This window comes from Bufo bufo, chromosome 3 (genome assembly GCF_905171765.1).
Source record: "Bufo bufo chromosome 3, aBufBuf1.1, whole genome shotgun sequence".
Taxonomy (NCBI): domain Eukaryota; kingdom Metazoa; phylum Chordata; class Amphibia; order Anura; family Bufonidae; genus Bufo; species Bufo bufo.
The window spans coordinates 290,050,502-290,627,217 of NC_053391.1; the positions used below are offsets into that span (position 1 = coordinate 290,050,502).

The 576,716-nt window shown below is 45.3% G+C and overlaps 2 protein-coding genes across 4 annotated transcripts; both read left to right on the forward strand.

Annotated features, from left to right (window-relative positions):
• The first annotated feature begins 3,244 nt into the window (after nt 1-3,244).
• Nucleotides 3,245-278,782, forward strand: BAK1 (BCL2 antagonist/killer 1). 3 transcript variants are annotated; one of them, XM_040424183.1, is made up of 6 exons: nt 3,245-3,352; nt 76,552-76,658; nt 150,652-150,769; nt 159,054-159,197; nt 275,495-275,675; nt 278,235-278,782. In XM_040424183.1, exons 2-6 carry the CDS (start codon nt 76,604-76,606, stop codon nt 278,343-278,345), a joined length of 609 nt encoding a protein of 202 aa, XP_040280117.1. In that variant the 5' UTR covers nt 3,245-3,352; nt 76,552-76,603; the 3' UTR covers nt 278,346-278,782. The 3 variants fall into 3 exon arrangements, with proteins under 3 accessions (XP_040280117.1, XP_040280119.1, XP_040280118.1); XM_040424185.1 differs by lacking the exon at nt 278,235-278,782 and adding an exon at nt 276,406-276,628; XM_040424184.1 differs by lacking the exon at nt 3,245-3,352 and adding an exon at nt 44,547-44,637.
• A 220,714-nt stretch (nt 278,783-499,496) lies between these two features.
• Nucleotides 499,497-535,866, forward strand: APOBEC2 (apolipoprotein B mRNA editing enzyme catalytic subunit 2). The gene is made up of 2 exons (XM_040424186.1): nt 499,497-499,776; nt 535,017-535,866. The coding sequence occupies exons 1-2, from the start codon at nt 499,634-499,636 to the stop codon at nt 535,579-535,581; spliced, it is 708 nt and encodes a 235-aa protein (XP_040280120.1). The 5' UTR covers nt 499,497-499,633; the 3' UTR covers nt 535,582-535,866.
• The last annotated feature ends 40,850 nt before the right edge of the window (nt 535,867-576,716 follow it).

Below are 576,716 nucleotides of genomic sequence, written 5' to 3' on the forward strand. Positions count from 1 at the left end.
TCAGAAGCATTTGAGCACTTCCAGGCTATACATGGAACAGAAGCAGTAGAGCACTGCCAGGCTATACATGAAACAGACAGGATCAGAAGTAGTTGAGCACTGCCAAGCAAGACATGAAACAGACAGGATCAGAAGTAGTTGAGCACTGCCAGGCTATACATGAAACAGACAGGATCAGAAGTAGTTGAGCACTGCCAGGCTATATATATATATATATATATATATATATATATATATATATGAAACAGACAGGATCAAGACACAGAACAAGTAGAGATCAAGAACAGGTAAGGCATGGACAAGGATACAACAACACTTTACCAGGCAACACCACACAGAAGGGCAGATAGCAAAACTCTTTGGGTCAGCAGAAAGGGGCTACACCCAGAAAGGGACAAGATGGAACTAACCCCAAGACCCACAGCTCACAGAGAAATAGCTGCATAATGAGGGCACTTGATAAACCACACCCAGGAACAGACCAGGGAATGTTAACCCCACCAGAACCAGGAGTAACAAGAACCAAAGAACAAACAATATAAGTGTCATTTCACACAGTCACAGAATGCTGCAGCCAGCACGCCCAAACAACAACAACAACAACCAGCATACACAGGATAAACTGTAGCCAGTACCAGGTTACAGGCAGTCAGCTTACACAACAAGGAGTGACAGAACTGCACACTGCATCCATACTCAGACCCTGTTCACACTCAAGGCCGCAGCCAGCACGCATCACAGAACCAGCATACATGGGAACACCCACAGCCATTACCCAAAGTGCATGCAGCCAGCCTGCTCAGCAACGGTCATAGGAACAACATAGATATAGAAGTGGGGAGACACAAACACAGGCAATAGTTCACACACAACACCACAGCCAGCACACAGCCCCAAGCAACCAGCATACACAGAAGTCAGCCTGCAGCCAGTACGCGAGAGAGCATGCAGCCAGCCTGCATGGCCACAACTGTCACAGTGAACCACACTGTGACAATAGGGTTGAGCCACAACCCAACATCGTTCAACCCCCATTTAAGGGAGGGATGAATTGTTAACTTCTGACAAAAGGATTCATAACTAGCAAAAAAAGGTGTGTGTGGGGGGAGGGGGGGGGGGGGACGACGACTGTGTCACCATGCGTCCCCCAAGTTAGACGCTCTGGGGTGCCCCTTTATTATGAACCAAACTATCTGTATCATAGTAATTTATGATGCAGTCAGTCTTATTGCAGGCTATTGCAGTGTACTCATATCATCATGTAACTGACTATATAATAAATTACTATGATACAGTCAGTTCGGGTTACGGATTGTGGTGGTCAGCCTAGGAAATACGGCCAACACACAGACCATGATTCCCGGGATAATCGCAGTTGTGTGAATCAGCCCTTACTGGACAAAATAGCGTTGCATGCTGTGCTATTTTAGCAGACTTTTTTGATGGAATTTATGACAGAAAGAGCACTTGGACACAGATATCACCCAAGCCTTAGAAAAGGAAAATAGGCAATGCCTTGAATTTCAAAGTGCTACCTAAACACAAAACATACTTTGACAAGCAAAGTGTTATTGCAAAGCCAAATAAAACCATAAGAAATCAATAGAAAAAATAAGCTCCAATAAAATACCGGACACAGAAGTAAAAATATTTCATGCTGGGCCTACAAAGCATTCTTGAATGTCCAACCAATGATCACTGTGTACCAAGAAGGTTGCTTTTACCCCAGAATCTCAGGAGTCCAGGAGTGTTTTGTGATTGTGGGGTCACAGTCGCAGCAACTTGTGAGTCTGATTGAGACTCCATTTAGTTCAATGCCTGATCTACTACATAGCGACTGTTGGTCATGTGAAGATTGCTGTGTTGCCCCAGTTTTTAAGTTATCCAACCCCTATAATGACCCCCAAAATGCCCGGGCACCTCATACAGGTTATACTTACCCCGCTCCACGGCCACCTGATGCCCGCACAGCTACTGCTGCATCTCCCATCATGTAAATTTTGGCCGCAGCCAATAGCATGCCACAACGGAAACGGTGCCCAGGCATTTTAGGGGGCATTATAGGGGTTGGATAACCACTTTAATGTTAAGAATCTAATTGTCTTTTCATCTGCACAAATATGGCAATAATAAATACTATGGTGCAGATTCATCATTGTTTTTATGCCACCTTTATGGCATAAAAAGTTGCTAATTATGGTGCATATCATATTTGCACTATAATGTGACACTAACTACATTTGAAAGAGTGAATAAAGAAGACAGCACCTAGTGGCATACCAGATTCACTATAACTTATGCCAGTTACGGGTGCTGTGCCAGCTCATAGCTGGTGCAAATGTGATTTTCTTGTGCATAGATTACCAGAAAATGCACCAAATACATTAAAGGGCTTCTGTCAGCCCACTAAACCGTTTTTTTTTTTTTGTTTACTAATAATCCCTACACTGCGATCTCTGTATACATAAGTTAAATAATCATTTCTGTTCAGTAGAATTTGCTAAAAAACGATTTTTAAAATATGCAAATTACCTCTCAGTGCGCCTGCGCAGATTGAAGATACGTACGGCCGCGGCGCAGGCGCCAGATTTTGAATGCTAACAGGCAGGGCCAGCAGAGAACGATTCCGTTCCCTGGCCCTGTCAATCACAATGCGGAGGGGGCGTCATTAGGGTCGGAGGATGCGGCTGCTACCAGCAAGTAGCCGCCCTACTTGCTGGTAGCAAGGTAATTTGCATATTTTAAAAATCGCTTTTTAGCAAATTCTACTGAACAGAAATGATTATTTAACTTATGTATGCAGAGCTCGTAGTATAGGGATTATTAATAAACAAAACAAAAAAAAACGGTTTAGTGGGCTGACAGAAGCCCTTTAATGTATTTGCCTTTTAATGAATGTGTTGCTTCTCACTCAGAATTTTCAGTAAGGCTAACAGATGAAACGCCAGACTTAGTGAATGTATAAGACATCTACAGAATATGTGTTACTTCAGTGCATCTGATGTGCAGAGTGCAGACAGATGTCATTGTACACCATTGTTCTCAGGCCTGACTGACATAACCAGGAACTAAAATATCTACTTTACACTTCGCGTCAACTTATTGTTTCACTTTTCATGCTGGTCATGTAGTGTTAACACCACAGCAGAAGTCAGTATTTTCTAAGAACAGGCTCCATTTCCAGTAAAGAGACACTCCTAACCCTACAGCTGTCATAGTGATCTGAAATAGTTAACTCTGGGCCCAGCCCATTTCCATCCTCCAGGAAGGAGTCACAGCTAGGTCTAGAAGACTCAGCCTTCTGTCTAAGCACAAGCAGCCAGCACGCTGAAAGGAGGGAAGGATCTCCAGGGTAAGTTAGTTGGGCTTTATAGACAAGTGGCAGGAGTGAAATGATCAGCTGCATTCTGTATGGGTTTTGCATGAAATGGCTTCCAGGCTCATACAGCTGTGGTGCAGCTCTGGTCAATGTAATACATCAGGAGTCATCTGTATACTGCACAACGTCTGCTAGTAGAAGCAAGCACTACTTTTTTGCGGTGCGGAGGCACAGCCAGAAGCACCACAGAAGCACACTGTAGCACTCATATCCCGGATCCTGGACCCATTGAAGTGAATGGGTCCATGATGCGGGCTGCACACGGCCATGTGCAGCCCGCATCATGGACCCATTCACTTCAGCATGCGCTACTTTTTTGCGGTGCGGGCAGTCGGATGCGGATCGCGAACCCCATTCAAGTGAATGGGTCCGCGATCCTCATGCAGCTCACCCTCCATCATGCGCCTCCTGCCCCACCTGCCTGCTTCATTCATAAAGTGGAAGGAGCAGACAGACGGGGCAGGAGGCGCATGACGGACATTTTGCAAGCAGCTTGAGCGGCGCGTTATGGCTGCGCGGCCGCCCACCCCGCCAGCCCGAACCAAAGAGCCGCATTGAAGGTTCTAAAGAGCCGCTTGTGGCTCGCGAGCCGCACTTTGCTGACCACTGCTCTAGGTGTTCAATACTTTTCTTCACTTCAGCAAGAGGTCCTATAAAGGATATCTATGCATAGTGCTCACCGTGTTTATGATATTACAACAGGTTTTTATTGTACCTACAAGATTAAGACTTGCTTCATTCACATAAAATTTCATAAAAACTCATAGCCCTAGGGCTGTGAATGAAGCAAGTCTTAAATCTTGTAAAATTTGCTGTGGGGCCCAGTCAGTTCTAGTTCTACCACTGGCCAGGGTTTTTAAAAAAGTCGCACATCATAAATGAGATATAACACTGTTGATCCCTTTGATGTTTAGTTCATATTTAATAAAGTGTGAGCTTTAAAAGAGTGAGAGTATGAAGGGTAATTGAAAGTGAAAACAGTAACAAGAAGTCAAACTTATCTAGGGTGTTTTAGACTTCATTGATAGTAATGAGGCTTGTTGATTTGGATGTGGCATGCATGTACTGTCATTTCTTCTCCAGCTTGCGTGCTTTTGCCTTCTGTGGTTGTATCGTATTTCATTTCAGTGGCTACATCGTTTTAGAAGTTTCAAGGCTTTTGTAGTTACTGTCAGGTAAAAATTCAGAAGTTCAAACAAGATGGTAAAATATGGATTTCTGCATATCGGTTACTGAATCTGACTGGACTGTATCAAAGCAGTGCCACAATTTATTGCTGCTGATAGCTAATATTTTAGTGTGTTTCTATATATTTGTGTTCATTAAAAAATAATCAATGTTTTGAAGAAAATGTTTTGTTTACCCAACATTCTTTGAGTCCATATGGTATACTATTTATTATATAATGTATGCTGTATAAATATGTGAGGGTGAAAAAGGCATACACCATTAAATGCTCTTTACATGGGTTGTTTTCCCTTCTAAAAGTAAATAAAGTGCCACACATAATCAGCATTTGGCGGCACACTGAATATGGTCTCTTAGGGAATGCTATACAGGGTTCATACACACAGCAGTGTGTTAATATAAGTTCTCAATATAAGTTAATATGTCCGCTGTAAAATTCTTAAATGCTCTTTGCTGCCATTTCTTCCATTGAAAAGTATTTATCAACAATCCACAGAATACATAATAATTATTAGATTGCAGGGGGTCTGACCTCTGGGACCACCGGTGTTCCTAGGAAAAGGGAGTCCCAGAGTCCCCTCTGGTAAGTGCACTTGTTGGTCCACCACTACGTTCAATTCTATAGAACTGATTTAGACAGTGCTCTGTCAGTCCCATAGAAGTGGATGGAGTAGTGGACCAACATGCACACTTACCACTCAGGATTGCTGGGGATTCCAGTATTTAGCCCCCCCTTCCAATCCGATATTATACTTATATATACTTTTTATGGGAAAACCCATGTTCCAGGATTACTGTGGTTTTTAACAGAAATGTTCATGTAGTTACTTACCTCATGTACATCATCCCCATGCTTTTTTTTTTCCAATTTGGACTTTCGTGACCCATTTTCACCATGTAAACAAATTAGTCTGGTTTGTTTCCATCCTGTATGTAGCACTTCCTGTTGCTGATTCCAACCAAACCCATGATGCAGCTCTTTTCTCTGCCACAGCTCCAGCACTGCCCTAACAACACCCAGCTACTTTATAGCTCCTCCCACGCAGCTAGTTACAGTGACGCTCCTCTATCATTGCCCCTAACACCACCCAGCTACTTTATAGCTCCTCCCACCTAGCTGGTTACATTGAGACTCTTCTATCACTGCCCCTAGCAACACCCAGCTATTTTATAGCTCCTCCCACGCAGCTAGTTACAGTGACACTCCTCTATCACTGCCCCTAACAACACCCAGCTATTTTATAGCTCCTCCCACGCAGCTAGTTACAGTGACACTCCTCTATCACTGCCCCTAACAACACCCAGCTATTTTATAGCTCCTCCCACGCAGCTAGTTACAGTGACACTCCTCTATCACTGCCCCTAACACCCAGCTACTTTATAGCTCCTCCCACCCAGCTAGTTACAGTGACACTCCTCTATCACCGCCCCTAACACCCAGCTATTTTATAGCTCCTCCCACCCAGCTAGTTACAGTGACACTCCTCTATCACCGCAACTGTTGCTGCTTTAACACGTTTGTGGACATAACATCAAAAAAAGTAAAAAAGAGCTGTATGGGCATAGTCATGTGACCACATCCCAGAACAGAAAATATGAGCAATAAAGGTAAAAGAATTACATTACAAAATTACAGTTTCCTTCATAAATTATTATTTTTAAAGGATGTTGATACAAACCAAAAAGCCCTATGAAAAGGGATTGAGCAAGACAGCCCTATCAATCAGCAGAATCACTGTGTCCCCATTGATTATAATGGGATCCCCGGGGATCCGACTGCTTTCTGGGATAAATGCAGGACTGTCTGTCTGAAAGCTGACATATAGTGGTTGGATACCATTATAGTCAATGGAAATCCAGCAGTTTATGGCATTATCCACCTATTCCGGATATGGTGAACTGTTTCTCAAACATTTAAAGTGGTATTCGGTTGTTTAAAGTTATCTCTTATCCACAGGATAGGAGATAACTATTAGATCAATGATGGTCCTACTGCTGGGACCCCTACCAATCACCAGAATGGGGGCCCGTACCCCCTGCATCAGCCTGAAATGAACCGATCGCCTGCGCGTGGCTGATCCATTCATTTCTATGGGAGTTCGGGAGATGGAGTACACCGCTCAGCTATCTCCATAATTCCATTTAAATGAATTGAGTAGCCACACGCATGTGCATCCAGCTGATCCATTCGTTTTAGAGCCACTGCAGGGGTGTACGGGGCACCCGTTCTCGTGATCGGTGGGGGTCCTGTAACTTCAAACAACTGGAATACTGTCATTTTGTTTGTCAATAATGAGTGTCTGCAGGCATCAGTAAAGCATGTTGGAGGTTCCTTGAAAATTTGGGCTTCAGCGAATCGAGTTGGGGAAGTGATGAGTGCTGGCCCTTCACAAGGTGCTACAGGGAACAGGCTAGAAGGCATGCTGTGTCCAGGGCTAGAAGGAAACTGTGGAGCAGATTCTAGGAAGGATGGTGTCTGTAAGCACAGAGCCCAGAACCGTGGCAGTGAATGGGAAAACACCAGCAGCTGTTCACTGCTGCTACCTGCCCCGCAATACAGTCAGACGCAGATAATGGTGGAGGTGGCCAGGGAGGACAGTGCTTGCACAAGCATGGAGCTGGGGACCGTGGTGGTGAGTAGGGGAACACCTGCGATCAGCAACCGCTGTTACAATACCTCACGTACCTCACACAGTGATAATAATATGACTGTCCACATATATCTGTACCCACTACATTTTGCTTTTATACCTCGTACAGGTATAATAGATGCAGTGTGTACAGATATACTGGATAATATATAAAGCAGTGTATTTGCAGCATGTCAGGGCTCCCTAAGGATTATTTCGGGCATGAGCATACTAGTGAATGAGGTGCCGAGGATAGTAGTACTCACGGTTTTGTTGTCCCTTGGGGCCGGCAGTGCAGTGGATGGGAAGACAGCACGAGATCTTCCAGGGCACTCTCTGTTGCAGGGAACACCAGCCAGATGTTGGTTGAGGTGCCCTTGATGGTGGTGATGTTTAGGGTGCTTGTGGTTGGGCCCCTGGTTCGTGACGTCAGCACTGTTAGGTGCAAATGTTGAGAGTAGTAGTTAAGATGATATGTAATAAAGAGACTAGAGTTTTAAATAAACTCCTGGTATTTTACTGAAGATGATTCACAGGTTATCAATGTATGAACAGTAATTTACATCAGAGCAGCTTTTACAAGGATTCCCATTAGTTCTCAGAAGTTGCATGGGGAAAATAGTCCTTTATGACAATCAGTCTTTCTCTCTCTTAAAGATCCAACTTGGGGGTTAATGCTGTTTTTATTGTACTGTATAATCCTATACTTCAGTTTCCTTTTATAGGAATACTATATTCAGACAAATGATCCTTTTGTCTTATGGTGGGTAGCTGATAACTTGAGATCTCTTCACCTAATGCAAAGGAGGCTGGAGTCATATACACGAGAGTTACCTTCCTTTGTCAATATCTTCATTACTAGTTGAGCGGACACCTGGATGTTCGGGTTCGACGGGTTCTGTCAAACTTCACATAAAAATTTTGAGTTCGAGACCCGAACTTGACCCCGAACCCGAACCCATTTAGTTTTCAGCACTAAAATGGCTGTAAAAATGTCATGGAAAGGGCTAGAGGGCTGCAAATGGCATCAAAATGTGTTTAAGAGCATGGAAAGTGCTCTGCAAACAAATGTGGATAGGGAAATGACTTCAAATAAACATAAAATACGTTAAAATAAAAAATTATAATCTTGATCTAGGAGGATGAGGTCCATATGGAGTAGGAGGTTGAGGAGGCAGTGGATGTGGCGGTGTAGGTGGAAGCGGCGGTGGAAATATAACCTGTGATAACCCCCTCCAGCCGTGCAAAACAAACATTCAGACAATTCACTGGCTGCAGGGCAGGCAAGCACCTCCAAGGCATAAAGGGTAAGCTCAGGCCATGTGCCCAATTTGGAGACCCAGAAGTTGAAGGGGGCAGACCCATCAGTCAGTACGTATAGGCGTGTGCACACTTACTGCTCCACCATGTCACACGTCCCCGTGATGTCCACGATCCAATTGGATATCTGCTCTATCAACTTTCGATGTATTTTTCTGCGCCCCCCACCATGTTGATCACGGTTAGCGGTGAATCAGGGTTCCACGCTGGAGAGGGAGCGTGAGAAATGGATACCACATCCAAGGGAGGTTAATTGTTTGAAATGAAATAGGATCGAGCGGAAAAAGTGGGACAAATTATTGAAGTGCAAATGTGGGACAAGTTGTTAAAGTTTAATCATTGAATGAAAGGAGGGGGCACGCGTCAATTAAAGAAGAATTTTTGAAATTTAATTCCCTGTCACCTATGCAGAGCAGGGGTTATATATGGCCAAAATTGGTAAAATGTCACCTGACAATGTAACAGACGATTTTTTGAAATTTATGTCCCTGTCACCTATGCAGAGCAGGGGATTAATCACGGCAAAAATGGTCAAATGTCACCCAAGAATGTAACAGATAAATTAGTGAAATGTTTTTTACCTGTCTACTAGGTATAGCAGGGGTATATCATAGCCAAAAATTGGGAATTTCACCCGAGAATGTAAGAGACAAATTATATGTAACAGACAAATTAGTGAAATGTTTTTACCTGTCTACCAGTACAGCAGGGGTATATCACACCCTAAAATTGGTGAATTTCACCCGAAAATTTAACAGACAAATTAGTGAAATGTTTTTACCTGTCTACTAGGTTTAGGGGTGGTATATCACAACCAACAATATCTGAATTTCACCCGAAAATGTAACAGACGAATTAGTGAAATGACAAAATAAAATACGTACAAATTAAGGCTCATGCACACGACCGTTGTGTGCATCCGTGGCCGTTGTGCCATTTTCAGTTTTTTTTCGCGGACCCATTGACTTTCAATGGGTCCGTGGAAAAATCGGAAAATGCACCGTTTTGCAGCCGAGAGACCGTGATCCGTGTATCCTGTCCGTCAAAAAATATGACCTGTCCTATTTTTTTGGACGGACAACGGTTCACGGACCCATTTCAAGTCAATGGGGTCCGCGAAAGAACACGGATGCACACAAGATTGGCATCCGTGTCCGTGATCCGTGGCCGTAGGTTACTTTTATACAGACGGATCCGAAGATCCGTCTGCATAAAAGCTTTTTCAGAGTGAGTTTTCACTTTCAGTGAAAACTCAGAACCGACAGTATATTCTAACACGGCCCCCCCCCTCCCTCCCCTGTAGTTAACTCGTTGGTGGCCAGTGGGCCCCCCATCCCTCCCCTGTAGTTCACTCGTTGGTGGCCAGTGGGCCCTCCTCCCCTCCCTCCCCCTCCTAATTAAAATCTCCCCCCCTATCATTGGTGGCACCGAGAGTACCGATCGGAGTCCCAGTTTAATCGCTGGGGCTCCGATCGGTAACCATGGGCAACCAGGACGCTACTGCAGTCCCGGTTGCCATGGTTACTTAGCAATTTGGTTAGAAGCATTTTGCTTACCTGCGAGCTCCGATGTTCTGCGTCCGGCCGGGAGCTCCTCCTACTGGTAAGTGACAGGTCATTAAGCAATGCGTCACTTACCAGTAGGAGGAGCTCCCGGCCGGACGCAGACATCGGAGCTCGCAGGTAAGTATAATGCTTCTACAAATTGCTAAGTAACCATGGCAACCGGGACTGCAGTAGCGTCCTGGTTGCCATGGTTACCGATCGGAGCCCAGCGATTAAACTGGGACTCCGATCGGTAGTCTCCGCTGCCACCAAGGATAGGGGGGGAGATTTTAATTAGGAGGGGGAGGGAGGGGAGAGGGCCCACTGGCCACCAACGAGTTAACTACAGGGGAGGGAGGGGGGCCCACTGGCCACCAACGAGTTAACTACAGGGGAGGGAGGGGGGCCCACTGGCCACCAATGAGTTAACTACAGGGGGGGGGGGGGCGGCCGCACTGGCCACCAATGTGTTAACTACAGGGGGGGGCTGCCCCCTGCTGCCTGGCAGCACCTACAGGCAGCAGGGGACAGTCATGGTACACAGTTCTTTAGTGTATTCTAACCTGAAGCGTCCCCATCACCATGGGAACGCCTCTGTGTTAGAATATCTGTCGGATTTGAGTTTCAGATCTAACTCATGTCCGACAGTATATTCTAACGTAGAGGCGTTCCCATGGTGATGGGGACGCTTCAAGTTAAAATATACCATCGGATTGGAGAAAACTCTGATGGTATATTAACTCCTGACTTTACATTGAAAGTCAATGGGGATGGATCCGTTTGAAATTGCACCATATTGTGTCAACGTCAAACGGATCCGTCCCATTGACTTGCATTGTAATTGAGGACGGATCCGTTTGCTCCGCACGGCCAGGCGGACACCAAAACGACTTTTTTTTCATGTCCGTGGATCCTCCAAAAATCAAGGAAGACCCACGGACGAAAAAACGGTCACGGATCACGGAAAAACAGAACCCGTTTTTGCGGACCGCCAAAAAATACGGTCGTATGCATGAGGCCTTAAAAAAATAATCTTGATTATGAGGTGGAGGTCCATATGGAGTAGGAGTTTGAGGAGGGCGGAGGACGTAGCGGTGTAGGTGGAAGCGGACGAGGTAGCCAACACTGGTTTTAAGTTTTAATATTTTAATTTTTTTTTATTTATTAGGGTACACTCCAAAAGAGTGGGAAATATCCAAAATACATGAGCAATTGCGCTGTAGTACAACAATGGCTGGGTAAGGCCGGTATACATTTCTATTCTGCACAAGGTATGGACAAGTCCTGTGGGATCCATGCCTGGTTAATTTTAATGAACGTGAGCTTGTCCACATTGCACCCCCTGCTGTGCTAAACACACATTCAGACAATACACTGGCTGCAGGGCAGCCAGCCACCTCAAAGGCGTAAAGGGCAAGCTCAGGCCATGTGCCCAATTTGGAGACCCAATAGTTGAAGGAGGCAGACCTGTCCATTCAGTACGTGTAGGCGTGTGCACACATACTGCTCCACCATGTTGCTGAAATGCTGCCTCCTGCTAAGACGTTCCATATCAGCTGGTGGTGCTGGTTTTTGTGGTGTGCTGACAAAGCTTTTCCACATTTTGGCCATGCTACCCTGCCTGTCTGAGGTGCTGGTTGTGCCCCAGCTGCGTTGGCGACCTCTTCCTCCTCCTCTGCCTTGTGCTTCCACTGTGCCCCCGCTGTCAGGTGGGAATGCTACCAGCAGCGCGTCTACCAGCATGCGCATGTACTTGCGCATCTTACGATCACAGAATTAAGGATGGTACATTGTCCTTGTAACGGGGATCCAGAAGCCTGGCCACCCAGTAATCAGCACAAGTTAGAATGTGGGCAACTCGTTGGTCATTTCGGAGACACTGCAGCATGTAATCGCTCACCTGTGACAGGCTGCCCAGAGTCAACAAAAAGCTGTCCTCTGTGGGAGGTGTATCGCTGTGTCCTCTGTATCCCCCCCAGCCACGCACCAGTGATGGCCATGAGCTGGTTTAGAGCCACCCTGCTGTCAACATGGTTCCCTCCTCCTCCGAGTAAGGACTAACAAGTCCGAAAAATGTCAACCTAACGGTGGAGGGAGAAGCTGTCCATGTATGTCAATTGTGACCATTAGTGAACAAAGAAAACATCTAGGTTTTATCCTGAATGCTGGAACTTCTTTCTTCGTGTTCCTCCTCCTCCTCCTCCTCCTCCTCCACCTCCTCCACCTCCTCATCCACCTCCTCATCTCCAAAACTGTGCCCTGGCTGGACAATTGTGTACCTGGTGTTTGTGGGTGCCGGAACCCACCCACGGAGCCACTTGTGAATGACTGGCGGAAAACCCTATGAAATGATTCCCTCTTCCCCCTCCCCTTCCTCCTCCTGAGCCACATCCTCTTCCATCATCGCCAGAAGAGTTTTTTTCAAGGAGGCATAGAAGTGGGATAGTAACACTGAGAACGGCGTTATCGGCACTGGGCCATGTTGGTGGAGTACTCGAAACAGCGCACAAGGAACACATGTCTCGCATGGAGGCCCAGTCATTGTTTGTGAAGTGGTGCTGTTCTGCAGAGCAACTCGCCCTTGCGTGCTGCAGCTGAATCTCCACTATCGCCTGCTGCTGCTCGCACAGTCTGGCCAGCATGTGCAAAGTTCCACCTTGTGGGCACGTCGCATATGAGGCGGTGAGCTGGAAGGCTGAAGTTATGCTGCAGCGCTGACAGGCGAGCAGCAGCAGAGTGAGAACGCCGAAAGCGTGCACAGACGGCCCGCACTTTATGCATCAGCTCTGACATATCGGGGTAATTTTTAAGGAACCTCTGCACCACCATATCAGCACATGCGCCAGGTAAGGGATGTGCATCAAACCGGCTAGTCCGAGAGCTGCTACGAGATTTCGCCAATTATTGCACACCACCAGGCCGGGCTTGAGGCTGACTGCACAACCACTCATCGGTCTGTTGTTCAAGGACCGTCCACAGCTCCTGCGCAGTGTGGGGTTTGTCCCCCAAACAGATAAGTTTTAAAACTGCCCTGCTGTCGTTTACCCCTGGCTGTGCTGAAGTTGGTGGTGAAGGTGTTACGCTGACCGGATGAGGAGCTGGTAGAGGATGAGGAAGCAGAGTAGGAGGAGGAAGCAACAGGAGGAAAACTGAAGCGCCCTGCAATCCTTGGTGGTGGAAGGACATGCGCCAAACTGCTATCCGCCTCAGGCCCAGCCGCCACTGCATTTACCCAGCAGTTAGGGAGATATAACGTCCCTGACCGTGCTTACTGGTCCACGTATCCGTAGTTTAGGTGGACCTTGCCACAGATGGCGCTGCGCAGTGCACACCTGATTTTGTGCCCCACTTTGTTGTGCAGGGAAGGGATGGCACACCTGGAAAAGTAGTGGGCGGCTAGGCACGACGTACTGTGGGGCAGCCACCGCCATAAGGCTTTTAAAAACTCTCCGCTCCACCAGATGGAATGACAGCATTTCAAAGGACAGTCATTTTGAAATGCTGGCATTCAGGGCCAGGGATCGCGGGTGGGGTAGGGGGGGTACTTCCTTCCCCGCTCCAGTGTTTGGGAGATGGAGAGCTGAACGCTTCCGTGGGACATTGTGGAGATGCTTAGTGACCCAGGTGGTGGTGTTGCTGGCAGATCCTCTGTTTGCGGGGTGGCAGGTAGCACTGTCACTCCAGAGGTGGATGAAGAGGCCAAGACTGCAGCAGAAGACGAAGCAGGAGGAGCCAGAGACCTTTCTTGGTTTTTGAGGTGTCTACTTCACTGCAGCTCGTGCTTTGCACTTAGATGCCTGGTCATGCAGGTTGTGCTCAGGTTGAGAACGTTTATGCCTCGTTTCAGGCTCTGATTGCACAGCGTGCAAACCACTCGTGTCTTGTCGTCAGCACATTGTCTGAAGAACTGCCACGCCAGGGAAGTCCTTGGAGCTGGCTTTGGTGTGCTCAGTCCCTTGCTGAGGGTGGGCAGTAGCAGACGTACTGTCTAGGGGGCGGCAGCTCCGCTTTTGCACCCGGCTCCCTCTTCTGCTGTGCTAGTGGCTCTGTGCAACCACCGCCTCTTCCTCCGAACTACACAGGTCACTCGCATGACCTTGATTCCATGTGGGGTCGAGGACATCATAGTCCTCCACATCATCTTCCATCCAGTCTTCACCCCTGCCCTCCTTGTCGGTCTGCACACTTTCGAAAGCCACAGCAGTTGGCACCTGTGTTTCGTCATTATCCGAGACTTGCTGCGATGGTGCTTTCATGTACTCATCTTCAAACATAAGGGGTTGGGCATCGGTGCACTCAATCTCTTCCACTTCTGGGGCAGGAGTAGGTGGATGGCCCTGGGGAAACCCTGCTAGCAGAGTCATCAAAAAGCAGAAGAGACTGCTGCATGACTCGTGCTCAGACTGCTTGGCTGATTTTCAAGGGGGTGAGGTGAAAGACTAATGGACATCGGCTGCAGGTGCCAACTCTGATCTTTTGATCTTTCAGCAGGAGACTGGGTGGGAGACAATGTGAAGGAACTGGAGGCACTGTCAGCAACCCAATCTACTATTGCCTGTACTTGTTCTGGCCTCACCATTCGTAGAGCCGCATTAGGCCTGACCAAAGAAAGTGTTTCACTTGTGAGTGTAGCTGGCACAGATCAACCACATCCTCTCCCTGCAACAGGAGCTCCACCAGCAACACCACGAGCCGGGGGCCATGCACCTAATTTGACGCTCTCCTATTTCTCAATTAGGATCTTGCCCAAAATGGGTGTTTTTTTAATAACAGAATAGAACACCACTATAATGCGTGTATTTCACACTGACAGATGCAGCAAAGGCTGCAGATTTATTATTTTGCCCAAAATGGGTGTTTTTTTAATAACAGAATAGAACACCAGTATTTAATGCGTGTATCTCAACACTGACAGATGAAGCATAGTCCCTGATGTAGGTATTGCCAAAGATGGGTGTTTTATTAAACCCGAAATACTATTTGTAGTATTTCAAGCTTGTATGTCACACTAACAAATGCAGCATAGGCCCCAGATATAGGGGATTGCCAAAAATTGGGTGGTTTTTTAAACCCAGAATATTATTGCAGTATTTCAAGCTTGTCTTTCACACTGAAAAATGCTGCAAAGGCACCAGATGAAGGATATTGCCAAAAATTGGTGTTTTTTAAGCCCAGATTATTATTGCAGTATTTCAAGCTTGTATTTCACACAAAAAAATGCAGCATAGGCCTCAGATGTAGGGGTATTTCCAAAAATGGGTGTTTTTTTAAACCCAGAAAATTATTGCAGTATTTAAGATCGGATTGCACACTGACAAATGCTGCAAAGGCTCCAGATGTAGGGTCTTGCAAAAAATGGGTGATATTTTTTTTAAACCCAGAAAATTATTGAAGTATTGCAAGCTTCTTTTTCACACTGACAAATGCTGCAAAGGCACCAGATGTAGGATATTGCTAAAAATTGGTGTTTTTTTTTTAAACCCAGATTATTATTGCAGTATTTCAAGCTTGGATTTGCTGTGCTGGTGCACTGAGCTTGGCATAAAATGGCCGCCGCCGCCCACCTAACTAACAGATGGATAAAAGTTATTTTTCTGTGTCACTGGGCTCAGGGCAGGTTAAAAGACACTGCACCTACAAAACTAAATCTATGTAGTTAACAAGCACTTCTGATTGAAGATTCTTTCCTATTCTCTCCCTCACAGCAGCAGCATCCTCTCCCAACACTAGTAATAGCAGAGTGACGTGCAGCGCTACATGACTCCAGCTTATATAGAGGCTGGGTCACATGCTGCACTGGCCAATCACAGCCATGCCAGTAGTAGGCATGGCTGTGATAGCTTCTAAGGGCACAGAGTTTAAACGCTTGTTGATTGGCTGCTCTGCAGCCTTTCAAAAAGCGCCATAAAGTAGCCAAACATCGAACCCGTACTGAAAAGTTCAGGTTCGGGGTCGCTCGACACTGTTCATTACCTCTCTGAGTTGTCTGGAGATACTGTGATCTTTTCCCTTCTTTAGGCTGGTACATAGAATTAACTATGGAGGTTTTGTAACCCTCCAAGATGGAAGCTGAGGTGCAGATTGTCCTCAGGCATCACACACAGACTTTCTTCTTCCTGCTTTCTGAACACACACAGTGTAGGGACAGAGTTAGACCTGGGAGGCTTGTTGGAACCTCCCACTCCCTAGGCAACTTTTTGAGAACATCTTTACAAGGACAGTTTACATGAAACACAATCACACATTAAAGGGGTTCCACAGTTTGTTTAAACTGATGATCTATCCTCTGGATAGATCATCAGCATCTGACTGGCGGGGGTCCGACACCCGGGTCCCCACTGATCAGCTGTTTGAGAAGGCAGCGGCGCTCCAGCAGTGCCGCGGCCTTCTCACTGTTTACCGCTGGCCCAGTGACGTCACGACAAGTATCAACTGGGCGGGGCGGGCTAAGCTCCATTCAAGTGAACGGAGCTTAGCCGCGCCAGGCCAGTTTAATACTAGTATGTGATGTCAATTGGGCCAGCGGTAAACAGTGAGAAGGCTGCGGCGCTGCTGGAGCGCTGCTGCCTTCTCAAAAGCTGATCGGTGGGGGGTCCCGGGTGTCGGACCTCCAACGGTCAGATGCTGGTGATCTATCCAGAGATAGATCATCAGTTTAAACAAACTGCAGAACCCCTTTAAGCAGTGTGTTTCAGGACACTGCATATTGATATTGATCAAGTATGTAGTATAAAAGATGTAGTGGGTACAAGTATGTTAGTACACTTCCGTGTATACTATATATCTGTACCCACTACATCTTTTATACCTCGTACCTGACACATAGTATACACACAGAGTATTGATATGTCAGGAATAAGGTATAAATAGATGCAGTGTACAGATAATATATATATATATATATATATATATATATATATAGCAGATTATAAAAGATGCAGTGGGTACAGGTATATCAGTACACTGCTGTGTATGGCTTATACATCTATACACACTGCCTGTATTATATAGTATAATAGATGCAGTGGTGTACAGATATATAGTATATAAAGCAGTATATTGATATGTGAGGTACAATGTATAATAAATGCAGTGTGTACTGGTATTTTTTTAGTTACCGTATTTTTCGCACAGCGCGGTCGGAGGTGTATCAGCGAGGAGGGAGGAGGGGCTGGGGGCTGGCATCTTGTTTTGTAATGGCAGCGGGGCCCGGTGCAGTCACTGTATTCTATTGCACCGAGCCCTGTTCACTGTACTAATCGTGTCTAACTGCAGGCAATGTTTAACTATAAAATATCGTCAATCCAGCAGCCTGTACTTACATCCGCAGGAGGCTGGGCGGGCGGCACTGGCAGCGTAAATCACTCCGTCATGCGCCTGCTCTGCCCACTTTATGAATAAAGCAGGCGGCGCGGGCATCCCAGCCTCCTGCCTGCTATGGTCGTAAGTACAGGCTGCTGGATGAAGATTTTCTATAGTTAAACATTGCCTGCAGTTAGATACGATTAGTACAGTGAGCGGGGCCCGGTGCAATAGAATACAATGACTGCACTGGCCCCCGCTGCCATTACAAAACTACTGTAGATGCCAGCCCCACCCCCTGTATTGGGGGTCATTCACAATAAACAGGGACACTGTTATGGGGGCGGATCTGTGGATGACACATAACATAAGATGCTATTTATCTGTCATCCACAGATCCACCCCATAGCAGTGTCATGCCATCCACAGACGCCCCCATAACAGTGCCATCCACAGACCACCGTAACAGTGTCATCCACAGATCCCCCATAATAGTGTCATTCACAGGCTACCATTAGTTCAAAGCCCACCAAAAGCACACCTTTTGGTTAAAAAAAAAAATTTCCTTATTTTCCGCATCAAAAACCTAGGTGCGTCTTATAGGGCGAAAAATATGGTAGTTATTTAATGCACTTATATAGTGCTGCTATATTCTGAAGTGCTTACAGACAATGGCATCAAGCTGTCCCCAATGGGGCTCACAATCTAAGTAAGTATTATAAGCAGTGTACTGATGTGAGGTACAAGGTATTAATAGAAGTACAGATATACACTGCGTGCAGAATTAATAGGCAAATGAGTATTTTGACCACATCATCCTCTTTATGCATGTTGTCTTACTCCAAGCTGTATAGGCTCGAAAGCCTACTACCAATTAAGCATATTAGATGATGTGCATCTCTGTAATGAGAAGGGGTGTGGTCTAATGGACATCAACACCCTATATTAGGTGTGCATAATTATTAGGCAACTTCCTTTCCTTTGGCAAAATGGGTCAAAAGAAGGACTTGACAGGCTCAGAAAAGTCAAAAATAGTGAGATATCTTGCAGAGGGATGCAGCACTCTTAAAATTGCAAAGCTTCTGAAGCGTGATCATCGAACAATCAAGCGTTTCATTCAAATAGTCAACAGGGTCGCAAGAAGCGTGTGGAAAAACCAAGGCGCAAAATAACTGCCCATGAACTGAGAAAAGTCAAGCGTGCAGCTGCCAAGATGCCACTTGCCACCAGTTTGGCCATATTTCAGAGCTGCAACATCACTGGAGTGCCCAAAAGCACAAGGGTGCAATACTCAGAGACATGGCCAAGGTAAGAAAGGCTGAATGACGACTACCACTGAACAAGACACACAAGCTGAAACGTCAAGACTGATTTTTCTAAGGTTTATGGACTGATGAAATGAGAGTGAGTCTTGATGGGCCAGATGGATGGGGCCCGTGGCTGGATTGGTAAAGGGCAGAGAGCTCCAGTCCGACTCAGACGCCATCAAGGTGGAGGTGGGAGTACTGGTTTGGGCTGGTATCATCAAGATGAGCTTGTGGGGCCTTTTCGGGTTGAGGATAGAGTCAAGCTCAACTCCCAGTCCTACTGCCAGTTTCTGGAAGACACCTTCTTGAAGCAGTGGTACAGGAAGAAGTCTGCATCCTTCAAAGAAAAACATGATTTTCATGCAGGACAATGCTCCATCACACGCGTCCAAGTACTCCACAGCGTGGCTGGCAAGAAAGGGTATAAAAGAAGAAAATCTAATGACATGGCCTCCTTGTTTACCTGATCTGAACCCCATTGAGAACCTGTGGTCCATCATCAAATGTGAGATTTACAAGGAGGGAAAACAGTACACCTCTTGAACAGTGTCTGGGAGGCTGTGGTTGCTGCTGCACGCAATGTTGATGGTGAACAGATCAAAACACTGACAGAATCCATGGATGGCAGGCTTTTGAGGTGGGGGGGGTCCTTGCAAAGAAAGGTGGCTATATTGGTCACTGATTTGTTTTTGTTTTGTTTTTGAATGTCAGAAATGTATATTTGTGAATGTTGAGATGTTATATTGTTTTCACTGGTAAAAATAAATAATTGAAATGGCATATATTAGTTTTTGTTAGTTGCCTAATAATTATGCACAGTAATAGTCACCTGCACACACAGATATCCCCCTAAAATAGCTAAAACTAAAAACAAACTAAAAACTACTTCCAAAAATATTCAGCTTTGATATTAATGAGTTTTTTGGGTTCATTGAGAACATGGTTGTTGTTTAATAATAAAATTAATCCTCAAAAATACAACTTGCCTAATAATTCTGCACTCCCTGTATAGTATACAAAGCAGTGTACTCATGAGAAATGAGGTGTAATTTATACCTCGTACCTCACATATTAATAAGCAGTATAAGTATATACTATATATCTGTATACACTGCATGTATGATAAAATTAGTATACACAGCAGGTGTGAGGTATAATAGATGTTTCCCCACACTGTCCCATATAGTAATTTTCCCCACACACTAGTTTCCCCCACACTGCCCTCCATAGTCATTTCCCCCACACTGCCCCCACAAGGTAGTTTTTCCCACAGTGCCCCCACACAGTATTTTTTCCCCACACTGTCCCATATAGTAATTTTCCCCACACAGTAATTCCCCCATACAGTAATTTCCTCCACACTACCCCCACACAGTAATTTCCCCCACACTGCCCCATATAGTAATTTTCCCCACACAGTAATTTCCCCCACACTGCCCCATACACTAGTTTCCCCCCACACTGCCCCAAATAGTCATTTCCCCCACACTGCCCCCACTCAGTAGTTTCCCCCACACAGTAGTTTCCCCCACACAGTAGTTGCCCCCATACAGTAGTTTCCCCCACACTGCCCGCATACAGTAGTTTCCCCCACACTGCCCCATACAGTAGTTTCCCCCACACTGCCCCCAAACAGTAATTTCCCCCACACTGCCCCCATACAATAGTTTCCCCCCACACTGCCCCCATACAGTAGTTTCCCCCACACTGCCCCCATACAGTAGTTTTCCCCACACTGCCCCCATACAGTAGTTTCCCCCACACAGTAATTTCCCCCACACTGCCCCACACAGTAATTTCCCCCACACTGCCCCCCACCACAGTAATTTCCCCCACACTGCCCCATATAGTAATTTTCCCCACACAGTAATTTACCCCACACTGCCCCATACAATAATTTCTCCCACACAGTAATTTGCCCTACACAGTAATTTCCCCCATACAGTAGTTTCCCCCACATTGCCCCATACAGTAACTTCCCCCACACTGCTCCCCCACATAGTAATTTACCCCACACTGCCCCATACAGTAATTTCCCCCACACAGTAATTTCCCCCACACTTCCCCATATAGTAGTTTGCCCTACACAGTAATTTTCCCCATACAGTAGCTTCCCCCACATTGTCCCATACAGTAATTTCCCCCACACTGCTCCCCCACACAGTAATTTCCCCCACATAGTAATTTGCCCCACACTGCCCATCCCACAGTAATTGCCCCCACACATTAGTTTTCCCCACATAACCCCATATAGTAATTTGCCCCACATAGTATTCCCTCCCATAATAATTTGCCCCCACATAGTAATCTCTCGCATAATAATTTGGCCCCACACAGTATCCCACCATAATATTTCCCCCCCCACTGCAATTTCCCCCTGATGTACTGTCTCTTCACATGTCCTCCTGTGTGTCCCCCCCATGTCCCCCAAAGTTGGCATATATAAAAAAATATAATAAAAAAAAGTGAAATACTCACCTATGTCCAGGCGAGTGATGGCACGTGTTAACGCTTCACTGTGCTGCGTCCCCGGCTTAGGAGCGTGCGATTATGTGATCACGCACGCCTGCTCCGGGATTTCACTACCGCATAGGCCTCAGGCCTACTAGGCCTGAAGCCTATGGCGGTGATCGGCGGCAGGGAAGGGAACTATGCGCTCCCGTTCCTGGCCGCAGTATGTGGGCGTCAGCGCTCCATCAATGAGCACTTCTATCTGTATTGATGGAAGTGCTCATTGCTTCTGGCACCCCCCTGAGAGCCGGCACCCGGGGTGGACCGCAGCCCCCGGCCTCCCCTCAGCACGCCACTGCACAGCAGTGTACTTGATATACTTGTACCCACTTCATCTTTTATACCCTTGCATCTGAAGTATCAATAAACTGCTTTATATGCCATTATCTGTACCCACTGCATCTATTATACCTCTTATCACATGACCATCAGCAACATGTAACCTGTGACTTTACACGATCTGTTATCCACTGCATTCTAGCTTTCTACTAGTATTATAATACAGAATGTCACACTGTATTCAGGGTAGTGATGAGCGGCAGGGGTCATATTCGAATTCTCGATATTCCTGCGAATATTTCGTAGAATATTCGTTGAATATTCGCAAATTCGAATATTCGTTATATTCATTAAACGATTTATTTTTTTTTACTAAAAAAGTCGGCAAGGTAATGATCGTGTAATATGCGAATTTTCACATTTGTATTGTGAATTTTTCAACTTTTAGACAAAGGAATATTATAGCACTATATTAGTTAAATTGCTCTATATTTGTTTTTTTTTTCCGAATATTCGCTATATTGCTATAACTTTGTTTTTTCGAATATTCGTAATATTCTAAAACAAGAATATATAGCAATATAGCGAATATTCAAAAAAAACGAATATAGAGCAATTTAGCTATATAGTGCTATAATCTTCTTTGTCTAATAGTTGTAATTTTTTCTCATCTGAAGTTCAGATTGGAAAAAAATTGAAAACTATAAAAAGAGATTATAGCACTATATTAGCTAAATTGCTCTATATTCGTTTTTTTTCTCAAATATTTGCTATATTGCTAAAACAAGAAATTATAGCATATAGCGAATATTCGAAAAAAAAAGAATATAGAGCAAAATTCGCAAACAACACTACTCCTAAAGTCAAGTATATTGCAGCCTTCTTATTGGCCCACAAGCTAGAAGCAGGGAGGGATCAGGTGTACTGATTAAAAAAAAAAAAATCGAATATAAAAAAAAAATTAAAAATCCAATATTCGAAATTACGAATATATATCGCTATATTCGCGAATTTTCGAAGTACCTATATTCGCGATTAAAAATTCAAAATTCGAATATTCGTGATCAACACTATTCAGGGGCCCATATAAGAGGCACTATACATAAAGCGGGCACATATAAGAGACACTATACATAAAAGTAGAACATATAAGAGCCACTATACAGTTGTGTTCAAAATAATAGTAGTCAGACATCACTAACCTGATCAATCACGATTTTTGGTAGAAATGATATTTCTACATGGCAAATAATTTACTAGCAGGTGTAGTAGAGTAATAGAAATCCAACAGACTCAACAGTCATGCCACGCATGCTGCTGATTCTCTGTAATTCAATCACTTATTGAAAAGGGTATGTTCAAAATAATAGCAGTGTGGAGTTCAGTTAGTGAGGTCATTCATTCTTTGAAAAACAGGTGGCAATTATTGCCCTTATTTAAGGAAGGATGTTGTACATGCTGGTTACAGTGCATTTCTCTCTGACATTCTGAGGAAAATGGGTTTGTTCCAGACATTGTTTCAGAAGAACAGTGTACATTGCATGTTCTTTTTTCGTATTTTGTTACATTACAGCCTTAAGTTCAATGTTTTGTAATCTGAATTTTATGAAATGGATCAGGACACAATAGCTAAGTTGGAGTAAAATGAGAAAAATATATAAATAAAAGCTATTGTTTAGAAATATAAAAACAGAAAATTGGCATGTGCGTATGTATCACCCCCTTTGTTAGGAAGCCCATAAAAATGCTCTGGTGCAACTAATTACCTTCAGATGTCCACCTGTGTGCAATCTAAGTGTTACATGATCTGTTATTACATATACACACTTTTTTTGAAAGGCCCCAGAGGCTGCAACACCTAAGCAAGAGGCATCACTAACAAACACTGCCATGAAGACCAAGGAACTCTCCAAAACAAGTAAGGGACAATGTTGTTGGAGAATAAAAGTCAGGGTAAGGTTTATAATAAAATATCCAAATCTTGATGATCCCCAGGAGCACCATCAAATCTATCATAATCAAATGGAAAACAATGGCACAACAGCAAACGCAGACTGCCGCCCACCAAAACTCACGGACCAGCAAGGAGGGCATTAATCAGAGAGGCAGCACAGAGACCTAAGGTAACCCTGGAGGACTGCAGAGATCCACAGCAGAGACTGGAGTATATATACATAGGACAACAATAAGGCGTACTCGCCATAGAGCTGGGCTTTATGGCAGAGTGGCCAGGAGAAGGCCATTACTTATAGCTAAAAAACAAAAAAGGCACGTTGTGAGTTTGCTAAAAATCATGTGGGAGACTCCCAAAATGTATGGAGGAAGGTGCTCTGGTCTGATGAGACTAAAATTTAACTTTTCGGCCATCAAAGAAAACGCTAGTCTGGAGCAACCCAACACATCACATGCCCATAGAAACACCATCCCCACAGTGAGACATGGTGGTGGCTTCATCATGCATGGGGGATGTTTTCAGCATCCAGGACTGGGGAAACTGGCCAGAAGTTGAAGGAAAGATGGATGGTGATAAGTACAGGGATATTCTTGAGAAAAACCTGTACCACTCTGTGTGTGATTTGAGGCTAGGACGGAGGTTCACCTTCCAGCCGGACAATGACCCCAAACACACTGCTAAAGCAACACTTGACTGATTTAAGGGGAAACCTGTAAATGTGTTGGAATGGCCTAGTCAAAAACACATATCTCAATCCAATAGAAAATCTGTGGTCAGACTTAAAGATTGCTGTTCACAAGCGCAAACCATCCAACTTGAAGGAGCTGGAGCAGTTTTGCAAGGAGGAATGGGCAAAATCCAGTGGGAAAGATGTGGCAAGCTCATAGAGACTTATCCAAAGCGACTTGGAAGCTGTGATTGCCGCAAAAGGTGACTCTACAAAGTATTGACTTTAGGGGGTGAATAGTTATGCACATTGACTTTTTCTGTTATTTTGTCCTATTGTTGTTTTGCTTCACAATAAAATAAAAAAAAAAACATCTTCAAAAGTTGTGAGCATGTTTTGTAAATTAAATGATGCAATTTCTACAACAATCCATGTTAATTCCAGAATTGTGAGGCACCAAAATACGAAAAAAGTCTAGGGGGGTGAATACTTTTGCAAGGCACTGTACATCTAGAACTGGAACATCCAGAACATGTAGAACCAGCGGAAGATCTGCCAAAGTTATGAAGAGGCCAGCGCCTCTCCATAACTTCGGTGGAAGTACCGCTAAATATAGGGGTTATTAAGATCGGGGTCTAAAACGCTGGTCTTAATAAATGACCCCCTGAGTGTCTGGGCAACACTTTTAACCCATTAACACGACACGAACCATATGCATTTTGTGATCTGCAAATTACGAATGACGTCCATGTGCCATCTACGGTACCTTTTTTTTGCAGACCCATTAACTTGCCTGCATGTTGGGGACCAGTATAGGACATGTCACATTTTCTATCCTTTGGGGAACAGACATACGGATATGGAAAACAAATTATAAGCTTTCCATATCCGTATGTCCGTTCTGCACAAAACAGAAAATGTGACACGTCCTATACTTCTCTACAAAATGCGGACTGCAGACCCATTTAAGTTAATGGGTCTGCAAAAATATGCTGATAGCACATGGACCACATCCATATCTTGCCAATCCACGGACCGCAAAATACATGTGTGGGCCAGGGCCAGTCACAGGAGGGTCAGAGGGGGACAGGGGTGATGGGTGGAGTAGAAAAAATAACATACCATACCAAGTGTCAAGTTCAGTGTCTGGCAGGGACAGTGGGCACAGGGGCCACCTCCAGTCCTCACTCACTTTCTCCTGACTTGCTGGTTTGCTGCAGACCTCACACATTAAGCACCAACTCTGAGGTGCTGAAAAGCTAGGAGAGGACCAGATGTGGGCGAAGCTACCGTCATCACTAGATGGGGTGAGCTATAGTCATTACTAGATGGGCGGAGCTACCATCATCACTAGATGGGGTCGGAGCTACCGTAATCACTAGACGGGGGCAGATCTGCCGACACCGTGAATGGCTCAGCACAGGCCTGGCTGAGCTGATTTCAAACTCTTTATGGCTTCCCCAGTGCCCCCCACACAGCAGGAGGCAAGGCAATTACAGATACAGCTTAGGACGGGCTGCCCAGGCCCTGCTGCTCAGAGCTGTGGACGGCACAGCATGTCCTCAGACTCAAGACAGTGAGACACAGATTGCCAGGGGGGCCCCTTCTACATGCTGGATGGAGTTATGAATGGTGAAGCTGGGAGCGGGCGGCTCTCTGCTTCACCATTAGAATCAGCTGTTAATATACTGTTGCACTGTATATCCATTGCCATTAGCTGCAGAGACAACATTGTTGCATACTGTCATATATTTGCAGCATATACATTTAGTGCTGCCACACCTATAACTACCCTTGGTAGAAAGCCAAGTGGGTTGGTTGGTTTTGCAATCATAAAATAGACTGGGGCTAAGTTTCTGTCCTACAGTAGGCACTTTTTTCGCCACAAATCTAACTCCTGCTGTGACTATATCTGACCATTCCTTATCATAATTCAAAATGGGTAAGTGTTTGCGAATGATGTTACATATTTGTGTATACTCCTTACTGTAATTTGTAATAAAAGTCACAGGTGATTTAGAGTGATTGTCCTTGCGCTTGTGTGCGGCTTTCCTGCGATTTTTCTCTCCTACTGGTGTGTATGGGAATAGTAAGGTTTCCCTGTCATGTGCCGCCGCCCATTCTTTGGCTCTGTTCACACTATGTGAAGTGTATTGCCTAGTCTGTAATCTTGCTGCAATGGTGGTCGCTTCAGATTTAAATAAATAGGGCGTAGAACAATGGCGCTTAGCTCTCAACATTTCTCCCTTTGGAATATTTTTGATGACATGTTGGGGATGTCAGGACAAGGCCAACAGAGTGGAATTACCTGCAATCGTCTTCCTGAAGGTGCGCGTGCAGGCATCGCGTGGGGATCACTCTGAAATGTAAGGCTACTTTAACACTTGCGTTCAGAGCGGATCCGTCTGGTGTCTGCACAGACGGATCCGCTCCTATAATGCAAACGTTGGGATCCGTTCAGAACGGATCCGTCTGCATTATAGTTCAGAAAAAAATCTAAGTCTGAAAGTTAGTCAGACGGATCCGTCCAGACTTTACATTGAAAGTCAATGAGGGACGGATCTGTTTGAAAATTGCACCATATTGTGTCAACTTCAAACGGATCCGTCCCCATTGACTTACATTGTAAGTCTGGACGGATCCGTTTGCCTCCGCACGGCCAGGCGGACACCCGATCGCTGCAAGCAGCGTTCAGGTGTCCGCCTGCTGAGCGGAGGCTGAACGCCGCCAGACTGATGCATTCTGAGCGGATCCGCGTCCACTCAGAATGCCTTGGTAGCTGGACGGATGCGTTCGGGGGCCGTTTGTGAGCCCCTTCAAACGGAGCTCACAAGCGGAACCCCGACGCTAGTGTGAAAGTAGCCTAAGCTGAATGAAGGGAATACAGTGAGTGAGGTACTGCACAAAAACCGCAATATCACTTGCCTCGCCCTGCCAAACCCACAACATGTCATCAATGTAACGTCCATAACATTTTAAAGAGTGAGCATAAGGGTTACTATCAATAAACAAAAATGTATTCTCCCACCAAGCCATGAAAATGTTTGCGATCGATGGTGAAAATTTGGCACCCATAGAAACTCCTGATGTCTGAAGGAAATATTCACCATTAAACATAAAAAAATTATGTCTAAACAGAAAATCAATACAAATGCAAATGAAATCCTGTAACTAAACAGTGTAGTCGCTATGGGTAACCAAATTCCATTGTAAAGCCTCAATGGCTAGATGGTGGGGGATATTGGTATACAGAGAGGTGATATCTGCGGTAACCCAGGTATATTTTTTGCACCATTTAAAACTAACAAAATTTAGCAAAACCGTGCAAGTATCCCTAAGATAACCAGGCATATGGGGTACCAGTGGCTGGAGAAGGGAATCGGCCCACTCCGACAATCTCTCGGAGAAAGAGCCGATGCCCGCGACATTAGGTCGCAAAGGGGGAGGAAAAACACACTGCTATTATTTTGAACAAAACTGTACATAAAGGGGGCTCATACAAGAGGCACTATACATAAAGGGAGCACGTAGAAGAGGCACTATACACAAAGAGGGCAAATATAAGAGGCATTATACATAAAGGGGGCACATATAAGAGGCACTATACATAAAGGGGAACATATAAGAGGCATTACACATAAAGGGGGCAAATATAAGAAGTGCTATACATAAAAGGAGAACATATAAGAGGAGCTATGCATAAAGGGGGCACATATAAGTGCCACAATTTATAAGGGGCACCAAGCATGTGGCACTATATACAGAGGGCACAGAGTGTGTGGCACTATATACATTAGCTGTATACATTATTATACAGTCAGGTCTATATATATATATATATATATTGGGACATCAACACAATTCTAACATTTTTGGCTCTATACACCACCACAATAGATTTGAAATGAAACAAACCAGATGTGCTTTAACTGCAGACTGTCAGCTTTAATTTGAGGGTATTTACATCCAAATCAGGTGAACGGTGTAGGAATTACAACAGTTTGCATATGTGCCTCCCACTTTTTACGGGACCAAAAGTAATGGGACAATAATAATTATAACTCAAACTTTCACTTTTTAATACTTGGTTGCAAATCCTTTGCAGTCAATTACAGCCTGGAACACATAGACATAACCAGACGCTGGGTTTCATCCCTGGTGATGCTCTGCTAGGCCTCTACTGCAACTGTCTTCAGTTCCTGCTTGTTCTTGGGACATTTTAGCTTCAGTTTTGTCTTCAGCAAGTGAAATGCATGCTCAATCGGATTCAGGTCAGGTGATTGACTTGGCTATTGCATAACATTCCACTTCTTTCCCTTAAAAAACTCTTTGGTTGCTTTTGCAGTATGCTTTGGGTCATTGTCCATCTGCACTGTGAAGCGCCGTCCAATGAGTTCTGAAGCATTTGGCTGAATATGAGCAGATAATATTGCCCGAAACACTTCAGAATTCATCCTGCTGCTTTTGTCAGCAGTCACATCATCAATAAATACAAGAGAACCAGTTCCATTGGCAGCCATACATGCCCACGCCATGACACTACCACCACCATGCTTCACTAATGAGGTGGTATGCTTAGGATCATGAGCAGTTCCTTTCCTTCTCCATACTCTTCTCTTCCCATCATTCTGGTACAAGTTGATCTTGGTCTCATCTGTCCATAGGATGTTGTTCCAGAACTGTGAAGGCTTTTTTAGATGTCGTTTGGCAAACTCTAATCTGGCCTTCCTGTTTTTAAGGCTCACCAATGGTTTACATCTTGTGGTGAACCCTCTGTATTCACTCTGGTGAAGTCTTCTCTTGATTGTTGACTTTGACACACATACACCTACCTCCTGGAGAGATTTCTTGATCTGTCCAACTGTTGTGAAGGGTGTTTTTCTTGACCAGGGAAAGAATTCTTCTGTCATCCACCACAGTTGTTTTCCGTGGTCTTCTGGGTCTTTTGGTGTTGCTGAGCTCACCGGTGTATTCCTTCTTTTTAAGAATCTTCCAAACAGTTGTTTTGGCCATGCCTAATGTTTTTGCTATATCTCTGATGGGTTTGTTTTGTTTTTATCCTAATGATGGCTTGCTTTACTGATAGTGACAGCTCTTTGGATCGCATCTTGAGTTGACCGCAACTGATTCCAAATGCAAATAGCACACTTGAAATTAACTCTGGACCATTTATCTGCTCATTGTAATTGGGATAATGAGGAAATAACACACACCTGGCCATGGAACAGCTAAAAAGCCAATTGTCCCATTACTTTTGGTCCCTTAACAAGTGGAAGGCACATATACAAACTGTTGTAATTCCTACACCGTTCACCTGATTTGGATGTAAATACCCTCAAATTAAAGCTGACAGTCTGCAGTTAAAGCACATTTTGTTCGTTTCATTTCAAATCCATTGTGGTGGTGTATAGAGCCAAAAATGTTAGAATTGTGTCGATGTCCCAATATTTACCTGGCTGTATATATTATATTCAGGGCACAGCATTTCGCAGTAAGAGGAGATTGTCCTAGCATACAGGGTGCCAATGTCTTGGTAAAGAGAAAAGCTGAAGACATCTTCTCTGCAAAATCCGCAGATCTGAATTGTGGCTGGGAGATGCCATCATGGTGGCCTGAACCAGATGGAGTAGAACTCAGGGGGAGACGTCACCTGTAAGTCACTAAATGAAAATGATTATTCTGCCACTGACTGTGTATAATGAGTGCTGTAGTCAACTGGATGATCTACAGCTGATGATGGATGGTAGCATGCTGTTTTGTGAAACAACAACTCCTAGCATCCCTTTACTACTGTTCAGGCCATAGTGGGAGCTGTAGATTCACACTGTACAAGCTTTTATGGCATCTGTACTGAACTTTTAAAATCTAGTGATGTACAGTCGTGGCCAAAAGTTTTGAGAATGACAAATTTTAGTTTTCACAAAGTTTGCTGCTAAACTGCTTTTACATCTTTGTATCAGTTGTTTCTGTGATGTAGTGAAATATAATTACACTCACTTCATACGTTTCAAAGGCTTTTATCGACAATTACATGACATTTATGCAAAGAGTCAGTATTTGCAGTGTTGGCCCTTCTTTTTCAGGACCTCTGCAATTCGACTGGGCATGCTCTCAATCAACTTCTGGGCCAATTCCTGACTGATAGCAACCCATTCTTTCATAATCACTTCTTGGAGTTTGTCAGAATTAGTGGGTTTTTGTTTGTCCACCCGCCTCTTGAGGATTGACCACAAGTTCTCAATGGGATTAAGATCTGGGGAGTTTCCAGGCCATGGACCCAAAATGTCAACGTTTTGGTCCCCGAGCCACTTAGTTATCACTTTTGCCTTATGGCACGGTGCTCCATCGTGCTGGAAAATGCATTGTTCTTCACCAAACTGTTGTTGGATTGTTGGAAGAAGTTGCTGTTGGAGGGTGTTTTGGTACCATTCTTTATTCATGGCTGTGTTTTTGGGCAAAATTGTGAGTGAGCCCACTCCCTTGGATGAGAAGCAACCCCACACATGAATGGTCTCAGGATGCTTTACTGTTGGCATGACACAGGACTGATGGTAGCGCTCACCTTTTCTTCTCCGGATGCCCCAAACAATCGGAAAGAGGCTTCATCGGAGAATATGACTTTGCCCCAGTCCTCAGCAGTCCATTCACCATACTTTCTGCAGAAGATCAATCTGTCCCTGATGTTTTTATTGGAGAGAAGTGGCTTCTTTGCTGGCCTTCTTGATACCAGGCCATCTTCCAAAAGTCTTCACCTCACTGTGCGTGCAGATGCGCTCACACCTGCCTGCTGCCATTCCTGAGCAAGCTCTGCACTGGTGGCATTCCGATCCCGCAGCTGATTCCTCTTTAGGAGATGATCCTGGCGCTTGCTGGACTTTCTTGGACGCCCTGAAGCCTTCTTAACAAGAATTGAACCTCTTTCCTTGAAGTTCTTGATGATCCTATAAATTTGTTGATTGAGGTGCAATCTTAGTAGCCACAATATCCTTGCCTGTGAAGCCATTTTTATGCAACGCAATGATGGCTGCACGCGTTTCTTTGCAGGTCACCATGGTTAACAATGGAAGAACAATGATTTCAAGCATCACCCTCCTTTTAACATGTCAAGTCTGCCATTTTAACCCAATCAGCCTGACATAATGATCTCCAGCCTTGTGCTTGTCAACATTCTCACCTGAGTTAACAAGACGATTACTGAAATGATCTCAGCAGGTCCTTTAATGACAGCAATGAAATGCAGTGGAAAGGTTTTTTGGGGATTAAGTTAATTTTTATGGCAAAGAAGGACTATGCAATTCATCTGATCACTCTTCATAACATTCTGGAGTATATGCAAATTGCTATTCTAAAAACTTAAGCAGCAACTTTTCCAATTTCCAATATTTATGTAATTCTCAAAACTTTTGGCCACGACTGTATATATGTACTGCTCATGGTTCTGGTGTTGTATTTTTGTTAGGGACCTGGTTCTGGGGCTGTATATACAGTTGCAAGAAATAGTATGTGAACCCTTTGGAATGATATGGATTTCTGCACAAATTGGTCATAAAATGTGATCTGATCTTCATCTAGGTCACAACAATAGACAATCACAGTCTGCTTAAACTAATAACACACAAATAATTAAATGTTACCATGTTTTTATTGAACACACCATGTAAACATTCACAGTGCAGGTGGAAAAAGTATGTGAACCCTTGGATTTAATAACTGGTTGAACCTCCTTTGGCAGCAATAACTTCAACCAAACGTTTCCTGTAGTTGCAGATCAGACGTGCACAACGATCAGGAGTAATTCTTGACCATTCCTCTTTACAGAACTGTTTCAGTTCAGCAATATTCTTGGGATGTCTGGTGTGAATCGCTTTCTTGAGGTCATGCCACAGCATCTCAATCGGGTTGAGGTCAGGACTCGGACTGGGCCACTCCAGAAGGCGTATTTTCTTCTGTTTAAGCCATTCTGTTGTTGATTTACTTCTATGCTTTGGGTTGTTGTCCTGTTGCAACAACCATCTTCTGTTGAGCTTCAGCTGTTGGACAGATAGCCTTAAGTTCTCCTGCAAAATGTCTTGATAAACTTGGGAATTCATTTTTCCTTCGATGATAGCAATCCGTCCAGGCCCTGACGCAGCAAAGCAGCCCCAAACCATGATGCCCCCACCACCATACTTCACAGTTGGCATGAGGTTTTGATGTTGGTGTGCTGTGCCTCTTTTTCTCCACACATAGTGTTGTGTGTTTCTTCCAAACAACTCAACTTTTGGTTTCATTTGTCCACAGAATATTTTGCCAGTACTGCTGTGGAACATCCAGGTGCTCTTGTGCAAACTGTAAACGTGCAGCAATGTGGTTTTTTTGCACAGCAGTGGCTTCCTCTGTGGTATCCTCCCATGAAATCCATTCTTTTTTAGTGTTTTACGTATCTTAGATTCGCTAACAGGGATGTTAGCATATGCTAGAGACTTTTGTAAGTCTTTAGCTGACACTCTAGAATTCTTCTTCACCTCATTGAGCAGTCTGCGCTGTGCTCTTGCAGTCATCTTTACAGGACAGCCACTCCTAGGGAGAGTAGCAGCAGTGCTGAACTTTCTTCATTTATAGACAATTTGTCTTACCATGGACTGATGAACAGCAAGGCTTTTGGAGATACTTTTATAACCCTTTCCAGCTTTATGCAAGTCAACAATTCTTAATTGTAGGTCTTCTGAGAGCTCTTTTGTGCGAGGCATCATTCATATCAGGCAATGCTTCTTGTGAAAAGCAAACCCAGAACTGGTGTGTGTTTTTTATAGGGCAGGGGAGCTGTAACCAACACCTCCAATCTCATCTCATTGATTGGACTCCAGTTGGCTGACACCTCACTCCAATTAGCTCTTGGAGATGTCATTAGTCTAGGGGTTCACATACTTTTTCCACCTGCACTGTGAATGTTTACATAGTGTGTTCAATAAAAACATGGTAACATTTAATTCTTTGTGTGTTATTAGTTTAAACAGACTGTGATTGTCTATTGTTGTGACTTAGATGAAGATCAGATCACATTTTTTGACCAATTTGTGCAGAAATCCATATCATTCCAAAGGGTTTACATAAGATGCTATATAGTGTCATCCGCAGATCCCCCTCCCCATAACAGTGCACAGATCTCCCTCCCCATAACAGTGCACAGATCTCCCTCCCCATAACAGTGCACAGATCTCCCTCCCCATAACAGTGCACAGATCTCCCTCCCCATAACAGTGCACAGATCTCCCTCCCTATAACAGTGCACAGATCTCCCTCCCCATAACAGTGCACAGATCTCCCTCCCCATAACAGTGCACAGATCTCCCTCCCCATAACAGTGCACAGATCTCCCTCCCCATAACAGTGCACAGATCTCCCTCCCCATAACAGTGCACAGATCTCCCTCCCCATAACAGTGCACAGATCTCCCTCCCCATAACAGTGCACAGATCTCCCTCCCCATAACAGTGCACAGATCTCCCTCCCCATAACAGTGCACAGATCTCCCTCCCCATAACAGTGCACAGATCTCCCTCCCCATAACAGTGCACAGATCTCCCTCCCCATAACAGTGCACAGATCTCCCTCCCCATAACAGTGCACAGATCTCCCTCCCCATAACAGTGCACAGATCTCCCTCCCCATAACAGTGCACAGATCTCCCTCCCCATAACAGTGCACAGATCTCCCTCCCCATAACAGTGCACAGATCTCCCTCCCCATAACAGTGCACAGATCTCCCTCCCCATAACAGTGCACAGATCTCCCTCCCCATAACAGTCCACAGATCTCCCTCCCCATAACAGTCCACAGATCTCCCTCCCCATAACAGTGCACAGATCTCCCTCCCCATAACAGTGCACAGATCTCCCTCCCCATAACAGTGCACAGATCTCCCTCCCCATAACAGTGCACAGATCTCCCTCCCCATAACAGTGCACAGATCTCCCTCCCCATAACAGTGCACAGATCTCCCTCCCCATAACAGTGCACAGATCTCCCTCCCCATAACAGTGCCATCCGCAGATCTCCCTCCATAACAGTGCCATCCGCAGATCTCCCTCCATAACAGTGCCATCCGCAGATCCCCCTCCATAACAGTGCCATCCGCAGATCCCCCTCCATAACAGTGCCATCCGCAGATCCCCCTCCATAACAGTGCCATCCCCAGATCCCCCTCCATAACAGTGCCATCCGCAGATCCCCCTCCATAACAGTGCCATCCGCAGATCCCCCTCCATAACAGTGCCATCCGCAGATCCCCCTCCATAACAGTGTGTCATCCGCAATTTTTGAAGTAAAATCATATAAACCAATTTTTTGTCATCTTGGTGATTAATCGATTAAATTATCGACAACTAATCAATTATTCAAATAATCGTTAGCTGCAGCCCTATAGTGAACTTGGTTCTGGTGCTGTATATAGTTAGTAAACATGGTTCTGATGCTGTTTTGAGCAAGGTTCTGGTGCTGTATTCATGCAGTGAACTTGGTTCTGGTGATTTGTTTAACTTATAGGCTTGGTTTTGGTGCTGTGTGTATGTAGTGATCTTGGTTCTGGCACTGCATTTGTGTGTTAAACGTTCATCTGATGCTATACGTTGATCTAATACTATCCATTTACATCTGAGTTCAGGCCACTAAGCATATCTCATTAAAGTCTATGCAGTCTCTTCAGCTCAGGGGTTGGTAAATCCAGTCCCACTAATGATCAAGCTACTGCTACGAACTTAATCATGTACTGTATCTGTACGATCTGAAAACACAACCAGCTGCCGTCTTTTAACAATTTAAAGCCCATTTACTTATACCACCTTTTATATGGTAGGTAGAGCTAAACAAGTTGTGCTGCTACACAAGGGCCAGTGCTGTGTGCTTGCCCCCTAAGCTAAAATTTGCCAGCCAGCCCCTGCCCTCAGAGTCTTAATCCGAAGATCAATAAATCTGCCTGGGATTATCCCCTTAACGACAACCAGTTTTAATCATATGGACAGAGCAAAATTTAGTAAATCTGACGTGTCACTTTATGTGCAAATAACTTTGGAATACTTTTACTTATCCAACCAATTCTGAAACAGTTTTTTCACGACACATTGTATTTTATGTTGGCGGTAAATTTGGGTCAATATGTTTTACATTTATTAAACAAATTCAAAATTTAGAGAAAATGTGGGAAAAATGTGCAATTTTCTAATTCTGAATTTCTCTGCTTTTAAGGCCTCATGCACACGGCCGATGTTTTGGTCCGCATCCGAGCTGCCGTTTTGGCGGCTCGGATGCGAACCCATTCACTTGAATGGGGCCGCAAAAGATGCGGACAGCACTCCGTGTGCTGTCCGCATCCATTGCTCCGTTCCGTGGCCCCGCTAAAAAAATATAACATGTCCTATTCTTGTCCGCACTTTGCGGACAAGAATAGGCATTAATATTGAAGGCTGTCCATGCCGTTCCACAAATTGCGGAACGCGCACGGACGCCATCCGTGTTTTGCGGATCTGCGATTTGCAGACCGCAAAACGCACCACAGTCGTGTGCATGAGGCCTAAGACAGATAGTGATACCTCATAAAATAGTTATTACTTAACATTCACCATATGTCAGTTACATGTTGGAATTATTTTGTAAATGTCATTTTATTTCTTAGGGTGGTATAGGGCTTAGAAGTTTAGAAGCAAGAATTTTTAAAATCCACTTTTTTAAGTATCAATTCAGTTCTGAAGTCACTTTGAGGGGCTTACATAATAGAAACCATTCATTAATGAGACACCACTCAAATTATTGAAAACTGAATTTAAAAACTTTGTTAACTCTTTAGGTATACCACAAGAATTAAAGAAAATTTCCCATTTTAGTTTCTTTTTCCATCCCAACCACAAACTGCTACTACACTGCTCAAAAAAATAAAGGGAACACAAAAATAACACATCCTAGATCTGAATTAATTAAATATTCTTCTGAAATACTTTGTTCTTTACATAGTTGAATGTGCTGACAACAAAATCACACAAAAATAAAAAAATGGAAATCAAATGTTTTAACCCATGGAGGTCTGGATTTGGAGTCACTCTCAAAATTAAAGTGGAAAAACACACTACAGGCTGATCCAACTTTGATGTAATGTCCTTAAAACAAGTCAAAATGAGGCTCAGTAGTGTGTGTGGCCTCCACGTGCCTGTTTGACCTCCCTACAACGCCTGTGCATGCTCCTGATGAGGTGGCGGACGGTCTCCTGAGGGATCTCCTCCCAGACCTGGACTAAAGCATCTGCCAACTCCTGGACAGTCTGTGGTGCAACGTGACATTGGTGGATAGAGCGAGACATGGTGTCCCAGATGTGCTCAATTGGATTCAGGTCTGGGGAATGGGCGGGCCAGTCCATAGCATCAATGCCTTCATCTTGCAGGAACTGCTGACACACTCCAGCCACATGAGGTCTAGCATTGTCTTGCATTAGGAGGAACCCAGGGCCAACCGCACCAGCATATGGTCTCACAAGGGGTCTGAGGATCTCATCTGGGTACCTAATGGCAGTCAGGCTACCTCTGGCGAGCACATGGAGGGCTGTGCGGCCCTCCAAAGAAATGCCACACCATTACTGACCCAATGCCAAACCGGTCATGCTGGAGGATGTTGCAGGCAGCAGAACGTTCTCCACGGCGTCTCAAGACTCTGTCACGTCTGTCACATGTGCTCAGTGTGAACCTGCTTTCATCTGTGAAGAGCACAGGGCGCCAGTGGCGAATTTGCCAATCTTGTTGTTCTCTGGCAAATGCCAAACGTCCTGCACGGTGTTGGGCTGTAAGCGCAACCCCCACCTCTGGACGTCGGGCCCTCATATCACCCTCATGGAGTCTGTTTCTGACCGTTTGAGCAGACACATGCACATTTGCGGCCTGCTGGAGGTCATTTTGCAGGGCTCTGGCAGTGCTCCTCCTGTTCCTCCCTGCACAAAGGCGGAGGTAGCGGTCCTGCTGCTGGGTTGTTGCCCTCCTACGGCCTCCTCCACGTCTCCTGATGTACTGGCCTGTCTCCTGGTAGCGCCTCCATGCTCTGGACACTACGCTGACAGACGCAGCAAACCTTCTTGCCACAGCTGGCATTGATGTGCCATCCTGGATAAGCTGCAATACCCGAGCCACTTGTGTGGGTTGTAGACTCCGTCTCATGCTACCACTAGAGTGAATGCACCTCCAGCATTCAAAAGTGACCAAAACATCAGCCAGGAAGCATAGGAACTGAGAAGAGGTCTGTGGTCACCACCTGCAGAACCACTCCTTTATTGGGGATGTCTTGGTAATTGCCTATAATTTCCACTTGTTGTCTATCCCATTTGCACAACAGCATGGGAAATTGATTGTCACTCAGTGTTGCTTCCTAAGTGGACAGTTTGATTTCACAGAAGTGTGACTGACTTGGAGTTACATTGTGTTGTTTAAGTGTTCCCTTTATTTTTTTTGAGCAGTGTATTTATTGTCTTCCAAAGATTCATAAAGGCCACAATCCCTTGAAGGGGAGACCTATAGTCTCGGATGTAGGGAGCTTAAAAGGGTACCCATAATTTCATGCTCCGATGCTCTCCCTTGCCCTGCGCAGGATCGTGCAGGGCAAGGGCTCTTACCTTTACTATAATACACTGCCGGGTGGAGTGTGTTCGGTGATGTCACCGGCTCTGATTGGCAGGCTTAAGCACTGCCCTAGCAGTTTTACAGGCTAGGGCAGCGCTAAAGCCAGCTCATCAGTGCCGGTGACATCACCGGGCTCACTGCCGGGTGGAAACCTCCGCCTGGCAGCCTGAAGGAAAGCCCGGTTAATCACCGGAAATCCACAAAATGCTGAATCGCGCAGGGCAAAGCAGAGCATCTGAGCATGAACTGCTTCGATGCTATTGTCAGGGGGGTGCCTGGATGAAATTCTGGATATGTCCAGGTTCAGCTCTGAACCCGAACAACCCCTTTAAGTTAGAACATAGAATTATACATTGATAAAATATTAGCACCATTTGTGGTAGGCCTACCATCCTACATTTGAGACACAGGGGACCTTCTTAAACAATTGGACGGTATCCATTTGGATACCAATTCCATTTTAGCTAGCATAGATGTTGAGGCCCTGCACTCAGTGGAGCACTTTCTGTCCACACGAGGACACAAATTCCAACAGCATAGCCAATTTGTTCTCCACCTACTAGAGTTCTCGCTTACCAAAAATGTTTTCTTTTTTAACAACAGATGTTACCACGAGCTCAGGGGCACGGTCGTATGAAAACTTGTTCCTGGGCTGGTGGGAGAACTTGTGCATTTTTAAATAAGGCTCATTAATGGACGTACACTGCATAAATATTTTGCATAAATTTGCGATTCATTGACGATATTTTTGTGGTGTAGAATGGCACATTTGAGTCCTTTACAATCTGGGCGGCCAGTCTCAATAACAATGGGATTGGACTCAGATTTACAATACAGACCAAAAGTTTGGACACACCTTCTCATTCAAAGAGTTTTCTTTATTTTCATGACTATGAAGGCATCAAAACTATGAATTAACACATGTGGAATTATATACATAACAAACAAGTGTGAAACAACTGAAAATATGTCATATTCTAGGTTCTTCAAAGTAGCCACCTTTTGCTTTGATTACTGCTTTGCACACTCTTGGCATTCTCTTGATGAGTTTCAAGAGGTAGTCACCTGAAATGGTCTTCCAACAGTCTTGAAGGAGTTCCCAGAGATGCTTAGCACTTGTTGGCCCTTTTGCCTTCACTCTGCGGTCCAGCTCACCCCAAACCATCTCGATTGGGTTCAGGTCCGGTGACTGTGGAGGCCTGGTCATCTGGCGCAGCACCCCATCACTCTCCTTCATGGTCAAATAGCCCTTACTTTCAACGTTTTCCCAATTTTTCGGCTGACTGACTGACCTTCATTTCTTAAAGTAATGATGGCCACACGTTTTTCTTTACTTAGCTGCTTTTTTCTTTCCATAAAACAAATTCTATCAGTCTATTCAGTAGGACTATCAGCTGTGTATCCACCTGACTTCTCCTCAACGCAACTTATGGTCCCAACCCCATTTATAAGGCAAGAAATCTCACTTATTAAACCTGACAGGGCACACCTATGAAGTCAAAACCATTTCAGGGGACTACCTCTTGAAGCTCATCAAGAGAATGCCAAGAGTGTGCAAAGCAGTAATCAAAGCAAAAGGTGGCTACTTTGAAGAACCTAGAATATGACATATTTTCAGTTGTTTCACACTTGTTTGTTATGCATATAATTCCACATGTGTTAATTCATAGTTTTGATGCCTTCAGTGTGAATCTACAATTTTCATAGTCATGAAAATAAATAAAACTCTTTGAATGAGAAGGTGTGTCCAAACTTTTGGTCTGTACTGTATATCTGAATGTCATTATACCAATTTACCTTTTCTGGACGTTATCGTCAAAAAAAATGCACAAGGGGAATTAGATACTTCTATTTTTTGAAATCCTACATCTACTAATTCCCTCCTACGTTGGGAAAGTAGTCATCCCTATGCCCTCAAAAAAGTTATCCCCGAGGACAGTATTTGCGTTTAAGAAGGAACTGCTTGCTAAGGAGTGAGTTCCTGAAACAAGTCCGGGATTTTCAAGATAGTTTTGTGGATTGGAGGTATCCACTAAGCACTGAAACCAGCATTTCAATCAGCGTTTCAGAAGGAACGTACATCCCTTCTGATAACAAAATCTGAAACTAGAGAGGCACGAGATGAAAAAGGACTGATTCGTCTCATCAGTACCTTAAGGCAGCAGCGAGTGTCAGAGAAATAATTTCTAAACACTGGAACATTCTGCGGATGGATTCAGACATACGCAAAGTGATCAGTGAACATCCCAGGCTCATATATAGGAGGGATAGAAGTATCAAAGACAGACTTGTGCATAATCACTTTGCAGCACCTTCAACACCTAACACTTGGCTTTATAAGCCTATTAATGGATGCTTTAGATGCAGCAGATGCGTCGCCTGCAGATTTATCAAGAACGGTGAATCATTTAAGAACAATGTGAAAAACAAGTTATATACCATCAGACATATGATCAATTGCAAGTCTTGGGGAGTCATTTTCAAAATGACATGCACCTGTGGAAAGGAATATATTGGTAAGACTAGCAGGGAGCTGAGAGGGTTGGAGAACACATTGGCAATGTAACTAATAACAGGGATGCCCCCATTGCCCGACAAGTGAACATGGAGGGAGGGTGGAGCGCCTCAGCTTCAAGGGCATTGAACTGGTCAAACGAGGAGAAAGGGAAATTGGGACAAAAAAATCCTACAATGTGAGGCAAGATGGATTTTTTTATTTTATTTAAAAACTGTCTATCCTAATGGCTTGAATGAGCAGCAAAATTATAGCTGTTTCATTTGAATCACAGTAGTGGATAGAAGTGATATTATCTGTAGCCTCAATTTTCCCAATATTCAAAAAGTTGGTGATGGATATTACCTAAGTATGTCTCATAACCTAAATACCGTAAATAATTAACAAATATTTTTATATATTTTCAATATTTAGTTTTGTTTAATATTTGCATATAGATTTACCTTTGCCTCAATATTCTGAATAAAAATACATTTCAGTAGTAAGGCTCTTTTAGCCTATATTAATCTGTTTAACCATACTATTTTAGGATAAATGGGTGATCTTGTGTACTGAAATCCTCATTTTCCTATGTGATGAGAGTTTTTGAGCAGCTAGGGGGTTGCTAAGCAACCGCTAATGCTGTCTGCTCTGCATCGCATCCTGCACGGCCTCCTTTTCCGATCACATCGCTCTGGCCTCCCCCACATGCTGTCCAAAAGCGCGCTCTGCGTGCGTTCCATTTGCGATCCATGGTGGTAAGCATGGGAGGCGGGAATGCCGTGAGGGAAAGCCCGGCAGGTGTTAAATAGGAGGGACGGCGCATGGCTCAGCGCCGCTTCAGATACACTGGTGAGATGCAAGGGACACTTCCCTACTTTATGCATATGCCTGCTCCAAGGTTTAAAGACCAAATATAGCAGCAACCATTGTTATCTTTTGAGAGGGAGACAATATAATTCAACAGCTACACAGTGCTTATATCGCCCCTCTTTAACTTTGCAGGAGCACACATAAACTTGTTTAATGCTTGTTTTTCTTATCTTTATATTCACTCTACCCTCTGTACCTGATAGGGGAGGAATAGAAATTAGGGTGTTTTTGATTGCTATTCTGTCCTTATTACCTTATACCTTTTCTTTTCACTCCTTAATCCGCTGATGAGCTCCATTTTTGGGATGAAACATGGCATGCCGGGACAAGAAAGAGGGTCAAATTTAGGGTCACGGCCACGTTGGGGACAGGTTCCTGACGGGGTCGCGCCTATCTGGGAGGGTGCTCTGGGTTTGCCAGGCAGGGACTCATAGCCTCTTTCCCAATGATACATAGGGTCTGTGTGAGGCCTAGACAGTTTTATGTCCTTGTGAAACTTGTAATATCACAGGGGCTGCCCCAAGATAATATAATTGATAAAAAGGAGCCAGAATTTAGAAGGTTACCACCTCTATGCATGAACAGAAAATAAATTACTCACACACGTCTGAGGTGGTAAGAACTACATTTTTTTTTCTATATATTTTGTTGAATTTCCTTTTTTTACCATGTTACGTTTAAACATTTTTGGGCCTCATTCATTTTATTTTATTGAACATTAGCAAAATGTATGTTTAAATTTATTCCATATCCTCTTTTGAAAGTATATTGCATGGTTTGGAGGAAATATTGCTGTTGTACTATTCACCAGCTTGTGTAAATATATTGCGTCTTTGTGTGGCAAAGACTGGGCTCCCAATTGTTAACATAACTCGGGAAGGAGGGGTGTCTCACCTGTCTGATGCTGCCACACTGAGGTCTGGCATAAATGCTGCCACCGGTCAGTGCACAGTCTAATGTAAATGTTGCGGTCACTTATTTCACCATCTAATGTAAATGCTCCATCAGTTCCCAATCTAGTGCAAAGGCTCCAGTCAGTCCACAGTCTAGTGTAAATACTTCTTTTATTCCACTTTTAATAGTTTTTTTTAAATTAAATATTCTATTATTAAATAAATATTATATATTAGAGGGGAATCCCCAAAAAATGTATGTGTTGCGAGTTTCACAAAAATGAATCAGCCAAACAAATATGAAGTGTTAGATGAATTGCGAAAAGCAGTGCCATTTGACATTAAATATTGGAGGGGTAAACAACGTGAAGTCAGAAGAGGGAGTATCACGTGACCCTGTGAGGAGGGCTTGCCCTGATTAGCTCCAGAATCTGACAGCCATTCAGCTGTGGATGTGATAGGATGTGTTCTGGCTGTGTCTGACAAAAAAATTGCAGACACAAGCCAGTTACTAGGGACACTATAGGGAGAGAATAGGGCAATATGACTGGATAGATTTTAGAGTTTTATCATGGAAAGATTATCTTAGAGGATGACTAAGGTAACTGGTCACTGTCTCACTTGTTTCATACAGCTTGCTGGAAAGTTCTCCATTACAAAATTGTGCAAGAAACTCATTTTTATGTGTGAACAGTCATCCAGCGTTTTTTTGCAAAAAGGTTTCTACAGTTCCTAGGCTTATTGCCAGCCCCCCTTATAGCATACATTCTGCTGCAAACAACCTATTAACCCCCTTTCTTAAACCTGCATTAACCTGCACATCTGTCTTTAAATTAGCAGCAATTTTTGCCAGATCCTACTCAGCAGTTTATGACTACATGTGATGTGTTTATGTAAACTGCAAAATAAGGCTGATAAATATTGAGGTTTGTTTGACTTTTAATCCTTGCTGTGTTACGGAAAAATTAATCAAAATGGAAAATCTGAAAAAAAAAAAAGAATTTCAAATTTCACCTCAATTTTCCATTAATTCTTGTGGAACACCTAAATAGTTAACAAAGTTTGTAAAATCTGTTTTGTAAAATCAATGTGTAATTTATGAAATGGGGTCATTTATGGGTGATTTCTGTTATGTAAGTCCCACAAAGTGACTTCTTAACTGAATTGTTCCTTTAAAAAGTGGGTTTTGGAAACATTCTTGAAAATGTTAGATTGCTTCTAAAATTCTAAGCCTTTTAAAGTCTTAACAAAATAAAATATTTACAAAACGATGTCAACATAAAGACATATAAGGAATGTTAAGTAATAAATATTTTCTGAGGTATCACTCTCCATCTTAAAAGCAGAGAAATAAAAATTTAGAAAATTGTAATTTTTTTCAAAATTTGTGGTAAATTTTAGATTTTTTTCATATTCTTTTTTATAATAAAGGTGAAACATATTGATTCAAATTTACCAATATTAAAAAGTACAATAAGTCATAAGAAGACAGTCTCAGAATAGCTTGGATAAGTAAAAGTGTTCCAATGTAATTGCCCCATAAAGTGACACGTCGGATTTACAAAAATCAGCCTGGTCCTTAAGGTGAAAACAGGTGTTAAAGGCTTCTTTAGCAATGATCTTTTGTGGCTTACCCTCCTTGTGAAGGTAGTTAATGACTGTCTCCTCCACATGATTGTGTAGCCTACTGAAACAGACTGAGGGACCAGGAAAACTTGGCAGGTGTTTTGTGTTGATTAGCTGATTCAAATTTGACACCATGAGTCTACAATATTGAACATTTTCACAATATAAAAATTTTCGGAGATACTGACTGTTGAATTTTCATTAACAGCAAGCAATAATCATCAACATTCAAATAGGTAAACGATTGAATCTATATAATATGAGTTTAACTTTTTGAACTGAATTACTGGAATAAATTAACATTTCTATGATATACTAATTTATTATTATTATTATTTAAATTCTAATTTTTATTGAGATGCACTTGTAGTTATGCCCACATTGTGCCTCCTCACAGTAGTTAAGCTCATATTGTGCGTCTTCACAGTAGTTATGCTCACATTGTGCCCCCTCACAGTAGTTATGTTCACGTTGTGCTCCCTTTACACTAGGAATGCCCACATTGCACCCCTTCACAGCAGTAATGCCCATATTGTGCTCCCTCAGTCATAATACCCACATTGTGCCCCTTCACAGTAGTTATGCCTACATGGTGGAAGGAATTAGGTGGACATAATTTAAACTTAAACAATGCACTCTTTGCTTGACTCATGTGGTGTAACAAGCCTCTCCCTCTGGCTTGAATTTCATCTAGCTCTTTGGGTATTCAGGTTTTGCGGTCCCCAGAGTTGCAGCAATGAAGGCGGCTGTATCTGCAGTTATCAGCATAGTTTTATCTTCATGTGATGTTGTATCACACAATGTGGATCATTTACAAAAAGTTTAATACCTATTTTTGGAGTAAAATTGTCACACAACCCCATTTTTGAAACTTTTTACACACTTGTGCCAAAATATTTGTTGCATGGGCCTTTTTACGTTGCCGGTGTAAAAGTTCGGATACATTTTGCAGGCACAAAAGATGTGCCTAATTTATGAAGATGCCCATGCCCCATCATAAATTAGAATTATCTTCCGGCAGCAACTCCAGCGTAAAAAGTTAAAAAATTATGGTCTTAATAAATAACCCCCAATGTGCACAGTGTCTAACAGGTGTTTTCCCCAGTCGTCTCCATGACACCACATCCTAAGACTGACTTCCTCTGATAGGATAGGAAAAACACAGAGGTTTAAATTCGACCTCTCCCCTCCATCACCAGTGTTTTTCCTGTCCTACCAGGAAGGAAGACTGGAGAGGTGCATGGAGGCTCACATGGGGCCTACCTTACTAATGAAGAGTCAGGCCAAGGTTGGATCCGTAGGTCGGCTCTCCCTCCTCTCATGGTGGCCTGGGCTCAGGCACCATTAGCTGGTGACCCCTGCGAAATGTCCTTCTGCGGCAGTCCCAGAGGACTTTATGCAGTGGAGGCAATTTGGCAACCAAAGGGCCGTTGTGATGAGCTCCCTCCGGCTGCCGAAGTGTGACGTCAGATGCTGGGGGTGGGCTGGACGTCGGGACGTCACTTCCAGGTCCTTGAAGGTCACAGGAGCATAAAAGACCCCAGGACCTGCATAATGGCACCCGGACAACGAGAATTTATCCCCAGTGGTGGATGCTGTATACTTGGTGGAAGGGTGCGCTTTGAATATGAGTGCCCCTACCACGCAGGGCTCTGGAGCTTAGTCTGCACCAATCCAGGGAGTTGTGAGTAGCCTGGTATCAGGCCACTGTCTATATTGATATGTATAATCATGGGTTGACTGATCCTTCTCTCCCTTGCATGTTTTAGGGAGAAAAGGATACATCCTCAGCTCCTACAAAAATTTGTAAATGTGGAATATGTTATAAGTAGGGATGACCCGAACTCGAACATTTTCGTAAAAGTTCGGGTTCGGTGTTCGGCGCTTTCTTGGCGCTTTTTGAAAGGCTGCAAAGCAGCCAATCAACAAGCATCATACTACTTGCCCCAAGAGGCCATCACAGCCATGCCTACTATTGGCATGGCTGTGATTGTCCAGTGCAGCATGTGACCCAGCCTCTATATAAGCTTGGGTCACATAGCGCTGCACGTCACTCTGCTGATACAAGCGTAGGGAGAGGTTGCAGCTGCGACGTTAGGGCGAGATTAGGCAGATTAACTCCTCCAAAAGACTTCATTCAGTGATCGATCTACAGCTGTGGATCATTGAAGTGCTGATATTCAATTGCTCACTGTTTTTAGGCTGCCCAGAGCGTTTTTATATCACTTTTTTTCTGGGGTGATCGGCGGCCATCTTGTGGCTTGTGGTGCGCCAGCACAAGCTACCACCAAGTACATTTAACCATCAATAGTGTGGTTATTTTTTGCTATATCCTACATCAGGGTCAAGCTTTCATCAAGTGCATTTAACCATCAATAGTGTGGTTATTTTTTGGCCATATACTACATCAGGGGCAAGCTGAGCCTGTGTCACCCAAGTGCATTTAACCATCAATAGTGTGGTTATTTTTTGGCCATATCCTACATCAGGGTCAAGCTTTCATCAAGTGCATTTAACCATCAATAGTGTGGTTATTTTTTGGCCATATACTACATCAGGGGCAAGCTGAGCCTGTGTCACCCAAGTGCATTTAACCATCAATAGTGTGGTTATTTTTTGGCCATATACTACATCAGGGGCAAGCTGAGCCTGTATCACCCAAGTGCATTTAACCATCAATAGTGTGGTTATTTTTTGGACATATACTACATCAGGGGCAAGTTGAGCCTGTCACCCAGCGCCTAAAAAATAGGCCTCACATTTATATTCATCCAAATCTGTACTGTTTTAGCTGGTCAAGTTGTTGTTTGTGACCGTCAAAGCACAGTTTTTGTTCTGGGTTGAAAAACAATTCCCAAATTTGCAATTCTCAAAATTAGTGGTTTCTGCTGTATCAGGCCTACTTTAAATCTATCCCTAAAAAGGGTATATTAGATTCAAGGTGCTGATAGGGTCATTCTCAAAAACTTAACACACACGCTACAGTGCAGATCCAAGTCTAATTCTGTGATTAAACGTATACCTGTCACCCAGCGCCTAAAAAATAGGCCTCACATTTATATTCAGCTAAATCTGTCATTACTGGTGTGCCTGTATTAGTGTAATACGGTACCTAAATAGATAGCCAGATAGTGTTAGGTTTCTGTAAAAAAAAAAAAAAAGGCCTGAATTTTAATTCAATACATTGGCCCGAATAATATTTTTCTTATTGTGGTGAACGGTAACAATGAGGAAAACACCTAGTAAGGGACGCGGACATGGTCGTGGTGGTGTTAGTGGACCCTCTGGTGCTGGGAGAGGACGTGGCCGTTCTGCCACAGCCACACGTCCTTGTGTACCAACTACCTCAGGTCACAGTAGCCGCCAGAATTTACAGGGATATTTGGTGGGGCCCAATGCCGTTCTAAGGATGGTAAGGCTGAGCAGGTACAGGCATTAGTCAATTGGGTGGCCGACAGTGCATCCAGCACGTTCACATTATCTCCCACCCAGTCTTCTGCAGAAAGCGCACAGATGGCGCATGAAAACCAAGCCCATCAGTCTGTCACATCACCCCCATGCATATCAGGGAAACTGTCTGAGCCTCAAGTTATGCAGCAGTCTCTTATGCTGTTTGAAGACTCTGCTGGCAGGGTTTCCCAAGGGCATCCACCTAGCCCTTCCCCAGGGGTGGAAGAGAGAGAATGCACTAACGCACAACCACTTATGTTTCCTGATGATGAGGACATGGGAATACCACCTCAGCACATCTCTGATGACGAAACACAGGTGCCAACTGCTGCGTCTTTCTGCAGTGTGCAGACTGAACAGGAGGTCAGGGATCAAGACTGGGTGGAAGACTATGCAAGGGACGATGAGGTCCTAGACCCCACATGGAATGAAGGTCGTGCCACTGACTTTCACAGTTCAGAGGAAGAGGCAGTGGTGAGACTGAGCCAACAGCGTAGCAAAAGAGGGAGCAGTGGGCAAAAGCAGAACACCCGCCGCCAAGAGACTCCGCCTGCTACTGACCGCCGCCATCTGGGACCGAGCACCCCAAAGGCAGCTTCAAGGAGTTCCCTGGCATGACACTTCTTCAAACAATGTGCTGACGACAAGACCCGAGTGGTTTGCACGCTGTGCCATCAGAGCCTGAAGCGAGGCATTAACGTTCTGAACCTTAGCACAACCTGCATGACCAGGCACCTGCATGCAAAGCATGAACTGCAGTGGAGTAAACACCTTAAAAACAAGGAAGTCACTCAGGCTCCCCCTGCTACCTCTTCTGCTGCTGCCGCCTCGGCCTCTTCTGCTGCTGCCGCCGCCTCGGCCTCTTCCTCTGCCTCTGGAGGGACGTTGGCACTTGCCGCCCAGCAAACATGGGATGTACCACCAACACCACCACCTGCGTCACCAAGCATCTCAACCATGTCACACGGCAGCGTTCAGCCCTCCATCTCACAAACATTTGAGAGAAAGCGTAAATTCCCACCTAGCCACCCTCGATCCCTGGCCCTGAATGCCAGCATTTCTAAACTACTGGCCTATGAAATGCTGTCATTTAGGCTGGTGGACACAGACGGCTTCAAACAGCTCATGTCGCTTGCTGTCCCACAGTATGTTGTTCCCAGCTGGCACTACTTCTCCAAGAGAGCCGTGCCTTCCCTGCACAACCAAGTATCCGATAAAATCAAGTGTGCACTGTGCAACGCCATCTGTGGCAAGGTCCACCTAACCACAGATACGTGGACCAGTAAGCACGGCCAGGGACGCTATATCTCCCTAACTGCACACTGGGTAAATGTAGTGGCGGCTGGGCCCCAGGCGGAGAGCTGTTTGGCGCACGTCCTTCCGCCGCCAAGGATCGCAGGGCAACATTCTTTGCCTCCTGTCTCATCCTCCTCCTACTCAGCTTCCTCCTCCTCTTCTTCCACCTGCTCATCCAGTCAGCCACACACCTTCACCACCAACTTCAGCACAGCCCGGGGTAAACGTCAGCAGGCCGTTCTGAAACTCATATGTTTGGGGGACAGGCCCCATACCGCACAGGAGTTGTGGCGGGGTTTAGAACAACAGACCGACGAGTGGTTGCTGCCGGTGAGCCTCAAGCCTGGCCTGGTGGTGTGCGATAATGGGCGAAATCTCGTTGCAGCTCTGGAACTAGCCGGTTTGACGCACATCCCTTGCCTGGCGCATGTGCTGAATTTGGTGGTGCAGAAGTTCATTCACAACTACCCCGACATGTCAGAGCTGCTGCATAAAGTGCGGGCCGTCTGTTCGCGCTTCCGGCGTTCACACCCTGCCGCTGCTCGCCTGTCTGCGCTACAGCGTAACTTCGGCCTTCCCGCTCACCGCCTCATATGCGATGTGCCCACCAGGTGGAACTCCACCTTGCACATGCTGGACAGACTGTGCGAGCAGCAGCAGGCCATAGTGGAGTTTCAGCTGCAGCACGCACGGGTCAGTCGCACTGCGGATCAGCCCCACTTCACCACCAATGACTGGGCCTCCATGCGAGACCTGTGTGCCCTGTTGCGCTGTTTCGAGTACTCCACCAACATGGCCAGTGGCAATGACGCCGTTATCAGCGTTACAATACCACTTCTATGTCTCCTTGAGAAAACACTTAGGGCGATGATGGAAGAGGAGGTGGCCCAGGAGGAGGAGGAGGAAGAGGGGTCATTTTTAGCACTTTCAGGCCAGTCTCTTCGAAGTGACTCAGAGGGAGGTTTTTTGCAACAGCAGAGGCCAGGTACAAATGTGGCCAGACAGGACCCACTACTGGAGGACGAGGATGAGGAGGAGGTGGAGGTGGAGGAGGATGAGGATGAAGCAGGTTCACAGCGGGCTGGCACCCAACACAGCTCGGGCCCATCACTGGTGCGTGGCTGGGGGGAAACACAGGACGATGACGATATGCCTCCCACAGAGGACAGCTTGTCCTTACCTCTGGGCAGCCTGGCACACATGAGCGACTACATGCTGCAGTGCCTGCGCAACGACAGCAGAGTTGCCCACATTTTAACGCGTGCGGACTACTGGGTTGCCACCCTGCTGGATCCCCGGTACAAAGACAATGTGCCCACCTTACTTCCTACACTGGAGCGTGATAGGAAGATGCGCGAGTACAAGCGCACGTTGGTAGACGCGCTACTGAGAGCATTCCCAAATGTCACAGGGGAACCAGTGGAAGGCGAAGGCAGAGGAGGAGCAAGAGGTCGCCAACGCAGCTGTGTCACGGCCAGCTCCTCTGAGGGCAGGATTAGCATGGCAGAGATGTGGAAAAGTTTTGTCACCACGCCACAGCTAACTGCACCACCACCTGATACGGAACGTGTTAGCAGGAGGCAACATTTCACTAACATGGTGGAACAGTACCTGTGCACACCCCTCCACGTACTGACTGATGGTTCGGCCCCATTCAACTTCTGGGTCTCCAAATTGTCCACGTGGCCAGAGCTAGCCTTTTATGCCTTGGAGGTGCTGGCCTGCCCGGCGGCCAGCGTTTTGTCTGAACGTGTATTCAGCACGGCAGGGGGCGTCATTACAGACAAACGCAGCCGCCTGTCTACAGCCAATGTGACAAGCTGACGTTCATAAAAATGAACCAGGCATGGATCCCACAGGACCTGTCCATCCCTTGTGCAGATTAGACATTAACTACCTCCCCTTAACAATATATTATTGTACTCCAGGGCACTTCCTCATTCAATCCTATTTTTATTTTTATTTTACCATTATATTGCGGGGCAACCCAAAGTTGAATGAACCTCTCCTCTGTTTGGGTGCCGGGGCCTAAATATGTGACAGTGGCCTGTTCCAGTGTTGGGTGACGTGAAGCCTGATTCTCTGCTATAACATGAAGACTGATTCTCTGCTGACATGAAGCCAGATTCTCTGTTACGGGACCTCTCTCCTCTGTCTGGGTGCCGGGGCCTAAATATGTGACAGTGGCCTGTTCCAGTGGTGGGTGACGTGAAGCCTGATTCTCTGCTATGACATGAAGACTGATTCTCTGCTGACATGAAGCCAGATTCTCTGTTACGGGACCTTTCTCCTCTGTCTGGGTGCCGGGGCCTAAATATATGACAATGGACTGTTACAGTGGTGGGTGACGTGAAGCCAGATTCTCTGCTATGGCATGAAGAGACTGATTCTCTGCTGACGTGAAGCCAGATTCTCTGCTATGGGACCTCTGTCCAATTGATATTGGTTAATTTTTATTTTTTTAATTTTAATTTTAATTAATTTCCCTATCCACATTTGTTTGCAGGGGATTTACCTACATGTTGCTGCCTTTTGCAGCCCTCTAGCTCCTTCCTGGACTGTTTTACAGCCTTTTTAGTGCCGAAAAGTTCGGGTCCCCATTGACTTCAATCGGGTTCGGGACGAAGTTCGGGTCGGGTTCGGATCCCGAACCCGAACATTTCCGGGAAGTTCGGCCGAACTTCTCGAACCCGAACATCCAGGTGTTCGCTCAACTCTAGTTATAAGCACTTACCCAGTACTGGAATTAAGCCCTTATATAAAGAATGTGCTTCTAACATTGTAAAGGGTGAATTTGCTCATTTTCTTGACGACATCAGGATTCTAGTTAAGGAAGAAGTTTAGTCAGCACTTACTTCCTGTGATCCCGCCTCCACCCCCCCCCCCTCTATGAAAATCCTTCTCCTGTTATCGACAAATCATAATCCGGTTTCTGATTCTGATTATTATGGAGGTTTCTGACTATAAAACATATGAAAAAACGTTTGCTTCTTCAGATGAAGATAAATACATTGATCGGGATAACATTGATGAGCTTATAAAAGCTATTAGAGCTACTATTCAGATGGAGGTTTCTAAAAAACTCAAGTTGGTAGAAGGAGATATTTTGGAGGGCCGGGGGAGAAAAAGAAATCTGTATTTCCCATTCCAGACAATATTCAAAAATTAATTAGAGCAGAATGGGACAAACCAGAAAAAGGATCTTTTATTCCCAGGGGTATTAAAAGATGCTATCGCTTTAATGAAGGGGACTGCACTGATTGGGAATCCATCCCCAGAGTAGATGCCCCAGTAGCTATAGTGGCGAAAACACACTGCCCTGCCTTTAAAAGATGTGGCTCGGCTTAAAGATCCCATGGATAGCAGAAAGCTTATTAAGGAAGACCTGGGAAGCCACGGTGGCTCTTCTTAAATCTGGTGTAGCAGCAATTTGCATAGCCAGAACAGTTAGAGGTTCACCTAATTAACAAAATCCCAAAAGATCAGATTTTAGAAAGTGTCTTTACTCAAAATGGCAACTAGTTTTTTTTAGCAGATGCCTCGGCCAAAACAGTCAAACTTTCTGCTTGTACATCGGTGTTCTCTAATACGATTAGACATGTTTTGTGGCTTAAGGCATGGCTGTCAGACATAACTTCAAAAAATAAGCTGATCTCCCTACCCTTTCATGGCCAGTACGTATTTGGACCTAACCGGGATAAAATCCTTGAGAATGTCACTGACTGTAAAAAAAAAAAAAGGGTTTCCTGAAGATGCAGTCAGATCCAGGAGACAAAAGTTTAGTGGCTGTCAGTTCAAAAAAGGACAAAGTTAAACAGGAAGGTGACAAAATTTCCGTGGCCATTTTTTCTTTTCAACCCCAACAGTGGGACGTCTCTTTTCTCCACTTCAAAACAATCCAGGTAGGGGGAACACTCCGCTCCTTTCTAAACACCTGGGAGCAAATGACCTCAAACTCTTGGATCCTAAATATCATAAAGGAGGGATATCGTATACAGTTAGTGTCTCCCCCTCCCCAAAATTTCATAATAGCTTATCTCCCTCACTCTCAAAATACCTTAACCTCTTGGGTACACAGGGCGTACAGGTACACCCTGATGTCCCGGTACTTAAGGTACTTATTTCCGATTTCCGATCATTCAGTAGGCACTCTGTGACAATGCCGAGGGGGGTCCTGTGACCCCCCCCCCCCATATTGGCGATTGCTGCAAAACGCAGGTCAATTCAGACCTGCGGTTTGCACCGCTTTCGGAAGTTTCTGATCCCCACGGTCCGTGACCGCAGGGATCAGAAATTTCTAAATGTCAGATCTTTTGATTTTCAACCCCCTTCCCTGCAGCCCTCATTGTTATGTGCCGAAGGGCTGTGTGGGGAGGCGGTGCAGGAGGTGCGGGTGGGCACGGCGCGGCGATCATCCGCCCGCCCCTTCTCTCAGGATGGCCGAGCGGTTAGCAGAGTTTATCCCTATTGTCCCTAACTAGTACACCTCAATTATTTAGATTAGGCCTCTTGCAAATGAACGTTGAACATCAGTTTCGTGCATTGGTCCCCAATGCACGGGCAACGTCTGTGCCGGGACGGATCGAGACCCATTCAACTTGAATGGGTCCGTGAGTCGTACGCACCGCTAAAAAATAGAACCACGGAAGCACTCCGAAGTGCTTCCGTGGGGTTCCGATCCGTGCTTCCGTTTCGCATCTCCGTGATTGCGGACCCATTCAAGTGAATGGGTCCGCATCCGTAATGCGGAGTGCACATGGCCGTTGCCCGCATATGGATCCGCCATATGCGGCCACAATACGGCCACGGGCACACAACGTTCGTGTGCAAGAGGCCTTAGAGTGAATATGCACTGCCAAAAGCTCTTTGCATAAAACAAACAGGAGTGGGACAGTGAATATCCCTGTTGTGTACTATTTTGATGGAAATTTGGTGGAGGAACCATGTGTTACCTTAAAGGGGTAATTTGGCAGACGGAGTGTCATCCTTGACACTATTGTCTTCTGCAGCCAGCTTCCTTTCTGACGTATGCCTAGTAAGATAATATAACTGGGTATGCGCCAGGATCTCCTCAATGCCCATATAAAGGGTTCTCTGCAAGCTCTGTAACTATACTGGGCACCGCTTACCCTATCTACCAGAGTGAAACCCAACAATTGGTGGAAGATGCGGAAAAGAGCAGTGAGGCTGGCGTGAACGTCGATATTTTTGGTTTCTGCACTTTTCAGGCACGGTTGTATGTCGTACATTAAACCATCTGTATTACAACCAGTTCCCCAAGACAAAATGGAGGCTGTTGTGAAGGCCCTCAAGGAGGCTGATATGCAGCATCGAGAGACAAACCTGCAGCAACGCGAGGCTAATAAGCAGCAGCAGGAGACTAACCAGTTGCTGCTACAACACGTGATGGCTTTGCAGACAGAAGGAGCAACCCCGAGCGTCCACAATTCCCAGAAAGCAGTCTGTGCTGCGATTCCTAAGATGACCCCCGCAGACGACATCGAAACCTACCTGGCGATGTACGAGAAAGTGGCCATCAGGAAAAAAGCTACCCCGAGACCAGTGGGCTGAGGTCGTCGCTCCATTCCTGGCATCCGATTTCCAGCGGGTGTATTTCTACTTGCCGGATGATCAAGCAAGACTGGGGGTGAATGTTTTGTTCTGGGCCTAGTGGGTACATCAGTGGGTGTTTAAGCCAGCTGAGCCTGCGAGGACCCAGTATTATGACTTACTCCACCTCTTGCAAAAGTGGCTACAGCCTGATGTGCTGAGTCCCACGGCTATGCTGGATAGACTATTGGCTGATATGTTATGGAGGGCTCTGCCACCCTCTCTCCAGCACTGGATCGGCCAGGTGTCTCCTGGCAATGCCCTAGAAATGGTGGACCTGGTTGAGCGATACGAGGCTACTAAGACTGTTACAGGGGGTTCTGTTGGGAGGGGGGCAGTCAAACCCCGTAAATCTCCATTCCAGACCCGGTGACTTGTACCAACCAAACCCACCCGGGGTGTACCCTCTATGGACCTGGCTCCAATAGTCTTCTGGCGGTGTCAGGAGCTGGGCCATGTAAGAGCTGACTGTCCCCATCAGGTGGAACCCATGGATACTAACTATGGCTACCTTCAATCGTTATATGCCAGGAAGCCGTGTGCAGCAGGTACCCCAAAAACTATAAACCACCTGTGCCAGGTGGAGGTAGGAGACACTCCAACGGAAGCTCTTCTGGACTCAGGGAGTCTGGTGTCCATAGTAAGGGCTCCCCTGGTACGGTCATTGGAGAATACTGGCCGGAAAGTCGTGGTCATGTGCATTCATGGAGACTTAAAAAACTATCCCACTGCCCTGGTGTCTCTAACCACAGGGGCTGGCAGATGGACTCACGAAGTGGCAGTTGCCCCAAATCTACACTATGAGCTGATAATAGGGAGATACTTCTGCGCTTCTCGGCACTTTGGCCTGTTATAAGAGAGTGACTGATACCCATGAGACAGGGGTAACCCGAGCAGAGTGGCCCGACTCAGGGGGGAAACCATAACCCTGGGAACCTGAGACCGAAGGGCCAGCGGTAGGGGTGACCGCCACTGGTGGAAGAGAAGGAAACAACCCCGCTAAGTGTAATGGTGGTAGACGTGCAGGACTTGCCGCCGGGTCCTGAATTGGCAGACCTCAATGTCTCCGGGGATAATTTTGGTACCACCCAATGTTGGGACCCAACCCTATCCAGCGCCTGGGAAAATGTGTTAATAGTAGATGGTGAATCAAAACAACCTGGGGCAGAGTCAGTGTTTCCCAGTTTTGTGGTTCATCAGGATATGTTGTATCGAGTAAACCAACTAAGGGTTGACCCTATTGAACAGTTGGTTGTCCCCAAGGCTTTTTCCCCGGCGCCTCCACAACGGCATTCACAGGAGGGTGTCCCCGCCTCCAGGACAGGAAACAACGAGGAAGCACAGGATTTAAGGAGCCTCCTCCCCTTACCTTACCAGTCGTTGTTTCCTGTCCTCAGACGTGCGTGGAAGCCACTCCTGGGGTGATCCAGGAATTTGGATACCGCACCAGCCTGGTCCTTTCCCTGTTGTTCAGGAGGGCTGGTGCAGGGATTGGGGGTTCCGGGGACGCATTGCCTCCCTTCCTCGATCCTGCGGAGTAAGTCCTAATCTCAGGCATCCCCGGGCTTGCGAGTCCGCCGGAACTCGCGCGGGATCGGGCGTTGTGACGTCACCGGAACGAGATCTCCTTGGGCAAGAGATTCTCGCGACTCCTCCTGGAACGCGCGGCGGGAGATTTAAAAGGAAAATCACATACATCACCGCCGCCGATCTGCAAAGATGCCTTCCAGCGACAGAGAGTCGTCAAAGCGCTCCGGTGATCCCGCTGTTTCGGCCCTAAGCCCGGTAAGCCTCCTCCCAGGGGGAGTTATCCCTATGCTTTTATATGTTTCCACATAGATATATAGGGTTAAGGAACTCCTGTACCTTTCCTCCCCCATGCACGCTGGGTGTCTGTAATGTTACTATACTGTCCCCTCACCACCCTTACTCTGAAGGCCGGCCCTTGTCCTATACAAAGTTTGTTTTATCCCTTAGGACAGTGAGTCCAGAAAGCTTAAACCCAAAGGGGATTCGGGGCGCAGAAAGTGTGGTGGTTGCCGTAAAGGCTTGGTGTCGGATCCAAAAAAGACCCTTTGCCCCAGATGTATTGAAAGAGTCATCTCAGAAGAATCCCCTTCCTTTGTGGAGTCCATGCGAACCCTCATTAGAGAAGAAATTAAGGCTGCGGCTGATTCCAGACAATTGGCACTTTCCCCTGGGCCTTCCCGTTCCCTAAATCTGGAAATGTCAGACCAAGTGGATCTGGATGAAGGGGAGTTACTTGATGATCAAGTCTCCTTATCCTCTGAGGAGGCTGCAGGGAGGCCTATGTGCTTTCCCGAAGAAACACAGTCCCTACTGAAAGATATCAAATCTACCCTAAATTTGGAAGACGTAAAAGAGACTCAGTCCCTTCACGATCAGATTTTTCAGGGGTTGGGGGAAAAAAAGAAGAGATCCTTCCCCATCCACAATAATATTAAATCCCTTATTTCCAGGGAATGGAGAGATCCTGATAAAAGGTGGACTGTATCGGCCGCCTTCAAGCGCAAATACCCCTTTTCAGAGTCTGACTCTGATTTGTGGGATAAAACTCCCAAAATAGATGCTCCAGTGGCCCGTATTTCAAAGAAATCTTCACTACCCTTTGAGGATATGGGTCTCCTGAAAGACCCCATGGACAAAAAATGCGAAAATCTATTAAGAAAATCCTGGGAGACAAATACTGCAATGTTGCGCCCCAGCATAGCGTCCACTTGTACGGCCAGAACCCTCTCAGTATGGCTAGATCAGCTAGAGAGCAATCTGTCAGGGGGTACGTCCAGAGAGGAAATCTTGAACTCCCTTCCTACCCTAAAAAGAGCATCTAATTTTCTAGCGGATGCCTCGGCCGACTTGGTTAAACTCTCTGCAAGAAGCAGTGCTTTAGCCAATGCGACCCGTAGGGCGGTATGGCTCCGTTCCTGGACGGGGGACGCAGGATCTAAAAACCGCCTATGCTCCATCCCATGTGAGGGAGATAGGTTATTCGGCTCCGCTCTTGACGATATTCTGGAGAAGGCCTCCGACAGAAAAAAAGGGTTCCCATCTGATAATCGTTATTATCAACAGAGGCGTTCCTTTCAGAACCAAAAAAGGTCTAGAGCGGATCAAGGTAAAAGGGACGGATCAAAAAGATGGCAACCTTCTAGAGGTAGAGGAAGGGGATACCTTTTTAAGCCAGAGGCCTCTACCCGCCCTACCCAGTGACATGCTGGTCCAGGTAGGAGGCAGACTAAAACAATTCTCCTCCGCCTGGCAAAAAATTTATGCCTCCCCTTGGGTCACTCGTACCATAAGAGAAGGCCTAAAACTAGAATTTGTTTCCCCACCCCCAAAACATTTTTTTGTCAACCAAGTACAACAGCCCGACAAACAGGCGTCCTTAGAGTTAGAGATAACTACGTTACTCCTCAAAGGAGTCCTCATCCCTGTACCAAAAGAACAACACGGCGAAGGTTTCTATTCCCCTATATTTTTGATAAAAAAACCAAACGGCTCCTTTCGCCTAATAATAAATTTAAAGTCTTTAAACAAATCCATCATTTACAAGAGATTCAAAATGGAGACCATAAAATCTACCACACAGATCCTTCCGCAGGACTGCTTTATGGCTACCGTCGACCTTCAGGACGCGTATTACCACGTTCCAATATACCACAGGCATCAGTGTTTTCTAAGGATTGCAATTTATTATCAAAGAAAGCTATCCCATTTTCAGTTCACAGCCCTTCCTTTCGGCCTATCCTCTGCTCCCAGAGTTTTTTCAAAAATAATGGCAGAGGTCACAAAATTTCTTCACCTTCAGGGGATACAGATCGTTCCATATCTGGACGACTTTCTGGTGTTTGCGGAGTCGCGCCAACTTCTATTATCACGCCTCAAGCAAATCCAGGACTGTCTTACATATCTAGGGTGGATAATAAATCCAAAAAAATCAGACCTTGTCCCCAATCAGGAAAAGGTATTTTTAGGGGTTCTGTTGGACTCAAGGCATCTAATGTCTTTCCTTCCTCAGGACAAACAATCTCACTTAATCCAAACAGTGTCTCTTTTTTCCAGCAGGGATCGGTCCTCGATAAGAGACGTCATGTCTGTACTGGGGCTGCTAACAGCCGCAATCCCGTCAGTAAGGTGGGCCCAAAGTCACACAAGACCCCTTCAGGCCTTTCTCCTATCCTCATGGGACCGAAAAAACTCGTCTCTAGACAGAAAGATTCACGTTCCCAGACAGGTAAAACAGTCACTATCTTGGTGGAGGATAAAGGGAAACCTGAGCGTAGGGGTTCACTGGCGCCCAAAAGATGTCAGGGTCATTACAACAGACGCCAGCAACTCAGGGTGGGGAGGTCATTCCTCAGGATCAGTAGTTCAGGGATGCTGGGAAAAAACCATGCAGGACGCCTCCTCAAATTTAAAAGAACTGTCAGCTGTCCACAGAGTTCTCCTTTCCCTTTTCAAAACAGCCTCCCCAGAGCACGTAAAAATATTAACGGACAACACTACAGTTGTGGCGTACGTAAACAAACAAGGGGGAACCAGAAGTCGCTCACTGGCGGAAGTATCAAAAAGCATTTTCTGTTGGGCAGAAAGAAACCTTCTGTCCCTTTCGGCAGTACATATCAAGGGGGAAAAAAACGTGGTGGCCGATTATCTCAGTCGACATCTAATAAGAGAAACCGAATGGTCCCTAAATCACCACGTTTTCAGCCAGATCTGCCAGATGTGGGGGACCCCAGTGTTAGATCTGTTTGCCACCAAACGCAACAGGCAGGTCACAAAATTCTGTTCCCTCTCGCAAAAAGATCATCCGGTATGGCTAGACGCCCTCTCCCGGCCGTGGCCAAAACAGCTCCTTTATGCCTTCCCTCCATTCAATCTCATTTCAAGAGTCCTGGTAAAAACTCAGGAAGAGAGGGTCCATGTAATTATGGTGGCCCCCTTCTGGCCAAGAAGGGCTTGGTTTCCACTCCTGCTCAAACTATCTGCCAGAGTTTATTGGACACTGCCGTCAAACCCAGACCTACTCCACCAGGGACCAATAGATCATCCCAGTGTAAAACAACTCAGTTTGACGGCCTGGAATCTGAACGCCTCCTGCTAAAACAGAAAGGTCTGTCAGATGCGGTCATTTCCACGATGCTAAAAAGCAGGAAACCCATAACTTCCCGGATCTACTTGAGAACATGGAATGCCTTCTTGTCCTTTTTAGGAAGTGTGGATTTTCCTGATGTTCCTCAGGTCCTCCAGTTCCTGCAAGCTGGGTTGGAAAAAGGCCTCCGCCCGTCAACTCTGAAAGTACAGATCTCCGCGCTCAGTGCCTTCTTGGACATAAAACTGTCAGATTCCCCTCTGGTCAAACGTTTTTTAAAGGGGGCGGTAAGAGCTTCCTTCTCCCCCCGTCCGGTGGTTCCTCCCTGGGACTTGGGCCTAGTTCTGTCTGTTCTCACTACTCCTCCGTTTGAGCCAATTGATAATATACCTCTAAAGCTCCTCACCATGAAGACTGTTTTTCTAGTTGCCATAACCTCTGCCAGAAGGGTTGGGGAAATTCAAGCATTCTCATGCAAGCCTCCCTATCTTACAATTCTGGATGATCGTATAATCCTCAGGCACTGTCCTGCCTTTCTCCCAAAGGTGGTATCCAGATTTCATCGGGAACAGGAAGTCTCCCTACCTTCGTTTTTTCAGTCTCCATCTACTGACTCGGAGGGGACTCTTCACAATCTGGACGTCAGGAGGTCAGTCCTTTCTTACCTACAAGCCACTAAGCCGCTAAGAAAATCGGACCGCCTCTTTCTGCAATTTCAGGGCCCTAATAAGGGGCAAGCGGCTAGCAAGTCAACCATAGCTAGATGGATTAGGAACATAATATCCTCTGCCTACGTTATCAAGAACTGTCAGCCACCAGAGGTATTGAAGGCTCATTCTACAAGGGCAGTGGCCTCATCCTGGGCAGAGACGAAAGCAGTCCCTCTGGAACAAATCTGCAGGGCCGCCACATGGGCCAACCCTATGACTTTTTTCAGGCACTATAAGCTAGATGTAGTAAAGGATCAGGACTTGTCCTTTGGTCGTAAAGTTCTATCTGCTATAGCCCCCCCCTGATATTTGATTACTCTGTTAGTCCTCCTGTGAATGCCGTTGTGGAGGCGCCGGGGAAAAGGGTAAATTACTCTTACCGGTAATTGGATTTTCCAATAGCCTCCACAACGGCACTGGTTTCCCTCCCAAAATTTGAATGTAGACGAATGATGTAATTTGTTTACTATAATATATAATTTTTTCTGCATCACTTCTGTGTCCTCTTTTATTGACTGGTAAGGTAAGGGGAGGAGGCTCCTTAAATCCTGTGCTTCCTCGTTGTTTCCTGTCCTGGAGGCGGGGACACCCTCCTGTGAATGCCGTTGTGGAGGCTATTGGAAAATCCAATTACCGGTAAGAGTAATTTACCCTATCGCAAGCTTGTGTTAGATCTAGCCCACCAACACGTTCTCGGGGGTCACCTGGGGCCGCAGAAAACTGAGGATCGCATTCTACAGCAGTTTTACTAGCCCAGCATATTCAAAGAAGTGGAAGAGTTTTGTAAGTCTTGCCCGACCTGACAGATAACTAGTCCCCAGCCACATTTCTGTAGTCCCCTAGTACGTACCTCTCCCGATTTTATCAAAGTACCGTTTGACCGAGTAGCTATGGACCTCATAGGCCCAGTACCGAAGTCCGCCAGAGAGCATCAACACAACTTAGTCATTCTAGACTACGCCACTCGGTACCCGGAGGCGGTGCCACTGCGACATACCTCGGCCAAACTCATAGCTAAGGAGTTAATGGAGATGTTTTCCCTAGTAGGACTACTTAAGGAGGTTATGACCGACCAAGGGAACCCTTTTATGTTCAAGGTGATGAGGGAACTCTAAGTTGCTGCACATAAAACAACTACCGACATCCGTTTACCATCCGCAAACGGACGGTCTGGTAGAAAGGTTTAACCATACATTAAAAAATATGTTGAAATAGGTAGTGTCTAAAGATGGGAAGGACTGGGACCTTCTTCTGTCCTATCTCATGTTCGCAATGTGAGAGGTACCCCAGGCCTCTACTGGGTTCTCACCCTTCGAACTGCTATATGGCAGACACCCTCGCGGTCTCTTGGACGTGGCCAAAGAGGCGTGGGAACAACAACCCACTCCACATAAAAGTGTCCATTGAGTACGTTACCTAGATGCAAGATCGGATAGAGACAGTGTTGCCTCTTGTTAGGGAGCATATGGTGGCAGCTCAGCGAGCCCAGAGTCGGGTCTATAATCGGCAGGCTCGGGTCCGGATCTTTAACCCGAGTGATTGGGTTTTGGTTCTCGGGAACGACCGTGGACAGTAAGTTCCTGGCTAGGTGGCAGAAGCCCTACGAGGTACTCGAGAAAATTGGAGATGTAAACTACAAGGTACACCAGCCAGGGCGGCGAAAACCGGAGCAGGTTTACCATGTGAATTTACTCAACCCGTGGAAAGATGGGGAAACCTGTACAGAAGACAGCCCGCGGCCGTGTTTTCTAGGAGAAGAGGTACCAGCCCCTCTGTCTGATGCAAGAGAGGCGACTGCCACAGTAAAAATTGCTGACCTCCTCTCCTCTAAACAGACTTAGGAGGCCAGGGAATTCGTTAGTCGGAACACGGATGTGTTCTCGGACCTCCCTGGACGCACTTCCATAATCCAGCATGACATTGTCACTGAGCGACAAGCCATATCGAAGGAGGTGCAGATAATGTTGCAGCTAGACATCATTGAGGAGTCAAAAAGTGAGTGGGCCAGTCCTATAGTATTGATACCCAAGCTGGACGGGATGTTGCGGTTTTGTAACGACTTTCGTAAACTTAACGAGGTTTCCAAATTCGATTCGTATCCCATGCCCCGTGTGGATGAGCTCATCGAGAGGTTAGGAAATGCCTGGTATTTTTCTGTTTTGGACCTCATGAAAGGGTACTGGCAGGTGCCCTTAATGGTGGCTGCCAAAGAGAAAACTGCCTTCATCACGCCTGAGGGGCTGTATCAATATAAGGTCTTACCCTTTGGTCTGCATGGTGCCCCCACCACTTTTCAGCGACTAATGGACATTGTGCTTCGTCCACATCGTTGGTACACTTCGGCTTACCTGGACGATATTGTCATCCACACTACTGACTGGGAAAGTCGCCTACCCAAAGTGTAGGCTGTAGTGGACTCCCTTCGGAAAGCTGGCCTAACCGCTAACCCAAAAAAATGTGCGATAGAGTTAGAAGGGACTAAGTACCTGGGCTATGTCATTGGGCGCAGTCATCAAACCCCAAGTGAACAAAATAAAGGCTATACGGAATTGGCCCCGACCTGTCGCCACTAGGCAAATAGTCATTCCTGGGAATGGTGGGCTATTACATGAGGTTTGTTCCCCACTTTGCTACTCTAGACATGCCCTTGACAGGGCTCTTGAAGGGACGAAAATCAGTGATCGTTCGCTGGGATGATCGGGCGGAAGAGAGCATCCCATTGTCTTCCTAAGCCGCAAGCTCACCACAGCCGAAACCAGTATAGTGAAGAAAGAGTGCCTGGCTATCAATTGGGCACTCAAGTCTCTCCGCTACTATTTGTTGGGGATAAAGTTCCGCCTGTTGACAGACAACTCTCCTCTCAAGTGGATGAGCCAGGCCAAAGAAAGGAATGCCCGGGTCACCAGATGGTTTTGTCTCTGCAGAACTTTAGGTTCTCGGTAGAACACAGAGCAGGCCGGTTGCAGGAAAATGCGGACGCCCTGTCCCGGGTGAATTGTCTGGCGTGTATCCACACCCTCAGGGTCGAACAAAGCGGGGTATGTGACACAGTGAGGGGTTGTGTCTGGCAAAGCAGGCATTTTCCTCCCAGCATGTGCCGCTGGGCTGATTTCCAGCCAGGTGAGGTCAAAGACAGGACCAGAGTTAAAGTGCCGGTCCGGGTTTTGGCAGCATCAGTCTGTCCTTAAATAGGCAGCTGGGCTCAGCAGAGATGTCTCTGTTTTTGGGATCTGAGGCTTTTTGCTGTGCTGGAGGGCTGAGAGCCGCACGCTGGGAAAACAGGCCCTCTAAAGCCTGCTGTGGACTACTGGAGACAGAACTTCCAGCAAGGTGACTTGTGTTATATGAACTTTTTCATTGTGTGTGAATTAACACCAAGACTGCAAAGTTACGTGCTGTTTTGTGCAATTGCCTCAGGTGTGAATAAACACTAACGTTTTGAGTTAAGATCTTGTATTTTGCATCTGTACTGCACCTGCTTACCCTATCTACCAGAGCGAAACCCCACAGTATGAAAAGGATGACGTAGAGTTCCAGCAGGACAACGACCCGAAGCATACCTCGAGCAAAGAAATGGTTCAATGACAATGAAGTAGAGGTGCTGGATTGGCCCCCACTGTCCCCAGACCTCAACCCAATCGAACACTTGTGAGTACAGTTGAAGAAAAAGCGGTATTCGTACCCAAGTGAGTTGACCAGTATGCACCAACATGTAGAAGAGACCTGGGATTGGACTGGCTGAGACCAGTTGGCAATAGACTAGACATAGTAGTTGACAACAGCATATCTCCTCTGCCAATCCGATCCCTGCTTTTTCTAGACCGTCATCATATGAATAAAGCATTACGTTCCCAAAGCCCTATCACAGGCTACACATTACGTGTCTGGAGGGATTCTAATTGGATGACACAACTAACTCCGAACTACCAAACGTTGTTGCAAATAAAAGATGTGTTATTTAATTCCACAATACACTTTCAGGAAACTCTCCCAGATAGGGTCAAAACTATCTCTTCTCCAGCCCTTGACCTATGCCCGGACAATGATGTCCCGACACTTGAGACACTAAAAGTTCACCCTCTACTAGCTAGCCTGTCAACCTTTTATCTGATGCATTTTACTCAGTTTATGAAACAACTACTCGTAAGCATTCCCGACTCCTCAGAACACACTCACTTTGAAAAACTAGCTTTACAAGTCAAGGAACCAAAAGGTAAAATATCACAGCTATACAACCATCTATTATCTCTGACAAGGTTTGACAACCTACCTTGTATTAAGCGTTGGGAAAAAGACCTAAAAATCACCTTTTCCCCCAATGAAGTCAAAAGAGCTTTATTGAATCCATCCAGGGTGTCCAGCTGTGCTAAACTACAGAAAAACAGCTACAAGGTACTATCGCAGTGGTACTACACACCATACCGTCTCAGCCGCATGTTCCCAGATTGTACTCCAAAGTGTTGGAGGTGTCAAGTAGAAGAGGGCACTCATGATCATATATGGTGGTCCTGCTCCAAAATAAAACCCTATTGGGAACTTGTATGTAAAACTATTTCAGACCTTAGTGGGTCTTCAATTACAGCATCCCCGAAACTGTGCCTTTTCGGGATATTCAGCGATATCCAGTACTCAAGACACACTCGTTCCCTCTGTAATACTCTGATTGCAGCTGCTAGATTATTGATTGCGGTTAATTGGAAATCTATTGATCCTCCTACAAAACCACAATGCATACAGGAGTGTGATCAAATACACCGATTTGAACAGATAGCCCATTGGGATTCTAGAACCATTAGTAGATTTGAAGAGATTTGGGGACCTTGGAGTAAATACAGGAAATTCTCTGTCGCCTAAAGTGGCTGGGAGCTTTCTAGTGATGAAGGTCTCAGGTCTGTGGTATGAACTACCTACGAAATAGATTCCCCCTTACATTATTTTTACTCAAGGCCCCTAACCCATGAGAATGGTTGGTTTCATACAATGTGATACTTGCCACAATACACTGTCACAATATTCTGCCTATAACTGAAATTTACCCTAAGACCATCCCGATTTCCAGAAGACCTGTTTTCTCAATCCCTCCCGCCCTTTCCCACCTCCTTTCCCCCTACTCCCTTAAAATTCCATTATTTTGTTAATGTTTTGTGTAATTGTATTGCACTTTTGGTCTGTTGCATAATTTTATACAGTCCTGTGAAAATATATGTTGCTGATACAACTGGATACTTCACAGAATTATTTCCAAAAACGATGTTAATGTCAAAAAAGAATAATGTGTATGCATGTTATGACTTAACCGTTTTGTATATGACCTAAAACAATAAAAATAATTTTACAACAGAAGAGACCTGGGAACAGATTTCAGTAGAGACATGTTTGAATCTGATCAAGAGCATGCCCAAAAGGATTCAGGCAATGTTGAAAGCGAAAGGTGGATTTACAAAATAATAAAAATTTAAATATAGAATTTTAGGAGCAAAATAGTAACATTGAGCATGACAAGAATCTGCATAACTAATTGTATGCTAAATAGTTGCAAGTCCAATTTATGTATGAGATAGCCAAGATGATTGTCTATAAAATGATGGTAGTCTCTTGTTGGAAGCTGTAGTGGATGGTCAAAGATGGAGCCTGAAAGTCAAAAGTTAAACACATTGTTACCCATTTGCTCGTCAGTGTACACATGGAGTAACCATAGTCTTACTGACCCAAAAATCAATATGCCATTTATAATTTATAGCTTATGGTGAATGCCATAACCTCAAAAACCAAAATAGAAAACTGAGAAAAAAAAACTGTTGAAGTGCCCCACTCCCCCCCCCCCCCCAATAAAAATTCATAAAGCAAAAAAGTGTTTCTTTGCCTAAAATAGCTATGCAGTCAAAGGGCTTATATTTTGCTGCTTATAAAGCAAACCTACTGTATTCTTCAGTAATGTTTGTGAACGCCAAAAACAGCCCCTCTCCCCATTGGGGCTCAAAATTGAATCTCTGCAGAACTTTAGGTTCTCGGTAGAACACAGAGCAGGCCGGTTGCAGGAAAACGCGGACGCCCTGTCCCGGGTGCATTGTCTGGCGTGTATCCACACCCTCAGGGTCGAACAAAGCGGGGTATGTGACACAGTGAGGGGTTGTGTCTGGCAAAGCAGGCATTTTCCTCCCAGCATGTGCCGCTGGGTTGATTTCCAGCCAGGTGAGGTCAAAGACAGGACCAGAGTTAAAGTGCCGGTCCGGGTTTTGGCAGCATCAGTCTGTCCTTAAATGGGCAGCTGGGCTCAGCAGAGATGTCTCTGTTTTTGGGATCTGAGGCTTTTTGCTGTGCTGGATGGCTGAGAGCCGCACGCTGGGAAAACAGGCCCTCTAAAGCCTGCTGTGGACTACTGGAGACAGAACTTCCAGCAAGGTGACTTGTGTTATATGAACTTTTTCATTGTGTGTGAATTAACACCAAGACTGCAAAGTTACGTGCTGTTTTGTGCAATTGCCTCAGGTGTGAATAAACACTAACGTTTTGAGTTAAGATCTTGTATTTTGCGTCTGTACTGCACCTGCTTACCCTATCTACCAGTCAAAGGGCTTATATTTTGCTGCTTATAAAGCAAACCTACTGTATTCTTCAGTAATGTTTGTGAACGCCAAAAACAGCCCCTCTCCCCATTGGGGCTCAAAATTGAATTACCTTTATTTCAAACACAAATGTTTTGGGTCCTATTCATAGGAAGACAAATAACTGTGGGGCAGATTTATTGTTGCAACTGTTCCAGAATTCTGGCACAGATGCTTACACCACAGTTATTAAGGGTTTTAGATACCGGTACTTACCACCGTGTAAGACAATGTGGTATTTGTTGATGGAAGGTGAGTGTGGTTGGCAGTTCGGCAGAAACTTCTGCCATAAAGTAAGCCAAATAATAGGTGGTATAAATTTAGACTAGACAGTGGAAAGGTGCACCAGATTTATCACTGTTCAATCTGGTTCATCATTAGACTGACTAAAGCTTAGCCAGTACTAAAAATTTGTCCCACTATTTTTTAGCTGTGTGGGAGGAAACCCATAAAGTCAGAAAATGAACATAGAAACTTAATTCAGATATTATATATAAAATTAATTAGACAATAACACTAATAATTGATTAGTATATTATTTTCACTTTTCAGGTTCTATGTACAGTCAGTTCACATAATCCAGGCTACAATAAAAGGAACATATATTCTGCCAATAAAACAGTAGGGGATTTCATTTCCACAAAGCCCTTTGGGCTACATTCATACAATGCATATTACATGCTGATTTTCTGATTAGATTTTCATAAGCAAATCCACAGCATAATACCATACCAGCTAAATAGATGTGGGTTGTGGATTTTCAGTGCAGATTTCAACCTTTACAATGCAAAGGTAAGATCTGGTGCAAAGTTGTGCCAAAATCTGGTGTGAAAAAACGGCGAAATTCCACTGGGGAAAAGCAGTATAAATTGCACTGCTCTGTGCATATAGCCTTATTGTCCAAATTACTCCTGCATGCTGTGACACAGTGAGAGGTTTGGTCTGGGAAAACAGGTATTTTCCTCCCAGCATGTGCTGCTGGGCTGATTTTCAGCCAGGTGAGGTCAAATACCGGACCGGATTTTAAGTGCCGGTCTGGGTTTTGGAAGCCCCTGGCTGTTCTTAAATAGGCAGCTGGGCTCAGAAGCCATGTCTGTGTGCTGGGATCTGAGGCCTGTGCTGGGCTAGAGGGCTGAGACCCATGTGTTAGGGGAACAAGCCTCCTAAAGCCTGTATTTGGACTTTCTGAGGCAGAACTGCCACCAAGGTGACTTTTTGTTATATTAACTTGCCATTTGGTGTGAAGTAACACCAACACTGCAAAAGTGATGTTTTGTTTTTGGCACCATGTGTGAATAAACACTGAAGTTTGAATTACAAACTTGTACAGTCCTGATCAAAAGTTTAAGACCACTTGAAAAATGGCAAAAAATCATATTTAGTGTGGCTGGATCTTAACAAGGTTCCAAGTAGAGCTTCAACATGCAACAAGAAGAAATGGGAGTGAGACAAAACATTTTTTGAGCCTTTAATTTAATGAAAACAACGAATAAACTGAAACAGGCTGTTTTTCAGCTGATCAAAATTTTAGGACCACACCTCCAAAAAAAATAAATAAACCCCCCCCGAAAGAGAAATCCAACTTCCAAACATGAACTCAGTAATGAGTAGCTCCGCCGTTATTGTTTATCACTTCCAAAATTCGTTTCGGCATGCTTGATGCAAGCGTTTCCATGAGGTGAGTGGGAACATTTCTCCAAGTGGTGAAGACGGCCACACGAAGGCCATCTACTGTCTGGAACTGTTGTCCATTTTTGTAAACTTCTCTTTCCATCCATCCCCAAAGGTTCTCAATTTGATTTAGATCAGGGGAACACGCAGGATGGGCCAAAAGAGTGATGTTATTCTCCTGGAAGAAGTCCCTTGTCCTGCGGGCATTGTGTACTGTAGCGTAGAGATGTCGCGAACATAAAATTTTGTGTTCGCGAACGCGAATTTCTGCAAATGGGCGAACCGCCATAGACTTCAATAGGCAGGCGAATTTTAAAACTCACAGGGACTCTTTCTAGCCACAGTAGTGATGGAAAAATAGTTTCAAGGGGACTAACACCTTGACTGTGACATGCCGGAGGGGGTTCCATGGCAAAACTCTCATGGAAAATTACATAGTTGACGCAGAGTTGGATTTTAATCCATAAAGGGTATAAATCACCTAACAATCCAATTTTTTTTTTTAACAACGTGGTTTAAAACATCCAGTGTGTGTATACGATCAGGTATCATGTTGTATCGATCAGGTAGTGTAAAGGTTACGCCCGCTTCACAGACATTGACAGACCAAATCCCCTTTTAATGCACCGCAAACAGTCCATTTACCCAACTGCAAACTCCCCATTTGTACAAGGTTGGATACCAAGCTAGCCATGTCCTTGAAGGTTTCTTCCTCCACCCAGCCACGTACAACACCAAGGGTCCCAGAAAGGTGAATTGAATTGATTTTTCGAACGGGGAGATGGTTAAAAAAACGCTGGCTCCCTCCCCTTTGTTTGAATCCACGGTCACTGCGTCTGCGCCGTGCAATTTACTGTCACACCCGATATGAGTAGTATTTTCTGTAGTTCTCTCTTCTCATCAGTTTAATCCCTGTTACGTCCCCAATCTGGGGTACATTTATTAAATAGATTTTTCGAACGGGGAGATGGTTAAAAAAACGCTGGCTCCCTCCCCTTTGTTTGAATCCATGCCACGGTCACTTCGTCTGCGCCGTGCAATTTACTGTCACACCCGATATGAGTGCTATTTTCTGTAGTACTATTCTCATCAGTTTAATCCCTGTTAAGTCCCATATCAGGGTGGGATTGCCTTTTGTGAAAAAAAATTTAGGCCGGGTACCTTCGACTGCCTTCACAGTGACAGACCAAACTCTGATACACCAAACTGAATTGATTTTAGGAACCGGGAGATGGAAAAAGCAGCTTGGTCGGTCCTCTTACTCCCAAGTTGGGGCACTGCGCGTGCACGGAGCAATGCGCTGTGACACCCTATATGAGTGGTGTCTTAACTAGTACTATTCCTATCAGTTTAATCCCTGTTACGTCCTCTATCCGGGGACGTGTATCGAATTGATTAACCATTGTCGAATTAACAAACCATTACGACATCCTGGAATAATTTAGTTTTGAGCTTTTGTACTTGCTTTGTATTGGAATTGATGGGGATTTTTTAAATTGTCTGCATTATTTCTAATAAACTATTAAGAGACTTTATTATGATTTTTTTATTTTATGTATTAAAAACCCACCCATACAACTTAAAAAAATGTAAAAAATGTATTTGTTTTTTCTATGAAGAATTATCCAGCCGATCGCTTTTGGTCTGATCATAATGAAGCAACGGCCTTATCATCTGGGGTGTGGCAACATTGCCAACACACTCATAGAGGTGATGATCGCTTCATTGTGATACGCAAGCCCCTTCACCACAACAAGGTAACGATCATGAAGGGGAATTGACACTTGTATGTGCCTTTTTTTGTTTTGTTTTTGCAGCCACAGTGCAGCACCAGAGGCCAGAAAAATTAGGCATGTACACATGCCTGAAAAATAATGTTATTGTTGCAGCCGCTGTTGTAGCAGCGGCCGGAAAAATTTATGTTTTCAAGGCAGAAAGGTGACTAAAACATTGCTGCTTGAACCCTAGTTGGTGGCGGAGAATTCACGAAAGTCATCCGGTATGCAGATATTAAATACAGCAGCGTGGGGACCATTTTGAGGCCAAGGCATGTCATCAGGCCTTTTGTTAGTCAAACGTATCCCCCACTGTCATTCCCTTCGGGATCCATGCCTCATTCATCTTAATGAAGGTGAGGTAATCAACACTTTTTTGACCAAGGCGACTTCTTTTGTCAGTGACAATGCCTCCTACTGCACTGAAGGTCCTTTCTGACAGGACACTTGAAGCGGGGCAGGCCAGAAGTTCTATCGCAAACTGGGATAGCTCAGGCCACAGGTCAAGCCGGCACACCCAGTAGTCAAGGGGTTCATCGCTCCTCAGAGTGTCGATATCTGCAGTTAAGGCGAGGGGTAGTCTGCTACCTGTCGATCGAGTCGTTTCCTAAGGCTGGATCCCGAAGGGCTGTGGAGATGTGTAGGACTGAAAAAGCTCTGCATGTCCTCCATCAACAACACATCTGTAAAGCGTCCTGTCCTTGCCGCCGTGGTCGTGGTAGGAGGAGGATTACTTTCATCTCTTCCCCTGTTAGATTTCCGTTGTGCTGTGACATCCCCCTTATAAGCTGTGTAAAGCATATTTTTTAGTTTTGTTTTGAACTGCTGCATCCTTTCTGACTTTCGGTAAGTTGGTAACATTTCCTCCACTTTCTGCTTATATCGGGGGTCTAGTAGCGTGGCCACCCAGTACAGGTCATTCTCCTTCATCCTTTTTATACGAGGGTCCCTCAACAGACATGACAGCATGAAAGACCCCATTTGCACAAGGTTGGATGCCGAGCTACTCATTTCCCGTTCCTCGTCCTCACTGATGTCATTGACGGTCTGTTCTTCACCCCAGCCACGTACAACACCATGGGTCCTAGATAGGTGACAACAACGAGCACCCTGGGATGCCTGCTGTGGTTGGTCTTCCTCCTCCTCAAAGCCACATTCCTCCTCTGACTCCTCTTCCTCATACTCTTCTTGCAGCGTTGCTGCAGGTCCGGCAAGCGATGATGACAAGGCTGTTTCTGGTGGTGATGGTGACCACAACTCTTCCTCTTCCTCTTCACGCTCATTTACAGCCTGATCCAGCATTCTTCGCAGGGCACGCTCCAGGAAGAAAACAAATGGGATGAGGTCGCTGATGGTGCCTTCGGTGCGACTGACTAGGTTTGTCACCTCCTCAAAAGGACGCATGAGCCTACAGGCATTGCGCATGAGCGTCCAGTAATGTGGCAAAAAAATTCCCAGCTCCGCAGAGGCTGTCCTAGCACCCCGGTCATACAAATACTCATTGACGGCTTTTTCTTGTTGGAGCAGGCGGTCGAACATTAGGAGTGTTGAATTCCAACATGTCGGGCTGTCGCAAATCAAGCGCCTCACTGGCATGTTGTTTTGGCGCTGAATGTCTGAAAAGTGCGCCATGGCCGTGTAGGATTGCCTGAAATGGCCACACACCTTCCTGGCCTGCTTGAGGACGTCCTGTAAGCCTGGGTACTTAGCCACAAAGCGTTGTACGATGAGATTCAACACATGTGCCATGCACGGCACATGTGACAACTTGCCCAAATTCAATGCCGCCAACAAATTGCTTCCATTGTCACACACCACTTTGCCGATCTCCAGTTGGTGCGGGGTCAGCCACTGATCCACCTGTGCGTTCTGGGCGGACAGGTGTGCTGGTCCGGTGTGGCTCTCTGCTTTCAGGCAAGTCAATCCCAAGACAGCGTGACACTGTCGTATCCGGGATGTGGAATAGCCCCTGGGGAGCTGGGGGGATTCAGTTAATGTGCAGCCAGACACCGCAGCAGAAGAGGACTCAGCCAAGGAGGTTATGGATGGAGTAGGAGGAGTAGAGGAGGTGGCAGTAGGCCTGCCTGCAAGTCGTGGTGGTGTCACCAACTCCGCTGCAGAGCCACGCATTCCATGCTTGTCAGCCGTCAGCAGGTTGACCCAATGCGCAGTGTAGGTGATATACCTGCCCTGACCGTGCTTTGCAGACCAGGTATCAGTGGTCAGATGGACCCTTGCCCCAACACTGTATGCCAGAGATGCCATGACTTCCTTTTCAATCACTGAGTAGAGGTTTGGGATTGCCTTTTTTGAAAAAAAAAATCGTCCGGGTACCTTCCACTGCGGTGTCCCAATAGCGACAAATTTTTTGAAGGCCTCAGACTCCACCAGCTGGTATGGTAAAAGCTGGTGGGCTAAGAGTTCCGTAAAGCCAGCTGTCAGACGCCGGGAAAGGGGGTGACTCTGTGACATTGCCTTCCTACGCTCAAACATTTCCTTTACAGACACCTGACTGTGGGCAGATGAGATGGAACTGCTGAAGGTGAGAGGTGGAGTGGCGGGTGGTTGAGAGGGGGCAAGGAGGACAGCAGTGGTTGACGTGGCTGAAGATGCTGGACCAGGAGGAGGATGGTGGCTTTGAGCTTGTGTGCTGCTTCTACTCGTCATCATGTGTTGATCCCATAGGCGTTTGTGATGTGCGATCATATGCCTTCGCAAAGCAGTTGTACCTAGGTGGGTGTTGGATTTCCCACGACTCAGTTTCTTTTGGCACAGGTTGCAAATGGCATCGCTGTTGTCAGAGGCAGACACACAAAAAAAATGCCACACTGCTGAGCTTTGCAATGACTGCATTCTGGTGGTGGCAACAGCATGTGTTGATTGGCGTGCTGTCTGGCTGACCGCGGGCGCCGATACATGCTGTCTGACTGTGCCACTAGCTCCTTGCGACGACCTCCTCCTGCTTCTAACTCGTCTCCTCCTTCTCTCTGTCTCCCCTTCTGAACTTTCCCCCTGTTCTTCTTCTCTTCGAGCAGGCACCCACGTGGCATCCACGGACACATAGTCATCATCAACCACTTCACTTGTATCTGACACCTCAGCAAAGGAAGCAGCAGTGGGTACATCATCATCATCATCATCACACTGTACGTCCATGTGTGTAATGCTGCCTGACTGAGACATATCCCTGTTATCTCCATCCTCTGGCAATAATGGTTGCGCATCACTAATTTCATCCAACAGATGTGTAAATAACTCCTCTGAGGGATCAAGTGAAGCGGCTGTGGTGGTGGTGGCGGCGGGCAGGAGAGTGGTAACTTGAGAGCAGGTGACCAAAGCTGAGCTGGAGGAGGATGGTGCGTCAAGGTTCTTATCGGAAGCTGTTGAAGATTGGGTGTCCTGTGTAAGCCAGTCAACTATTTTCTCCGAATTTTTTGGGTTCAGGGTACGTGGCCTCTGAACACTGGGCATTATTCCAGGGCCAGTGGAAATCACAGCACCACGAACACGACGGCCCCTGCGGTGTTGCCTGCCTCTGCCTGTCATTTTTTATTCGATAAGTGTTACTATGCATGCAAGGTACTGTGCCACCCTATATAAGTGGTAGGCAGTGGGCACAGTACAGTCTGTGTGGGCCTGACACACACTGACTTGCAACTGTGATTATATCACAGAAAAATATTAAATAGAATTTTTTTTTTATTTGCAAGGTATTTGTGAGTGAGTGACACCCTGTAACGGTATAAGTAGAGGCCTAGCCAGTGGCCACAATAAAGTCTGTGTGGGCCTGACACACACGGGCTTGCAAATGTGATTAGATCACAGAAAAATATTAAATAGAATTTTTTTTTTATTTGCAAGGTATTTGTGAGTGAGTGACACCCTGTAACGGTATAAGTGGAGGCCTAGCCAGTGGCCACAAAGTCTGTGTGGGCCTGACACACATGGGCTTGCAAATGTGATTAGATCACAGAAAAATATTAAATAGAATTTTTTTTTATCTGCGAGGTATTTTCTGTCACACCCTGTATGAATGGTGTGCACACAGTACTGTCTGTGACTGAGCCTGCAGCCTCTCACACACGGGCAGGCAACTGCAATATATATATATATATATATATATATATATATATATATATATATATATAATATAAGCAGACTGATGTATGAGCCCTGAAAAGGGCTTTTTGGGGTGCTGTCAGGACGCTGTCCTTACAGCAGATGAGTCTGTGGACACAGAACACTGCCCTAGCTAACGCTTTCCCTATTGAATCAGCAGCAGCAGCACTGTCCCTCCTCTCACTGAGAATGCAGATTCCGAATGAATCTAAAATGGATGCTGTCCAGGAGGTGGGAGGGTCTGGGAGGGAGGATCTGCTGTTGATTGGCTGGAATGTGTCTGCTGACTGTGAGGTAGAGGGTCAAAGTTTACTCAATGATGATGTATAGGGGGCGGACCGAACATCGCATATGTTCGCCCGCTGCGGCGAACGCGAACAAGCTATGTTCGCCGGGAACTATTCGCCGGCGAACTATTCGGGCCATCTCTACTGTAGCGTTGTCATGTTGAAAAACCCAGTCGTTACCACACAGACGAGGGCCCTCAGTCATGAGGAATGCTCTCTGCAACATCTGGACATAGCCAGCGGCTGTTTGACGCCCCTGCACTTCTTGAAGCTCCATTGTTCCACTAAAGGAAAAAGCACCCCAGACCATTATGGCTCCCCCTCCACTGTGGCGCATAGAAAACATCTCAGGTGGGATCTGCTTGTCATGCCAGTAACATTGGAAATCATCGGGACCATCAAGGTTAAATTTTTTCTCATCAGAGAATAAAACTTTCTTCCACCTTTGAATGTACCATGTTTGGTGCTCTCTTGCAAAGTCCAAACGAGCAGTTCTGTGGCGTTCAAGGAGACTAGGTCTTTGAAGAGGTTTTTTGTTTTTGAAGCCCTTCAGTCTCAGATGCCGTCTGATGGTTATGGGGCTGCAGTCAGCTCAGCACCAGTGAGGGCCTTAATTTGGGTCGAGGATCGTCCAGTGTCTTGACGGACAGCCAATTGGATCCTCTGGCTCAGTGCTGAGGACATTTTTTGGGGTCTTCCACTTGACTTTTTTGTTCCATAACCTTCAGGATCATTTAAGAAATTCCAAATGACTGTCTTAAGCTGAGTTCACACGGGCGAGTATTCCGCGCGGGTGCAATGGGGGAGGTGAACGCATTGCACCCGCACTGAATACAGACCCATTCATTTCTATGGGGCTGTTCACATGAGCGGTGATTTTCACGCATCACTTGTGCGATGCGTGAAAATCGCAGCATGCTCTATATTCAAGCAAGTGCGGATGCGGTGCGATTTTCACGCACGGTTGCTAGGAGACGATCGGGATGGAGACCCGATCATTATTATTTTCCCTTATAACATGGTTATAAGGGAAAATAGCATTCTGAATACAGAATGCATACTAAAATAGCGCTGAAGGGGTTAAAAAAATAAATAAAAATAATTTAACTCTCCTTAATCCACTTGATCGCGGAGCCGGCATTTCCTTCTGTCTTCATCTTAGCTGTGTGGAGCAACAGGACCTGTGGTGACGTCACTCCGGTCATCACATGATCCATCACCATGGTAAAAGATCATGTGATGGATCATGTGATGACCGGAGTGATGTCATCATAGGTACTGTTGCTCCACACAGCTAAGATGAAGACAGAAGGAGATGCTGGCTCCGCGATCAAGTGGATTAAGGTGAGTTAAATTATATATATATTTTTTTTTTTAACCCCTCCAGCGCTATTTTAGTATGCACTCTGTATTCAGAATGCTATTATTTTTCCTTATAACCATGTTATAAGGGAAAATAATACAATCTACAGAACACCGATCCCAAGTCAGAACTTCTGTGAAGAAGTTCGGGTTTGGGTACCAAACATGCGCGATTTTTCTCACGCGAGTGCAAAACGCATTACAATGTTTTGCACTCGCGCGGAAAAATCGCGCGTGTTCCCGCAACGCACTCGCACATTTTCCCGCAACGCCCGTGTGAACTCAGCCTTACTGCGTCCCACCTCAGCAGCGATGGCGAGCTGTAAGAGACCCTGCTTATGCAGTTCAACAACCCGACCACGTTCAAAAAGGGAGAGTTTCTTTGCCTTTGCCATCACAACGTGTGACTACCTGACAGAAAATGACAATGAATCCACATCTTTGCACAGATTTGGCCTTTTAAAGGCACGTGGTCCTAAAATTTTGATCAGCTGAAAAACAGCCTGTTTCAGTTTATTCGTTGTTTTCATTAAATTGAATGCTCAAAAAATCTTTTGTCTCACTCCCATTTCTTCTTGTTGCATGTTGAAGCTCTACTTGGAACCTTGTTAAGATCCAGCCACGCTAAATATGATTTTTTGCCATTTTTCAAGTGGTCTTAAACTTTTGATCAGGACTGTATTTTGCTTCTGTACTGCGCCGGCTTATCCTAACTACCAGAGCGAATCCCCATAATGCATAGAGAGTTATTTAAATTATTTATATCAGGAAATTAAAATTTTAATAAAGTAATTAGTGTAGCTTATCTTTAAAGTAATATAAGCCTGGTTTATATTAACACTTCATTTGCTGTAAATACCGTACAGTATTTCATTTATAGCTATTTCTTTATAATTGGGTTATAGTCACACCCACAGTTTTCATTTTTGTGCCTTACATGAGTTATATATTGCAGGATCCTTGGAGTACATTGAACCCTTCCCTCGGTCTTGTTCCATCTATCAGTCATGGCAAATGGAGGTGGAGAAGATAATACTACTGTAGCTGTAGTTGAGGAAGAAGGTGAGTCAGCAATCAAAACATGCATAACATAATGTAGGTTATAATATAAACACTTACCGTACATAGACAGGCAACATGTTAGGCCAGGTTCACATCTATGTGATCTGAAAGCTGGCATAGCCGGAAATCGGCCAGTTTACCTCTGGATCACATTATAGTGAATGGGGACCCGACGGTGCACGGTGTTTTCCGGCTATGCCAGATACGATGAACTCTGGCAGTCTGTTCCTCTGCCAGAATTTATAGCACAGATGTGAATCCAGCCTTGTTTTCAAGCTAAACTGTTATTTAAAGTGAAACATATACTTTGTAAAGTTGTGCTGATGAGTGATAGATTTAAAGCATTTCAATATTTGCCTGTATTGTCATATCTACATTTACAGTAGAAGTATACCAGAAGTGGATCCAGAAACAACGAGATTTAAACACTTTTCCTTTCATATTTAATTTTTTATTTGGTTGTTTATTTAAAGAGGACCCGTTGCCTTTCCAGACATTCCCTGTTGTAAAAAAAAAAAAAAAAAGTTGTATGTTTCAGGTGTTTTAACATACAAGATTATTGTAATATTGTTTTTTCCTGCCATATTATAAGTTACAGTATATATAAAAGCTCAAGAAAAAATGCCCATATCTAGTGCATGCTCCATCTTAATAAAAATTCCAGTGACCTCAAATATACTGCAAAAAAAAAAAAAATGCATATAGAAAGAATGTATTATTTTTGTACACCAGTTTTCTGGCATACAAAAGGCATAATTTTTTGCACAAGTTACAGTGGCTTAGTGGTTTGAACTGCTGCCTTGCAGCACTGGGGTCCTAGGTTTGAATCCGACCATGGAGTTTGTATATTCTCCCCGTGTTTGCGTGAATTTCCTCTGGGTACTCCCACACCCCAAAGACATACTGATAGGAAACTTAGATTGTGAGCCCCATTGGGGACAGAGTGATGCTAATGTCTGTAAAGCGCTGCGGAATATGTCAGTGCTATATAAGTAAGTATAATAAATAAGTCCTGTTTTATACTCCCTCGCCACTTTTACAAAAAATTAGCATGGAGCCCAGTGGGATTTCCTCAGCCCAACTAATTTATCAATATGCGAAAAGATGACCGCATTCCATGTTCACACGAAGATTCTTCTTTATTTATGTTATATCCAATCACAACAGCAATGCAACTTCTCAACCCCTAGGGGTTTATCAACATGTGGACCAGAAAAATTGTGCAAATTAGACCAGAAATCTACGGGGTCATTTATTATACTGAAATACACCTATATTAGGCGTATTTCAGGCGCAGATGGCAGGGCAACGGTTAGCTGCGTTGCTATCTGCAACTTTGCCCTGCTCATGCCAGGTCTAAAATTGTGGGCGTGGCGGCAGCAGGCTCGTCTCATTCATCATTTTCTACGCCTGTTTTAAGCGTAGAAAATTGTCTAAATCTGAGACAGTTAGGAATCTGTCTTACATTTAGAAGTGGCGCTGGAATGCACCGAAGTTATGGAGAGGCCTGTGCCTCTTCATAACTTCGGCAGATCCTCTGCCAGCACATGGTCTAAGATGCCAGTCTTAATAAATGTGCCCCTATGTCTTTAGCCTTTCAGGACATTGAAGAGGAAAAATAGCAGCTGTGCCCACATAGTGCTCCCCAGAAAGTATTTCTACCCCCATAGTGCTCCCACACAGTATTTATACCCCCACAGTGTCCCTTACACAGTATTTATGCACTAATAGTGCTCCCACACAGTAGTTATGCCATCATATTGCCCCCACACCGCAGTCCTGCCCCCATAGTGCCCCTATACATTTGTCATGGCCCAATAGTGACCCCGTTCAGCACTTATGCCCTCCATAATGCCCCTACACAGTATCTTTTCCCCCATAGTGTTCCTCCACACAGTAGTTATGCCTACATAGTGCCTCCACAAAGTAGTCGTGCCCCCACACAGTAGTCATGCCCCCAAAGTGCCTCCTATACTGTTACTTGGCAATATGGAAAAGAGTTTTCTGCTCACTGAGCAGACACTCTATGGGGTAGATGAGGAGGACGTTAGCAGTATGGAAGACGGGGAAAGTGAGGTAGGGCTGGATTACATTTAGAAAGCGGAGTAGAGGGAAGAGTGCCAGAAAGGCTAGCCCTGATCTGACACACCTCAACAAGTTTTCAATGTCACTGTTGCAGCAAGAAACTTCCTCTGCCAGCCCTGGAAATGTCTGCTTCAGTAACCTGTTGGGCAGGCCAGACAGGTTCTGGTAGTGGGAGACTCGATTAATATGGGTACACATAAGACAATTTGTCACAAAGACAGGGATCATCAAATGGTGTGTTGTTTTTGTGGCCCTCAACGGGGTAGATGGTTGGAGGAATGTTTAAACTAGGGACTGGAGGGGGTGGGGGTAATTACATTATAGGTGGGGAAGATAGTGCAGATAATGACCTAGGGTGAGGTAATGGCCTTGGGGGTGGAATGGAGGGAGGGACTAGAACAGATGATAACAAAAGGTGTAGGGTAAAAAAAAACGTTTCCTTGCATGTATACTAATACCAGAAGCCTGACTAATAAAACTTGTGAACTGGAATTAGTAATGTCTGAGGAGGATTATGACATGGATGATGAACATAGAATGTGTCGGCAGATAAGAACCATTTGGCCCTCTAGTCTGCCCAATATACTGAATCCTATGAATGGCCCCTGGCCCTATCTTATATGAAGGATGGCCTTATGCCTATCCCATGCATGCTTAAACTCCTTCACTGTATTTGCAGCTGAAGGCTATTCCATGCATCCACTACTCTCTCAGTAAAGTAATACTTCCTGATATTACTTTGCCCCTCTAATTTAAAACTACCATATTTTTTGCTTTATAAGACGCACCTGATGATATGACGCACCTAGATTTTTGAGGAGGAAAATAAGCAAAAAAAAAATTTGAACCAAAAGGTGTGCTTTTGCTGGGTTTTGAACTAATGGTGGTCTGTGGATGACGCACTGTTATGGGGGGGACCTGTGGATGACACTGTTATGGGGGGGACCTGTGGATGACACTGTTATGGGGGGGACCTGTGGATGACACTGTTATGGGGGGGACCTGTGGATGACACTGTTATGGGGGGGACCTGTGGATGACACTGTTATGGGGGGACCTGTGGATGACACTGTTATGGGGGGACCTGTGGATGACACTGTTATGGGGGGACCTGTGGATGACACTGTTATGGGGGGACCTGTGGATGACACTGTTATGGGGGGACCTGTGGATGACACTGTTATGGGGGGACCTGTGGATGACACTGTTATGGGGGGACCTGTGGATGACGCACTGTTATGAGGGGGATGTGTGGATGATACACTACTACGGGGGATGTAGCATCATATATAGCATCTTATGTAATGGGGGTCACTATTCACACAGGTACAATATACTGTGACACATATGATACTGTGACCAGCATAAGATCATCTTATGCTGGTCACAGTATCATATGTGTCACAGTATATTGTCCCTGTGCGAATAGTGACCACCATTACACCACAGGGCACACAGTAGACTTTATATGTAAAATCTTTTAATTGCTCTGCTTTCTTCTATACCAGTACTCACTATAAAAGCAGCAGTCCGGCCAACACGTGACGTCACTTAGTCAGTCACACTCCTGTCAGCTTCATTAATGAAGTGGGAGGAGCATGACCGAGTGAGTGACGTCACGCGCCGGCTGGACCGCTGCTTTCATAGTGAGTACTGGTATAGAAGAAAGCAGAGTGTAATGAAGCAGTTTTCATATGTAAAGTCTATAATCTTCAAGCAGTATCTCTCCTTTTAACTAGGGCAATCCTCTGTAGTAGTACAACTCACTATGAAAGCAGCAGGCAGGGCGGCAGCGTAACCTCGCGATGCTCACTCATTCACGCTCCTCCCACTTCCTTCATGAATGAAGTGGGAGAAGCGTGAATGAGTGAGCATCGCGAGGTTATGCTGCCGCCCTGCCTGCAGCTTTCATAGTGAGTTGTACTACTACAGAGGATTGCCCTAGTTTAAAGCAGAGATACTGCTTGAAGATTATAGACTTTACATGTGAAAATTACCGTGAGCAGGGTCCGATGTATTACAGTACAGTGACTGCATCGGGCCCCGCCGCGAGTGTTGCCAGCCTCCGTCCCCTCCTCCCACCCCTCTGATACATCGCGGCTTGCGATGCATCAGCGTCACCGAAGTAAACATGGCAGTGTTTGCTTCATAAGACGCACTGCCATTTTCCCCCCAAAAAAGTGCGTCTTATAAAGCGAAAAATACGGTATGTCCTCTTGTAGCAGTTTTTCTTCTTTTAAATATTCTCTCCTCTTTTACCTTGTTGATTCCCTTTATGTATTTAAAAGTTTCTATCATATCCCCTCTGTCTCGTCTTTCTTCCAAGCTATACATGTTAAGGTCCTTTAATCTTTCCTGGTAAGTTTTATCCTGCAATCCATGTACCAGTTTAGTAGCTCTTCTCTGAACTCTCTCCAAAGTATCAATATCCTTCTGGAGATATGGTCTCCAGTACTGAGCACAATACTCCAAATGAGGTCTCACTACTGCTCTGTAGAGCGACATGAGCACCTCCCTCTTTCTACTGGTAATGCCTCTCCCTATACACCCAAGCATTCTGCTAGCATTTCCTGCTGCTCTATGACTGTCTGCCTACCTTTAAGTCTTCTGAAATAATGACCCCTAAATCCCTTTCCTCAGATACTGAGGTTAGGACTGTATCACTGATTTTATATTCAGCTCTTGGGTTTTTACGCCCCAGGTGCATTATCTTGCACTTATCAACATTAAATTTTAGTTGCCAGATTTTTGACCATTCCTCTAGTTTTCCTAAATTCTTTTCCATTTGGTGTATCCCTCCAGGAACATCAACCCTGTTACAAATCTTTGTGTCATCCGCAAATAGACACACCTTACCATCGAGGCCTTCTGCAATTTCGCTGATAAAGATATTAAACAATACGGGTCCCAGAACAGATCCCTGAGGTACCCCACTGGTAACAAGACCATGGTCTGAATATACTCCATTGACTACAACCCTCTGTTGTCTGTCCCTCAGCCACTGCCTATTCAATTCAACAATATGGGAGTCCAAGCCCAATGACTGCAATTTATTGATAAGCCTTCTATGTGGGACAGTATCAAAAGCCTTACTAAAATCTAGATAAGCGATGTCTACTGCACCTCCTCCATCTATTATTTTAGTCACCCAATCAAAAAAATCAATAAGATTAGTTTGACATGATCTCCCTGAAGTAAACCCATGCTGTTTTTCATCTTTCAATCCATGGGATTTTAGATGTTCCACAATCCTCTCCTTAAGTATGGTTTCCATTAATTTCCCCACTATTGATGTCAGGCTTACTGGCCTATAGTTGCCCGATTCCTCCCTACTACCTTTTTTGTGAATGGGCACAATATTTACTAATTTCCAATCTTCTGGGACGACTCCTGTTGCCAGTGATTGGTTAAATAAATCTGTTAATGGTTTTGCTAGTTCACCGCTGAGCTCTTTTAATAGCTTTGAGTGTATCCCATCAGGCCCCTGTGACTTATTTGTATTAATTTTAGACAGCTGACTTAGAACCTCTTCCTCTGTAAAGACACATGCATCAAAAGATTCATTAGTCTTCTTTCCTAACTGAGGTCCTTTTCCTTCATTTTCCTTTGTAAAAACTGAGCAGAAGTATTCATTGAGGCAGTCAGCTAGTTCTTTATCTTCTTCCATATACCTTCCTTCTTTTGTTTTTAATTTGGTAATTCCTTGTTTTAGTTTCCTTTTTTCATTTATGTATCTGAAGAATGCCTTATCGCCTTTTTTCCCTGACTGAGCTAATTTCTCTTCTGCCTGTGCTTTAGAAGCTCTTATAACTTGTTTGGCCTCTCTCTGCCTAATCTTATAAATTTGCCTGTCATCCTCGTTTTTTTTATTTTTATAATTCCTAAATGCAATCTTTTTGTTTTTAATGATTTTGGCCACTTCTGCTGAGTACCACAGTGGTCTCTTCCTTTTTTTGCTTTTACTGACAAGCCTAATGCAATTTTCTGTTGCCTTCAATAGTGCCACTTTTAAGTAGTCCCATTTCTCCTGGACTCCAATGAAACTGTTCCAATCTGATAGGGACTCGTATACCACTAATCTAATTTTAGAAAAGTCAGTTTTTCTAAAATCTAAAACTTTTGTTTTTGTGTGGTGTGACTCAGTCACTGTACTGATAGTAAACCACACTGACTGGTGATCACTAGATCCCAAGCTTTCCCCTACAGTAATATCATATACCAAATTCCCATTTGTGAATACTAAATCTAAAATGGCCTCCTTCCGGGTTGGCTCCTCAACTACTTGCTGTAGAGATAATCCCAGTAGGGAATTTAGAATATCTGTACTCCTGGCTGAACTAGCTATTTTTGGTTTTCCAGTTTACATCTGGAAGATTGAAGTCTCCCATAATGATAACTTCCCCCTTCAATGTCATTTTAGCTATTTCCTCAACTAGTAGATCATCTAATTCTTTGACTTGGCTAGGTGGTCTATATATCACACCTACACGAGTTACCTTATGATTATCAAGCTGCAAGGTATCCCAAACTAACTCTAAATTGTTCTCGCTAACTTGTATCAAATTAGATTTTATGTTATCTTTCACATACAGGACCACCCCTCCCCCTTCTTGCCTTCTCTATCTTTCCTGTATAGAGAGAACCCTGGTATTGATATATCCCAGTCATTACTCCCCTTGAACCATGTCTCAGTAACAGCCACTACATCTATATTCTCAGATGCCATTATAGCCTTAAGTTCATTGATCTTATTCCCTAAACTGCGAGCATTTGTAGACAAGAATCTGAGCTTGTCATTTCTTAACCTTTGTGCTACTGGCATCTTCTGGCATTTTTCCAGGGGGCAGTTGGACTGCTGGATTATCACTCTTTTGCCCCCCTTTCCTAGTTTAAATGCTCCTTAGCAAATACTTGGAACTGTTCACCGAGGACATTCGTTCCCTTGAGAGAAAGATACAAACCATCTTTCTTGTACAGTTCTTTTCCATTCCAACAAGAGCTAACATGAGACACAAGTCAATGTGGGTAAAAATACATGGAGACAAAAACAATAATAAAATAAGGATAGGAATTTGCTATATGCAAACTAATAAACCAGACACCACAGAAATTCTACTACTAGAAATAGATGATGTGGCAAATCATAATGAGGTCATTGTCATGGAGGATTTTAACTACCCAGATATAGACTGGGACACTGAAACCTGTACATTTCATAAAGGAAACAGGTTCTTGGCAATAACCAAAGACAATTACCTTTCTCAACTGGTTCAGGATCTGACTAGAGGGTGAGCCATACTGGACTTCACACTAACCAATAGACCTGACAGAGCAACAGATGTGCAGGTTGGGGCACACCTGGGAAATAGTCACCATCAAATAATGACCTTCTATTTGTCATTCAAAAAAGTGTTTCCTCAGGGAGGCACCAAAAACAGAACTTCAAAAAAGCAAAACCTGACCAGCTAAGAGAAGCTATTAGTCTAATGAACTTCTACAATGTCCTCAAAAAATGCAGCCACAAAATGGGATATTTTTTAAAACCATCCTAAATTATAATTGTGAGAAGTACATACTGTATGGGAAGAAAAGGGTGATGAACTAGAAAAAAAACAATGTGGATAAATAGAAACGTAAAGGAAGAAAAGGACGACAAGAAGAAAGCACTCAAATCACTAAAACAGGAGTGGAGCGAAGAAGCATTGAAAAACTATAAGGAAAAAAAATTAATATGTAAAAGACAAAATCAGCCAAGCTAAGACAGAGAGGCTCATTGTCAAAGAGAGTAGAACTAACCCTAAAATATTTTACAATTATATCAATCATAAAACGTTTAAACTTGAAAGTGTTGGCCCTTTACAGAATGATAAGGGAGGAGTTGTAAAGAGCGATGAGGAGAAAGCAAATCTATTTTTTTTTCTCCACTGTACAGTATTCACTGAGGAAAATAAACTGTCAAATGAAATGCAGAGTGTCAAAGTAAACTCCCTATTAAAAATGGCCTGACAAATCACCAGGTCCAGATGGAATATACCTCTGTATCATAAGAGCATTAAGTAGTCTCATAGACAGACCCTTATTTCTGCTATTTAAGGACTCTATAATGACAGGGAGTGTTTGACAGGATTGGCACTTAGCAAATGTGCTGCCAGTATTCAAAAAGGGGTCAAAAGCAGAGCCCGGGAACTATAGGCCAGTAATTCTAACATCTCTCATGGGTAAACTGTTTGAGGGTTTTCTAAGAGACGCTATTGTGGAATATTTCAATGAAAAGAAGCATATAACATTGTGTCATCATGGCTTCATGAGTGATCGGTCTTGTCAAATTAATTTAATCAGTTTCTGCGAGGAGGTAAGTTCTAGACTTGACCAGGGTGAGTCAATGGATGTCACATTTAATACTGTGATACATAAAAGTACATTAAAATAGAATGCTTGACATAGGGGGAAAATGTGGGTAAGTAACTGGCTCAGTGATAGAAAACAGAGGGTGATTATTAACAGTACATACTCAGATCAGGGGTCATCATCACTAGTGGGGTAGCTCAGGGTTCAGTATTTGGCCCTATTTGCTTGAATATATTTATTGGGTTGCACAGTAAAATATCGATTTTTGCAGATGACACTATACTGTGTAAAGTAATTAACATGAAAAAGGATAGTACACTGCTACAGATGGATCTGAATAGATTGGAGGTTTGGACAGAGAAGTGGCAGATGAGAGTTAACACTGATAAATGTAAGGTTATGCACATGGAAAGGAAAAATACAAGGCACCAGTACATACTAAATGATAACATACTGGTTAACACTGACATGAAAAAGGAGTTAGGAGTTTTAGTAGACAGCAAACTTAACTGTAGAAACCAGTGACAGGCAGTTGCTTAGAAATTTCGATTTGGTCGCTTCTCTGAATTCTTTGGGGAAAAAAATCTCTTCGATCCAAATTAATTTGTCCCCGGCCTGCAGTTAAACTTTAGGGAGAATCTATCCTGGTGTACATCACTGTGCAGTGCAGCAACATGCATAGCTAGTCCTTAATGGTAGCGAAACATTTATTGTGCTTCTAAATGACAGGCAGGTCACATATATGGCCATGCTCATCTTCGTGCAAGCCACCAACATTTCTAGTTAACCCCATAACAAAAAAATAAAGCATACAGCATCCTTTAGTAAAGCAAAAAAATAAAAATAAAAAATGCTGTGCATCCCTGCAAATGTCCCAATGACTCTTTAGTGGAACAAAAGGACATGGAGGCAGCGCCAATAAAGTAGTGGAGGAAAAGAAAGGTTCCTTTAATCCATGTTATGGCAGTGCAAACACGTGTTTGAATCCCTTCTGTTAGATGTAGAATGACTGTGCGTCAATATTAGGCTTAGTTCACACTTCACTTATTTGGTCTGTAATTGTCAGCCCAAAGCAGGTGCAGGTCAAACCCACAGAACTGCTGCAAATTTTTTCTTGATACTTAATCAGAGGGTAGGCTTGGCTCCTGAATTTGCCTCCTAATAAGTGATGGAAATAAGTGACCAAATAACAGAAGTGGAAACTCCAACTTACAGTTCAATGTTAGCCTGTTAGCGTCAATGTTAGCGTCAGTCCCAAAATTCAAGGAGTGGCCCCTTGACAGTGGCAGCAGTAAGGCTGTGTTCACATCACTGTTTATTTTTCTGTTCTTCTGATCTGTCAAAAAAAAAAAAACAGCCCAAAAAAGAAGATCCCGTAGTTTGAGCATGCGCCTTCACACTTTCAGTATTTGGTCAGCATTTAATCAGTATTGGTAAGGCAAAAACAGGAGTGGGTCCAAAACAGAGATAACATGATGGTAATATTTGCATGTCTTCTGTGTTTTGGACCAACTCCTGCATTTGGCTTCCAAATCCTAATCAAATCCTGATGCAAAATACTGACCATGTGATAGAAGCCTCATACTGAATTTGAGTGCATAGATGCATGTGATGAGAACATAGTTCCCCTACTTAAAAATCACTAGTCAGGCCACACATAGTGTTGTGTACAATTCTGGTCTCCTATGAACAAGACAGACATAGCAGAGGGTTCAGAGAAGCGCAAATAAAGTAAGAACTGGAATGAGTGGACTACAGTACCCAGTAAGATTATCAAAATTTAGTTTTATTTAGTTTAGAAAAAAGAAGACTGAAGGCAGATCTAATAACTATGTATAAATATATCCGGGAGCATTACATAGGTCTCTCCCATTTTTATACCCAGGACTGGGACCTGACAAAGGGACATCCTCTGCGTCTAGAAGAAAGAAGGTTTCTACACAAACCTAGAAGAGGATTGTCTACTGTCAGAGCAATGTGACTATGGAACTCTCTGCCAGAGGAGGTTGTGTTGGTGAACTCACTAAAACAGTTCAAGAGGGGGGCTTGGATGTATTTCTGGAGTGTAATAATATTACAGGTTATATTCACTACATTTCTGGAAAAGGGTAGTTGATCCTGGGAGGTATTCTGATTGCCTGATTGGATTTGGGAATTTTTTTTCCCTAAAAGGAGGAAAATTGGCTTCCATCTCATGAGGTTTTTTTGCCTTCCTCTGGATCATCTTGCAGGATAACAGGCTGAACTGGAAGGACTTAGAAACTGTGTTAGAACGCTAGGCTTGGTAGGAGGAGAACAGAGGTCAATTCTGCACCCTGCACAATCCTCCTACACAACCCAGCAGGTACGATGTGTTACTGCATTGGACCTGAGGCTTTGGAGAGCACAGGCTGAGGATTGGTGAAACAGGGAGCTGTGTGTGAAACCAAACTCACAGATTTTTATAACAAAAAAATAGGTTGGTTTCCCATACAGCATTGTGTTGAAAAATCCCAATGCAGTTTTTGATCCAAGGCCAGAAATGGTTCCAGCTGAAAGGAGAACTATCTTTCTTTTTCCTTTCGAAATAAAGTCTGACTTTGGCTTACAAAAACTGCCTGAAAGAATGTCAGAAAAATTAATTAAATTTTCTGTGCAAAACTGCCCATAAGCCATGTTCACATGTTGAATTTGTTACATGGATTTTTACATGTTTTCTACACCAAAAGTAAGACCGATTCTGCTCTCGATCTGTTTTACATCATTTTCAATGGGAAATTTGTGTTGTAGTTTGGAGCATTTTTTTTCCTGTATATGGATTGAAATCTGCATTTATGGAGAAAAAAGAGGAACCACTCAACTGAGTAAAAAGAAACAGTAGTCTATCACTACTTTAACCCCTTCAGAACCCTGCTATTTTTAACCTGAAGGACCAGGCTGTTTTTTGGCAAATCTGACATGTGTCAAATCTGACATGTGTGATACCTCATAAGTGTAAGGCCGATTCATTGGCCTGTATTTGTGGGAGGGGCTTGGCTGCCTACATCAGCGGCCGGCGCCCTCCCACACGTGTACGGCGTACAGAGTTCGAGACTTCCGGAGCGTGCGTTGTACCTGACAGTCCTGCCGAACAGGTCAGGTAAGTCGATGTCCGGTGGTGCGGTCGGCCCCGTTGGTAAGCGGGTCACACGCTCCGGACCACTTCACATGCCCTCGTTCGTCCGACGGAGGTAGTGGAGCCGACGCGGCGCTCCCCCCTCCGCCGCTTAGGTCGGGCATGGTGGTCGCTCGCCGGCGGGGGGCGGGGCCATGGCCAGGAGAGACCGCCCCCGTCCACCTCTTCAGGCCACCTCCCACGCTCCATGTTCAGCCGGTTCTGCCCGCTCCCCCACGTGGTGGGCGTGCCCTCAGCGGCGGGCCGGCCCCCCAGTTGGGGGGAGGCGCCCCTGCCATGAGCGCTCTGTCGGGGAGCGGGGCGGCTCCATGTGGCCCTTCCTTGCCACAATCGGGGTGGGGCAAGGCCACACAGGCCCCCCCCTCCCGTCTCTGTCCAAGCCAGGAGGCACCACCGTGTCCCCATGCGGCGGAGATGCCCAGCCGGCGGTGGGTCGGCCCCTCTAAAAAAGGGGGGCACCACCGCACTGAGCACTCCACCAGGGAGCGGTGGGCCTCCCACGCGGCACGTTGCTAATTGGTAAAGGGGGGAGGCTGCGTCAGGTTAAGCTTCCCCCGTTCCAAATCATGCCAGGGGGCAACGCCGTTTCCCCACGCGGTGGAGGCGCTCAGCCGGCGGAGGGTCGGCCCTCAGACGGCAGGAGGGCGCCCTCGCACTGAGCACTCCACCAGGGACCGGTGAGGCCCCCCACGCGGCATTCCGTTATCGGCAGGGATAGGCCCTCACCACCGGGGGCCCTCCCTGTGTCGGTTCATGCCTGAGGGCTGCGCGGCTCCCCACGCGGCAGGAGTGCTCAGCCGGCGGGCGGGCCAGCCATCGAACGCAAGGGGCCCCCCCGCACTGCGCACCCTGCCAGGGACTCGCGTTAGCTCTCCACGTGGCACAAAAAATTGTGTTGCGTGAGGCGCGAGCCGTTGCTCAAAGGTACCCCCCCTACTTGGTCCTCGGTGCCAGGGAGCTCCGCGCTCCCCACGCGGTTCACGGTGGAGCACGGTGGGGGACGCAATGGCCCGCGCCTCGCGCACACCTAAAGTCTGGCACGGGCCGCCGTGCTGCTTAGGTAGGTAGGGGTTCGACACAAACGACAGACAGAGACGGGGGGTGGACAACGTCAATCAATGCCACCCCCATCCATTGATCAAATCCACAGCCCATAGCTCGTGCTCCATCAGTTGTACCCCGTGCATTGACTGGTTTCTTCGTATTGTTTGTTTCCCAGGTCTGAAAGAAAAAAAAAAAAAAAACACAAGAGAAGTCAGCCTAGGATTTCACTCGAGTTTTCTTTGGAACGAGGTAGTGGGGGTTCACACCAGTGGCGGGAGGTATTGATTGTTAGCAAGGGAGTGGTCTCATGCACTGTTTTACGTTCAGGTTGTTCCATTTCAAAAAAAAAAAAAACATCCGCGGGGTTTCAGAGCGCAGAGTTCCTCAGTTGGTAAGTAAGTTAGGTCTTCTAGCGTGTTCTTCCGGGTGGCGGTCCTGGCCACTCTTTCACGGCCGTTCTGGGGTTAGTGTGCGTGCTTCACAGGAACAGTGCACCTTTTCTACCACGTTGTCAAACAGCTTCACGGACACGGGTGGTCGCCCAGGGTAGTCGGTCACCTTGCATTATTGTTTCCACAGCTGCGATGTCGCACGCGTCTGACATTATGGAAGCATCAGTGCATGAAAACGCTGCAGGGTCGTCCGAAGGGGGCAGTACGCTATCCCTGCGTGCATGGACTATTCCCAAGCTGATGGCGGAGCTGACGAGGCGGGGCGTTCCGTTCCCGGCGTCTGCCAGAAAAGCGGAGCTATACCGGCTATGGAAAGACTCCCTGGTGCCCAGCAGCGGTGATCCCCCCGCAACCACGATACAAACATCGCTGGCCCAATTACACCTCATGCTGAACAATTTGACGTCGGCCGTCACGTCCATACAGGCTAGACTAGAGTCAGTCGAGGCTCACAACTCAGCAGTATCGGTCTCTTCACCCGAGCCTCCGGTCGCCTCCACCTCTGCCGCGGCAGACATTCGCACTGCCCAGCCAGTCCCCAACGTGACTCCGTCTCATTTTGTCCCCATCAGCATCAGAAAGGACATCCTAGAGGGTAGGGACGTCAATCTCGCTTCTCTACTAATAGCCTCCAGGGACCTTTCTGACAACAAGGTCATAGCTTGCGGGGAAGTGTCGGTGGTCCTGAGAAGCCGCGACCACCGGCTCAATCGCAAATTGAACATTCCAGAGTTCGTCATGGCTTTCAGCCTTTTCAGGGACGTCATTTGTACTGCCAGGCCGGACAGGAGGGAGGAACTAGACCTGTACCTCTTTCGGGTCACAGAATTGGGTCATAGGTATGGTGGGAACGCGTTCTATGATTACCACTGTTCGTTCTCAGCCAAAGCAGCTGCGGCCCTGTCCCAGTTTCAACATGTCACAGACTGGTCCGTCCTGGACACAGAGTTGTTCTGCAGACACTTTGCAGGCCTGAAAGCTCCCTCCTGTTCTGCCTGTCAGTCTATCTTTCACTCAGTAGAGTGGTGCCATAAGTCGGCTGTCAGCACGACATCATACCCCTCCGGCTCTACAGCAGGACCACTCGACATCTTCAGACCCCCCAATTCGGTTGATAAACTAGGACGACCCATTGTCCAGTTAGGTAGGGCCCAGATATGCAACAATTTTAATTACGCGTCTTGTAATTTCGGGCAATGCCGTTTGTTGCATATCTGTACCAACTGCTTCAGGGCCCACCCCCGAGTAGCTTGCTCATTAAAATCGGTGAAGAATTACATGAGCGTGGTCAATACTAGTCGTCTACAGCTACAATTGCAAGGTCATCATAATCCAGGGTTTGTGCAGTTTCTGGTATCAGGGTTTCATGAGGGTTTCCACACGGGGTTAATCACGACCCCAGAGGTCACACACGAGTGTAGGAACCTTCAGTCAGCCGAAAGGAATCCTGGCTCAGTAGACACACTCATAGAGTCCGAGTTAGACAAAGGGTTCTTAATTGGTCCTTTCGAAGTGCCCCCATTTCAACGGTGGAGAGTCAGTCCCGTGGGGGTCGTCACAGGCAAGTTCAGTAAGAAGGAGAGACTCATCATTGACTTGTCTGCCCCACATGGTTCCCAGGTCCCCAGCCTCAACTCCCTCATTCCTTCGGAAGAAGTTGGTATGAGGTATTCTTCTATAGACCAGGCCATCGCCATCATCATGAAGACAGGTCCCGGGTCCGTGTTGTCCAAAGCAGATATATCGGACGCCTTTAAATTGCTCCCCATCATGCCAGCACTCTGGCAATGGCACGGTATCAGGTGGAGGGGCCTGTATTACTTCGCCACAAAACTCACCTTCGGTTCCAAGAGCGGCCCCTGGCTCTTCGATCAGCTGGCTCAAGCCCTTCACTGGGTTCTGGTACACAAGGTTCGCTGCGAATTCGTCATCCATTACTTAGATGACTTCCTACTGATTGAGAGGCCAGGGGCTGCTCCTCTGGGGCTAGGGAAGCTGCTAAGGTGTTTCTCCCAGTTGGGGGTACCAGTTTCTTCCAAGAAAGTGGAGGGCCCGTCCACCGTCATCACCTTTCTGGGCATCGAGTTAGACTCCCAACGCATGTTAGCCAGGTTGCCTGCGGACAAGCTAACGAGAGTCAGAGAAGTGATCCACAGGTTTTCAGTCACGTCAGTGGTCACTAAGACTGATCTTCAGTCGCTACTGGGCATGTTAAATTTTGCCATGCGCATCATTCCGCAGGGCAGAACGTTCATATCCCGCCTACTGGCGCTCTTAAGCTCCGCCCCAGAACAGGACAGCCCAGTGCGTCTGGACAGTCAGGCCTTAGCGGATCTCTGTATGTGGGACCATTTTCTGGACCGGTGGAATGGGGTGTCCCTATTCGTTCCCGAGCTGTCGTGTCAGTCCCCCTTAGTCTTTTCAGACGCGGCGGCCGGCACAGGGTTTGCCGCTATATTTGGCACTCACTGGGTTGCAGACGGATGGCCTGCCGAGGTGGAACTAATCCCAGGGTTCCTTCAAACCTCGGCACTGTTCGAGCTGTACCCCATTGTGGTAGCTGCTCACATATGGGGCAGTCTTTGGGCGAATCAGTCCGTCCTGTTCGTGACCGACAACGCAGCCGTGGTAGACATCATAGACAGTGGGTCATCAAAGTCAAGTCATGTCATGTGCTTCCTTAGACGGTTAGTACAGCTCTCCCTACACCACCATTTCCACGTTCATAGCGCGCATATGCCAGGTGATCGAAACTTGGCTGCCAACGCCTTATCGAGAGCTAACTTTTCCCGTTTCTTTCAGGTCATGCCAGAGGCAGACGCGACAGGCGCCACCGTTCCTCCTCACGAGTCCTTAATGTTAGCGTAATCGACCACCTTGAGACGGCCCACGCTCTGATTCACAATTCCCTCTCGCCCAACACGACCAGAGCGTACCACACCGGGTGGAAGATGTTCCGCAGGTTCCAGGGGGAATGTCCTCAGGGGGAATCCAGTTTTCCAGATCACATCCTGGCGTTCATTGGCTATTGCCATTCAGTGCACAAGCTCTCCCACAGTACGATGAGGTCGTACCTAGCGGGTGTACAACATTTCCTCTCCGTTAGTCATCCCGAACGACCATCAGTGTTCACCATGCACGCTGTCAAAGCCGCACTCAAGGGCTTAAGCAAATGCGGACATCAAGGCCAAGGGCGTAGGCAGGCGGTCACCGGGCCCCTTTTCCGCAGTCTATCCGACGTCCTGGACAGTAATCCTTTCGGGGTTTTGCCCAGCCTGGTACTCAAATCTGCCATCTATTTAGCCTTTTACGGCTTTCTGAGGCCTGGGGAGTTCACTTGTTCTTCCGGCAGTAGCAAGTTCCTCACGGTCAGCCAGCTGGTCCAGAACACCGAAGGGTTCACGTTACTGCTCAGGATGTCCAAGACCTCCCAGGTGGGCCCCCCTGTCCCGGTGTCCTTCTTTCCCACGTCACACCAATGGTGCCCCGTCACGGTGCTCCGTCAGCTACGGTCCGCCTTGTCGGGGTCTGGGCCTAACAGTCCACTATTGCCCTTCGGGGTGGTTCCACTCACCACCCATCAGTTCGTATCCCACGTCAGGTCACTGGTGGCCAGCCTGGGCTGTGACCCCTCCACTATTTCAGGGCATTCGTTCCGCATAGGCGCTGCATCAGCAGCATCCAAGCATCAAGTACCAGCACATGTCATTCAGAAATTAGGGCGTTGGCACTCGGCATGTTTCACCCGTTACATACCTCACCCCGATACTGAAATGTCAACAGCTTTTCAGAACCTGGCTTTGTAATAACCTCGCAATAAATTACTTTTGCCTATCAGTATGTCTTTTGCCCTCTTTCAGGTGTCCCTCCACGACGCGGTTGCGGCACAACTCTGACCGCTTAGGGTTAGGTATCCCTGGTAGGGTCAGGTACGTACCTGGTGGCCACGACCACAAGTGTAAGGCCGATTCATTGGCCTGTATTTGTGGGAGGGGCTTGGCTGCCTACATCAGCGGCCGGCGCCCTCCCACACGTGTACGGCGTACAGAGTTCTCCCTCCCACCCAGCCCCCTTTTCCTGCTACTCTCAAAGGGGATGCCCTCTTTCAGGTGTCCCTCCACGACGCGGTTGCGGCACAACTCTGACCGCTTAGGGTTAGGTATCCCTGGTAGGGTCAGGTACGTACCTGGTGGCCACGACCACAAATATTATTTGAGATGAAATCTACAATTTGGCTGCTTCGCCGACTTTCACAAAGAAATTCGCTTTGTGATGAATTACTTTGTCACAAAGAGCATTTCTTGTAAGTAGTGGGCACAATGATGGGGAATGGCGATTGAGCGTTTGAGCACGGCCGCGGGCATCTTGTTTCAAGAGATTTCGCATGGGATCTTCAATCAGGAAGGCCTTGGTCTCTTCACGCTCAAACGTTACCATGAAGCACGAGGAAATTCGACTCATAACAAAGCGAATTTTCCTGGAAATTCAGGTCGAAGTCCACTCCGTCTACTTCCATTCGCTTAAGACTAGTTATTACTTAACATTATCCGTATGTCTACTTTATGTTGACATTATTGTGTCATATTATTTATTAGGACATTGCATGGCTTAGAATTATAGAAGCAGTTTTTAAACTTTTGAATAAAATTTACTAAATCCCTTTTAATGGACCAATTCAGTTATGAAGTAAGGGGCTTACATATTAGAACCACCCATAAATTATCCTATTTTGGAACTAAACCCCTTTAAAACTAACTAACTTTGTTAACCTTTTAGGTGTTCCTCAAGAATTTAATGGAAATGGAGGAGAAATTTCAAATTTTTATTTTTAATTTTATTTGTTGTAAACTATCCATTGTAATCCATTTTTCCTGTAACACAGCAAGGGTGAACAGCAAAACAAACCTCAATAATTATAAAATTGATTCTGCAGTTTATAGAAACATTTCATATGTGGTCATAAACCGTTGTATGGGCACACAGCAAGGCTCAGAAGGAAAGGAGTGCCATATGATTTCTGGAGGGCAGATTTTGCTGGAATGGTTTTCGAGCACCATGTTGTTTTTGAAGAGACACTGAAGTACCCCTACAGTGGGCACTCCAAAATTGTGATCAGATTTAGAAAACCACTCCCCTCAGGTCATCTTTTGAGGGGTTTAGTGAGTGATTTGACCCCACAGGCTTTTCATAGAATTTGAAACACATGGTTGTAAAAATGAAAAAAAAATTACATTTTTCCAATAAAATGTTTCTTTAACTACAGTTATTTTTTATTTTCACAAGGAGTAACAGGAATTAAAGCTCCCCACAATTTGTTACCCATTTTCTCCGAAATACGGCAACACCCCATATGTCATCATAAACTTCTGTATGGGCATACCACAGGGCTCAGAAGAGAAGGCGCACCATATTAAATTATGCACTGGAATAGTTTTCAGGCAACATGTCGCATTTGAAGACCTCCTCTGGTACCCATACAGTAGAAACCTCCAAAAACGGACCCTATTTTGGAAACTATGTCCCCCATGAAATTTTTTAAGGGGTGTAGTGGGCACTTTGGTCCAACAGGGGTTTCATAGAATGTAGAAACACTTGGCCATGAAAATAAAAAATTACATATTTTACAAGAAAATGTTGATTGAGGCCCAACATTTCCCTTTTCCCCAGGTGTAACAGAGAAAAAGGACACCACCATTTGCTACCCATTTTCCCCAAATGCTGCAACACCTCATATATGGTCATAAACTACTTTATGGGTACATGGCAGGGCTCAAAAAGGAATGAGTACCATATGGTTTTTGGAGGGCAAATTTAAAGAGGACCTTTCACCGATTCTTACCCTATGAACTAAGTATACAGACATGTGGAGCGGCGCCCGGGGATCTCTCTGCACTTACTATTATCCCCGGGTGCCGCTCCGTTCTCCTGCTATGCCCTCCGGTATCTCTGTTCCCTAAGTTATGGTAGGCGGAGTCTGCCCTAGCGCTGGCCAATCGCATTGCAGAGCTCACAGCCTGGGAGAAAATAACCTCCCAGGCTGTGAGCTCTGCGCTGCGATTGGCCAGCGCTAGGGCAGACTCTGCCTACCATAACTTAGGGACTGGTATCTCCGCCTACTATAACTTAGTGAGCGGAGATACCGGAGGGCATAGCGGAAGAACGGAGTGGCGCCCGGGGATAATAGTAAGTGCAGTGAGATCCCCGGGCGCCGCTCCACATGTCTGTATAGTTAGTTCATAGGGTAAGAATCGGTGAAAGGTCCTCTTTAACTGGAATAATTTTCAGGTTTTTGTACCTCTAAAGTTACTACATTTCAGAAACTACACCCAAAGGAATTGTTAAAGGGGTATAATGAGAACTTTGGCCCAACAGATATTTAATAGAATTTACAAACCCTGTGCCATGAAAATGAAAATTTTTTATTTTTTTTACAAGGGGTAACAGAATAAAATCATCCTACACTTTGTTACTAATTTTTTCCTAAATGCAACAACACCCCATACGTGGATGTAAATTGTTGTATGGGCACACCACAGGGCTCAAAAAGGAAGGACCAATATGTCAATTTGAGAACTAGTTTGATGATTTATACAGAATTGACCGACAACTACTGAGACTCTGAGGTTAAATTAAAGAGGTTCCGTCACCAGGATCAACCCTATTAAACTCCCACCTCTCCTTGTAAACCACCTCAGCTATAGTACAGAGTGTGTATAATACACATATATATATACAGTACAGACCAAAAGTTTGGACACACCTTCTCATTCAAAGAGTTTTCTTTATTTTCATGACTATGAAAATTGTAGATTCACACTGAAGGCATCAAAACTATGAATTAACACATGTGGAATTATATACATAACAAACAAGTGTAAAACAACTGAAAATATGTCATATTCTAGGTTCTTCAAAGTAGCCACCTTTTGCTTTGATTACTGCTTTGCACACTCTTGGCATTCTCTTGATGAGCTTCAAGAGGTAGTCCCCTGAAATGGTTTTCACTTCACAGGTGTGCCCTGTCAGGTTTAATAAGTGGGATTTCTTGCCTTATAAATGGGGTTGGGACCATCAGTTGCGTTGAGGAGAAGTCAGGTGGATACACAGCTGATAGTCCTACTGAATAGACTGATAGAATTTGTATTATGGCAAGAAAAAGCAGCTAAGTAAAGAAAAACGAGTGGCCATCATTACTTTAAGAAATGAAGGTCAGTCAGTCAGCCGAAAAATTGGGAAAACTTTGAAAGTAAGGGCTATTTGACCATGAAGGAAAGTGATGGGGTGCTGCGCCAGATGACCTGGCCTCCACAGTCACCGGACCTGAACCCAATCGAGATGGTTTGGGGTGAGCTGGACCGCAGAGTGAAGGCAAAAGGGCCAACAAGTGCTAAGCATCTCTGGGAACTCCTTCAAGACTGTTGGAAGACCATTTCAGGTGACTACCTCTTGAAGCTCATCAAGAGAATGCCAAGAGTGTGCAAAGCAGTAATCAAAGCAAAAGGTGGCTACTTTGAAGAACCTAGAATATGACATATTTTCAGTTGTTTCACACTTGTTTGTTATGTATATAATTCCACATGTGTTAATTCATAGTTTTGATGCCTTCATAGTCATAAAAATAAAGAAAACTCTTTGAATGAGAAGGTGTGTCCAAACTTTTGGTCTGTACTGTGTGTGTGTATGTGTGTGTATATGTATATACATATATTATATATACATAGTAGATATGTATAAGCCAGGACATAGCTCTGCCCTCAGCCTGATATCTAGCCCTGTCAATCAAGGGGAGGGGGGCTCAGAATATTCACCCCCACCTCTTAGTGCTTAAATTGCTCATTTTCATATGAATAAAAACGCAGATCTCTCTGCAGCTGTTTAGCATACAGACAAAATAAAGGTATAGTTTTAATCAGCATGATGAGCTCTACCAGGCAGTATGTCTGGTTTAATAGGGTTGATCCTGGTGACAGAAATCCCCAAGAAGTGACTGCATTTTAAAAATCACACGTCTAACAGCATTTATATATATGTGTGTAGTGAACATTTTGACCAAAGAGGTCTTTTGCAAAATTAACTTACAGCAGATGGTGCAAAGTAAAAATTGCAATTTTTCCACAGATATTCCATTTCAGTGCCCAACTTGTGCCAGTGTGTAAGCCCTCTTAGTATTATGCTATGCTTCCTAGTTTTATAAACACCACCATACATGTGACCCTATGTGCACAGAAAGTAGTGGTGCATGGGTTCACGGAGGCAGTGGCTGTAGCATTCATTCAGTGCGGAGTGTTGGGGGTAAAATCCCCTACTCGGCGGTGTGGCAGTTTTTTGTTAAGCCACCGGAGGAGGTGAACATGGCTATTTGCCGAATCTGTGGCAGAAGTGGAAGTGTGGCCAGGGTGCCAATTTTGGCACCATGGACCTGCGTCAACATATGCAGCGTCACCATAAAGTGGCATTGGGAGAACCGTGGCTCCGATGTGGTGGTCCAGCCTGCTGCATCAACCACTGCATCACCCAGTAGCATGCACCCGATTTCAGGCAGTCAAGGCTCCACCACCTCACCTGAATGGAGCTGTCTGTCATTCCCATCATCTACTGGTCCTCATCCTCCTACTCCTCGTCACTCATTTCGTCAGTAGTCGATCACCTTAGCGATTGCCAAGATACAGCAATATGCATGTGCTAATCCTATGGTGCAGAAGCTGAACATGCTCCTGGCCAAGTTGCTGCTACTACAGTCCCTCCCTTTCCAAGTGGTAGACTCTTTACCTTTCAGAGAAATGATGGCTTGTGCTGAGCCAAGGTGGAGAGTCCCAAGCCGTCATTTCGTTGTGAAAAAGGCAGTACCAGCCCTGCACAAATATGTAGAACAGAAGGTGGGGCAGTCCTTGAGCCTGTGGCTGCCAAAGTGCACAACAGCGCTGATATGTGGAGCTGTAACTACAGTCAGGGACAATACATGTCCTTTACGGCCCACTTAGTGGTTCCTGCCCAGCCACACCAGCAACTGGACCAGATGACTTTGCTTCCACCTTCACATTCTCATGCTGTTGGTCCTACGACAATGTCCGCCTCTGCCTCCTCATCCACCACCGTGTCCTCAGCCTCCACTGCAGGGAAAATTCACAGTGCTCCTCCAGCATACCACATGTGCAGGGCACAGCGATGTCACGCTGTTCTACACCTCATTTGCCTGGGCAAACTGAGTCACACAGGGGAGGAACTGCTCCGTGTTCTTCATCAAGAAATTGAGCCCTGGCTTTCTCCGCGACAACTCAAAATTGGAACCATAGTGACTGACAAACATGGTGACTGATGTCGGACCTGCGTCACGGAGGGCTGAACCATGCGCCCTGCATGGCGCACATGTTTAATTTGGTTGTCAAGCAGTTCCTGAAATCTTCCACCCATCTGCAAGAAATCCTAAATATGGCCAGGAAACTTTGCATGCACTTCAGCCACTCGTACACCACCAAGCACACCCTTCTTGAGCTGCAACGGCAGAACGGCGTCCCCCAACATAGACTGATATGCGACGTTTCCACCCTCCATATGTTGGACCGACTATATGAACAGAGAACGGCCATAAACGATTTCTTGATGATCCAAGTGGACAGGAGTACTCCCCTGTGTAACTTCGATGTCAGCCAGTGGCAGCTCATGCCCGACACCTGCCTTTTGCTCAGGCCCTTTGAGGATGCCACGTTATTTGTCAGTTGCTAGGACTACGGGATGAACAACATCATTGCACTGCTTTATATACTGGAACAGATGCTGGTAAATATGGCTGGTCAGGGGACTAGAAACGTGGCGCCTACATCTCACGGCCACATAAGCCCTGTGGGGGCTGAACTGGAGGAGGAGGACATTGGAGCACAAGCAATGTGTAGTGAAATGGGTGGTTTTTCTACACAGGTGACAGGAGAGGAGGAGCAGGAGCAGCCGGAGGAGCAAGAAAGAGATGAGGAAGACGAGGCAGATGACCCAGGCACACCGTGGCAGTATGCAGTGTAGATGAAGGCAGGGAGTCCCTCCGAGTCACTTGTGCAAATGGCCCGCTGCATGCTCACTTGCTTGCGTAGTGACAGCCAAATTGTCACCATTCGGCAGAGGGATGACTTCTGGCTCTCCACCTTGTTGGACCCTCGCTACCGGTCCAAAATAGGGGGCCTTTTTTACACCTGCTGAGAAGGAGGACAAACTGAACTACTATAGAGATATCCTATGTAGTCAGTTGGCCGCTGCCTATCTGCGCCATCGTCCATCCTCTCTCAGGTTTGACTAGGGGGCCTCTCTGCGCTCTCGTTCCACTGAAATGGCTGCTGTGGCGGGGTGGGGGGATAGGAGATAACTAGCTCCATATGCAGCAGCTTGAGTCTAGAGTCGCTGATGAGCAGCTTTTTTCACCTGCCTAGTGAAGAAACTACTCACCAGCAGCAGCAGACCAGCTAGACCTGGTGCAGAACCTGAACCAGCAGGTGGTGGCATACTTGGACAGCACCCTGCCACCCCACATTGAAGATCCGCTGGACTACTGGGCAGCCAAACTGGATTTGTGGCCGCAACTGGCCGAGTTTGCCCTGGAAAAGCTGTCCTGCCCAACCAGTTGTGTGGCATCAGAGCGGGTGTTTAGTGCAGTGAGAGCAGTAGTTACCCCAAGGATAACTTGCCTGTCCACCCAAAATATGGAGAGACTGACCTTTGTCAAGATGAATAAGGCATGGATAAGCCAAGATTTCCACCCACCAACGCCTGATGCATCAGATTAGATTATCCATGCTGCCTCACCCAAACCTTGGCAAAATTGATCGGTTTCCTCTGGGTACCTGCCTTAGCTACTATTCTGATGCTGCCACCCGCCTGATGCCACACATCTGATACCAAGTGCTCCTTCTTACACCCACCATCGTCAGCGGGTACTGTTATTGACACCCACCTCCCCACTCTGTCACCAGGTCACTCTGTGGTCTCCTCATGTTGCTGCCACATCACCACTCTGTGGTCTCCTCATGCTGCTGCAACATCACTACTCTGTGGTCTCCTCATGCTGCTGCTACCTCATTGCTATGTCACTGGGCCCCTCTGTGGTATCCTCATGCTGCTGCCACTTCACCACTCTGTGGTCTCCTCATGCTGCTGCCACATCACTACTCTGTGGTCTCCTCATACTGTAGCTACCTCATTACTATGTCACTGGGCCACTCTGTGGTCTCATGCTGCTGCCACTTCACCACCCTCCCCACTCTGTGACTGGGCCCCTAGTGTCCCTGTTTGGCCTTGTTGACGTCATCATTTATTTGACCCTTCTTTTGATCTGTCAGAAGGAAAAATGAGACGCAAAATGGATCCTGTCTATGTAGCAGCTGTAAGGCCTGTATGGTCCCATCAGAATTGGCTAATCATTTGGTAGTAATATCGCCGTTTGCTCCTTTGTCTCGTTCTCACAACCGAAAACGACCGCCAGAAGTACAATCAGGAAATCTTTGGTGTAGTGTGCGTCGATGTGTGCGCAATTCCTCCAAAATAACGTCACAGAGACGTTCTCAAGTAGGATCCAATAATGTGCCTGGTTCCAACAGCTAGGCTAGGTTTATTTATACCAGAAGATGGAAGGCGGTCTTACAATCATGACCAATGGGGAGACAGGTGATTGGCTGGAAGGCGGTCTTACAATCATGACCAATGGGGAGACAGGTTATGGTATGAAGTGATTGATTGGCGAAGATGTGAATGATCGGTTCGCACACTTATTTGCGCCCTTTTCGTTGCCGCGCTTATCCTCGCGGATGAAGAAACCTTTTTTCGACGCTCCCCATCCCTCCCGCCTGAAGGCGGCGCCATGACACTGGTATCCTGCAGTAATACCAGGCCGAGCACAAAGTAGCTACAGGTCAGGACGACCAGAGCATCATGCGAAAGTTTCTGCGCGATGCGAACAAATCTGCGCATCTCCATAGTATAGATGGCTACCATACGACGAACAATAATTTTTCCACAACAGTTCCCCCCTTTTTCGCCATATGTCGTCATTTCAACGTCTCCCTAACACTACAATCACTCAAACCAGACCTCTAAAGGGAATAAACATATAAAGGGTAACATGCTACACTACAGATGAACTAACGAGAAGAACCTGGCCTAGCATTCTTGGGCCTCTTCAGTTGCTTGACCGCGACGTCCGGCAAGGGTGGTGGCAGTGAAAAGTCTCTAAAGTGTTTTTAATAAAGAAATGCCTTCAAAAGGAAGGGTGATTCTCCATGACTGTTCCTTAAAATGCGGTGGTTCTTTTTGGGTCGGTCCTCCTGGAGTAAGAATCTGGTTGCTCCGGGCGATGGTACTCTGCGATCATAACGTGGTCCTCTGAACGGCTCCTTGCGACTCGATTCATCAAGCAGCAGGTCATTCTCACTGCCACATAGAAAAGAAATAGAAAGCACAGCAGTAACAGGACATACACTCCTATTTCCTTAAGCCACTATCCTATAGAAAACAACATATCACCGAACCCCCCAGACCTTTAAAGGGGTTCCTACCTTCATCTGCAATCACACGTGCTTGCCCCTGTAACGCCTTAACTCTATCTAGATGGGCATGAACCTTGTCACCAGTATCTTCCACCCAGGTGCAGCAATCCTCCCCCATTGAATTCAAAGAAACCCCCCTTTTCAGCTAAAAGATAGTCGAGAGCCATCTTATCCTGGAGGAGAAGAGTTTTTAACTGTCGCTGTTCAGAGGAGACTTCTCTCATGGCTTTGACTGTCTCGTTGAACATCTCATCCACTGTGGTAGAAAATTTGTTCAGCCGCTTCATAAGTTCTATACCCCATCCGGTCCAAGCACTGTCCCCTGCAGAGAACAGCTCCCTCCTAGTCCTTCTTCCCATACTCACCCTCCTCTGCACCATCAGATCCTCGTGACCATCAGCAATGTAGGAGGCGGGGACTAAGCTGACAAAGGAGCATGACCCTCTAGCATTCGTGGGAATGACTCTGTAAGCAGGCTGCCCACATAATAAGTAATAGGACCCAGTTAGAGAGACACAAAGGTCATTAGGGTTCCGGTTATGGGAGTTGAGCAACAGCTGGATGGATAAAGGGATTGCTGCACCATCCTGAATGTCACCCCCTCCCCCCCCAGCAGATATAGTCGTGTCTGGTGGTTAGGTTGTTACGATCAGGGATTCTATGGTCGATCTGGACAGTGATCCCAGATGGGCATTCGGTCCGACCCATGGACTTGGCTCCAAATCCAGAGCTGATATTAAAACAAATCTGGGGTCGCCCTAATTGACCGGATACCCACACGGGTCTACTAAGCCTACTACAAGTCTCAGGGCTGACATCAAGACCATAAGTGACGTTACCATCTAAGAATGTATGGTTGAACTCTATGGATAGGTGACGCTCCACAAAGGGTTGATTTTTCTCATGCCCACCCTGATGTCATAAAGGGCATGAACTGCCGCCATGGCCGGGAGGCTCTGACCCGGAGGTAGTTTGGAGCACACCCAGCAGTTGGATCTATTTGCTGTCTTTGCTAACTGCAAATGCATTCTGAATAACAAATTCGGATGTGACTCATAACATTTTCCAAAGTGCATTAGACAGAAAGAATAAAGGAATACGAGGTACCTGATCATTGTGCTTTGTGGTCCAGTAGTTTCTTGCAATGGCTGGCGTGGATCCACCCATCACGTTCCTCGACCTTGAGGGAAGTTGGTGTTGTAAGTAGAACCTGGTATGGCCCGGTATATCTCACCTTCAGTCCCTGGTGCTGATGTTTTTTAACGACCACCCAATCGCCCTGTCAGCTGAGAATGTGTAAACTAAACAAATAAACAAAAGTGATACTCTTCATTCTTTGACTTAATTGAGCAGCTTTTTGCAATGACTGGTGTGGATCCAGTTGTCTCGTCCCTCGAACTTCAGAGAGGTTGGCGTCATCAGCAGCACCTGGAATGGCCCAAGATATCTCGGCTCTAGTCCCATCCTCGGATGTTTCTTTAGCACGACTCAATCACCTGGTTGACTAGAATAAACACTAGTTATTGAGTCTGGGAGAGACTCCCGAACCCGGTGGTGGACATCGGGTAATAACCCGTGGGGCTGCCTGGGGGCATCCCTGATGGAAGAAATGGTTACAGCGGAACATTCAGGCCATGGATCGGCCGTGATTTTTACATTGCAAAAATCTGACCCAAGTACGTCAAAGAAAAGGCAGTCGTGATGGTTCTCAACGTAATTCCCTACTAGGTTAGAAAATTGATTGACAGTTGAGAGGTTAGAATGGTTAGTAAGATTGTTGTTTTCTGCACCACTTTCCCCCCTTCTCATTGTCCTTAAAACCAGGACGAAGAGAAGCTGGATTCAACATGGTGCATCGTCTCAAGGTTAGATGGAGAGATGAGGGAGGGATGAGCGAGTAAGAGAGAGAGAGAGAGAGAGAGAAGCGACTCTGTAAATACCCAAACAAAAATAGACAAAAATATGCAAAAGGAAAAAACTAAAAAAAAACTTGATTACAACAATAAAAACCGAAAAAAAAAAATAATGGATTAGTAAAAGAAAACCTGTAGAAAGGAGAGCAAAAAAAACAACGTAGAAAACTTAAGTTACAGGAAGTCTTGCTATATACATTGAGATTCAGTAAAAAGTAGATTTTACAGTTGCAAGAAAAAGTATGTGAACCCTTTGGAATGATATGGATTTCTGGCCAAATTGGTCATAAAATGTGATCTGATCTTCATCTAAGTCACAACAATAGACAATCACAGTCTGCTTAAACTAATAACACACACAGAATTAAATGTTACCATGTTTTTATTGAACACACCATGTAAACATTCACAGCGCAGGTGGAAAAAGTATGTGAACCCCTAGACTAATGGCATCTCCAAAAGGATAATTGGAGTGAGGTGTCAGCCAACTGGAGTCCAATCAATGAGATGAGATTGGAGGTGTTGGTTACAGCTGCCCTGCCCTATAAAAAACACACACCAGTTCTGGGTTTGCTTTTCACAAGAAGCATTGCCTGATGTGAATGATGCCTTGCACAAAAGAGCTCTCAGAAGACCTACGATTAAGAATTGTTGACTTATTAGGGTTATAAAAGTATCTCCAAAAGCCTTGCTGTTCATCAGTCCACGGTAAGACAAATTGTCTATAAATGGAGAAAGTTCAGCACTGCTGCTTCTCTCCCTAGGAGCGGCCGTCCTGTAAAGATGACTGCAAGAGCACAGCGCAGACTGCTCAATGAGGTGAAGAAGCATCCTAGAGTGTCAGCTAAAGACTTACAAAAATCTCTGGCATATGCTAACATCCCTGTTAGCGAATCTAAGATACGTAAAACACTAAACAAGAATGGATTTCATGGGAGGATACCACAGAGGAAGCCACTGCTGTCCAAAAAAAACTGCTGCACGTTTACAGCTTGCACAAGAGCACCTGGATGTTCCACAGCAGTACTGGCAAAATATTCTGTGGACAGATGAAACCAAAGTTGAGTTGTTTGGAAGAAACACACAACACTATGTGTGGATAAAAAGAGGCACAGCACACCAACATCAAAACTTCATCCCAACTGTGAAGTATGGTGGTGGGGGCATCATGGTTTGGGGCTGCTTTGCTGCGTCAGGGCCTGGACGGATTGCTATGATCGAAGGAAAAATGAATTCCCAAGTTTATCAAGACATTTTGCAGGAGAACTTAAGGCCATCTGTCCACCAGCTGAAGCTCAACAGAAGATGGGTGTTGCAACAGGACAACGACCCAAAGCATAGAAGTAAATCAACAGAATGGCTTAAACAGAAGAAAATGCGCCTTCTGGAGTGGCCCAGTCAGAGTCCTGACCTCAACCCGATTGAGATGCTGTGGCATGACCTCAAAAAAGCGATTCACACCAGACATCCCAAGAATATTGCTGAACTGAAACAGTTCTGCAAAGAGGAATGGTCAAGAATTACTCCTGACCGTTGTGCACGTCTGATCTGCAACTACAGGAAACGTTTGGTTGAAGTTATTGCTGCCAAAGGAGGTTCAACCAGTTATAAAATCCAAGGGTTCACATACTTTTTCCACCTGCGCTGTGAATGTTTACATGGTGTGCTCAATAAAAACATGGTAACATTTAATTCTTTGTGTGTTATTAGTTTAAGCAGACGGTGATTGTCTATTGTTGTGACTTAGATGAAGATCAGATCACATTTTATGACCAATTTGTGCAGAAATCCATATCATTCCAAAGGGTTCACATACTTTTTCTTGCAACTGTAACTTAAAAACCGAAACTCAAATACAAAAAAACAAAAACCTTTGGAACACATACAATTGTATAGGACTGAATTAACACATCAATGTCTTGGAGGGTTCAGCTGAAACCGTAAACACTGGAAGGAGAATTTCTACCCACCCAGTCATTGAAATGCTAATTTCCCCACTCCCAAACCAACTTCAGATTCATTTTACCAAAGAAGCAGGATTTAACATTACAAGGTCCCAAAACCGGTTTCCAGGGAGTATGATTCCTGAGTTGGTGGTGGAGATGGAGACAGAGCGGCTGAGGCTGCTGGTATAACCTGAGTAGCCAGTAGGTTTAAACCTGCCTGCAGCTCGGTCTCATCCCTGGTTTTATTGGACTCCGTAGTTTTAGTTGGACGGGAGTACATAACAGTATTAGTTAGCACTGTCTGGGACTTTTGAATGCCCTGTTGCTGGAGCTCGATGCATTTGTGCAGCCACAGTTCTGCCTTCTGGAGGGAACCATGGCTTTGGAGTCTAGTGGAGAATTCACGGACAAACTTTTCCCAAATACAGACCTCAAAGGTCTCTTCTTTGGGGATGGTCCACTCTGAACCTACAGTCCATTGGTGCCAATCTTTGAGGGGCTTAACAACTCCTCCTCCATAGATGGATTTCATGTGCTGCTTGGCTGTCCTATACTCAGAAGTGGTACCCTTCTGTTTCCTAGATTTCCCTACACCCATGCTCAAGCCTTCTAAAAGTAGGTGCGTCCACCTACAGTGTCCTGCGACACACGCCTGGACGGATGCTATTCCCCTTCATTCGCCTCTGAGTTGCCCTAGGATTTCTGGCACCGACACACGGACTCCGTTCACCCCAGTTAGACCTCAGGAAAAGGAGTAGCAGTGTGAGGAAAAGGGCTCTCGGCGACACACAAGGGCCCTCAGTCTCCTAATGTGATATACCAGCCTTCGGTTTTGGCTCTGAATAGTGACCTGACCACAGGATAGGGCTTCCAATTGACCTGGAGTAGAATGTGTGCACAGGAAACACACAGTACTCCTGTGGAAAAAGGGGCGCACAGAGAACCCACAGTACTCCCATGAGGGGTGCACAGGAAACACACAGTACTCCCGTGGGGAAAGGGGTTACTCACACAGCTATTGGTATGCTCGGGTGATATATGCCACCTTGTCTCCTTAAAAAAAAACTCATCAACTCACTTTCCTTTGCTGATATGATTCTATATAGTCAAGCTGAACAGCACACAAAGCACTTTTTGCAGTGACTGATCAAAAACCTCTCGCTCAGCAGCAACCCTTGAATTCAGACAGTAGTTCCCACACAATATCAGGAGACCCCCAGTAACTAAAGAAAGGTCTCCCAACCAAATCTGCAGAGAAGAGAAAGAGAGAGCGAGAAAAAGAGAGGGAAAAAGAGCGGGAAAAAGAGAAGGAAAGAGAGAGAGAAAAAGAGAGAGAAAAAGAGCGGGAAAAAGAGAGAGAGAGAAATATGTTCCGGAACAGTTTTTAACAATACAACAGTTAGGGCACAACCAAACTTATCACAGACATAACAAACCCCCTGTTTAGATACTGATGGCAATATGTGCCTGCTGTGGTGTTAAACTATAACCACCCGACCTTACACACAAAGCCCTCTGTTGGATCTCTCACCATAGATCCTTTGTCCCAGCAGGGCACTGAACAGCCCTTTACAGTTAAGAAATCGCCCACAGCAGTTACGCAAATATGCAACAACAAGTATCTGGGCAGCTATTATTGGAAAAACATTAACCACATACACCAAAAGGTTCTTTTAAGTAGATTTCTTTCCCGTTATCAGCAGATTGGAGTACACCGATTTCAATTCACAAAGAGCAAAACTTTCTCAAAAATGAGAGTAAGGAAAATAATTTTCTTACCTTATGCCGGCCTTTTTTGCTTTTTGAAAATGAAGCTGTGTCTCTAAGTTCTGCTGGGAAAAAAAGGTGATTGGCTGTAAGGCGGCCTTACAATCATGACCAATGGGGAGACAGGTGATTGGCTGGAAGGTGGTCTTACAATCATGATCAATGGGGAGACAGGTGATTGGCTGGAAGGCGGTCTTACAATCATGATCAATGGGGAGACAGGTGATTGGCTGGAAGACGGTCTTACAATCATGACCAATGGGGAGACAGGTTATGGTATGAAGTGATTGGCTGGCGAAGATGTGAATGATCGTGCAAACTTATGTTTGCGCGTTCGCACACTTATTCGCGCCCTTTTTGTTGCCGCGCTCATAGTCGTGGATGAAGAAACCTTTGTTCGACGGTCCCCATCCCTCCTGCCTCAGCCGGCGCCATGACACTGGTATCCTGCAGTAATACCACGCCGGGCACAAATCAGCTACAGGTCGGGACGACCAGACCATCGTGAGAGTTTCTGCGCGATGCGAACGAATCTGCACATCTCCTTAGGATAGATGGCGACCATACGGCGAACAGTAGCCAAGGGCAGTAGTGGGTACAAAACACAGAAGACATGCAAAGATTCCATTCACGTGTAATCTCTGTTTTGCATCCACTTCTGTTTTGTTTTTGCATTAGCAATACTGATGGATTACTGACCAAATGCTAACTGACTGAAGGCGGATGCTCAACAGACAGGATCCTTTTTTGGGGGGTTATTGTTCTGACGGATCAGAGGAAGGACAAAATAATCAGTGACGTGAACACAAACTTACTGCTGACACCCTCTTCACTCTCCGCAGACATTCTCTCTTGTATCAATATGCTTGTTTTTATTCCATCAGTTCAAAGGATAATAGTATAAGGACGCCTTGATGAAGCTGATGAAGGCTATATGGGCCGCAACGTGTCCTTATATTATTATCCTTTGAACTGATGGAATAAAAACGAGTATATTGATACAAGAGAGAATGTCCATTGAGATTTATTATATAACGTTCTGGAAGCTTTTCCTTCTCGTGCGGACTGAGTCCTATGTTGAGTGACGACTGCTTTCTACTTTGACCCTCTCCCCTCTGTCGGGGGGCTCTACTTGTATAAGCGTTTAATGGAACAGGTTCTGTAGACCTCTATGTGGAATCAGCTGATGACTGTGTAAACGGAGTGCACTCTTTCACACTATAGTAGGATCTTGGGTCTCTGCACGGTTCTTAATACCTGGCGCTAACATTGACCTGTGAGGCTGAGTTCACACTTGAGTTATTTGGTCAGTTTTAGCCCCATAACTGCCCAAATAAGTGAAGTGTGCAGTGATTCTAAGAGCGACATCTGTCGTGTGTTATGCAAGCAGGTGTGGACCTACTGCGCCAGTGACTGGCTGTACACTGGAGGGGCATAACTAAGCAACTACCTGGTCTTCACTAGAGCCTCTGATGGTGAGGATAGGCTTGAACCATTTGGGTAGTGGCCAGGTGCCACTCCAGAGCAGTCCCCTAGTCAGTGGCAGCTGACCAGGGGGTCAGAGTACCCGGTGCAAGCACGAGGGGATGTGCGTTTCCAGGAGGATCCGGATCTGGGCAGGCAGCGATCAAGAAAGGTCAGTAAGCGTCAGTAAGAGTCCGAGGTCAGAGGCAGGCGGCAAACAGGCAAAGTCCAGGAGTTCAATAAGCAGAGTCCGGTACACAGTGAAGCAGACAAGAGAAACACCTTTGCACATGAAGATAGAAAAGCTAGAGTCCATGAGTTGCTCAGGCATCTTCCTGTGGTAGGAAGCATCTTTAAATACCTGCTGCCATCCAGCCATAGGCTGGTGAGACAGAGGGCATGTATGTGCTGCTTCATAGGTGAAGAGACACATCTATGCAAGCTCAAACACCAGTACAGGTCTCCAGCAAGAAGGAAATTCTGGCATGGATTACAGATACCATATTTAAGTTAGGCTACTTTCACACTGGCGTTTCACGGATCTGTTTTTAAAACGCATTTGAAACAAATCCGTCAATAAAATGACTAAATGGAGACGAACGGAAGCCATTCAGATGGATCTGTACAAACGGATCCGTCTATAATGCGGATCCGTTTGTCACGTTCGTTTCTGTTTTTGCATCCGTTTAGCGGATCCGTTTTGTATTGAGTAGCATCTCTAATTTGCCATGACCCGTTCTCTAGCATGATCTTAAACTCATGCAACTGCTCGGGCGTCATCGAGTCCATCAAATTGATTATGCTTAGCCCATAATGGTAGTTAGGGCTGCGTTGAATGGCCGACTCCGCCCCCTCCCAGCGGCGAATCAAGTCAGCACTAAACTCCTTCTGATGTTTGCCAAAACCTTCCAGAGCGTTGGAAACGACCTCTACAAGGTCCACATAATCATTTGGATATGGCCTACAGGATCTCTGCCTGCTCACCAGGGCTCTCAAATTTGGCCAGAAACCTAAGAGCCTCTGTTGAGCGGAGGGATCCGGTGCCGATTCCGGTTCTGCCTCAGGAGGTTGTTCAGGCTCCCGAGTGCTGCTTGTAGTTCTGTAGAAAAAAAAAGGAAAGTAAAGAATTGTCCTTTAAATACAGCATCCATGTTCAATGCTATGGCTACCTTATACCATAGGGGGCTGGCCAAAACAGCAGAGCAAAACGCTCCACTGTCTCAGACAGCCCCTTAGACTCAGACGTAGAGAACAGTTGTCCCTCTGACTGTAGGGGGCTGGCCAAAACAGGGGAGCCAAACGCTCCGCTGTGTCAGACAGCCCCTTTAAATAAATTTATTTTTACAGTCCTTAAAAAAATTGTCCTTCTTGGTGCCATTGTGCGTCGCAGGAACCCCAGGGCCGCCATATAGATGTATGTAGGCCCTGAGGTTGCTCCGGAGCCACTTGGGGCCTGAGCCTCCTTGTTATAGTCGCTCCTGAAGCAGTCCCGGAAAGATCGCCAATGCGTGGTAACCTGTTTGACTGCTGAAAAAAACATGAAATAAAAAATTTGCATGATGTAAGGTTAAGAACAATATGAATGTAGTAAAATACATATTGCTGTACTTACCACATTTCTTCTGAGCTGCTGCATTTAGATCCCCCCCAGGTCTCAAAAAGGTCAGAACATATGTCCCTCCAGAGCTGCTGGGTCTGATGATGATCAGCGTGGTGGCGGTCGGAGTGGTCTCATAAAGATGGACGCGCCTCCACCAGTTGGATGAGGAGCTCGTTATCAATGGTAGGGACCCCGAACTCCTCATCTTCTCTGGTGGAGCCTGTGGAACCCTGAAAGAAAAAGAAATACAAAATTAACTGAAAATCCGAATACAAAATGCAAATTACAACTACTTAATCAAGACTTACACATCTACGACCGCCAAACACACTCCCGCGAACTCTGGAGGCGACTGGGGGGATCCTGGCTTGGCGGCTCTAGGTGCAGGTTGCTAAAACAAACAAAAATTGTTTAACCATAATGCATAATTTTTATTTATATATATATATATATATATATATATATATATATATATATATATAAAGGAAGAAAAATGGCGGCACTGGCACAAGTAGGAGAAAACGGGTGCACGTCTCAGGGGGATTAGACTTACAGCCCCAATCAATGGATCCAGAAAAAAGAGCGGCACTCCGGTAGATAAAAGCAAAGTGAACCCTTTATTCACACAGGTGGTGCAACGTTTCGGCTCCAAGCATGAGCCTTCTTCAAGCAAAGACACAACTCAAATGGTGACAAATATATAGGGGAATCAATCATCATACAAAGCATGTGATCACAGACCACCCAGTGGGTGTGTTACAAATCATGTCAGAATAAATAGTAAGTAAATACAGTGTATAATAATGAAAAAGATGAATCATCAATTAAGAAGCATGTCCATGCATGCTATATACATCAAAATACAAATATGTGCATTGAGTACAGTGAATAAAATCATGAAATATATCCATACAATTCATAAACGTAGATAGTGCAGGGGGAGGAGCAAAGCGGTGGGGCCGCACACATACCAAGCCAGCAGGGAGACCCATTCAGTATCGCCATGTCGGCGTTGTTGACATCCTATTGCGCAGGCGTGGTCAGGCACCAATAGCGGGTATAGGGCATACAGGGAGCGCGACGCATCATCATCATGACTGGAAACTCACCAATAATCATACCCCTGTATTTCGCATCAAACCTAAACCAAATTAGGGCATCAGAGGCCTCAAAAGGTCACAAGGCTCCCAAATAAACGGGTGCCAACATGTCCAACCCTGTGAGAGATCCACCACAACTGCGGGATCCGCAGTATCTGCAGGGCTCTCTCCACAGGTATCAAGCCATCATTACAGCCCAGGAGGGATCTCCTCATATAGGTACTCATATGCTACAGGGTGATAGAAGAACAATAAATATTTTAACCAACAAGGGCTGTCATGTCACAAATACCCGTCCCGCGGTGCCTGCCAAGACCGGCAAAAACCTAAATCAAAGATGTCATTAAAAGAACAACAACAAAAATACAAAATGCAGTCGAGTGGTCCCCTCCTGAGGTATACTGCACGCACACCATCCGTATGATCCATCCCCCACAGTGTAAGGTGTGAGTGATCTGGAACGAAAAAAAGAAAATGTTAGGGCGAGAATAAATAGAGTTATGTAACTCTTCAAGTATGTACACTGATGACAGAACAACATCCCATAAAACAAAAAGGGGGCAAACCTACCCTTACAGAGCATCCCCAAAGTTATAGTCGACATTCAGGCCCTTAGGTTTCAGGCTGTCCAACTTGTGGATCCAGCTGAGCTCTCTAAGCTTTAGTGTCCTGGACCTGTCACCACCCCGCCTAGGTTGGGGTACGTGATCAAGGATCCAGCACCTCAAGTCACCTTCTCTATGCTTGGCCTCAGTAAAGTGCTTGGATACCGGTAGATCCAACCGTTTTTTCCGGATACTGAGGCGGTGATTGTTGAGGCGAGTCTTCAATTCAGTTGTCGTCTCGCCCACGTAAAGCAAATTACATGGGCAAGATAAAACATAGACGACATGGTTTGAATCACAGGTCAGATGAAATAAAATACTGTGAATCGCACCAGTGGTGGGGTGTACGAAATTCCTCCCTTTGCGAATGTACTTGCAATTGACGCAGTTCAGACAGGGAAAACACCCCTGGCCGGACTGCGTCAACTTGGTTTGTCTCAAGGATCCCTTGGGGCCAAGATCGGCTTTGACCAATTGATCCCGTAGATTTCTAGACCTACGGTAGGATAATAATGGCGGACTTGAAAATTCAGGGATGTCCCTAAAGCATGAGCCAAGCAGACCCCAATGTTTATTGAGGATCCTGTTAATAGAGGGGCTAAGTTCAGTGTACACTGAAACAAACGGAATCCTTTCCTTGTTGCGGACGTTGCTCCGCTGTGTCAATACTTCAGTCCTACCTAGGGTGCGAACCCTGTCCATGTGTTCCCTTAGTAGTCGTTTGGGGTAACCCCTAGCCTGGAACCTATTGGCCATGGAATCCAGGGTCGCATCAAGTTTAGCCTCATCTGATACCACACGTTTGACCCGGAGAAATTGGGAGAAAGGCAATGACTGGATCATTCTCCTAGGATGGGAACTGTTATAGCACAGAAAGGTGTTAGTGTCGGTGGGTTTCGTGTATAATTCAGTATACAATCTACCCTCGCTGAAAACCACCCGGGTGTCCAAAAACTGGATCTCAGTTCTGGAATGAACGAGGGTAAATTGTAAATCAGGATCATGACTGTTCAGAAAACCATGAAAATTCAATAAGTCAGTCTCAGAACCTGTCCATATGAGGAAGATGTCGTCAATGTATCTCCACCACCTCAGCACATGGCCGAAGTGGTGGGACACATAGACGACATCCTCCTCATAGCACCGCATGAAAATATTTGCATACGTGGGGGCCACGTGAGACCCCATGGCCACGCCTCTTTCTTGTAAGTAGAATGTATCCCTGAAAAGAAAATAGTTGTACTGTAAAACAATCCAGAGCAAATCGATTATAAACTCAGAAGCTTGAGGAGTATAGGTTGATGTCCTCAACATTCGTTCAACCGCTTTGATGCCCCTTTCATGCACAATGGATGTGTATAATGAGGTCACATCAAAGGATGCAAGTACAGCCTGAGACACCTGTGTCAGATCAACATCCTGAAGTTTTAACAAAAAGTCAGATGTGTCACGTATATAGGATGATCCCCCTGTGGAGAAATCCCGCAAGACCTTATCCAAAAAGATCGCTATGCCGCTGAAGATAGAGTCAGAACCCGAGACAATGGGTCGTCCCGGGGGATCGATGAGGGTCTTGTGGATCTTCGGCAGCACATAAATCACAGGAGTGACCGGATGTGCTACCTCAAGAAACTCACAAAGACCCCCATCGATGACACCAGCGGTCATAGCTTCCCTGAGACATCTGCGGATAATATCCGCTATCATGAATTTGGGATCAGAATCCAGAATCCTATATACCTGTGGGTCACTCAGTTGTCGTGTAATTTCCTGTACATATTTGGAAGTGTCCATAACCACGACCGCACCCCCCTTGTCAGCTGGTTTTAGGGTAAGGGTGGGGTCGGATCTAAGGGACTCCAAAGCCTCAATCTCAGTGGTAGTCAGATTAGGGCGTCTGAAGTCACGGTCTCCCTGAGAGGAGAACCGCAGCTCAGAAATACCCTGTCTGACAGCACTGATGTAGGCATCCACTGAGGGTTCATTAATCATAGGTACAAAATTACTTTTAGGAAATAGATTGAGGGATCCAAGAGTGAAATCACTCATCTGAGATCTCACAATTGTGTTCTTTTTGTGAAACCATATTTTCAACTTAATACGGCGAAAGAAAGAGAATAAACTGGATTCTAGTTCAAACCAGTTCACAGGTGCACTGGGACAAAATGAAAATCCCTTGGACAGGACACTCACTTGAGCTGGAGTCAGTTCCTTGGAAGATAAATTGACGACGGTCACTTCCTCCTCCCTGTGGTCATCTTGGTTGCCATTGATCGAGTTTTGCTGTTGCGTACTCGCCCTTGACTTTCCGTGTCTACGGCCACCTCTTCTGATGCGTCGCCGCGTCTCTCCGGCATCTGTGGACCCTGGTCTAAAAAAGACTGTCCAACGTTGGAGGATGCCTGGGCTGTTTTCCTACGTCTTCTGTTGTCTTTTTGTTGCGTGTTGTATTGTCTGTCGGCCTGCCAGTTGTAGACATTGCCCTTTTTGTAGTCATCCGTATCCCTACACCATTTGACCCTTTTGTTCTCCTCAGAGTCCAATTGAAACTGCTTCATGTGAGAAGAAAAGTCATCCATATATTTGGTGAGGTCTTCAGGGGACAAAAGAGACTGTAAACAAGCTTCAATATCACCCAATTCACAATTCAGAGTGGATAGTTCATGTTGCAAATACTCAATGTTGAGCAAAATAAAGTCCAAAGAATACCTATTTGATAAAGCTTCAAACTTTTTGCAAAACATGGAATTGCCAAAAAACAAATTGGGTCGAATATTGGATCGCATCCCTCTGGGGATCTTCTCCGTTCTGTGATACTCGCCAAGTGTCGTCATATGAAGGCGAAGAGACAATATGCGTTTAGAGAGATTCTCATACTTGCGTTTTAATTCCTTGGTCGAGGGGGTGTTCAGAAAGGCGGCATCTCCCCCTATGCCTTGCAGGATGCGTTCAGTGTCCTCCACAGTGTACATACAACCACTGGATGAAGCGGGTTCAGATGTAGACATAGTGAACAGCAGTAAGTCAGGAAAAACGAAGCAAAAAAATGCAAAAAGATAAGCCGTGCTCAGCCAATAAGCCAAGTTATAAAGGAAGAAAAATGGCGGCACTGGCACAAGTAGGAGAAAACGGGTGCACGTCTCAGGGGGATTAGACTTACAGCCCCAATCAATGGATCCAGAAAAAAGAGCGGCACTCCGGTAGATAAAAGCAAAGTGAACCCTTTATTCACACAGGTGGTGCAACGTTTCGGCTCCAAGCATGAGCCTTCTTCAAGCAAAGACACAACTCAAATGGTGACAAATATATAGGGGAATCAATCATCATACAAAGCATGTGATCACAGACCACCCAGTGGGTGTGTTACAAATCATGTCAGAATAAATAGTAAGTAAATACAGTGTATAATAATGAAAAAGATGAATCATCAATTAAGAAGCATGTCCATGCATGCTATATACATCAAAATACAAATATGTGCATTGAGTACAGTGAATAAAATCATGAAATATATCCATACAATTCATAAACGTAGATAGTGCAGGGGGAGGAGCAAAGCGGTGGGGCCGCACACATACCAAGCCAGCAGGGAGACCCATTCAGTATCGCCATGTCGGCGTTGTTGACATCCTATTGCGCAGGCGTGGTCAGGCACCAATAGCGGGTATAGGGCATACAGGGAGCGCGACGCATCATCACAGAAGGACGGCACCCCTACGTCATGTAGACGTCATTCCTGGTCTGCCGGGATGTTGCGCATGCTCAGTAGAGATCATAGTCACAAAGCGCCATCTTGGTGACTGGAAACTCACCAATAATCATACCCCTGTATTTCGCATCAAACCTAAACCAAATTAGGGCATCAGAGGCCTCAAAAGGTCACAAGGCTCCCAAATAAACGGGTGCCAACATGTCCAACCCTGTGAGAGATCCACCACAACTGCGGGATCCGCAGTATCTGCAGGGCTCTCTCCACAGGTATCAAGCCATCATTACAGCCCAGGAGGGATCTCCTCATATAGGTACTCATATGCTACAGGGTGATAGAAGAACAATAAATATTTTAACCAACAAGGGCTGTCATGTCACAAATACCCGTCCCGCGGTGCCTGCCAAGACCGGCAAAAACCTAAATCAAAGATGTCATTAAAAGAACAACAACAAAAATACAAAATGCAGTCGAGTGGTCCCCTCCTGAGGTATACTGCACGCACACCATCCGTATGATCCATCCCCCACAGTGTAAGGTGTGAGTGATCTGGAACGAAAAAAAGAAAATGTTAGGGCGAGAATAAATAGAGTTATGTAACTCTTCAAGTATGTACACTGATGACAGAACAACATCCCATAAAACAAAAAGGGGGCAAACCTACCCTTACAGAGCATCCCCAAAGTTATAGTCGACATTCAGGCCCTTAGGTTTCAGGCTGTCCAACTTGTGGATCCAGCTGAGCTCTCTAAGCTTTAGTGTCCTGGACCTGTCACCACCCCGCCTAGGTTGGGGTACGTGATCAAGGATCCAGCACCTCAAGTCACCTTCTCTATGCTTGGCCTCAGTAAAGTGCTTGGATACCGGTAGATCCAACCGTTTTTTCCGGATACTGAGGCGGTGATTGTTGAGGCGAGTCTTCAATTCAGTTGTCGTCTCGCCCACGTAAAGCAAATTACATGGGCAAGATAAAACATAGACGACATGGTTTGAATCACAGGTCAGATGAAATAAAATACTGTGAATCGCACCAGTGGTGGGGTGTACGAAATTCCTCCCTTTGCGAATGTACTTGCAATTGACGCAGTTCAGACAGGGAAAACACCCCTGGCCGGACTGCGTCAACTTGGTTTGTCTCAAGGATCCCTTGGGGCCAAGATCGGCTTTGACCAATTGATCCCGTAGATTTCTAGACCTACGGTAGGATAATAATGGCGGACTTGAAAATTCAGGGATGTCCCTAAAGCATGAGCCAAGCAGACCCCAATGTTTATTGAGGATCCTGTTAATAGAGGGGCTAAGTTCAGTGTACACTGAAACAAACGGAATCCTTTCCTTGTTGCGGACGGTGCTCCGCTGTGTCAATACTTCAGTCCTACCTAGGGTGCGAACCCTGTCCATGTGTTCCCTTAGTAGTCGTTTGGGGTAACCCCTAGCCTGGAACCTATTGGCCATGGAATCCAGGGTCGCATCAAGTTTAGCCTCATCTGATACCACACGTTTGACCCGGAGAAATTGGGAGAAAGGCAATGACTGGATCATTCTCCTAGGATGGGAACTGTTATAGCACAGAAAGGTGTTAGTGTCGGTGGGTTTCGTGTATAATTCAGTATACAATCTACCCTCGCTGAAAACCACCCGGGTGTCCAAAAACTGGATCTCAGTTCTGGAATGAACGAGGGTAAATTGTAAATCAGGATCATGACTGTTCAGAAAACCATATAAATTCAATAAGTCAGTCTCAGAACCTGTCCATATGAGGAAGATGTCGTCAATGTATCTCCATCAGAAGGCTCATGCTTGGAGCCGAAACGTTGCACCACCTGTGTGAATAAAGGGTTCACTTTGCTTTTATCTACCGGAGTGCCGCTCTTTTTTCTGGATCCATTGATTGGGGCTGTAAGTCTAATCCCCCTGAGACGTGCACCCGTTTTCTCCTACTTGTGCCAGTGCCGCCATTTTTCTTCCTTTATAACTTGGCTTATTGGCTGAGCACGGCTTATCTTTTTGCATTTTTTTGCTTCGTTTTTCCTGACTTACTGCTGTTCACTATGTCTACATCTGAACCCGCTTCATCCAGTGGTTGTATGTACACTGTGGAGGACACTGAACGCATCCTGCAAGGCATAGGGGGAGATGCCGCCTTTCTGAACACCCCCTCGACCAAGGAATTAAAACGCAAGTATGAGAATCTCTCTAAACGCATATTGTCTCTTCGCCTTCATATGACGACACTTGGCGAGTATCACAGAACGGAGAAGATCCCCAGAGGGATGCGGTCCAATATTCGACCCAATTTGTTTTTTGGCAATTCCATGTTTTGCAAAAAGTTTGAAGCTTTATCAAATAGGTATTCTTTGGACTTTATTTTGCTCAACATTGAGTATTTGCAACATGAACTATCCACTCTGAATTGTGAATTGGGTGATATTGAAGCTTGTTTACAGTCTCTTTTGTCCCCTGAAGACCTCACCAAATATATGGATGACTTTTCTTCTCACATGAAGCAGTTTCAATTGGACTCTGAGGAGAACAAAAGGGTCAAATGGTGTAGGGATACGGATGACTACAAAAAGGGCAATGTCTACAACTGGCAGGCCGACAGACAATACAACACGCAACAAAAAGACAACAGAAGACGTAGGAAAACAGCCCAGGCATCCTCCAACGTTGGACAGTCTTTTTTAGACCAGGGTCCACAGATGCCGGAGAGACGCGGCGACGCATCAGAAGAGGTGGCCGTAGACACGGAAAGTCAAGGGCGAGTACGCAACAGCAAAACTCGATCAATGGCAACCAAGATGACCACAGGGAGGAGGAAGTGACCGTCGTCAATTTATCTTCCAAGGAACTGACTCCAGCTCAAGTGAGTGTCCTGTCCAAGGGATTTTCATTTTGTCCCAGTGCACCTGTGAACTGGTTTGAACTAGAATCCAGTTTATTCTCTTTCTTTCGCCGTATTAAGTTGAAAATATGGTTTCACAAAAAGAACACAATTGTGAGATCTCAGATGAGTGATTTCACTCTTGGATCCCTCAATCTATTTCCTAAAAGTAATTTTGTACCTATGATTAATGAACCCTCAGTGGATGCCTACATCAGTGCTGTCAGACAGGGTATTTCTGAGCTGCGGTTCTCCTCTCAGGGAGACCGTGACTTCAGACGCCCTAATCTGACTACCACTGAGATTGAGGCTTTGGAGTCCCTTAGATCCGACCCCACCCTTACCCTAAAACCAGCTGACAAGGGGGGTGCGGTCGTGGTTATGGACACTTCCAAATATGTACAGGAAATTACACGACAACTGAGTGACCCACAGGTATATAGGATTCTGGATTCTGATCCCAAATTCATGATAGCGGATATTATCCGCAGATGTCTCAGGGAAGCTATGACCGCTGGTGTCATCGATGGGGGTCTTTGTGAGTTTCTTGAGGTAGCACATCCGGTCACTCCTGTGATTTATGTGCTGCCGAAGATCCACAAGACCCTCATCGATCCCCCGGGACGACCCATTGTCTCGGGTTCTGACTCTATCTTCAGCGGCATAGCGATCTTTTTGGATAAGGTCTTGCGGGATTTCTCCACAGGGGGATCATCCTATATACGTGACACATCTGACTTTTTGTTAAAACTTCAGGATGTTGATCTGACACAGGTGTCTCAGGCTGTACTTGCATCCTTTGATGTGACCTCATTATACACATCCATTGTGCATGAAAGGGGCATCAAAGCGGTTGAACGAATGTTGAGGACATCAACCTATACTCCTCAAGCTTCTGAGTTTATAATCGATTTGCTCAGGATTGTTTTACAGTACAACTATTTTCTTTTCAGGGATACATTCTACTTACAAGAAAGAGGCGTGGCCATGGGGTCTCACGTGGCCCCCACGTATGCAAATATTTTCATGCGGTGCTATGAGGAGGATGTCGTCTATGTGTCCCACCACTTCGGCCATGTGCTGAGGTGGTGGAGATACATTGACGACATCTTCCTCATATGGACAGGTTCTGAGACTGACTTATTGAATTTTCATGGTTTTCTGAACAGTCATGATCCTGATTTACAATTTACCCTCGTTCATTCCAGAACTGAGATCCAGTTTTTGGACACCCGGGTGGTTTTCAGCGAGGGTAGATTGTATACTGAATTATACACGAAACCCACCGACACTAACACCTTTCTGTGCTATAACAGTTCCCATCCTAGGAGAATGATCCAGTCATTGCCTTTCTCCCAATTTCTCCGGGTCAAACGTGTGGTATCAGATGAGGCTAAACTTGATGCGACCCTGGATTCCATGGCCAATAGGTTCCAGGCTAGGGGTTACCCCAAACGACTACTAAGGGAACACATGGACAGGGTTCGCACCCTAGGTAGGACTGAAGTATTGACACAGCGGAGCACCGTCCGCAACAAGGAAAGGATTCCGTTTGTTTCAGTGTACACTGAACTTAGCCCCTCTATTAACAGGATCCTCAATAAACATTGGGGTCTGCTTGGCTCATGCTTTAGGGACATCCCTGAATTTTCAAGTCCGCCATTATTATCCTACCGTAGGTCTAGAAATCTACGGGATCAATTGGTCAAAGCCGATCTTGGCCCCAAGGGATCCTTGAGACAAACCAAGTTGACGCAGTCCGGCCAGGGGTGTTTTCCCTGTCTGAACTGCGTCAATTGCAAGTACATTCGCAAAGGGAGGAATTTCGTACACCCCACCACTGGTGCGATTCACAGTATTTTATTTCATCTGACCTGTGATTCAAACCATGTCGTCTATGTTTTATCTTGCCCATGTAATTTGCTTTACGTGGGCGAGACGACAACTGAATTGAAGACTCGCCTCAACAATCACCGCCTCAGTATCCGGAAAAAAACGGTTGGATCTACCGGTATCCAAGCACTTTACTGAGGCCAAGCATAGAGAAGGTGACTTGAGGTGCTGGATCCTTGATCACGTACCCCAACCTAGGCGGGGTGGTGACAGGTCCAGGACACTAAAGCTTAGAGAGCTCAGCTGGATCCACAAGTTGGACAGCCTGAAACCTAAGGGCCTGAATGTCGACTATAACTTTGGGGATGCTCTGTAAGGGTAGGTTTGCCCCCTTTTTGTTTTATGGGATGTTGTTCTGTCATCAGTGTACATACTTGAAGAGTTACATAACTCTATTTATTCTCGCCCTAACATTTTCTTTTTTTCGTTCCAGATCACTCACACCTTACACTGTGGGGGATGGATCATACGGATGGTGTGCGTGCAGTATACCTCAGGAGGGGACCACTCGACTGCATTTTGTATTTTTGTTGTTGTTCTTTTAATGACATCTTTGATTTAGGTTTTTGCCGGTCTTGGCAGGCACCGCGGGACGGGTATTTGTGACATGACAGCCCTTGTTGGTTAAAATATTTATTGTTCTTCTATCACCCTGTAGCATATGAGTACCTATATGAGGAGATCCCTCCTGGGCTGTAATGATGGCTTGATACCTGTGGAGAGAGCCCTGCAGATACTGCGGATCCCGCAGTTGTGGTGGATCTCTCACAGGGTTGGACATGTTGGCACCCGTTTATTTGGGAGCCTTGTGACCTTTTGAGGCCTCTGATGCCCTAATTTGGTTTAGGTTTGATGCGAAATACAGGGGTATGATTATTGGTGAGTTTCCAGTCACCAAGATGGCGCTTTGTGACTATGATCTCTACTGAGCATGCGCAACATCCCGGCAGACCAGGAATGACGTCTACATGACGTAGGGGTGCCGTCCTTCTGTGATGATGCGTCGCGCTCCCTGTATGCCCTATACCCGCTATTGGTGCCTGACCACGCCTGCGCAATAGGATGTCAACAACGCCGACATGGCGATACTGAATGGGTCTCCCTGCTGGCTTGGTATGTGTGCGGCCCCACCGCTTTGCTCCTCCCCCTGCACTATCTACGTTTATGAATTGTATGGATATATTTCATGATTTTATTCACTGTACTCAATGCACATATTTGTATTTTGATGTATATAGCATGCATGGACATGCTTCTTAATTGATGATTCATCTTTTTCATTATTATACACTGTATTTACTTACTATTTATTCTGACATGATTTGTAACACACCCACTGGGTGGTCTGTGATCACATGCTTTGTATGATGATTGATTCCCCTATATATTTGTCACCATTTGAGTTGTGTCTTTGCTTGAAGAAGGCTCATGCTTGGAGCCGAAACGTTGCACCACCTGTGTGAATAAAGGGTTCACTTTGCTTTTATCTACCGGAGTGCCGCTCTTTTTTCTGGATCTATATATATATATATATATATATATATATACTCACCTAAAGAATTATTAGGAACACCTGTTCTATTTCTCATTAATGCAATTATCTAGTCAACCAATCACATGGCAGTTGCTTCAATACATTTAGGGATGTTGTCCTGGTCAAGACAATCTCCTGAACTCCAAACTGAATGTCAGAATGGGAAAGAAAGGTGATTTAAGCAATTTTAAGCGTGGCATTTTTGTTGGTGCCAGACGGGCCGGTCTGAGTATTTCACAATCTGCTCAGTTACTGGGATTTTCACGCACAACCATTTCTAGGGGGGTTTACAAAGAATGGTGTGAAAAGGGAAAAACATCCAGTATGCGGCAGTCCTGTGGGCGAAAATGCCTTGTGGATGCTAGAGGTCAGAGGAGAATGGGCCGACTGATTCAAGTTGATAGAAGAGCAACGTTGACTGAAATAACCACTCGTTACAACCGAGGTATACAGCAAAGCATTTGTGAAGCCACAACACGCACAACCTTGAGGCGGATGGGCTACAACAGCAGAAGACCCCACCGGGTACCACTCATCTCCACTACAAATAGGAAAAAGAGGCTACAATTTGCACAGGCTCACCAAAATTGGACTGTTGAAGACTGGAAAAATGTTGCCTGGTCTGATGAGTCTCGATTTCTGTTGAGACATTCAAATGGTAGAGTCCGAATTTGGCGTAAACAGAAGGAGAACATGTATCCATCCTCTGATGGCTACTTCCAGCAGGATAATGCACCATGTCACAAAGCTCAAATCATTTCAAATTGGTTTCTTGAACATGACAATGAGTTCACTGTACTAAAATGGCCCCCACAGTCACCAGATCTCAACCCAATAGAGCATCTTTGGGATGTGGTGGAACGGCAGCTTCGTGCCCTGGATGTGCATCGCTCAAATCTCCATCAACTGCAAGATGCTATCCTATCAATATGGGCCAACATTTCTAAAGAATGCTATCAGCACCTTTTTGAATCAATGCCATGTAGAATTAAGGCAGTTCTGAAGGCAAAAGGGGGTCCAACACCGTATTAGTATGGTGTTCCTAATAATTCTTTAGGTGAGTGTATATCATATATACTTCTTGACAGCCCCGGTCTGGGCTTGGTCCACCTCCCCTGGATGATGGCGAGGCCACCACTGGTGATCTTTCCCCGGCAGGTGAGCCGGCCACAGCTGGAGAGCCGGGAGAAGATCATGAAGAAGCCTATAATAAAAGTACATACTGATTAATGCAACAAATCAAACAGTACAAACTCCAAGCGTTGATTTTATACTTACCGGCCTATGACGGCACCTTCTGGGTGGGTGTCTTTAATCAATTGTTTGCGGGGAAGATATCTGTATGCAATATAATACCAGACAAGATGCAGATAATGTTAAAAGAACATGTTTGGAGCACGGTTTTAAAATTTTAAATACTTACTTTATACAAGATAAATTGGTGCTTGCCCACCACAGAACTTGCTCTTAACTTTAATTTTTGGATGAACCTCATAATAAAAATGATAATTAATCCCCCCAAGTGCCATAATCCCCCCAAGTGCCAGCAGCCACCCCCAGAGCCAGCAGCCACCCCCAGAGCCAGCAGCCACCCCCAGAGCCAGCAGCCCCCCACAGTGCCAGCAGCCACCGCCAGAGCCAACAGCTCCCCCAGTGCCAGCAACTCCCCCAGGGCCAGCAGCCCCCCTAGTGCCATCAGCTCCCCCTAGTGCCAGCAGCCCCCCTAGTGCCAGCAGCCCCCCACAGTGCCAGAAGACCCCCATAGTGCCAGCAGCCACCGCCAGTGCCATCAGCCCCCCTAGTGCCAGCAATCCCCTCATAGTGCCAGAAGCCCCCACAGTGCCAGCAGCCACCGCCAGAGCCAGCAACCCCCCCTAGTGCCAGCAGCCCCCACAGAGCCAACAGCCCCCCACAGTGCCAGCAGCCACCGCCAGAGCCAACAGACCCCCACAGTGCCAGCAGCCCCCACAGTGCCAGCAGCCCCCCCTAGTGCCAGCAGCCCTCCACAGTGCCAGCAGCCCCCACAAAGCCTGCCCCCCCGTGCCAGCAGCACCCCCGCACCAGTGCCAGCAACCATCCGGAGAGCCAGCAGCCCCCCAGTGCCAGCAGCCACCCCCAGAGCCAGCAGCCCCCCCAGTGATAGAAAAGATAGATAGAAAAAAAAAAAGACAGACAACAGACAAAACTTCTAATACTTACGCACACAGGTGGTGTCTCGGTATATTTTTTGCCATGCCTCTTAGGGTTAATTACACGCCCCTTTAAAAAGGCTAGCACACCTGTCTGCGTCATACAGGTAGCCAGAAGAAGCACTTTTGTGCAAAACGGCCGTTGCTGCCCCTCGCCGCTATTGCGGCTTTTGTTTCTGTGAAGGTTTGTCCGGCTCAGCCCTGTGATGTCTGGATGTTTTTGCAAAGCAATAAAGAAATAAATACATACTGCAACTGGTGAGTGCCACTGATTTTGCTACTTTCATCTTGTGGTGGATTCTAATACCTACCAGTGTTCAGCAAGTCGATGCTCCAAGATGGCCGACGATGCTGGGAGGGAAAGAAAATTACTGGGCATGAGCAGAGACGTGAATGTTTTAAAACAGATCCGTCTCAAAGCGGAGCCAGTACAAACGGATCCGTCCCCATTGACTTCAATTGTGATTCTGGACAGATCCGTTTGGCTCCGCAACGTCAGGTGGGCACCAAAACGCAGCAGGCAGCGTTTTGATGTCCGCATCCAAAGCGGAACGGTGACCGAACGCAGCCCAACTGATTCATTCTGAGCATATCCTTATCCATTCAGAATGCATTGGGGCTGAACTGATCTGTTTGGGGCCGCTTATGAGAGCCCTTAAACGGATCTCACAAGAGGACACAGAAACGCCAGTGTAAAAGTAGCCTTACCTGCTGCTCGCGCTTGTCAGCACGGCACGCAGGAGGGAAAGTGAGAATCCAGCGCCCCCTGCACGGACCACTGTGCGTGTCATACTGACTCACAGTATTGTTTCACTACCACAGCAGACTTCCTATGCGTGTTACTGCAAGGCACAGTGTTCTACACCACTATACAGGCTCTCTGAAGCCAGGCTGTTTTTAACGCGATTCACCATGAATAAATTCAGATCGAATCAAATCTTTTCGGAAAATTCGGTGAATCGGCCGATTCGAATTTTTGAGAAATTCGCTCATCTTTAGTTTTCATAACTGCAGAGGATAAATTGATTATTGTTACCAGCCTCAGCAACTGCAAATTAACAGCACCTCAAATTAGAGTCTACATAAATCCTTTACAGAGATCAAGAACTAGACACATCTCAACATCAACATTTCAGAGGAGACTGCAAGAATCTTGTCTTTATGGTAGAATTGCTGCAAAGAACTGACTATTGAGGAGCAACAAAAAGAAAATAATTGCTTTGGCCAAGAAACAATTGAAATGGACATTAGACCTGTGGAAATCTGTAATCTGGTCTGATGAGTAAGGAGTTGAGATCTTTAGTTCCAACCGCCATTTTTTTGTGACATGCAGAAAAGGTGAGAGCTGATAGTTTCTACGTGTGGTTCCAACTGTGAAGTATGGAGGAGGTGTGATGGCGTGGGTTGCTTTGCAAGTGACACTGTTGATAATTTATAAAAAATTCAAGGCATCCAACCAGCATGGCTACCACATTATTCTGCAGCGATATGCCATCCCATCTGGTTTCTGCTTAGTGGGGATATCATTTGTTTTTCAAAAGAACAATTACCTAAAAACACACCTATGTAAGGGGTCTTTAACCAAGAAGTAACGTTTTTAAGTATATCAGATAACATGGCCTCCACAATCACTCAATATTAACCCAGTTAAGTTGGTTTGGGCTTAATTGGACCACAGAGTGAAGGAAAATCAGCTAACAAATGCTCCAGACCTCTGGGACCTCCTTCAAGACTGTTGGAAAACCATTTGATTTGACTACCTCATGAAGCTGATGGAGAGAATACCAAAGGTGTCATTAAAGCAAAAGGGGGCTACTTTGAAGAATCTAAAATATAAAATGTATTTTGGTTTACTTAACACATATATATTTTTTTACTACCTAAAGAGGTTGTCCGGGCTGTTCATATTGATGACCTAACCAGAGGATAGGTCATCAATATCAGATCAGCGAGGGTCCGACACCCGTTACCCCCACCGATCAGCTGTCTGAAGAGAAGGCGCACTGTGCCAGCGTTGCCTCCTCTTCATTGTTTACCTGCTCGCCGTCGCATCTGCAGTGGTAAGAAGGTGTAATTACACCCAAGCCATCCTATTCATTTCAATGGGATGGCTTGTTCCTATACACATCATTTTTATTTTTTATTATTTTAACATTAGATTTTTATTTAGGTATTTTCAAGTACAACATGAGGTAGTACACTTAAGTATACATTATGTAGAATTGCATACAGTATACAAAACAAAAACAAAAGTAAAAAAATCGGATGGAATGGTACATTGAGGTATAGTGATCAGTATAAAGTGAGGTAGACATCCCAAACACACTATTCTGGTGTAAATTACTTATCCTGGTGTAGATTACAAAACAAGGGAATCGCCCTGCGTAGATGAGGAATGATAAGAGCTAGTTAACCAAATGTCCCATAGTTTGTAAAATGACTCTTTTCGGTGAAAAGCAGAAGCTGCTGAACCTTCATACCAGCAATTATCCTTTACACCTCTGATAACTTCAGATATCGGAGGTAATGTCTTGTCTTTCCAATGACATGCAATCAAGTGTCTAGTACTAATACAGAGGTGATTAATCACTGTATGTGTCAAGTACGGGAATGTGTCTAGGTCAATGGATAGAAGTGCAACTGTGGGGGATAAGGAAATCAGGGTTCTACATAGCTCTGATATAATGTGGGAAACCTGTTTCCATAGCATGTGAACTATTCTGTGCATTTTTATGGGGTATATATACCATCTGTAGAGAATTTTCCTAGATGTTTAAAAATGGTTAATACAGCGAGAGGTGTAGTACGAGGCTACAAAGGATTGGGACCATTGATAATTTGAGATTGGAATTGATTGTCAGCTATCCATTGGGATTTTAGTGATTTTAAAGGACCCTCTGTTGGAGATATGAGAATATTATAAACGTTGGTCACAATAAGAGAGAAGGAATATACAGCGGCACTCACCAGTGTGTTGAAACAATAACTGTGCTTTTATTCCATATATAAGATGTAGCAGGGGGCAGACAATTCTTAGTCACAAAGATCAAACAGCGATGGCAGTTTCGCTCTACAAGCGCTTCCTCAGGCTGTGCGTCAGCGCGTACATTCGCGCCACCCTTTTAAATACCGGCGCTGCCTGTTGTTATGGTAATAGACAACAAAGTTGCGCCCACATCAAAGGTTAATAGAAAAATATACATGTACCGTAACAACTATACATACCAAGCACTACACTTCCACATGACAATTACGTGTGCAACATCTAACTATAAGAGTGGACTCAAATCATTCCTGTCATTTAATCCAAGCTCACCCAGAGCTTGAGTGCGCAATATCAATCTTGCTTCCCTCTGCAGGAGGAGGCGATGTCTGTCGTCCCCCCTGCAGAGGGGCGGATACAATCTCTAGCCCTGTGAAAGAGATACATTCCACGTTACCTCCATGAACACTTTTTATGTGGTCTATAAATCTCGGGCAGCCTTTTCCTGTTTTTACAGAATTTAAGTGCTCCCTCACTCTTTCAAACATGTATTTATTATTTATTCTACAGCCCAACCCAATATCAGTCTTGAAGAGCAGAAAGCCCTGCAGTGGCTGCGCTCCAGAAATGATGTAGTGGTAAAGCCGGCGGACAAGGGGGGTAATGTAGTTCTCATGTATAGAGAGCACTATATAGGGGAAGCCCTCAGACAACTGGGGAATACTTGCGTGTATGAGAAGGAATGGGGGGACCCCATACCTAGGACCCAGCATCTACTTAGATCCCTTGTCACTAAATATGTGGAGGCAGGTTTCCTCCCTAAAAATATGCTGGACAAACTTGTTCCTTCGTTTCCAGCTAGACCACCATGGTATTTTCTCCCCAAAGTCCACAAGTCGCTGAGCCACCCCCCGGGACGCCCCATTGTCACGGGGATTGGCTCAGTGACGGAGCCTTTGTCTAAATATGTAGACTGGCTCTTGAGGCCTGCTTTGGTAAGTGCCCCTGCTTATCTCAGGGACACCAATAATTTCTTATTGGCTTTAAAGGAACTGCATTGGCAGGAAGGGTACCAGTTGGTATCCCTCAATGTGGAAAGCCTCTACACCCGCATCCCTCATGGTGCGGGTGTAGAGGCGGTCCTTGACATCATAATTAATTTGGGAAAAAGTCCGATTTTTTTTTTTTTTTGTGATTTTCATTGGTAAGGCACTTGAATTTATTTTAACCAACAATGTGTTCCAGTTTGGAAACGAGTGGTATAGGCAAAAGCTGGGAACAGCTATGTGGACCCCCGTCTCCTGCACATTCGCAAATATGTACCTTGCCAGGTTAGAAGATAAGTTTATCTACTCTACTATGAATCCATTTTTTCCCAAGTTGAAAACGTATGTACGTTTCGTGGACGACGTGTTCATAGTATGGGAAGGTACAGAGATTGTGTGGCGAGTTTGTTAAATACCTTAATGCGAATGACATGGGAATGACATTTACCCTCAATTTTGGAGGTGCAAGATTGGATCTTCTGGATGTGGCTGTCTTGGTTGAGGGCGACGAGTTGGTCACGGAGGGCTTTTTCAAGCCCACGGCGACCAACTCCTTGCTCCACCACGACAGCTTCCACCCACGAAGTGTGAAAAAAGCCCTACCCTACGGCCAGTTCATCAGATTGAGGCGAATAAATAGTAGGGATAGTGGCTACCACAGACAGGCATCAGAGCTAAAGCAGCGATTGTTAGAGAGAGGATACCCAGAAGAATTACTCAACAAGGATATGAAGAGAGTAGAGGAGGGCTTCTCCCAGAATGACCTACTTATGAGCAGTAGTTGTAGAAATAAACAGATCAAGGCCACTAGTGGGGGTGTAAGGTTTGCATTCTCTTTCAAATATAGCCCCATGGCAGAACGTATTCGTTCAGTAATATTCAAGAATTGGGACATTTTGAGGAGGGATACAACCCTGAGTGAGAAGCCACTCATATCTTTTAGAAGAAGCCACACGATTAAAGACAGACTTGTGAGAAGCAGGTTCTAGGCTACTAAGGGTAACAATTGGCTTAAGATGAACATACCAAAGGGCAATTTCCGATGTGGCAGCTGTTCACTATGCTCCCATAACTCCCAAAATAAATATATCTAGTTTGCAGGCACCCAACATAGAATGAATAGTTTCATTAACTGCAGGAGCACGTATGTGGTATATTTACTACTCTGCAGCTGCGGGCGATTCTATATTGGGAAGACAATCAGGTGCATGTTTGAAAGAGTGAGGGAGCACTTCAATTCTGTAAAAACAGGAAAAGGCTGCCCGAAATTTATAGACCACGTAAGAAGTGTTCATGGAGGTAACGTGGAATGTATCTCTTTCACAGGGCTAGAGATTGTATCCGCCCCTCTGCAGGGGGGGGGGGGGGGGGGACAGACATCGCCTCCTCCTGCAGAGGGAAGCAAGATGGATATTGCGCACTCAAGCTCTGGGTGAGCTTGGATTAAATGACAGGAATGATTTGAGTCCATTCTTATAGTTATATGTTGCACACGTAATTGTCATGTGGAAGTGTAGTGCTTGGTATGTATAGTTGTTACGTTATATGTATATTTTTCTATTAACCTTTGATGTGGGCGCAACTTTGTTGTCTATTACCATGACAACAGGCAGCGCCGGTATTTAAAAGGGTGGCGCGAATGTACACGCTGACGCACAGCCTGAGGAAGCGCTTGTAGTGCGAAACGGCTATCGCTGTTTGATGCGTGACTAAGAATTGTCTGCCCCTGCTACATCTTATATATGGAATAAAAGCACCTTTCTGATACAACACACTGGTGAGTGCCGCTGTATATTCCTTCTCTCTTATTGAGATCATATGTACCTTACTTACTGCGATCAGCTGTACACCACCGGCAGTGTGTAGATCCTCATCAGCCCAGATAATCGCCTCGCTACAGTTCTTTTAGCTGTAGAAGAGTTATTATGTAGCCAATTATACATCATCAGTTGAAGTTGAGATTGCACAGGTGTTTCGAAGGGGTGAATAGCATATGTCTAATCTGGAGGAATTTATAGAACTAGTTATAGAATTTATAGAACTCTCTAGCAGAGTTCTTTTTTAATTTTTTAGTTAGTTGTGAAAAGGAGAGAAGTGTTTTGTCCGCTGAAAAATCTCCTATTGTGTGAATACCTTTCTTTTTCCATGAAGAGAGGTCCAGATCCCAGACAGCAGCTTCTAAAACTGAGATGGGCATTGATTATATAGATGCGTTTAACAGTTTTCGTTTGTTAATAATGAGATCCCAAATCGTGTTTAAGGCTCTAAGTGTAGAGAGATTGAGTTTAGGATGAGAGTTGAAAAGGTACTGTATTTAGACATTAGCAAATCTTTTAAAGTATGTCTTCCCATGCTACATTTTTCTATCTGAATCCATGCTTTGGACTCCTCCTCATGCTATAAACACTTCATTTGTTGCAAAATTGTTGCTCTATAATATAGCAGTAGTGAGGGGAACACCACCCTGGCTTTTAGGGAGAAAGAGGATCTCTGCATTTACTCTGTCTTTTATCTGCCCACACAAAGTTCAAAATAGCTTTTTGTAGTTGTTTGAGGTATGAAGTAGGAACAGGAATGGGTACGTTTCTAAAAAAAATATTATATTTTGGGTAAAATATTCATTTTTATCACTGCAACTTTACCAAGCCAAGAGATACTTTGTGTTTTAAGAGTAGCTAGTTGTTTCTTGATGTCTTGAAATAAGGGGGAATAGTTTATATCAAATGTATTGAGGGGAGAGGCTGCAAGCTTAATACCTATATATGGAAGGGGTGCCTAAATAAAGGATCTGTGATTTTGTTATATTAATTTTGTAGTAGGATGCACATGAAGTCTGTGAGAATTCTGGATATGGCCCGTGATGAATGTATGGGATTTGTCATAATAAGTAATACATCATCTGCGAAGAGGCCTATACAGTGTTCTCTGGTAGCTACCTGAATACCCGATATGTCCTTAGCAGATCTAATGTGTTGGGCCAGTGGTTCCATAATAAGTGCAAAGATTAGAGGGAAAAATGGGCATCCCTGTCTTACCGTTTGTAATAGGAAAGGTACAGGACTTAAAACCAGAAGAATAAACATAAGCATGTGGAGTAGAATAAAGGGACAAAAGTGCAGACATAAAGGGGCCAGACATCCCAAATTTGTGTAGCACTGCCTCCAGAAATCCCCAGTGTACTCTATCGAATGTCTTCTCCACATCCAAGGACAGGAGCAGAGAAGGAGTTCAACGAGATTGGACTATCTCAATCAGGTCTAGGAAACGTCTAGTACCATCCGATGTTTGGCGGTGTTTGACAAATTCCACCTGATCATTGTTAACTAGTGATGGTATAATATCTGCCAATCTTTTAGCTAGAAGTTTTGCTAATATCTTTAAATCAGAGTTTAACAATAATATGGGCCTAAAATGGGCGGGATTATCAGGAGATGTCCCAGGTTTGGGCAAAGTAATAATAGTCGCCTGGAGCATTTCTGATGGAACTTGGCCCGAATGGGTGATGTAATGAAAGCAACTAAGTAGGTTGGGAGCAAGAATATTGGAGAAAGTCTTATAATATTCATTAATAAGACCATCTGGGCCTGGTGATTTATTTATTTTTAGGGACTTAATAGTGTCCAGTATTTCTAAGAGTAATATCTGCATTTAGGGTATCCAATTGTGTCTGAGGTATCACCGGAAGAGCTATCTTCTGAAGGAAGTTATTAATATTTGACAAAGTAGGTTGGTGGGTAGTTGGGTCTTGATTTAAGTTATACAGATTCATATAAAAGTTGGCAAATTCATCTGTTATTTTTGGGGGATTCATTATTTTGTTTCCTTGGGAGGACCAAATAAAGGGGATTATGGAGCGTGCAGCTTTGGTTTTGATATTATTTGCTAACATTTTGGAAGCCTTGTTACCTTGTCTGTAAAATTGGGCTTTTGATTGTCTAAGGTGTCTTTCAAAGTTTGTTTGCATGAGAAGATATATTTCATGTCTAAGTGTTTTTAAGGAGGAGGCATGGGAGTTAGAGGGGGATAGCTGATTAATTCTTTCTAGGTCTCTAAGTTTAGTGTGCAGGCTATTAAGTTTAGCTAATCTTTTCCTTGTCTCCAAGACAGCATATTTGAGATACAAACCTCTGACTACTGCCTTATGGGCACACCATATTGTGGAAGAATCAACTTCCCCATGTGTGTTATGGTGAAAATATTCTGTGAGCGAGGTGGAAATAAGATCTTTATAGTATTTGTTAATGAGAAGTAAGATATTTAAGCGCAAAGGAGAAAAGTGTTGAGCTGTAGGATCCTTAGATTGTAATAGAGACAGGGGCGTGATCAGACCAAGTAATCGGGCCTACCTTGGAGTCCATTACTCTTTAGAGCAACCACTTATCTACCAAAAAAAAATCAATAAAGTAAATACAAATTGTGTGGATTACAATAAAAGGAAAAGTCAACCTGTATGTAAAATCCTCCAGACATCAAATAGTTCCTCTTTGTAGAAGAGATCTCTTAGTTTGTAGTCATTATTTTTAGTCACACGAGGAGACTTATCAAGTTGAGGATCCATGACTAGGTTATAGTCACCCACTTTGCAAGAGGAAACGGAGTCCAGTATAGACTTGAAACAACTCAGAGAATGGGAGTTGGGTGCATATAAAGAGACCAACATGTAAGGGCAGTTATTGATATTGCACATCAAGATTATACTGTACAGTATATCTAACCTTGGGGTCAGCTTGGTAGCATGTTAGTTGGAAAGATGCAGGATTTTTTATAGCAATCAAAACTCCACATTTTCTATCTATGGTATGCAAGAAGAAAATATTTGAAAAATCTTTGACATATTCTGGGACTGTCTGCCTCGTTCAGGTGTGTCTCCTGGGCACAAATAATGTCACAATTGAGACTTTGAACTTCCTTCCAAAAGAAGGAGCGATTTATAGGGCTATTGAGGCCTTTTACATTTAAAGAAGCAATTTTGAAAAACATTTGGTTAGTAATACAGTACTGCTAAGAAAGATGGACACATCCAAAGGTGGCGGGCACCCCATGTATGAGAAACATACAGTCATAGAGCAACATACCGCAATAGAGCAGACATAAACCATGCCTAAATGTAGTAATATCAACCGTAACATATGAAAAATGAAATGGATAAGAACCTATTCAGTCCAGTTCTATGTGAACCTTTATGATTCCATATAGCCATCCTCAGGGGAAACGTGAAAAGATAAGAAATAAGTGAACAGCACTGCTGGATTCTTACAGTCACATTACCATGTATTAATGAGCAAACAAGTCGACCATAATGTGAGACTTGTTTAAATTAGCAGAAGCACAAAGATAATTAACTTCAGACTAATCTTGGGCTTAAAGTCACTATACAATAATTTTCTTACCCAGGAGAGTTAGCATTCTTGGGGGATCCAACTACAGTCCATTTAGGAGATAGAGTAGCAGTTTTCTTCTTTGGTGGGCTGTCTGACCCCTCCTATTAATGTAGCAGAGAATATTTGGTAAGACTCCTCCTCCTTGGGAGACATCAGGACATGGGATATTCCATTGCGATGGACGATGAGTTTGACTGGGAAACCTCATTTATAGGGAATTTTGTTCCCGAAGAATCTATGTATATTTTGCTAATTCCCTTCTTCTGGCGAGTGTAGCTGGAGAAAGATCAGTAAACATGGAAATTTGTTTAAAGTCTGGGAGGTCTTTTGTATTTGCCGCTGCCTTTAAGAGATTCTCCTTGATGTGATAATAGTGAAGATGAGCAATGATGTCTCTGGGAGAAGTAACTGGAAGGTTTTTACGTTTAGGGATCCTGTGGACACTGTCCATAAGAAAGTCCTCATTAAAAGCAGTAGGGAGAAGAAGAGAAAATAAATCCACCAAAAATTCCCGCAATTGTGAGTCTTGTATGGACTCAGGGATGTTCCTAAAATCAATGTTATTTCTATGGGAATGATCCTCTAAGTCTGCCAGTTTAAGTTTTATGGCCACTATACCTTCCTCTGCAAGATTGTGGGCATCTACCAGGCTATTATGTGCATTAGTGAATTCCTCCATTTTCTCTTCAAGGTGCGCTGTGCTGTCGCCTATGGCAACCAATTAAGATCTTATAGAGGATAAGGCTCCTTGAAAGTCATTGTGTATCATCCGATCTCCAAAAGGCTAAAGTTCTTTCATTGCCTCCACAGAAATGGAGCTGGAGGAACGGGTCTCAGCCTGTTTGTGGCCTTGATGAAAAGGGGAAGAGGAAGGAGACTTTTCCCCATACAGTATATGCCCGATGACCCACCTGGAGAAGCACTAACCCTTTGGTTTGGAGATTGTTTAGGGGGTAAAACTGCACCAGAACTGTGGAGGATGTGACCCCGGGTTTGCGCGCCATGCTCTCTTGCTTACCGTCGCCATCTTGGGGAGTGGCAGGATTGAAGAAAGATGTGCGTTTAGCGGGTGTCTCCGCTCTTTTCTTACCCCTGGTCATTGTGGCTTGAAATGTGGTGCCTCCAAAGATGTTTGTGGATTTAGAGGTCGCTTGAAAAGCTCACTGTGGGTCCCTTTGGAGACTGTAGAGTGTCGGACCCCCGCCGATCTGATATTGATGGCCTATCCTGAGGATAGATCATCAATAAAAATAACTTGGACAACCCCTTTAACTCCATATGTTTTCCTTTTTTTTTCATGTCTGCAATATGAATCTACAATGTAGAAAAAAAAGAAAAACCATGTTATGAAAAGGTCCAAACTTTTGACTGATACTATACTTTGCTGACAAAAATCTGCATCAAATAGCATTAAAATCCAGAGCCTCTCAAGGGTCTTCAATATGGACATAGAACAGAAAAAGTGGCGTTATACGCTGATGATTTGCTTCTATTCATGGATGATTGGGAAAGTTCCCTTCCTGCCGCAATGGAAATTATTAATCGATTTGGGACTATGTCAGGATTAGTCATCAATTGGTCAAAATCCGCCCTATTACCTTTAGATAGCCAAAGTATTAGGCCCCTACCTGATACAGGGGGGTTACAAGTAGTGTCACCCCTAAAGTATCTAGGAATATGGGTTACTACAAATCTAAGTGACTATGAACGTTTGAACTTAATACCCATGCTAGGTGAATTCAGAGTGAAGATACGGGCCTGGAGCAAGTTGCCTTTGTCAGTCATTGGTCGATCTAATCTCTTGAAAATGATACTAATGCCAAAACTTCTATATCTCCTCCATAATGCACCGGTTTGGATCCCACTAAGGTTCTTTTACACTGTAAATGCAATCTTCAGAGATTTGATTTGGAGGGGAGGTGTGCCGAGGATTAAACTTTCAACCCTGCAGAGACCTAAAACACAGGGAGGTTTGGCGGTGCCAGATCCGTGGTCTTACTATATTGCAGCCCAGTTGCAACATCTTAGGGGATGGGGAGACGAGTCCAGACTGAATAATTCAGGCCGTATTATTCAACATTTAATACTACGCACTTGTTTATTGTCTGCTTTGGAGGACGGATCTTTTCGTTCTCAGGGCACTCAATATCCTGTGTTATCTATGATGCACAAAATCTGGTGGAAAGCTAAAAAGAAACTGAGCATTACAGGATATACTACCCACACACCTATATGGCCAAACCATTTGTATCCTGAATTGGATAAGGTTAGTGGAGTGCAGCAGTGGAACCAATATGGGTTGGATAAGATGGTTCAATTGTTTTTAGACGGAGCACTGAAAAGTTTTGAAGTGTTGAGGCAGGAGTTCAATATCCCTCATAGGTACTTTTATGTGTATCTACAGTTACGACATGCTATTCAGACCCAGGAAAGGAGGGGGAAGATACGGCAGGCAGCTAGATGCGTTATTATTGAGTATACTGCAAGGGCAGGGACCACTGGTGGAGTGATTTCCCTTTACTACAACACGCTCAGGGAGGAAATTGATAAATCCAATCCATTACAGTTGTATGACAAATGGAAGGTGGACATTGAGGACCTGACGAAGGAGAATTGGGAGAAGATTCTCACTGATTTACCAACACTGTCATTAAGTGAATCTTCTAGGATTTCTCAATTGTATCTCTTACATAGGGTATATAGAACACCTACATTGCTATTAAGAATGGGTTATAGGATAGATGATAATTGTCCACGTTGCAATGTATCAGGTGCAAACTTGGCTTCATTTAATGTGGAACTGCCCACGTTTAAGGAGATATTGGATGGAGGTGCTGGAACTCATCAATAGAGTCTTTCAGGTGAACTTGGAGGTCAATCCGTTAATATGTTTACTGGGCCTTGTGGAAGTGCCGAGGATCATGTGCAAAAAAAAAACTGGCTATTAAGAGAGTATTATACCAGGCAAGAAAGTGCATAGCATTTCACTGGATAGATGAGGTGGCCCCCACTTGCCAAGAAGTAGTGAGTAGGGTGCATGCATTAGTTAAATTGAAGGGATATGTTTACCTAAAAAGGGATTCGAAGAAGAAATTTGAAGCAATTTGGTCTTCATGGATCTCGTATCATGAGCTGTCCTAGATGTGACTGTACACTTTGACTGAAATGAAGGATTTGAAGGATATTGATGTGAAGGAATGGTGAAATGTTGGATGATGGTTGATGTCTGAATGCTTATGCCATAAGGTTATGTGAGGAATATGGAAATCCATGAAGTTATATGCTCTGCCTTGGAAGATTGGACGGTGATGCCTTCAAGAAGAATACCATGAACTTACAACTATGGACCATACCTGAATTCTTCTTCTAAGTGACTGTGCTTTGGGAAAGGGGGGTGGGATGAAGGGGGGAGGGGGGAGGGGTTATAGTTGTGTATTTGTTAATGCATTTACTTGTAAAAACAAAATAAAAATTATTTGATCAAAAAAAAAATCCAGAGCCTCCTTTCCTTCTTGAATTACAGGGCCAAGTTCCTGCATAGACATCTTACCTGATCTTGTCAATTAGGAAGGAGAGGGATGGTCTGGGAGAAGAAGCAGGAGGATCAAGGGTTCACAGAGTTGCTTGAGCCTTCTCTTGGTGCCCTTAAGGCCCCTTTCACACGGGCGAGAATTCCGTGCGGAATCCGGACCCATTCACTTCAATGGGGCTGTTCAGATGAGCGTTGATTTTCACGCATCACTTGTGCGTTGCGTGAAAATCGCAGCATGTTCTATATTCTGCGTTTTTTCACGCAACGCAGGCCCCATAGAAATCAATGGGGATGCGTGAAAAACGCAAGCTTCCGCAAGAAAGTGTGGATGCGGTGTGATTTTCACGCATGGTTGCTAGGAGATGATAGGGATGAGCAACCCCATTAAAGTCAATTTACTATATTATTTTCCCTTATAACATGGTTATAAGGGAAAATAATATCATTCTTAATACAGAATGCTTACTAAAATGAGGCTTGAGGGGTTAAAAAATAAAAATAAAATTAACTTGCCTCATCCGCTTGTTCGCAAAGCCGGCATCGTCTTCTTTCTTCATCTTTCAGGACTTGCCAAAAGACCTTTGATGAGCACGATTACATCATCAAAGGTCCTTTGGCAGGTCCTGAAAGAAGATGATCCCAGCTGTGCGAACAAGTGGATGAGGTGAGTTAATTTTTATTTTTTTTTAACTCCTCATGCCACATTTTAGTAAGCATTCTGTATTAAGAATGATATTATTTTTCCTTATAACCATTGAAAGGATTTGGACCTTTCTGGACCTCTACGACAACCTTGGTTTGAGACACTGACGTCAGGAGAGATATTTCTCAGTTGGCAATAACAGACACACACACAGGTATCACTGAGAAACACTCTAACTTTATTATGCTATCGCTTGGCCTTATATAGGCAGTAGAAAAGTTTGCATAGCAACAGCGTTAAACCAATCATAAAGATAAACATTGGTGCTCATACAGATACTACCGGAACATCCTTATATGGTATGTATATGTGCAGTAAGCAGAAATAATACGTTTTAATCATTCACTATAAGAATGTACACAATTGTGCCAAATGACCCTGAATAAGACAAGAATGTTTGTTCTAGTTCTAGGATATTCCCAGAATCTGTCCTGAGACAGATAAGTGAACCTAACTCACAGCGGGGGAAGGTGAAACAGTGTGTGGGTGAGATGTTATAACAATTCTTTACATATTTAGAGAAGACAAGATGGAGATACATTTCTCTTCAATCCCCTCTTAGAACCAAATTTCTTAGATAATATGGTTCTTACCCTTGCCCTTTTCCCTGTATACCGCCAGATATTTTCTATATCCTTCATGTGAGTTGTCTTTAGGATTAGGCAGCAGTGTCTCATAAAATGACATATTTGATACTCCTTTCATTATCAGTTTCCGTACACATGGTATGATACATGTCGCAAATAGCTGTTACTATAATAATTATCAGGATAATGATTCCCAACTGTATAAGTGCCTGTTTCCAGTTAGTGAACCAGCCAAAATACTAATCCCAAGGGTTCTCGATACCTGAGTTTCTTTTGAACTCGATTGATAAATCCTTGAGTTTCTTTATTGCCAGTGTGACCTTACCAATAGGGCCGGTGTTGTTGGGTATGAACGTGCAGCAGGATGAGGGGTCCGTCAATACCTTACAGACACCACCTCTCTCTGCAAGTATCACATCGAGTACCATGCGGTTTTGAAATGTCATAATGGAATCTGCCTGTAACTGTTCTGCTACACCCTGTAACGCATCCCTGGTGTAGTTTACAAACCTTTGTTGATTATAGTAAATATAGTTGATCCAGTCTACATTTTTGTTGATTGTTATGTGGGGAATTATGGATTCAAATCCTGCTGCCACCTGATCTCTGGCCTTGAATTCATCAGGGACCCCTCTTGGGACGCCTATTGCATCTATATACAAATGAGGATCAAAACTACCCATGGGGAGTGATCTTTTCGTCCTTGTCACTCTTCCTACACTAGGGGTCTCTTGTTCACTAAATATTTGTATATTCATTATGGCTTTAGCAAGAGCACATTCACCTTTCCAGGAACCCTCTAGTCTAGATCTTATCTTTCCATCCCCACACATCCAATATACATCTCTAATCGAGTATACTTGATTCTGTGTGAGGGAGGTATCTGTTTCACTGTAAGTTGCACAGTATCCTTCAGTGAAATTACCCAGGGATCTTCCTTGATCTCCCCCTCTGTGGCAGGTATAGTTACCAGGATAGATATGTATACCTGCACCAGGGCGGGGAGTTTTTATGAGGAGTGGGTATTTTTGCTTCCATTCTTCACATGCAGACTTGTTACTAGATGAATTTGAGAATAATTGCAAAAAACATTCCTCAACACTAGAGAGCAATATTAAGGACACAGTACCTAGGTGAGGCTTAGCGGTCCCACATATATAACAGTTACTTTTATTTACTGAAGCTGCACTGTACTTCATCCATTCTAACCATAGGTTGGCATCAGAGAACCCAGTTTCTGTTGCCAGGGTATCCTCATAGGTAGGGTCAGGAATAGCCAGTATGTTTCCTAGGGACTGTATATGGGTTTTTAGAGGGTATGTTTGTTTCTGAGGGTATGTCCATTCTTATAGTGGTTGCCGCATCTCGTGGAAGGACTGCACTTCATTATTCTGCATAAACAGAAGGAGTAAGTTTCAACGTGAGTACTGGAGGAATTGTACCAGAAGGTAGTGATTCCACCTTTCTGAGTTATAGCAACTTCAGCTTTGTTATCCTCCGGCAGAGTCATTAGGATCGTCAGTAATCCCACAGTCCAAGTGGACCGTCTGTGCCATCTTCCTGTCACGAGGGTGTCAAGAACCACGCCTGACTCCGTTATACCCGGGGTCAGGAAGTCGCAGCGGTTGGCTGCGCGCTCTATGTAAGATAGGGCTGTTTCCTTATGGTAGCTTTCTGGGTTTGCTTTGCAACCCTTTTGGCTCACTCAGGGATCTGTAGCTCTTTCTCCTCAGCTGTTCCTTGTCCAGCACTCCCAACCTCCTTATATTCCCCTCTCACACTTCTCTGGTTGCCAGATATAAAGCTTCCTGCCTGGACATCTATTCTGACCCTCTGGAGCTGTGTTGCTGCGTTCTCTGGTTGTTGGTCCAGAACGTTACCCTCCGGATCCCTGTTGGACTTTTGTGGTCTGCTGTGGTCGCCCACCTGGGTGTATGTGTTTGTCTGTATTGTCTGTCCTCTCCCTGGTGTTTCCCTCTTAGTGTCAGTGGTGCGGACTAGCGATCCCACCGGCCCGTTCACTATCTAGGGCTCATTTTAGGGAAAGCCAGGGTTTAGGCACGTGATCGCCGCACGGGTGAGGAACCCGTCTAGGGACGTCAGGGCAGTCAGGTGCCAGCCGCAAGGTGAGTTAGGGGTCACTACCTTTCCCTCTCCCTTGGGCAGGACTTTCCCTTTTCCCTCCCTGTGTGTGACGCCGGTCATTACACTTCCAGAATTGAGGGAGTGCATCCTGGTGGAGGTCAGAGCTGTCTGCTCCCGTTAGTACCTCACTTTGTCCTTTTTCAAGCCAGGTCTGTCTCTCCCCGTTATTACCTCCTTTTGGTGTGCCTCCTTTACCAGTTTTACTCTGGTGGCGTGGATCCAAGTAGGTGCTTCTTCCGTGAGTACTGCTGTGCGGGTCGTGACTACCACTGTAGTCGGTGGTCTGTAGGTGAAGTCTCCTGCGAATTTTCCTTTCTTTAATTTCTTTATCAGCACGATATCTCCCACTTGGAATGGGTGAGTTGGTTCCTGTGGAAGACAAGCAGACTTACAAGCAACTTTTTCCTCAATTTCACTTAGGGGTTTAATCAATCTGGTTACATATTCTTCTCTAATGAGGTCGAGGTTTCCTTCCTGTACTACCAGAGGGTTCTTTGCCCATGGTGTGGGAAAAGGTCTCCCCATAAGTATCTCAAATGGTGATATCCCTAGCTTTTTATTAGGGGTCATCCTGATCTCAGCTAAGACTATTGGCAGTATATCTTTCCATTTCTCAAATGTGCCCCCTGTTGCCTTTCTCAATTTATCTTTTAGGGTTCTGTTCATGCGTTCCACAATGACTGAGCTTTGTGGGTGGTATGGCATATGAAATTTCCATTCAACCTTAAGGAGTCTTGTCAGCTCCTTGTTTACCTTTGAGGTGAAAGCTGGCCCTTGGTCAGATTCAATTACCAATGGACAGCCCCACCTTGGAATGATGCATGTGTCAGTATCCTTGCTACTGTTTTGGCATCTTATGATCTTGTAGGGTAGACCTCTGGCTATCTTGAGAATATGTCAACTATGACCAAGGCGTATTCTTGTTTACGTTTCTGTCTAGGTATGTGTGTGAAGTCTACCTGCAGATGTGTAAAAGGAGTGGTGGGGTAATCAAGGTGTTGATGTGGGATGTGTGACATTGGTGTTTGGGTTGTTCCTCAAACATGTGATACACCTTCCCACATAATCTGACACTAACTGTTTAATGCCTGTAATATAGAAATTCTGTGCTAGCAACATGTGTGTTGTTTGAATGCTGTTGTGTCCTACTCCATGAAAATGTGCAATGAACAGAGGGGAGCTGTGCTGTGGTATGCTAGGTTTCCCCTCTTTGCAGATTAATCCTGTCCTAGGATTCTTCTGCAAGATTGGATAACACCAATCGGCCATTTCATCGTCAGTAGCTGAGGACTGGAGATCCACAAGCATCTGAGTTAACTCAAGTGAAGGAGGTACTAAATTCACCATTTGCAATGGTTTTAAACTGGCTTGGAGGACAATGCTGTACAGAATCAAGTATACTCGATTAGAGATGTATATTGGATGTGTGGGGATGTTTTTTCAGAAGACGTGAAGAGATCCCAACGGCATCATTTCATCCTGAACCTACTTTAACCTTTGCAGAATTGCCTAAATAACAAAGCACCTTGGTAATTGCTGATACTGCTGCAGCTGGGATTGTCTCTTCACATTTTTCTGTCTTGTTGTTTACCTTATCACTATGGTTACCTGATGTCACTTCCGCTTTGGGGGGCTATTTACTCCTGTTTGCTACTGTGTGTTTGTATGCCATATCTGTTTGAGAAAGGCTCCTGAGGTGAGCCGAAACGCGTCACAGAATACTATATGTGACCAATAAAGATATCGACTTTCCAGAAGATATAGTGAGTGCCAGTCTCTTTCTATTAGCAACTGAGAAATGTCTCGGCTGTCTCTGTTTACTCACGTGTTGGCTCCTGAACTTTTGTAACTATGTGTGGGGGTCTGTATCTTCCTGATCTCAAAGCATCCTGCTGCCTCCTTCTCATATAAATGTTTCTCAAAGTCTTGTATTTTGTCTGAGGTCCATGAGAAAACACTCGGCTTTACAATCAACATGAGATTGGGAAGGAGAACTAGGCTGTCACTATTTGCAGCCTGCAGTCCCTGGTTGGGAGGGGGAAACTCACACTTAGATTTTCCTCCACCCACAGTAAGAAAATTCACCAGTGATAATATTACAGTGAGATATGTTCTTACACTTGCCACCAGAACAATAGCTCTCACACAAACAGATGAATCTTAACACTCTATGTATCTTATACTCTAAATATAGGTATGCGTCAAACCAAGGTAAGTCAGTCTCCCTGAGACTGTTCTCTTACATGTACCGCTGGTACTAAAAAAATCTCTGTCGACAGTTAGATAAAGTAAATAGATCTCCCTGAGATCCTATGGTGTGTCCCTGACACAAACCAACTTATGGATAGATCTCCCTGAGACTCTATGCCGTGCGTTGCACTCCAAGTGCCGGCCTTATTCATGAAAGTACTCCAAGTACTTATTATAAACTCCCGGAGTCTATTTTTAAGGCTTAACAATGTATCCCGGATACATAATAAAAACTCACGGGTAGAGATGTGGCCAGTGCCCTCGGACCGGGCAGTGGACAAAAGGGATGTCTCTCTTACCGGACACGAGGATGGCCTTCTCTAATCCAGACGGAGCCCCCAAACTGAAAGGATTTGGACCTTTCTGGACCTCTACAACAACCTTGGTTTGAGACACTGACGTCAGGAGAGATGTTTCTCAGTTGGCAATAACAGACACACACACAGGTATCACTGAGAAACACTCTAACTTTATTATGCTATCGTTTGGCCTTATATAGGCAGTAGAAAAGTTTGCATAACAACAGCGTTAAACCAATCATAAAGATAAACATTGGTGCTCATACAGATACTACCGGAACAGCCTTATACGGTATGTATACGTACACTAAGCAGAAATAATAAGTTTTAATCACTCACTATAAGAATGTACGCAGTTGTGCCGAATGACCCTGAATAAGACCAGAACATTTGTTCTAGTTCTAGGATATTCCCAGAATCTGTCCTGAGATAGATAAGTGAACCTAACTCACAGCGGGGGAAGGTGAAACAGTGTGTGGGTGAGATGTTATAACAATTCTTTACATATTTAGAGAAGACAAGATGGAGACACATTTCTCTTCAACCATGTTATAAGTGAAAATAATAAAATTCTACAGAACACCTAACCCAATCCCGAACTTCAGTGAAGAAGTCCGGGTTTGGGTCTGGGTACCACAGTCAGTCAGTTTTTTCTCACATGCATGCAAAATGCATTGCGCTTGCGTGGAAGAAACTGAGCGACACAATGCAATCACAGTCAAAACTGACTGAAATTGCGTACTCACTCGCACGATTTTTCCCTGATTTTCCCTAATCCGGACACGCTGGTCTGCAAGGGGCCTAAAGCTATGTACACCTTTTGGAGTCAAATTTTTTATTTTATGATTGCTTTTAACTATATTTTCAATTTACCTTTATTAAAAATATTGAGCTGTTCAGTCACAAAGGGTTATCTTTTTCCAACTGTGTGACTGGTACTTTCATTTTCACTTTGTGATGGTCATCTAAGTACCCTTATATCTAAACTACTAAGAGGTCATAAACACTTATTTAAGCCACATTCTTATCAGTAAGGTAAGGATTGGGTTTATACGGTCAGAGAGCAGAGATAAGATGTCCTGCTCCTCAGATGATGGAAAAGACAAAAAATCCACAGGCAGCTAGTAGAGCATCTCGGCTATGTACACAAAAAAGGATTTCATATTGCTAATAAAGACCAATTGAAAAAATGATTTTTAGCTCCAAATAAGTATAATACAATAATTAAAAAAATTGCCCCCAAAGGTGTACATAGCCTTTAACTGCTCAATTTAATATGGATTTAAAGTATTTTTTCTCCAGAATGAAGTAATGGATCGCTAAGTGAAAGGAATCATTACATTCAGCTGAGCTAGCTCTACAAGTCATTGCACCTGGTTTAACAATTGAATTTCCTGGTGACAGAGTCCCTTTAAGGCACAAACCTCCATTTAACCCATATTTTTAAAACCAACTCAACCAGATTTTCAGAAACAAAAATAGTAGTATACTATATATACTGTGTATGCTCTGCTCCTGTCACGGCCTATGGTGTGTGCTGTGACACTGTTGCTACACTTGCAGTTGCCCGCAGCAACGTGTTGCTGTGTGTGCATGCGGTGGCAGTGTCTTGGCCTTCTGGGTGATTGCTGTGACATGGTTGCCACGCATGTTGTTGCCTGCGGCAACGTGTAGCTTTTCATGCTTGTGTGTGCACTTCCCCTTTAAGTGGCTTCCTTCCTCTGTCTAGTGTTGGAGGGGTTTACTCCCTTCCTAGTGTTTGGTGAACACTGGGTTTATGTGTGTGTGGGTGTGGCTGCTTGGGCTATTTAGCCTCTGCTGGATGCCTGAAGCTGAGGGGTACTCCAGCTATGGTGTATGCTGGAGTTATCCTCCTGGTCTTCATATGCCATCTGTCCAGTGAGGGCCACCCTTGTGGTCATAGAAGATAGAAGATGTTCTATGTCATCCAAGTGTCTCCTTCCCTTCCTGTCCCTATGTGTATGGAGTGGGTCATGTTCAGGGTTTTGTATGTCTAGTTGGTGTTATATGTCTGGTGGTGTTGGGTGCATGTTTACTAGACATTCCCCTGTCATGTTTATTGCAGCTATGGTGTCCTGGGTTCCTGTGTGGTTTGTGGTGTGTGCTGTGTCCTTTTATGTTGGTGTGGAGATCAGCACTTGTGCACGGGTTCCAGTCAGTGTGTCTGTGGCAGGTAGGTGTGTTACTGGTTTCACTTACCTGCCATCTCCATATGCTGTATGTGTTCCCCTCTCCTTGCAGCTTGGCCAGTGGAGACTCCTGTTCGTCCGTGTTTTGGAAGAACAGGTCGTCTTACCCTGCTCCTAGTCCAGGGATTTCCTGAGGGTTAGTAGGGGCCCGAGGTTCCGGAGTACGAGCCCTCCTACCACCTGGGTTGGCTCATACGGTTAGGAGTCAGGGTCAGAATTAGGGACGCATTAGGAGGTGACCTGCTCCCTGATCCCGGCGTCCTGGCCTAGCAGCTACCCGTTATCTCTTTGATACCGCACGGTGGGGGATTTCCCCCACTCCCTGCCGTGACAGCTCCTCAATGCAGTACTATTCATCAGTTAGATACAGTACCTGGGCATTTAACTGAAAGATAGGTCACACGATACTTGTCACGGTCTTGTGATGCCTCACATGACTCACTCCATGGTTAGTCCTATCCAGCTCTCCTGTGTATGCATTTTACAGGACTAAAATGGGCTATGCTATTTTTTTTTATTTAGGAAGAGGCTACTGGATGGATATAATAAAAGTCTGCGAGCAAAATATTAAAAGAATGTATATTAGTAAAATTGTTCAACACCCTAAATCTCAAAATAAATAAATGTAATCATTAAAATGAGCGGAGTGGATTTGGATTAGAAAAATCATCTGCATACTACAATACCAGCTGAGTATAGTAAATGAGATTTAAAAAAATCTCATCTACATGTTCTGGAAATTTTTGATGTATAAATTGACTGCTGAATTTTTTCAGCAGATTTTTATTCTGGATTTTACCCTTTATAATGCATAAGGTGAAATTATAATGCATAAGGCAAATTAACATCATGTGCATGTAAGGGGGAGTTCACACCACCATTTTTTTTCTGTTCTTCTGATCCATCAGAAGAACAGAAAAATAAAGAAAAAAAACTGATTCTTTGCAGCAGTTAACTAGTTTAGTGCTCTCATTAAGAGAAACAAAATAAGAGTACATACCGTATGGGAATAAAAGGTTAAGGAACAAAAAGAAACCAATGTGGATAAACAGAACTGTAAAGAAAGCAATAAATGACAAAAAGAAAGCATATAAAACCCTAAAACAGGAGGGTAGCACGGAAGCACTGAAAAACTATAAGGAAAAAAACAGAACATGTAAAAAACAAATAAAAGCGGCCAAACTAGAGACCGAGAGATTAATTGCCAAACAGAGTAAAACTAACCCTAAAATGTTCTTCAATTATATAAATGTTAAAAAGTATAAATCTGAAGGTGTCGGCCCTTTAAAGAGTAATGAGGGGGGAGTCGCAGAGAGCGACGAGGAGAAAGCAAAGCTGTTAAATATTTTTTTCTCCAATGTATTCACTGAGGAAAATAAACTGTCAGATGAAATGCTGAATGCTGAAATAAATTCGCCATTAAAAGTGTCCTGTCTGACCCAGGAAGAAGTACAACAGCGACTTAAAAAAATCAAAATAGACAAATCGCCAGGACCGGATGGCATACACCCCCGTATCCTAAGGGAATTAAGTAATGTCATAGCCAGACCCTTATTTCTGATATTTGCGGACTCTGTACTGACAGGGAATGTCCCACAGGATTGGCGCATGGCAAATGTGGTGCCAATATTCAAAAAGGGTCCAAAAACAGAGCCTGGAAACTATAGGCCGGTAAGTTTAACATCTGTTGTGGGTAAACTATTTGAAGGTTTTCTGAGAGATGCTATGTTAGAGCATCTTATGGGAAATAAGCAAATAACGCCATATCAGCATGGCTTCGTGAGGGATCGGTCATGTCAAACTAATTTAATCAGTTTCTATGAGGAGGTAAGTACTAGACTTGACAGCGGCAAATCAATGGATGTCGTGTATCTGGACTTCTCCAAAGCATTTGACACTGTACCTCATAAAAGGTTAGTATATAAAATGAGAATGCTCGGACTCGGAGAAAACGTCTGTAAGTGGGTAAGTAACTGGCTCAATGATAGAAAACAGAGGGTGGTTATTAACGGTACATACTCAGATTGGGTCACTGTCACTAGTGGAGTACCTCAGGGGTCAGTATTGGGCCCTATTCTCTTCAATATATTTATTAATGATCTTGTAGAAGGCTTGCATAGTAAAATATCAATTTTCGCAGATGACACTAAACTGTGTAAAGTAATTAACACTGAAGAGGACAGTATACTACTACAGAGGGATCTGGATAGATTGGAGGCTTGGGCAGATAAGTGGCAGATGAGGTTTAACACTGAGAAATGTAAAGTTATGCACATGGGAAGGAATAATGCAAGTCACCCGTACATACTAAATGGTAAAACACTCGGTAACACTGACATGGAAAAGGATCTAGGAATTTTAATAAACAGCAAACTAAGCTGCAAAAAACAGTGTCAGGCAGCGGCTGCCAAGGCCAATAAGATAATGGGTTGCATCAAAAGGGGCATAGATGCCCGTGATGAGAACATATTCCTACTACTTTACAAATCACTGGTCAGACCACACATGGAGTACTGTGTACAGTTCTGGGCTCCTGTAAACAAGGCAGACATAGCAGAGCTGGAGAGGGTCCAGAGGAGGGCAACTAAAGTAATAACTGGAATGGGGCAACTACAGTACCCTGAAAGATTATCAAAATTAGGGTTATTCACGTTAGAAAAAAGACGACTGAGGGGAGATCTAATTACTATGTATAAATATATCAGGGGGCAGTACAGAGATCTATCCCATCATCTATTTATCCCCAGGACTGTGACTGTGACGAGGGGACATCCTCTGCGTTTGGAGGAAAGAAGGTTTGTACACAAACATAGAAAAGGGTTCTTTACGGTAAGAGCAGTGAGACTATGGAACTCTCTGCCTGAGGAGGTGGTGATGGTGAGTACAATAAAGGAATTCAAGAGGGGCCTGGATGTATTTCTGGAGTGTAATAATATTACAGGCTATAGCTACTAGAGAGGGGTCGTTGATCCAGGGAGTTATTCTGATTGCCTGATTGGAGTCGGGAAGGAATTTTTTATTCCCCTAAAGTGAGGAAAATTGGCTTCTACCTCACAGGGTTTTTTTTGCCTTCCTCTGGATCAACTTGTAGGATGACAGGCCGAACTGGATGGACAAATGTCTTTTTTCGGCCTTATGTACTATGTTACTATGTTATGAATGTACTATGAGTATTGCAGGTTTGATACCTTTTAATGGCTAACAAAAATAGAAGTAATGATGTTATCACCATTCTCTTCATCAGGCATAGTACAAGAATACATGAAGAAACAGCAATATATATAATATATATATATACAATAAGAACAGAGACATGGGGGAATGAATGGACATTTGAAAAATATCAGAACAATATATCAAAGATCTTGAGAATGAGTCCTTAATTATCTTACAGATAAGGGGTGTGAACATTTTATGGTCTCTAAATTGATGTTATGTCAGAGACCTGGTGCCCCGACTATGTCTATAGAAGACTCTTTAGATCTTGTAGTGTGTCATAAATCCCGGGGACAAATTCAGTCCAGTATTCAAAGTGTCAAGCAGTGATATAAATTTGTATTCCCAAATTCTTCTAGCTCTTTGGGATTTGAAGTTACCTTTTAATATGAGAACTTTCATGTGTTCTTCATTGTGTCCTGGGCTACAGAAATGCTTAGCCACAGGAAAGTGTAGCTTCTTCTCTTTAATTGTGTGGCGGTGGGACCTTTCTGTCCTGTTTCTCCAACGTAGAGGCCTCCAACAGGACATTTAGTGAAGAGAATCAGATAAACAACATATCAAAGATCTTGAGAATGAGTCCTTAATTATCTTACAGATAAGGGGTGTGAAAGTTTTATGGTCTCTAAATTGATGTTCTCCCAGAGACCTCGTGCCCCGACTAGGTCTATAGAAGACTCTTTACATCAGTTATGCACATTTGGCATTTCCGTCAGAGAGCCGTCATTGTTATTTTTATTTTTTTTCCCCTTTCTTTTTTTCTCGTCCTGTCTCCTGCCCCTTTCTTCTCTGTTGAAGGGGGTCGGGAGGGGAGGGTGGACGCATCACAGGGCTGGGGTGGGGGAGGGGGGTTGGGTTGGGGGAAGAGGGAAAAGGAAAAAAGGTATTAACTATATTGAGTGTTTACTCAAATTCTTTCCTTGTGTATTCTTTTTATATACTAATAAAGATATATATATATATATATATATATATATATATATATATAAAAAAAAAAGAGATCCGTTATTTTAGATGTAAAAAAAAGTCTTACGTGCAGGACTTTTTTTCCATCTGAAATAAAGGATTTCTGACTGAAATGGCTCAAATGGATGCTAAATGTGCATAACTGATGCACAGGATCAGTTTTTTCTACCAGATCCATTTTTTTTTGTTCTTCTGACAGATCAGAAAAATAACGGTCATGTGAACTCCCCCTTGTGTGGATTTTGCAAGAAATTTGTTGGAGACAATATGCATCAAATTCATTCCCATGCACATATATGAATGTCTCATTCTGTTTTGATAAAATGTAATATTTTCTGTTCTACTGTAAACCATGTACTGAATTTTGATGACTACTAGTTTATTTTTTCATTATTTGTAGCAACATCATGATGATGCTTTCTCGACCCAGGGCTTATATATTTTCTTATGGTTTTGTTCTACAGAGCAGCATGCAGAGGCTGTTTTCCTTAGCTACACATTTCACATGACTGCAATGAGAAGTGAAAATGAGGAGTCGAGGCCACTAAGTTGTGAAATAGAAGATGCAAGACAAAGTGACCGGTACCTGTCTGATGCTAACATCTAAATGCTAACAATTATACATTTAGAAATGAAAACAAAAAAATATAAGCATAATTTGCTAATATTATAGTGGTTTTACAAATGTATTTACTGCACAGCCACAGTTTCCTGACCTCCATTTGTCACTGCAAAGTAGCTGCATTGGCCTGCTTTCCATTGAAGCCAATGCATCAAACAGCTGAGACTCCACTTCTCTCAATAGGTGGAAGTTCTAGAGTTGGTACCTTATCAGGCATTCATAGCATATCCTATGGATATACCATAAAGGCTTTAGATTAAAATTCTCCTTTAAATACTAGATTTCTAATTCAGTAAGAACAGTACAGTATTTATGTTTGCACTGAATGTTCACTTTTAAAATAGTGTCATTTAGAGGTCCAAAATGTCCAGTCACGGAAATTAATGCTATACCGCTGGTAAATGACACACTTTCTGATGGGTGGGGATCTGACTGACTGGGCTGGCCATAGACCCTACAGGGAAATTTCTCTGTAGGCCAATGCACAGGGGGTGGCGGCCTGAGCCCGAGTCCAAGTACATAATGATCTGGTACTGTCAGAATTAATTAATGCTAGGAGCATCAAGTGCTTATGCACCTGGCCAGTTGTGCACTATGGTATTGCTGGCCTTGCCTACTTTTGTTGTCCCTGCCTACTTGTTTTGCCTTCTGTCAATTTGGACTTGACTACAGCATGGAGCCTTTTTTTTTTTTTTTTTTCAAGCCACTTTAAGTTCCCAGTTCGTCTCCGTTCCTAGGATTTCACTGGCTGTGCAGGAAACAGCAGCACACACTGACATACTGTATCTCTGTCATGGCTGTGCTCAGTCTAGTTAGACTCAGCAACAGATTCCATGACAAGACACTGGGTAGGATCAATCGAGGCAGCAATATATACAGTGCTTGTGTGAGATCAGAAATAATAAAATATCCACTGTCAGAGCCCTGACAGTGGCATATATTCTCAGAACAAAAGGATCGGGCAGTTGAAATCTAATGTGCCCAATCCTTATTTCCCCAGGCATTATCTTTAGGGAATGAGTTGGGAGGCCCCATGCACAATACATAGTTAGCTAAACTCTCCAAATTAAAAAGGAGTACAGGCATAACTTGAATGCCACACCAATAGCTACCCACACCATTCACTAAAATAAAGTGACAGTGACAGCGGTGCTTGAAAAGTGCATGACATTTTATATTCTTGTAATGTGACCGAGGACCAACAGAACTTTGATGCTGCAATAAGGGTCAGAGGGGTGAGGTGGAATCCCAAAAATATTCCACTTTATGTGATAGGCAAATAAGTTTGGTGATTACAAATATGTACAGGATCCAATGCTTGGCGGTTACATTCTCTGATAATGGCATACATTTAGTTCTAACAGAGGCACGATGGTGGCCTATGGCGGTGGTTACTCACACGTTCTATTATTGACTGCTGGTCTGGACTATCTCTTAGGGCTCATGCACACGAACGTATTTTCTTTCCGTGTCTGTTCCGTTTTTTTTTGCGGACCGTATGCGGAACCATTCACTTCCGTAGGTCCTCAAAAAAAACTGAGGTTACTCTGTGTGCATTCCGTTTCCGTATATGCCCGTATTTCTGTTCCGCAAAAAAATAGAACATGTCCTATTATTGTCTGCATTATGGGCAAGGATAGTATGAACGGCCAGCTGTTCCGTTCCGCAAAATACGGAATGCATACAGTGCATTTCTAGTGTTGATCAAGCACCAAAGTGCTCGGATGCTCTGGCCGTGCACATTGGAATGCTCGGGTGCTCTACCGGGATTAAACTAGGCACCCCCTGCTCTGAAGAGGGGAAGGTGCCTGGTTCATATGGTTCATAGGAAAAGGTCATAAATTGATGGAAACACCACCGAAATGGTTCGGAAACAGCATGGGAATGATGTCTCGATGCATCTTGGACTCCCAGGTCGCTGCTGGGAACGATGTTGTCCGAGTAGTACGCCACTTTGTTAGGAAACATTCTTTCCTGTATATTTACTTCTATATAAAGTGCAAGTGCTGCCAAAAATTACAAGGAAGAGGCACTCCAATACAACCTGTATATCACATAAAGGAGTGCTTCATTCACATTGTGGTACAATTGCTCATGTAGTGGGACTCCTACACCCATAAAGCCTATGCACTAAGTGAAAGGGCTGCCAAAAATTACAAGGAACTGACACTCCCATACACCCTTTGTATTTGAAAAATTATGATTGATGGCCTGCTGGTCACCCTCAAAAACATTTGGAGCAAGGGCCTGCTGATCTGACCATCTAAAACATTATAGGCGAGGGCCTGCTGCCTTTGGTGACTCTAGATAACATGGGGCCGATCGCACGTCCCCGTGATGGCGACGATCCATTCGGATGTCTGCCCTATCAACTTTTGATGTTATTTTCAGCGCAAACCATGGTGACCATGGGTAACGGTGAATCAGTGTTCGATTCCGGAGAAGGAGCCTGAGAAATGGCACATCCAAGCGAGGCAAAATGTGCGTAAATTACCTATTAGGTATAATTAGGTAAGAGCCTGCAGGTGAGCTGACCCTGTAAAAGATTTTAGATGCGGGCCTGCAGGTGAGCTGACCCTGTAAAAGATTGTAGGTGAGGGCCTGCAGGTGAGCTGACCCTGTAAAAGATTGCAGGTGAGGGCCTGCTGGTGAGCTGACCCTCTAAAAGGTTGAAGGTGAGGGCCTGCAGGTGAGATGACCCTCTAATACATTATATGCGAGGGCCTGCAAATGAGCTGACCCTGTAAAAGATTGTAGGTAAAGGCCTGCTGGTGAGCTCACCCTGTAAAAAATTATATGTGAGGGCCTGCTGGTGAGCTGACTCTATAAAACATTATATGCGAGGGCCTGCTGGTGAGCTTACCCTGTAAAAGATTTGAGGTGCGGGCCTGCTGGTGAGCTGACCCTGTAAAAGATTGTAGGTGAAGGTCTGCTGGTGAGCTGACCCTGTAAAAAATTATATGCGAGGGCCTGCTGGGGAGCTGACCCTCTAAAAGGTTGTAGGTTAGGTCCTGCAGGTGAGCTGACCCTCTAAAAAATTATATGCGAGGGCCTTCAGGTGAGCTGACCATGTAAAAGATTGTAGGTGAAGGCCTGCTGGTGAGCTGACCCTGTAAAACATTGTAGGTGAAGGCCTGCTGGTGAGCTGACCCTGTAAAACATTGTAGGTGAGGGCCTGCTGGTGAGCTGACCCTGTAAAACATTATATGCGAGGGCCTGCTGGTGAGTTGACCCTGTAAAAGATAGTAGGTGAAGGCCTGCTGGTGAGCTGACCCTGTAAAACATTGTAGGTGAGGGCCTGCTGGTGAGCTGACCCATCTAAAAAATTATGTGCGAGGGCCTGCTGGTGAGTTGGCCCTGTAAAACATTGTAGGTGAGGGCCTGCTAATGAGTTGACCCTCGAAAAAATTATATACGATCCTGTAAAACATTATATGCGAAGGGCATATACGCGAGGGCATTATATGTGACAAATAAGTATGTTGATATGATGGAAGAGGAGAAGGAGGATGAGAAAAGGAAGATTCAACCATATACCCTTGTTTGTGGTGGAAGGGGTGCATGGGAATACAGTGTATTCAGTACATTATAAAAGCCACATTTAAAGTGCCTTTATGTTCATCAGCCTTCCTCTGGTGGAGTCGAGAAGTCATGGTCAATCCAGGCCTTATTCATTTTTATAAGAGTTAACCTGTCAGCATTTTCAGCATTTTCAGTTGACAGGCGGATACACTTATCTGTTATAATGCCGCCAGCAGCACTAAATACCCCCTCAGACAGAATGCTGGCGGCAGGGCAGGCCAGCACTTCCAAGGTGTAGAGCGCCATTTTGTGCCATGTGTCCAACTTGGACACCCAGTAGTTGTAAGGCACTGAGGGATCATTGAGGACGCTGACACGGTATGCTATGTTCTTCTTCACCATCTTCCAACATTTTTCCCTCCTTGTGACACTAGGCCGCTCATCAGGGTGAGGCTGCTGGCGGGGTGTCATGAAACTGTCCCAGGCTTTGGAGAGTGTTGCCCTGCCTCTGTTGGAACTGCTGTGTGTTCCTCTTTGTCTCCCCTCCTCGGTTGCCCAAGGAACTACGGATACTGCCGCCAGCGTTGTCAGATGGAAATTTTTGGAGCAATTTTTCAACAAGGATCTTCTGGTATTGCACTGTTTTGCTCATCCTCTCCACCAGAGGAATGAGAGATGAGAAGTTCTCTTTGTCGCGGGGGTCAAGAAGGGTGAACAACCAGTAATCCATGTTGTCTAAAATGCGAGTAACGTGCGTGTCGCGGGAAAGGCAGCCTAACATGAAGTAAGCCATGTGTGCCAGAGTAACAACAGGCAAGACTTTGCTGTCGTCATCAGGAGGATCACTCTCAATCTCCTCATCCTCCTCTTCTGTCCACCCATGAAGAACAGGTGGAATTAAACTTCCATTGGGACTACCCTTTGTAGTGGTGGCAACTGTCTCTTGCTCCTCCTCCTCCTCTTCATCGTCCAATTCGCGCTAAGAAAACAAACTGAGGGTGGTCTGGCTATCACCCTGTGTAATGTCTTCCCCCATTTCCACCTCTTCCACATGCAAAGCATCGTCCTTAATTGTGAGCAGCGAGCGTTTGAGTAGACACAGAAGTGGGATGGTTACGCTGATAATAGCGTTATCGCTGCTCACCATCTGAGTTGATTCCTCAAAGTTTCTTAAAACCTCACAGAGGTCAGACATCCATGCCCACTCCTCGCTTGTGAATAGAGGAAGCGACACCCATGTTGCATTTGGTATTCCACTACTGCAGTCTGCTGCTCACAAAGCCTGGCCAACATATGGAACGTAGAGTTCCAGCGTCTGCTCACGTCACACAACAGCCGATGAGCTGGCAATTTTAAGCGCTGCTGCAGCGTTGACAGACTGGCTGAAGCTGTCGATGACTTTTGGAAATGTGCACACACCAGTAGCTCAGGTGAATTGGGGTAGGTTTTGAGAAACCGCTGAACCACAAAGTTTAAGACGTGGGCTAGGCATGGGATGTGTCTGAGCTTGCCAAGCTCCAAAGCCGCCACCAAGTTACGGCCATTATCAGACACAACCATGTCACATGTCACAACCATGTCACATTATCAGACACAACCATGGTTCTAGATTGAGTGGCAAGAGCCACAGCTTAGTCTGTCCCCTGCCACAGCTCTGCGGCGGTGTTTGTCCCCTAAGCATGTCAGCTTCAGCTCGGCCTGTTGCCGCTTCCCCACTGCAGTGCTACACTGCTTTCAGCTACCGACTGATGACTGACTGGTGCTGCACGTGGATAATTCGGAGGTGAAAGTAGAGGAGGTGGAGGAGAAGTGGGGGTTTTAGCAACTAACGTAGGTGGTGGTGGAAACCCTGATGGAATTAGGGCACGCAATACTTGGCGTCGGTAGCACCTGTGCCATTGCAGGGTACGACTCACTCCACTACATTCACCCAGTGTGCCGTCAGGGAAATGTAGCGTCCCTGGCCAAATGCACTTGTCCATGTGTCCGTGGTTAAGTGGACCTTGCCAGGAACTGCGTTGGTCAGGGCCCGTGTGATGTTACGGGACACATGTTGGTGTAAGGCGGGCATGGCACACCTTGAAAAATAGTGGTGGCTGGGGACTGCATAACGTGGGACAGCCGCCGACATCAGGCTACGGAAGGCCTCAGTGTCTACAAGCCTAAATGGCAACATTTCCAGGGCCAGTAATTTGGAAATCTGCACATTTAGTGCTATGGCCTGTGGGTGGGTGGCTAGGTATTTGCGCTTGCATTTAAAGGCCTTTGCTAAGGACACCTGTATGCTGCACTGGGACATGGAAGTGGATGTGGTTGCTGATGGTGCTTGCAAAGGTCCGGGTGCAGGGCGGGAGGCATCTGGGCCTGCATCTTGGACAGGAGATTGGCCAGCACATAACACAGGGGAAGAGGAGGCAGTGGTGTGACCTGCAGACACTGATTGTGGACCCAGGCGTTTGTCCCACTTATTACGGTGCTTGGATGCCATGTGGTGGATCATGCTGGTGGTGGTGAAGTTGCTAGTGTTCACGCCCTGGCTCATTTTGGTACAGCACAGGTTGCAAACTACTATTCTTTTGTCATCCGTACTTTCCTCCAAAAAGCGCCATACTACAGAACACCTATCCCTTGGCAAGGGAGATTTCCACAAGGGGATGCTCCATGGAACAGTTGCGGGCCTGTTTGGTGTGGCCCACCTTCTCCCTTTTGCCACCCCACTGCCTCTTCCAGCCTGTTGCAGTGCAGCAGATCCCTCCCCCACTGTACTGCTGTCCTCACTCAGCTTTCCACCTTCCCAGGTTGGGTCAGTGACTTCATTTTCCACCACCTCCTCTTCCACTTCCTCACTCTGCTCATCCTCCTGACTTGTTGACCTAACCACTACCATAGTGATTGACAACTGTGTCTCATCCTCTTCATCAACCTCTTGAGACAGTAATTGCCGTTGAGTTATTGGCAACTGTGTCTCATTATCATCCACCTCATTAAACAGTAATTGCCGTTCCCCACCGTCATCTTCTTGTGATTGTGTATGCTCAAGAGATTGGGAATTCGGGCACAAGATCTGTCCCTCTTCAAGCATTCTTGGCGAGAGGGCCAAATCAAAGAATGGTGCTGAAAAGAGCTCCTCAGAATATCCGAGTGTGGAATCAATTGTTTGCCCAGACTCTCCTGGGAGGAAGGAGGATCAGGGTGAGGATTGGGTTGAGCAGACTCTTGGCTACTGAGACTGGACTTGGTAGAAGACCAGGGTGGTGCATAACCGACTGGAAGCATTATCTGCTGCAATCCAACCGACCACCTGGTCGCACTGGTATGACTTCAAGAGTGGTGTCCTGCGCCGCCCTGCAAACTGGGACATGAAGCTAGGTATCGTGGATGATTGTTTTTCTTGTGCTCTGGCAGCAGGCACAGTTTCACCGCGCCCAGGGCCACGGCCTCTGCATGCACCATCAGCATCACGACCACTGCCACGTCCCTTACTGCTCGCCTTCTTCATATTAAATGTTATATATGATTGAAAGTCTGTCACACTTACAGTAGCATAGGATTTGGAAGTGTATGCACAAACAAGTTTAAAATGGTATTTGGGATGTGGAAACGTCACACAGGAGATATTCTGCGGGCAATGTCAATGCTGTCACCAGCAGCTAATGAAAAATTGCAGGGAATGTCACAGGTATTTGGGATGAGGAAACGTTATACAGGAGAGGTACCACTGGCAATGTCACTGTCTGCAGCGTCTCCACAAAAAAGTACACTGTATGTGACAGATACATTTTTGAAGCGCACATGTTACACTGCAGATGTGGCCCTAGTAATATCACTGTCAGAAGCGGAGACAGTCTATTGACAAAGTACACTGGATGTCATAGATATTTTTTTGGATGCGCACACTTTACACTGGAGATGTGGGGGAGATAATGTCACTGTCCACAGCGGACATAGTCTACAGAAAAAGTACACTGGATGTTACAGTTTTTTTTTTTTTATGCGCACACTTTACACTGGAGATGTGGTGCAGCTAATGTCGCTGTCTGCAGCGGCCTAAGTATTGTATGCTATTTAGCACAAGATGCGCTAAAAATAGATATTGCTGCCACACACAATAGTCCTTAGAAGGACTTTTGAGTCTGTAAAGTTATAGCAATTTAGCGCAGGATGCGCTAAAAATATAGATTGCTGCTGCCACACACAATAGTCCTTAAAAAGACTTTTGGGTCTCTAAAAATATTCTTCAAATCACTCGCTACACTGTCTGTCCCTTCCTCAGCACAGCTCTCCCTGACTAATATTGAGCCAAATATTCGTCATCGGGTGCCGGCCAGCCAATCACTGTAATGACAGCAGCCAACATGGCTACAGCATTACAGTGAGGGCAGTTCTTACCTGCAATGGTGTTCGGCCGAGCATGCTTGATCATCACTAGCAATTTCCCAACCTTATATCCTTCTGGCTCCATCTTTCTCAAATGGCCAAATTGTTATTAAAAGACAGACCATGTGGCTGCCTAGAGCTGATAGAGGATGGAGGCGGTCACAGCGGTATGATCTTTTCTGATGGAACACTGATGGGATAGTCTTGTCAAATGCCACCAATGTCGGTCAAGAGACAATCCTTTTGAGCAAGGAATCAATCAATTATAATTATTGGTTTCAGTTTATGAGTAACAAAAAATGCTTAATTCATTAAAATAATATTTCTGTTTTTCCCTTTCCATAGAGATTTAGACAATTTGGGGAAGCAATTAGCTGCAATTGGTGATGACATATATAAGCGATATGAGACAACATTCGACAATTTCCTTAAAGACTTGGACCCCAACCTGGAAAATGCTTACGATATCTTCAAAAAAATAGCTTCCAGGTAATAAAGAAAATCTATGAATCTGCATTGCGGACTGAAAGAAACACATCTCTGCAGTTTAGTAGGTCTCACTTAATTCCCGTTTATCCTGTTGCTTGAAATAATGATTTTGTAGCAGAATCTGTATGTATATAGCCAGCAATAAGTTAAAGGCTATTCACACCTCAGATATTTATTGTCCATCCACAGTATATGCCAGGCATGCTCAACCTGCGGCCCTCCAGCTGTTGCAAAACTACAACTCCCAGCATGCCCGAACAGCCTACAGCTATCAGCCTACAGCAGGGTATTGTGGGAGTTGTAGTTTTACAACAGCTGGAGGGCCGCAGGTTGAGCATGCCTGGTATATGCCATACATTTGTCGAAAGAGGAAGGTCTCACCTCTGGGACTCGCACCTTTCTCTAAAACAGGGGTCCCTCGCCTCATCTCTCCTCACCCTATCCTGCTGGCCACAGCATTCAGGCTGCGCAATGTGACTGGGTTTACAGAAAAAAACATGCTCAGTATACCATGCTGTTTTTGTAATTACCATTGCATAGCACATTGTATCACTCTGTAACTTGTGGGATAGGAATTACACAAACAGTATAGCACAGCGAGCTCAGCTGTTTCCATAAACCTGGCCAATTCAGCCTGGATGAGGCATTCTCCATGATGAGGTTATGGGACTACCATTCTAATGATAGATGTAGGTGCCCACAACAAAATCTATCAGACATTTATGGCATATCCTGGGGCTAGACCATAAATGTCTGAGATGAGAATACCTTTAAAAGTTTGTAGGCTAAGTGTAAAATAAAAAATATTCTTGTGGTGGATAGGTCTTCAGCATCATATTGGTGGGGGTAGCAACACCCGGGACCCTTGCCGATCAGCTGTTTGAGAAGGCACCATTGCTTGCAGTAGCACCACAGCCTTCTTACAGCTAAGCCTAGGTCATGTGACATCACATTCATCGGTTGGACATGGATAGGTCATCAGTATAAAAGTCATGGAAAACCCTTTTAACCAGCAAACACTAATGCTACTGTATTATGTATGCAAATTACATCAGGGTTAAGAGTGCTTGTATAACTTTTCTTTTCTCTCTTCTGCCTCCCAGCCCACTTTATGGGCTAGGATTCTGCCTTCAGCTTCAGGTAATATTATATTATATAGTATCTGTTTTCTTGTTCCTTTAATTATTTGTATTCTCTAGCCTATCATCCTTATCCTCACTATTCTTTTTAATTCTTTCATCTATTTAATTTACATATTAAAAGTGCCACAAGCCCAGAAGGAGCATAGCAGAGGATGGGAGTCGTAGTGGCTCTGGCTGTAACAGTCAATCACACTGGCAATCCCCACAACAATGCTCCCTAGGGCCAGGGCAGTGTTGGGAAGGTGCACTCTTTCTTCCCTTAGGGCACACCCTGATTTGGGTGCCTTTTATGTTATAGGTTTGGTGTAGGTGCAATGGCCAGCATATGGAGCAGGAGTTAGTACCCAGGCAAGTTGTGGGAACTAAATGTCTCTCTTTACTAAAGTGTAATCAAAACACAGTTCCAAATAATTCACAGTGCAAATCCTCCCAGATAGCAATGTATGGATTTGCGTATGGGAGGGAATTTTAGAACTCTTTCCTCTATATCTTCCAAGAGTCTCTCTCTACAGAATCTATGGCTGGCAATATTACACTTGCAATGGTTTTGTAATTTCCAACTGAGTGATACGAGGTTAAAGTTATGGTTAACCAGACTACGGTATGTCCAAGTGTGAAGGGTGTATCAGCAATGTACCTCTCACAGTGGTAAAGTCTAAAGCAGTCTTAAACAGCAAAATACCTTACTGACTCCAATGCTCAGCCATGCTGATTTTGTACCTTTTTGGTCCTTTTCCTTTTTTTTTTTTTTTTTTCTCTTTCTGGAGTACTGTAGAAATGGTGAGGTCTTTCACAATACATAATCCTCAGAGAAGGTGATTCTCTGGAACTTCGATTTGGTCCTGTCAGGAATGAAGCAAATGGAGCCTTCCTTGCTTCCCTCCCTTCCTTCCTTTCTTCCTTCCCTTCCTTCCTTCCTTTCCCTTCCTTTCTTTCCCTCCCTTCCTTTCCCTCCCTTCCTTTCCTTCCCTTCCCTTCCTGTGAGTGACCCATGCAAAAGATAATGGCACAATACAATGCATTATTACATTAAATAACATAAAATATCAAGAACAGTTTGCAAGTACCCTTTTCTGGGGTACTGCAAAAGCAGAATAATTATATATTACTTTTTGCATATTTGCCACTGATTTTCCTTAACAGATAAACAAATATAATCCTTGTACATGATTTAATAACATGCTCTTTGCTGTTTTGCCACAATATGTTTGTACGCGCTCTAGGTGTTTGGTGTGATGCAAATTGAGACCATTGAAAGGTAGGATTAAAAGAGAATATAGTCAGCCAGGGTACCCGTGAGCATCACCTCAGAATTAGAATGAAAATAGAGTGGTACAGAATGTCTTTGATTTTCATGCTGTGCACAGAGTTGGATTAATTGTGACAGTATTGAAGTTGATTTATATAGAACCCGGGGAGGGACTGTTCCTGCAAGTAATGTTTGTAGAGAAACACACACGAATAGCAAACTGCAAGCAAGCGTAATGGGTTGATTCAACTACATAATGAAAAATAATTATCCCTTTTTAATTTGTAATTACGTCCACACAGAAAAACTGAAAGGCTTTTGAAACATTTTATGAGCTACATTAAAATCATGGTGATAATTCTTAAAAAGTGATGTCTAGTTCTTTCAAACACAAGCAATTCGGTATTCTCTTTATTTAATTAGAATTAGGAAAAAAAGATTATTTTTACAAAATATGTCCATATAAACTGACAGTAAGTCTTTATGCTTGTTTCCCTCCATATAAAGGGTCAGGCATACGGAGGTACAATTGGACACCATAGACTTCTATGAATGCCATATTATGGCTCATTACCTCTAAGAATATGTTCACATGCCACAGTTCTAGTACAAAAAAATTGAGAAATGTTTGTTATAGCTGTACATATTGGAAGAACATTGTACCAAACCCTGGGGTGCACCTAGCCTTTCTGCCACCTGAGGTGAAAAGTAAATTGGTGCCCACCACATCCCATCCCACCACTGCCTGTGTTGTAGATTTCAAATGTCCAGAGCAAATGCTGTATATTTTGTGGAATTTTTATTAAAACCTGGCCTTACATTTTACACTTTGCAATGCAAAGTATCTTAGGAAGGGTGCTAAATTTCCTTATAGAGACCAATCCTGTATGGAGACTTAGCAGAAATACTCAATGGAGACTTACTGGTAATGCTCCATCTCTTCCCAAGGAAGAGAATTATCTAATCAGCGCCACCTCTTCAAAGTGGCTCCCTATAAGTCAAGTTTCCAACAAGACTTGGAATTTGACAAGGGAATATAGCCACGCCAGATATCCATCTGTAGACCGCTGTTTGTGACCGGTTGGGTGTGATGCCTTGAATGCAACTTAGACAGGGTGCTGAATCTCCTTTACTGGAATTACTCCTTGGTATGGAGACTTATTGGCTATGCTATATGGGAAATTAATATGCAAATAGGTATCTTCCAAGGAAAGGGTACCATATTGCTAGCTCCACCTCTTGGAAGTGTCTCCCTATGAGTTAAAATCCAACTTTCCAACAAGCTTTGGGATTAATGTAGCCAACCCATATATCCATCTGTAGACAGCTGTTTCAGCTGCTTAGGGATGCTTGCTCCTCATCAGAAGGGAGTACGATTGTGGCTGGCTGGGTGCGATGCCTTGAATGCAGCTTAGGTAGGGTGCTGAATGTCCTTAAAAAGACCAGTCCTATATGAAGACTTACTAGAAGTACTCCATGGTATGGAGACTTATTGGAAATGTACAATGGAAAACGAATAGGCAGTGGCAAGATGGTTCTCTTCCTTGAGAGATGCCTCTTTGTACATACAATGCAAAGTGTAAAATCTGTGGTCAGATTTGGGAAAAACTCCATGGCAAAACCCAACCTAGGACATTCAGACTTTGCTGCATATTTATGGGTCTTGTCCTCAGCAAAACTTATACTATGTGTATTATTATATTTTGTATTTGTTGAGAAGGGGTTAAGGTTCTATGGGAGCCAAATAACTAGTGTCCAGTAGTTACTCATCTCAAGCTCTAGTGCTGTCTGCTGCTCCAATCCTTGGTCCACAACTAGGAGATGAATCCAGGGATCCTCCCATACAGACAAGCAGGAATATATTTGTCATTAGTAATACTGAGAGGGACAGTCTGTGACAGGCTTATATGTGCATCAGGTATACACACACACCATATATCCCCTTAAGGACCTCTGCCATAAATGTACGGCGGAAGTCCAGTCTCTGAATATGGCACCCACTCACATGTGCAGTGGGTGCCATAGCCGCAGGGTTTTTGCTATTTTAAATAGCAGAGACCCGTGGCACATGCTATTGAACCTTCAGAATCACAGGTGCATATTCATGAAGCAAACATAATTACAAAAAACAAAATGTCTGCACACCATTATACATACAAACAATAGAACTAAGAAATGGGAGTCATTCTAATAATATTTAGAATGACCCCCATTTCTTAGCTCTATTGTTTGTATGTATAATGGTGTGCAGACATTATAATTATGTTTGCTTCATGAATATGCACCTGTGATTCTAAAGGTTCTAGTCTAAATTCTCTTGTAGTATATATTGAGGGTAGCGCCTCTTTTAGACTGAACACGCCCATCTACCTGGGACTTCTGAGCAGAGTACGTATGTAGCTGGTCTCTACACTGCCGTGAATATTGTAGGCTAAAGTAAGTCCAAAGAGAGGCAGTATATTTAGTGTAGGCAGGGGTGGGATTCAAAGTTTTAACAACAGGTTCCCTACTCAACCGCTGACATGCGTCGTCATGACACATGTTCACCTATACATACACCATATACACTCACCTAAAGAATTATTAGGAACACCATACTAATATGGTGTTGGACCCCCTTTTGCCTTCAGAACTGCCTTAATTCTACGTGGCATTGATTCAACAAGGTGCTGATAGCATTCTTTAGAAATGTTGGCCCATATTGATAGGATAGCATCTTGCAGTTGATGGAGATTTGAGGGATGCACATCCAGGGCACGAAGCTCACGTTCCACCACATCCCAAAGATGCTCTATTGGGTTGAGATCTGGTGACTGGGGGGGCCATTTTAGTACAGTGAACTCATTGTCATGTTCAAGAAACCAATTTGAAATGATTCGAGCTTTGTGACATGGTGCATTAAGCTGCTGGAAGTAGCAATCAGAGGATGGATACATGTTCTCATTCTGTTTACGCCAAATTCGGACTCTACCATTTGAATGTCTCAACAGAAATCGAGACTCATCAGACCAGGCAACATTTTTCCAGTTTTCAACAGTCCAATTTTGGTCAGCTTGTGCAAATTGTAGCCTTTTTTTCTTATTTGTAGTGGAGATGAGTGGTACCCGGTGTGGTCTTCTGCTGTTGTAGCCCATCCTCCTCAAGTTTGTGCGTGTTGTGGCTTCACAGATGCTTTGCTGCATACCTCGGTTGTAACGAGTGGTTATTTCAGTCAACGTTGCTCTTCTATCAGCTTGAATCAGTCGGCCCATTCTCCTCTGACCTCTAGCATCCACAAGGCATTTTTGCCCACAGTACTGCCGCATACTGGATGTTTTTCCCTTTTCACACCATTCTTTGTAAACCCTAGAAATGGTTGTGCGTGAAAATCCCAGTAACTGAGCAGATTGTGAAATACTCAGACCGGCCCGTCTGGCACCAACAACCATGCCACGGTCAAAATTGCTTAAATCACCTTTCTTTCCCATTCTGACAGTCAGTTTGGAGTTCAGGAGATTGTCTTGACCAGGACCACACCCCTAAATGCATTGAAGCAACTGCCATGTGATTGGTTGACTAGATAATTGCATTAATGAGAAATAGAACAGGTGTTCCTAATAATTCTTTAGTGAGTGTATAGTGTATATACACACATAAAGTATACAGCACACACAGATACACCATCATTCACTATTTTTCACCAGTTGCATCAGAGAGATTAGATCAGAATGTGGGTTAGGTAATGCACTATGCCATCCATTTACATATACCCCAAACATCGCTATCTTAATCACAAGTGTATTCAGGAACAAACCCCAGAGTAAATACAGACTGCAGACAACAAAATAACTACAATCACTAAAACAAATACAGACCAGACAGCAGTGCAGGGTTGACATCCTACAATTTTTTTTTTTTATAGACAACTGAACCAAAAATCATGGATGGCCCAAAATGTTTACAGACATGCAACCTGGCTGATTTTAATGACCACAACCCCACATCACACCCTCAGCATAATGCCTTGAATAGCAAATATCCCGAAATTAAAGAGGCTGCACAGTAAATAAAGAAACTGGCTCAGTTCCTGCTCAGTCCATTTAATTCAGATCCCTTCTTTGGAGCCCTGGTTGCAGAAAAGGTGAAGCATCTGATTTGCAGTGCGCACGTCATGTATTGGCATATGCATAGTGGAACCTGAAATAGTAAATCAAGGATAGGATTTTTTTTCTCCTGCCAGATTGTACGGGCAGGGAAAAACACCTGATTGTGGACCGTAAATTTACAAATGGTTGGCAGCCTTTCTGTGCAATGCCCATATACAATGCCTGTCCCAAAAAAAAAGTCGCCACTTGGATTTAACTAAGCAAATAGTTATGAGCCTCCTATCGGATAATTACTGCATGGGTGATTATCTTTCAGCTGGCAATAAGTTATTTAATCCCAACTGGTGCAATGAGTTGCTTCTCATTTCTTAAACAACCATGTCGAAAGACCCATCTCGTGGTCGTGAAAAAGATGTTAGTCTGTTTGAGAAGGGTCAAATCATTAGCATGCAACAAGCAGAGACAACATCTAAGGAGATTGCAGAAACTAAAAAAATTGGGTTAAGAACTATCCAACGTATTCGAGGAAGAAATGTTGTGGGAAAAAAATCCTGAATGATCGTGATCGGCGATCACTTAAACGTTTGGTGAAATCAAATCGAAGAAAAACAGTAGAACTCAGGGCTATGTTTAATAGTGAAAGTAAGAGCATTTCCACACGCACAATGCGAAGGGAACTCAAGGGATTGGGACTGAACAGCTGTGTAGCCGTAAGAAAACCACTAATCAGTGAGGCAAACCAGAAAAAAAGGCTTCAATTTGCTAGGGAGCATAAAGATTGGACTCTGGAGCAATGGAAGAAGGTCATGTGGTCTGATGAGTCCAGATTTACCCTGTTACAAAGTGATGGGCGCATCAGGGTAAGAAGAGAGGCAGATGAAGTGATGCACCCATCATGCCTAGTGCCTTCTGCACAAGCCTGTGGGGGCAGTGCTATCATCTGGGGTTGCTGCAGTTGGTCAGGTCTAGGTTCAGCAACAGTATGTGCTCCAAGAATGAGGTCAGCTGACTACCTGAACATACTGAATGACCAGGTTATTCCATCAATGGATTTTTTCTTCCCTGATGGCACGGGCATATTCCAAGATGACAATGCCAGGATTCATCAGGCTCAAATTGTGAAAGAGTGGTTCAGGGAGCATGAGACATCATTTTCACACATGGATTGGCCACCACAGAGTCCAGACCTTAACCCCATTGAGAATCTTTGGGATGTGCTGGAGAAGGCTTTGCGCAGCAGTCAGACTCTACCATCATCAATGCAAGATCTTGGTGAAAAATTTATGCAACACTGGTTGGAAATAAATCTTGTGACATTACAGAAACTTATCGAAACAATGCCACAGCGAATGCGTGCCGTAATCAAAGCCAAAGGCGTTCCAACAAAATATTTTTGGTGGCGACTTTTTTTTTGGATGGGCAGTGTATATACAGTACAGACCAAAAGTTTGGACACACCTTCTCATTCAAAGAGTTTTCTTTATTTTCATGACTATGAAAATTGTAGATTCACACTGAAGGCATCAAAACTATGAATTAACACATGTGGAATTATATACATAACAAACAAGTGTGAAACAACTGAAAATATGTCATATTCTAGGTTCTTCAAAGTAGCCACCTTTTGCTTTGATTACTGCTTTGCACACTCTTGGCATTCTCTTGATGAGCTTCAAGAGGTAGTCCCCTGAAATGGTCTTCCAACAGTCTTGAAGGAGTTCCCAGAGATGCTTAGCACTTGTTGGCCCTTTTGCCTTCACTCTGCGGTCCAGCTCACCCCAAACCATCTCGATTGGGTTCAGGTCCGGTGACTGTGGAGGCCAGGTCATCTGGTGCAGCACCCCATCACTCTCCTTCATGGTCAAATAGCCCTTACTTTCAAAGTTTTCCCAATTTTTCGGCTGACTGACTGACCTTAATTTCTTAAAGTAATGATGGCCACTCGTTTTTCTTTACTTAGCTGCTTTTTTCTTGCCATAATACAAATTCTAACAGTCTATTCAGTAGGACTATCAGCTGTGTATCCACCTGACTTCTCCTCAACACAGCTGATGGTCCCAACCCCATTTATAAGGCAAGAAATCCCACTTATTAAACCTGACAGGGCACACCTGTGAAGTGAAAACCATGCCTTCATAGTCATGAAAATAAAGAAAAGTCTTTGAATGAGAAGGTGTGTCCAAACTTTTGGTCTGTACTGTATATAGTAAAAAAGCAGATACTGAGCATGCCCAGTATACAGGTCAGGAGAAGTGGCACTGTGTAGTGTCCATTTATACAAAATAAGAGCAGCTACTGAAAATTACACCCAGTATATAGGACAAGAGAAGTGGTACTATGCAGTGTCCATATATATACAGAATAAGAGCAGATACTGAGATTTACACCCAGTGTACAGGACAAGAGAAGTAGTACTGTGCAGTGTCCATATATACAGTATAAAAGCAGATATTGAGAATTATACCTAGTACGCAGGACGGGAGAAGTGATACTGTGCAGTGTCCATACTTACGGAATATGAGCAGACACTGAAAATTACTCCCCGAATACAGGACAAAAGTAGTGATGCTGCACAATGTCCATATATACAAAATAAGAGCTGATACTGAGAATTACACCCAGTGTACGGGACAGGGGAAATAGTTACTGATGAGCGAGCATGCTCGGCCAAGTACCGGTTCGGCTCGAGCATCGCTATGCTCGGCAGATCCGAGCGCTCGGCCGAGTACCACATGTGCTCGAGCGCCATGCTCGAGTCTTCTCCCCGCACGTTTGGCGCCTTCTAAGCAGCCAATAAACATGCTGGTAAGTATTGCCATCACTGTAATGCCATTAGCAGTGTTTTTTACTGGCTGGAACACGTCATCGGGTGCTATATAGCACCCGGTCACGCGGGTTCGGCTCATTGCGAGTCAGGGAGAGCTGCTGTTAGGAAGGGACAGAGAGTGTAGAGAGTATTTGATCGCAAACTACTCATTTTAAAGACATTTCAAAGACCCAAAAGTCCTTTTAAGGATTACTGTGTGTGTTGGCAGCAACTGAAAGTGCAGATTTGCACTTTTTTTTTTTTTTTCAATTTACAAAAAAAATCGCTTCATTGGGGAAAAGTGAAAATCAATATATATACAAATTTCACAGATTCTGCACACAGTTTTCTTGTCTGCGCTAGAAACCGTTTACCACAGCGCATTGCATTTCTATACCGGTTCAATCCCATATATTGGGAAAAAGTGAAAATCAATATATATATATATATATATATATATATATATATATTAAGGCCGATTTTATTGGCCTGTATTTGTGGGAGGGGCGCCCCCCTTCCCCCACGCCTTCATATAGCTAGGCGCACCCACGCCACCTCGTCCTGCGTGGATTCTGCTTCCTAGTGCGTGTTACGTGTGTCCTGCTTGAGGAGGCTCAGCTGCTCTAATTCCCGTGTTTCTTTCTTGCCTCTCGGCATCCGGGTTGGGTAAGTGACTTACTGCGGTCTTTCCTCCTCTCAGTCCGGCCGGCGGTGTGTCGGAAGGCTGTTTGCTTCTGGTAGGCTCTTGATTCATCTGGTCTGCTGGAGCCTCCAGGCAGCAGGTGATAGTGGTTCTTGAAAAAAATATATATATAGCAGAAGGGGGTATGAACTATTTGAAAGTAATATATAGGGGGTATAGTATTTAGTAGAATTGTGTTGGATGGGGGCACAGTGTGGGAGTTTGGGTTGTGAAAAATGTAAAAAACAAAACAAAAACAAGGGGACTCTTTAAGGTTCCGTAGCGTGTGTCGCAAGGTTATTGCCAATCATCTTCTTTTAGGTTGCAGCTTCACCTTTTCCGTGGCTTCGGCATTTCCATTGGATCAGTTAGAAGTAAAAAAAATTAAAATATCTCTGCATGTGCAGGAGTCGCTACTACTTCTTAGTTGCGTTTTTGCTGTTATCATGTCTGTTATAAGTTCTTTGTTATTTCATTTATGCAGGTTCTTTCTGAAGTCTCGCTAAGTCCACGTCATGACCAACGTTGGCATGGTTGTTGTCAGTTCCTACTTCCACGCTTTCCTCTGTCTCGGCTTCACGGTAATTGCCTCGTCACGAGTTCAGTGTCACATAGGTGGTTCTTGTGTCAGGGGCATGGGTTCATGTCACGGTTCTACAAGTTGCTTCCGCGCCGGCGCATGCATGTTCCACTCATGATGGCACGCATGGTTGTTCACTCAGGTGACGGCGCACCTCAATGCTGTACTGTTCTAAAATACTGATGTTTGTCCACAGTCAGCAATGTCGCATGTGTCTGATATCGTGGAGGGTTCTGTGGATGAGAATGTCACCAGGATGTCTGAAGCGGACAGTATTCCGTCGCTCCGGAGTTGGACTGTTCCTAGGCCTACTTCTGAGTTATTGAAAAGGGGTATCCCTTCTCGGCTTCGGCTAGGAAGGCAGAACTGTACCACAGGCCCACAGCAAGAGGAGGGGTCTATGTCGACAACTTGACTTCATCGATTAATAACATCCAGGCACGGTTAGAGACCCCGCCAATAATCCCTCTCAGTATCTTCCAGTTGCCTCCACCTCAGCCGCAGGTTCCTCAGGTACCATGCCCATCATCACGCCGGCTCATTTCATCCCAGCTAACATCAAGAAAGACATTCTACAGGGCAGAGATGTGAATCTCGCATCTTTATTGATTGCCACCAGGGAAATTTCTGACGACAAGGTCATCGCCTGTGGTGACGTTTCCATGGTACTCAGGAGTCGTGACCACAGGCTCAATAGGAAACTCGCCATTCCTGAGTTTGTTCTGGCATTAAGTCTGTATCGAGATGTCATTTGCTCAGTACACCCAGATAGAAGAGAAGAGCTAGATCTGTATCTTTACAGAGTGATTGACTTGGGGCATAAGTACGGCGGTACCGCATTTTATGATTACCATTGCTCTTTTTCTACAAAAGCCGCGGCAGCCCTTTGTCAGTTCCAGTTCTCCACTAACTGGGCCAATATTGACACTGAGCTCTTCTGCAGACATTTTGCCGGCCTCAAAGCCCCATCTTGTGCTTGGTGTCAATCTATTTTTCACACCGCCAACTGGTGTCACCTGGCAGCTGGAGGTATGGAGATAACCTCCAGTACCTCTGCTGCCGGCCTGTCAGAGGCCGACAAGGTCATTGGCACGGTCGACAAATTGGGTCGTCCTGTCAGATTTCTAGGTAGATCCCAAATATGTAATAATTACAATTTCTCAGCCTGTAACTATGGTCAATGTCGCCTTCTCCACGTGTGCACCAATTGTTTCCGGGCTCACCCAAAGGTGGTGTGTACATTAAAACCGGATAAATCCTACCTGAACGTAGTGGACACTGATTATTTACAGCACTGTCTGCAGGGTCATCACGACCCTGAGTTCGTTAATTTTCTCATCTTGGGGTTCAAGAAGGGCTTCCATACAGGTTTGATCACACTTCCTGAGATGACATATGAATGCGGCAACCTACAGTCGGCCAATAAAGCACCCAACGCCATAGACACATTGATTCAAACTGAGCTCGAAAAAGGTTTTCTTATAGGGCCTTTCGCGACCTCACCGTTCGATCGCTGGAGGGTCAGTCTGGTAGGGGTAGTGACGGGCAAGTTCAGAAACAAAGAAAGATTAATTTACGATCTCTCTGCCCCTCACGGTTCCCATATCCCCAGCCTCAATTCCCTAATCCCTTCCGAAGAAGTGGGCATGAAATACTCAACCATTGACCACGCTATAGCCACCATAATGCAGTGTGGGCCCAGCACCTACTTGTCTAAAGCTGACATATCCGATGCTTTCAAACTCCTCCCTATCATGCCTTCGCTATGGCAATGTCATGGCATCAAGTAGAAGGACCTTTTACTATTTCGCCACCAAGCTTACTTTTGGTTCCAAGAGTAGCCCCTGGCTTTTTGACCAGTTCGCGCAGAGCCTTTACTGGATCTTAGAAACCAAATTCCGCTGCGATCACGTCATTCATTACCTCGACAACTTGTTATTGATAGAAACTTCCCTAACAGACCTCCGCAGGCCCTTGACACCTTGTTGGCAGTCTTTTCCGAGCTTGGGGTTCCTGTGTCACCTAAGAAAATCGAAGGCTCTTCCACTGTCATCACCTTTTTAGGGATTGTGTTGGACTCCGACAACATCGTAGCTAGGTTACCAGAAGAGAAATTAGTCAGGATTAGAGATGTCATTCACAGGTTCACGCTAGGCAGAGTCACAACCAAGGTGGATCTGCAGTCACTCTTGGGCATGCTGAACTTTGCCATGCGAATCATTCCTCAAGGCAGGTCATTCATATCTCGGTTACTAGCCCTCCTCCCCGATGCAGCCAACCAAGACAGTCCAGTTCAATTAGATGCGCAAGCCATGTCAGACTTAGTCATGTGGGATCATTTCCTGTGTCACTGGAATGGAGTCTCCTTCTTTATTCCGGCCGCCAGTAATACTTCCCCTATGGTCTTTTCGGATGCATGAGCCACTACAGGGTTTGCCGCCATTTTTGGTACCCAGTGGTTGGTCGGGACTTGGCCCGATGAAGTCAGAAAGATTCCTGGGTTCATGAAGACGTCAGCACTCTTCGAACTTTACCCTATTGTAGCAGCTGCTCATGCCTGGGGTCACCTATGGTCCCATTCCACTGTTGTATTCATTTCCGATAACACTGCCACAGTAGACATTTTATTGAAGGGTAGGTCCAAGTCCCCACACGTCATGTCTCTCGCTAGACGCTTGGTCCAGCTCTCCCTGACTTACAATTTCCGTTATTGCTGTTCGCATATCCGTGGTACCCAGAATGTGGCGGCCGACGCCTTGTCTCGGGCAAATTTTTCCCTCTTTTCCCAGGTAATGCCGGAAGCACACGCCACAGGGATCGCAGTCCCACCATTTTCAACCCTGTTTTTGGATTAACCAGCCATCTGCTCACAGCACATCGACTAGTTGCCAGATCCCTATCGGCCAATACCTCAAGAAGCTACTCCATGGGCTGGAGCTTGTTTTGCAAGTTCCAAGAGAAGTATCCCCAGCAAGATACCAATTTCATCAATTATGTCCTGGCCTTCATTGGCTACTGCCATTCGGAGTGTAAACTATCACACAATACCGTCCAGTCCTACCTCGCGGGGGTCCAGCATTTGACCTTTCTTAGTAATACGGATAGGGGCTCCCTGTTTTCTGCGCACGTTATCAAGGCCGCTTTGAGAGGATTAGAGAAATCCGGTACTGCGGAACAGTCGCGCGTACCGGCATTTCCGGCAAATAATTCAGAGACCTATCGGACATACTTGACAGAGCTCCGTTCGGACTTCTCCCCAGTTTGGTGTTAAAAGCAGCTGTCTACCTCGCCTTCTACAGCTTCCTAAGACCAGGAGAGTTCACCTGCAAGAACTCCAACAGCAGGTTCATCAGAATCAATCAGCTGATGTCACAACTAGACAGCTGAGAAGCTCTGACAGGAGCTTTCCAGATCCTCCTCCTTGAGTTTCTTTGTTTTGGTTAAGTTCCTCATCTCCTTAGTCTATCTCAGCTGTCATGCAGTTGGACTGATTGCTTCCCTTTAAGTTCCTCCCCAAGATGCATTAGGTTGCGGCTTATACAACTTCCTGGAGTGTGTGTGCATGCTGTTTCTATTCCCCAGTCCTCTGCAAGATAAGTGCTGTTCCTTTATTTGTGATTTTCTGTCTGCTGGATTTTCTGGTGACCCTGACTCCCTCCGTGTCTTGTGTAGGGAGCCGGTGGTCGTGTCCCCTCACTATTGTAGGGTCTTCAGGTATTAGATAGCCGAGGTACGTGGATATGCGCCCATCCACCTTTGGGGTGTTCGCATAGGCTGAGCAATTAGGGAGAGTGGCAGGTCTCATGTAGGGGTCTCCCTTTTGTTCCTTAGTTGTGGATCCAGTGAGTCATTTATTGTATTGCATTGTCTTGTTTCCTGTACACCATCCGTGACATTATAAGCCGCCAAAACCGTCTCAAGCATGGATCCGGTTTCACTTTTGGCTGAGCGCTTCCAGGGTCTTTCATTGGAGGTAGCTGATCTCCGTAAGACTTTTTCTCAGTTTCAAGTGACCGGTTCAGCTTGCGTTCATGGCGTTTGTTCTGAGCCTAAGATCTCGCTCCCGGATACGTTATCCGGGGGTAGTGAGTATTTTGTGCGTTTTAGAGAGGCTTGCAAACTCCATTTCCGCCTTCTTCCCCATTCCTCTGGTGATGAAGAACGGAGGGTGGGGATCATTATATCGCTGCTCAGGGGTAACGCTCAATCCTGGGCCTTTTCGCTGCCGGAGGGGGCACGGCCCCTCCGTTCAGTGGATGAATTCTTTTTAGCCCTGGGTCAGATATATGATGATCCGGATCGTATTGCTCTGGCTGAGTCTAGACTACGTCTGTTATGCCAGGGTAAACAATCCGCAGAGATATACTGCTCAGAATTTCGGAGATGGGCAGCTGATACTGGTTGGAATGATGCTGCACTCCGAAGTCAATTTTGCCATGGTCTTTCAGAGGGATTGAAAGATGCATTTGCCTTTCATGAGAGACCTACCTCCTTGGATTCTGCTATGTCTCAGGCCGTTCGTATTGACAGGCGTCTTAGAGAGAGAGGAGAGATCTCTCCTTCCTGTCATACTCAGTCCCGGGACAGTGCAGCGGTCTCTTTCTGTGCGCAGGGGTCTCAGTCGCTGTCATCCCCTTCTGAGCAGGAGCCCATGCAGCTGGGGTTGATTGCCTCTGACAATAGAAGATTCAGCCCGCATGGGAGGGTTTGTTTTTGTTGTGGAGGTATAAATCATTTGGCAAATGTTTGTCCCTCTAGGAGATTCAGGCAGTCTTCTGGGAGTAATAAAGAAACAAAAAGGAAAAAATCTTTTAAAAATGTTCCGTCTGTTACTATTGGCAGGGTTGAGGCGGAAATTGAAGGTTTTCCGTTTGCTTGTAGTTCCCGTTTTGTCCTGCCTGCTAGGGTGGCGCTAGAGAGCAAGAGCATTTTTTGTGAGATTTTTGTGGATAGTGGAGCAGCTGTCAATCTCATTGATAATCAATTTGCAATAACTCATGGTTTCCAGGTATGCACTTTGGGAAAGGATATTGCTGTTTTTGCTATTGATTCTGCTCCACTTTCTCAGAAATCATTAAAGGGCATAGTTCACAATATTCGTTTAATTGTGAGTGATGCTCATGTTGAGGATGTGTCATGTTTCGTCCTTAGCGGTTTGCCTACTCCTCTAGTGTTGGGGCTACCCTGGCTCACTAAACATAACCCCACCATTGATTGGCAAGCGAGGCAAATAAATGGTTGGAGTGACTTTTGCAGAGAGAATTGCCTCATGACATCTGTTTCTGAGGTTTCTACTAAGACTGTACCACCTTTCCTCTCTGAATTTTCGGATGTCTTCTCTGAGAGTGGAGTTCAGGATTTGCCCCCGCACAGGGAGTACGATTGCCCAATTAATCTTATCCCAGGCGCCAAACTGCCTAAATCTCGTTTATACAATCTTTCCCAACCTGAGAGGGTCGCTATGCGTGCTTAGATCTCTGAGAGTCTGAGAAAAGGACACATACGACCCTTGAAGTCACCTGTTGCCGCTGGTTTTTTCTTTGTTAAGAAAAAAGATGGTTCTTTAAGACCTTGTCTGGATTTCAGGGAGCTGAACAGTATCACTATTCGTGACCCTTATCCGCTTCCTCTGATCCCGGACCTGTTTAACCAGGTTGTTGGGGCTAAAGTCTTTTCCAAATTAGACCTAAGAGGGGCATACAACCTGGTCAGGGTCAGAGAAGGAGACGAATGGAAGACGGCTTTCAATACCCCTGAGGGCCATTTTGAGAATTTGGTTATGCCTTTTGGTTTGATGAATGCTCCAGCCGTTTTTCAGCATTTCGTGAACAGCATTTTTTATCATTTAATGGGAAAATTTGTATTAGTGTATTTGGATGACATTTTGATTTTTTCTCCTGATTTCAAGACTCATAAGGAACACTCACGTCAGGTCTTGCTCATCCTGCGGGAGAATAAATTATACGCGAAACTGGAAAAATGTGTGTTTGCGGTTCCAGAAATTCAATTTCTGGGGTTTCTTCTCTCCGCTTCTGGTTTTCGCATGGACCCCGAGAAGGTCCGCGCTGTGCTTGAGTGGGAGCTTCCTGAGAATCAGAAGGCGCTGATGCGTTTTTTGGGCTTTGCCAATTATTACAGGAAATTTATTTTGAATTATTCCTCTGTTGTTAAACCACTCACTGATATGACCAGAAAGGGGGTAGATTTTTCTTCCTGGTCGGTAGAGGCGCGTAAGGCCTTTTTCTAATATCAAGGAGAGTTTTGCTTCCGCTCCCATCCTGGTACAACCTGATATTTCGTTACCCTTCATAGTTGAGGTTGATGCTTCTGAGGTAGGGGTGGGTGCGGTCTTGTCTCAGGGTTCCTCTCCTGACAAATGGCAACCATGTGCCTTTTTCTCGAAGAACTCTCCTCCGCAGAGAGAAATTATGACCCGGGTCCCATTTTGGCTGAAGGTGTGGTGGTCTCTGCTCTTTTTCCTGAATTGGAGGCAGAGGTGCAGGCAGCCCAGTCAGAGGCTCCTGATCTTTGTCCTCCTTGGAGGTTGTTTGTGCCTCTCGCTTTGAGACACAAGATTTTTAAGGAACACCACGATACGGTCCTTGCTGGGCACCCGGGGGCAAGAGCCACACTGGATCTCATCGCTTGGAGATTCTGGTGGCCTGCGCTTCGTAAGTCGGTTGAGGGTTTTGTGGCAGCTTGCGAGACTTGCGCTCGTGCCAAAGTCCCTCATTCACGGCCATCAGGTCCTCTCCTTCCCTTACCCATTCCTTCCCGTCCTTGGACACATCTGTCCATGGACTTCATAACGGACTTGCCTCGTTCCTCGGGGAAGACTGTGATTCTGGTGGTGGTGGACCGTTTTAGCAAAATGGTGCATTTCATCCCTTTTCCTGGTTTTCCCAATGCTAAGACGCTGGCGCAGGCATTTATTGACCACATTGTCAAATTGCATGGTATTCCTTCAGACATAGTCTCTGATAGGGGCACGCAGTTTGTTTCCAGATTCTGGAAGGCTTTCTGTTCTCGCTTGGGGGTTCGGTTGTCATTCTCTTCTGCTTTCCACCCGCAGTCGAATGGCCAGACAGAGCGTGTCAATCAGAATCTGGAGACATATCTGCGCTGTTTTGTGGTGGAGAATCAGGAGGATTGGTGTTCTTTTTTGCCCCTTGCTGAGTTTGCTTTAAATAACCGTCGTCAGGAGTCCTCTGATTAGTCACCATTTTTTGGTGCATATGGGTTTCATCCGCAGTTTGGGACTTTCTCGGGAGAGGGGTCTTCTGGTTTACCTGATGAGGACAGATTCTCCTCGTCTTTGTCATCTATTTGGCAAAAGATTCAGGATAATCTAAAGAGCATGAGTGAGAGATATAAGCGTGTGGCAGATAAGAGACGTGTGCCTGGTCCGGACCTGAATGTTGGTGATCTGGTGTGGTTGTCTACCAAGAATATCAAATTGAAGGTTCCCTCCTGGAAGTTGGGTCCTAGGTTTATTGGGCCTTACAAGATCCTGTCTGTCATCAATCCTGTTGCCTACCGTCTTGATCTTCCTCAGACTTGGAAGATCCATAATGTTTTTCATAAGTCCTTATTGAAACCTTATGTTCAACCTATTGTACCCTCGCCTTTGCCTCCTCCGATTATGGTTGATGGAAATCTTGAATTTCAGGTCTCTAGGATTGTTTATTCTCGTCTTGTCCGCGGTTCCCTCCAGTACCTCGTTCATTGGGAGGGTTATGGTCCTGAGGAGAGGATGTGGGTCCCAGTGATGGACATTAAGGCCACTCGTCTCATCAGGGCTTTCCATAGGTCCCATCCTGAGAAGGTGGGCCCTGAGTGTCTGGAGTCCACTCGTAGAGGGAGGGGTACTGTCACAACTAGACAGCTGAGAAGCTCTGACAGGAGCTTTCCAGATCCTCCTCCTTGAGTTTCTTTGTTTTGGTTAAGTTCCTCATCTCCTTAGTCTATCTCAGCTGTCATGCAGTTGGACTGATTGCTTCCCTTTAAGTTCCTCCCCATGATGCATTAGGTTGCGGCTTATACAACTTCCTGGAGTGTGTGTGCATTCTGTTTCTATTCCCCAGTCCTCTGCAAGATAAGTGCTGTTCCTTTATTTGTGATTTTCTGTCTGCTGGATTTTCTGGTGACCCTGACTCCCTCCGTGTCTTGTGTAGGGAGCCGGTGGTCGTGTCCCCTCACTATTGTAGGGTCTTCAGGTATTAGATAGCCGAGGTACGTGGATATGCGCCCATCCACCTTTGGGGTGTTCGCATAGGCTGAGCAATTAGGGAGAGTGGCAGGTCTCCTGTAGGGGTCTCCCTTTTGTTCCTTAGTTGTGGATCCAGTGAGTCATTTATTGTATTGCATTGTCTTGTTTCCTGTACACCATCCGTGACAGCTGGTCCGTAGTCCCGATGGTCTGGTTTTATCCTTACCGGTCACCAAGACATCCCAGACTGGTCCCCCTACAGAGGTGACCTTTTTCCTGACGGCACATGCCTGGTGTCCCGTCAGGGTCCTGCTAACCACCCTAGCAAGTCATGATCCTGGGGGGCCGATGTTGCCATTTCCCACGCGGCCATTAACCACCTCACAATTCATTGAGCATGTCCGTGTTTTAGTTTCTAATCTAGGGTTGAATCCTGCCACCGTGTCCGGTCACTCATTCCGGATTGGCGCATCCGCTGCGTCCAGAAACAAGGTCCCGGCTCATATTCGCAAATTAGGCCGCTGGCGATCCTCCTGCTTTAATAGATACATTCCCCAACCTAAGCAGGAAATGTTGCTTGAATTTCAGCACTTGGTGATGTAAGAATTGTATGTAATAAATTCCTAATTTCACATTTCTGGTGTTTTGCCCTCTTATTCAGGTACCCCTACGACGCAGCGGTTATGGCACAACTCTAGCCGCTTAGTCCTATTAGTTAGGCAGGTCAAGTAGTCACCCGTAGGATTCACGGTTTCCTGATGAGCCATGACCACAAATACAAATTTCAATGAATCTGCACGCAGTTTTCTTTTCCGCGGTAGAAACCGTTTATCGCAGCGCATTGCATTTCTATACCATCTGAGTGTTCCATCCCATATATTGGTAAAAAGTGAAAATCAATATATATACAAATTTCACTGAATCTGCACACAGTTTTCTTGTCTGCGCTAGAAACCGTTTATTGCAGCTCATTGCATTTCTATACCTGTGTGAAGTTGGCACCCCATGTTCTTAAATTTCAAAAAGAAATACACCATTCGTTTGTGCTGTGTTTGTGCTGGTTTGTGCCGCAAAAATGAACGTTTGTGCCGGTTCGGTTTCCGAGATATTGCGCGTTAGATTTTTATGAAGCCCCGCCCATTTTCCACCCCATGTTCTTAAATTTCAAAAATAAATACACCATTCGTTTGTGCTGCGTTTGTGCTGGTTTGTGCTGCAAAAATGAACGTTTGCGCCGCTTTGGTTTCCGAGATATTGCGCGCTTGATTTTCTGAAACCCCGCCCACTTTCCACCCCATGTTTTTAAATTTCAAAAATAAATACACCATTCGTTTGTGCTGCGTTTGTGCTGGTTTGTGCCGCAAAAATGAACGTTTGCGCCGCTTTGGTTTCCGAGATATTGCGCGTTAGATTTTTATGAAACCCCGCCCATTTTCCACCCCATGTTTTTAAATTTCAAAAAGAAATACACCATTCGTTTGTGCTGCGTTTGTGCTCTGTTTGTGCCGCAAAAATGAACGTTTGTGCCGCTTTGGTTTCCGAGATATTGCGCGCTTGATATGCTGAAACCCCGCCCACTTTCCACCCCATGTTCTTAAATTTCAAAAAGAAATACACCATTCGTTTGTGCTGCGTTTGTGCTGGTTTGTGCCGCAAAAATGAACGTTTGTGCCGGTTCGGTTTCCGAGATATTGCGCGTTAGATTTTTATGAAGCCCCGCCCATTTTCCACCCCATGTTTTTAAATTTCAAAAAGAAATACACCATTCGTTTGTGCTGCGTTTGTGCTGGTTTGTGCCGCAAAAATGAACGTTTGTGCCGCTTTAGTTTCCGAGATATTGCGCGCTTGATATGCTGAAACCCCGCCCACTTTCCACCCCATGTTTTTAAATTTCAAAAAGAAATACACCATTCGTTTGTGCTGCGTTTGTGCTGGTTTGTGCTGCAAAACTGAACATTTATGCCGCTTTGGTTTCCGAGATATTGCGCGTTTGATTTGCTGAAACCCCGCCCACTTTCCACCCCATGTTTTTAAATTTCAAAAAGAAATACACCATTCGTTTGTGCTGCATTTGTGCTGGTTTGTGCTGCAAAAATGAACGTTTGTGCCGCTTTGGTTTCCGAGATATTGCGCGCTTGATATGCTGAAACCCCGCCCACTTTCCACCCCATGTTTTTAAATTTCAAAAAGAAATACACCATTCGTTTGTGCTGCGTTTGTGCTGGTTTGTGCCGCAAAAATGAACGTTTGCGCCGCTTTGGTTTCCGAGATATTGCGCGCTTGATTTGCTGAAACCCCGCCCACTTTCCACCCCATGTTCTTAAATTTCAAAAGGAAATACACCATTAGTTTGTGCTGGTTTGTGCTGCAAAAATTAACGTTTGCGCCGCTTTGGTTTCCGAGATATTGCACGCTTGATTTGCTGAAACCCCGCCCACTTTCCACCCCATGTTTTTAACCCTGACCCTAGACCCCCCCAGGTGTGCTGCAGCTTGCCCCCCTCCCGCCCCCCCCCCTCCCACAACTTTTTTTGGGGCACAAGCAAATTATTTTATTTTTTTCTGCGTACGCGGACTGTGGCCGGGACTCTTAGCGTCCGGCCACTGTTAGCGCATCGCACACCCTACCGCTGATCAACTTTGGACGGTTGATCAGTGAGTTAGAATTTTTTGAAAAAATAATTCACATTTTTTGTCTTTTTTTTTTTGTCTGTTAGGTTTAGGATAGGTTTGCGAACACCCGTCCCCCCACACACACGCACACCAAATAAAGTTTATCACGCGCACACACACACTCCCCTATGGCCCGCCGGATGTTCTCGGCTGAGGAGGCATACGCCCAGCTTGCCTCCGAGTCCGAGAGCCCCAGTGAGGACGAGGATGACCCCACTTTCCTTTTGTCATCCGCGTCCTCCTCATCATCTAGTGATGATGATGAGACCCCAAGGCGGCGGAGACACCGCCAGGCGGAGCAAGGGGACCGCCATTCTAGGGACCCTGTGGCCCACACTAGTACGAGAAGCTCTGGGGCTCGTACTAGTTTTCCGGCCCACCAGTTAAGTTCACTGGAGCCCCCTACTTGTCTGGTATACCCCAGAGCGTTTTGAGCCCGTGATTCTTGATTTTGTAGGCCAACCAGGAATCCAGATTTCCACAGTGGGCTTCACTGAATACGGCTACTTTAGTCTTTTTTTCAGTGACCACTTTGTGAATCTGATGTTGGAGCAGACGAACCTGTACGCCCAACAGTTCATTGCTCAACACCCGGGCTCCTTTTTGGCTAGGCCCGGTGGCTGGACTCCGGTCTGTGCAGCCAAGATGAGGACGTTTTGGGGCCTCGTGCTGCATATGGGCCTAGTCAAGAAACCTAGTGTCAGGCATTACTGGAGTGGGGACGTCCTTTACCAGACCCCACTTTACAGTACGGCCATGACACGTACCCGGTTTGAGGCCATCCGGAAATGCCTGCATTATGCAGATAATGCAGCATGTCCCCCCCAAGGTGATCCTGCCTATGACTGCCTGTACAAAATCAGGCCGGTCATCGATCATTTTGGGGCCAAATTTGTGCAGGCCTATGTACCTGGAAGGGAGGTCGCGGTTGATGAGTCTCTCATTGCTTTCAAGGGGAGACTCATTTTCCGCCAGTATGTTCCCTCTAAGCGGGCGAGGTATGGCGTGAAGCTGTACAAACTTTGCGAGAGTACCTCAGGGTACACTTACAAGTTTCGTGTGTACGAGGGGCGAGATTCCCGTATTCAACCCCCAGAATGTCCCCCCACTCTGGGTGTTAGCGGGAAACTTGTGTGGGACCTTATGCACCCACTGCTAGATAAGGCTTACCACTTGTACGTGGATAACTTTTATACTAGTATCCCCTTGTTCCTGTCCCTCGCCGCCAGATCCTGGCAACACAGGAACATTCCTTCAGTTCTATGAGGCAGTCCTCAAGGACCTGATCTTTTCTGACCGGGAAAGAGCAGGCCGGAGTACCTCGGGAACTGGAGACGCCCGGATCGTCCCTGGCCAACACTTTCCAGGTGTGGTCCCCCATACTGGAAAGAAGGGACGGACTCAAAAAAGGTGCAGAGTGTGTCACAGGAAGGGGATACGGAAGGACACCACTACTCAGTGTGACATGTGCCCTCTTCATCCGGGCCTCTGAATTATTGGTTGCTTCAGGGAGTACCACACTTCCATGGAGTACTAAATTTATGTTCCCCTTCCCCAATTTAGCCACTGACAATTGGATAAAAAACTATGGTTCTCAGACTTGAGACCCTAAAACGGAAAAAAAATAATTCTAAAATATTTAGTAAAACTAAAATAAATAAAAAAAAGTTGACATCTAGGGTATCGCCGCGTCTGTAAGTATCTGCTCTATAAAAATACCCCATGACCTAACCCCTCGGATGAACATGGTCAAAAAAGAAAATAAAAACGGTGCAACGCGATGTAAGGTGACAAAAAAAACTTTTTTTTGCGCCGTTTTTATTTTATTTTTTGACCGTGTTCATCTAAGGGGTTAGGTCATGGGGTATTTTTATAGAGCAGATTCTTACGGACGCGGCGATACCTAATATGTCTACTTTTTTATTTATTTTAGTTTTACTAAATATTTTTAAAAAAATATTTTTTTCATTTTAGTGTCTCAAGTCTGAGAACCATAGTTTTTTATCCGATTGTCAGTGGCTAAATTGGGGAAGGGGATTATAAATTTAGTACTCTATGGAAGTGTGGTACTTCCTGAAGCAACCGTCAATGCAGAGGCCCGGATGATCGGGGCACGTGTCACACTGAGTAGTGGTGTCCTTCCGTATTCCCTTCCTGTGACACACTCTGCACCTTTTTTGGGTCCGTCCCTTCTTTCCAGTATGGGGGACCACACCTGGAAAGTGTTGGCCAGGGACGATCCGGGCGCCTCCAGTTCCCGAGGTACTCCGGCCTGCTCTTTCCCGGTCAGAAAAGATCAGGTCCTTGAGGACTGCCTCATAGAACTGAAGGAATGTCCCTGTGCTGCCAGCGCTCCGGGACAGCACAAAAGAGTTGTACAAGGCAACCTGCACCAAGCAGACCGCAACTTTTTTGCACCATGCCCGGGTTTTGCGCATGGCGTTATATGGCTTGAGAACTTGATCAGATAGATAAACTCCTCCCATATACCGATTGCAGTCGACGATGCAATCGGGCTTGAGGACCGTTGCCGAGGTACCTCGCACAGGGACAGGGGTGATGCCGTTACCGTGAATTGTGGACAGTACAAGGACATCCCTCTTGTCCTTATATCTGACCAGCAACAGGTTTCCACTGGTAAGGGCACGGGTCTCACCCCTGGGGATAGGTACCTGGAGGGGGTGGGTAGGGAGGCTGCGTTGATTTTTCCGCACGGTCCCACAAGCGGACGTGGATCTGGGGGCGAGGGACTGGAACAAGGGGATACTAGTATAAAATTTTTCCACGTACAGGTGGTAACCCTTATCTAGCAGTGGGTGCATAAGGTCCCACACAAGTTTCCCGCTAACACCCAGAGTGGGGGGACATTCTGGGGGTTGAATACAGGAATCTCGCCCCTCGTACACACGAAACTTGTAAGTGTACCCTGAGGTACTCTCGCAAAGTTTGTACAGCTTCACGCCATACCTCGCCCACTTAGAGGGAACATACTGGCGGAAAATGAGTCTCCCATTGAAAGCAATGAGAGACTCATCAACCGCGACCTCCCTTCCAGGTACATAGGCCTGTACAAATTTGGCCCCAAAGTGATCGATGACCGGCCTGATTTTGTACAGGCAGTCATAGGCAGGATCACCTCGGGGGGGGACATGCTGCATTATCTGCATAATGCAGGCATTTCCGGATGGCCTCAAACCGGGAGCGTGTCATGGCCGTACTGTAAAGTGGGGCCTGGTAGAGGACGTCCCCACTCCAGTAATGCCTGACACTAGGTTTCTTGACTAGGCCCATATGCAGTACGAGGCCCCAAAACGTCCTCATCTTGGCTGCACAGACCGGAGTCCAGCCACCGGGCCTGGCCAAAAAGGAGCCCGGGTGTTGAGCGGCGAACTGTTGGGCGTACAGGTTCGTCTGCTCCAACATCAGATTCACAAAGTGGTCACTGAAAAAAAGACTAAAGTAGTCGTATTCAGTGAAGCCCACTGTGGAAATCTGGATTCCTGGTTGGCCTACGAAATCAGGAATCACGGGCTCAAAACGCTCTGGGGTATACCAGACAAGTTCACCGGTAGGGGGCTCCGGTGGGCCGGAAAACTAGTACGAGCCCCAGAGCTTCTCGTACTAGTGTGGGCCACAGGGTCCCTAGCATAGAGTTCCGTCGTCGGGGCTCTATGCCGGAAGAATCCTGATCAGTTTTATCCTAATGCATTCTGAATGGAGAGAAATCCGTTCAGGAAGCATCAGGATGTCTTCAGTTCCGGAACGGAACGTTTTTTGGCCGGAGAAAATACCGCAGCATGCTGCGCTTTTTGCTCCGGCCAAAAATCCTGAAGACTTGCCGCAAGGCCGGATTCGGAATGAATGCCCATTGAAAGGCATTGATCTGGATCCGGCCTTAAGCTAAACGTCGTTTCGGCGCATTGCCGGACCCGACATTGAGTGGTTACCATGGCTGCCGGAACGCTAAAGTCCTGGCAGCCATGGTAAAGTGTAGCGGGGAGCGGGGGAGCAGCATACTTACCGTCCGTGCGGCTCCCCGGGCGCTCCAGAGTGACGTCAGGGCGCCCCAAGCGCATGGATCACGTGATCACATGGACACGTCATCCATGCGCATGGGGCGCTCTGACGTCATTCTGGAGCGCCCCGGGAGCCGCACGGACGGTAAGTATACCGCTCCCCCGCTCCCCGCTCCTACTATGGCAACCAGGACTTTAATAGCGTCCTGGGTGCCATAGTAACACTGAAAGCATTTTGAAGACGGCTCCGTCTAAAAATGCTTTCAGTACACTTGCGTTTTTCCGGATCCGACGGGCACCTCCGGCAACGGAAGTGCACGCCGGATCCCAACAACACAAGTGTGAAAGAGGCCTTAAAAACATGGGGTGGAAAGTGGGCGGGGTTTCAGCAAATCAAGCAAGCAATATTTCGGAAACCAAAGCGGCGCAAACGTTAATTTTTGCGGCACAAACCAGCACAAACGCAGCACAAACGAATGGTGTATTTCTTTTTTAAATGTAAAACATGGGGTGGAAAGTGGGCGGGGTTTCAGCAAATCAAGCGTGCAATATCTCGGAAACCAAAGCGGCGCAAACGTTCATTTTTGCAGCACAAACCAGCACAAATGGAGCACAAACGAATGGTGTATTTCTTTTTGCAATTTAAAAACATGGGGTGGAAAGTGGGCGGGGTTTCAGCATATCAAGCGCGCAATATCTCGCAAACCAAAGCGGCACAAACGTTCATTTTTGCGGCACAAACCAGCACAAACGCAGCACAAACAAATGGTGTATTTATTTTTGAAATTTAAGAACATGGGGTGGAAAATGGGCGGGGTTTCAGAAAATCAAGCGCGCAATATCTCGGAAACCAAAGCGGCGCAAACGTTCATTTTTGCGGCACAAACCAGCACAAACGCAGCACAAACGAATGGTGTATTTATTTTTGAAATTTAAGAACATGGGGTGGAAAATGGGCGGGGTTTCAGAAAATCAAGCGCGCAATATCTCGGAAACCAAAGCGGCGCAAACGTTCATTTTTGCAGCACAAACCAGCACAAACGCAGCACAAACGAATGGTGTATTTATTTTTGAAATTTAAGAACATGGGGTGGAAAATGGGCGGGGCTTCATAAAAATCTAACGCGCAATATCTCGGAAACTAAAGCGGCACAAACGTTCATTTTTGCGGCACAAACCAGCACAAACGCAGCACAAACGAATGGTGTATTTCTTTTTGAAATTTAAGAACATGGGGTGGAAAATGGGCGGGGTTTCAGAAAATCAAGCGCGCAATATCTCGGAAACCAAAGCGGCGCAAACGTTCATTTTTGCAGCACAAACCAGCACAAACGCAGCACAAACGAATGGTGTATTTCTTTTTGAAATGTAAGAACATGGGGTGGAAAATGGGCGGGGTTTCATAAAAATCTAACGCGCAATATCTCAGGAACCGAACCGGCACAAACGTTCATTTTTGCGGCACAAACCAGCACAAACGCAGCACAAACGAATGGAGTATTTATTTTTGAAATTTAAAAACATGGGGTGGAAAGTGGGCGGGGTTTCAGCATATCAAGCGCGCAATATCTCGGAAACCAAAGCGGCAAAAACGTTCATTTTTGCGGCACAAACCAGCACAAACGCAGCACAAACGAATGGTGTATTTCTTTTTGAAATTTAAGAACATGGGGTGGAAAGTGGGCGGGGTTTCAGAAAATCAAGCGCGCAATATCTCGGAAACCAAAGCGGCGCAAACGTTCATTTTTGCAGCACAAACCAGCACAAACGCAGCACAAACGAATGGTGTATTTATTTTTTAAATTTAAGAACATGGGGTGGAAAATGGGCGGGGCTTCATAAAAATCTAACGCGCAATATCTCAGGAACCGAACCGGCACAAACGTTCATTTTTGCGGCACAAACCAGCACAAACGCAGCACAAACGAATGGTGTATTTATTTTTGAAATTTAAGAACATGGGGTGCCAACTTCACACAGGTCATTTCTATACCGTCTGAGTGCTTCAGGTCCATATATTGTGAAAAAGTGAAAATCAATATATATACAAATTTCACTTAATGTGCACACTGTTTATTTGTCTGTGGCAGAAACAGTTTATCGCAGAGAATTACATTTCTATACCGTCTAATTGCTTCAGGCCCATATATTTGGAGAAATTGAAAATCAGTATATATACACATTTCACTAAATCAGCACCCAGTTTTTTTGTCTGCGGTTTAAAACGTTAATCACAGTGCATTGCATTTCTGTACCGTCTGTGCGCCTCAGGCGCATATATTGGAAATAATATAGTCATAAATATAAACAACATCATAAAACAGTGTCTGTACTGCAGATTACAATAATCTGTGGCTAAAATACTGTCCAAAATCTGTGCTGTTCTGTGTCATATACTGCCCTGTATCTGAAAACTGTCTTTTGTGGACAGTAAAAAAAACAGCGTCACAACCATAAAAAAATCCATAAATATGAAGAAGACCAGCACTAAGGGACGTGGAAGTGGGCATTATGCTTCATGTCCAACTTAGCTAGGCGGCGCATGGCAACACTGTCCAAGTCAGACCAGTGCGAACAGTTGGTCGGTTGGCTTGCTGGCGATAATGCTTCCAGTCGGCTAAGCACCACCCTCTCTTCCACCAAGTCCAATCTCCAGTAGCCAAGAGTCTGGTCAGCCAACTCCTTGCTCAGATCATCCTTCCTCCCACCATGGAGAGGCCTGCCAAACAAGTGATCCCACACTCTGATATTCCCAGGAGCTCTTTTCAGCTCCACTATTAGATTTAGCTCTCATGGCCAGCATGCTTGAAGAGGGACCTGAGATATTGTGCCCTGATTTCCAACCTCTTGAGCCTTCACAGTCTCAAGAACATGACGGTGGTGAACGTCAATCATTAGTTCACGAGGTGGATGACGATGAGACACAGTTGTCGATCACTGAGGTTGTGGTTAGGTCAAGACAGGAGGATGATCAGAGTGAGGAAGTGGAAGAGGAGGTGTTGGACGATGAGGTCATTGACCCAACATGGGAAGGTGAAAAGCCGAGGGAGGACAGCAGTACAGAGGGGGAGGGATCCGCAGCACCTGGAAGAGGCAGTGGGGTTGCAAAAGGGAGAACTTGGCCCACACCAAACAGGCCCGCAACCATTACACCGATCACACCCCTGCATAAATCAACCTTAGCAAGGGGTAGGTGTTCCGTAGTATGGCGCTTTTTTGAGGAAAATGCAGAGGACAAAAGAGTGGTAGTTTGCAACCTGTGTGGTACCAAAATGAGCCGAGGCATGAACACTAGCAACCTCACCACCACCAGCATGATCCGCCACATGGCATCCAAGCACCCTACTAAGTGGGCCGAACGCCTGGGTCAACAATCTGGGTCTGCGAGTCACACCACTGCCTCCTCTTCCCCTGTGTTACGTCCTGTCCAATCCCCTGTCCAAGACGCAGGCCCGGATGCCTCTCGCCCTGCACCTGGACCTTCAAATGAACCAGCAGCAACAATATCCACTTCCCTGTCCCAGTACAGCGTCCAAATGTCCATACAGGCTTGTGGACACTGAGGCCTTCCACAGCCTGATGTCGGCTGCGGTCCCTCGGTACGCAGTCCCCAGCCGCCACTATTTTTCACGGTGTGCGGTGCCCGCCTTACACCAGCATGTGTCCCAGAACATCACCCGTGCCCTGACCAACGCAGTTACTGGGAAGGTCCACTTAACCACGGACACATGGACAAGTGCTGGTGGCCAGGGACACTACATTTCCCTGACCGCACACTGGGTGAATGTGGTGGAGGCCCTACGTCCATCAGGGTCTCCGCAAGCAGCTATGTTACTGGCTCCAACCCCCACTTCTCCTCCTCTTCTGCCTATTCATCCTCCATTTCCACATCCAGCAGCAGTCAGTCATCAGTCGCTAGCTGGAAGCAGTGTAGCACTGCTGTGGGGAAACGTCAACAGGCCGTGCTGAAGACGATCTGCCTAGGGGACAAACAGCACACCGCCGCAGAGCTTTGGAAGGGCATAAGGGACCAGACCGAGCTGTGGCTCTCTCCACTCAACCTAAAACCAGGCATGGTTGTGTCTGACAATGGCCGTAACTTGGCTGCGGCTTTGGAGCTCGGCAACCTGACACACATCACATGCCTAGGCCACGTCTTAAACTTAGTGGTTCAGCGGTTTATCAAAACATACCCCAATTTTCCAGAGCTACTAGTGAAGGCACGCCGCGTGTGTGCCCATTTCCGCAATTCGTCCACAGCTTAAGCCAGCCTGTCAACGCTGCAGCAGCGCTTGCGGCTTCCAGCTCACCGACTGTTGTGTGACGTCAGCACGCGCTGGAACTCTACATTCTATATGTTGGCCAGGCTTTGTGAGCAGCAGAGGGCAGTTGTGGAATACCAGCTGCAACATGGTCGTCGCCTTTCAAGTCAACTGCCACTATTCACAAGCGAGGAGTGGGCATTGATGTCAGACCTGTGTGAGGTTTTAAAAAACTTTGAGGAATCCACACAGATGGTTAGTGGCGATAACGCTATTATCAGCGTAACCATCCCACTGCTGTGTCTACTCAAACGATCGCTGCTCACAATTAAGGACGACGCTATGAATGTGGCAAATGAGGAACTGGGGGAGGACATCTCACAGGGTGATACCCAGACCACCCACAGTTCGTCTTCTCAGCACGAATTGGACCGCGAAGAGGAGGAGAAGGAGGAGGAGATGGAGACTGTTGCCTCTGCTACTGAGGTTAGTACCCATGGAACTTTAATTCCATTTTTTCAGTGTGGATGGGCCCAAGAGGAGGAGGAAGAGGAGATGGAGAGTCATCCTGATGTCGACATCTTGCCTGTTGGTACTCTGGCACACATGGCTGAATTCATGTGAGGCTGCCTTACCCGCAACCCTCGCGTTATACGCATTTTAGATAACACGGATTACTGGGTGTTCACCCTTCTCGACCCCCGCTACAAAGAAAACTTCTCATCTCTCATTCCTGTGGTGGAGAGGACGAGTAAAATGGTGCAATACCAGAAGGTACTTGTTTACGAGATTGCTCCAGAATTTTCCATCTCACAACGCTGGCGACAGAGTCCGTACTTCCTTAGGCAACCGGGGAAGGGAGACAATGGGAACACAAAGCAGTTCCAACAAAGGCAGGGCAACACTCTCCAAGGCATGGGACACTTTCATGACACCCCGCCAGCAACCTCACCCTGAAGCACGGCCTAGTGGTACAAGGAGGAAAAAGTTTTGGAAAATGGTGAAGGAATACATAGCAGACCGTGTCAGCATCCTAAATGATCCCTCAGTGCCTTACAACTACTGGATGTCCAAGCTGGACATGTGGCACGAACTGGCGCTCTACGCCTTGGAGGTGTTGGCCTGCCCTGCCGCCAGCGTTTTGTCTGAGCGTGTATTTAGTGCTGCTGGTGGCATCATAACAGATAAGCGTATCCGTTTGTCCACTGGCAATGCTGACAGGTTGACTCAGATAAAAATGAACAAGGCCTGGATTGCCCCTGACTACTCCACTCCACCAGAGGAACGCTGATCTAATGAGGTACAAACATCCACAAGATTCAGATGCACCCTTTTCAGCTCCAAAAAAGGTATATGTTTGAATCTTGTTTACTCCTCCTCCTCCTCCTCCTGTTCCATACAGTATATATGCCCTCAGTACAATGTTTCATACGGTCTGCTCACCTGTAGGCCCTCACTACAATGTTTCACACGGTCTGCTCACCTGTAGGCCCTCACCTCCAATGTTTCAGAACAGGTACCTCAGGGATCTGTTCTGGGACCCATATTGTTTAATATTTTTATCAGCGAAATTGAGAAGGCCTCAATGGTAAGGTGTGTCTTTTTGCTGATGACACAAAGATTTGTAACAGGGTTGACGTTCCTGGAGGAATACACCAAATGGAAAAGGACTTAGGAAAACTAGAGGAATGGTCAAAAATCGGGCAAATACAGTGGAGGAGTTTAAGCATGCATGGGATAGGCATAAGGCCATCCTTCATATAAGATAGGGCCAGGGGCTATCCATAGTATTTAGTATATTGGGCAGACTAGATGGGCCAAATGGTTCTTATCTGCCGACACATTCTATGTTTCTATGTTTCATACGGTCTGCTCAGCTGTAGGCCCTCACCTCCAATGTTTCATACGGTCTGCTCAGTTGTAGGCCCTCACTACAATGTTTTATGGGGTTTGCTTACCATCAGGCCCTCACCTCCAATGTTTCATACGGTCTGCTCAGCTGTAGGCCCTCACTACAATGTTTTAATGGGTCTGCTCACCATCAGGCCCTCACCTCCAATGTTTCATACGGTCTGCTCAGCTGTAGGCTCTCACTCCAATGTTTTATGGGGTCTGCTCAGCTGTAGGCCCTCACTACAATGTTTTATGGGGTTTGCTCACCATAAGGCCCTCATTACAATGTTTTATGGGGTTCACTCACCTGTAGGCCCTCACTCCAATGTTTCATACTGTCTGCTCAACTGTAGGCCTTCACCTCCAATGTTTCATAAGGTCTGCTCACCTGTAGGCCCTCACTACAATGTTTTATGGGGTTCGCTCACCTTCAGGCCCTCACCTCCAATGTTTTCCATGGTCAGCTCACCAGCAGGCCCTCAACCATAATGTTTAAGAGGGTCAGCTGAGCAGCAGGTCCTCACCCGTGATGTTTTAGAGGGTAACCAGCAGGCCCTTGCTCCTAATGTTTTTTTAGGGTCAGCAGCAGTCTATTATTAATAATTTTTATAGGGTTTGTATGATGCCCTCCTTTAGAGGCTGTATCTCTTTTTCCTTGTAATTCTTGGCAGCACTTACACTGTATACACAATTGAATCTACAGGAAAGAGAATGTTTCCTAACAATTTTTCCTCTAAAAAATATTTTTTTTGTGGGGGCAGGGTTTTGGGCGTTTTTTTTGTCAGTCTGTAAAAGTGGCGTACGAAACTCGGACAGCATGGTTCCCAGCAGCGACATTGGTGTCCAAGATGCTTCCATACATGGTCCCCCTGCGGTTCCTGATCGATTTCACAGGTGTTTCCATCACTTTTAGACCTTTTCCTATGAAATAGGCACCCTCCCCTCATCCGAGCAGGGGGTGCCTGGTTGCCTCCCATTGACTTCCATTATACTCGGGTGCTCGGCCGAGCGCACGAATATCGCGATGTGTTCGGCCAGAACACCCAAACACTTTGGTGCTCGCTCATCACTAGAAATAGTACTGTGCAGTGCCCATATTAGTGCCCAGTAGAGGACAGGGGAAGTAGTACTGTGCAGTGCCCATATATACAGAATAGGAGCACATACTGATAATTGCACTCAGTGTACAGGACAGGAGAAGTGGTACTGTGCAGTGTCTATATATACAGAATTAGAGCAGATACTGAGAATTACACCCAGTGTTTAGGACAGGGGAAGTGATACTGTGCAGCAGGGCTGTGACAAGGTATTTTGGCGCCCTAGGTGGAGCAGGCGAATTGTGCGCCCCCCCCACCCACTTCCCACACACTCTCACACACACACACACACACACACACTTCCCCGAATCAATTTTAAGTGATATTTAGTATTGAGTGAATTGAACTTAGATCCAAAGTTGATTCGTTCATACACTTTGTTTTAATACTGTCCGGAGACCTGTCTCCATAGAGCATTAAAATGTATTGCCTCTGCGGAGACAAAATTTGTTTCAGCTGAAGTTGTGTAAGACTTTGGTGAATTAATTTGGTAATCACTTCTGCGTCTTTAAAAACTTTTTAAAATAGCAATCTGAAGTCAGATTTGGTACAGGCTGGTACCTCTGTACCAAACCTGACTTCGGATTGCTATTTTAAAATGTTTTAACCCCTTCTATCCTGGGCCCGTTTTCACCTTTCTGCCCAGGCCATTTTTTGCAAATATGACGTGTCACTTTATGTGGTAATAACTTTGGAACACTTTTACTTATCCAAGTCATTCTGAGACTGTTTTCTTGTGACATATTGTACTTCATGACAGTGTTAAATGTGAGTCAATATACACTCACCTAAAGAATTATTAGGAACACCTGTTCTATTTCTCATTAATGCAATTATCTAGTCAACCAATCACATGGCAGTTGCTTCAATGCATTTAGGGGTGTGGTCCTGGTCAAGACAATCTCCTGAACTCCAAACTGAATGTCAGAATTGGAAAGAAAGGTGATTTAAAGAGGACCTTTCACCAGAATAAAGTATCTAAACTGACTATATAGACGTGTAGAGCGGCGCCCAGGGATCCCCTGCACTTACTGTTATCCCCGGGCGCCGCTCCGTTCTCCGGTTATAGCCTCCGGTATGTTCATAGTTAGGCTCCACCCAGGGGAACCTGCCGGTGTCTCTTTCTCCTATGCTGTAGCGCTGGCCAATCACAGCGCTCAGCTCATAGCCACCGGGTACCACTCATCTCCACTACAAATAGGAAAAAGAGGCTACAATTTGCACGAGCTCACCAAAATTGGACTGTTGAAGACTGGAAAAATGTTGCCTGGTCTGATGAGTCTCGATTTCTGTTGAGACATTCAAATGGTAGAGTCCGAATTTGGCGTAAACAGAATGAGAACATGTATCCACCATGCCTTGTTACCACTGTGCAGGCTGGTGGTGTAGTGGTGTGGGGGATGTTTTCTGGGCACACTTTAGGCCCCTTAGTGCCAATTGGGCATCGTTTAAATGCCACGGGCTACCTGAGCATTGTTTCTGACCATGTCCATCCCTTCATGACCACCATGTACCCATCCTCTGATGGCTACTTCCAGCAGGATAATGCACCATGTCACTTTTAAGACAGATAGTAATACCTCATAAAATAGTTATGAATCAATATTCCTCACATGCCTACTTTATGTTGGCATCATTTTGTAAATTTCATTTTATTTTTTTAGGACATTAGAAGGCTTAGAGTTTTAGAAGCAATTTTTAATATTTTTTTGGGAAATTTCCAAAACCATTTTTTTAAGCACCAGTTCAGTTATAAAGTGATTTTTGAGGGGCTTACGTAATGGAAACCAACCATAAATGACACCATTTTTGAAACTACACCCCTCAAATTATTTAAAACTGATGTTACATTTTTTTTTAACCCTTTAGGTGTTCCACAAGAATTAAAGGAAAATGGAGGTGAAATTTAAAAATGTAATTTTTTTGGCAGTTTTTTTATGTTAATTTTTTTCTTGCAACACAGCAACAGTTAACAGCAAAATAAACCTCAATATACATTACTCTGATTCTGCAGTTTACAGAAATACCCCATATGGGGTAGTAAACTGCTGTAGGGGCACATGGCAGTGATCAGTAGTAAGAGCACCATATGGTTTTTGGAGGCAGATTTTGCTAGAATGGTTTTTTGGGACCATTTTGTATTTGAAGAGACCCTGACTTATCCCCTACAGTGATAACGGTAATAAAGTTACCCCATTTTGTAAACTTCAACCCTCAAAGAATTTATTAAGGGGTATACTGAGCACTTTGACCCCATAAGTGTTTTAAGGAATTTAGAAACACTTGGTGTCACGGTCCCTCCCATGACAGAGGTGAGAAGATCGGAAAGAATGGTGTCACGTGAGGGTATTTGACAGTCTCTCTGTTTTCTCCTCTCAGTGTTGTGTTTGGTAAAGACCACACCTCTTGCCTGGTGCAGCTGGTGGTCATTACTGAGGCTATTGAGTTCTGATTTACATTGTTTACCTTGTGGTTGATAATACCTGGAGTTGGTTGAGCTGGTGTGTTGTTCCTTTGGATCTTCTGCTCCTCCATTCTGTCTTTTATTTTGTTGTTCGTTTGTGTGTGTTGTCTAGGCCTCAGAGAGACGCTGGTTCCTTCACCTGGGAAGGAACCAGTAGTCTCATTCCCTGCCACCATTCCTAGGGCCTTCCAGGGTCTTCAGGGCCTAGGTTCCGGTGTATGAGTATTTCCACCTTCACGGTCTACTCATACTGGCAGGAGTCAGGGAGAGGTCTAGGGATTCCTAGGAGGTCACCATCCCTTAGCTTTGAGGCCTAGACTCTGGTATATTCCTTCTGTATGTCATTTGGTGTTATCCCCTCCCCATTTCCCGTGACACTTGGCTGTGAAATTTAAAAGTTTCATTTCTTCCAATAAAATTGTCACCGCCAGATGTTCAAGAAGCTCTGACAGACGTTCTTCTGTACCTCCTGCATGATGTTCTTTTGTTTTGCTTTCACTTTGTCATCTCTTTTCCTTCTCCCAGCTGTCATCTATTCACATTGATTGTAAAAAATGAATATAACACTGCGCGCTAACGATAAATATATTGGATATATTAGAGTGGGCAGCCAACAAACTGCAGAGCCATCTACCGCTCAAGCATGCAATGCCGCAGAAATGCTATAATGTGTCCAGGTCCTACCTTGACGCACGTGTGTTTGTAGCGGTGCAACGTTCTGCAGCGGTCCTCCTCTTGTATTCTCTGTGTAGAGCAGGAGAAGCAGATCCAAAGGGAGGGGATGGCCAGCATAGGCTAGTATTCTATTAGTATTATAATAAGTATTGGGAATCTTGCCCCGGCCGGTGGCAAAGTATTCCCGTTACCTGTAGGTTTGTGCTCACGTCTGAGCGAGTGACGTCACCGCAAGTAAGCTACGGGTTCTAGTGGGAGTCAAACTACCAACGCGTTTCGCGTACAAGCGGTACTCTTCATCAGGGAACGTTACACCCACTACGTATGTTCTCATTATTTATAGTGCATGCTGTGCCTTTCTCCCTCCTCCCCATAACAATTGTTGCTATTCAAAACCAAATAGCTCGATTTCTGAGTTAAGGCCCTTTGGCAACATAGTATCTAAATTGAATATCCATTCTGTCTCTTTCTTTGATTGCTTCTTAATGAAGTCTCCACCCCGGGCATCCATTTCTATCTTTTCTATGCCCAAAAAAGACATGCCTTCTATTTTTTCCTCCATGTAACTCAGTGAAATGCCTAGATAGGGGGTGTTCTCTTGATTTTTTTCTTATATTATTCATATGTTCACTTATCCGTTTTTTTAATTTTCTCTTGGTGCGTCCGATGTACAGTTTATGACAGGGGCATTTAATCGCATAAATAACCCCTTCTGTGTTACAGGAGATATGTCCCCTTATCTCCTGTTCAAAACTACCCTCATAGTTACTTATGTATTGTGTTTTCACTGTGTTTTTTGCTGTACTTTTACATGGGGCACATTTTTTACATGGGAAGAAGCCCTGTGGGAGATTGCTCTGTATATTCCTCTTTTTGCCTAATATACCTGCTCCTTTGCTAGTTGAGGCAATTTTGTTGCCTATGTTAGTTGCCCTTTTATATATGAAGACTGGTGTTGCTGGAATAAGGTTGCCTACAATTTTGTCCTCTTTCAATATATCCCAGTATTTCCTTATAGGCGAGTGTATTTTATTTATACTAGAAAATAATTATTTTAAATATAAGGACGCATTTTATTTACAGACATGGGGGGCCGCGATGGGGACGAGGTTCGCACCGGGGTTCGCTAATTTATACGTTGGTAGGTGGGAAGCGGACCACATACACCCCAACGGCGAGCTCCGGGCGGGCCTCGTCCTCTGGCGGCGTTTCATTGATGATGTCATTTTTATTTGGGATAAAGGGGAAGACGCGCTTAAACTATTTTTAGATGATATTAATAAAAACAAATTTTATCTGGATTTTACCCTGACTCACAGTAATCAGGAAATAAACTTTTTAGACCTCACTATTTATGTCACAGAGGATCACATTAGCACCAAAACTTATTCAAAACCAACAGACTCCAACAGTTATATTAATAGAGATAGTTGTCATTTGCCTAGATGGCTGGACAATATACCCAGGAGTCAATTCCTTCGCCTAAGAAGAAACTGCACTGAAACCAATGAATATGTCAAAGAGGCAGAAATAAAAAAAAATAAAATTTACAGCTAAGGGATACAATGAGGATATAGTGGAAGCTCAGAAAAAATAAATAAAATTGATAGCAAGAGAAAAATTAATAACAAAGAAAAATGAAAATAAAGAAAAAAGAGAAACAGAAATGAAGGATAAAATACCACCCATCATAATCCCATACAATACACAAACCCACATCCTCAGAAAAATTGTAAGGAAATACTGGGATATATTGAAAGAGGACAAAATTGTAGGCAACCTTATTCCAGCAACACCAGTCTTCATATATAAAAGGGCAACTAACATAGGCAACAAAATTGCCTCAACTAGCAAAGGACCAGGTATATTAGGCAAAAAGAGGAATATTCAGAGCAATCTCCCACAGGGCTTCTTCCCATGTAAAAAATGTGCCCCATGTAAAAGTACAGCAAAAAACACAGTGAAAACACAATACATAAGTAACTATGAGGGTAGTTTTGAACAGGAGATAAGGGGACATATCTCCTGTAACACAGAAGGGGTTATTTATGCGATTAAATGCCCCTGTCATAAACTGTACATCGGACGCACCAAGAGAAAATTAAAAAAACGGATAAGTGAACATATGAATAATATAAGAAAAAAATCAAGAGAACACCCCCTATCTAGGCATTTCACTGAGTTACATGGAGGAAAAATAGAAGGCATGTCTTTTTTGGGCATAGAAAAGATAGAAATGGATGCCCGGGGTGGAGACTTCATTAAGAAGCAATCAAAGAAAGAGACAGAATGGATATTCAATTTAGATACTATGTTGCCAAAGGGCCTTAACTCAGAAATCGAGCTATTTGGTTTTGAATAGCAACAATTGTTATGGGGAGGAGGGAGAAAGGCACAGCATTCACTATAAATAATGAGAACATACGTAGTGGGTGTAACGTTCCCTGATGAAGAGTACCGCTTGTACTCGAAACGCGTTGGTAGTTTGACTCCCACTAGAACTCGTAGCTTACTTGCGGTGACGTCACTCGCTCAGACGTGAGCACAAACCTACAGGTAACGGGAATACTTTGCCACCGGCCGGGGCAAGATTCCCAATACTTATTAAAATACTAATAGAATACTAGCCTATGCTGGCCATCCCCTCCCTTTGGATCTGCTTCTCCTGCTCTACACAGAGAATACAAGAGGAGGACCGCTGCAGAACGTTGCACCGCTACAAACACACGTGCGTCAAGGTAGGACCTGGACACATTATAGCATTTCTGCGGCATTGCATGCTTGAGCGGTAGATGGCTCTGCAGTTTGTTGGCTGCCCACTCTAATATATCCAATATATTTATCGTTAGCGCGCAGTGTTATATTCATTTTTTACATATATATTTGTGATTTGTACAGCTAGCCTGCACAGTATCCTCCATAGCAGGCACGGGACTGCTATAACACCACTGCGACCCTACATATGGTGAAGCGCCAGTTGATTATTCATCATTCGCTATTCACATTGATTGCCTCCCTTTATATCCCCTCCCATACTGCCTCACTTTGTGGTTTATACTACTTCCTGGATTGTGCTTTCTGCTAGAAGCTGCAACTGCTGGTTCCTCAGATAAGTCTCTTCCTTTATTTGTGTTTTTCTGCTGGCTTGATTCTAGGTGACCCTGACTCCCTCCGTATTAAGTACAGGGAGCCGGTGGTCATGTCCCCTCACTATTGTAGAGTTTTCAGGGGTCATATAGTCAAGGCACAAGGGCATGCATTTATCTATCATAGAGATCTTTGCATGGGCTGAGCAGTAAGGGAGAGCTCTAGGGCTTTAATAGGGCTTACCCATATGTTCCTTAGTTTGGGATCAAGTCAGTCTGATGTTTATTTGTGACTTCCAGTTTTCTGCAACACCATCCGTGACATTATAAACCACCAAAACTGTTTTAAGCATGGATCCGGTTTCAGCCCTGACAGACCGCATGCGGGGTCTTTCATTGGAGGTAGCAGATCTCCGTAAAACTGTATCTCAGTTTCAGGTGACCGGTTCTGCTTGCGTTCATGGAGTTTGTTCTGAGCCTAAGATCTCGCTACCGGATACTTTCTCTGGGGGTAGTGAGAATTTTGTTTGTTTTAGAGAGGCTTGCAAACTCCATTTTCGCCTACTTCCCCATTCCTCTGGTGATGAGGAGCAGAGGGTGGGGATCATCATCTCGCTGCTCAGAAATAACGCTCAGTTTAGGGCCTTTTTCGCTGCCGGTGGCGGCACGGCCCCTCCGATCGGTGGATGAATTTTTTGTAGCCCTGGGTTAGATATATGATGATCCGGATCGTATTGCTCTGGCTGAATCTAAACTGCGTCTTTTATGCCAGGGTAAACAGTCCGCAGAGAGATACTGTTCAGAATTTTGGAGATGGGCAGCTGATACTGGTTGGAATGATGCTGCACTCTGAAGTCAGTTTTGCCATGGTCTCTTGGAGGGATTGAAAGATGCATTTGCCTTTCATGAGAGACCTGCCTCATTGGAGTCTGCCATGTCTCAGGCTGTTCGTATTGACAGGCGTCTTAGAGAGAGCGGAGAGATCACTCCTTCCTGTCATATCCAGTCCAAGGACAGTGGGGAGGTCTCATTCAGTGTGCAGGGGCCTCAGTCTCTCTCAATCCCCTCTGAGAAGGAGCCCATGCAGCTGGGTTTGCTTGCCTCGGATAGTAGAAGATTCTGCTCTCTGAGGAGGGTTTGTTTCTGTTGTGGAGGTATAAATCATTTGGCTAATGTTTGCCCCTCTAGGAGATTCAGGGAGTTTTTTGAGGGTAATAAAGAAACAAAAAGAAAAAAATCCTCTAAAAACTTTCCATCTGTTACTATTGGCAAGGTTGATGTGGAAATTGAAGGTTTTCCGTTTGCTTGTAGTTCCCGTTTTCTCCTACCTGCCAGGGTGGCGCTAGATAGCAAGAACATTGTTTGTGAGATTTTTGTAGATAGTGGAGCAGCTGTCAATCTCATTGATGATCAATTTGCTATAAAACATGCTTTCCAGGTATGCACTTTGGGAAAGGATATACCTGTTTTTGCTATCGATTCCGCTCCACTTTCTCAAAAATCGTTAAAGGGCATAGTTCACAATATCCGTTTGACTGTGGATGATGCTCATGTTGAGGATGTCATGTTTCGTCCTGGGCGGATTACCTACTCCTCTAGTGTTGGGGCCACCCTGGCTCACTAAACATAACCCCACCATTGATTGGCAAGCAAGGCAAATAAATGGTTGGAGTGACTTTTGCAGAGAGAATTGCCTCACGGCGTCTCTCTCAGAGGTTTCTACCAAGACTGTACCATCTTTTGTCTCTGAATTTTCGTATGTGTTTTCAGAGAGTGGTGTCCAAGAGCTCCCTCCTCACCTGGAGTACGATTGCCCTATTAATCTCATCCCAGGCGCCAAGCTGCCTAAATCACGTTTATACAACCCTGAAAGGGTCGCTATGCGTACTTATATCTCTGAGAGCCTGAGAAAGGGACACATCCGACCCTCAAAGTCACCTGTTGCCGCTGGTTTTTTTTTTGTTAAGAAAAAAGATGGTTCTTTAAGACCATGTCTGGATTTCAGGGAGCTGAACTGTATCACAATTCGTGATCCTTATCCGCTTCCTCTGATCCCGGTCCTGTTTAACCAGATTGTTGGGGCAAAAGTTTTTTCTAAGTTGGATTTAAGAGGGGTATACAACGTGGTCAGGGTCAGGGAAGGAGACTAATGGAAGACAGCCTTCAATACCCTTGAGGGCCATTTTGAGAATTTGGTTATGCCCTTTGGTTTGATGAATGCTCCAGCCGTCTTCCAACATTTTGTGAACAGCATTTTCTGTCATTTAATGGGGAAATTTGTACTGGTGTATCTGGATGACATTTAGATTTTTTCTCCTGATTATAAAACTCATAGGGACCACCTATGTCAGGTCTTGCTGATTCTGCGGGAGAATAAATTGTACGCTAAACTGGAAAAATGTGTGTTTGCGGTTCCAGAAATTCAATTTCTGGGTTTTCTTCTCTCCGCTTCTGGTTTTCACATGGACCCTGAGAAGGTCCGCGCTGTGCTTGATTGAGAGCTTCCTGAGAATCAGAAGGCGCTGATACGGGTTTTGGGCTTTGCCAATTATTACAGGAAGTTCATTCAGAATTATTCCTCTGTTGTTAAGCCACTCACTGATATGACTAAAAAGGGGGTAGATTATTTCTCCTGGTCGGTGGATGCGCTTAAGGCCTTTTCTACTATCAAAGAGAGTTTTGCTTCCGCTTCCATCTTGGTACAACCCGATGTCTCTCTGCCTTTCATTGTTGAGGTGGACGCTTCTGAGGTGGGTGTGGGTGCGGTCTTGTCTCAGGGTCCCTCTCCTGCCAAATGGCGACCGTGTGCCTTTTTCTCAAAGAAACTCTCCTCCGCAGAGAGAAATTACGATGTGGGAGATAGGGAGTTGTTGGCCATCAAATTAGCATTTGAGGAATGGCGCCATTGGCTAGAGGGAGCCAGTCACCCTATTACCGTGTTTACCGACAATAAGAATCTGGCCTACTTGGAGTCAGCCAAGCGTCTGAACCCGAGACAGGCCAGATGGTCTTTATTCTTTTCTAGGTTTTAATTTTGTTGTCACGTTCCGCCCTGGGGTTAAAAATGTGAAGGCTGATGCCCTGTCACGTTGTTTTCCGGGAGGGGGGAACTTTGAAGACCCGGGTCCCATTTTGGCTGAAGGGGTAGTCGTCTCTGCTCTTTATCCTGAATTGGAAGCAGAGGTTCAGGCAGCCCAGGCAGAGGCTCCTGATCTTTGTCCTCCTGGGAGGTTGTTTGTGACTCTCGCTTTACGACACAAGGTTTTTAAGGAGCACCACGATACTGTCCTTGCTGGGCACCCGGGGAGTAGAGCCACAGTGGATCTCATTGCTCGGAGATTCTGGTGGCCGGCTCTTCGTAAGACGGTTGAGGGTTTTGTGGCAGCCTGCGAGACCTGCGCTCTTGCCAAGGTCCCTCATTCACGGCCATCGGGTTCTCTCCTCCCGTTACCCATTCCTTCCCGTCCTTGGACGAATCTGTCCATGGACTTCATTAAGGACCTACCTCGTTCCTCGGGGAAGACTGTGATTCTGGTGGTAGTCGACCGTTTTAGCAAAATGGCGCATTTCATTCCCTTTCCTAGGTTACCCAATGCTAAGATGTTGGCGCAAGCGTTTGTTGATCACATTGTTAAATTGCATGGCATTCCTTCAGACATTGTTTCTGATAGGGGCACGCAATTTGTTTCCAGATTCTGGAAGGCCTTCTGTTCTCGCTTGGGGATTCAGTTGTCATTTTCTTCTGCTTTTCACCCGCAGTCGAATGGTCAGACCGAACGCGTCAATCAGAATCTGGAGACATATCTGCGCTGTTTTGTGGCGGAGAATCAGGAGGATTGGTATTCTTTTTTGTCACTTGCTGAGTTTGCTTTAAATAACCGTCGCCAGGAGTCCTCTGATAAGTCACCATTTTTTGGTGCATATGGGTTTCATCCACAGTTTGGGACATTCTCTGGAGAGGGGTCTTCTGGTTTACCTGATAAGGAGAGATTTTCCTCGTCTTTGTCATTTATTTGGCGAAAGATTCAGGGTAATCTGAAGAGGATGAGTGAGCGATATAAGCGTGTGGCGGATAAGAGACATGTGCCTGGTCCGGACCTGAATGTGGGTGATCTGGTGTGGTTGTCTACAAAGAATATCAAACTGAAGGTTCCCTCCTGGAAGTTAGGTCCTAAGTTTATTGGGCCTTACAAGATCTTGTCCGTCATCAATCCCGTTGCCTTCCGTCTTGATCTTCCTCAGACTTGGAAGATCCATAATGTTTTTCATAGGTCTCATCCTGAGAAGGTGGGTTCTGAGTTTCCGGAGTCCACCCGTAGAGGAAGGGGTACTGTCACCGCCACTTCTGTGAGAAGGTCTGACATACGTCCTTTTCTACCTCTTGCATGATGTTCTTTGTTTTGGTTTCACTTTGTCATCTTATTTCCTTCTCCCAGGTGTCACCTATTAAGACTAATCCTCTTTCCTTTATATTCCCTCCCATACTGCCTCACTTTGCGGTTTATACTACTTCCTGGATTGATGTGTTCACTGCTGGAGACTTCTGTTGCTGGTTGTTCAGATAAGTCCTTTTATGTATTGTGTTTCCTTGCTGGCTTGATTCTAGGTGACCCTGACTCCCTCCGTATTAAGTGCAGGGAGCCGGTGGTCGTGTCCCCTCACTATTATAGGGTTTTCAGGTGTCACACAGTCTAGGTATGAGGGCATGCAATCGTCTACCTCTGAGACCCTTGTATGTGCTTAGCAGTCAGGGTGAGCTCTTAGGATTTTATAGGGGTCACCTTTATGCTCCTTAGTTTGGAATCAAGCCAGTCGGATGTTTATCCATAACTTCCAGCTATCTGCAACATCATCCGTGACACAATCGTAGCCTATCCACAGTCCAATACCAAACTCCTTCAGCAGGGACATTTTATGAGATATGACAGATAGGTGTTCCCATTCATTGGCTGTTTCACAGGTAGGTATGCGATCTCGATCTAGAGGTATATCATCTTTTGTATAAGCTGGAGGTAGATCTAATATGCAGTTTGAATGAAGTCCTCTAACTCTCTGTCCTTTGACCCTTTGTTCACTAATGTGTCTCTCCCCATCATTATGGTGAGTTTGAGCATCACTGGTTCTGTAGCCACTTGTAATTTCTTGCATATTTCTTGATGAATGAAGGTGACATCACTCTGGGCATCCAGTAGCGCATAGGCGTATACCTTCTTGTTCCTCCTTTTAGGATTTAATATGCACACTGGTACAACCATTAATGTGCCATTGCTTTCTCCTTCCCTCACTCTGCAAGAGAATACCAATACTTTCTTTCCTTCCTCAATATCTTTAGGTATTGAGGATTTATCTTTCTTTGGACGTTCTTCATGTAGTGGTCTAGTATGGCGTCCTTTGCAAACGCTGTATGTGGCCTTTTTCTTATACTCCTTTTGTAACATGGCCTTTTCTTAGGCATCCGAAACACAGTTGGTTATCCAGCATAATTTTTTTCTTTTCTTCTTGGGACTTCTCCTTCAATTGTTCCAACTTATGTATGGAGTGGTTCTCTCCAAAAAAACATACACTTGAAGGTAGTCTGAAGATTTGTTGGTTCTTCTTCTCTACTGATCCCAGTAGTGACTTTGAACTTGCTCTCATAGGTATCTGGACCTTTAGCTGCTGTGTTGGTTGCAAAGCTAATCGCTCTTGCACGTCTTATTTCTCTTACAGGCCTTTTTTCTAAGGATTTTAAGATGTAAGATGTTACTGGATTACATGTTATCCGAGCTTCCTCATTGATGAACTCAGAGAACTTTTTAAAACTTGGGAAGTTCTTACCTAGATCTAACTATTTAGTCACATAGCGATTCCATCTAGAAGCCACTTCTTCAGGTAGCTTAGTTAATATCCTGTGGTTTTCTAGATAGTCGTTCAGTACTTCCAGTCCTTGAACATATGGGATGGCATTGCTGCATGCTTGCAGGAAGTCACCATACTTTTGGAGTCTGAAGTGTTTTTTAGGACCTATTTTAGCCCAGTGATTCAGTTTTTCTATAAATGCTCTTTGTACTAAGAAAGGATGACCATATCTTGCATTTAATTTTTCCCAAGCTTGTTTGTAGGCTTCTTCGTCTTTTCTATAGAAGTTACCTTCAAGAACTTCATTGGCTTCTCCACCAACATATCTCTGAAGGTAGAATAACTTGTCAACTGGACTGAAGCAATGATGCTCAATGATCATTTCAAAACTTGCCTTCCACTCTTTAAACTTCAGTACATCTCCTGAAAATACAGTGGGTTCCGGAACGGGAAGTCTAGCTGTTCTCTGTGGTCTTGCTGGGACAATGGTTGTAACACTCTCCTGAGCATTGCCGTGACATCTAGGAATAGAATCACCCGGTTCTATTTTCTCACTTAGTTCTGAATTAGGTGAGTCCTTTTCTTCATCTTTTCTGGTAGAGATAGAGGGTAAATTTGCACACCTTTTTCCTAACACTGGACTAGGCCTCGCTTTGTTTTTATGAGCATGGATGGAAGGATAATAATATTATTTCTTCACTAAATGCTGGAGATTACCTTCCATTCTCCTGGGCGTATGAAGGAAAGTAGGAGTCTGTTTCTTGACTTAGTACAGATTTGAACCTAAGACTATTCTGCCCCATATCCTCCTCATGTACTCTGAGTCTGTCTTCTATGATCTTAACTTCTTTCTGCCTTTCCAGACTTTTCAATTCAGATTCCATTTGATGGTGCTGTGCCTCCATTTCAGCTTCCATTTGATGGGGCTGTGCCTCTATTGCAGCTTCCATCTGATGGCGTTGTGCATTCTTTTCAGCTTGCTTTTCAGTCATCAGTTGACGCTGCGCCTCGATGGCAGCTTCCATCTCAATTTCTGCTTTTTTGACAGCAAGTTGTTCAGCTAATTCCTTTCTTTTGGCTGAAGTATTTGAGGACTCTGATATGTGGGTGGCACTTCTGCTAGTGAAGGAAGTCACACTTGAGATTGTGGTTCACCCTAAGGACCTAGCATAGTCTCTCATACAAAGCTTGTTCATTCTACTTCTTGCTTTAACTTCATCATAGTTTTCTGCAGATGATGGTTCTCTCATGAGCTTTACTAAATCCTTAGTGACTGCAGTACGTGTGTCCATATTCCTTACAATGTCCTGGGAAGGTGTCGTAAGTGACCGCAGGTTGACATATGCTGCCATAAGCTCTGATTCAGATTCTTCTACCGTCTCTACCATATCACTCAAGTTCCTTTTTATAATTTCCTGCTTTAGCTTTCTACGAATGTCTTTAATGTATGATTTCCACTTTGCTTTAGCTTTCTATGAATGTCTTTAATGTATGATTTCCTTTTAATGCTGCTTCATTGGGGTCGGTTTTCTGGCATGTGATGAACGTCTTAGTTCATCTGCTTAGGCTATATTTGTTTGAGGCAAGACTAATGCTGCAAAAGAATCTTCTACCTCAGACAGGTTCCCTTGCTCTTCAACTTCTACTCTATCTATCTTTTGCATCCTCTAACAGTGGCATGGTAATACTAGGCTCAGACATTTTACTTTAAATGCTATAACAATCAATACAAATATTAAGAGTCATTTCACTTTAAATGCAATATTGACAAATGCAGAAATAAATGAATTTCGCTTCAACAGCGATAAATGCAGGCAATAAATGACTTTAAATGCAATAGAGTCCGTGTAATACAAACTATCCTTTGTTTTAAAGTCTTTATCTGAACACAAAAATTTCTCTTTATGCAAAAGCCTATATGCAATGATACGTATTAAAAGGAAAGCTCTAACCTTATTCTGAAGAGCAGGATACTGTGATCTGAAGGTTGCTGGAACAAATTTTTGATGTGATGCGATGCTCTGAGCTAACTTGCGATGCTCTGTGCAGACTTGCAATGCTCTGCGCTGAGTTGCGATGCTCTGTGCAGACTCGCGATGCTTTGTGATGATTTGCGATGCTCTGTGCAGACTTGCGATGCTTTGTGCTGACTTGCGATGCACTGGCTTGGATATGCTGCTGCAGGCTTTGGGCCTGGTGGTGGGAAACTAGCTGACTGCAGTACATGGTCTCTCCATGGATAGCGGTGCAGGCACGCTAGCTCTGGACTTTGGCCTCCCACCATGTGTCTCTTTCTCTCTCTAGGGATCGCAGGAGTGTTGGCGCTCTTTCTCTGACTATTTCTCCTTTGCCGTTCTGCCACTTTAAGAGTCGGCAGCAGTTTGACTAATGCACACATTCTATGGCCTTTATGATAGCTCCGCTGAGATGTCTTTGCTCACTCAGGGAACAATTGCTGCACGGCGGTATATGCTGGCGCTCTGCTGCTCTAATGCGCTCTTTACTGTGCAAGTTGAGGAGCGCTATCACTTCGCCCTCTGAGGGCAATAGTTCCACTGTGGCAGGCGCAGCACTATGAAGTGCCTTTTGCGCTGTGGCATTAGAAGAATTTTGATATCTCTGACTTTTAGTCTAAGCAGATTGTCTATTACTCTGTAATTCCTCTAGCGCCGTTCAATGGAAACAATAGGTTTAAAGAGCACACCAAATGCTTGTAATAACTTATTTTTTAACTTCAACTTTTCTTCATATAACACTGCCGCCTCCGCAGCAGATAGTCCATGTACATAACACGTGTTGAAAAGATATCACAAAATGGCGGTATGCATAAGATGGTGCTTCAACTGTTCAATCTTGTCATTCAACATAAAATGGTGGATATATTTCTCTCTTGAGTATCTGTACTCTCACTTTAAGTTATTTAAGCACTTTATGATCTCTCTGAGAGGTATATCTGAGGTCTAACTAATAGTTCACTTGCTCAACTTGGTTTGCAGTATGCAATTGCTTATGATCTGGTATGAGCAGTTCACAGTTTGTATGCAATTTGTAAATTTGTATGGAATCTGGTTTGTATGCTTGCAATTTGGTGTAACTGTAAGTAAACACACATATAACTGGTTCAGTATACAGTTCCAATCACTATACTAACAGTAGGAACATTATATAACGGTTTTAAATACCTATTTTGGCCTTTTGGTCCTATAAAACTGGACTCTCAGTGGAGTGAATGTCTCTTCAGCTCCTGTCTCTTGTGAATAATGATTCCAGCAGCTCCTGCTAGGGGAATTCCCAGACATGCTGTGTGTGAGGCTGGCTGTGATTCGTGAAAACTCTTGCTGTGTGAGAAGCTGGCTGTGATTGGTCTAAACTTCTGGCCAGCAACAACAGATGAACACTAGGCATTCTGTTGTTTCTGCTGTGTTACTGAGCCTACCTTACATTACAAAATTAATCTTAAAGGCATATTATCTTTTTCTGCTTCTGTGAACACAAAATACAACAGTTGTATGACATCCAAAACATGATGTCGCAGTAAATAACTCTGCTTTTGTCTTTGACACACAAACATAGGAACTGTATTAAGGCTATTGGCAGGTCTAGCTGTATATACATATAAGCTATACTATCAACCTAGGACAGGTCTTAGCTGGCCAGCTACACCATGGCCTAACAGCACTTAGTACCTTATTTCTAGATGTGCCTTTGTTTCATCCATAGATGTTTTCTATCTTCTGAAAATACAGCTTATTTGGTATGCAAATGAGCCAGTAATGTGTCCAGAGGGGCATCACTCTTGCAGGAAGGAGCCCAGGCATGCCTCCTGCTAGTGCCCAAGCCCGCCCTCATGCTGGGAGCAGGGAAAAAGGGGGCAGAGTTGTGACTTGAATGTGATGTAGGAGGGGTAGGTTGACACATTGTGGCAGGAGGCGTGCCTGGGCTCCTTCCTGCAAGAATGATGCCTCTCCTGGCACTTTACTGGCACATTTGCATACCAAATAAACTGGATTTTTAGAGGATAAAAAACATCTATTGCTGGAACAAAGGCACATCTGGAAATAAGGTACTTAGTGCTATTAGGCAGTGGCATACCGCCCATATAGGCAGACCACGCAGCAGTTATGGGGTCCATGGTGGGGGGGCCCCAGAGTACATGGAAGGCCCCGCTCCTTACATTTGTATTATAGTTATATCTGGCATTGAGGCAGCCCACTTCTCTTCCGTCCCAGGCCCTGCTTTCCCTCTGTTCAGGTACGTATGCGGGCCCCGTTCATCCTCCCTCCCCTGAGAGGTTAAAAATCATTAAAAAAAACTCACCTCATCCACTTGATCGCACAGCCGGCATCCTCTTCTTTCTACTTTCTGCAGGACCTGCAAAAGGACCTGAGATGACGTCATCGCGCTCACCACGTGGTGAGTGCAGTGACGTCATGGCAGGTCCTGCTGAATGAAAATAGAAGGTCCTTCTATCTTCATTCAACAGGACCTGTGGTGACGTCTCTGCGCTCACCACGTGGTGAGCGTGATGACGTCATTGCAGGTCCTGCAGAAAGAAGAAAGAGGATGCCGGCTGCGCGATCAAGTGGATGAGGTGAGTTTATTATTTTTAACGATTACTGATTAAAATGTGGCTAGCTGCCAAAAGTGAATATATCTAAATGATGACTTTCACCCAGCTATGGATACTGTGCAGCATACAGTTATAGCTGCTATAGCTCAGTGATATACACTCACCTAAAGAATTATTAGGAACACCATACTAATACGGTGTTGGACCCCCTTTTGCTTTCAGAACTGCCTTAATTCTACGTGGCATTGATTTAACAAGGTGCTGATAGCATTCTTTAGAAATGTTGGCCCATATTGATAGGATAGCATCTTGCAGTTGATGGAGATTTGAGGGATGCACATCCAGGGCACGTAGCTCCCGTTCCACCACATCCCAAAGATGCTCTATTGGGTTGAGATCTGGTGACTGTGGGGGTCATTTTAGTACAGTGAACTCATTGTCATGTTCAAGAAACCAATTTGAAATGATTCGAGCTTTGTGACATGGTGCATTATCCTGCTGGCAGTAGCCATCAGAGGATGGATACATGTTCTCATTCTGTTTACGCCAAATTCGGACTCTACCATTTGAATGTCTCAACAGAAATCGAGACTCATCAGACCAGGCAACATTTTTCCAGTTTTCAACAGTCCAATTTTGGTGAGCTCGTGCAAATTGTAGCCTCTTTTTCCTATTTGTAGTGGAGATGAGTGGTACCCGGTGGGGTCTTCTGCTGTTGTAGCCCATCCGCCTCAAGGTTGTGCATGTTGTGGCTTCACAAATGCTTTGCTGCATACCTCGGTTGTAACGAGTGGTTATTTCAGTCAACGTTGCTCTTCTATCAGCTTGAATCAGTCGGCCCATTCTCCTCTGACCTCTAGCATCCGCAAGGCATTTTTGCCCACAGGACTGCCGCATACTGGATGTTTTTCCCTTTTCACACCATTCTTTGTAAACCCTAGAAATGGTTATGTGTGAAAATCCCAGTAACTGAGCAGATTGTGAAATACTCAGACCGGCCCGTCTGGCACCAACAACAATGCCACGCTCAAAATTGCTTAAATCAACTTTCCTTCCCATTCTGACATTCAGTTTGGAGTTCAGGAGATTGTCTTGACCAGGACCACACCCCTAAATGCATTGAAGCAACTGCCATGTGATTGGTTGACTAGATAATTGCATTAAAGAGAAATAGAACAGGTGTTCCTAATAATTCTTTAGGTGAGTGTATATCGAGACACTGTCCCTCATTTGTTGGAGGGGTTGGTGGGGATGTCAGGTGCACCTTTTTGAGATGTAGCACCACTACTATTAGCATTCAGTAATCGGCTCACTGGGGTCCTGGCTTAAGAGGTGCCACTATGATGCCCGTCTCGCTGTACGCTCAGTATCAGCAGCGTGCAGCATCCATTATTGTTTTTTTGGCGCTCTTTTTACCACACTTGACTCCTGAGGAACAGCTGCTGATATTAAGCGTACAGCGAGATGGCCATCATAGTGCCGGAGGCTACGCATCGCTGTACGCTCTTTTCCCCGCGCTTGACTCCTGAGGAACTGCTGGATTATGTCCAGCAGAGAAATGCGTCGAGCAGGACGCGAGTTAGGGAATCAGTTTATCTGTAGCCAGCCTCAAAGGAGGGTATAGGGATTGTTAAGCAGGTGGCACCTCTTTGTATAGCACACCTCAAAGCTGGGACCCCAGTGAGCCGCATGTTAGGCTCAGGGGATTACTGAATGCTAATAGCAGTGGTGCTATATCTCAATAAGGCGCACCTGACATCCCCACCAACCCCTTCAACAAATGAGGGACAGTGTCTCGATATATATCACTGAGCTAAAGCAGCTATAACTGTATGCTGCACAGTATCCATAGCTGGGTGAAAGTCTTCATTTAGATATATTCACTTTTGGCAGCTAGCCACATTTTAATCAGTAATAGTTAAAAATAATTTAAAAAAAAACTCACCTCATCCACTTGATCGCGCAGCCGGCATCCTCTTTCTTCTTTCTGCAGGACCTGCAATGACGTCATCACGCTCACCACGTGGTGAGCGCAGAGACGTCACCACAGGTCCTGTTGAATGAAGATAGAAGGACCTTCTATCTTCATTCAGCAGGACCTGCCATGACGTCACTGCACTCACCACGTGGTGAGCATGATGATGTCATCGCAGGTCCTGCAGAAAGTAGAAAGAAGAGGATGCCGGCTGCGCGATCAAGTGGATGAGGTGAGTTTTTTTTAAAATTATTTTTAATCCCTCAGGGGAGGGAGGATGAAGGGGCCCGCACACCTACCTGAACAGAGGGAAAGCTGGGACGGAAGAGAAGTGGGAGAAGACAATGAGCAGATAAAAGGTCCAGAGTTCATTTTAAGTGTGCTATTTGCATTTGGAATCTGTTGCTGTCAACTCTCAAGATGAGATCCAAAGAGCTGTCACTATCAGTGAAGCAAGCCATCATTAGGCTGAAAAAACAAAACAAACCCATCAGAGAGATAGCAAAAACATTAGGCGTGGCCAAAACAACTGTTTGGAACATTCTTAAAAAGAAGGAACGCATCGGTGAGCTCAGCAACACCAAAAGACCCGGAAGATCACAGAAAACAACTGTGGTGGATGACCGAAGAATTCTTTCCCTGGTGAAGAAAACACCCTTCACAACAGTTAGCCAGATCAAGAACACTCTCGAGGAGGTAGGTGTATGCAGGGGGGGGGGGACACAGACAGCAGAGGGCCCCTGTGCAAAGAATGTGCCTTGCCCCCCCCCCCCCCTCCCTAAGCCAAATTTGCAACCTAACCTATTCCATCCTAACATTACTTAGAGCAATGCAAAACATACAGGGTAAGGCTACTTTCACACCTGCGACACTACACTCCGGCCACCTGATCCGGCTGAAAATGCAAGGAATCGGCCGGACACAAACCGCAGCATGCTTTCCCGCTAATTCTCTGCATTTTTGCCAGATTGTGGCCGGATCTCTGCTGTACCCCATTATAGTCAATGGGGCCAGCCGGCATTCTGTCTGCATCCAGCAGTGCCGGATCCAGTGAATTCCAGCAGGCTGTTCTCTGCTGGAACAGACTGCCAGAATCACTAATGCAGATGTGATAGTAGCCTAATACAGCACCACATACCTCGTACATCCAGTGATGTCTCCTTTGATGTAGATGCATATCACAGGCGTCGCTCTTAGAATCACTGCACACTTCACTTATTAGGGCAGTCACGGGCCCAAAACTGACCAAATAACTCAAGTGTGAACTCAGCCTTATAGGTCAATGTTAGCACCAAGAAGAAGCACACTCCTTTTACACCGTCGCCAGCTGATTCCACACAGATGTCTACAGAACCTGTTCTATTAAACGCGTATACAAGTAGAGCACCCCAGACAGAGTGGAGAGGTTTTCAGCAGTAAGTTTCTGTTGACTAGAGATGGCCTTGCAGTTCGCCCAGCGGTCGTTTCGCGGCAAACTTTGACCGTTCGCGATTTGCCGAACATGCAAACATATGGCAATGTCCGCCGGCGCCATATTCTTTTGCATTGCGCCGAACTTTCACCCATAACACATCAGGTGGGACAGGACAGCCAATTGAGACGTTTCAGCACATGGACACACCCCCAGCCTATAACAGAACCCGATCTGGCAGCCATTTTACATTGTGTTTTGCCAGTGTAGGGAGAGGTTGCTTTGTGGAGCAGGACTGTTAGGGACACCAAATGCTAGCTAATAGGGCCACAAAAGTCCTTTTAAGGACTTGTATAGGTGTGCTATCTATAGGTGTGATATACTGAGGGGTGTGATATTCTTATGATATACTTTCTAACATAGAAAATATATTGTGCATTTGTATTGTGCAGCAGTTATGTGCGGTTCTGATACCGCAACTATATAGAGGGACAAGTGCTATAGGAACAACTATTTGCAACGGGTGTGATATACCTGTTGCCCCCAAAAAACTGATTGAGGGGTGTTATATACCTGCTTCCACAAAATACTGATTGACGGCTGCAATATACCTGTTGCCTTAAATAAACAGGGTGGTGTGATATAACTGTTGTGGCTAAAAAAATAATTGAGGGGTGTGATATACCAGCTTCCACAAAATACTGATTAAGGGGTTTAATATACCTTTTTCCACCAAATATTGATTGAGGGCTGCAATATACCTGCTTCCACAAAATACTGATCAAGGGGATTGATATACCTGCTTCCACAAAATACTTATTGAGGGCTGAGATATACCTTCTTCCACAAAATACTGATTAAGGGGATTGATATAGCTGCTTCCACCAAAGATTGATTGAGGCCTGCAAGATACCTGCTTCCACAAAATACTGATTGAGGGCTGCGATATACCTGCTTCTACAAAATACTGATTAAGGGGCTTGATATACCTGCTTCCACCAAATATTGATTGAGGCCTGCAATATACCTGCTTCCACCAAATACTGATTAGGGGGTTCGATATACCTTTTTCCACCAAATATTGATTGAGGCCTGTGAGATGCCTGCTTCCTCAAAATACTGATTAAAGGGTTTGATATATCTTTTTCGACCAAATTTTTATTGAGGGCTGCGATATACCATCTTCCACAAAATACTGATTAAGGGGATTGATATAGCTGCTTCCACCAAATATTGATTGAGGCCTGCGAGATACCTGCTTCTACAAAATACTGATTAAGGGGATTAATATACCTGCTTCCACAAAATACTGATTGAGGGCTGCGATATACCTGCTTCCACAAAATACTGATTAAGGGGTTTGATATACCTGCTTCCACCAAATATTGATTGAGGCCTGCGAGATACCTGCTTCCACAAAATACTGATTAAGGGGTTTGATATACCTGCTTCCACCAAATATTGATTGAGGCCTGCGAGATACCTGCTTCTACAAAATACTGATTAAGGGGATTAATATACCTGCTTCCACAAAATATTAATTGAGGCCTGCAATATACCTGCTTCTACAAAATACTGATTAAGGGGTTTGATATACCTGCTTCCACCAAATATTAATTGAGGCCTGCAATATACCTGCTTCCACAAAATACTGATTAAGGGGATTGATGTACCTGCTTCCACCAAATATTCATTGAGGCCTGCGAGATACCGGCTTCCACAAATAATTCTCTTTCTCCTCCCATTTGGAAGGAAATATTTCTGCCAGAAGGGCATCCCAGAGCTATAAGGCCACGTTTAGCGGCAAGTGAATATATCTCTGGCACACAGTGTCGGTGCCAAGATACATCTGACCACAGACACGTGGTCTAGCAAACACAGGCAGGGAAGGTACATAACTTTTACTGCCCACTGGGTGAACCTTCTGACTGCCGTCAAGCATGTAACCCGTGGCTCCAGTGTGGATTTGGTGTTATCGCCATGAATTGCATGCAGGCCTGCCTCTTCTCCTACTCCATCCTCCGTCTCCTCCTCGGCTGACTCCTCCTTTTCCACTGCTACCGCCTCTTCTGCTGCGCCCCCCAAGCTCCCCAGAACCTATTCGATGTGCCAGATGAGATGTTGCCATGCTGTGCTGTGGCTGTTGTGCCGGGAGGCCAAGAGCCACACCAGTACTGCACGGCTTTCAGCTCTGCAGTCACAGGCCTATCAGTGGCTAACCCCGCTGAATTTGACAGTTGGTAAAGTATTGTGCAACAATGGTGCCAATCTGCTGAGTATTCAGTGGAAGGATGTACTAGATAAGTACAGACGCGGTACCTTTTCGGCGCAAATCACGACTTCACTGGATGTGGGTATTACTAATATTTGAATTTGATGATGATCGACAACGCGTTTCGGAGTGCTTCAGACTCCTTTGTCAAGTCTAAAAAACATACCAGAAGGACATGTACAAAAAGTACGACAATATGAGTGTGGGGGGTTTTTAGAGAGAAGAGTAAAAAATGATAATAATGACGGGGAAATGCCGTCTGTATGGCATAAAATAGAATAGACATTCAGTAATATCTGGGTATAAACATCAATAGGGATCGTAAAATCAATACATTTTTATATATGAAGAGAAAACCTGCATAGGTATACTAAAATAAAAAAAACATTTGTCTAAAATAGTCAGGAAAAAGTCCTGTTGTAGATAAATCGCAACCACTAGCGTTTGTCAAAAATATAATAGGTAAAAATATATATATATATATATATATATATATTATATATATATATAAAAAATAATGATGATAAAAAAAAATATACGATATATAAAGTAACATAATATATATATAATATTTAACATAATGTAAGATATATGGAGTCACTTGTACATACCAGAAGTTTTGTGATCGTTAGTACACCATAGGTTTTTGTGATCGTTTAAAACACCTATTTGATGAGAGGGATAATTGATCAATGGTTAGTTGCTCCAGAGGCAAGGTGGTTTAAGTCATAGTGTTGTATGGTGATATATATATATATATGTACCGTATGTGTATATAAGATGATAGGTGAAAGGTATGAGGTTGGGGACGTACAGAGAGGCCGTATAGGTGTGGATGGTTCTTTATGTAGTATGGATTAAATGGACACATGTGTTTGTATGCATTTGCATAGGAAATCCTAAGTTGCCTGTTTAGGTGGTGGTTACACTGGAGTACATCGCTATATAGGCAAATAGCTTGGGGCATGTAAAATGGTAATATCCCAGGAGTAGCGTGGGTTCATTATTATATTGGTGGACAAATTGGATTGGCTAAATGATTGGAGGGTCTGAGTTGAATAGGGTGGTTAAGGTGCATGGATGTGGACGACAAGTAGAGAAGAGGGTGGTTACCTGATATTTCCTTGAGGAGGGAAATAAGACTTGCTGATCCTTTAGATGTGATGGTAGTTTAATCACATACTTCTGTAATAGAATATCTAGTTAATGCGACAATTACAAGTTAAGGAGGATATGCTGGAGATAATTGGTCTCCCTGGTGGATTAGTTATGGATTTAATGTACCTTAGGTAAGTGATAGAATAAACCTAATAAGCATAATAATGAACCCATGCTACCTCCTGGGATATTACCATTTTAACAATTTTCCATGCCCCAAGCATAGCGATGTTCCTCCAGTGTAACCACCACCTAAACAGGAAACTTAGGATTTCTATGCAAAGGCATACAGACACACACGTGTTCATTTAATCCATACTACATAAAGAACATCCACAATTATACGGCCTCTCTGTACATCCCCAACCTCATACCTTTCACCTATCATATACATACACATACACATACATATATATAAATAAATCACCATTTGTATGACTTAAACCACCTGCCTCTGGAGCCAACCAACCATTGATCAATTATCCCTCTCATCAAATAGGTGTTTTTAACGATCACAAAAACCTATGGTGTACTAACGATCACAAAAACTTCTGGATGTACAAGTGACTCCATATATCTTACATTATGTTATATATTATTATAATATTTATATTATATTATGTTACATTATATATCGTATATATTTTTTTTATCATCATTATTTTTATATATATATTTTTACCTATATATATTTTTGACAAACGCTACTGGTTGCGATTTATCTACAACAGGACTTTTTCTTGACTATTTTAGACAATGGTTTTGTATTTTAGTATACCTATGCATTTTCTCTTCATACAGTATATAAAAATGTATTCATTTTTACGAGTCCTATTGATGTTATACCCAGATATTACTGATTGTCTATTCTATTTTATGCCATACAGACGGCATTTCCCCCGTCATTATTATCATTTTTTACTCTTCTCTCTAAAAACCCCCCACACTCATATTGTCGTACTTTTTGTACATGTCCTTCTGGTATGTTTTTTAGACTTGACAAAAGGGGTCTGAAGCACCCCGAAATGCGTTGTCGATCATCATCAAATAAAATATTAGTAATACCCACATCCAGTGAAGTCGTGATTTGCGCCGAAAAGGTACCGCGTCTGTACTTATCTAGTACATATCCTTCCACTTGAATTCACAGCACTCCTCTGGAGAACCAGCCACTCCACTTACGAAGATTGAAAGGTACCGGCAGCACCGACCTACTATCTGCACGAAATTGTGCCCTTTGAAGCCAGACATCAAAAGGTGAGCACAAAAAACTGACAACCTGCCATCCTTTTGTTTTAAATTACCCTTTTAATCTCTTAATATCCTCTCCCTCTCTCGCCACACGTACCTACAATCGGCCGGGACGATACGTGATCTCGCGAACGCAATTAAATGTTCGCGAACCGCAAGTTTGCGGCAGGCCCCATTCACTTTAATGGCAGGCGGACCTGAAAAACCTTCAGGTCATTATTGCATTGCATTAGTACAGACACTAAATACTTACAAGAAGTGCACAAATCGTCCACAACATGACAGTGACATACCAGAGGGGGATCAATGGCAAAATTCCACCAAAAATATGTATTTTAATCAGGGGCCATTTTTATGTGTCCTTAAAGGGAAACTGTCAAAAATGTGGCCTGCTGGAGCCTAGAAAATTTATATTTTAAGCCACAGAGTACAGGCCCCAAAAATTAGGCATTCACCTGACAGAAACTTCACGTGATTATGTGGCAGGAGGTATATTAGACGGTCCTTGGATATCAATTTTACTGCAGGCAGTACAAATAGATGTCAAATACATATGTATAAAATGAACAAAAAATATAAATTGGATTAAAAGCATGGCTAACAAATCCTCCCTCTTGCAAAAAAAACCAAAATGAAATTCCTCTCCCCAGGCCCCTCCTCCTCTGACTCCTCTTCAGACTTCTGCTGACTTGTCTCAGATGGAGTAGCCCCCCCTGAAATTCATTCAGCATTGCGACTTCCTCATCTTCCTGCTCCTGCTCCTCGACAGCTTGATCAATGACATGAACGCAATGCATGCTCCAGAAAGAAGGCGTAAGGTACGATTCACTGATGGCGACCTGGCTGCGACTGACCAGTTTGGTGATCTCATAAATGGCCGCAGAAGTCTGCATGCGTCGCGCATGAGCAGTCATTGGCGAGGTGAAAAGAAACCTAGCTCCCAGAACCTGTTCTGCGCAGATTTCGTACAGGTAGTTGTTAACAGCACATTTCTGCTGCAGAGAGGCTGTCAAGCATTACAAGGTGGAGTTCCAGTGAGTCGGGCAGTCACAAATCAGACGTCTGACGGGCAAGTGGTGGCACCGATGACGTCAGCAAGGCGAGCCTGGCCGGGTAAGATCTTCTAAAATCGGCGGAGAATTTCCTGGCCTGCCGCAAGACTTCCTGACCCCGGGTTATTTGGCAACGAATCGCTGCACGACTGGATGGCAATGGCACGTGTGTCATTTTTCCCTGTTTCAGCGCGCTCAGCAGATTGGCACCGTTGTCGCACACCACTTTAACAGCTGTCAAATTGTGCGGGGTTAGCCACTGATTGGCCTGTGACCACAGAGCTGAAACCAACTCTGGTGCGTCCATTGACATAATCGCACACACCTTCTTCAAATTCCCACTTAGGCTCCGGCCTGGTGCACCTGCCTGACCTCTACCACCCCTGCGGAATTGCCGGCCTCTTCCTCTGCCTGTCATTTTCAAATGACCCTGTGACAAAGTCCCTATAGAAGAGCAGTATTTGTGGAAGGCCGGTATATCAAACCCCTTTTGTTTCCATCTGTTTTATACACGTCTATAATGTCACTGTATATAATTTAATTGTGTAATACTGTTGAGGGGGGCCCTGACCAAATCCGTTAGTCCTCCTCCTCCTGGATGGGCCCCTTCTGGGTCAGGGTCCCAAAGCTGTAGCTTCCCTGCTTTTCCTATAGCTACTCCCCTGGTCTGCATTAATCTGCAGGTGACGGTCATACAGCTCCATAGATTTGTTTCCATCTGCATCGTTCTAAACAATCTGTGGCCTTAGTCTTTTATCCAGACTCAGTCATTGTGCCACTACATGGCCTCCTCATGCTGCCATCTCTACACCATGTCACCTTTCCACTCATTTTTATCACAATGCTGCTGATGCTGCTTAATGCAGAAGACAAAAATGAAAAATAGGAATGAGCAAGACAAGGAGGGGCGCCAAACAATGTCCTAGAGAAAGGGGAAGGGGGGAGATTCCAGGGGAGTCACAGAGTGGTGAATTGGATAAGTGCGGCTGCTTCACACCGAACAACGGTCCATCTGGTGGACCGTAGTATGCAAGATTCGTGAGGAGAAAAAGGCAGAGTGGTGGAGCGCCAAAAGTAAGTTGGAGAGGTAAAAGCTGTATAGATTGACCAGTCAAAAGAAGAAGGGGGAAAAAAAAAAAAAAAAGGGAGGGGGGATCCCAAGTGATAGAGAGAAAACCTTAGAATTCCCAGGTTATACAATTAGTCTGGTAGGCGGTGCCTCTTATTTTATGGTTATCAGATAACACTATATAGTGATCATTTGTAAAATATTGTCAATGATAAATAAAGTGCATCAATTAAAGTCAAAAGCAAATCAATTTCCAGAATTAATTTCCAGAATTAATAGCGGATAAAAACAAATCAAAGTTGTTCGTGTATATAGACCATACGGATCCTATACACTAACACAGGTACTCACTTCACCAGGGAGGGGGGCGCAAGATAAGCTCAAGACACTTGACGCCATACCCTCCCTCGCTGAGATCGCTGTAGATTTATACTCCTTGGTGTCCTCCAAACAGATGACCCAGTGGACTCTCAAGTTGTAACAAGGTAGTTCTTTTATTGTGTAGCTCAACGCATTTCGGGGTATTTAAACCCCCTTCATCAGGAGCAATGTAATAAAAACAACAGTGCAGTATGGCATCTATATATACTATAATCAATTATAGAAAAAAAGGAATAGGTTCACATGGTAAAACTTGCACCTCCGGTGTCGTCACTCCGAAACCGGAAGTGCACTTGTTCTTTGATAATTATAAATGCAGATCCTCTCTTTAGTTAAACAAAAGGACGTCTTACTTGAATTCCTAAAAGTTGCCCTCCTAGCGTACAGCAGGTCCCCAGTCACATACACACATAGATTGTTTGCAGATTCCCGCTGGCAAACCGGAAGTTCAGGCGTGCGTTCCACCCGTGGAACGCACAAACCGGAAGTCCGGCCCCACAGGCCCAGGCGGCCTACAGACTAGAATCCGGGCATGCGTTCCACCCGTGGAACGCAGCCCGATCACGGGGACAGAGGACTGCCCAGCTGATCGGGCGCATCTCCGATTTTATGTTTGTAAACACCTGGCCCCCCGGTCACATGATCGGAGGACGAGGCACCCACAAGGTTTACATAGTGCTGGATCTAACTGACAACATAGCGCTAAGTCCAATGTGGGCTAAAAGTGTGTAGAAAAAAGAGATATAAATCGATTGTGCACTTCACAAACTAAGTGCAAGGTGGCCAGCTCAAAAAATTATAGGTTAATAGTATTCTACAGTACAGACCAAAAGTTTGGACACACCTTCTCATTCAAAGAGTTTTCTTTATTTTCATGACTATGAAGGCATCAAAACTATGAATTAACACATGTGGAATTATATACATAACAAACAAGTGTGAAACTACTGAAAATATGTCATATTCTAGGTTCTTCAAAGTAGCCACCTTTTGCTTTGATTACTGCTTTGCACACTCTTTGAATCTCTTGATGAGCTTCAGAGGTAGTCCCCTGAAATGGTCTTCCAACAGTCTTGAAGGAGTTCCCAGAGATGCTTAGCACTTGTTGGCCCTTTTGCCTTCCCGCTGCAATCCAGGCTCACCCCAAACCATCTCGATTGGGTTCAGGTCCGTGACTGTGGAGCCAGTCATCTGCCGCAGCACCCATCACTCTCCTTCATGGTCCAAATAGCCCTTACTTTCAAAGTTTTCCCCTATTTTTCGGCTGACTGACTGACCTTCATTTCTTAAGTAATGATGGCCACTCTGTCACGCGGGCGTGCACTCAGAATAACAGAAAACCCACCAACCAGGCTACGGGCGAGAGACAGGGAAGGGTCACCTCCTAGCTAATCCCTGACCTTTTTCCCTGCACTGATCAGCCCTCCTACAGACCTTTAAGGTAGGTATGAGGTGTCCCCATGCCTGGGCTTACAGAACCCTAACTTCCCTGAGATGGTGAAGAGGGGAAATAAGAGCAGCCTGCTCGCACAGAACCTGGATGGAAGAGATGACACAAAACAACTAAACCAGAAATCACACTTATCTCTCTGAGCTGCAACAGACAGAAAACCTTCCGTCCTAGCTTCCAAGACCACAATGATTTGTATAATCTGCTCAGAGCACTGGGCTGATGAGCTATTTAAACTAATGACTCCACCCAGTGCACCTGATGAGAGGCGGATTCCAGCACGACTCCAAAACAAACACTAAACTCGTGCTGCAATCCTGGCCGACCTCCGCACATCGTCAGAGTGGGGCATGGACAGTACCCCCCCTTCTACGGATGACCTCCGGACACCCCGGACCAACCTTATCCGGATGGGACCTATGAAAAGCCTCACCAGTCGGCTGGCGTTGACATCCACCGCCGAGCCCACATCCTCTCCTCAGGACCGTATCCCCTCCAGTGCACCAGGTACTGAAGGGAACCCCGAAGAACTCTCGAGTCAGAATCCTGGAGATCTCAAACTCCAAGTTTCCCTCGTCCAGAACAGGAGGAGGAGGCAATGGCGATGGTTTCCACTGGTCTCTCATATTTTTTTAGTAAAGACCTGTGGAACACATCATGGATCCTCCAAGTCTGCGGAAGATCTAGCCGAAACCCACAGGATTGATCACCTCAGAAATTTTATACGGACCAATAAATCTAGGACCCAGTTTCCAAGATGGCACTCTCAATTTGATATTCTTAGTGGACAACCACACCAGATCACCCACACACAGGTCGGACCAGTCACACGTCTCTTGTCAGCCATTCGTTTATACCTCTCACCCATCTCTCCAAATTCCCTTGAATCCTCCGCCAGATGAGGATAAGGCAGAAGAGAATCTCTCCTCCTCTGGCAGTCCAGAGGAACCAGACCCAGAAAAGGTACCAAACTGAGGATGGAAACCGTATGCGCCAAAAAATGGCGACTTACCCGTGGACTCCTGCCTACGGTTATTCAACGCAAATTCTGCTAAGGACAAGAATGAGGACCAGTCCTCCTGATTCTCAGCCACAAAGCACCTCAAGTAGGTCTCCAGGTTTTGATTAGTATGCTCCGTCTGACCATTCGACTGCGGATGAAAAGCGAAGAGAATGAAATTTTGAATGCCAAGCCGAGAGCAGAACGCCCTCCAAAACCTGGAGACAAACTTCGTGCCCCTATCAGAGACCACGTCTGAAGAATACCATGCAATTTCACAATATATCCACAAAAATCTGCGCAAGAGTCTGTAGCGTTAGGCTGACTCGTTAGTGGTATAAGTGAGCCATTTTACTGAAACGGTCAACTACCACCAAAATCACTGTTCTCCCGGAGGAACTCGGCAGATCCGTAATAAAGTCCATAGACATATGCGTCCAAGGACGAGACGGAATAGACAATGGAAGAAGCGAACCAGCGGTCGTGTATGAGCAACCTTTGACCGAGCGCAAGTTTCACAAGTTGTCACGTAATTCTCATGCTCTTACGTAACCCTGGCCACCAGAACCTCCGGATACTAGATCACAGGTGGACTTACCACCAGTGATGTCCAGCGAGAACAGTATCGTGATGTTCCTTGAACACCTTGTATCGTAGGCCCTCAGGAACAAACACCTCCCTGGGGGACAAGAACCAGGAGCCCCCTCCTGGGCTCCCAACACCTCCATCTCCAATTCAGGTACAGAGCGGAGACCACCACCCCATCCGCCAATATCGGAGCAGGATCTTATGAATCACCTCGACCAGGAAAGCTGCGAGACAAGGCTTCTGCCTTGACGTTCTTGACCCCTGGGCGAAAGGTAACCACAAATTGAACCTGGTAAAAAAAACAGTGACCATCTGGCCTGCCTAGGTTCAGACGCTTGGCAGATTGCAGGTAAGCCAAATTCTTATGGTCAGTATACACCGTAATGGGTGAGACGCCCCCTCTAACCAGTGATGCCATTCCTCAAAGGCCAACTTGATATGCCAACAAATCTCTATCTCCACATCATAATTCCTCTCGGCAACCGAGAGCTTCTTGGAGAAGAAGGCACACGGGACCCACTTGCCAGGAGATGAACCCTGAGACAGCACCGCCCGACCCCCACCTCTGATGCATCAACCTCCAATACGAATGGTTGAGACACATCCGGCTGCACCAAGAATGGGAGCAGACGCAAAAACACTCCCTTAATAGCCGAAAAGGCCTGCAATGCCTCATCCGACCAGACAGACTTCGGCACACTTCTTGGTCATATCCGTAAGAGGTTTTACTATGGGTAGAATAATTCGAAATAAATTTTCTATAATAATTCGTAAACCCCAAGAACCGCATCAAAGCTTTCTGATTCTCTGTCGGTCCCACTCCAGAACCGCCCGGACCTTTCCGGGGTCCATATGAAAACCGGAATCAGAAAGCATGTATCCCAAGAACGGAAGCTCTTGCACCGTAAACAAAAATTTCTCCAATTTGGCATACAACTTATTCTCCCGAAGGATCGTAAAAACCTGTCTCACATGGATCCTGATGGGTCTTCAAATCAGGAGAATAAATCAAAATGTCATCCAGGTAAACTACTACGAACCTCCCTACCAAGTGATGAAAAATGTCATTGACGAATCGCTGAAATCTGCTGGCGCGTTCGTCAACCCAAAAAGGCATCACCAGGTTCTCAAAATGACCCTCGTGCGTATTGAAGGCCGTTTTCATCTCATCCCCTTCCTTGATTCTGATCAGATTGTAGGCCCCTCTCAAATCCAACTTGGAGAACACCTTGGCTCCAACAACTGTAATACGGTTCAATTCCCGGAAATCCAAACACGGTCTCAGTGATCCATCCTTTTTCTTTACAAAGAACAAACCTACTGCCACTGGAGACTAGATGGTCTATTGACCCCTTTGCCAAACTCTCCGCGACATACTTTCGCATGACCTCTCTTTCGGGTTGAGAGAGGTTGTAAAGCCGAGACTTTGGCAACTTAGACCCCAGAAGGAGATTGACTGGACAATCATAGTCCTCGATGATGGGGCAATTCCTGAGCCCCACCCTCCGAAAGACATCTGCAAAATCCGAGAGATACTGAGGTAAAGCAGTAATGGACACACCAGATAGATGTGCCAAGACAATTATCCGAACAAAACTCACTCCAACCAATGATTTGTCTCGCTTGGCCAGTCTATAATTGGGTTATGTCTAGTCAACCATGGCAACCCCAAAACTAAAGGCGCTGGCAAATACTTCATGACAAACAAGAAATAATTTCAGCATGTGAATCACCCAACCTTAAGTGAATACCATGAACAATGTGAGTAAGGCTCCTTTGAGAAAGAGGGGAAGATCCATTGCAAAAACACGAATCTCATTCTCCAAAGTGCAAGTACTTAGTCCTAGGTTTGAAGGAAAAGAAAGTCAATTAGGTTTACCCCAGCACCACAATCAAGGAATAAATCAACAAACCACATTTTGACTCTAGCGCCACCATAGCTGGAAGGAGAAAATGGGAACTGCTTACCTGTCTGCTCCACCACACCATTCATACTACCAAGTGTGAGGGAATTTTTTTTTTCTTTTTTCTTTTTCTTTTTCTCTTCCACCTGTGGTTTAACATAAGACAAGAAAAAATAAAATGACCCCTCGTTTCCACATAGTAACATAGATTGTGCACTTTCTAAAGTCTCTACTATCAGAATGGCAAGCTATCTGACCTAACTGCATGGGTTCCTCCCCTACCCCAGAGTTATAAGTAATATCACCCTGGGCAGCAGGTGAGACAAAACCACACGCACGGAGGGACCCTTACACCTCTCTCTGATACGTCTATCCAACTGTATAGCCAAAGACATAGCATTCTCCAGAGTATCCGGGTACTCATGAAAAGCCAGGGCATCTTTCAACCTTTCAGACAACCCCTGACAAAACTGACTATGTAACGCGGGGTCGTTCCACCCCGACTGAGTAGCCCATCTCCTAAATTCTATACAGTAAACCTCTGCAGTATGTTTACCCTGTAGTAAGTTACGCAGTATCGATTCTGCCATCGAGACCCGATCTGGGTCATCGTAAATCAATCCCAGGGCTTTGAAAAATTCCTCCACCAACCGGAGGGCCAGAGAACCGGGCGGCAGAGAAAAAGCCCAGGATTGCGCGTCCCTTTAAGCAGAGACATGATGATACAACCCTCTGATTTTCATTACCTGACGAAAATGGACGCAGTCGAAAATACAGTTTACATGACTCTTTAAAGCGGAAAAAATTATCCGTACCCCTGTAAATTTCTCGGAAGAGCGACTTTAGGCTACCCACCAATTTGACCTGTACCTGATGTCAGAACCCTCTGACACTGTGTGACCGAACTACGCAGATCCGCAACCTCTAGGGATAAACCCTGCATGCTGTCAACCAGTGCATCAATGGACGCCATCACAAAACCGCTGAGTGAAGGCAGTCACAGTTATGGCGGATTATAATGTCACGGTGGGCCGTGCACTCAGAATAACAGAAAACCCACCAACCAGGCTCTGGGCGAGAGACAGGGAAGGGTCACCTCCTAGCTAATCCTGACCTCTTTCCCTGTACTGCTCAGCCCACCTACAGACCTTTTAAGGTAGGTATGAGGTGTCCCCATGCCTGGGCTGAAAGAACCCTAACTTCCCTGAGATGGTGAAGAGGGGAAATAGGAGCAGCCTGCTCGCACAGAACCTGGATGGAAGAGATGACACAAAACAACCAAACCAGAAATCACACTTATCTCTCTGAGCTGCAAAAGACAGAAAACCTTCCTTCCTAGCTTCCAAGACCACAATGATTTGTATAATCTGCTCAGAGCACTGGGCTGATGAGCTATTTAAACTAATGACTCCACCCAGTGCACCTGAGGAGAGGCGGATCCAGCACGACTCCAAAACAAACACTAAACTCGTGCTGCAATCCTGGCCGACCTCCGCTCATCGTCAGAGTGGGGCATGACACACTCGTTTTTCTTTACTTAGCTGCTTTTTTCTTGCCATAATACAAAATTCTAACAGTCTATTCAGTAGGACTATCAGCTGTGTATCCACCTGACTTCTCCTCAACGCAACTGATGATCCCAACTCCATTATAAGGCAAGAAATCCCACTTATTAAACCTGACAGGGCACACCCGTGAAGTGAAAACCATTTCAGGGGACTACCTCAAAACACTTTGCAGACAAGCTGATGGTTGCTTTGATGGTTTGAAACTGACCCCAATCGACATAATATCGCAGTCATTTTCCTTACTTTGTCGTAGGGAAATGTACTGGATATACAGATTCAATACACTTGCCCCATTCGGTCTGAATGAAACTCTGGAGTATAGCCACTACTGAATTAGGACTACGAAAAAGTAGGATAAAATAAAGAAAGGGTACGATTATGAAACCATATTTATTTATTCCCATAATCAAAGGCAAATACCTATACCATTGTAAAAGCAACAGGTTATACTCAATTGGGCCAACATGTCCATCCCTTTGGATCGGCCGTACTCCGTAACGTGCCAGAAACAATGAACTGTATTTTATTTGTTTTCTGTCACTTAGGTTATTCAAGCCAATATATTCCATTATGAAAAATATTTGGTTTTTTTAATCACAATGGGACTACCCTCAGTAATATATATGATATTCTGTACAGTTGTTTTTATACATTAATTTATATATTATATACATTCCCCCCCCCCTTTTTTTTTATATTTCACTTTCATGGACTACCTATTGGATGTGATCATGTATTTATTATTGTTGTGTATATATATATATATATATATATATATATATATATATATAGATAGAGAGAGAGAGTTTTATTTTATATATATTTTTTTTCTTTTTTAGATAGGTTATGTGCAGATTATTTGTTATTGTTATTGGGATGAAATTGATTACAATCTATGCTGTATATCTATTTTGTGTTTTATATATACACTGCTCAAAAAAAATAAAGGGAACACTTAAACAACACAATGTAACTCCAAGTCAATCACACTTCTGTGAAATCAAACTGTCCACTTAGGAAGCAACACTGAGTGACAATCAATTTCACATGCTGTTGTGCAAATGGGATAGACAACAGGTGGAAATTATAGGTAATTAGCAAGACACCCCCAAATAAGAGTGGTTCTGCAGGTGGTGACCACAGTCCACTTCTCAGTTCCTATGCTTCCTGGGCTGATGTTTTGGTCACTTTTGTATGCTGCCGGTGCTATCACTCTAGTGTAGCATGAGACGGAGTCTACAACCCACACAAGTGGCTCAGGTAGTGCAGCTTATCCAGGATGGCACATCAATGCGAGCTGTGGCAAGAAGGTTTGCTGTGTCTGTCAGCGTAGTGTCCAGAGCATGGAGGAGCTACCAGGAACAGGCCAGTACATCAGGAGACGTGGAGGAGGCCGTAGGAGGGCAACAACTCAGCAGCAGGACCGCTACCTCCACCTTGTGCAAGGAGGAACAGGAGGAGCACTGCCAGAGCCCTGCAAAATGACCTCCAGCAGGCCACAAATGTGCATTGTGTCTGCTCAACCGGTCAGAAACAGACTCCATGAGGGTGATATGAGGGCCTGACGTCCACAGGTGGGGTTGTGCTTGCAGCCCAACACCGTGCAGATCGTTTGGCATTTGCCAAAGATCACCAAGATTGGCAAATTTGCCACTGGCGCCCTGTGCTCTTCACAGATGAAAGCTGGTTCACACTGAGCACATGTGACAGACGTGACAGAGGTCTTGAAACGCCGTGGAGAACGTTCTGCTGCCTGCAACATCCTCCAGCATGACCAATTTGGCATTGGGTCAGTAATGGTTTGGGGTGGCATTTCTTTGGAGGGCCGCACAGCCCTCCATGTGCTCGCCAGAGGTAGCCTGACTGCCATTAGGTACCGAGATAAGATCTTCAGACCCCTTGTGAGACCATATGTTGGTGCGGTTGGCCCTGGGTTCCTCCTAATGCAAGACAATGCTAGACCTCATGTCGCTGGAGTGTGTCAGCAGTTCCTGCAAGACGAAGGCATTGATGCTATGGACTGGCCCGCCCGTTCCCCAGACCTGAATCCAATTGAGCACATCTGGGACATCATGTCTCGCTCTATCCACCAACGTCATGTTGCACCACAGACTGTCCAGGAGTTGGCAGATGCTTTAGTCCAGTTCTTTGAGGAGATCCCTCAGGAGACAGTCTGCCACCTCATCAGGAGCATGCACAGGCGTTGTAGGGAGGTCATACAGGTACGTGGAGGCCACACACACTACTTAGCCTCATTTTGACTTGTTTTAAGGACATTACATCAAAGTTGGATCAGCCTGTAGTGTGTTTTTCCACTTTAATTTTGAGTGTGACTCCAAATCCAGACCTCCATGGGTTGAAAAATTTGATTTCCAATTTTTAATTTTTGTGTGATTTTGTTGTCAGCACATTCAACTATGTAAAGAACAAAGTATTTCAGAAGAATATTTAATTAATTCAGATCTAGGATATGTTATTTTTGTGTTCCCTTTATTTTTTTGAGCAATGTATATATATACTCATATCCTTCTAGAATAGCCCAAATATTCATGGATGTACTTATGAATATATGTATATAGGCCATATATATTTTTATCAATTGATTAATTTTCCAATCTATATATTAATTTATATTTATTTTAGATACATCTTTTATAATGGATATTATCTCATTTAGAAGGGAAATTTTATATAGAATACTATTAACCCTATAATTTTTGAGCTGGCCACCTTGCACTTAGTTTGTGAAGTGCACAATCGATTTATATCTCTTTTTTTCTACACACCTTTTAGTCCACATTGGACTTAGCGCTATGTTGTCATTTAGATCCAGCACTATGTAAACCTTGTGGGCGCCTCGTCCTCCGATCATGTGACCGGGGGGCCAGGTGTTTACAAACATAAAATCGGAGATGCGCCCGATCAGCTGGGCAGTCCTCTGTCCCCGTGATCGGGCTGCATTCCACGGGTGGAACGCATGCCCGATCTCTAGTCTGTAGGCCGGCCTGGGGCCTGTGAGGCCAGACTTCCGGTTTGTGCGTTCCACGGGTGGAACGCAACGCCCGAATTTCCGGTTTGCCAGCCGGGAATCTGCAAACAATCTATCTATGTGTGTATGTGACTGGGGACAGGCTGTACGCTAGGAGGGCACTTTGAGGAATTCAAGTAAGACGTCCTTTTGTTTAAACTAAAGAGAGGATCTGCATTTGTAATGTATTATCAAAGAACAAGTGCACTTCCGGCTTCGGAGTGACGACACCGGAGGTGCAAGTTTTACAATGTGACCCTATTCCTTTTTTTCTATTAATTGATTATAGTACAGTGATGGTGAAACTCTTAGAGACCGAGTGCCCAAACTGCAACCCAAAACCCACTTATTTATCACAAAGTGCCAGGTAAACCAAAAGGAGAAAAAACTGGAACTGCATATAGCTTTTGCTTTTGGGCGCTGCTCGGCTGGATATATAACACAGAAGGTGAATAAAAAAGTATTTATTTGTCTACGCGTTTCGAGGGAATTGGACCCTCTTCCTCAGGACAATCAATGATAAAATACAAGACAGTTTGAATTTATTTATACACTTGTTTTTGGCGCCTTACCTCGATTGTAGGGGGCGGGGCTATGGGCGGAGTTAATATAAATAAACATGAGTTAAAATAATCAATACTATATCAATCTAGGTAAAAACATAAGTAGGCACACTTCACACAGACGTCCTGTAGTCGCTGGGGAGGAAAATATGCACCGGTAATGAATATAAACAGAGAGCGGCGGAGAGAGGTCATGCTTCGGGACGGGTTGCTATGCCCTGCCCACCTTTGTGACGTAACACTAAAGGGGTGGCTAGGTTTTACTCGGTTGATGGAGCGCTGGGAAGCGCTAGACTATACAGAGTGGTGGGAAACGCCCCCCCTCCCTTGCTACGTGAGCTGACGGGGCGGGCCCCAGGAGCTGCCGTTCGGTCCTGTATAACAGTGAGTAGAGCGCTAAGGAGCGCTGAGCTGTCCAGAGTGGTGGGGAAAAAAAGAAAACACATCTCGCCTCCTGATATGTAAGCTAGTGGGGCGGGCACAAAGGATGCTTGATGAGTGCTATATGGCAATGAGGGAATAATCAGGGAAGAGAAAAGAAGGGGGGGGGGGGGAGTGAGGGGAATAATGCTGTGCTCACAAACGCTTTTGGGGTATAAATGCGTTTGGAGTGAGCGTGACATTAACCAAAAAACTGTATGGCAGAAACAATAGTGTGCATAAGACACACGATTTTTGGTAACGAAGGGAAGCCCGAAGGGAATCTTAAAAAACGGACATTATGTAGAAAAATTAAATAATAATATATTAAATCCACACAATAAAAGGAAAATAACATAACAGGAAAATAAAATATAGATGAAAGTACTAGCATAAAAAGTATATATAATGTATAAAATATATAAAGCATAGGAAGTGGCATATGCTATTTAATTAGAGTACTGTTTCACTCAGTTCATTGAGACCATGGGGTGTTAGCGTATCAAGTTGGTATATCCAGAAGACCTCCCGTTTCTGTAAGATATCAAACCGATTAAATGGGTTTTCAGGTATGTGTTCTATGGGAGTGATTTTTATTGGGTGTTTTTGTTATTCTGTGGTTGTCGCACAGTGTCTTGACAAACCGTGTTTCTGATATAAGCGTTGTATATTATGTCTATGTTGATTCAATCGACAGTGTAGCTCCTGTGTCGTGCGCCCCACATACTGCAGGCCGCAACTGCACTCAATTAGATATATAACGCAGGAGGACTGGCACGTCATGTATTGTTTTATGGAGAAGGATGTTTTATTGCGGTTTGACATGAATGTGGTTTGATTATGGGTGATTGTTTTACAGCATAGACATCGCTTGGACCGGCATTTGTAGCTGCCCGCATTCTGTGCCGTAATTTTACTAGATTTGTTTTGTTGTTCATTATGTTGTCTAGGTTTGCTAGGGGCCAAGATGCTTTTTATCGTAGGGGCTCGTCTATATGTAATGATTGGTTTGTGCGCTAGGTGTTTTGAGAGGTATGGATCTTGGAGTAATATATGCCAGTGTTTGGCTAGAATATTCTTAATATGCCCATTTGACGTGCTGTACTGGGTGATAAAATTAAGACGGTCTTGTTTTTCTTGTTTTTTGGAGGTTTTGGTTAGACATTCCTCCTGGGATACAATGGAGCTTTTTTTCAAAGCGTTTTTTATCAGTTTAGCTGGATATTTTTTTGCTGAAAATCGTTTACGGATGGTGTCTGTTGTATGAAATCTTCTTTGTATGTGCAATTGCGTCTTATTCGTTTAAATTGGCTGTATGGTATATGTTTTAGCCATTTTTTATGGTGAAAACTGGAATAGTGGATATAACTGTTGCTATCTACCGGTTTGAAGTATGTTTTAGTGGATATGGTGCTATTGTGACTCTGGATGATAATATCTAAGAATTCGATTTCCGTTTTATTAAAGTTGAAAGTGAAAGTAATGCCCCAATCTGTTTCGTTAAGGGATTGGCAAAAGGTTTTGGCAGAGAGTTCGTCCCCATCCCATATAATGAATATACCATCGATATATCTCCTGAAAAAAATGATTTAGTTTTTATAGGTTGGGTGCTTGGTTATGTGTAGTTCTTCGAACTCCCCCATAAATAAATTAGCAAAAGACGGCGCTACTCGTGTCCCCATAGCGGTCCCCTTACACTGGTGGTAGATGTTTCCATTATATATGAAGTAGTTGTTCTCTAATATAAACTGTAAGCTTTGTAGTAAAAAAGAAACTTGGGATGATTTTAGGCTGATGTCCCTTTCTAGCACTGATTGAATGCACCGGAGGCCTAGTTCGTGTTTAATGTTTGTATATAGTAACGTGACATCCAAAGTAAGAAAAGCATATGATTCTTCCCAGTTTATAATTTTTAAATCCCGGATGAGCTGACTGGAGTCATGTAGATAAGTGGGCAGATTTTTGACATATGGCTGTAAATGAAGATCCATATATTGGGATAGATTGCTTGTCGCACATTTGGTATCGGAGACGATGGGCCTGCCTGGGGAGTTATCTTTATCCTTATGGATTTTTGGAAGGTGATAGAAATAGGGGTTGCACAGAATTTTGGGTAAAAGGAAGTTTTTTTATTTTTTATTTATGTAACCCTTACTATGAGCCTCTTTCACTAGGTTGGTTAGACTGGTATTTACATTTATGAAGGGATTATGGTGTATTTTTGAATAATATTCGGTGTCGCTTAGAATCCTTTGGGCCTCGTTTTCGTACGCAGTGTAATTCTGGATAACTATTGCCCCCCCCTTGTCGGCAGGGCGGATAACTATATCTCGGTTATTTTTAAGCGTGTTCAATGCTATTTGTTCAGATTTTGTCAAGTTGCCATTATAATTATCAATCACTGATTCATTGGTTAAAATCTTAAGGTCAGCTGAAATCAGGTCGAAAAAAGTGGGTATGCAGTGCCCTTGGCTATATGACGGGAAAAAATTGGATTTCGGGTGTACATCAATATGTCTGTACTCCTGATCTGTTGGATTAGTGTCATGCTTCTGTGGTATGGGGTTTTCTCTTGAGAAGTGTCTTTTGATTGTTAAAATCCTTCTGAACTTCTGGATATCAATAAAAAGGTCAAAGGGGTTAACTTTATTGTGTGGACAAAAGGAAAGTCCTTTTTGCAGTAGGCCGGTCTCTTGCTTATTCAGGTGGTATGTGGATAAATTGAATATTTTGATGGTTGTATTTAGAAGTGGTATTGACTTCTTCTTTTTGGTTATTTTAATTTTCCTTTTTTGGACTCCTCCTCTCTTACCTCTCCGTCTAATTTTCTTTTTGTTGGTGTTGGTCTGAAGTATTTGGCGACTACCGGACGTCTGTGTGAAGTGTGCCTACTTATGTTTTTACCTAGATTGATATAGTATTGATTATTTTAACTCATGTTTATTTATATTAACTCCGCCCATAGCCCCGCCCCCTACAATCAAGGTAAGGTGCCAAAAACAAGTGTATAAATAAATTCAAACTGTCTTGTATTGTATCATTGATTGTCCTGAGGAAGAGGGTCCAATTCCCTCGAAACGCGTAGATAAATAAATTACTTTTTTATTCACCTTCTGCGTTATATATCCAGCCGAGCAGCGCCCAAAAGCAAAAGCTATATGCAGTTCCAGTTTTTTCTCCTTTTGGTTTACCTTACTTCACTTCCGCATTTAATCCCTAAATGCGTCCTGGAACCTAGGCTGCAGCAAGGCACCCCCGGTCGCTGGTCCATCTACCAGCCAGGCTCGTCAAAGGTGTTGTGACTCTTCACAACACACTCTGGTAAGCGCATTATTTTTGCATCATTTTAACTATTTTATACTGTACTACACATTTGGCGCTGCCTTCTCTCTTCTCCCCTCCCCTCTAAAGTGCCAATACGGCAATTTAACCTGAACAGCAATATCATATATCTTCCATGTACTTTATCATTTAGCTATAATAACCTGCCTACATTCAATGTGCTGCCTGTGCTGTTCATAGCATGTCTTGCACTGATGAATGGCAGGAAAATTCTAAGGCATATTGGTGCACCATAGACTTTCTCCAGGGTGCGGGTGCCCACAGAGAGGACTCTGAGTGCCGCCTCTGGCACCCGTGCCATAGGTTCGCCATCACTGTTATAGTATGTATAGATGCCATAATGCACTGTTGTTTTTATACATTGCTCCTGATGAAGGGTGTCACTACCAGAGCTTTGGGACGTTCTCACAGCTCTGTTTCTCCACCCCTGTGATGATGTCACTACTAGAGCTGGGAGGAGTTCTCACTACTCTGTTTACTTTTGGTTTCTTTCACCACAGCTGTCCTTCATGTGTTTGATTTTCCTCTCTTTATATCACCCCTCCTCCTATGATAGGATGTGGATTATAGTTCTCACTTCAGTTGTAGCTCTGGCTTTAGTTTCTTCACTTGTAGCTATCAGTTCACTGGACCTGTGTTCTGCTGCAGCTAGCACTCCGGATATTGCCAGCCTGTCCTTGGATCCGTCTTCTCTGCGGCTGCAACACCGTCAGCTAAGTGTGCAGACATTGTTGTGTTCCTGTGTATTTTCTGACTGGATCTGAGGTGGCCACGGTTCCCTCCATATACTGAGTAGGGCACTGGTGGCCGTGCCCCTTCCACTATTGTAGGGGTTACAGTGGTCATTAGTCTTAGGCACGTGGGCATGCCTCTTTCCGCCATTTGGATCCGGGCATGTGCTTTAGCAGAATAGGGAGAGCGTTGAGGGTCGGACAGGGGTCACCCGTTATCCTCCCTAGTTCTGGGTCCAGTCAGTAGCTCTGTACTGTGTATTACTATTGTTGCCCACATACAGCCGTGACATTATAATCCACCAAAACCGTCCTTTTTTGACATGGATCCGCTTTCTGGCCTGGTTGACCGCATGCAGGGTCTTTCTTTGGAAGTAGCGGATCTCCGTCAATCTATGACTCAGCTTCAAGCATTGGGCCCTGCTCCGGCTCATGGAGTCTGTTGCGAGCCAAAGGTCTCACTTCCGGAGACGTTCTCCGGGGGCAGTGAGAATTTTGTTCGTTTCAGAGAGGCATGCAAACTCCATTTTTGCTTGTGTCCTCACTCTTCTGGTAATCAAGAGCAGAGGGTGAGGATTGTCATCTCCCTGCTCAGGGGTAATGCTCAGACTTGGGCTTTTTCGCTACCATCAGGGGATCCCTCCCTTCGATCCGTGGAGGGATTTTTTGTGGCCCTGGGGCAGATTTATGATGACCCGGATCGTGTTGCTCTGGCCGAATCTAACCTACGTGTTTTATGCCAGAACAAACGGTCTGCGGAGCTTTATTGTTCTGAATTTCGGAGATGGGCAGCTGATTCGGGTTGGAATGATGCTGCACTCCGGAGTCAGTTCTGTCATGGTCTCTCGGAGAGATTAAAAGATGCGTTTGCTTTCCATGAGAGACCAACGTCCTTAGAGTCTGCCATGTCATTGGCGGTACGCCTTGACAGGCGTCTAAGAGAAAGAAACGAGACCTCTCTGTCCAGCCATTGTCAGTCTAGGGGAAGTGGTGCGGACTCATTCAGTGTGCAGGGGCCTCATCCTGTCTCGCTCCCCTCTGAGGAGGAGCCCATGCAGCTAGCTCGACTTGCCCCTGATAAAAGAGGATTTAGTCCTCAGAGTATGGTCTGTTTTTGTTGTGGGGGCATAGGTCATTTGGCAAATGTTTGTCCATCTAGGAGATTCTTGAACCGTACTAAGAGCGATAATAAGAGAAAAATCTCAAAAGGTAAATCATCAAGTTCTGCTTCATCTGCTACTTTGGGCAAAGTTGATGTAGGATATGATGCTTTTCCTCTGACCTGCAGTTCCCGTTTTCTCCTGTCTGCCAGGGTGGCGCTAGAGAGCAAAGTCATTTCTTGTGAGATTTTTGTCGATAGTGGAGCGGCCGTCAATCTTATTGACACTCAATTTGTAGCCATGCATGGTTTTCAGGTTTGCACATTACAGGGAGTGCAGAATTATTAGGCAAGTTGTATTTTTGAGGATTAATTTTATTATTGAACAACAACCATGTTCTCAATGAACCCAAAAAACTCATTAATATCAAAGCTGAATATTTTTGGAAGTAGTTTTTAGTTTGTTTTTAGTTTTAGCTATTTTAGGGGGATATCTGTGTGTGCAGGTGACTATTACTGTGCATAATTATTAGGCAACTTAACAAAAAACAAATATATACCCATTTCAATTATTTATTTTTACCAGTGAAACCAATATAACATCTCAACATTCACAAATATACATTTCTGACATTCAAAAACAAAACAAAAACAAATCAGTGACCAATATAGCCACCTTTCTTTGCAAGGACACTCAAAAGCCTGCCATCCATGGATTCTGTCAGTATTTTGATCTGTTCACCATCAACATTGCGTGCAGCAGCAACCACAGCCTCCCAGACACTGTTCAGAGAGGTGTACTGTTTTCCCTCCTTGTAAATCTCACATTTGATGATGGACCACAGGTTCTCAATGGGGTTCAGATCAGGTGAACAAGGAGGCCATGTCATTAGATTTTCTTCTTTTATACCCTTTCTTGCCAGCCACGCTGTGGAGTACTTGGACGCATGTGATGGAGCATTGTCCTGCATGAAAATCATGTTTTTCTTGAAGGATGCAGACTTCTTCCTGTACCACTGCTTGAAGAAGGTGTCTTCCAGAAACTGGCAGTAGGACTGGGAGTTGAGCTTGACTTCATCCTCATCCCGAAAAGGCCCCACAAGCTCATCTTTGATGATACCAGCCCAAACCAGTACTCCACCTCCACCTTGCTGGCGTCTGAGTCGGACTGGAGCTCTCTGCCCTTTACCAATCCAGCCACGGGCCCATCCATCTGGCCCATCAAGACTCACTCTCATTTCATCAGTCCATAAAACCTTAGAAAAATCAGTCTTGAGATATTTCTTGGCCCAGTCTTGACGTTTCAGCTTGTGTGTCTTGTTCAGTGGTGGTCGTCTTTCAGCCTTTCTTACCTTGGCCATGTCTCTGAGTATTGCACACCTTGTGCTTTTGGGCACTCCAGTGATGTTGCAGCTCTGAAATATGGCCAAACTGGTGGCAAGTGGCATCTTGGCAGCTGCACGCTTGACTTTTCTCAGTTCATGGGCAGTTATTTGCGCCTTTGTTTTTCCACACGCTTCTTGCGACCCTGTTGACTATTTTGAATGAAACGCTTGATTGTTCGATGATCACGCTTCAGAAGCTTTGCAATTTTAAGAGTGCTGCATCCCTCTGCAAGATATCTCACTATTTTTGACTTTTCTGAGCCTGTCAAGTCCTTCTTTTGACCCATTTTGCCAAAGGAAAGGAAGTTGCCTAATAATTATGCACACCTAATATAGGGTTTTGATGTCATTAGACCACACCCCTTCTCATTACAGAGATGCACATCACCTAATATGCTTACTTGGTAGTAGGTTTTCGAGCCTATACAGCTTGGAGTAAGACAACATGCATAAAGAGGATGATGTGGATAAAAAAAAATTTGCCTAATAATTCTGCACGCAGTGTAGATAAAGATATACCTGTTTTTGCTATTGACTCTGCTCCACTCTCACAGAGATCTCTGAAAGGCATTGTTCACAATATCCGGCTAGCTGTAGGTGACACTCATGTGGAGGATATATCTTGTTTTGTCCTTAACGGATTGCCGTCTCCTCTAGTTTTGGGGTTACCCTGGCTCACTAGACATAACCCCACTATTGATTGGCAAGGAAGGCAAATAAATGAGTGGAGTGACTTTTGTAGAGAGAATTGTCTCACAGCGACTTTTGCAGAGGTGTCTACTAAAACGGTGCCATCATTTCTCTCTGATTTCTCGGACTTGTTTTCCGAGAGCGGTGTTCAGGAGCTACCTCCTCACCGGGAGTTTGACTGTCCCATTAACCTCATTCCCGGCGCCAAGCTGCCAAAAGCACGCCTCTACAATCTCTCACAACCGGAAAGAATCGCTATGCGAACTTACATCTCCGAGAGTCTCGAAAAGGGGCATATTCGTCCCTCAAAGTCACCTGTGGCCGCGGGTTTTTTTTTGTTAAAAAGAAAGATGGCTCTCTGAGACCTTGCCTAGATTTTAGGGAGCTGAACCGTATCACGATTCGCGATCCCTATCCCCTTCCTCTGATCCCGGACCTCTTCAATCAAATTGTTGGGGCCAAGGTGTTTTCCAAATTGGATTTGAGAGGCGCGTACAACCTGGTCAGGGTCAGAGAGGGGGATGAATGGAAAACGGCCTTTAATACCCCTGACGGGCATTTCGAGAATCTCGTTATGCCTTTCGGCCTGATGAATGCTCCGGCCGTCTTTCAGCATTTTGTTAATAGTATTTTCTATCATTTAATGGGGAAATTTGTATTGGTGTATCTTGATGATATTTTGATTTTTTCCCCTGATGTTCAGACCCATCAGGATCATCTTTTTCAGGTTCTGCAGATTCTGCGGGAAAATAAATTGTACGCCAAGCTGGAGAAATGTCTTTTTATGGTATCGGAGATTCAATTTCTGGGTTTTCTCCTCTCTGCTTCTGGTTTTCGCATGGATCCCGAGAAGGTCCGTGCTGTACTTGAGTGGGAGCTTCCTGAGAATCAGAAGGCATTGATGCGCTTTCTGGGTTTTGCGAACTATTACAGAAAGTTCATTTTGAATTATTCCTCTGTTGTCAAACCCCTCACTGACATGACAAAAAAGGGGGCGGATTTTTCCTCTTGGTCGGAGGAGGCGCTTGCAGCCTTTTCTAAGATTAAAGAGAATTTTGCGTCTGCTCCCGTCTTGGTGCATCCCGATGTTTCCTTACCTTTTATTGTTGAGGTGGATGCTTCCGAGGTGGGTGTGGGTGCGGTTTTGTCCCAGGGCCCTTCCCCTGCCAAGTGGCGACCCTGTGCCTTTTTCTCTAAAAAACTCTCCCCGGCAGAGAGAAACTATGATGTGGGCGATAGGGAGTTGTTGGCCATCAAGTTGGCTTTCGAGGAATGGCGCCATTGGTTGGAGGGGGCCAGGCACCCTATCACCGTTTTTACCGACCATAAGAATCTGGCATACTTGGAGTCGGCCAGGCGTATGAATCCGAGACAGGCCAGATGGTCTCTGTTCTTCTCCAGATTCAATTTTGTTGTTACATTCCGACCTGGGATAAAAAATGTGAAGGCTGATGCTCTCTCTCGCTGTTTTCCGGGAGGAGGAAACTCTGAGGACCCGGGTCCCATTTTGGCGGAGGGGGTAGTTGTTTCTGCTCTATATTCCGATTTGGAGGCCGAGGTCCAGGCTGCCCAGACTGAGACACCTGCCCGTTGTCCTTCTGGGAAGTTGTTCGTGCCTCCTGAGCTACGTCACAAACTCTTTAAGGAGCATCATGATACGGTTCTTGCTGGTCACCCCGGGAGTAGAGCCACGGTGGATCTCATTGCTCGGAGATTTTGGTGGCCGGCTCTTCGTAAGTCGGTGGAGGGTTTTGTGGCTGCTTGTGAGACGTGCGCTCGCGCTAAGGTCCCTCGTTCACGGCCTTCAGGTTCCCTTCTCCCGTTACCCATTCCTTCCCGTCCTTGGACACACCTGTCCATGGACTTTATCACGGATCTTCCTCGTTCCTCGGGGAAGTCGGTGATCCTGGTGGTGGTGGACCGTTTTAGCAAGATGGCTCATTTCGTACCTTTCCCTGGTTTACCTAATGCTAAAACGTTGGCGCAAGCTTTTGTCGACCATATTGTTAAATTGCACGGCATTCCCTCTGATATTGTTTCCGATAGAGGCACGCAGTTTGTGTCCAGGTTCTGGAAGGCTTTCTGTTCTCGCCTGGGGGTTCGGCTGTCCTTCTCTTCTGCTTTTCATCCGCAGTCGAATGGTCAGACTGAGCGCCTCAATCAGAATCTGGAGACATATTTGCGCTGTTTTGTTTCAGAGAACCAGGAGGATTGGTGTTCATTTCTCCCTCTTGCTGAGTTTGCTCTGAACAACCGTCGTCAGGAATCTTCTGATAAGTCACCATTCTTTGGTGCATATGGGTTCCATCCACAGTTTGGGACATTCTCGGGAGGGGCTCTTTCTGGTTTACCTGAGGAGGAGAGATTTTCCTCGTCTTTGTCTACCATTTGGCAAAAGATTCAGGGTAATCTTAAAAAGATGAGTGAGAGGTATAAGCGTGTGGCTGATAAGAGACGTGTGCCTGGTCCGGACCTGAATGTGGGTGATCTGGTGTGGTTGTCTACTAGAAACATTAAGTTGAAGGTTCCCTCCTGGAAATTGGGTCCCAAGTTTATTGGGCCTTATAAAATCTTGTCAGTCATCAATCCTGTTGCCTTCCGTCTTGATCTTCCACGGGTTTGGAAGATACATAATGTATTTCACAGATCTCTCTTAAAACCATATGTCCAGCCCACGGTACCCTCCTCTTTGCCTCCTCCTCCGATTTTGGTTGATGGCAATCTGGAGTTTGAGGTTTCCAGAATTGTGGACTCTCGCATGGTCCGCGGTTCTCTTCAGTACCTCGTTCATTGGAAGGGTTATGGTCCTGAGGAGAGGATGTGGGTTCCGGTGTCGGACATTAAAGCCACTCGCCTCATCAGGGCATTTCATAGGGCTCATCCTGAGAAGGTGGGTCCTGGGTGTCCGGAGTCCACCCGTAGAGGGGGGGGTACTGTCACTACCAGAGCTTTGGGACGTTCTCACAGCTCTGTTTCTCCACCCCTGTGATGATGTCACTACTAGAGCTGGGAGGAGTTCTCACTACTCTGTTTACTTTTGGTTTCTTTCACCACAGCTGTCCTTCATGTGTTTGATTTTCCTCTCTTTATATCACCCCTCCTCCTATGATAGGATGTGGATTATAGTTCTCACTTCAGTTGTAGCTCTGGCTTTAGTTTCTTCACTTGTAGCTATCAGTTCACTGGACCTGTGTTCTGCTGCAGCTAGCACTCCGGATATTGCCAGCCTGTCCTTGGATCCGTCTTCTCTGCGGCTGCAACACCGTCAGCTAAGTGTGCAGACATTGTTGTGTTCCTGTGTATTTTCTGACTGGATCTGAGGTGGCCACGGTTCCCTCCATATACTGAGTAGGGCACTGGTGGCCGTGCCCCTTCCACTATTGTAGGGGTTACAGTGGTCATTAGTCTTAGGCACGTGGGCATGCCTCTTTCCGCCATTTGGATCCGGGCATGTGCTTTAGCAGAATAGGGAGAGCGTTGAGGGTCGGACAGGGGTCACCCGTTATCCTCCCTAGTTCTGGGTCCAGTCAGTAGCTCTGTACTGTGTATTACTATTGTTGCCCACATACAGCCGTGACAAAGGGGGTTTAATACCCCGAAACGCGTTGAGCTACACAATAAAAGAACTACCTTGTTACAACTTGAGAGTCCACCGGGTCATCTGTTTGGAGGACACCAAGGAGTTTAAATCTACATGCGATCCCGGCGAGGGAGGGTACGGTGTCAAGTGTCTTGAGATTATCTTGCGCCCCCCTCCCTGGTGAAGTCAGTACCTGTGTTAGTGTATGGGATCCATATGGGTCTATATACACTAACAACTTTGATTTGTTTTTATCCGCTATTAATTCTGGAAATTGATTTGCTTTTGACATTAATTGATGCACTTTATTTAATCATTGACAATATTTTACAAATGATCACTATATAGTGGTTATCTGATAAGCATATAATAAGAGGCACCGCCTACCAGTCTAATTGTAAAACCTGGGAATTCTAAGGTTTTCTCTCTATCACTTGGGATACCCCCTCTTTTTTTTTTATTTTTTTATCTTCCCTTCTTCTTTTGCCTGGTCCAATCTATACAGCTTTTACCTCTCCAACTTACTTTTGGCGCTCCACCACTCTTCCTTTTTTCTCCTCACAAATCCTGATGCTGCTTAAAAGGCCTTAATATGATCACCAGGCCCACAATCTAATTAAGGTTTTACGCACAAAACCAAAGTACAAAATCGATTTTAGAAGAAAAATTGTTAGGACACATTCTTTCCTGTATATTTACTTGTGTATAAAGTGCAAGTGCTGCCAAAAATTACGAGGAAGAGGCACTCCAATACAACCTGTATATCACATAAAGGAGTGGTCTCATTCACATTGAGTTGCGGGCCTGCAGGTGAGCTGACCCTGTAAAAGATTTGAGTTCCGGGCCTGCAGGTGAGCTGACCCTGTAAAAGATTTGATTTGCGGGCCTGCAGGTGAGCTGACCCTGTAAAAGATTTGAGTTGTGGGCCTGCAGGTGAGCTGACCCTGTAAAAGATTTCAGGTTTGGGCCTGCAGGTGAGCTGACCCTGTAAAAAATTATATGTGAGGGCCTGCTGGTGAACGGACGCTGTAAAAGATTTGATTTGCGGGCCTGCAGGTGAGCTGACCCTGTAAAATATTTGAGTTGCAAGCCTGCAGGTGAGCTGACCCTGTAAAATATTTGAGTTGCGGGCCTGCAGGTGAGCGGACCCTGTAAAAGATTTTAGGTTTGGGCCTGCAGGTGAGCTGACCCTGTAAAAAATTATATGTGAGAGCCTGCTGGTGAGCGGACGCTGTAAAAGATTAGATGTGAGGGCCTGCTGGTGAGCAGATCCTGTAAAAAAAATTGATATAGGGGCCTGCTGGTGAGTGGACCCTCTAAATAATTATATTCGAAGGCCATATATGCGAGGGCATTATATGTGACGAATAAGCAATGCATGTTGATATGACGGAAGAGGAGGAGGAGGATGAGAAAGGGAAGATTCAACCATATACCCTTGTTTGTGGTGGAAGGGGTGCATGGGACTACAGTCTATTAACTACATTAAAAGCAACACATGTAAAGTGCCTTTATGTTCATCAGCATTCCTCTGGTGGAGTCGGGAAGTCATGGTCAATCCAGGCCTTGTTCATTTTTATATGAGTCAACCTGCAGATACGCTTATCTGTTATAATGCCACCAGCAGCATTAAATACCCGCTCAGACAAAACGCTGACGGCAGGGCAAGCCAGCACCTCCAAAGCATAGAGCGTCAGTTCGTGCCACGTGTCCACCCAGTAGTTGTAAGGCACTGAGGAATCATTGAGTACTGCTATGTACTCCTTCACCATCTTCCCAAAATTTTCCCTCCTTGTGGCAGTAGGCCACATATCAGGGTGAGGGTGCTGGCAGGGTGTCATTAAACTGTCCCAGGCTTTGGAGAGTGTTGCCCTGCCTGTTGGAACTGCTTTGTGTTCTCCTTGTTTCCCCTCCTCGGTTGGCCAAGGAAGTACGGACTCTGCCGCCAGCGTTGTCAGATGGAAAATTTTGGAGCAATTTTTGAACAAGGAACTTCTGGCATTGCACCATTTTGCTTGTCCTCTCCACCAGAGGAATGAGAGATGAGAAGTTCTCTTTGTAGCGGGGTGTCGAGAAGGGCAAACAAACAGTAATCCATGTTGTTTAAAGGCAGCTTAACATGAAGTCAGCCATGTGTGCCAGAGTACCAACAGGCGAGACTTCGCTGTCGTAATAAAGGAGGATCACTCCCAATATCCTCATCCTCCTTTTCTGCCCACCCACACTGAACAGATGGAATTAAACTTCCATGGGTACAACCCTCTGTAGCTGAGGCAACAGTCTCCTGCTCCTCCTCCTCTTCAGCCTCCAATTCGCGCTGAGAAGACGAACTGAAGGTGGTCTGGCTATCATCAACCTGTGTAATGTCTTCCCCCATTTTCACCTCTTCCACATGCAAAGTGTCATCCTTAATTGTGAGCAGCGAACGTTTGAGAAGACACAGAAGTGGGATGGTGACGCTGATAATAGCGTTAATGCCGCTCACCATCTGAGTTGATTCCTCAAAGTTGCGTAAAACCTCACAGAGGTCAGACATTCATGCCCACTCCTTGCTTGTGAATAGCGGAAGCTGACTGGAAAGGCGATGACTATGTTGCTGTTGGTATTCCACAACTGCCCTCTGCTGCTCACAAAGCCTGATAAACATGTTGAACGTGAAGTTCCAGTGCATGCTCACGTTGCTCAACAGCCGGTGAGCTAACAATTTCAAGCGTTACTGCAGCGTTGACAGACTGGCTGAAGCTGTCAGTGACATGCGGAAATGTGCACACACACGGCGCACCTTCACCAGTAGCTCAGCCAAATTGGGGTATGTTTTTAGAAACCGCTGAACCACAAGGTTGAATACTTGGGCAAGGCATGGAATGTGTCTAAGTTTGCCCAGCTCCAAAGCCGCCACCAAGTTACGGCCATTACCAGACACAACCATGCCTTGTTCTAGGTTGAGTGGCAAGAGCCACAGCTCAGTCTGGTCTCTTATCCCCTGCCACAGCTCTGCAGCGGTGTGCTGTTTGTCCCCTAAATATATCAGCTTCAGCACAGCCGGTTGCCGCTTCCGCACTGCAGTGCTACACTGCTTCCAGCGACTGATGACTGACTGGTGCTGCACGTGGATAATTCGGAGGTGGAAGTGGAGGAGGTGGAGAAGTGGGGGTTGGATCCACTAAAGTAGGTGGTGGCGGAAACCCTGATGGAATTGGGGCCCGCAAACCGTGGCATTGGTAGCACCTGTGCCATCCCAGGGTACGAGTCGTTCCCGGCCTCCACAACATTCACTTATTGTGCCGAAAGCACTTGTCCATGTGTCTGTGGTTAAGTGGACCTTCCCAGTAACTGCGTTGGTCAGGGCACGTGTGACATTTCGGGACACATGTCGGTGTAATGCGGGCACGGCACAACTTGAAAAATAGTGGCGGCTGGGGACTGCGTACCGCGGGACGGCCGCCAACATCAGGCTACAGAAGGCCTCAGTGTCCACAAGCCTAAATGGCAACATTTCCAGCGCCAGTAATTTGGAAAGCTGTTGATTTAGTGCTATGGCCTGTGGGTGGGTGGCTGGGTATTTGCGCTTGCGTTCAAATGCCTGTGGTAATGACATTTGGACACTGCTCTGGGACAGGGAAGTGGATGTGCTCGCTGATGGTGCTTGTGAAGGTCCAGGTGCAGGGCAGGAGGCATCCGGGCCTGCGCCTTCTATAGGGGATTGTCCAGCACGTAACACAGGGGAAGAGGAGGCAGTGATGTGACCCGCAGACATAGATTGTGGACCCAGGCGTTTGTACCACTTATTACGGTGCTTGGATGCCATGTGGCAGATCATGCTGGTGGTGGTGAGGTTGCTAGTGTTCACGTCCCGGCTCATTTTGGTACGGCAAAGATTGCAAACTACTAGTCTTTTGTCGTCCGCACTTTCCTCAAAAAAGCGCAAGACTGCAGAACACCTACCCCTTGGCAAGGGAGATTTACGCAAGGGGGTGCTCCATGAAACAGTTGTGGGCCTGTTCGGTGGTGCCCGCCTTCTACCTTTTGCCACCCCACTGCCTCTTCTAGCCTGTTGCAGTGCAGCAGATCCCTCCCCTCCTGTACTGCTCTCCTCGCTCGTCTTGTTGCCACCTTCCCAGGTTGGGTCAGTGACCTCGTCGTCCAGCATCTCCTCTACCACTTCCTCACTCATTCTCCTGATTTAGTGACCTAACCGCAACCTCAGTGATTGACAACTGTGTGTCATCCTCTTTCTCAACCTCTTGAGACACTAATTGCGGTTGATTCATTGGCAACTGTGTCTCATCGTCATCCACCTCATTAAACACGAATTGCCGTTCCCCAGCGTCATGTTCTTGTGACTCTGGATGCCCAAGAGCTTAAGAATCGGGGCACAAGATCTCAGGTCCTCGGAATATCCGAGTGTGGGATCACTCGTTTGGCCAGACTTAAAATGGTGGGAGGAAGGAGGATCAGGGTGAGGATTGTGTGGACCAGACTCCTGGCTACTGAGACTGGACTTGGTGAAAGACAGGGTGGTGCTTAACCGACTGGAAGCATTATCTGCTCCAATCCAACCAACCACCTGCTCGCAATGGACTGACTTCAAGAGTGGTGTCCTGCACCGCCCTGCAAACTGGGACATGAAGCTAAGTATCTTGGATGATGTCTGCTGCCAGAGCACAAGAAAAACTTTTTCATCGCGCCCAGGGCCATGGCCTCTGCGTGCATCATCAGCATCACTACCACTTCCCAGTCCCGTAATGCTCGCCTTCTTCATATTAAATGTTATATGCACGCTTGACACACAAGATGTGGCACGGATGTCACAGTTCACAGCAAGCACAGTATATGGAAAAAGTACGTAAAAGTATGGAAAAAGGAAATAGATGTGGATAAATTCTGGAAAAAATATTGTCAGTAATATTTTTCCCAATATCTGGCCCTGACACACAGACGCTATTGCAGCACAGATGTGACAATTCACTGCAGGGACCATCTATAGGAAAAATGTGGATAAATTATGGAAAAAATATAATTGTTTTTAATAATATTCTTCCTATCTCTGCCCCTGACACACAGAAGGTATTGCTGAACAGATGTCACAAGTCACTGCAGACACCCTCTATAGAAAAAGAATCGCAAAGTATGAAAAAAAAAATCAAAGACTACTTTGCAAGATTAATTTGCTGCCACCACACACAATGGTCCTTAAAAGTTTTAAGATTGAATAAATTGCAAACTCTCTACACTGTCTGTCCCTTCCTATGCTCAGCTCTCCATGACTCGCAATGAGCCGAACCCACGTCATCTGGTGCTATATAGCACCCGATGACGCTTTCTGGCCAGCCAATCACTGTAATGCCATTACTGGCATTACAGTGATGGCAGTACTTACCTGCACGTTTATTGGCCGCGAAACGTGCGGGGAGGAGACTCAGGTATGCTCGCTCAACACTACACACCAGTTGAAATTTTGTTCCAATAGCGTTTGTCCTCTGTATAGCTGGGGTATCTCAACAGAACCGCACACAATTGCTGCACAATACAAATGCACTATGTGGAAAGTATATTATAGGTATATCACACCCCTGCCTCAATCATTTTTTGGGGGAAGCAACTGGTATATCACAACAATTTAAATTATTTGTTCTAATAGCATTTGTCCCTCTTTATAGCTGTCGTATCTCAGCAGAACAGCACACAACTGCTGCACAATACAAATGCTCTATATGGAAAGTATATTATAGGTATATCACACCCCTGCCTGCAAGAAGAGGGCGGTTTGAAGATGTGTTGGTCACTTTGGATATGAGATCATTCTTGCAAGCAACCCATCGACAGCCGACCTCCGGATCCAGCCTCAGGGAACGCCTAGACCGACAGGTGTCCGACTACATTGGGTTAACGGCTGATGTGGATGCTCTGAGAAGTGAGGAACCCCTGGACTACTGGGTGTGCAGGCTTGACCTGTGGCTAGAGCTGGCACAATTTGCCATGGAACTCTTGGCTTGCCCCTCGAGTGTCCTGTCCGAAAGGACGTTCAGCGCAGTAGGGGGGATCTTGACTGATAAGCCCATTTGCCTAGCTCACGACCGTGTGGACTACCTCCTCTTTCTAAAAATGAATGGGGCATGGATCTTTGAGGAATTCAACACCTCTGACGACCACGTGTAATTGAATTTCCTCATGCCAGCCCACACATATCCGCCACCACCCAGAACAAAGAATGGTCCTTGTCTTATGTATATACAGTGGCATAAAAGGCCTTTTCTGTCAGGTGAATGCCTATTTTATGGGGCCTGTACTCCCATGGCCTAAAATAAAAATCTTCTAGGCTCCAGCAGGGCACATTTTTGAGAGTTTCCCTTTAAGATGCATAAAAATGGCCCCTGATTAAAATGCATATTTTTTGAGGGAATTTTGGCCAATGATCCCCCACTGGTATGTCACTGTCCATGTTGTGGGACTATTTGTGCACTTCTAGTAAGTATTTGTTGGCTACAAATATGACCTGAAGGTTTTTCAGGTTCGCCTGCAAATAAAGTCAATGGGGCCCACCACAAACGCACGGTTCGTGAACATTTGATCGCGAACACGCGTTCGCAAACCATTCCGGCCGATATTTGTCCATCACTAGTGTTGACGTCGCTGATTAATTTGCCCTTCATCTGATCCGTCAGAACAATAACCCACAAGAAACGGATTCTGTCTGTAGAGCATACGCCTTCACTCGGTCAACATTTGCTCAATAAGGAGCAGCATGAGGAGACCATAGAGTGGACCAATGATAGAGTCTGGAGGTGGCGGCAGCATCAGGAGGCCACAGAGTAGCACAACGACGAAAGATTGTGGAGGTGGCAGCAGCATGAGGAGGCTACAAAATAGCATGATGACGCGAGATTGTTGAGGTGGCAGAAGCATGAGAAAGCCACAGAGTGGCATGAAGACAAAGTGTGGAGGTGTCAGAAGCATGAGGAGGCCAGAGTAGCACGATGATGAGAGATTGTGGAGGTGTCCACTGAGTGGCACAATGACCGAGTCTGGAGTTGGCAGCAGTATGAGGAGACCACCGAGTGGTACAATGACCAAGTCTGGAGTTGGCAGCAGCATGAGGAGACCACAGAGTGGCCCAATGACAGAGTGTGAAGGTGGCAGCAGCATCAGGAGGAGGCCACAGAGTGGCACAATGACAAAGTCTGGAGGTGACAGCAGTATGAGGAGGCCACTGACTGGCAAAATGACCGAGTCTGGAGGTGGCGCCAGCATGAGGAGACCATAGAGTGGCGGCAGCAGCATCAGGAGGATACCACTGAGTGGCAAGGTGACATAGTGTGGAGATGGCAGTAGCAGCAGCATCAGGATACTACAGAGTGGCAAGGTGACATAGTGTGGAGATGGCAGTAGCAGCAGCATCATCAGGATACCACATATGGTGATGCTGCATATGTTGACGCAGGGCTGTGGTGCCAACATTGGCACCCTGGCCACGCTTTACCTTCTGCCCACATATTCTACATATGGCAATGTTAACCTCCTCCGGCGGCTTAAAGAGGACCTTTCACCTGTATAAACTATGTGAACCGAGTATGCTGCCATATAGAGCGGCACACGGGGATCTCACTGCACTTACTATTATCCCCGGGCGCCGCTCCGTTCTCTTGTTATAGGCTCCGGTACCTTTGCTTTTTAAGTTATAGTAGGCGGGTCTTCCCTTGTCCTGTGGGCGTCTTCTTCTCCTAGGCTGCAGCGCTGGCCAATCGCAGCGCACAGCTCACAGCATGGGAGGTTTTTTCTCCCAGGCTGTGAGCTGTGCGCTGCGATTGGCCAGCGCTGCAGCCTAGGAGAAGAAGACGCCCACAGGACAAGGGAAGACCCGCCTACTATAACTTAAAAAGCAAAGGTACCGGAGCCTATAACAAGAGAACGGAGCGGCGCCCGGGGATAATAGTAAGTGCAGTGAGATCCCCGGGCGCCGCTCTATATGGCAGAATGCTCGGTTCACATAGTTTATACAGGTGAAAGGTCCTCTTTAACAAAAAACTGCCACACCGCCAAGTAGGTAATTTTTTTCCCAACAGTCTGCACTGACTGCTACTGCCGCTGCTTCCGTGAACCCCTGCACCACTACTTCCCGGGCAGGTAGGCTGCTGCAAAGCAGGTGGTCTACCCCTGGCACGTTTGGCTCCTGACCTCCCATTGCTGTCACCCTGCTGACTCCCATAACCGCCAAAGTGAACTGAGAATAAATGTTTATTTTTGTACTGAAATAGGCCACTAAACGCTTTCAACACATATAACTGCAGAAGTGAACTAAGAATATATTTTTTTCTTTTTGTACTGAAATAGACCACTAAACGCTTTCTCCACAAATAACTGCAACAATGAAGTGCGTATATATTTTTCTTTCTGTACTGAAATAGGCCACTAAATGCTTTTAACACATACACTCACCTAAAGAATTATTAGGAACACCATACTAATACGGTGTTGGACCCCCTTTTGCCTTCAGAACTGCCTTAATTCTACGTGGCATTGATTCCACAAGGTGCTGATAGTATTCTTTAGAAATGTTGGCCCATATTGATAGGATAGCATCTTGCAGTTGATGGAGATTTGAGGGATGCACATCCAAGGCACGAAGCTCCCGTTCCACCACATCCCAAAGATGCTCTATTGGGTTGAGATCTGGTGACTGTGGGGGCCATTTTAGTACAGTGAACTCATTGTCATTTTCAAGAAACCAATTTGAAATGATTCGAGCTTTGTGACATGGTGCATTATCCTGCTGGAAGTAGCCATCAGAGGATGGATACATGTTCTCATTCTGTTTTCGCCAAATTCGGACTCTACCATTTTAATGTCTTAACAGAAATCGAGACTCATCAGACCAGGCAACATTTTTCCAGTCTTCAACAGTCCAATTTTGGTGAGCTCGTGCAAATTGTAGCCTCTTTTTCCTATTTGTACTGGAGATGAGTGGTGCCCGGTGGGGTCTTCTGCTGTTGTAGCCCATCCGCCTCAAGGTTGTGCGTGTTGTGGCTTCACAAATGCTTTGCTGCATACCTCGGTTGTAACGAGTGGTTATTTCAGTCAACGTTGCTCTTCTATCAGCTTGAATCAGTCGGCCCATTCTCCTCTGACCTCTAGCATCCACAAGGCATTTTTGCCCACAGGACTGCCGCATACTGGATGTTTTTCCCTTTTTACACCATTCTTTGTAAACCCTAGAAATCGTTGTGCGTAGGGATGAGCGAACCCGAACTGTATAGTTCGGGTTCGTACCGAATTTTGGGGTGTCCGTGACACAGACCCGAACCCGATCATTTTCGTAAAAGTTCGGGTTCGGTGTTCGGCGCTTTCTTGGCGCTTTTTGAAAGGCTGCAAAGCAGCCAATCAACAAGCGTCATACTACTTGCCCCAAGAGGCCATCACAGCCATGCCTACTATTGGCATGGCTGTGATTGGCCAGTGCAGCATGTGACCCAGCCTCTATTTAAGCTGGAGTCACGTAGCGCCGCACGTCACTCTGCTCTGATCAGTGTAGGGAGAGGTTGCAGCTGCTGTTAGGGCCAGATTAGACAGTGATTAACTCTGCAAAAACACTTAATTCAGTGATCAATCTATAGCTGTGGATCATTGAACTGCTGCTATTTAATTGTTCACTGTTTTTAGGCTGCCCAGAGCGTTTTTTATGTCACTTTTTTCTTGGGTAATCGGCGGCCATTTTGTGTCTTGTGGTGCGCCAGCACAAGCTGCCACCAAGTCCATTTAACCATCAATAGTGTGGTTATTTTTTTGCTATATCCTACATCACGGGCTTGGCTGTGCTTGCTATTTTATTGAGGGGTAAAATACAATTGCCAAAATAGCAGTACCCTAAATCTGGTGTTTCAGCTGTGGCTAGCCAATTGTAATACTGTCTGCTGTCTGCCGAAGCACAGTTTTTGTTCTGGGTTGAATACAATTCCCAACTTAGCAATTCCCTAAATAATTTTTTTCTGCTGTATCAGGCCAAGTTTAAATCGATCCATAAAAGGGTATATTAGATTTAAGGTGCGGATAGTGTCATCCTCAATAACTTCACACGCTACCGTGCATTTCCAAGTTTAATTCTGTCCGTAAACGTATACCTGTCACCCAGCGCCTAAATAATAGGCCTACAATTTATATTCAGCTAAATCTGTCGTTACTGTTGTGCCTGTATTAGTGTAATACGGTACCTAAATAGATAGCCAGATAGTGTTAGGTGCCTGTAAAAAAAAAAAAGGCCTGAATTTGAATTCAATACATTGGGCCAAATAATTTTTTTCTTATTGTGGTGAATGGTAACAATGAGGAAAACATCTAGTAAGGGACGCGGACATGGTCGTGGTGGTGTTAGTGGACCCTCTGGTGCTGGGAGAGGACGTGGCCGTTCTGCCACAGCCACACGTCCTAGTGAACCAACTACCTCAGGTCCCAGTAGCCAGCAGAATTTACAGCGATATTTGGTGGGGCCCAATGCCGTTCTAAGGATGGTAAGGCCTGAGCAGGTACAGGCATTAGTCAATTGGGTGGCCGACAGTGGATCCAGCACGTTCACGTTATCTCCCACCCAGTCTTCTGCAAAAAGCGCACAGATGGCGCATGAAAACCAATCAGTCTGTCACATCACCCCCATGCATATCAGGGAAACTGTCTGAGCCTCAAGTTATGCAGCAGTCTCTTATGCTGTTTGAAGACTCTGCTGGCAGGGTTTCCCAAGGGCATCCACCTAGCCCTTCCCCAGCGGTGGAAGAGATAGAATGCACTAACGCACAACCACTTATGTTTCCTAATGATGAGGACATGGGAATACCACCTCAGCACATCTCTGATGATGACGAAACACAGGTGCCAACTGCTGCGTCTTTCTGCAGTGTGCAGACTGAACAGGAGGTCAGGGAGGAAGACTGGGTGGAAGACGATACAGGGGACGATGAGGTCCTAGACCCCACATGGAATGAGGGTCGTGCCACTGACTTTCAGAATTCGGAGGAAGAGGCAGTGGTGAGACCGAGCCAACAGCGTAGCAAAAGAGGGAGCAGTGGGCAAAAGCAGAACACCCGCCGCCAAGAGAGTCCGTCTGCTATTGGCCACCGCCATCTGGGACCCAGCACCCCAAAGGCAGCTTCAAGGAGTTCCCTGGCGTGGCAGTTCTTCAAACAATGTGCTGACGACAAGACCCGAGTGGTTTGCACGCTGTGCCATCAGAGCCTGAAGCGAGGCATTAACGTTCTGAACCTTAGCACAACCTGCATGACCAGGCACCTGCATGCAAAGCATGAACTGCAGTGGAGTAAACACCTTAAAAACAAGGAACTCACTCAGGCTCCCCCTGCTACCTCTTCTGCTGCTGCCGCCTCGGCCTCTTCCTCCGCCTCTGGAGGAACGTTGGCACCTGCCACCCAGCAAACAGAGGATGTACCACCAACACCACCACCACCACCTCCGTCACCAAGCATCTCAACCATGTCACACGGCAGCGTTCAGCTCTCCATCTCACAAACATTTGAGAGAAAGCGTAAATTCCCACCTAGCCACCCTCGATCCCTGGCCCTGAATGCCAGCATTTCTAAACTACTGGCCTATGAAATGCTGTCATTCAGGCTGGTGGACACAGACAGCTTCAAACAGCTTATGTCGCTTGCTGTCCCACAGTATGTTGTTCCCAGCCGCCACTACTTCTCCAAGAGAGCCGTGCCTTCCCTGCACAACCAAGTATCCGATAAAATCAAGTGTGCACTGCGCAACGCCATCTGTGGCAAGGTCCACCTAACCACAGATACGTGGACCAGTAAGCACGGCCAGGGACGCTATATCTCCCTAACTGCACACTGGGTAAATGTAGTGGCGGCTGGGCCCCAGGCGAAGAGCTGTTTGGTGCACGTCCTTCCGCCGCCAAGGATCGCAGGGCAACATTCTTTGCCTCCTGTTGCCTCCTCCTCCTACTCTGCTTCCTCCTCCTCTTCTTCCACCTGCTCATCCAGTCAGCCACACACCTTCACCACCAACTTCAGCACAGCCCGGGGTAAACGTCAGCAGGCCATTCTGAAACTCATATGTTTGGGAGACAGGCCCCACACCGCACAGGAGTTGTGGCGGGGTATAGAACAACAGACCGACGAGTGGTTGCTGCCGGTGAGCCTCAAGCCTGGCCTGGTGGTGTGCGATAATGGGCGAAATCTCGTTGCAGCTCTGGGACTAGCCGGTTTGACGCACATCCCTTGCCTGGCGCATGTGCTGAATTTGGTGGTGCAGAAGTTCATTCACAACTACCCCGACATGTCAGAGCTGCTGCATAAAGTGCGGGCCGTCTGTGCGCGCTTCCGGCGTTCACATCCTGCTGCTGCTCGCCTGTCTGCGCTACAGCGTAACTTCGGCCTTTCCGCTCACCGCCTCATATGCGACGTGCCCACCAGGTGGAACTCCACCTTGCACATGCTGGACAGACTGTGCGAGCAGCAGCAGGCCATAGTGGAGTTTCAGCTGCAGCACGCAAGGGTCAGTCGCACTGCGGAACAGCACCACTTCACCACCAATGACTGGGCCTCCATGCGAGACCTGTCACAGGTGAACAAGTGGAAGCCCAAGGCGAAGGCAGAGGAGGAGCAAGAGGTCGCCAACGCAGCTGTGTCACGGCCAGCTCCTCTGAGGGCAGGGTTAGCATGGCAGAGATGTGGAAATGTTTTGTCAACACGCCACAGCTAACTGCACCACCACCTGATACGGAACGTGTTAGCAGGAGGCAACATTTCACTAACATGGTGGAACAGTACGTGTGCACACCCCTCCACGTACTGGGTCTCCAAATTGTCCACGTGGCCAGAGCTAGCCTTTTATGTCTTGGAGATGCTGGCCTGCTCGGCGGCCAGCGTTTTGTCTGAACGTGTATTCAGCACGGCAGGGGGCGTCATTACAGACAAACGCAGCCGCCTGTCTACAGCCAATGTGGACAAGCTGACGTTCATAAAAATGAACCAGGCATGGATCCCACAGGACCTGTCCATCCCTTGTGCAGATTAGACATTAACTACCTCCCCTTAACCATATATTATTGTACTCCAGGGCACTTCCTCATTCAATCCTATTTTTATTTTCATTTTACCATTATATTGCGGGGCAACCCAAAGTTGAATGAACCTCTCCTCTGTCTGGGTGCCGGGGCCTAAAAATATCTGACAGTGGCCTGTTCCAGTGTTTGGTGACGTGAAGCCTGATTCTCTGCTATGACATGAAGCCTGATTCTCTGCTATGGGACCTCTCTCCTCTGTCTGGGTGCCAGGGCCTAAATATCTGACAATGGACTGTTCCAGTTTTGGGTGACGTGAAGCATGATTCTCTGCTATGACATGAAGCCTGAATCTCTGCTATGGGACCTCTCTCCTCTGTCTGGGTGCCGGGGCCAAAATATCTGACAATGGACTGTTCCAGTTTTGGGTGACGTGAAGCATGATTCTCTGCTATGACATGAAGCCTGAATCTCTGCTATGGGACCTCTCTCCTCTTTCTGGGTGCCGGGGCCTAAATATCTGACAATGGACTGTTCCAGTTTTGGGTGACGTGAAGCCTGATTCTCTGCTATGACATGAAGACTGATTCTCTGCTGACATGAAGCCTGAATCTCTGTTATGGGACCTCTCTCCTCTGTCTGGGTGCCGGGGCCTAAATATATGACAATGGACTGTTCAAGTTTTGGCTGACGTGAAGCCTGATTCTCTGCTATGACATGAAGACTGATTGCTGACATGAAGCCTGAATCTCTGTTTGGGGCCTCTCTCTTCTGTCTGGGTGCCGGGGCCTAAATATATGACAATGGACTGTTCCAGTTTTGGCTGACGTGAAGCCTGATTCTCTGCTATGACATGAAGACTGATTCTCTGCTATGGGACCTCTCTCCAATTGATATTGGTTAATTTTTATTTATTTTATTTTTATTTTTATTAATTTCCCTATCCACATTTGTTTGCAGGGGATTTAACTACATTTTGCCGCCTTTTGCAGCCCTCTAGCCCTTTCCTGGGCTGTTTTAAAGCCTTTTTAATGCCGAAAAGTTCGGGTCCCCATTGACTTCAATGGGGTTCGGGTTGGGTTCGGCCGAACTTCTCGAACCCGAACATCCAGGTGTTCGCTCAACTCTAGTTGTGCGTGAAAATCCCAGTAACTGAGCAGATTGTGAAATACTCAGACCGGCCCGTCTGGCACCAACAACCATTCCACGCTCAAAATTGCTTAAATCAGCTTTCTTTCCCATTCTGACATTCAGTTTGGAGTTCAAGAGATTGTCTTGACCAGGACCACCCCCCTAAATGCATAGAAGCAACTGCCATGTGATTGGTTGACTACTAATTGCATTAATGAGAAATAGAACAGGTGTTCCTAATAATTCTTTAGGTGAGTGTATATCTGCAGAAGTGAACTGAGAATATATTTATCTTTCTGTACTGATATAGGTGACTAAACACTTTCAACACATACAGATGTAGCAGGGTTAACACACAAACTCTTAACTCAAATTTCTTAAGTCATTGCGTTATCTTGAAACAAAAGCCATTGAAAAGCAATTGAAGGTGTTTGTTTAACGCATTTAGTTTAGATAACAAGTCTCAGAAAGCATGTGTGTTAACTCTACTCTACTATAACCGCAGAAGTGAACTGAGAATATATTTTTCTTTCTGTACTGAAATAGGGCACTAAACGCTTTCGCCACAAATAACCAACAGTGAAGTGCGTATATATTTTTCTTTCTGTACTGAAATAGGCCACTAAAGGCTATTCAACATAGCACTTACACCACAATAACAAGAACAAATTGTTGGAATGACAGAGCTGTATAATGGCTATTTGGATCCCCAAATAATCTTGCCCTGCACTTGTAAATTGGTTTTCTAGCAGTGTCCCTAGTGCCTTCTGACGTCTCTCCCTGCACTAAGATGCTGTGAAAGGATTACTCCCTATCCTTTCACTGCACTTGTAAATCGCTTTTCTAGCAGTGTCCCTAGTGCCTTCTGACGTCTCTCCCTGCACTAAGACGCTGTGAAATGATTCCTCCTTATCCTTTCCCTGCACTTATAAATCGTTTTTTCTTTTTTTTCACAATTATGTTTTTCCTATTCCCTAGCGCCTTCTAACTTCTGTCCCTGCAGTCAGAACACTGGAAAATGTCTGAATCTAAGATGGCCGCCGTAGTTATAGGGCTGTGACATCACAGGGCTGGCTGGCTGCTGATTGGCTGCATCATGCATGTCAGTCTGGGTGATCCCGCCTTCCCATACTTCCTTTCTCCATGTCCTCACACGTGCAGCAGGCATTTTATGAAAAATGTGATTCGTCACCACGAAGCGCAAGGAAATTCGGATCGAATTCCACTTCGTCAGCTTCGATTCGCTCATCTCTATTTTTAATGATAAATAGGGGATCACCCTTCTAACAGCTCTGAACAGTCTTCATTGCCGAGTGAGCTGAATTTGCTCAATGTGCCCAATAGAGACAGGGACAATTATATTAAAAAAATAGTCTACCCCTCTAGGCACGCGCTTCAGTAATTAATAGTAGATAAAACAATATTGCAATAATGAATTATTATGTTTTAGAAACAATACATACTAAAACATATAAAATGTATATATAGAAATATAGAAAACCATATAAAAAATGTGAAATAAAATCAATGGCTTGTAGTATCCCTTGTACATACTAGACGCAGAGATATTATAGTCCTGGACATTGCAGTTGGCAGTGAAACTTTACCAGAATTATGATTCTTTGTTTCAGATAATATATTGGTGCAAATATCCACAGATTATTAGTCAATATTATTCTCCTTAAGGCCTCTTGCACACGACCGTATCACTGGCAGATCCAGGGGGGGGGGGGTGAAGGGGCAATTGCCCCCCCCCCCCCCCCGAGCTGGTGGCGCGGCCCTGGTGAAAAGTTGGGGGCGGCGGTGGCAGGGCATAGGGAGATGAGCGCTTCCATAGTCATCTGTATCGCCGTCCTCAGATTGGTGTGTTGCGGCGGGGACATCCTTGCGCCGCCTGAGCCGTACAGCGCGGGACACAGGCCGGAAGAGGCCTGCATCGCATTGCTGACATGGAGGTAAGTATAACATTTTTTTTTTTATATGTACAATACACTGCGTGCAGAATTATTAGGCAAATGAGTATTTTGACCACATCATTCTCTTTATGCATGTTGTCTTACTCCAAGCTGTATAGGCTCGAAAGCCTACTACCAATTAAGCATATTAGGTGATGTGCATCTCTGTAATGAGAAGGGGTGTGGTCTAATGACATCAACACCCTATATAAGGTGTGCATAATTATTAGGCAACTTCCTTTCCTTTGGCAAAATGGGTCAAAAGAAGGACTTGACAGGCTCAGAAAAGTCAAAAATAGTGAGATATCTTGCAGAGGGATGCAGCACTCTTAAAATTGCAAAGCTTCTGAAGCATGATCATCGAACAATCAAGCGTTTCATTCTAAATAGTCAACAGGGTCGCAAGAAGCGTGTGGAAAAACCAAGGCGCAAAATAACTGCCCATGAACTGAGAAAAGTCAAGCGTGCAGCTGCCAAGATGCCACTTGCCACCAGTTTGGCCATATTTCAGAGCTGCAACATCACTGGAGTGCCCAAAAGCACAAGGTGTGCAATACTCAGAGACATGGCCAAGGTAAGAAAGGCTGAAAGACGACCACCACTGAACAAGACACACAAGCTGAAACGTCAAGACTGGGCCAAGAAATATCTCAAGACTGATTTTTCTAAGGTTTTATGGACTGATGAAATGAGAGTGAGTCTTGATGGGCCAGATGGATGGGCCCGTGGCTGGATTGGTAAAGGGCAGAGAGCTCCAGTCCGACTCAGACGCCAGCAAGGTGGAGGTGGAGTACTGGTTTGGGCTGGTATCATCAAAGATGAGCTTGTGGGGCCTTTTCGGGTTGAGGATGGAGTCAAGCTCAACTCCCAGTCCTACTGCCAGTTTCTGGAAGACACCTTCTTCAAGCAGTGGTACAGGAAGAAGTCTGCATCCTTCAAGAAAAACATGATTTTCATGCAGGACAATGCTCCATCACATGCGTCCAAGTACTCCACAGCGTGGCTGGCAAGAAAGGGTATAAAAGAAGAAAATCTAATGACATGGCCTCCTTGTTTACCTGATCTGAACCCCATTGAGAACCTGTGGTCCATCATCAAATGTGAGATTTACAAGGAGGGAAAACAGTACACCTCTCTGAACAGTGTCTGGGAGGCTGTGGTTGCTGCTGCACGCAATGTTGATGGTGAACAGATCAAAACACTGACAGAATCCATGGATGGCAGGCTTTTGAGTGTCCTTGCAAAGAAAGATGGCTATATTGGTCACTGATTTGTTTTTGTTTTGTTTTTGAATGTCAGAAATGTATATTTGTGAATGTTGAGATGTTATATTGGTTTCACCGGTAAAAATAAATAATTGAAATGGGTATATATTTGTTTTTTGTTAAGTTGCCTAATAATTATGCACAGTAATAGTCACCTGCACACACAGATATCCCCCTAAAATAGCTAAAACTAAAAACAAACTAAAAACTACTTCCAAAAATATTCAGCTTTGATATTAATGAGTTTTTTGGGTTCATTGAGAACATGGTTGTTGTTCAATAATAAAATTAATCCTCAAAAATACAACTTGCCTAATAATTCTGCACTCCCTGTACTTTTACTGGCACATGATTGGGGGTGGGCTTTTGTTACTGACACATGATGGGGGGGCTCTTTTTACTGGCACATGATGGGGGGGTGCTCTTGTTAATGGCACATAACGGGGGGCTCTTGATACTGGCACATGATGGGGGGTGCTCTTGTTACTGGCACATGATTGGGGGGGTCTTGTTATTGGCACATGATTGGGGGGCTCTTGTTACTGGCACATGTTTGGGGGGCATCTATGGGGGCACATCTTACTGGCACATGATTGGGGGCATCTATGGGGGCACATTATTGGTGGGCATCTATGGGGGCACTTAGTACTGGCACATTATTGGTGGGCACTATAGGGGCATCTACTGAGGCCACAAAGGGGTATTTTATATGGGGGCTCTGTACAGTAACATTTTATACTGGGATACATTATAGTGGGTACTATGGGGAAGGGGGGAGAGGAGTACTATGGGGTCCTCTACGGGGGGCACTAAGAAGCTGTATTTTATACTTGCAATTAATGGGGACACTGAGGGCATCTACTGGGTCACTATGTATGGAGCATTTTCCTAACACCCCCACAGCGGCACGACAGGAGGATACCCCGCCTCCCCAGGGACAGGAAACAACGTGGAGATCTTTAAATACTCCCCTCCCCTTACCTGCTCCAGTTGTTTCCTGTCCCTCTGGGAAGCAAGACGTGGAGTTTTTTTCGCTGGTGGGATTCTTTCGCCCATCAGCAGGATCGCCGGCAGGTCGTTAGGGGAGCAGGATCGCGGGACTGCGGTGCGGTTCTCCCTGTCTCCCAGGCACAAGTCCTCCGGTGAGGGCAGCCCCGGGCAGCGCTTCCTCGCTGATATCGCGAGAAGGAATCCACAGGATCGCGGTTCACGTGAGCGCGAGCTCACAGGCGCCGGAGTTGGACGTCACTTCCCTGCACAAATTTTAAAAAAGCGGCGGGAATCGGCGGCGTCCTGAGAACAGCCTGCAGCATGTCGGCATCAGGAGAGGACGCAATGCGCAGACCCTCGGATCCTTCCAAGACCGGCAGCCCGTGTGATTCACTGTGGGGTTTAGGTTTTCTGACCTTCTGCACTGGATAAGGGACTGTACCTCTCCCTTTCTACAGACTAGGCAGCCCCTCTTTTTTTATTAAACAAATTTTCTGACTTATATCTAATATAGGTCAGGGAAGTTCAGAAGTCAGAGGCCCAGCGTGTCAAAAAGTGTTCCATTTCTAAAAAGGCCTTACCATCAGGATATAAAAAAGCCCTTTGTGCCAAGTGTTTGGAAAAGATTGTGGCAGAAGAGTCCCCTTCCTTATTGGATAATATTAGAAATATTATTAAGGATGAAGTAAGCAGCGCTGTGGATCAAAGACTAGCTGCTACGTCCCAGAAGCCTTCTACTTCTATGACGGAGATGCCCGCGACTTTAGAGTCGGAATATCAGGAAGAAGACTTTGATGAAGGGGAGCTCTCAGAGTCTGAACCTCTTTCCTCTGAAGATGAGTCCGGGAAGCCTCTTTGTTCCATTGAGGAGACCGAAGTATTATTAAAGACCATTAGAGCAACGCTAAACCTAGAGGAGTCTAAACAGTCCAAAACTATACAGGATTTAATGTTTAAGGGCTTAGGAGAAAAAAAGAAGAGGGTGTTCCCCCTCCACTCTAATATTATAAAGGTTATTAATAAGGAGTGGACCGATGTGGAAAAGAGACCAAGCGTATCTAGGGTCCTAAAAAGAAAATATCCCTTTGCTGAGGAAGATACATCCTCTTGGGACAAATGTCCTAAGGTGGATGGCCCCGTAGCAAAAATTACGAAAAAGTCAGCCTTACCCTTTGAGGATTTAGGTCTCTTAAAGGACCCAATGGATAAGAGAAGCGAGGCCCTACTAAAAAAATCTTGGGAAGCTTCCATGTCCATCCTTAGACCTAGCGTAGCCGCAACGTATACAGCCAGGTCCATGTCTATCTGGTTAAACCAGCTGGAGGAGCACCTAGTATCAGGAACCCCTAGAGAGGATATTTTAGCTTCTCTTCCAGTTCTTAAACAGGGGGCAAAATTTTTGGCCGATGCTTCGGTCGACTCTATTAAGTTAGCAGCCAGGTCTGCGGCCCTCTCAAACTCTACCAGAAGGGCGGTGTGGCTTAGGTCCTGGTCAGGTGATGCTGCATCCAAAAACAAACTCTGCGGCATCCCCTGCGAAGGTGATAGGGTGTTCGGATCAGTACTGGACGACATCCTTGAAAAAGCCACAGACGGAAAGAAGGGGTTTCCCTCGGAACAAAAAATTTTTCGTCAGAGACGGTTTTTTCCCACATCTAGGGGCAGACAAGACCAAAAGAGAGAGGATTTTTCCCCCCGGTGGCGTTCGGGAAGAGGAAGAGGTCGAGGGTTTTTATTCAATCCCTCTGACTCCTCCCAAAGGTCATCAAAGCAATGACGCCAGATGCAGGGTAGGAGGAAGGCTGAAGTACTTCCTTCCAGCCTGGGAGAATATCTCCAATTCCCCATGGGTTTTGGACGTAGTCTCATCAGGCCTAAAGTTGGAGTTTTCCACTCTTCCCCAGGAGGTGTTCCACATCACCAAAAAAGCCGGTCCAGTCCAAGCCCTAATACTAGATCAGGTAAAAATCCTTTTATAAAAAGAAGCTATAGCGTCAGTTCCCCTAGCAGAACAGGGAACAGGTTATTATTCCCCCTTATTTTTAGTCAAAAAACCGAACGGCTCATACAGAGCCATTATAAACTTAAAGGGACTGAACCAACATCTACTCTACAAACGGTTCAAGATGGAGAGCATAAAATCCACTATAAGTCTGTTACAGAGAAACACCTTTATGGCAACCCTAGACCTTACCGACGCGTACTACCACATTCCAATCTGCAGAGAGCATCAGAAATTCCTAAGATTTTCAGTACAACAGGGTTCGGTGGTACTCCATTATCAATTCCAGGTCCTTCCTTTCGGCATTACGTCAGCACCAAGAGTCTTCTCCAAAGTGATGGCAGAGGTGATAGCAGATCTTCATCTAAGGTGCATATTAGTTGTGCCGTACTTAGACGACTTCCTTATAGCGGCTGCATCAGAAAGTCTCCTATTAGAACAGATAGAAATAGTGAAGCAGAGCCTAACAGACCTGGGGTGGCTAATAAACATAGAAAAGTCAGACCTCCAGCCCGAAAAAAGGAAGATCTTTTTAGGAATGCTACTGGATTCAGGCCTCATGAGGACCTTCCTCCCAGGAAAAAGTCCAGACTATCAAACAGGAATTTACACTGTTCTGCAGCAAATCAAGAGTGACAATCAGGTCAATAATGAAAATCTTGTCTAATGTCCTCAGCTATCCCAGCAGTAAAGTGGGCTCAGGCTCACTCAAGAACCCTCCAGGCTTTCATGCTCAGAGAATGGGACAAGAGCATAGCTTCTCTAGAACGGAGAGTAAGAGTCCCTCAATATGTAAGAGACTCCGTAAATTGGTGGTTGATCAACCAAAACCTAAACACAGGCGTCCCGTGGCAGCAAACAGATGTAGTCACTATCACTACAGACGCCAGCAAGAACGGTTGGGGGGCCTTTTCAGACAGGTCCGTAATACAAGGGGGCTGGCAAGAAAATCAAATCCTAGCCTCTTCCAACCTGAAGGAGTTAAGGGCAGTATGGGAGGCCTTGAAGGCCCTTCACTCAGAAGTCCACGGGAAAGAAGTGAGAATACTCTCAGACAACACCACAGCGGTGGCCTATCTGAACAGACAGGGGGGCACAAGAAGCCCATCCTTGGCGAGGGTCTCAAAAGAGATTTTCCAGTGGGCAGAAAGGAACATACTATCAATATCGGCAGTTCACATAAGGGGAGAAGACAATACAGTGGCGGACTTTCTCAGCAGAGATGTCTTGAAAGAAGGGGAATGGTCCTTAAACCCAAGGATATTCCATCAGATAGCACAAACATGGTTCCTTCCAGAAATAGATCTGTTTGCCACGCGTCAAAACAGACAAGTAGAAAAGTTCGGCTCTCTGGCTTATTCAGATCACCCTCTTAAAGTGGACTCTCTCTCCCACCCATGGCCAAGAGTAAACTTGTATGCCTTCCCTCCCTTTGCGTTAATCCCCAAGGTGCTGCAAAAGGTACTACAGGAGAACCACAATCTGATCCTGATTGCTCCTTACTGGCCCAAGAGGTCATGGTTCCCTCTCCTAGTGAGAATGTCAGCAGGAGACGTGTGGCATCTACCAAACATCCCGGATCTCCTTCACCAGGGCCCAGTATGGCATCCCAAGACAACACAACTTCAGTTGACAGCATGGAGACTGAGCGGGAAATATTAAAAGGAAAGGGCCTCTCGGACGCGGTAATTTCCACAATTCTTTTTAGTCGCAAAAAGGTGACTTCTAAGATCTATGACAGGATCTGGCAGTCTTTCAGAAGATTTACAGGGGGGGATACCAGAGGTCCCCTTATAATCACTAAGGTCCTAGAGTTCCTCCAGTCAGGTCTTCAGAAGGGGCTAAGAGTAAGCACTATAAAGGTCCATATATCAGCCTTGAGTGCCTTACTTGATATAAAATTAGCAGACATAGACCTTGTTAAGAGATTTGTGAAAGGAGCTCGGAGAAAACAGCCGATAGTGAGGTCCACTGTCCCTCCTTGGGACTTAAATCTAGTCTTAGCAGCCTTATCAGACAGCCCCTTTGAACCCTTATCTGAAATATCTCTAAAAATGCTTACCTTTAAAACAGTTTTCTTAATAGCCATCACCTCGGCTAGGAGGGTGGGGGAGATACAGGCTTTCTCGTGCAGGCTCCCGTACCTGTCCATCAAGGATGATAGGATAGTACTGAGACATTCTCCCTCTTTTTTATCCAAGGTGGTCTCTAAGTTCCACTGTCTTCAGGAAGTGTCCCCCCCTTCCTTTGGATCCCCATCAGGCAGTCAGGAGCAAAGACGCTTCCATAACCTGGATGTAAGAAGAGCCGTTCTTACCTACCTAAAGGCTACAGAAGATCTCAGGAAGACGGACAGACTATTTGTTCAGTTTACAGGCCCAAATAAGGGAAACGCGGCAAGCAAAGCATCCGTTAGTCGATGGATTAGATCGACAATCTTGACTTGTTATGACTTAAGGGAGGTTCCTCCCCCGGCAGGCTTAAAAGCCCATTCAACTCGATCTGTAGCAGCCTCTTGGGCTGAATCAGCTGAGGTTCCGTTAGAACAAATTTGCCAGGCAGCCACCTGGTCGTCACCTTCTACTTTCTTTAGACATTATCAGTTAGATGTGTTGAATAACAGGGAATTATCATTTGCTCGCAGAGTGTTATCTGCTGTTGTCCCCCCCTGATATGGGATTCCTATGTTATTCCTCCTGTCGTGCCGCTGTGGGGGTGTTAGGAAAGATTTCAATTACTTACCGGTAATTGGTTTTTCCTCTAGCCCCCACAGCGGCACGGGGAATTTCCCTCCCAATGATTATTCTAACTTTTATTAAAAAAAAAAAAAAAGGATGAAAGAAGGAAAAAGTTGTTTTGTCTTTCTTGGAGAGTATCCTTGTCTAATTCTCAATAACACATAAAGATTAATTTTGTTGCATCCATTCCAGAGTTTCTCGGTTATTTACTGGAGCAGGTAAGGGGAGGGGAGTATTTAAAGATCTCCACGTTGTTTCCTGTCCCTGGGGAGGCGGGGTATCCTCCTGTCGTGCCGCTGTGGGGGCTAGGGAAAAACCAATTACCAGTAAGTAATTGAAATCTTTATACTGGTACATTATGGGGGGCACTAGGAGGAAGGGGGGAGAGGAGCACTATGGGGGCATTTACTGGGGGCAAAATATAGGGGTATTTTATACTGGCACATGTATGGGGGTACTATGGGGGTACTATGGGGACATTAGCTCAACTGGAGGCATTACAAGGGGGTATTTTTTGCACTGTCACATTATAGGGAGAATTATTTCTACTGGGGGGGGGGCATTATGGTGGGCTTTATTACTCCCCCATGGTATGAGGCCCCTAGTAGCAGCACCAGCCTCTCTCTGCTCTGCTATCCTTCTGCCCCTTCTCCAAATCCTTTTTATGAAATCTTTATCATTAGGATAAAACACATGACCGGCGTATTGTCGAGTCGCTTACCTCTTAAACTCCACTCCCCCTCCCAATAATGACAGACTCAGCAAGTGGATTATATGGCCACGGCAGCCTTTTATTAATATAAATACAAATAAATATCATAAATACATAACTTAACCCTTGGCCTTCCCACCTGAAGGCCCCGCCATAAAACCTTACCAAGAACCCATGAATGCCAACACGGGGAGGGTCCTTGGAGCCCCATAAATGATGGATAACTGCTGGCCTCGCCCTCAGTTAAATTACCTCTAGCCGATAAACGCCAGCTCAGAGGCAGGAACCGTTAACCAAGGGCAACCAACTTGGGCCGCTACCCGCCATATCACACCTTAAACCAGTACCTGGGGAGTCCAGAGCCTCCTTTTGGCTCCCTCCCCACCACACCAGAGCCATCATAACCACCAACTCCAAGGACCCCCCACCGCCCCAGGCCGCTATGACAAAGCTTACCCTCCAATCACTGCCAGACCATCCATAATCCACTCGCAACCACCCCCCCCCCCCCCCCGGCCTAACCCCAACACTAAGCAACACTCGAGGACCCCAACTTACCCAGGCAAACAGCAGCCAAAATAACAAAAAAAAAAGGGTTGGGTGGGCGGGGACTGCAGCCACACTGCTGTCCTCACAAAATGGCCCCTTTTCCCGCCCCTGTTAACCCTTTTATGCCCTTAGCCACACCGCCATCCCTTCCGTCACTATCCTTCCTCCGTAACCCTTTGTAACCCCGAATCCTCTCCCTCCAAGCCCCAGTCATGCCAGGCCTCCATCCAGCCTTGCAGCCCTGATTCCGGCCTGCACTACATCAGCTCCACCGAGTTCCCGGCCAAAGTGTTGAAGTGGCGTCCGAGATCCCCAAGGGCCAAGTCAAGTAATTGTAAGTTTTCATGTGAAATATGTTTATGTTATACACATATAGCATACACTGTGCCACACAGTATACAGTATACAGCTACAGTGTGTAGTCTGTTCTATAAGCACCATTGTTTTGTGGTGGCGGACAGAAAATAATCTGGAAGTGCCCCTCCCGAGACCAGGTTCTGGATCAGTCACTGGACCTTATGCCCTCCGAGACATACGGTCCATGAGCTGGCTATATGTTCCGGAACGGCATTGATCGTGTGCACGGGAGTACACAGCATCATAGATTACAATGATGCTGTGCACATCGGCCAGCCCGCAGGACTATTTTCTTGCACTCATATGATTTTATGAGTGCGGGACAATAGCCTCGCGGGTGTTGCACATATGCTGAAAGTATGGTTAATAATTCCAATGTGCGAAGGGAGCCTGCTGGGTGAAACCAGAAGTGTTTTTATTGAACATTTTCTGCAAGACAAAATTACATGACCTTGAGTGTAAGAGACAGGATGGTAACAGTCTATCCTGTCCACACATATTAATATACATCTATCTATTCAATACTGACATTAACGGATGTAGCCATCTTATAAGATATAAGGATTATCGTGTGCAGCTCTGTTATTACTGAACCTGCGTCACAATAAGCAAATAGTGCCGTATAATCATATATATGGGCATCAGCTCCTATAACAATCGCATTCACTATGCATTAGTACCATGTGACATGTCTGTGTACTTCACTGCAGTGTGTTATCTACTCACACTGTATTACCAGCAGCTTTAGCTGATTACAGGGACCTGAATATAATCATTTTACCCTGTTTATTACTTTTAATGTGTGTTCTCTTACCTGCAAGACAAAATTACATGACCTTGAGTGTAAGAGGCAGGATGGTAACAGTCTATCCTGTCCCCTAGGAACTAGAGATCTGTATTTTAAAGTTCCTATGTTATTAGGAACTGTGCTTGTATTCAGGCTTTAAACACTCTGCTGCCATCTACTGGTTATTTAAAGAAATGTCGTGAATTTTCTAATTATTCCAGCCAGTCTCCTGTGATTGTTGAAGCTGGAAAGGTTATCTATATTAGTTTATTTTTATGGGGTGCCTAGTTTTTGACATACCTTACACGGGCGGCCCGACGTGCACAGCATCATTGTAATCTATGATGCTGTGTACTCCCGTGCGCACGATCAATGCCGCTCCGGGACATATCGCCCGTTCACGAACCGTATGTCTCGGAGGGCATACGGTGGTGTGCAAGAGGCCTCAAGGGAATTTCTCATCAGAAAATAACATATTGTTTAAATCACGTTTTCATGTTTTTAAAGAGTTTCTGATGATGCTATTTTGAATTTTCCATGTCAATATCTATATTTAAACAAAAGCCACAAAATCCTGCAGTTTTCACAATGGTCACTAAGCCTAATAATAGGCACCACTTCTGTCATTATCTGTCATTGTAATTCTGCCTTTAATGTTATAACCTCTGTGTATAGATAAGGCAGGATTATCCATTCACAATAGGTGATTGACAGAGCTCATCTATTCTTTCCTTGTGCAATGACTTCTGCACAGGTCACAGAGCATCCCATAGAAATCAATGAGGTCCGCTCCAGACCATTGTCCCTATGGCCCATGTAGCTGCCATAAAGCAATTTTCTTTATGCTTTCTATCTAAATGCTGTTAATAACATCTCAGGCAAGATGTAGACCCCATCACATAATCTCAAATATGGGTACTCTTTTGATCTGTGAATAATTTTTTGGCTTAATATAGCATAAACTTCAGGGCGGTGGCTCACTCTAGGCGAAATTGGGGAATAGGTGCTACTAACCCAAAGTAGAGGGACACCCACCCTCTAATGATAATTGTTAATATGAAAAATAAAATTATGGGCGAGCACACTTCATTTGGACTCAGAAAGTTTATAAAATTTAATTAAATCACAATATTTATAGATGAACACGTGTACAATGAAATAAAACTATAAAATACAGTAAAATACAATAAAATAAAATACACTTATTAAGAAATCCACGGAGATTATTTGTGTTAGTGGAAATAGTTCCTTATTTCCTCAGTAAACGTTATAGTATCTGTCTAAGGGTGCATTCACACATCAGTATTTTTACCTTTCCAGATAAACGTTCCTGTTTTTTGCGGATCCGAAAATCTGGATGACATGAGGATGCTTTTAGCATGTCATCCGATTTTTTGACGGATCCATTGACTAGAATGGGATGACGGAACGCAAAATCGGACAAATAGTAGGACAGGGTATATTTTTTTTCCAGGATCCGAATAACGGAACCCACGGAACGGAACGGAATCACGGAATCGGAGAGCACCATGAGTGCTCTCCGATTATTTGCGGATTCCATTGAAAATGAATGGATCCGCATAACGTTCCGTTTTTAATCGGAACGGATGCGGAACACCAAAACGGACGTGTGAATGGACCCTAACTGCACTATGATAAAGTGCTCTGCAGTTGTTACGTTCCAATTGAGGTATAAATAAACGTACAGGTAAGGATGTGTGTTATGAATCTTGCTGTATAGAGATCTCCAATAACACTGATGCTTCGCAGATGTTGTGCGTTGGTACAGTCAGATGGCTATTGTACTTATTTCAGTCCCATGCCAGTTTTGGCTTATATATGCATGAGTTGAATCTTCTTACCTTCCTTAGTGTTGGCCTCTTTCTTCAGCGAGGATCGAGCGGCGCAGAACACTGCCGGCGTCTCGCTACATCCTCCACCAGACAACTTACCCGAGATCTCGCGGGAGTTCGGACGGGATTTCGGCTTTGCTCGATTCTCCTTGTTACTGTCTGGCACAACAGGAAGACAGATATGTTTTTCAATTATATGATCTCTGTTAAGATCGTTTCAGCAGTCCTTTATTCCAATTTTATAGCATGGCCATGCTCATTAGTGCAAAGGTGCTTCTCTACAGGTGTGCGATCCAGCACAGACGCGTTTCGGGAACTCTCCTTCCCTTCATCAGTGGTACCACACCACCTGTTCACCTCCCCCTTTTATATCGTAACTAGCACCAAAATATGGATCACTGGATTCCCTTCTTAGAAAAGACATCTCATGCGTTTTTTTGCATGTGGGTTTTCTGTGCGTCTTTTTTTGTACATATGCGTTTTTTATAATATGTGTTCCTTTCCTCCCTCTGAACATCTTCCTTAAACAAAATTCGTGTATCGGATTGTATATAAGACTTATTCAGTTTTTAAATTGAACTTAGACCTATACACATAATATATGGTACCTACAGTGTCATATAACAATATTCATTATTAGTTTGTTCTTGGAGTATCTTCTATATAGATATTTAGATATTTAAACACTTGTTAAAATTATATAATGTTAAAATATTAAAATATTTAAACTTATAAATATATATGGTAAAATTTGAGAATAGAGCAATATATCATTTTGAGGATTTGGGTGAGAACAATTTACCATAGGGATTGCCACTAAGAACAGGATTAATTGTAATAATATATATGTGAAGATTTCAGTGGATCTTGATCAAGTAGTATGGGGCTGGGGGCCCCCGCTCGAGTCCACGACGCATTGCCGATAAACGGCCAGACTGCGGCGTGTGAGTCGATTCAGGGGCACCCAGCCTACAAGAACCCGAAAAGCTCCAGTTGTGCATTTAGTCCCACTGGTAGCATCGATCCGAACTCGTAAATGCGCCTTGACTCTATTTTAGACATCTGTTTGATGTAGATGCCTCCTCGCCAGTGTCTATCTACCTTTTCCAGTGCCATGAAGATCAAATTAGATGGATCTTTATTATGTACATCTCTGTAGTGTTTGGATAGACAGTGTTTGTCATACCACTTTCTTATATTGGCTATATGTTCTGCCAGCCTAGTTTTCATAGGTCGTTTGGTTCTACCTATGTATTGTCTCTTACATGGGCACTGGATCAGGTAGATGACTCCGGCGGTGTTACAGGTTAGGCATTCCTTAATCTCCCATGTGTGAGTATTTTGGGTGGAAGAAATTTTTGTTGTTTTCCTAGGTGTGGGATTAATCTTACACGCCATACATTTACCACACTTGAAGAAGCCTTTAAGCTTCTTCCAAGTGCCCAAAATTGTGTTCTCACTCATTATTGGTTTTGGTGTTTTAATGGAAGGGGCTATTTTTAAACCTAAATTGGGCGCTTTTGTGAATGTTAGAGATGGTGTAGTTGGTAGAAGATGGCCTATCATCTTATCACTCAGGATGTGGTGCCAATGGGTTCTTATAATTTTTTGCACCCTCTTATGACTATCATTGAATGGGAGGATAATTCTAGTATTTATTACCTCACTATCTTGCTTTTTCTCAGTTCCTGGTTCCTTGTTAGCAAACTATGTTTGTCTGTCTAGTTTCCTGGTTCTTTCCAGTGCTGCATCCACAATTTTTTCAGGGTACTCCTTATCTAAAAATTGGTTCTTCATTTTAGCAGCTTCTGTCTCAAAATCTTGATCTTGTGTGCAGTTTCTTCTAATTCTACGAAACTGGCCGAATGGGACATTGATCAGCCAATTTGGCAGATGACAGCTAGAGAATTGTATAAAGCTGTTCTTCGATATGGACTTAGAGAATGTGTTGCATATATATCTATTACCTAGCTCTTTTATCTTTAAGTCTAGAAATTCTGTTTCTTCAGTAATATTCGAGGTAAACCTGAGATTTAACTGATTCTGGTTAATATCTCTCAAGAATAGTTCTAATTCTTCTTTACTCCGTTTCCAGATAAAAATGATGTCATCTATAAATCTTCGCCATAGGGCCAGATCCACCCCCAGTCTGGGTCTGATGAAATTCTCTTCCCATTCTGCCCCAAAGTAAATTTGCATAACTGGGGGCGAATCTGGTCCCCATGGCGGTCCCACATTTCTGTAGGTAATAGTTCCCCTCGAAATAAAAATAATTATGGGTCAGAATGTAATTAATACCCTCTATGATGAAATTAATATATACATCATCCGTTATTCCATCTCTCTTCAATTGTTCCCTTACTGCTGACATACCCTGTTGATGATCGATTACTGTGTATAACGACTGTACATCAAGTGTACCCATAATCCACCCTGGTTTAACTTCTAACTCCTCCAATATTTGTATAATATGGGTTGTATCTTTGATATAGGAGCTAGTTTTTTTCACAACAGGTTGTATTTGTACGTCTATATATTTGGACAGATTCGAAGATATTGATCCTATCCCCGAGACTATTGGTCTGCCGGGCGGTTTCACCAAACACTTGTGAATTTTGTCCCCAAAATGAGCTCATGTTCCAGCTTGGAAATAATCGATAGGTCCAAACCTTTTTTACATAACAATTGCAGTTCTTGATCAAAGCATTCCAGTGGGTCATTTTTCAACTTCATATATGTTTCTACTAGGGATCGACCGATATTGATTTTTTAGGGCCGATACCGATAATTTGTGAACTTTCAGGCCGATAGCCAATAATTTATACCGATATTCTGGGAATTTTCATTTTTGAGAAAAAAATAAATTCCTACACAAATCTGCTGAAAATTAATATGTTTATTGTTAATGTGTATTTTTTTTGTTTATTGTTAATGTGTATTTTTTTTTTTATAAATCTTTTTCATTTATACTTAATATTTTTGTGTTTTTTTTTTTACTAACTTTTAACCCCCTTAGGGACTAGAACCTTTGTCCTATTCACCCTGATAGATCTCTATCAGGGTGAATAGGATCTCACACTGTCCCTGCTGCTCTGTGCATAGTGCACACAGCAGCATGGAGCTGAACATGGCAGCCAGGGCTTCAATAGCGTCCTGGCTGCCATGGTAACCGATTGGAGCCCCAGGCTTACACAGCTAGGGCTCCGATCGGAGGAGCAGGGGAGAGGGGATCCTGTGGCCACTGCCGCCAATGATTAATACTGGGTGGGGGGGCGCACTGCGCCACCAATGTTTTTACTATTGGCCGGGATTGGGATGGGGGGCGCACTGCGCCACCAATGATTAATACTGGGGGGCTTGGGGGGGCGCACTGCGCCACCAATGAAGATAAGTCTCTCGATCATTCATATACAGGAGGCGGGAGCTGGCTGCAGAATCACATAGCCGGCTCCCGACCTCTATCAGCGGTAGCTGCGATCCGCGGCACCTGAGGAGTTAACTACCGCGGACCGCAGCTATTGCTCATAGAGGTCGGGAGCCGGCTATGTGATTCTGCAGCCAGCTCCCGCCTCCTGTATATGAATGAATGAAAGGCTTATCTTCATTGGTGGCGCAGCGGCCACAGCCCCTCCCCTCCTCTTATGTTCTATCCCCTCATTGGCGGCAGCGGCAGCAGCAGCACAGGGGGAGGAGACACTGCTTCCTTCTCCCCTGTGCTGCGGAGGGAACACAGAGAGCGCTGAGAGCAGCGCGATCTGTGTTCCCCATACGTTATCGGTATATCGGCAAAATAGATGCCGATACCGATAACGTTCAAAATCCTCAATATCGGCCGATAATATCGGCCAAACCGATAATCGGTCGATCCCTAGTTTCTACATCTGTGAGTTGTCGAAGACACTCTTCATTGTAGTCTACTGTATTTAAAACAACCACCACGCCCCCTTTATCCGCGGGGCGTATGGTGATGGCTTCGGTGTTGGACCCCCTTTTGCCTTCAGAACTGCCTTAATTCTACGTGGCATTGATTCAACAAGGTGCTGATAGCATTCTTTAGAAATGTTGGCCCATATTGATAGGATAGCATCTTGCAGTTGATGGAGATTTGAGGGATGCACATCCAGGGCACGAAGCTCCCGTTCCACCACATCCCAAAGATGCTCTATTGGGTTGAGATCTGGTGACTGTGGGGGCCATTTTAGTACAGTGAACTCATTGTCATGTTCAAGAAACCAATTTGAAATGATTCGAGCTTTGTGACATGGTGCATTATCCTGCTGGAAGTAGCCATCAGAGGATGGATACATGTTCTCATTCTGTTTACGCCAAATTCGGACTCTACCATTTGAATGTCTCAACAGAAATCGAGACTCATCTGACCAGGCAACATTTTTCCAGTCTTCAACAGTCCAATTTTGGTGAGCTCGTGCAAATTGTAGCCTCTTTTTCCTATTTGTAGTGGAGATGAGTGGTACCCGGTGGGATCTTCTGCTGTTGCAGCCCATCCGTCTCAAGGTTGTGCGTTTTGTGGCTTCACAAATGCTTTGGTGCATACCTCGGTTGTAACGAGTGGTTATTTCAGTCAATGTTGCTCTTCTATCAGCTTGAATCAGTCGGCCCATTCTCCTCTGACCTCTAGCATCCACAAGGCATTTTTTCCCACAGGACTGCTGCATACTGGATGTTTTTCCCTTTTCACACCATTCTTTGTAAACCCTAGAAATGGTTGTGCGTGAAAATCCCAGTAACTGAGCAGATTGTGAAATACTCAGACCGGCCCGTCTGGCACCAACAACCATGCCACGCTCAAAATTGCTTAAATCACCTGTCTTTCCCATTCTGACATTCAGTTTGGAGTTCAGGAGATTGTCTTGACCCGGACCACAACCCTACATGCATTGAAGCAACTGCCATGTGATTGGTTGACTAGATAATTGCATTAATGAGAAATAGAACAGGTATTCCTAATAATTCTTTAGGTGAGTGTATAATTGTGTATATATAGGGTTGTGGTAGAGGACTGAGGCTTTTCAGCTGTCTAGAGACATTTCGGGGAGTCTGTTCCCCTTCTCAGGAGCTCATGAAGTCTTTCCAAGTAGCGTTTAGAACAGACCTGGGCAAACTACGGCCCGCGGGCCGTATACGGCCCGGCGGACCTTTTAATCCGGCCCCCGGGCGGAGCCAGAGGCGTGCCAAGCAACGATACCCCTCCTCCGCGAATGAAGAGGACTTCCGACTCGGCGTGCTGCGTGTGGCAGGGAGGCAGCGTCAGCGGCAGTACTGTCTAGGTAAGACACAGCAGGGGGGGGGGTGCCTCGTGCGAGCCGTACCCGGGACCCGGCCGGCCGCAATTATTCCCTTCTCTGTAACAGCGCAGCGCCCGCGGCTCTCATAGTATCGGCTGTGACTGTCTGACACTGACAGTCACAGAGCCGACAAGCATGAAGCTGCGGCCGCCTCCCCCTGTGCTGTGTGTAGTCAGTGTGACTAACACATGGCTGATCATCTCTGAGCATTACGTTTCTAAAGGCAAGGGGGGGGGAGGGGTGTGTACTATTGTAAGGGGGGGGGGTGTTCTGTATATGATGGGGGGGCCGGGGGGGTGTTCTGTACACAAGGGGACAATGGCTGGATTCACAGGGGACAATGGCTGGATTCACAGGGGACAATGGCTGGATTCACATTGGACAATGGCTGGATTCACAGGGGGACAATGGCTGGATTCACAGGGGACAATGGCTGGATTCACATGGGGACAATGGCTGGATTCACAGTGGGACAATTGCTGGATTCACAGGGGGACAATGGCTGGATTCACAGGGGGACAATGGCTGGATTCACAGGGGGACAATGGCTGGATTCACAGGGGGACAATGGCTGGATTCACAGGGGGACAATGGCTGGATTCACAGGGGGACAATGGCTGGATTCACAGGGGGACAATGGCTGGATTCACAGGGGGACAATGGCTGGATTCACAGGGGACAATGGCTGGATTCACATGGGGACAATGGCTGGATTCACAGTGGGACAATTGCTGGATTCACAGGGGGACAATGGCTGGATTCACAGGGGGACAATGGCTGGATTCACAGGGGGACAATGGCTGGATTCACAGGGGACAATGGCTGGATTCACATGGGGACAATGGCTGGATTCACAGTGGGACAATTGCTGGATTCACAGGGGGACAATGGCTGGATTCACAGGGGGACAATGGCTGGATTCACAGGGGGACAATGGCTGGATTCACAGGGGGACAATGGCTGGATTCACAGGGGGACAATGGCTGGATTCACAGGGGGACAATGGCTGGATTCACAGGGGGACAATGGCTGGATTCACAGGGGACAATGGCTGGATTCACAGGGGGACAATGGCTTTCACTAATATGAGTCACAAATAGTGAAAAATGTTCATTGTTTTGGGAAATTTTGTTTAATAAATTTAAATTTTTTTCTTGTAAGGCAACCTCACTTTTTCATTGTTTAACTATAACAAGTACTCGTACCAGTTGTCCAACAATGATATTTACTGCTTTTTATAAAGAAATACAATTGATTTTATGCAGTATTGAGTTTAGCCTTTTGGCCCGGCCCTCCAAAATATTTTCAGTTTCTCATGTGGCCCCATCGAAAAAATAATTGCCCACCCCTGGTTTAGAAGGAAGGAGAAGGGAACTAGTTGACACAGATGGAGGTAAAGATACTCTCGGAGAAGCTGTTGCTGGTTTCACATACATTTTCCATCTCAAGCCAGTGCTGGTTTTGATTTTGAGCTGGCAGGCAAACTCAACTCTGCTATGTCTTTGTTGCTGGCTGTATAACTCAGCTTCTTCTGTATGCTGCACTTCTTCTCTGTAGTCTGACTAGTTTATGCCAGGGAACTTTCCTCCTAGCTTCTGAGGCTTTAAGCTTTGGCCCCCATGGCCAGCAGAGCTTTGGGTGCTCTGGCTGGCATGGGCACGTTCAGCAGAGATGTGCCCCTGCATCCTTCCCCTGTCTGGGGAAGACCTAAACTGACTCTAACTGGTCCCCACCCTACTGCAGGAAGTAGGACTAGCCTACTTCTCTCCAGAGGGGGAGGTAGAATGGAATGGAAAGTTCAATTCTATCTAAGATAGCTCTGCCATATTTTCTGCCACCTGCTGGTGAACCAGGCATATTACATGAACATAACAGTTGCAAACAGATTAGAAATGCACAGTGTGGAGGACCTGGAATATATAGGTGACATTAGGTTAGACCAATAAAGACAATAGAAAGGTGCAGAAGTGGCAACACCACTCTGGGGTGTTACAGTAGTTAGTCTCTACCCACTTTGGAGCTTTGTTCAGTGAAATGGACAATCGGAAATAGATCTTGCAGAAGGGAAAACTGGTGATAAATGCAAGATACAAGTCATATAATGGTCAGATGTAATTTGATCCTCATGTACGCATGACAAAGTATTTTGAAAATTCACCTGAAATGACATTTACTTAACTAAGGTATTTGAAAATGAGTTTTCTAAACCATAGCACATTTTGATTATTTTACAAGCACATTTTTGTATGAATTTAATATGTTTTATTTGTTCTGTCCCCACAATATTTCCCTCTTGCTTCAAGTATCCCTTTTTGCTACTGTATTTTCTAAATTACATGATTTTTCATCACGGAACCCATAAACTAATTTGATTATTACAAACTTATTTTACAGTGTTTTTGAAACAGAGGTGAACTGGGGACGTATTTTAACCCTGCTTGGTTTTGGGTATCGGATGGCTGTCTACATTTGGAAAAAAGGACAGCATGGATTTTTAAAGAAAATTGCTCGGTGTGTTGCTAGATATCTGGTGGAAAGTAGCATTGCACGTTGGATAGCCAGACAAGGTGGTTGGGTAAGTGAACACAAATTTGAATATTTCAGTGAACACGGGATATATAATAATCAAAAATACACAAGCTACTGTATTTTTCCAACAACGTAGCAGCCCCAGTTACAGGTGGAACACACTCCCCAGAGAGGCTGTACAGCACTATACTATGCTGTAGAGCCTCACCAGGCTCACTGCAGGGCTGATCGCGGTCTCAAGAAGACCCGACAGCTCCTGCACTTCCCAAGTGAACTCCAGGGCCGGGACAGGAAGCAGCACATTGCTTCCTTAGCTGAATACACAGCGCTCCTTCAGCTCTGTGTATTCAGCAATTTAGAAGGCTGGGACATAGAGGAATGGTCCCTGCATTCTCTATGGGGTGCTCTGTTGTTACTGACAGCGGACCCTCCGCTCACCCGCCTGGATGTTTATTGTCTATGGGCGGTCGAAAGAGTGGTTAACAAAATCTTGGGTAACTTTAATTGACCCAGCTCCAGCACATGCCGATGAGTCCTGAAAATTCATGAGCTCCTAGCTTTCTCCATCCCCCTGATGCTTATTCAGTTGGAAAAAACTGTCAATCAGATGTAGGAGGGGCAGAGAAAGCCCGAAGCTCATGAATATCAGGACTCATTGGCATGCACTGGAGCTGTTAGAATCTAGCAGCATAAAATTGGTGACATATTCTCTTTAAGCCCTTAATGGATTTTTATAAACTTTGGTCATACTTATATTTTAATTCCATTATTTGCAGACAGCATTCCTAAAGAAAATTACAAAGCACAAGGAAATATAGGGAAGGGAAATGGCAGAATGGAGAAGAAATTAAAAGGATTCTAAATTTTAAAATAATTGTTTGAAAATGAAAAGTAGTTGAATATAGATATTTTCTAGAATGAATTCTGTTAAAGCAATACTAAACCTAGACGTAAATGAAGTAAGCAAGAAATATACTTACTGTTACTGTTCATCAGTCTGCAACATTTGTAGAACTTGTTCAGAAAACCCAAGAGTTAATCTCCTAACCTGTTTCATTTTTGGCTTGTGGTCTGCTAAGGGACAGAGCTTGGCAATGAGGGTGGGACTGAACAATATTTTTGTCCTGCTGCAGACAGGGCAGTGGGTGAGGCTTCTTTAGGGATCTTTCACATTTCCTTGTCAGTGTCAAATCCGTTAAAAAAAGTGTACGTGTTTAATCCGTGAAGCTGTCCGTGAAGGATACGTGGTTGGTCCTTCTGTCGGTTTTTACCATCCATGTGTCATCCATAATTCACTGACGTTCCTCAGCTGAAAATAAATTTCCAAAGAATCTCCAATAAGTCTTAAGTGAAAAATGGACGCAACACGGACACAACACGGATGTGTGTCAGTGATTTTCACAGACCCATAGACTTCAATGGGCATGCTTGGTCCACATCACCGATCAAAGTAGTGCTTGTCCCTGTAATTTTTTTTACTGAACCACGGTCAATAAAAAATTACTGAAATGTGAACATTTAAATCAATGGGTATGTGTGCTGTCCGCAGAAAATGCAGACAGCACACATCAGTGAAAAACGGAAATGTGAACGAGGCCTCAGACAGTTGTCTTACAGCCAGTCACAAGATTGTTAGAAGGATAGGCATGTATGAAATATTTTCTTTTTTTGTTGCTTTTCCTGTGTTTAATGTTCCTTTTAAAATACACATTTATTTGAAGTGCTTTTAAAAATCATAGTTGGCAGATCTCCTTGTGGGTTAACAAGTTGCATTGAAGCCAGAAGGATTGAGGGTATAAAGGGCATGTTCCCATGTGGCAGATGTGTTTCAGATATTTCTGCTACCAAAATATAAATTCAGAACACCTAAATTAGGTAGTTCATAGACTTCTGCAAGTTTCATTGTAGTGGCCCACTGCTAAAAGCATCTTTCTATTAAAGGGGTTGTCCATGTTCAGAGCTGAACCCGGACATACCCTTATTTTCACCCAGGCAGCCCCACTGAGGCTAGCATCGGAGAATCTCATGCTCCAATGCACTCCCTTGCCCTGTGCTAGATCGCGCAGGGCAAGGGCTCTTTTGTTTATCATAACACACTGCCAGGCGGAAACTTCAGCCCAGCAGTGTGTTCGGTGACGTCACGGGCTCTGATGGACGGGCTTTAGCGCTAGGGCAGCGCTAAATCCCACCCATCAGTGCTGGGGACGTCACCGGGCTTCCTGGCAGCCCCATGGAGAGCCCCAGTATGTCACCGGATCTCCAAAAAATGCCTTTGCCCTGTGCGAATTAGCACAGGGCAAAGGATAGCATCGGAGCATGAACTGCTCCGATGCTCAATTTAGGGGGTCTGCTGGGGGGAAAATGGAGGTATGTCCGGGTTCAACTCTGAACCCGCACAACCCCTTTAACTGTTTATGCACTAATAGAGTATTTGAAAATGAGTTTTCAACGTGTTCTCAAGGAAAGGTGGAGGATACATTATGCATGGAAATATATAACCCTAGCACAATAATGAGGTTTTTGCATTTGTTGTATTCACACAAATTACTATGCATCTTTCTCATATACGTAATCATTTCCTACCTTCTGATCTTATTTTAAACAGGATGCTGTCCTCACACTAACTAATAACAGTATTAAATATGTACTCATGGCTTTGGGTGTCGTTCTGATCCTGCAATTTGTAATGTGTCGCTTATCGTCATCTGACCGCTAAGGACTGGACAAATTTGTTGGAATATGTTATGCCATCAATCAGGTGAACGTCATGAATTATGTCTATTCATACAGCCATGAAGACTCCAATTTGTGAATAAACAATGTTCCTTTTTAACCCAATATGATCTATGGGTTAATTCTTAAAGACTAGATTATATATGTTTTGGAATTTTCATTTTAAAGACCAAGGGGGGATTTATCAGATTCCACCTTTCATTTTCCAAAGAAGCTGTGAAAAATGAATGGTGGAATATGGTTGCTATGGGCAACTAAGCCAGTTCTACTTTACACCAGTTTGATAAATCTCCCTCCCAAGCAAAGTCATGTAAGAGCTAATTTGTAACTTTTTGATGTTACTGTCTCAGGGAATAAAGGGAAAATTGTTATTCGATATCTTGAATTTATTCACGTTTTAATAAATGTCCCTTTTAACAATCTTTTGTTATTTTCTGTTATTACTACCCAGTATACCTATAAAAGATTATTGGATGTACAAGACTGCAAATCTTATGTGCATATATAGATATTTGAAAGTTCAAGTAAACTACGATTGAGCTACCCAAGCTGATGATCTGGGAAGATATTTCATAATTGGTACATCAAGTTACTCTGTTTTTGTAATAAATAATAGTACAGAGAGTTGTAGACTCTGTATAGTCCCAGTGTCTGTCTGTCTTTGCACCATTTATGGTCTCTGCATTCAGTGTGTTCTTTCAAAGTTCCCAGCAAACAAGGATATATTCTATCCTGTTTGAGGCCTCATGCACACGGCCGCGGGTCTGCAATATGCGGGCACCGGCCTTGTGCTCCCGCATCACGGATGCGGACCCATTCATTTGAATGGGTCCGCAATCTGGAGCTGCGGTGTGGAACGGAGGGACGGAACCCCATGGAAGTAGTACGGAGTGCTTCCGTGGTGTTTCATGTTTTATTTTTTTTACGGTGTGGACAGATCATGGACCCATTCAAGTCGTAACTTTTTTATTTTTCCTTCAACTGAGCTGTGTGAGAGTTTGTTTCATTACGGGTTGACATTTTCATTGATATCATTTTGGAATACATACAACTTTTTATTCCTTTGTATGGGTGGCAGGTTGAACAAAAAAGCAATATAAGCAATTTTTATATGTATATTTTAAATATTCCCCCTGCAGGCTAAATCACATAATTTTAATGAATTTAAGGGTCCGCGGATCAGCAAAACACGGACACGGCAATGTGCGTTCCGCATTTTGCGGACCGTACATTGCCGGCACTAATAGAATATGCCTATTCTTGTCCGCAATTGCGGACAAGAATAGGACATGTTCTATTTTTTTGGGGAATGGAATTGCGGACCCGGAAGTGTGGGTCCGCAATTCCGTATCCAGGCAGCACATCGTGCTGCCCCATAGAAATGAATGGGTCCGAAATTCCGTTCTGCAAAATGCGGAACGAAATTGCGGACGTGTGAATGGGGCCTAATGGTTTGGGTCATTACAGATGCTGCAATACCAATATTGTGTACTTAACATTTACTTAACATTAACTAAGGGGCCTTGGGTTAGGATGCTGCTTTTTTAAGGACAGCGGTTTAGCCCTAGTTTGCCAAAAAAGAAAGCATTAAGGCCCCTTGCAGGTAAGCGTTTGTCACGCTGTGAGTCTGCAGCGCAGCTCCCGGCCTGACCTCCCAGCACTGACGGGGTCACATAGCGTTATATTGATTTATGATGCTATGTAACCCTTAGGCCCCTTTCACACGAGCGAGTTTTCCATGCTGGTGCAATGTGTGACGTGAACGCATGGCACCCGCACTGAATCCTGACCCATTCATTTCAATGGGTCTGTGTACATGAGCGTTGTTTTTCACGCATTAGTTCTGCGTTGCGTGAAAAATGCAACATGTTCTATATTCTGTGTTTTCCACGCAGCCCTGGCCCCATAGAAGTGAATGGGGATTTAGTGAAAAACACATTGCATCCACAAGCAAGTGCGGGTGCGATGCGTTTTTCACTGATGGTTGCTAAGAGATGTTATTTGTAAACCTTCAGTTTTTTATCACGCGCGTGAAAAAACGCATCAAAACGCATTGCACCCGTGCAGAAAAAACTGAACGCAATCGCATACAAAACTGACTGAACTTGCTTGCAAAATGGTGCGACTTGATGATGCGACAAAATGGTGCGACTTGATGCACCCTGAGTGCATCCGGAGCAAATCTGTCATGCTAGTGTGAAAGAGGCCTTAGGCTGCATTCACGCGTCCGTGGTGTGTTTGCGGACCCGCAAATTGCGAGTCCGCAACACACCAGCCCGGCACCCCCATAGAAATACCTATTCTTGTCCGCAAGCTGCGGACAAGAATAGGACATGCTCTATCTTTTTGCGGAGCTGCGGACCCAAAGATCGGGGCTGCGCACCGCAAATGCGGACAGCACACTGTGTGCTGTCCGCATCCATTCCATCCCCATAGAGAATGAATGGGTCCACACCCGTTCCTCAAAATTGCGGAACGAATGCGGACCCATTTTGCGGACGTGTGAATGGAGCCTTACAGTTCTGGAATGTATTGGATAACACTGGAAGCATTATGTCAGTGTCATCTAATACATTCCAGAACTGAAAGGATTACATAGCATTATACAGTCCTGGGAGGTCAGGCCGGGAGTGTGCTGAAGACTCTCAGCGTGACAAACTTGAAGAACGTTACTGTACACAGTAACAATCAAGGATCATTACTATCTCCATGATAATTCTATAATAGCATCGCAGCCAGGACAGTGGCTGTGTTTCTCTTTCCCTTTAGCGCAGTTGTTCTGGGAGGAGAGAGATCAGACTACTGTCCTGAATGTATGCTTTACACTGAAAAAAACAAAACACAAAATCACAGTTGTAAATATATTCAGATAGTGGTGACTCAAGCTTTTCTTCCATCAAAGGACCCTATAGCCCTAGTGTGATAGAAGAAGTCGCCACCGAGTCATCACATTCACGGCGCAGTGCTGTTCTCCCTTTCATAGCTTGGGATCCTGCAACTTCATCCCCCTTTCCTCCCCCAAGTACCAATTTTTTTTAGCAATTACACAAATAAATGTGGAAGTCACAAATTTTTGCCCTATAATTTTTTTTTCATTTGTTTTTGGAGGATAAAGTCCTGGAATTAATTGTCCATCAGATTAACCGTTATGTTATACAGTGTACTGTGTACCCCCACAAGTGTCCCTGAAATTGAAAAAAAGCTCAAAACTGTACAAGTGTTTTACCATGTAGAGGATAGATTATAACATTTGAAATCTCAGTGAAAACACTGGAAATACTAATCCAAAATCAGTTTCAGGGCATCTCCAGACAGCTATTTTTTTTGTTTATGTTCAGAAAACTAGCATATTAGTGTGTCTTACAATACACAAGGTAGCTGACAATTATATCTCTGATTGATACTAGGCAGAAATACGTGTCTGTGCATCTCCACACAGTTGAATTTTTTATTTTTTTTGTTGAAGTTTGGGTAAATAGCATACTTGTTTCTTATTATACACAGGGTAGTGGACAGTATCTCTGAGTGATAACATGAAATACTAGGTGCATCTCCACACAGTTCATCTTTTTTTGGTTGAAGTTCAGGACAATAGCATATTAGTGTGTTTTACAATTCACAAGGTAGCAGACCATTATATCACTGAGTGATGACATGAGCGAATTATTGGTGACCCTTCCGGGCCCTATAAACTATTTTTCGCCTGTAATACCTCCATCCTTTACACTTTAACCTCCCCCTTACCAATAAGACACAGAGACTTGAGTCGGATTTAAATCGGCCACAGCAGCCATTATTTATTAAACAAAAATACAAATAAGTTAACAATGAATTACCCCAGACGAGGGAGGTCCTAGAAGCCCCAACATGTATACATCCAGAACAACCACCAACTGGACAATCCACCTTGCCTCCAGCCGTAAACACCCAGCTCGGAGCCACCAACTGATGGATGCCTCACCGATTAACCGAGTGCCCAATCCTGAGAGTCCAACCCCACCATTGAGGCCCTCTCATTCTCAAGCACCAACCCATTCCACCAGCTCCAAGGACCTCCCCCCGCCTCGACTGCCGCGACATACATAACGAACAACCCTCACCATTACCCCATACCTACGGAACCCCTACAACTGCTACCTCCCCAACACCTACTCAAAGGGAGGGTGGGCGGGCGCTTTTACAACTAACTCTAAAATGGCCACCGGGCTACACCCCCCCTTAAATAACCTCCCCCCTAACTCCACCTTTACTATCCCGCCCTCTGCTTCCCGCCTCACATTAACTCTACCTCTACCAGGCCCCTGGCACCAAATTCGTCATGAAGGCCTACCCTTATGGTAAACCTATAGTCTGGCCTTACTTGAGTGAATTATTGGTGACCCTTCCGGGCCCTAGCAACTATTCTTCCCCTGTAATACCTCCATCCTTTACCATTTAACCTCTCCCTTACCAATAAGACACAGAGACTTGAGTCGGATTTAAATCGGCCACAGCAGCCGTTATTTATTAAACAAAAATACAAATAAGTTAACAATGAATTACCCCAGACGAGGGAGGTCCTAGAAGCCCCAACATGTATACATCCAGAACAACCACCAACTGGACAATCCACCTTGCCTCCAGCCGTAAGCACCCAGCTCGGAGCCACCAACTGATGGATGCCTCACCGATTAACAGAGTGCCCAATCCTGAGAGTCCAGCCCCACCATTGAGGCCCGTTCATTCTCAAGCACCAACCCATTCCACCAGCTCCGAGGACCTCCCCCCGCCAACAACTCGCAACTTGATTCCACCCTGTATTCCCAGGGACCTCAGATCAATCCCAACCGCTTAAGGTGAACGCCATCCGCTCTCCAAAACCCCCCCAAGGCCCGACTCAAGATCTACATGCCCAACCGCCACCGCCCCACTCTTAGCCACAAACCGTCCAATCGCCCTGTTAACCTTAATGCGAGCCCTGTTCACCCCTTCAACAGACCGCACCTCCTGCCATGTTTTCCTAGGCACAATATCCGACCACACAGTTATCATTTTAGGGTACAATGACCAAAGCCGTAAGAGATCTAATTTGATATCCCTGATCAATTCTCTTGCCTGTCTAACCCCCAAATCATTGCCCCCAACATGGAGCACAAAAATTTCTGGAGCTCTGTCTAACCTCACAAAACTATGAACCTCCCTCAGCACACTGCCCCACAACATGCCTCTAGATCCTAGCCACTTCACAACCGCGACATCCCTGCCAAACCCCAATTGACGTCCGTTTTCCCGAACATCCGCCCTCAACGCCCCCCAGAAAACGAATGAGTGTCCAATGATCCAAACTAGCGCCGGACTGGAGCCTGCAATAAAACGTAAACAAAAGAAACACATTACTATCACGGTCACCAACACTCCTCACAAACTACCCAAACGCACATATGACCGGAACCTGATACATTCCCAACGCCCTATCCTTTTAATAAATTTGTCACTTAACCCCAACCTAGCCGCCTCAGTTGCTGCCCTAATCCTGAAGGAGTGACCCGTGAAATCTGCTGGGTCCACCCCCGCCCCTACCAGACATTTTTAAACACCGCCACAAATTGAAATCTGGAAAGAAATGATCCATCACCGTGCCTCAGCAGCGGGCCATCATCAAAAAAACACCCCTTCCCTATACACCCGCAAACATCTGACTGGACACAACAAGCACTCTGGGACTGAAAAATAGTAATATACCGCCCCTTACCCTCCATATCCATTTTTGACGTCCGCAGCTGGACCACCACCCTGTCCTGAAGCAAATCCACATCCTCCCCACACAAACTCTCCGCAACCCTGACGCTCCTGGACACCAATTCCCCGAAACGGAAAGCCCCCAAAAAAGCTAAAGAAAAAGCCAACTGAAACAAGCTAACCTCCCCCACGGAATTACAAACCAACTCGACCTGTCCACGAATCCTCAACAGCAAAGAGAATGACACTGGCCTTCTACGATGCTCCGTCCGCTGCCCCCTCCGTCCGCTGCCCCCTCCTCCAACCTTTCAATACCTGCCTCACCAAAAAGGTCTTCGTAACATCAGCCATGCCCCGTAGCTTGAAACCAAATGCCAGACCAGCTACACACTTGTTCAACTGCGCCACCGACCAACCTTGCTCCTTACCCTGCCCCAAGAACAACAATAAAGGTATCTCCCCCTCATCTACCCCCATCCCCAAAACCGAACACCACTGCTCCCATTCTCTCCAAGCCTTCTCGTATGCAGCCCAAGAACCCTCGCTCAATGACGCCCGCAACAATCCCGCTACAGTACCTCCAATAGTCCCCACAGCGACCCTGGGCACTTCAGGCCTTCCGCTTCTGCCTCCGGAGCCAACTGCCGAAATCGTTCCCACTGCAAACGAGAAAGAGCATCCGCAATGTTGTTAGAAGCCCCGGGCACATGAACTGCTACCACCCATGCATTAAACGATAAACAAAGCAACACAAGATGCTGCAACAAGCGAACCACGGGTGGAGATGAAGCCGTCAAACCATTGATCGCCTGCACCACCCCCATGTTATCGCAATGAAACCTCACCTTCTTGTCCCTAAATCTATCCCCCCACAACACCATTGCAAGAACTATGGGAAAAAGCTCAAGGAGACACAAATTCCTGACCCACCCCCGCTCAACCCAAGACTCCGGCCAACGAGCCGCACACCACTGGCCATGACAATAAGCCCCAAACCCCACCCCGCCAGCCGCATCCGTAAATAACTCAAAGTCAAAACTATCCACCACCTCGCCCATCATTAACGTTCTACCATTAAAATCCCTCAAAAAACCAGACCAAACCTCCAAATCCCTTTTTAACTCCCGCCCCAACCTAATAAAATGATGTGGTGCAACCGCCCCCGCCGTAGCCGCCGCCAACCGACGACAAAACACTCGGCCCATAGGCATGATCCTACACGCGAAGTTCAATTTCCCTAAAAGAGACTGCAGATCCCGCAACCGAACCTTCGCCGACTGTCTCACCCTCTCGACTTCCGCCCGCAAATCAACCACTTTATCCTCCGGAAGCCGACATTCCATCCTTTCCGTATCAATTACAATGCCCAAAAAACTTAATTCCGTCGCCGGGCCGACAGTCTTATCCATAGCTAATGGCACCCCAAACTTCGCAAAAACCGACTGCAACGTAGCCAACGTAGCGTTTGGGACCGCGAGCCCGCCGGTCCCAAACACAAAAAATCACACCACCACCCATTCCACATCCACCACCACCCATTCCAAGAATGAACTAAATGCCTCAAAGTACGCACATGACACGGAACAACCCATAGGCAAACACTTGTCCACAAAATGCCCCCATCCCAAAAGCAACCCAACAAATGTAAACTATCCGAGTGGACCGGGAGTAACCGAAAAGCCGCCTCAATGTCTGCCTTAGCCAACAAGGTCCCAGGCCCCAGCTTCTTAACCCATGCCACAGCCGCATCAAATGACGTATAGACCACCGAACAAATGTCCGGATCTATACCATCATTAACCGACGCCCCCTTCGGAAAAGACAAATGAAGTATAAGCCGAAACTTGTTCGGCTCTTTTTTAGGCACTAGCCCCAGCGGCGACCCCCTTAAGCCAGCTAACGGCACTCCCTCAAATGGCCCATCCATCCTGCCCAAGGCAACCTCCTTTGCCAACTTTTCGGAGACTACCTCCGGAAACTCCAAAGCCGATCGCAAATTTCTTTGCGGTACGACCACAGGCAATGGGTTCGATGGAATACGAAACCCCTCCGAAAACCCACGTTTTAACAATTCCGCCGCCTCACGCCTGGGATACCTATTTAAGTACCACTCCATCCTTTCCACCCGAACCGGAGTCCGACCCTTTTGGAGCTGAGTCTGACCCCCTGTGCTTACCGCCTCTGAAGCACCGGTTAGCCCCGTGGGTACCCCCGCAAGTTGTGCACTCATGCTTGAACTTGCATTTTGCGCCAAACCTGTAGCTCCCCTCATTAAAGAGGAAACACAAACCTCTTGCTGACGCTGCAGACACCGTAGACTGACCTGGTGCCCCTCCCGCATCCCCCCGAAAGGACTGTCCCTGCCGCCCTGGTGCAGTCACCCATAAACTGATATCTTTATGGTCCCACCGAATATTAGGCCTAACCGCCTTCCTCTGTCTGAATTGCTCGTCGTACCTAAGCCACCCAGTACCACCATATACCCTGTATGCCTCCCCAATCGCATCCAGATAGCAAAACAAGGCTGAGCAACACTCAGGCGTCTTTTCCCTAATGACACTTGCCAAGATCGCAAACGCTTGCAACCAATTGGCAAACAGACGCGGTATGAGTCTATGCCGGCGCTTCTCATCGTCTTCCTTTTTCCCCTCACCCCCTCGTTCCCTATCCAGATTAAACCGCTCCAGGGGGAGAAGCGAAAAAATTGTGACATACTCCACCCGCCATATCCGCTCACGAACATCCTGCTTTAAGTGCGCCCCCAACGGCCCCTCAAAACACACATACACCTCACCCTTCGCCACGTCGCTAACCTTAGGCCTCTCTTCCTCGCCCCCCACCTGCGTCTGAACCGACACTGATCCTACCCCCCGAGACTGCCTGTCCCCAGGCGCCCCCCCTAAACCTCCACCGACCCCCCATGCCGGTAACGGAGACGAACCTGCCACCCCCAAACCTTGAACCTAACCCCCCACTATTTCCCCGTGACCTCCCCCAGCCCCCACAACCCCCGGGCTACTAATCAAATTCTGCAAAGCACCCCACATGTTCTCACCTGGCTGCCTGGGCGCTGTGAACCCATCAGCCGCTGATCCTGACTCCAGATGAACGGACCTCACCGACGACTCCACGGATGTTCCCGCTGTGCTGAATCCGCACAACGTCTGCACCCCAGCAGCGTCCATGCTGGGTGCGCCCTCAAACTCTTCGGCCCTCACAGACTCCTCCTGCAGACCCAGGCCAGAAGACACCTGGCCGTGATCCCTTGGAGCCCTGCGCCCTCTAGTGGCACTACCGGCACAGGCTCCGTCCTCCTGCTGCACACTCTCCCACGACGATCGGACGTCCCTGTCACTAGGGGGAGCAAGGAACCCGCCGACCCAGCTCTGGATCCCACGCTGGCTGCAGGTGAAGGCAGTGAAGATGTGGCCCTGCCTCCTTCTGGGCTCCGCTGCGCACTCGGATTCCTCCCACTTCTAGAGGCCGGGGGCAAGATGCTCCCACCATCCCCTGCATGTGGAGGGTCCCCAGAGGGGCCATTGAGCCCTGGGGGCCTCACTGGGGCTAAGGCGCGCCGGCGGCCGGACCCGTCGCGGCCGTTGTGCACATGGCGACGGGCCAGCTATACCCGCCGCCTCCCCCTGAAGCACACCAGCCAGCTGCTCCTGTAACCACTCCGGTCCACGGGCCTCCCCTGCCGCCCACAACCGCTCCAGCATCTCCTCAACTGCCTGCATGGTAGGTGCTTCTCCGCTTTTACAACTAACTCTAAAATGGCCACCGGGCTACACCCCCCCTTAAATAACCTCCCCCCTAACTCCACCTTTACTATCCCGCCCCTCCGCTTCCTGCCTCACATTAACTAGCATATTAGTGGGTCTTACAATACACAGGGTAGCAGACAATTATAATGTAAAAAACTAGACTTCAAACTGTGTTGGTGCATTTCCAGACACTTCAAGTGTTGGGGAAGGAGAAAAATTGCATAGTAGGCTGACAACTTGTGTTTTACACTAGAGAAAGTTTTTTTCTAAATCTACATATTTTAATGCCCAAAAGACAATAGGCCTGAAGCCAAAATCTGTTAGTGGCACCAATACTAATAGCAACGGAGCGAGGCGCAGACATAGCGTAGGGCGGACTGACTTAGGGGGAAGACTGTAGGCTAGGAGAGGGTTAATGTTGCTGTGATTTTGCATGGTAGGGGGTTGGTTTTTGAACTAAGGTGGGGAGGAGCTGGTAGTTTGGCGGGCGGTATATAAGCCAGCGAGATTTTGTGGTGTCATGGCCTCTTTGGATGAGCTTTTGGTGTCTGTGCGGGCCGCGGTTGAGGTACATGGGATGGAATTCCTACAGCAGACCATTCGGGCTGCTCTTAATCCCCCTCTCCTCCGGTTGTGGCTGCTCGCGCTGTCAGGGCCAGGAGATCTGTCCCTCCTGAGCGATTGAGCCCTGAATCTACCCCTCAGGTCCACCGACGCATTAGGAGCCCTGCCAGGGACCCTCCGCTGCGGTCTGAGGTGTCCGTTGCCAGTCGGACTCCCAGACCGCAGCGGGAGGAATTTGGTATCGCGTGGCAGGCCGACGGGAGAGGGTCGGGCTCGTCCCAGACCCGTCTCCCTTTCAGCAAGGGGGAGGGAGCGTTTGCAGACGGCTGCATCCCCGTGAGATGTCCCGCACGGGGAGCGAGCCAGGAGGGCCTTACCTGAGGCACGAGGAGGCAGTGCGGCCGGGCCGTCTCATGGCTTGGACCTTCCGGCTGGGGATGGTGTTCTGTCTCCTGCGCTGCGGCGAATGGATTCGGACCGGCAGTTTCAGAGTGATGAGGCTAGTGATAGCGCAGAGGCTGGTATGGAGGAGAGAACGTCGCGGCCCCTAGTGGTGGGTCGGCGACATTGCACCTATTCGGTGACCGGAGGGGATACTTTGGCTCCGCCCCCTGAGGTGTGGCATGGAGCGGCGGCTTGCAGTGCAGCTGCTGTAGAGTCGGTTCAGGTGGGGGCAGGAAGGATGGATAGAATGCGGCCAGGTGATGAGGCCCTCCCAGCTAGTAGAAGGATGGTTACCCTCCCCTCACGTCAGCGGCAGGAGGGGGAGGCATCGCAGTTGAAGAGGGCAAACTGGATTCAGGAGTGGATGACACGGCAGGTGGAAGGGACTTTTCGATGCTGGAGGACGCCGTGCCATGCAGATCGAGCACGCCGGTGAGATGACGTTGTGTCAGATGCCAGTTGGGGGTGCAGTACAGCATAGTGGGGGGGGAGTTCTGGGAGTTCTGTCATTGCTGTCGCGGTTGGGGACCGGAGCGGTTGGGGACCGGAGCGCCTGCATCCCCGGCGTCAGTTTGGGCGTCTGCGCAGACGTTAGGGGCGGTGGATCAGGGGATGGTACACGGTTCTGTTGGGGCTGAGGAAGGTGTCGCCAATGTTGGTTTGCAGGCCTCAGGATCAGGGGCGGTGGCGGGAGTTAGAGGTGACGTGGGGGATGGAGTTCGGTTGGCGGACGCGGCGAAAGGGGAAATATATGTGTGTTTTGAGGGACCGCTGGGGGCTCACTTTAAACAGGGAATTAGGGATAAGATATGGAAGGATGAATATGTAGAAATATTCTCATTGCTTCCTTTGGAGACATTTAACTTAGACAGGGGTAAACCGGACGAGAGTAAGAAAGAGGAGGAAGAAAGGAGGCGGTATAGATTGATCCCACGTACGTTTCCAAATTGGCTTCAAGCCTTTGCGATTTTGGCCAGCGTGGTTGGGGAAAAATCGCCCGAACATTGCTCTGCACTGTTCTGCTATATGGATGCGATAGGGGAGGCTCATCGGACTTATGGGGGTGTGGCGTGGCTTAGGTATGATGAGCAGTTCCGGCAGCGGAAGGCGGTCAGGCCTAGCATATGGTGGGATCATAAGGACATTGGTCTCTGGATGCGGTTGATGGCGGCGCCTAGGGGTGGTTCTCAGCCCTTTCGGGGATCGGCCGGGGGTCCCTCGGACTTGCAAGGGGGAAATAGAAGGGGTTGTTGCTGGCAGTATAACGAAGGACATTGCAGGTTCTTGTCAGACTGCCGGTACAAGCATGAGTGCTCCGATTGCGGTGGCTCCACTAGTTTGTCGCAGTGTTTCAGGCGAGGGAGGGGTCAGGGACCCGAGGCTACGCAGAAGAGGGGTGACACCGGTGAGGGTGGAAGAGATGGAGCCTTATTTAAGGAGGTATCCAAATAGGGAGGTAGCTCAGTTGTTGGCGGGGTTTACTGGGAGTTTCGTGATTCCGTGTAGTTTAGTTGGGCCAAGTATGTCGGCGCGGAATTTGACCTCAGCGTTGCGCTATCCGGGTGTTGTGAGGGATAAGATTGAGAAGGAGGTGGCGGCTGGCAGGGTTGTAGGCCCCTTTAAGGAGTGTCCCTTGCCTGATCTGTGGGTGTCCCCGTTGGGTTTGGTGCCTAAGAAGGAGCCTAATAAGTTCAGGCTTATTCATCATTTGTCCTATCCGCAAGGGGGGTCGGTGATTGATTGGATAGCGGATGTGTTGTGCTCCGTTTCGTACACGTCTTTTGATGCGGCGGTGCGGTGGGTTAGGAGTTTCGGACAGGGCGTCCTGCTCGCTAAAACAGATATTGAGGCTGCTTTTCGGTTGTTGCCCATCCACCCGGATAGTTTGCATTTACTTGATTTTCAATGGGAAGGTTGTTTTTACGTCGATTGTTGTTTGCCGATGGCCTGTGCAATTTCTTGTTCGTTGTTTGAATCGTTTAGTTAGTTTTTGGAATGGGTAGTGAAACAGGAGTCGGGATGGAATTCGGTTCTGCATTATCTGGACGATTTTTTGTTTTTAGGTCCAGCCGAATCCAGGGTGTGTGCTGTTTTGTTGCATACGATGGAGCAAGTGGTGGCGAGGTTTGGGATCCCTTTAGCTGAGGGGAAAACGGAGGGGCCTTCCACGGTCATAACGTTTTTGGGGATTGAGATTGACAGTATGGCCATGGAATGTCGGCTACCAGACAACAAGGTGTCTGATTTGTTGGATGAGGTTGTCTTCCTACGGAGAGCCAAGAAGGTTCAGCTCAAGCAGGTTCAGTCGGTATTGGGCAAATTGAATTTCGCTTGTCGTATTTTGCCGATGGGACAGGTATTTTGTCTGCGTTTGGCGCTGGCTACGGCGGGGGTTACTGCCCCGGTAAAGGAGGACTTGGCGGTGTGGGAGAATTTTATCGGGGAGTACAATGGGCGGTCTATGTGGATGGAGGGGCGATTAGTAGCGTGGATTTGGAATTGTTTTCGGATGCGGCAGGTTCGTGTGGATATGGTGTTTTTTGTCAGGGGCAATGGAGTGTGGAGGCATGGCCGAAGGAGTGTAAACAGGCTGGTTTCCTTAGCAACTTTGTATTGTTGGAACTTTTCCCTATTGTTTTGGCTACTGAGTTATGGGGGGACTGGCTCAGGAATCGGCGGGTGCGTTTCTACTGTGATAATATGGGTGTGGTACAGGCGATTAATAGTCAGACAGCCAACTCTTCGCCAGTGTTGAATTTACTCAGGCATCTGGTGTTGAGGGGATTGCGGTTGAATGCATGTTTTGTTGCTGTTCATGTCCCGGGGGTAGATAACTCACTTGCTGATTCCCTTTCTCGTTTCCAGTGGGATCTCTTCCGCAGCTTGGCGCCGGGTGCTGAAGTCCAGGGGTTGCCCTGTCCCCAGTGGCTCTGGAGCGTGGCCTTGGGGTGTCAGCAGACCTGATTAGGCATTCCCTTAGTAGAGGTACGTGGTCGGCCTATTCATCGGTGTGGTCTTTGTGGGAGGAATTGATAGAGCGGGTTGGGGGTTGCAGTTCGGTTGATGATTTTAGGACGTTATTGGTTTTTTGGGTGGGTTCGTGTTATGCTGCGGGTTTGTCTTTCTCGGTCGCGTCAAAGAGGGTAGCGGCGGTGGCTTTTTGGTTGCGCTTGCGGGGACTGGCTGATGTGTCTAAGTGTTTTGTGGTTCGGCAGGTGTTAAACGGTTATCGTCGCGGGGTGATTCGGAGGGACACTAGAAGGCCAGTTTCTTTTGCTGTGTTGCAGATGTTGTGGGAGAGGGCTGGGTCTGTTTGTGTGTCAGAATTTAAAGTGCTTTTGTTTAGGGCTGCGTTTTCGCTAGCCTTTTTTTGGAGCCTTTTGAATTTCAGAATTGGTAGCGGCAAGTCATACGGGTGGTGGAGGTTTGTTGCGGGAAGATGTAAGGTTGTGGGAAGGTGGTTTGCGATGTGTAATACGCAAGTCTATAACTGATCAGGAAGGTAAAGGTGGGGTTTTGTGGCTTAGGCTGTTGGGGGGGGGGTCGGTACTTTGTCCAGTGCGTTGCATTGAGGAATTTTTGCGAGTGCGGCCCGACGGAGCGGGTGCATTGTTGGTTCACCGGGACGGTTCGCGGTTGTCTCGCTTTCAATTCATATCTGTTATTAGGAAATGTTTGTTGGCTGCGGGTCTGCCCGTTACTGACTATGCATCCCATTCGTTTCAGATAGGGGCAGCAACTGATGCGGCCAGGTGCGGGCTTGGTGAAGAGGTGAAGAGGTTATTAAGCGGATTGGGCATTGGGAGTCGGATTGTTTTCACTCGTATATTCGGCCTCATCTTTTATGAATGGTTGGTGGATGGGGTCGCTACGAGTGAGATACGACTTGGTGTGGTGGTTCTGGTACAACTATTTTTATTTTTTGTTTCAGGGGCAGCACCTTGTCTGGCATGGATTTTCGGGCACTCGTACATCCATTGGGGGGCCTTACGAGCGGATGTTAGGAGGAATGGACGCCAAGTGGGTTTCCCGAAGGAAGAGTTGCTAATCCGGTGGATTGGTCTGAGGGGGCTCCTGTGGGAGCGGGTGTTGCCTGAAATTCATATTAATACCACTTTAGATTGGCCGCCTGATATATTAGTGCTTCATGTTGGAGGCAACGATTTGGGCGTGCGGCGATCCAGGGATGTGATCCGGGATATTAAGTTGGATGTGCTGCGCTTATTGTCGGAGTTTCCTGATTTGTTGATTGTATGGTTGGAGGTGGTTGCGAGACGTTGCTGGCGGTTGGCCAGGTCGGTGGATCGCATCAATAAAGCCCAGGAAAAGTTGAATAAGGAGGTGGGGCGTTTTGTTCGCAGGCAAGGTGGTTTAGTGGTGCGCCATCGGGAATTGGAGGCGGCGTCGCCTCAATTCTTTAGAGCAGATGGTGTACACCTGAATGACGTGGGCATTGACATGTGGGCATTGGGTATTCAGGAAGGTTGGAGACGGCCCTTAAGGTGTGGCGGGACGCCCACAGGTGAGGTGTTACCGGTGGTCGTTTGGTGGTTGCTTGATATGGGATCCTGGAGAGCAATACAATGGTTAAGAGATGCAGGACATGTTGGAGCCTGCATCTCATATGGTTTGTTAATGCCGAGGATTTGGGCTACAAGGCCTACAGGGGGGGATACTGGTATACTTCAAGGAGTTGGTGCCCTTAGGTCGGTGAGTGCGGCCAAGGGTAAGTTTGAAGTACGAGGTGAGGCGGTGAAGGAGGATACTGCTTGTTTGGGTTGCCCTCCAGGATCCTTGTTACGGTGCAGTAGATGATAATGTTGAGGGATGTGTCAAAAGTGCCTGCTGTTGTTGTTGTTATTATTATTATTATTATTATTATTATTATTATTCATGTTATATGGTGTAAGATGTTGCTTGTAATGTGTGGAATAATAAAGTTTGGCCGTCATGGTCATTTTCACCAAAGCAAGTCAGTGTTCGTGTGATTATTTAAGGGGAAAAAGGGTAGGTATTAGTAGCCGGAGGAAATTCTTCCATCCTATTAAGTCATGCATTATTTGCAAAGTCAACTCTCAGTAGCAGTGTCTTCAGTGTGTTTGTTATAGAGAAGGGTGCTGGAAGTTAGATAAGGATAGTCTGACCCAGAATTGACATCTCTCAGTGCAGTGACACAATCATTGGGTATGTGGAAAATAGTAATGAGCGGCAGGGGTCATATTCGAATTCACGAATATTTTGTAGAATATTTGTTGAATATTCGCGAATTCGAATATTCGTTATATTCATTATATTCTACTTTTTTATTACTCGAAAAATCAATACCGGTGTGGGTCAAAAAACGAATATATAGCACTATAGAATATAGTGCTATATATTTGTTTTTTTGAATATTCGTCATTTTTTTCCATCTGAAGTCATGATTCCTCCCTGCTTAAGTTACTTTGAATATTCGCGCTCAACACTAGTGGAGAAGTTTCTTTAATGAAAAACCTAAAAACTAATAGACAACACAATTCAGAGCTGGTCGTGGCACAGATGAGATCGCGTCATTACTCAGTCCGTGACCACTTGCGGCTAATGATCTTCAGCTAGCTTTTTGCTTCTCACTGCCATCAGTGTGTTTGTGTAAAGGGAATCTTATTATGTATCCTGTCTTTAAGTTCCCTAAAACAAATTTGAAAACCAGTCAATACTTTGTGTGACTGTGTGCATTTACAGTCAGGTCCATAAATATTGGGACATCAACACAATTCTAACATTTTTGGCTCTATACACCACCACAATGGATGTGAAATGAAACGAATTAGATGTGCTTAAACTGTCAGCTTTAATTTAAGGGTATTTACATCCAAATCAGGTCAACAGTGAAGGAATTACAACAGTTTGCATACGTGCCTCCCACTTGTTAAGGGACCAAAAATAATGGGACAATTTGCTTCTCAGCTGTTCCATGGCCAGGTGTGTGTTATTCCCTCATTATCCCAATTACAATGAGCAGATAAAAGGTCCAGAGTTCATTCCAAGTGTACTATTTGCATTTGGAATCTGTTTCTGTCAACTCTCAAGATGAGTTCCAAATAGCTGTCACTATCAGTGAATCAAGCCATCATTAGGCTGAAAAAACAAAACAAACCCATCGGAGAGATAGCAAAAGCATTAGGCGTGGCCAAAATTCTTAAAAAGAAGGAACGCATCGGTGAGATCAGCAACACCAAAGGACCCGGAAGACCATGGAAAACCACTGTGGTGGATGACCGAAGAATTCTTTCCCTGGTGAAGAAAACACAACAGTTGGCCAGAACACTCTCCAGGAGGTAGGTGTATGTGTGTCAAAGTCAACAATCAAGAGAATACAGAGGGTTCACCACAAGATGTATACAATCAAGAGAATACAGAGTGAATACAGAGGGTTCTCCACAAGATGTAAACCATTGGTGAGCCTCAAAAACAGGAAGGCCAGATTAGAGTTTGCCAAACGACATCTAAAAAAGCCTTCACAGTTCTGGAACAACATCCTATGGACAGATGAGACCAAGATCAACTTGTACCAGAGTGATGGGAAGAGAAGAGTATGGAGAAGGAAAGGAACTGCTCATGATCCTAAGCATACCACCTTATCAGTGAAGCATGGTGGTGGTAGTGTCATGGCGTGGGCATGTATGGCTGCCAATGGAACTGGCATTCTTGTATTTATTGATGATGTCAGAAATTGATGGAAAACCACCAAAATGGTTCAGGAACATCATGGGGAGGATGTCTGGATCAGTGGTAGATTATAATTGGGACATTTGGGTCTGTAGCCCCGGGCCCGGGCCCAACGCCGACCCACAAACTATGGCGTGGCACGGGAGCGCATAGTTCCCTGCCCCGCCGCCATCCGCCGATCACCGCCATAGGCTTCAGGTCTAATAGGCACCTGATCTGAAGAGGGGAAGGTGCCTGGTTCGTAGGAAAAGGTCAGAAATGGATGTAAACACCACCGAAATGGTTCAGGATCAGCATGGGGAGGATATCTGGATGCATCTTGGACTCCCAGGTCGTTGCTGAGAACGATGTTGTCCGAGTAGTACGCCACTATTACAGACAATAATACGCACAAAACCAAAGAAAAATATAGATTTTAGAGGAAAAATTGTTAGGTAAGTATATTTACTTCTATATAAAGTGCAAGTGCTGCCAAAAATTACAAGGAAGAGGCACTCTGATACAACCTGTATATCACATAAAGGAGGCCCTCATTCACATTGTGGTACAATTGTTCATGAAGTGGGACTCCTACGGTACACTCATAAAGCCTATGCACTAAGTGAAAAATTACAAGAAACCAGCACTCCAATACACCCTTTGTTATACATAAAGGAGGGCATCATATACAGCCTTGAACAATTATGATTAATGGCCTGCTGGTGACCCTCAAAAACATTTGGAGCAAGGGCCTGCTGACCTGACCATCTAAAACATTGTGGGTGAGAGCCTGCTGCCGCTTTCGTGAATCTAGATAACCTGGGGCCAATCGAACATCCCCGTGATGGCAAAAATCCATTCGGATGTCTGGCCTATCAGCTTTCAATGTTATTGTCAGTGCAAATAATGGTGACTACGGGTAACGGGGAATAAGGGTTCGATTGCAGAGAGGGAGCCTGAGAAACTGCTACGGCTACCACATCCAAGCAAGGCATCATGTGCGCAAATTATCTATTAGGTATAATTAGGTGACGGCCTGTAGGTGAGCTGACCCTGTAAAACATTTTAGGTGTGGCCCTGCTGGTGAGCTTATCCTCTAAAAAATGATATGCGAGGGCCTACAGGTGAGCTGACCCTGTAAAACATTATATGCAAGGGCCTCCTGGTGAGCTGACCCTGTAAAATATTTTAGGTTCAGGCCTGCTGGTGAGCTGACCCTGTAAAACATTATATGTGAGGGCCTGCTGGTGAGTTGACCCTCTAAAAAATTATATGCGAAGGCCTGCTGGTGAGTTGACCCTGTAAAACATTTTAGGTGCGGGCCTGCTGGTGAGCTGACCCTCTAAAAAATTATATGCGAGGGCCTGCTGGTGAGCTGACCCTCTAAAAAATTATATGTGAGGGCCTGCAGCTGAGCTGACCCTGTAAAACATTGTAGGTGAGGGCTTGCAGCTGAGCTGACCCTGTAAAACATTATATGCGAAGGGCATATATGCGAGGGCATTATATGCAACGAATAAGCACGTTGATATGATGGAAGAGGAGGAGGAGGATGAGAAAAGGAAGATTCAACCAAATATCCTTGTTTGTGGTGGAAGGGGTGCATAGGAATACAGTGTATTCAATACACCATAAAAGCCACATTTAAAGTGCCTTTATGTTCATCCGCTTTCCTCTGGTGGAGTAGAGAAGTCATGGTCAATCCAGGCCTTGTTCATTTATAAGAGTCAACCTGTCAGCATTTTCAGTTGACAGGCGGATACGCTTATCTGTTATAATGCCACCAGCAGCACTAAATACCCACTCAGACAAAACGCTGGCGGCAGGGCAGGCCAGCACCTCCAAGGCGTAGAGCACCAGTTCGTGCCACGTGTCCAGCTTGGACATGTGTCCAGTAGTTGTAAGGCACTGAGGGATCATTGAGGACGCTGACACGGTCTGCTATGTACAGTCCCTGACAAAAGTCTTGTCGCTTGTGTACAAATTGACCTGAAGTGCCGCTAAAATATATTTCTAATCAAGATTTTGTTACAAGAAATGGGTCATTTTAATCCCAACAGCTTTTGTAATAATGTTTCAGTGCAAAACGAAACTGACAAAAAGTATTCTAATATTCACAGCTTTGTAAAGCCCATTGAGTCAATTTTTGCCAAGACATAAGTGTTGTCGCCTTGTCATATGAGCTTCACCTGTGACTAATAATGGATCAATTAGGTCTCAGGTGTGTATAAAAAGAACCCCAGTACACTAGACTTTAACATCAACTGCAAACATGCCTAAGATTCACCCGGAGACTAAAGTGTTGATTATCAAGAGGCTGAAGACCAGATCCACTGCTGATGTGGCAGACACCTTCAATGTGTCTCAGCGTCAAGTTCAGAGGATAAAAAAAAGATTTGAAGAGACTGGAGACGTTTTGGACAAGGCCAGGTCAGGCAAGACAACTGCTCAAGGCCAGCCCATTTTCCACTGCAGCAGAGCTCCACGAGACTTGGTCACCTAAAGTCGCTGTGTCAACCAGAACAGTTTTTGTCGGATTCTGTCTCGAAATGGCCCCCATGGTCGAATCAGTGCCCATAAGCCAGCACTAAACAAAAGACAATTGAAAAAACGTGTGGCATTTGCCAAAGGCCACAGACTGCTAAAAGGATGGATGCTGGAAAAGTGGCAGAAGGTGGATTTTTCAGATGAATCTTCTGTTGAATTATACCACAGTCGCCAAAAATATTGCAGGAGGCCTACTGGAACCCGCATGGAACCGAGATTTACCCAGAAAACAGTGAAGTTTGGTGGAGGCTAAATCATGGTCTGGGGTTACATCCAGTATGGGGGTGTGCGAGGGATCTGCAGGGTGGAAGGCAACATCAATAGTCTAAAATACCAAGAAATCTTAGCTACCTCTTATATTCCCAACCATAAAAAAGATACACAACCAAAGATGTTAGGCTAGCATATAAAAGAATATGTGTGTAGATAAATAGAAAACCTAGAAAGTCTCACACATATATAATTGATAAATCTTTATTAATAGAAAGACACAAATAATAGATAATACACATACAGCGGTACAATTAGTGGTAAAAAATGCAGGAGCATAAAGTGACAAGGGTTGAATGAGACACAGTGTTGTCTATACTGCTGTGATAAATGGTAATAATTACCTATAAATAACCACACAGAAGACACGTAGTCTCAATTATGCCACCACATGTCACAAAAAATATACATGGTGTTACGGTTACTCCCAGGCTAGCTGGAAGCTGGACCGCTTGGATAGTCTGGATCTCTGTTTAGGGAGAGAGAGAGGAGCCGCTTCGTCTCGATATCCAGAAGAATCCTGTAAATGTAGAACAATCCCACTAGCTATTTTACAGCTAGGATAATCTTTCCCCCACAAAACGAGGCGAGGCTGCGATTTGAAGCTCAAGCTAGGACTGACTGTCCTGGGGCATACAGCCTCTTTTATTTACAATCCACAAACATAGTACTGCCCACAGGGGTTTGAAATACAACCAATCAATCCGTACAATAAACACAGACACTCCCACACAAAATCCTCCTCTCTGCCTGTGATGAGATTACTGATTACAATGGCTAATATAATTATCACAGGCAGAGAAATACAGTTTTATAAAACATATCACAGGAACCCCAAAACATGCAATAACCCCATAACAATATCCTCGGAACCGGGGGATCTGGGTGAACCACATATCCGAAATTCACCCAGATCCGTTTAGTAGTTTGGAAGATACAGTTTTATGTCAGTTACACCGAAAATATACAAGTTATACAGAAAATAGTCACTAATAAATGTGTCCCCTGTTTGGTAGTTTCAAACTACTGAATGATGTCTCTGTGCACCAATTACAGGCAAGATAGCACCGTGTTGAAAGTCAGAACAGTGTCTGTGAGTTAAAATGGCCGCCATCCATTGTTCTCACCATGTGCTTCATCCATTCAGACTAACAGGGTAAATAACAGTTTTGTAACACATGGGTCGCAATAATATTGCAGGGGGGTCAGCAAGACAATGTGAACAAGGCCAAGTGGCTGACCTGCATGCAACAAGCAATACAAAATACAATGGACAGTGGAGCAGCCTATACTAACCAGACAAGGATGAGGTGATGGCTCTTAGCCCGATGTGCATTTCGCCTCACTTTTTCGCAATAAAAATTCGCATTACGAAAATTCGCAAACACTACTCCTAAAGTCAAATATACTGCAGCCTTCTCATTGGCCCACAAGCTAGAAGCAGGGAGGGATCATGTGCACTGATGAAAAAAAATATTGAATATTCGAAATTGCGAATATATATCACTATATTCAAAATATTCACGAATTTTTGAAGTACCTATATTCGCGATAAAAATTTGAATATTCGTGATCAACACTACTGTCTATTGCTCTGTAATTCCTCTAGCGCCGTTCTATGGAAACAGTAGGTTTAAAGAGCACACCAAATGCTTCAAATAACTTTTTTATTAATTTCAACTTTTCTTCATATATAACACTGCCGCCTCCGCAGCAGATAGTCCATGTACAAAACACGTGTTGAAAAGATATCACAAAATGGCAGTATGCATAAGATGGTGGTTCAACTGTTCAATCTTGTCATTCAACATAAAATGGTAGATATATTTCTCTCTTGAGTATCTGTACTCTCACTTTAAGTTATTTAAGCACTTTATGATCTCTCTGAGAGGTATATCTGAGGTCTAACTAATAGTTCACTTGCTGAATTTGGTCGCAATTTGCAATATGCAGTTAGAAGTAACTATTTGCAGATTGGTTGAGTATGATTTGGTATGGTTGTATGCAATTTGGATGGCAATATGGAATTCGAATGGTTGCAATTGTGAACTTTGTAGTTTGCAATTGAATTTGGTGGAACTGTAAGTAAACACACATATACAGTGGGATGCGAAAGTTTGGGCAACCTTGTTAATCGTCATGATTTTCCTGTATAATTCGTTGGTTGTTACGATAAAAAATGTCAGTTAAATATATCATATAGGAGACACACACAGTGATATTTGAGAAGTGAAATGAAGTTTATTGGATTTACAGAAAGTGTGCTATAATTGTTTAAACAAAATTAGGCAGGTGCATAAATTTGGGCACCACAAAAAAGAAATGAAATCAATATTTAGTAGATCCTCCTTTTGCAGAAATGACAGCCTCTAAACGCTTCCTGTAGGTTCCAATGAGAGTCTGGATTCTGGTTGAAGGTATTTTGGACCATTCCTCTTTACAAAACATCTTTAGTTCATTCAGGTTTGATGGCTTCCGAGCATGGACAGCTCTCTGTCACGGCCATGGTTATGGCCGTGACTCCTTTACCGCATGCGGTTGCCTGCGGTCTGGTTTAGTTGTTCAACCACAGGTGAGGGCCGCTAGTGTGTAGCCTCATTTGTGGTTCCCGCGCGCAGTAGTTGGGTATTGTCGCAGTAGAGCAGCCTGAGCTGGTGCTAGGCAGCTTGCGGCAATGTGCATGCGGTTGCACCTAGCAACCTCTTTGTTAGGTGTGTGTGTGTGTATGTTATGCACTTTGTATGTCTGGTGTGCACTAGGTTTATGTTAGGTGTGCACTGTGACACTTCCCTTCACTGTGGCTGCCCGTGGCAACGTTTGGTATGTGTACATGTGGTGGCAGTGTCTCGGCCTTCTGGCTGACTTCCAGGACATGGTTGCCACCCATGTCATTGCCTGCGGTAACAGCTACAGTGTGATGTGCATTTGGACACTTCCCCTTTAAGTGGTTTCACTCCCTGTTAGTGTTGGAAGGGTTGATTCCCTCTCCTGTGTGTGTCTGTGTGGGTGTGGCCACTTTGGGCTATAAAGCCTCTTTGGAGATCTGAAGCTGAGGGGTTCTTCAGCCATGCTTTGCTGGAGAAACCCTCCTGGTATTTCCATCTGCCAGTGGGGGCCACCCTTGTGGTCATAAACAAATCTTGTTTGATGTGATGAAGATGTGTCTGTTGTATGTTTCTTATTGCAGCTTATGGTCCTGGGTTCCAGTGTGATGTGTGTTGTGTGCTGTGTCCGTTTCTGTGTTAGGACAGCAGCACTTGTGCATGGGTTCCAGGCTTTGTGTCTGTGGCAGGTGGGTGTTGTGCTTATGGCATTTACCTGCCACTGCCATGAGTTGTATATGTTCCCCTTTATTTTAGCCTGGCCTGTGAGACTCCTGTTCCTCCGTGTCTAGGAGGAACAGGTCGTCTTACCCTGCTCCTAGCTTTAGGGATCTGCGGAGGGTTACTAGGGATCCGAGGTTCCGGAGCATTAACCCTCCTACCTTCAAGGTCGGCTCATGCAGCCAGGAGTCAGGGTCAGATTAGGGATACGTTAGGAGGTGACCTGCTCCCTAATTCTGTGCTCCTGGCCAAGCAGCGACCACCATCTTCCGTAATCGCACTGCTGAGGGTTTTCTCCATCCTCAGCCGTGACACTCTCTTTAAGTCACACCACAGATTTTGAATTATATTCAGGTCTGGGGACTGAGATGGCCATTCCAGAACGTTGTACTTCTTCCTCTGCATAAATGCCGTAGTGGATTTTGAGCAGTGTTTAGGGTCATTGTCTTGTTGAAAGATCCAGCCTCGGCGCAGCTTGAGCTTTGTCACTGATTCCTGGACATTGGTCTCCAGAATCTGCTGATACTGAGTGGAATCCATGCGTCCCTCAACTTTGACAAGATTCCCAGTCCCTGCACTGGCCACACAGCCCCACAGCATGATGGAACCACCACCATATTTTACTGTAGGTACCAGGTGTTTTTCTTGGAATGCTGTGTTCTTTTTCCTCCATGCATAACGCCCCTTGTTATGGCCAAATAACTAAATTTTAGTTTCATCAGTCCACAGCACCTTATTCCAAAATGAAGCTGGCTTGTCCAAATGTGCTTTAGCCCACCTCAAGCGGCACTTTTTGTGCTGTGGGCGGAGAAATGGCTTCCTCTGCATCACTCTCGCATACAGCATCCCCTTGTGTAAAGTGCGCCGAATAGTTGAACGATGCACAGTGACTCCATCTGCAGCAAGATGATGTTGTAGGTCTTTGGTGCTGGTCTGTGGGTTGACTCTGACTGTTCTCACCATTCGTCCCTTCTGTCTATCCGAGATTTTTCTTGGTCTGCCACTTCGAGCCTTAACTTGAACTGAGCCTGTGGTCTTCCATTTCCTCAATATGTTCCTAACTGTGGAAACAGACAGCTGAAATCTCTGAGACAGCTTGCTGTATCCTTCCCCTAAACCATGATGGTGAACAATCTTTGTCTTCAGGTCATTTGAGACTTGTTTTGAGACCTATATGTTGCTACTCTTCAGAGAAAATTAAAAGAGGAGGGAAACTTACAATTGACCCCCTTAAATACTCTTTCTCATAATTGGATTCACCTGTGTATGTAGGTCAGGGGTCACTGAGCTTACCAAGCCAATTTGAGTTCCAATAATTAGTTCTAAAGGTTTTGGAATCAATAAAATGACAACAGTTCCCAAATTTATGCACCTGCCTAATTTTGTTTAAACAATTATAGCACACTTTATGTAAATCCAATAAACTTCATTTCACTTCTCAAATATCACTGTGTGTGTCTCCTATATGATATATTTAACTGACATTTTTTATCGTAACAACCAACGATTTATACAGGAAAATCATGACGATTAACAAAGTTGCCCAAACTTTTGCATCCCACTGTAACTGGTTCAGTATACAGTTCTAATCACTATATTAACAATAGGAACATTATATAATTGTTTTAAATATCTATTTTGGCTTCTCTGCTTCCATAAAACACAACTCTTAGTGGAGTAAATGTCTGTTCAGCTTCTCTCCTCTGGTGTAATGATTCTAGCAGCTCCTGCTAGGGAATTTCCCACACAGACTGTGTGTGAGGCTGGCTGTGATTGGCCAAGACTCCTGGGCAGTGACAACAGCTTAATTCTATGCTTACTGGTTTTAATTCTGCTGTGTCATAGAGCTTTCCTTACATTCATTTTACTGAATCTTAAAGGCATATTATATTTTCTGCTTCTGTGAACACAATATATAACAGTTATATGACATCCAAACATGAAGTCACTGTAAATAACTCTGTTTTTGTCTTTAAAGTGGTTGTCAGAGTTATTTATTTTTTGTTCTTTTTATGTTCCTAACTGGGCAAATGTAACAGCTTTCCAATTAACTCACTTTATCTGCAGTGCCTGGTTTATCAGATTTCACTGAGGGTCACATGACCTGTGATGTCTGCTTCTCTCCCTGCTCTGATAAAGTTCCTTTACAAGCCTGTAAACGAGATGTCACTGTGCTGGCCACACCCCCCTTCACTGCCGGCTGTCTGCTCTATCCTAGGATTCTTAACCCCTTCAGATGCACAGACTGGCTAGCTGCAGCAAGCAATGAGGAGACAATTTTGGGCACTGGAGCTGACAGACTAGAGAGAACATTGCACAAGAAGGTAGGGGGAAGATCCTATGTGTATTAGCAGTGTCATTATATAGCTGGGACTTGTAGTTATATACTTACAAGTTGCTGTTGATTCTCCCAGCAGGCAGACATATCATTCAGTGCAGCTCTTGTATCCACTCCCTTAGCAGTTTTATTATACAGCTGGGACTTGTAGTTCTACACATACAACATGCTGCTGAGTCTCCCAGCAGGCAGACATGTCACTCAGGGCAGCACTTGTATTCACTCCCTTAGCAGAGCAGGGGGAGGGGCAGAGGTTGTTTTTATTGCGTGTAAACAAAAGGCCAGAAAAGACCCAGGGAAATTAAATATATATATATTTTTTTGTGCATAAAACTTGCTTAGCTTAGTTATATATTGCTGCCCATCAGATTTTCAGTGCTATATTTTTTTATACCCCTTTAACACACAAACATAGGAACTGTATTAAGGTTATTGGCAGGTCTAGCTTTATAAACACACAAGCTATATTAGCAATCTAGGACAGGTCTTAGCTGGCCAGCTACAATTGCACTTTGATCCTATTGACATTCCATCATAGTTGCCGCTGGCCCTGCCACACCCACAGCTTCCCCCATTGCTGAAGACCGTTCTGTGGTCAGTGGTCCAAAGAACCAAGTCTCTGAGATCGAAGAAAGCTGCAGGCTGAACATTCTCCTCCTAGACATGGCGTTTGTCCATCATCTCCACCAATGGAGGTTCTACAAACCTGAGAACCTATTCTTCTTTTTAGGTTGTCTTTTTTACTTTTACCTTTTTACATAGGTTCCAGGTGTGGTCATCTCCCCCGCTGCAGGTCCGCTTGTGATTTTTCCTGACCATATAATGTTTCTCGTCATCAGAATGGACACTATGCCAGAAGCCTGACTAATAAAACTAAGGGAGATGGAATTAGTGATGTGTGAGGAGAACTATGACATAGTGGGAATAACTGAGACATGGCTGGATGATAGCTATGACTGGGCAGTTAATGTACAAGGTTACAGTCTGTTTAGAAAGGATCAGCACCCGACTAGAGGGACGGCAATACTGGACTTAGTATTAACCAATAGGCCTGACAGAACAACAGACGTGTAGGTTGGGGGACACCTGGGAAATAGTGACCATAAAGTAATAGCCTTCCAATTATCATTCAAAAGAGCGTTTCTACAGGGAGGAACAAAAATACCAAACTTCAAAAAAGCTAAATTTAGCCAACTAAGAGAGGCCATAGGACTAACTAATTGGGACAAATTCCTCAAAAATAAAAATACAGCCACAAAATGGGATATCTTTAAAAGCATCCTAAAATCTCATTGTGAGAGGTACATACCGTATGGGAATAAAAGGTTAAGGAACAAAAAGAAACCAATGTGGATAAATAGAACTGTAAAGAAAGCAATCAATGACAAAAAGAAAGCATATAAATCACTAAAACAGGAGGGTAGCACGGAAGCACTGAAAAACTATAAGGAAAAAAATATAAATCTGAAGGTAGAGATCTCCCGAACTATTCGCCGGCGAATAGTTCCCGGCGAACATAGCTTGTTCGAGTTTGCCGCGGTGGGCGAACATATGCGATGTTTGGTCCGTCCCCTATTCGTCATCATTGTGTAAACTTTGACCCTGTACCTCACAGTCAGCAGACACATTCCAGCCAATCAGCAGCAGACCCTCCCTCCCAGACCCTCCCACCTCCTGGACAGCATCCATTTTAGATTCATTCAGAAGCTGCATTCTTAGTGAGAGGAGGGACAGTGTAGCTGCTACTGATTTAACAAGGAAATCGATAGCTAGGCTAGTGTATTCAGTGTCCAATACAGTCCTGAAGGACTCATCTGATCCCTGCTGTAAGGACAGCACCCCAAAAAGCCCTTTTTAGGGCTAGAACATCAATCTGCATTTTTTTTCCTGTGTAATCTAATTGCAGTTGCCTGCCTGCCAGCGTGTGTGTCAGGCTCACAGCGTATACTGTGCCCACTTGCCCAGTGCCACCACTCATATCTGGTGTCACAGTAGCTTGCATTTAAAAAAAAACTAAAAATTTTTTGACTGTAATATAATAGCAGTCCGTTGCCGGCACGCGCGTGTGTTTCATGCCCTGCAAGTGCATAGTGTCACCAGCGCAACTCATATCTGGTGTCACATTCGATTACATTTAAAGAACAACAACAATTTTGACTGTGAATAAATAGCAGTCAGTTGCACACACGTGTTTGTGTGTTTAAGGCCCAGCTGAAAGTGCATAGTGTCACTTCAGAGCAAATCATTTCTGGTGTCACAGTAGCTTGCATGCATAGTACAACTTAACTAATCAAAAAAAAATGACAGGCAGAGGCAGCCCACCCCGCAGGGGCCGCCGTGGTCGTGGTGCTGTGATTCCCTTTGGCCCTAGAATAATGCCCAGTGTTCAGAGGCCACGTACCCTGAACTCGAAAAGTTCTGAGGACATAGTTGACTGGCTAACACAGGACACCCAATCTTCTACAGCTTCCGCTCGGAACCTTGACGCACCATCCTCCTCCAGCTCAGCTTCGGGCACATCTCAAGTTACCACTTGCCCGCCTGCCGCCACCACCAACACTAGCAGCACAGCTGCTTTACTTAATCGGTCAGAGGAGTTATTTACACATCAGTTGGAAGAAATGAGTGATGCGCAACCATTATTGCCAGAGGATGTAGATAACAGGGATATGTCTAAGTCAGGCAGCATTACACACATGGATGTACGGTGTGATGATGATGATGTTGTACCCGCTGCTGCTTCCTTTGCTGAGTTGTCAGATACAAGTGAAGCAGTTGATAATGACGATGTGTCCGTGGATGTCACGTGGGTGCCCGCTCGAAGAGAAGAAGAACAGGGGGAAAGTTCAGATGGGGAGACAGAGAGGAGGAGGAGACGAGGAGGAGGAGACGAGTTGGAAGCTGGGGGAGTTCGTCGCAAGGAGCTAGTGGCACAGTCAGACAGCATGTATCGGCACCCGGGGTCAGCCAGACAGCACGCCAATCAACGCATGCTGTTGCCACCACCAGAATGCCGTCATTGCAGAGCTCAGCAGTGTGACTTTTTTTGTGTGTCTGCCTCTGACAACAGCGATGCCATTTGCAACCTGTGCCAAAAGAAACTGAGTCGTGGGAAGTCCAACACCCACCTAGGTACAACTGCTTTGCGAAGGCACATGATCGCACATCACAAACGCCTATGGGATCAACACATGATGAGTACAAGCAGCACACAAACTGAAAGCCGCCATCCTCCTCCTGGTCCAGCATCTTCAGCCACGTCAACCACTGCTGTCCTCCTTGCCCCCTCTCAACCATCCGCCACTCCGTCTCTCGCCTTGAGCAGTTCCTGCTCATCTGCCCACAGTCAGGTGTCTGTCAAGAAGCCAATGTCACAAAGTCACCCCCTTGCCCGGCGTCTGACAGCTGGTTTGTCTGAACTCTTAGCCCGCCAGCTTTTACCATACAAGCTGGTGGAGTCTGAGGCGTTCAAAAAATTTGTAGCTATTGGGACACCGCAGTGGAATGTACCCGGCAAAAATTTCTTTGCACAAAAGGCAATCCCCAACCTGTACTCGATTGTGCAAAAGGAAGTAATGGCATGTCTGGCACACAGTGTTGGGGCAAGGGTCCATCTGACCACTGATACCTGGTCTACAAAGCACGGTCAGGGCAGGTATATCACCTACACTTTTCTGGCCTCTGGTGCTGCACTGTGGCTGCAAAAACAAAACAAAAAGGCACATACATGTGTCAATTCCCCTTCGTGATCGTTACCTTGTTGTGGTGAAGGGGCTTGCGTATCACAATGAAGCGACCACCTCTATGAGTGTGTTGGCAATGGCAATGTTGGCACACCCCAGATGATAAGGTCGTTGCTTCATTGTGAACAGACCAAAAGCGATCGGCTGGATAATTTTGCATAGAAAAAACATTAATTTTCTTTGTGATCATCTAAAGTGATCATTAAAGCCTACTAGGCCAACAATGGGTCCACACTGCAGAATCATTGTTTTCTGGGTCATTTAACTGTCACTGAAGTACCTCAGCACGACCATAGGCTTTGAAAAACCCCCATCGCCTGCAATCTCCTAAACGTGCGCACGAGCACAGTCATCACTACACCAAGATTGAACCATAGAGGAATAAGATTTATGTCATGAGTGTGTCAACTATTGACAACTCTTTGCGGTTGTCTAAAATCTATTCCATACATGTCCCCTGATAGGGGACGTAACAGGGATTAACCCCTTAAGGACATAGGACGTACCGGTACGCCCTATTTCCCGAGTCCTTAAGGACCAAGGATGTACCGGTACGTCCTGACTTCAAATCTGTATTCCGGCGCCCCAGGGGTTAATCGGAACGGGATTTCGGCTGAAATCATTCAGCCGGCATCCCGTAACAATGCAGGGGGGGGGGGTCATTTGACCCCCCCGTATCGTCGATCGCAGCAAACCGCAGGTCAATTCAGACCTGCGGTTTGCTGCGCTTTTTGCAGTTTCTGATCCCCGTGGTCCCTGACCGCGGGGATCAGAAACTTTAGAGTGGCTAAAATAGATATTTTTCACCCCCTGCACCCCTGCACGATTTTATGCCGGCGGGTGGTGCGGGGGGGGGGGGTGTCGCAGGCGGTGGGGGCGTTGCGGGAGGCGGGCGGTGCAGCAGGCGGGATCGCGATCCCCCGCCCGCCTCCCCATGAACGATCGTTGGCTTCTAGTGGGTATACCAGGGTGCCAGCACATTGCTGGCACCCTGGTATAAACGGCTGACATCTGTGCAGATGTCAGCCGTTTAACCCTTTCCATACCGCGGTCCGTACGGACCGCTGTATGGAAAAAGTTAACGGTCATCGGTCAGGGAGCTCCCTCCCTCTCCATCGGGGGGCTGCTGTGCCTTTGCAGCCCCCCGATGGAGAGGGAGAGAGACCCCCGACAGCCCCCAGAGAGCCCCCCTCAGCTCGTGCTTACCCTTCCCCGTCTGCGAAGTTCTGAGCAGACGGGGAAGGTTCCCATGGCAACAGGACGCCTGCTCAGGCGTCCTGCTGTCCATGGTGCTGAACAGATCTGTGCTAAAAGCATAGATCTGTTCAGTGTAAGTAAAATACAGTACAGAACAATATATATTGTACTGTACTGTATTATACAGACATCAGACCCACTGGATCTTCAAGAACCAAGTGGGAAGAACCAAGTGGGTCTGGGTCACAAAAATGTAAAAAAAAGTGAAAAAAGTTAAGATAAAAAAAAAAACATTTATCACTGAATAAAAATAAAAAAAATAAAATCTCATCCCGCAAAAAATGAGACCCTATTCAAGATAATCGCCCAAAAACTGAAAAAACTATGGCTCTTAGACTATGGAAACACTAAAACATGATTTTTTTTGTTTCAAAAATGAAATCATTGTGTAAAACTTACATAAATAAAAAAAAAGTATACATATTAGGTATCGCCGCGTCCGTATCGACCGGCTCTATAAAAATATCACATGACCTAACCCCTCAGATGACCACCGTAAAAAAATAAAAACAAAAACGGTGTAAAAAAAAGCCATTTTTTGCCATCTTACGTCACAAAAAGTGTAATAGCGAGCGATCAAAAAGTCATATGCACCCCAAAATAGTGCCAATCAAACCGTCATCTCATCCCGCAAAAAATGAGACCCTACTCAAGATAATCGCCCAAAAACTGAAAAAACTATGGCTCTTAGACTATGGAGACACTAAAACATTTTTTTGGTTTTAATAATGAAGTTATTGTATAAAACTTACATAAATAAAAAAAATTGTATACATATTAGGTATCGCCGCGTCCGTGACAACCTGCTCTATAAAATTACCACAGGATAAAACCTGTCAGATGAATGTTGTAAATAACAAAAAAAAAAAGTGCCAAAAAAGCTATTTCTTGTTACCTTGCTGCACAAAAAGTGTAATATAGAGCAACCAAAAATCATATGTACCCTAAACTAGTACCAACAAAACTGCCACCCTATCCCGTAGTTTCTAAAATGGGGTCACTTTTTTGGAGTTTCTACTCTAGGGGTGCATCAGGGGGGCTTTAAATGGGACATGGTGTCAAAAAACCAGTCCAGCAAAATCTGCCTTCCAAAAACCGTATGGCATTCCTTTCCTTCTGCGCCCTGCCGTGTGCCCGTACAGCGGTTTACGACCACATATGGGGTGTTTCTGTAAACTACAGAATAAGGGCCATAAATAATGAGTTTTGTTTGGCTGTTAACCCTTGCTTTGTAACTGGAAAAAAAATATTAAAATGGAAAATCTGCCAAAAATGTGAAATTTTGAAATTGTGTCTCTATTTTCCATTAAATCTTGTGCAATACCTAAAGGGTGAACAAAGTTTGTAAAATCAGTTTTGAATAGCTTGAGGGGTGTAGTTTCTTAGATGGGGTCACTTTTATGGAATTTCTAATCTAGGGGTGCATCAGGGGGGCTTCAAATGGGACATGGTGTCAAAAAACCAGTCCAGCAAAACCTGTCTTCCAAAAACCAAACCGCGCAGCTTTCACTCTACGCCCTACTGTGTGGCCGTACAGTAGTTTACGGCCACATATGGGGTGTTTCTGTGAACAGCAGAGTCAGGGCAATAAAGATACAGTCTTGTTTGGCTGTTAACCCTTGCTTTGTTAGTGGAAAAAATGGGTTAAAATTGAAAATTAGGCAAAAAAATGAAATTCTCAAATTTCATCCCCATTTGCCAATAACTCTTGTGCAACACTTAAAGGGTTAACGACGTATGTAAAATCAGTTTTGAATACCTTGAGGGGTGTAGTTTCTTAGATGGGGTCACTTTTAGGGAGTTTCTCCTCTAGGGGTGCATCAGGGGGCTTCAAATGGGACATGGTGTAAATAAACCAGTCCATAAAAATCTGCCTTCCAAAAACCAAACGGCGCACCTTTCACTCTACGCCCCGCTGTGTGGCCGTACAGTAGTTTACGGCCACATATTGGGTGTTTCTGTAAACGGCAGAGTCAGGGCAATAAAGATACAGTCTTGTTTGGCTGTTAACCCTTGGTTTGTTAGTGGAAAAAATGGGTTAAAATAAAAAATTAGACAAAAAAATGAAATTCTCAAATTTCCTCCCCATTTGCCAATAACTCTTGTGCAACACCTAAAGGGTTAACAATGTATGCAAAATCAGTTTTGAATACCTTGAGGGGTGTAGTTTCTTAGATGGGGTCATTTTTGGGTGGTTTCTATTATGTAAGCCTCGCAAAGTGACTTCAGACCTGAACTGGTCCCTAAAAATTTAGTTTTTGTAAATTTCTGAAAAATTTCAAGATTTGCTTCTAAACTTCTAACCCTTGTAACATCCCCAAAAAATAAAATATCATTCCCAAAACAATTCAAACATGAAGTAGACATATGGGGAATGTAAAGTCATCACAATTTTTTGGGGTATTACTATGTATTACAGAAGTAGAGAAACTGAAACTTTGAAATTTGCTAATTTTTCCAAATTTTTGGTAAATTAGGTATTTTTTTGTGCAAAAAAAAATAATTTTTTTGACTTCATTTTACCAGTGTCATGAAGTACAATATGTGACGAAAAAACAATCTCAGAACGGCCTGGATAAGTCAAAGCGTTTTAAAGTTATGAGCACTTAAAGTGACACTGGTCAGATTTCCAAAAAATGGCCTGGTCCTTAAGGTGAAAATGAGCCCAGTCCTTAAGGGGTTAATCTGATAGGAGTGGTGTGTTAAGTAGTACTATTCCTATCAGTTTAATCCCTGTTACGTCCCCTATCAGGGGACATGTATGGAATAGATTTTAGGAACCGGGAGATGGAAAAAGATGCTTGGTCGGTCCTCTTACTTCCAATTTGGGGCACTGCGCGTACGCCTTGCAATGTACTGTGCCACCAGATATGAGTTGTGTGTTAAGTAGTACTATTCCTATCAGTTTAATCCCTGTTACGTCCCCTATCAGGGGCCGGTCTATGTAATAGATTTTAGGAACCGGTAGATGGAAAAAGATGCTTGGTTGGTCCTGCTACTTCCAATTTGGGACACTGCGTGTGCGCCGTGCAATGTACTGTGCCACCAGATAGGAGTGGTGTGTTAAGTAGTACTATTCCTATCTGGTGGCACAGTACATTGCACGGCGCACACGCAGTGTCCCAAATTGGAAGTAGCAGGACCAACCAAGCATCTTTTTCCATCTACCGGTTCCTAAAATCTATTACATAGACCGGCCCCTGATAGGGGACGTAACAGGGATTAAACTGATAGGAATAGTACTACTTAACACACAACTCATATCTGGTGGCACAGTACATTGCAAGGCGTACGCGCAGTGCCCCAAATTGGAAGTAAGAGGACCGACCAAGCATCTTTTTCCATCTCCCGGTTCCTAAAATCTATTCCATACATGTCCCCTGATAGGGGACGTAACAGGGATTAAACTGATAGGAATAGTACTACTTAACATACCACTCATATTGGGATTGCACAGTACATTACACGGAGCACGCGCAGTGCCCCAAATTGGGAAATAAGAGGACCGACCAAGCATTTTTTTCCATCTCCCGGTTCCTAAAATCTATTCCATACACCGGCCCCTGATAGGGGACAAAACAGAGATTAAACTGTTAAGAACAGATTTTTTTTTTATTAAAAAGAAAGAGGACAGCCTCTGCGGAGCTGGGTATTTTTTGGCCGCGTTACTGAACGCTCATGCACAATGGCTGTAGGCTCATGCGTCCTTTTGCGGAGGTGACAAACCTGGTCAGTCAAACCCAAGGCAACATCATCGACCTTATCCCATATGCGTTTTTTCTGGAGCGTGCCCTGCGAAGAGTGCTGGATCAGGCCGTAGATGAGCATTTAGAGGAAGAGTTGTGGTCACCATCACCACCATAAGCAGCCTTGTCGTCGTCGATTGCTGGACCTGCGGCAACGCAGAGAGAGGAGTCTGAAGAAGAGGAGTCAGAGGAGGAAGGTGGCTTTGAGGAGGTGGAAGACCAACCACAGCAGGTGTCCCAGGGGGCTTGTTGTCACCTTTCGGGGACCCTTGGTGTTGTACGTGGCTGGGTGGAGGAAGAGACCTTCAATGACGTCAGTGAGGACAAGGAACGGGACATGGCTAGCTTGGTATCCAACCTTGTGCAAATGGGGAGTTTGCAGTTGTGCAAATGGACTGTTTGCGGTTGTTTGCGGTGCGTTAAACGGGGAGTTTGGTCTGTCATAGTTTGGTCTGTCACTGTGAAGCGGGAGTAACCCTTACACTACCTGATCGATACAACATCATACCTGATGTTTTAAAGCACATTATTCCAAACAATTTAGGAATGTTAGGTGATTTATGCCTTTTATGGATTAAAACCCGACTCTGCGTCAACTACGTAATTTTCCATGGGAGTTTTGCCATGGATCCCCCTCCGGCATGCCACAGTCCAGGTGTTAGTTTCCTTGAAACAACTTTTACATCACTATTGTGGCCAGAAAGAGTCCCTGTGGGTTTTAAAATTTGCCTGCCTATTGAAGTCTATGGCGGTTCGCCCATTCGCGAACATTTGCGAAAATATGCGTTCGGCGTTCGCGAACGGAAAATTTTATGTTCGCGACATCTCTACTCACTATGCGCCGCATCAAAAGTACCAATGATTCTCATTTTAGAATCCTCCTCGGTACTGGCCTTTGGATGTAAAAGACTTTCTCTGTCGCATGCAGCTGCATACGCCCTTCTGGGCGGCTCTGCTGGATAGCCCCTCTGGCTTAATCTGACCTTTTAGGTCGTTCTCCGCGACCCTGAAATCAGCCTGTAACGGATCTCCTGGCACCCCGACCGGGTACCTCCGTTGATAAATGCTCCCAGTGCCTCCCGAGGACTCCAAGCACTCCACTCGACACCGATACCACCACAGGAACCAGGAACAGGAACAGCTCTTACAAGAGCTAGGAGTAATAGCCAGGGGAGTATACACATATAGCAATCCCCACAAACATGAGACGAGGCTCTATGTTGAGTGTAAAACAGGAACTCCTTTACTGAGGGATACCCGCCCGTGTTTATGCAGGTCCCCATCTGGTGGACACTCCCCTAGGGGACCAGATGGAAGACTGTGACACAGGACAGATATGCAGCAATTCAGAATACACAGACACAATACATCCCCACATTGCATCATGGTTTCCTCCTCTCTGCCCTGGAGACAACCGAGGAGCAATTCAATTATCTCTCAGGACAAAGGGAAATTGCCAATACACATGTGGGGACAACAGGACAGAAATCACCATTTAAATATACAATGTCACAACCCTTTCAGTAAACACAGACATTTAACATATCCCCAGATAGCTCAAGTCTGAGTGCATATTATTAGGTGAATGACACTCAGACTACACGAATACAATAAAATCGACATGGAGCCAAAGTCTTTAATTTCACGAACAGGCTCCATGGCATAGCTATCTGGGTACCCTCACATAACATACAATACAATTCCAAAGACAGATGGTTCTGTCACACACCTCAAAACCCCACATTTACCCATAATGTATACATCCATGGATATCTCTGATCTGAGTGAACAACATATACAAAAATCACCCAGATCCGAGCAGGGGTTCCCGAATTCCATGGAAGTCACATTTGGCCGACCGCAAGCATGGCTTTCCTGCCCAAAACAGTTCCACAGATTTAAGCTGTGCGGCCGGTCTGTCTTCTCCTTCAAAGTTAGTATGGGCCATAATCCTGAGGCAAGAGGCTGGCAAACAGGCCCCTCCAAAACCCAGTGGCGAGGTTATTTTCGGCACACAGCCCACTCAGAACAATTCCGTCTTGCCCTCAGGTATTGTGCTTTGGGAATGCCACGCTTCAATGGGAATGAATGACTACTCTCCCATTTGAGTAACGTATTTGTGGCTGTGGGTTTTCTAAACATGTTCGTTTTTATTCTTCTATCCGGACCGATATTAATAGAAAGGTCAAGGAACGTTAGTTTAGTGTCATGAATTTCACTTGTAAAAAACAAACCCAGATCATTGTGGTTGAGGGCAGACACAAACTCTTTAAAGGCAGAAACCATGTCATCCCAGAGGATAAACACGTCGGCGATGAACCTCAGCCATAATGCAGTGGACGAGGTTCATCGACTCATGCAATCTCCAAAAACAACCTCCCTCTCCCACCAGCCCAGGTAGAGATTTGCGAACGTGGGGACTGCCCATCGCAACTCCCCAGAGCTGGCGGAAGATCTGTCTGTCAAACAGGAATATGTTGTTTTGTAGGATAAAGATCAGCAGAGTGACGACGAAATCATTATGTGATCTTAGATGCGCACAGAAAGGCCCCTACAGCCTCACATCCTTTCTGATGTGGGATGGAGCTATAGAGAGCCTCCACATCCAGACTTGCAAGAAGGGTCCCACTGTCACATACCACGTCATTCAGACGTCGGAGCACGTCCATCGAGTCCCTTACATACGAGGTTAGGCTCAATACCAAGGGACTTAAGATCACGTCAGCATAATTTTCTGTAAGGCTGCCAACCCCAGACACTATAGGCCTGCCTTTAAGGGGATTAACCCCTTTGTGTATCTTAGGCAGCCCATAGAATACTGTAGTAATGGGGTTACCAGGCAACAGGTAGGCATACTCTTACTCTTACTGATAAGGCCATCATTTTTGGCCTCATAGAGAATATTCATCAATTTCTTTTTTAGGGTGTCAGTCGGGTTAGAGTTTGGCATAACATGACCTATCATTAAGGATACGTAGGCACATGTCCCTATACACTTCCCTATCAAGGACCACAACATTCCCTCCTTTGTCCGAGGGTTTAATAATAATCTGCTTGTCAATTTGTAGTAGTTCCAGGGTCTCCAATTCATCTCGGGTTAGATTGTTTAATCCTTGCCCCTGAACATATAATGTCCTCAATTTCTCTGTTGTGGTCGTAAGGAACGCATTGAGGGGACAGTACTCACTGACGGGTGGGTTATTTTTAGAGGGGGGCCTCAATTGGCTGAAGGGTCCAGTGCCAGCCGGCCTCTGACCTTCATCCAACAAATCTGTCAAAAGGCGCACATCATATAATTCTTCCTCCCCAATGCCTAACCTTCGGCATTGATCCCGATCCTGAGTGAGGAAGAATTTTCTCCATTTAAGTTTCCTAATGAAGAGATTAATATCCTTCACCCAATTAAATGGTTTGAATTTGCACACTGGGACAAAAGACAGACCCCTGCAAAGGAGTTTCATCTCAGCCGCAGTAAGGGAACGATTAGCTAAATTATTTATCTGGAGGTCATCAGTGTGCCCTACCGGAGCTATTGATTTTTCCTGCTCCTCAAAGGATATTCTATGCCCATTCCTAAAAAAAAACCTCTATCACCTCTGTCAGTCCTGCCTCTATCTTGATTTATATTTGGTCGCCACCCACGTCCTCTCCCTCTGTTTCTGACACTCACAGTTGTTGCCGAGAAGTTTGTTTCAGCGTCAGTATCACCGTCTGATGATGAAATATCCGTCTCACTCTCTGTATTGATTTTGCTTTTTCTACCTGTATAGTTAAACACGGTGCCACAGTGAATTTCTCAAATGACTGCTGCAATGTAATTTCCCTTCTCTCAAAATCTGGGGATTGTGCAAATTTTTTTGATGCTTCTATACTTTCCTGCAACTCAGCAGTTTTTGCTAGTATATTTTTTCCTCTTCTAAAAGGAGTCTGATGAGGCGGAGGGAGGATTCGATGGATTCTTTCTCCCACTTTTTCATGAGCTCTTCTGATTTTACCCTAGCATTAGGTAATACTGGGTTTCTCAGCCCTTTTGGGACTATTTTGTTCTTAAGATAAGTCTCAAGGATCTGGATCTCCCACCATGAACGTACATGTACACTCCAGTCAGATTTTTTAAAACTAAGGAAATACTAGCCAACTGTGATGCGGTGGGTAACTCCTGTTCTGAAAATACCTCCCGTGGGTTACCTAGCCATTTATCTGAGCTGATGTCACTGAAAAGAAAACCTGCCATCACTTATCAAGGTTCACTGAAATAAATAAATGGCTCACTATATAATTTTTAGAAAAGGTAGGCGACAAGAAACCAGGACAACAATCTCAGGATATCAAACTTAATATCCCAGATGAACTGCCTGAAATACCAAATGCCAAGGTCATTCCCCCCAGCATGTAAAACCAAGACATGAGGTGCCCTGTCTAACCGGGAGTAAAAATGCAACTCTGGAAGCACTCCACCCCATAACAAGCCTCACACTCCAATCCATGCAGGCTCAGCTCACTCCTAGGGAAACCAAGCTGCTTGTCATCTGGGTGTACATCGGCACACAAGGCCCCCGAATAAACATAGGAGTGGGCCCTGATCCGAACCAGAAAAATTCCAGAGACTAAAAGAAGAAAAAAGGAAAACTTAAACCCAGGAACATAATATACAACAAAATTTTACAAACTAGACAGATACATATAGGACCGGAATCTCCCAGATTCCCACGTACCAATCATGTGAACAAGCCCATCGGATAAACCCCATTTAGCTGCTTCCTTGGCAGCCCCAATCCTGAATGAATGAGAAGCATACTCCCTTGCCTTGCCTAGTAATAGAAAATGAACAAAAGCTCTAAATCTGTTTAGGCTTTAGAAGCACTCCAATATCAATTAGGCAAAAAATGGCCCCGGAGGGGGGAGTGTTATTGTATTAAAACATAACTTTTAATGTTATCTAGCAAATATAAAATTATGTGACCCACTTTGATACACAAACATATAGTAGAGGACCAGGAATGGTACCCTAGTTGCTGGTAGAATAAACAAACCTGCTCCACCTAGTGAAAGATGTGAGCAGTCTCACCAGACCCTTGTAGACAGTGGGATCAGCCAGGAAGGATATCCAAGACACACTGAATGTGAAACCGCACGGGAAGTCGCAATCTTACTTGGTATCTGTATAGTTGATGCAGATCTGGGCCCTGTATAACCCTACAAATTGGGGAGGGGGCTATTTTACAACTGCCTATCTATACAGAGCACCCGCCCCGAAAGGGGCGACCCCGTCCGGATACCTGTCCCTACCTTGGACCTGATCCCTAAGTCTCATGAAATGGCCAGTGAAAGAAATTCCGTACAAAAAAGGAAAAAGACGGAGAAAAACCGCAGGTGTGCAGCCTGCGGCTAAAACACTGGATCAAGCACTTAAGCTTGCATCTGCTGCCCCTAGATGATGGGGTGCAAAGTTGCACCCGAAGTTATGTTTTAATACAATGACATTCACCCCTCCGGGGCCATTTTTTGCCTTGCCTAGTAATAACCTTTTTAAAGACCGCCAGAAATTGAAAACGGGAAAGGGCACTACCATGGTCATGCAATATCAAGGAACCACCATGGCGATCTGACCGGACTGCCAAAAACTCCTGGACATGTCGCACAGGGCAGACATCTGAACCAGCCATAGCAAACAGCTCAATCATGCACCCCCTCCCCTGCTGATCTCCACAACCAACACAACACTCGATCTGTGTGACAAGAAACAGCCACCCAATATATCCCATCATGAGACGCACAAGTGCGACTAATCAGCTGGCTGATGCGAAAAGCACCAAAAAATGCAAGGACAAACGATGCAGAGAAAACAATAGGCTCTCGTAAACAGACATGAAAACATACTGTAAATCCAAGACTAGGGCCACTAACAAATCAAAACAAACCAGATGCTGACCATCCAGGGAAGCCACAGACTTGTGGTAACTGTTTAAAGCTTGAATCCCCAGAAATTCCTTTGTAATATCAGGAATATTCAAAAGTTTAAACCAGTAAGCTGAACCAGCTACCTGTTTCGATATACTGGAACCCGAGAAACCCGTCTTGTAGACCGAACCAATGAAAAACAGCATCAACTGGATTAAATCCCCCCCATCATGACCTAACTGACCACAGAAAAGCAACCATTCTCCGTGTGATAAGAGCGTCTTGTCGAATCACATGACCCATCAAGTCAAAGGCTCTAACAGAATACCAGCGTTCCATATTATCTCTCAAACATAAAATGTAATACAACCGTCTTGACGACAATTATGAAAAATGTATCCGATGATAATATGCTGTAAACTCAACAATAATTAGGGTAGATACGAACCTTTGCTCTACTCAAACTGTACCCAATTTCAGATATCGGGTAGTATTGCTACACAAATTATAAATTATCAAGCTTTCTATGACTATGGAATGAATATTCCAATCAGAGATTCCCTCTGATAATCAATATTAGATCTTTTATTCAGTAATATGCATCTTTACTGAATAGTGATAATATTGATGTAGTACATCTAACATTACACATCCGCCAATAAAGCGGGATTTTCTCATCATTGGGATTTTCTCCTGGGGTGTGCTTCCTCTCTTTGTTTCTCTGTGTTATTGTGTCTTCTGTTGCTCCCTCTTCTTGTGCCCTTTTTTCTTTCATGTGTGTGTGGTTTATGATCACAAACTTATCAGTTAGACACACCTTCCTAACTTGGAGTTTTCTAATTATTGTCGGTTAGGCGTGTACATATGATAATAACTGTGATGTCACTGTATCACCCAGAATGCATTTCAGCTTTTTTTAATCAGATATCTCTTTATTATCAGTTTTCAGTCTTTTTAACATCATTATGTCATGCTTGTAGACAGAAAGCATATCCATTGTCAGATATTTACAATAAATATAATACAAAACATATGGCTACATAGTCAAGTCATATATCCAAGCACATAGTCTTACAATAAAGACACCATTAAGAAGATCAATAAAAACCTCCATTGCATTTCAGCTTTTGGTGCAATGTTACCTATTCGTACCTAGGTGGCACTATTGCATAAGCTACTAGCATCATCACTATTAAGGCCCCTTTCACACGGGCAAGTTTTCCGCCCGGGTGCAATGCGTGAGCTGAACGCATTGCACCCGCACTGAATCCGGACCCATTTACTTCAATGGGGCTGTGCAGATGAGCGGTGATTTTCACGCATCACTTGTGCGTTGCGTGAAAATCACAGCATGTTCTTTACTCTGTGTTTTTCACGGCCCCATAGAGATGAATGGGGCTGTGTGAAAATCGCAAGCATCCGCAAGCAAGTGCAGATGTGGTGCGATATTCATGCAAGGATCTTCTATCTTCATTCAGCAAGACCACGTGGTGAGCGCGATTACGTCATCACAGGTCCTTTTGCAGGTCCTGCTGCACGAACAAGTGGATGAGGTGACGATGCCAGCTGCGCGAACAAGTGGATGAGGTGAGTTTTTTTTTTTTTAAACCCCTCAATTGACATTTTAGTAAGCATTCTGTATTAAAGGGATTCTGTCATGACATTTTAGGCCTATAACTTAAACATATGGCCAGGTCCGTACTAATAACCTGAATCCGAAACTGTCCTTATTAAATCTGCCTGTGGCTCTATTAGCACATAAAACAGGTTTTTATAACCGGTCATTCACCTACCTAAGGTGCACAAAGGGACGTCGCTTCATACAGGGGTGGCTGCTCCAGACTTGGTCAGAAACATATGTGACTTAATGCATTTTTTCCCCTCAGCAGTCTCACATTGTAGGGGTGCACAAGGACAATACCCCCCTGCATGGACCAGTGCGGTGCGGTGCATGGCAAGTTGTGTGCACTACTCTATATGAGCCCCAACCGTTTTGATGCTGCTACTTTTGTGGGTATACTAGTCCCTCATGGTCTGGAGCGCTCTTTGTTTTTAATTTTCGGAAACACTTCTGTGTTCCCATGGTTGCTGCTTTATGTATTTTTTAACATATTATTAATGTATTGTATATGGATGTTTAATAAAGGATCAATTGATAATATTTACTTGTGTGGTAGCTTTTTGAGCGTTATAGGTGATATATATTCATACAGTGTGCCCGGCTGCACCCATCTCTGTCTGGTGCCCAGCTCCGCCTTCCTCACCTCAGCGCCGCCTCCGCAATCGTCCGGTCCCTCAGGTTATGCCTAGTGCGCACGCACGGCATCTGGCAGAGGTACTGGACAATTGCGGAGGCGGCGCTGAGGTGAGGAAGGTGGCGATTTCAACTGGGAAGGCGGCGCTGGGCACCAGACGGATATGGGTGCAGCCGGGCACACTGTATGAAACGACATCCCCTTGGGCACCTTAGGTAGGTGAATGACAGGTTATAAAAACCTGTTTTATGTGCTAATAGAGCCACAGGCAGATTTAATAAGGACAGTTTTGGATTCAGGTTATTAGTACGGACCTGGCCATATGTTTAGGTTATAGGCCTAAAATGTCATGACAGAATCCCTTTAAGAATGCTATTATTTTCCCTTATAGCCATGTTATAAGGGAAAATAATAAAATCAATAGAACACCTAACCAAAATCCGAACTTCAGTGAAGAAGTCCGGGTTCGGGTCTGGGTACCTCATTCAGTTTTTTATCACGTGCGTGCAAAAGGATTGCACCCGTGCGATAAAAACTGAACAACGCAACGCAATCGCAGTCAAAACTGACTAAAATTGTGTGCGCACTCACGCGGGTTTCCCGCAATGCACACGTGACGCATCCGGAGCAAATCCGGGACGCCCGTGTGAAAAAGGCCTAAGGGTTAACTGTACAGGTCTGATTTCTTACATTCTATACACATAATATATGGAATCCTAAATCAGAGCCAGGGGATACATTTTGACACAAAAACTAATTAGGCATAGACTTTGTGGTACCATTTAGACTTTTCCCATACTCTCAAATTTATGTACCGATAAGAATATAATGGACCTTGTACTCTTACAGACATGTGTCTCCTCTGTCCCTTCAATGAGTGATTGATTGTTAGTTAAAATGACACCATATTCCCTGAACGAGGACTCATTAACACAGTCTACACTTTCAATTTATGCTTTAGTAGTGTATGCCTTCCTAGTGAGAAATATATAAGATAATAGATGCATTGACATCCTTCATAATATCCAATAATATAATACCATACATATGTAATACAATACATATGTCCTATTGATTATCTTATACTAAAACTAATGTTCATTATATGTATACATATATCACAGATTTTCTGCTTCATCAATAGACATTAAACCATAGAGGTAATTAGTACCAGATGCGTATATCCTTATCACAGTCATAAATCTGTAAGGAGACAAGAATGACTCTTCTCAGACTGGAACATTTACAGAAAACATTATATGAACTCCTTTCCATGAAACTCTTTCAGCCTACTCTAAAATACATACACAATGGTGAATATAACACATATGGCCTATTATATATCAAATCCACTATAATTAGGATATTTTTATATAAATGTTGTACACCTACGGAAAAGCACAACAAATCCCCCTTCATTACAATCTAATCCATTGAAATAAAATTGGATTATATTAGAATCTCAAAAGGGCTTGTCATATGGGTTCCTTTATGAATATAAGTTTTTGTTTAAATTGTTCGTTACTCTTATGAAGATTTATTGAGTGGGTCAATAACTTTGAATGTAAGTTGATGGTAATGATAGTGTTCTCCACAATGGAATATAAGTCCAATAGATGTTGCTTCTGATTTCCCATCTCTGCATGAATGTCATCAGATTCCTTTTTAGCGAACCGATCTCAAGTTCCAATGTCTTAATAGAGATGGAATTAGCAGCTGATACACCGGTGGCAACTACAGCGCCTACTACGCCAAAGATATGGCAGATGCAATCGCAGAAATGAACCGCTTAGGTCGTTGACTCGTGTGAAAGTGCTCCCTGGTCAGGGTTTTTCTTGCCTGTTCCAGGATCTGTGTAATCCGTTCTTGGGAATAACCGACATGTATTTGATACCACATCTTTATCTCTGGAGGCTGAATCTCGGAAACGTTAAACTGTCTTTCAACGGAGATGCGTGGATTCAAACTGACGTAGATCTTCTTGGATAGAATCATCTTATTTGTCAAGATGAATCCTGTGGTATTCTGCAGCATGATTCCAGATGAAGAACCTGGTACAGCGATCGGTTCACGATGCAACTCCTTCCCCAAGATTAGGACGATGTAGACAACAGCAACAATCCTTGATGCCATCTTGCACCTATAATATATTGTATGACAAATATAAACATATATATCTTTCCACTTTTCTTTTTATCAAACCTATGATAAAAGAAGTCATTCTACCATACATCTTCAATTTGGCATAGTTTTCTTAATTTAAAACCACCTCCGGACCGCCTAACGCAGATTCGCGTTCCGGAGGTGGCAGCCCTGCGCAGAGTCACGCATATACGCGTCATCTCGCGCGAGCCGAGACTTCCTGTGAACGCGCGCACACAGGAACGGAAGGTAAGAGAGTTGATCTCCAGCCTGCCAGTGGCGATCGTTCGCTGGCAGGCTGGAGATGTGTTTTTTTTAACCCCTAACAGGTATATTAGACGCTGTTTTGATAACAGCGTCTAATATACCTGCTACCTGGTCCTCTGGTGGTCCCCTTTGTTTGGATCGACCACCAGAGGACACAGGTAGCTCAGTAAAGTAGCACCAAGCACCACTACACTACACTACACCCCCCCGGTCACTTATTAACCCCTTATTAGCCCCTGATCACCCCATATAGACTTCCTGATCACCCCCCTGTCATTGATTACACCCCTGTCATTGATCAACCCCCTGTAAAGCTCCATTCAGATGTCCGCATGATTTTTACGGATCCACTGATAGATGGATCGGATCCGCAAAACGCATACGGACGTCTGAATGAAGCCTTACAGGGGCGTGATCAATGACTGTGGTTATCACCCCATATAGACTCCCTGATCACCCCCCTGTCATTGATTACACCCCTGTCATTGATCAACCCCCTGTAAAGCTCCATTCAGATGTCCGCATGATTTTTACGGATCCACTGATAGATGGATCGGATCCGCAAAACGCATACGGACGTCTGAATGAAGCCTTACAGGGGCGTGATCAATGACTGTGGTTATCACCCCATATAGACTCCCTGATCACCCCCCTGTCATTGATTACACCCCTGTCATTGATCAACCCCCTGTAAAGCTCCATTCAGATGTCCGCATGATTTTTACGGATCCACTGATAGATGGATCGGATCCGCAAAACGCATACGGACGTCTGAATGAAGCCTTACAGGGGCGTGATCAATGACTGTGGTTATCACCCCATATAGACTCTCTGATCACTCCCCCTGTCATTGATCACCACCCCTGTCATTGATCACCCTCTGTAAGGCTCCATTCAGACATTTTTTTGGCCCAAGTTAGCGGAATTATTATTTTTTTTTCTTACAAAGTCTCATATTCCACTAACTTGTGTCAAAAAATAAAATCTCACATGAACTCACCATACCCCTCACGGAATCCAAATGCGTAAAATTTTTTAGACATTTATATTCCAGACTTCTTCTCACGCTTTAGGGCCCCTAGAATGCCAGGGCAGTATAAATACCCCATATGTGACCCCATTTCGGAAAGAAGACACCCCCAGGTATTCCGTGAGGGGCATATTGAGTCCATGAAAGATTGAAATTTTTGTCCCAAGTTAGCGGAACGGGAGACTTTGTGAGAAAAAAAAAAAAATATCAATTTCCGCTAACTTGTGCCAAAAAAAAAAAATTTCTATGATCTCGCCATGCCCCTCATTGAATACCTTGGGGTGTCTTCTTTCCAAAATGGGGTCACATGTGGGGTATTTATACTGCCCTGGCATTCTAGGGGCCCCAAAGCGTGAGAAGAAGTCTGGTATCCAAATGTCTAAAAATGCCCTCCTAAAAGGAATTTGGGCACCTTTGCGCATCTAGGCTGCAAAAAAGTGTCACACATCTGGTATCGCCGTACTCAGGAGAAGTTGGGGAATGTGTTTTGGGGTGTCATTTTACATATACCCATGCTGGGTGAGAGAAATATCTTGGTCAAATGCCAACTTTGTATAAAAAAAATGGGAAAAGTTGTCTTTTGCCAAGATATTTCTCTCACCCAGCATGGGTATATGTAAAATGACACCCCAAAACACATTCCCCAACTTCTCCTGAATACGGCGATACCAGATGTGTGACACTTTTTTGCAGCCTAGGTGGGCAAAGGGGCCCACATTCCAAAGAGCACCTTTCAGATTTCACAGGTCATTTTTTACAGAATTTGATTTCAAACTCCTTACCACACATTTGGGCCCCTAGAATGCCAGGGCAGTATAACTACCCCACAAGTGACCCCATTTTGGAAAGAAGACACCCCAAGGTATTTCGTGATGGGCATAGTGAGTTCATAGAACTTTTTATTTTTTGCCACAAGTTAGTGGAATATGAGACTTTGTAAAAAAAAAAAAAAAAATCATCATTTTCCGCTAACTTGTGACAAAAAATAAAAAGTTCTATGAACTCACTATGCCCATCAGCGAATACCTTAGGGTGTGTACTTTCCGAAATGGGGTCATTTGTGGGGTGTTTGTACTGTCTGGGCATTGTAGAACCTCAGGAAACATGACAGGTGCTCAGAAAGTCAGAGCTGCTTCAAAAAGCGGAAATTCACATTTTTGTACCATAGTTTGTAAACGCTATAACTTTTATCCAAACCATTTTTTTTTTACCCAAACATTTTTTTTTATCAAAGACATGTAGAACAATAAATTTAGAGCAAAATTTATATATGGATCTCGTTTTTTTTGCAAAATTTTACAACTGAAAGTGAAAAATGTCATTTTTTTGCAAAAAAATCGTTAAATTTTGATTAATATCAAAAAAAGTAAAAATGTCAGCAGCAATGAAATACCACCAAATGAAAGCTCTATTAGTGAGAAGAAAAGGAGTTAAAATTCATTTGGGTGGTAAGTTGCATGACCGAGCAATAAACGGTGAAAGTAGTGTAGGTCAGAAGTGTAAAAAGTGGCCTGGTCTTTCAGGGTGTTTAAGCACTGGGGGCTGAGGTGGTTAACAGAGCAAGTTCTTGGTTCAGAAGTGAGTCAAGAGATAATTAGTTACAGAGAACAATACATGAGGAGAGGTTTCTATTCTTGTTTGTTTATATGATACCGATCCTGGATTTCTGTCTTTAGCTGGAACCTTGATATCTCTTCACTCCTCATCATCCTGTAATCCTTCGCGAAGTTGTGACCTAGGATGATAAACACGTAATTGATTAATAAGCACCCATTTCTTTATAAATCCATCTGTAACGGTCACGTACACACACACAGGGGGGAGGATAGTGACCACTGCGCTCCACCCTCACCCCTGGCCCTGCCTACTTGCCTCACGAGTCCTGATGACAGAGGATAACTGGACGGCAGTCCCTAACTTAGTATATGTGCGGGAAGGACAGACAAGACAAATAACGGATAGTGAACGGACCGGGTCAAAACCAAGAGGACAACACAGTACAGAGGGATAAACAAAGAAAGGTCAGGAGAAGCCGGGTCATAAATACCAGGAGAGTCGAGAAGTACCAAAGGAGTCCGCAAAGAATAGTCAGGTGGAAGCCGAGGTCAATATACCAGGAAGGATGCGCAGTACAGGAGGAGCAGGCAAAGGATCGTCAGGGAACAGGATCAGGTAAGTACACAGGTATCCAACAACTGCCAGGAACCTAAATTAACAGGCAACCTGTGGCCAGCAGGCTGCCTGTATTTATAGTGGGGAGTGAGGGTCATGTGACGCGGCCAGCGTCGCATGACCGACAGACCAACCAGTAGAGCACCGAGTGATCGGCGCTCAAGGCAGACCTAGGAGCAGGGAGCCTCCCAGCTAGCAAAGCCGCCCTGGGAACAAGGTCAAACACAGATCCTCGCTCCCGAAGCTAAGCAGCAGGTCTGCTGCTGATGGGAGACCGAGTGCACCTTCGGAACCCCGTTACAGTACCCCCCCTTTTACGAGGGGCCACCGGACCCAAGACTTCAGGCGATGGCCTTTCAGGGTGTTCTAAATGAAATTTTTGAACAAGTCTAGGAGCATGAACCTCCCTGGCAGGTACCCAAGATCTCTCTTCAGGTCCATACCCCTTCCAGTGAATCAGGTACTGCAAGGAATTACGCACCTTCCTGACATCCACTATTTTAGTCACCACATACTCGACAGCATCATTAACAAGAACCGGCAGAGGCGAGGCTTTCGATGGTACTACCGGTTCAAAATATTTTTTAAGTAGAGATTTATGGAACACATTATGAATGTGGAATGACTCGGGCAGCTCCAACCTAAATGATACCGGATTAATCACCTCCGTGATCTTATATGGTCCAATAAAACGAGGAGCAAACTTTTTAGAATCTACCTTAAGAGAGAGATTCTTGGAGGACAACCATACCTTATCCCCAACCTGAAAATTCACCCCCCTTGAACGTCTCCTATCGGCCTTGAGTTTCTGAGAACTTTGAGCCTTTTCTAAGTTCGATTGAACCCGGGCCCAAACTGTGCACAGTTCAGAGGAGAGCCTATCCGCCTCAGGGTTAGAGGAGGAGACGGATGACCCAGAATGAAAACGGGGATGGAAACCATGGTTACAAAAGAAGGTTAAAACCCCAGCAGAAGAATTGACACGGTTATTCAAAGCAAATTCAGCCAATGGAAGAAGAAATTTCACCCATAATTGCTGGTCATCAGCAACATACAACCTCAAGAATTGTTCCACAGACTGATTAAGGCGTTCAGTCTGCCCATTACTCTCAGGGTGGTAGGCAGAGGAAAAAGACAATGAAATTTGACATTTTTGACAGAAGGCCCTCCAGAATTTGGACACAAACTGCACACCCCTGTCAGAAACAATATTTTCCGGGATACCATGCAATCGAACAATTTCTTTCACAAAAATAGACGCCAGGGTTTTGGCATTTGGGAGTTTAGACAGGGGAATGAAATGGACCATCTTGCTAAACCTATCGACCACTACCCAAACTACAGTCTTACCCTCCGCCGGCGGTAGGTCAGTTATAAAGTCCATCGAGATATGGGACCAGGGTCTACTGGGAATGGGTAGGGGTCGTAGGTTACCAGCAGGTCGAGTCCTAGGTGTCTTGGACCTGGCACAAACCTCACAGGCTGACACGTAGGACTTGACATCCCTAGTTAGAGTGGGCCACCAATAAGATCTAGAAACCAGATCCTTAGTGCCCTCAACACCCGGATGTCCACAAAAGGTAGAATCGTGACACTCACCCAACAGCTGGAGACGAAATTGTACGGGAACAAACAACTTATCTGTTGGGGTGGATACTGGTGCCAGATGTTGTTCAGACCTAATGCGAGCCAAGATATCCTGGGTTAGAGCTGCTATGAAGATTTTTGCTGGTAGGATGGATTCAGGTGGTACCTCAGTAGGTTGAAAAGCATGGAAGCTCCGAGATAATGCGTCCGCCTTCACATATTTACTTCCCGGCCTGAACGTAATGGAAAAATCAAAAAGAGTAAAAAACAGAGCCCATCTGGCTTGATAGGGATTCAACCTCTTAGCAGACTCGAGAAACATAAGGTTTTTATGGTCAGTGACAACAGTTACACAATGCCTTGCCCCCTCCAGAAAATGACTCCATTCCTCAAATGCCCATTTAATGGCCAGCAGCTCCCTATTCCCTATGTCGTAGTTTCTCTCCATGGGAGAGAATTTCCTGGAGAAGAAGGCACATGGTCTCAGGTTTAATTTTTCAAATGAAGAAATGGCCTCAGTAGACCAATTCTCCAAATCCGCCCCTTTCTTAGTAAGGTCGGTCAACGGTTTAGCAATTACGGAAAAATTCATAATAAATTTACGATAGTAATTGGCAAAACCTAAGAACCGTTGTAAGGCCTTTAAGGATGAAGGTCTTACCCATTCCTTAATTGCTAGTACCTTACCAGGGACCATCTTGAAGGCGTGAGAAGTCAGAATATGCCCTAGAAACAGAATCTCCTGTACACCAAAGACACATTTCTCTTGCTTAGCGGATAGCTGATTCTCCCTCAACACCTCTAATACTTGTTTAACATGAGACACATGGGATTCAAAGTCAGGAGAGAATATCAAAATGTCGTCAAGATAGACAATAACAAATTTACCTAAGAACTCCCTAAGAATGTCATTCATGAAGTTTTGGAACACAGCTGGGGCATTGCTGAGTCCAAAAGGCATCACCTGATATTCAAAGTGTCCTGCCGGAGTATTGAACGCCGTCTTCCATTCGTCTCCCTCCTTGATTCGGATTAGATTGTATGCCCCTTTCAGGTCAATCTTGGAAAACCAGGTTGCCTCCAGAACCTGGTTAAATAAATCCGGAATCAATGGGAGGGAGTATCTATTCTGGACAGTGATTTTATTTAATCTCCGGTAATCGATACAGGGCCTAAGACCACCATCTTTTTTCTTAACGAAGAAAAACCCCGCCCCCATAGGAGAGACAGAAGGTCTAATATGCCCTTTACCAAGGCTCTCCTTAATTTAATCTTCTATGGCCTTGCGTTCGGGCTTAGAAAGATTATAAATTCGCCCATTAGGAAACTTGGCCCCCTCTACTAGCTCTATAGTACAATCATAAGGTCTATGGGGGGGTAGAACCTCCGGGGTTGGTGATGAGAATACATCAGAATATTCCCTAACAACAGTGGGTAAAGTATCAGACTTTACTGAGACCCCAGCCCTGTACCACGGACAAGCACGAGTCACACTTAGGCCCCCATCTCACCAACTCCCCCTTGGACCAATCTCTAGTGGGGTTATGTAGTCGGAGCCAAAGCAACCCTAGTACTACCTCAGCCGGTAGGTTCTCCAGGACTAAAAGGGAACATCTCTCTGAGTGGCACACACCCACAGTTAGAGAAATCTCTGAGGTACATGAGCTCACCGTACCACCAATAAGAGGAGTAGCATCAATAGCCATGACATGGATAGGAGTTGGTAAAGCAAACATTGGAGTACCCAATCTTACAGTGTACTCAGAGTCAATAAAGCTGGCCGCTGAGCCAGAATCAATAAAGGCCTTACCCGGCCATTTATCTACCCCCAGAGAAATCGTAATGGGTACCAAAAATTTACATTTAGAAAAATCAGGGTGTACCTGGTCTTCAGGTTGCCTTGCCTTAGGAGACTTGACAGAGAGGACCTTCTTAGGACACTGGTTGATCCAATGGTCAGGATCTCCACAGTAAAAGCATTCTCCACGTCTGCAGCGAAGATTCCCTCGGGTCATGCCAACCTGCATGGGTTCCTCGGTGGAGACCTCAGCATTGTCTCTGGGATAGGCCTCTGGCTGGATCACCATCTGGGAAGAGAACTGTTGTTCCTGTCGTCTCTCTTTAACCCGTCGGTCAAGTCTGACAAAAAGGGTCATCATCTCCTCTAAGGTCTCTGGAAGTTGATAACTGACCAGAAGATCCTTTACATTATCAGACAGACCTGACCTGAACTGACTCTTCAGGGCTGGTTCGTTCCATCCTGAGGGGACACACCACCTTCTGAATTGGGTGCAATAATCCTCCGCAGGTAGATTGCCCTGAATTAGTGCCTTTAGAGCCGTCTCGGCTACTAGAGCCCTGTCTGGTTCATCATAGAGGGTACCCAGGGCCTGAAAGAACCCCTCCACAGAAGTTAAACAACTGGCGCCAGCAGGTAAAAAGAACGCCCAGTCCTGGGGATCACCCTGTAGTCGGGAAATGATAATGCCCACGTGTTGACTCTCGGGGCCAGAGGACACGGGGCGCAAACAGAAGTAAAGTCTGCAACTCTCCTTAAAAGAGAGAAACTTCTTCCGGTCTCCAGAAAAGGGTTCTGGGAGATTAATATGGGGCTCAAAATGCGGACTGGAGGCCTGAGGAGGCCCTAACTCAAAAGAACTGAGGTTTTTCCCCTAGATCCTGCACCATCTGCGTCAGATTAGAGACATGGTCAGTCAGGGTCACCAGAGGATTCATTATACAATGGTTATTGGGCCTGTTAATCTGTAACGGTCACGTACACACACACACACACACACACACACACACACACAGGGGGAGGATAGTGACCACTGCGCTCCACCCTCACCCCTGGCCCTGCCTACTTGCCTCACGAGTCCTGATGACAGGGGATAACTGGACGGCAGTCCCTAACTTAGTATATGTGCGGGAAGGACAGACAAGACAAATAACGGATAGTGAACGGACCGGGTCAAAACCAAGAGGACAACGCAGTACAGAGGGATAAACAAAGAAAGGTCAGGAGAAGCCGGGTCATAAATACCAGGAGAGTCGAGAAGTACCAAAGGAGTCCGCAAAGAATAGTCAGGTTTAAGCTGAGGTCAATATACCAGGAAGGATGCGCAGTACAGGAGGAGCAGGCAAAGGATCGTCAGAGAACAGGATCAGGTAAGTACACAGGTATCCAACAACTGCCAGGAACCTAAATTAACAGGCAACCTGTGGCCAGCAGGCTGCCTGTATTTATAGTGGGGAGTGAGGGTCATGTGACGTGGCCAGCGTCACATGACCGACAGACCAACCAGTCGAGCACTGAGTGATCAGCTCGGCGCTCAAGGCAGACTTAGGAGCAGGGAGCCTCCGAGCTAGCAAAGCCGCCCTGGGAACGAGGTCAAACACAGATCCTCGCTCCCGAAGCTAAGCAGCAGGTCTGTGGCTGATGGGAGACCGAGTGCACCTTCGGAACCCCGTTACACCATCCCCCTTAGGAATTTTGATCTTGTAGACCACAGGTGACAGTTTGTCAACGAGGACATAGGGTCCCCTTCCAGGAAGGCAGGAACTTCCTTTCCTTCATCTGATCCCGGGCAAAGTTATAGAGATAAACCTGATCGGAAATCTAGTACTCCTTTTGAGTAGTCTTCAGATCATAGTAGGTTTTGGTGCTTACTACTGCTTTCTCTATACTCTTCTGGGCAAACGCAAAAGCATGCTGAAGGTGCTTGGGTAGATTCTCCATATATTGATGAGCTGTTGAGGCATTTATCAAATTGTGGTCTGTTGTCCGGTAGAGTAAATGCTGGGGTAACACCATCTTCCTGCCTGTGATCATTTCGAAGGGAGAAAGTTGGTTGTGGCTCTGATGGCCATGAGAACCAGAGGCAACTTCACATCCCAGTCTTTACCGGATTCAATGACAAATTTCTTTAGAATGTTGACAATTGTTTGGTTGTAGCGTTCTACTCCACCACTAGAGGCTGGCCGATAAGCTATATGTAGCTTTCTTTTTACCCCCAGTATCTCCCACATTTTCGCCATCACCTCACTAGTGAAATGACTTCCACGATCGGACTCGATGCATTGGGGAAGACCAAACCTGGAAAATACGTTGTTAATGAGTAGAGGCGCACACACATTTGAACTGCATGTTCTGCAAGGTAAACATTCCACCCATTTTGTGAATAAACAAGTCACGGTTAACATATATCTGTTGCCTTTTGGTGAAGTTGTTACTGGTCCAATAAAGTCAATCTCGATGTCTGACCATGGCATGGACATCCCCCTTTTATTCAGCAGTGCCCGATGAGTGGAGATGGCCGCGGGTCCGCCCGGCGGTCGGTTCACGGCGAACTTTGCGTGTTCGCGATTCGCCAAACATGCGAACATATGGAGATATTCGCGCCTGCCATATTCTTTTACATTGTGAAGAACTTTGACCAATGACACATCCATGAAGTGGTACAGGACAGCCAATTGAGACGTTTCAGCAAATGGACATACCCCCTACCTTGTAAATAAACCTGATCTGGCGGCCATTTTACATTCAGTGTTTTGCCAGTGTAGGGAGAGGTTGCTGTGTGGAGCAGGGACAGGCTGTTAGGGACACCAAACGCTAGCTAATAGGGCAACAAAAGTCCTTTTAAGGACTGGTATAAGTTTGCTATCGATAGGTGTGATACACAGAGGGGTGCGATATACTTATAATATACTTTTATAATGAGTCAAAAACACATAGATCTATATAGTGATCACCTGGAAGTCAGGGGCCTAGGGGTTAGGGGCTTACCAGGGCCATTTTTATATAGGGTAAGGTTCCGGACGGGGTCGTGGGACTATTTGTGCACTTCTAGTAATTATTTCTTGGCTGCAAATAACAGCTAAAGCTTTTTCAGGTTCGACTGCCATTAAAATCAATGGGACCCGCCGCGAACTTGCGGTTCGTGAACATTTGATCGAGTTTGCGTGATCGCGTTCGCAAACCGTCCCGGCAGATGTTTGTCCATCACTACCGATGAGTGGGTACTTTTGACTAGAATAAGGGACATACCGTATTAAACATGAAGCTATAAAGAATGGCGGCTCACCTTGGAGATCCGTATGGGAAGGTGCACTCCTCAAGGGTTACCCAAAAACCAAGAGATATATGAAAATAGAAATGGAGGGGCACTCAAATATCAAGGAGCCTTTGGTAGCAGATATATGAACAATATTGTTTATTAAACACTAATAAAATTGAATCAACCGGAGCATCATAAAAATGACATATAATAGAATAAAAATGGACGTCTAAAATGTGGCTGATATTGGTCAGATGTATATTGGCACATCCATATAGGCTAACTAAAGCACCATAGGTATCCAAATGTCACCTAAATAGGAAGCGGTAATCTGGTCGACATATACTGTGATAAAGTGTCCCATATAGGTGAATAGAGGCGTACCGCTGCAGCGGTTATCTCCTATTGGTCTGGCCTAATGAAATCGATGAGAATGAAAATAGGTCTGTACCAAATGTCAGGAGACTTTACAGGTATTTTCATACTCATCGATTTCATTAGGCCACACCAATAGGAGATATCCGCTGCAGCGGTACGCCTCTGTTCATCTATATGGGACACTTGATCACAGTATATGTCGACCAGATTACCGCTGCCTATTTAGGTGACATTTGGATACTTATGGTGCTTTAGGGTACTTTCACACTAGTGTTTTTCTTTTCCGGCATAGAGTTCGGTCACAGGGGCTCTATACCGGAAAAGAACTGATCAGGCATATCCCCATGCATTCTGAATGAAGAGTAATCCGTTCAGGATGTCTTCAGTTCAGTCGTTTTGACAGATCAGGCAAAAGATAAAACCGTAGCATTTTTTCCCATAGGAATGCATTAGTGCCGGATCCGGCATTCCGGTATTCTGAATCTGTGCATGGTCTGTGCATGCACAGACTGAAAAGAAGGTGAAAAAAATAAATGCCGGATCCGTTTTGCCGGATCCGGTATTTCAATGCATTTTTTCGACTGATCAGGCATTTTTAAGACTGATAAGGATCCTAATCAGTCTTACTAATGCCATCAGTTGGCATATGTTTTGCCTGATCCGGCAGGCAGTTCCGGCGATGGAACTGCTTGCCGGATCTCTCTGCCGCAAGTGTGAAAGTACCCTTAGTCAGCTTATATGGATGTGCCAATATACATCTGACCAATATCAGCCACATTTTAGACGTCCATTTTTATTCTATTATTTTATTATATGTCATTTTTATTATATGTCATTTTTATGATGCTCCGGTTGATTAAATTTTATTAGTGTTTAATAAACAATATTGTTCATATATCTGCTACCCAAGGCTCCTTGATATTTGAGTGCCCCTCCATTTCTATTTTGACATATTAAACATCCTTGAAAATATGTGCGAACATCTTGCAACATATGAGGCCAATAAGCGTAATCCCGTAATAATTTATACGTTAACTTCTCACCTTGATGACCAGCCATTGGGTCGCCATGGGCGTGCTGTAACATTAAACCTTGGAATGCCGCGGGTACCACCCAATGTGAGATACCATTCTTACCAACAATCCATCATGTAACGAGAATTGGGATTTACCTTTAATCAAAATCCGTAACTCTTCTTTGCCTACACAGTCTTCCACAGTTATGGGACAATTGCATGATTTTCCTAACCTGTGACGTAAAGTCATGATTTTATTAAAGACACGGAGGCGAGTATTGCTTTCTCTTTCTTTACTGTGACCAATAGCAGCAAAGAAAAAATACAAATCAAACAAGTCACCAAGGCAACAGGAGCCTCCCCCATATGCCCCAGTATAATACCTCTGGATCCTAAACACTCTTCCTCTTTCTTTGATGGTGATACTTCACTTGAAAACTGAACATTTCAAACTGAAAGAAAAAAGTTCCAGCCGAACGAACAAAAACTAAGACGAAACCATCATCGAACCGGAGTTGCTGAGCTGGAGAACGAAAACGAAGGCACGGCAGTCATCAGTTGCAGTGCAAATAGTAGATTCATCCTATGAAAAGAAAAAAATCATAGAAACAAAGGGTAATTGACCTTGTAAGGATGTGGATAAAGCAAAGTCTAGTAAGATCTCTACCAACATAACGAAATTCAAATACAGTATAAGATACTTAAATACAGTATAAATATATCACTAAATCTAAAGAACAATAATGACAAACATAGTAAAAAAGGGAGGGTAGAAAGATAGGGGAGGGGCATTACTCGCCTCCATGTCTTTAATAAAATCATGACTTTACGTCACAGGTTAGGAAAATCATGCAATTTTATTACATGACACGGAGGCTCCTATTGCGAGTTTAAAGCTGACTAACAACTGAGGAGAAAATATGAGAAGGAGGACGAAAATAGAACTCACGAAATGTCGAAACTCGGGACCAGTCTGCAAGTCGCATAATGTCCTCCAATCGTGCCCCTGCGACTGCCATGGAAGTCGCTGCAGCACCTCTGGTGGAATGTGCGGTGAATAGCGCGGTGTCCACTCCCGCTTGGGACATAATCCATTTAACCCATCGAGCCAAGGTGACGCTGGTAACAGGGTGAAAAGGACGGCGGTAAGATAGAAAAAGCTGAGGGCAAGTGGAAACACGATGAGAAGCAGTACGAGACTCATTCTCTCTTAGACAAGCTACCGGACAGAGAGACGGAGAATCCGGAAAACACGGGTAAGACACCGACCGAATATTGGTCTTGGTGCGACGAGTGATATTAAACTCCTCACCCTCCGGTGTAAAAGAACGAGTGTCGTTGTCCAAGGCCCTAACGTCCGAGACTCTTTTACAAGAGACCACAAACAAAATAGTGAAACCAACTTAGCAGAAAGCTGTCGTAAAGAGAGGTCTGAGTTGAGCGGACAGGATGAGAAAAGAGATAAGACTGAAGATACGTCCCAGGTGGACGAAAAACAGGGGGCCTAGGAGGGAGCAAAAGACGGGAGCCCTTAAGAAGGCGACATACCAAAGGATGCTGACCCGCAGGAACTCCATTAAAACCTTGATGAGAGGCAGAAATGGCCGAACGATACAGATTGATCGTACGATACGCTCTTCCCTTATCATAAAGAGATGTGAGGAACTCCAGGATCTCCGTTACAGGGGCTGAAACGGGATCCACGTGCCTAACCACGCACCAGTCAGCCCAAGATTTCCTGGCCGCACGATAGGATCGTCTGGTTCCGGGAGCCCATGCGTCTTCCAAAAGACGTCTAGCTGAGTCCGAAATTGCTGAGATGTGCCAGGGTTCCCCGAGACTCTGCAGGCTAGAAGCTGCAGGGATTCCTCTAATATGAGGGGATGTTGTAGACCCGAATGCGTCTATTGCTTCCGTGTCTGGATCCGGACGCCATCTGTAGAAACGCTGAGTGTTCAAGTGGGATGCGAAAAGGTCCAAATAGAAAGGTCCCCAAAGGGAGGATATGAAAGAGAATACCGTCGGATCTAGCCTCCAATCGCTGGAATCTGAGAGAAAACGTGAACTCCAGTCTGCGTGGGTGTTTTGGAGGCCGGATAGGTATTCCGCAACTACGGTGATGTCCCTGGAGAGGCAGAAGGTCCAAAATTCCCGAGCCAGATGGGACAGGGTCGTCGAATGCGTGCCTCCCATGGCGTTGACGTAGCGAACTGCTGAAACGTTGTCCATCCGTAGTTTGATGCAGGTCCTGGTCAACCCATTCGCAAAAGTGTGAATCGCGAAAGTGCCCACGAGAAGCTCCAGAGCGTTGATGTGTAAGGTAGATTCCTCCGCAGACCAGTGTCCTCCGGTGGTCACTCCGTTGCAGTAGGCTCCCCATCCCAGCAGGCTTGCATCCGAATCGATCGTAAAATCCGGACGAGGGCCAAAAATCGCCTTGCTGTTCCAGGTTTCCAAATTGTGAATCCACCAAGTTAACTCGTCCCTGGCTTGCCCGTCCAGGGTGATCAAGTCCGCATAAGGGAGACCCACTTGCAGGTGGGCGATCTTGAGGCATTGCATGGCACGGTACTGTAGGGGAGCAGGAAAAACTGCCTAGATAGAAGCCGAGAGGAGGCCTATGATACGGGCCACTTGACGTAGTGAGACCTGAGGGAGGGAAAGTGCTTGGCAAAGCTTTTTGCGGATTGCTCGGACCTTGGAAGCCGGAAGGCTGATCATCTCTGTATTCGAGCTTATCGTGAAGCCCAAAAATTCCATCTCCTGTGCCGGAGTTAGGCAGGATTTCTCCAGGTTGAGTAGGAACCCTAGACGGGACAAGAGGTCCATAGTCCAGTCTAAATGCGTCAGAAGGGTAGCTCGGTCTTGAGCCATGAGTAGGATATCATCTAGATAGATAATTAGATGGATCCCTCGACTGCGGAGACAGGAGACAACAGGGCGCAGCACCTTTGTAAAGGCCCAAGGAGCTGAGGAAAGCCCGAACGGAAGACATGTAAAACGCAATATTTCCTTGTCCCAACGGAAACGAAGGAGGTCCCTGGATGCTTCGGATACTGGGACCGTTGGATAGGCATCCTTCAAATCTAACTTGACCATCCAATCACCGTGAAGGAGCATGTCCCTCAGAAGGTGAATACCCTCCATTTTGAAATGGCGATAACAGATGAAGGCGTTTAGCGGCCAAAGGTTGATCACAGGACGCATCTGGCCTCCTTTTTTGGCCACTAGAAACATATTGCTGAGCACTCCCTCGGAGGAGGATGAGGCCGGTTCTATAGCGCCTTTCAGGGAAAGGGCCAGTAATTCTTTGTGCAAAAGAAGATGTTTTGGTGTAGGGAGGTGGTAAGGTACAGGAGGGGGAATGTAAATACGAGAGCTGATTAGCTCTATTTGGAATCCCTGAACGGTCGAAAGAACCCAAGGGTCCGAGGTAATTGTTGACCAAACGTGGGGAAAACGACGGAGCCTGCCCCCTACCCAAGTAATTAAAGAAAGGGACGGGGTTGGTAGACTTACCGAATGGGCGTCTGGAAGTTGAAAAACCTCTGGATCTCCAAGCAGGACCGCGGGTGGGGAAAAAGGCAGACGGCTGTCTGGTCTCCTGGTTCGAGTTTCGGTACACAAAGGAGCCTCGACCCGATCCGCGGGTCTGGAATGATGATCGGCCAGACAGGCGGCCCTTAGAGCTGCCGACCCTGGTGGAGACCCGTCCCTGAAAAACGCGTCTCATAGACGTTTGGGCCTTATCTAAGGCTGTAAAGGCTCCAACAAAACGGGAGGGATCCTTTATAAACGAATCTCCAAATAGGAGGCCCTGGGCTTCCTTTCCCGCCTCCATTAATGCCAAATTTGAGAGTTTAGGCTCAATTTTAAAAAGTATGGCCTTCCGTCTCTCAATAGAGAGAGAGGTATTAACTGCAAAGAAAAAGGGGGTCAGTCAGCACATCCCAAAGTGCAGGGGCACGTTGCTATGGCTGAGAACAAGACTGTTAAACAAAACAAGCAATGCAACAGCTCACTGCAAATCAAATAAGGTACAAAATTGCATCATAATAGCAAATGCTGAACTAATAAGTTAGAGATACTTGGCAAATCGTTTTGTACAAAATTATTTGAGCCCGTCTGCCGAACGTCAAGGCAATCTCTAGTTAGACGGGTTCCTAACACTAAATATACCTGTTATGTGCCATAGCGGCCATCATAAAATTCAGAAAGTGTAGGTTCCACTTACATGCTGGATCCGCCTGAATTTCCGTCATTTTCGGTGCCAAAATGGCCTCCATTATATCCAGGGAAAGCAGTTACCAGCATGCACGCCAGGCCCAATCCACACCACCTCTGGCGCCACATTGTCACCAAGGACTGCAATGAGAGTCCACACACTATCTCTCTCCTGGTGCCAGATAGCTTCAGTGAGTGGGGGGGAGCAGGCCAAGCTAAATACTAACACTAATTAAAATCAACCTGTGGGACAGACGAGCTGGAAGGAGTGCACGACTGGGGAGGCAGCCACACCTCCAGCACAAACTGCAAAGAAAAAGGGGGTCAGTCAGCACATCCCAAAGCGCAGGGGCCCGTTGCTATGGCTGAGAACAAGACTGTTAAACAAAACAAGCAATGCAACAGCTCACTGCAAATCAAATAAGGTACAAAATTGCATCATAATAGCAAATGCTGAACTAATAAGTTAGAGATACTTGGCAAATCGTTTTGTACAAAATTATTTGAGCCCGTCTGCCGAACGTCAAGGCACTCTCTAGTTAGACGGGTTCCTAACACTAAATATACCTGTTATGTGCCATAGCGGCCATCATAAAATTCAGAAAGTGTAGGTTCCACTTACATGCTGGATCCGCCTGAATTTCCGTCATTTTCGGTGCCAAAAGAGAGAGAGGTATTAATATTACCTGTGATACACACAGCACGCTGCACCCATCCACGGAGCTCCTCCGGGTCTACCAGTGTGTTTTGAGCTTTAGCGGACTCAGCCAACTCAAATATTTTTGTGAGGGGGCCTAAAATATCTAAGACCTTGTCTTGACAGGCTTTTAAGGCTGATTCAAGCCCTCTGCGGGGATTCCATCCCGACTTAGCCAAATATTGGGACATCTTCGGGTCCACAACAGGGGTCTCACAGACCTTATTTGGAACTATTGGTCTTGGGCATTCAGCCCTTAACTTGTTTCTAGCCTCTTTACTAAGAGGTTGGCGAACTCGGGCCTCCAAGTATCTGGCAACATGGTCAGATGGAAGCCACTCCGCGGACCTCGGATGGTGGAGAGCATCCGGGTCAAAGAGCGGTTCACCAGACGGATCTAGGACGGCCGAAGAGGGTTCCAAGGAACCGTCAGTATTAGTGGTAAGGGATATGGCCGGGGTAGTAGATGGCCCCTGGGGGTCCATATCTAAAAGGTCCAAACCCTCCTCCTCTGCACTATGGTAAGATTTTTCCTGAGCCTCTTCATCCGAACCATGATCGGAGTCTGAATCGGTGTCATGATGCGCTCTGGCGCATTTCCAGTGCCTCGCCTTTTCTGCTTGACGGGCGTAGGCTCTTTTGCGCGAATGCAGCGCCCTATCTTGGGTGGCAGGTATCTCACCTTTACTAATAGTTCTGGAGGCTGGTACATAAGGGGCGGCCGCCCGTGAACTAGAGGGTACAGGGTGACTACTGGCCTTTGAGGACGGATTATGTGACAAAAATGCTTCAGAAATGGAGTGAGATATGGCAGTAGCCATGGACCCCATAGCAGATTGAATGGCCATAGCTACTGAGCGCTGAATTGCAAGCGCCTGTTCATCAGACTGAGCAGAGGTAGACTCCTGGACAAGAGATAATTGCTCCATGTCCATAGGAGTGGGGGTGTGCGGATTATGATCAGACATGCTGAGTACCAAGCCTAAATATAAATATCTATGTCCTGGGATTTGAACCAGGGAGGTATATATAATGTCAGGTCACTAAATAGACAGGTTAACCCACTGGCCGGCAGCAAAACTCACTGGTGAGGGGAGCAGAAAAAATGGAGACGAGCGCTGCAGCAGAAAAGACCGCCAGACTAGCAGTAAACACAGCGAGGTTAAGAGCGAGATCTCGCGATACTGAGGCAGACGCGCGCGAGATCTCGCGAGAACAAGAAGGAAAATGCGCAAACCTAGCCAGGAAGGAGAGGAAGGAGAAGGACAGGACCGGAATATGGCGGCCGAAGTCCCGCGAGACTACGGCCGCCCAGCGGAAGTGCGCAGGAGAGCGCCCGGAGCTGGGGTAAGAATAGGAAGGAAAAAGGTGAAGAGGGAGCGGAAAAACAATGGGGGAAAAACGGGCAGGAGCGGGACAACCTGTGAAATAAGACACGGGAAAAAACCCACAGACCAAAATAATTATATACTAAATATATAAACTCAGAACAGAACCTATAGAGATAGGAGGGGAAGCGATACGAGGGGAGATACTAAGCCCCCGATAATACCAAGTTCCCCAAAAAATCTGCCCACATAACGGTACTTATCTGTGGACAGCAGCAGCAAAGAAAGAGGAAGAGTGTTTGGGATCCAGAGCTATTATACTGGGTCATATGGGGGAGGCTCCTGTTGCCTTGGGGACTTGTTTGATTTGTATTTTTTCTTTGCTGCTATTGGTCACAGTAAAGAAAGAGAAAGCAATAGGAGCTTCCGTGTCATGTAATAAAATTCTGTGGATCTTCAATGTGTTTGTAAGAGATACCAAAGACTGGATCTCCCTTTTGTTTTGCGATGAGATCGTCACTAGGGGAATCTTGGCTCCATTGCACCACTTTGGCTTCGGTCTCTGTCCTGCAGGGGCGTTGCTAGGGTCTAAAGACATCCGGGGCACGAGCCCACGTGAAGCCACGTCCCCACCCCACGAAGCCACGCCCTCATCGGCATCGGGGGCCTTCACAGTAGTTATTAACCCCTTTCAGCAGTCACCCCTTCAGTGAATGGGGGACTGCTGAAAGGGGTTAATAACTACAGTGAAGGGCCTAGCCATCTGGGCAACTCCACAGATCATCTAATTTAAAATTAAGCAAACCCCCCAACTATAAACTAATCACAGAAGTTGTAACCCATCAACCCCCCTTGTACTTGTTCCGCTACTTGCAGGCTGCGCGGGCATGAGTTCAGATTTTCAGACCGAAGTGACAGAAGTTTTGAACTCATTTTCAAACTTACCCAGATTTTTCGCCCTATAAGAAGCTCCGGCCCATAAGATGCACCTAGGTTTTAGAGGGGGACAATAAGAAAATTTTTTTTTTCATTACACCCGAGGTCAGACCACCAATCAGACCCTCACTGTTAATTAGACCTCAGCTGACAGCCCCAATAAGACCCCCAATGTTAATAAGACCCCAATAAGACCTCAGATCAGACCCCAATGTGAATGACCCCCAATCAGACCTCAGATAAGAGCCCCAGTGCCTCATATCTGCCCCCTGTGCCCCTCTTTAGCCCCCCAGTGCCCCTCTTCAGCCCCCCAGTGCCTCATATCAGCCCCCCAGCAGCCTCATAACAGCCCCCCAGTGCCTCATATCAGCCCCCCAGTGTCCCCTCTTATGCACCCCAGTGCCTCATATCAGCCCCCCAGTGTCTCATATCAGCCCCCCAGTGCCTCATATCAGCCCCCTAGTGCCTCATATCAGCCCCCTAGTGCCTCATATCAGCCCCCCAGTGTCCCTCTTCAGGCCCCCAATGCCTCATATCAGCCCCCCAGTGCCTCATATCAACCCCCAGTGTCTCATATCAGTCCCCAGTGCCTCATATCAGCCCCCAGCAGCCTCTCTTAAACCCCCAGTGCCTCACATCAGCCCTCAATGCCCCTCTTCAGCCCCCCCAGTGCCTCACATCAGCCCCAATGCCCCTCTTCAGCCCCCAAGTGCCTCACATCAGCTCCCCAGCAGCCTCTTTTCAGCCCCCAGTGCCCCTCTTCATCCCCCAGTGCCTCCATCAGCCCCTAAATAAAAAAAAAAAACACTTACAGTTCCTGCTCCGGATGCTGCTGCTCTTCACCACTCGGTAATCCTCTTGTATAGTCTGCTGTGCAGCCTTCACAGTGGAGCGCCGAGGACCAGGAAGTAAAAGGTGAGTATAGCTCTTCCCGGCCAGCATAATCATTCGGGGCACTGGAAAAAACATTCGGGGCTCCAGCCCCGAATGTTTTGACCTAACGACGCCCCTGCTGTCTTGTTCTCATAACATGTATCCCCGGGGTCTATATGCAGTTCAACAGGCAGATATCACCATTCTACTAGTTAATAAGATGAGACTTGTTTCTGTAGTCTGTGGTTTTATTAACCGGCAGTAGATAAGGTAAACTATAAAAAAATGAACATACAAGAACTGAATATACAGCACAATGTACACAAAACCTATACAAAAACATTAGTTAATCCCTTACCGACGATGCTTTAGTAAGAGATACACAATTTGCAGCTGCTCCTTCCATGAGGTGAAGGGAAAAAGGAAGAAGGTGCCTGTCTCTTTCCCAGAAAGCACTGTGAGCAGGAAGTCAGGTGACCTAATGAATATGCATAGTTTATAACAAGGCAGACGATGCACTTACAGCTAAAGGTCACTAGATGGTGATGTAGGCACACATATGAACACACACATTAACAAACTATGCAATAGTTAGTGAAGGGAAGACAGTACACTCCCCGCTTGACATCAGCCGATGTCACTATTAGAGTCCTCAACAGATAACAGTAGGAGTAGTTCGGAAGTAGGTCTGATAAACAGTTTGGTCTCATTTTGTTTGAAAATCTTGACCTCAACTTTACGGACATGTCCGTCTTCACTTGGGAACACTTTAGTAATGAGGCCCAAAGGCCAATGATTTCTTTGAGCCTGAGAGTCTTTAACAAGAACAATGTCATCTGGTTTCTGGTTGGGCTTAACTGTGTGCCATTTGGTTCTTGTCTGTAAGGTGGGAAGATATTGCTTCTTCCCAAGGCCGGACTGGCCTGCCGGGATACCGGCAAATTTCCCACTAGGCCGGCAGGCCTGAGTGCCGCAAGGCCGCGGCTCTGGTGACAAGTGGGGGCGGCAGGGCACAGCAGCAGGAGATGAGCGCTTCCATTGTGGAAGCGTTCATCTCCATAGTCATCTGTATCGCCGTCCTCAGGACGGCAATACAGATGTCTATGCTGCGGCAGGGGAGGGAGAGGTGTGTCCCCTCCTGTTCCTCTGATAGGCTGCCGGCCTAGTGCTGGCAGCCTATCAGAGGCCGGTGCAGGCGGCGTGATGACGTCATCGCGCCGCCTGAGCCATATAGCGAGGGACACAGGCCGGAAGAGGCCTGCATCGCATCGCTGGAGGAAAGTATAAGTGGTTTTTTTTTTTTATATATAGGTACAATACTGGCACATGATAAGGAGGGACTACTGGGCTGGCACATGATAAGGGGGGACTACTGGGCTGGCACATGATAAGGGGAGACTACTGGGCTAGGACATGATAAGGGGGGACTACTGGGCTAGGACATGATAAGGGGGGACTACTGGGCTGGCACATAGGGGGGCTACTGGCACATAAGGGGGACTACTGGCACATGATAAGGGGGGACTACTGGGCTGGCACATGATAAGGGGGGACTACTGGGCTGGCACATGATAAGGGGGCTACTGGCACATAAGGGGGGTTACTGGCACATAAGGGGGACAACTGGCACATGATAAGGGGGACTACTGGCACATGATAAGGGGGGGCTACTGGCACATGATAAGGGGGCTACTGGCACATGATAAGGGGGGCACTCTGGCTACTGGCACATGATATGGGGGGCTCTTATTACTGGCACATGATATGGGGGGGCTCTTATTACTGGCACATGATTGGGGGCACATCTTACTGGCACATGATTGGGGGCATCTATTGGGGCACTTATTACTGGCAGATTATTGGGTGGCACTATATGGGCATCTACTGAGGCTAAAAAGAAGGGGTATTTTATATGGGGGGCTCTGTATAGGGGCATTTTATACTGGGACACATTATGGTGGGTACTATGGGGAAGGGTGGAGGAGCACTATGGGGGTCATCTACGGGGGCACTGAGAAGGGGTATTTTATATTGGCACATTATGGGAACATTAGCTCAACTGGGGGCATTACAAAGGGGTATGTTTTGCACATTATAAGGAGAAATATTACTACTGGGGGGGCATTATGGTGGGCTTTATTACTCCCCCATGGTATGACCCCCTAGTAGCAGCACCAGCCTTTCCCTGCTCTGCTATCCCTCTGCCCCTTCTCCGAATCCTTATTATGAAATCTTTCTCATTAGGATAAAACACAACATCAGCTCGGCTGAGCCCCCCAGCCAAGTGTTGAAGTGGTGTCCGAGATCCCCAAGGGCCACGCCAAGTAACTGTAAGTTTTTATGTGAAATATGTTTATGTTTGTAGTTTATCTTTATTATCGATTTTACATTGCAGATTTATTTTTTTTTTTGCAGCATATGGGTGAGATTTTATAAATATTTTTATTATTTGGTCGAAAGGCTCATTGGGGGGAGGGGGGATTGTAACAGGACTGCCGTAGAATATCTAAAATAGCTGGTCAAGTAAAATGTTGCATGCAACAATCATTAAATAGGTGGCCAACAAAAAAGGGGCGGGTCAAAGGGCATGGTAAAACACTGTCTGAGCATGCTGAGAGTTGTAGTTTTGCAACAGTTGGAGGCATCCTGGTTGGGAAAACACTGTGATAATATGAACAATGGGGGTTCTACAAAAGAGCTATCGTGGGGCAAAGTTCATATTCGTATTCATGCTTTCTCCTATTATAAACAAGTAAATAATGACGCAATGCTGTGGGGCTGGTATGCAACTTTTTCCAGGGCTGGTTTTTATCCCCAGTCCGGCCCTGCTTCTTCCACCTATTCCAGAAAGTATCGGCAAGGCCTTGCACTTGTCTCCATTGGTGTTTGTAGAGATCTTTGGTGCCAAACCCTCCGGAAGGAGCATTCGCTATACCAGTCTTTTGGGTAAGTAGAGAGGCAGGCGTAAGCAGTATCGGATCTCCTGGGTCATTTGATATTGGAGCCAAGGGTCTGGCATTGATAATGGCTGAGACTTTGGCCATAAAGGTTGTAAGGCATTCATGAGAGAGTCTAGCATTGCCCACTTGTAAGAAGATAGAGTTCAAGATTCTGCGGGCTGTGTGCGCTAAGCAGGAGATAGCTCGCACAAGTGACTTCCAAGCTGAAAACCTGATGAAACGGTGGCTACCGAGCTGATTGTATGAATTTACAGTAAGTAGTACAGATACCTGGGGGGGGATTTCTTTATCAGAATCTGCATCTAACAGATCATATGAGTTACAGGCAGAAGAATGTTCTGAGTTGTATAGAAAAGCAGGACCCGTGAACCAAACTGTGTCCTTAAGGTGACTGGCAGCAACTGACCCGGTTGCTAAGTCTGCTGGGTTATGGTCAGTAGGTACAAAGTGCCATTGCCCCTATACAGAGCACTAGTGGATCTCCTGATCCTTAACACTCGATTGTTAACGTAAGCGTAAAAACACCTATTGTGGTTGTAAATGTAGCCCAGGACCACTTTACTGTCTGTATAAAACTCGGTGTCTCGAATCTCTAGGTTTATCTCTGATGTAATTAATTCAGCTAGTTCAACGGCTAGTACAGTGGCACAGACTTCTAGCCTGGGTATTGTATGTTCGAGAAGTGGTGTGAGTTTTGCTTTGCCCATGACAAACCCTGTGTGGCACTGACCTTTGTTGTCTACAGTTTTAAGATAAGCTACAGCAGCAATTGCTTTGACGGACGTGTCAGAGAATACGTAAAGTCTTTGTGTTTTTACTTCTGTGGATGGCACAGGAACGTAAGAACGTGGAACATGGAGGCTAGATAAAGTCTTTAGGGAGTTTCTCCACTCTATCCATATGTTTCTTTTTTCAGGGGAAAGTGGGTGATCCCAATCCAATGTCTGCTGAGTTAAGTCTCTAAGTAGTGATTTGCCCTGGATTGTAACGGGGGGCCGTGAATCCTAAGGGATCATAAAGACTGTTTATGGCAGACAGGACACCTCTACGGGTAAAGGGCTTCTCTTCCTGGCTGACTTGGAAGGTAAACGTATCTGATTTTAGATCCCAGAGGAGACCAAAGCTACTTTGTATAAGAAGGGAGTCAGTCCCTAAGTCTAAGCTCTGTAGGTCATTTGAGTGGTCTTGAGAGGGAAATGCTTCTATCAGCTGCTTACTATTGGAGGCTATTTTGTGGAGTCTCAGGTTCAAGCATGCAAGCATTTCTTGAGCTCTCTTAAGGAGACTTATTGCACCCTCAACAGTGGGTAGTGATTTTAGACAGTCATCTACATAAAAGTCTCTTTCTACGAATTGTCTGACGTCTGACCCATATTCTATTTCGCCTTCCTGTTCAGTGTGTCCGAGACCATAAGTTGCAACTGCAGGGGAGGGACTGTTACCAAAGATATGAACCCGCATGAGGTACTCCGCAATATTTTTTGTGGGGTCATTGTCAATAAACCACAGAAATCTTAAGAAGTTTCTGTGTTCCTCTTTAACGAGAAAGCAATGAAACATCTGCTGAATGTCCGCGATGAAGGCAACAGAGTCTTTGCGAAAACGAAGCAGTACTCCTAGGAGCCTGTTGTTAAGATCTGGACCTGAGAGCAAGACGTCGTTTAAGGAGACGCCTTTATATTTTGCACTAGAGTCAAACACTACTCTAATTTGACCTGGTTTCTTTGGGTGGTAAACCCCGAATATGGGTAAATACCAACATTCTTCCGAGTTTTTATGGGTGGGAGCTACCTCAGCATGAACATTCTCAAATATTTTCCTCATGAAAGTAAAGAAGTGATCTTTCATTTCTGGCTTCTTGTGGAGGCTACGTCTTAGAGAGACAAAACGTCTGTAGACTTGCTCTCTGTTGTTAGGCAAACGTTGCCTTTGAGGCCTGAAGGGAAGGGGTGCGACCCAGCTATTTGTTTCATTCTTAGTGATTTCCCTTTGCATGGTTTTTAAAAACAATCTGTCTTTGTGGGACATTGCTACCTGATTGTCCTCCTTGGTCTTTTGGAACACTGAGCAACCTATGTGATCTTTGTCACAAGCTATGTCGTGGTCTACAGAGTCTATGAAAGAACGAGGTAGTTGAGTACTATGTGGCAATTCCTTTATGAGGAAGTTGTTTTTACATGGATGGCAGATAGAGGGACGTCCATTATCTAATGTGCTTGTAAGCATGCTATTAATGGAAGTTGGTTTGTGTATGCTTCCTAAGCAGACATCTCCTACTATGACCCATCCTAGGTCATGCCTTTGGGCATAAGGAGCATGATGTGGGCCATTAATCTGCTCTCTAGTTTTATGAACTTTTAAGATATCTCTCCCTAGGAGTAGGATTATCTCAGCGTTAGGCCTCATGCACATGACTGTTTGTCATCCGCGTCCGTGATCCGTGTTTCCAGTCCGTCAAAAAAATATGACCTGTCCTATTTTTTTGACGGACAACGGTTTGCGGACACATTCAAGTCAATGGGTCCGTGAAAAAACACGGAGGCACACAAGATTGTCATCCGCGTCCGTGATCCGTGTCTGTTTTTTTCCTATCATTTTCAAGGCAAACTTGACTTAGATTTTTTTTTCACTTTTCTTCTCTGGTGATCCTCCAAAAATCAAGGAAGACACCCGGAAAAAAAAATGGACACGGATGACGGAACAACGGAACCCCGTTTTGCGGACCGTGAAAAAATACTGTTGTGTGCATGAGGCCTTAGGATCGAGTTTTGGTAAGAGATGGGCTATATGCTGTAAATGGGGGTGATGTAGGGCTACCTGTGGTGTAAGGATCTCATGTCTATTATTAGGGATTTGGTTACATTCAGTAATAGTTGGTAAGGAAAGACACGTCTTACCATCTATGGACTCAATTAGGTAACCATTAGCTCTTCTCCCCGCTGTTTCTACAGTACCTGCACAAGTCTTTAGAGAATACGGAGTGTTTGGCCCTTTGATGTTGAAAATGTCAAAGAAAGTAGATATGGCTAGGGACGCATTACTTTGGTCATCTAGGATGGCGTAAACATTGATGGCTTTGTCTCTGCAGCCCTTTGGGTATACTTTTGTTAGGCAGATTTTTGAGCAGGACCTGCCGCCTATGAGTCCTTTGCAGACTTCAGTGCATTGAGAAGTAACTTCTGGTGGGTTAGCTTCAGAGTTACTTTCCTACCCACCATGCTCTCCGGCACTATTACTCTGTGATAAGGTCCATGGAAAAGGCCCAGGATGTAGGGCCATGTTGTGATCTGAGTTGTTGCATTCTGTGCATTTTACACTAACCTGACAGTCTTTGGCAATATGTGATGTTGATGAGCAGCACTTGTAGCAAATGCGGTTCTCCTTGAGGAAGGCTTTGCGATCTCCTATGGACATTTCTCTAAAGGCTCTGCACTTCAGAAGAGGGTGTGGCTTCTTGTGTAGAGGGCACTGCTTACCAGGATCTTTGACTGTTTCGCGGCTGGCGGAGCTGTAATGCCTGTAAGAATCTTCAGGTGAAATGTTAGTTTTGTGCACTGCCACTGATCCTTTGTGTGGTCTGTGGTCATAGGGAGTGGCACAAGACTGTGATAGATCCAAGCTAGGTTCATTACGAATATTAGCTTCTAGCCTTACAAAGTCAACAAACACACTGCAGGGAGGGAATGGCACATTGTAGGTGTGTTTGTACCTTGACCCGTGGGAGACCCATTTCTCCTGCAGGTTGTGGGGAAGCTTTAATACAATAGGCTTGACACCTCTGGCAGTGTCGAGGAAAGCAAGCCCCGGTAAATCCCCTTTGGCTTTGGCAACCCGTAATTCCATCAGTAGATCACTTAAATCCCTAAGTTTCTGGAACCCTTGGAGTGCAGGGAAGTTAGCTCGAGTTTTATCACGTGGCTCTGGGCTCTCTTGTTTGTAGGACTGGGTTCCGTACGTGACTCTTTCTTTTGGATGGTATGATTCCTCTGTGGCATAGGTGACATCTTCGGTTCCTGGGAATGGATCAGCATTGCTGTTTGGTCTAGAGTGTTGACGGACGTACTCTGAAGTGCGTCGTACACGATCTTGCTGGCCGAGTTCTGGGCTAAGCACACTGCGGTGACTTTCGGTTTTCGGGTATTCCATTGCTTCCAAGAACTCTGCTTCAGCTATGGCGGCTGCTGTTTCTTTCTCTACGGCGAGTTTCTCTAGCTTTGCATCTAAGAGGACCTTTTGCATGTCTATTGAAGCCTGTTACTTTGCTTTCTCAGCCTCTAACTGTGCCTTTTCTTCTTTCATCTTCATTTCTTGTTCGGCAAAGGCTGCTTTGACCTTCGCGGCTTCTGCCTTTGAGCGAGCAATGGCAGCTGCATTGCTAACGGAAGACGACCTGGCGGAACCATCCTTCTCTGATCTTGTCTTGTACCGTAGCTTGATACTGTGCTACGCGACATGGTGTTGGTGAAGACACTTAACTGCATGGAGACTACTGTGCTGTGAAATGCCGGTCGCTGTGTTTAGAGAGCGGTCACAGTATGCAATCAAATGTGTCTACATTGCTTGAAGCAGCTATCCCCTTGCAGCACTGGACTGTATAGAAGTCGCTATGGTGTCCGTTTGCAGATATTGCGTGGACCGTAACAGACTTCTGTGTAGTCAGGTGCGTCTCTCTCGCTAGAAGTCGTCGTTTACTGTCCTGTTCTCACAACATGTACCCCCGGGGTCTATATGCAGTTCAACAGGCAGATATCACCATTCTACTAGTTAATAAGATGAGACTTGTTTCTGTAGTCTGTGGTTTTATTAACCGGCAGTAGATAAGGTAAACTATAAGAAAATGAACATACAAGAACTGAATATACAGCACAATGTACACAAAAACTATACAAAAACATTAGTTAATCCCTTACCGACGATGCTTTAGTAAGACACACACAATGTGCAGCTGCTCCTTCCATGAGGTGAAGGGAAAAAGGAAGAAGGTGCCTGTCTCTTTCCCAGAAAGCACTGTGAGCAGGATGTCAGGTGGCCTAATGAATATGCATAGTTTATAACAAGGCAGAAGATGCACTTACAGCTAAAGGTCACTAGATGGTGCTGTAGGCACACATATGAACACACACATTAACAAACTATGCAATGGTTAGTGAAGGGAAGACAGTACAGTCTCCTTTTCGGCCTGTCTTCTTGTCGTTGCCTCTACTTGAAGAGTTCCCATAAGGTCATCAACGTTCAGGACTTCTCCATTAACCACCTCAGCCCCCAGTGCTTAAACACCCTGAAAGACCAGGCCACTTTTTACACTTCTGACCTACACTACTTTCACCGTTTATTGCTCGGTCATGCAACTTACCACCCTAATGAATTTTACCTCCTTTTCTTCTCACTAATAGAGCTTTCATTTGGTGGTATTTCATTGCTGCTGACATTTTTACTTTTTTTGTTATTAATTGAAATTTAACGATTTTTTTGCAAAAAAATGACATTTTTCACTTTCAGTTGTAAAATTTTGCAAAAAAAACGAGATCCATATAGAAATTTTACTCTAAATTTATAGTTCTACATGTCTTTGATAAAAAAAAATGTTTGGGTAAAAAAAAAATGGTTTGGGTAAAAGTTATAGCGTTTACAAACTATGGTACAAAAATGTGAATTTCCGCTTTTTGAAGCAGCTCTGACTTTCTGAGCACCTGTCATGTTTCCTGAGGTTCTACAATGCCCAGACAGTACAAACACCCCACAAATGACCCCATTTCTGAAAGTAGACACCCTAAGGTATTCACTGATGGGCATAGTGAGTTCATAGAACTTTTTATTTTTTGTCACAAGTTAGCGGAAAATGATGATTTTTTTTTTTTTTCTTACAAAGTCTCATATTCCACTAACTTGTGACAAAAAATAAAAAGTTCTATGAACTCACTATGCCCATCAGCGAATACCTTGGGGTCTCTTCTTTCCAAAATGGGGTCACTTGTGGGGTAGTTATACTGCCCTGGCATTCTAGGGGCCCAAATGTGTGGTAAGGAGTTTGAAATCAAATTCTGTAAAAAATGACCTGTGAAATCCGAAAGGTGCTCTTTGGAATATGGGCCCCTTTGCCCACCTAGGCTGCAAAAAAGTGTCACACATCTGGTATCTCCGTACTCAGGAGAAGGTGGGGAATGTGTTTTGGGGTGTCATTTTATATATACCCATGCTGGGTGAGAGAAATATCTTGGCAAAAGACAACTTTTCCCATTTTTTTATACAAAGTTGTCATTTGACCAATATATTTATCTCACCCAGCATGGGTATATGTAAAAAGACACCCCAAAACACATTCCTCAACTTCTCCTGAGTATGGAGATACCAGATGTGTGACACTTTTATGCAGCCTAGGTGGGCAAAGGGGCCCATATTCCAAAGAGCACCTTTCGGATTTCACAGGTCATTTTTTACAGAATTTGATTTCAAACTCCTTACCACACATTTGGGCCCCTAGAATGCCAGGGCAGTATAACTACCCCACAAGTGACCCCATTTTGGAAAGAAGAGACCCCAAGGTATTCGCTGATGGGCATAGTGAGTTCATGGAAGTTTTTATTTTTTGTCACAAGTTTGTGGAATATGAGACTTTGTATGAAAAAAAAATCAAAAAAAAAATCATCATTTTCCACTAACTTGTGACAAAAAATAAAAAATTCTAGGAACTCGCCATGCCCCTCACGGAATACCTTGGGGTGTCTTCTTTCCAAAATGGGGTCACTTGTGGGGTAGTTATACTGCACTGGCATTCTAGGGGCCCAAATGTGTGGTAAGGAGTTTGAAATCAAATTCAGTAAAAAATGACCAGTGAAATCCGAAAGGTGCTCTTTGGAATATGGGCCCCTTTGCCCACCTAGGCTGCAAAAAAGTGTCACACATCTGGTATCCCCGTACTCAGGAGAAGTTGAGGAATGTGTTTTGGGGTGTCTTTTTACATATACCCATGCTGGGTGAGATAAATATCTTGGTCAAATGACAACTTTGTATAAAAAAATGGGAAAAGTTGTCTTTTGCCAAGATATTTCTCTCACCCAGCATGGTTATATATAAAATGACACCCCAAAATACATTCCCCACCTTCTCCTGAGTACGGAGATACCAGATGTGTGACACTTTTTTGCAGCCTAGGTGGGCAAAGGGGCCCATATTCCAAAGAGCACCTTTCGGATTTCACAGGTCATTTTTTACAGAATTTGATTTCACACTCCTTACCACACATTTGGGCCCCTAGAATGCCAGGGCAGTATAACTACCCCTCAAGTGACCCCATTTTGGAAAGAAGAGACCCCAAGGTATTCGCTGATGGGCATAGTGAGTTCATAGAACTTTTTATTTTTTGTCACAAGTTAGTGGAATATGAGACTTTGTAAGAAAAAAAAAAAAAAAATCATCATTTTCCACTAACTTGTGACAAAAAATAAAAAATTCTAGGAACTTGCCATGCCCCTCACGGAATACCTTGGGGTGTCTTCTTTCCAAAATGGGGTCACTTGTGGGGTAGTTATACTGCCCTGGCATTTTCCAGGGGCCCTAATGTGTGGTAAGTAGGTAAATGACCTGTGAAATCCGAAAGGTGCTCTTTGGAATGTGGGCCCCTTTGCCCACCTAGGCTGCAGAAAAGTGTCACACATCTGGTATCTCCGTACTCAGGAGAAGGTGGGGAATGTGTTTTGGGGTGTCATTTTACATATACCCATGCTGGGTGAGAGAAATATCTTGGCAAAAGACAACTTTTCCCATTTTTTTTATACAAAGTTGGCATTTGACCAAGATATTTATCTCACCCAGCATGGGTATATGTAAAATGACACCCCAAAACATATTCCCCAACTTCTGCTGAATACGGAGATACCACATGTGTGACACTTTTTTGCAGCCTAGGTGGGCAAAGGTGCCCAAATTCCTTTTAGGAGGGCATTTTTAGACATTTGGATACCAGACTTCTTCTCACGCTTTGGGGCCCCTAAAATGCCAGGGCAGTATAAATACCCCACATGTGACCCCATTTTGGAAAGAAGACACCCCAAGGTATTCAATGAGGGGCATGGCGAGTTCATTGAAAAAAAAAAATTTTGGCACAAGTTAGCGGAAATAGATTTTTTTGATTTTGTTCTCACAAAGTCTCCCTTTCCGCTAACTTGGGACAAAAATTTCAATCTTTCATGGACTCAATATGCCCCTCAGCGAATACCTTGGGGTGTCTTCTTTCCAAAATGGTGTTATTTGTGGGGTGTTTGTACTGCCCTGGCATTTGAGGGTCTCCGCAATCATTACATGTATGCCCAGCATTAGGAGTTTCTGCTATTCTCCTTATATTGAGCATACGGGTAATGAGATTTTTTTTTTCCGTTCAGCCTCTGGGCTGAAAGAAAAAAATGAACGGCACAGATTTCTTCATTCGCATCGATCAATGTGGATGAAAAAATCTCTGCCAAAAAAAGAAAAAGGAGGGGAAAGGCGTCTGCCAGGACATAGGAGCTCCGCCCAACATCCATACCCACTTCAGCTCGTATGCCCTGGCAAACCCGATTTCTCCATTCACATCAATCGATGTGGATGAATAAATCATTGCCGGGATTTTTTTTTTTTTATATATATACAAAGTGTTTGCCAAAGTATATGAACACCGCCACCTCCTCAGCTCATATGCCTCGGCAAACATATCTTTTACTGCAGAGGAGAAATCTCGTCTTGCAGCGCCGCATACACCGACTTGCGTGTAATCTGACAGCAGCGCAATGCTTCTGTCCGAATGCACATCAGTGCTGCAGCTGGTCGATCGGTTGGTCCACCTGGAAGGTAAAAAAAACAAAACAAAAAAGAAAAAACCAGGCCGCAAAGCAATAACTTTATTAACTTTAGAACAGAACATATTAACTTTTTTAAACTTTTTAAACTTTTTTACTTACCGGTAATTTTTTTTTGTTTAGTTTTTTTTACCTTTATAGAACAAACCTCTCCTTCCCCATGGGACAATGTGCAAAGCGCAAATCGCCCAAAGATGTGGCGAAGTACGTTATGCACTTTATCCCAGGTGAAAGGAGAGGTTTGCAGCAGCTGAGAGTAAAAGGGCCCTAATAGCCCTGTGTGCCTGTCCTGTGAGATGCAATCCCTATGCTAAGTGTACCTGTGTGTGGTACTTCCGGAAACACTCTCCATAGCATAGGGCAGGGTGGTCCGGACAGTCAGGACAGAAATAGCGGGTGTCACGCCTTATTCCACTCCTGCTACAGACACGACATCTTTTTCGGGGTGACGGTTGGGTTGAGGTACCAGGAACGACACTGGGGAAATGTCGCTCGTGTAGACGGCTAACTACACTGGGGGATGGGGCCACGGAACCTCCTGGGTAAAGGAGGTTCTCGATGATCTCTTCCTGGAATTTGAGGAAAGATCGTGTTCTCCCAGCCTTACTGTAGAGAACAAAACTATTGTAGAGCGCCAATTGAATTAAATATACAGACACCTTCTTATACCAGCGTCTGGTTCTGCGGGAAACTAAATACGGAGACAACATCTGGTCATTGAAGTCCACCCCTCCCATGAGCGCATTATAGTCGTGGACACAGAGGGGCTTTTCAATGACACGGGTTGCTCGCTCAATTTGGATTGTCGTGTCTGCGTGAATGGAGGAGAGCATGTAAACGTCACGCTTGTCTCTCCATTTCACCGCGAGCAGTTCTTCGTTACACAAGGCAGCCCTCTCCCCCTTGCATGACGGGTGGTTACAAGCCGTTGGGGGAAGCCCACGCGACTAGTTCGCGCGGTGCCACAGGCGCAAATCCGTTCTAGAAACAAATGCCTAAAGAGGGCCACACTTGTGTAAAAATTGTCCACATAAAGATGGTACCCCTTGCCGAATAAGGGTGACACCAAGTCCCAGACTGTCTTCCCACTGCTCCCCAGGTAGTCAGGGCAACCGACCGGCTCCAGGGTCTGATCTTTTCCCTCATAGATCCGAAATTTGTGGGTATAGCCTGTGGCCCTTTCACAGAGCTTATACAATTTGACCCCATACCGGGCACGCTTGCTTGGGATGTACTGTTTGAAGCCAAGGCGCCCGGTAAAATGTATTAGGGACTCGTCTACGCAGATGTTTTGCTCGGGGGTATACAAATCTGCAAATTTCTGGTTGAAATGGTCTATGAGGGGCCGAATTTTGTGGAGCCGGTCAAAAGCTGGGTGGCCTCTGGGACGGGAGGTGGTGTTGTCGCTAAAATGCAGGAAACGGAGGATGGCCTCAAATCGTGCCCTGGACATAGCAGCAGAGAACATGGGCATGTGATGAATCGGGTGCGTTGACCAATATGACCGCAATTCATGCTTTTTTGTCAGGCCCATGTTGAGGAGAAGGCCCAAAAAAATTTTAATTTCGGAAACTTGGACTGGTTTCCACCGGAAAGGCTGGGCATAAAAGCTTCCCGGGTTGGCGGATATAAATTGTGTGGCATACTGGTTGGTCTCTGCCACGACTAAGTCCAAGAGCCTCGCAGTCAAGAACAGCTCAAAAAATCCCAGGGCCGAACCGATTTGAGCCGTCTCAACCCGAACTCCAGACTGGGTGGTGAAAGGGGGAACTACAGGTGCGGCTGAAGTTGGTGACTGCCAATCAGGGTTTGCCAGCACCTCAGGGATTCTAGGGGCTCTACGGGCCTGTCTGTGCGGTGGCTGCGACGGGGTAACTACTGCACGTGCCACCGTATCAGCTTCAACTGCCCTTCTGGTGCTCGCCACGTCACCATGTTGTACGGCAGTGCTGGTACTAGGTCCAGGGAGGGCTGCGCTGCTGGTGTATGCCTCACCACGTGATCCGGCAGCGACAGCCCCACTCTGCTGCTCTTGAAGCGGATCCTGCATAACCTGTGGTCTAGCGACACGGGGCCGGGTACGCCTGGTGCTGCCAGGGACCTCCACCTCCTCGTCCGAACTTTGGGTCAGAGAGCTACAGTGAAGTGTTTGGTGTACTCACAGTGATGTCTGCTTCTCTGCTGGATCCAACCGACGAAAAGGACCAGCAGAGGAGCAGAGAAGCCATATAACAGATCATATTTACTAATATGATCTGTTATATGGCTTGTGATTGGATTTTTTAAAAATCGCCAGCCTGCCAGCCAATGATCATTGCTGGCAGGCTGGTGACGAACTTGTTCTTTAACTTTTGCCGGCCCGCGATGCGCATGCGCGGGCCGGCTTGGAGCGAAATCTCGCGTCTCGCGAGATGACGCGTATATGCGTGACTGTGCGCAGCGCTGCCACCTCCGGAACGCGAATCTGCGTACAGCGGTCCGGAGGTGGTTAATGGCTCCTTGTTTGGCAAGGGAATCTGCCAAATCATTCCCATCCTTATCCACACCTAGATATTTTGAGTGGCCTTTTACCTTTTTCCAGTAAATAGTGAGACCGTGGGCGGTAACCATCTCGTCGATCCTACAAAACATTTTTACCATGTTTGACAGGCTTGTTGTTGCTTCTTACCATGTTAGACCTTTCCATCCAGGAAAGTACTACACAAAGCTGTTGCGAACATAATTAGAATCTGTGATTATAACAAACTCTTTAATACCAGATTCGATAGCCATTTGTACGGCTTTATACACAGTGGTAAGCCCTGCCACCTGGCTACTTTTGGGACCAATTTTGTACCCCACGGACACATCTGGGAATATATTATTCCACCCAACTCCGATACCTGCAACCAGTGTACATTCAGTTCCTATGTCGGTATGGAAAGAACAGCCATCTACATATACACATGACACATGGTAAGGTTTTGCAATACTCTTTTTCATAAGACTTGAATGGAGATAAAGATTGTTCTTCCAGGAAATCATTTCCGGTTGATTCATCTTTATGTCCTGCATTGGTACATTCGTGAAATTCAGCTAATCCTTGAGCAACTGGATTCTTATTATTTTGTTTGTATCTGATTTCCAATTGCCATCCCATTAAGGACATCGTCCAATCGGTTATCCTGCTGTTTGACAGATTTCCATCCTTGATTCCATCACTTTGCAAATATTGCAGTTTTTGTGCAGTTTTCACAATGATCTTTTCGGCTTGGATAAAACTCCTGATATATTGCAAAGCCCACACCGTTGACAGTAATGCTTTTTCACAGTCATTGAATTTTACCTCAACCAGTGATAAGGACTTGCTGGCATAGGCGATGATCTTATTCAGGTTTCCCTGTTTTTGGAAGAGAACTGCACTCGCGCTTTTGTCAGTGAAGCCTGTTTCAATGAAGAAAGGTTTTCCACCTTATGGGTAAGCAAAAAAATGCATGCAGTCGGCACTCCTCCACCGGAACCGTGGTGCTCGCGTCCAGGGTAAGTACAACCCACTTCAAATGTCGCAAGAAAAGACCGGCACTTCACTCCTTGTTCAGATGTTGCTTTAGGCTGGGTTCAGACCTGAGCGTCTTTGATATGCGCGTTTAACGCGCGTTTTTGACGCGCGTTTTTGACGAGCGTTTTTTGCAATAGTAAACGCGCGTTTGACGCGCCTTTGTGTGATTGACTGCAATGTCCTATGGCCACAAACGCGCGTCAAAACGCCCCAAAGAAGCTCAAGTACTTGTTTGAGCGTAGGGCGTTTTACAGCGCATTTTTCAGCGCTGTAAAACGCTCAAGTGAGAACCAGGGCCATAGGGAAGCATTGGTTTTCATGTGTTGAGCGTTTTACAGCGCAGAAAAACGCGCTGTAAAACGCTCAAGTGTGAACCCAGCCTTATTGCAAGCATAGAGGATACATAGCGCAGAGATTGCGACACGTGTTTCGGCTCAAATGCGAGCCTTTTTCAAGCATAATGTGCATTAACAAGAAACACATTTAAATAGTGCGCCATCACCGGCGTCAAACGTGCTGACGTCCCATCACCATGGAAACATATATATACAAAACAGCAAGTGTAACTATTACAAGCATATATTGACACAATCATGAATGCTGGTAGACATCTAAATAGATCTTGTAGCTTCATATAAATAAATAGCTATGAAAAAGAGAAATAAAAGAGGTAAGTCAACGACATGAGATGCAAACAGGCAAAATGTACTTTTGTCGATAAATAATTACCCTGAGATATTAAATCTCATACAGGCTATACATGGATCAGAGATTTTCAATCTGGTCATTTTTTCTGTGACTGGATATAAATAAAAATAAAATAACATGTAAGAAAAACATGTAAAAAACATACATAATATTCAATCTACAAAAATGCACCCAATTCATACTCTTGATTGAGACCTCTGGGTTCAAGAGTTTGCAGGGTATGGATCCAAAAACTTTCCCGTTTTTTGAGCATTAGCAACCTGTTGCCACCTCTGCGGGGTGGCAGCACCTGCTCAATGATCTGAAATCGTAATTGTGACACATTGTGAGAACATCTATCAAAATGGAAAGGAATAGGCAGCAGCAAGTTTTTCTTACGTATGGTAGATTTGTGATTACTGAACCTATTTTTCATTCTAGTAGATGTCTCACCAATGTATATAAGGCCACAAGGGCACTTTAACAGATATACCACATAATTGCTATCACAGGTAAAAAACCCTTTGATCGGGAATTTATTATCTGTGTGTGGATGGGAAAAGGATTCACCCTTAATCACCGCCGAGCAATGAACACATCGTAAACAGGGAAAAGTACCCTTTTTAGGTGTGGAAAGAAAAAGTTGGCGTGGCATATTGACCGTACCTCCTATGTCTGCTTTGACAATTGTGTCCCTAATGTTTTTTGTTCTTTTATAACAGATCATAGGTATATCCCGGAATTCAACAACATCTGGGTAAGCTGCACGCATAATCCCCCAATGTTTATTAATAACATGACGAAACTTATTGATCCATGGATGGTATTTAACAATAAACAGAAATCGTCTATTGTTATTACGGGATTTTGTTATCTCCACTTTGTTGCTACATTTCTGTATGCCAGAATCCAATAAGGATCTGGGATATCCTCTGGAAGAAAATTTATCAGCCATTTCATGTAATCTGACTTCCCTTACTGATTCATCTGACACTATTTTTTGAACTCGTCTGAACTGCGAAAGAGGCAGGGACTTCCTAACAGATGGTGAATGGTTGCTGGAAAAATGCAACAAGCTATTTTTATCAGTTTTTTTAATATGCAGATCGGTCTGTATACAATTATCCAAACCTTTTATTACCCAGGTGTCTAGAAAGTTAATTTTGTATAAATCACTTTGAACTGTGAAGGATAACTCAGACCATATACTGTTCAAATACTGAGTAAATTGTTCGAGGGACTCGCTGCCGCCCCGCCATACGCAAAAAATGTAGTCGATAAAACGACGCCAAAATATACAAGATTGCATGTATAGTGGATTCTTATATATGAAGTTTTCTTCAAACCAGGCCATATAACTATTTGCGTATGGCGGTGCGGCATGCGAGCCCATTGCGGTCCCCCGTTTCTGCTGAAAGAATGTATCCTGGAATAAAAAATAATTCTCTTGCAGAACCAATTCAAGTAGCTGCAGAAAAAACTGTTTCTCTTGTGCGGTATAATTAGATGATTCCAGGATCCATTCGACAGCAATAAGACCCTTCACATGTTCAATTGATGTATACAGACTGCATACATCATACGTCACAAGAAAATCTCCTGCCTCAAGATGTAGATCTTTGATATCAGACAGAAACTGGTTAGTGTCTAATAAAAAAGAAGTTTTTTTTTTGTCAAAGGTGTTAAAATTTTCTCTATTAACATAGCAGGTGCAGACAAAATGGAGTCATTGGAGGCAACAATAGGCCGACCAGGTGGAGCTGTCATACATTTGTGAATTTTTGGCAATGTATATAGGACAGGAGTGACAGGGTGTTGATTGATCAGAAATTGGCACAACTTCTCGTCAAGTAAACCCGTCTCTTTATGTCTATAGACAATTTCTGACAATTTGTGTCTGATATCAAAGACCGGATCCCTATTCAGAGGGAGATATGTGTTCCGATCTGAAAGTTGTGTCAAAATTTCTGAAACATAATATTCCCTGTCCAACATTACCAATGAGCCCCCTTTATCCGCAGGTTTAAAAATAACGGATTTGTCATCTAATATGGTACGTAGCGCTTGTCTTTCCTCCTTAGTTAAATTATGCGCAACAACTAGACCCTGATGTTGTATATCAGACAGGATAACATCAAAATCTCTCTGAACTAAAGATATGAAAGTCTCCGCAGGGTGGTGTGTTTTTGGAGGCTGAAAATTGCTTTTGAGCCTCAAACCAAATTGGTTTAATGTCAAACCACTAGTTTTAGGTAAAATAGATGCAGAGGCCGGCATATCCCCAGTTGCAAAATGAGCCTTTAAACGCACACTTCTAAAAAAACGTTGACAATCCATATCAAACTGAAAACTATCAAAAGGTTCAGTCGGACTAAAGGACAAACCTTTAGGAAAAAAAATAGAAAAAAATTGCAGTGATCTGAAAAGGGACATTGAGGCCACCAAACGAAAAAAATACACAAGGGATTTGGAGGACTATCAAAATAATAAGATATACAAATGGCAAGACTCATTGGGCACAGCTGTTCCCTTTTATACGTCGAACAGGTTCCCAATCGTCAGGATCTGGGAGCGACTATATTACCAGCACACGCCCTCCAGCGCCTTTTTTAGGACAAAGACGGCGCAAAGCAAAAATACAAGGAGAGCAGGACGCCACTATAGGGGAGCTACAAGTACCAATGGCAACAAGATCGCAGGTATAAGACTTTGTTATACAATATATCATCAAAGAATCTAACTCCGATTCAGATACAACTGTTGCAGAAAGGTTTGTCCTTTAGTCCGACTGAACCCTTTGATAGTTTTCAGTTTGATATGGATTGTCAAAGTTTTTTTAGAAGTGTGCGTTTAAAGGCTCATTTTACAACTGGGGATATGCCGGCCTCTGCATCTATTTTACCTAAAACTAGTGGTTTGACATTAAACCAATTTGGTTTGAGGCTCAAAAGCAATTTTCAGCCTCCAAAAACACACCACCCTGCGGAGACTTTCATATCTTTAGTTCAGAGAGATTTTGATGTTATCCTGTCTGATATACAACATCAGGATCTAGTTGTTGCGCATAATTTAACTAAGGAGGAAAGACAAGCGCTACGTACCATATTAGATGACAAATCCGTTATTTTTAAACCTGCGGATAAAGGGGGCTCATTGGTAATGTTGGACAGGGAATATTATGTTTCAGAAATTTTGACACAACTTTCAGATCGGAACACATATCTCCCTCTGAATAGGGATCCGGTCTTTGATATCAGACACAAATTGTCAGAAATTGCCTATAGACATAAAGAGACAGGTTTACTTGACGAGAAGTTGTGCCAATTTCTGATCAATCAACATCCTGTCACTCCTGTCCTATATACATTGCCAAAAATTCACAAATGTATGACAGCTCCACCTGGTTGGCCCATTGTTGCCTCCAATGACTCCATTTTGTCTGCACCTGCTATGTTAATAGAGAAAATTTTAACACCTTTGACAAAAAAAAACCCTTCTTTTCTATTAGACACTAACCAGTTTCTGTCTGATATCAAAGATCTACATCTTGAGGCAGGAGATTTTCTTGTGACGTATGATGTATGCAGTCTGTATACATCAATCTCATGTCGTTGACTTACCTCTTTTATTTCTCATTTTCATAGCTATTTATTTATATGAAGCTACAAGATCTATTTAGATGTCTACCAGCATTCATGATTGTGTCAATATATGCTTGTAATAGTTACACTTGCTGTTTTGTATATATATGTTTCCATGGTGATGGGACGTCAGCACGTTTGATGCCGGTGATGGCGCACTATTTAAATGTGTTTCTTGTTAATGCACATTATGCTTGAAAAAGGCTCGCATTTGAGCCGAAACATGTGTCGCAATCTCTGCGCTATGTATCCTCTATGCTTGCAATAAAGCAACATCTGAACAAGGAGTGAAGTGCCGGTCTTTTCTTGCGACATTATGGGTAAGCAAGTCATGGGGCTTGGGTGAGTCTGGCCTTGAGCTCATTCACAGCTTGCTTGTGGCATTCACTCCATTCCCATTTCACTCCTTTCTTCAACAACTGCATAAGAGGTTTTGTAATCTTGGCATAGTTGTCTATGAACTTACGTGAATAGTTCATCATACCCAGGAAGAATCTCAACTCCTTGAGATTTGTAGGTGACTTCGTATTGGTGACTGCTTCTACCTTCTTTTTCTGTGGGTTGATTCCATCAGCAGTGATTTCATGACCTAGGAAATTGACTTTGGTACGACACCATTTAGCCTTCTGCAAAGAAAGTTTCACACCAGCTTACCTCAGTTGCCTCAGTTCCGCAATGTGTTCCTCAAAAGTCGTGCTTTTGATCAGGATGTCATCCACATAGGATAAGGTACCTCGTTCAGTGGCATCAGGCATCGCCTTATGCATGAACACAGCAAACTCATGGCCTGCATTAATGTACCCGAAACTCAATCGGGCCCAGGCATATTGTTGCTTCCCAAATGTGATGGCCAATTTGTATTGATCCTTCTCGTCCACCTTAATCGTCCAATATCCTTGCGCACAGTCAGGAGCAGTGAACATTTTGGACCCCTGTATTTGCACCAAACACTTGTCAATATATGGCATGGGCCATCTGGACATATATACCCGTTTAACTGCCTTAGGTCAGAACAGAGGTGAAATTGACCATTTGGTTTGAGAATTCCAAGTATAGGATGGTTGAACGAGCTGTGCACCGGACGGATGATTCCCCACTTCTCCAAGTTCTTGACGCTTTCCGATAGCGACTCGTAAGCTGCCAGTGGAAGTTTGTACTGTTTGACATATACAGGGTGTGCATTGGGATCTGTCTGGATTCTTGCAACGTGCAGGTCAGTTTACCCACAGTCATAAGAGTCCTTAGCAAACATGTCCTGTAATTCTGTGAAAAGCCCCTTTAGCTGTTGACGCTCCGACTCATCTGAACATGCGAAAGCTACAGAGATTTTCTCTTCCACCCATTCCTGAAATTCTGGAAAGATTTCAGATTGACTTAACTCTTAAGCTTCTTCAAGCTCACTAGTAAAATTGTTTTGAGTATCGCGTACCTTCTCTTTTCCCTGTTGGCATGACTCGTACTCCTTCTCATCAATTTCATGGTTGAAAACCAAATATGATTCTTCAATGTGGCATGTACCTTCTTCAGGACTGAAAGGATAAACAGAGTGGATATTGAATAAATTCTCAAGCGTTGAGAAAATTTTTTGTTCCACTACTTGCTCTTCTGTCAAGTATTCATCCGGAATAAGTCCAATTACGTAATTCTGGAATCCAAAAGTGTAATACTCCGAATCCACACCTAGCGTAGACCAATTATGGTAACTTTTTGTGAGGATATTCTATGGGGAGCCATATTTTGAATTACCATATGCAATGGATTCTGATGGATGTTTACCATAGGAGTGGGATATACCTTCAGGCCGAGTTGCTGTATCCGGTTAGACAAACAGATCAGAGCATCTGCATTCTTCAATTTTTTCCCCTTCTTTACTTGAATGGGAAGAATAAATGGCTTGCACCCTTCAGGGATTTTAACCTCAGCAATCATGATTCTTACGGCATAGGGCATCTGTTGTCGCCATCTCAAGGCTTGCTCTTCATCCTGGGACCCCTCCAGGTTTACAGGTAATCTGGACAATAGAGTATTGTTGACTAGAGATGGCCTGCGGTTCGCCCGGCAGTTGTTTCGCGGTGAACTTTGCTTGTTCGCGATTCACCGAACGGTCGAACATATGGCGACTTTCTAACATAGAAAGTATATTATAGTGCATTTGTATTGTGCAGCAGTTTTGTGCGGTTCTGCTGCGATACTGCAGCTACACAGAGTGCCAAATGCTATTGGAACAAATAATTTGTACTGGTGTGATATACTAGTTGCCCCCCAAAAAAACTGATTGAAGCAGGGGTGTGATAAACCAATAATATACTTTCTATATAGTGCATTTAGGTAGTGCAGCATTTGTTCGCGGATTTGTTTCATTACTTCAGCCACAGATAGTGACAAACGCCATTGGAACAAATAATTTCTACTGGTGTGATATACCAGTTGCCCCCCAAAAAAAACGGATTGAGGCAGGGGTGTTATATACTAATCATATACTTTCAATATAGTGCATTTTGGTAGTGCAGCATTTGTTCAGGGACAGGCGTGTATGCAGGCGCTAGGGAGAGTGAAACAAAAACTGTTTAAAAAAAAAAGGAAAGATGCGATTTTACTAGTGCAGGAAAAGGATAAGTGAGATGAATCATTTCACAGTCAGGGAGAGACATGTGCAGATGCTAGTAGGGAGATTCATCGAAATTTCTTCATTGTGAAAACCAGCGATTTACAAGTGCAGGGAAACATTACATGGGAATCCAGATAGTCTCATCATACCTCTCTGTCATTCCAGCAATTAGTTATTGGGGTGCAAGTGCTATGTTGAAAAGTCTTTAGTGGCTTTTATCTGTGGAAAAAGATAAATATATACGCAGGTCACTTTTGCTGTTAACTGCGCTGATATCATTTAGTGGCCTATTTCAGTACAATACAAAAAATATACGGTTGCATTCATTTCTGGTGAAAGAGTATAGGGGCTTATTTAATAAATAAAAAAATATATACATATGCACTGCTAGTGAAAGCGTATAGTGGCCTATTTCAGTCCAAGAAGAAATGTATATTTTCAGTTCACTTTTGCAGTTATTTATGTTGAAAGTGAATAGAGACATATTTTAGTAAACAAAGAAAATGTCACTGCCAGATCTCTAAGAAGCTCTGACAGACGTTCTTCTGTACCTCCTGCATGATGTTCTTTTGTTTTGCTTTCACTTTGTCATCTCTTTTCCTTCTCCCAGCTGTCATCCATTCACACTGATTGCCTCCCTTTATATCCCCTCCCATACTGCCTCACTTTGTGGTTTATACTACTTCCTGGATTGTGCTCTCTGCTAGAAGCTACAACTGCTGGTTCCTCAGATAAGTCGCTTTCTTTATTTGTGTTTTTCTGCTGGCTTGATTCTAGGTGACCCTGACTCCCTCCGTATTAAATGCAGGGAGCCGGTGGTCGTGTCCCCTCACTATTGTAGGGTTTTCAGGTGTCATATAGTCGAGGCACGTGGGCATGCCATTATCTATCATAGAGATCTTTGCATGGGCTGAGCAGTAAGGGTGAGCTCTAGGGCTGTTATAGGCCTTACCCATATGTTCCTTAGTTTGGGAGCAAGTCGGTCTGATGTTTATTTGTGACTTCCAGTTTTCTGCAACACCATCCGTGACAGAAAAATAAATTCTCAGTTCACTTCTGCAGTTATTTCTGTTGAAAGTGAATAGAGACGTATTTCAGTAAACAAAGAAAAATAGATATGCACTGCACTGTTGCAGTTATTCCTGTTGAAAGCGTTTAGTGGCCTATTTCAGTCCAACAAAAAAAATACATTTTCAGTTCACTTCTGAAGTTATTTCTGTTGAAAGCGTATAGTGGCCTATTTCAGTCCAACAAGAAATATACATTCTCAGGTCACTTCTGCAGTTATTTTTGGTGAAAGTGTATAGGGGCGTATTTCAGTACTACAAGAAAAATGTATTCTCAGTTCACTGTTGCAGTTATATCTGTTAAAGCCTTTACTGGCGTATTGCAGTATAAAAAGAAATATACAGGGTGGGCCATTTATATGGATACACCTCAATAAAATGGGAATGGTTGGCGATATTAACTTCCTGTTTGTGGCACATTAGTATATGTGAGGGGGGAACTTTTCAAGATGGGTGGTGACCGTGGTGGCCATTTTGAAGTCGGCCATTTTGAATCCAACTTTTGTTTTTTCAATAGGAAGAGGGTCATGTGACACATCAAACTTATTGGGAATTTCACACGAAAAACAATGGTGTGCTTGGTTTTAACGTAACTTTATTCTTTCATGAGTTATTTACAAGTTTCTCTTTGTTTACAGCCATTGACATGTCGCCAAGGTTAACACGTGAGGAGCGGATAGAAATTGTGTTGATGTCTGGTGAACGCAGTAACCGGGTCATTGCAGGAGATTTCAATGCAAGACACCCTACGAGACCACCCATCTCCCATGCTACAGTTAGCAAACTGCTTGCGAAGTTTCGTGAAACTGGTTCAGTGTTGGATTTGCCAAAATGTGGACGCATGAAATCTGTCTCTAATGAAGAAACATCAGTGGCTGTCCTAGCTTCATTCAGCAAGAGCCCACAGCGTAGCACTCGCCGCATGTCACTGGAGAGTGGCATTAGTCGAACATCCCTTCGGCGGATATTAGCTACTCACAAATGGCACCCTTACAAACTCCAGCTACTGCAGCATCTCAACGAGGATGACCCAGATCGGCGCACTGAATTTGCAGAATGGGCAAAACAAAAATTGGAACAGGACCCTCAGTTTATGCAGAAGATTTTGTTCAGTGATGAGGCAAACTTTTATGTGAATGGTGAAGTTAACAAACAAAACCACCGCTATTGGTCTGACACTAACCCACATTGGATAGATCCCTCCAAGACTGTTGGAACAAAAAAATTGATGGTATGGTGTGGTATATGGGGTACAAAGATAATGGGGCCATTCTTCATCAATGGAAACCTCAAGGTCACTGGATATGCAAAATTGCTACATGATGATGTGTTTCCCTCTTTATGCACTGAAGCTGGCACGTTCCCTGAGTTTTTCCAGCAAGATGGTGCACCACCACATTATGGGTGTAAGGTCCGAGCATTCCTAGATGAACAGTTTCCTGGAAAGTGGATTGGTCGTCGTGGGCCAGTTGAATGGTACCCAAGGTCTCCCGATCTGACCCCATTAGACTTTTATCTTTGGGGTCATCTGAAGGCAATTGTCTATGCTGTGAAGATACGAGATGTGCAGCACCTGAAACTACGGATACTGGAAGCCTGTGCTAGCATTTCTCCTGCGGTGTTGCTATCAGTGTGTGAAGAGTGGGATAAGAGGGTTGCATTGACAATCCAACACAATGGGCAGCACATTGAACACATTTTATAAGTGGTCAGAAACTTGTAAATAACTCATGAAAGAATAAAGTTACGTTAAAACCATGTCACATGACTCTCTTCCTATTGAAAAAAACAAAAAGTGGATTCAAAATGGCCGACTTCAAAATGGCCACCATGGTCACCACCCATCTTGAAAAGTTTCCCCCCTCACATATACTAATGTGTCACAAACAGGAAGTTAATATCACCAACCATTCCCATTTTATTAAGGTGTATCCATATAAATGGCCCACCCTGTACATTCACCATTCACTGATGCACTAATATCTTGAAAAAACTTTATTCACATTTAGCAGTAGAAAAATAAATATACATTCGCCATTCGCTGCTGCACTTATATGTTGAAAAACATTTATTGACATATATCAGTAGAAAAATAAAAATATATTCAGAGTTCACTGTGAGGTAAAGCCTTTAGTGGCGTATTTCTGTACAAAAAATCAAGATATATTCAGCATTCAGCGCTTCAGTTGTATGTGGGAAAGTCCTTTTTGCAGTATGGACTGAATTACATTGTGTTGAAATTTTGTATTTACGTTTCACACACTGCGCACTTATGTGACGACGTCGTTAAGAGCGGCGCACCAATACAGGTGAATACACTATGCACTAAAACTGCACAAAATTCGAAATAATTCACACCAGCGCGCATCTATCTACGGTATTGCTTACTGGACACTACGGGGACTTTTCTGCAGCACAGAAACTGCACAAGGTCCGCGTCTCACTCTTCCAGCGCGGACCTACTTCCTCCGGCACATCCCGTTCACTTCAGAAAAAATCTTGTATTCTGCGTTAAGCGCTGCACTGATATGCGCTAAAATCTCTTTTGAAATATTTGGTTGGAAAAAAAAATTGTATTCGGCGTTAAGCGCTGCACTGATATGCGCTAAAATCTATTTTTAAATATTTGGGTGGAAAAAAGTCTTGTATTCAGCGATAAGCACTAAAATATTGTCACAGTGTGTAAGATACAAGATACAATAAACACACAGAAAACCTCAAAACAAGAAGCTGGGGATTAAAGGTCACCTCCTGACAATTCCCTACCAGCTCTCCCTGGACTTCTGGGCCCACGTTCAGACCCTAAAGGTGGGAATCAATGTGCCCCGTGCCTAAGGCTGAAGATTCCCTAAAATGCCTGAGATGGCCTGGAGGAGGCAGGTGTCTCTCTAACAGCCTAGACAGAGCAAAAAAAGGAAACCAAAACCAACTTATCTTGTAGCAGAGCAGAAACAGCAAATCCACCTTTCCTCAGAGCAAGATAGAAGCTATAACCCGCACAGGACACTGGGAAGGGGTGTAATTTAAACTCACACAAACAACCCCACCCAGTGCACCTGAAGGGAGGTGGATACAGCTCCACTCCAAACCCAAAAAAACAAAAAACTACACACATGCTGCTAACCTGGCAGACCTGGAAAAAAGGCTTCTAGATAATCTGGAGTTATAGGTCACCAATGTTAGTCAAATACAAAGGAAGGTTGAAATGGTGATCTTGTTCAAACTTAACTTTTAATTAATGCAAAGATAGAAACAAATCCCTAAACTTAAACAAACAATAAATGGTGCACATTTACACAATGGGTAAAAGGGGCGCGGCGGCACCTGAGAGATTAACCGGTTGTCCTACCGTGACCCAGGTGTCTTCCGGTCTTTACAGATATTCAGAAGATGATGGTCTTGCTGAAAGTGAAATGTATTTTTCTTTGGGAGGAACCAGACATAGATGACAATGGGCTCTAAGTCCCTATTACATCCTAGGATAGGGATACTGACCTGTCCCGGGGTTCTAAACACGGAGCACCCGTCCAAAAAAGAATGACCCCGTCCGGAACCTTACCCTAACACTACTTGGCCCTGTTGTGCCCTAGTGCAGCTGATCCCTACATGCATGTTTCATGTAACAATCACCAGGGGAACTATTGTGCAATCGAGCAGGGCATAAATCACAGGAAAAGTTAGTTCAAAAACGTAGATGATGCTCTGGGGGTCCCCATATTGGAACTCTTGCATATGGCGGGACACTGCTGTGTCTCTCTGATTAGAAATGTCCCCCAGGTGTTCCCCTATCAGTCTGCATAGTTCTCTCTTTGTTTTTCCTATGTATTCCATAGGACAATTACAAGTTAATTTATAGATCACGCCTCACGTTCTACAATTGACGAAGTCCTTGATTGTAAAGGACCTCTGTCGATTGACACTCGTGAATGACTTGCCTGTCTGCATAATGCCACAGGCAACGCACCCACTACATCTAAATCAGCCCAAGGCCTACTGTCCAGCCATGTATTCCACCTGGGGGATGGATTGTAGTGGCTATGCACCAGTAAGTCCTTGAGGCTGTTCCCCCTCCTAAATGTTATTTGTGGATAATTGTGGAATTTATCCTTAATATCTGGGTCCATTAGTAGTATTGACCAGTGTTTCTGGAGGATGTTCCTGACTTGGTTTGCTGCCTCATCAAAAGTACAAATCAGTCAGATTTTTTGTTCCATTTGAGGTTTAATTTTGGGTACCAGTAATTCATCATGTGTTACTGAGAGTGCGGCCTGATAGGCTGGTCTTAGGACTGAATCAGGATATCCCCTGGAGAGAAATCTACTCCTAAGGATAGCAGCCTGTTTCACAAATTCAGATTTGTCAGAACAGTTGCGTCTCATGCGCAAATATTGGCCACGTGGAATTCCTCTCTTAAGGGATAGAGGGTGGCCACTGTTCCAGTGTAGTACCGAATTTGTGGAAGTAGGTTTCCGATAAATACTAGTAGTTAGTTCATCAGAACCCTTTTTTTAAATTAAAATGCCCAGGAAGGGGAGAGTGTTCTTATGTATCTCATACGTAAAACGTAGTCCTAAGTCGTTACTGTTGAGCCTTTCAACAAATGTCGAAAAGTCCAATTCTGTCGCGTTCCATATGATGAAGATGTCATCAATGTACCGGGCCCACATTGAAATGGGTCCGGCACATGACTACATCCCATCACTGAATACAGTGGTTGCTTCCCACCAGCCCAGGGGCAAATTTGCATAGGATGGTGCACAGGAACATCCCATTGCCGTGCCCCTGAGCTGGTGGTACCACTTGCCATCAAAAAGAAGAAAATTGAGAGTGAGGATGTATCTCAAAAGTTTCAGGACAAAGTGGTTATGTTCTCTGAATTGTCTTCCCCTCATGCTTAGATAGTAGCTCACTGCCTGGAGGCCTTCTTCATGCGGAATGGATGAATAGAGTGCCTCCACATCAATACTTGCAAGGATAGATTGGTGATCCAATGTGATGCCATCTATCCTTTTAAGGAAATCCATGCTGTCACGAATGTGTGAGGGCAGGGATATCACAAATGGTTCAAATAATATACTATCAATGTATTTGCCCAAATTTTGTGAGATGCTCCCCACTCCTGAGACGATAGGTTGACCTTTTAAGGGATTCGTGCCTTTAAGGATTTTGGGTAACCAGTAGAAGGTGGCGGCCACTGGAAATTTTGGATATAAAAAAATTAAATTCCATCTCTGAAATAATCCGACTGGTTTTCGCCTCCAGCAGGATGTCGTGCAATTTCAACAAGTAGGGGACAGTAGGGTTTGTGGTGAGTATACCATAGCTTTGTTTATCCGTCAACAGTTGTCGACACATTCTGCAGTAGTCCTCAGAATTTATAATAACAGTATTCCCACCCTTGTCGGATGGTTTGATTGTAACTGTATGATAGTTTTTTAGAGCGGAGATTGCCTCCCGTTAACCACTGGATAGATTGCCCGACTTCCTGCGAGACGCTACTTCCCCCAGCTCCAAGGTGACTAATTGGAGGAAGACATCCAAACATGAGACACCCTCAGGTGGTGGCATTTTTTTTACTCTTTTCTTTAAGTGAGGTGAAAGGTCCCATACCCTCACTCTGTTTGTCCATTTCGGACAGGCTTTTTATAGGGGACAGCGGCCTACTGGACAGATTAATTATTTTGGGGCCTGTTGATCTCTCTACCGCGAACGATTTCTCAGGGGGTAGGAGATTCCCTGATCTAAAAAATGATTTGAGGGGGGCCCGTGGTTTGTCTACGCCCTCTGCCGCCTGGTCCCCTAGAAGATGAAGGTTATTGCCAAAAATTTGTCTTTTTTCAAAGCCAGAAAATTATTGAAGCATTTAAAACTTGTTTTTAACAATCACAGATGCAGCAAGGGCTGCAATATTAAGTATTTTGCCCAAAAAGGGTGTGATCCTGCCTGTGATCATTTCGAAGGGAGAAAGTTGGTTATTGCGCTTGTGGTGGCTCTGATGGCCATGAGAACGAGAGGCAACTTCACATCCCAGTCTTTACCGGATTCAATGACAAATTTGTTTAGAATGTTGACAATTGTTTGGTTTTAGTGTTCTACTCCACCACTAGAGGCTGGCCGATAAGCTATATGTAGCTTTCTTTTTACCCCCAGTATCTCCCACATTTTCGTCATCACCTCACTAGTGAAATGACTTCCACGATCGGACTCGATGCATTGGGGAAGACCAAACCTGGAAAATACGTTGTTAAAGGGATTCTGTCACCAAGTTTTACCCCTGTCAGCTAAACATCTGCTGATGTTCAGGGCCTCATCACGATTCCTAATGTGGGCTTATAAATGTGATCTGTAGCCTTATTTTGCTAAAAAACAGCTTTTACGAACCTGTCACTCAAAGAAATTAGGTGCCCAAGGGGATGTCAGGGGATGCAAGGTGCCGGCCGCACCCACCGCTGTTCGTGCCCAGCGCCGCCTTTCCAGACTTCTGCGCCGCCTCCTAATCCTCTGTGCCGCCTCTCGCTCCGCCCTCCCTCCCTCCCCCCTCCTCCTGCTGTAAGATCTCGCGCGTGCGCACAGGGCTCTGACTTCTCCATTTGGCTTCTTACAGCGAAGTGCGCATGCGCAGGCACTTCGCTCAACCCCCTGTATGACCTGCACTCTGGCGCCAGCCTCTCAGAGCCCTGTGCGCACGTGCGAGATCTTACAGCAGGAGGAGGGGGAGGGAGGGAGAGCAAGAGGCGGCACAGAGGATTAGGAGGCGGCGCAGAAGTCTGGAAAGGCGGCGCTGGGCACGAACAGCGGTGGGTGCGGCCGGCACCTTGCATCCCCTGACATCCCCTTGGGCACCTTATTTCTTTGAGTGACAGGTTAGTAAAAGCTGTTTTTTAGCAAAATAAGGCTACAGATCACATTTATAAGCCCACATTAGGAATCGTGATGAGGCCCTGAACATCAGCATATGTTTAGCTGACAGGGGTGACACATGGTGACAGAATCCCTTTAATGAGTAGAGACGCACACACATTTGAACTGCATGTTCTGCAAGGCAAACATTCCACCCATTTTGTGAATAAACAAGTCACGGTTAACATATATCTGTTGCCTTTTGGTGAAGTTGTTACTGGTTCAATAAAGTCAATCTGGATGTCTGACCATGGCATGGACATCCCCCTTTTATTCAGCGGTGCCTGATGAGTAGAGATGGCCTTGCAGTTCGCCCGGCGATGGTTTCGCGGTGAACTTTGCGTGTTTGCGATTCGCCAAAAGTGAAAACTTATGGAGATATTCACGCACGCCATATTCTTTTACATTGTGAAGAACTTTGACCAATAACACATCCATGAAGTGGTACAGGACAGCCAATTGAGACGTTTTAGCACATGGACATACCCCCTACCTTATAAATAAACCTGATCCAAAAAAAACATGTCCACAAAAAGGTCACTGCAGTATGTCAACTTAAACTGTTCATCCCGAAATGTCCCCAGTCCCTCTTCAATTCCTCTGTCCTTCCACAGACACTTCTCCTGTCACACAGCTCAGCCTGTCATGCTCAGCTGCGCTGTCTCAGCGCACCAGCCTGAGACTTCCAGCGCACTATAGTGCTGCAGACACACAGCCCGATCACATCTCCTCGGCCTGTCATGCCTAGCTGTGCTGTCTGCAGACACACAGCCCGATTACATCTTCTCAGCCTGTCATGCCCAGCGGTGCTGTCCCAGCGTATTAGCCAGAGACTCCGAGCGCACCAGCTTGACAGCGCTGCAGAGAGAGGATCTCCCCTGACGTCACTGACCCTGCCTCCGCCCCCTCAGCTTTAGAAGGCGCGCGCTCACACACGTGGTGAGCCGTGCCACACACAGCAATCCTCACCAGAGGGAATCTCCAGGTAAGCCGTGCTCCAGCCTTACAATGTACACAGTATTACTATATATTTTACAGTATATATCACTGCCATGACTGGTAATGTGTTTTTTTCTGCTGCCAGCCATCAGTTTCTGATTTATTTATCTATACATTTCCTTCTCCAGCCATCTGGCCACCATTGCTGTTGACGTCCCCAAGGTAAACTCCACACCTTTTTTTTCCAGTACAAACTTAAAGGCACAGACCTGTCTAATGATCCTTAGAAGCACCACCAGTTTACCCTATCAATACCAATATTCATCCCCTACAATCTACTATAGCTCTATAGCTCTATCAAGGCCAACTAACCCTCACTACACCTTGCTATATTATTTCACATACAGTAATAAGTTCCATGTAAAACCACACCAGGGACATCATTTTTTCCCCCCCTGTAATGATTTTAATATATATCATGGTCTAGTAACTGGACTTCTCTTATGCTACATATATTTGCCCATTCACATCTTATGCCCATTCACGGGAACCTAGAAAACTCTGGTGACCCTCAGATGCCCTAAAGATAATGACAGGGCAGAGACCACCTGTTCCTTCCTGGTGAAGGAACTAGCGTCTCACTGAGGCCTAGAAAACAACCAGAGGGGCGGGGGATACAAAACATGACAAGCGGAACACTTAAAGGGGTTATCCGAGTTAACTTAACCTTATCTTTATGGCTTTATTTCTCCTATACCTTAGTTTTCCTAAATCACTTGCTGTACCTATCTTGTGCCGTTTCTCTGCTACACTAAACAGTCATGTGACCGCCCACGTCATCAGCTGTGACGTTCCGTTGACATGGAGCTCTCTGCTTGTCGGAGTGACTAAGCCATGTCAACGGAACGTCATCAGCCTTGGCCACGCCCCCACCTCTCTGCATTACAGTCCGTGCGGCTGTGAGTTGATCGCGCATGCGCGATCCTCACTTGTGCCGCGGCTACCTCCAACTTTCTAACTGCGGCTAATAGCTGATCGCGCATGCGCGATCCTCACTTGTGCCGCGGCTCCCTCCAAGTTCCTCCCTGCGGCTAATAGCTGATCGCATATGCGCGATCCTCACCACTGCCGCAGCTCTTCATTCGGCACTTGTATGGCTGGCTGCTCCGTTCCAGTGAAGACCGCCCACTTGAAGAAAAAAGTAAATAATGTATAATAAGGTTATATCAGCTACAACAGAAATAGGTGTTTATTCAAAAGTTTATTAGCTAATATATAAATCCTATATCTCTATCAAGATATAGGTATATGAATCTAATATAGCTTATGGCATTGTTTCCCAACCGTTGTGCCTACAGCTTTTGCAAAACTACAACTCCTAGCATGCCTGTCCAGGCATGCTGGGAGTTGTAGTTTTGCAACAGCTGGAGGAACACTGGTTGTGAAACACTGGCTTATGATACTTTTATATTATCGGCAGGCTGTTACAGCAGTTGAATAGCCTGTCACCTTGCCGGACTGGCCCTGCCGCTAGTACATATGTCCCACCGTGCTGCCACTCCATCCCCATTTATTATATTGGGGGGGGGGGGGGGGGGGGGGGGGGCGGGGTGGAGGGTTTTCTTTTGAAATCAACCCCTCCCACAAATATTCATGAGGGAGAGATGAGTCATTGTTGTAACTGCTGCATGTAAACACAGCAATAACAGAACCTGGAAAAGGTGTAAGGATCGTTCTTTTTTCAAAAAATCAAGCTTGACTAATGAATATGTATATCCTGATTAATTTTGTTAGGTTTTATTTTTTTTCCCATAACTCGGATAACCCCTTTAACTTCAGAGGATGAAGGATGAACAGGACTTCAACATGAACCACACTCCAGCTCTTCCAAGATCAAATGAAGCTATCCCAAGCAAGGAGTGATGGGAAAAGTCAGACTAAATAGGGCGAGGTAAAGGTCACATGATCCACACCTGAGCAGGAGGTGTGGACATACCAGCAACACACAGACAAAGTGAAACCAAAAGAGGCTGTCAGATCACAAATCACCTTCTGAGACAGTACCCCCCTTCTACGGATGACCTCCGGGCACCCAGGACCGACCTTATCAGGATGAGTTCTGTGGAATGCTCTCACCAGACGACTATCATTAACATCGGTCGCTGGAACCCACATCCTCTCCTCTGGTCCGTACCCTCTCCAATGAACGAGATACTGGAAGGATCTCCGGAGAACTCGGGAGTCCACAATCCTGCTGATCTGAAATTCTAAATTGCCGCCCACCATGATAGGAGTGGGAGGCAAGGAGGACAGCTCAACAGGTTCGACACATTTCTTTAGCAACGATTTATGAAATACGTTATGGATTTTCAATGCCTGTGGAAGTTCAAGACGGAAGGCTACAGGGTTAACAATGGCAGTGATCTTATATGGACCAATAAATCTTGGGCCCAACTTCCAAGAAGGTACCTACCTAAAGTTTAATGTTTCTTGTAGACAACCACACAGAATCACCCACTCTCAGGTCCGGACCACTCATACGTCTCTTGTCAGCCACACGCTTATACCTGTTGCCCATCTTTTTCAGGTTATTTGGGATTTTCCGCCAAATAGAAGACAAAGAAGAGGAAAATCGTTCCTCCTTAGGAATGCCGGAATTTTGAGCACGAGAAAATGTACCAAACTGTGGATGGAACCCATATGCCCCAAAAAACGGCGACTTATCAGTGGATTCCTGTCTACGGTTATTTATAGCAAACTCAGCTAACGACAAAAATGAAGACCACTCTTCCTGATTCTCTGAAACAAAACATCTCAAGTAAGTCTCCAGATTCTGATTAGTGCGCTCTATCTGTCCGTTCGACTGAGGTTAAAAAGCCAAAGAGAAGGACAATTGTACACCCATACGAGTACAGAACGCTTTCCAGAATCTCAAAACAAACTGAGTCCCTCTATCGGACACCACATCAGAGGGAATGCCATGTAGTTTCACGATGTTGTCGACAAAAGTTTTTGCATTGGGTAGACTAGGTAATGCAATAAAGTGTGCCATTTTACTAAAACGATCTACAACCACCAGAATCACAGTTTTTCCCGAAGAATTCGGTAAATCCATGGACAAATGGGTCCAAGGTCTGGACGGGATGGGCAATGGAAGCAGAGATCCGGAAGGCCGAGTATGTGTCACCTTAGCACGTGCACAGGTACCACAGGCTGACACATAGTCCTCAACACACGCAACCCTGGCCACCAAAATCTGCGAGAGATGAGATCGACAGTCGATCTGCTCCCAGGGTGCCCAGCAAGCACTGTTCAGTTATGTTCCTCAAACACCTTGTGAAGTAATTCGGAGGGAACAAACAACTTCCCCGGAGGACAAGAGTCCGGAGTATCCTCCTGTGCCTCCAACACCCTGCCCTCAAGATCAGGATAAAGAGCGGATATGACTACCCCTTCAGATAAAATGGGACTAGGGTCATTAGACTCACCCCCACCCCAGGAAAGCTATGCGACAAAGCATCCGCCGTGAGGTTCTTAACCCCAGGGGCGGTAAGTGACGATGAAGTTAAATCTGGTGAAAAACGATGACCATCTGGCCTGCCTTAGGTTTAGTCGCCTAGCCGACTCCAGGTAGGCCAGATTCTTGTGATCCTGAATTGCTCCTTCCAACCAATGCCGCCATTCCTCGAATGCCAACTTAATGGCCAGCAATTCCCTATTCCCCACATCATAATTCCTTTCAGCAGTAGAGAGTTTTTAGAGAAAAATGCACATGGGCGCCATTTACTAGGTGAAAGACCTTGCGACAAGATTTCTCCTACCCCTACCTCGGACGCGTCGACCTCAACAATAAATGGCTGAGTCACGTCCGGTTGCATCAGAATAGGGGCCGAAGCAAAACATTCTTTCACAGCAGAAAAGGCCTGTAATGCAGCATCAGACCAGACAGAAAAATCTGCACCCTTCCTAGTCATGTCTGTTAAAGGTTTAACCACCGATGAATAGTTCAAGATAAATTTACGGTAGTAGTTGGTAAACCCCAAAAACCGCATAAGGGCTTTCAGATTTTCGGGTCGATCCCAGTCGAACACGGCACGGACCTTCTCGGGATCCATACGAAAACCTGAGGATGAGAGCAGGTAACCCAGAAATTGCACTTCCTGTACAGCAAATACACACTTTTCCATCTTAGTATACAACTTATTCTCTCTTAGGATCTGTAACACCTGTCTCACATGATCCTGATGAGTCTCCATATTAGGCGAATAAATTAGTATGTCATCAAGGTATACAACGACAAACCTCCCCACCAGATGATAAAATATGTCATTGACAAAGTGTTGAAAAACCGCAGGAGCATTGGTTAACCCAAAGGGCATGACCAGGTTTTCAAAATGACCCTCAGGGGTATTAAATGCGGTCTTCCACTCATACCACTCCTTGATCCTTACCAGATTATATGTCCCCTCAGATCCAACTTAGAGAACACCTTGGCACCGACAATCTGACTAAACAAATCCGGAATCAAAGGAAGGGGGTAAGGATCACGGACGGTAATACGATTAAGCTCAAGGAAGTCCAGGCATGGTCTCAGGGTACCATCTTTTTTCTTTACAAAGAAAAACCCAGCAGCCACTGGGGACTTGGATGGTCTAATATGTCCCTTTGCCAAACTCTCAGTAATATACTCTCGCATGGCCTTTCTTTCGGGTTCCGAAAGATTATACAACCGAGATTTGGGCAATTTAGCTCCGGGAATAAGATTGACGGGACAGTCATACTCCCGGTGCGGAGGCAACTCCTGATTACCACTCTCAGAGAAAACATCAGAAAATTCTGAAATGAACGAGGGTACAGTTTTAGTGGTAACCATAGAGAATGATGCATTAAGACAGTTGTCCATGCAAAAATCACTCCAATCGAGAATCTGTCTCGCTTGCCAGTCGATGTTAGGGTTATGTTTGCTTAACCATGGTAAGCCCAACACCAACGGAGCAGGCAGACCCTCCAATACATAACAGGAGATAAATTCCTGATGCAAATCACCCACTCTTAAATGAATGTCATTCACTACCAGCGACAGGCATTTTTGGGTGAGAGGTGCTGAGTCAATTGCAAAGACAGAAATACTTTTCTCTAATGCATTAATAGTCAACCCATGAATGCGTACAAACTCTCCATAAATCAAGTTAACCCCTGCCCCACTGTCGATAAATGCTTTGATTTTCACAGTTTTGGACTCTAGCGCCACCTCAGCAGACAGGAGAAAATGAGTACTACCAGTAAAAGACAAAAGTAGGTTTTCTTGCTCCCCATCCACACCACCAATAGTAATTTGGGGATTAAATGTTTTTTCCTTTTTGTTTACACCTTGATGCTGCATGTACGGACAAATATTCACAAAATGTCCCTTCTTGCCACAATAAAAGCAGACTCCTTTCATATGACCCAAACTTTTGCCAGTAGTACCAGGAGTAGCTCCTACTAACTGCATAGGCTCCTCGCAAGGCGCAACCACTAGTGTCTCTCCACCATAAGTGTCAAAGGAAGCAGTACCCTTATTGGACAGTACGTCCTGAAGGTGAGGACCCCTAGATCTCTCCCTCAGGCGTCTATCTAAAAGTACAGCAAGGAACATAGCTGCTTCCAATGACACTGGATTTTTATGAAAATCCAACGCGTCCTGCAGTCTCTCAGAGAGACCCTGACAGAATTGGCTACGGAGAGCAGGATCGTTCCACTCAGTATTGGTAGCCCATCTCCTAAATTCAGAGTAATAGGTTTCCGGAACGTTCTCCCTGCCGCAAACTCTGTAACTTGGTCTCGGCCTGAGAGATCCGATCCGGGTCATAGTAGATGAGACCCAAGGCTCCAAAGAATTCATCTACCGACCAGAGGGACGGTCATCCGTTCGGCAGAGAAAAAGCCCAAGATTAGGCGTCCTCTTTAAGCAATGAAATAATCATACCCACACATTGACACTCATCCCCAGAAGAGTATGGACGCAGCTCAAAGTATAATTTACATGATTCCCTGAACCGGATGAAATTGTTACTACCCCCGGAAAACCTGTCCGGGAGAGACACCTTCGGTTCAGGACAGGCCTGGGACCCACCACTGGAACCAGCAGCCTATGGACTCTGAATCTGCAAGACAGTTGCGCGGAGGTCTGCTACCTCCAAAGTCAGATTCAGCAGACATAGTATCCATAGCTGCACAGATCAGAACAAAAATGATGGAATTGGCTTGGGATAATGTCACGGATGTAGTAGGGGAGAACACCAAAAGACAACAAGAAGGGAAAAGACACTAGGCCTCACCGCTAGGGAAGGAAAAGGGTCACCACTAGAGTTGAGCGAACACCTGGATGTTCGGGTTCGAGAAGTTCGGCCGAACTTCCCGTAAATGTTCGGGTTCGGAATCCGAACCCGAACCGAACTTTGTCCCGAACCCGAACCCCATTGAAGTCAATGGGAACCCGAACTTTTGGGCACTAAAAAGGCTGTAAAACAGCCCAGGAAAGAGCTAGAGGGCTGAAAAAGGCAGCAACATGTAGGTAAATCCCCTGCAAACAAATGTGGATAGGGAAATGAATTAAAATTAAAATAAAAAAAAATAAAATAAACCAATATCAATTGGACAGAGGTCCCATAGCAGAGAATCTGGCTTCACGTCAGCAGAGAATCAGTCTCTTCATGCCATAGCAAAGAATCTGGCTTCATGTCAGCAGAGAATCAGTCTCTTCATGCCATAGCAGAGAATCTGGCTTCATGTCAGCGCAGAATCAGTCTTCATGTCATAGCAGAGAATCAGGCTTCACGTCACCCACCACTGGAACAGGCCACTGTCACACATTTAGGCTCCGGCACCCAGACAGAGGAGAGCGGTCCCGTAACAGAGAATCTGGCCTTATGTCAGCGCAGAATCTGTATTCATGTCATAGCAGAGAATCAGGCTTCACGTCACCCACCACTGGAACAGGCCACTGTCACACATTTAGGCCCAGGCACCCAGGCAGAGGAGAGAGGTCCCGTAACAGAGAATCTGGCCTTATGTCAGCGCAGAATCTGTATTCATGTCATAGCAGAGAATCGGGCTTCACGTCACCCACCACTGGAACAGGTCACTGTCACACATTTAGGCCCCGGCACCCAGACAGAGGAGAGCGGTCCCGTAACAGAGAATCTGGCCTTATGTCAGCGCAGAATCTGTATTCATGTCATACCAGAGAATCAGGCTTCACGTCACCCACCACTGGAACAGGCCACTGTCACACATTTAGGCCCAGGCACCCAGGCAGAGGAGAGAGGTCCCGTAACAGAGAATCTGGCCTTATGTCAGCGCAGAATCTGTATTCATGTCATACCAGAGAATCAGGCTTCACGTCACCCACCACTGGAACAGGCCACTGTCACACATTTAGGCCCAGGCACCCAGGCAGAGGAGAGAGGTCCCGTAACAGAGAATCTGGCCTTATGTCAGCGAAGAATCTGTATTCATGTCATAGCAGAGAATCAGGCTTCACGTCACCCAACACTGGAACAGGCCACTGTCACACATTTAGGCCCAGGCACCCAGGCAGAGGAGAGAGGTCCCGTAACAGAGAATCTGGCCTTATGTCAGCGCAGAATCTGTATTCATGTCATAGCAGAGAATCAGGCTTCACGTCACCCACCACTGGAACAGGCCACTGTCACACATTTAGGCCCCGGCACCCAGGCAGAGGAGAGCGGTCCCGTAACAGAGAATCTGGCCTTATGTCAGCGCAGAATCTGTCTTCATGTCATAGCAGAGAATCAGGCTTCACGTCAGCCACCACTGGAACAGGCCACTGTCACACATTTAGGCCCCGGCACCCAGACAGAGGAGAGCGGTCCCGTAACAGAGAATCTGGCCTTATGTCAGCGCAGAATCTGTCTTCATGTCATAGCAGAGAATCAGGCTTCACGTCAGCCACCACTGGAACAGGCCACTGTCACACATTTAGGCCCAGGCACCCAGGCAGAGGAGAGAGGTCCCGTAACAGAGAATCTGGCCTTATGTCAGTGCAGAATCTGTCTTCATGTCATAGCAGAGAATCAGGCTTCACGTCACCCACCACTGGAACAGGCCACTGTCACACATTTAGGCCCCGGCACCCAGACAGAGGAGAGCGGTCCCGTAACAGAGAATCTGGCCTTATGTCAGCGCAGAATCTGTATTCATGTCATAGCAGAGAATCAGGCTTCACGTCACCCACCACTGGAACAGGCCACTGTCACACATTTAGGCCCAGGCACCCAGGCAGAGGAGAGAGGTCCCGTAACAGAGAATCTGGCCTTATGTCAGCGCAGAATCTGTATTCATGTCATAGCAGAGAATCAGGCTTCACATCACCCACCACTGGAACAGGCCACTGTCACAAATTTAGGCCCCGGCACCCAGACAGAGGAAAGCGGTCCCGTAACAGAGAATCTGGCTATATGTCAGCGCAGAATCTGTATTCATGTCATAGCAGAGAATCAGGCTTCACGTCACCCACCACTGGAACAGGCCACTGTCACACATTTAGGCCCAGGCACCCAGGCAGAGGAGAGAGGTCCCGTAACAGAGAATCTGGCCTTATGTCAGCGAAGAATCTGTATTCATGTCATAGCAGAGAATCAGGCTTCACGTCACCCAACACTGGAACAGGCCACTGTCACACATTTAGGCCCAGGCACCCAGGCAGAGGAGAGAGGTCCCGTAACAGAGAATCTGGCCTTATGTCAGCGCAGAATCTGTATTCATGTCATAGCAGAGAATCAGGCTTCACGTCACCCACCACTGGAACAGGCCACTGTCACACATTTAGGCCCCGGCACCCAGGCAGAGGAGAGCGGTCCCGTAACAGAGAATCTGGCCTTATGTCAGCGCAGAATCTGTCTTCATGTCATAGCAGAGAATCAGGCTTCACGTCAGCCACCACTGGAACAGGCCACTGTCACACATTTAGGCCCCGGCACCCAGACAGAGGAGAGCGGTCCCGTAACAGAGAATCTGGCCTTATGTCAGCGCAGAATCTGTCTTCATGTCATAGCAGAGAATCAGGCTTCACGTCAGCCACCACTGGAACAGGCCACTGTCACACATTTAGGCCCAGGCACCCAGGCAGAGGAGAGCGGTCCCGTAACAGAGAATCTGGCCTTATGTCAGCGCAGAATCTGTATTCATGTCATAGCAGAGAATCAGGCTTCACGTCACCCACCACTGGAACAGGCCACTGTCACACATTTAGGCCCCGGCACCCAGACAGAGGAGAGGTTCATTCAACTTTGGGTTGCCCCGCAATATAATGGTAAAATGAAATTAAAAATAGTATTGAATGAGGAAGTGCCCTGGAGTCGAATAATATATTGTTAAGGGGAGGTAGTTAATATCTAATCTGCACAAGGGATGGACAGGTCCTGTGGGATCCATGCCTGGTTTATTTTTATGAACGTCAGCTTGTCCACATTGGCTGGCTGTAGACAGGCGGCTGCGTTTGTCTGTAATGACGCCCCCTGCCGTGCTGAATACACGTTCAGACAAAACGCTGGCCGCCGGGCAGGCCAGCACCTCCAAGGCATAAAAGGCTAGTTTTGGCCACGTGGACAATTTGGAGACCCAGAAGTTGAATGGGGCCGAACCATCAGTCAGTACGTGGAGGGGTGTGCACAGGTACTGTTCCACCATGTTAGTGAAATGTTGCCTCCTGCTAACACGTTCCGTATCAGGTGGTGGTGCACTTAGCTGTGGCGTGTTGACAAAACTTTTCCACATCTCTGCCATGCTAACCCTGCCCTCAGAGGAGCTGGGCGTGACACAGCTGCGTTGGCGACCTCTTGCTCCTCCTCTGCCTTCGCCTTGGGCTTCCACTGGTTCCCCTGTGACATTTGGGAATGCTCTCAGTAGCGCGTCTACCAACGTGCGCTTGTACTCGCGCATCTTCCTATAACGCTCCAGTGTAGGAAGTAAGGTGGGCACATTGTCTTTGTACCGGGGATCCAGCAAGGTGGCAACCCAGTAGTCCGCACACGTTAAAATGTGGGCAACTCTGCTGTCGTTGCGCAGGCACTGCAGCATGTAGTCGCTCATGTGTGCCAGGCTGCCCAGAGGTAAGGACAAGCTGTCCTCTGTGGGAGGCGTATCGTCATCGTCCTGTGTTTCCCCCCAGCCACGCACCAGTGATGGGCCCGAGCTGCTTTGGGTGCCACCCCGCTGTGAACATGCTTCATCCTCATCCTCCTCCACCTCATCCTCGTCCTCCTCGTCCTCCAGTAGTAGGCCCTGTCTGGCCACATTTGTACCTGGCCTCTGGTGTTGCAAAAAACCTCCCTCTGAGTCACTTCGAAGAGACTGGCCTGAAAGTGCTAAAAATGACCCCTCTTCCTCCTCTTCCTCCTGGGCCACCTCCTCTTCCATCATCGCCCTAAGTGTTTTCTCAAGGAGACATAGAAGTGGTATTGTAACGCTGATAACGGCGTCATCGCCACTGGCCATGTTGGTGGAGTACTCGAAACAGCGCAACAGGGCACACAGGTCTCGCATGGAGGCCCAGTCATTGGTGGTGAAGTGGGTCTGATCCGCAGTGCGACTGACCCGTGCGTGCTGCAGCTGAAACTCCACTATGGCCTGCTGCTTCTCGCACAGTCTGTCCAGCATATGCAAGGTGGAGTTCCACCTGGTGGGCACGTCGCATATGAGGCGGTGAGCGGGAAGGCCGAAGTTACGCTGTAGCGCAGACAGGCGAGCAGCGGCAGGGTGTGAACGCCGGAAGCGCGAACAGACGGCCCGCACTTTATGCAGCAGCTCTGACATGTCGGGGTAGTTGCGAATGAACTTCTGCACCACCAAATTCAGCACATGCGCCAGGCAAGGGATGTGCGTCAAACCGGCTAGTCCCAGAGCTGCAACGAGATTTCGCCCATTATCGCACACCACCAGGCCGGGCTTGAGGCTCACCGGCAGCAACCACTCGTCGGTCTGTTGTTCTATACCCCGCCACAACTCCTGTGCGGTGTGGGGCCTGTCCCCCAAACATATGAGTTTCAGAATGGCCTGCTGACGTTTACCCCGTGCTGTGCTGAAGTTGGTGGTGAAGGTGTGTGGCTGACTGGATGAGCAGGTGGAAGAAGAGGAGGAGGAAGCTGAGTAGGAGGAGGAGGAGACAGGAGGCAAAGAATGTTGCCCTGCGATCCTTGGCGGCGGAAGGACGTGCGCCAAATAGCTCTCCGCCTGGGGCCCAGCCGCCACTACATTTACCTAGTGTGCAGTTAGGGAGATATAGCGTCCCTGGCCGTGCTTACTGGTCCACGTATCTGTGGTTAGGTGGACCTTGCCACAGATGGCGTTGCGCAGTGCACACTTGATTTTATCGGACACTTGTTTGTGTAGGGAAGGCACGGCTCTCTTGGAGAAGTAGTGGCGGCTGGGAACAACATACTGTGGGACAGCAAGTGACATGAGCTGTTTGAAGCTGTGTGTGTCCACCAGCCAAAATGACAGCATTTCATAGGCCAGTAGTTTAGAAATGCTGGCATTCAGGGCCAGGGATTGAGGGTGGCTAGGTGAGAATTTACGCTTTCTCTCAAATGTTTGTGAGATGGAGAGCTGAACGCTGCCGTGTGACATGGTTGAGATGCTTGGTGACGCAGGTGGTGGTGTTGGTGGTACATCCCATGTTTGCTGGGCGGCAGGTGCCAACGTTCCTCCAGAGGCGGTGGAAGAGGCCGAGGCGGCGGCAGCAGCAGCAGAAGAGGCCGAGGCGGCAGCAGCAGAAGAGGTAGCAGGGGGAGCCTGAGTGACTTCCTTGTTTTTAAGGTGTTTACTCCACTGCAGTTCATGCTTTGCATGCAGGTGCCTGGTCATGCAGGTTGTGCTAAGGTTCAGAACGTTAATGCCTCGCTTCAGGCTCTGATGGCACAGCGTGCAAACCACTCGGGTCTTGTCGTCAGCACATTGTTTGAAGAAGTGCCATGCCAGGGAACTCCTTGAAGCTGCCTTTGGGGTGCTCGGTCCCAGATGGCGGAGGTCAGTAGCAGGCGGAGTCTCTTGGCGGCGGGTGTTCTGATTTTGCCCACTGCTCCCTCTTTTGCTACGCTGTTGGCTCGGTCTCACCACTGCCTCTTCCTCCGAACTGTGAAAGTCAGTGGCACGACCTTCATTCCATGTGGGGTCTAGGACCTCATCGTCCCCTGCATCGTCTTCCACCCAGTCTTGATCCCTGACCTCCTGTTCAGTCTGCACACTGCAGAAAGACGCAGCAGTTGGCACCTGTGTTTCGTCATCATCAGAGACGTGCTGAGGTGGTATTCCCATGTCCTCATCATCAGGAAACATAAGTGGTTGTGCGTTAGTGCATTCTATCTCTTCCACCCCTGGGGAAGGGCTAGGTGGATGCCCTTGGGAAACCCTGGCAGCAGAGTCTTCAAACAGCATAAGAGACTGCTGCATAACTTGAGGCTCAGACAGTTTCCCTGATATGCATGGGGGTGATGTGACAGACCGATGGGCTTGGTTTTCATGCGCCATCTGTGCGCTTTCTGCAGAAGACTGGGTGGGAGATAATGTGAACGTGCTGGATCCACTGTCTGCCACCCAATTGACTAATGCCTGTACCTGCTCAGGCCTTACCATCCTTAGAACGGCATTGGGCCCCACCAAATATCGCTGTAAATTCTGCTGGCTACTGGGACCTGAAGTAGTTGGTTCACTAGGACGTGTGGCTGTGGCAGAATGGCCACGTCCTCTCCCAGCACCAGAGGGTCCACTAACACCACCACGACCATGTCCAAGTCCCTTATTAGATGTTTTCCTCATTGTTCCCGTTCACCACAATTTTGAGAATGTCAAATTTGGGAATGCTTTTTCAACCCAGAACAAAAAGTCTGCTTTTACGGTCACTACAAATAACTTGACCAGCTAAAACTGTGCAGATTTGGTTGAATAGAGATGTGAGACCTGTTTTTTTTTTGCGCTGTGTGACAGTTATAGGTTTAACACCAACCAATATGAGAAAGAAGCCCAAAGAATCCTATCAGACGTAAACTACTACAGACCCCTCACAGAAGATACCACTAAAAACTTTAGAACCCAACATCATGATCTGATAGATCATGGATCATCTCTAGGAATCCTGGATAAAAAAGAACAAAAATACCTAAAAGTAACCCATCCAGCCACTGCACGATTCTACTATCTCCCTAAAATACATAAATCCCTTAAGGACCCCCTCTGGCAGACCCATAATTTTGGGTATAGATTCCCTAACTTCTAATCTATCTGAATACATTGACGGCATCTTCCAAAGATATGTGATTACCCTACCATCTCATCTAAAAGATTCTGCACATCTTATCCGGAGCCTTGATGAGATCACGTGGCAGGATCATTTCATCTGGGCCACGTTAGATGTAACATCACTATATAGCAATATCATACACTCATTAGGCCTGAAAGCCATCAAAATATTTTTAGACACCGACACCATCATGTCACCCGCACCAAAAGATTTTATTCTCAGATCCATAGAGTTTATCCTATGCCACAATTACTTCACCTAGAAAGAAAAATTTTACATTCAAACAAAAGGAACAGCAATGGGCACCAAATTTGCACACTCATATGCAAATCTGTTCATGGGTGCTTTTGAAGACCAACATGGCTTACTAAAACACCCCAACATTAAATTCTACAAAAGATACACTGCTCAAAAAATTAAAGGGAACACTTAAACAACACAATGTAACTCCAAGTCAATCACACTTCTGTGAAATCAAACTGTCCACTTAGGAAGCAACACTGAGTGACAATCAATTTCATATGCTGTTGTGCAAATGGGATAGACAACAGGTGGAAATTATAGGCAATTAGCAAGACACCCCCAATAAAGGAGTGGTTCTGCAGGTGGTGACCACAGACCACTTCTCAGTTCCTATGCTTCCTGGCTGATGTTTTGGTCACTTTTGAATGCTGGCGGTGCTTTCACTCTAGTGGTAGCATGAGACGGAGTCTACAACCCACACAAGTGGCTCAGGTAGTGCAGCTTATCCAGGATGGCACATCAATGCGAGCTGTGGCAAGAAGGTTTGCTTTGTCTGTCAGCGTAGTGTCCAGAGCATGGAGGCGCTACCAGGAGACAGGCCAGTACATCAGGAGACGTGGAGGAGGCCGTAGGAGGGCAACAACCCAGCAGCAGGACCGCTACCTCCGCCTTTGTGCAAGGAGGAACAGAAGGAGCACTGCCAGAGCCCTGCAAAATGACCTCCAGCAGGCCACAAATGTGCATGTGTCTGCTCAAACGGTCAGAAACAGACTCCATGAGGGTGATATGAGGGCCCGACGTCCACAGGTGGGGGTTGTGCTTACAGCCCAACACCGTGCAGGACGTTTGGCATTTGCCAGAGAACACCAAGATTGGCAAATTCGCCACTGGTGCCCTGTGCTCTTCACAGATGAAAGCAGGTTCACACTGAGCACATGTGACAGACGTGATAGAGTCTGGAGACGCCGTGGAAAACGTTCTGCTGCCTGCAACATTTTCCAGCATGACCGGTTTGGCATTGGGTCAGTAATGGTGTGGGGTGGCATTTCTTTGGAGGGCCGCACAGCCCTCCATGTGCTCGCCAGAGGTAGCCTGACTGTCATTAGGTACCGAGATAAGAGCCTTAGACCCCTTGTGAGACCATATGCTGGTGCTGTTGGCCCTGGGTTCCTCCTAATGCAAGACAATGTTAGACCTCATGTGGCTGGAGTGTGTCAGCAGTTCCTGCAAGACGAAGGCATTGATGCTATGGACTGGCCCGCCCGTTCCCCAGACCTGAATCCAATTGAGCACATCTGGGACATCATGTCTCGCTCTATCCACCAACGTCATGTTGCACCACAGACTGTCCAGGAGTTGGCAGATGCTTTAGTCCAGGTCTGGGAGGAGATCCCTCAGGAGACCATCTGCCACCTCATCAGGAGCATGCACAGGCGTTGTAGGGAGGTCATACAGGCACGTGGAGGCCACACACACTACTGAGCCTCATTTTGACTTGTTTTAAGGACATTACATCAAAGTTGGATCAGCCTGTAGTGTGTTTTTCCACTTTAATTTTGAGTGTGACTCCAAATCCAGACCTCCATGGGTTGAAAAATTTGATTTCCATTTTTTTATTTTTGTGTGATTTTGTTGTCAGCACATTCAACTATGTAAAGAACAAAGTATTTCAGAAGAATATTTAATTAACTCAGATCTAGGATGTGTTATTTTTGTGTTCCCTTTATTTTTTTGAGCAGTGTATATTGATGACATCATCTTTATCTGGCAGGGAAACAATGATGACCTCAGAACATTTATAGACACTCTCAATAAAAATGATGGGAACATAAATCTAACACTAGAATCCGACCCAAAAAATGCAGTTTTCCTAGACCTCCATCTCAACAGCAAGGATAACACTATCTCAACTAGCACACACTTCAAAAATGTAGATGCAAATAGCTTTTTAGATTTCAACAGTTGCCACTACCACAAATGGAAAACTAACATACCCTTCAGTCAGATGAAACGAATAAGACGTAACTGTCCAAATACCGACACTATGAAAACCCAAATAGAGACTCTGAGCCAAAGGTTTATAGAAAAAGGATATCCCCCACAGCTCATTAAGGATTCCAAAAAGAGAATTTCACAAATAGACCAGAAACAGAGTCTCCAACTCAAAGCAAAAGACACAAAACAGAAAGAAACCCCCTTTAGACCGGGCCTAATAACAAGATACAATCAGAACCACAAACAATCAGACAAATTTGACAAAACACTGGTCTGTATTACTAAAAGACCCTATACTAGGCAAATAAATGCCAAAAATGCCCAGACTTACTTTTCGGAGAGCAAAAACCCTAAAAAATATCTTGGCCTCATCATGCCCAAAGAAACAAGCCCCCAAAAAACAGAACATACAGACAAAAAAAAAATTAGAATTCAAGAGATCCTCCAAATGTAGCACAAAAAAATGCAAATGCTGCAAAAAGAGAAATTGAGATTCCACACCCCATAGGGAAACTAACATTCCAACAATCAATGACATGCGCAAGCAAAAATATAATTTATTTGCTCCAATGCCCTTGTAATCTGTATTATGTAGGCCGCACCACCCAAACCCTTAGAGAGCGGATGAATGAACACAGATCAAATATAAAAAGAAAAATTCTAACACATAGTGTATCACGCCACTTTTCCTTGCTACATGAGGGCAATCCTCTGGATCTGAAAGTAATCCCATTGGAACAATCCCCAGCTATGTGTTTGTCACATGTAATTATGTATACATTTAAATATTTTAGACACATTTCTTTAAATATTTTATATATTCTACGTATTTTAGATACAATATCTTAAGGAAGCCTTCCTATATGCATGTACATACGAGCTAAAACTATATGTATTTACTTATTTATCTATCTATTTATGTGTATATATATACCCAGCACATGAAACAACAGGGTCATGTTGTCCAACAATACAGTTAGAGTTCAAGTTCCCCAACACAGCTACCCGACACCACATGAGACCCCAATCCCATCAAATATTTCTACAATTAGCTCTGACCCCAAGACTAATTGCTACACTTCTAAAACAAACCGCCAATCCATTATTTATCCCACTACATATCTCTCTATTAGAACATATCCCCACTTCACTATGTCCAGACCCAAAGACTAAAAGCCGCATTTCCATATAGAAAACCCCATACATCCAAAGATACTGAAAAAACACAAAAGATATGAGCAACAAAAAAGTGAACAGCGAGACGATTTATTATTATTATTATTATTATTATTATTATTAATTATTAATTTTTAATCTATCGATTCCATACATTCCAATCCCCATTTTCTAAATTTTTTTATTCCATTTTTTAATTCCTCTTTTTCATTCCTCACTTTATACCGAACAACAGCGGTCTTTTTGCCACTACCACCAGGGTATAAATACCTTGCTACCACATACAACAAAACATTGCTCCTGATGAAGGGACGTGCCTGTCCCTAAACACGTTGAGCCGGATATCTACCCTAATAAAGACAAGTGAACAGAAGCACCCGTGTGTTTGGCTGCCTTCATCTTGTAAAATCCTAGAAGCGATCCAGGCTGGGGGGGTGTTTGGTTTACAGGTGTATTATGCTTATCCTGGTAAACCACCCCCCTCGTGAAGTGAGTAAGAAGTATACGATACTTTAGTATTTTTATGATACATGTTCCTTTTTATACGTATTTTACTTGTATGTTTCCGCTTGTTCGCTCTATCCATTGACCACACATTGGCTTGTATGATACTACAGCTAACGGTCTCTTAGGCACCCGAAACCCAGTGTAGTACATTGTTGTGTATTGATACTTTAAAACAAACATATACCTTCCTACCGACCTATTACGATTGGCGCCCGCAACGGGTTTCCAGAAATAGGCGGATTCGAGGGGTTACCCATACCCACCGGTCCTCCTAATTTCTTCTACCCCAATTATACTACATCAGCCAGACATTGGTGCTTTGGGAAGTCTTTACTGTAACAAACCTACTTGACCACAATGTCTGTCTCTGCCCCTCACCACTTTGGATGTCGCTGTGACACTGGCAGTATGGCTGGGTGATAAATCTACAAAGGACCCTGCTACCTTGTTTTCAGATCATCTGACCTGACTTTACCTCTGGATTAAACCATGCTGGTTTTACCTGGATTTTACCCTGAACTGTGACTTCCTACTTGCCCACTGTTGTGGCCCTGACTGTCTTTGGATGCCATCTGGCTCTTAAAGGGCATCTGTCAGAAACTGTCTGACCTGCTGCCGATGGGCTGCTCCATTCCCCCGCTGTACCTCCCATTCTGTGTTCCCACCCTATATGCTAATCCATACCATCAGTACAGGGAGGAGGAGATGGCCATGTTTCTCAGGGGACGTTTCCCTCTCCCTGGCTGTGACGCGGTCTGCTGTGATTAGACAGCTCACTGCCAGGAAGAGGACATCTCCTCAACATGTCCTACAGTGCCAGGTACTTATATAGTAATGTCAGAACCGTTTAAAGGTCCTCTTTAAGCAAGTAATTGCCAACATTACCATTACATTTGCCTGTCAATTGGCCCTTACTTGTGAACCTCAAGGAAGGGAACAGAAACAGCCACTGCTTACATTTAGGTGGGGAAAATTTCCAGCCCTGCTGCTGTTCACATGGTTAAATGGCTTGCTATTGGTTCTCCCTAGGTACATGCCATGCCATTATGAGCCACACGGTGGCAAAACGGTGAATGATCATATCCTTGATAGTATTTTTTCTTTTGTGTCCGTGCCGTGTTTTTTCGCCCCGTATACTGAAATAACTCAGTGTACATTCCGTGTCCATATGTCTGCATGTCCATCCCTAAAAAAATAAATAGAGCATGTCCTATTATTAGATAAAAGAGTCAGCGGATCACCTACTTCAGGCTATGGGGTATAGGTGCTCTATCCTAGGCGTACCCGTCGCCTACGTGGTATTGTAAAAGTAAGTAAAAATATTAAATGGATGGCACACTAATATCTGATGTCCCATTGATTTCTGGTTGGGATACCAATATAGTTAATTAGCACATATGTTTGCATTCAAATATTCACAGGTATGTGTTAGTGCCGGTGTCAATAGTAATATAACTGTCCTACATAGGGGTGTCAGTTATGGTGATATTACTGGTAGTGACAATATTAGGCTACTTTCACACTAGCGTTCGGGGCTCCGCTTGTGAGTTCCGTTTGAAGGCTCTCACAAGCGGCCCCGAACGGATCCGTCCAGCCCTAATGCATTCTGAGTGGATGCGGATCCGCTCAGAATGCATCAGTTTGGCACCGTTTGTCCTCCGCTCCGCTCAGCAAGTGGACACCTGAACGCAGCTTGCAGCGTTCGGGTGTCCGCCTGGCCGTGCGGAGGCAAACGGATCCGTCCAGACTTACAATGTAAGTCAATGGGGACGGATCCGTTTGAAGTTGACACAATATGGCTCAATTTTCAAACGGATCCGTCCCCCATTGACTTTCAATGTAAAGTCAAAACGGATCCGTTTGCATTATCATGAACAAAAAAAATAAAAAAAATAAAAAAAATAATCTTTTTTTTTTTTTTCATGGTAATGCAAACGGATCCGTTCTGAACGGATCTAAGCGTTTGCATTATAGGTGCGGATCCGTCTGTGCAGATACCAGACGGATCCGCACCTAACGCAGGTGTGAAAGTAGCCTTAGTCTTGTAGTAGTCTCAGTGCCCCCTGTGTAGGTTCAACAAGGAATAGTGGTGTTGGTTCAACAACGAATAGTGGTGTTCATAAGTGGTAATTAACACAACCGTCTCTAGGTGGCAGCAATAGACCAGTGACAATAAGTACTTACATTCACATAAAGAATTATTAGGAACACCATACTAATACGGTGTTGGACCCCCTTTTGCCTTCAGAACTGCCTTAATTCTACGTGGCATTGATTCAACAAGGTGCTGATAGCATTCTTTAGAAATGTTGGCCCATATTGATAGGATAGCATCTTGCAGTTGATGGAGATTTGAGGGATGCACATCCAGGGCACGAAGCTCCCGTTCCACCACATCCCAAAGATGCTGTATTGGGTTGAGATCTGGTGACTGTGGGGGCCATTTTAGTACAGTGAACTCATTGTCATGTTCAAGAAACCAATTTGAAATGATTGGAGCTTTGTGACATGGTGCATTATCCTGCTGGAAGTAGCCATCAGAGGATGGGTACATGGTGGTCATGAAGGAATGGACATGGTCAGAAACAATGCTCAGGTAGCCCGTGGCATTTAAATGATGCCAATTGGCACTAAGGGGCCTAAAGTGTGCCCAGAAAACATCCCCCACACCATTACACCACTACTACCAGCCTGCACAGTGGTAACAAGGCATGATGGATACATGTTCTCATTCTGTTTACGCCAAATTCAGACTCTTCCATTTGAATGTCTCAACAGAAATCGAGACTCATCAGACCAGGCAACATTTTTCCAGTCTTCAACAGTCCAATTTTGGTGAGCTCGTGCAAATTGTAGCCTCTTTTTCCTATTTGTAGTGGAGATGAGTGGTACCCGGTGGGGTCTTCTGCTGTTGTAGCCCATCCGCCTCAAGGTTGTGCGTGTTGTGGCTTCACAAATGCTTTGCTGCATACCTCAGTTGTAACGAGTGGTTATTTCAGTCAACGTTGCTCTTCTATCAGCTTGAATCAGTCGGCCCATTCTCCTCTGACCTCTAGCATCCACAAGGCGTTTTTGCCCACAGGACTGCCGCATACTGGATGTTTTTTCCTTTTCACACCATTCTTTGTAAACCCTAGAAATGGTTGTGCGTGAAAATCCCAGTAACTGAGCAGATTGTGAAATACTCAGACCGGCCCGTCTGGCACCAACAACCATGCCACGCTCAAAATAGCTTAAATCACCTTTCTTTCCCATTCTGACATTCAGTTTGGAGTTCAGGAGATTGTCTTGACCAGGACCACACCCCTAAATGCATTGAAGCAACTGCCATGTGATTGGTTGACTAGATAATTGCATTAATGAGAAATAGAACAGGTGTTCCTAATAATTCTTTAGGTGAGTGTAGATATACTCAGAATTTATTATGATATATATAATAAAAATCCACAGATTTATGGATTAGAAAAAAAAAAAAAAATAGAATAAAAGTACAAAATAAAATGGCAAATGGTGAAATAAGATGGTAAAACGTTGCTGAAAAGTTTGAAGAATAATAATAAAATACAATAAAAAGTAGGTCCGAAGTCTTTGTGTATTAAATCCTCAGAGCTTAAAGGGGTTGTCCAAGTTATGTTTATTGATGACCTATCCTGTATGGGAGTGATCCGTACCATTGAAATGAATGAGACGGCTTGGGTGTAATTACACCTACTCACCGCTGCAGATGCAATGGCGAGCAGGTAAACAATGAAGAGGAGGCATCGATGGCACGGCGCGCGCCTTCTCTTCAAACAGCTGATCGGCGGGGGCGCCAGGTGTCGGACCCCATCCGATCTGATATTGATGACCTATCCTGAGGATAGGTCATCAATAAATATAACTTGGAAAACTCCTTTAATCCACATATAAAAAAAGGGTCTAATGTGCACAAAGATCTGGGTTTGTTCAATACTCCGAAGAATGGTGCCTTGTAATCAGGCCTTAATCAAAACCTCACCCTTCCAGCGGTAGTAGCTAGTTTTGATACTTTTTGTATCACTTATTTGGGTATATAGTTAGTTACTGTCATAAATATTTATCTACATTACCGTTCGTCGATCCGTCGGTGTCTGTTTGAAGATGCCTCCTTCTTTCTGCATAACTTGCCTCAGTCGGCGGCGCGGCTGTATATCAAGTGTCGCTGCCCTCGGGGTCCCACGTGGTAACTGGTTTGGAGGTGTGTTGGGCTTGTGTGGAGATGCGTCTTCTTGATTGGTTGGCGAAGTAGACATGTGCGGAAAAAAGAGGATATTTTCAGGTCACGTATGATGAATTTGGCTATCTTACTCCCCCAAATAGCCGTCTCATTAAGTGGGTAAATATAGGGATATAGAACCAGAAATGAATGGTCATTTGTAGATATAACAAAAAGCTGGACAGGAATTAGTTGAGTTGGTGGATCGGAACATCCTGTCCCAATCATATCAAAAATACTTTAAATAAAATATACAGAGATGTAGAGAGAATAAAAATGGATATGGGAATAGATTATATCTCATAAAAAGGTGGTATATCCATATGATACATATATATATATATATATATATATATAAATATATGGATATGCAGTACCCTAAAGGATATAAAATTGATAAGTATATGATTCTGTTATGGTTGCGTTATGCATGCGGTTTGTGTGCGTTTCTTTTCAAAAACATTAGAGGCAAAGTGGAGGATATTATAATGTCTTATTAAGGTCTATAGTTGCAGTGTTCCTCGACTATATCCAAGTTGTCAATATAGTGTGTACATGATGAAGGGAAGGAACGAGGGTGGGGATCCTCCAAGGAGGGGAAATCAAAGTGCTGATAAACAGCAGGACACTCGAAGTCCTGTCCTCAAAGGGCACCCACCCCGGGTCTAAATTTGATTATATTATACATGCGGTTTATGTGCGCATCTTTTCACAGACATAGTGGAAGTTAATGTAATGTCTTCACAGGGTCCACAATTGCAGCGTTCCTCGACTATTTGCAAATTCATTTTTGTAGAATGTATATAAAACATACATGATGAAGGGGAGGAGCGGGGATGGGGGCTATCCAAGGAGGGGAGATCGAGGTGATGGTAGTCAGCCGGACCCTCGATGTTCCGTCCTCAAAGGGCACCCTCCCCGAATCTATAAGAAACCGAAAAGTTCCATCTCTGCATACAAACCTTTAGGGATCATGGTATCAAATTCGAAGATTCTCCTAGATTCAATTTTAGACATATTTGTGATGTGGTTTCCACCTCTCCAATCTCATCAAATTTTTTCAAAAGCCACCAATCTAAGTCCTGTTGGGTCTTAGTTATGGTAATCTTTGAAATGATTTGATACTGAATGTTGTTCATAGCCTTTTCTGATGTTTGTGATATGTGCTGCTAACCTTTGTTTGAAGGGTCTCTTGGTTCTTCCTATATACTGCTTATGACATGGACATTGCAGCAGATAAATGGTCAGATGTGTTACAAGATAGATGGTCTTTTATGTGGTGTGTGAGTTACATGTCTATTTAATTATGGTTGTTTTCTTTGGAAAATTTGTAGTCTTGCAATTTTTACAGCTAGTACATCTGAAGAACCCCTGAATCCAGATGGATTTAGTTCCCAATGATACATTTTTAATTGAAGGTGCTATTTTAGACCTAGATTGGGAGCTTTCATGTATGCGATTGAGGGGTTTGTTGGTAATAGAGGGCCTATCAGTTTGTGCCCCAAAAGGTGATGCCAATGTTTTTTAATGATCTTTTCTATGGTCTTATATTGAGCATTAAATGGCAATATTAGGCGGATTGTATCTTTTTTTTGGTCTCTTTTATGATCTCATTGCTAGGGAGGAAGAAATCTCTCCTATTCATCATTCTGACTTTATTTAATGAGGCATCCACTATTTCTGTGGGGTAGTTTTTGGCTAGGAATTGTTGTTTTAAATTATTGGCTTCTTTTTGAAATTGATCAATTTCTGTACAATTTTGTTTCAGTCGTCTGAATTAACTGGTTTTCATGATCAGTTTCTGATATGTATTGCATTTAAATTTGTTCCCACATATTTTTATTGTCAGATCAAGAAATTCCACATGAGTGTGGCTGATATTTGTGGAGAATCTTAGATTTCTATCATTCTCATTAGTTTCTGTTAGGAAATTCTGTAAGTCCTCCTCCGTGTCTTGACATATAAAGATGATGTCATCTATGTATCGACGCCATAGCACCAGGCTGCCCACTAGCTTTGGCCAGATCACCTCTGATTCCCATTGTGCCATAAAGATGTTTGCCTAGCTGGGGGCAAACCTGGTGCCCATGGCGGTGCCGCATTTTTGTAGAAGTTTACTCCCTCGATAACAAATTCGATTTGATCTCTATGTAAACTGTCGTGCCGAGCTGTATTCTCAGGGCATCCATTCCCTGGTTATGGTCAATAATGGTATAGAACGAGTTTATATCTATTGTGCCTATTATCCAATGGTCCTGATATTCAATTAGCTCTAGTGTCGTTATGATGTCTGTTGTGTCTTTGTGATCTATGTACTGAGATAAATTGGAAGTCACTGATCCAATACCTGAGATTATGGGTCTCCCTGGTGGATTTATCAGATTTTTATGTTTTTTTTGGTAGATCATAGAATATGGGTAGTCTTTTTTGGGATCCTGTAATAAATTTAAATTCCTGTTCTAATAGAATTTCTTTGTCACATCCTTTTTGGCAGCATGTTAAAAGTTCCCTATAATAATCATCTGTTGGGTCTGTTTTCAAGTTGGTATATGTTGTTTGGTCGTATAATTGTCTTTTGCATTCCTTCATATAGTCCTCTGTGTTTAACACTACAAAAGCTCCCCCTTTATAAGCTGGCCTGATAATTAGATTATTTGTGGATTATAATTGTTTGATAGCTTCTTCTTCTTCATTTTTGGTCAAGTTTTTAGTGTTTTATTATTTTAGATTTTCCTGATATCAGATTCTACAGATTTCTGGAATGTCACTATGTCTTTTCCTATTTCTTGTCTTGGGTATTTCGTGGATTTGGCTTTTAGGTCTGTATGACAAAATTTCATGGGTGTTTTGATGTCTCTGGTTATGTTTTTTTTTATGAAGTATTTTTTCAAGCATAGTTTCTTAATACATTTTTCTACTCCAATATAAGTACAAAATGTATCCAGTTTAGTAGTTGGGGCAAATTTTAGGCCTTTATTCAGTAGTTTTGATTGTGTCTCGGTTAAATTAACTTTACTTAGATTTACTATTATGTCATCAGTGGCTAGTGTATCCTGTGTTGACTGTATTGTTTTTTTTCTTGTGTCTTCCCCTGTGTATCTTCTTGTGTGATAATGGTTTGGGGGTCTTGTTCTGGTTTCCATTCTCTGGGTGTCCTCTTGTTTGTGTTCTCTTTGGTGATAGTGATTTCTCGGAGTGTCCTGTAATCGTGTTTCTACATAGTCCCTTGTTGTGTTCTCTCTCTAGGTGTTGTGTCTGTGTTTTAGATTGTATCTGTGTGTGGGAGATAGTGTCCTTGTCTTGGGGATTGGGATTGTCTTTGTATTCTTGTTCTGTGATGAGGTGGGGTCTGGTCTAAAAAATGAGGTGTTGATAGTGTTTCAAATAGATTGTGGGGATATTATAGTGTGATTGAGTATTGTTTGGCAAGCTCTCTTTCTTTTTATTTTCTTTAGTTCTCTCTTCTGACGATTTGTGTGTGTCTTTAGTGTGGCTGAGTGCTCGTTCTGTTTGTATTATGTTCTATGTTTCAGTTTTTTTTTTTTTATTCATTATCTCTCTCTCTAATGTGTCTAAACTAGTGCAGATGCATTCTTGCCATCTCATGAAATCTTCGTCTTGTGGTAGTGTATCAATTATTTCTTTCAATTTGGCAATCTCTTCTACTGTGTCTTCTAGGATCTCTGTGCATCTTTTTATTATTATTTGTATGAGTATACAGGATTGTGACTTTAGGAATGTGTCCCAATATTTCTTGAATTCTTCGTTATGTAGATCTTGGGCTAGGTCCTTCATTAGAGCAAGGCCCTTTGGTATTACTCCACGATAGATATTGGTTGAGGGATTTGATTTCCCATCTTTGTCTTAATTGTTTGTGGAGTAATTTCTCGAATTCCCTAAAAATGTCCGTATTTGTCCTCGTTGGGGTAGTGTGTATTGTTTGGTTGTCATGTTGATCAAAAACATATATATATCTATTAATTTGCACTTTCTTTCCATGCAACTCCAGATATCCATAATGACTGGGTAGGGAGCTTGACTGTCTTGTATATAAAAAATGGTAAATCAGATAAAAGAGTCAGTGGCTCACCTACTTCCGGCTATGGGGTATAGGTGCTCTATCCTTGGCGTACCCATCGCCTATGTGGTATTGTAAAAGTTGAACCTACACAGGGGAAACTGAGACTACTACAAGACTAATACTGTCACTACCAGTAATATCACCATAACTGACACCCCTATGTAGGACAGTTATATCACTATTGACACTGGCACTAACACATACCTGTGAATATTTGAATGCAATCATATGTGCTAATTAAATTGTTGGCATCCCAACCAGGAATCCATGCGACATCAGATATTAGTGTGCCATCCATTTCATATTTTTACTTACTTTTACATGTCCTATTATTGTTCGCATTACGGACAAGGATAGGCCTGTTGTATTATGAGCTGGCCATCCTGTTCCGCAAAATGTGGAACGCACACAGCCAGTATCCGTGTTTTGCGGACCACAAAACAACAATGTTCGTGTGCCTGAACCCTTAATGGAGTGAGAAATATACAGGAGAAGTATCCTCTCTTCTTAAGGCCTCTTGCACACGACCGTGTTTCCCCCGTGGACATACTGCGGCCCACATACGGCGGGTCGGTAATACACGGGGCAACGGCCATGTGCATTCCGCATCACGGATGCAGACCCATTCACTTGAATGGGTCGGCAAATTAAGAGATGCGGTGCAGAACAGAACGACGGAATGGAAGCACTATGGAGTGCTTCTGTGGGGTTACGTTCCATGATTCCGTTCTGCAAAAAGATAGAACTTGTTCTATCTTTTTGCGGAACTGAGGGATTGCGGAACCCATTCAAGTGAATGGGGTCGTGATCTGCATGCGGCTGGCCCACTGTTGGTGCTCGTGCATTGCGGACCGCCATTTATGGTTCACAGCCACGGGGGACACATGTTCTTGTGAAAGAGGCCTAAGGGTGCCTTCACACGCGGCAGATTTTGTGGCAGAAAATTCAGCAACTGAAAATCAGTTTCAGAGGAAAAAAAGGAGACAATGCAGCAGCACTCTGCAAATCAGACAAAGTACAACAATGCTTACAAAAATTATGATGCTAATACTACGCTTATTTATAAAAGCGAGATGCTTGGTCAATGCATTTTGTACAAAACCATCTAAGCCCGTATTCCAAACGTCAAGGCGATCTCTGTTACACGGGTCCTAACACTAAATACTACCTGTTATGCGCCATAATGACCGCCATAAAATTCAGGGAGTGTTGGACCCACATGCATGTTGGATCCACTCTGCCTTCCATTTTTTGTGCCAAAATGGCCTCCATTACAAGGGATGCAGGTACCAACATGCATGCTGAGCCCACTCTATACCCTTCCTGGTGCTAGACAGCTTCCAATGAATGTAGTGAGAGCAGGCCACAGCTTTATACTGAAAATAATTAAAATCAGCCTATGGGGCAGACAGGCTAATCAGGAGTGCAGGACCCGTGTAACAGACAGAGATCGCCTTGATGTTTGGCATACGGGCTTAGATGGTTTTGTACAAAATGCATTGACCAAGCATCTCGCTTTTATAAATAAGCGTAGTATTAGCACCATAATTTTTGTAAGCATTGTTGTACTTTGTCTGATTTGCAGAGTGCTGCTGCATTGTCTCCTTTTTTTCCTCTAGGTCTTTGCCATGGCGGCGTGCACCTGCGCACTGGGAGGTGCTGACTAACCCTCTTTTTTTTTGCAGATTGAAAATCAGTTTCATTCACCTTACATGGGCTTGCAGAAATCCATATGCTCACTGCCCCATTCAAATGAATGGAACTGATTTTAAGTTGAAGAATTTTCTGCCACAAAATCTGCCGGCTGTGAAGGCACCCTAATGCTTTGGCTCCTTTTAAAATCCTCTCCTGATATTAGCTTAAAAAACCTGCACATGCGGCAGCACCTTAAGACTATGACCAGACAGTGCAGTAGCACAGCGGTTATGGAACTGCGCACCCATACAGGCCACAGTGGGCTCTAAACTAAAAAAGACAGCACTATTAAGTCAGTCTGCACTAACAGATGTGCAGTGCTGAAGGTGTCACGCAGCCATTAACAATACAGACCCTTTGAAGAGTGTGGTCTTCATTAGTTTAATTAGCAACTTGTGCAGAACGTATGACAGCATGGCACTCAACCACAGCACAGCCGCATTGGAAGGGTGACACGACCTTGCGATGTGGTATTACCCTAACGGCAAGAGAGATCTTAATAATTCATGTTAGCTACAGTATATGCCATAATTACCTCATTCTATTACCTTTTATCTCTGATGGAGAACTGGTATTTGCTCAAGTAAATGTTGTTTAATGTTGCATAAAATGTATAAAACATATTCAAATGTTTAAAACTTCAGAATCTCAGATGTGTGATGGAAGTCCAGGACAAACAGTGCCTTGATCTGTTCTGGGCTGGAGTCAGCGTTTGGAGAAGCCTAATAATCTAAAGGACATCTCCTGTCTCTTGGGAGGCTTATCTCAGGAATGAGGCTTATCCTAAGAGCAGTCACTCACTTTTCGTGGCCAAATAGGGAAATGGCAGGACATGATGAAGTCCATTTAAATGTCACATTGCTGAATATGAGTTAACATAAAAGCAATAGCAATAAAAGCATAATTAATGGTGACTTTCAATGTATTCCCTATCCAGTCTTATAGTGTGTGTATATGCTATGTAAATTTACATTAGATTTTCCAACTTTTGAATGTCTGTTGCCACTGGGCATGGTTACATGAAAACAACTTCATTTTTACAGCATGTTCCAGTATTGTAGATTGTGCAGCATTGCAGTGTTTTAGTACATAGCTAGATGAATGTAAATAATAAGAAATAATGGAACCATCTCATAGTAACTAATAATCCCTCAGAACTCTATACTGTACGGTATGTCTATATCTTCTGAACATGTAGGATCCTATAACATTGATTATGTATAGGAGACTACTGCTTAAAAAAAAAGTAGATCTGTAAAGAGTGTCTAAAGACGGGTTTATACGCTGCAATGTGCAGCCGATTGTCATGAAGGAAGCATTTCATCCCAACAGTCTGCTGCATGTTTAGTGAAGGAGACTGCTGCATTTACATGCAGCGATCTCCTTCCCAGAATGAGGACGAGGGATCGTTATTGCCATCGCTCCTCCTCATACAACTGCACTGTTTCTGGGCAGCAGATCGCTGTTTTGCTCATTCATCGGGTGATTGGTGGCACATTTACATGAGCATATTGTCGGGAACGAGCATTCGCTGGAACTTTGTTCTCGAAAATCTACCCGATATTCGGCCCATGTTAATCCACCTTAATTCATCGTTATGTAGATTCAGACTGGATGCACATTCAATGACAGTTCTAAGGTTACTTTACATGGTCTCAGGATCTGGTCAACTATCGGGATGGAATGTTCCTATGAAAGTTCGTTCCCAGTAACTGGCCCGTGTAAATATGCGGCTGATCAGCAAATAGACCATTTGTCTGGTTACCTGATTCTATGGCAGATAAAGTCATTGTTTGTTGGCAGCTCATTGCCCTGTGACTGTAAATGTGCTGCTGACAATGAATCTATATGGGAATGAAAGATCACAGTATGAGGATAAGGGACCAGTTACACAGTGCGACAAAAAGGCTACAGCTACATGGCAACATGTGTTGCGCAACTTGTCAAAGCAATGTCGCACAATTTTTTTTTATATAATTAGTCAACGGTGACGCAATATGACATGCGAAATGCTGCGAATGCAATGCGACTATCTAAAAAAACAAAAAAAACAACTTGGATGGATTCTTTTGAGACTCTGATTGCGACACCATTTATTATCATTACATTACACAAAATGTCACATGACATTGCTGCAACACAAGTGTCGCCATGATTCTGCACCCTAAGTTCTGTATGTAAAGGCAGCTAAAAGAGGACCTGTCACCACAAAATGCAGTGCAATCTGCAGGCAGCAAGTTATAGTGCAGGAGAAGCTGAGCAGACTGACATATAGTTTTGTGAGAAAAGATTCAGTAAGGCCCCTTGCACACGGGCATCACGGAATTGGGCCCGGATGCGTTGCGGTTGCATTGAGGGAAACTCTCGCGAGTGCGCACGCTATTTCAGTCAGTTTTGTCTGTGATTGCGTTGCATTGTTCAGTTTTTTCTGCGCAAGTGCAAAGCGCTTTAATGCGTTTTGCACGCGTGTGATAAAAAAACTGAATATTGGCACCCTGACCCGAACCCGGACTTCTTCATTGAAGTTCAGGTTTGGGTTCAGTGTCCAGAATATAGAACATGCTGCGATTTTCACAAAACGCACAAGTGATGCATGAAAAACATCGCCCGTGTACACAGCCCCATTGAAATGAATGGGTCAGGATTCAGTGAGAGTGCAATGCATTCACCTCACGCATTGCACCCACGTGGAAAACTCGCCCGTGTGAATGCTTCTTTCAGGGGCATAGCTAAAGGCTCACGGGCCGTGGTGCCAGAGTTCAGCTTGGGCCTCCCTTCCCTCAGTGCTTTGTGGCCAGGGGCAGGGAAGAACATAGCCTTTGTGCTGCCTGAGGCAAAAATAGAAATAAAACCCACCCCCATGCTAAATTCTTGACCTAACCCCTTTCCTCCAGCCAGAGGTATAACATGACGAGCATGCACGTTCTATAATACCAGTATCTTCTTATACGGCACAAGGGTCTTTTGGCTCCCTCAGGCTCCTGGGCCCCCTATAGCTGCACCCTGGTTACTTTCACACTTGTGTTGTTAATTCCAGTATTGAGATCCAGTAGAGAATCTCAATACCTGAATTGTACATATCAGGATGCATCCAATCCGTTAGGATGTGGACCTGTGTGAAGTTGACACCCCATGTTCTTAAATTTCAAAAAGAAGTACACCATTCGTTTGTGCTGCGTTTGTGCTGGTTTGTGCTGCAAAAATTAACGTTTGTGCCGGTTCGGTTCCTGAGATATTGCGCGTTCGATTTTTATGAAGCCCCGCCCACTTTCCACCCCATGTTTTTAAATGTCAAAAAGAAATACACCATTCGTTTGTGCTGGTTTGTGCTGCAAAAATGAACGTTTGCGCCGCTTTGGTTTCTGAGATATTGCGCACTTGATTTGCTGAAACCCCGCCCACTTTCCACCCCATGTTTTTAAATTTAAAAAATAAATACACCATTCGTTTGTGCTGCGTTTGTGCTGGTTTGTGCTGCAAAAATTAACGTTTGCGCCGCTTTGGTTTCCGAGATATTGCACGCTTGATTTGCTGAAACCCAGCCCAAAATTCAAGTCAATGGGGACAGATCCTTTTTGCATCCCAAGATGGAAAGAAACTGCAGCATGCTGCGGTTTGCTCTCCGGTATGGGAACGCAACCAAATGGAACAGAATGCATTTTGGAGCATTCCGTTTTGTTTAGTTACGTTTTGTCCCCATTGACAATGAATGGGGACAAAACTGAAGAGTTTTTTTTTTCCGGTATTGAGACCATATGACTGATCTCAATACCGGAAAATAGAAATGCTAGTGTGAAAGTAGCCTTAACTATCACTGTCCATCACCCTACCTACTGTATATGACTCGTTACATACAATCTTTAGTGCTCGGAAGGACGCTGAAGACAAATTCTCCTTAGTAACGTTCGGTTACAGCTTTGATAGAAGACTCTTTAAACTGAAACAACAGTTACACTTTAGAAATTTGATCAATTGCAGATCTTAGCAACACCTGCTACTTCCAATTTGCTACTTCAGTTTGAATTTACGACTTGAATTTTACGACTTGTCCTTCTGACAATAAAGTCAGAACAAGCAGAGATTTATTAATTATAAGTTCTACTGAATATTTTCCCATAAAACTATATAACAATATGCTCAGCCCCTCCTGCTCTATAACCTGCTTCCTGCTGATAATTTTTCTATGTTGCTCACAGTTACACTGAAGTCTGAAAGGTTTCAAATTACTATCTTTGTGGCAATACGAGAAGTGCTACACTTGATATCTCTCTATTGACCTTAGGGATGCCAATTCCTGTATCATAAACAACATAACATTCACAGCAGCCAACCTAATATTTACAGTAGTTCAGCAAAGGACAGTCAAGTTTCTAGGGTCACAAAAGATCAAGACCATAAACAACTTTTATTTGCACTAATATACAGTATCTGATTTTAACATATAAGCAAGTTAAAGAGTCATTTCCACAGAAATTCTTGAATCTGGTTGAATCTGATTGTTTGCTATGGAAAACTAAGCCAGTTCTACTTTACATAAGTTTGATAAATGATGCCCATAGTTTGTAAGGCTAAATAAAGAAATACGTCCATCCAGTTCAGCATGTTCTCTGGCAAGTTGATCCAGAGGAAGGCAAAAAAACTCCTGTGAAGTGGAAGCCAATTTTCCTAATTTTTTAAGGAAAAAGATTCCTTCCCGACTCCAATCAGACAATCAGAATAAGGCCTCATGCACACGACCGTTGTGTGCATCCGTGTCCGTTGTTCAGTTTTCCGTGATTTTCTGAAGACCCATTGACTTTCAATGCGTCTGTTGAAAACTCGAAAAATGCACCCTTGTTCATCCACGTCCGTGATCCGTGTTTCCTGTCCGTCCAAAAAATATGACCTGTCCTATTTTTTTGACGGACAACGGTTCACGGACTCATTCAAGTCAATGGGTCCATTAAAAAACACGGATGCCCACAAGATTGTCATCCGCGTCCGTGAGCCGTGTCCGTAGGCTACTTTCACACAGACGGATCCACAGATCCGTCTGCATAAAAGCTTTTTGATCTGAGTTTTCACTTCGTGAAAACTCAGATCCGACAGTATATTCTAACTCAGAGGTTCAAGTTAGAATATACTAAGAACTGTGTACATGACTGCCCCCTGCTGCCTGGCAGCACCCGATCTCTTACAGGGGGCTGTGATCAGCACAATTAACCCCTCAGGTGCCGCACCTGAGGGGTTAATTGTGCATATATTAGCCCCCTGTAAGAGATCAGGTGCTGCCAGGCAGGAGGGGGCAGACCCCCCTCCCTCCCCAGTTTTAAATTTATTGGTGGCCAGTGCGACCCCCCTCCCTCCCCTGTATTACATTCATTGGTGGCCAGTGCGGCCCCCCTCCTTCCCCTGTATTACATTCATTGGTGGCCAGTGTGGCCCCCCTCCCTCCCCTGTATTACATTCATCGGTGGCCAGTGCGGCCCCCCTCCCTCCCCTGTATTACATTTAATGGTGGCCAGTGTGGCCCCCCTCCCTCCCCAGTATTTAATTCATTGGTGGCCAGTGCGGCCTCCCCCCTCCCCCCCTCCTAATTAAAATACCCCCCCATCATTGGTGGCAGCGGAGAGTTCCGATCGGAGTCCCAGTTTAATCGCTGGGACTCCGATTGGTAACCATGGCAACCAGGACGCTACTGCAGTCCTGGCTGCCATGGTTACTTAGCAATTTTAGAAGCATTATACTTACCTGCGATGTCTGTGACTGGCCTGGCACTCCTCCTACTGGAAAGTGACAGGTCTGTGCTATAAGCAATGTGCCGCACAGACCTTTCACTTACCAGTAGGAGGAGCGCCCAAACGGTCACAGAAAGCGCAGGTAAGTATAATACTTCTAAAATTGCTAAGTAACTATGGCAGCCAGGACTGCAGTAGCGTCCTGGTTGCCATGGTTACCGATCGGAGCCCCAGCGATTAAACTAGGACTCAGATCGGAACTCTCCGCTGCCACCAATGATGGGGGGAGGATTTTAATTTGGAGAGGGGAGGCCTCACTGGCCACCAATGAATTAAATACTGGGGAGGGAGGGGGGCCGCACTGGCCACCAATGAATTAAATACTGGGGAGGGAGGGAGGGGGGCCGCACTGGCCACCAATGAATTAAATACAGGGGAGGGAGGGGGGCCGCACTGGCCACCAATGAATGTAATACAGGGAAGGGAGGGGGGCCGCACTGGCCACCAATGAATTTAAAACTGGGGAGGGAGGAGGGTCTGCCCCCTCCTGCCTGGCAGCACCTGATCTCTTACAGGGGGCTATGATACGCACAATTAACCCCTCAGGTGCGGCACCTGAGGGGTTAATTGTGCTGATCACAGCCCCCTGTAAGAGATCGGGTGCTGCCTTCAGCAGGGGGCAGTCATGTACACAGTTCTTAGTATATTCTAACTTGAAGCGTCCCCATCACTATGGGAACGCGTCTCTGTTAGAATATACTGTTGGATCTGAGTTTTCACGATATAACTCAAATCCGATGGTATATTCTAACATAGAGGCGTTCCCATGGTGATGGGGACGCTTCAAGTTAAAATATACCATCGGATTGGAGAAAACTCTGATCTGATGGTATAATAGGGACTCCTGACTTTACATTGAAAGTCAATGGGGGATGGATCCGTTTGCAATTGCACCATATTGTGTCAACATCAAACGGATCCGTCCCCATTGACTTGCATTGTAAGTCAGGACGGATCTGTAACATCCTGAAGTATGTAACCAAACTTCTGTTCCCCTGCTTCATCATGTTAATGCAAATGTGTTTTACCATCTTGTGTAATATAACTGTTTATTTGCCAGAATGAACATTTTTATGCCTGTTATATATATATTTGCTGTAGTTCTTAAGGTACACCAGCAGGTGGCAGCAGTATGTAACCGGTCAGAGTTAGCTTCTAGCCTGGAACAGACCATTCCAGGCTAGCTCCCCCCTTTCTGAGGAGGAGTGGAATGTTCCCACATCCTACTTCATGGGGAGGAAAGAAAGTTATAGGCAGTGTAACCAGCCCCCCTGCTGAGGTAGGCTGTGTTAGTAGGAGCTCTCAGAAACAGGGACCCCAACCAAGGATCCAAGCCTCGGCTGAGGCCCAAGATCAACCTTCCCAGCCTGAGTCCCTTACCTCAGCTGGTGGACCAAGGAAGCAGCCATCTACAGAACCATCAGATCTCCAGGAAGCCACCACCATACCCTGCGAGCAGTCCTGTAAGTAAAGATCCCAAGATAAAGAGAAGATAAGTACCTCTTAAGCTAGTCAGGCCCAAACCAAGCAGACCACAGACAGAGCAGAAGATAGATACCTGCCAGATCAATAGGCGTATGTACCAGATGCAGAATAGATATAAATTCCTGCCACATATTGCCAAAACCTGCTGGGACCCTAGACTAAAGCTGTATACTTGTATGGATCAAAGCTGCATATCATATCACCAAGTAAAGACAAGTTGGACCCTATTATCTGTGTGGATTTCCATCATTCCTCAATTACTCCTATTAACAGCACTCATTTTGTTGCATGTGAGCCAGGATACAGGAGTCCAGCCGTACCAAGGTAGGAGACACCGTTGACACTACCAAATCTGCTATACAGAGACATTATCCCCCTCTGGCATTCCTTACCTAGTACGTGAGCTCATAACATCTTAAAGGGCCCTGCTACAGTACCTGCGCAAGCTGCAACTGGTGTCACAAACTTATACACATATAAACTGACCCACTGTATAGCTGACCCACTGACCCAGTGTCCTGCTCATTGCAGATCCGTTTGGCTCCGCACGGCCAGGCGGACACCAAAACGACTTTTTTTTTACTTTCCTTCATGTCCGTGGATCCTCCAAAAATCAAGGAAGACCCACGGAAGAATAAACGGACACGGATCACGGAACTACGGAGCCCGTTTTTGCGGACCGCAAAAAAAAACGGTCGTGTGCATGAGGCCTAACTCCCTAGATCAACAACCCATCTCTAGTAACTATAACCTGTAATATTATTACACTCCCGAAATACACCCAGGCCCCTCTTGAACTCTTTTAGTGAGTTCACCATCACCACCTCCTCAGGCAGAGAGTTCCATAGTCTCACTGCTCTTACCGTAAATAATCCTCTTCTATGATAGTGCACAAATCTTTTTTCCTCTAGACGCAGACAATGTCCCCTCATCACAGTCCTGGGAATAAATAGATTATGGGATAGATTTCTGTACTGACCCCTGATATATTTATGCATAGTTATTGGATCTCCCCTGAGTAGTCTTTTTTCAAAAGTGAATAACCCTAATTTTGATAATATTTCTGGGTACTGTAGTCCACCCATTCCAGTTATATAAGATAATATAACTGGGCATGTGCCAGGATCTCCTTGTCAGAAGTCAATGCCCATATAAATGGTTCTCTGCAAGCCCTTTCACTATACTGGGCAGCTCTGATTAAGGAACTCTTCAGCAAGCACTGCCTATCGGGGTTGTCTTACACTTCTCAAATTACTAATGTGATTAGTAGTTTGAGAAAGAGTAGTAAATAAAGATGTTATAAAAAGACGTTTTGGTGTCTGTCTTTTTTTCTTGAATGCATTTGGGCTACAAACTTCTGTGGATGTCAATGTTATGGTGGTCACTCCTGATGTCACTGTTATGGGGGGGCACTTTGGATGTCACTGTTAGGGGGGTACTGCAGATGTCACTGTAAGGGGGGTACTGCAGATGTCACGGTTATGGGGAGCACTGTGGATAACACTGTTATGGGGCATTGTGAATTATTACTGTTATTGGGCGATATGGATGTCTGCAGGCACTGTGGAAATTTCTGTTATGGGGGCACTGCGGATGTCACTGTTATGGGAAGACACTGTATGAAACATGACAATTATAAGGCTCACGTACACTATACAGAAGCTTATCAGACAGTATCACACATGATAGGCCAAGGAAAACACTCTAGCAGGCAGTAGCAAAAAAGATAGGATTAGGCCTCTTGCACATGACTGTATCTCTTTTAAAGTCTACAAGTCGCAGATCTGCAAAATAAGGTTACCACATTTTTTGGCGGACCCATTGACATTGCGGTACATATTTTTGATGACCAGAATAGGACATATTCTATCTTTTGCAGAACTGATATACAAATGTGGAAAGCACACAGATGACATCCATGTGCTTTCAACATCCATTACTTTGAGGGGGCAAATTGTCAGAATAACTGTGAAGGGGCACATGTGGGCATAACTAATGTGAAGGGGAGATATCTGGGCATAACTACTGTGAAGGGGAGACATCTAGGCATTGAAGGGGGCACATCTGGGCTTAGCTACGGTAAAGGAGGCATATCTGGGCATAGCAACTGTGAAGGAGGCATATCTGGGCATAGCTACTGTGGGGGCACAATGTGAGCACTACTACTGTGAAGGGTGTGTGTCTGTGTGCCTGTATCAGGGTTGGCAACTATAATTTTTCTTTTTTTCTGGACAACTTACCATAAGGCCTCATGCACACGACCGTTCTGTGCATCCGTGGCCGTTGTTCCGTTTTCCGTGATTTTCTGCGGACCCATTGATTTTCAATGGGTCCGTTGAAAACTCGGAAAATGCACCGTTGTTCATCTGCGGCCGTGATCCGTGTTTCCTGTCCGTAAAAAAAATATGACCTGTCCTATTTTTTTGACGGACAACGGTTCACGGACCCATTCAAGTCAATGGGTCCCTCCCCTGTATTACTGTACATTCATTGGTGGCCAGTTGGCCCCCCTCCCTCCCCTGTATTACTGTACATTCATTGGTGGCCAGTGGGTCCCCCCTCCCTCCCCTGTATTACTGTACATTCATTGGTGGCCAGTGCGGCCCCCCCTCCGTCCCCCTCCTAATTAAAATCCCCCCCCCCATCATTGGTGGCAGCGGAGAGTTCCGATCGGAGTCCCAGTTTAATCGCTGGGGCCACGGACGCTACTGCAGTCCTGGTTGCCATGGTTACTTAGCAAGTTTTAGAAGCATTATACTTACCTGCGAGCTGCGATGTCTGTGACCGGCCGGGCGCTCCTCCTACTGGTAAGTGACAGGTCTGTGCTATGAGCAATGCGCCGCACAGACCTTTCACTTACCAGTAGGAGGAGCGCCCGGCCGGTCACAGACATCGCAGCTCGCAGGTAAGTATAATGCTTCTACAAATTGCTAAGTAACCATGGCAACCAGGACTGCAATAGCGTCCTGGTTGCCATGGTTAATGATCGGAGTCCCAGCGATTAAACTGGGACTCCGATCAGAACTCTCCGCTGCCACCAATGATGGGGGGGATTTTAATTAGGAGGGGGAGGGAGGGGGCCCACTGGCCACCAATGAATGTACAGTAATACAGGGGAGGGAGAGGGGGCCACTGGCCACCAATGAATGTACAGTAATACAGGGGAGGGAGGGGGGCCGCACTGGCCACCAATGAATGTACAGTAATACAGGGGAGGGAGGGGGGCCCACTGGCCACCAATGAATGTACAGTAGTACAGGGGAGGGAGGGGGGGCCCACTGGCCACCAATGAATTTAAAACTGGGAGGGAGGAGGGTGTGCCCCCTCCTGCCTGGCAGCACCTGATCTCTTACAGGGGGCTATGATACACACAATTAACCCCTCAGGTGCGGGTTAATTGTGCGGATCATAGCCCCCTGTAAGAGATCGGGTGCTGCCAGGCAGCAGGGGGCAGTTATTACACAGTTCTCAGTATATTCTAACTTGAAGCGTCCCCATCACTATGGGAATGCCTCTGTGTTAGAATATACTGTCGGATCTGAGTTTCACAATCTAACTCAAATCCGATGGTATATTCTAACATAGAGGCGTTCCCATGGTGATGGGGACGCTTCAAGTTAAAATATACCATCGGATTGGAGAAAACTCCGATCCGATGCTATAATAGGGACTCCTGATTTTACATTGAAAGTCAATGGGGGACGGATCCGTTTGCAATTGCACCATATTGTGTCAACGTCAAATGGATCCATCCCCATTGACTTGCATTGTAAGTCAGGAGGGATCCGTTTGGCTCCGCGCGGCCAGGCGGACACCAAAACAACTTTTTTTCATGTCCGTGTATCCTCCAAAAATCCACCCACGGACGAAAAAACGGTCACGGATCACGGAACAACGGAAATCCATTTTGCAGACCGCAAAAAAAAAGTCTGTGTGCATGAGGCCTAACGGACAGCCAGAATTTTTTACAGACAAATTAGAAAACCATAATGAATTATAAAGATTATAAGTAATCCATGTTTATGGCTCAATGTACTGATAAAACCTCATTACCAACATTTACTGGGAGCTGTGAAATAATGATAAAAATAATCTAGTGAACCACCAGCCTCAAAAACAATCATGGACACATCTTTTTTTTTTTTCATGGACGCAGGAAAAAAGTCATCCATTTTCATTTACTGTCCAGACATTTCTGGACGGTTGGCAACCCTGGTCAGTGTGTGTCTGTGTATGTGTGTGTGTGTGTGTCCAGAAAGAAGCACAAGTTCACTGAATGGAATTGGGATAACAAGCTTCATCTCAAAGACAAGTAGTGATCTGTGTGTATCAGCATCAGCCTGTAGTGAGTACTAATATACCAGAGACCAGGCATGGGATTCAGCCAGTTCCCTCAGGTTCTCCAGATCTGGTTGTTAAAATTACAGCCGGATCGAAGAACCGCGTTACCGGCTGAATCCCAATCCGGTGCTCTGGCGGTAGCAGCTGGAGATAAGCGCTTTCATTCCATAGTTTAGCTTCTTAGGCTTTTTAAAAGTTGGGTGGTATGTGTGTGCCATGTATTTATGTGTATGTGTGTTGCATTTATATGGTGTATGTACAGTTAGGTCCATAAATATTGGGACATCGACACAATTCTAACATTTTTGAATCTATACACCACCACAATGGATTTGAAATGAAACGAACAAGATGTGCTTTAACTGCAGACTGTCAGCTTTAATTTGAGGGTATTTACATCCAAATCAGGTGAACGGTGTAGGAATTACAACAGTTTGCATATGTGCCTCCCACTTGTTAAGGGACCAAAAGTAATGGGACATAATAATAATCATAAATCAAACTTTCACTTTTTAATACTTGGTTGCAAATCCTTTACAGTCAATTACAGCCTGAAGTATAGAACGCATAGAAAATCACCAGAGGCTGGGTTTCATCCCTGGTGATGCTCTACCAGGCCTCTAGTGCAACTGTCTTCAGTTCCTGCTTGTTCTTGGGGCAATTTCCCTTCAATTTTGTCTTCAGCAAGTGAAATGCATGCTCAATCGGATTTAGGTCAGGTGATTGACTTGGCCATTGCATAACATTCCACTTCTTTCCCTTAACCACCTCCGGACCGCCTAACGCAGGATCGCGTTCCGGAGGTGGCAGCCCTGCGCACAGTCACGCATATATGCGTCATCTCGCGATGGCCGAGATTTCCTGTGAACGCGCGCACACAGGCGCGCGCGCTCACAGGAACGGAAGGTAAGAGAGTTGATCTCCAGCCTGCCAGCGGCGATCGTTCGCTGGCAGGCTGGAGATGTGTTTTTTTTAACCCCTAACAGGTATATTAGACGCTGTTTTGATAACAGCGTCTAATATACCTGCTACCTGGTCCTCTGGTGGTCCCATTTGTTTGGATCGACCACCAGAGGACACAGGTAGCTCAGTAAAGTCCCACCAAGCACCACTACACTACACTACACCCCCCCCCCCGTCACTTATTAACCCCTTATTAGCCCCTGATCACCCCTGATCACCCCATATAGACTCCCTGATCACCCCCCTGTCATTGATCACCCCCCTGTCATTGATTACCCCCCTGTAAAGCTCCATTCAGATGTCCGCATGATTTTTACGGATCCACTGATAGATGGATCGGATCCGCAAAACGCATCCGGACGTCTGAATGAAGCCTTACAGGGGCGTGATCAATGACTGTGGTTATCACCCCATATAGACTCCCTGATCACCCCCCCTGTCATTGATTACACCCCTGTCATTGATCAACCCCCTGTAAAGCTCCATTCAGACGTCCGCATGATTTTTACGGATCCACTGATAGATGGATCGGATCCGCAAAACGCATCCGGACGTCTGAATGAAGTCTTACAGGGGCGTGATCAATGACTGTGGTGATCACCCCATATAGACTCCCTGATCACCCCCCTGTAAAGCTCCATTCAGATGTCCGCATGATTTTTACGGATGCACTGATAGATGGATCCGATCCGCAAAACGCATCCGGACGTCTGAATGAAGCCTTACAGGGGCATGATCAATGACTGTGGTGATCACCCCATATAGACTCCCTGATCACCCCCCTGTAAAGCTCCATTCAGATGTCCGCATGATTTTTACGGATGCACTGATAGATGGATCCGATCCGCAAAACGCATCCGGACGTCTGAATGAAGCCTTACAGGGGCATGATCAATGACTGTGGTGATCACCCCATATAGACTCCCTGATCACCCCCCTGTAAAGCTCCATTCAGATGTCCGCATGATTTTTACGGATGCACTGATAGATGGATCTGATCCGCAAAACGCATCCGGACGTCTGAATGAAGCCTTACAGGGGCATGATCAATGACTGTGGTGATCACCCCATATAGACTCCCTGATCACCCCCCTGTCATTGATTACCCCCCTGTAAAGCTCCATTCAGATGTCCGCATGATTTTTACGGATGCACTGATGGATGGATCGGATCCGCAAAACGCATCCGGACGTCTAAATGAAGCCTTACAGGGGCGTGATCAATGACTGTGGTGATCACCCCATATAGACTCCCTGATCACCCCCCTGTCATTGATTACCCCCCTGTCATTGATTACCCCCCTGTAAAGCTCCATTCAGACATCCGCATGATTTTTACGGATCCACTGATAGATGGATCGGATCCGCAAAACGCATCCGGACGTCTGAATGAAGCCTTACAGGGGCATGATCAATGACTGTGGTGATCACCCCATATAGACTCCCTGATCACCCCCCTGTCATTGATCAACCCCCCTGTCATTGATCAACCCCCCTGTCATTGATCACCCCCCTGTCATTGATCACCCCTCTGTAAGGCTCCATTCAGATATTTTTTTGGCCCAAGTTAGCGGAATTTATTTTTTTTTTTCTTAAAAAAATACAAAAAATAAAAAGTTCCATGAACTCACTATGCCCATCAGCGAATACCTTGGGGTCTCTTCTTTCCAAAATGGGGTCACTTGTGGGGTAGTTATACTGCCCTGGCATTCTAGGGGCCCAAATGTGTGGTAAGGAGTTTGAAATCAAATTCTGTAAAAAATGACCTGTGAAATCCGAAAGGTGCTCTTTTGAATATGGGCCCCTTTGCCCACCTAGGCTGCAAAAAAGTGTCACACATCTGGTATCTCCGTAATCGGGAGAAGTTGGGGAATGTGTTTTGGGGTGTCATTTTACATATACCCATGCTGGGTGAGAGAAATATCTTGGCAAAAGACAACTTTTCCCATTTTTTTATACAAAGTTGGCATTTGACCAAGATATTTATCTCACCCAGCATGGGTATATGTAAAAAGACACCCCAAAACACATTCCTCAACTTCTCCTGAATACAGAGATACCAGATGTGTGACACTTTTTTGCAGCCTAGGTGGGCAAAGGGGCCCACATTCCAAAGAGCACCTTTCGGATTTCACAGGTCATTTACCTACTTACCACACATTTGGGCCCCTAGAATGCCAGGGCAGTATAACTACCCCACAAGTGACCCCATTTTGGAAAGAAGAGACCCCAAGGTATTCGCTGATGGGCATAGTGAGTTCATGGAAGTTTTTATTTTTTGTCACAAGTTTGTGGAATATGAGACTTTGTATGAAAAAAAAAAAAAAAAAAAATCATCATTTTCCACTAACTTGTGACAAAAAAAAAAAAATTCTAGGAACTCGCCATGCCCCTCACGGAATACCTTGGGGTGTCTTCTTTCCAAAATGGGGTCACTTGTGGGGTAGTTATACTGCCCTGGTATTCTAGGGGCCCAAATGTGTGGTAAGGAGTTTGAAATCAAATTCAGGAAAAAATGAGGAGTGAAATCCGAAAGGTGCTCTTTGGAATATGGGCCCCTTTGCCCACCTAGGCTGCAAAAAAGTGTCACACATCTGGTATCCCCGTACTCAGGAGAAGTTGAGGAATGTGTTTTGGGGTGTCTTTTTACATATACCCATGCTGGGTGAGATAAATATCTTGGTCAAATGACAACTTTGTATAAAAAAAATGGGAAAAGTTGTCTTTTGCCAAGATATTTCTCTCACCCAGCATGGGTATATATAAAATGACACCCCAAAACACATTCCCCACCTTCTCCTGAGTACGGAGATACCAGATGTGTGACACTTTTTTGCAGCCTAGGTGGGCAAAGGGGCCCATATTCCAAAGAGCACCTTTCGGATTTCACAGGTAATTTTTTACAGAATTTGATTTCAAACTCCTTACCACACATTTGGGCCCCTAGAATGCCAGGGCAGTATAACTACCCCACAAGTGACCCCATTTTGGAAAGAAGAGACCCCAAGGTATTCGCTGATGGGCATAGTGAGTTCATAGAACTTTTTATTTTTTGTCACAAGTTAGTGGAATATGAGACTTTGTAAGAAAAAAAAATAAAAATAAATAAATCATAATTTTCCGCTAACTTGTGACAAAAAATAAAAAGTTCTATGAACTCACTATGCCCATCAGCGAATACCTTAGGGTGTGTACTTTCAGAAATGGGGTCATTTGTGGGGTGTTTGTACTGTCTGGGCATTGTAGAACCTCAGGAAACATGACAGGTGCTCAGAAAGTCAGAGCTGCTTCAAAAAGCGGAAATTCACATTTTTGTACCATAGTTTGTAAACGCTATAACTTTTACCCAAACCATTTTTTTTTTACCCAAACATTTTTTTTTTATCAAAGACATGTAGAACTATAAATTTAGAGCAAAATTTCTATATGGATGTCGTTTTTTTTTGCAAAATTTTACAACTGAAAGTGAAAAATGTCATTTTTTTGCAAAAAAATCGTTAAATTTCGATTAATAACAAAAAAAGTAAAAATGTCAGCAGCAATGAAATACCACCAAATGAAAGCTCTATTAGTGAGAAGAAAAGGAGGTAAAATTCATTTGGGTGGTAAGTTGCATGACCGAGCAATAAACGGTGAAAGTAGTGTAGGTCAGAAGTGTAAAAAGTGGCCTGGTCTTTCAGGGTGTTTAAGCACTGGGGGCTGAGGTGGTTAAAAAACTCTTTGGTTGCTTTTGCAGTATGCTTTGGGTTATTGTCTATCTGCACTGTAAAGCGCCGTCCAATGAGTTCTGAAGCATTTGGCTGAATATGAGCAGATAATATTGCCCGAAACACTTCAGAATTCATCCTGCTGCTTTTGTCAGCAGTCACATCATCAATAAATACAAGAGAACCAGTTCCATTGGCAGCCATACATGCCCACACCATGACACTACCACCACCATGCTTCACTGATAAGGTGGTATGCTTAGGATCATGAGCAGTTCCTTTCCTTCTCCATACTCTTCTCTTCCCATCACTCTGGTACAAGTTGATCTTGGTCTCATCTGTCTATAAGATGTTGTTCCAGAACTGTGAAGGCTTTTTTAGATGTTGTTTGGCAAACTCTAATCTGGCCTTCCTGTTTTTGAGGCTCACCAATGGTTTACATCTTGTGGTGAACCCTCTGTATTCACTCTGGTGAAGTCTTCTCTTGATTGTTGACATTGACACACATACACCTACTGTCACTACCAGAGCTTTGAGACGTTCTCACAGCTCTGTTTCTCCACCCCTGTGATGATGTCACTACCAGAGCTTGGAGAAGTTCTCACTGCTCTGTTTCTCCGCCCCTGGGATGAGGTCATTACTTTCTGTTTCCTTCCTTCCAGCTGTTTCCTCCTATGTTTGATTTCTCTGTCTTTAAATCACCCCTCCTCCTTTTGTAGAGTGTGGATTATATTTCTCATTTGAGTTGTAGCTCTTGCTTGAGTATCTTCACTTGTATGCTATCTTTTCACTGGACCTTTGTTCTGCTGCAGCAAGTACTCCGGATATTGCCACCTGTCTTTGGATCCGTCTTCTCTGCTGCCGCAGCACCTTCAGCTAAGTGTGCAGACATTGTAGTGTATCTGTTTGTTTTCTGACCGGATCCGAGGCGACCACGGTTCCCTCCATATACTGAGCAGGGCACCGGTGGCCGTGCCCCTTCTACTATTGTAGGGGTTACAGTGGTCATCAGTCTTAGGTATGTGGGCATGCCTCGTTCCACCATTAGGATCCGGGTATGTGCTTAGCAGCATAGGGAAAGCTTTGAGGGTCTGACAGGGGTCACCCTTTATCCTCCCTAGTTTGGGTCCGGTCAGTGGCTCTATTTTCTGTGTATGCTCTAGTTGCTCACTTACAGCCGGGACACCTACCTCCTGGAGAGTGTTCTTGATCTGGCCAACTGTTGTGAAGGGTGTTTTCTTCACCAGGGAAAGAATTCTTCGGTCATCCACCACAGTTGTTTTCCGTAGTTTTCCGGGTCTTTTCTGGTTGCTGAGCTCACCGGAGCATTCCTAATTTTTAAGAATGTGCCAAACAGTTGTTTTGGCCACGTCTAATGTTTTTGCTATTTCTCTGATGAGTTTGTTTTGTTTTTTTCAGCTTAATGATGGCTTGCTTCACTGATAGTGACAGCTCTTTGGATCTCATCTTGAGAGTTGACAGCAATAGATTCCAAATGCAAATAGCACACTTGAAATGAACTCTGGACCTTTTATCTGCTCATTGTAATTGGGATAATGAGGGAATAACACACACCTGGCCATGGAACAGCCGAGAAGCCAATTGTTCCATTACTTTTGGTCCCTTAACACATGGGGGGCACATATGCAAACTGTTGTAATTCCTACACCGTTCACCTGATGTGGATGTAAATACCCTCAAATTAAAGCTGACAGTCTGCAGTTAAAGAACATCTTGTTAGTTTAATTTCAAATCCATTGTGGTGGTGTATAGAGCCAAAAATGTTAGATTTGTGTCAATGTCCCAATATTTATGGACCTGACTGTATATGTAAACATGTGTCGTGGCGCCGCGTACCCGCAGGTGAGTAGGTAACCTGTTGTTAAAAATTTGAATCCCACCCCTGCCAGAAATGGTCACCAGGACACCTCCATTAAGCTGTGGCAACGCTTTTTTACTACGACAGTCACACAGCAGATGTTACAGGATTATTCTGAGGGAGATCAGTCACTGAACACAGGATTTTGTGGTGAACAAGTATTATCAGCCACAGGTTAGCAGCCTCCGCCAATGCATCAATTTGTGCAACTTCTGTTCAATAGCAATTCAGATTTATCAGCAGGATCCATCCTGGGTATCCCAACATTTAAAGAGAGTACATTAGTAATACTGTACTTGTTGAAGTCTGTGCACCAAAATAAAGACTACAAATACTTAATACATTGCTGGGCCCTTTATTTATGTTGTACAGCCATACCTGTAAGTTCACATATATCACATATAGAGATGTATACAATTGTCATACTGACCAGTGCTATTTTCTGAGGTACTGTACATTTAAAGTCAGGGCCGTTTTTACAGCTAATGCTGTCCTAGGCACTTGGCCTTAATGCACTAAGCCCCAGCCCCAAGTGAAAACACACTCACCAATAATCATCATGATTCCTTTGTTTCTAAACAATAGTAACCTAGGGGGTCATTTACTAATCTGCAATATTCCTAAAATATCTGCAACTTTTCCCCTCTCACGCCAGGCCAAGTGTGGGCAGGGAAGGGGACGGGCTGGCAGGCCCATTTCATTCATTATTTTCTACGCCTATTTTAGGCGTAGAAAAAGGTCTAAATGTACATTTACATTTAGAACTGGCACTGGATGCGCAAAGGTTATGGAGAGGCCGGCGCCTCTTCATAACTCTGGCGGATCCACCACCAGCTATGGGCCTTTATTAAAATGCCAGTCTTAATAAAGGTGCCCCATAGTTTGTAAGGCTGAAAAACAGACATCTGTCCATCCAGTTCAGCCTGCTATCCTGCAAGTTGATCCAGAGGAAGGCAAAAAATATATATGGGAGCCATTTTTTCTCATTTTAGGGGCAATCAGAATAACTCCATTATGCAGGGAAGTTCTCTCCTGCATAACGGAAATGGGACGGATCTGTTTTGCAGCCCATTGACTTCTATTATGACGGAATGAATAACGGAACGCCTCTAAAGGCATTCCGTTATGCATTCGGTCATAGAATTGCATTATGGTCCGTTGTAATGGAATCCATAACGCAATTCACCTTTAACCAACCAACGAAGTGTGAACGAATTTCAAAATATCAAATTCGCTCATCTCTAATTATTACACTCCAGAAATTCATCCAGGCCCCTTCTGAACTCTTTTAGTGAATTCACCATCACCAGCTCCTCCAGTAGAGTTCCATAGTCTCACTGCTGTTACCGTAAATAATCCTCTTCTATGTTTGTGTAGAAACCTTCTTTCCTCTCGACACAAATGATGTCCTCACATCACATTCCTGGGAATAAATAGATGATAGGAGAGATCTCTGTACTGACCCCTGATATATTTATACATAGTAATTAGATCTCCCCTAACTATAATTTTGATCATCTTTCAGGGTACTGTAGTCTATCCATTCCAGTTATTACTTTAGTTTCCCTTCTCTGAACCTTCTCCAGCTCTGCTATGTCTGCCTTGTTCACAGGAGCCGAGAACTGTACACAATAATCCATGTGTGGTCTGACTAGCGATTTGTAAAGTGGCAGGACTATGTTCTCATCATGAACATCTATGCCTCTTTTGATGCAACCCATTATCTTAATTGCCTTGGCAGCAGCTACCTGACACTGGTTTCTACAGTTTAGTTTGCTGTCCACAAAAATTCCCATGTGCATAACCTTACATTTGTCAGTGTTAAGCCTCATCTGCCACTTCTCTGCCCAAGCCTCCAATCTATCCAGATTCATCTGTGGCAGTATACTTTCCTCTTCCGTTTTAATTACTTTACACAGTTTAGTGTCATTTGCAAATATTTTACTGTGCAAGCCTTCTACAAGATCAATTATAAATACAGTTGCAAGAAAAAGTATGTGAACCCTTTGGAATGATATGGATTTCTGCACAAATTGGTCATAAAATGTGATTTGATCTTCATCTAAGTCACAACAATAGACAATCACAGTCTGTTTAAACTAATAACACACAAAGAATTAAATGTTACCATGTTTTTATTGAACACATCATGTAAACATTCACAATGCAGGTGGAAAAAGTATGTGAACCTCTAGACTAATGACATCTCCAAGAGCTAATTGGAGTGAGATATCAGCCAACTGGAGTCCAATCAATGAGATGAGATTGGAGGTGTTGGTTACAGCTGCCCTGCCCTATAAAAAACACACACCAGTTCTGGGTTTGCTTTTCACAAGAAGCATTGCCTGATATGAAGGATGCCCCACACAAAAGAGCTTTCAGAAGACCTACGATTAAGAATTGTTGACTTGGATAAAGCTGGAAAGGGTTATAAAAGTATCTCTAAAAGCCTCTCTGGTTATCAGTCCACAGCAAGACAAATTGTCTATAAATGGAGAAAGTTCAGCACTGCTGCTACTCTCCCTAGGAGTGGCCGTCCTGTAAAGATGACTGCAAGAGCACAGTGCAGACTGGCAATGAGGTGAAGAAGAATCCTAGAGTGTCAGCTAAAGACTGAAAAAAACAAAAGTCTCTGGCATATGCTAACATCCCTGTTAGCGAATCTACAATATGTAAAACACTAAACAAGAATGGATTTCATGGTAGGATACTACAGAGGAAGCTACTACTGTCTAAAAAAACATTGCTGCACGTTTATAGTTTGCACAAGAGCACCTGGATGTTCCACAGCAGTACTGGCAAAATTTTCTGTGGACAGATGAAACCAAAGTTGAGTTGTTTGGAAGAAACACACAACACAATGTGTGGAGAAAAAGAGGCACAGCACACCAACATCAAAACCTCATCCCAACTGTGAAGTATGGTGGTGGTGGATTTAGGATTTTTGGACCCGGACCCGAACCCGAACATTTCTGTAAAAGTTCGGGTTCGGTGTTCGGCGATTTCTTAGCGCTTTTTGAAAGGCTGCAGCCAATCAATAAGCGTTTAACTGTGTGCCCTTAGAAGCCATCACAGCCATGCCTACTAATGGCATGGCTGTGATTGGCCAGTACAGCATTTGACCCAGCCTCTATATAAGCTGGAGTCACGTAGCGCTGCACGTCACTCTACTGTGCTTAGTGTAGGGAGAGGATGCTGCTGCTGTGAGTGAGAGAATAGGACAGAATATTTAATCAGAACTCCAATTGAACTCAGTGATCTACATAGATTTAGTTGTGTGGGTGCAGTGCACAATCTTTTTACCCTGCCCTGGGCCCAGTGACAGAAAAAAACAACTTTTATCTGTTTGTTAGTTAGGTGGGCGTTTAACAATAAGGGATCCAGCAAGGGCTGCAATATTACGTTTTTTGTCCAAAAGGGTGTTTTTTTACTAACAGAATATGACAGCTGTATATAACGCTTGAATTTCACACGTGCAGATGCAGCAAGGGCTGTAAAATTGTGTATTTTGCCCAAAAACTGTTTTTTTAAAAACCCAGAAAATTATAGCTGTATTTCTAGCTTAAATTGCACACTGACTAATGCGGCAGAGGCCCAAGATTCATTTTACCCCATCTAATTTTTATTTCATTTTGCCTATCACACTGTGCATACTGCATTTTTATGTATATGTGGTTGCACCACTTATTTTGCTCTCACCACTCACTCTATATTGATATTGTTAATTCAATTTGTTTTGGTTATGACTCGTCGCTATGGACTCTCTCCCTGTTGGGTTTCCGTTTCAGGTTGCCACATTATTGGGAGATTATGTAGCCGCGATTCATTTTACCTCATCAAATTTATCATTTCACCTATTTTCCAACAGACTTAGTGTATACTGCAACCTTATGACTATGCAGGTGCATTATTTATGTTGTTGCACTCACTTGTTCACATCTTGTGACATTTTCATTTTGTATCCCTTTCTGCGTGGTGTCTGAATCATTAGAGAATCGTGATTGTGATTCACGATCACGTGACTTGCCCGCATGACCTGGCTGTTTGTAATACCGGCCACCATGTGACCGCTGAACATCTTGCGAGACTATGACGTCTTTGACGTCACGGAAGGTCCTTGAGTAACAGGCGCAACTGCACCTGCGCGATTGGCCACCTGCGGTTCACCTGCGCCTTAGAACTCCCGGTTCTACAGATACCACGTGTCCGATTAACGGACTTTCATTGGCGGAACACATATTTAAGAGGGACCACTCCAGTGGGAAGACTGTACCCCCAGAGGAAGGTTTCAAATCGAAACGCGCGTCGGGGTGTGCAGTCTTCCTGTGGACTTACTATTACTTCATACACGGTATGTGACCTCACTCCATTTACCTGCTTACCTGTTATACCTCTTGCGGTTTTCTTGCTTTTTGATCAAACACTTACTATGTGTTTCTTCTTGTAACTATTGTGTAATTTGCACATGCACTTTATTATCCGCCTAGACTAATTGAATAGGTATAGATATATATATATTCAAAGACCCACATTGGAGGGTTACCTCTCCTTTCCTTTGCTTATATACATAAGCTTGCACTTGCACTTTATATCTGATGATATTATTTGTATTCCTACCAATAGTGGGTACTCTTTCAATATATATTTTATATGGTAGCTTTGCTTCATTTGGATGTATTTACATTTGGGTCATTTCTGTTTTTATACATTTTTTGTACCTTATCAACTCTCCCAGGATTGTGCTGCACTTTGTGCATTTGTCTGTCATCTCTCTGTATGCTTTTAATTACGTATTCAATAAAACAATATTTTTATAGTTTATTAGCTCTCAGTGTTCTTTTGTAGGTTCTCTATTAGTTTCTGAGTTAAGCTCTTGTGAGGGGCCTTCACTGCGGCTTCACGCCATTTCTTGTGTAATCTATTTTTGTACTGTCATATTCTGTTAGTAAAAATAAAAACCTTTTTGGGCAAAAAACTTAATTTTGCAGCCTTTGCTGCATATGTCTTTGTGAGATACACCATTTAGATACTGTGGTTCTATCCTGCTATTAGAAAAACATTCATTTTGGGCAAAAATCTTAAATTGCGGCCTAGTCTGCATATGTCATTGTGAGATACACCCTATAGATACTGTTGTTCTATTCTGCTATTAGAAAAACATCAATTTTGGGCAAAAATCTAAAATTGCGGCCTTGTCTGCATCTGTACGTGTGAGTTACACTCTATAGATACTGTGGTTCTATTCTGCTATTAGAAAAACACCCATTTAGGGCAAGATCCTAAATTTGAGAAATATGAGTAGAGTGTCAAATAAGGGACGTGGCCCCGGTCGTGGTGCTGCTGGTGGAGCTCCTTTTGCAGGGAGAGGACGTGGTCGATCTGTGCCAGCTACACGCACAAGTGAAACACCTTCCTTTAGGTGCGAGTAGGCGACAGAACCTGCAGCGGTATTTGGTCGGGCCTAATGCGGCTCTACGAATGGTGAGGCCAGAACAAGTACAGGCAATAGTAGATTGGGTTGCTGACAGTGCCTCCAGTTCCTTCACATTGTCTCCCACCCAGTCTCCTGCTGAAAGATCAGAGTTGGCACCTGCAGCCGATGTCCATCAGTCTTTCACCTCACCCCCTTGCAAATCAGTCAAGCAGTCTGAGCCCCAAGTCATGCAGCAGTCTCTTCTGCTTTTTGATGACTCTGTTAGCAGGGTTTCCCAGGGCCATCTACCTAGCACTGCCGCAGAAGTGGAAGAGATTGAGTGCAACGATGCCCAACCACTTATGTTACAAGATGAGTACATGGAAGGACAATCGCAGCACGTCTCGGATGATGACTAAACACAGGTGCCAACTGCTGGGGCTTTTGAACATGTACAGACTGACAAGGAGGGCAGGCGTCAAAACGGTGGAAGATGATGTGGAGGACGATGAGGTCCTCGACCCCACATGGAATCAAGGTCATGCGAGTGACCTGTGTAGTTCAGAGGAAGAGGCGGTGGTCGCACAGAGCCACCAGCACAGCAGAAGAGGGAGCAGGGTGCAAAAGCAGAGCGGCCGTCGCTTAGACAGTACTCCTGCTACTGCCCACCGCAGCAAGGGACCGAGCACACCAAAGCCAGATCCAAGGAGTTCCCTCGTGTGGCAGTTCTTCAGACAATGTGCTGACGACAAGACACGAGTGGTTTGCACGCTGTGCAATCAGAGCCTTAAGCGAAGGCATAAACGTTCTCAACCTGAGCACAACCTGCATGACCAGGCATCTAAGTGAAAAGCATGAGCTGCAGTTGAGTAGACACCTCAAAAACCAAGAAAGGTCTCTGGCTCCTCCTGCACGCTGCAATTGGTGTCACGACAAATACAGAACATTAACCACCCGTACCTGGCCACTGCAAAAGTGGCGTCAGTGAACAGGATTTACCTTTGTGCCTATAATACAGGCTATATATAATCACCAAACCCCCAGAAAAAAGACTTTTATTGCATGTACTTACTGCTGAAGAGTGTGGGTTTGCATCATTTGCAGGACAGTGGAAGAGCAGGAGTTAATCGGCTATCTTAGATACATCCACCCAACAGAGGGTAGGGAACTAAACAGCCTGCCTCCACAGAGAAACCAGTCTTATAATACAAGTTCCCAGGAGGACAGATAAATTGCTGCATTTGCCCATACAGGAAGTGAAGCGGCGGCCATCTTGAAAAAGGGAAAATACAGTCTTTTTTGCATTGGATGTTGGAGAAACATCAACCGTGGATCTGAGTGAGTACTACTGTGAAAATAACCTTGCTAAAGACTGTTAGGAGTTGCTGTATAACCTGTCTGCCAGAGCACCATACTCCCAAAATTAAGCAGCTGCAGCGACTCTTAAAGGAGCCATCCACAATTCTGCTGCAGTCGCCCATAGCAACCTGCATCTAAATTGCATTGTAGCCAATACTGATTCCTCTAATCTGGTACTGGGAATCAAGGGCCATGTCTGACAACGAAGATTGGACCGCAGTGATCCACCAGCAGCAGCGGCAGCCACCTGCATCATGCCTCTTACTATGCCATACTATTTTGGGGCACCCTGGCTCCTAAGTTACTCAGGAGAACCCCATTCACTCAGGGAATTCTGTGATAAAATGATAGCCACGTTTAAGCTATATCCAGTATAACAGGATCAGAAAGTGGACATCCTGATTGGCCAGTTACAGGGAGCTGCTCTCCGTGAGGTCAAGTCCTGGCCTCGGCCAGAGCGGAAAACCACAGAAAAAATCCTAGACCGACTCAGTACCACCTTTGAGACTAGGACCGCCTCTGAGCTTAAAATGCGCTTCTTTGGAAAGTGACAGCAGTCAAAATTGACCTTGAGAGACTTTGCCCTGTCTCTGCAGTAAACCTTGCGGGCTGTTATCCACATTGATCCCCGTGAAGCTGAGGGACAAGATCAAACCCTCAGGTAACAGTTTATTGAAGGTGTCCTTGACAAATCCCTCAAACGTCAGCTGAAGATGCTGTCAGCTCAGCACCCAGATGCCCCTTTTTTGGATTTTAAGGAACTTGCTATTGGCATCCTAGGGGAAAGTCACCAAGCTGATCCTCCTGAAAACAAGAGGGCAGGGCCCGCACTATGGCCTGCTACTCACAGCAAAATAGCTGAGCATGGGGCACAGGCACCTGTTCCAGATGCCGTAGCAACTCTGACTGCTCAAGTCTCGATCTTAGCTGAGAATATGGAGAGGATGAAGAATCAGCTAGAGTGACTGGAACAGCAGCCCAAAGTGGAGAAAGGGACTTCTGCAAACAGAGACCGCCCTACACCCGGTCCACAAAAATATCGGCGCCAGCCAATCGGTAGGTTGTCAGACCCTGGTTATCAAATCATTAGGGAACAGCGATGCCTGCATTGTCAGAGGTATGGACACACTGAAAAGGACTGCAGTCAGTTAAATAGGTATCCCCTAAGGTCACGGACCACCCCTCGGGAGGAAGAATACTAGGTCCCAAAGATCCAGCCTTTATGCCTAGATATGTGGGCGCCCGCTCCGTGGTTGAAGTTGACATCAACGGAGTGAAGTTTCCTGCTTTAACCACTTCAGCCCCCCTAGCTTAAACACCCTTAATGACCAGGCCACTTTTTACACTTCTGCACTACACTACTTTAACCGTTTATTGCTCGGTCATGCAACTTACCACCAAAAAGAATTTTACCTCCTTTTCTTCTCACTAATAGAGCTTTCATTTGGTGTTATTTCATTGCTGCTGACATTTTTACTTTTTTTGTTATTAATCGAAATGTAATGATTTTTTTGCTAAATAAATGACATTTTTCACTTTCAGTTGTAAAATTTTGCAAAAAAAATGACATCCATATATAAATTTTGCTCTAAATGTATTGTTCTACATGTTTGTGATAAAAAAAAATGTTTGGGTAAAAAAAATATGGTTTGGGTAAAAGTTATAGCGTTTACAAACTATGGTACAAAAATGTGAATTTCCGCTTTTTGAAGCAGCTCTGACTTTCTGAGCACCTGTCATGTTTCCTGAGGTTCTACAATGCCCAGACAGTAGAAAAACCCCACAAATGACCCCATTTCGGAAAGTAGACACCCTAAGGTATTCGCTGATGGGCATAGTGAGTTCATAGAACTTTTTCTTTTTTGTCACAAGTTAGCGGAAAATGATGATTTTTTTTTTTTTCTTACAAAGTCTCATATTCCACTAACTTGTGACAAAAAAAAAACTTCCATGAACTCACTATGCCCATCACGAAATACCTTGGGGTGTCTTCTTTCCAAAATGGGGTCACTTGTGGGGTAGTTATACTGCCCTGGCATTTTAGGGGCCCAAATGCGTGCGAAGTAGTTTGAAATCAAAATCTGTAAAAAATGGCCGGTGAAATCCGAAAGGTGCTCTTTGGAATGTGGGCCCCTTTGCCCACCTAGGCTGCAAAAAAGTGTCACACATGAGGTATTGCCGTACTCAGGAGAAGATGGGCAATGTTTTTTGGGGTGTCATTTTACATATACCCATGCTGGGTGAGAGAAATATCTTGGCAAAAGACAACTTTTCCCATTTTTTTTATACAAAGTTGGCATTTGACCAAGATATTTATCTCACCCAGCATGGATATATGTAAAATGACACCCCAAAACACATTGCCCAACTTCTCCTGAGTACGGCAATACCACATGTGTGACACATTTTTTGCAGCCTAGGTGGGCAAAGGGGCCCACATTCCAAAGAGCACCTTTAGGATTTCACAGGTCATTTTTTCACATTTTGATTTCAAACTACTTACCACACATTAGGGCCCCTAGAATGCCAGGGCAGTATAACTACCCCACAAGTGACCCCATTTTGGAAAGAAGACACCCCAAGGTATTTCGTAAAGGGCATGGCGAGTTCCTACAATTTTTTATTTTTTGTCACAAGTTAGCGGAAAATGATGATTTATTTTTTCTTTTTTTTTTTTCTTACGAAGTCTCATATTTCTCTAACTTGTGACAGAAAAAAAAAACCTCCATGAACTCACTATGCCCATCACGAAATACCTGGGGGTGTCTTCTTTCCAAAATGGGGTCACTTGTGGGGTAGTTATACTGCCCTGGCATTTTAGGGGCCCGAATGCGTGAGAAGTAGTTTGAAATCAAAATCTGTAAAAAATGGCCGGTGAAATCCGAAAGGTGCTCTTTGGAATGTGGGCCCCTTTGCCCACCTAGGCTGCAAAAAAGTGTCACATATGTGGTATCGCCGTATTCAGGAGAAGTTGGGCAAAGTGTTTTGGGGTGTCTTTTTACATATACTCATGCTGGGTGAGAGAAATATCTCGGCAAAAGACAACTTTTCCCAATTTTTATACAAAGTTGGCATTTGACCAAGATATTTATCTCACCCAGCATGGGTATATGTAAAATGACACCCCAAAACACATTGCCCAACTTCTCCCGAGTACGGCAATACCAGATGTGTGACACTTTTTTGCAGCCTAGATGCGCAAAGGGGCTCACATTCCTTTTATGAGGGCATTTTTAGACATTTGGATCCCAGACTTCTTCTCACGCTTTAGGGCCCCTAAAATGCCAGGGCAGTATAAATACCCCACATGTGACCCCATTTTTGAAAGAAGACACCCCAAGGTATTCAATGAGGGGCATGGCGAGTTCATAGAAAAAAAAAATTTTGGCACAAGTTAGCGGAAATTGATTATTTTTTTTTTCTCACAAAGTCTCCCTTTCCGCTAACTTGGGACAAAAATCTCAATCTTTCATGGACTCAATATGCCCCTCACGGAATACCTTGGGGTGTCTTCTTTCTGAAATGGGGTCACATGTGGGGTATTTATACTGCCCTGGCATTCTAGGGGCCCTAAAGCGTGAGAAGAAGTCTGGAATATAAATGTCTAAAAATTTTTACGCATTTGGATTCCGTGAGGGGTATGGTGAGTTCATGTGAGATTTTATTTTTTGACACAAGTTAGTGGAATATGAGACATTGATCACCCCCCTATAAGGCTCCATTCAGATGTCCGTATGTGTTTTGCGGATCTGATCCATGTATCCGTAAAAAACATACGGACATCTGAATGGAGCCTTACAGGGGGGTGATCAATGACAGGGGGTGATCAGGGAGTCTATATGGGGTGATCACCCCCCTATAAGGCTCCATTCAGATGTCTGTATGTGTTTTGCGGATCCGATCCATGTATCCGTGGATCCGTAAAAAACATACGGACATCTGAATGGAGCCTTACAGGGGGGTGATCAATGACAGGGGGGTGATCAGGGAGTCTATATGGGGTGATCACCCCCCTGTCATTGATCACCCCCCTATAAGGCTCCATTCAGATGTCCATATGTGTTTTGCGGATCCGATCCATGTATCCGTGGATCCGTGAAAAACATACGGACATCTGAATGGAGCCTTACAGGGGGGTGATCAATGACAGGGGGGTGATCAGGGAGTCTATATGGGTTGATCACCCCCCTGTCATTGATCTTCCCCACTATAAGGCTCAATTCAGATGTCCGTATGTGTTTTGCGGATCCGATCCATGTATCCGTGGATCCGTAAAAAACATACGGACATCTGAATGGAGCCTTACAGGGGGGTGATCAATGACAGGGGGGTGATCAATGACAGGGGGGTGATCAGGGAGTCTATATGGGGTGATCACCCCCTGTCATTGATCACCCCCCTATAAGGCTCCATTCAGATGTCCGTATGTGTTTTGCGGATCCGATCCATGTATTTGTGGATCCGTAAAAAACATACGGACATCTGAATGCAGCCTTACAGGGGGGTGATCAATGACAGGGGGGTGATCAATGACAGGGGGGTGATCAGGGAGTCTATATGGGGTAATCACCCCCCTGTCATTGATCACCCCCCTATAAGGCTCCATTCAGATGTCCGTATGTGTTTTGCGGATCCGATCCATGTATCCGTGGATCCGTAAAAAAACATGCGGACATCTGAATGCAGCCTTACAGGGGGGTGATCAATGACAGGGGGGTGATCAGGGAGTCTATATGGGGTGATCTCCTTTACATATCTCTCCCTAACACGTGTTGGGACTGTACAATATTTTATTTACATTTGGTCACTGGGACCATAGATGTCCCTGATTTACACGTGTTATTAAGTCTAAAATTTAGCATTTATTTCTTGTTCTTAAAATGTTGCGAACACTACTATTAAAATAATCAGCTATGCATGCTAGATACATATGTGAATGGTGCCAGTGATTCTGTTTACTGAGTGTTGCCAATAGAGGGCGCTTATGACCATTAGCTGTTTAAGGCTCTCTTGCCTGTTATTATGATGCTCCGATAGTAAGTTGCTGCGCTCTGTTATTAGCACAGTGCGCTACTTTCAACAGTGAACGCCCTCATAAGGTGCACTCTCTCACTCTATATCCTCTACAGATCACTTCCTAGTCATGCACAAGCTGGCTAAAACACGCTATCTGCCCCCCGACATGTTTCGCCAAGGCACTTGGCGTCTTCAGGGGTTTGGGCAGTGAAGTGTGTGTTGGGGGCGGATCCCGGTTTTTAAGACCTATCTATAGGCGTGGCCATTCTGTTATCCAATGCGTGTCTCTCTTTCTCTGAGTTAGTGCAGCTCAGCCACTCTTAGTGTGTCTACCATCTATAGTTCTTAGATGGCTCCTCCTAGTGTTTCAGTAGCCAATGATGGTTCATCTGCGCCGTATGAGTTGCGCTAATACTTAATCTAAGTTGCCGGTCTCTGTGGTCACTTGCGCATGTCTGGGCACTTAGCCGCTGGCCAGTGTCAGTTCAACCTATATGCGCTTCTCCGTTCTGGATGACGTCTGAGCTGTGCGCCGTCATCCATATGCGCATGTCATCTGACTTAGTATCAGTGCCGTCCGATCGTGGAGCATATTGCGGCTGCTCAGGGTGATTGTACAGAAATGTCAGATCAGTGAAGTACTTGTATTCATTCTCCCCTGTATGTTACAGGTCCTGATGCACCTTTACAAATATCTCATTAGGTTCTTGTCTCCTAGTCTTTTTTTAGACTTATTATAACAACATATCTGAATATGCGTTCCCTTATTTTTATCCATATTAATATCCTTACTTATGATGTGATATTTCTAACACCCTCTACATTTAACCTCTACTGTACTTCTTTTCTCCCTTTTTATCATCTCAGACTTAATGCCCTCCTGTTCTTGATTTATTCTGTGGGGTTGGTCTAATGTATACCCTAACTTTATTCCGGTGGTGATATCTATACTTGATTACACCCACTCTATCTACATTTTGTTGTTATTGGACATTACCTGCCCTGTATCAGTATCTGTTTTTTCATTTATATATTGCAGGTTCTTGTAGGATCCCACCCATCCCAGGATTCCCTCAACTCCCACCACGTAAGTATTTTTTGTAACATACCTGTGCAATTGGGCTCGTGCTCATTATTGTATATTTTTTCTTGATTTTTTAATGTATTTTTTATTATTATTTTTGTTTTATTTTTATAGATTTTATTTATTAATTTGATATTATTTTATTTAAATTATATATTTCGTGATGATTTACTAACATCATTTATGTGTGCTGGCCATACCTTAATAGATTTGTGCTCTCTTTGATTTCAGTGTCTATTTTTTCATATATATATTTTTATTTATTTATTTATTTATTTTTTTATATATAGTTAGTACATACCTGTGCAATTGGACTCGTGCTCATTATAGGATATATTATTATTATTATTATTTTGTTTTTTGGATTTGATCTGTTAAATTATTACTCTTTTATTTAAATTATGTATTTGGTGATGAATTACTACCATCATTTATGTGTGCTGCCCATACCTTAATAAATTTGTGCTCTCTTTGATTATATTTATTTATTAATTTTCACCCCTCTTATTCATGGTGGTTGACAGATCTTGAATTATTTTGATGATCTTGATGATCCTGGTGGGTCGGGGTTACTAGTTATTATCTCCTTCACTCATTATATTTTATTTTTGTTTTATTATTATTATTATTTCTTATCTTCTTATTTTTATATGGATCTTAATTTCTAGGAACACAGATGTATTTGGGGGATTCGTATATAAAATATGTTGTTCTGTGCATCTATTTACTACTTATTGTACTCACATATATCTACTTGGTGCTACACCATGTCTAGCAGAATAATATCTGTATTCTAATTAGTTCCTTAGTTTCCTGGGAGTGCCTTGGTCCGTCCCCTAATTACACATCTCATATTGGTTCTTACACATTTCTTCTATTTACATTCTAATTAATTAGTTTTTCAGGAATCTTTCTCACAAAAATGAGGCATAAGTAAATCCCTCATTTAGGCCATGTGGGGCCAAACTGCCTAGCCAATATATCCATCTGGTTTCTACTTGTTGTAATCTCTGGTCTAAGTTACCCATTCTTGGGCCTGGTTTGAGTTTTTGTATTCCCCAGACTCTCAAATTTTGAACATTGTCATTATGTATATAGTGCATATGTCTTGAGAGGGGTGTGTCGCCAGTAGTATTGATCATGCTAAGGTGTTTTGAGATGCGTCTTCTAAGTTCTTGCGTGGTTTTACCCACGTATATCTTTGGACAGTCACATTGGATGGCATAGACTACTCCCATTGATTTACAATTAATGTATTCTTTGATCTTATATTTTTTGTTATCATTAGGATTTGTAAATTCCTTCTTTGGCGACATTAGCCTGCAGAAGCTACAGTCCCCACATGGATAAGATCCAACCGTTCTAAGCCAGGTGGGTTTAGCTTGTTTTTTTATCCTGAATAAAATGACTGTGCACTAGTTTTTCTCTTATGTTCTGCCCTCTTCTATACGTAATGGCTGGTCTGGGGGTGATAATTTCCCTCAGTTCATCATCTGAGAGTAGTATAGGCCAGTAACGTGTCAAGATCTTACGTATCTTTTCATGTTGTCCATCATACGTACCGATGCACCGTATTACTTTATCATTTGATGTTCTTATTTGTCTATTGCCGATAAGTAGATTTGTTCTACAGCTTTTCTTCGCTCGGTTATATGCAAAGTGTAAGGTCTTTTTTGGATATCCTCTTGCCAAGAACTTATCATATAGGAGCCCACATTCTGTTTCAAAGTCTTCAGTAGGGATGAGCGAACACTAACTGTATAGTTCGGGTTCGTACCGAATTTTGGGGTGTCCGTGACACGGACCCGAACCCGAACATTTTCGTAAAAGTCCGGGTTCGGGTTCAGGGTTCGGCGCTTTCTTGGCGCTTTTTGAAAGGCTGCAAAGCAGCCAATCAACAAGCGTCATACTACTTGGCCCAAGAGGCCATCACAGCCATGCCTACTATTGGCATGGCTGTGATTGGCCAGTGCACCATGTGACCCAGCCTCTATTTAAGCTGGAGTCACGTAGCGCCGCACGTCACTCTGCTATGATTAGTATAGGGAGAGGTTGCAGCTGCGACGTTAGGGCGAGATTAGGCAGATTAACTCCTCCAAAAGACTTCATTCTGTGATCGATCTGCAGCTGTGGATCATTGAAGTGCTATTATTGACTTGCTCACTTTTTTGAGGCTGCCCAGAGCATTTTTAGATCACTTTTTTTCTGGGGTGATCGGCGGCCATTTTGTGACTTGTGGTGCGCCAGCACGAGCTATCACCAAGTGTATTTAACCATCGATAATGTGGTTATTTTGTGCTATATCCTACATCAGCTGCAGGCTGAGCCTGTGTCACCGAAGTGCATTTAACCATCAACAGTCTGGTTATTTTTTGGCCATATACTACATCAGCTGCAGGCTGAGCCTGTGTCACCCAAGTGCATTTAACCATCAACAGTCTGATTATTTTTTGGCCATATACTACATCAGCTGCAGGCTGAGCCTGTGTCACCCAAGTGTATTTAACCATCGATAGTGTGGTTATTTTGTGCTATAACCTACATCAGCTGCAGGCTGAGCCTGTGTCACCCAAGTGCATTTAACCATCAACAGTGTGGTTATTTTTTGGCCATATATTACATCAGGGGCAAGTTGAGCCTGTCACCCAGCGCCTAAAAAATAGACCTGACATTTCTATTCAACCAAATCTGCACAGTTTTAGCTGGTCAAGTTATTTGTAGTGACCGTAAAAGCAGACTTTTTGTTCTGGGTTGAAAAAGCATTCCCAAATTTGCCATTCTGAAAATAACTAGTTTGTGGTATTTGAGGCCTACTTGAAATCTATCCCAAAAAGAAAATCTTACATTGAAGGTATTGATAGTGTCATTCAGAAAAACCTAAGACACACGCTAGCGTGCTGATAGAAGTGTCATTCTGTGATTAAACCTATAACTGTCACACAGCGCAAAAAAAAAAAACAGGTCTCACATCTCTATTCAACCAAATCTGCACAGTTTTAGCTGGTCAAGTTATTTGTAGTGACCGTAAAAGCAGACTTTTTGTTCTGGGTTGAAAAAGCATTCCCAAATTTGCCATTCTCAAAATTGTGGTGAACGGGAACAATGAGGAAAACATCTAATAAGGGACACGGACGCGGACGTGGACATGGTCGTGGTGGAGTTAGTGGACCCTCTGGTGCTGGGAGAGGACGTGGCCGTTCTGCCACAGCCACACGTCCTAGTGAACCAACTACCTCAGGTCCCAGTAGCCAGCAGAATTTACAGCGATATTTGGTGGGGCCCAATGCCGTTCTAAGGATGGTAAGGCCTGAGCAGGTACAGGCATTAGTCAATTGGGTGGCCGACAGTGGATCCAGCACGTTCACATTATCTCCCACCCAGTCTTCTGCAGAAAGCGCACAGATGGCGCATGAAAACCAAGCCCATCGGTCTGTCACATCACCCCCATGCATATCAGGGAAACTGTCTGAGCCTCAAGTTATGCAGCAGTCTCTTATGCTGTTTGAAGACTCTGCTGCCAGGGTTTCCCAAGGGCATCCACCTAGCCCTTCCCCAGGGGTGGAAGAGATAGAATGCACTAACGCACAACCACTTATTTTTCCTGATGATGAGGACATGGGAATACCACCTCAGCACGTCTCTGATGATGACAAAACACAGGTGCCAACTGCTGCGTCTTTCTGCAGTGTGCAGACTGAACAGGAGGTCAGGGATCAAGACTGGGTGGAAGACGATGCAGGGGACGATGAGGTCCTAGACCCCACATGGAATGAAGGTCGTGCCACTGACTTTCACAGTTCGGAGGAAGAGGCAGTGGTGAGACCGAGCCAACAGCGTAGCAAAAGAGGGAGCAGTGGGCAAAATCAGAACACCCGCCGCCAAGAGACTCCGCCTGCTACTGACCGCCGCCATCTGGGACCGAGCACCCCAAAGGCAGCTTCAAGGAGTTCCCTGGCATGGCACTTCTTCAAACAATGTGCTGACGACAAGACCCGAGTGGTTTGCACGCTGTGCCATCAGAGCCTGAAGCGAGGCATTAACGTTCTGAACCTTAGCACAACCTGCATGACCAGGCACCTGCATGCAAAGTATGAACTGCAGTGGAGTAAACACCTTAAAAACAAGGAAGTCACTCAGGCTCCCCCTGCTACCTCTTCTGCTGCTGCCGCCTCGGCCTCTTCTGCTGCTGCTGCCGCCGCCTCGGCCTCTTCCTCCGCCTCTGGAGGAACGTTGGCACCTGCCGCCCAGCAAACATGGGATGTACCACCATCACACCACCTGCGTCACCAAGCATCTCAACCATGTCACACGGCAGCGTTCAGCTCTCCATCTCACAAACATTTGAGAGAAAGCGTAAATTCTCACCTAGCCACCCTCGATCCCTGGCCCTGAATGCCAGAATTTCTAAACTACTGGCCTATGAAATGCTGTCATTTAGGCTGGTGGACACACACAGCTTCAAACAGCTCATGTCACTTGCTGTCCCACAGTATGTTGTTCCCAGCCGCCACTACTTCTCCAAGAGAGCCGTGCCTTCCCTGCACAAACAAGTGTCCGATAAAATCAAGTGTGCACTGCGCAACGCCATCTGTGGCAAGGTCCACCTAACCACAGATACGTGGACCAGTAAGCACGGCCAGGGACGCTATATCTCCCTAACTGCACACTGGGTAAATGTAGTGGCAGCTGGGCCCCAGGCGGAGAGCTATTTGGCGCACGTCCTTCCGCCGCCAAGGATCGCAGGGCAACATTCTTTGCCTCCTGTCTCCTCCTACTCAGCTTCCTCCTCCTCTTCTTCCACCTGCTCATCCAGTCAGCCACACACCTTCACCACCAACTTCAGCACAGCACGGGGTAAACGTCAGAAGGCCATTCTGAAACTCATATGTTTGGGGGACAGGCCCCACACCGCACAGGAGTTGTGGCGGGGTATAGAACAACAGACCGACGAGTGGTTGCTGCCGGTGAGCCTCAAGCCCGGCCTGGTGGTGTGCGATAATGGGCGAAATCTCGTTGCAGCTCTGGGACTAGCCGGTTTGACGCACATCCCTTGCCTGGCGCATGTGCTGAATTTGGTGGTGCAGAAGTTCATTTGCAACTACCCCGACATGTCAGAGCTGCTGCATAAAGTGCGGGCCGTCTGTTCGCGCTTTGGCGTTCACACCCACCGCTGCTCGCCTGTCTGTGCTACAGCGTAACTTCGGCCTTCCCGCTCACCGCCTCATATGCGACGTGCCCACCAGGTGGAACTCCACCTTGCATATGCTGGACAGACTGTGCGAGCAGCAGCAGGCCATAGTGGAGTTTCAGCTGCAGCACGCACGGGTCAGTCGCACTGCGGATCAGACCCACTTCACCACCAATGACTGGGCCTCCATGCGAGACCTGTGTGCCCTGTTGCGCTGTTTCGAGTACTCCACCAACATGGCCAGTGGCGATGACGCCGTTATCAGCGTTACAATACCACTTCTATGTCTCCTTGAGAAAACACTTAGGGCAATGATGGAAGAGGAGGTGGCCCAGGAGGAAGAGGAGGAAGAGGGGTCATTTTTAGCACTTTCAGGCCAGTCTCTTCGAAGTGACTCAGAGGGAGGTTTTTTGCAACACCAGAGGCCAGGTACAAATGTGGCCAGACAGGGCCCACTACTGGAGGATGAGGAGGACGAGGATGAGGAGAAGGTGGAGGAGGATGAGGATGAAGCATGTTCACAGCGGGGTGGCACCCAAAGCAGCTCGGGCCCATCACTGGTGCGTGGCTGGGGGGAAACACAGGACGATGACGATACGCCTCCCACAGAGGACAGCTTGTCCTTACCTCTGGGCAGCCTGGCACACATGAGCGACTACATGCTGCAGTGCCTGTGCAACAACAGCAGAGTTGCCCACATTTTAACGTGTGCGGACTACTGGGTTGCCACCCTGCTGGATCCCCGGTACAAAGACAATGTGCCCACCTTACTTCCTACACTGGAGCGTGATAGGAAGATGCGCGAGTACAAGCGCACGTTGGTAGACACGCTACTGAGAGCATTCCCAAATGTCACAGGGGAACCAGTGGAAGCCCAAGGCGAAGGCAGAGGAGGAGCAAGAGGTTGCCAACGCAGCTGTGTCACGCCCAGCTCCTCTGAGGGCAGGGTTAGCATGGCAGAGATGTGGAAAAGTTTTGTCAACACGCCACAGCTAAGTGCACCACCACCTGATATGGAACGTGTTAGCAGGAGGCAACATTTCACTAACATGGTGGAACAGTACCTGTGCACACCCCTCCACGTACTGACTGATGGTTCGGCCCCATTCAACTTCTGGGTCTCCAAATTGTCCACGTAGCCAGAGCTAGCCTTTTATGCCTTGGAGGTGCTGGCCTGCCCGGCGGCCAGCGTTTTGTCTGAACGTGTATTTAGCACGGCAGTGGGCGTCATTACAGACAAACGCAGCCGCCTGTCTACAGCCAATGTGGACAAGCTGACGTTCATAAAAATGAACCAGGCATGGATCCCACAGGACCTGTCCATCCCTTGTGCAGATTAGATATTAACTACCTCCCCTTAACAATATATTATTCTACTCCAGGGCACTTCCTCATTCAATACTATTTTTAATTTAATTTTACCATTATATTGCGGGGCAACCCAAAGTTGAATGAACCTCTCCTCTGCCTGGGTGCCTGGGCCTAAATGTGTGACAGTGGCCTGTTCCAGTGGTGGGTGACATGAAGCCTGATTCTCTGCTATGACATAAAGACAGATTCTGCGCTGACATAAGGCCAGATTCTCTGTTACGGGACCGCTCTCCTCTGTCTGGGTGCCGGGGCCTAAATGTGTGACAGTGGCCTGTTCCAGTGGTGGGTGACGTGAAGCCTGATTCTCTGCTATGACATGAATACAGATTCTGCGCTGACATAAGGCCAGATTCTCTGTTACGGGACCGCTCTCCTCTGTCTGGGTGCCGGGGCCTAAATGTGTGACAGTGGCCTGTTCCAGTGGTGGGTGACGTGAAGCCTGATTCTCTGCTATGACATGAATACAGATTCTGTGCTGACATAAGGCCAGATTCTCTGTTACGGGACCTCTCTCCTCTGCCTGGGTGCCTGGGCCTAAATGTGTGACAGTGGCCTGTTCCAGTGGTGGGTGACGTGAAGCCTGATTCTCTGCTATGACATGAATACAGATTCTGCGCTGACATAAGGCCAGATTCTCTGTTACGGGACCGCTCTCCTCTGTCTGGGTGCCGGGGCCTAAATGTGTGATAGTGGCCTGTTCCAGTGGTGGGTGACGTGAAGCCTGATTCTCTGCTATGACATGAATACAGATTCTGCGCTGACATAAGGCCAGATTCTCTGTTACGGGACCTCTCTCCTCTGCCTGGGTGCCTGGGCCTAAATGTGTGACAGTGGCCTGTTCCAGTGGTGGGTGACGTGAAGCCTGATTCTCTGCTATGACATGAATACAGATTCTGCGCTGACATAAGGCCAGATTCTCTGTTACGGGACCTCTCTCCTCTGCCTGGGTGCCTGGGCCTAAATGTGTGACAGTGGCCTGTTTCAGTGGTGGGTGACGTGAAGCCTGATTCTCTGCTATGACATGAATACAGATTCTGCGCTGACATAAGGCCAGATTCTCTGTTACGGGACCGCTCTCCTCTGTCTGGGTGCCGGGGCCTAAATGTGTGACAGTGGCCTGTTCCAGTGGTGGGTGACGTGAAGCCTGATTCTCTGCTATGACATGAATACAGATTCTGCGCTGACATAAGGCCAGATTCTCTGTTACGGGACCTCTCTCCTCTGCCTGGGTGCCTGGGCCTAAATGTGTGACAGTGGCCTGTTCCAGTGGTGGGTGACGTGAAGCCTGATTATCTGCTATGACATGAAGACTGATTCTGCACTGACATAAGGTCAGATTCTCTGTTACGGGACCGCTCTCCTCTGTCTAGGTGCCGGGGCCTAAATGTGTGACAGTGGCCTGTTCCAGTGGTGGGTGACGTGAAGCCTGATTCTCTGCTATGACATGAAGACTGATTCTGCGCTGACATAAGGCCAGATTCTCTGTTACGGGACCGCTCTCCTCTGTCTGGGTGCCGGGGCCTAAATGTGTGACAGTGGCCTGTTCCAGTGGTGGGTGATGTGAAGCCTGATTCTCTGCTATGACATGAATACAGATTCTGCGCTGACATAAGGCCAGATTCTCTGTTACGGGACCTCTCTCCTCTGCCTGGGTGCCTGGGCCTAAATGTGTGACAGTGGCCTGTTCCAGTGGTGGGTGACGTGAAGCCTGATTATCTGCTATGACATGAAGACTGATTCTGCACTGACATAAGGTCAGATTCTCTGTTACGGGACCGCTCTCCTCTGTCTAGGTGCCGGGGCCTAAATGTGTGACAGTGGCCTGTTCCAGTGGTGGGTGACGTGAAGCCTGATTCTCTGCTATGACATGAAGACTGATTCTGCGCTGACATAAGGCCAGATTCTCTGTTACGGGACCTCTCTCCTCTGTCTGGGTGCCGGGGCCTAAATATGTGACAGTGGCCTGTTCCAGTGGTGGGTGACGTGAAGCCTGATTCTCTGCTATGACATGAAGACAGATTCTGTGCTGACATAAGGCCAGATTCTCTGTTACGGGACCTCTCTCCTCTGCCTGGGTGCCTGGGCCTAAATATGTGACAGTGGCCTGTTCCAGTGGTGGGTGACGTGAAGCCTGATTCTCTGCTATGACATGAAGACTGATTCTGCGCTGACATAAGGCCAGATTCTGTGTTACGGGACCGCTCTCCTCTGCCTGGGTGCCTGGGCCTAAATATGTGACAGTGGCCTGTTCCAGTGGTGGGTGACGTGAAGCCTGATTCTCTGCTATGACATGAAGACAGATTCTGTGCTGACATAAGGCCAGATTCTCTGTTACGGGACCTCTCTCCTCTGCCTGGGTGCCTGGGCCTAAATATGTGACAGTGGCCTGTTCCAGTGGTGGGTGACGTGAAGCCTGATTCTCTGCTATGACATGAAGACAGATTCTGCGCTGACATAAGGCCATATTCTCTGTTACGGGACCGCTCTCCTCTGTCTGGGTGCCGGGGCCTAAATATGTGACAGTGGCCTGTTCCAGTGGTGGGTGACGTGAAGCCTGATTCTCTGCTATGACATGAAGACTGATTCTGTGCTGACATAAGGCCAGATTCTCTGTTACGGGACCTCTCTCCTCTGTCTGGGTGCCGGGGCCTAAATATGTGACAGTGGCCTGTTCCAGTGGTGGGTGACGTGAAGCCTGATTCTCTGCTATGACATGAAGACAGATTCTGTGCTGACATAAGGCCAGATTCTCTGTTACGGGACCTCTTTCCTCTGCCTGGGTGCCTGGGCCTAAATATGTGACAGTGGCCTGTTCCAGTGGTGGGTGACGTGAAGCCTGATTCTCTGCTATGACATGAAGACTGATTCTGGGCTGACATAAGGCCAGATTCTCTGTTACGGGACCTCTCTCCTCTGCCTGGGTGCCGGGGCCTAAATGTGTGACAGTGGCCTGTTCCAGTGGTGGGTGACGTGAAGCCTGATTCTCTGCTATGACATGAAGACTGATTCTGTGCTGACATAAGGCCAGATTCTCTGTTACGGGACCTCTCTCCTCTGTCTGGGTGCCTGGGCCTAAATATGTGACAGTGGCCTGTTCCAGTGGTGGGTGACGTAAAGCCTGATTCTCTGCTATGACATGAAGACAGATTCTGCGCTGACATGAAGCCAGATTCTCTGCTATGGCATGAAGAGACTGATTCTCTGCTGACATGAAGCCAGATTCTTTGCTATGGCATGAAGAGACTGATTCTCTGCTGATGTGAAGCCAGATTCTCTGCTATGGGACCTCTGTCCAATTGATATTGGTTAATTTTTATTTTTTTAATTTTTATTTTAATTCATTTCCCTATCCACATTTGTTTGCAGGGGATTTACCTACATGTTGCTGCCTTTTGCAGCCCTCTAGCTCTTTCCTGGGCTGTTTTACAGCCTTTTTAGTGCCCAAAAGTTTGGGTCCCCATTGACTTCAATGGGGTTCGGGTTCGGGACGAAGTTCGGGTCGGGTTCGGATCCCGAACCCGAACATTTCCGGGAAGTTCGGCCGAACTTCTCGAACCCGAACATCCAGGTGTTCGCTCAACTCTATTTGTGACCAGGTCTACAAACGACTCTATCTTCCCATATTTCGTGAATGGCGGAGTGAATCTAGATTGTGGAGTTAGTGTACTATGGGGTGCCCTAAGTGGCACTATTTCTCCCTGATGTTCCCTCTGAAGATCTTCTAAGATTTGTACCGCTTCTGCTTCTCTAGCGCTTTGTTTTGTTGGTTCTCTTTCCAAGTTTTTATGCTCTTTGTATAATGCCAGTTTCCTCGCAAACAAATTCACGTCTTTGACCCAACTGAAGCAGTCAAAATATGGTAATGGTGTAAATGATAATCCTTTGCTTAGCATGGTCTGATGTTCTGGGGTCAGCATCATATCACTGAGGTTAATGATTTGCATATCAGTAGACGGTATGGCAGCTAGGTCCCCTGACGATACCCCCACTTGTCTCTGTCCCTGAGCTGTATCCCCGGTACTAAAAAATGGGGCATCAATGTCTGGGTAATGTTCCCTACTTGATTGGGATTTCCCGCTGGCCCACTGGTAGTGGGTTGAGGCAATGATAAACAGGATGATGACTGTGCTGTAATAGCTTGTTCTCCTCCTCCTGTTGTGCCACTCATATTTGTTGGTACTGGATTGGGACATCTTGAGGTATCTTGCGAATACCCTCTACTATGAGCCTGCCTGTAAGATCTATTGTTTGCTCTCCGTTTTCCCAAACCCCTGAAGACGCCAAGTGCCTTGGCGAAACATGTCGGGGGGCAGATAGCGTGTTTTAGCCAGCTTGTGCATGACTAGGAAGTGATCTGTAGAGGATATAGAGTGAGAGAGTGCACCTTATGAGGGCATTCACTGTTGAAAGTAGCGCACTGCGCTAATTACAGAGCGCAGCAACTTAGTATCGGAGCATCATAATAACAGGCAGGAGAGCCTTAAACAGCTAATGGTCATAAGCGCCCTCTATTGGCAACACTCAGTAAACAGAATCACTGGCACCATTCACATATGTATCTAGCATGCATAGCTGATTATTTTAATAGTAGTGTTCGCAACATTTTAAGGACAAGAAATAAATGCTAAATTTTATACTTAATAACATGTGTAAATCAGGGACATCTATGGTCCCAGTGACCAAATGTAAATAAAATATATGGGGTGATCACCCCCCTGTCATTGATCACCCCCCTATAAGGCTCCATTCAGATGTCCGCATGTGTTTTGCGGATCCGATACATGCATCCGTGGATCCTTAAAAAACATACGGACATCTGAATGGAGCCTTACAGGGGGGTGATCAATGACAGGGGGGTGATCAATGACAGGGGGTTGACAGGGAGTCTATATGGGGTGATCACCCCCCTGTCATTGATCACCCCCCTATAAGGCTCCATTCAGATGTCCGTATGTGTTTTGCGGATCCGATCCATGTATTCGTGGATCCGTAAAAAACATACGGACATCTGATTGCAGCCTTACAGGGGGGTGATTAATGACAGGGGGGTGATCAGGGAGTCTATATGGGGTAATCACCCCCCTGTCATTGATCACTCCCCTATAAGGCTCCATTCAGATGTCCATATGTGTTTTGCGGATCCGATCCATGTATCCGTGGATCCGTAAAAAACATACGGACATCTGAATGGAGCCTTACAGGGGGGTGATCAATGACAGGGGGGTGATCAATGACAGGGGGGTGATCAGGGAGTCAATATGGGGTAATCACCCCCCTGTCATTGATCACCCCCTATAAGGCTCCATTCAGATGTCCGTATGTGTTTTGCGGATCCGATCCATGTATCCGTGGATCCGTAAAAAAACATACGGACATCTGAATGCAGCCTTACAGGGGGGTGATCAATGACAGGGGGGTGATCAGGGAGTCTATATGGGGTGATCACCCCCCCTGTCATTGATCACCCCCCTATAAGGCTCCATTCAGATGTCCGTATGTGTTTTGCAGATCCGATCCATGTATCCGTGGATCCGTAAAAAACATACAGACATCTGAATGGAGCCTTACAGGGGGGTGATCAATGACAGGGGGGTGATCAATGATAGGGGGGTGATCAGGGAGTCTATATGGGGTGATCACCCCCCTGTAAGGCTCCATTCAGACGTCTGTATGTGTTTTGCGGATCCGATCCATGTATCTGTGGATCCGTAAAAAACATACGGACGTCTGAATGGAGCCTTACAGGGGAGTGATCAATGACAGGGGGGTGATCAGGGAGTCTATATGGGGTGATCACCCCCTGTCATTGATCACCCCCCTGTAAGGCTCCATTCAGATGTCCGTATGTGTTTTGCGGATCCGATCCATGTATCAGTGGATCCGTAAAAATCATACGGACGTCTGAATGGAGCCTTACAAGGGGGTGATCAATGACAGGGGGGTGATTAATGACAGGGGGGTGATCAGGGAGTCTATATGGGGTGATCAGGGGTTAATAAGGGGTTAATAAGTGACAGGGGGGGTGTAGTGTAGTGGTGTTTGGTGCTACATATTACTGAGCTGCCTGTGTCCTCTGGTGGTCGATCCAAACAAAAGGGACCACCAGAGGACTAGGTAGCAGGTATATTAGATGCTGTTATCAAAACAGCGTCTAATATACCTGTTAGGGGTTAAAAAAATCGCATCTCCAGCCTGCCAGCGAACGATCGCCGCTGGCAGGCTGGAGATCCACTCGCTTACCTTCCGATCCTGTGAACGCGCGCGCCTGTGTGCGCGCGTTCACAGGAAATCTTGCGTCTCGCGAGATGACGCATATATGCGTAACTCTGCGCAGGGCTGTCGCCTCTGGAACGCGATCCTGCGTTAGGCGGTCCGGAGGCGGTTAATTGATACCGGATCTCAAGTGACTACCATCCGTCAAGTAACATTTGACACATGCCGAAACGGAGCCCGGCTGACACAACCTCCTGAGTCTTGGCTCCACATCATAGCTACCAATGGCAAACCGGTGCCTATACTAGCTTATTGGAAACCTACCTTATGGATTGAAGATACCGAACTCCCATGCCAAGGGGTAGTCGTGATTCAGGTCCCGGAAGATGACAATTGCCCTGTGGTCCTGGGGATGAATGTACTTGGCAACTGTTACCCTGAAGTGCTGAAAGCCTTAAAGAAAACCCTACTGACTGCACCCCGTGCAACTCAATGTGTTATAAACCAGACCATTCAAATACTAGCCGCCCAACAAAAATTCAGCAATCAACGAGGCAAAATCTGCCGTGTCCGCATCAAGGATGCTCAATCTATCAAACTCCAGCCTGGAGCAGAGACTCTGATATGGTGCAAGGCTTGCATAGGTATCCAAGGTCAGGATTATCAGGCCCTTGTGGAACCACTACATCTTCAGGATCACTCCCTTGTCCTAGCCACCGTGTCTCAAGGAAAGGTACCCATACGCTTAGTCAATCTAGGTGATGAAGCTGTGAAATTAAAAAAGCACTACCCAGTGGCCTGCCTATATCACATCCGTCAGCAGGATATCCTGGATTCCCCTACTGCTGCGGCCCAACAATCACTCCAAACAGTGGAGGAAGCCAAAGATCCGCCGGAACAGCCCTGGTGGGCCAAACTACATATTAGGGATACCACAACCTGTGCCGAACAGATCAACAGTGTGCAGAATTTAGTCAAACAATACCATCAAGTCTTCAGCAAACATTCTCTGGACTATGGTCAGACTCGCTTAATACAGCACACCATTCAAACTGGCACTCATCCTCCAATCAAAGAGAGATACAGACCAGTGCCTCCTGCCATGTACCAGCAGGTGAAGAAGATGGTGCAGGATATGAAGACAGCTAACGTCATCCAGGATAGTCATAGCCCCTGGGCTGCTCCCTTAGTCCTGGTAAAGAAGGATGGAACCATCCATTTGTAGACTACTGTCAGATCAACAACATTATGCACAAGGATGCGTACCCCCTGCCACGAATTGAGGAGTCCCTGGCAGCTCCGGGATCCGCTGCTTACTTTTCAAACCTGGATCTAACCAGTGGCTATTGCCAAGTCCCCATGGCACCAGAAGATCAAGAAAAAACAGCTTTTGCCACCCCAATGGGTCTGTTCGAGTTCAACTACATGCCATTTGGGTTGTGCAAAGCCTCTGGGACATTTCAGAGACTCATGGAAAGATGTCTTGGACACAAAATTTTTTAGACCGTATTGCTTTACTTAGATGATGTGATCGTCTACTCTAAGACCTACGAAGAGCATTTACAGCACTTGGCGAAAGTGTTCCAGAATTTGACCCAACATGGACTGAAATTGAAACCTTCGAAATGTCACTTACTGAAGCCCCAAGTGAAATATCTGGGACATGTGAGTGCAGACGGTGTCAGACCGGACCCCGACAAGATAGCTGCTGTACAAAGCTGGCCAGCTCCCAAGACAGTCAAAGAGGTCAAGAGCTTCCTCGGATTTGCAAGTTACTATGGGAGATTCATCCTGCACTTCACTCAGATTGCGGAGCCTATCCAGGAGCTTGTGAAAGGTCACCCCAAGGGCTGTCAGAATGATAAAATACCGGTAAAGTGGAATGCTTTCCGACTCTTGAAAGAAAAACGTACAGAACCATCAGTCCTGGGCTACCCTGACTACAGCCTACCATTTCTACCATTTTGCCTCTATACTGATGCAAGTATGAAAGGTTTGGGAGCTATACTATCTCAGACACAAGCTGGAACTGAAAGAGTCATCGCCTATGTCAGTAGATCTTTAGGAGAGCCAGAGCAGAATGACCATAAGTACAGCTGATTCAAACTGGAGTTTCTAGCCTTGGTCTGGGCTGTAACTGAGAAATTCAAGGACTACCTAGCTGCCACAACTTTCACGGTCTACACTGACAATAATCCATTGGCTCACTTGAACACTGCACGTCTGGGAGCTCTAGAACAAAGATTGGCCTCTTGGCTGGCGAACTTCAACTTCACCATTAACCGCCTCCGGACCGCCTAACGCAGGATCGCGTTCCGGAGGCGGTAGCGCTGCGCAGAGTCACGCATATACGCGTCATATCGCGAGACGCGAGATTTCACTCAAAGCCGGCCCGCGCATGCGCATCGCGGGCCGGCAAAAGTTAAAGAACAATTTTGTCACCAGCCTGCCAGCAACGATCATTGGCTGGCAGGCTGGCGATTTTCAAAAAAACGAATCACAAGCCATATAACAGATCATATTAGTAAATATGATCTGTTATATGGCTTGTTTGCTCCTCTGCTGGTCCTTTTCGTCGGTTGGATCCAGCAGAGGAGCAGACTTCACAGTGAGTAGCACCAACACTACACCTTAGCCCCAGATCACCCCCCTGCACCCCAATTAACCCTTTGATCACCCCTTTGATCGCCCCTGTCAATCACTAGTGAAAGACAAAAAGTGATCAGTGTAAACTGTCACTTTTTTTTTTCACTAGTATTGGCTGTTAGGTTTTAGGATTAGTTTAGGCCCCTTGGTTAGGTAGTTTAGCGTCAGTTAGCGCCCACCCCACCGCACCGCAGTCACTTATTCGCTGATTAGCGTATCGCTAATCAGCATTTGTACTTTTATAGTATCTGTAAGTGATCAAAACTGATCACGGTCAGATCTATAATAGTATTAGTGTCACTTTAGTTCGCCCTCCACCCAAAACGCAGTGTTTGCCCGATCAGGCCTGATCGGTCGCCCACACGTGCGTTCACCCACGCCCGCCCCACCGCAGTGACAAAAAATATATTTTTTTGATCACTGCACATTCACTTTACAAGCACTGCGGCGATAAAAAAATCAGTTTTGATATTTTTTATCAACCGCAGCGGCCTCCGGTACTTCGCTAGCCTCTCCTTTGTAAGACAGGTTTGCTTTTTTTCCTGGGTAGTCTCAGGGAATACCCCTAAATTTAGTAGTCCAAAATGTCAAACAGGGGGTATTCTTCTGAAGAGGCCTACAGGATTCTGACCCAGTCGGATGAGGAATGGGAACCCTCATCTGACAAATCTAGCGGGTCAGAATAGGAACCTGTAGAAAGCAGTGGCTCTCTGACCCAAAGTTCGGACGAGGAGGTGGAGGTCCCTGATAGAACCAGGCGTACCCGGCCCCGTGTCGCTAGACCACAGGTTATGCAGATCCGCTTCAAGAGCAGCAGAGTGGGGCTGTCGCTGCCGGATCATGTGGTGAGGCATACACCAGCAGCGCAGCCCTCCCTGGACCTAGTACCAGCACTGCCGTACAACATGGTGACGTGGCGAGCACCAGAAGGGCAGTTGAAGCTGGTACGGTGGCACGTGCAATAGTTACCCCGTCGCAGCCACCTCACAGACAGGCCCGTAGAGCCCCTAGAATCCCTGAGGTGCTGGCAAACCCTGATTGGCAGTCACCAACTTCAGCCGCACCTGTAGTTCCCCCTTTCACCGCCCAGTCTGGAGTTCGGGTTGAGACGGCTCATATCGGTTCGGCCCTGGGATTTTTTGAGCTGTTCTTGACTGCGGAGCTCTTGGACTTAGTCGTGGCAGAGACAAACCGGTATGCCACACAATTTATATCCGCCAACCCGGGAAGCTATTATGCCCAGCCTTTCCGGTGGAAACCAGTCCAAGTTTCCGAAATTAAAATTTTTCTGGGCCTTCTCCTCAACATGGGTCTAACTAAAAAGCATGAATTGCGGTCATATTGGTCCACGCACCCGATTCATCACATGCCCATGTTCTCTGCTGCTATGTCCAGGGCACGATTTGAGGCCATCCTCCGTTTCCTGCATTTTAGCGACAACACCACCTCCCGTCCCAGAGGCCACCCTGCTTTTGACCGGCTCCACAAAATTCGGCCCCTCATAGACCACTTCAACCAGAAATTTGCAGATTTGTATACCCCCGAGCAAAACATCTGCGTAGACGAGTCCCTAATACATTTTACCGGGCGCCTTGGCTTCAAACAATACATCCCAAGCAAGCGTGCCCGGTATGGGGTCAAATTGTATAAGCTCTGTGAAAGGGCCACAGGCTATACCCACAAATTTCGGATCTATGAGGGAAAAGATCAGACCCTGGAGCCGGTCGGTTGCCCTGACTACCTGGGGAGCAGTGGGAAGACAGTCTGGGACTTGGTGTCACCCTTATTTGGCAAGGGGTAGCATCTTTATGTGGACAATTTCTACACAAGTGTGGCCCTCTTTAGGCATTTGTTTCTAGAACGGATTTGCGCCTGTGGCACCGCGCGAACTAGTCGCGTGGGCTTCCCCCAACGGCTCGTTACCACCCGTCTTGCAAGGGGGGAGAGGGCTGCCTTGTGTAACGAAGAACTGCTTGCGGTGAAATGGAGAGACAAGCGTGACGTTTACATGCTCTCCTCCATTCACGCAGACACGACAATACAAATTGAGCGAGCAACTCGTGTCATTGAAAAGCCCCTCTCAGTCCATGACTATAATTTGCTCATGGGAGGGGTGGACTTCAATGACCAGATGTTGTCTCCGTATTTAGTTTTCCGACGCACCAGACGCTGGTATAAGAAGGTGTCTGTATATTTGATTCAATTGGCTCTGTACAATAGTTTTGTTCTCTACAGTAAGGCTGGGAGAACAGGATCCTTCCTCAAATTCCAGGAAGAGATCATCGAGAACCTCCTGTATCCAGAAGGTTCCGTGGCCCCATTCACCAGTGTAGTTAGCCGTCTACACGAGCGACATTTCCCCAGTGTCGTTTCTGGTACCTCAACCCAACCGTCACCCCGAAAAAGATGTCGTGTCTGTAGCAGGAGTGGAATAAGGCGTGACACCCGCTATTTCTGTCCTGACTGTCCTGACCACCTTGCCCTATGCTTTGGTGAGTGTTTCCGGAAGTACCACACACAGGTACACTTAGCATAGGGATTGCATCTCACAGGACAGGCACACAGGGCTATTAGGGCCCTTTTACTCACAGCTGCTGCAAACCTTTCCTTTCACCTGGGATAAAGTGCATAACGTACTTCGCCACATCTTTGGGCGATTTGCGCTTTGCACATTGTCCCAAGGGGAAGGAGAGGTTTGTTCTATAAAAGGTAAAAAAAACTAAACAAAAAAAAATATACCGGTAAGTAAAAAAGTTAACGTTCAGTTAAAAAAGTTAAAAAAAGTTTATATGTTTGGCTCAAAAGTTAATAAATTTATTGCGTTGCGGCCTGGTTTTTTCTTTTCTTTTTTGTTTTGTTTTTTTTACCTTCCAGGTGGACCAACCGATTGACTAGCTGCAGCACTGATGTGCATTCTGACAGAAGCATTGCGCTGCTGTCAGATTACACGCAAGTCGGTGTATGCGGCGCTGCAAGACGAGATTTCTCCTCTGCAGTAAAAGATACGTTTGCCGAGGCATATGAGCTGAGGAGGTGGCGGTGTTCATATACTTTGGCAAACACTTTGTATATATAAAAAAAAAAATCCCGGCAAGGATTTATTCATCCACATCGATTGATGTGAATGGAGAAATCTGGTTTGCCAGGGCATACGAGCTAAGTGGGTATGGATGTTGGGCAGAGCTCCTATGTCCTGGCAGACGCCTTTCCCCTCCTTTTTCTTTTTTTGGCAGAGATTTTTTCATCCACATTGATCGATGCGAATGAAGAAATCTGTGCCGTTCATTTTTTTCTTTCAGCCCAGAGGCTGAACGGAAAAAAAAAATCTCATTACCCGTGTGCTCAATATAAGGAGAATAGCAGAAACTCCTAATGCTGGCCATACATGTAATGATTGCGGAGACCCTCAAATGCCAGGGCAGTACAAACACCCCACAAATGACCCCAATTTGGAAAGAAGACACCCCAAGGTATTTGCTGAGGGGCTTATTGAGTCCATGAAAGATTGAAATTTTTGTCCCAAGTTAGCGGAAAGGGAGACTTTGTGAGAAAAAAATCAAAAAAATCAATTTCCGCTAACTTGTGCCAAAATTTTTTTTTTTCTATGAACTCGCCATGCCCCTCATTGAATACCTTGGGGTGTCTTTTTTCCAAAATGGGGTCACATGTGGGGTATTTATACTGCCCTGGCATTTTAGGGGCCCCAAAGCGTGAGAAGAAGTCTGGTATCCAAATGTCTAAAAATGCCCTCCTAAAAGGAATTTGGGCCCCTTTGCCCACCTAGGCTGCAAAAAAGTGTCACACATGTGGTATCTCCGTATTCAGGAGAAGTTGGGGAATGTGTTTTGGGATGTCAATTTACATATACCCATGCTGGGTGAGAGAAATATCTTGGTCAAATGCCAACTTTGTATAAAAAAATGGGAAAAGTTGTCTTTTGCCAAGATATTTCTCTCACCCAGCATGGGTATATGTAAAATGACACCCCAAAACACATTCCCCAACTTCTCCTGAATACGGAGATACCACATGTGTGACACTTTTTTGCAGCCTAGGTGGGCAAAGGGGCCCACATTCCAAAGAGCACCTTTCGGATTTCACAGGTCAATTACCTACTTACCACACATTTGGGCCCCTAGAATGCCAGGGCAGTATAACTACCCCACAAGTGACCCCATTTTGGAAAGAAGACACCCCAAGGTATTCCGTGAGGGGCATGGCAAGTTCCTAGAATTTTTTATTTTTTGTCACAAGTTAGTGGAAAATGATGATTTTTTATTTTTTTCTTACAAAGTCTCATATTCCACTAACTTGTGACAAAAAATAAAAACTTCCATGAACTCACTATGCCCATCAGCGAATACCTTGGGGTGTCTTCTTTCCAAAATGGGGTCACTTGTGGGGTAGTTATACTGCCCTGGCATTCTAGGGGCCCAAATGTGTGGTAAGGAGTTTGAAATCAAATTCTGTAAAAAATGACCAGTGAAATCCGAAAGGTGCTCTTTGGAATATGGGCCCCTTTGCCCACCTAGGCTGCAAAAAAGTGTCACACATGTGGTATCTCCGTATTCAGGAGAAGTTGGGGAATGTGTTTTGGGGTGTCATTTTACATATACCCATGCTGGGTGAGAGAAATATCTTTCCCATTTTTTTATACAAAGTTGGCATTAAAGATATTTATCTGAAATGGGGTCATTTGTGGGGTGTTTGTACTGTCTGGCCATTGTAGAACCTCAGGAAACATGACAGGTGCTCAGAAAGTCAGAGCTGCTTCAAAAAGCGGAAATTCACATTTTTGTACCATAGTTTGTAAACACTATAACTTTTACCCAAACCATTTTTTTTTACCCAAACATTTTTTTTTTTATCAAAGACATGTAGAACAATAAATTTAGAGCAAAATTTATATATGGATCTCGTTTTTTTTGCAAAATTTCGATTAATAACAAAAAAAGTTAAAATGTCAGCAGCAATGAAATACCACCAAATGAAAGCTCTATTAGTGAGAAGAAAAGGAGGTAAAATTCATTTGGGTGGTAAGTTGCATGACCGAGCAATAAACGGTGAAAGTAGTGTAGGTCAGAAGTGTAAAAAGTGGCCTGGTCTTTCAGGGTGTTTAAGCTATAGGGGCTGAGGTGGTTAAGTACCGGACTGGGAAATCTAATGACGATGCCGACGCTTTGTCTAGGCTACCTGTCCAGAAAGAACCAATTTCTACCGATGATCAGTTGGAAGATGTGGAAATGCCAATATTCTACTCCCGATTTACCCAGCAGGAGGACCTACACACTAGGCGTCCGACCTCTAAAGCCACAGACCTGTGACCCCTCACCTCCAGTTGAGAAAGAGCTCTGGCTAAAACTACAGGCAAAGAGCAGAGCCATCGGAGAACTGTTGAATTATTTTTACAGTGGACGCATACCGGAGAGAATCCGACAACGGAGAGCAGACTCAGAGCTAGTTCGCCTCTGGCGACAACGGAAACTACTCTTCCTTCAAAGAAACCTGCTCCTCAGGATAATGCTTGATCCAGTCACCTGTGAGCGCCTCCACCAGATAGTGGTGCCCGAAGAGATGCCAAGATGGTAATGGATATGTACCATAATCGGTCTGGTCACTTTGGAACCCAAAAAACAGAAGCCACCATCAGACGACGTTTCTACTGGATTGGTATGAGAAGTGACATTGAAACCTGGTGTTGTCAGTGTCCCACCTGTGCTGTGGCTAAAGGAGAAAGACATGATCAGCGAGCCCCCCCCTTCATCCAATAGTGAGTAGAAGTCCCCTTGAAATCGTGGCCATCGACCACGTGAAACCGGAACCCAGCAGATCTGGGTACGTCTATGCTATGACGATCATAGATCACTATACCAAGTTAGTCGTGGCTCTACCTGTAAAGGGCTTAACTGCAAAAACTACAGCTGCTGCCATGTGGAAGAGCTTCATTCTGCCGTGTCCTGACAAGATACTCACTGATCAGGGAAATGGATTCGAGTCTCAGTTATTCTATGAACTTTGTGCCTTGTACAACTGCAAAAAACTGAGCACCACTGCATACCATCCTCAGCGGAACGGGCTGTGCGAAAAGATGAACCAGACACTGATCAACATGCTCAAGGCTGTGCCGCCTCACAAGAGGGCCGAATGGCCGTTAATTCTCCCTGAACTAGTGTACCTGTACAACAATACAACTCATTGCTCTACTGGTTACACTCCATACTACCTCATGTTCGGAAGACATGGCCATCTACCTGCAGATCTTGCCCTCGATGTCCCTGTGCCAGACTCTGAACCACTCCTTCCTCAATCTGAGTGGGTCAAAGAGCATCAGAAGTGCCTTGAGGACGCCAAAAAAATAGTGGACTCTAAAATAGAGAAGGGCAGCAGAAACAAAAACAGGACTTTGATACGCATGCACACGCTAAGCCCTTACAGCCTGGAGACCAGGTCTGGCTAAAGAAACAATCACCCAGTAAGCAAACTGGATAGTCGCTAGGAGTGTGAGCCATATACAATAGTGGCCATCCCCTCATCAGAGGTCTACGGAATCCAGAGACAGGATAAAGGTACTCAGCGAGTACATCACAGCAGGCTTAAGAAATGCCTACAGGAACCTGTTCAGGAGCAGTCAAGAGAAGAGGATACATCACCCGAGCTGCCATTGTCTTCAGAAAGTGAGACTCCAACAGAGTTGCCCTCCATGCTTGACCCCCTTCAGTGTTTCTTTCAGCCTCTAATCCGAGTCCTGAATTGATGCCAGTTGCAGACACCACTGCATCTATGGAACCAAGTTCGTCAGCTGATCCTCCTTCACAAGTCCAAGACTCTACTTCAGCCCCCGGTGACTCTGGATTGTGCATGCGAAGATCCCAACGGACCAACAAGGGTGTGCCACCTGCCCGTTATCGGGAATTCTCAAAATAAATGTTTCGCTGCAGAGACTATGGATACACTTTGACTGGTAAGAAACATTGCCTACTGTTTATTGTTTACATTATTGGCTCCTTCATCTACCCGTTTTGTGCCTGGACTTCATGGACTCCATCTATCAGCCAAGCCATACCTCATGTTGGATTACAATTTTTATTTTTTATTTTCTTCTTCTACTTGTGATAAGTTATGCAACATTACAAGCCTGCACCCAAAGAAAAGACTCAAACTTGTACCTGAGCTCTTTGTGACTTATACTGTTCTAATCTTGCACTAATTTTGCTTAAATGTTTACAGGTGTAGCAACGTTCATGTACTTATGCCATTGTATGGACTCTTTTACAAATGCCACAATGTGAATTTATGCACTTTTTGTGAAACTGCACTTAAGTTTTGCCTTTAGCCAGATCAGTAGCACCTTACTTCTGTGTGCCTTGATTTACAGCTCTGTTCTCTTTATACGGACTGCCTCTTTGGACGCTTAATACTAATGGCCTACACCTTACTTCATAACTTGGGTACCCAGGTAGGACAAGTGGTAAGTCCCAGAGAGGTCCAGCAACTACAAGGGTAACCCTGCTGCTTCGGGAACGGCTAGGGGAGTCATATACCCCTCCTTCCTGTTTGTTACATGTACCACGATTGGTAATGGGACTACTAAAACCCCCATCCTGGTGTGTCTTCCAGGAGTTCCATGGGGTTATTATACCCTCCTCCTGTGACATTGCCAGAAGCGTTTGGAGAAGCGTATGCCTTCCTCTTCTGTACCTTTGCCTAAGGCGTAGTGCACCGCCTTAGAGCCATTTTGCTACCCTTAGTCACCATAGTGATCGTGCTATAAGCCTTATTTTCAGACTTTGGTGCAGAGACGGGAATACAGGATAAAGCAACCCTTCCATTTGTGGGCATTTCATTACACAATGGTGGTACTACAGAGTAAAGACACCTCCATGCTTTCTTCGTACTAGAGTTCAAAAGAAAGCCAGTAATGATTGCTTTTAGAGCAGACCTTTGGTTCACTGGGTATACCGAGGAAAACTGTTAATAAGACACCCTACTCATTAGGGCAGGAACCTTGGGGTAGCCTTTATATGTTTGTCTTTGTATGTTTTTATGTGTATTTCATGCAGTTGTGTTACTACACACCTCTACCCCGCTAATATCTTCTAAGAGCTTTTACACTGTCATCAGATGTGATTTTGCTTATTTCCTCCACAAATGTGCATAAACCTATGTTAAATGCAATTGTTCAAGTAATTTTCCTGGTATACCAGCAGGTGGCAGCATCATTGGTAGAGATAGTTTTAATGTTATGGCAGTTCAGAGTGGAACAATCCTGTTCTAGTCTGCCCCCCCCCCCCTGCTTTAGAGAGGTGGAGGATGCAGCAAGGGAGGGAAAAAACTGTTAGATGCAGATTTAGTTACCCCTGTATAGTCAAGACAACAAGGACCAAGTCTCATCTGAGACTTAGTCATATTCCCAGTCTGAGCACCTTCAGCCTCAGCCAGATGAAGAAGCAGAAAACTAACTAACTACAACCTCCAGACTTCCAGGAAGAAAGCATCCCCTGAGAAACCATTTGAGAGTTAAGTCCAGAGACCTAGGAGAAGCCATTCCTCCTCAGCTAGTCTGTCCCCATACAGCAGAAGTTACAGAAAAGTGCAGAAGATTAATTGTGGTCACAATTACAGAGCTACCAAGCAGACGACTTATCCTGCAAGCTCCAAATTTAAAACAGAAGTATTTATTCCTGCCAATACTTGCCAAAACCTGCTGGGACCAGAGACCAAAGCTGTATACTGCTTGGATACAAGTTATCTTCAGTAAAGGTACGTTTAAACTTCATCTAAAGGTCTGGACATCATTTATTCTGCAAAATTCCTCTATTACTCCTACTATCACTACGCTCAAATTTATTGCAAGTGAGCCAGGAGCCAGGAGTCCAACCGTTACCAGGTAGTAGACACCGTTGACACAATTACCACTACCCTATAGAGACATTATAGGCCATTACACCACTCTGGTATTCCTAATCTGGGTCGTGCGTTAGAAACACCTTGGAAGGGCCCTGGGATAGTACCCTGAGCACGCTGCAATTGGCGTCAAGACAAATACAGAATATTAACCACCCGTACCTGGCCACTGCAGATGGATCTGTATAGATTGGAGGCTTGGGCAGAGAAGTGGCAGATGAGGTTTAACACTGACAAATGTAAGGTTATGCACATGGGAAGGAATAATGCAAGTCACCCATTCATACTAAATAGTAAAACACTGGGTAACACTGACATGGAAAAGGACCTAGGAATTTTAGTGAACAGCAAACTAAGCTGTAAAAAACAGTGTCAGGCAGCTTCTGCCAAGGCCAATAAGATAATGGTTTGCATCAAAAGGGGAATAGATGCCCGTAATGAGAACATAGTCCTGACACTTTACAAATCACTGGTCAGACCACACATCGAGTACTGTGTACAGTTCTGGTCTCCTGTGAACAAGGCAGACATAGCAGAGCTGGAGAGAGTTCAGAGGAGGACAACTAAAGTAATAACTGGAATGAGGGAACTACCATACCCTGAAAGATTATCAAAATTAGAGTTATTTACTTTAGAAAAAAGACAACTGAGGGGAGGTTTAATTACTATTTGTAAATATATCAGGGTCAGTACAGAGATCTCTGCCATCATCTATTTATCCCCAGGACTGTGACACGGGGACATCCTCTGCGCCTCGAGGAAAGAAGGTTTGTACACAAACATAGAAGAGGATTCTTTACGGTAAGATCAGTAAGACTATGGAACTCTCTGCCTGAGGAGGTGGTGATGGTGAGTTCACTAAAAGAGTTCAAGAGGGGCCTGGATGTATTTCTGGAGTGTAATAATATTACAGGCTATAGCTACTAGAGATGGGTCGTTGATCCAGGGAGTTATCTGATTGCCTGAATGGAGTCGGGAAGGATTTTTTCCCCCTTAATTGGGGAAAATTGGATTCTACCTCACAGGGTGTTTTTTTGCCTTCCTCTGGATCAACTTGCGGAATAACAGCCCGAACTAGATGGACAAATGTCTTTTTTTGGCCTTATATACTATGTTACTATGTTACGCACCTCCCGCTATCCTCACTACCATAAGCAACTGAAGCCACAGTAGCAGCCATTTCAGCATCAACATGATGGAGCAATTCTTTCATGTGCCACGTCAGGCTGAAGCACATCAGCAACCAGACACATACCACCTCAACACATAGGTTCAGCCCAACCTGGGCTATGGCCTTTCTCCAGTGTTTCTCCTGACCCCATGGAATCCTGGGCAGGCAGACTGGAACACTGGCCTGAACTGGCCCAGTATGCTCTCTGTGTTCTCTCTTGCCCAGCTTCCAGTGTCGTCTCAGAGAGGGTTTTCAGCACAATTGGGAGCATTGTGGTACCCAAACGGATAAAATTGTCCTCTGTCAGTGTACAAAACATCACTTTTGTCAAAATGAACAAGTCATGGATCTGTGAGGATTTTCACACTCCTCTGGCTGAGGTCAATGAATAGATCTGCCCTTGTTTACAGTGCACCATTATGCTTCTGTCTTCCTGTCTACCATCATGTTTTGTACCATATGGTTGATGCTGCCATTATGTCACTGTGTGTCTACTATCATGCTCCATACCACATGGCCTCTACTGCTGCTGCTATCATGCCACTGTCTGCCTGCCTACCATAATGTTCTGAACAATATGGCTGCTGCTGTCATGCCACTGCTGCTGTCTGACTGCCTTAGGGTTATTTCGATACCAAAATTTTGATTCGGCATCGATACGATAAAAAAGTATTGCGATACTCGATACCATTCGATACCACGCGAAAAAAATAAAACACCAAAAAAAGCTTGCGTGTAGGGATGAGCGAACCCGAACTGTAAACATTTTCGTAAAAGTCCGTGTTCGGGTTCGGTGTTCGGCGCTTTCTTGGCGCTTTTTGAAAGGCTGCAAAGCAGCCAATCAACAAGCGTCATACTACTTGCCCCAAGAGGCCATCACAGCCTTGCCTACTATTGGCATGGCTGTGATTGTCCAGTGCAGCATGTGACCCAGCCTCTATATAAGCTTGGGTCACATTGCGCTGCACGTCAGTCTGCTGATTCAAGCATAGGGAGAGGTTGCAGCTGCGACGTTAGGGCGAGATTAGGCAGTGATTAACTCCTTCAAAAGACTTCATTCTGTGATCGATCTGCAGCTGTGGATCATTGAAGTTCTAGTATTGACTTGCTCACTTTTTTGAGGTTGCCCAGAGCGTTTTTAGATCACTTTTTTTCTGGGGTGATCGGCGGCCATTTTGTGACTTGTGGTGCGCCAGCACAAGCTATCACCAAGTGTATTCAACCATCAATAGTGTGGTTATTTTGTGCTATATCCTACATTAGCTGCAGGCTGAGCCTGTGTCACCGAAGTGCATTTAACCATCAACAGTCTGGTTATTTTTTGGCCATATACTACATCAGCTGCAGGCTGAGCCTGTGTCACCGAAGTGCATTTAACCATCAACAGTCTAATTATTTTTTGCCCATATACTACATCTGGTGCAGGCTGAGCCTGTGTCACCCAAGTGCATTTAACCATCAACAGTGTGGTTATTTTTTGGCCATATACTACATCAGGGGCAAGTCGAGCCTGTCACCCAGCGCCTAAAAAATAGACCTGACATTTCTATTCAAGCAAATCTGTACTGTTTTAGCTGGTCAAGTTATTTGTAGTGACCGTAAAAGCACACTTTTTTTTTCTGGGTTGAAAAACTATTCCCAAATTTGCCATTCTCCAAATAACTAGTTTCTGGTATTTGAGGCCTACTTGAAATCTATCCCAAAAAGGATATCTTACATTGAAGGTACTGATAGTGTCATTCAGAAAAACCTAAGACACACGCTACCGTGCAGATAGAAGTCTGATTCTGAGATTAAACCTTAACCTGTCACACAGTGCAAAAAAAAACAGGTCTCACATTTCTATTCAAGCAAATCTGTACTGTTTTAGCTGGTCAAGTTATTTGTAGCGACCGTAAAAGCACACTTTTTTTTCTGGGTTGAAAAACTATTCCCAAATTTGCCATTCTCCAAATAACTAGTTTCTGGTATTTGAGGCCTACTTGAAATCTATCCCAAAAAGGATATCTTACATTGAAGGTACTGATAGTGTCATTCAGAAAAACCTAAGACACACGCTACCGTGCAGATAGAAGTCTGATTCTAAGATTAAACCTTAACCAGTCACACAGTGCAAAAAAAAAACAGGTCTCACATTTCTATTCAAGCAAATCTGTACTGTTTTAGCTGGTCAAATTATTTGTAGCGACCGTAAAAGCACACTTTTTTTTCTGGGTTGAAAAACTATTCCCAAATTTGCCATTCTCCAAATAACTAGTTTCTGGTATTTGAGGCCTACTTGAAATCTATCCCAAAAAGGATATCTTACATTGAAGGTACTGATAGTGTCATTCAGAAAAACCTAAGACACACGTTACCGTGCAGATAGAAGTCTGATTCGGAGATTAAACCTTAACCTGTCACACAGTGCAAAAAAAAAACAGGTCTCACATTTCTATTCAAGCAAATCTGTACTGTTTTAGCTGGTCAAGTTATTTGTAGTGACCGTAAAAGCACACTTTTTTTTCTGGGTTAAAAAACTATTCCCAAATTTGCCATTCTCCAAATAACTAGTTTCTGGTATTTGAGGCCTACTTGAAATCTATCCCAAAAAGGATATCTTACATTGAAGGTACTGATAGTGTCATTCAGAAAAACCTAAGACACATGCTACCGTGCAGATAGAAGTCTGATTCTAAGATTAAACCTTAACCTGTCACAAAGTGCAAAAAAAAACAGGTCTCACATTTCTATTCAAGCAAATCTGTACTGTTTTAGCTGGTCAAGTTATTTGTAGCGACCGTAAAAGCACACTTTTTTTTCTGGGTTGAAAAACTATTCCCAAATTTGCCATTCTCCAAATAACTAGTTTCTGGTATTTGAGGCCTACTTGAAATCTATCCCAAAAAGGATATCTTACATTGAAGGTACTGATAGTGTCATTCAGAAAAACCTAAGACACACGCTACCGTGCAGATAGAAGTCTGATTCTGAGATTAAACCTTAACCTGTCACACAGTGCAAAAAAAAACAGGTCTCACATTTCTATTCAAGCAAATCTGTACTGTTTTAGCTGGTCAAGTTATTTGTAGCGACCGTAAAAGCACACTCTTTTTTCTGGGTTGAAAAACTATTCCCAAATTTGCCATTCTCCAAATAACTAGTTTCTGGTATTTGAGGCCTACTTGAAATCTATCCCAAAAAGGATATCTTACATTGAAGGTACTGATAGTGTCATTCAGAAAAACCTAAGACACACGATACCGTGCAGATAGAAGTCTGATTCTGAGATTAAACCTTAACCTGTCACACAGTGCAAAAAAAAAACAGGTCTCACATTTCTATTCAAGCAAATCTGTACTGTTTTAGCTGGTCAAGTTATTTGTAGCGACCGTAAAAGCACACTTTTTTTTCTGGGTTGAAAAACTATTCCCAAATTTGCCATTCTCCAAATAACTAGTTTCTGGTATTTGAGGCCTACTTGAAATCTATCCCAAAAAGGATATCTTACATTGAAGGTACTGATAGTGTCATTCAGAAAAACCTAAGACACACGCTACCGTGCAGATATAAGTCTGATTCTGAGATTAAACCTTAACCTGTCACACAGTGCAAAAAAAAACAGGTCTCACATTTCTATTCAAGCAAATCTGTACTGTTTTAGCTGGTCAAATTATTTGTAGCGACCGTAAAAGCACACTTTTTTTTCTGGGTTGAAAAACTATTCCCAAATTTGCCATTCTCAAAATTGTGGTGAACGGGAACAATGAGGAAAACATCTAATAACGGACGCGGACGTGGACATGGTCGTGGTGGTGTTAGTTGACCCTCTGGTGCTGGGAGAGGACGTGGCCGTTCTGCCACAGCCACACGTCCTAGTGTACCAACTACCTCAGGTCCCAGTAGCCGCCAGAATTTACAGGGATATTTGGTGGGGCCCAATGACGTTCTAAGGATGGTAAGGCCTGAGCAGGTACAGGCATTAGTCAATTGGGTGGCCAAAAGTGCATCCAGCACGTTCACATTATCTCCCACCCAGTCTTCTGCAGAAAGCGCACAGATGGCGCATGAAAACCAAGCCCATCAGTCTGTCACATCACCCCCATGCATATCAGGGAAACTGTCTGAGCCTCAAGTTATGCAGCAGTCTCTTATGCTGTTTGAAGACTCTGCTGCCAGGGTTTCCCAAGGGCATCCACCTAGCTCTTCACCAAGGGTGGAAGAGATAGAATGCACTAACGCACAACCACTTATGTTTCCTGATGATGAGGACATGGGAATACCACCTCAGCACATCTCTGATGATGACGAAACACAGGTGCCAACTGCTGCGTCTTTCTGCAGTGTGCAGACTGAACAGGAGGTCAGGGGTCAAGACTGGGTGGAAGACGATGCAGGGGACGATGAGGTCCTAGACCCCACATGGAATGAAGGTCGTGCCACTGACTTTCACAGTTCGAAAGGAAGAGGCAGTGGTGAGACCGAGCCAACAGCGTAGCAAAAGAGGGAGCAGTGGGCAAAATCAGAACACCCGCCGCCAAGAGACTCCGCCTGCTACTGACCGCCGCCATCTGGGACCGAGCACCCCAAAGGCAGCTTCAAGGAGTTCCCTGGCATGGCACTTCTTCAAACAATGTGCTGACGACAAGACCCGAGTGGTTTGCACGCTGTGCCATCAGAGCCTGAAGCGAGGCATTAACGTTCTGAACCTTAGCACATCCTGCATGACCAGGCACCTGCATGCAAAGCATGAACTGCAGTGGAGTAAACACCTTAAAAACAAGGAAGTCACTCAGGCTCCCCCTGCTGCCTCTTCTGCTGCTGCCGCCTCAGCCTCTTCTGCTGCTGCCGCCGCCTTGGCCTCTTCTGCTGCTGCTGCCGCCGCCTCGGCCTCTTCCTCTGCCTCTGGAGGAACGTTGGCACCTGCCGCCCAGCAAACATGGGATGTACCACTAACACCACCACCTGCATCACCAAGCATCTCAACCATGTCACACGGCAGCGTTCAGCTCTCCATCTCACAAACATTTGAGAGAAAGCGTAAATTCCCACCTAGCCACCCTCGATCCCTGGCACTCAATGCCAGCATTTCTAAACTACTGGCCTATGAAATGCTGTCATTTAGGCTGGTGGACACACACAGCTTCAAACAGCTCATGTCACTTGCTGTCCCACAGTATGTTGTTCCCAGCCGGCACTACTTCTCCAAGAGAGCCGTGCCTTCCCTGCACAAACAAGTGTCCGATAAAATCAAGTGTGCACTGCGCAACGCCATCTGTGGCAAGGTCCACCTAACCACAGATACGTGGACCAGTAAGCACGGCCAGGGACGCTATATCTCCCTAACTGCACACTGGGTAAATGTAGTGGCGGCTGGGCCCCAGGCGGAGAGCTGTTTGGCGCACGTCCTTCCGCCGCCAAGGATCGCAGGGCAACATTCTTTGCCTCCTGTCTCCTCCTGCTCAGCTTCCTCCTCCTCTTCTTCCACCTGCTCATCCAGTCAGCCACACACCTTCACCACCAACTTCAGCACAGCACGGGGTAAACGTCAGCAGGCCATTCTGAAACTAATATGTTTGGGGGACAGGCCCCACACCGCACAGGAGTTGTGGCGGGGTAAAGAACAACAGACCGACGAGTGGTTGCTGCCGGTGAGCCTCAAGCCCGGCCTGGTGGTGTGCGATAATGGGCGAAATCTCGTTGCAGCTCTGGGACTAGCCGGTTTGACGCACATCCCTTGCCTGGCGCATGTGCTGAATTTGGTGGTGCAGAAGTTCATTCGCAACTACCCCGACATGTCAGAGCTGCTGCATAAAGTGCGGGCCGTCTGTTCGCGCTTCCGGCGTTCACACCCTGCCGCTGCTCGCCTGTCTGCGCTACAGCATAACTTCGGCCTTCCCGCTCACCGCCTCATATGCGACGTACCCACCAGGTGGAACACCACCTTGCATATGCTGGACAGACTGTGCGAGCAGCAGCAGGCCATAGTGGAGTTTCAGCTGCAGCACGCACGGGTCAGTCGCACTGTGGATCAGACACACTTCACCACCAATGACTGGGCCTCCATGCGAGACCTGTGTGCCCTGTTGCGCTGTTTTGAGTACTCCACCAACATGGCCAGTGGCGATGACGCCGTTATCAGCGTTACAATACCACTTCTATGTCTCCTTGAGAAAACACTTAGGGCGATGATGGAAGAGGAGGTGGCCCAGGAGGAAGAGGAGGAAGAGGGGTCATTTTTAGCACTTTCAGGCCAGTCTCTTCGAAGTGACTCAGAGGGAGGTTTTTTGCAACACCAGAGGCCAGGTACAAATGTGGCCGGACAGGGCCCACTACTGGAGGACGAGGAGGATGAGGATGAGGAGGAGGTGGAGGAGGATGAGGATGAAGCATGTTCACAGCGGGGTGGCACCCAAAGCAGCTCGGGCCCATCACTGGTGCGTGGCTGGGGGGAAACACAGGACGATGACGATACGCCTCCCACAGAGGACAGCTTGTCCTTACCTCTGGGCAGCCTGGCACACATGAGCGACTACATGCTGCAGTGCCTGCGCAACGACAGCAGAGTTGCCCACATTTTAACGTGTGCGGACTACTGGGTTGCCACCCTGCTGGATCCCCGGTACAAAGACAATGTGCCCACCTTACTTCCTACACTGGAGCGTGATAGGAAGATGCGCGAGTACAAGCGCACGTTGGTAGACGCGCTACTGAGAGCATTCCCAAATGTCACAGGGGAACCAGTGGAAGCCCAAGGCGAAGGCAGAGGAGGAGCAAGAGGTCGCCAACGCAGCTGTGTCACGCCCAGCTCCTCTGAGGGCAGGGTTAGCATGGCAGAGATGTGGAAAAGTTTTGTCAACACGCCACAGCTAAGTGCACCACCACCTGATACGGAACGTGTTAGCAGGAGGCAACATTTCACTAACATGGTGGAACAGTACTGTGCACACCCCTCCACGTACTGACTGATGGTTCGGCCCCATTCAACTTCTGGGTCTCCAAATTGTCCACGTGGCCAGAGCTAGCCTTTTATGCCTTGGAGGTGCTGGCCTGCCCGGCGGCCAGCGTTTTGTCTGAACGTGTATTCAGCACGGCAGGGGGCGTCATTACAGACATACGCAGCCGCCTGTCTACAGCCAATGTGGACAAGCTGACGTTCATAAAAATGAACCAGGCATCGATCCCACAGGACCTGTCCATCCCTTGTGCAGATTAGATATTAACTACCTCCCCTTAACAATATATTATTCTACTCCAGGGCACTTCCTCATTCAATACTATTTTTAATTTCATTTTACCATTATATTGCGGGGCAACCCAAAGTTGAATGAACCTCTCCTCTGTCTGGGTGCCTGGGCCTAAATGTGTGACAGTGGCCTGTTCCAGTGGTGGGTGACGTGAAGCCTGATTCTCTGCTATGACATGAAGACTGATTCTGCGCTGACATAAGGCCAGATTCTCTGTTACGGGACCTCTCTCCTCTGCCTGGGTGCCTGGGCCTAAATGTGTGACAGTGGCCTGTTCCAGTGGTGGGTGACGTGAAGCCTGATTCTCTGCTATGACATGAAGACTTATTCTGTGCTGACGTAACGCCAGATTCTCTGTTACGGGACCTCTCTCCTCTGCCTGGGTGCCTGGGCCTAAATGTGTGACAGTGGCCTGTTCCAGTGGTGGGTGACGTGAAGCCTGATTCTCTGCTATGACATGAAGACTGATTCTGCGCTGACATAAGGCCAGATTCTCTGTTACGGGACCTCTCTCCTCTGCCTGGGTGCCTGGGCCTAAATGTGTGACAGTGGCCTGTTCCAGTGGTGGGTGACGTGAAGCCTGATTCTCTGCTATGACATGAAGACTTATTCTGTGCTGACATAAGGCCAGATTCTCTGTTACGGGTCCTCTTTCCTCTGCCTGGGTGCCTGGGCCTAAATGTGTGACAGTGGCCTGTTCCAGTGGTGGGTGACGTGAAGCCTGATTCTCTGCTATGACATGAAGACTGATTCTGCGCTGACATAAGGCCAGATTCTCTGTTACGGGACCTCTCTCCTCTGCCTGGGTGCCTGGGCCTAAATGTGTGACAGTGGCCTGTTCCAGTGGTGGGTGACGTGAAGCCTGATTCTCTGCTATGACATGAAGACTGATTCTGCGCTGACATAAGGCCAGATTCTCTGTTACGGGACCTCTCTCCTCTGCCTGGGTGCCTGGGCCTAAATGTGTGACAGTGGCCTGTTCCAGTGGTGGGTGACGTGATGCCTGATTCTCTGCTATGACATGAAGACTGATTCTGCGCTGACATAAGGCCATATTCTCTGTTACGGGACCTCTCTCCTCTGCCTGGGTGCCTGGGCCTAAATGTGTGACAGTGGCCTGTTCCAGTGGTGGGTGACGTGATGCCTGATTCTCTGCTATGACATGAAGACAGATTCTGTGCTGACATAAGGCCAGATTCTCTGTTACAGGACCTCTCTCCTCTGTCTGGGTGCCGGGGCCTAAATGTGTGACAGTGGCCTGTTCCAGTGGTGGGTGACGTGATGCCTGATTCTCTGCTATGACATGAAGACAGATTCTGTGCTGACATAAGGCCAGATTCTCTGTTACAGGACCTCTCTCCTCTGTCTGGGTGCCGGGGCCTAAATGTGTGACAGTGGCCTGTTCCAGTGGTGGGTGACGTGAAGCCTGATTCTCTGCTATGACATGAAGACTGATTCTGCGCTGACATAAGGCCAGATTCTCTGTTACGGGACCTCTCTCCTCTGCCTGGGTGCCTGGGCCTAAATGTGTGACAGTGGCCTGTTCCAGTGGTGGGTGACGTGAAGCCTGATTCTCTGCTATGACATGAAGACTTATTCTGTGCTGACATAAGGCCAGATTCTCTGTTACGGGACCTCTCTCCTCTGCCTGGGTGCCTGGGCCTAAATGTGTGACAGTGGCCTGTTCCAGTGGTGGGTGACGTGATGCCTGATTCTCTGCTATGACATGAAGACTGATTCTGTGCTGACATGAAGCCAGATTCTCTGCTATGGCATGAAGAGACTGATTCTGTGCTGACATGAAGCCAGATTCTTTGCTATGGCATGAAGAGACTGATTCTCTGCTGACGTGAAGCCAGATTCTCTGCTATGGGACCTCTGTCCAATTGATATTGGGTCATTTTTATTTATTTTTTTAATTCATTTCCCTATCCACATTTGTTTGCAGCGGATTTACCTACATGTTGCTGCCTTTTGCAGCCCTCTAGCTCTTTCCTGGGCTGTTTTACAGCCTTTTTAGTGCCCAAAAGTTCGGGCCCCCTTTGACTTCAATGGGGTTCGGGTTCGGACCGAACTTCTCGAACCCGAACATCCAAGTGTTCGCTCAACTCTACTTGCGTGCATTCCGCATTTTATGGAACCTCCGGCCTATAATAGAACAGTCTGATCCTATTTTTTGGGGGGACAAGGTGACAAAAAAAAAAATGGCGAATCGCACATTTTTTTTTTCTGTTACGGCGCTCACCACATAGGACATTTTTTAAAATATTTAAATAGACGTGGCGATATGTAATAGGTTTATTTATTTATTGTTTATATATTTTATATGTAAAATTGGGAAAGGGGGTGAATTAAACTTAATATTTTGGGGGGTATTTTTATTTAATAACAATTTTCCCCATTAGGGGCCAGAACCTGGGATCTTTTAATCCCTTGTCCTATTCACCCTGATAGAGCTCTGAATAGGATCTCACACTCTCCCTGCTGCCCTGTGCATAGTGCACACAGCAGCAGTGAGCTGACTATGGCACTCTGGGCTTCAGTAGCGTCCTGGCTGCCATGGTAACCGATCGAAGCCCCAGGATTACACTGCTGGGGCTCCGATCAGAACTGCCACTTCCACCAATGAGGGGGAGGGGAGGGGACCCTGTGGCCACTGCCACCAATGATTTTAATACTGGGGAGGAGGGGGGGGGCGCACTGTGCCACCAATGATAATATAATTAACATTTAATACAGGAGGCGGGTGTGGCACCTGAGGGGTTAACTGCCGCTAATCGCAGCTCCCCGCCAGAACCCGCATCCGGGATTTCTATTAAAGAAAACCTTTCATCTGGCAAAAAAATCTGAATTAAGTATCATGATATGTACAGCGGCGCCCAGGGATCTCCCTGCATTTACTATTATCCCTGGGCGCCGCTCCGTTCTCCCGCTATGTCCTCCGGTATATTCGGGGACTTCGGAGACTTGGTTATACAATCGCAGCGCACTGGCCAGCACTACAGCCTGGGAGAAGGAGACGCCCAGGAGAACAAGAGCAGTCTCCGCCCAGTATAACCAAGTCCCCGAAGATACCGGAGGACATAGCGGAAGAACGGAGTGGCGCCTAGGGATAATAGTAAGTGCAGTGAGATCCCTGGTGCGCCGCTGTACATATCACAATTCTTAGTTCAGAATTTTTTGCCAGATGAAAGGTCCTCTTTAAACATTTACTTTCATTGGTGGCGCAGTGCACCCGCCCCACTCTCCTCATTGGTGGCAACGGCAGCAGTGGCACAGGGGGAGGGAGAGACTGCTTCCCTCTCCCCTGTGCTGCTGAGGAGAACACGGATCACGCTGAGTGCAGCGCGCTCATTGTTCTCTGATACTAGATTACTCAATAGCAAAGACTAGTATCGAAAAAAGGCAAATCCTGGTATCAAGGTCGATGCCAGACAAAAGTATTGATTGGGTATCGAAAATTCGATACCCGAAACAACCCTAGACTGCCTACAATCATATTCCGTACCATATGGCTGCTTCTGTCTACACCGCTGCAGCTATTATTGCCTGCTTCTAATACCCTACTGCCACTTCCATTACTGCTACACAGTAGCCAATGCTATTACTTCCACTACAAAACAGCCACAACAATCTACTGCTTTGTCTGCCACCTCTACTCCACTCATTAATCTAACTGAGTAGCACCAGTCTGAGCTCTTTAAAGACACCTATCCACCCCACAGTCAGTCAGACGCCAACTTCTACCATGGGCAAGACCAAAGAGCTGTCAAAAGACACCAGAGACAAAATTGAGGACCTCCACAAGGCTGGAATGGGCTACAGGGCAATTCCCAAGCAGCTTGGTGAAAATAGATCAACTGTTGGAGCAATTGTTAGAAAATGGAAGAGGCTAAAGATGACTGTCAGTCTCCCTCGGACTGGAGCTCCATTCAAGATCTCACCTCGTGGGGTATCACTGATGATAAGAAAGGTGAGGAATCAGCCCAGAACTACAAGGGAGGAGCTGGTCAATGACATGAAGATAGCTGGGAACACAGTTTCAAAGGTCACTGTCGGTAGAACACTACGCCGTCATGGTTTCAAATCATGCATTGCACGGAAGGTTCGCCTGCTCAAGTCATCACATGTTCAGGCCCGTATGAAGTTTGCCAATGACCATCTGGATGATCCAGAGGAGGAATGGGAGAAAGTCATGTGGTCAGATGAGACCAAAGTAGAATTTTTTGGTCTAAACTTCACTCCTCGTGTTTGGAGGAAAAAGAAGGATGAGTTGCATCCCAAGAACATCATCCCTACTGTGAAGCATGGGGGTGGTAACGTCATGCTTTGGGGGTGCTTTTTTGCGAAGGGGACAGGATGACTGCACTGTATTAGGGAGAAGATGAATGGGGCCATTTATTGTGAGATTTTGAGCAACACCCTTCTTCCCTCAGTCAGAGCATTGAAGGTGGGTCATGGCTGAATCTTCCAACATGACAACGACCCGAAGCACACAGCCAGGATAACCAAGGAGTGGCTCTGTAAGAAGCATATCAAGGTTCTGGAGTGGCCTAGCCTGTCTCCAGACCTAAATTCAATAGAACATCTTTGGAGGGAGCTGAAACTCTGTGTTGCTCAGCGACAACCCCGAAACCTGACAGATCTAGAGGAGATCTGTGTGGAGGAGTAGGCCAAAATCTCTGTTGCAGTGTGTGCAAACCTGGTCAAGAACTGCAGGAAATGTTTGACCTCTGTAATTGCAAACAAAGGCTTCTGTACCAAATATTAACACTGATTTTCTCAGGTGTTCAAATACTTATGTTCAGCAGTGCAAGACAAATAAATTCTTTAAAAATCATACAATGTGATTTCCTGATTTTTATTCTGTCTCCCAGAGTGCGAATGCACCTATAATGTGAATTTCAGACCCCGTCATGATTTCTAAGTGGGAGAACTTGCAAAATCGCTGGGTGTTCAAATGCTTCTGTTCCTCACTGTATATCAAAAAGACAAAACAATCATCCTCCAATCCAACACATAAGAGTAGCACCACAGTCAAAGCTTATAAAATGTCTGTGAATGATGAATCGGAGGAAGATCCTGATGAAGTGATACAAGACCCAGTAAGTGACATGCTGCCGATATCAGGCTCCTTCCTCCAACAAGTGCTAAATAAAGCATTAACACATGGGTTGAGCGAACACCTGGAAGTTCGGGTTCACCGGGATCGGACGAACTTTGCCGCAAAGTTCAGGTTTGGGATTCTAACTTGACCCGAACCCCATTTAGGTCAATGGCGACCCGAACTTTGGGGCACTAAAATGGCTCTAAAAAAGTCATAGAAAGGGCTAGAGGGCTGCAAAAGGAAGCAAAATAGGGGTAAGAGCAGGACAATTGCCCTGGTAACAAATGTGGATAGGGAAATGAGTTAAAATAACAGAATTAAAAAAAAAGTTAAAAATAATGATCATGAACTAGGAGGCGGAGGTCAAAGTGGAGTAGGAGGTTGAGGAGGAGGTGGACGTGGCGGTGTAGGTGGAAGCAGTGGTGGAGGAGGTAGCCAACACTATTTTTGTAGTTTTTTTTAATTATTTTTAATTTATAAATTTGGGAAAACCCCAAAACATTGGGAAATATAAAAAAGAAAGCAAAGAGAAAGTGCGCTGGAGTATAACATTGGCTGGGTGCGGACGGTATACTTGTCTATTCTACACAAGGTATAACAAGTCCTGTGGGGTCCATGCCTGGTTCATTTTAATGAATGTGAGCTTGTCCACATTGGCTGTGGACAGGCGGCTGCACTTGTCTGTGATCACCCTCCTGCCGTGCTGAACACACGTTCAGACAATACACTGGCTACAGGGCAGGCCAGTACCTCCAAGGTGTAAAAGGCAAGCTCAGGCCATGTGCCCAATTTGGAGACCCAGAAGTTGAATGGGGCAGATCCATCAGTCAGTACGTGTAGGCGTATGTACACGTACTGTTCCAACATGTTGCTGAAATGCTGCCTCCTGCTAAGATGTTCCATATCAGCTGGTGGTGCTGGTTGTTGTGGCGTGCTGACAAAGCTTTTCCACATTTCGGCCATGCTAACCCTCCCTTCTGAGGTGCTGGCGGTGCCCCAACTGCATTGGCGACTTCTTTCTCCTCCTCTGCCTTTGCCTTATGCTTCCACTGAGCCCCCCGGAGTCAGGTGGGAATGCCATCAGTAGGGTATCTACCAGCGTACGCTTGTACTCGCGCATCTTCCGATCACACTCGAATGATGGAATTAAGGATGGCACATTGTTTTTGTAGCGGGGATCCAGCAGGGTGGCCACCCAGTAATCAGCACTTCTTAGAATGTGGGCAACTCGGCGGTCGTTGTGCAGGCACTGCAGAATGTCGTCGCTCATGTGTGTCAGGCTGCTCAGAGGCAATGACAAGCTGTCCTCTGTGGGAGGTGTACAGTATGTCTGTATCCTCTCTATCCCCCCCCCCCCCCCCGCCATTCTCCAGTGATGCCCATGAGCTGCTTTAGGTGCCACCCTGCTGTGAACACCTTTCCTCCACCTCATCATCCTCATCCTCCTCATCCTCCAGAACTGTGCCGTGTCTGGACAATTGTGTACCTGGCCTCTGTTGATGCAGGAACCCACCCTCCGAGCCACTTGTGAATGACTGGCCTGATAACTGTGGAAATTATCCCACTTCCCCTTCCTCCTGTGCCACATCCTCTTCCATCATCGCCCAAAGCGTATTTTTCAAGGAGACATAGAAGTGGGATAGTAACGCTGAGGACTGCGTCATCGGCACTGGCCATGTTGGTGCAGTACTCAAAACAGCGCAACACGTCCCACATGGAGAGCCACTCGTTGGTGGTGAAGTGGTGTGTTCCGCAGAGCGACTCTCCCGTGCGTGCTGCAGCTGAAACTCCAATATCGCCTGCTGCTGCTCACACAGTCTCTCCAGCATGTGCAAGGTGGAGTTCCATCTTGTGGGCACGTCGCATATGAGGCGGTGAGCGGGAAGGCCGAAGTTCCGCTGCAGTGCGGACAGGCGAGCAGCAGCAGGGTAAGAACGGCGAAAGCACGCACAGACGGACCGCACTTTTTGCAGCAGCTTCTGACATATCGGGGTAATTTTTCAGAAAACCTCTGCACCACCAAATTCAGTACATGTGCCAGGCAAAGGATGTGCGTCAAACCGTCTAGGTCCAGAACTGCTACGAGATTTGGCACATTATTGCACACCACCAGCCCATGGGCATCTGTCTTTCACCCCACACCCTTGCAAATCAGCCAAGCAGTCTGAGCCCCAAGTCATGCAGAAGTCTGGCAAGGGATGTGCGTCAAACCATCTAGGCCCAGAACTGCTACGAGATTTGGCGCATTATTGCACACCACCAGCCCATGGGCATCTGTCTTTCACCTCACACCCTTGCAAATCAGCCAAGCAGTCTGAGCCCCAGTGGCGACTCTAGGATCAATATATAGGGGGGGGCAAAGAAGATACACAGTCAAAAATGGGGGGGCACTAATAATTTTCACCAGCTAATCATACTACTCAAAAATACTAAAGCAGCAGCTTCCCCTGCAGCTACGCCCCTGGCGCCTGAGTAATATAATTAAGGGGTATCAGGGTACTTTGGTTGTAATATAAGAGGGCTATCAGACATTATAAAGGGGTAATATAGCTTACATTACCCCTGTATTACGTCCCTGATAGGATAGAACTCATCAGTTATGTTACCCCTGTATAATGCACCCTGATACCCCTTAGTTATATTATATAACTTAGGGATATCAGGGTACATTACACAGGGGTAATATAACTGAGGGGTATCATGGTACATAATACAAGGGTAATATAACTGAGGAGGGCTATCATGGGACATTATACAGGGGTAATGTAAGCTATATTACCACCGTATAATGCCTGATAGGCCTCCTGAGTTATATTACCCCTGTATAATAATGTACCCTGATACCCCTTAGTTATATGACCCCGCCGAGATCATATAACTAAGGGGTATCCGGGTACATAATTATGCAAGGGTAATATAACTGAGGAGGGCTATCATGGGACATTATACAAGGGGTAATATAACTTATATTATCACCGTATAATGCCTGATAGGCCTCCTGAGTTATTTTACCCTTGTATAATGTACCCTGATACCCTTAGTTATATTACCCCTGTGTAATGTACCCTGATACCCCTCAGTTATATTACCCCTGTGTAATGTACCCTGATATCCCTTAGTTATATGACCCCCGCCGAGATCATATAACTAAGGGGTATCCGGGTACATAATTATACAAGGGTAATATAACTCAGGAGGCCTATCAGGCATTATACGGTGGTAATATAAGTTATATTACCCCCTGTATAATGTACCCTGACACCCCTTGGTTATATTACCCCCTGTATAATGTACCCTGATTACCCTCAGTTATATAACTGAGGGGTATCAGGGGACATTATACAGGGGTAATATTATAACTAAGGGGTATCATCAGGGTACATTATACAAGGGTACAGTGCTATCAGGTGGAGTGGGGACATTATACAGGAGTCCTTAGTTATATTACCCCTGTATATATGTACCATAATACCCTAAGTTATAGGGCTAACCGTATCAGGGACAGGTTGAGGAGGGCTGGGCGCAAACCAAGCAGGAGGGAGGGCTCAGGGCAGGCCAAAAGTCGAGGTAGTGGGAGTAAGTGTACATTACTTTTTTTAAAAACTTTGTTTTTATTTCTTACTTTTTCTTTTCTATAGGCCAGGGGAGTTTAGAGGTTGCAATGCCACAGCAGCCACAGTCGAGTCCACTCCTGTCTCCAGTCTCCAGTCCAGCTGTCTTCCTCCTCTCCTGACAGTCCAAGCTGGGGGCTAGGCCGTCTAGCAATAGACAGGGGGGCCGGGCACCTGTAGAAGACAGCCAGGGTGAGGTCAGGGCCAGGCTGAGGGCCTGAGGCTCAGACAGCCGCTGCTGGCTCAAGTCACAACAGTCTAAGAAGAAGTCACTAGTAGGCACTAGCTAGCCTAGCAGAGTAATGCAGCACGCAGGACAGGTCCCAGACCGTCCAGGAGCAGAGAGCATTGAAGGCAGGCAGGCACTCAGAACTTTAGTCTATTGAATAGACTCTATTCTATGAATCTATCACTCACTAGTACTCACACACTATGGTGGCACTCGACCTGACAGCGCGAGCGCAGCAGGTTCCAAAGTCTGTTCGCGCAGGTGGGAACTGGGAAGGCACGCAGCAGCGCAGCTTTATTTGTTGACGACCGTGACGTCAAGTCGTCAACTCGTCTCTGCGGCTGCCACACTCAGCCAGCCTGCGCCCGCCCTGCACGCTCTGCCTCCCGCGTCCGCGAGTCCGCTGGGTCCGAACGCCGCCCCCCTGTGACTCGAGTAGACGCAGACTTGTATGTATCTGTGCCGGTGTGGTGTACACTGTACACTTTAACTTAATCACTGACACTGAGGTCAGTAGTGCCGGCGCAGCAGCAGCCAACGATTATTACTATTATATATCAGAGTTAGCGATTCAGCAGGGGGGCACCCGGGGGGGGCAAGGAATGACCTGGGGGGGCAATTGCCCCCCCTTGCCCCCCTGTAGCGACGCCACTGTGAGCCCCCAAGTCATGCAGAAGTCTGGCAAGAGATGTGCGTCAAACCGTCTAGGCCCATAACTGCTACGAGATTTGGCGCATTATTGCACACCACCAGCCCATGGGCATCTGTCTTTTCACATCACACCCTTACAAATCAGCCAAGCAGTCTGAACCCCAAGTCATGCAGAAGTCTCTTATGCTTTTTAATGACTCTGCTGCAGGGTTTCCGAGGGCCGTCCACATAGCCCTGCTTCAGAAGTGGAAGAGATTGAGTGCACTGATGCCCAACCACTTATGTTTCAGAATGTGGACATGGTAGGACCACCGCAGCACATCTTTGATGATGACGATATACCGGTGCCAACTGCTGTGGCTTTCTGCAGTGTGCAGACCGGCAAGGAGGGCAGGGGTGAAGAGTGGGTAGAAGATGATGTGGAGGATGATGAGGTCCCAGACCCCACATGGAATCAAGTTTATGCGAGTGACATGTGTAGTTCGAAGGAAGAGGTGGTGGTCACACAGCACCAGCCGCACAGCAAAAGAGGGAGCAGTGTGCAAAAGCAGAGTGGCCATCCCCTAGTCAGTATGTCTGCTACTGCCCACCACACCCAGGAACTGATGGGGCTTGAGGCTCAGTGGCACCAACCAATCATCGGTCTGTTGTTCCATGCCTGTCCACAGCTCCTGCGCGGTGTGGGGTTTTTCCCCCAAACAGATGAGTTTCAAAACAGCCTGCTGTCATTTCCCCCTGGCTGTGCTGAAGTTGAAGGTGTTACGCTGACGCAGATGAGGAGGCGGTAGATGAAGAAGCGGAGTAGAGGAGGCAACAGGAGGCAAAGAGAAACGTCCTGCATTCCTCGGTGCAGAAGGACATGCCCAAACTGCTATCTGCCTCAGGCCCAGCTGCCACTGCATTTACCCAGTGGCAGTTAGGGAGAATATAACGTCCATGCCTGTGCTTACTGGGTCCATGTATCGGTGGGTTATGTGGACCTTGCCACAGAGTTGTGCAGGGTGGGGATGGCTTGGCCTGGAAAAGTAGTGGGCAGCTGGGAACCACGTACTGTGGGACAGCCACCGCCATAAGTTTTTTAAAAGTCTCCATCTCCACCAGACAGAATGACAGCATTTCAAATGCCAGGAAATTTGAAATGCTGGCATTCAGGGCCAGGGATTGCGGGGGGTAGGGGGGTGCTTCATCTTTCTCTCCAGTGTTTGGGAGATGGACAGCTGAACGCTTCCATGGGACATTGTAGAGATGCTTGGTGACAATGACGGATGTGGTGGCGTTGCTGCCACATTCTCTGTTTGCGGGGTGGCAGGTGCCACTGTCACTCCAGAGGGGGGAGAAAGAGGCCGAGACTGGCAACAGAAGTGGGGACCAGGAGGAGCCTGAGATCTGTCCCTGTTTTTTGAGGTGTTTAACTCCATTGCAGCTCGTGCTTTGCATTTAGATGCCTGGTCATGCAGGGGTGCTCAGGGTTAGAACATTTATGCCTCGCTTCAGACGCTGATTGCACAGTGTGCAAACCACTCGCGGGTTTGTCATCAGCACATTGGTCTGAAGAACTGCCACGCAGGGAACTCCTTGGACTGGCTTTGGTATGCGCAGTGCCTGGGTGTGGTGGGGCACTGCGTAGCAGGCTTACGGGCTAGGGGACGGCCACTCTGCTTTTGCACACTGCTCCCTCTTGTGCTGTGCGTCTGGGGTTTGTGTGACCCACCACCTCTTCCTTCGAACTACACACGTCTCTCACATGACCTTGATTCCATGTGGGGTCTAGGACCTCATCATCCTCCACATCATCTTCCACCCACTCTTCAAACCTGCCCTCCTTGCCGGTCTGCACACTGCAGAATGGCACCGGTATATCGTCATCATCAGAGATGTGCTGCGGTGGTCCTACCATGTCCACATTCTGAAACATAAGTGGTTGGGCATCAGTGCACTTAATCTCTTCCACTTCTGAAGCAGGGCTTTGTGGACGGCCATCGGAAACCATGCCAGCAGAGTCATCAAAAAGCATAAGAGACTTCTGCATGACTTGGGGCTCAGACTGCTTGGCTGATTTGCAAGGATGTGAGGTGAAAGACAGATGCCCATGGGCTGCAGGTGCAGCGTACTCAAGTTGCGTGTAGTAGGTGTTTCTGGGTGATGTAGTGCAATATACACTAACCTGGTACAGCTGACTCTCTGCAAGGGCAGGTATAGGTAAAGATAGTTCGTGACGCCAGTGCCAAGTAAACGGTGGCACGCCGTTTGCGGATGCAGGAATAAATCGAGGAAACGTGGTCTTAAAACAGAACTCCAACTTTAGTAGTTTTGCAAGCAGAGACAATATTGGAAATGCAGTTCCTAAGCATACAGTCGATTTTGCAATTCGGTCGATGCAGGCAATTCAGTTATAGCAGGGTAATTACAGAGTGTTGAACACAGGACTTGCAGCACAGGAGCTTGCACTCTAATTCTGTCTGATCCTGGAATACAGCAATTCTTCACCAAGGCCCATTAACCTAGTTCTGGCTTTATATCCTTGGCTATAGCTTTATAAAAGTACCTCCTCTGTCTTTCTGAGTAACTCTGGCTTTCCTGATCTTTGCCTCTGTCTCTCTCAGCTGCTGGAAACCTCCTCAGGTTCTTGATCTAACATATTCCTGTTTCCAAACATGAGTCCGTACCCAGGTTATTGGCTTATTAATCACAGAGGCTCTCATGCGGTGGAGTCCATCTGCTGGGCACATTACTTTTAAAGAATAAGAATCTCAGAGGCTCAGGTACTTTTGAGTCTGTCTCCGGGCACGGTTCCTTAGTATGAAGTTGCACAATAAAGGACAGCAAAGACAAGTGCTGTAATACCCCTGATCAACCTGAAAAGGGGGTGAAGGGTAAAAGGTGCAACTAAAGAACAGGCACAACTTGGTGTGGGGTACAAAAGCAGGCAGGAGATCCTGGAAACAAACGTGGCCTTGCTGACTTGTGGATTTCAGTGGTCAACACCTACCACTGAGCCGTGGACAAACTGGCAGCCGCAACAAAGGACCAGAAACGTAGGGACTCTGTCCTGGAAGGGTTAACATCACTCCTGATGAAATCAATCAAAGGCCTAGCAGGCTGATTCACAGTGAAATATTGTAATCACTGGCTCCGCTGGCAAGTACCGTCTGTAGTAGTCCTCTACAGGAGGATGTGCCCACCTAACTGTATCAGGGGGCAGCTGTAAGGTAATGGGGCCCCTAATAGGTATGGCCCCATAGGCCTAGGGTGAACCCTCTGATGGACCGTGCCGGCCCTGGCATGATCACTGCAGGGTGGGACGGTTTGGCACCGCCGCAGCAAGCGGTCCGGTGCTCTGGGTGCAGCAGTTTACGGCAAATCGCGGGTCCGGTCTGGGGCACTGACGGAGCGGTGGCAACAGAAGGCGGTCGTCGGGTGGTGGACTGGCACCCTTACCTCATCCTTCCTCGGCGGGGTCTGGATCCTGGCGGTGTATGTCTTGCGCAACTCCCGCAACTTCTCCTCCAGCCGGACGATCTGCTCAACGATGCTCTCTGTGTCGGAGTCGCTGTCCTCTGCTGACGCCGCGGCCGCAGTACAGTCACCGATGACGCGGACTCGGCCTCTGCAGGTTCTGGCGATGCGTCTGGTCTCCGTCCCATCCGGATGTTCTGAAAGGTAGCACCTAAGTCCTTTAAACTGCTCAGCACTCCGATATGGTCTCTCCCGACGAGGCAGCTCGGGGGAAGGATAGGGGCTCACCCATTTTTTCCAACGCGGTTGGCTGCCAGAAGACGTTTGGCCCAATGAAGGAGCTCCGCTCTGGGCCGGCTCTGGAGAGCGTTCCGGTTCTCGCTCGCAGCCAGAGTAGTCTTCTCCTTCTTCTGCCTCCCAATCCTCAGATGCACGCTTGGGACGGGTCACGGCAGTTGCATAAGGGCCTCGTAGGCTCTCGGCAGGGGTGTACTCTACTTCCTCTCCCTCGCGGAGGCTGTGCTGGTACGAAGGGAGGTAGTCTCTTTTGACAGACCTTCGATTCACATAGAGGTCTCTGCCAGTTAGATAGTCCTGAATAAACCCGTAGCCACGGGATTTGTCAAATGACAGCACCACTCCCTTTCTCCTTTCCAGGCGGGGTTGGGTGTGCGTATGTTTCCCATGTATGGTCTTGGTTAGTTCCTCATAGACGATTTTAGTCTTTGTATTCCGCTTTATAGCGGCCTCTCGGATCTCCGCCATCAGGGAGGACCATTTGAAAGATGGCTGGAAAAAGTCCCTCCACGAGCCATAGCAGGGCTCGGGTTCTTTCTCCCTTGGGCGGCAGGCGGGTTGCTCCGGTCCCGGAGCGTAGGCCGGTGGAGCCTCCTCTGGCTCTACACCGATGTCAGTCATCTTTTCAATTTCAGGTGCGGACGCTGCAGCAACACTCTGCTCACTTTCCAACATGCTCGATCCTTCTGAGGAGAGCGATAGGGTCGCGTCAATTAGAGTAGCCAGCTCCTCCCACTGCACTGGGGAGCCGCCCCCCAGGTATTCCAGTATATGGAAGGCGGTGTCCATGCTGGCAGACATGCAAATGTCCAGATAAGCCGTGGCGCCTGCCCTTGACCTTCTTCCCGCTTTTTCCTCAGAAAGGCGCCAATTTTCCCGCCTTTTCGGGATGAAGGTGACGCAGCAGTAAATTCAGCAAGCTCAGCGGCCATCTTTAGGTACAAACGCTGTCTATTCACTGACAGCAAGCAGGATTGTAAAAAGTCCACAAAACCACACTCCAATGCGGCGATTTTCTTCCTCTGGGTAGCGCAATACTGCACAGCGCTTTTTGGAGGTTTTTGGTACACTTTGGGTATGATTTTCAGTCCACAAAGTCCACTTGAATAAAACAGGCAAATTGTCACTTTGGTCACAGGGCAACTGTATAAGGCACAAAGTTCACGCTTCTTGCACTAGAAAACGTGCGTATCCTGTTCGTGACGCCAAAAGAGGAGTGCAGCGTACTCAAGTTGCGTGTAGTAGGTGTTTCTGGGTGATGTAGTGCAATATACACTAACCTGGTACAGCTGACTCTCTGCAAGGGCAGGTATAGGTAAAGATAGTTCGTGACGCCAGTGCCAAGTAAACGGTGGCACGCCGTTTGCGGATGCAGGAATAAATCGAGGAAACGTGGTCTTAAAACAGAACTCCAACTTTAGTAGTTTTGCAAGCAGAGACAATATTGGAAATGCAGTTCCTAAGCATACAGTCGATTTTGCAATTCGGTCGATGCAGGCAATTCAGTTATAGCAGGCTAATTACAGAGTGTTGAACACAGGACTTGCAGCACAGGAGCTTGCACTCTAATTCTGTCTGATCCTGGAATACAGCAATTCTTCACCAAGGCCCATTAACCTAGTTCTGGCTTTATATCCTTGGCTATAGCTTTATAAAAGTACCTCCTCTGTCTTTCTGAGTACCTCTGGCTTTCCTGATCTTTGCCTCTGTCTCTCTCAGCTGCTGGAAACCTCCTCAGGTTCTTGATCTAACATATTCCTGTTTCTGCATATGGGAATTCAGGAGGGAATCTTCTCCTGGACAGCAGGCTTCAGGCCTGGACTTGTCTCAGACATTGTCTAATCTCCAACTGTAGATTACAGACACTAGACTCCGTCTGCCTTCTACTTCCCTGACTGGGCCTTATATAAACTAGGGCTCCCTAGCTCCCTCTATTGACTAGAAGCTGGAATGACACCCCTAGCAGGCCTGTACATGCAAGTTTCAGTAACAGGGAAACACATACATTACATGACATTTTATAAAACTGACATATAACAACTTCCCCATAATTAGGAGGGACGACAGCACACCAAGTGACACTTTGGTAGTGACGGGTATTACAGTTCCCGTACACTACACAGGTGCCAATTCTGCGCTTTTAGCAGGGGACCAGGTGGGAGACAATGTGAAGAAACTGGAGGCACTGTCACCCACCCAATCTACTATCGCCTCTACTTGTGCTGGCCTCACCATTCATACACCGGTATTCGGGCCTACAAAATAACGCTGAACATTCTGTCACCTACCGTATGTGCACCTGAGGAAGGTGTTTTAATTTGGGTGTGTAGCTGGCACAGATTGACCACGTCCTCTCCATGCAACAGAAACTCCACTAACTCTAGCAGCACCACGACCAGGGCCACATCCCTTATTTGCTGCTGTCTTCGTAACGTTCGTAACAGTTCGGGTTTGCTCAACACTAATGATCTCCAATACATTAAATAATATGTTAAACACATTGGTCACCATGTAGAAGCGCTGGAGACTGTACAAACAGTCTTTAATTACCATGTTATAGCTGTCATAAATGACTTCCAAAAATGTCAGAAACACCTGACATCTAGTGTTGAGCGAACCCGAACTGTAAAGTACCGAACTTTACGATTTTTGGTACCCGGACCCGAACCCGAACTTTGCCGGAAAAGTTTGGGTTCGAGTTCGGTGTTCGGGCATTTAATAAAGCTTGTTGAAAGGCTGCAGGGCAGCCAATCAACAAGCTTTTAAGCTGTGTGCCCTTAGAAGCCATCACAGCCATGCCTACTAATGGCATGGCTGTGATTGGCCGGTGTATCATGTGACCCAGCCTCTATATAAGCTGGATCACGTGTAGCACCGCCAATCAGCTCTCAGTAGTGAAGGGACAAAAAGCAGGCAGCTGAAGTGAGGGACAGTGTTAGTGCTATTTTTGTGGGTGCAATACACCATCTTTGCACCCCTGACAGAAAGCTAACCATAAATCTGGCTGTTAATTCTGTGGGTGACCTACAGCGATTTTTTTGTGGGTGCAATATACCATCTTTGCACCCCTGACACAGAAAGCTAATGCATGTCCGACTTTTTAGTCCTGCGGCCTCTCACCGCGAACTGCAGTGCTGCGCCGGAGCTCTGCCCCGTCCCCATTATAGTCAATGGGGACGGAGCGGCGGCACGGCGAAATAGCTGCAGGGCAGATCCGACAGGGTGAACAGCCTGTCGGATCCGTCTTGCCGCTAGTGTAAAAGTACCCTTAGTTAGGTGCATGTCATATACCCATTTATTGCGTGAAGTATTACTGCACTGCATACGTTACAGGGAAATTGATATAGTTAATCCGTCTGTTAGTTAGGCGCACATCATATACCCATTTATTGTGTGAAGTACACCTGCACTCCATACGTGATAGGGAAATTGATATAGTTAATCTGTCTGTTAGTTAGGCGCATGTCATATACCCATTGTGGGTATTCGCTCTGGTAGGCAGGTTAGCGGACGCAGTATGGAGGCAAAGGACCAGGTTGTAAATCACTCTTCAGTGTTTATTCACACTTATAACATAACACAAACAGTCAATTTTCAGGCTTGGTGCTTGTTCACACAGCCGAAAAACAAAAAAAAGTTCACCTGGTATCCTGGATATCAGTTCACACCGGCTGAATGCTCAGCCTCAGAAAGTCCACTTGCAGGCTTTAAGGTGGCCTGCTCGACTGACACGTCTTCAGACCTCAGAACAGAGATCTCCAGAGCTCCCACTGTCAGAGGAGGTAATCCACCCCACCTGACATTGGCTGGCTGTTTTTTATATTTCTGCAAGATGCGGCCTGGAACGTGGGGAGTAGTCACCCACCCAGCACTTTGACTACTCCCCAGTAAGAGCAGTCCCAGATCAGCTATTTACAGTCATCCCTAATAGCAAGTGTCAATCACATGAAAACATAAAAATACCGGCTCTTAATTCACAGAGGCCAGGAACCTCGGTGACACATACCTACCATCAATGACGACCCCTTGTATCTTCCTACACCATTTATTGCGTGAAGTACACCTCTACTGCATAAGTGACAGGGAAAATAATATAGTTAATCCGTCTCTTAGTTAGGTGCACGTCATATACCCATTTATTGCGTGAAGTACACCTGCACTGCATATGTGACAGGGAAATTTATATAGTTAATCCGTCTCTTAGTTAGGTGAGCGTCATATACCCATTTATTGCGTGAAGAACACCTGCACTGCATAAGTGACAGGGAAAATAATATACTTAATCTGTCTGTTAGTTCAGTGGGTGACCTCAAAGATTGAGGACAGCATCAAATAAGGGATGTGGCCCTGGTCATGGTGCTGTTGGGGTTGGTTGAGCTCCTGTTGCAGGGAAAGGATGTGGTCGATCTGTGCCAGGTGTACGCCAAAATGAAACACCTTCCTCAGGTGCACGTAGGTGACAGAACGTTCAGCGTTATTTTGTAGGCCCGAATACCGGTGTACGAATGGTGAGGCCATAACAAGTTGTGTCGGCTGACAGTGCCTCCAGTTTCTTCACATTGTCTCCCACCCGGTCCCCTGCTGAAAACACAGAATTGGCACCTGCAGCCCATGGGCATCTGTCTTTCACCTCACACCCTTGCAAATTAGCCAAGCAGTCTGAGCCCCAAGTCATAAAGCAGTCTCTTATTCTTTTTGATGCATCTGCTGGCAGGGTTTCCGAGGGCCGTCCACATAGCCCTGCTCTAGAAGTGGAAGAGATTTAATGCACTGATGCCCAACCACTTATATTTCAGGATGTGGACATGGTAGGACCACCGCAGCACATCTCTGATGATGATGAAACACATGTGCCAACTGATGCGGCTTTCTGCAGTGGGCAGACCGGCAAGGAAGGCAGAGATGAAGGGTGGGTGGAATATGATGTGGAGGATGATGAGGTCCTAGACCCCACATGGAATCAAGGTCATGCGAGTGATGTGTGCAGTTCAGAGGAAGAGGTGGTGGTCACACAGCACCAGCCGCACAGCAAAAGAGGGAGCAGTGTGCAAAAGCAGAGTGGCCATCCACTAGCCAGTATGCCTGCTACTGCCCACAGCACCCAGGGACTGAGCACACCAAAGCCAGCTCCAAGGAGTTCCCTGGCGTGGCAGTTCTTCAGACAATGTGCTGATGACAAAACGCGAGTGGTTTTCACGCTGTGCAATCAGAGCCTGAAGCGAGGCATAAATGTTCTAAACCTGAGCACCACCTGCATGACCAGGCATCTAAATGCAAAGCACGGCTCCTCCTGGTCCCACTTCTGCTGCAGTCTCGGCCTCTTCCTCCCCTGTCTGGAGTGACAGTGGCACCTGCTACCCTGCAAACAGAGAATGTGGCAGCAACGCCACCATGTCCGTCACCATCACCAAGCATCTCCACAATGTCCCATGGAAGCGTTCAGCTGTCCATCTCCCAAACACTGGAGAGAAAGAGGAAGTATCCCCCCACCCTCCACCCCCGCGATCCCTGGCCCTGAATGCCAGCTTTTCAAAATTCCTGGCATTTGAAATGCTGGCATTCCATATGGTGGAGACAGAGACCTTTTAAAAAACTTATGGCGGTGGCTGTCCCCACAGTACATGGTTCCCAGTCGCCACTACTTTTCCAGGCAAGCCATCCCAGCCCTGCACAACTCTAATCTGTGACAAGGTCCACATAATCACCGATACATGGACCAGTAAGCACAGGCAGGGACGTTATATCTCCCTAACTGCACACTGGGTAAATGCAGTGGTGGCTGGCCTGAGGCGGATAGCAGTTTGGCGCATGTCCTTCCACCACCGAGGATTGCAGGACGTTTCTCTTTGCCTCCTGTTGCCTGCTCCTCCTACTCCGCTTCTTCCTCTACCACCTCCTCATCTGGTCAGCGTAACACCTTCACCCTTCAACTTTCAGCACAGCCAGGGGGAAAATGACAGCAGGCTGTTTTGAACTCATCTGTTTGGGGGAAAAAACCCACACACCCGCGCAGGAACTGTGGACAGGCATGGAACAACAGACCGATGATTGGTTTGTGCCACCGTGCCTCAAGCCCGGCCTGGTGGTGTTGCGCTGTTTCGAGTACTCCACCAACATGGCCAGTGCTGATGACGCAGTCCTCAGCGTTACTATACCACTTCTATGTCTCCTTGAAAAAATGCTTCGGGTGATGATGGAAGAGGATGTGGCACAGGAGGAAGAGGAAGTGGGATCATTTCCACAGTTATCAGGCCAGTCATTTACAAGTGGCTCGGAGGGTGGGTTCCTGCACCAACAGAGGCCAGGTAGACAATTTTCCAGCCACGGCACAGTTCTGGAGGATGAGGAGCATGACCCAAACTGGGTGAAAAGCTGAACATGTCATCTGTCGCTTCCTTCATTTTTGCACCAAAGAGGATATCCTATGTAAAGCAAGAGAAAAATAGTCTTCTCTGGGAAGGGAACAAAATCACCTTCTTCCAACACTTATCTCAGATGACATTTAACAAAAGACGATATTATTTAGACCTCTGAAACATGTGTTACGCTACAAATAGATCTCATACCAGTGGGTGTCATGAGACAAAGACAAAATCTGGAGGCTCTATTGGCTGCCTATACCAGATTGGTCAGCCGTGCAAGACCTCTCACACTTACCATCAGTTGCTCTACGTAACTGGAGAGAAGAGTTCCAAGCAGAAAAAGAAAGCTGTAAAGCTACCCCCAATAAGAATACTGCAAGAAGGCATCTGTACAGCAGACATCTTCTGCAGAACCATGGTTCTTTTTAAATTATGTTAATCTTACAGGTTTGAAATAGGCAGAGAATTGCAGTATTTACCGTATTTTTTGACCCATAAGACGCACTCTCCCCCCAAAGTGTGGGGGAAAATGCCCCTGCGTCTTATGGGGTGAATACTAATGAGCGCTTTAATTATGGAAGCGGTGAAGGCTCTGCACTCACTGCTTCCTGGTCCTCGGCGCACCGGTTCACAGCACAGCCGACGGAGGAGGAAGGAGGAAGGAGGAAGCGCAGGCAGTGAGGAGCGGCCGTGTCCAGGAGCAGGAGAGGTAATTGGTTTATTTATTTTGTGATCTGAGGCTGGGGGATGCTGAAACATGGCTAGGGGCTTCTGATAACATGGTTGGAGGCTGCTGAAACTGGTTAGGAGCTGCTGAAACATGGCTGGGGGGTTGCTAAAACATGGCTAGGGCTGATCAACCATGGTGGGGGCTTTTGGCAGGAAAAAACATAGTTACATAACTTATAATACCTAAAACTTGACGTACCTTTAACAGGTCCTACCAATTCCTATCCCCAAGATCTTATTATTTCACAGTGCGGACGATAGATAGCCTTTTTATTTGGGCTGGAAAAAGAGCGCACCTAGCCTACTCTACTCTCAGTATACCTAAGCAATACGGTGGGACAGCTCTCCCGGATCCTGAGTTATATGACAGAGCTAGCCGTATTACGAGATTAGTCTACTGGCTTGATACCTCAGAGGAGAAATCCTGGGTCTCTATGGAACAGACCGATCTGAATTTCCCTCTCTCAAGCTTACTAGTGGGCCCTGCCATTACTCGAAACCTGGACAAGTCATCTAACCCAATTATTAAAACTACTCTTTTAACATGGAATTGGCTACAAACTTTAATAGCTAACCTTGCTATTCCCCTCCCATCACCTCTAATGCAAATCCGAGACATATTGGCATTTGCCCCCTCAGCCTTATTAAAAAGCCTACCCATTTCCATTCGAAACTCCACGATGGGGGTACTATCGCTATACAACGAAGAAGGAGACCTTCTGAAGGGAGATAAAATCTCACAACTGTTCCCAGAATGTAAGTTTTCTCCTCCCCTGGTTTTATTCCTCAGATCATTTGTCACTAAAAATATCCCTAGAAGGGCACTCCTAAGACCTCTGACATGGTTCGAGGGTCTCATCTTGGACCGTGTCAGAAGAGTTAAACTGATATCTCAAATATATAAAAAACTAATTACCCCACTACTCTTGCATAAACCGGCATACATTGGTCTGTGGGAGACTTGGGGATCTCTTTTACCCATACAAATCTACCACAACTCCTTATCACACCTCATAAATCGTCAAGATGTGTGGGAACACAGGAAAATGGATACAAAATCCTAACCCGCTGGTACAAGACCCCAGAATCAACGTCCCTCTATAATTCAGACACTCGGACTCTTGTTGGAGATGTCTGACCCAGAGAGGAACTTTTTTTTCCACATCTGGTGGACCTGCCCCTCCATACAATCCTGGTGGTCGGAGATTTTCAGCAGCGCTAACATTATCTGCAATCTTAATTTCAAGATGACACCTCAATTGGCCCTGTTAGGCACTCCTCCTGGAGATGATTCTGGGAATCCCCCACCTCTTTATCGGTCCCTATTGAGTGCAGCGTGTTTACTAATTCCCTGTTTTTGGCTGTCCACTGACCTTCTACTTTACTGACCCAATGGATCAGTAAAGTAGACCAATTGTATAGATTCGAGGAAATAGCTGTCACGCCCTGCCCTGTGGGTGTTCTGAGGAGATCTGTCAGAATTGCTGCACGTGACTCGATCTGACAGTTTGTTTTGTTGTGGGTTTGAGCAGAATCACACCTCCTCCCAGGTGTTGTTCTTTAGGTAATTGGTGAGGCTATTTCTTCCTCTCTTTCCCTATAGCCTTTGCGGGTTATAGTTCTGCCTTGTGTGAGCTCTGGAAGTTTGGTGGATCATCTGCTCCAACACATCTCTAGATAAGTCCTTTTCCATTTTTCCTTCTGCGTCTGTTTTGACTAGGCCTCTAGGGTCACGCTAGCTCCTTCGGTTGTTGAAGGAGCTGGGTGTCTCTTTCCCAGTTCCCTACAGCTGAGGGTTTGGTTCAGTGTGTTATAGTCATAGGTACGTGGGCATGTACATATCTACCATCCAGATATGCACATGGGCATAGCAGCTTAGGGAACGTGTTTTAGGCATTGCTAGGAGGTGACCCCTTTGTTCCCTAGCATCTGGGGCCTAGTCAGTTGTTTTGTTTGCTTTGCTGTGTTTTGTTTCCTTCCCTTATCTTACCCACCGTGACAATAGCTGCCTGGGAAGATCGCAAGATCCACCAGTTTTTGATAACACTGGCAAAAATGGTCCGCTTACAGAAAATTCTGACCGAACTTAGGAATTATCCCTCCCAAAAACAAGCTGAACAAGCTCAACAATTCAGGTCCCCCTGCTTATTACCTCCTAAGCGCCATATTCACAGTGGCATAGTAATTTACCTCCTGTCTATGTTAACTCAAGTTTTTACAGTTTTATACTGCTTGTATACACATTGACACTGTGATAACTGCTCATTTCACCATGTATGTATACTTCAACTGTTGTTTTGAATAAAGAAATTATAAAACCAAAAAATAAAATAAGTACATGACATGTTGTAGAAAACATTTCAGTGCTATGCAGAGCACTTTATATATGTTAAATGGAAAAGATAAAATAAATAAGATAATAAACACATAATAACAGGAAAAAAAAAACATGGTTGGGGGCTGCTGAAACATGGCTGGGGGCTGGTCAAACATGGTTTAGGGCTGCTGAAACATTGTTGGGGCTGATCAAACATGGTTGGGGGCAAAGAAATATGGCTGGGGGTTATGAGATATAGCAGGGGGCTGATATGAGGCATGGGGTCTCATCTGAAGTCTGAATGGAGAGGATCTTCTTTATATTGGGGTTGTGAGCAGAGGTCTGATTAATACTGGGGGTCTGATTGCTGATCTGATGTCTAATGAAAAATATTTTTTTCTTATTGTCCTCCTGTAAAACCTAGTTGCGTCTTCTGGGCCAGTGCATCTTATAGTGCGAAAAAATACGGTATATGAGGAAGTATGACCTAGTTGGAGTCATTTTGAATATGTGTACTTCTCACCCACAGCGAGTTAGCTTTTGAGGCTAACATATCTACCTTGAATTTACGTTGTTCTAGCTTTATCTCAAGTTTATTGGCTTTGTATGAGGGCTTGTACTCATCGTCCACCCCTCCCGACCTTCCGCACATGCTCACGTCCCACTGTCAGAAGAAAAGATGTGGGGTCACTAATTTGATGATTCTTGCCCATGTATAACAGGGATCCAAAGGGCTCGAATTTAAAATAACATCTTATAACTTCAGGAGCCTGAACTCTCCTTCTAAATGAGGTCAGCTCATTGCATACCTAAAAAAGGAACAAGCCAATATATGCTTATTACAGGAAACGCATTTTAAATCAGACTCCATTCCGAACCAGGTTTGTTACAAACTTTTAAATTTTTCAGCTGGCAGGTGAACCTGAACCTTTTCAGATTTGTTTTGGACAAATCCAGTAAAATGGCGCATAGTGCCATTTTACTGCACGTCAATGAGAAAAAGTACTAGGGAGAAAGAAGAAGGGTGACCCTGAGAAGAAGTGAGGGGGCTTGCCCTTATTTTCTCCCAGGCCGACAGACAGCCTGGATGAGGCAATGAGTGCTGCAGAAGGCAGGGAGGTGCACTAGCAGAAAGTCATTCTGTGTTGGGCTGTGAATGAGGGTGAATGGGTCTTACAGTTTCTGCCAGAAAAATGATCTTAGGGACAGTATACAGTCACAATCAAGCTTCTATTCTAGTGTGAGGATAGTGAAGGGAAAGGGGAGTGAGAAGTGAGGAGCTGAGGCTGAATGTGCTAGGTAGTGTCTTCTAGCTGCAGTTACTGCCTTATAACACAGCAGCAGCTGCTGCAGGGACAGTCAAAAGACACAATAAAGCTTGTATGCTACTGCCAGGGATATTGAAGGGGAAGGCTAGAATTAGAGATGAGCGAACCACTTGAGATTTGGTTTGCTGGATTTTTGAAAAAGTTTGGTTTGGACCTGAATCAATTCGGACCGAACCAAAGTTTCTCCAATTGCCCTGAAACTTGGTATATTACACCCTCTAGTCTTCTAGGACTCAGAAAAAGGAAAATGTGTTCTTTTTTCATTTTTTTTTTAAATGAATTGATTTTTCCCTCTCTGTCTCATACATTAATTGTTATGCAATTTATACTTACAACTGTTGTTATACTTACAACTGTTTTGCATATGATTAGTTATGCGGATTCTTGTCATGTAACTGTATTGTTACTGTTTTTCTCCTAAAATTCTAAATTAAAATTTTTATTATTTTGTTAGTATTTTGTAAATCCATCTTTGGCTTTTAACACTGCCTGAATCCTTATGGGCATGGTCTCTTCAGATTCAAGCATGTCTCAACCGACATTTGTTCCCAGGTTTCTTCTACACAACCCTAATGTTGGTGCATACTGGTCGACTCACCTCAGTACGAATACAGCTTTTTCTTCAACTCTACCCACAAGTGTTCGATTGGGTTGAGGTCTGGGGACTGTGGGGGCCAATCCAGCATCTCTACTTCATTGTTATTGAACTATTTCTTTGCCAATCTTGAGGTATGCTTTGGGTTGTTATCCTGCTGGAACACTATGTCGTGCTTTTCATACCCATAGTACTCAAGTGTACAAAGTAACTCGTCTTGTAGGATACTCGCATATAGCTCAGCCTTGAGGCAAGTTTCCAAAGTCTTTGGCTGTGAAACAACCCCTTATCATCAGGCTTTTTCCACCAAACTTGACAGTTCTTTCAATTTCTTGATCCATTAGCCCCCTTTTCCCTTGTAGTGATAAGAAGCATAGGCAATATTCGTTTTTGCGATATTTCGTGAATTTTTGGCCTAATTTTTGCCATAAATTCGCAAATTCTAGAATTTGTGATCTACAGTTATTATTTTTTTTATTGTGAAAATCGTCAATGTAATATGTGCGTATTGTGTGCGCAATACAGGTGTGGCTCACTTTTGCTACATTTTTCAAGCTGCTACAAGTTTCCTGAGACTGGAGAAAATGCACAGTACAGTAATTCCTATTAGGGAATGTAAGAACATGTTGTATTTTGTAGTATATAAGAACAAAATTAATGTTCCACCACTAGGAGCAAAACTAGGAGTAAAAATGCAGTTACATAACAAGAATCTGCATAACTAATCATATGCTAATAGTTTCAAGTCCAATTTATATATGAGATAGCCAAGATGATTGTCTATAAAATATTACTTTGGAAGCTGTAGTGGATAACGAGATAGTCAAAAGATAGTTAAACTATCAAGAGATTGAAAGTAAAAGGTTCAAAACATTGTTACCCTTTTGCTCGTCAGTGTAGATTATACTTAACCCGCTCCCCAGCAACTGAGTTGCTCCTGATGCCAACACGGCCGCTGCTGCATCTCCCCAGGAGCGACTGGTGTTGATTGCGAATATTCTAATTGCAAATTGTTAGCGCAAATATCGGCACTTCGAGAATTAGCAAAGATGTAGAATATAGTGCTAAATATTCGTAATCGCGAATATTCAAGATTATTTTTTCATCACTAACCTCCTGCTTCTTGCTTGTGGGCCAATGATAAGGCTGCAATGTCTTTGTCAGAGCTTAGCAACATCCGTAGCAAACAATAGGAAAGTTTTCTACCCCCTTACTTTATAAGAAACTCCCCAGCAGCCGATTTCTGCTGTTTTTTTTGCAGTTCTGAAAGAGAGAGCAGTGACATTGCTGTGCTCTGTGCTTTCATCTGGATCCTATTCCTTATCCAATTACATTAGATAGTTAGTTAGCTCCTATATATAATACAAATAGTTAGTGGGAGATAGTCAGTGTAGGTTAGATTGTGATGTAGCCGATAGGTTCCAGTACAATGTGTCAGGTAGTGTGGTAGGAATTACTGTACTGTGTATTTTCTCCAGTCTCAGTAAACTTCTAGCAGCTTGAAAAATGTAGTAAAAGTGAGCGACGCCTGTATTGTGTGCGCATCACGCACATATTACATTGCCAATTTTCGCAATCAAGAAAATAATGACTGGAGATCACGAATTCTAGAATTTTGCGAATTTATCGTGGATATTAGGCCAAAAATTTGTGAATTATCGCAAAAACAAATATTGCCCATGCTGCTCATCACTAGGGGTGACACGGGTGCCAGGTAGCGGGGTAAGTATAATCTATATGAGGGGCCTGGGCACTGGAGGGGTCATTATGGGGTTTGGATAACCCCTTTAAGTTCCAGCCATGTGGTGTCAGCACAGTAGACATTAATCATGTACATGTGAGATGGAGAAACAGTCACCATTGTCTGAATACTGTGTATATGAATACTGATTCATTAGCACTGTCATTCTGTGTCTTGGCCACTAGATTCTGCTGTTTCTTAAAGGGTTTCTATCACTTCGTATGCCATAATTAGCTCTCAGACACTAGCGATCTGCTAGTGTCTGCTCTGGCCAACCATCCTAATATAAGAGCTTTTTGGGCAGCCGTTTTACTAAAAAAATAACTTTTATAAATATGCTAATGAGCCTCTAGGTGCTATGGGGGCGTCATTAGCACCTAGAGGCTCCGTCTACCTTCATACACAGCCACCGCCCAGCGCGTCCCTCCAGCCCGCCCATCTCCTGATGAATGCGATCCTCCGTGTGACGCAACGGACAAATTCTCGCGAATGCGCCGTGCGCGGCTGTATTCGGCGCATGCGCAGAGAATGTCTGACCGCTTCCCTGCTCAGACATCTCCACTGCGCCTGCGCCGATGACGTCATAGTGCATACGAAGTGATAGAAACCCTTTAACCACCTCAGCTCCCCTAGCTTAAACACCCTTAATGACCAGACCACTTTTTACAATTCTGCACTACACTACTTTCACGGTTTATTGCTCGGTCATGCAACTTACCACCCAGATGAATTTTACCTCCTTTTCTTCTCACTAATAGAGCTTTTATTTGGTGGTATTTCATTGCTGCTGACATTTTTACTTTTTTTGTTATTAATCGAAATGTAACGATTTTTTTGCAAAAAAATGTCATTTTTCACTTTTAGTTGTAAATTTTTTCAAATAAAACTACATTTAAATGGTTTGGGTAAAAGTTATAACGTTTACAAACTATGGTACAAAAATGTGAATTTCCGCTTTTTGAAGCAGCTCTGACTTTCTGAGAACCTGTCATGTTTCCTGAGGTTCTACAATGCCCAGACAGTAGAAAAACCCCACAAATGACCCCATTTCGGAAAGTAGACACCCTAAGGTATTCACTGATGGGCATAGTGAGTTCATAGAACTTTTTATTTTTTGTCACAAGTTAGCGGAAAATGATGATTTTATTTCTTATTTTTTTTCTTACAAAGTCTCATATTCCACTAACTTGTGACAAAAAATAAAAACTTCCAAGAACTCACTATGCCCATTACAAAATACCTGGGGGTGTCTTCTTTCCAAAATTGGGTCACTTGTGGGGTAGTTATACTGCCCTGGCATTTTAGGGGCCCTAATGCGTGAGAAGTCGTTTGAAATCAAAATGTGTAAAAAATGCCCTGTGAAATCCTAAAGGTGCTCTTTGGAATGTGGGCCCCTTTGCCCACCTAAGCTGCAAAAAAGTGTCACACATGTGGTATCGCCTGACTCAGGAGAAGTTGGGCAATGTGTTTTTGGGGTGTCTTTTTACATATACCCATGCTGGGTGAGAGGAAATATCTCGGCAAAAAGACAACTTTTCCCATTTTTTTATACAAAGTTGGGGGGGCATTTGACCGAGATAGTTATCTCACCCAGCATGGTATATGTAAAATGACACCACAAAACACATTGCCCAACTTCTCCTGAGTACGGCGATACCACATGTGGTGACACTTTTTTGCAGCCTATGTGGGCAAAGGGGCCCACATTCCAAAGAGCACCTTTAGGATTTCACAGGGCATTTTTTGCACATTTTGATTTCAAACTACTTCCACGCATTAGGGCCCCTAAATGCCAGGGGCAGTATATACTACCCACAAGTGACCCCATTTTGGAAAGAAGACACCCAAAGGTAATCTCTGATGGGCATAGTGAGTTCATGGAAGTTTTTATTTTTTTGTCACAAGTTAGTGGAATATGAGACTTTGTAAGAAAAAAAAAAAAAAATATTATCATATTCCACTAACTTGTGACAAAAAATAAAAAATTCTAGGAACTCGCCATGCCCCTCACGGAATACCTTGGGGTGTCTTCTTTCCAAAATGAGGTCACTTGTGGGGTATTTATACTGCCCTGGCATTTTAGGGGCCCTAATGCGTGAGAAGTAGTTTGAAATCAAAATGTGTAAAAAATGCCCTGTGAAATCCTAAACGTGCTCTTTGGAATGTGGGCCCCTTTGCCCACCTAGGCTGCAAAAGAGTGTCACACATGTGGTATCGCTGTACTCAGGAGAAGTTGGGCAATGTGTTTTTGGGTGTCTTTTTACATATACCCATGCTAGGTGAGAGACTTTTTTATACAAAGTTGGCATTTGACCGAGATATTTATCTCACCCAGCATGGGTATATGTAAAATTATACCCCAAAACACTTTGCCCAACTTCTCCTGAGTACGGCGATACCACACGTGTGACACTTTTTTGCAGCCTAGGTGGGCAAAGGGGGCCACATTCCAAAGAGCACCTTTCGGATTTCACCGGCCATTTTTTACAGATTTTGATTTCAAACTACTTACCACACATTAGGGCCCCTGGAAAATGCCAGGGCAGTATAACTACCCCACAAGTGACCCCATTTTGGAAAGAAGACACCCCAGGGTATTCGCTGATGGGCATAGTGAGTTCATGGAAGTTTTTATTTTTTGTCACAAGTTAGTGGAATATGAGACTTTGTAAGAAAAAAAAAAAATCATCATTTTCCGCTAACTTGTGACAAAAAATAAAAAGTTCTATGAACTCACTATGCCCATCAGCGAATACCTTAGGGTGTCTACTTTCCGAAATGGGGTCATTTGTGGGGTGTTTGTACTGTCTGGCCATTGTAGAACCTCAGGAAACATGACAGGTGCTCAGAAAGTCAGAGCTGCTTCAAAAAGCGGAAATTCACATTTTTGTACCATAGTTTGTAAACGCTAACTTTTACCCAAACCATTTTTTTTTTTACCCAAACATTTTTTTTTATCAAAGACATGTAGAACAATGAATTTAGAGAAAAATTTATATATGGATGTCGTTTTTTTTGCAAAATTTTACAACTAAAAGGGAAAAATGTCATTTTTTTGCAAAAAAATCGTTAAATTTCGATTAATAACAAAAAAAGAAAAAAATGTCAGCAGCAATGAAATACCCCCAAATGAAAGCTCTATTAGTGAGAAAAAAAGGAGGTAAAATTCATTTGGGTGGTAAGTTGCATGACCGAGCAATAAATGATGAAAGTAGTGTAGGTCAGAATTGTAAAAAGTGGCCTTGTCATTAAGGGTGTTTAAGCTAGGGGGGCTGAAGTGGTTAAATTGCACACTGACTAATCCAGATGTTGTAGATTGCCAAAAAAGTGTTTTTTTGGTAACAGAATATGAAATCTGCATCTATTAAACTTGAATTTAACACTTGCAGATCAGGAAAATACAGTTTTTTGGCAAATAAATGGTGTTTTTAAAACCCCAGAAAATGATGGGTGTATTTCTAAATTAAATTGCACACTGACTAATCCGGATGTTGTAGATTGCCCAAAAAAAATGGTGATTTGCAATGTCCCAAAAGCTCAGATGCAGTGCTGGTGCACTGAGCTTGCATAAAATGGCCGCTGCTGCCGCCCACCTAACTAACAGAATTATAAAAGTAGTTTTTTTTTTGTCAATGGGCTTAGGGCAGGGTAAAACGATTGTGCCCTGCACCCACACAACTATTTCTATGTAGATCGCTGAGTTAGATTCTCTCCTATTCTCTCCCTGAAATCACAAGTCCTCTCCCTACACTTGTAACAGCAGAGTGACGTGCAGCGCTATGTGACTCAAGCTTATATAGAGCCTGGGTCACATGTTGCTCTGGCCAATCACAGCCATGCCATAAGTAGGCATGGCTGTGATGGCTTCTAAGGTCAGACAGTTAACTGCTTGTTGATTGGCTGCTCTGCAGCCTTTCAAAAAGCGCCAAGAAAGCGCTGAACCCCGAACCCGAACTTTTACTGAAATGTTCGGGCCTGGGGTCCAAAAATCCAAAAGTTCATTATGAACCCGACTTTAACAGTTCAGGTTCGCTCAACCTTTCCTATAATATAATTTCAATATAGTGCATTTGTATTGTGCAGCATTTGTGTGCGGTTCTGCTGAGGTACCGCAGCTATACAGAGGGACAAACGCCATTGGAACAACTAATTGCAACTGGTGTGATATAACAGTTGCCTTCAAGAATATCTGATTGAGGCAGGGGTGTGATATACCTATAATATAATTTCTATATAGTGCATTTGTATTGTGCAGCATTTGTGTGCGGTTCTGCTGAGATACTGCAGCTATACAGAGAGACAAACGTCATTGGAACAACTAATTGCAACTGCTGTGATATAACAGTTGTCCCACAAAAAGTCTGAGTGAGGCAGGGGTGCGATATACCTAGAATATAATTTCTATATAGTGCATTTGTATTGTGCAGCATTTGTGTGCAGTTCTGCTGAGATACCGCAGCTATACAGAGGGACAAACGTCATTGGAACAACTAATTGCAACTGGTGTGATATACCAGTTGCCCCCAAAAAAATCAGATTGAGGCAGGGGTGTGATATACCTAGAATATAATTTCTATATAGTGCATTTGTATTGTGCAGCATTTGTGTGCAGTTCTGCTGAGATACTGCAGCTATAACGCCATTGGAACAACTAATTGCAACTGATGTGATATACCAGTTGCCCCCCAAAAAAACTGATTAAGGTGTTTTATATACCTGCTCCCACAAATACTGCTCTTCTCTAGGGACTTTGGCAAAGGGTCATTTTGAAAATGACAGGCAGAGGAAGAGGCAGGCCGTTCCGCAGGGGTGGTAGGGGTTGGGCAGGTGCACCAGGCCGGAGCCTATGTGGGAAGCTGGAGAAGGTGCGTGTGAATACATCAAAGGACGCACCAGAGTTGGTTGAGTGGCTCAATCAGCTTTCCACTTCTGCACCCTCCTCATCTTCTGTATCAGCACCCTCCTGACTCTCTACTGTGTGCACCCCCAAAGACACCACCACCACCATAGCCCCTCCACTCGAGTCAGAGGAATTATTTTTCCATCAATTTCCAGACCTTACCAATGCGCATCCATTCTTGGCATCGGTTGAGGAAGAGGAGGTAGCGACGGCCGCCACCTAGCGGTCTGACAACAGTACCCAGATCAGCCCAAGGAGGGTGGTCCCCGCTGTTGCTGCCTACTCCGAGATCTCTAATGTCAGTGTTAGTGAAGGTGACGATGATGACGTGTCGATGGACGTCACGTGGGTGCCCACAAGAGAGGAGAGGAGTTCAGAGGGAGAGACGGAGCAGCAGATAGGGAGGAGAAGCACGCATAACTCGCAGTGCACAGAAGGCAAAAAGCAGACTGCAAATGTATCTGGAGCGAGCCATCCACCATGCACTGTCACATCTTGCGCTCCCAGGAAGCCGGCACATGGCTCCGCAGTGTGGCCTTTTTTTAACGTGTCTGCTGCTGATAAAAGTGTTGCCATCTGCAGCCTGTGCTGTCAATGCATAAGTCACGGTAAGCCCAACACTCACCTAGGGACGACCGCCTTAAGAAGGCACCTGGCCTCCCATCACCGAGCCCAGTGGTGCTCCATGTCCTACCTCTTTTCCTACTTCTCTGTCCTCCCATTTGTCCTCCACTCCATCTTCCACCATGCCGTGGTCGCATTTATCTAGCACAAGGCAGGCTTTCGTGGCTCAAATGTTCGAGCGTAAAAAAATGATGACGCCGGATAATCCTCTTGCCCAACGGCTGACCGCTGGCTTGTCGGAACTGCTAGCCAACTACTGCCATATAAATTGGTGGACTCGGAGGACTTTAGAAAATTTGTGGCCATTGGTACAGCGTAATGGAAGGTCCCGGAAGGAAATATTTCTACCAGAAGAGCATCCCTGAACTATATGGCCACGTTTGGTGGCAAGTTAATATATCTCAGGCACACAGTGTCGGTGCCAAGATACATCTGATGGCCGTCAAGCATGTAACCCATAGCACCCATGTGGATTTCGTGTTACCGCCACAGATTGCATGCAGGCATGCCTCTTTTTCTCCTCCTTCTCCATCTCATCCTCGGCTGACTTCTCCTTTTCCACTGCTACCGCCTCTTCCGCTGCACCACCCAAGCTCACCAGAACCTTTTCGACGTTCCAGGTAAGACGTTGCCATGCTGCGCTGCGGCTGTTGTGCCTTGAAACCAAGAGCCACACCGGTCCTGCACTCCTTTCAGCTCTGCGGTCACAGGCCGATCAGTGGCTAACCCCGCTCAATTTCACAGTTGGTAAAGTGGTGTGCAACAATGGTGCCAATCTGCTGAGCGCGCTGAAACAGGGCAAAATGACACACATGCCATGCATGGCACACGTCCTGAACTTAGTAGTGTAGCGATTCGTTGCCAAATACCCCGGGGTCCAGGACGTCTTGCGGCAGGCAAGGAAAATCTCTGGCCATTTTAAAAGATCTTACATGGCCATGGCTCGCCTTGCGACACCATCTGCCCATCAGACGTCTGATTTGTGACTGCCCGATGTGCTGGAACTCCACCTTGTATATACTTGATAGGCTTCTCCAGCAGAAACATGCCGTTAACCACTATCTGTACGAACTCTGCGGCAGGACAGGTTCTGGAGAGCTTGATTTTTTTTCACTGTGCCAGTGGCTGCTCATGAGCAAAGCATGCAGACTTCTGCGGCCATTTGATGAGATCACCAAACTAATCAGATGCAGCCAGGGCGCCATCAGTGACATCGTACCTTACGCCTTCTTTCTAGAGCCTGTATTGCTCCAGATCAAGCCGTCGAGGAGCAGGAGCAGGAAGATTATACAGGAGATGTAGCGCTAAAATTATATATTGCTGCCAGATACAACAATAGTCCTTAAAAGGACTTTTGGGTCTCTACAATTGCACGCAATTTAGCGCAGGTTGTGCTAAAAATATATATTGCTGTCAGACACAACAATAGTCCTTAAAAGGACTTTTGGGTCTCTAATATCAACCCTGCCTAACAAAAAAATAAATTTCTATTCCCTACACTATCCATCCCTTCTACAGCACAGCTCTCCCTGACTAAGACTGAGCCGAACCACGTGTCATCGGGTGCTTTATAGCACCCAATGACGCGTCCCGGCCAGCCAATCACTGTAATGCCAGTAACCAACATGGCTACGGCATTACAGTGAGTGGCAGAACTTACCTGCATGTTTATTAGCTGCTTGGCAGCAGCCAACAAACGTGTGAGGAGGAGACTCTAGCATCGCGCTTGAGCACACGCGGTATTTGGCAGAATATGCTCGCTTAAGACTAAAAATCATGCAACACTTGGCTTTCTTTTTTGCATTCTCTTGCATAAGAGTTAGGCACCATTCACATGACCGTATTTTTGCTCCTTATAGATGCGAATTTCATGCTGTCTGCATCTGAAGAAAGAACATGTTCTATTCTAAATTTTGCAGAAAAGAATATTCATTGTTACAATGGATCCACAAAAAAAACCTGGATGCATCCAGGTCATCCTTATTTTTTAAGAATTCACGTTTTGTAGACCGCAAATTATATACGGTCATGTGAATGCACCTTAACACAGCACAGAGTATGAACTGTGCTGTCAGTTTATTCATGATGACTGGTGCAGCTGCATTTGAAGTTTCCATTCATATGACAGCTAGCGTAGTATGTGTCATTTGAGGGGAACAGCACATAACTGTATCCATTATACCTGCAAATTACTGGAATGGGTAATGGCTATGAAAGAATGCAGGCTGCCGTATTTGCATACATTCTGATTATAATAATACCTGCTGGGCACAGATTCTGAATTTGAAATTGCTTGCAGCCATGCAGAGTTATTATCACACAGACTGATTCTTACAATAGTATTAGTGTTACATGTTAAATATGTAGTTAGATTATCTAAATTGGGTTTTTACCTTAATTTTCATAAACGTTTTAAATTATGACTTCATATGCTATAATGATAATTCAGCCATATTAAGCATGTATTTAGAAACATGACCATCTGTGCCCATCATTTTGTCTTTGGGTAATGAGGGCTAACAAATGTTACAAAGCTGTAGACACCTGTCGCTCATGTGCAGAAAAAAACAAATACGGTACATGGCTTTGTTAATTTAACCACTATTGCTAAAAAATAAAGATGTTGCTTTCATCTGCCTTCTTTTTGGTCATTAACTGCAGTCTGCTTGCAGCAAAGGGATATCTGCCAAGTAGTGGGGGATGTCCATTCCAGAGAGGTCACCCTGTCACTGTCACTCCTAGGTGCCATATTTAGAACCTAGATAAATCTGCTCTCCACCCAAGTGCTGTGTCAGCCATCCCCTGGTCTCTGACTCCTTACAGCAATCCTTTCCATTTCTTCTTCCCGTAGTGCATCTCCTATGAAACTGCCTATTGTTTATCTGTTCTGTTAATTTATAAATCCATCCATCTCATCATGGCCCAGAGAAATAACAAATCTCAGTCTAATAACAATAATGAGGTACCCAAGGATCCACCAGAAAGTTCAGAGGAGCCAGGAGAAGAGAATTCCAAGAAGAAAGAACTGGAAGAGTTGCCTCCTTTTGAAATAGTGGAAGGGTAAGTGTATAAATTACTTCAAGGGTAGTTTCATACACAGCATATTTTGTGGCATAAAGATTAATATTTTTTTTTAAAAAGCTATCAAAAAGCCAGAAAATTAATGCAGTTTCTAATTCAAACTAAAAAAAGCTACAAAACAACTGTGTGAAAGAAGCATTAAGGTGATTGATACAACACATGGAATATACAGTTCTAAAGTATTGTTTTACAGTAGTGTTTCTTGTATGTTCTCTGTTTTATCTCAACCAAAAGACACAATACTGAAAGGGTATTTTAAAAGTAATGCATTCAAGTTTGATTTTTGATGTTTACCACTGAAGAAACGGTAAGTTACAAGTGCTCTCATGTACAGTACGCAGAAATATTTCACTTTACAAATGAACCAGAAACAGACTTGTCTTTTAATGCTCCGATTATAGTGACTACGTTGAAATGTGGTGACTGGCATATATTTTCCAGCTGTTTACTTGCTGAACAGTAATGTACTTATATAGCTGAGTAAAATGTCCTCAGTGACCAGTAATAATTGCCATTCTCTTGATAAAATATTCAACATTAAAGGTGTTTTCCAGCTGTTTTATACTGATGAGTGATGACCTATCTTCAGGATAGGCAATCAATATCTGATTGGCAGGGGTCTGACATCACACATCCCCACATATCAGCTGTTCTGCAGTAGCTTTGTTGCTGGAACTACAGCTCAGTCCATTGTATGTAGTGGAGGATGGAACTGTAAATGCAGCACTGCCCCACTGAATGAAGTCAACATTTCAGGTACTGCAGAACAGCTGATCCGTGGGAGTGTGGGGTGTCATATTGATGATCCATCTGTAGGATAGGCCACTGATATGGTTACATAGTTACATAGATAATACAGTTGAAAAAAGACATATTCCACAGCTTCACCGTTCTTACAGTAAAGAAGGCTTCCGGAGACTGAACTTTTTCCTCTCCAGTCGGAGGCAGTGCCCCCTTGTCTTTTGAGTGTATTTTACATGGAACAGTTTCTCACCGTATTTTTTGTATGGCCCATTTATATATTTGTATAGGTTAATCATGTCTCCCCTTAGACGTCTCTTCTCAAGACTAAATAAATTCTATTATTTTAGTCTTTCTTCATATCTAAGACCCTCCATGCCCCTTATTATGTTAGTCGTTCTCCTCTGTACTTTTTGCAGCTGCAGTGCATCCTTTCTATGGACTGGTGCCCAGAACTGAACTGCATATTCCAGATGAGGCCGCACCAATGCTCTTTTAAAATGGTAATATTACATCCCTGCCCCGCGAGAGTCCATGCCTCATTTATGCATGACAGTGTCCTGGAGGCCTTAGAAGAAGCTGATTGCCATTGTATGCTGTACAGTCGTGGCCAAAAGTTTTGAGAATGACACAAATATTAGTTTTCACAAAGTTTGCTGCTAAACTGCTTTTAGATCTTGATTCAGTTGTTTCTGTGATGTAGTGAAATATAATTACACACACTTCATACGTTTCAAAGGCTTTTATCGACAATTACATGACATTTATGCAAAGAGTCAGTATTTGCAGTGTTGGCCCTTCTTTTTCAGGACCTCTGCAATTCGACTGGGCATGCTCTCAATCAACTTCTGGGCCAATTCCTGACTGATAGCAACCCATTCTTTCATAATAACTTCTTGGGAGTTTGTCAGAATTAGGGGGTTTTTGTTTGTCCACCCACCTCTTGAGGATTGACCACAAGTTCTCAATGGGTTTAAGATCTGGGGAGTTTCCAGGCCATGGACCCAAAATGTCATCGTTTTTGGTCCCCGAGCCACTTAGTTATCACTTTTGCCTTATGGCACGGTGCTCCATCGTGCTGGAAAATGCATTGTTCTTCACCAAAACTGTTGTTGGATTGTTGGAAGAAGTTGCTGTTGCTGTTTTGGTACCATTCTTTATTCATGGCTTCGTTTTGGCCAAAATTGTGAGTGAGCCCCACTCTCTTGGATGAGAAGCAACCCCACACATGAATGGTCTCAGGATGCTTTACTGTTGGCATGACACAGGACTGATGGTAGCGCTCACCTTTTCTTCTCCAGACAAGCCTTTTTCCAGATGCCCCAAACAATCGGAAAGAGGCTTCATCGGAGAATATGACTTTGCCCCAGTCCTCAGCAGTCCATTCACCATACTTTCTGCAGAAGATCAATCTGTCCCTGATGTTTTTTTTGGAGAGAAGTGCTTCTTTGCTGCCCTTCTTGACACCAGGCCATCTTCCAAAAGTCTTCACCATCACTGTGCGTGCAGATGCACTCACACCTGCCTGCTGCCATTCCTGAGCAAGCTCTGCACTGGTGGGCACTCCGATCCCGCAGCTGAATCCTCTTTAGGAGACGATCCTGGCGCTTGCTGACTTTCTTGGACGCCTCTGAAGCCTTCTTAACAAGAATTGAACCTCTTTCCTTGAAGTTCTTGATGATCCTATAAATTGTTGATTGAGGTGCAATCTTAGTAGCCACAATATCCTTGCCTGTGAAGCCATTTTTATGCAACGCAAAGATGGCTGCACGCGTTTTCTTTGCAGGTCACCATGGTTAACAATGGAAGAACAATGAATTTCAAGCATCACCCTCCTTTTAACATGTCAAGCTCTGCCATTTTAACCCAATCAGCCTGACATAATGATCTCCAGCCTTGTGCTCGTCAACATTCTCACCCTGAGTTCACAAGACAATTACTGAAATGATCTCAGCAAGGTCCTTTAATGACAGCAATGAAATCCAGTGGAAAGTTTTTTTTGGGATTAAGTTAATTTTCATGGCAAAGAAGGACTATGCAATTCATCTGATCACTCTTCATAACATTCTGGAGTATATGCAAATTGCTATTATAAAAACTTAAGCAGCAACTTTTCCAATTTCCAATATTTATGTAATTCTCAAAACTTTTGGCCATGACTCTAATTTAATCTACCATCTACAAGGAAACCCAAAATCTTTCTCTATAAGTGACTTTCCCAGTGTTACATCACCTAGGACATATGAAGCACAGAGATTATTACTACCAAGATGTATAACTTTACATTTGTCCACATTGAATCTCAAGTTCAGCTTGTAGTATATGGATATCTTCCATAGACTGTACAGTTCTACATAGCTTAGTGTCCATCTGCAAAAATAGAATTGGTTCTATTAATCCGTCCTCGATATACATTAATAAATAAATTAAATAATAAAGGGCCCAGAACTGAACCTTGGGTACACCACTTTCTAACCCGGGACCATTCATTAACCAACAACTCTCTGACATGGTCCTTCAGCCAGTTTTCAATCAATTAAAAACTATAATTTCCAAGCTATAGGTCTCTAATTACCTGTGAAGGACCTTGATCCTTTTTTGAATATGGGCACCACGATTGCCATTGCACCAATCACTTGGCACCTGTACCAGTACCTAAAGAATCAAATTATAAACAGGGGCACAGCAATGACTGAACTGAGATCTTTAAGCGCTCTTCGGTGTAATCTATCTGGACCGGAGCCCTTTTTCCACATTTTACCCTATTTCAACTTGTCTTAGACCATATCTACAGTTAGCCAAGTGAGTATATTACTGGATGTACTAACAGCCTACTAGCACCACAGGTATCAGCTACTTTTTCTTCTTTTGTATATACAGAGCTAAAAAAATCATTTAGTAACTCTGCCTTTTCTAATCTTCAGTGACTACCCCCCTCTTTACCATTATTTAGTGGATCTACCTGCTCAGACCTTAGGTTTTTTAGCATTTATATATTTTAAAAAAAATTAGGGATTTTGTTTTGCCCTCTTTTGCTACCTTCTGTTGTTTTGTATTTTTTGCTAATTTTATCTCCTTTTTACAGATTTTATTAAGCCCTTTGTAATCTTCAACACGCTACAACTGACCCTCAGATTTTGATTTTTTAAATACTCTTTTTTTTTGTCTTTTATTGCCCTTTTGACAGTAGCTGTAAGCCATGGGGGGCTTAATTTTAGCCGTTTATACTTGTTACCTAAAGGAATAAATTTTTTATATAAAATGGACAACCCCTTTAATGTGACAATGTATCATGGTATTATTTGTTTATATCACTTTTAGTTAGTTATTTTACCTAACAGACCAAATGATATTGATCATCTAAAAACCAAATAACATAGAAATAGAAATGTCACTTATCCCAGTGATATATACGGGTGTTTACATTCTGCATTTGTGTTATGTAGAGCGGTTGAAAAAATACGTCCCCTCCAAATCTCCTTCCCTATCCTCTGCAGAAGACCAAATATAGAAACATGCACTTACTAAGATATTGTTGTCACTAGTCAGGATACTAAAGGCCAGCTTGCCCCCTCACCAGTAAGACATGCAAATTTCCACAAAAGTTAAGCATCTGCTTTCTGCATTAGTAAATATAGTCCCCTGGTCTCTCCAGTGATTGATCCTGCAGCTGCGTCCTCTGTCAGATGTCATACAGCAGGCTACAGTAAATGAGAACCATCTCAGCAGCAGCAGGAAAACTAGCAGAAATATAGAAGCACATTATCTCACACAGCTTGGGGGGAACTTGTGTAGTTTATGAAACAATGCAGTTTGCAGTGATGAGACACTGCACACACAACAGAAAAGGGAAGCACTTGCTGCACAGATCACTGAAAAAGTATTTTAGAAGAACCATTCTAATAGGAACACACTAATATTCAGAGATTTAGAATTTCCTCCTCCGCTGTGTTGCCGGTCTGTCCAAATATGACAAGCCCTTATGGTGTGGCAGGTCCCTTGATGAGCTGATCATGGAGAAGGTCTTGCTTCAGCTAGTAGCAGAGGAAATTATGCATTACGACTGTACTCTTTGAAATCAATGGTCAGAGCTGAGCTCATCCAATAGAGATCTGCTCTAGCTAAGGCTACTTTCACACTAGCGTTTTTGGTGGATCCGGCAGGGTTCAGCAAAAACGCTTCAGTTACTGATAATACAACCTTCTGCATCCGTTATGAATGGATCTAGTTGTATTATCTTTAACATAGCCAAGACAGATCCGTCATAAACTCCATTGAAAGTCAAAGTGGAACGGATCCATTTTCTATTGTGTCAAATTGAGTCAGAGAAAACAGATCCATCCCCTTTGACTTGCAATGTGGGTCATGACAGATCCATCTTGCTCCGCATCCCAGGATGGAAAGCAAACCGCAGCATGCTGCGGTTTGCTCTCCAATATGAGAACGGAACGGAATGCATTTTGGAGCATTCCGTTCTGTTCACTTACATTTTAATCCACATTGACAATGAAATGGGGACAAAACTGAAGTGTTTTTTTCCGGTATTAAGACCCTATGACTAGTGTTGGGCGTGGAATATTCGAAATTGCGAATATCGGCACTTTGAGGATTCGTGAATATTTAGAATATAGTGATATATATATTCATATTTTCGAATATTCTAGATTTTTTTTTCATCTTAACCCATCATCCCTACCCTGTTTCTTGCTTGTGGGCCAATGAGAAGGCTGGAATGTCTTTGTCTGAGCTTAGCAACATCCCTGGCAACCAATAGGAAAGTTGCCTACCCTTTACTATATAAGAACCTCCCCAGCAGCCATTTTCTACGGTTTTTAAAGTTCGGAGAGAGACAGCAGTGTCATTGCTGTGCTCTGTGCTTTCCACTCGTTACAATTGATAAAAAGACGAGAAGAAAACTGGGTCTGGGAGGCTACCAAGAGGCCTACAGCAACATTAAAGGAGCTGCAGGAGTATCTGGCAAGTACTAGCTGTGTGGTACATGTGACAACAATCTCCCATATTCTTCATATGTCTGGGCTATGGGGTAGAGTAGCAAGATGAAAGCCTTTTCTTATGAAGAAAACATCCAAGCCAGGCTACATTTTGCAAAAACACATCTGAAGTCTCCCAAAAGCATGTGGGAAAAGGTGTTATGGTCTGATGAAACCAAGATTGAACTTTTCGGCCATAATGTTTGACGCAAAAACAACACTGCACATCACCAAAAGAATACCCACAGTGAAGCATGGTGGTGGCAGTATCATGCTTTGGGGCTGTTTTTCTTCAGCTGGAACTGGGGCCTTAGTTAAGCTAGAGGTAATTATGAACAGTTCCAAAACCAGTCAATATTGGCACAAAACCGTCAGGCATCTGCTAGAAAGCTGAACATGAAGAGGAACTTCATCTTTCAGCATGACAACAGCATACATCCAAATCAACAAAGAAATGGCTTCACCAGAAGAAGATTAAAGTTTTGGAATTGCCCAGCCAGAGCCCAGACCTGAATCCGATTGAAAATCTGTGGGGTGATCTGAAGAGGGCTGTGCACAGGAGATGCAATCTGACAGATTTGGGGTGTTTTTGCAATGAAGAGTGGGCAAATCTTGCCAAGTCAAAATGTGCCATGCTGATAGACTCATACCCAAAAAGACTGAGTGCTGTAATAAAATCAAAAAGTGCTATAAAAAAGTATTGGTTTAAGGGTGTGCACACTTATGCAACCATATTATTTTATTTTTATATTTTTTCTTCTCTCTACCTAAAAGATTTCAGTTTGTTTTTCAATTGAGTTGTACAGTTTACAGGTCACATTAAAGGTGGAAAAAGTTCTGAAATTATTTATCTTTGTCTAATTTTTTTACATCACAGAAACCTGACATTTTAACCGGGTTGTGTAGACTTTTTATATCCACTGTGCATGCTACAGACATAGTGCTGTGATGTCACAACAATACATAGTGCACCAATCAGTAATATGTAGTCAGACATGCTAAAATGTGAAGTTTCATGTATTGTGCCAAAATATTCACATCATTAGTGCCGATATATTGGAGCACTCTATCTGCATATAAAGCCATTTTTAATGTTCTGCCATGCCAGCCATTTTCTTCAGTCTCAGGGAACTTCTAGCAGCTTGGAAAATGTAGCAAAAGTGACCCACGCCTGTATAGCGTGCACATTATGCGAATATTACATTGCCGATTTTCGCTATCAAGAAAATAATCGAGAATTCTCGAATTAGCGAATATATGATGAATATTCTACAAAATATTTGTGAAATATTGCGAATTTGAATATTGCCCCTGCCGCTCATGACTACCTATGACAGATCTCAATACTGGAAAATATTAACGCTAGTGTGAAAGTAGCCTTATAGAGAGGGCACAAAAGAAAACCACAGAACATTCTTATGCCATAATAGACTATATACAGTTGCAAGAAAAAGTATGTGAACCCTTTGGAATGATATGGATTTCTGCACAAGTTGGTCATAAAATGTGATCTGATCTTCATCTAAGTCACAACAATAGACAATCACAGTCTGCTTTAAACTAATAACACACAAAGAAATTAATTGTTACCATATTTTTATTGAACACACCATTTAAACATTACAGTGCAGGTGGAAAAAGTATGTAAACCATTGGATTTAATAACTGGTTGAACCTCCTTTGGCAGCAATAACTTCAACCAAACGTTTCCTGTAGTTGCAGATCAGATGTGCACAACGGTCAGGAGTAATTCTTGACCATTCCTCTTTACAGAACTGTTTCAGTTCAGCAAAATTCTTGGGATGTCTGGTGTGAATCGCTTTCTTGAGGTCATGCCACAGCATCTCAATCGGGTTGAGGTCAGGACTCTGACTGGGCCACTCCAGAAGGCGTATTTTCTTCTGTTTAAAGCCATTTTGTTGTTGATTTACTTCTATGCTTTGGGTCGTTGTCCTGTTGCAACATCCATCTTCTGTTGAGCTTCAGATGGCGGACAGATGGCCTTAAGTTCTCCTGCAAAATGTCTTGATAAACTTGGGAATTCATTTTTCCTTCAATGATAGCAATCCGTCCAGGCCCTGACGCAGTAAAGCAGCCCCAAACCATGATGCCCCACCACCATACTTCACAGTTGGGATGAGGTTTTGATATTGGTGTGCTGTGCCTCTTTTTCTTCCAAACAACTCAACTTTGGTTTCATCTGTCCACAGAATATTTTGCCAGTACTGGTGTGGAACATCCAGGTGCTCTTGTGCAAACTGTAAACGTGCAGCAATGTTTTTTTTGGACAGCAGTGGCTTCCTCTGTGGTATCCTCCCATTAAATCCATTCTTGTTTAGTGTTTTACGTATCGTAGATTCGCTAGCAGGGATGTTAGCATATGCCAGATACTTTTTTAAGTCTTTAGCTGACACTCTAGGATTTTTTCTTCACCTCATTGAGCAGTCTGCGCTGTGCTCTTGCAGTCATCTTTACAGGACGGCCACTCCTAGGGAGAGTAGCAGCAGTGCGAACTTTCTCCATTTATAGACAATTTGTCTTACCGTGGACTGATGAACAGCAAGGCTTTGGAGATACTTTTATAACCCTTTCCAGCTTTATGCAAGTCAACAATTCTTAATCGTAGGTCTTCTGAGAGCTCTTTTGTGCGAGGCATCATTCACATCAGGTAATGCTTCTTGTGAAAAGCAAACCCCAGAACTGGTGTGTTTTTATTATAGGGCAGGGCAGCTGTAAGCAACACCTCCAATCTCATCTCATTGATTGGACTCCAGTTTCTAACACCTCACTCCAATTAGCTGTCTTAGATGTCATTAGTCTAGGGGTTCACATACTTTTTTCCACCTGCACTGTGAATGTTTACATGGTGTGATCAATAAAAACACGGTAACATTTAATTACTTGTGTGTTATTAGTTTAAGCAGACTGTGATTGTCTATTGTTGTGACTTAGATGAAGATTAGATCACATTTTATGACCAATTTGTGCAGAAATCCATATCATTCTAAAGGGTTCACATACTTTTTCTTGCAACTGTAGATAGTGACTGTCTTAAGTAAGCAATCCCTTAAAGTGAAGCTCTGTTCTGAATTTAGGTTTATTATTATAACATTTAGAAGTTTTAGCAATTAGTAATTCTACAATGTGGTAGGTGTCACCGCCAGCTCTCTGAGAAGTCTGGCAGACGTTCTTCTGTACCTCTTGCATGATGTTCTTTGTTTTGGTTTCACTTTGTCATCTCCTTTCCTTCTCCCAGCTGTCACCTAAATACACTAATTGCCTCCCTTTATATTCCCTCCCATACTGCCTCACTTTGCGGTTTATACTACTTCCTGGATTGAAGTGTTCACTGTTGGAGACTCCTGTTACTGCTTGTTCAGATAAGTCCTTTATGTATTTGTTCCTTGCTGGCTTGATTCTAGGTGGCCCTGACTCCCTCCGTATCTAGTGCAGGGAGCCGGTAGTCGTGTCCCCTCACTATTATAGGGTTTTCAGGTGTCATACAGTCTAGGTACGAGGGCATGCAATCGTCTACCTCTGAGACCCTTGTATGTGCTTAGCAGTCAGGGTGATCTCTTACGGTTTTATAGGGGTCACCTTTATGCTCCTTAGTTTGGGATCAAGCCAGTCGGATGTTTATCCATAACTTCCAGCTATCTGCAACATCATCCGTGACAGTAGGTCAAGTAAATCCCTGCTTCAGCCTTGCAGGCACCACTAGCACACTTTGTATTCTGTGAATAGACAGCTCCCACAAACATTTGTAGTGTGCTGATAAAAAACTGACAACTGCGAGCAGTCCATATACAGTCAGGTCCATAAATATTGGGACATCGACACAATTGTAACATTTTTGCCTCTAAATACCACCACAATGGATTTGAAATGAAACAAACAAGATGTGCTTTAACTGCAGACTGTCAGCTTTAATTTGAGGGTATTTCCATCCAAATCAGGTGAACGGTGTAGGAATTAAAACAGTTTGCATATGTGCCTCCCACTTGTTAAGGAACAAAAAGTAATGGGACAATTGGCTTCTCAGCTGTTCCATGGCCAGGTGTGTGATATTCCCTCATTATCCCAATTACGATGAGCAGATAAAAGTTCCAGAGTTCATTTCAAGTGTGCTATTTGCATTTGGAATCTGTTGCTGTCAACTCTCAAGATGAGATCCAAAGAGCTGTCACTATCAGTGAAGCAAGCCATCATTAGGCTGAAAAAATAAAACAAACCCATCAGAGAGATAGCAAAAACATTAGGCGTGGCCAAAACAACTGTTTGGAACATTCTTAAAAAGAAGGAACGCACCGGTGAGCTCAGCAACACCAAAAGACTCGGAAGACCACCAAAAACAACTGTGGTGGATGACAGAAGAATTCTTTCCCTGGTAAAGAAAACACCCTTCACAACAGTTGGCCAGATCAAGAACACTCTCCAGGAGGTAGGTGTATGTGTGTCAAAGTCAACAATCAAGAGAAGACTTTACCAGAGTGAATACAGAGGGTTCACCACAAGATGTAAACCATTGGTGAGCCTCAAAAACAGGAAGGCCAAATTAGAGTTTGCCAAACGCCATCTAAAAAAGCCTTCACAGTTCTGGAACAACATCCTATGGAGAGATGAGACCAAGATCAACTTGTACTAGAGTGATGGGAAGAGAAGAGTATGGAGAAGGAAAGGAACTGTTCATGATCCTAAGCACACCACCTCATCAGTGAAGCATGGTGGTGGTAGTGTCATGGCGTGGGCATGTAGGGCTGCCAATGGAACTGGTTCTCTTGTATTTATTGATGACGTGACTGCTGACAAAAGCAGCAGGATGAATTCTGAAGTGTTTCAGGCAATATTATCTGCTCATATTCAGCCAAATGCTTTAGAACTCATTGGACGGCGCTTTACAATGCAGATGGACAATGACCCAAAACATACTGCAAAAGCAACCAAAGAGTTTTTTAAGGGAAAGTAGTGGAATGTTATGTAATGGCCAAGTCGATCACTTGACCTGAATCCGATTGAGCCTGCCTTTCACTTGCTGAAGACAAAACTGAAGGGAAAATGCCCCAAGAACAAGCAGAAACTGAAGACAGTTGCAGTAGAGGCCTGGCAGAGCATCACCAGGGAAGAAACCCAGCGTCTGGTGATGCCTATGCGTTCCAGACTTCAGGCTGCAATTGACTGCAAAGGATTTGCAACCAAGTATTAAAAAGTGAAAGTTTGATGTATGATTATTATTCTGTCCCATTACTTTTGGTCCCTTAACAAGTGGGAGGCACATATGCAAACTGTTGTAGTACCTACACCGTTCATCTGATTTGGATGTAAATACCCTCAAATTAAAGCTTACAGTATGCAGTTAAAGCACATCTTGTTCGTTTCATTTCAAATCCATTGTGGTGGTGTATAGAGCCAAAAATGTTAGAATTGTGTTGATGTCCCAATATTTATGGACCTGATGTACAAAATGCAAACCTTTCCTACAGTCTGCCTTGCTCTGTCCACCCCTGCTGATGATGCCTGAAGAGCAGAGAATTTTATTTCTCCTGAGCCTTGCAAGATAGCTTATTATTGGAATTACAATAAATAATTGCTAATAATTCAGTTTTATAATATAGAATTGGTTCCAAACTAAATATCTCAAGTTTCCAGGTTAGATGAAAGTCCAAATCTGCAAATATCTATTTGTCTTGTTTAGTGGCCCATTCTGTTGATTGTATATTATTGGGCTTATGCACATGACCGACCGTCCATGTCACATTTCATACGAATCTGAAATAAAATTAATTGTATCAGTTCCATTGGAGGCCGTATGTATGGAGCTATTCTCTATATATAGAGCACCCGAAAGAGCCTGTACAGCAGCACACTTAGGGCTCATGCACACGACATTATGGCTTTTTCAGTGTTTTGCGGTCCGTTTTTTACAGATCCGTTGTTCCGTTTTTTGTTTCCGTTGTGTTTCCGTTTTTCCGTACGCCATATACAGTATACAGTAATTACATCGAAAAAATTGGGCTGGGCATAACATTTCCAATAGATGGTTCAGCAAAAACGGAACGGATACGGAAGACATACAGATGCATTTGTTTTTTGCGGACCCATTGACTTGAATGGAGCCAAGCACTGTGATTTGCGGACAAGAATAGGACATGTTCTATCTTTTCACGGTACGGAAATCCGTAAATATTGAAACGGAATGCACACGGAGACACTTCAGTTTTTTTTGCTGAACCATTGAAATGAATGGTTCAGTATATGTACCGCATACTGAACTCAAAAAACGCAAAATACTGTCGTGTGCATGAGCCCTTAGGCTTCGAAGGAGTCGTACAGCCTCTTCAAAATAGGCAAGTAATACAATTAATGAAACAAAATTAACACAAATCAGTTTCCTTTAATCAGGGCTAATTTCTATAGCTTTGTAAATGCTGCCATTTACTGTAGCCTGATAAATAATACCCTTCAGAAGACAGATAACATTTTTGCTAAATGTGGTACATGAGAATGTGTTGGAAGTAAATAAGATCCTTATCTTCAGTGGAAAGTTTTCTACCACTGTTGTTAGTGATTTATCTATGGCTGTCCCTTTGCTTATGGTTTTACTGTTCCAATAATAGAGATAGCAATACCTTCATCTCTAGTTACAGAGGCAGCTGGTCAGCAAACAATAGATAAATACCTTGGGTCCATATATGTTCCTGAAAGATTAAAGGGGCATGAGCATGATCATACAGCACCGATTCTCAGAGCACTCAGCACTGTCATATTTCATTCTCTCTGTTCGGTGTTTCCAGCATGTATCCACAGAGAATGTATCAGATATGGCAAAGCAGATGAAACCTGATAGAGCAGAGTGCACTGAGAAGTGCTGATGCATAATCGTGCTTCACCAAAGGTTTAGGTCTCCTCTTAAAGTCTACCACCATAGGGCCAGTGGTGTATAAAGAAATCATGGAGCCCCATAGCAAAACTCAGTATTGCCCCCACACAAATATATATATATATATATATATAATATATATATATATATATATACAGTACAGACCAAAAGTTTGGACACACCTTCTCATTCAAAGAGTTTTCTTTATTTTCATGACTATGAAAATTGTAGATTCACACTGAAGGCATCAAAACTATGAATTAACACATGTGGAATTATATACATAACAAACAAGTGTGAAACAACTGAAAATATGTCATATTCTAGGTTCTTCAAAGTAGCCACCTTTTGCTTTGATTACTGCTTTGCACACTCTTGGCATTCTCTTGATGAGCTTCAAGAGGTAGTCCCCTGAAATGGTTTTCACTTCACAGGTGTGCCCTGTCAGGTTTAATAAGTGGGATTTCTTGCCTTATAAATGGGGTTGGGACCATCAGTTGCGTTGAGGAGAAGTTAGGTGGATACACAGCTGATAGTCCTACTGAATAGACTGTTAGAATTTGTATTATGGCAAGAAAAAAGCAGCTAAGTAAAGAAAAACGAGTGGCCATCATTACTTTAAGAAATGAAGGTCAATCAGTCAGCCGAAAAAATTGGGAAAACTTTGAAAGTAAGGGCTATTTGACCATGAAGGAGAGTGATGGGGTGCTGCGCCAGATGACCTGGCCTCCACGGTCACCGGACCTGAACCCAATCGAGATGGTTTGGGATGAGCTGGGCCGCAGAGTGAAGGCAAAAGGGCCAACAAGTGCTAAGCATCTCTGGGAACTCCTTCAAGACTGTTGGAAGACCATTTCAGGGGACTACCTCTTGAAGCTCATCAAGAGAATGCCAAGAGTGTGCAAAGCAGTAATCAAAGCAAAAGGTGGCTACTTTGAAGAACCTAGAATATGACATATTTTCAGTTGTTTCACACTTGTTTGTTATGTATATAATTCCACATGTGTTAATTCATAGTTTTGATGCCTTCATAGTCATGAAAATAAAGAAAACTCTTTGAATGAGAAGGTGTGTCCATACTTTTGGTCTGTACTGTATATACACAGTGGATATAAAAAGTCTACACTCCCCTGTTAAAATGTCAGGTTTCTGTGATGTAAAAAAATGAGACAAAGATAAATAATTTCAGAACTTTTTCCACCTTTAATGTGACCTATAAACTGTACAACTCAATTCAAAAACAAACTGAAATCTTTTAGGTAGAGAGAAGAAAAAATATAAAAATAAAATAATATAGTTGCATAAGTATGCAAACCAATACTTTGTTAAAACACATATTGATTTTATTACAGCACTCAGTCTTTTTGGGTATGAGTCTATCAGCATGGCAAATTTCCTTTGTTGATTTGGATGTATGCTTTGGGTCGTTGTCATGCTGAAAGATGTTCCTCTTCATGTTCAGCTTTCTAGCAGAAGCCTGAAGGTTTTGTGACAATATTGACTGGTTTTGGAACTGTTCATAATTACCTCTAACTTAACTAAGGCCCCAGTTCCAGCTCAAGAAAAACAGCCCCAAAGCATGATGCTGCCACCACCATGCTTCACTGTGGGTATGGTGTTCTTTTGGTGATGTGCAGTGTTGTTTTTGCGCCAAACATATCTTTTGAAATTATGGCCGAAAAGTTAAACCTTGGTTTCATCAGACCATAACACCTTTTCCCACATGCTTTTGGGAGACTTCAGATGTGTTTTTGCAAAATGTAGCCTGGCTTGGATGTTTTTCTTCGTAAGAAAAGGCTTTCATCTTGCCACTCTACCCCAAAGTCCAGACATATGAAGAATACGGGAGATTGTTGTCACATGTACCACACAGCCAGTACTTGCCAGATACTCCTGCAGCACCTTTAATGTTGCTGTAGGCCTCTTGGTAGCCTCCCAGACCAGTTTTCTTCTCGTCTTTTCATCAATTTTGGAGGGACGTCCAGTTCTTGGTAATGTCACTGTTGTGCCATATTTTCTCCACTCTTCACTGTGTTCCATGGTATATCTAATGCCTTGAAAATTATTTTGTAACCTTCTCCTGACCGATACCGTTTAACAATGAGATCCCTCTGATGCTTTGGAAGCTCTCTGTGGACCATGGCTTTTGCTATGGGATGCGAGTAAGAAAATTTCAGGAAAGACCAACTAGAGCAGCTGAACTTTATTTGGGGTTAATCAGAGGCACTTTAAATGATGGCAGGTGTATGCTGACTCCTATTTAACATGATTTTGAATGTGATTGCTTAATTCTGAACACAGCTACATCCCCAGTTATAAGAAGGTGTGCACACTTATGCAACCACATTATTTTAGTTTTTTTTTTTTTCTTCCCTCCACCTAAAAGATTTCAGTTTGTTTTTAAATTGAGTGGTACAGTTTATATGTCACATTAAATTGTGCCCTCTCCGCCCGATGCCAAATTTTCAATCCAACCTCTCCTCCCAGCCCTACTGTTAAAGACATATGTAATTACATACAGTGCTGTAACACATACTGTACAGGAGAATACAGCACCACACACCTCTTACATCCAGTGATGTCTCCTCTGATGTAGATGTTTTCTTTCCTCATCTTCTCCATTTGGACCAAAATACCACAACAAATTATTTCAGCCACGTTTTGTCCCTGCATAATTTGATGCATGTACATCTTAGATTCCTCACTTTTCTATTAGCCCCCCAAGTCCCCAACTTCGTCACCCTGCTGCTGCCTCCAATACTGTGCCTGCTGTGTTCCCCAATGCCTCAAAATACTATCCTACAGAAATAACAGTACCATAATCCCAGTGCTCCCAGACTTCCCCAATAGTAATAGTGCCCCCCTACAGTGCCCCTAGTAGAGAAATAGCCCCAATAGTGCCCCCAGCAGTAACAAGGGCCCTCTATAAGGCATACCTTCAAAGCCCCCAGTAGTAATAAGGCCAATCGAATAGGCACCCCATAGACCTCACAGTAGTAAAAAAGCCCCCTATAATGTCTCTAGTTGTTATAATACCCCCTGTAGTAGCCCCAGTATTTATAAAGTGCCACTGCACTGCCCCTTGTAGTTATAATAACCCCCTATAGTACCCCCTCGGCACCCCTAGAGTACCCCCCTATAAGGCCCCCTGAGTACATTTTGTATATATGTATAATGGCCTCCCTTTAGTATATGTCATGGCCCCCTCAGTAGTATATACAGTGCCTTGCAAAAGTATTCCCCCCCATTGACTTTTTTCGTATTTTGGTACATTACAGCCTTAAGTTTAATGTTTTATTAATCTGAATTTTATGTGATGGATCAGAACATAATAGTCTAAGCTGGTGAAGTGAAATGAGAAAAATATATAAATAAAACTATTGTTTAGAAATAGAAAACAGAAAATTGGCATGTGCGTATGTATTCACCCCCTTTGTTAGGAAGCTCAAAAAAAGCTCTGGTGCAACCAATTACCTTCAGAAATCACATAATTAGTGAAATGATGTCCACCTGTGTGCAATCTAAGTGTCACATGATCTGTCATTACATATATACACCTTTTTTGAAAGGCCCCAGAGGCTGCAACACCTAATCAAGAGGCATCACTAACCAAACACTGCCATGAAGACCAAGGAACTCTCCAAACAGGTAAGTGACAATGTTGTTGAGAGGTACAAGTCAGGGTTAGGTTATAAAAAAAATCCAAATTTTTGATGATCCCCAGGAGCACCATCAAATCTATCATAACCAACTGAAAGAACATGGCACAACAGCAAACCTGCCAAGAGACGGCCACCCACCAAAACTTACGGACCAGGTAAGGAGGGCATTAATCAGAGAGGCAGCACAGAGACCTAAGGTAACCCTGGAGGAGCTGCAGAGTTCCACAGCAGAGAATGGAGTATCTGTACATAGGACGATAATAAGCCATACTCTCCATAGAGTTGGGCTTTATGGCAGAGTGGCCAGAAGAAAGACATTACTTTCAGCTAAAAACAAAAAGGCACGTTGTGAGTTTGCAAAAAGGCATGTGGGAGACTCCCAAAATGTATGGAGGAAGGTGCTCTGGTCTGATGAGACTAAAATTGAACTTTTTAGCCATCAAAGAAATCACTATTTCTGGTGCAAACCCAACACATCACATCACCCAAAGAACACCATCCCCACAGTGAAACATGGTGGTGGCAGCATCATGCTGTGGGGATGTTTTTCAGCAGCCAGGACTGGGAAACTGGTCAGAGTTGAGGGAAAGATGGATGGTGCTAAATACAGGGATATTCTTGAGCAAAACCTGTATCACTCTGTGCGTGATTTGAGGCTAGGATGGAGGTTTTCCTTCCAGCAGGACAATGACCTCAAACACTCTGCTAAAGCAACACTTGACTGGTTTAAGTGGAAACATGTAATTGTGTTGGAATGGCCTAGTCAAAGCCCAGATCTCAAGCCAATAGAAAATCTGTGGTCAGACTTAAAAATTGCTGTTCACAAGCGAAAACCATCCGACTTGAAGGAGCTGGAGCAGTTTTGCAAGGAGGAATGGGCAAAACTCCCAGTGGTAAGATGTGGCAAGCTTATAGAGACTTATCCAAAGCGACTTGGAGCTGTGATTGCCACAAAAGATGGCTCTACAAAGTATTGACTTTAGGGGGTGAATAGTTATGCACATTGACTTTTTCTGTTATTTTGGCATATTTGTCTTTTGCTTCACAATAAATATAAAAAAAAACATCTTCAAAGTTGTGGGCATGTTCTGTAAATTAAATGATGCAAATCCTCAAACAATCCATGTTAATTCCAGGTGTTGAGGGACCAAAATATGATAAAAGTCAAGAGGGGTGAATACTCTGCAATATATAGAATGCACCCCTTTGTAATATACAGAATGACCCCATGTGTAGAATGTGCCCTCTGTAGTATATATATATATTTTTCTTTTTTTATATATATGTATTAAGGCTGGTTACAGCCTGCATTTGTGGGCGGGGCTGCCGGCCTACTTATTCCCTCGCGACCTCACCTCCAGGACGGTCGCTTCAGGCTGGCTTCTCCGTTCCGCCCCGTCACTTCCGGTTCGCGGTCGTGTCACTTCCGGGTAAGTCTCGGCTCCCTGGGCTGCCTCGGCTGGGGGCAGCGTTCGTGCATCGCCCGGCCGGGCTCGGCCGGTCCTTCTCTTCTCTCCAGCCCCGGGGAAGCCTCCTCCTGTCAGGTCTGTTTTATCCACAGCGGGGTTCGGCGGGCCCGGCGCCCGCAGCGCTTCAGGTGGGGGCGGACTGTTCCGCTCGGCTCCCCCTGCGCCTCAGGTCTTCAGCGGTGTAGCAGAGCTAGAGTTTGGTTTAAAAAAAAAAAAAGGCACGCACTGCTCTGCTGCCTATGTTCAATTTGCTCATGTCTTTGTTTTATCCAGCAGGTTCCCCAATGTTATGTGGTTCCCTATATGCATAGACATATACCTCAATACCATCCCCACCTGACGCTCATTGCCATGTCCATAACACTTATTGTGCCGCCCTCCTGTGCACGCGTGCACCTCCGCATCCCTTGCCGCCTTCCTGTGAGCTCATTTTGTGGCGCGTTGGTTTGGTGTCGCCTCCCGTGCACGCGTGGTCGGCTCCACTAATGTGTCACCCTCCGGGGCACATTACAGGGCTTAGTGGCATGGGGCTGTCCTCCGTGCTCGGGTTCCTGGCATTGCTGCCGGGCCCCCCTTTGTGCTCAGGCGGGGCTCTGCCAGCTTTCCGGACTGGCGCGTGCATGGAGGAGGGCGGTATAGCTCTTAATCAGGCCTTCCTTTCGTGCTCGGAATGCTGTTTTCAGGCTGTCTCGTACCATGTCAAGCTCAGGGTTTTCTTGTTTCTCTGGTCATGTCTGGGTGCTGATAAGTTTTTTCCCATATGAACAGGACTGCGGTTTCAGGGTTCCAGACTTCCCGTTCAGCCAGGTAGCGACTCTTCAAGTTTCTGGGTTCTCCAGGTATCTTGCATATGTTATTGTACTATCTCCACAGTGTCGCTTTGCTCTCACATGTCATAGGTGGTCTACCGCGACCGCCCAGGCTCGTTTTCGCTATCTCCTGGTTCGCCCAGGCTCTTTTTCTGTCATCCTGGGTCGCCCAGACTCGTATCATTCTTGGTTCGCTCGGGCTCACCTTATCGCTGTCTTCCTGGCTCGCCCAGGTTCACGCTGTCTCTGTCGTCCTGGATCGCCCAGGCTCGCTCTGTTCCTGTCGTCCTGGATCGCCCATGCTCGCTCTGTTCCTGGCGTCCTGGATCGCCCAGGCTTGCTCTGTCCCTGTCTTCCTGGTTCGCCCAGGTTCACGCTGTTCCTGTCGTCCTGGATCGCCCAGGCTCGCTCTGTCCCCGTCGTCCTGGATCGCCCAGGTTCGCTCTGTCCCCGTCGTCCTAGATCGCCCAGGCTCGCTCTGTCCCCGTCGTCCTGGATCGCCCAGGCTCGCTCTGTCCCCGTCGTCCTGGATCGCCCAGGCTCGCTCTGTCCCTGTCGTCCTGGATCGCCCAGGCCCGCTCTGTCCCTGTCGTCCTGGATCGCCCAGGCTCGCTCTGTCCCTGTCGTCCTGGATCGCCCAGGCTCGCTCTGTCCCTGTCGTCCTGGATCGCCCAGGCCCGCTCTGTCCCTGTCGTCCTGGATCGCCCAGGCTCGCTCTGTCCCTGTCGTCCTGGATCGCCCAGGCTCGCTCTGTCCTTGTCGTCCTGGATCGCCCAGGCTCGCTCTGTCCCTGTCGTCCTGGATCGCCCAGGCTCGCTCTGTCCCTGTCGTCCTGGATCGCCCAGGCTCGCTCTGTCCCTGTCGTCCTGGATCGCCCAGGCTCGCTCTGTCCCTGTCGTCCTTGATTCACCCATTCACGTTCCTTATAAGCGCTCTTGAGCACGTCAGGTCCACCTGGCCAGACACCTCTCAGTTAACTCCTGTGGCTAGGGTCATTTTCCTTCCTGCTTTGCACAGGCATCTGTTCCGGTCTGCCTCCTCCTGGATCACCAGGTCCCGTTTCTCGCCTTCCGTGCTCCTGCTCGCTCGGGTCACCTCGTGGTCACGGCACGTGCCTATTTTAGAATTTTTCACTCGGTACACCCAGGTCCTTCCAGCAGGCACCAGAGGCGTTCAGTTCCTCTCGTCGCCTGTTCACCCGCCCCCACCCTCGGCACTTTCCGGCCTTTTCCCAGCACTCTGCATTTCGCCCATGGTCCCTCTCTCGTCCACGGTCCTCTCCCATCTTTGTTCCCCACCTTGGTCCTCCTTTTCTTTTCTTCTTTCGCTGGTCGGCTCCTAAAGCGGTGTTTATTCGTGCCTGTCTTTGCTTACGTCCACAGGTAATTTTTTCCCCGTACTCTCTCCAGTACCCTCCTGTAGCAAGTTCCAGTTCTGCGCGACTCGGGTAGGATCACGTTTTCTTCACGCCTCTCTCCTCATTTCATGCCGGTCCTTTGTTTATTAAAATTATTATTATTTTTTTTTTTTCTTCTCTTTCTTCTCGTCTCTCCTCCCCTTTGTCTTCTGTTTGTTTTGACTTTTCTTTAACAGGTTCAAGATGTCACAACCATCGGATATTGAGGACTCCTTCTCGGGTCCCGGCTCATCAGTTTCAGGGCACGCTGGGAGCCCATCTCTCAGGCGTTGGACTGTCCCTAAACTCATCGCCGAGCTGAATAAGAAGGGTATTCCCCATCCAGCTTCGGCCCGAAAGGCGGAACTCTATCGCCTCCTGAGGACCGAGCCAGGGAGCGGCAATTCCCAGTCTTCCCTCTCTTCCATCCAGCTGTCGCTGCACCAGCTGCAAGCCACCATCAGCAGCCTCGTCGGTTCTTTGGCGGACGTCCAGTCCAGAGTTGCGGAGCTGGAGTCTCGTGGCTCAGAGGATCCCCCGTCCGCAATCACTGCGATTGTTCCCTCGTCTTCCCAGGAGCCTGTGTTGGGTACGCTCAGCGCTGGTCCTGTTGTTGCCCCAGCCTACTTTGTCCCTGAGGGTATCAAGAAGGACATTTTAGCTGGGAAGGACATTAACTTGGCGTCCATCCTGATAGCTTCCCAGGATGTGGCCGAAAATAGAGTTATTAACTGCGGGGAGGTTGCAGTGCTGCTCAGGGCCAAAGATGCCCGCCTGAATAGAAAGCTTTCTATTCCAGAGTTCGTGCTGGCATTTAGCCTTTATCGCGATGTGATCTGCTCAGCCCATCCGCTCAGGCGGGAGGAACTGGATACATATCTTTACCGCCTGACGGATATGGGATACAAATATGGCGGCTTTAATTTTTACGATTATCATCGTTCATTTTCCGCCAAGGCTGCGACAGCCTTGGTCCAGTTTCAGTTTGTCACCAACTGGGCCATATTGGACATGGAGCTCTTTTTCCGGCACTTCGCCGGGCTGAGAGCTCCCACCTGCACGACATGCCAGTCCATCTTGCACACGGCCGACTGGTGCCCCTTGCTGGCCACTCCGGGCCTTGACCGGGCCCTTCCGGGTCCTTCCGGCCAAAGAAGCCAGCCGTCCGTGGACAAGTTGGGCAGGCCCATCGTGTTCCTAGGACAGAGCCAGGTGTGCAACAATTTTAATGCAGGCGGGTGCGGTTTCGGCAGCTGCAGAGCCTTACACGTCTGCTCCCTGTGCTTTAGGGCTCACCCCCATTCTTCCTGTCCGAAGAAACCCTCTAAGTCGTGACTAGCCGACATCAACGTCGACTTGCTGGCTGTCCTCTTACAGGAGCACCCCGATCAGCATCTGGTCCAGTTCCTCCTTTCAGGAGGGGTTTCCACACTGGGTTGATTGCCCTCCCTCTTGAGTCCTGGGAGGGGAAAAACCTGCAGTCAGCCATGCACGATCCGGGCGCAGTCGACAGCTTGTTGTTGACAGAAGTCCAGAAAGGGTTCCTGCTGGGCCCATTCGACTCCATCCCTTTTGATGTCTGGAGGATTAGCCCGATCGGGTTAGTCTCCAAGCAATCCTCAAATAAAAAAAGGTTAATTTACGACCTGTCTGCGCCCCATATGTCCTCCACACCCAGCTTGAATTCCCTGATTCCATCGGAAGAGTTCACAATGTCCTATTCCACCATAGGGGAAGCAATCAACTTCATTTTGCAGTCAGGAAGAGGGGCCCTTCTCGCTAAGGCAGATATAGCGGATGCCTTCAAGTTGCTTCCTATCGCACCTCATCTCTGGGGATTTTACGGCATTAAGTGGGGTCATCAGTATTATTTTGCCAATAGACTTACCTTTGGCTCCAAGAGCAGCCCTTGGTTATTTGACCAGTTCGCGGGCGCCCTGCACTGGATCTTGGGTCACCACGGGGGTTTGGATATGGTCATCCACTATCTCGACGACTTACTTAATTGTCCAAGACCCCCGGGGTGAAGCCTCCGGGCTGGACGTCCTCCTCCAGCTGTTTTCCTGTCTCCAGGTTCCAGTCGCTTCTTCCAAGACCGAGGGCCCTAGCACGAGGGTCACCTTCCTGGGCATCGTGTTAGATTCCGTCGCCATGGAAGCTAGTCTACCGGAGGCGAAATTGTCTAGGATCAGGGCTGCAGTCTCCTCCGCGGCTTCCTCCCGGGTTCTTACCAAGCTGGAGTTGCAGTCTCTCCTGGGTTCCCTCAATTTCGCCTCCCGGATCATGCCCCAGGGGAGATCCTTCGTGTCTAGGCTCCTCTCTCTTCTCCCCTCGGCACAGGACCAGGATTCCGTCGTCCATCTTGACAACCAAGCGGTCGCGGATCTCCTCATGTGGCACTCCTTTCTGACTTCCTGGAATGGCATTTCCCTTTTCGTGCCCTCCTTGGATGCGTTTTCCCCAAGGATTCAGTCCGACGCCGCCGCCTCTCGCGGGTTTGCGGCCATTTTTCACCCACACTGGCTGGTTGGCGAGTGGCCGGCGGAATTCTCCCTCGATGGCGAGTCCCTCAAATCTTCCCCTCTTCTGGAGCTGTACCCGCTGGTGGCGGCCGCCCAGGTCTGGGGCCCCCTCTGGGCCAACAAACCCGTAGCTTTCATCACGGATAGCCTAATCCTGGTAGAGGTTCTCTCCAAAGGCAGGGCCAAATCTCCTAGGATCATGTCCCTCCTCCGCAGGTTGGTTTGGCTTTCCCTCCGGCACAACTTTCATATATTCCCTTCCCACATCGCGGGGGCTGAGAATGTGGCAGCGGACGCCTTGTCCCGTTTTAACTACACCGTCTTCTTCCAGACAATGCCAGACGCAGATCCGGTGGGCACGCCCGTTCCCCCCCTGAGCCTCCTGACCATGGACTAGGACAGCTGGTGGCATCCGCAAAGAAGTTGGTCCAGGGATCCTTGGCTAAGAACACCGCCAGGAACTATCTCACGGGCTACAGGGCGTTCCGGCGCTTCATGCTCAGCCACCCGCAGAACGGCCAGGACTATGTGACCTTTGTCATGGCATTCATCGCCCACTGCCATCTCCACCTACACCTCACTTCCAATTCCATCAAGGGGTACCTAGCAGGTGTCCAGCACTACAGACTGCTTGCCGATCCCACCTGCCAATCAATCTTGGCCAACCAGGCGGTAAAGGCAACCCTTAGGGGCATACAAAAAACCAGCCCATGCCCAGTAGCGCGAAGACAGCCGATTTCTGGGGAGTTATTTCAAAGTCTGTCACTAGCCCTAGACGGTTTCCCCTTTGGGCACCCAGCAAGCCTTGTCATCAAGGCTGCAATATATCTCGGGTTTTATGGCTTCCTAAGACCAGGGGAATTTACTTCCAGTGCCTTGACGCGCTCCACCCTCCTTAAACGCCATCTCGTCCGTCAAGGTGACCAGTTTTCCCTTTTTCTCCCTTCATCCAAGACTAGCCAATCAGGTCCTCCCGTCGAGATTAGGTTCTTTCCCACATCAAACTCCTGGTGCCCCGTCAAGGTACTGGAGGCCCTGACCGAGTTTCTCCTTCCTCTAGCACCAGAAGATCCGCTACTTCCCCTCCAGGGCAGACCTCTCTCCGCATCCCAGTTCATGTCCCACGTTCGCGCATTAGCAGCAGGGCTAGGGCATAACCCAGACACGATTTCAGGGCATTCTTTCCGTATAGGAGCCGCCTCTGCGGCCTCTAAACACCGGGTTCCCGCGCATATTATCCGCAGAATGGGGCGCTGGCGTTCTTCATGCTTTGCCAGGTACATACCTAACCCGCAGGTCGAGATTGCCAGGGCTTTTGGTTCATTGGCCTTGTAAGATGCCTCATTTACTCAATAAACATTTTTCACTCCTAACGTGTTGGTAATCTTCTTGCCCACATATACAGGCCTACCCCGCTCTGGCTCCGGGCACAGTTCAGCCATAATAGATCTTGGAGGGTGGTAGGCCCCCCCCCAACTCCAAGCTGACGTACACCTCAGCCCCTACCACAAGTATTAAGGCTGGTTACAGCCTGCATTTGTGGGCGGGGCTGCCGGCCTACTTATTCCCTCGCGACCTCACCTCCAGGACGGTCGCTTCAGGCCCCACCCTCCCGACCCTTCTTTCTTCATTCCACTCTCTTGGGTGGCCCACATATACAGGCCTACCCCGCTCTGGCTCCAGGCACAGTTCAGCCATAATAGATCTTGGAGGGTGGTAGGCCCCCCCCCAACTCCAAGCTGACGTACACCTCAGCCCCTACCACAAATATATATATATATATATATGATCTGCCCCGCCCCCCTCAGTACTGCCAGCATACATACATTAAAAAAAATAAATACCTGTGTTCCGCACACTGCCGCCACCTGCGATGTGGCCTGAGTTCTTATGTCCAGGCACAGGTGATCATGATGACATCACTGTGACCTCCTGTACCAGGTCTTGTGCGATGACATGATAATTCCGCGAGACCCACCGCATAGGCTTCAGTCCCCACCGTAAACTGTCAGCCCTCCCCCTCAGAGGCAGCCAGGCAGGTCACCCGAGCCCCCAAACTCACAGGCCTCATAGCAACTGCCTGGTCTGCGTCTATTAGCAATACAGTACGTCACTTCATAGGGCTGAGCCTTACATACATAGGACACATTGCTTTTGTGTTCTTTTTTTTAAAATGCATAGCAAAAAATGTATGCAGCTGTGTTTTTTTTTATAGTTGAAACATGTTGAATCAATCTTTTTCACTTGTAAAAACTGCATAGGCTATTAACCACCTCAGCCCCCATAGCTTAAACACCCTTAAAGACCAGGCCACTTTTTACACTTCTGACCTACCCTACTTTCACTGTTTATTGCTCGGTCATGCAACTTACCACCCAAATGAATTTTACCTCCTTTTCTTCTCACTAATAGAGCTTTCATTTGGTGGTATTTCATTGCTGCTGACATTTTTACTTTTTTTGTTATTAATCGAAATGTAACGATTTTTTTGCAAAAAAATGACATTTTTCACTTTCAGTTGTAAAATTTTGCAAAAAAAAAGACATCCATATATAAATTTTGCTCTAAATTTATTGTTCTACATGTCTTTGATAAAAAAAAATGTTTGGGTAAAAAAAAAAAGGGTTTGGGTAAAAGTTATAGCGTTTACAAACTATGGTACAAAAATGTGAATTTCCGCTTTTTGAAGCAGCTCTGACTTTCTGAGCACCTGTCATGTTTCCTGAGGTTCTACAATGCCCAGACAGTACAAACACCCCACAAATGACCCCATTTCGGAAAGTAGACACCCTAAGGTATTCGCTGATGGGCATAGTGAGTTCATAGAACTTTTTATTTTTTGTCACAAGTTAGTGGAAAATGATGATTTTTTTTTGATTTTTTTTTCTTACAAAGTCTCATATTCCACTAACTTGTGACAAAAAATAAAAACTTCTATGAACTCACTATGCCCATCAGCGAATACCTTGGGGTGTCTTCTTTCCAAAATGGGGTCACTTGTGGGGTAGTTATACTGCCCTGGCATTCTAGGGGCCCAAATGTGTGGTAAGTAGTTTGAAATCAAAATGTGTAAAAAATGACCGGTGAAATCCGAAAGGTGCTCTTTGGAATGTGGGCCCCTTTGCCCACCTAGCAAAAAAGTGCCACACATGTGGTATCGCCGTACTCAGGAGAAGTTGGGGAATGTGTTTTGGGGTGTCATTTTACATATACCCATGCTGGGTGAGATAAATATCTTGGTCAAATGCCAACTTTGTATAAAAAAAATGGGAAAAGTTGTCTTTTGCCAAGTTTTTATTTTTTGTCACAAGTTAGTGGAATATGAGACTTTGTAAGGAAAAAAATAAATAAAAAATAAATCATCATTTTCCGCTAACTTGTGACAAAAAATATAAAATTCTAGGAACACGCCATGCCCCTCACGGAATACCTTGGGGTGTCTTCTTTCCAAAATGGGGTCACTTGTGGGGTAGTTATACTGCCCTGGCATTTTCCAGGGGCCCTAATGTGTGGTAAGTAGGTAAATGACCTGTGAAATCCTAAAGGTGCTCTTTGGAATATGGGCCCCTTTGCCCACCTAGGCTGCAAAAAAGTGTCACACATGTGGTATCGCCGTATTCAGGAGAAGTTGGGCAATGTGTTTTGGGGTCTCTTTTTACATATACTCATGCTGGGTGAGAGAAATATCTCGGCAAAAGACATCTTTTCCCATTTTTTTATACAAAGTTGGCATTTGACCAAGATATTTATCTCACCCAGCATGGGTATATGTAAAATGACACCCAAAAACACATTGCCCAACTTCTCCTGAGTACAGCGATACCAGATGTGTGACACTTTTTTGCAGCCTAGATGCGCAAAGGGGCCCACATTCCTTTTATGAGGGCATTTTTAGACATTTGGATCCCAGACTTCTTCTCACGCTTTAGGGCCCCTAAAATGCCAGGGCAGTATAAATACCCCACAGGTGACCCCATTTTGGAAAGAAGACACCCCAAGGTATTCAATGAGGGGCATGGCGAGTTCATAGAATTTTTTTTTTTTGGCACAAGTTAGCGGAAATTGATTTTATTTATTTTTTTCTCACAAAGTCTCCCTTTCCGCTAACTTGGGACAAAAATTTCAATCTTTCATGGACTCAATATGCCCCTCACGGAATACCCGGGGGTGTCTTCTTTCCGAAATGGGGTCACATGTGGGGTATTTATACTGCCCTGGCATTCTAGGGGCCCTAAAGCGTGAGAAGAAGTCTGGAATATAAATGTCTAAAAATTTTTACGCATTTGGATTCCGTGAGGGGTATGGTGAGTTCATGTGAGATTTAATTTTTTGACACAAGTTAGTGGAATATGAGACTTTGTAAGAAAAAAAAAAAAATTTCCGCTAACTTGGGCCAAAAAAATGTCTGAATGGAGCCTTACAGAGGGGTGATCAATGACAGGGGGGTGGTCAATGACAGGGGGGTGATCAAGGAGTCTATATGGGGTGATCACCCCCCTGTCATTGATCACCCCCCTATAAGGCTCCATTCAGATGTCCGTATGTGTTTTGCGGATCCGATCCATGTATCCGTGGATCCGTAAAAATCATACGGACATCTGAATGCAGCCTGACAGGGGGGGTGATCAATGACAGGAGGGGTGATCAATGACAGGGGGGTGATCAGGGAGTCTATATGGGGTGATCACCCCCCCCCCCCCGGAGGGCTCCAGGGAGACGCCTGTATGTGTTTTGCGGATCTGATCCATCTATCAGTGGATCCGTAAAAATCATGCGGACGTCTGAATGGAGCTTTACAGGGGGGTTATCAATGACAGGGGGGTAATCAATGACAGGGGGGTGATCAGGGAGTCTATATGGGGTAATCACCACAGTCATTGATCACGCCCCTGTAAGGCTCCATTCAGACGTCCGTATGCGTTTTGCGGATCCGATCCATCTATCAGTGGATCCGTAAAAATCATCCGGACATCTGAATGGAGCTTTACAGGGGGGTGATCAATGACAGGGGGGTAATCAATGACAGGGGGGTGATCAGGGAGTCTATATGGGGTGATCACCACAGTCATTGATCATGCCCCTGTAAGGCTCCATTCAGACGTCCGTATGCGTTTTACGGATCCGATCCATCTATCAGTGGATCCGTAAAAATCATGCGGACATCTGAATGGAGCTTTACAGGGGGTGATCAATGACAGGGGGGTAATCAATGACAGGGGGGTGATCAGGGAGTCTATATGGGGTGATCACCCCCGTCATTGATCACCCCCCTCTAAGGCTCCATTCAGACGTCCGTATGCGTTTTGCGGATCCGATCCATCTATCAGTGGATCCGTAAAAATCATGCAGACATCTGAATGGAGCTTTACAGGGGGGTGATCAATGACAGGGGAGTAATCAATGACAGGGGGGTGATCAGGGAGTCTATATGGGGTGATCAGGGGTGATCAAGGGTGAATAAGGGGTTAATAAGTGACAGGGGGGGGGGTGTAGTGTAGTGGTGCTTGGTGCAACATATTACTGAGCTACCTGTGTCCTCTGGTGGTCGATCCAAACAAAGGGGACCACCAGAGGACCAGGTAGCAGGTATATTAGACGCTGTTATCAAAACAGCGTCTAATATACCTGTTAGGGGTTAAAAAAATCGCATCTCCAGCCTGCCAGCGAACGATCGCCGCTGGCAGGCTGGAGATCCACTCTCTTACCTTCCGTTCCTGTGAGCGCGCGCGCCTGTGTGCGCGTGTTCACAGGAAATCTCGGCTCGCGCGAGATGACGCATATATGCGTGACTCTGCGCAGGGCTGCCACCTCCGGAACGCGAATCTGCGTTAGGCGGTCCGGAGGTGGTTAATATATGGATTTAACATGTTTCAAGTTTAAATGCAATCGCTTTTTATGCTGTGTCTGTAATTGCGTATTTAAAATGTTATTATTATTATTATTTATTATTAAAGCGCCTTTCATTCCATAGCGCTGTACATATGAAAAGGGGTATACATACATAATACAGACAATTGCACTAATCTTAAACAAGACGAGTTGCAAACTAGTACAGAAGGAGAGAGGGCCCTGCCCATGAGGGATTGCAATCTACATGGTATGGGAAAAGGACACAGTAGGTGCGGGTGAAGTTGGTCATGGCGGTATAGAGGCAGCAGGGTCACTGGTTGTAGGCTTGTCTGAAGAGGTAAGTTTTCAGGTTTCTTTTGAAGGATTCCACTGTAGGTGAGAGTCTGATATGTTGGGGTAGCGAGTTCCAGAGTGTGGGGGATGCACGGGAGAAATCTTGGAGGCGATTGTGGGAAAAGGTAATAAGAGGAGAGGAGAGAAGGAGGTCTTGTGAGGATCGGAGAGTGTATGTGGGGATGTATCGGGAAAGTAGCTCAGAGATGTAGGGAGGGGACAGGTTGTGGACAGCCTTGTACTGTATGTATTTGTTAGTACTTTGAAGTGAATTCGCTGGGCAATGGGGAGCCAGTGAAGGGATTGGCAGAGCGGAGAGGCAGAGGAGTAACAGGGTGAGAGGTGGATTAGTCGGGCAGCAGAGTTGAGGATAGATTGGAGGGGTGCGAGAGTGGTAAATGGAAGGCTACAGAGGAGAATGTTGCAGTAGTCTAGGCGGGAGATGATGAGGGCATGTACAAGCATTTTAGCAGATTCAAAGTTAAGGAAAGCACGGATGTGGGAGATGTTTTTGGGTTGGAGGCGGTAGGTGGTGGAAAGGGCTTGGATGTGCGGTCGGAAGGAGAGGGCAGAATCCAAGGTCACTCCAAGGCAGCGGACTTGGTTGACCGGGGAGAGTGTGCAGCCATTGATCGTGATAGATAGGTCTGTTTGGGGGGTTGAGCAAGATGGGGGAAAGATGATGAATTCTGTTTTATCCATGTTAAGTTTTAGAAAGCGAAAGGAGAAGAAGGATAATATAGAAGATAGACATTGTGGGATTCTGGATAGTAAGGTGGTGATGTCTGGACCATTCAAAAGCAATGTGTAAACCCTGCCTTAAGCCTCATGCAGACGTCCGTGGAACACGGTGCGTGAGATACCGGACTGGTACTGCAGGAGCGCACGGCGTCATTGGTTGCTATGATGCCGTGCGCTCCTGAAATGCCAGTCCGGTATCTCATGGAGCATGTTCCACGGATGTCTGCATGAGGCTTTACTCTATAAAAAGTACCAATTTGGTTAAACCGATACAAACCAATTTTCCTAAAATTAAGGAATTATTATTTTAAGCAGCAATGTACGAGTACAGCAACAATGCCATCTTCTTTGAGCATTTAGAGCTGCAGAATTTAACCCCTTAATGACAATGGGTCTTACTGACAAAGATTTTTTCATTTTTTCATCGTCACCTTCCAAGAGACATAACTTTTTTATTTTGAAGTCAAAGTAGCCATATCGGGCTTGTTTTTGCGGGACAAGTTGTAATTTTTAATGGTGCCATTTTGGGTTACACATAACTTACAGATAAACTTTTATTAACTCTTTCTGGTGGGGGCTAAGGACAAAATAGAAATACTGCCACAGAGTTTTTATGTTGTAAATTCTGCGGCATTCATTTTTTCAGCATAAATAACTTGATATAACTTTATTCAGATTAAAAAAGGGGACATTATTGCACAAAAGTAGTAAACTGTAAAAAAAAAAAAAACATATGTATTTGGTATCACTGTAATCCTACTAACCCAGAGAATAAATTGGAACATTTATTAAGACTGGCGTTTTAGACGCCAGTCTTAATGAAGCACTATAGCGGTGTTTGTTTAGTTATGTTAAGTTCCACCAGTTCTAAATGTAACACAGTCTCCTAGCTTTTACATTTAAACCTTTTTCTACTCCTGAATGAGGAGTAAAAAATGGTAATTGAGTTGGGCCTGCCAGCTCGTCCCCTTCCCAGCCCACGCCCCGCCCACAGTTTTAGACCTGGTGTGAGCGGGGAGAAGTCGCAGATAGTTGCAATCAGTTGCCATGCCACCTGCGACTGAAATATGCCTAATATAGACATATTTAATATATATATATATTATATTATAGACAGCTTAATAAATGATTCCCACAATTTTTTTGCATCGTTGTATCCCAAGACCCATAACTTTTTTATTTTTCTTCCTACAAATCTGTGTGAGGGCTTTAATTTTGCAGGACATTTGTAGTTTTCATCGGTACCATTTTGGGACATATAACACTTTTTGATCCTTTTTTTTGTGATGAATAATCACCTAACTGTTCTACCCAGCTGTGGGAAAGTACTTAACTGTTCTGCCCTCTAGCAGAAGTGGAGGGGGGTGGGCTGCTTTAGCTGTTAATATCTCCTTAATGGTAGCAGCTAGAAGCATCCAACTGGTCTTGTTTGAAAGCTGGCATTTCATGACAGCTTAGTCCAAGCTAGACAGGAAATATCAATTTTACAAATCGAGTTGGGAATAATCAGGAGTAAAACCTGCTTTTACTTTCACTTTTAGCTACATTTACTGCATCCCTATTTCTAAGAGTGATATCTTCCCTTGTACTGAAGATAATGCTGTCATTCTGGCATACAAAGCCCATATCTCTACCAAACCAGAGATATGAGCATTTAAAGCAGCCCCTTCAGTCAGGAGGAGGAGAGGGAGCAGTTGCAAAGCTGCAGGAGGAAAGAAAAACAAATGTGGCATTATCATTATTGTACTGACCCAAATAATAAAATTATGTTGTTTTTACCATACAGTGAACGCCGTAAATAAATTCCACAAAATAATGTAAAAAGTTTTTTATCTTTCCCTCTTAAAAATAAAATCATAAAAGTTATTTTATACACTATATATACACCCCAAAATGGTTCCTAAAAAACCTACAACTAATCCAGAAAAATAAAAATAATTTAGAATAAATTTTTTTAAAGTTATGACTTCTACAGTAGAACACAAAGGGGAAAATATTATTGGTCCTTAAGGCTAAAATTAATTATGTCACTAAGGGGTAAAAAATGCAATAGTGTTCCCTGAGTTGTGCGCCAAAAAGGTTTACTGCAGACACACATTAAAAATCTACAATAAAAAAGTGTCATTTTTGTGAGGGTTTTTCCAATTTTAACATGACTGTTAGGAGGTTAAGCAAAAAGAAGCAATTCTGCTATTTTTTTTTTCTTTTACAGAATTGACTGTATGGGATAATTTACATGATATTTGTATAGTACAGGTTGTTATGGATGTGTCGGCACCAAAAATGTGGAGTAAATTTAATTTTTCAAATTTTTGTCCATAGAAAAGCATTTTTTTCAATGGAAAAAAAGCATTTTTATTGGAATTTTTTACATATTTTTTTTTTAAACTTTAACTATTTTGTCTTACAAGGGGATTATAATAGGCGATCTTTGATCACTTCTAAAATACAATAACTGGAGGATATTTATCAAACTGGTGTAAAGTAGAACTGGCCCATAGCAACTAATCAGATTTCGCCTTTCTTTTTTCACAACTCCTTTGGTTGCTATGGGCAAATAAGCCAGTTCTACTTTCCAACTGTTTTATAACTCTCCCTCACTATTTCTATAGTGCATCGTTTTTTTATGTCAGTTCTATACTGACATTGACCTGCAGGCTGCACCAGAGACTCATAGCCTGCTGGAAAACATTGGAGGCTTACTTGAAGCCTATACTAGGCTCTGGCCTGTATGCACACACCTCGCGGCACCCTGCAATCTCCTTTGCAGAGTGCCGATGGGAGACAGAGACTCCACTCCCTCTGTAACCGTTTACATTCGTTGGGTCCCATTGTCCCATGGCATGTAAGGGGTTAAATGGCCTGGATCTGTGTTCCTGCTTTTCCGGGCTGTTATATCAGGAGCACGGGCTCTCATGTACATTGCTTAGACTGGGCCACCGTAAAGAGTTGGCAGCCCAGCCTAAGGCCCCTTAGTGACCGCTGTAAAAAACTTATTGGTTGTCACTAAGGGATTAAAGGAACATTCTAGAAAAAAAAACTGTAGGACCTGAAGGAGTGGTGTATGACTTCTTTTGCTTACACTCCCCCTTTTGACCCTGGGCAAAGCATAACACTGTACAATAGATTTTTCTAAATAGTTCCTTTAAAAACAAACCCACATTTAAAGGGAATCTGTCACCTGCTTTTACCATTTTAAGCTGTCACCATCGCTATGTTCACTAAAGTACCTTATTTCCAGCAGTCTTCTTCTTACTTTATTTCGTTTTGTCCTTTTGATATAAAAGCCCTTTTTATGATATGCTAATGAGTCCAAGGTGCCCAGAGGGGCGTTTTTTTTTCCTCTCCGGTGCCCAGTGACGCCCCCCTGCAGTGCCCAAGAACGCCTCCTGATCCTGAAATAACCTCCCACAGCCCGGCAAACGGTTCCGCCCCCTCCCCACATCATAGTCTACCTTCTAGAAATGCCCCGTCCTTCTTTCTGTCGGCGGCCAGAAAACTCGCGCAGGCGCAGTACTGCCTGCGGCCTGCGCGATCATCAACCTCCTGAGGGCAACAGCCTCAAAAGTCTCACTGGGCATGCGCCAAGCCCAGTGATGTAACCTGAGCGCTGTTGCCCTGAGGAGGTTGATGATCGCGCAGGCGGTACTGCGCCTGCGCAAGTTTTCTGGCCGCCGACAGGAAGAAGGACGGGGCATTTCTAGAAGGTAGACTATGACGTGGGGAGGGGGCGGAACTGTTTGCCGGGCTGTGGGAGGTTATTTCAGGATCAGGAGGCGTTCTTGAGCACTGCAGGGGGGCGTCACTGGGCACCGGAGAGGCAAAAAAACGCCCCTCTGGGCACCTTGGACCCTCATTAGCATATCATAAAAAAGTATTATCGGAGGCTTTTCAATGCAGGTACATCACTTGTTTCACCATACGCGTTACGGGTAGATTCACTCTCCCTTCCTCAGTGGTCATTGAGGTCCACTGAGGAAGGGAGAGTGAATCTACCCGTAACGCGTATGGTGAAACAAGTGATGTACCTGCATTGAAAAGCCTCCGATAATACTGTATGGCCATACAGAAGAAAATCTCTACAGTAAAGGATTAACTATTCTTATCGTCGAAAGCTGCACCAAAGGAAATTGCGGAACAGAGTGGCAACTCCCGCGATCTTTGGAACTCCCGCGAAATTTAAACCAGCTTGCTGTATGGAGCGACTGAATAAGCCGGCAAATATTTAAAGCTCCATTGAAGCAATAGGGAGACAGCAGACGCTTGACGGTAAGCCAAATATCGATTTAAAGTTTTCTTCAATCCAAAGCTCATATCGAGCTTAAAAGGATATGCTATAAGAGACTTTTCACATTATCAGGATTCCTGTGGACACATTATGAACATGTTGCGCTCCCAGTGAATACACCTACAACATTTTCAGTGACATTCAGTTTCCCAAATTGGGATAGAGCGCTAGAAGATAATACCCCCTCTTTCCCAAATAACAGCATATACTTGAAGTTTCTTGGTGTGATATATATTATTGAATTTATCGACACTATTGAGTCATATGAATATAGTGTTGATCATATCTACCACAATATATGTGATTGTAATGTTGTATATTATTGCTACATTGTTCTTATAAATTTTATTACTTGTATTTTATGGGGATATAATAAATATTTTCTGCACATGTCAATTTGGTTGCCAAGTGTATGAGTGCTCGCTCATTACATAATTATTTAATAACCTCTATCATTTTTCTAAATGCTGCCTTTTCCTGATTCCTATTCCCCCCCCCCCCCCCCCCCCCCCCCCCCCCTCACCCCCATATAAGCGGTGGTGTTTGCTGAAATAACCCACAGTATGCTTGACAAGACTTTTTTTTGCCAGGGGATATTAGAGATTAGCAGTGACAGATGATAAGAGAAGCCTACAGCAGATCTAAAAATATCTTCAAAATTTCTGTGACACACGGAGGTTAAAGTAACAGATGCTCCTTCCAGGGCAGCACAATCACACAAAGAAAACATTTTGCTATCCTGAACATGATGTCAATGGCACAAAATACTTAACTGAGTGGTTGCATTCATGTATCTCCACAATGACAAGAATGCAGGCAAGCTAGGAATTATGTACAAATGTTAAGATAACCTAACACAAGTGAGAGAGGAATTCTGTTATAGACTATGACAAACAGAAGAGTATCTGAAGTCACTAGATTATATTGCCCCAGGATATGGAATTCGTCCTTCTAAATATGAATAAGGCCTCTTTCACAGGTCAGTGAATCAGTGACGTTTGTTGTCTGTGGTTACAGTACGGAAGCATGCCCTATTTTCGTCTGTGATTATGGATCCCTCACAGACATTATAGTTATGGGTCTGTAAAAACCCTGGACACAACACGGGTGCCATCCGTGTTTGGCCTATGGTTTTCACGGATTGCTGCTAGGACATGCTCTAGAAACAAATTTTCAGCCTAGCATTGTCCATGGAATACGAATGACACACAGAGGGCAAAAAACGGAAAAATTTACCAAACATGGATCTTTCTTCGACATCTTCAAGGATGAACCACCGACCATCTTGTCGTCACAGATGTCATCATGGAAACAGACATGTGAAAGAGACCTAGCAATAATAGGCATAATGTATTGTCATATACTATACCTCTATAAATATATATATATATATATATAAAAATATTTTTTTTTCATTAATTTATTTACTATGATTCAATGTCTTTAATATGAGTCATACATTAACAGCTGTAAGTCTACCTAAAGTCTAGCACACTAAATTTAAATGCTTATTATATTTTTTTCTATTTGTTACTCCTAGGAGCCGCATCCCAGCTTCTTCCTTTATGTTCCAGTTCAAGAATGTGGAGTACAGTTCTGGGCGGAATAAAACTTTATTATGCTACACTGTAGAACGAGGAGAAGGCCAGGTGTTTCGTGGGTACCTGGAAGATGAGCATGTCTCAGCCCATGCAGAGGAAGCTTTTGTCTCTACTGTCCTGCCACAGTTTCTCAGTTCTGGTGCTATCAACGTCACCTGTTATGTGTCATCTAGCCCTTGTGTAAATTGTGCAGCCTGCATTGCACGATGTCTACGAAAGAATAAGACAGTGAAACTACGTTTCGTAGTCGCTCGGCTTTTCCAGTGGGAAGAATCTGAAATCCGTGGTGCCCTACGGGGCATAAGCTCTGCTGGCTGCCAACTGCAAATGATGAAGAGTGCTGATTATTTGCATGTATGGCAGAATTTTGTAGAGCCAGACATGGTTCTGGATGAAGAAGGGAAAAGTGAGCAAAAGAGGGAACAAGAAGCCTTTATTCCCTGGGAGGATTTAGACGAAAACTCAAGATATTATGAGGAGAAGTTAGCAGAAATTTTGAGATAGATAAACAACCAACAATGGCATCATATGACTAAAGGGAAAATATTTGGCAGGGCAGGGAAGTGGATACTTTTCAGAGAGAGAGAGAGAGATTGTTATAGGGTTTGCTTCATTCAATGGACTGATTTAATATTCTGACTAAATGAAAAAAGTGTTTTTAATTATACAAGTTCCTAAATATATATGGGGTTAATAATGTGAGACATATAATTCATATTTCATGCCTTGAGGTGATTGATATGTCCGTGATTGCATTTGCTCATTAAATACTTGTGAATGATCTACAGTATTTAAAAATTTTGTTCATAATTCTTTTTAAAAATGAATTAGTATATGTATAAAGCCTACAACCTTTTGTTTTGATTCATTTTCATTCATTTTTTTCAGTTACAATCTCTTTGGAATTTTAATGCCTAATATATATTTTTGTCATGTTTGCGTTGGGTAGTCTTTAGTACATACCTGTACTCTCACTATCGAACCTCCTGTGGCTTCAAACTCAAATGAATTCTCCTTTAGGGATTCTTTATGCACCCATTATAGAATATTTGACAAAAGGACATGCATTATATCCATTTTTATGATATGTTTACAGCTTACAATCTATCTGGAGATAGGAATGACACAAATGGTAACATGTGCTTATTTTGTACAGTAGTCCAGCCATCTTAACAAAATAGGGGAGTCACCAGACAATATTCTTAGTGATTCTGAGTGTATGCGGTGTGGTGGATAGTGTTGGATGATGGATCAAGTTCAGAAGAATGATGTTTAAAGGGGGTTGAATGGAGAAGAGTTAGATTAGGGATGTGATAGGCCACCCTAAAAATATGTGTTTTTAGGGAGCTCCTAAAATTGTGGATGTTGTGAATTAACCTAATTGCTTGGAGTAGGGCATTTCAGAGAACTGATGCAGCTTGAGAAAAGTCTTGAAGACAGGAGTGAGATGTTCGGAATTTTATGGATATTGGTTATAAATAGTGTTGAGTGAACATGATATGTAAAAGTTTGCTTTCGAGTTTGGTGTTTGGGCATTTAATAAAGCTTGTTGAAAGGCTGCAGGGCAGGCAATCAACAAACTTTTATGCTGTGGGCACTTAGAAGCCATCACAGTCATGCCTAGTAATGGCATGGCTGTGATTGGCCCGTGCATCATGTGACCCAGCCTCTATAAAAGCTGGATCACGTGTAGAACCGCCCATCAGCTCTGAGTATTGCAAGGACAGGAAGCAGGCAGCTGAAGTGAGGAAAAGTGTTAGGAATCTCATCTGGCTATTTATAATGTGGGTGCAAAACACCAGCTTTGCACCCCTGACACAGAAATCTAATAAATAATCTGGCTGTTAATTCTGTGGGTGACCTATAGCAATCTTTTGTGGGTACAATGCACCATCTTGGCAACCCTGACACAGAAATTTTATAATTAATCTCGCTGTTAATTCTGTGGGTGATCTATAGCGATTTTTTTGCGGTTGCAATGCACCATCTTTGCACCCCTGACGCAAAAATATAATAGTTAAAGGGGTTATCCGAGTTAAATACATTTATGCTAATAACTCTTATAGTATTATATGAAACTATTTTGTAAATCACTTACATTAGCTATTTTGCTCTGTTTAGCCAGTTCACATTTGGGTCATGTGACCCCCGACGTCATCAACCCTGCTCAGGCACTGACGTCTCGTTTACAAGCTTCTCCCTGCTTGAGGGAGTGTCCAGGCTCTGTAAACGAAACGTCAGAGCCTCTGGTGCCCTCCCCCCTCCCCCCTCCAGCTCTCCTCACACTGCCTCGGCTCTGCTCTGCTGATGACGTTTCGTTTACAGCCGTCTCCCTGCTTGAGGGAGTGGCCCGGCTCTGTAAACGAGACGTCAGAGCCTTTGGTGCCCGCCCCTCTCTCCCTCTCCTCACACAGCCTCGGTGATGGTAAGCGATTGCTCATGTGTGATACTTACCAGAGCCGAGGTGATAGATTTTCTCCAGCAGCAGCACCAGCAGCAGGGTATGTGTCTGGCTCCTTCCCTCACTTGGGCCAGTTTACACGTTCCCCTCCCGCTTCTGGGGATTGTTATTACAGCCCTGGCCCCCTCAACAAGTCCCCATTATAATGTTAATACCCCCCCTGGGGAAAAAAGGAAATAATTGTCCATCTTATAGCTTAGATATAGCTATAGCTATATCTATATCTGCATCCAAGATATATCTTTATCTAATCTATAGCTTAGATACAGTAATAGCTTAGATACAGCTGTAGCTTAGATACAGCGATAGCTTAGATACAGCTGTAGCTTAGATACAGCGATAGTTTAGAATCAGCAGTAGCTTAGAATCAGCGATAGCTTAGATACAGCAATAGCTTAGATACAGCTGTAGCTTAGATACAGCTTTAGCTTAGATACAGTAATAGCTTAGATACAGCTGTAGCTTAGATACAGCGATAGCTTAGATACAGAGGTAGCTTAGATACAGCTATAGCTTAGATACAGCGGTAGCTGAGATACAGCGATAGCTTAAAATCAGCGGTAGCTTAGATACAGCGATAGCTTAGATACAGCGATAGCTTAGATACAGCTGTAGCTTAGATACAGCTGTAGCTTAGATACAGCTGTAGCTTAGATACAGCGGTAGCTTTGATACAGCTGTAGCTTAGAATCAGTGATAGCTTAGATACAGCTGTGGCTTAGATACAGCGATAGCTTAGATACAGGGGTAGCTTAGATACAGCGGTAGCTTAGATACAGCTGTAGCTTAGATACAGCGATAGCTTAGATACAGCTGTAGCTTAGATACAGCGGTGGCTTAGAATCAGTGATAGCTTAGATACAGCAATAGCTTAGATACAGCTATATGTCCATCTTATAGATAGAGCCGTAGCTGCATCCTAGCCGTAGCTGCATCCTAGCCGTAGCTGCATCCTAGCCGTAGCTGCATCCTAGCCGTAGCTGCATCCTAGCCGTAGCTGTGTCTGAGCCGTAGCTGTATCTGCAATGTGACAGGAAGATCTGCCTGTGTGAGCTAGGAGATGATCATGTGACTGTTTTTTAAAATGCAAACTTAGGTTGTGCAGAGCAGGGTGAGGAGAAGGTCAGGTTGTTCACGCCCACAAATATTCATGAGGGAGAGCTCAGGCATTGTTGTTATACGCCTCCTCAGCATGTAAACACAGCAATAACAGAACCATGAGAAGGTGGACATATGGGTTTCTCTCTTAAGAAATCAAGCTTAACCAATGTATATGTATGTCCTGATGAATTTTATGAGGTTTTAATTTTTTTCCCATAACTCGGATAACCCCTTTATTCCATCTGTTAGTTTGGTGTGTGACATATACCTATTGTTTGTGTGAGGTACACCTGCACTGCATATGTGACAGAAATTAATCTAGTTAATCCATCTGTTAGTTCGGTGGGTGACATATACCCATTGTTTGTCTGAGGTACACCTGCACTGTATACATGACAGGGAAATAAATCTAGTTAATCCATCTGTTAGTTCGTGGGTGATCTCAAAGAATGAGGAGAGCATCAAATAAGGGATGTGGCCCTGGTCGTAGTGGAGCTCCTGTTGCAGGGAGAGGACGTGGACATGGTTGATCCGTGCCAGCTACACGCCCAAATGAAACACCTTCCTCAGGTGCACGTAGGCGACAGAATGTTCAGCGTTATTTTGTAGGCCCAAATACCCTGTGTACGAATGGTGAGGCCAGAACAAGTAGAGGCGGTAGTAGATTGGGTTGCTCACAGTGCCTCCAGTTCCTTAACATTTTCTCCCACCCGCTCCCCTGCTGAAATCGCAGAGTTGGCACCTGCAGCCCATGGGCATCTGTCTTTCACCTCACCCTCTTGCAAATCAGGCAAGCAGTCTGAACCCCAAGTCATGCAGCAGTCTCTTATGCTTTTTGATGACTCTGCTGTTAGGGTTTCCGTCGGCCATCCACCTAGCCCTGCCCAAGAAGTGGAAGAGATTGAGTGTACTGACGCCCAACCACTTATGTATCAGGATGTGGACATGGGAGGACCACCGCAGCACGTCTATGATGATGACGAAACACAGGTGCCAACTGCTGCAGGGGTAAGGAGTGGGTGGAAGATGATGTGGAGGATGATGAGGTCCTAGACCCCACATGGAATCAAGGTCATGCGAGTGACGTGTGCAGATCGGAGGAAGAGGTGTTGGTCACACAGCGCCAGCCGCACAGCAAAAGAAGGGTGCAAAAGAAGAATGGCCATCTGTAACGGGGTTCCGAGGGTGCACTCGGTCCTCCATTTCCCGCAGACCTGTTGCTTAGCTTTGGTAATGAGGATCTGTGTTTGACCTCATTCCCAGGGCGGCTTTACTAGCTGGGTGGCTCCCTGCTCCTAGTCTGCCTTGAGCGCCGAGCTGATCACTCGGTGCTCGACTGGTTGGTCTGTCGGTCATGTGACGCTGGCCACGTCACATGACCCTCACTCCCCACTATAAATACAGGCAGCCTGCTGGCCACAGGTTGCCTGTTAATTTAGGTTCCACCTGCGATTTTGTCTTTCCTGGCGTACTGACCCCCTGCTGAACTCCTGACGATCCTCTGCTGACTCCTTTTGGTACTTCACGACTCTCCTGGTATTTATGACCCCGGCTTCTCCTGACTATTCTCTGCTTGCTCCATTTGTACTTTGTAGATTTCCTGGTATTGACTCGGTCCGTTTACATTCTGTTGTTTGTCTGGTCTGTCCTCCCTGCACTTATTCCAAGCTAGGGATTGCCGTCCAGTTGTCCCCTGTCATTAGGACTCGCGAGGCAAGTAGGCAGGGCCAGGGGTGAGGGTGGAGCGCAGTGGTCACTTCCCTCCCCCCTGTGTGTGTGTGTACGTGACCGTTACAGATTAACAGGCCCACTGACACCACTGTACCATGAATCCTCTAGTGACCCTGACTGAGCATGTGTCAAACCTGACGCAGATGGTGCAGGAGCTAGGGGAGAAGATTCTTTCCCTAGAGATAGGACAATACGCCGCTGCTCCGCAGGCCTCTGGTCCGAACTTGAGCCCTCATATGGAGCCACCGATCAAGCTTCCAGAGCCCTTCTCTGGAGTTCGGAGGAAGTTTCACTCCTTTAAGGAGAGCTGTAAATAGTATTTTAGTTTACGCCCCTTGTCTTCCGGGTCGGAAAGCCAACGGGTGGGCATTGTTATTTCCCGCTTACAGGGGGATCCCCAGGAGTGGGCCTTTTCTTTACCCCCTGATGCTAGTTGTTTAACCACGGTAGAGGGTTTTTTTCAGGCTCTGGGTACCCTGTATGATGAACCAGGCAGGGCCCTGGTAGCCGAAACTGCGCTGAAAGCATTGGTTCAAGGCAACCTCTCTGCGGAGGAGTATTGCACCCAATTTAGAAGGTGGTGTGTTCCCTCAGGGTGGAATGAGCCAGCTCTTAAGTGTCAATTCAGGTCAGGCCTATCTGATAATCTAAAAGACCTACTAGTGAGTTATCAGCTCCCTGAGACTCTTGAGGAGACTATGACCCTAGCAGTCCGACTCGACCGACGTGTGAGAGAAAGACGACAGGAACGACAGTTCTCTTCTCAGGTACTGGTCCAGTCTGAGGGTTGCACCAGGAGTGGTGTGGAGGTCTCCTCTGAAGAACCTATGCAAATTGGGATGACCAGAGGGGATCAGCGCCGCAGACGTGGGATCTGTTTCTACTGTGGAGATCCTGACCATTGGATCAATCAGTGTCCAAAGAGGATCTTTTCTGATAAGGCTTCCAAGACAAGACCACCAAGGGACCAGGTACTCCCTGTTATTACTAAGAGTAAGCTTTTAGTTCCTATAACAATTTCTCTGGGTTCTAATAAGTGGTCGGGTCAGGCCTTTATAGATTCGGGCTCAGCGGCCAGCTTTATTGACCAGGGGTATGCTACTAGACAGGGTATTCCAATTTTTGTTTTACCCACGCCCATCCATATCATGGCCATCGACTCCACTCCCCTGGTGGGGGGTACTGTGAGGTCATGTACCTCAGAGATTTCCTTAGCTGTGGGAGTGTGCCACTTAGAGAAATGTTCCCTGTTAGTCCTAGAGAACTTACCAGTCGAGGTGGTATTGGGGATGCCGTGGCTCCAATTACAGAAATCCTACGATTGATTGGACCAGAGGGGAACTGGTGAGTTGGGGATCTGAGTGCGGCTCGTGTTTGGCTACAATACGGGTTGGGTTCTCTGTGGAGACTGAGGTATTACCTGCAGTCATAAAGGAGTATGCTGATGTGTTCTCGTCGTCGTCCACAGAGGCTCTTCCTCCCCATAGACCTTATGATTGCGCAATAGTCCTGGAGAAGGGGGCAAGGTTTCCTAAGGGGCGTATTTACAATCTTTCCAAACCTGAACGTGAGGCCATGGAAGATTACATTAAGGAGAGTCTCATTAAGGGGCACATTAGACCCTCGGTTTCTCCCATGGGGGCGGGGTTTTTCTTTGTTAAGAAGAAGGATGGTGGTCTTAGACCCTGTATAGATTACCGGAAATTAAATGAGATCACTATCCGGAATACTTTCCTCCCTCCCATTGATTCCGGATTTATTTAACCAGGTATTAGGGGCGGCCTGGTTTTCTAAGATTGATTTAAGAGGAGCATACAATTTAATCCGAATCAAGGAGGGGGACGAGTGGAAAACAGCATTCAATACCCCGGCTGGTCACTTTAAATATCTCGTTATGCCTTTTGGACTCAGCAATGCCCCGGCTGTGTTCCAAAATTTCATGAACGATATTCTTAGGGAGTTCTTGGGAAAATTTGTCATTGTATATCTCGACGACATTTTGATATTTTCCCCTGATTTTAAGAGTCATGTGTTTCATGTTAGACAGGTGTTGGAGGTGTTGAGAGAGAACCAATTATCTGCTAAACAGGAAAAATGTGTTTTTGGGGTGCAGGAGATTATATTTCTCGGACATGTTCTGACTCCCCATGCCATAAAGATGGATCCTAGCAAGGTTTTAGCGATTAAGGGATGGGTAAGACCATCATCCTTAAAGGCCTTACAACGTTTCCTTGGATTCGCTAACTACTACCGTAAGTTCATAAAGAATTTCTCGGTAATCGCTAGACCACTGACCGACCTCACTAAAAAAGGGGCGGATCTGGAAAATTGGTCTACTGAGGCCTTAGATTCATTTGAAACCTTAAAGGATGCTTTCAGTAGCGCTCCCGTTCTAACCCAGCCAGATCAGGAAAAACCTTTTATCGTGGAGGTGGATGCTTCTGAGGACGGGACAGGAGCAGTCCTCTCGCAAGGTCCTGCTACCCTCACGAACCTGAGACCTTGTGCATTTTTTTCCAGAAAGTTTTCCCCCTCTGAGAGAAATTATGACATAGGAAATCGGTAGTTACTGGCCATTAAGTGGGCATTTGAAGAATGGAGACATTTTCTTGAGGGGGCAAAACATTGTGTTACTGTTGTTACCGATCATAAGAACCTAATGTTTCTCGAGTCGGCTAAAAGGTTAAATCCCTGTCAGGCTAGATGGGCATTGTTTTTTACTCGCTTTAATTTTTCCATAACTTTCAGACCTGTAAGTAGAAACGTGAAGGCCGACGCACTCTCTCTGAGTTTCTGTGCGTACCAGCCTACAGAGACTCCACCTGAAACCATTTTACCAGCTAAGGTCTTCGTAGCAGCCTTGTCTCAGGACATCACGACTCTCATCAAGGCTGAACAACACCTAGCTCCGTCATCCACTCCTACAGATAAGTTGTTTGTTCCCGTACAGTTTCGTTTCCAACTGCTGGGTGAGTGTCATGACTCTGTTTTTTGTGGACATCCGGGCATTGAGGGCACTAAAGAGCTGGTTTCCAGAACATTCTGGTGGCCTACTTTAACTAGAGATGTCAAGTCTTATGTGTTGGCCTGTGAGGTTTGTGCGAGGTCTAAGACCCCTAGGACTCGCCCAGCTGGGGACCTACGACCCTTACCTATTCCCAGTAGACCCTGGTCTCATATCTCAATGGATTTTATCACTGATCTGCCACCTGCAGAGGGTAAAACTGTGGTTTGGGTAGTGGTCGATAGATTCAGCAAGATGGCTCACTTTATTCCCCTGCCTAAACTCCCGAGTGCGAAGACCCTAGCATCTTTGTTTGTGGAACAAATTGTACGTTTACATGGCATTCCAGAAAATATTGTATCTGACAGGGGTGTGCAGTTTGTGTCCAAGTTTTGGAGGGCCTTCTGTCTGAGATGCCGGATTTCTCTTTCCTTTTCATCTGCTTATCACCCTGAAAGTAATGGACAGACTGAGCGCCTCAATCAGTCGGTGGAACAATTTCTCAGGGCATATGTTGCAGATGATCAACAGTTGTGGGTGAAATACCTTCCATTAGCCGAGTTTGCTCTGAATAACCGTGTTAATTCCTCTGCTTGGGTCTCTCCTTTTTTTTGTAACTATGGCTTTTATCCTCATTTTCTTTCTGGGTCATCCGTCACTTCCTCTAATCCTGAGGCGGATAGGCTCTCCTCTGAACTGTGCACAGTATGGGCTCGGGTTCAATTGAACCTGGAAAAGGCTCAAGATACTCAGAAACTCAAGGCCGATAGGAGACGTTCAAGGGGGGTAAATTTTCAGGTTGGGGATAAGGTATGATTGTCCTCCAAGAATCTCTCTCTTAAGGTAGATTCTAAAAAGTTTGCTCCTCGTTTTATTGGACCATATAAGATCACGGAGGTGATTAACCCGGTATCTTTTAGGTTGGAGCTGCCCGAGTCATTCCACATTCATAATGTGTTCCATAAGTCTCTACTTAAAAAATATTTTGAACCGGTAGTACCATCAAAAGCCTCGCCTCCGCCGGTTCTTGTTAATGATGCTGTCGAGTATGTGGTGTCTAAAATAGTGGATGTCAGGAAGGTGCGTAATTCCTTGCAGTACCTGATTCACTGGAAGGGGTATGGACCTGAAGAGAGATCTTGGGTACCTGCCAGGGAGGTTCATGCTCCTAGACTTGTTCGAAAATTTCATTTAGAACACCCTGAAAAGCCATCGCCTGAAGTCTTGGGTCCGGTGGCCCCTCGTAAAAGGGGGGGTACTGTAACGGGGTTCCGAGGGTGCACTCGGTCCCCCATTGCCCGCAGACCTGTTGCTTAGCTTTGGTAATGAGGATCTGTGTTTGACCTCATTCCCAGGGCGGCTTTACTAGCTGGGTGGCTCCCTGCTCCTAGTCTGCCTTGAGCGCCGAGCTGATCACTCGGTGCTCGACTGGTTGGTCTGTCGGTCATGTGACGCTGGCCACGTCACATGACCCTCACTCCCCACTATAAATATAGGCAGCCTGCTGGCCACAGGTTGCCTGTTAATTTAGGTTCCACCTGCGATTTTGTCTTTCCTGGCGTACTGACCCCCTGCTGAACTCCTGACGATCCTCTGCTGACTCCTTTTGGTACTTCACGACTCTCCTGGTATTTATGACCCCGGCTTCTCCTGACTATTCTCTGCTTGCTCCATTTGTACTTTGTAGATTTCCTGGTATTGACTCGGTCCGTTCACATTCTGTTGTTTGTCTGTCTGTCATCCCTGCACTTATTCCAAGCTAGGGATTGCCGTCCAGTTGTCCCCTGTCATTAGGACTCGCGAGGCAAGTAGGCAGGGCCAGGGGTGAGGGTGGAGCGCAGTGGTCACTTCCCTCCCCCCTGTGTGTGTGTGTACGTGACCGTTACAACGTTACACCATCCCCTAGTCAGTACGCCTGCTACTGCCCACCGCACTCAGGGACTAAGCACACTAAAGCCAGCTCCAAGGAGTTCCCTGGCGTGGCAGTTCTTCAGACAATTTTCTGACAAGAAGACACGAGTGGTTTGCACGCTGTGCAATCAGAGCCTGAAGCAAGGCATAAATATTCTAAACTTGAGCACCACCTGCATGACCAGGAATATAAATGCAAAGCACGAACTGCAGTGGAGTAAACACCTCAAAAAACATGAAAGATCTCAGGCTCCTCCTGCTCCCTCTTCTGCTGCAGTCTCGGCCTCTTCCTCCCCCTCTGCAGTGACAGTGGCACCTGCCACCCTGCAAACAGAGCATGTGGCAGCAACAACACTACCTCCACCACCGTCACCCAGCATATCCACACTGTCCCATGGAAGCGTCCAGCTGCCTATCCCCCAAACACTGGAGAGAAAGAGGAAGTACCCCCCTACCACAAGCAATCCCTGGCCCTGAATGCCAGCATTTCAAAATTCCTGACCTTTGAAATGCTGTCATTCCGTCTGGTGGAGACAGAGACTTTTAAACACCTTATGGAGGTGGCTGTCCCTCAGTACGTGGTTCCCAGCCACCACTACTTTTCCAGGCGAACCATCCCTGCCCTGCACAACCAAGTGGCAGACAGAATGAGGTGTGCAATGCACAACGCCATTTGTGGCAAGGTCCACATAACCACTGATACGCAGACCAGTATGCATGGGCAGGGACGTTATATCTCTCTAGCTGCACACTGGGTTAATGCAGTGGCAGCTGGGCCTGAGGCGAATAGCAGTTTGACTCATGTCCTTCCACAACCGAGGATTGCAGGACATTTCTGGTTCCTCCTGTTGCCTCCTACTCCGCTTCCTCCTCTACCACCTCCTCATCCAGTCACTGTAACACCTGCACCATCAACTTCAGCACAGCCAGGGGGAAACTACAGCAGGCTGTTTTGAAACTCATCTGTTTGGGGGGAAAACCACACACAGCGCAGGAGCTGTGGACGGGCATGGAACAACAGACCGATGAGTGGTTGGTGCCACTGAGCCTCAAGCCTGGTCTGGTGGTGTGCGATAACGGGCGAAATCTAGTAGCAGCTCTGGGCCTAGCCGGTTTGACGCACGCACATCCCTTGCCTGGTGCATGTGCTGAATTTGGTGGTGCAGAGGTTCCTGAAAAATGACCCCGATATGTCAGAGCTGCTGCAGAAAGTGCGGGCGATCTGTACGTGCTTTTGCCATTCTCACCCTGCAGCGTAACTTCGGCTTTCTCGCTCACCGCCTCATATGCGACGTACCCACAAGGTGGAACTCCACCTTGCACATGCTGGAGAGACTGTGCAGCAGCATACTTACATGCGCTGTGGCCGCCCGACGCTCTTTCTTCTTGTAACTATTCTCAGGTCTGTGCGGCGCATTGCTATAGGCATAAGCAATGCGCCGCACAGACCTGTGACGAGTTGCAAGAAGAAGGAGCATCGGGCGGCCACAGTGCATGTAATTATGTTGCTGACTAACTGACCATGGCAGACAGGACTTCAGCAGCATCCTGGCTGCCATAGTAACCAATCAAAGCCCCAGCATTGAACTGCCACTGCCATCAATGTTGGGTGGGGGTTGGGGGAGGGCGCACTGCCCACAAATGATTTTAATACTGGGTAGGGCGCACTGCCCACCACTGATTTTAATACTGGGGAGGGGGGGTGCACTGCCCACCAATGATTTTAATACTGGGGGGGTGCACTGCCCACCAATGATTTTAATACTGGGGGGGGGGGCGCACTGCCCACCAATGATTTTAATACCGGGGAGGGAGGGCCCACCGCCCACCAATGATTTTAATACAGGGGAGGGGGGGAGGGCACACTGCCCACCAATGATTTTAATAAAGGGGAGGGTGCACTGCCCACCAATGATTTTAATACAGGAGAGAGGGGGAGGGCGCACTGCCCACCAATGATTTTAATACCGGGGAGGGCGCACTGGGGGCTGATGGAGAGGCACTGGGGGCTGATGGAGAGGGTACTGGGGGCTGGTGAGATGCACTGACTGGGGCCTGATGGAGAGGCACTGGGGGGATGCTGGTGAGAGGCACTGGGAGCTGATTGAGAGGCACTGGGGGCTGATGAGAGGCACTGGGGGCTGGTGGAGAGGCTACTGGGGGCTGGTGGAGAGGCTACTGGGGGCTGGTGGAGAGTCTACAGGGGGCTGGTGGAGAGGCTACTGGGGGCTGCTATGAGGCTACTAGGGGCTGCTATGAGGCTACTGGGGGCTGCTATAAGGCTACTGGGGGTTGCTATAAGGCATGGGGCTCTTATCTGAGGTGTGATTGGGGGTCATTCATATTGGGGTCTGAGCTAAGGTGTTATCTGAGGTCTTATTAACATTGGGGATCTTATTGGGGCTGTTAGCTGAGGTCTGATTAACATTGGGGGTCTGATTGATGGTCTGACCTGAGGTATAATAAAAAATATTTTTTTCTGGAGCAGCTTGGAGAAAAAGGGCCTCACAGTCTCCCACACTCCTTCTGCCCGGCCAAGCCTGCCAGCACCCCTGAGGCCAAGCCTGCCAGCACCCCTGAGGCCAAGCCTGCCAGCACCCCTGAGGCCAAGCCAGCCAGCACCCCTGAGGCCAAGCCAGCCAGCACCCCTGAGGCCAAGCCAGCCAGCACCCCTGAGGCTAAGCCAGCCAGCACCCCTGAGGCTAAGCCAGCCAGCACCCCTGAGGTCAAGCCAGCCAGCACCCCTAAGGCCAAGCCAGCCAGCACCCCTGAGGCCAAGCCTGCCAGCACCCCTGAGGCCAAGCCAGCCAGCACCCCTGAGGCTAAACCTGCCAGCACCCCTGAGGCCAAGCCAGCCAGCACCCCTGAGTCTTCAGAACTGTAAGTAAATTATATATAAGGGGAGCTTATAATATGAAAGAGACGAATTTTGTCTGAACAGACATATAGCGCAAATTCCAGTTTTTGTTTATGTTTTATGTTGCACTGAATTTTCCACAAAATATATACAGTACAGATCAAAAGTTTGGACACACCTTCTAATTCAAAGAGTTTTCTTTATTTTCATGACTATGAAAATTGTAGATTCACACTGAAGGCATCAAAACTATGAATTAACACATGTGGAATTATATACATAACAAACAAGTGTGAAACAACTGGAAATATGTCATATTCTAGGTTCTTCAAAGTAGCCACCTTTTGCTTTGATTACTGCTTTGCACACTCTTGGCATTCTCTTGATGAGCTTCAAGAGGTAGTCCCCTGAAATGGTTTTCACTTCACAGGTGTGCCCTGTCAGGTTTAATAAGTGGGATTTCTTGCCTTATAAATGGGGTTGGGACCATCAGTTGCATTGAGGAGAAGTCAGGTGGATACACAGCTGATAGTCCTACTGAATAGACTGTTAGAATTTGTATTATGGCAAGAAAATAGCAGCTAAGTAAAGAAAAACGAGTGGCCATCATTACTTTAAGAAATGAAGGTCAGTCAGTCAGCCGAAAAATTGGGAAAACTTTGAAAGTAAGGGCTATTTGACCATGAAGGAGAGTGATGGGGTGCTGCGCCAGATGACCTGGCCTCCACAGTCACCGGACCTGAACCCAATCGAGATGGTTTGGGGTGAGCTGGACCGCAGAGTGAAAGCAAAAGGGCCAACAAGTGCTAAGCATCTCTGGGAACTCCTTCAAGACTGTTGGAAGACCATTTCAGGGGACTACCTCTTGAAGCTCATCAAGAGAATGCCAAGAGTGTGCAAAGCAGTAATCAAAGCAAAAGGTGGCTACTTTGAAGAACCTAGAATATGACATATTTTCAGTTGTTTCACACTTGTTTGTTATGTATATAATTCCACATGTGTTAATTCATAGTTTTGATGCCTTCATAGTCATGAAAATAAAGAAAACTCTTTGAATGAGAAGGTGTGTCCAAACTTTTGGTCTGTACTGTATATATTTTTTTGGGGGAGGGGGGGTTAGGGTGGCAGTGGATCTTGGGTGAGTTTCCACACTTTTTTTTCCCAGGACTTGACCCCTGGAGTGGTCCCGCAGTCTGGGCGGCAGTTCTGACTAGTCCTACTTTAATACACAGACATTTAGATTCATACATTTCCTACACTGGCACAAATGCATTGCCAGTGACCAACTGTCTGTGCTCAGTCCTACGCGTAACCGTCGCAAGTGCATGAGGAGCTGCAGATGTGGTGGCAAGGTCCGAGAGTTATGTGGGGGTGGGAGATCCGGGGGGCCCATAAATTTTTTTTGCTATGGGGCCCAATTATTTCTAGCTACGCCCCTAATGTCTGATGGCCGGTGCCGATGACGCCAGCCGCAGCGTTATTATCCCACTTCTATGTCTCCTTGAAAAAGTGCTTCAGGCGATGATGGAAGAGGATGTGGCACAGGAGGAAGAGGAGGAGGAGAAAGAGGGGTCATTTCCATGGTTATCAGGCCAGTCATTCACAAGTGGCTCAGAGGGTGGGTTCCTGCACCAACAGAGGCCAGTTACACAACGGTGTAGCCAGGACACAGTTCTGAAGGATGAAGAGGATGATGATGATGAGGAGGAAACGTGTTCACAGCAGGATAGCAGCCAAAGCAGCTCATGGCCATCACTGGAGCGTGGCTGGGGAGGATACAGAGGACACAGACGATACACCTCCCACAGAGGACAGCTTGTCATTGCCTCTGGGCAGCCTTGCACACATGAGCGACTACATGCAGCAGTGCCTGCACAACGACCGCTGAGTTGCCCGCATTCTAACCAGTGCTAATTACTGGATGGTAATTCCGTCACTGGAGCATGATCGGAAGATGCGCGAGTACAAGCACATGCAGGTAGACGTGGTGCTTATGGCTTTCCCACCTGACACTGGGGGCTCAGTGGAAGTACAAGGCGAAGGCAGAGGAGGAGGAGGAAGAAGTCGCCAAAGCAACTGGGGCACTGCCACCACCTCAGAAGGGAGGGTTAGAATGGCCGAAATGTGGAAAAGCTTTGTCAGCACACGACAACAACCAGCACCACCAGCTGATATGGAACGTCTTAGAAGGAGGCAACATTTCAGCAACTTGGTGGAACAGTACGTGTGCACAGGCCTACACGTACTGACTGATGGGTCTGCCCCATTCAACTTCTGGGTCTTCAAATTGGGCACATGGCCTGAGCCTTGGAGGTGCTGGCCTGCCCTGCGGCCAGTGTATTGTCAGAACGTGTGTTTAGCACGGCAGGGGGGGTGATCACAGACAAGCACAGCCACCTGTCCACAGTCAACGTGGACAAGCTCACGTTTATTAAAATGAACCAGGCATGGATCCCACAAGACTTGTCTGTACCTTGTGCTGAATAGACAAGTATACCGGCCGCACCCAGCCATTGTTAGACTCCCATGCACTTTCTCTTTGCATTCTCTTTTCTATTTCTCAATGTTTTTGGTTCTTCCCAAATTTAGGGTTTGCTAGCTCCTTCTCCACCTATACCACCACATCCACCGCCTCCTAAACATCCTACTCCACTTTGACCTCCTCCTCCTAGTTCAAGATTATATATTTTTTATTTTTTTATATTCTATGTTATTAAGTCATTTTACTATCCACATTTGTTTGCAGGGCAATTGTCCTGCTCTTACCCCCATTTTGCTTCCTTTTGCAGCCCTATAGCCCTTACTATGACTATTTTACAGCCATTTTAGTGCCCCAAAGTTCGGAAGCCCATTGACTTCAATGGGTTTCGGATTTGAGTTTGCGTCAAGTTCGGGGGACCGAACCCCAACTTTGACCCAAAGTTCGGCCGAACCAGGCGAAACTGAACATCCACGAGTCTGCTCAACCTTAGTTATAAATCATTTGCAGAGCATAGAGCATGGGTAAGGTGTTAGACATAAATAAGGGAGGAGATGAAGGGGGTGCAGCACTATCGATAGCTTCATAGGTGAGAATGAGAACTTTAAGTCCTATACTGTATGGGCAACTGGTGCAATGACTGCCAAAAAAATTGTCACTAACTTACCTGGCCGGGCTGCAGTGACGTGATCTGGGGCTTCAACGCAGCCGTGACAAGTGAGACGCGCTGCTAGGCCACACCCCCACGATACACCACTGTCTGTAGCAACAGAGCAACCTGACTGTTACTCCCCGCAGCACATGCTCGCTGGGGGAGATTAGTGAGTAGAGATGAGCGAATCAACCTTGGTACCTTGGAACCGAAGCCGAAATTTATTTACAAAGTTATTACCCAAAGTCTCGCAAGACTTCAAGAAAGTAATAACTTCGGCTCATCGGAGCCAATACACTCTAATACTGTACAGAGCACTCACCTAGTAAAGCATTGTGGTAAAGCATTGCTGTTGTTGTATCCTTGTCAATGCCTTGCCTGATCTTCTGTACCTGTTCTGTGTCTTGTTCCTGTCCATGTATAGCCTGGCAGTGCTCAACTGCTTCTGATCCTGTCTGTTCCATGTCTAGCCTGGCAGTAACATAGTAAATGCACTTTCACACTTGCAGCAGAGGAATCCGGCAGGCAGTTCCGTCGATGGAACTGCCTGCCGGATCCGTCAAAACGTATGCCAACTGATGGCATTTATAAGACTGATCAGGATCCTGATCCGTCTTACAAATGCATTGAATTGCCAGATCCGTCTTTCCTGTGTCATCCGGAAAAACTGATCCGGTATTTATTTTTTTCACATTTTTTTCGGTCTGTGCAGGAAGGACGGATCCGGCATTGCTGTATTTTGAATGCACTAATACATTCCTATGGAAAAAAAATGGCATTCCGTCATTTTTGGCCGGAGATAAAACCGTAGCATGCTGCGAAATTATCTCTATCCTGAACAGTCAAAAAGACTGAACTGAAGACATCCTGATTCATCCTGAACGGAATGCTCTCCATTTAGAATGCATTAGGATAAAACTGATCAGGTTTCAAATGTGAAAGAAGCTTTTCACACACCTCGAAAGGATATACGGGAGGTTGCATGAACTGTTTCATTCTCTGCAGTTTTGCCTGTGCATATAACCTTCAGCATGACAGGAAGATGCGCATTAAGGAATTCAATGTATGGCTTGGTGAATGGTGTCTGAACCAAGGGTTTGGCTTTGTGTCTCATGTTAGCTCTTGTTGGAATGGAAAAGAACTGTATAAGAAAGATGGTTTGCATCTTTCTCTCAAGGGAACAAATGTCCTCGGTGAACAGTTCCAAGTATTTTCTAAGGAGCATTTAAACTAGGACGGGGGGGGGGGGGCAAAAGAGTGATAATCCAGCAGTCCAACTGCCCCCCGGAACAATGCCAGAAGATGCCAATAGCACAAAGGTTAAGAAATGACAAGCTCAGATTCTTGTCTACAAATGCTCGCAGTTTAGGGAATAAGATCAATGAACTTGAGGCTATAATGGCATCTGAGAATATAGATGTAGTGGCTGTTACTGAGACGTGGTTCAAGGGGAGGAATGACTGGGATATAACAATACCAGGGTTCTTTCTATACAGGAAAGACAGAGAAGGCAAGAAGGGGGAGGGGTGGTCCTGTATGTGAAAGATAGCATAAAATCTAATTTGATACAAGTTAGCGAGAACAATTTAGAGTCAGTTTGGGTTACCTTGCAGCTTGATAATCATAAGGTAACTCGTGTAGGTGTGATATATAGAACACCTAGCCAAGTCAAAGAATTAGATGATCTACTAGTTGAGGAAATAGCTAAAATGACATTGAAGGGGGAAGTTATCATTATGGGAGACTTCAATCTTCCTGATGTAAACTGGAATACCAAAATGGCTAGTTCTGCCAGGAGTACAGATATTCTAAATTCCCTACTGTGATTATCTCTACAGCAAGTAGTTGAGGAGCCAACCCGGAAGGAGGCCATTTTAGATTTAGTATTCACAAATGGGAATTTGGTATATGATATTACTGTAGGGGAAAGCTTGGGATCTAGTGATCACCAGTCAGTGTGGTTTACTATAAGTACAGTGACTGAGTCACACCACACAAAAACTAAAGTTTTAGATTTTAGAAAAACTGACTTTTCTAAAATTAGATTAGTGGTATACGAGTCCCTATAAGATTGGAACAGTTTCATTGGAGTCCAGGAGAAATGGGACTACTTAAAAGTGGCACTATTGAAGGCAACAGAAAATTGCATTAGGCTTGTCAGTAAAAGCAAAAAAAGCAAGAGACCACTGTGGTACTCAGCAGAAGTGGCCAAAATCATTAAAAACAAAAAGATAGCATTTAGGAATTATAAAAATAAAAAAAATGAGAATGACAGGCAAATTTATAAGATTAGGCAGAGAGAGGCCAAACAAGTTATAAGAGCTTCTAAAGCACAGGCAGAAAAGAAATTTGCTCAGTCAGGGGAAAAAGGCGATAAGGCATTCTTCAGATACATAAATGAAAAAAGGAAACTAAAACAAGGAATTACCAAATTAAAAACAAAAGAAGGAAGGTATATGGAAGAAGATAAAGAACTAGCTGACTGCCTCAATGAATACTTCTGTTCCGTTTTTACAAAGGAAAATGAAGGAAAAGGACCTCAGGAAAGAAGACTAATGAATCTTTTGATGCATGTGTCTTTACAGAGGAAGAGGTTCTAAGTCAGCTGTCTAAAATTAATACAAATAAGTCACAGGGGTCTGATGGGATACACCCAAAGCTATAAAAAGAGCTCAGCGGTGAACTAGCAAAACCATTAACAGATTTATTTAACCAATCACTGGCAACAGGAGTCGTCCCAGAAGATTGGAAATTAGCAAATGTTGTGCCCATTCACAAGAAAGGTAGTAGGGAGGAATCGGGCAACTATAGGCCAGTAAGCCTGACATCAATAGTGGGGAAATTAATGGAAACCATACTTAAGGAGAGGATTGTGGAACATCTAAAATCCCATGGATTGAAAGATGAAAAACAGCATGGGTTTACTTCAAACTAATCTTATTGATTTTTTTGATTGGGTGACTAAAATAATAGATGGAGGAGGTGCAGTAGACATCGCTTATCTAGACTTTAGTAAGGCTTTTGATACTGTCCCACATAGAAGGCTTATCAATAAATTGCAGTCTTAGGGCTTGGACTTCCATATTGTTGAATGGATTAGGCAGTGGCTGAGGGACAGACAACAGAGGGTTGTAGTCAATGGAGTATATTCAGACCAAGGTCTTGTTACCAGTGGGATACCTCAGAGATCTGCTCTGGGACCCATATTGTTTAATATCTTTATGAGCGAAATTGCAGAAGGCCTCGATGGTAAGGTGTGTCTTTTTGCTGATGACACAAAGATTTGTAACAGGGTTGATGTTCCTGAAGGGATACACCAAATGGAAAAGGATTTAGGAAAACTAGAGGAATGGTCAAAAATCTGGCAACTAAATTTAAGATAATGCACCTGGGGTGTAAAAAACCCAAGAGCAGAATATAAAATCAGTGATACAGTCCTAACCTCAGTATCTGAGGAAAGGGATTTAGGGGTCATTATTTCAGAAGACTTAAAGGTAGGCAGACAATGTCATAGAGCAGCAGGAAATGCTAGCAGAATGCTTGGGTGTATAGGGAGAGGAATTATCAGTAGAAAGAGGGAGGTGCTCATGCCGCTCTACAGAGCACTAGTGAGACCTCATTTGGTGTATTGTGCGCAGTACTGGAGACCATATCTCCAGAAGGATATTGATACTTTGGAGAGAGTTCAGAGAAGAGCTACTAAACTGGTACATGGATTGCAGGATAAAACTTACCAGGAAAAATTAAAGGACCTTAACATGTATAGCTTGGAAGAAAGACGAGACAGAGGGGATATGATAGAAACTTTTAAATACATAAAGGGAATCAACAAGGTTAAAGAGGAGAGAATATTTAAAAGAAGAAAATCTGCTACAAGAGGACATAGTTTTAAATTAGAGGGGCAAAGGTTTAAAAGTAATATCAGGAAGTATTACTTTACTGAGAGAGTAGTGGATGCATGGAATAGCCTTCCTGCAGAAGTGGTAGCTGCAAATACAGTCAAGGAGTTTAAGCATGCATGGGATAGGCATAAGGCCATCCTTCATATAAGATAGGGCCAGGGGCTATCCATAGTATTCAGTATATTGGGCAGACTAGATGGGCCAAATGGTTCTTATCTGCCGACACATTCTATGTTTCTATGTTTCTTTTCCGGTATAGAGCCCCTAGGACGGAACTCTATGCCGGAAAAGAAAAACGCTAGTGTGAAAGTATCCTAACATAGTAACATAGTATATAAGGCCGAAAAAAGACATTTGTCCATCCAGATCGGCCTGTTATCCTGCAAGTTGATCTAGAGGAAGGCAAAAAAAAACTGTGAGGTAGAAGCCAATTTTCCCCACTTAAGGGAAGGATAATTGGAAGGTTATTACTTTATGGTCACTATTTCCCAGGTGTCCCCCAACCTGCACATCTGTTGTTCTGTCAGGTCTATTGGTTAATACTAAGTCCAGTATAGCCGTCCCTCTAGTCGGGTTCTGAACCAGTTGGGAAAGGTAATTGTCTTTGGTTATTGCCAAGAACCTGTTCCCTTTATGAGATTTACAGCTTTCAGTTTCCCAGTCTATATCTGGGTAGTTGAAGTCCCCCATAATAACCACCTCATTATGATTTGCCGCCTCGTCTATCTCATTTAGTAGTAGATTTTCTGTGGACCCTGGTATATTAGGTGGTTTATAATATTAATATTTTATTATTATTTTTACCTCCATGTATTTCTACCCACAGTGACTCCACATGTTCATGTCCCTCACTTATATCTTCTCGGACTGTTGGCTATAGACAGGACTTTACATAAAGGCAGACCCCTCCCCCTCTCTGGTTTTGAGGATCCTTTCTAAACATACTCTAACCTTGTACATTAACTGCCCAGTCATAGTTATCATCCAGCCATGTCTCAGTTATTCCCACTATGTCATAGTCCTCCTCACACATCACTAATTCCAGTTCCCCGGTTTTATTAGTCAGGCTTCAGGCATTAGCATACTGTAGGAAGGTGAAAGGGTCCGTCATTGACGGAAGGTATGTGTCACCGAGATTCCTGGCCTAGGTGAGGTAAGAGGCAGTAATTTTAAGTGCTAGCGGCAGTTAGTGCTGACTGACACTATTTGTTATTTAGTATGGCTGTAAAGCCGATCTGGGCCGGCTCTTACTGGAAGCAGCCAAAGTTTAGGGTGGGTGGCTGCTCCCCATGCTCCAGGCCGGGTTTTGGCTGGGATATAAAAACCCAGCCAGCAGTCTCAGCTGTGTGGATTTTACCTCCATCTGACAGTGAAGCTGTGGAGCCTCTGTGTTGAAGGCTGAAGAATGTAAACAGGCATGCAGGCCGCCTGGAAGAGGCCAGTGAACTTTTCTGTGGCTGAGCATTCAGCAGGGTGTGAACTGACACCTAGGATTCCAGGTGAACATTGTGTTTTTTTGCTGTGTGTGAACAAGCACCAAGACTGTTATGTTTTTGTTGAGTGTGAATAAAACACTGAAGTTTGATTTACATCCTGGTTCCTTGCCTCTATACTGCGCCCGCTGACCTGTCTACCAGAGCAAATCCCCACAATACATACAATTAAGAGGTTTATGTATATTTTTTACCCTACACCTTTACTTCTGAACTGTTCTAGTCCCTCCTTCCATTCCTCCCCCAGTCCCACTACCTTGCCCCCGGTCTCTATCTGCACTATCTTCCCATCCTATAATGTAATTACCCTCCCCCCAAGTCCCTAGTTTAAACACTCCTCCAACCTTCTAGCCATCTTTCCTTCCAACACAGCTGCCCCTTCCCCATTGAGGTGCAGCCCAGCCTGTAGCTGACAGAGAAGTCGGCCCAGTTCTCCATGAACCCAAACCCCTTCTTCCTACACTAGTTCTTGAGCCACTTGTTAACCTCCCTAATCTCCTGCTGCCTTTCTTGTGTGGCTCGTGGTACAGGCAGTATTTCGGAAAATACTACCTTTGCTCCACTGCTTCTGATCCTGTCTGTTTCATGTATAGCCTGGCTGTGCTTTCTGCTTCTGTTCCTGTCTTGTGTATGTCCTGCCTTTGTGAGAGGGATCCTGTGTTCTCCGGAGGAAGCTCTGCCTGTGACTGTTATGCTTCTGTTCCGCATGGGATCCAGGCATCTACTTAAGAGCTGGTTCCCATTTGTCTTGTCTCATCCATGTCCTGAGTTTGGGTTTGTTTGGGTTCCAGTCCTTCTGTTGTTGTCTGTTTCCGCTAGTGCTTGCACCAGCGTGGTTCTCAGCAGGTAGTGGCCAAGTGTACCAGGACCATCTTGGAGGTGCGACCAGTGAGCCCTTAGCCAAGGTTATCCCCACCAGGGGCTCTGTGAAGAACGGGGCTTACTGGCTCATTGCCCTCTGGGGTTGGCCTCTGGACTAGAGAGAGCTGAAGGCACTGGGGTGGCGGAGAGCTAATGGCACTGGGTGGGGAGAGCTGAAGGCACTGGGGGAGTGGAGCTAATGGCACTGAGGTGGGGGAGAGCTGATGGCACTGGGGGAACGGAGCTGATAGCACGGAGGGGGCTGATGGCACTGGGGAATAGTGGAGCTGATGGCACCGGGGGGAACTGATGCACTTGGAATGACCGCACAGGGGGGAGCGAAGGGTGTTGGGGACTGATGATAGATTTTATAAAGGAAAACAGTCTATTAATTCATTTTTTCTTATTAGAGTACTCGATTAATCGTAAAAAATAATAGATAGAATACTCGATTTGTAAAATAATCATTTACTGCAGCCTTAGTCCAGACTTTTAGCTTTCATTTGAGGGTATCCACATTAAATTGGATGAAGGGTTTAACAGTTTTAGCTCCTTTACATGTGGCACCCTTTTTTTAAAGGGACCAAAAGTAATACGGCAATTAACTCAAAGGTTGTTTCATGGGCAGGGGTGGGCAATTCCTTCATTACTTCATTCTCAATTAAGCACATAATAGGCCTGGAGTTGATTTGAGGTGTTGTGCTTGCATTTTGAAGATTTTGCTGAGAAGTAAACATGTGGTCACAGGAGCTCTCCATGCAGGTGAAACAAGCCATCCTTCATCTGCGAAAACAGAAAAAAACAATCCGACAAATTGCTACACTATTACCGGTAAGAGTTTCAAAATCTAAAGTTTGGTACATTTTGAGAAAGAAAGCACTGGTGACATCAACAATGCAAAAAGACCTGGATGCCCACGGAAGACAACAGTGGTGGATGATCGCAGAATAATTACCATGGTGAAGAGAAACCCCTTCACAACACCCAAGAGTGAACAACACTCTCCAGGATATAGGCGTATCAATATCCAAATCCACCATAAAGAGAAGACTGCATGAAAGTAAATACAGAGGGTTCACTGCATGGTGCAAGCCACTCATAAGCCTCAAGAATAAGAAGGCTAGAATGGAATTTGCTAAAAAAAAAAAATCTTAAAAAACCAGCACACTTCTGGAAGAATATTCTTTGGACAGATGAAACCAAGATCAACCTCTATCACAGGCATGCTCAACCTGCGGCCCTCCAGCTGTTGCAAAACTACAACTCCCAGCATGCCCGAACAGCTTACAGCTATCAGCCTACAGCAGGGAATTTTGGGAGTTGTAGTTTTAGAACAGCTGGAGGGCCGCAGGTTGAGCATGCCTGCTCTATCAGAATGATAGAAAGAAAAAAGAATGGATAAGGCATGGTATAGTTCATAATCCAAAGCATAACACATAATTTGTAAAACACGGCGGAGGCAGTGTGAGGGCTTGGACATGCATGGCTGCCAGTGGCACTGGGTCCCTAGTGTTTATTGATGATGAATTCTGGTGTTTTTAGAGACATACTGTGTGCTCAAATCCAGCCAAATGCAGCCAAACTGATTGGTTGGCATTTCATAATACAGATAGACAATGACCCAAAACATAAAGCCAAAGCAACTCAGGAGTTTATTAAAGCAAAGAAGTGGAATATTCTTGAATGGCAAAGTCAGTCACCTGATCTGAATCCAATAGAGCATGCATTTCACTTGTTAAAGACTATACTTCAGACAGGCCCACAAACAAACAGCAACTGAAAACCGCTGCAGTAAAGGTTGGCAGAGCATTAAAAAGGAAGAAACACAGCGTCTGGTGATGTCTATGAGTTCAAGACTTCAGGCTGTCATTGCCAACAAAATTAACATTTTATTTACAATTATTTAAGGGATTTAATAAAAAAAATGCTTTAGTTCCTCACATTTTTATGCAATCATTTTGTTCAACTCACTGAATTAAAGCTGAAAGTCTGAACTTCAACTGCATCTGAATTGTTTTGTTCAAAATCCATTGTGCTAATGTACAGAATAAAAATTAGAAAAATGTTGTCTCTGTCCAAATATATATAGACCTAACTGTATAAGAACATTCATTTATCCTTGTTTCGGGGTGAAATTGCAAACTGACACTACTGGTCTTTTACCCTTACAGCTACTGTTACAGTACAGTATGTCTGACAGTCAGGTGACAGGCCCTTCTAAGGGAATGGGCAGTGGCCAAAATACTTCTGGAGCTGGAAGAAGTAGCAGCAGAAGAAGGGGGGTGGTAGCAACAGTCGCAGCGACAGGTCAGAGCTGCCAGTGTTATCCAGCAGTAGTGTTTTGAACAGCAACCCAGCTGTACTTGAATGGTTCATTCAGTCTTCTACCTCATCTCAAGTGACATCAGACACCCCCAGCCAGGGGTCTATGGGTTCATCTGACACGACGCTTAGTTGGCATGGCCCGGGAACAAGCTCTGTGCCCACACCTGTCCTGAACCAGCCTTTTTCATTTTCGGTTCCTTCTGCTTTACAGCAAGGGCTAGATTCTAGAGGACAGTTAGCAGCTACTGGCCAGCCATATGCTGCTTCTTTTAGTAGGCAGGCAAGTAGCGATGATGAGAGTCGCGTCGAAGCGGGTGTTGTGAGTGGTCAGGCATGTGGCCCTGAGACTGGTGAGGGTGACATCAATGACAGAAGTGGATGATGATGTAGCCAATCGCATGTGGGAGCCTTGGAAAGAGGGGGCTTCATCATCAGGAGAAGAGGGTGGCAGCTTGCGCGCAAGGCAGCGGCTGAGCCAGTAGGGTGGCAGCGTGGCCGTGAGTCAGCAGGGTGGCTGCAGTGTGAGGACTGGAGCCAAACGTGCTCGGGGTGGACCGTCTGCTATGCAGGAGCCTACCTTTCCGGAAAGAACTAGAAGTGCAAAGGTATGCAAAGTCATTGGCAGCAGGCAGTCAGCATGGAGTGGCGGGGGGAAAATGCCCTTCTCGGCTGTGTGGGAATTTTTCATCAAGACGCCGGAGGACGTCAGTGTGGCCATTTGTAGAATCTGTGGGCAGAAGGTGAAGCGTGGCCAGGGTGCCAATGTTGGCACCATAGCCCTGCATCAACACATGTAGTGTCACCGTAAACTGGCCTGGGAAAACCGTGGCACTAATGTAATGATATAGCCTGATGCAACAACTGCTGCATCACCCAGTGGCCTGCACCCCTTCTCTTGCAGTTAATGCTCCGCCACCTCAAGAGAAGGGAGCTGTGTTTCCTTCCCATAATTTACTGGTCCGTATGCTCCTGCTCCTTGTCACTCGTTTCCTCAGCAATCAATCACCGAGGCAATTGCAAAAAGACAACAGTATGCATGCACTCATCTAATGGCGCAGAAGCTGAATGTACTCCTGGCCAAGTTGCCGGTACTACAGTCCTTCCCTTTCCATATGGAGGACTCTGCGCCTTTAAGAGAACTGATGGCTTGTGCCGAGCCAAGTTGGAGAGTCCCAAGCCATCAATATTTCTGCAAAAAGGCAACTTTGCCAGGTGACGGCACTGCCGCTTCCTCGTTCTCAAGTTGTGAGCCCTGCGTCAATGACCTAATCTGCCTACTAATCCTCCACCTTGTCTTCACCCTCCACTGCGGGCACAATTTGGGGTGCTACTCCAGTATACCACATGTGCAGAGCACAGCGGTGTCCCGCTATTCTGCACCTGGTTAGCCTGGGCGAACAGAGTCACCCCAGGGAGGAACTCAAGAGGAAATCAATTCCTGGCTCTCTCCTCGTCAACTTAAATTCAGAACCGTGGTCACCAACAATGGGAAGAACATTGTGTCGGTGCAGCGTCAAGGTCGAGGGATGACTCATGCTCCCTGCATTTCGCATGTCTTTAATCTGGTTGTAAAGGGGTTCATGAAGTCTTCCACCCAACTGCAAGACATCCTGAAATTGGCTAGAAAACTGTTCATGCACTTCAGCCACTCTTACATTGCAAAGCACTCTCTCTTTGAGCTGCAAAGGCAGAATAGCATTCCCCAACATCGCCTGATATGCGACGTTTCCACCCATTGGAACTCCACTCTCCACATATTGGACCGACTATATGAGCATAGGAAGGCCATAAATGATTTCTTGGTGATGCAGGCGGACAGGAGCACTCCCCTGTGTAACTTCGACGTTAGCCAGTGGCAGCTCAGCATGACACTTGCCATTTGCTCAGGCTCTTTGAGGAGGCCACTTTATTTGTACGTCACCAGGACTACGGGATGAACGACGGCATTCCACTCCTTCACGTTCTGGAGCAGATGCTGATAAATCTGACTGCTCAGGGGACAGGAAGACGTGGCGCCCACATCTCACGGCCACCAAAGCCCTGTGGGGACTAAACTGGAGGAGGAGGAGGAGAAGGACATTCACGTACAAGCAATGTATACAGAAATGGGTGGTTTTTCTGCATAAGTGACAGGATAGAAGCAGGAGGAGCTAGAGGGCGATGAGGAAGACCAGGCAGATGACCCTAAAACACTGTGGCAGTATGCAGTGGAGATGGAGACAGCGAGTCCCTTGCACAAATGACCAGATGCATCCTGAGTTGGTTCCGTAGTGACAGTCGTATTATCACCATTCGGCAGAGGGATAACTACTGTCTTTCCACCATGTTAGACCCTCTCTACCGCTCCAAAATGGGGGCCTTTTTTACACCCGCTAAGAGGGAGGATAGAATCAACTACTATCGAGACATACAATGTAGTCAGTTAGCCGCTGCCTATGTGCTCCATCGTCCATCCTGATGAAGGTCTGAGTGTGGGCTTAGTCCACTGGTACATCTTTCCATTATAGAGGTACCTTTTGAGCGGATTGCTATGGATCTTGTGGGGCCCATGGTAAAGTCGGTCCAGGGCCACCAACCCATATTAGTCGTACTGGACTATGTGACTCTGTATCCAGAGGCCATTCCTCTCTGCCATATCTCAGCCAAACGTATTGCTAGGGAGCTATTTGCCGTGACTCCTCATGTGGTTGCCACCTCACCACTCTGTGACTGGGCCACTATGTTGACTCCTCATGCATTTGCCACCCTCACCACTCTGTTACTGACCATTATTTTAACTCCTCATGTGTTTCCGACCTCATTACTCTGTGACTAAGCCATTGTGTTGACTCCTCATGCAGTTGTCACATTCCCCATAATGTAACTGGGCCACTGTCTCCTCATGTAGTTGTCACCCTCCCCACTCTATGACGGGGCCACTATTGTCCTTGTTTGGCCTTGTTGACATCACTATTTATTTTACCCTTCTTCTGATCTGTCAGAAGGACAGAAAAATTAGAAACACAACAGATCCTTTCTTTGGAGCATCCATAAGGCCTGTATCACACGGTCCCTATTTAGCATTAGGATATGCTCATGATTTGGAAGCCAAAAGCAAGGGTGGGTACAAAACACAAAAGACATGCAATCTTTCCAATTATGTGTCATCTCTGTTTTCGATCCACGAAAGTTTTTTTTTTTTTGGCCTTAGCAATACTGATGTTACCGTGTGAAGGCAGAATACAAAATCAGTGATACAGTCCTAACCTCAGTATCTGAGGAAAGGGATTTAGGGGTCATTATTTCAGAAGACTTAAAGGTAGGCAGACAATGTCATAGAGCAGCAGGAAATGCTAGCAGAATGCTTGGGTGTATAGGGAGAGGAATTACCAGTAGAAAGAGGGAGGTGCTAATGCCGCTTTACAGAGCACTAGTGAGACCTCATTTGGAGTATTGTGCGCAGTACTGGAGACCATATCTCCAGAAGGATATTGATACTTTGGAGAGAGTTCAGAGAAGAGCTACTAAACTAGTACATGGATTGAAGGATAAAATTTACCGGGAAAGATTAAAGGATCTTAACATGTATAGCTTGGAAGAAAGATGAGACAGAGGGGATATGATAGAAACTTTTAAATACATAAAGGGAATCAACAAGGTTAAAGAGGAGAGAATATTTAAAAGAAGAAAAACTGCTACAAGAGGACATCGTTTTAAATTAGAGGGGCAAAGGTTTAAAAGTAATTTCAGGAAGTATTACTTTACTAAGAGAGTAGTGGATGCATGGAATAGCCTTCCTGCAGAAGTGGTAGCTGCAAATACAGTGAAGGAGTTTAAGCATGCATGGGATAGACATAAGGCCATCCTTCATATAAGATAGGGCCAAGGGCTATTCATAGTATTCAGTATATTGGACAGACTAGATGGGCCAAATGGTTCTTATCTGCCGACACATTCTATGTTTCTATGTTTTAAGGCGGATGCTCAAAAGACAGGATCCGTTTTTTGGAGGTTGTTCTTATGACGGATCAGAAGAAGGGCAAAATAAACAGTGACGTCAACACAAACTTACTGCTTACACCTTCTTCACTCTGTCAGGGGGCCACTACTCACTACTTGAATCAGTGTGTAACAGAACAGGTTCTGTAGAAATCTGTGTGGAATCAGGAGTGCGCTTTTTCACTCTATAGTAGAATCTTGGGCCACTGCACGGTTCTTTATACCTGACTCTATTATTGACCTATAAGGTTGAGTTCACACTTGAGTTATTTGGAGAGGCTTGGCCCCGTAACTGACTAAATAAGTGAAGTATGAAATGATTCTAAGAGTGATGCCTGTCAACTGCCTGTCATACAGACGCAAAGTAACTGTTTAAAGACACAAATACAATTTCTGTGTGACACCAGGAATATAAAATTAGCAGCAGTCCCAAAATGTCAGAGTAAGTCCCTTCTCCAATAAAATCCAAGAGTACATACATAGTGGTCCGCGGCAAAACTTGAATGAGGAGTGTTTCACAAACAGGCAGTCTTCACAGAGATTTCGCAGCTTCACAGATGCATCTCCAGTGTATGGTCTCGATACCAACCAGCAAAGCGACTTCCTTCAAGAGGAACAGATCATCAGTGCAATACCCAAATCTTTTTTAAAAGGTATAATTTATTGTACTTACAATAAAACCACTTGCATATAGCGTATAAACTTGCCCGACCCGGGTTTCACCTTCGCTTCATCAGGGGCGTCACAATCAAATCCACCCGAACTCTGATTTAAATAATCCCTGATCACATGAGCTTAGGATACCATGTAATTTCCGGTTTTCCCGAATAAAAATTAATACAAAATCACATAATGTTCACAAGAAAGGTAGTAGGGAGGAATCGGGCAACTATAGGCCAGTAAGCCTGACATCAATAGTGGGGAAATTAATGGAAACCATACTTAAGGAGAGGATTGTGGAACATCTAAAATCCCATGGATTGAAAGATGAAAAACAGCATGAGTTTACTTCAGGGAGATCATGTCAAACTAATCTTATTGATTTTTTCGATTGGGTGACTAAAATAATAGATGGAGGAGGTGCAGTAGACATCGCTTATCTAGACTTTAGTAAGGCTTTTGATACTGTCCCACATAGAAAGCTTATCAATAAAGTGCAGTCTTTGGGCTTGGACTCCCATATTGTTGAATGGATTAGGCAGTGGCTGAGGGACAGGCAACAGAGGGTTGTAGTCAATGGAGTATATTCAGACCAAGGTCTTGTTACCAGTGGGGTACCTCAGGGATCTGTTCTGGGACCCATATTGTTTAATATCTTTATGAGCGAAATTGCAGAAGGCCTCGATGGTAAGGTGGGTCTTTTTGCTGATGACACAAAGATTTGTAACAGGGTTGATGTTCCTGGAGGGATACACCAAATGGAAAAGGACTTAGGAAAACTAGAGGAATGGTCAAAAATATGGCAACTAAAATTTAATGTGGATAAGTGCAAGATAATGCACCTGGGACGTAAAAACCCAAGAGCAGAATATAAAATCAGTGATACAGTCTTAACCTCAGTATCTGAGGAAAGGGATTTAGGGGTCATTATTTCAGAAGACTTAAAGGCAGACAGACAATGTCATAGAGCAGCAGGAAATGCTAGCAGAATGCTTGGGTGTATAGGGAGAGGAATTACCAGTAGAAAGAGGGAGGTGCTCATGCCGCTCTACAGAGCACTAGTGAGACCTCATTTGGAGTATTGTGCTCAGTACTGGAGACCATATCTCCAGAAGGATATTGATACTTTGGAGAGAGTTCAGAGAAGAGCTACTAAACTGGTACATGGATTGCAGGATAAAACTTACCAGGAAAGATTAAAGGACCTTAACATGTATAGCTTGGAAGAAAGACGAGACAGAGGGGATATGATAGAAACTTTTAAATACATAAAGGGAATAAACAAGGTAAAAGAGGAGAGAATATTTGAAAGAAGAAAAACTGCTACAAGAGGACATAGTTTTAAATTAGAGGGGCAAAGGTTTAAAAGTAATATCAGGAAGTATTACTTTACTGAGAGAGTAGTGGATGCATGGAATAGCCTTCCTGCAGAAGTGGTAGCTGCAAATACAGTGGAGGAGTTTAAGCATGCATGGGATAGGCATAAGGCCATCCTTCATATAAGATAGGGCCAGGGGCTATCCATAGTATTTAGTATATTGGGCAGACTGGATGGGCCAAATGGTTCTTATCTGCCGACACATTCTATGTTTCTATGTTTCTATGTTTCTATATATAGAAAATAAAATGCCCGCGGCATATATTCAAACAATTACAGCGATAAATGCAGAAATCCTAGGATTTCGGTTCGTGTGGATTTGATTGTGACGCCCCAGACGAAGCGAAGACGAAAACTCTTGTGGTTGCCTTGATTCATTCTCGTCTTGACTACTGCAACTCATTACTAATCGGTATCCCTCTCACTAAACTCTCCCCCCTTCAGTCTGTTCTAAATGCTGCAGCCAGGCTCATCTATCCATCCAACCGCTACTGATGCTACTAGTCTGTGCTAGTCACTTCACTGGTTGCCCATCCACCACAGAATACAGTTCAAACTTCTCACCCTCACCCACAAAGCTCTCCACAGTGCTGCACCTCCATATATCTCCTCCCTCATCTCCATCTACCACCCTACTCATGCTCTCCGTTCTGTTAGCGACCTAAGATTAATAACCTCCATAATTCATACCTCTCACTCCGGTCTTCAAGACTTTTCTCGAGATGCACCTACTTTCTGGACTACTCTGCCCCGGAATACTAGGTCAATTCACAACTTCTACACCTTCAAACGTGCCTTAAAAACACATCTTTTCAGACAGGCTTATCAAGCTATAAAAAGATTTGAAACCGCGCTGCTTAAGATCCAGTCGAACGCTGCACAGGTGAAGGAATCAGGGTATTAGCCTCCGTCCTCCTCTCTCAAGGGGTTCAATCCTCCTCTGACACCTCCTCTGTAGGATTAAATGACCGGCATATAGTGAAGTACCCTCTTAGTTGTTATTATAAAAGGTTTTATTCTACTCACAAACAATGGTAGATAACAGGCATGTCACAATAAAATCAATTCAAACTCCTGCCCGACCCGGGTTTCGCTCTCTGGCTTCCTCAGGGGCGACAACTGCGCATGTCCACAGCTGGGCCCTTTAAATAGCCCAATCTCCCATTCTCAAGCTGTGGGAGCCATAGCCCAATAAGAGTGAATTAAAACACATAAATGAAATACAATACATTTGACGTATCAATACTGTGACAAAATCATCTCACCATAATACAAAATAAACCATACAAAAATATATTCAAATATATCCAAAAGTCAGTTAGACCATTTTCAATAGTGCCGTTTGTTTTTCCCTATCGTGTCGCCGCAGCCTTGTGATATATATAACCTCATCAATATATTTAATTATCCCTATTCCCTGGACCGTATTTGTATATACGGCATACATATTAGGACATCATCAGACATCATCCACAACTCCATCCTCCGTCAGGCAAAACTCCATCAGACCTCCGACAAAACTCCGTCCTCCCTCAGACATCAGCCAAAACTCCATCAGACATCAGCCAAAACTCCATCAGACATCAGCCCAAACTCCGTCAGACATCAGCCAAAACTCCATCAGACATCAGCCAAAACTCCGTCGTCCCTCATCCAAAACTCCGTCGTCCCTCAGACATCAGCCAAAACTCCATCAGACCTCAGACATCAGCCAAAACTCCATCGTCCCTCATCCAAAACTCCGTCGTCCCTCATCCAAAACTCAGTCGTCCCTCAGCCAAAACTCCGTCGTCCCTCAGCCAAAACTCTGTCGTCCCTCAGCCAAAACTCCGTCAGACATCAGCCAAAACTCCGTCGTCCCTCAGCCAAAACTCCATCAGACATCAGCCAAAACTCCGTCAGACATCAGCCAAAACTCCGTCAGACATCAGCCAAAACTCCGTCAGACATCAGCCAAAACTCCGTCAGACATCAGCCAAAACTCCATTAGACATCAGCCAAAACTCCATCAGACATCAGACAAAACTCCGTCAGACATCAGACAAAACTCCGTCAGACATCAGACAAAACTCCGTCAGACATCAGCCAAAACTCCATCAGACATCAGCCAAAACTCCGTCCTCCCTAACTCAAAATATGCCCTACTACACACACTCTTCACCTGACAGAGCTGCTAGCTGCTGGAAAGGCAAAGGACCTGTGATGATGTCATGACCATGTGACAAGTCACGTGTGTGGGAGGGGTCAAATGTGCACAGCAGCTGGTAGAGTGTACAGAACTGTAGCCATCAAATAGAGCTCTGTACTAGAGATGTGTGTGTAACCTGCATGTAGCAGTGTTGTGTATTGTGTAGCAGGGCTGTATGTGTAACCTGCATGTCGCAGAGCGGTGTACTGTGTAGCAGAGCTGTATGTGTAAACTGCATGTAGCAGAGCTGTGTACTGTGTAGCAGAGCTGTATGTGTAACCTGCATGTAGCAGTGCTGTGTACTGTGTAGCAGAGCTGTATGTGTAACTTGTATGTAGCAGAGCTGTGTACTGTGTAGCAGAGCTGTATGTGTACCCTGCATGTAGCAGAGCTGTGTACTGTGTAGCAGAGCTGTATTTGTAACCTGCATGTAGCACAGCTGTGTACTGTGTAGCAGAGCTGTATTTGTAACCTGCATGTAGCAGAGCTGTATGTGTAACCTGCATGTAGCAAAACTGTGTACTGTGTAGCAGAGCTGTATGTGTAACCTGCATGTAGCAGAGCTGTATGTGTAACCTGCATGTAGCAGAGCTGTGTACTGTGTAGCAGAGCTGTATGTGTAACCTGCATGTAGCAGAGCTGTGTACTGTGTAGCAGAGCTGTATGTGTAACCTGCATGTAGGAGAGTTGTATGTGTAACCTGCATGTAGCAGAGCTGTGTACTGTGTAGCTGAGCTGTATGTGTAACCTGAATGTAGCAGAGCTGTGTACTGTGTAGCAGAGCTGTATGTGTAACCTGCATGTAGCAGAGCTGTGTACTGTGTAGCAGAGCTGTATGTGTAACCTGCATGTAGCAGAGCTGGTTACTGTGTAGTAGAGCTGTATGTGTAACCTGGATGTAGCAGTGCTGTGTACTGTGTAGCAGATCTGTATGTGTACCCTGCATGTAGCAGAGCTGTGTACTGTGTAGCAGTGCTGTATGTGTAACCTGCATGTAGCAGAGCTGTATGTGTAACCTGCATGTAGGAGAGTTGTATGTGTAACCTGCATGTAGCAGAGCTGTGTACTGTGTAGCAGAGCTGTATGTGTAACCTGCATGTAGCAGTGCTGTGTACTGTGTAGCAGATCTGTATGTGTACCCTGCATGTAGCAGAGCTGTGTACTGTGTAGCAGAGCTGTATGTGTAACCTGCATGTAGCAGAGCTGTATGTGTAACCTGCATGTAGGAGAGCTGAATGTGTAACCTGCATGTAGCAGGGCTGTGTACTGTGTAGCAGAGCTGTATATGTAACCTGAATGTAGCAGAGCTGTGTACTGTGTAGCAGGGCTGTATGTGTAACCTGCATGTAGCAGAGATGTGTACTGTGTAGCAGAGCTGTATGTGTAAACTGCATGTAGCAGAGCTTTATGTGTAACCTGCATGTAGCAGAGCTGTGTACTGTGTAGCAGAGCTGTATGTGTAACCTGCATGTAGCATTGCTGTTTACTGTGTAGCAGAGCTGTATGTGTAACTTGCATGTAGCAGAGCTGTGTACTGTGTAGTAGAGCTATATGTGTAACCTGCAGGTAGCAGTGCTGTGTACTGTGTAGCAGAGATGTGTACTGTGTTACAGAGATGTGTGTGTAACCTGCATGTAGCAGAGCTGTGTACTGTGTTACAGAGATGTGTGTGTAACCTGGGAACTATAAAAAAGTGTAAAAAAAAAAATAATAATTAGATCACCCCCCTTTTCCCAAAATGAAAATAAAAGAACTGAAAAGATACACATCATGGGTGTCGCAATGTATAAAATCACCCATTGTATAAAAATATATTCCCCATACGGCAAACAGCAAAACAGAAAAAAAAAGAGTCCAAATGTCCGATTCGTCGTTTTTGGTCGCTTCATTTGCTACAATTTTTTTTTATAAAAAGTGATCAAAAAGTCTTAAACACCCCAGAATGGTATGAGTGAAAAGTTCAGATTGCCCTGCAAAAAATGAGCCCCACCCAGCTCCGTAAACATAATTAAAAAAAAGTTATAGGGGTTAAAATAAAAAATAAATAAATCAGATTTTGGAAATCTCCTGTCACTCCGAGTTACTCAGAATTGGTAGCCCTAATTAATAAATACATGCAACATGAATGTATATATGCCGCTTCACACAAAACTAGATCACAAGTGTTAGGCCTCTTACACATAAACGTTGTTGGTCGATTCCGTGCATTAGGGACAGCAATTTGAAGTCCCCAATGCACGGGCAACGTGCGTGCAGCGGCTGGGACAGATCCAGACTTATTCAACTTGAATGGGTCAGTGAGCATGTTCTACTTTTTTGCTGTGCGGTGGGACGGCCAGAAACACCATGGAAGCACTCTGTAGTGCTTCTATGGGGATCCGATCCGTGTTTCCGTTCCGTTCAAGTGAATGGGTCGACATCACGGATGCGGGATGCACACGGCTGGTGCCCTGTGTATTGCGGAACCGCCGTATGTGGTCCACAATACAACCACAGGCACACAGCGGCCATGTGCAAGAGGCCTTACAAAGATGGGATTTATGGTGCACATCCTCTTATGCTTCCCATATTCCACAGATTTATATCACACAGCTACTTACAGTTGTGCTGATAAGTTTACATACCCTTGCAGAACTTATGATTTCTTAAAGGGGTATTCTCATCTTCACTTTTTTATACTTGCCTTTCTTGAGCGCGACGTTCACTTCCTGGATTCTTCTCCCGGCCGGGCCGTGCTTGCGCAGAAGACTGAAGATTTTCTCCCGGCCGGGGCGCTCAATGTCCTGAACGCGCACACCGCCGCGCATGTGCCATGGTGACTTATTCCTGGCCTGTATAGTATAGAGTCGGTGTGCGCGTTCGCGGCTCTGTACTATACTGGCCAGGAAGAAGTCATCATGGCGCATGCGCGGCGTCATGCGTGTTCAGGACATTGCGCGGCCCGGTGGGATTCAACAGGAGAGGTGGCCGTAACCAGGGGAGACCAAAGACAACATCAGGTAAGAGGTGACTTATTTTCTAAAAAAGGGTGGGAATTGGGTAATAAAATGTATTTAGAAAAATGATCACTGTCAAATCATTAACAGATTTAACAGTGATCAATATGATGGGAATACCCCTTTAACCATTGTTCAGAGAATATGAATGATAACACGGACACTTGTCTCTCGCTCATGATTAGTGGTCGGCTGAAGCCATTTATGTCAAACAACTGTGTTTACTCTTTATAAATCATAATCACAACACAAACTCCCCAAATGACCCTGATCAGAAGTTTACACACCCCAGTTCTTAATACCATGTATTGCCCCCTTTAACATCAATGACAGCTTGAAGTCTTTTGTGGTAGTTGTGGATGAGGCTCTTTATTTTCTCAGATGGTAAAACTGCCGATTCTTCCTGTTGAAAAAAAAAAAGCAATTCCACCACAGTTTTACAGGATTTTTATTTACGACATTCGATGTGCGATAAAACTGACTTACTTTTATTCTACAGGTCAGATCGAATCCGGCGATACCTTATATGTATAGTTTTTCTTGCGTTTTAATAGTGATAAAAAAATAAAATAAAAATCTGATTAATTTTTTTGTCGCCATATTTTGAGCCCTATAACTTTTTAGCAATTATGTGTATGGAGCTGGGTGGGGGCTCATTATTTGAGGGGCAATCTGAACTTTTCACTGATACCATTCTGGGGTGTTTAAGACTTTTTGATCACTTTTTATTTAAATTTTTGTAGCAAATGAAGCGACCAAAAACGGCGAATCGGACATTTGGACTCTTTTTTTTTCTGTTTTGCTGTTTGCCGTATGGGGAATATATTTTTATACAATGGGTGTTTATACACATTGTGAAACCCATGATGTGTATTTTTTTAGTTCTTTTATTTTCATTTTGGGAAAAGGGGGGTGATCTGAATTTTTATGTTTTCTTTTTACACTTTTTTATAGTTCCCAGGTTACACACACATCTCTGTAACACAGTACACAGCCCTGCTACATGCGGTTAGACACACTGCTCTATATACACAGTACACAGCTCTGCTACATGCAGGTTACACATACAGCTCTGCTACACAGTACACAGCTCTGCTACATGCAGGGTACACATACAGATCTGCTACACAGTACACAGCACTGCTACATGCAGGTTACACATACAGCTCTGCTACACAGTACACAGCTCTGCTACAGCCAGGGTACACATACAGCTCTGCTACATGCAGGTTACACATACAGCTCTACTACACAGTACACAGCACTGCTACATGCAGGTTAAACATACAGCTCTGCTACATGCAGGTTACACATACAGCTCTGCTACACAGTACACAGCTCTGCTACATGCAGGGTACACATACAGATCTGCTACACAGTACACAGCACTGCTACATGCAGGTTACACATACAGCTCTACTACACAGTACACGGCACTGCTACAGCCAGGGTACACATACAGCTCTGCTACATGCAGGTTACACATACAGCTCTGCTACACAGTACACAGAAACATAGAAACATAGAAACATAGAATGTGTCGGCAGATAAGAACCATTTGGCCCATCTAGTCTGCCCAATATACTGAATACTATGGATAGCCCCCGGCCCTATCTTATATGAAGGATGGCCTTATGCCTATCCCATGCATGCTTAAACCCCTTCACTGTATTTGCAGATACCACTTCTGCAGGAAGGCTATTCCATGCATCCACTACTCTCTCAGTAAAGTAATACTTCCTTATATTACTTTTAAACCTTTGCCCCTCTAATTTAAAACTGTGTCCTCTTGTGGTAGTTTTTCTTCTTTTAAATATGCTCTCTTCCTTTACCGAGTTGATTCCCTTTATGTATTTAAAAGTTTTTATCATATCCCCTCTGTCTCTTCTTTCTTCCAAGCTATACATGTTAAGGTCCTTTAACCTTTCCTGGTAAGTTTTATCCTGCAATCCATGTACTAGTTTAGTAGCTCTTCTCTGAACTCTCTCTAGAGTATCTATATCCTTCTGGAGATATGGCCTCCAGTACTGCGCACAATACTCCAAGTGAGGTCTCACCAGTGTTCTGTACAGCGGCATAAGCACTTCACTCTTTCTACTGCTTATACCTCTCCCTATACATCCAAGCATTCTGCTGGCATTTCGTGCTGCTCTATTACATTGTCTTCCCACCTTTAAGTCTTCTGAAATAATTACTCCTAAATCCCTTTCCTCAGATACTGAGGTCAGGACTGTGTCAAATATTCTATATTCTGCCCTTGGGTTTTTACGCCCCAGGTGCATTATCTTGCACTTATCCACATTAAATTTTAGTTTCCAGAGTTCTGACCATTCTTCTAGTTTTCCTAAATCCTTTTCCATTTGGCGTTTCCCACAGCACTGCTACATGCAGGTTAAACATACAGCTCTACTACATGCAGGTTACACATACAGCTCTGCTACACAGTACCCAGCCTGCTACATGCAAGTTACACATACAGCTCTGTTACATGCAGGTTACACATACAGCTCTGCTACACAGTACACAGCTCTGCTACATGCAGGTTACACATACAGCTCTGCTACACAGTACACAGCACTGCTACATGCAGGTTATACATACAGCTCTGCTACACAGTACACAGCTCTGCTACAGCCAGGGTACACATACAGCACTGCTACATGCAGGTTATACATACAGCTCTGCTACACAGTTCGCAGCACTGCTACATGCAGGTTAAACATACAGCTCTGCTACATGCAGGTTAGACATACAGCTCTGCTATATACAGGTTACACATACAGCTCTGCTACACAGTACACAGCTCTGCTACATGCAGGTTACACATACAGCTCTGCTACACAGTACACAGCAATGCTACATGCAGGTTACACATACAGCTCTGCTACATGCAGTTTACACATACAGCTCTTCTACACAGTACACAGCTCTGCTACATGCAGGGTACACATACAGCTCTGCTACACAGTACACAGCTCTGCTACATCCAGGGTACACATACAGCTCTGCTACATGCAGGTTACACATACAGCTCTGCTACACAATACACAGCACTGCTACATGCAGGTTACACATACAGCTCTGCTACATAGTACACAGCACTGCTACATGCAGGTTACACATACAGCTCTGCTACATGCAGATTACACATACATCTCTGCTACACAGTACACAGCTCTGCTACATGCAGGTTACAAATACAGCTCTGCTACATGCAGGTTACACATACAGCTCTGCTACACAGTACACAGCACTGCTACATGCAGGTTACCCATACAGCTCTGCTACATGCAGGTTACACATACAGCTCTGCTACACAGTACACAGCTCTGCTACATGCAGGTTACACCAACAGCTCTGCTTCATGCAGGTTACACCAACAGCTCTGCTTCATGCAGGTTACACATACAGCTCTGCTGCATGCAGGTTACACATACAGCTCTGCTACACAGTACACAGCCCTGCTACATGCAGGTTACACATACAGCTCTGCTACACAGTACACAGCACTGCTACATGCAGGTTACACATACAGCTCTGCTACACAGTACACAGCTCTGCTACATGCAGGTTACACATACAGCTCTGCTACATGCAGGTTACAAATACAGCTCTGCTACACAGTACACAGCTGTGCTACATGCAGGTTACACATACAGCTCTGCTACATGCAGGTTACAAATACAGCTCTGCTACACAGTACACAGCTCTGCTACATGCAGGGTACACATACAGCTCTGCTACACAGTACACAGCTCTGCTACATGCAAGTTACACATACAGCTCTGCTACACAGTACACAGCACTGCTACATGCAGGTTACACATACAGCTCTGCTACACAGTACACAGCTCTGCTACATGCAGGTTACACATACAGCTCTGCTACACAGTACACCGCTCTGCTACATGCAGGTTACACATACAGCTCTGCTACACAATACACAACACTGCTACATGCAGGTTACACACACATCTCTAGTACAGAGCTCTATTTGATGGCTACAGTTCTGTACACTCTACCAGCTGCTGTGCACATCTGACCCCTCCCACACACGTGACTCGTCACATGGTCATGACATCATCATAGGTCCTTTGCCTCTCCAGCAGCTAGCAGCTCTGTCAGGTGAAGAGTGTGTGTAGTAGGGCATATTTTGAGTTAGGGAGGACGAAGTTTTGGCTGATGTCTGACGGAGTTTTGGCTGATGTCTGACGGAGTTTTGGCTGATGTCTGACGGAGTTTTGGCTGAGGGACGACGGAGTTTTGGCTGATGTCTGACGGAGTTTTGGCTGATGTCTGACAGAGTTTTGACTGAGGGACGACAGAGTTTTGGCTGAGGGACGACAGAGTTTTGGCTGATGTCTGACGGAGTTTTGGCTGAGGGACGACTGAGTTTTGGCTGATGTCTGACGGAGTTTTGGCTGATGTCTGACGGAGTTTTGGCTGAGGGACGACGGAGTTTTGGCTGAGGGACGACGGAGTTTTGGCTGAGGGACGACGGAGTTTTGGCTGAGGGACGACGGAGTTTTGGCTGAGGGACGACGGAGTTTTGGCTGAGGGACGACGGAGTTTTCCCTGAGGGAGGACGGAGTTTTGTCTGAGGTCTGATGGAGTTTTGCCTGACGGAGGATGGAGTTGTGGATGATGTCTGATGATGTCCTAATATGTATGCCGTATGTATATTAGGTATATCTTCCTTTTCACAAACTTTTATTCCACATTTCTCAAGAGCTTCTTGATCCAAACTATTTATACTTATCTTATACCTTTCCTCCCGTACTCACCTAAGCTCCTCTCCACCCACTACTAGTCACGTTGTTCCAAACAAAATCAACCCCACCCCTTCCCATTCATCAAATTCTTATCACATGACCCAGCTGCCCAATCAGCAGTCCCTCCTCATGACGTTTCTTGGAAGGTCCTCAACATAAGGTAAAGACTTTTAATCGTTACTTCTCCCTGGATAAGATTTCTTACTTCATACCTCACACTAGACACGGCTTCAGGTCAAACTCAATGTTCAGACCACTCGGTTGTAAGGTCCCCAGTTGGTAGATCCATTCTACTTCTTTTCGATTGATTTGCAACAGTGAGTCACCTCCTCGCCAGTGTGGTTTAACCACTTCCACTCCAGCAAACTTCAAACCCCGCGGGTTTTTCCCATGTATGAGTTTGAAGTGAGCTGACACACTGTGGCTCATCAATCCTCTCTTACTGTTCCCTATATGTTCCTGGATCCTCACTTTCAATTTCCTTACTGTTCTACCTACGTATTGGAGTCCACAAGGGCACTCCAACACGTAGATCACACCCTCATTTTCACAGGAGCAATTTCCTTTTATCCGAAACTCTCCTCCATTTTTATTGGATACCATACAGTTCAGTGTTCTCATTCTTCCCTTTGTGTTCCGATTTCTACACCCAATACAGAACCCACACCATGTGAACTTCCCTCCCTCTTTGCCCCGTTTTTTTTATCCACAGGGGGAATGGCACTATGCACCAGCTTGGTTCTAATACTCGAAGCCTTTCTAAAAATAAATGAAGGGTTCTCAGGTATGATCTTCCCTAGTATTGGGTCATTTTTGAGCGTTCCCCAATTTTTTCTAACTGCTTTCTTGACAGTATTAGACATCGAGCAGTATCTTGTTATGAAGGAAAA

Excerpts from the sequence above, each read along its gene's own strand:
- BAK1 (XM_040424183.1), top strand. The coding sequence starts at position 76,604 with ATGGCAAATGGAGGTGGAGAAGATAATACTACTGTAGCTGTAGTTGAG. Across the intron at positions 159,198-275,494 it reads TTCAAAAAAATAGCTTCCAG|TGTTTTTGAAACAGAGGTGA; the intron begins GTAATAAAGAAA and ends CTTATTTTACAG. Across the intron at positions 275,676-278,234 it reads TAGCCAGACAAGGTGGTTGG|GATGCTGTCCTCACACTAAC; the intron begins GTAAGTGAACAC and ends TATTTTAAACAG.
- APOBEC2 (XM_040424186.1), top strand. The coding sequence starts at position 499,634 with ATGGCCCAGAGAAATAACAAATCTCAGTCTAATAACAATAATGAGGTA. Across the intron at positions 499,777-535,016 it reads CCTTTTGAAATAGTGGAAGG|GAGCCGCATCCCAGCTTCTT; the intron begins GTAAGTGTATAA and ends TGTTACTCCTAG.